General features: G+C 43.2%; 1 protein-coding gene across 2 annotated transcripts; it reads right to left on the reverse strand.

Annotated features, from left to right (window-relative positions):
* Positions 1 to 42582: 42582 nt before the first annotated feature.
* Positions 42583 to 482376, reverse strand: ARHGEF25 (Rho guanine nucleotide exchange factor 25). 2 transcript variants are annotated; one of them, XM_040340892.1, is made up of 17 exons: positions 481971 to 482376; positions 358747 to 358987; positions 134238 to 134557; positions 111186 to 111284; positions 100773 to 100900; positions 93275 to 93341; positions 82126 to 82229; positions 79276 to 79345; positions 77319 to 77408; positions 76075 to 76167; positions 74298 to 74348; positions 70217 to 70294; positions 67957 to 68148; positions 55777 to 55957; positions 48000 to 48214; positions 46474 to 46623; positions 42583 to 43287 (listed from the first exon to the last, which is right to left on the reverse strand). In XM_040340892.1, exons 1-17 carry the CDS (start codon positions 482073 to 482075, stop codon positions 43183 to 43185), a joined length of 2289 nt encoding a protein of 762 aa, XP_040196826.1. In that variant the 5' UTR covers positions 482076 to 482376; the 3' UTR covers positions 42583 to 43182. The 2 variants fall into 2 exon arrangements, with proteins under 2 accessions (XP_040196826.1, XP_040196827.1); XM_040340893.1 differs by lacking the exons at positions 358747 to 358987; positions 481971 to 482376 and adding an exon at positions 291658 to 291939.
* Between the last annotated feature and the right edge of the window lie 64807 nt (positions 482377 to 547183).

Consider the following 547183-nt stretch of genomic DNA (forward strand, 5'->3'; position numbering starts at 1 on the left):
AGTGTAGCACGTCACTTTGCTACTCACCATCATCGAGATACATCTTTACTACAAGTGTGGGTGATCGAAGCCATACCAGAAACACCCACTGCTGTAGAGAGATTTTAGCGCCTCTGTAAACAAGAAACTTACTGGATTTATTCCCTTAATACTATGTCGCCTCATGGCTTGAATGAAGAAATTGATACCAACAATATTATTTAATAATTTTTTTAATAATTCTTGCTTTTCTTGGTGTTTTTTGGATAGTCTATACTTGTGTGTTTCTTGTGATGATTTTTTATGCTTGTGTCACATGGGGTTTCCCCATTTGTAGTGTCCAACAGAATAGGAGGAGAGAGTGACTTGTTCTTTGGTCCACACATTAATATATACACACTTATTTCTTGGGGTGTGTGTGTATATCTATATTCATATATATATATTTTAATACTTTCACAATTTTTACACAATTTTTAAAAAATTCCCTGAATATTTATGAAATATTCTTATAAAACCCCTCCCCCCCACTTTTTTTGATAATATAATAATATATATGTATTCATATATAATATATATATATGTTTTGAATTATACTTACTATATATATTTTTTGCAAAAATACCCTTTTCTAAAATGTAACTCAATAATTTTCTACATTTTTTTATTTTATTTGCATATTGCTTAAATATATATATATTTTACAACAATTAGATTATCCTACATTAATTCATTTTCTTACTTTTATATATATTTTTCCTGTTGGTACTGTTAGGTATGTATATACATTAACATTAATATATCTTTTCATTATTATTTTTATTTTTTCATTATTATTTTTTTATTATTATTTTTTCATAAAATTTTTCTTATATATATATATTTTTTTAATTACCTACTATTACCATTTTTATTATTTTTTCCTTCTGCGCCTATTTGCGTGCACGCCCGCTCATATATGATGTTATACATCCTGCATAATTTGGTATTTTCATTCATATTTATCCTCCCCCCCCTTTCGTTCATGATATATATATATATATATTTTTTTTTCATAATAATTTTTTTCATGATGTTTATTCGTGTGTGCCCACGCATATGATGTTCGTTTCAGATTTCTCCCCCTTTTTTAAATATATTTTTTAAATATTTTTTTTAAAATATTTTTTAATATTCCTTTTAAATGCTCTTTTTTAAAATATCCGTTTTCCCTGATCCATCAGTTAATAATGTTTATTTCCGTAGTCCAGTTCTTGCTTATGTTACAAATCATTGTATGCTGCTAACCTATCACTACAGTTCCACCCATTTATAATACGTCTGTCCTCTATGGACAGCATGGATCTGATGAAACAACAGTCGTTGTGAAACGCGTAATCCTATTGGCCGGCCGGACCCCCACGTCACTTCCGGTGCGACGTCGGGACGCTGCGCTCCACTGTGGAACGCACGCCGCATCTCCTCATCTTCTCTGGATCTCCCGCCCTCGGATGTGTACATCGCCAGCCAGGTTGCTGCTGCCCAGGACTGGGTTCCCTTCAGATGATGTCACCACAGTGATTCCAGGCTCGGATTCCATTTTCTGCCACCTGCATCCTACTACCTTACTGTATTCACTGCCTGTGTTTACTCTCCGTTTGTGAGTAGCCATCTCATTGTTTATATTTATTTTATCATTAAAACTACGGCTCACTGCACTTAGTTTGGCGCATCTTTTCTCTTTTCTTTGATTCTTTCAGAAGTGTGCTTCTGCTTCAGGTGCTGCCGCCAAGTGTCACTCTTAGCCACCTTCACTAATTGATTCAGGACATTTCATGGACATTACATCTTTCAGATGGACTTGGTCATAATAATAGCATTATTATCATCATTATTATATTAATATCATCATATACCTCTTTTTAGTGTTGTATACCTTATTGGATCATGCGCCATATACCATTTTTTACATGTTTAGATAATTGGGGCTCTCAGGAGGTCTACTGCATCTAATGCCGCGTACAGACGGTCGTTTTATGTGATGAAAAAAAACGACGTTTTTCAAACTTCATTTTCAAAAACTATGTACTGTAGCATACACACCATAGTTTTTTCCAAAAGCTCTAGCAAAGCGCGGTTACGTTCAGCACGTACGACGGCACTCTGTTCCCTTCAAACTCGCGTCCTAACTTGCTTCTGAACATGCGCGGTTTTAAAAACGTTGTTTTAAACGTCATTTTAGCCTACACACAGTAATTTATTATGACACAAAAAAACGACGTTTTGAAAAACGACACAAAAAATTTAAGCATGCTTAAATTTTTTTTTTGTCGTTTTTCACAAGACATAAAACAACGTTTTCCCCCACACGGTCATTTTAATTGACGTTTTTAAAAACTTCATCTTTTTTCATCACATAAAGTGATGGTGTGTACGCGGCATAAGTCTGAAGTTATTCTACTGAATTTGACCCTCCTTAAGCAGGCCGTCAATTATGTAAGTTCTTTCCGTCAACCACGTTTTAAGGGGAAAAAAATGCTTGTTGAGATAGCCAGATGTAGAGATAGTCAGCGTGGAACAAGATTTAGAGGGTAGTTTTGGGGGCATTAGTGGTAGGGTGGCTAGAGTACCTAAACCCAAGGTAAGTAATTTGACAAATGCAAATTTAAGCCTTTAGAACAACCAACAAGGAGATTGTATGCAAATGGACAAAACTACAAAGCTTGTTCACTAATGCCATAAGTCTGGCTGATAAGATGGGAGACCTAGAGCTGCTGATGTACAAGAAGAATTTAGATTTTGTGGAAATTTCAGAGACTTGGTTTAACAGCTCTCATGATTGGCTGGCAACTATTCAAGGGTATTCCCTATATCGACATCACTAATGGAGTAAGGGAGGAGGTGGAATCCCTATGGGTAGAGCTTTAAAGGGAGAAAATCAAGGGGAAAGTAATACTGGGAGTATGCTATAGGCCCCCTAACCAAAGGGTGGATGGGGGGGGGGGGTGGACCTCCTATCACAGTTTGGTATGGCAGCAAGGATGGGAATTGTCATTATAGTGGGGGATTTTAATTATCCAGATATAGACTGGGCAGAAGGAATCGCACATTCGTCAAAGGGTAGCCAATTCCTAAATGTCTTGCAGGACAATTTCATGGGTCAGATGGTAAATGCACCAACAAGAAACAAAGCGATACTAGACCTACTGCTTACTAACACTACAGACCTGATTGTAGATGTGGAAATACAGGTCAATTCGTTTCAGTATAAATCACAGAAATAGGAAATACAAGGGTAATACAAAGACACTAAATTTCAAAAGAGCCAACTTCCCTAAACTGCCCTTTTTGCTAGAAGATATTAAATGGGATAAAATCCCAGGAACGAAGAACACAGATGAAAAATTGGAGTGTTTTAAGAGCATATTAAATAAAGGTATTGGCCAGTGCATTCCAATGGGAAATCAATTTAAAAGAGCTAACAAAAGTCCTGGGTGGCTAAATTCCAACGTAAAAAAGCATATAAAAGTAAAGCAAAAGGCCTTTACACTGAGCCGCCCATAGCGTCGGCGGTAAAACTCTGCTATTTTTACCGCCGATGCTATGGGCGGATATGCAGCACATTTTGGCCGCTAGCGGGGCAGTTTTACCCCACGCTAGTGGCCGAGAAAGGGTTAAACCAGCCCGCAATGTGCTGCTGAAGCAGCACATTACGGGCGGTATAGCTGCGCTGTCCCATTGATTTCAATGGGCAGCAGCAGTGGAGGAGCGGTAAACACAAGATGCAGCTAGCAGGACTTTTTTTTACCGTCCTGCTAGCGCAACGCTCCAGTGTGAAAGCCCTCAGGCTTTCACACTGGAGATAAGTGAGCAGCTGTTTGAGGGCGGATTACAGGTGCTTTTTTTTAACGCTATAGCGCCTGCAATACACCCTCAGTGTGAAAGGGGTCTTAAGGTGATTGTAAAGCTTTGTTCTTTTTAAAATAACAAACATGTTATACTTACCTCGTCTGTGCAAGGGTTTTGCACAGATCGGCCCCAATCCTCCTTTTCTGGGGTCAACCGGTGGCACTCCTGGCTCCACCTTTTCTCGAGTACCCCCTATGGAGAGCCGCATGTGCGGACACGCTCCTGAGTCCTGCTGCTCCATCCATTGACAGATAGCAGGACTCGCCCTTGCTCAAGGGCTAACATGTCACTGGATTTGATTAACAGCAGCGGGAGTCAATGGCTCCAATCTATCCAATGAGGACTCGAGACAGCGGCTGCAGCACAAAAGATTTTGAATGCATTAGGGTGCATTAAGGTGAAAAACCGTGAGGGTTTACAACCCCATTAAGTCAAGATGTAGTTTTATATTATTTATTTCTGTTGTCCATTTGGTAAAACACCCAAGAAGTGTGTTGTTTGTTTTTAAAGGACATTTTTATCTACTTTCATATTTAAAGTCAGTACAGAAAAAATGTAAAGGTGAACTAACATCGGGATTATAGCTTCATGAGACACCTCTTCTCTCAAACACTGATATATAAGACTTGCGTATTTGCCTAATATGTCTGTGCAAAGTGCAGTTACACATAACAACCAATAGAAGCTCAGTTTACCAAATGTTGGAAGCTGAAACCTGATTGGTTGCTCTAAGCAGCTATACTTTTCTTTATCTTAATGAACACGCTGAATTCACATGCTAATATTTAGAGTTTATCACACATATTCAATAAGGAATATTTTAGGAAGTAAACATTTTGATTAAGACACCCTCAATAGCTATAGTGTGCAGTTGCCTAAATGCAGGGCAGTCTTAATAGCATCATGGGCCCCTGGGCAAAGTAATGCTCAAGTAGGTAGGAGGCAGACTGCCTCCCCTGTGTATCTATCACTCTCAGTGCCATCATGGGACCCCCAATTTCGGTGCAGCGTGGGCTCAAGGACCAGCTGCTTTGGGAAAAAACAGGGGCCCCTGGGCAGCACCCAGGTGTGCCCTCTCATTAAGACAGCCCTGCCCAAATGGGATCTTTGTCATGTTACATCCAAAAACATACATTTATCTTATCGTATTTACCGCGATATTCGGCCACTAGCAGTTCGGTTTTAAACCCTGCTAGCGGCCGAAAAAAGGGTTAATACCGCCGGCAATAATTTCAATGGGAAGGAGCGGTATACACCCCGCTCTTATACCGCTCCATTGATTTCAATGGGAAGGATTTCTATTGATTCAATGGGAAGGAGCGGTATAGGAGCGGTAATCTCCCTGCTCTTATACCGCTCCAAAGATGCGGCTAGCAGGACTTTTGGAGCGGTCCTACTAGCGCACCGCTTCAGTGTGAAAGCCTTCGGGCTTTCACATTGAAGCCTGCAGGGCACGATTTTTTCAGGCGGTATAGCGATATTTTTAGAGCCGAACCGCCTGAAAAACATGTCAGTGTGAAAGGGGCCTTACTCTGATATCCCTAACTAAAATCTAGTGGAACCAATTGCCTACAGAAGTCACCTAATTAGTAAATAGAATCCACCTGTGTGTAATTTAATCTCTGCGTAAATACAGCTGTTCTGTGAAGCCCTCAGAGGTTTGTTAGAGAACCTTAGTGAACAAATAGGATCATGAAGGCCAAGAAACACACCAGACAGGTCAACGATAAAGTTGTGGAGAAGTTTAAAGCAAGGGTTGGGTTATAAAAAAATATCCCAAGCTTTGAACATCTCACGGAGCACTGTTCAATCCATAATCCAAAAAATGGAAAGCGAATGGCACAAGTACAAACCTACCAAGACATGGCCGTCCACCTAAACTGACAGGCCAGGTAAAGAGACCATTAATCAGAGAAGCAGCCAAGAGGTCCATGATAACTCTGGAGGAACAAACAATTATACATGTGGCGCTGATTCTGAGACAGATCCTATAATACTGAAAGTCCTGATGGCCTGGTATATGAGGGCTGCTATGCAGCCAGAGGAAATGTCCACTGATTCAGGGCCAGCCTTTTGCAGGGAAGCAGAAGCAGTCTCCAAGATATGCAAGAAAGAAAAGCAATGCAGGTGCCTCTGAGTGTATGTAGACTGTTAGGTGTATTTAAAAATCACATAGTAACTTACATTTAGGTTTACAATGAAGGGTACATCTGTTCATAAACACTCAGTGCAGTATCCATCACGCTGGTCAACAAAGGATAGCTTTCTCAGCCGCTCTTTGGTCTCTCCTGGCTTTCAGGAAGATCGTTTAGTAGGGGAGAGCTGAAGAGGAGTCTTGGAACACCTTGGACTGCAGCACTGGTCGGGATGATGTCACAAGCATGTTTGTGACGCGTTTCTGGGCCAGCGCAACATGGTGGTGAGAGGAATGTGCGCTCTTTTCAAGCTGTTGTTAATGATTCAGATGTGCTATATTTATATTCAAGTGCTGCCATCTAGTGGGGGATATACAGAATATACTCGAAAAATGTGAATATCGTGCAAAAGTTAATTTATTTCAATAATGCAACTTAAAAGGTGAAACTAATATATGAGATAGACTCATTACATGCAAAGCAAGATAGTTCAAGCCGTGATTTGTCATAATTGTGATGATTATGGCTTACAGCTCATGAAAACCCCAAATCCTCAATCTCAGAAAATTAGAATATTGTGAAAGGGTGCAATATTCTAGGCTCAAAGTGTCCCACTCTAATCAGCTATCCTGCATCACTCCTGCAAAGGGTTCCCGAGCCTTTAAATGGTCTCTCAGTCTGGTTCAGTAGGAATCACAATCATGGGAAAGACTGCTGACCTGACAGTTGTGCAGAAAACCATCATTGAGACCCTCCATAAGGAGGGAAAGCCTCAAAAAGTAATTGTAAAATAAGTTGGATGTTCTCAAAGTGCTGTATCAAAGCACATTAATAGAACGTTATGTGGAAGGGAAAAGTGTGGAAGAAAAAGGTGCACAAACAGCAGGGATGACCAGGCCCGGATTTACTCCCTGAGCCGCCCCAAGGCCAGGTCCTTTAATGAAGCCACCCCCCCCCCCCACACACACACACACACACAGGGGCCAAGTGTATCCCATATGCGAGAGAGCTCGCATGAAGGGGGTTAGTTCTTGCGAGGAGGAGCCGAGACAGCCGCTGAGGGACCCCAGACCAGGTTTTTGGGCCACTCTGTGCAAAACGAGCTGCACAGTGGAGATAAGTATAACATGTTTGTTATTTTAAAAAAAGGAAAAAATTACCTTTACAACCCCTTTAATGAGCATGTTGCACAAATCACTTTATTACACTTTATTTATGACATCTATGGCTGCTATGCATATTTATATAGTCCATATTTAGCACTATAATATTTAACTGGCTGCTTTCTTCTGCTTGGGCCTGGCACACACGCACAATCGCTTAAAGTCATCATCATGTGTGATTGTGCGTGTGTGCCAAGCAGAAAATCAAATATAGTGCTCAATATGGATCATATAAATATGCATAGCACTAGCAGCAATAGATATCATAAATAAAGTGTAATAAAGTGATTTGTGCATATATAATCCATATTTAGCACTATAACATTTAACTGGCTGCTTGCTTCTGCTTGGGCCTGGCACAGTGGCACACACACACATGCACAACATGATGATCAATCATGGTCATCAATCATACCTGTTAGTGTGTAATCCCTGCTGGCTGCTTTTTCTGGTGGTGGTGGTGACGTCACAGTCTCAGACCCCCCCGCTCCTGGGAGAGATGCCGGCCGCTCAAAGAGGGTCTCTTCTCCTTACGTCATGAGTCACGTCACTGGTCACAGAGAGCCTGGGGGAGAAGATGATGCTGGCCGCGCAGTCGGCGCAGAGGAGGGTAGGCGGAACATTAGGCTCTGCCTCCGCCAGTTACCTTTTTTCCCCTCCTTGCCAGGAAGTCATTGTGTGCCGCCGCGCACGCGTGCCTGTCGCTCACGACTGCCTCCACACAGCCTAGCCCAGGGGTCCTCAAACTTTTTAAACAGGGGGCCAGTTTATGGTCCCTCAGACTGTTGCGGGGCCGGACTATAGTTTAAAAAAATATGAACAAATTCCTACGCACACATCTTATTTGTAGTGCAAAAAAAAACAGGAAAAACGATTTAATATTTAAAATAACAAACTATTTTAATCAACACAAACTTATTAGTATTTCACAGACTCCCCTCATCACAGATCCCCTCCCCATCACAGAACCTCTCCATCACAGATTTCCCCCATCAAAAAGCCCCCATATATAGTCATCCATCACAAAGCCCCCCATAAAAGTTCCCCCATCACAGACTCATCTATTATTATAATGTAATATAAAATTAAATAGTTCAACTCACCATAATCCCGAATGAGTGGGAGTCCTGATGTCACTGTCCCCAGCCAGCGGAGTGCTTCCTTACATCTCAGGTGTCACTGTCCCCAGCGGAGTGCTTCCTTACATCTCAGGTGTCACTGTCCCCAGCGGAGTGCTTCCTTACATCTCAGGTGTCAATGTCCCCAGCCAGCGGAGTGCTTCCTAACATCTCAGGTGTCACTGTCCCCAGCGGAGTGTTTCCTTACATCTCAGGTGTCAATGTTCCCAGCGGAGTGCTTCCTTACATCTCAGGTGTCAATGTCCCTAGCCAGCGGAGTGCTTCCTTACATCTCAGGTGTCAATGTCCCTGGCCAGCGGAGTGCTTCCTTACATCTCAGGTGTCACTGTCCCCAGCCAGCGGAGTGCTTCCTTACATCTCAGGTGTCACTGTCCCCAGCGGAGTGTTTCCTTACATCTCAGGTGTCAATGTTCCCAGCGGAGTGCTTCCTTACATCTCAGGTGTCAATGTCCCTAGCCAGCGGAGTGCTTCCTTACATCTCAGGTGTCAATGTCCCTGGCCAGCGGAGTGCTTCCTTACATCTCAGGTGTCACTGTCCCCAGCCAGCGGAGTGCTTCCTTACATCTCAGGTGTCACTGTCCCCAGCGGAGTGTTTCCTTACATCTCAGGTGTCACTGTCCCCAGCCAGCGGAGTGCTTCCTAACATCTCAGGTGTCACTGTCCCCAGCGGAGTGTTTCCTTACATCTCAGGTGTCAATGTTCCCAGCGGAGTGCTTCCTTACATCTCAGGTGTCAATGTCCCCAGCCAGCGGAGTGCTTCCTAACATCTCAGGTGTCAATGTCCCTGGCCAGCGGAGTGCTTCCTTACATCTCAGGTGTCACTGTCCCCAGCCAGCGGAGTGCTTCCTTACATCTCAGGTGTCAATGTCCCTAGCCAGCGGAGTGCTTCCTTACATCTCAGGTGTTACTGTCCCCAGCCAGCGGAGTGCTTCCTTACATCTCAGGTGTTACTGTCCCCAGCCAGCGGAGTGCTTCCTTACATCTCAGGTGTTACTGTCCCCAGCCAGCGAAGTGCTTCCTTACATCTCAGGTGTCACTGTCCCCAGCGGAGTGGTTCCTTACATCTCAGGTGTCACTGTCCCCAGCCAGCGGAGTGCTTCCTTACATCTCAGGTGTCAATGTCCCTAGCCAGCGGAGTGCTTCCTTACATCTCAGGTGTTACTGTCCCCAGTGGAGTGCTTCCTTACATCTCAGGTGTCACTGTCCCCAGCCAGCGGAGTGCTTCCTTACATCTCAGGTGTCAATGTCCCTAGCCAGCGGAGTGCTTCCTTACATCTCAGGTGTTACTGTCCCCAGCCAGCGGAGTGCTTCCTTACATCTCAGGTGTTACTGTCCCCAGCCAGCGGAGTGCTTCCTTACATCTCAGGTGTTACTGTCCCCAGCCAGCGGAGTGCTTCCTTACATCTCAGGTGTTACTGTCCCCAGCCAGCGGAGTGCTTCCTTACATCTCAGGTGTTACTGTCCCCAGCCAGCGGAGTGCTTCCTTACATCTCAGGTGTCACTGTCCCCAGCGGAGTGCTTCCTTACATCTCAGGTGTCAATGTCCCCAGAGGAGTGGTTCCTTACATCTCAGGTGTCACTGTCCCCAGTGGAGTGCTTCCTTACATCTCAGGTGTCAATATCTCTAGCCAGTGGAGTGCTTCCTTACATCTCAGGTGTCACTGTCCCCAGCCAGCGGAGTGCTTCCTTACATCTCAGGTGTCATTGTCCCCAGCCAGCGGAGTTCTTCCTTACATCTCAGGTGTCACTGTCCCCAGCGGAGTGCTTCCTTACATCTCAGGTGTCCCCCCCCCCCCATTAGAGCCCTTCTATATCCCAGCAGCAGTGTCTCCACCGCCATTACTGAAGGCTGAGGGGGAACAAATTAGAGGCAACCATTTTCCAGAAGACCACAGACGAGTTATAAACAAGAAGGAAGCCTGCCAAGTGGCTACAATAGAAATTGAGCGGCGTCACCACCCACCCGCCACCCTTTTTCATAACAGGTCACAGATGACAGACAGATAGACCAGGGGCGGGGGGTGTCCGGTGCCGCAGCTCCATTTCTATTGTAGCCACTTGGCAGGCTCCCTTCTCGTTTATAACTAGTCTGTGGTCTTCTGGAAAATGGCTGCCGGTGGAGACATTATCTCCGCCGCCCACGGACCTCCAGCGGCAGCGGCGGGCGGCGAAAAAAAGTACATTACACTGCCGGGCCTAAGTAGCAAGTGCCGCCGCCCACGGTGGGGCTATGTTAGTGCAGGGGACGGCCGCAAAAGCCAAGAAGTCGCCGCAGGAGCGGCGCCGCCCCTTCACCCACTGCCGCCCCGAGGCCTGGCCTCGGTGGCCTTCTGGGAAATCCGGCCATGGGGGTGACCGCAGTCTAGAGAGGATTGTCAGGAAAAGGCCATTCAAAAGTGTTGGGGACTTTCACAAGGAGTGGACTGAGGCTGGAGTCAGTGCATCAAGAGCCACCACACACAGACGGATCCTGGACATGGGCTTCAAATGTCGTATCCTTCTTGTCAAGACACTCCTGAACAACAAACAACGTCAGAAGTGTCTTACCAGGGCTAAAGAAAAACACACCTGGTCTGTTGCTCAATGGTCCAAAGTCCTCTTTTCTGATGAGAGCAAATTTTGCATCTCATTTGGAAACCAAGGCCCCCGAGTATGGAGGAAGAATGGAGAGGTACACACTGCAAGATGCTTGAAGTCCAGTGTGAAGTTTCCACAGTCTGTGTTGATTTTGGGGGGGGGGGGCATGTCTATGTGCTTCATTAAGTCCAGGGTCAACGCAGCCGTCTAGCAGGAGATTTTGGAGAACTTCATGCTTCCTTCCGCAGACAAGCTCTATGGGAATGTTGACTTCATTTTCCAGCAGGACTTGGCACCTGCTCACACTGCCAAAAGCACTAAAACCTGGTTCAATGACCATGGGATTACTGTGCTTGATTGGCCAGAAAACTCGCCTGACCTGAACCCTATAGAGAAAGATGAGAGACTTGAGACCGAACAATGCAGAAGAGCTGAAGGCCGCTATTGAAGCATCCTGGTCTTCCATAACACCTCAGCAGTGCCACAGGCTGATAGCTTCCATGTCACGCTGCATTGAGGCAGTAATTGCTGCAAAAGGGGCCCAAACCAAGTACGAGTACATATGCATGCTTCTACTTTTCAGAGCTCCGATGTTGTTCTATGTACAATCCTTGTTTTATTGATTGCATGTAATATTCTAATTTTCTGAGATTGTGGATTTGTGGTTTTCACCTGTAAGCCATAATTATCACAATTATGACAAATCACGGCTTGAACTATCTTGCTTTGCATGTAATGAGTCTATCTCATATATTAGTTTCCCCTTTTAAGTTGCATACGTGAAATAAATGAACTTTTGCACAATATTCAAATTTTTTGAGTATCACCTGTATATATTGCTACAGGCAGCATCTGTAATATAGATTACCATTAAACAAAAGGTAAATATAGCAATAAAACAACTTTCTTAAAATTGAAAAACACATATACAGTTGCAATAAAAAGTATGTGAACCCTTTTGGAATGATATGAATTTCTGTACAAATTGGTCATAAAATGTGATCTGATCTTCATCTAAGTCACAACAATAGACAATCACAGTCTGCTTAAACTAATAACACACAAAGAATTAAATGTTACCATGTTTTTATTGAACACACCATGTAAACATTCACAGTGCAGGTGGAAAAAGTATGTGAACCCCGAGACTAATGAAATCTCCAAGAGCTAATTGGAGTGAGGTGTCAGCCGACTGGAGTCCAATCAATGATATGAGATTGGAGGTGTTGGTTACAGCTGCCCTGTCCTATAAAAAAACACACACCAGTTCTGGGTTTGCTTTTCACAAGAAGCATTGCCTGATGTGAATGATGCCTCGCACAAAAGAGCTCTCAGAAGACCTACGATTAAGAATAGTTGACTTGCATAAAGCTGGAAAGGGTATCTCCAAAAGCCTTGCTGTTCATCAGTCCATGGTAAGACAAATGGTCTATAAATGGAGAAAGTTCAGCACTGCTGCTGCTCTCCCTAGGAGTGGCCATCCTGTAAAGATGACTGCAAGAGCACAGCGCAGACTGCTCAATGAGGTGAAGAAGAATCCTAGAGTGTCAGCTAGACTTACAAAAGTCTCTGGCACATGCTAACATCCCTGTTAGCGAATCTATGATACGTAAAACACTAAACAAGAATGGATTTCATGGGAGGATACCACAGAGGAAGCCACTGCTGTCCAAAAAAAACATTGCTGCATGTTTACAGTTTGCACAAGAGCACCTGGATGTTCCACAGCAGTACTGGCAAAATATTATGTGCACAGATGCAACCAAAGTTGAGTTATTTGGAAGAAACACACAACACTATGTGTGGAGAAAAGGAGGCACAGCACACCAACATCAAAACCTCGTCCCAACTGTGAAGTATGGTGGTAAGGGAATCATGGTTTGGGGCTGCTTTGCTGCGTCAGGGCGTGGACGGATTGCTATCATCGAAGGAAAAATGAATTCCCAAGTTTATCAAGACATTTTGTAGGAGAACTTAAGGCCATCTGTACACCAGCTGAAGCTCAACAGAAGATGGGTGTTGCAACAGGAAAACGACCCAAAGCATAGAAGTAAATCCACAACAGAATGGCTTAAACAGAAGAAAATATGCCTTCTGGAGTGGCCCAGTCAGAGTCCTGACCTCAAACCGATTGAGATGCTGTGGCATGACCTCAAGAAAGCGATTCACACCAGACATCCCAAGAATATTGCTGAACTAAAACAGTTTTGTAAAGAGGAATGGTCAAGAATTATTCTTGACTGTTGTGCACGTCTGATCTGCAACTGCAGGAACCGTTTGGTTGAAGTTATTGCTGCCAAAGGAGGTTTAACCAGTTATTAAATCCAATTAAATCCACTTGCACTGTGAATGTTTACATGGTGTGTTTAATAAAAACATGGTAACATTTAATTCTGTGTGTGTTATTAGTTTAAGCAGACTGTGATTGTCTATTGTTGTGACCAGAGCTTTTTTTTCTCAGAAAATAGGTGCAGGAACTCAACCACGACCCGTTCAGATTTCACAAATTGTAGAAGGGTCTTAAAGGGGCATTAAATACCAGAATTGCATTACATACAGAGTGCAGAGTTCAGGGGGTTACAAAGCTGTCACTTGTAAACACAGAAACCAGACTTCTGTGTTTACAAGTGATTGTGGTGAGCAGGCACCAAAGGGTCTGAGCCAGAGGTGGTGGGAACTGAGTTCCCCCAAGTTCCCCCTGAAAAAAAGCCCTGGTTGTGACTTAGATGAAGATCAGATCACATTTTATGACCAATTTGTGCAGAAATCCATATCATTCCAAAAGGGTTCACATACTTTTTATTGTAACTGTATATATTCCACATATTCCATATGTACATAATGAAAGACAGTGGTAGCAATGTTATAGATGTATTAATAAAAGGATAGAATTATAACATCCAAATTATAAAATTGAATATGTTTAGGATGACATAGGTGTAAAACCATGATATAACATTACTGGATATGTAAATAATCTTTATTTATATAAAAGGGTGACAGCCAGGTGTTATCTGGTAAGGAAATATAAGATTAAAACAATTATTAATTAAAACTGTGGACGGTATTCCACAGGGTGGGAAAAAAAGTGGGCTAGGTGTTTGTTTCCCGAGCCCATACAACCACCACAGCCTCGACCGGCGCAGCACGTCATAGATGGCAGCACCACTTGAATATAAATATAGTACATCTAAATCATTAACAACAGCTTGAAAATGGAGCACGCATTCCTCCCACCACCAGGGTGCGGTAGCCCGGAAACGCGCCGTGAACACGCCTGTGACATCCTCATGACCAGTGCTGCAGTCCAAGAAGAATTCTAAGCCTCCTATTTAGCTCTCCCCCACTACACATCTTCCTGCCGGCCAGGAGAGATCCCAGAGCGGCCGAGACAGCTATCCTTTGTTTACCAGCGTGATGGATACCGCACTGAGCGTTTATGAACAGATGTACCCTTCAATGTAAACCTAAATGTAAGCTACTATGTGATTTTTAAATACACACCTAACAGTCTACACTCAGAGGTGCCTGCATTGTTTTTCTTTCTTGTAACTCTGGAGGAGCTGCAGAGATCCACAGCTCAGGTGGGAGAATCTGTCCACAGGACAACTATTAGTCGTGCGCTTCACAAAAATGGCCTTTATGAAAATGTGCCAAGAAGAAAGCCATTGTTGAAAGCTAAAAGATGTCCAGTTTGCAAAATGCGGGAAACCATGTGGGGGACACAGCAAACATGTGGAAGAAGGTGCTCTGGTCAGATGAGACCAAAACTGAACTTTTTGGCCTAAAAGCAAAACGTATGTGTGGCAGAAAACTAACGCTGCACATCCCTTTGATCACACCATGAAACATGGTGGTGGCAGCATCATGTTGTGGAGATGCTTTTCTTCAGCAGGGGAAGGGAAGCTGGTCATAGTTGATAAGAAGATAGATGAAGCCAAATACAGGGCAATCTTAGAAGAAAACCTGTTAGGCCCCGTACACACGACCAAGGAACTCGACGTGCCAAACACATCGAGTTCCTCGGCGAGTTCAGTGTGGAAGCCGCCGAGGAGCTCGGCGGGCCGACTTTCCTCATTGAACAACGAGGAAATAGAGAACATGTTCTCTTTTCGGCCCGACGAGTTCCTCGACGGGTTCCTCGCTGAAAAGTGTACACACGACCGAATTTCTCGGCAGAATCCAGCTCCGACCGAGTTTCTGGCTGAATTCTGCCGAGAAACTCGGTCGTGTGTACGGGGCCTAAGAGTCTGCAAAAGACCTGAGACTGGGGAGGAAGTTCACCTTCCAGCAGAACAACGACCCTAAACATACAGCTAGAGCTACAATGGAATGGTTTAGATCAAAGCATATTCAAGTGGTAGAATGGCTCAGTCAAAGTCCAGACCTAAATCCAATTGAGAATCTGTGGCAAGACTTGAAAATTGCTGTTCACAGATTGTCTCCATCCAATCTGACAGAGCTTGTGCTATTTTGCAATGAAGAATGGGAAAAATGTCACTCAAATCTGGTAGAGACATACCCGAAAAGACTTGCAGCTGTAATTGCAGTGAAAGGTGGTTCTACAAAGTATTGACTCGGGGGCTGGAAAATGCATGCCACACTTTTCACATATTTATTTGTAAAACAAATTGAAAACAATTTTAACACTTCACAATTATCTGCCACTTTGTGTCTATCACATTAAATCCCAATAAAAAACATTTAAGTTTTTGGTTGTAATATGACAAAATGTGGAAAATTTCAAGGGGTATGAATACTTTTTTAAGGCACTGTATTGGGGTTGACACTTTTTCTTCAAGCCAAACCCGAACACTTATATATTTTAGCATACACTAGTGACTAGAGCAGTGGTTCTTAACCTGGGTTCGATCGAACCCCAGGGGTTCGGTGAGTCAGTCTTACGGGTTCGGCGGAGGTCAAGACACACACCTATACCCACTGGCGTAGCGTGTGGGGGGGCAGGGTGCACCGGGCGCAACATTTAGGGGGGCGCCAGTGTGGACTGTGTCACTCTATTCATTTGTATTCATGGTGTCACTGTGTCTGTGCACCGGACCGGCCGCCATGTTCAGTATCGACAATGGCGAGCCGGCGTGCTGTGATTGGGTGAATAGGTCATGTGGCCTGGCCTGAGCTGGCCTGTCTGTGATCACGGCGGGTGGCGCATGCGTTCGGAGTCTCCCGCCTCTGCCTCGCTGTCATTCCGATGCCACCATCATCTCCTCCGCGGTCCGGATCACTTCACCGACCGTGGCAGTGCGCAGGCAGCAGCGGCGCCGCGGCGCATATCGTGGACAGACAGGATTCGGAAGAGCAGGTGAGACTGAGAGACTCAGACGAGTCATGTTGCTTGCCCGGCCACTGGCAGTGTGTCTGGGACTGGGGGAGAGCGGCCTGAGCGCCGGAGGTCCAGGACAACTAGTAGGGCAGGTGGACTGGAGACGGATAAACATTCTGGGTGCTTCTGAACGGTAGTGGCTTATTAAGTAAGTAAATGATATATAACTTGATATATATGATATATAACTTATATACCAAACCTAGAAATCTAGAAAGGATTTTAAAGGTGGACCACATACAAAAAAATAATAATAAAAAAAAGACATTGAGGCTCATGCCTTTCTTGTGCTAATGTTTGCTGCTAATTTTAATGCACGCCTTTGGTAGAAGTTGCAGAATAGTTGCGTTGATAGGATCCCAGCTGTTGCACAGTGCTTAGATTTAGATAAATATATACCTAAATATATACCTATGTTTTGAATTTGAAAAAAATCATATTTTATTTTTCCAATTAAGAAGGGTTCGGTGAATGCGCATATGAAACTGGTGGGGTTCAGTACCTCTAACAAGGTTAAGAACCACTGGACTAGAGGATTGTAAGAGACCTGGGACGCCTTTGTGCACTCCAAAGACAACAGTAATGTGGTGTGCATAGTGCCCCCTCACCCTCCTATCAGGCCCTGTTCTGAGCCCCATTCCTGTCTGAATATTGTGTCCGGGTATCAGGAGTACTGAAACCCAGACAAATGATTCAAAACTCAAACTGTTTGGGTGAATCCTGGACAGGTGGCAACCCTACACTGTATGCTAGTTACAGGGCAGACTTGTCATCACCATGCACAATGCTAAAGAGGGGTCTTCTGCCATTAAATTAGCAATAATTCTCCAAACTGAGCAGCCCTCCAGCTTTGCATAGGAGCCTCAGCTGTGACACATAGGGGTCCCTTCATGGCAGAAAGTGGATATTACTTACGATTGGACAGTGTTTACACCACAATGCTTCATTCATTGGCTGAAGGGCACAAGAACTTGTTCAGCTCATGGTATTCCAAGGGGACTTCTTTGCGTCATGCTACAGAGATCACTGTGTGATTGGGGGAAAGGCTAGTCACATGACTACATTTTTTTTTCACCACTCATTGAAATGAATGGGTCTTTTTACTTGCTTCAAACCCCTACAGCTAGTGACGCAGTAAGCAATTTATAAAGCACACCACTGCACTTTGTAAATGTGTTGCAATAGGACTGCGGTAAGGCCATAAAGGCCATACCTCTTTTTTTTTTAAATGCGCTGCATTATGTCCAGAAGTAATTCCTGTAATGCAGGGGTCTCAAACTGGCGACCCTCCAGATGTTGCGAAACTACAAGTCCCATGAGGCATTGCAAGGCTGACAGTTACAAGCATGACACCCACAGGCAGAGGCATGATGGGACTTGTAGTTTTGCAACAGCTGGAGGGGCACCCGTTTGAGACCCCTGCTGTAATGTAATATATTTCCAATTGAAAAGAATCCTACACAGAATTGTAATCATAACATTTGAACACAAGAGGGCAGCAGAGCTTTCTTTAAATGGAGGCCCTTGTTCCCAATGAAATCTAAGCTTTCATATGCACATCAAATACTTTCTCTTTATGTATCATAAAATGTAAGTTTAAAACAATGCTCCTAGAAAACTGGTACCTAGTACATGTAACCCAAGAAGAGAATGCAATTCCCATGGAGCAGTCATGTTTGTCCTGTAAGTCTCATTTGCTAATCAGTCAAGACAGGTTTACTTTCAGTAAGGATTCAATAAGTCAATATTCTTCGTTGTAATATTCTGTTAGCTAAAACTATAGGAAATTGCTTACAATTAAAACTGGTAATAGAATTGGCATTGAGTAAGATAGCTATGATTGCTTAGCGCACTCTTGGGAGTGTAGTCCTAGCATTATGACATTTCTATTAAATTACTTGTGAGTCATTGGTCTTGTCTGCTGCCTCTGGGACACTGTGCAGATTTTCTTTCCCTGAAAGGACCGCCATTATCACAAAAGTCTTCCTTCTTACAAGGCTATCTTTAACCTAAGATGCTTCAAGGCCAGTGGCCTGGGCAGCAGGATAACCTGGAGAACACCAGTGAAGGTTTAAGAGCTCTGACCCTTGGAGTAAATACAACCAAGTGATCCTTCTATGGTAGGGAGATATGTGTGTGTGGGCTAAAGAAAGAGTGCCATGTGACATGTGCCATGGTTCTGTTGTGATTGGCAATGAAGTTCAAACTTGGGTGTTCCTCAAGTTTATTATCTCCCAACATCAGCTTCCTTTGTGGTCCTCATCATTTGGTCACATGACATCTCAGACCAAAGAAGGTTGGTGATGGCAGACACTGTAATCACAGGACAGGAAGCAGGTAGACATGTAATTCCCAGTATGTGTCCAAAAGTGTGGGTTCCACTCCTATTAATGCTGGGCTCCAGTTGTTTTTGTGTTTTTTAAAAGTCAGCAGCTACAAAAAGTGTAGCTGCTGACTTTTAATAAACAGACACTCACCTGCCCCAGGATCCTGCAGTCACCCAAACTGTTGCTCGTCTCCCTCTTCTCTACCCAGAGCTGGCATTTTAACTGTGGGCCCCCGGCTGTGACAGCTGGTGGCTTCACAGCTGGTGCGCACGTGCAAGTTGCGCCTCTTGAAGGGTTCAGCAGTCTTGTGGGACCTTTGACATGTAATCGCCTAGGCGATCTGAGCGGAAGTGGGAGCTGGTGCCTGTCAAAATTAGGTATCTACTCCCCACCAAAACAAAATGACATCCCAATTGTGGCAGTGGAGGTGGGAGGAGTGCTTAAAGCACCCTTTTGGGTGAAGATTTATAGCCAGATTCACGTAGTTTTGCTCCGTAAGTTACGTTGGCGTAGCGCAAATGGGCCGGCGTTACCCCGCCTAATTCAAAGTAGGCATGTAGTGGGCGGGCTACATTTAAATTAACCGTAACCCCATGTATATAAAGGCCGTTCGTATGGCGCATGCGCGCGCATGCTCAGAATCACGTCGCAAATACTCAATGCTTTAGACGTGAACGTAACCTACGCCCAGCCCCATTCACGTACGCTTACGTTCCGTCGTCCATACCTTGCATGGGCTGCGCCATCTTTTTGGTGGTTTATCTTTACCCCGGCGTATGTCTTACGTAAACGGCGTATCTTACTGCGACGGGCGTACGTACGTTCGTGAATCGGCGTATCTTGCTCATTTACATATTCGACGTGTAAATCCACGTACACGCCCCTAGCGGCCAGCGTAAATATGCACATAAGATACAACGGCGTAGAAGACTTACGTCGGTCGTATCTTGGCCAAATTTAAGCGTATCTGGTTTCCAGAATACGCTTAAATATACGACGGCGCTCATTCGGACTTACGACGGCGTATCTACCGATACGCCGTCGTAAGTCTACGTGAATCTGGGCCTATATGTCTCATTGTATATGTATCTCTACTCAGGGCCACCAATCTAAGATATCCTCTAGTACTGGCCCAGGGGGTACATTTTTACTTGTACTCCAGCCCTGTCTTCCCTCTCGATAACAATAAGTCGTACCATTTAGTGTCAGACTTTGTTTCTCTTTTGCCTAGATGGCCTAATGTGGTCATTTTTGGATAAATTTAGGAGCAGAATTAGAGGGGTATCACCAGACAAAATTAGTTTAGGCATAAGAAAAAACTAGGATTAGATGGGTGAAAATATTCCATTAAAGCCAGTAAAGCTAACTTCACCCATGGCCTCTTAAAGTGTTACTAAACCCAAAACATCCTGTATATGCAATAGAGCACCTATTAAAAAAATAATAAATGCAAAAACCAAAAAAATGTATTATTTTTTTTAAATGAGTCTGTAGTAAAGCATTGTAACTGCAAACAGTGGATTGAGGGTGCAATGCCCAGCCCCTGCAGATCCTTTTTCCAGGCACAAGCTTTCAGTTGGAGAGTTGAAGAAGTGGCAATAGGCTACGAGTGATCACCATTCATTGTTCCATTGAGAACTACAAGACAAGTCTGTCTGCAGTGGTGGAAGATCGGACTTGTAGTTTATTCATTCACAGATCTCTGTAAATAAATGGCATGTAGCTGTATGGGCAGAGTGTTTTTGGGATGGGGTGGTCCTCTTGGCATATGTGGACCCAGCCTCAAGGCTAAGTTCACTAAATTTCCAGAGCAACCCCCCCCCCCCCCCACCTTTATATCAGGTGTCAAGTGCCCCCTCCGCCATCAGAAGTCAGAGTCCCCCATTCCTTGTTACATCACAGTGCACCCCCTTATATTGTGCTGCTGCCGGAAAGAAGCCGGGGGTATAGCTGGGAAGCAGAATGTGCAGAGTCCAGGGGAAGACTAGAGGAGGGCTGGAGTCTGCTGAATGCTAAGATTAGGAGAGAATGGGGTGCTGCCACCTCACAGAGAGGCACAGGATCTATAGGAGGAGTTTTGTCTTCCTCTCTGCTGCCGACTGCTGGGGGAGGGGGGGGCAGGTACAAACCTCAATATGGATGCAGGGAGAAGCGCAGGATCTGCTGGAGGATTTCTGTCCTCCTCTCTCCTGCTCAGTTCTGAAACAAGGTAGAGGCTACAATGAGGGGGTTTCCACAGCTGCAGGAGAGGTGCAAGGGCCACATGAAATGGCCTGGAGGGCCGGATTCTGCTCTGGGGCCTTGTGTTTGACACATGTGCCTTAGAGGAAGGATTAGGAAAGCGGATGGGAATAAAACAAGAGGTGGTGTAGTAATGAAGGAAGTGTAGTCCAGAGTGGTAATACATGCCTATTCTGTGATGCACTAAGGCAATGCATGATGAGATATGATCTACAGGAAGTTATGGAAGCAGAAAGCATTTTTTAAACATGTAGCGGTACCCCGTAGGGGCTGCTAAGTGATGTGGCCCACCTGTCACCCTGCCCAGCCCGGCGTTCACTCCTTAGTCATGCTCAGGCCGAAAACAGTCCATGTGCATGTTTTTGTTATTTTTATTAGGGAATTTAACTTGGATGGGGTTAGGGGATTATGAGCTGTCCTATAGGTGGACTGCTCCCAGTCAGTCCTCTTTAGGCCGTGCCAGCCCTCCTGGCTGCAGCTGCCCGACTTCACTGCCTGTGACATTGCAATCCTCCCTACTGGTTCTGCACTAGACATGTGCAAACTGAAATATTTTGTTTCGTAATTTCGTTTTCGTCAGAAAAATACATTTATTTAGTTACTCCCGAAAATCGTTTTGATTTATTTCATTGGGAATAGCTTTCGACCGAAAATTCAGATATACTTGGTTTCAGTGTTGAATGGTCAAAGAATATTCGACGGAATATCGAAATTTTACGCAGAATCGTACATTTCCGGTCGAATATTCCGCCTACAAGAATTCTAATGTTGTATGACTACTTGAATCTATAATCTCTCTATAATGTGGATGTCGAATCTATTCTCTCTATAATGTCTAATCTATTCTCTATAATGTCGAATCTATTTTATCTAAAATATCGAAATCTATTCTCTGTAATGTCGAATCTATTCTATAATGTCGAATCTTTTCTCTATAATGTCGAATCTTTTCTCTATAATGTCGAATCTTTTCTCTATAATGTTGAATCTTTTCTCTATAATGTCGAATCTTTTCTTTGGTCTATAATGTCGAATCTTTGCTCTATAATGTCGAAAAGTACCGTATGTGTGTAGTAGAATATCAGGTTCGATAGACAGATTGCTATTCAGTCAGCATCATGTCGAATCTCCTTCTATATCGAATTGTTGTTATTCGCAACGAAAACAAAAATAACGCATTTTTTATTACGGATCTCTAGGTTTTCGTTTTCTGCGCTTTCGTTATCGTTTGTTTAAACGATAACGAAAATACCTGAATGTCTACTCTTTACCCAACTCTGACTGTTTTCTCTCTGGCATGCCTCTACAGTCCTCTTGACTGCACGCCACTCACCAGCCCTCCTGGCTGCAACCGGTTTCTTCCTGAAGACTTGCCCAGCAGTACTAGCTCCTACTGTCCTCTCTTGTTTCTCCTGTGCCTCCTGTTCAGAGCCTCCACGATTTCCTGGAGGGCCCCGTCCTGCACCCAAGCCCAGGCCCCCTCAAAGGCCCCCGAAAGCCTAGTACTCTATCCTCAGTTCTTCCACCCAACAACTCATCCCCAGCTGTGCTGACTCTAATAGCTAGATTCACATAGCCTGTCCTAACTTTGCAGCGGCGTAGCTTAGCTTGTTTACACTACGCCGCCGTAAGTTAGCGAGGCAAGTACATGATTCACATAGTACTTGCCTGCTAAGTTACGGCGGCGTAGCCTAAAGCGGGCAGGCGTAAGGGCGGCTAATTCAAATTTAGCTGAGGGGGTGTGTTTTATGTTAATGGAGCTTGACCTGACGTGATTGACGTTTTTTTGGAACGGCACATGCGCCGTCCGCCTACATATGCCAGTGTGCATTGCGGCAACGTACGCAGCACGGGCAAGTTGGTTTCGACGTGGACGTAAATGACGTAAATCCCTATTCACGGACAACTTACGCAAATGACGTAAATTTTTCGAATTTCGAAGCGGGAACGGTGGCCATACTTTAACATTACTATTCCAACTATTTGATGGAATTTCTTTAGGCCTGATAATGCGTTACGTAAACGGCGTATCTGTACTGCGGCGGCCGGGCGTACGTTCGTGAATAGGCATATCTAGTGATTTACATATTCTACGCCGACCGCAATGGAAGCGCCACCTAGCGGCCATCCTAAATATTGCACCCTAAGATAGGACGGCGCAAGCCGTCGTATCTTAGATAGGTTTAAATGTATCTCTGTTTGAGAATACACTAAAACTTAGGTAGGCGCAGATTCCGAGTTAGGTCGGCGTATCTACTGATACACCGACCTAACTCTTACTGAATCTAGCTATAAGTATTTAAGTAGATACTGTATATATAAATGGTGCAGCACCAATCAAAAAAAAAATTGCAATAAAAAACTCTGCAGTGAACAGTCCTACCATAAATAGCCACCAACGATAGATGATAGGTTGGTAGAAGATCCCAGCACCAGCAGTCTGAAAAGATTTTGAATGAACTCATCACCACCAGTGTATAGAGGCAATCCTGCTTACCAGAAAAAATGTACCCTTAGATTATAAAGAGTAAGGGAACACGTGTAGTAAGGAGATGAATAATCATCTAAACATCCACAGTGGAATCACTCCAGCTCTTGCAAGATATGGGAACCGCGATCCCAGCGCAGGAAGCACTTTCTTTAGGTAAGGGGATATATATGCATGTAGCGGCCGTTTCCCTCAGATGCAAGGACACCACAATAGTGTGATATCGTTTTTAAAACTACTGCTTTATTAAAAAATATATTTATACACTCACATTTCTGTAGATAAAAACAGGCATAACTCATATAGGTAATCCGTAGATCGAGTCCGTGCTTACATATTCCAGTTCCGCCTTACATGTTTCGGCATCATATGACATCTTCAGTGGCGTAGCGGCCGAACCCAAGCACATCTAATATATTAGTTTCACCGGAAGTGACCCACCAGAACTATCAGTCTGCTCTCATGAGGTTCACTATGCGTTCCACAGACCGGAAAAAGGTTATAAGCCGATCCCGCGGCTCTTAAATTCAATGGGCCAAAATTCATTACAAAAATTTCTTTACATTTCCTCTAGACCAAATCAACTGTCACATAGATCGGCATCTAGATCTACTAATACATAATTTAGAAGGACACGCAAAGTGAATACGCCATCTAATGGACATAATATAATACTTCTAATGAGTTGAATAATGTTATCTCTGAAATTGATGCTCTGGATAGGACACAGCTATTAGAGGACAAACCCAGAATTGAGAAAGATTTTAATTAAATCGGCTTTTCTTTTATTACGACTTATTCTAATCAATACCGAGATATTAAACAAATAATTGCCGTCACTGGAGGGTGGCTATTTATGGCAGGACTGTTCACTGCAGAGATTTGAATTGCAAATTATTTTTGATTGGTGCTGCATATTTAATATATATATCTGTTTTAGTGGTTCTATGATCAAATCTTTAGAGCTGATAATGTCATCTGGTATACATTTAGCCAAAGCGCAGATATTATTTGTGTTTAAGTATTTAAGAAGGCCTGCCCGCTGTCAATCCAAGTTGGGAATTGGTCAGGGCCCCTTAGAACACCCCAGGCAGCTTGTAAGCAACGTCTGTCGCTTTCTTCGCCGCTTGCGTTCCACGTTGGAACGCATCCGGCGCTTGCGCAGTGATGTCACTGCTCTGCGCCGATGCGTTCCACGCTGAAATGTGGAAGTCCCCACCACAACGTACAGCTCCTCTCTTCCTTATTCCGCACCCTATAAAATCACTGCTGGGACACATACGCTGCGTTGTTTTATTGTCGGCCGTAGCCTAGTGAACGCCGGTTCCACGCTACCATCAAACTACTGAATGCTACCATCATTGCATTAGAATACCGGGATCCAGTCTACCATCAATACATTACTTGCTGTGGGGACATTCTGCCTTATTACCTGGAGCGGACTCAGGACCCTCTAAGCCATATCCAGACTACAAAACAACTCTACTAGCAGAAGCACCTATCCTCTGGGAAGTGATAAGTACCCCCTGAAACTATAAGTTCCATGCATGTGACTTACCTTGTTTTCACACTGCACATGATTATTTTCCCTGTACATATTGAAATCAGGCATGTTTAAATTAACCTTCATACTTGGAGATAGCCATTGTGGATTCATACTACTATCATAAAACCTGCCTTACTTCATGTTGCATGAGTACTCTTGAAGCATATATGTATACCAGACGGCTTACGTTATATCTTAACTGGACATAAATTCTTAGGATTCATACAACTACCAAGTGACTTTCTCTAAATGTATTATCATAAAAACCCCATCTCCTTAAGCTACGTACATGACATTTGTTAAACCTTTAATAGGTCATATTGGCCTATATAGGAAACATGTTTGCATATGCATTTTAATCTAGTGCTTGTAGGTATGCAATAATACCTCCTGGCCTACCTTCTAAAAAGATTCCTCTCTGCAGTGACAGATGATGTAATGATCCCCAAACTCTTCGCCTGGGGACCCCAGGCGTCACTGGGGTCCAGTAACGCCTGGGGTCCAATAATGAATGTCATACTGCACAGAGGAATGCACTGTTTCCCTTAGGCCGCGTACACACGGTCGTTCCAAACCGATGAGAATGGTCCGACGGGCCATTTCCATCGGTTCACCGCCTGATGGTCTGATGTGCGCACACACCATCGTTCCAAAAACCGATCGGGTCAGAACGCGGTGATGTCAAACACACGACGTGCTGAATAAAACAAAGTTCAATGCTTCAAAGCATGTGTCTGAGCATGCGCGGGTTTTGAACCGATGCTTTTCTGTACTAACCATCGGTTTGGACCGATCGGTCAGCGGCCCATCGGTTCGATTTTGAAGCATGTTTTAAAATTTTGGACCGAAGGAAAACAGACCGATGGGCTATACACACCGTCGGTTTGGACCGATGAAACTGAACCTCGGTCCATTCTCATCGGTTTTGTCCGACCGTGTGTACGCGGCCTTAATGTAATTCAAATCACTGCAGTTGTGGTTCACTTTCGTTCTCCATAGTTTGTGAAACAGCTCCACCTCACCTCTCCGCCTCTCCCTCTAGAAGAAAGAGGGAGGTCACAGTAATGCTGCCTGTGAGTCACCAGCTTCTAACTCTGAGCCACTCCCAGCCCACACAAACCAAAGCAAACAACCCTAGCTTCCAGCTAGGCCTGCCTACATTTGCATATACTCACACAAAATCTAATTTAGCACCTACCTATATATAGGGAGCTGCAATCACATTAAAAAAAGGGGACAGCTTTTTTTACTTGATTTATACCAATTACTGCTGTATTTGGAGCATATTTATTGACCATTAGGTGTATACATCTAGAGGTAATTTTAGAAACCCTTGCATCTGCAAAGCTTTCGACTGACTTGGGTTGTCACTCCCCTCTGGCATGATTTCCCCTAAAAAATATTATACCAATTAAGTTTAAAGCAAATTAAGTACAGTAACAAATGAAAACAGTAGAAGACAGTGGACTGCCTGAAGCTTTGCTTTATCCAGGTCATGGCATAGCTACCAGTAGTTAAAGAGGAGGTCAACATTACCCTCTCAGGAGAACCTTACCTAGGGGATTGTTTCAGTTATGAGCTGTGATGTGCTGTGTGGTTTGTACTGTGGTCCATGTGGACCGTTTCCTCTGTTATAAATAAAACATTTTGAAAAAAAAGAGGAGGTCCACCCAAATTTTCTTAAAAGCCAGCAGATACTAAGAGTGCAGCTGCAGACTTTTAAAAAATGGACACTTACTTGTCCAGCGCGCACGCTATGTCAGCAGCCGAGGCCACCGCCTCCATACACGGTGAGGGAATCAGAAAGTGAAGCGTTGTGGCTTCGCTGCCTGGTTCCCTACTGTGCATGCATGAGTAGCATGGCGCACCCTCACTGGTCCCCGCTCTCTCCTGGGAACATTGTGTTTCCCAGGAGACAGCAGGGGGAGGCGGGAAGTAGCATGACTCCCACGAGAGTCTATGCCCGGAAGTGGGTGCAAATACCTTAGACAGGTATCTGCACCCCCCTCCCCCTGAAAGGTGTCAAATGTGACACCGGAGAGGGGAGGGTTCCGAAAAGCGGAAGTTCAATTTTTGGGTGGAACTCCGCTTTAAGGTACATTCAACTGAACTTGTTTAGAGCTTTCTAAGTTCCAATAAGCAAACATACCCCACAATTTATACCCACGTGGAACACTGGGTCACCTAAGCCAAAAACCACAGAGTCAAGAAATCTGTCATTGCAGATGTTGTCTAAGAACATGACTGGAGGTATGAGCTGTGAAAATATAATGTCTTCATAAATATAATCCAATCACCATAGTTCCTTTAAGTTCCCGTCGAGAGGTGTTTGAGTTGCATACCTAAAGTTGGGTAAATATGTAAAGAGGTCCTTATATTTGGGTGACAACATAGTCAGTGGACTGCTAAAAAAGGTACTTGCACTATGGAAAAGACAGATTCCACTTTAATAATTATTGTTTCTATTTAATATTGCGATTTGAATAATTTTATCATGTTCAAGTTCCAGTGCGGTGCTAATCAACACACTTTTCACAGATTGTTTCTACCTCCAGTGCATGCTTCACTGTGTCTAATCAAGCCCAGAGAGAGGGAGGTGCACAGAACCAGGGAATAAAGGCTGAGATTCAGTGCCATTCTAAAGGTGAGACAACCAGCAACTATAGTGCTCTGTAGCAGGGCAACCAGGTGTAGAATGAAATTCCAGAATGAAAATTAGTGTAGCACTACCCCCAGAGGAGCCGCTTAAGTATATTTGGTTCCGTACTCCACCCCAAGAACAGTCCCAACCCCTCTGGCACACCTTATATGCAGTATTAGTGCAAAACAAGAAATAAGAAACACAACTGTGGTAAACCATGAGGTGTGTTTACTGATAAGACAAAGGCATTTAAAGGTGAGCAACATAAACTTACAGAAATACTCCAGGTGAAATTTCACTGGTGGTAAAACAGCAATAGCAGTGAATAATGTCAGATTATCAAATATTAATTACAATTAGGTATTGCCAGCCGCTATGTAAACATATGTGGCCTATGTGAACAGGCAGAAGAAATGTAGGGGACTGACACTTTAGTTGACTATGTCACCTGTGACAGGAAGTCAGGTAAATCTGTGGGTGTTGTCACAGACGGGACATACATTTGCGACCGAGGTGGCTTCCTCTGCTGATAACTCCAATTGTGAACCCGCTGAGCACGGACATCCAGGGTTACACCGAAACGTGCCAATATTTCCTCTTTTAATCGATCATAGTTTTTTGCATCTACAAGCTCCAAATCAAAATATGCCTTTTGGGCTTCTCCAGATAATAGGGGGGCCACTAGTCCAGCCCACTGGTCTTTAGGCCAACTCTCTCTTTCTGCTGCTCTCTCAAACGTGGTCAGAAACATCTCAGGATCCTCATCTGCAGTCATCTTTGGCAATAAGTGTCTTACCCGAAAAGTCGGTATGTTTCTGGCCTGACTCTCAGCCTCGGTCTGCTGTCTCTGAAGCTGTTTCATGATGGCCTACATTTGCTGCTGGTGAGCCTGTTGTTGCGCTGCAATACTCCGCTGCAAACCTGCATTCGTCTGTTGTTGATTTGCATTTGCTAAAGCCAGCTGTTTCAGTATCTCCTCCATTTTGGGTTTACTTTAATTGCCCGCGGCACTCCACCATGTGTAAGAGGTTAGCTCGGTAGCGGGGTGTGTGATCCCCTGGATGGGTTCACTACACACTGAATTTATACAGACAGGCAGTCGAAGATGGTTGAAAACAAAGATTTTGGTTTATTCTTCCATCTTGCTGGAAACAAGTGCAAGCATCCAAACAGCATAAACAAAATCAAACATAAAATAAACCCTGGCCACTTGGGGCGTCTACTTTCCACACAGGAACCTATCTATGGGGTCTGGCACAGCCTACTGCTGGGCAGACACTGCTGGTCATACAGCAGGAAAACAATAGTCTTTTTATTTTTATCATAAAGAAAAATCAATCCTCTCCTCACCTCCTCAGAAGACTTTCAGTACACTGCTCTCCTTTCTCACAAAGCCTCAGGATGCAGCAAATCAGTGGTAATCCTCTGGATTACTTATAGAGGCCTTAATTGCCTCATTCTGAACAGCTGAAGTCTTCCAACGCCCTTAGACCTTTTCTGGCTACATTTGCAGCCAACGCCTAATAACAATTGGTGTATTGTCTAAACAACACTCACAGATTTACCTGACTTCCTGTCACACAGCCCTCTCCCTTCTGTCTCCTAAGCCCACAGGCCACTAACATCAAAACAACTGACAAAACATTCAGCCAACTGTTGTGTTTAAATAGGCTGGCTCTTTTAAGCAGAAATCCAGATAAATGAGAGCAGACCCCTTATGGTAACAACCCTAGTCACTTGTGGAGATGAGGAGAAAATAAAAGGGGTTAATAGTTACTCTGTGGAATCCGTCGAATCTTCAGCTAGCACTTAAAGAATAGTATAAATAATCTTGGAGGGTGGAGCAGAGCACATTTAGCTGGTATGTAGTTAACTAATAGAGGATTCAGATCCGTTCCTGTATAGCCTAAGCACAAGTAGTCATCATAAATTGCAAAATAAAGAAAAAACTGCGCTAACTTTAAACAAAAAATAAGCTGCTACATACAAACAAACAAAACTTAAAGATAATGGACAAAAAATGTAGCGCTAAAGATACAATGTAAGATACCGGGTGAGGCACCAACATTAATTGGTGCATGTGCACATATCAGATGACATTTAAATAGTCAAAAATAAAGTTCCATATAAAAAAAGAACATAACCAAGTCTCTAATAAGAACTTGAAGTGAACATCAATTGAGCAATTGGTGAAGGGTGTGGGGTGGACTGATGTCCGATGATTGAGTGACATCAGTCCACCCCACACCCTTCACTAATGTCATCTGATATGTGCACATGCACTAATTAATGTTGGTGCCTCACCCGGTATCTTACATTGTATCTTTAGCGCTACATTTTTTGTCCACAGTCATCATATATGTTGGTTCAATGGTATTGTATCCAGTAGGACTACAGATGCCAGGGATGTGAGCAAAAGCAAAGGTGTCTACATACAGCGTCTATGGGATCAAATGTACTTGCATCCAGTAGCATTACAAGCGGCAGAAATGTGAACAAAGACAATGGTGTCTGTATGCAGTGCCTATAGGACTAAATGGGCAGGTGCCTGCTCACCAACAGTGTAGCTGTAGTTACTGGTAGCAATGCAGATTGTGATGGTTCTTTCAGGATTACCCTCTGGGTCCTGGCTCAGGGAATGGTGCCTAACCTCCGTCACACTGTGCCATGGCCACCCAGATCTGAATTGTAGGTAGTATGGAAGGATCAGGAACAGCCTCCGGAATGCTGCAGTTAGGAAGCGATGCTGTCTGCAGATGTTCCTTTGGATGCCGCTTGATAACTCTTTCCTATGCAGGCCGCAACTCCTCCGTAACTCACATTGACACAGAGTTCCCGTTTGGCAGATCCAGGCCCAGGGGGCCCCAAAAGAGCAATCTAGGCCTAGACAAACATTTTTATATCCTCTCCCAACAATCTGTTCTTCTCCCCTCAGCAGTCTGGAAGTTGTAGTCCTAAAACAGTGCAATTTCAATGTGAAACTTGAGTCCTGGAACTACAATTGCCTGTATGCTTTGCTTCCTGGTGTTAATCACTCTGTTGGCAGGCTGTGATGACAAAGTCTTTGTTGCCCCTAGAGGGAAACAGTCTCACTACAGAAAATTAAGCAGAGTGTCTTCTGATACTGCAGGTAAGATAGCAAGCTCCCTGCTACATTAGTAATACATACTGTAGACAGAAGGTAGCCTACACCCCCCATTGTCGTCCGCTTAAAATTATTTTAAATTTGAGCAGGGTTTCCTTTATCACCAAGTGAAGTTTGTTTATGGAAATGTTTTTTCATCCCCACATTGCCTAATCAGATTCCTACAGCCCCAATTCCAAAAAAGTTTGGACACTGTGCAGTGATTTTGAAATCTTATAAATCCATATTTTATTCACAATAGAAAACATATCACATGTTTAAACAGAGAAAATGTATTACTTAACCACTAGAGGGCCGCGCCATAGACGAAAGACGTCCACAGCGCGGCTCTCAAGTGCCGAGTGGACGTATTTAGAAGTCCCGTTGTTGTGATTCCCCGTGCGCGCCGCTGGGGGCGCGCAGCGGGGAAACAACGTCCCCGGCGCATCGCTCGGGAGCCGATGCGAGTGCCTGGCGGCCGCGATGTCCGCCAGACACTCGCGATCGTCGGTGACACAGCAGGACGTGGAGCTGTGTGTAAACACAGAGCTCCACGTGCTGTCAGGGAGAGAGGAGACCAATCTGTGTCCCTTTACATAGGGACACAGCATCGGTCACCTCCCCCAGTCAGTCCCCTCCCCCCACACAGTAAGAACACAATGAGGGAATACATTTAACCCCTTCCTCACCCCCTAGTGTTAACCCATTCACTGCCAGTCACATTTATACAGTAATTAGTGCATTTTTATAGCACTGATCGCTGTATAAATGTGAATGGTCCCAAAATTTTGTCAAAAGTGTCCGACATGTCCGTCGCAATATCACAGGCCTGACAAAAAAATCGCAAATCGCAGCCATTACTAGTAAAATAAAAATCATAAATCTATCCCCTATTTTGTAGGCGCTATATGTAGAAGAATACGTATCGGCCTAAACCGAGGGAAATTTTTATTTTTTTAAAAGAAAAATGGGATATTATTATAACAAAAAGTAAAAAATATTGTGTTTTTTTTCACAATTTTCTGTATTTTTATGTTTATAGCGCAAAAGATAAAAATCGCAGAGGTGATCAAATACCACCAAAAGAAAGCTCTATTTGTGGGGAAAAAAATGATAAAACTATAATTTGGGTACAGTGTTGTATGACCGCGCAATTGTCATTCAAAATGCGTCAGCGCTGAAAGCTGGAAATTGGTCTGGGCACGAAGGGGGTTTAAGTGCCCAGTAATGAAGTGGTTAATGAAAAAAATAAGGTCATTTTGAAATTGATGGCAGTATAATGTCTCAAAAAAAGTTGGGAGGGCAACAAAAAGCTGGCAAAGTAAGTGGTATCAAATAATTTAATTAGCTGGAAAATGTTCTTCTTGGTCTTTCTTGTTAGTACCACTTACTTTGCCAGCTTGTAATCATATGGTAAAGACATGCCCAATCACCGCCCACCTGTACCATGTGATTAGCTTTGACTAATCACAACAAAACAAACTGAATGAATCAGTTTCATTCAGTAAAAGGCTTACTTATACTAGCAATATACTGTAATGCAATGCAATAAGCAATCGTAATGTGTTAAAAAAAATCCTGATCACTTCCCCAGAGTAGTACAATGTTACTATGGTAACATTATATTGCTCTGGGCACAGTGTATTTTAAAAATGAATCTTCAAAAAATGTAATAAAAAAAAAAAATGTTGTTCTGTTACCAGTTAGTGCCCCTGATCACCACCACATGAGCTTTATGATGACACTGCACTGGTAACAGTATGTCAATCAAAAAGATCGAACATTTTTTTTTCTCAACGTTTCATTTTTTTGACTAAAAAATACAACTTCAAAAAGCCCACCATGCCTCTTATTAAATATCTTGTTTGTTTTCTTTCCAAAAAGGGGTCATTTGGGGCAGGGCTGGCCCAAGACATTGTGTTGCCTGGGTCCAATTATTAAATACTGCTCCCCCCACCAAAAATAAATAAAAAAATAGGCCCACCAAAAGGCCCCCACATCTATTATTTTATATCATGATAAATAAAAATAAAAAATAAATTATCAGGAAGTCAGATTTTGCACTAAACACATAGGTGTGAACTTAGGCGAAGGGCTAGTGTAATATATAGACAGGTTAGGGTATATACAGACAGGCTAGTGTAGTATATAGACAGGCTAGGGTATATACAGACCGGCTTGGGTATATACAGACAGGTTAGTGTAGTATATAGGCAGGCTAGGGTAAATACAGACAGGCTAGTGTAGTATACAGACAGGCTAGGGTATATACAGACAGTATACAGACTTCCCTGCTCAAGAGCTCATGTGAGAAAGTTCCTCTCAGCTCTTTCCTATGGGAAGAGGAAGGGAGGAGATTCACTTTCCCACTCATCGCTGGGCTCTGGCTGTCACTGAGGCATCGGGTACAGACTCAGTGAGAGTGCTGCGGCTGTGCGGGATAGCACTGTGACAGGCTGAGTCTGCACTTAGTGGGGAACGTGTAGGTAGCGGTGGCCCTGCTCTGCCGCCCCTCTCAACTTTCCGCCTGGGTTCCATGGACCTACTGGGACCCATGGTAGGGCTGGCTCTGATTTGGGGGGGTATTTGTACTGTCCTGGCATTGAAATGAGATAGACTGTCAGTACATCAGAATTAATCAATTTTTATATATATATATATATATATATATATATATATATATATATATATATATATATATATATATATATATATATATACACCATATTTTGTGGACTCTATAACCTTCCTACAGACTAAATAATAAACACTGATTTGGGTTATTTTCACCAACGAAATGTAGCAGAATACATTTTGGCCTAAAGGTATGAAAAACAATTATTTATTTGCAAAATGTTATAACAGAAACAAAGAAAAAAATGTTCTGTCTTTTTTTGTTTATTTAGCAAAAAAAAAAAACTGCAATGTTTAAATCCCACCAAAAGAAAGCTCTGAATGTTTGGGTACAGTGTTGCATAACCACGCAATTGTCATTCAAAAAGCGACAGCGCCGAAAGATAAAAATTGGCCTGGGCAGGCAAGGGGTATAAGTGCCCTATATTGAAGTGGTCAAGTAGATATGGCACACATAAGGAAAAAAGGGGTAATAGACAATAAATTCAAAGTCCACCTTTGATATACCAAAAGCTTTATTAGTAAACAAAACATCTCATATTCTACCCCTCAACCCCTGCTGTCCTCCCCACACACAGCTTCCATTTTATATTGTACAACATAGTGCTGAGATCAGACAGTATTTCATAAAACATGCATATACAAGAGTATTATACAATGACCTGTCTCCAGAAGGATAGAGCAGAGACAAGTAGTAGAAGGAAACAACAAAACTCTGCATTGGCACCCTATGTGTACCACTCTGTGTACCCAGGAGAAACCAACTTTTCTTCTTAAACCATGTGCATTAAATAGATGAACATCCTGTGGGACCCAAATATTTTGAAATGGCTAGAGAAGTGACTGTGCCTTGACACCAAAAATCATGTAATTTTGCATCAAAATATATATGTAAATAGCTCACAATATATCTTCTGGCATAAATTCATGTTAAAGGACAAGTCCACTTCTGGCCAGCAAGTGGAACAGGAAAAATGTAATAAGTGCACCATTTCTCAATGTGGCAGACAACATGGGGACTTGCAGGCAGGAAACATTAAACTTAACACTGTGGTGTCTAAGGTTCCAGAAATTGGTTTCACCAATAGGTCAATGCCTCATACACACGATCAGTTTTCGCGAGGAGAGGTTTTGGCCGTGAATCCCGGCCGTGTGTATGCACCTCGCAGTTTTTCCGACTAAAAAACTGCCCAAAAACCGGTGTACAAAAAAAAGAGAACCAGTTCTCTTTTTTCCCGCCAGAAAAAAACAGCGGACTTTTGCCCAGCAGTTTTTGGCAGTTTTCTTATGGGAAAAACTGTGATGGGGCATACACACGACCGGGATTCCCGGCCAAAGCTCCATCACAGTTTTCCTGACGGGAAAACCGGTCGCGTGTAGGGGAAAGACTGAACCGAGCAGGAAACTTTTCCCATCGAAAATCGCGCACGTGTGTACGGGGCACAAGGCTATGGGGTTTAGAAACCCATAGTTACACAACCCCTGACATTTAATATTCTGATGCTTTAAGGCTCTGAACCAGGCTACTGTTGAACGTTTAGGCCTACATATTTTGGCAAATCCTTAAATCATCCTTATTAAAATGTAGTAGAAGTCCTCTGGCAACCAGCTGGAGCTGGAAAAAAGTAAAGTTCATTAAGTCTACGAAGTTGCTCGGATCAAGACAAACCAAACTAAGTAATTTGGCTAAATTGGACATAAAGGTAAACATTGCTTACACAATGACCACACTCTTCCACTACCAGCAAGTTAAAAATAACTATTGAAAGACATTTACTGCTGAATTGATGTACATAACCTACATATTATATTGCCCTTAAAGCGGGGGTTCACCCTTAGAGGGCACTTTTCCCCCTTCGCTTCCTGCTCGTTATTACTAGGGGAATCGGCAATTTATTTTAAAATATGTGCAGTACTTACCCGTTTACGAGACGCATCCTCTCCGTCGCTTCCGGGTATGGGCTTCGGGAATGGGCGGTCCTTCTTGATTGACAGGTTTCCGAGAGGCTTCCGACGGTCGCATCCATCGCGTCACGATTTTCCGAAAGAAGCCGAACGTCGGTGCGCAGGCGCAGTATAGAGCCGCACCGACGTTCGGCTTCTTTCGGCTACGAGTGACGCGATGGATGCGACCGTCGGAAGCCTCTCGGAAGGCTGTCACTCAAGAAGGAACGCCCGCTCCCGAAGACCCATACCCGGAAGCGACGGAAGAAGATGCAGCTCGAAAACGGGTAAGTACTGCACCTATTTTAATATAAATAGCCGATTCCCCTAGACCGAACGAGCAGGAAGCTAAGGGGAGATTTTTTTTTTTTTTTTAAATGGGTGAACTCCCGCTTTAAGGACCTTTCTAGACAAATCCCAATGTGTCAACGTAGAAAAAAAAAAAATCAGTACAATAAAACTTTTTTTTTTTTATATATATTTACTACCGAAAAGGCAAGATAATAAAATATGATTATAAGCTGCATGTAAAACCCCCAAGACAAGCATAGGGAGGAATGATTTTCATTGGTACTTTCATCAGCTATTGGGTAATAAGCTTGCTGTCAATAGCTCAATGAATCGTTGTGAAACAAATCTGCAGTTTAAATACGGGAAGCTTAAAATATTTCAAGGGGACCAAAATTTCTTGCAACAAATCTCCAATATATGAGTCAATCCTTGTAAATTAAAGAGGAGCTACAGTCGCCTACACAAAAATTGTAATAAAATCACTGCCGTGATTGTTCTCACTCGCAGCACCTAGTTAGGATATGTTTTTAACTGTCTAAATAGTTTTTACTTGCCAAATCTGTGATTTCATAAGTCCTTCTGGAATCCAGGCAAGGACCATCGAAGATGTGGGCATCTGAAGCCTGTTCCTATGTATTTCCGGGATTCTGTGTAGCTGGCTACAAGGCATGCTCTTGCACCTGCACAGTAATAATACTGCACAGTGCATAAGCTTAGGCTGCCAGAAAACTCCTGGGATATGCCGCGAGTCAGCGGGACAGCCTAATTACATCACTCGTTTAGGCGACTGGAACAGGAAGTCCCAGGGGAAAATAATAAAAAAAAAGGTACTATCACAGAACTTTAAAAAGTTTTATTATTTAATTACATAAGCACTGTTGGTGGGCATTATAATGTAAATAACTTTGGAAAATGAGTAAAACTCTGCTTTAATGATTGTTGAAAACCCTTCACTTTTGCATTACATTAACTGCAATATTGTATCTCTGAATGAAATTGTCCTTTAGCTCAAGGGTAGGCCATTTGTGGTCATTATTTCTGAACTGAAGATGGTGAAATTGCATTAATGATAAATCCCTAAACAGCTACTTACAAAATAAGAAAGTGAACTGTGACTAATGGCTGATGTGGAACTACAGATCACAGAATACTATACTAATCACTGCAACCTTTCCATCACAACTGTACAGACACAGGCAGTGTAAGTCTGCATAGAACAGAGACAGTCAAGTTCACCATGCATATGACCCACATAGGATTTAGACGCTCCCATACCATTTTTTATTGGTGCTCTGCCATTCACAGTATTCCGTGGGGGAAAAAACACCCATCTTGCATCCATAAAGAATTCAATATATACACAGTCCCTGCTTTCCTCTCACATAGAAAACAAACTCAGAGAAAAGCATTTTCATCACTTATTAAACAGCTGACATGAGGCACTTAACCAACCCCATGCAATACAAATTCCATTACTATGTCATGCAAAGTTCTAAAGATAGACACAGTCTAGGGACAATAGGAAACAAGCATTCTAAACTGTGAGTGGTAAAACTATATGCATCAAAATTAATTCTCTCAACTAATACATTTCATATGCTGTTTTTTTTGTTGTATTATTATTTTGCATGTTATGTGTAGTTACCTAATGTCTACCTCTACACACAGGGCTAGATTCAGGTAGCCGGGCGCATTGTTACGGCGGCGTAGCGTATCGTATTTACGCTACGCCGCCGTAATTCAGAGAGGCAAGTGCTGTATTCACAAAGCACTTGCCTCCTAAGTTATGGCGGCGTAGCATAAATGGGGCCGGCGTAAGCGTGCCTAATTCAAATGAGGATGAGGGGGGCGTGTTTTATGTAAATGGATGGTGACCCGACGTGATTGACGTTTTTTACGAACGGCGCATGCGCCGTCCGTGTACATATCTCAGTGTGCATTGCTCCAAAGTACGCCGCAAGGACGTATTGGTTTTGACGTGAACGTAAATAACGTCCAGCCCTATTCGCAAACAAATTCAAAATTCGACGCGGGAACGACGTCCATACTTAACATTGCGTATGCCTCATAGAAGCAGGAGCAACGTTGCGTCGGAAAAGCCTTACGCAAACGACGTAAAAAAATTCCACCGGGCGTACGTACGTCTGTGAATCGGCGTATCCAGCGCATTTGCATATTCTACGCTGAAATCTACGGAAGCGCCCCTAGCGGCCAGTGTAAAATTGCACACAATTATACGCCGGCGTATTCAAGTTACGTCGGCGGAGGAAGCCTATTTTTTCGACGTATCTGCCTTTGAGAATCGGCGTAAAGATACGACGGCGCAGATTTGAAATTACGGCGGCGTATCTGGAGATACGCTGCCGTATGTTGTTGCTGAATCTAGCCCATACTGAAGATAGTGATTTTATTTAGCTTAGTTTCCTGATAAATGCAGATACTTTGTGAGACGATTTAGTAGCTCAAAATGTCTTTTAGTTAGCATAAAGGGTCAATAAATAAATCAAGCAAAAAAACATATTTTTGATGCAGTTTACTACATATACAAGTAGATATCTGATTGATCGCCATGGGAAATACATAGCTCTTCATTCAGACATTAAGGTGCTTATGTTATGGTAATGCTTTTGGTAGCATACTTTTGGTAGCTAAAAATGAGGTCTGGGGCATTCTCATCACAGTGTAGCCTGAAGGGCTATCATGGGAGGACTAAATCTACATTGCCCACAGGTAAGCCCCATTGTAACATAGTCCATTTAAACAGCCAGCCAGTTGAGCAAAAAGTGAAATTTCGAATGTAGGCCAGGATGAGTTATTCTCTGTTTGAATATATTCCCTGGGGACTCTGCCATTGTTCCAAGGTCCCCTTCCCCCCATGGCCACAGTGGGGAAAGGGGACATTTTATTGGTTAGCCTAGAGTGAGTAAGTGAGCACTGCTGAAGAAAGCATGAGAGGTAAGGTTTGACTTATCTTCCTCTTCAGCAAAGGTCATCTAATTAAATACCTAATCCTTCTGACATGTGGCTAGCACTAGATGGAGCAACATATACTTCATGAAATATAAGAATGTCAACCCCTTTTTTTACTATCAATCTCCAGTATGTGCCCCCACAACACCGGCTTAATATTAATATTTTAGTATAGGTGTACATTATTGTAAAATGCACAGTTGAAATTGAATCGGGTGCACTGTAGAGTCACTTACCCTTTCTTACATCTGGCCTTGCCTGACCTGTTCTAACTACAACAAGCCTTATATAGCAGCCTGTGAGATGGGCACTGCCTGTTCAAGCCACATTATACTTTGCCTTTTAACTACAAAAGAAAAGAAAAAAACAAACTCGCAACTTTGGTTCTCTCAAAAAAAGTCTTCTCACAAAAAATATCAGATTTGGAACCTTTAAATGAAACCAGTCAATAACAAACCTATATTGAAAATATTATAATCAGAGACTACCTTAAGTAAAACTGCATGACAAAACTGCCAGTAGACCCAGAGATATGAGCAGCTGAAGATATATGCATACTGTATATCCTGTATGTATATCACAACTTTTTCAGTTCTTTGTTGTAATGGGTGGCCTTGCTATTATATAGGAAGAGCTTGCTATCCAATCCAAGGGATCAAGAGTTAGGAATAAGGAGGGCCATGTGTGACCTTTTAGCTGCCATTTGAGAAGTCATGCACTGATTATTAAGTAGCCTATGCATAGACAACTTTTCCCTTTATGCTCAGCTGATATTTCCCAAGTTTCTGATAGGTTAGCCTTATGCACCACCCTGATATAGCATCCCTACCCAAAGTTTAAGAAAATAACATCTAGTCTTAGAACATCCTGTCCTTGCCCCCTAATGTATATAATGGGAAGATTTTCTGTGCATTTTATAAAGATCTGTGCAACTTTTTCATGTAATCTCATAAAACATAGTGTGATTGTTATCTACAATCAAATTGCATATTTCATGCTATTTGGTATAATGCTGTTAGAAGTATGGCTTATGGGGTTAGAATGAATATATACTTGGAAAAAATGTTTCAACCAGGATAGGCCCTAAGATATTGCACTTATTAAATACCTATGGCTTTTATATTAAAAGTGGAAATAGCAGCATTGCCTGCTAAAATAAAAGTAATTGTGGAAGAAGTGTGTGTGTGGCATACTTGTCTTCAGTAAAGCAATTTAATTACATAGTCCCTTTGTTATAGGTGCGTAAAGGGTCTACTAACCCAATGATATTGTGAACAGCATTACAACAATTCTCCCATTGTTACACATACCACCTTTGTAGATTATCAGATGTGAGTGGATGAACTAGCACATTATCAGGTTCACCGTGAACAGTACTGCAATACAGATGTAACACTGTAGGTCTTGGCACTGGAAAATGGAGAGGTGCAGGGGCAGTGGGTGACCTTTAAATATCTTCTGGTGCTGGTTATGTTACCAGAATATTTTAAAGACGCCTACCAGTCTTCTATAAATGCATCCAGCCAACTGTTATCAGCTGCAGCAGATAAATATATGACTTTCTTTACTGAATAATCTCGAAAAAGGTATAGGCCTAGTTGTAAATAAGGGCACAAAGAAAACTAAAAGTGTCATCCAGGTTTTAGGTTCCATATTCAACAACCCATTTCACAAACCCTTAGCAGTAGCCCTCACCACCAGGTGGGGGATCTAATATAGCAGATTACATAAGGACTAATCAAAATTTTCATAATGTAAAAAATAGTGTCCTAGGCCAACAATCACCTAATGTAGGTGGCTATTGTAACTATGGCAGTTCTGCTATTTTAGCCCAGAGTTGAATGGCAACGGGAGTTGAACACTACACTGAGAATGCACGATGAGAAAAATACAGATGATAATACAGCACTTCTAAGCACCTTTTCTTCTCTGAAAAACATTGAACTAAAACCTATGAAACAACTGTTGATATGTCCATAAAGATCAATAAGTATCTTTGTGGATACTGAGCACTTACTGTACTATTATCTAACGGGAAGCAATTAAGAAGACCCTTTCATCCTCATACCGCTGCCTCTAATTTGTCAATATAGGAATGGTCTGTGGGCATTTGGCCCATTTACAGCCCCCCTGTAACCTTTGGATTATTGTTACCTGTGTATTTGGCAACTGCATTCATTCTTTTTCATTCCTAACAGATTGGAGCCTTGATCAATAGCAATCCCAACTGTGATACCTTTGGGATAGTAACAAAATCATTTATAGTTTTTTTCTTTTTTTTTTCTATATTTTTTTTTTATACAACACTTTTCCAACAATTAGAAATAGCTGTAATTACTAATATCATACCTATTATAATCCTGGGTGATCATATATACAATGCCTGGTCATAATATAGACTGATATAACTACATGATTTATACATACATATAGAAAACATCACCAACATTACATAAGCATTGAATTGTAAACATATCACTTAGGATCTGATGCAACACATTTGAAGTGTATACCAGTGAACCCACTGTAATACAGGGGATGTAAGAACAGCAAGTAAAGCATGCTGAGAAACTGAAGCCATTATTAAGCCTGTGTAGAGCCTTGTAAGTATTTTATATATTCCCAAGAGAGGAGTAACCCGATTCTAGATAAAACCTACATTGAAAGACACAAACCACCGATGGAGCTCTGTGATGTGTGAATATACACATGTTGCACAAGAATCATAGGTGTGTTGTAGTTGCAGGTCATGATACATAAAAAAAAAAAAGTAAAATTCAGTGCAATAAACTTTACAAGGACTGCACTTGTAGACTGTTCTTTTGGTTGCTATGACACAAGATCCTTAGACATTTTGTGTAATAACGAGGCGATAATAGGATAGAGAGTTGTGAAAAGGGAGTAAAGAAGGCCTGCCAATAGATACAAAAAGGTAACTGTTGTTACTTTCTAAGCTGCTTTATTTTACATGGCAGCTAGAATCTAATAACTCAAAAAAGACAATTTAATAGGTAGTCATTTTCTGCCTATTAAAACACAGCATCTGCCCAAAAGCATAACTACAGCTGTAGTGATCTAAGTAACTAGTACTGTGGGTCCAGTGGTGGTTGGTCCTGGAGGATTTTGGGAGGGCACAAGTGACCCCCTCCAAGACCACACTCACCCTAAGTTGAAGCTCCCCTAGACTGTCTGTAAAGGCTGCTCCTTCAGTCTCTCCCTCCCTCGCTCTCCATCCCTGTCATCTCTAATCCTTCCTCCATGTACACAGTACTGCCATTAGTCTAACTGTGCCCATCGCTGAGTCACATGACTCTCCTCATGACTGGCACTAGTCACATGACCCCCCTGCCCTCCCTCTCTTCCCAGTCTCGCTGACAGCAGCGGGCACACAAAGAGTTAAGTCAGGTTTCCGGCCAGAGGTGCTCCTCTCCCTGACACTCCATCACTGCTCCCCACCGCCTCACTCGCTCGGCTGACCTGTCAGTTATGAAAAGGTTGACATCTCTTTGAATGGCTGATGCTGATTCGTTGGCATTGCAGGGTGGGAGGGGTTAGGGAACAGAGCACTGAGCCCCAAGTAAATATGTAAAACTGGCCAATTGGGGCCTCAGCATGTGGTCACGTGCCTGTGAGGGGGGTGGCGAACCCGATAGAAACATATTGGTCCGGTGCAGGGCCGCGTAGATAGTGCGAGCTGGGGGGAAGTGCCCCTGCGCCCCTTGAGGACCGGCCGCCACTGTATGGGTCGCAAAAGACTGGGCACTCAGTGCACAAGGGACATGTCTAAAAGACCCTTTATGATTGTTTAGTGATTTATCATTGCAGCATCTGTGAAATGTATGATAAAAAATACATGCATATGCAGCTGGAAAACTTTTGCCATGAGCTTTGAAAGTAGTTTTTACTAGCAATAATTTTTTGGATGACACAGGCTTCTGTAGTGGGATTATGATATGCAGTATGTCACAAAGTAAAATACTTGTCTCTGAAGACCCAAATGGAAAATGTTATGATATCATGCTTTCCTAACAGATTCCCTATGTGATGTAGATTTAGTGAACACAAAAGGGCAAAAGTAATTTTGCTATTGAGGCGCAGTCATCCATCATACATCATAGCACCTTCAATGCAGAAAAGATAAGGCCCACGCCTAATTCAATGCACAAAAGGACTCCCCAGTTTGATTAATTTAATAAGCTCTTGCATACATATGTCACCCAGACTGCTTTTACAGAGCCCTAAGCATGTGACAGTAAAATCCTTTCCATTCCACTGAGCTTCGTGATTGTCAAGTAAAGAGTCGAAACGTGAAGATGGTTCTTTGCAGAATCTGTGGATGGGTGAAATGGTTAGATGTTTATCTAAGGATGGGAAAATACAATTCTTCATTTTCATCCATTATCAAAGTGTGACAAGTTTCACTTCCACTTGTTTCCTTCAGTCTCTCTCAAGTCAGGTTTAAATCAAGTCTTTAGTTGTTTGAGAACATAGTGGACAAAAAGTGAACACCATAAAGTCTCCCAGCAGTTCTGGAGCTCAAAGTCCTCATATCTCATATAAACATTGCTCCTCATAGAGCAGGCATCACACTGCAGACTGTGTTGGGTGTGGATAAAAAGGCATAAAGGTATGTTCCCTTCTCTCATGGTTTATCCAAGCACAGAAGCCTTCTATCCACCGGTCTCAGACAACAGCTGCAACCTGGAAACGCCAAGATGATTTAAATAAGTCAACCCTGTACACTTGGCCAAAGTTCAAAGTTCATCCTCATCCAGCTTGGCCAGCCGGGGGACAGGTACACCCATTTCATCAGCGATAGAGGAGTAGCCAGGGAGTTCTCGACCCAATGTGCTCAGTTTCTGGAGGACAAAGAAAAAGAATAGGGCTTACTTCATGAACAAAATGTTAATCAGATAGAGCTCATTCACATGGGCACATATTAGCTACTTATTTTTCTTACAGTTGAAAAGTGTGCAGGCAGCCCAAATAAATTGAATGGCTATGTATCAGCTTTGTAGACTCACCTGCACAACCAAGTGAGGACCGCCTGCACACACCTCAGTTGTGGGAAAAAATTTAGGCAAACGGCTCCGGCCATTGCAAGGGCCTAAGTGTCCATGCGAATGAGTCCATAAAATAAGAACATACATGAACACAATGAAAATACTTTTTGTGACTATCTGAAATTATTATAAATATTATATAGTGCCAAATGTATTAAGTGCTCTACATACTGTACATTCACATCAGTTCCTGCTCTCAAGGAGCTTACAATCCAAGGTACTGGGGCCAGTTTAGACGCCCAATTGAATAGCCAGCTAACCTGCCAGCAAGTCTTGGGAGTGTGTCTTAGGGAGAGCAAACTCCATCCAGAGAGTTTCCTGACTGGGATTTAAACCAGGAGCCTCACTGCTGCGAGGCAGATATGCTAACCTTTAAGCCTACCGTAACTAACTTTGCAGGTAAAGTGTTGAATATTTTATATGATGAGAAACTATTATTCCACTTTACACCAAAAAGGTACCATATTCAATATATGTGTAGCGCCTGGTTACTTCTAAAAACCGGTGCTAATTTAAATTTATAGGGGGTCAGAGAGTTAGTTAGCTCTGACCAGGCTGATTTGCTTGAATTTGGGTCTCTGTCTCAGCTTGGCTGTGCTGTGTGCTCATTCTGTCGCTTCTGGGGTGCTGATCCCACCCCAGAACGACAGGTGGCAGCAGTGAAGTCGAGGTTTGGGTGCTTTTCCCCACCAGCCTATCAGGAGGGGTTTTCTTCTTGTGCATGCTGGGGGAGGGTATTTATGGGACAGATGCCATTTGGTCTGGGTTCTTCTTCCAGTGTGGCACCCACCTTTAGGATGACCACATCACGGCGCCCCAGCGAAGTGGCCTCCTGGTTCCGGGACCACGTTGGTCTGGAACATTTGAGCTGTGGCTGGGCCCCAGTGATCGACTGGGTCCCCAATCCTGAGAAGATCCCAAGCATGGTTCCTTTGAGAGGAAGCTGTTCGGTGGGAAGTACACCTGAGGAGAGCCAAGAGAGGCTGACGATCCAATAGGGTCTCGACAATCCACCGGGGATCAAGGTAACCGGGTACTGAAAGGCTGAACGTTGGTCACCTATCAGTCGTAACCTAACTGCAAACTACCTGAAGGAGATCCAGGCGCAAAGTCTATCAAGCAGGATTATCTCCGCTATCTCAATTCTAAGGAGGGTCTGTGGCAGAGACTTTTCCCTTGAAGTTCCGAGTGATAATCTGGCTGCCAGGTCAGTGAGAGGCCTGTCCAGGTACACTATACCCACTCTGGCTGGAGTGGCGAAGAAAACAAAGTGTTGATGGAAGCAGGACTGTTTCCTTATTGTCACGCCTGAGTCTGCTGTTTTTCCTTCTACTGCATCTTTACTCTTCACCGCAAGTTTTATAGTTTTTACCCGGCTGGGTAATAAAGAGCACAGAAAAAGACACCCGTCGTAGACATTCCGTTACTGCTGCTTTCACTATACACCCCTAGACGGCGGAGGAGCCACGAGGTAACATGCCACCCAAAAAACAAACCAGCAGCTCCTTCAGGGGTAGGGCTACATATAGGTTACAAATATTAAATATAAGCAATCCTTATGTTTTTTAGATTGTAAGCTCTCTGATTCCTCCTGAATTGAATTGTATTGTAACTGTACTATTTGCCCTAACATTGTAAAGCTCTGCGCAAACTGTTTGGCACTATATAAATCCTGTATAATAATAATAATGTCTCAAAGTGTTTAGGGGTTGGTCTGATTTTCCTTTAATCTGATAAACACTTATTTACAAATGAAAAACACTCACATAGGTTTCCTCTTTATGAAGAGATGAAAAAAATGGCACCACTTATTTATACCTACTGTATACTGGATACTGTGTACAATTCATGCTTTGTGTATGGTGTGTGTTGTTAAAATAAAAATATTTTTTTTTAAGTATGGACTACCTTAGCTTGGTCAGATCCATCTATGATCAGCATCCTGCTACTCTTCTGAAAGAGTATTTTTTTAGTAAAACTGGAAATCTCCCAGTTACTTATGACCTTTAATGTGGCGAAACACAGCTTACCTTACATTCACAACTGCACTTACAGGTTTCATCTGCAGCACCACCAGCTGGTCAAACCTGATACTGCATGTACCAGTGTTTTCTATGATGTACTGCCTTTCAGTTTTGGGCAGCCAGCAACCATTATCCATGGCATGGCAGCACTTCAACACAAAAGCACTGAACACAATGGCTACAAACAGAACTGTACAGGGAATCTGGAGATTCAAGGTCCCTACTTGTAAACATGGTTCATAGTATTTTTGATAAAAAATAACTATTCATTGTTATACTGTGCTTGATAGATATCAGCTTTTTGACCTGATCAAGTATTCATTGTAGAAGTGTCTCAAGATCTAGATTAAGATCATCATTACAACACAAAACACTTTGGAGCTCTTGTATAAAAAAACAAAAAAGCAATCAATCCACTTACAACTAGTGGAGTTAGGAAAACTAAATGCAAATTCAGAAATGACATATGATGTAGTCTGCACTAGCATTAACCCCAGTATTTATTTATTTTTTAAGTTCCTCCTGTAACACAATTTAAGTAAAAAAAAAAAACATTGAAGAGCATGACCAGTTAACACTTTTTTTAACCAGTTCAGCTCTCATACCTGTATACCACTTATGGGCTAGAGCATTTTTTATGTTTCAGCTATGCACCCCTATTGATTTGGCGATAAGCTAGTCATTATGTTACATAAAAAGTAATATATATATTGTTATTTTCTATCTATAGAAAAAAGTTGAAACAAAATAAGAATTTCAAAAATGTAAAGACTGCATCATATACAGTATGTATTTCTTTTTAATTTTGCCTATACTAAAACTTAAAGGCAACGTTTTCCAGATTACTATTGGACTGACTAGCATGACATGACAAGACACAGCTTGTAGATCCCCAATGCAATTCTCCAGTTACCTATCCTGTACTTTCATTTTTCTAACAGCAATAATGTATTCTTACACGACTGGTAGGGTCACTTTGTGGGGTTCCATTGGACACAGTAGAGGTGGAGGACTCTGGATAATGGTTTAAATTAAGGTTGATGTGTGCTGGGGTCAGGGTTGCTGGGGGGAGGACATCTGAGTGTGAACTCTTTCGAGGGGGGTGAACCTGTAAAATTATAAACAACAAAATTAGAAGCACTAAACTAGCAACATTGATGGTAAATTATCAGAATTTCTTGCGTTTTTGTGATCAGGCCACAAGCAAATGGTGTTTATGTAGACCCTAGCAGTTTGCTATTGTTTTAAGAGTAGCAAAATATGTGGTTGCCATTAGAACCCAATATTTGATAAACTGAGAATCCCAAAAAGGGATTCTAGGACCCCCAATTTTAGATCTGAAAACACACTTATCACATATTTTGCTCTTGATAAAGAGTAATGCCGCGTACACATGATCGTTTTTTCAGATGAAAAAAGTCAGACTGACTTTTTCCATCGGAAATTCAGACCATGACTTTTTTCCCGAGGAATTCCATCGGCGTTTAGAAATAGAACATGTTCTATTTTACTCCGATGGAATTCCGATGTGCATTTGGTCGGGCAGAAGCCTGATCGTGTGTACACGGCATTAGGCTCATCAACCTGATGAAAAGGCTGATGAGAAATGATGCTGTGTACAAAAGTATGTATGTTATATTTTTTTTTGTTTAAGATACACAATAAAAGAAAGTATCTAACTGGTGCTATACACTCCATTTTTCTATAAATTCTGCCAATAAGGGCAGCAACTACCGTGGGAACCAATACATTAAAAGTTTTAGCATAATATGAAAAAGTAAACTTTAAACCATTATTCCACAAAAATCTTTTAAGAAACAATATTTTTCTGATTTTAAATCTACCACTAATGTTAAATATAAACATAAACTGTATGTCCAGTCATTACTTAGATTAGCCTCGCAATCTTCTCCTCTGGATGTCTCAGTATTATACTTCTCTTTTACCCTGTTCCTCCAATTAGAAACAGCTTTTACTTTAACCCTAACATTAAAGTGGTTGTAAAGGCAGAAGGTTTTTTTATCTTAATGCATTCTATGCATTAAGTTAAAAAACCTTCTGTGTCCAGCAGCCGCCCTCAGCACCCCTAATACTTACCTGAGCCCCACCTCGATCCAGCGATGTTACACGAGACATTCGGTTGTCTGGTCTTACCTGCCTCATTGGCTGAGACAGCAGCAAAGTGCCATTGGCTCCCATTGCTGTCAATCAAAGTCACTGAGCCAATGAGGAGAGAGAGAGGGGCAGGGCCAGGCTGTCACTCCATGTCTGAATGGACACATGGAGCTGCGGGTCAGCTCAGGGTGCCCCCCGTAGCAAGCTGGGACCCGAGAAGAGGAGAATTTGGGCTGCTCTGTGCAAAACCACTGCACAGGCCACGTAAGTATAACATGTTTGTTATTTTTATAGGAGAAAAAAATGAGACTTTAGTATCACTTTAATAATAGCAGGAATCTATCTAGAGGCATAAATCCCTGGGCTTACCTTGTTTCGACTCTCTCTAGAGTTGCTTGGTAAAAAAAGGGAGGGCAGAGAAGTATTGTAGGATTTGAGGTTGGGCAATTTGTTTCTATCCATAGAAGCAGAGGAATGGGGTCTGAGACCGCCACGGGTAGATTCTATTGTGTGACTGTTGGTTGATCTTCCAAGACTGTTGGATTTGCTTTCTCTTCGTTGGTACTCAATAGGTGATTGAAGTGCTGGGAAAAGACACAGGTGTGATTTATTCACCATTATCACAGGTATATCATTTTCCTTTTCTACCTAATCTGACACATTTTTATTTTTCTATTCATCATCCTGTCACATACAACATGAATAACTGTATGTGATTCTGTCATATTCAAGACTGAGACTAGCTGCTTTTCTTGAGCCAGTTTCTACAAAATGTACAGAGATTCACAGCCAAAATGCTTGCAAAATGCACAGAATAAGCCTCTATGTAACACAGTCTGATCATCTTTGTATACAAAATTTTGTGTGCATTTGCAGTAGTTTGTTCAGCATAGCTCATTTGGATTAGAAAGCATCTGTTAGTCTATGGGGCAAAGGATCCTAAAGGAACTACATTTGTTAAATGGAAGGTTGGTGTCAGGGTTACAGGGAGGGTTAGTGTTAAGGTTGTAGGAAGGGTTGGTGTTTCTTTTTTTATATGGCAGACACTTTAACAAAGTGCATTGTTTTAGAACATACAGCAGTTTTCCTTATTTAAAGTAGAGGTCCACACAAAAAGTGAACCTCCGCTTTTCAGAACCCCCCGGTGTCACATTTGGCACCTTTCAGGGGGAGGGTGGTGCAGATACCTGTATAATACAGGTATTTGCACCCACTTCCGGGAATAGACTCCCGTGGGAGTCACGCCCCTTCGCGTCTCCCCCCGCTGTCTTCTGGGAAACACACAGGTCCCAGGAGACAGTGGGGACCAGTGAGGATGCGCCGTGCCACTCGCAACCCTTCACTTCCTGATTCCCTCACCGAGGATGGCAGCAGGGGCAGCGGAGAGACGATAGATTGCTGGCTTTTAATTTTTTTTTTTGTGGGACCTCCGCTTTAACAATTATGTAGAAAAAAAAGGGATTTTTAATACAGCTTACCTGTAAAATCTTTTTCTTGGAGTACATCACGGGACACAGAGCGGCATATTCATTACTATGTGGGTTATATGGAGTACCTTCAGGTGATGGACACTGGCAATCTCAAACAGGAAGTGCCCCTCCCTATATAACCCCCTCCCATAGGAGGAGTACCTCAGTTTTGTAGCAAGCAGTATGCCTCCCAAAATGGTCCCCAAAAGAGGGGTGGGAGCTCTGTGTCCCGTGATGTACTCCAAGAAAAAGATTTTACAGGTAAGCTGTATTAAAAATCCCTTTTTCTTTATCGTACATCACGGGACACAGAGCGGCATATTCATTACTATGTGGGATGTCCCAAAGCAATGCTTACAATGAGGGGAGGGAGAACATCTTCCCAAGACAAAAGGATTTAATTTAGAGATATACTCAAATCATAATAAATCCAACTTAGTTGAGAAAAATAATTTTTAAATTTAACTCAAAAGGGAGCCCCCGGAATCCGAGGGTCTCAAACTGCAGCCTGCAGCACTGCCTGCCCAAAGGCTGTATCAGTATTCCTTCTTACGTCCAACTGGTAGAATTTTGTAAACGTGTGGACAGAAGACCAGGTTGCCGCCTTGCAAACTTGAGCCATAGAGATCTGGTGGTGTGCTGCCCAGGAGGCGCCCATGGCCCTAGTAGAATGAGCCTTTAATGATAACGGAGGAGGCAACCCTTTCAAGCCGTAGGCCTGAGTGATTAACTGTTTAATCCATCTCGAGATGGTGGATTTTGCAGCTGCCTGCCCCTTCTTGGGCCCATCCGGTAAAATGAACAACACATCTGTTTTCCGGATCTTCTCTGTATCTTTAAGATAGGCCTTCATGGCCCTGACAATATCCAAGGTATGCAGCAACCCTTCCTTTCTGGAAGTAGGTTTAGGGAAGAAGGATGGTAATACCAAATCCTGGTTTAGATGAAAACTGGATATAACCTTCGGTAGGAAGGAAGGATGAGGGCGGAGAACGACCTTGTCCTTATGTAAAATAAGATATGGTTCCTTACAGGATAAGGCTGCCAGTTCCGATACTCTTCTGGCGGAAACCATGGCGACCAAAAATACTAACTTCCTTGTCAGTAAAACCAAAGGAATTTCAGCCAACGGCTCAAAAGGTTGTTTCTGTAAACTTGACAGAACAAGATTTAAATCCCACGGACAAAGCGGGGATTTAACTGGAGGATTAATACGTAAGACCCCTTGAAGGAAGGTCTTAACTAGCGAGTGGGTGGCCAGCGGCCGCTGAAACCATACTGACAAAGCTGAAATCTGTCCCTTGATTGTGCTTAATGCCAGTCCTTTATCCACTCCTAGCTGGAGAAAACTTAATACTCTATCGATGGTAAACTTGCGAGAAAGCCATCGCTTGGACTCACACCAGCCTACATAGGCCTTCCAGACCCTGTAATAAATCACCCTAGAGACCGGTTTCTTGGCTCTGATTAGGGTAGAGATTACTTCCTGAGACAGACCTCTACCCCTGAGAATCAGGGATTCAGCTTCCAGGCCGTCAAATTTAGATGCCGTAAGGCAGGGTGGAGGATCGGACCTTGCGATAGCAGGTCTGGCCGTAGAGGAAGAGTCCAAGGGTCTCCCACTACCATCTTTAGGATTAGTGAATACCATGCCCTTCTGGGCCATGCTGGAGCTACCAGGATGACTGGTATGTGCTCCACCCTGATCCTGCGCAGCAGGCGGGGTAGTAACTGGAGCGGGGGAAATGCATAAAGAAGTTTGAACTGATGCCAAGGGCAAACTAACGCATCGGTTCCGCAGGCTCTGGGATCCCTTGTGCGGGACATGAACCTGTCGAGCTTCTTGTTTAGTCTCGATGCCATGATATCCACGTCCGGCACTCCCCATTTCTGGCAGAGTGTCTGAAAGACCTGTGGATGCAGAGACCACTCCCCCGGCAACAGAGTCTGGCGACTTAAGAAGTCTGCCTGTAGGTTGTCCACTCCGGGAATGAATATAGCCGATATGCAGGGCACATGGGCTTCTGCCCACAAGAAAATCAAGCTCACTTCTCTCTGAGCGGCTTGACTCTTGGTTCCCCCTTGGTGATTTATGTATGCCACCGCCGTGGCATTGTCCGATTGTATTCTCACCGGGAACCCCTGCAGTTTGGACGTCCAAGCCCTGAGGGCTAATCGAGCAGCTCTGAGCTCCAAGATATTGATGGGCAACTGCTTCTCTGCCGCTGCCCAAGTGCCCTGGCGAGTGCAACCATCCAAAATTGCTCCCCAGCCGATCAGGCTGGCGTCTGTGGTTACTATCTTCCAGGTCACAGGACTGAACGTCTTTCCCTTCAGGAGATTCTGAGGGTTTAACCACCAAGATAGACTTTGCCGGACTCTTGGTGAGAGTTGCAAAGGAATCTCCAAGGCCTGAGGCCTCTTGCTCCATGCTGACAGGATGGCTGCCTGCAGGATGCGAGTGTGGCTCTGAGCGTACGGTACCGCCTCGAATGTGGCCACCATCTTGCCTAGTAGCCGCATACATAGGCGAACAGTTGGCTTTCTCTTGCTCAGCACTATTTGTATTAGCTCTTTGATGGCCTTGACCTTTAATAGAGGTAGGAACACCTTCTGTTGTTCTGTATCCAATCTCATGCCGAGATATTCCAGCTGCCTTGTGGGCCGAAATGCTGATTTGTCTCGATTTAGGACCCAGCCGAACCTCTCGAGGTACTGAACCGTGAGGGCGACTGCTCGTTCCAGGCCAGGAGACGAGTGGTCTACGACCAAGAGGTCGTCCAGGTAAGCCAGGACCGTGACCCCTTGGGTCCTTAGATTGGCTAGGATTGGGGCTAGGACCTTCGTGAATACCCGGGGGGCCGTAGCCAACCCGAAGGGGAGCGCCACAAATTGGAAATGACGCTGAGCCACCGAGAAGCGTAGAAATACCTGATGTGGCTGAAAAATTGGCACATGAAGGTAAGCATCCTTTATGTCTATAGACGCCATGAAGTCGTCCTTCTGGAGCACGGCGACAGCTGACCGAATAGTTTCCATCCGGAATGAGCGGACCTTTAGGTACGCATTTACTCCCTTTAAGTCCAAAATTGGCCTGAGATCGCCGTTGGGCTTTGGGATGATAAACAGGTTGGAGTAGAACCCCAATCCCTGTTCCTGGACTGGTACTTCTACTATCACCTTCTGGAACAGCAGATGATTCAATGCCGCCATCAACGCGGCTCCCTTCACCGGGTCGCCTGGTACTCTTGACTCCTGGAAATGAGGAGGAGGGAATTTTGAAAATTACAGTTTGTAGCCCGTGGCCACGGAAGACCGTACCCAGCAGTCGGGAATGCTGGCCTCCCAAACTTCTGCAAAGAGACGTAGCCTTCCCCCCACCATCGTGGGTGGGAGCGCCCCTTCATAAGGCCGACTTGGGGGCTGGCTTCGCAGGCTTGCGGTACCACTGCTTCTTGCCCCCAGTGGCTTGGCCTTGTGGCTTATTGTTAAAGCCTGATCTTGCAGGAGGCCGTCGATACTGTCTGGTATTAGAGGGCCCCTGTCCCGGGGAGGGCTGGCGCTTAAACGCGGGCCCTCGGGCTTTCTTCTTGACTGGCAAGAGAGTGCTTTTGCCGCTTGATATAGTCTGAATATATCTATCCAGATCCTCTCCGAAGAGTCGTCCTCCATGGAAGGGAAACCCTACCAGGAGCTTTTTGCATGGGGGCTCAGCCTCCCAACTCTTCAACCATAAGAGCCTTCTCATATGGATTAGAAATAAGGATAAACGTGATGCCTGCTGGATGGAGTCCTTGATAGCATCCACCGTAAAGCGTATAGCCCTCGGTATATCCGAAAATTCCTCTGCCTGCTGGGCAGGGATAAGTTTAAGCATTTGCTTAGTCTTATCTGATAATGCTTGGGTAATTCTAATAGCAGCCACAGCGGGCTGAACTATCGCCCCTGCTGAAGTAAAGGAGGCTTTCAGTAATGTTTCCAAGCGTTTATCAACCGGATCCTTAAACACCTGTACGTTTTCCACCGGACAAGTTAAAGATTTGTTCACATAGGAGATGGCTGCGTCCACCGCCGGGGGCGCCCACCTTTTGGAGAATTTCTCCTCCATAGGATATAAAACAGAGAATTTTTTAGGTGGTAAAAAGACTCTATCTGGCTTAATCCAATCCTGAAACATGACCTCCTCGAGTAGAGGATGGATCGGGAAAACTGCGTTGCTTTGAGGCGTTCTTAATGAGCCCAAAGCTGAAACCGCCGATACTTGAGGTTCTGGTATGGGTAACTTAAATGCCTCATGGACCATGTCCGTTAAGGCCTGAACCCACAAACTTTCCCCTTGGGAGGCTGAACCAGACCCCTCAGTATCCAGATCCTCGATCTCTGAACCACCCTGGTCCAAAGCGTCAAGTCTATCCAATTCCCCTAGGGAAAGGATCTCTGTGTCTGAGGCTTCTTGCTCGGGTGACGGAGACCTAGTCCGCTTTCTACCCGATATAGCCTTAGCTATCCTTTTTGCCATTCTTTTCTCTAGTTCACCTAAAGAAACAGCAAGAACCCTCTCAGTGACAAAGCCGGGGTTGGACTGACCTGGATCAGCCCCAGCACCAGATCCCCCAGGTCCCATCAAGGCGTGCCCTGATATGTCCTGTGGGGAGAGCAGCGGCATAGCCGTGTCTGAGCCCTCGGATTTTGCGGGGGAATCCCCACCCTTTGTACCCTCTGACCCAGAAGGCATGGTACAATACCGAGGTACACCTGCTATCACCCAGCCACAGACATAGCTAAGGGGATCTGTCGGTTTGGGACGATAGAGACTAACGCCCAAACTGATAAGGGAGATCAGCAGTTCTTTCCCTTCTTCTCTTTTTTTTTTTTTTTGAAGAGGAAAAAGAAACCACTCTGTCTCCCACTAAGAATTGCCAATAGCCATCTGCTGAAAAAAAGGAAAAGAAAACCTATCTGTAGGTTTGACAGTCCTTAGAAAAGACTGCAATTCTTCCTTTCGCCACCGGGTGTCCTCGGCGTGCTCCGCTCTGTGTCCTCCTCTTCTCTAGCTCAGGATGACACTGAGCTCTTGGCAGCTAATGAAAGGGCCTCCCCTTCCTTTATTTGTGATTCGCCGCCCACAGGGACGCGCCCCCTACCACGGAAACGGCGCGAAAATCGTTCATATCTCGGGCACGCGCGCGCGCGCCCGTCGGCGGGGGCTATCACACATGGAGGAGGACGGAGCAGCGCAGGCACCCAGGCAGGTAAGCCCTTAGGTAGGTCACAGACCTCCTTTTAGCATGGGAAAAAGGCCTTACAGAGATCCCACACCTAGCGCCAGCAGCCCAGCTAAGCAACACTTACCAGGGAGGTCACATTTTACTGGGGAAAAAAGATTGAATCATCCTGTCTCTTTCATAGACATAGTGATTCCTTGCCAATGCAGAGCATACCCAGGCCTGTCCCCCTGTGCACCCCCTGTAGGGAACCTGCTAAGAACCAAGTTCCGCAAGCTCCCCCAATACTTACCTGCTCCATGCCGCAGGACTTTTGCACAGCAAGAGGTCCAATCTTCCCCCATCTCCGTGGGTGGCGTCTAGACCTTCAGGCCCTGGGTTCCTATGAAGGAGCCACTGTCCTGGGCCCATATAGCACCCTGGCAACAGAAACATTAGGCCCCCAAAGGTTTCTAAGTTCTGGGCCCAGGGTCCAGCTCTCTGAACAGAAAGCATTATGGGCTACACCCCAATGGTTTGGGGTCCGGTTGCTGACCACTTTAGCACTGAGGCCTTTGGACAGAACCGGTTAGCCCACCTTAATCCCAAGGATGTGGAGGTAAGCTAAACCATGACCAACACCTAAGACACTGGCGAAAAAACTGAGGTACTCCTCCTATGGGAGGGGGTTATATAGGGAGGGGCACTTCCTGTTTGAGATTGCCAGTGTCCATCACCTGAAGGTACTCCATATAACCCACATAGTAATGAATATGCCGCTCTGTGTCCCGTGATGTACGATAAAGAAACACAGTTTTATTTTTGGTCTCTCCACTTGATTAACATAGCAACTAAAATAGAAATAGGCTGCACAGCATTTACATAATATCACATATCTCTAATTTCATAATTTTATCAGTAAATCTTTTATATAATTTTTGGCAACTGTTTTGATTTAAATTTAGTGATCCCCTAAGCTGTGCTTGCAATGTCAATGGTTTAGGTTGATCTTCCTATGAAGAATCCATTAGCATTGTTGTGTTCAAAGAGGCAGCTTTTCTCCACCGCCTACATAGGGATCTTTAAAAACCTGTCGATGGAGCAAACATTTCCTACTGCTTTAAGTAGCTTGTCTTTAAGGATTTAGCTGGAACATCTTATAAATAATAAAGTAATTTTAGATTTGATACTGCCCAAACATCAAACTGCACATGAATCCTCATTTACATATTAGATTTAAGGAAGATGACTGAAAGTAATTTGCATTTCCTGATTAAGTACAACCAGCCTTTCAAGAATAGATAAGGCTGAGAGTTCTGCATAACAAAAGTGCCTATATCAGAATTTGATATTGTTACTTAAATTATTTTTTAACCCTCATTTTGCTTATAGACTTCAGTATCGCTATTTCTCAGCATGGATGAGCCACTCACACCTAATGTAGTTTAAATCTATAACACAACTATCACTCACCATTGAGAAAGTTTCGCTGGCTGTCCAATATTTGTCCAATGTCATGGATCCAGGACAGTCTGATCTCAGCAGTTGGGGCCTGCAGAATGTAACGCACTAGACTGCGATCTGTACCACGGGATGTTAGTGCAAACTTACAGGGGTCACTATCCACAGATTCCTCAATTCCCAAACAGCTGATCTACAAAATGGAAGGACAGACTTGCTTAAACAACAATTTCAGTAGCGACTCATGCTACACATGGCAGGAACAGAATACAGAGGATCTCTGTGCAAAGGAGACATTCACAAGCCCTTTATATGCTTATTGTGCTCTCACCGTTATGGGTATGCCATCCCCGGCACTACTGCCAACCTCTCAAGCCTCGTACACACGTACGGGTTCCCAGCGGTAAAAAGTCCGCCGGGAAACCTGAGGGCAAAACTGAGAACCTGCTTGGTAACTTTTTCCCCCTACACACGACCAGGTTTCCCGACAGGAAAACTGCCATGAGAGGTTTGGTCGGGAATCCCGGCCGTGTGTATGCTCCATCGCAGTGTTTCCCATAGGAAAACCACCTGGTTAAAAACGGGTTTCCTGTCAGGAAAACTGCGATGGAGCATACACACGACTGGTTTTCCCGGCCAAAAGCTCTCATGGCAGTTTTCCCGATGGGAAAACCGGCCGTGTGTACGAGGCTTCAGTGATGTTACCAGTAACTATAAATTCACAATAAAATCACAGCTATTAAATGGCATGTGTATATAAAGTAATATTAACTTATTCAGCTTTAGGTAAAACACCATTTTAACAAGTAGATGAGAAACATTACACATAAATAACTAGTATTTACCACTTACAGCTAGCAGGTGCCAAGCTACTCAGAAAACTGTCTGTTGTGCAAAACTTTTGAATTAGTCAGTTATACACAGATTGTCCTAAGCATACATGCAGTATGCTTGTCACGTAGAGTTTCATGAATGTACCCAATTTAAAATGTTTAAATGTTTTTTAAAGAATAAGTTCACCTTTGGGAACATGTTACATTTCCACCTGTCCGATGCCCCTCCCTGTGACAGCAGTATGGGGAGAAGTTCCCTGCAATAGTTGTCACCTTTTTAAATCAGCTGGGCCATGAGAGGCTCTGCCCAAATGGCCCCATCATTCATTCACACAGCTCTGTATGTGAAAGAACTACAAACCCTGACATCCTTTGCGGCTGTTGGCTTGTAGTTCTCAATGAACTACAGCGCTGTGGAGCACCGTGGTACTTTATTGATTATTCCTGCACTGTATCTGCTTGCCCATATGGGATGTACTGTATGGGTACACAGACAGGTCTCCAGGAGACCTTCATGTGCATGGCACCAGCGATCTGCTGATTGCTGGTGCAATGCCTTACAGGCTCCTGCAACAAAAAATAATAAATGCACATTTTTTACCTGGAAAAATAATATTATATACAGTATCTCACACTCCTCACATTTTTGTAAATATTTTATTACATCTTTTCATGTGACAACACTGAAGAAATTACACTTAGCTGCAATGTAAAGTAGTGAGTGTGCAGCTTGTATAACAGTGTAAATTTGCCGCCCCCTCAAAATAACTCAACACACAGCCATTAATGTCTAAATCGCTGGCAACAAAAGTGAGTATACCCTTATGTGAAAATGTCCAAATTGGACCCATTTAGCCATTTTCCCTCCCTGTTGTCATGTGACTCATTAGTGTTACAAGGTCTCAGGTGTGAATGGGGAGCAGGTATGTTATCACTCTTAGGCCTCGTACACACGATAGGTTAAACAGAGGACAATGGTCTGATGGACCGTTTTCATCGGTCAAAACCGGTCGTGTGCGGGTTCCATAGGTTATTTAACCATCGGTTAGGAAAAAGCCAACTTGCTTTAAATTTTAACCAATGGATTCCTAACCGATAGGTCAAAACCGATCGGTAGTAGGCACAACCATCGGTTAAAAATCCACGCATGCTCAGAATCAAGTCGACGCATGCTTGGAAGCATTGAACTTCGTTTTTTTTCAGCACGTCGTTGTGATTTACGTCACCGCGTTCTGACATGATTGTTTTTTTAACCGATTGTGTGTAGGCACGACTGACCATCAGTTAGCTTCATCGGTTAACCGATGACAACGGTCCATCAGACCGTTCTCATCGGATGGACTGATCGTGTGTACGAGGCTCAACTCTCTCATACTGGTCACTGGAAGTTCAACATGGCACCTCATGGCAAAGAACTCTCTGAGGATCTGAAAAAAAAATGTTGCTCTACATAAAGATGGCCTAGGCTATAAGAAGATTGCCAATACCATGAAACTGAGCTGCAGCAGGGTGGCCAAGACCATACAGCAGTTTAACAGAACAGGTTCCACTCAGAACAAGCCTCGCCATGGTCGACCAAAGAAGTTGAGTGCACGTGCTCAGCGTCAAAACCAGAGGTTGTCTTTGGGAAATAGATGTATAAGTGCTGCCAGCATTGCTGCAGAGTTTGAAGGGGTGGGGGTCAGTCTGTCGGTGCTCAGACCATATGCCGCACACTGCATCAAATTGGTGTGCATGGCTGTCGTCCCAGAAGGAAGCGTCTTCTAAAGATGATGCACACGAAAGCCCAGGAAACAGTTAGCTGAAGACAAGCTGACTAAGGACATGGATTACTGGAACCATGTCCTGTGGTCTGATAAGACCAAGATAAACTTATTTGGTTCAGATGGTGTCAAGCATGTGTCATGGCAACCAGGTGAGGAGGGAACCATGAATGCCAACATACTGTCACACACTAAAGCAGAGCATGATCCCCTTCCTTTGGAGACTGGGCCGCAGGGCAGTATTCCAACATGATAACGACCACAAACACACCTCCAAGACAACCACTGCCTTGCTAAAGAAGCTGAGGGTAAAGGTGATGGACTGGCCAAGCATGTCTCCAGACCTAAACCCTATGTGGGGCATACTCAAATGGTAGGTGGAGGAGCGCAAGGTCTCCAACATCCACCAGGTCATGGAGGAGTGGAAGAGGACTCCAGGGGCAACCTGTGAAGCTCTGGTGAACTCCATGCCCAAGAGGGTTAAGGCAGTGCTGGAAAATAATGGTGGTCACACAATATATTGACACTTTGGGCCCAATTTGGACATTTTTACTTAGAGGTGTACTCACTTTTGTTGCCAGTGGTTTAGACATTAATGACTGTGTGTTTACTTCCATCATCCTGGCTTTCCCTCTCCACTGATGGGCCTTCTTTCAGCAGCACAGGGCCCGAGAACAGGCAGTAAATCCCTCTTAGCAAGCAACCTTAGTATACAAAATTGGATTCTGTTGTGTCTTCCATCTAAGTAGTATGCCAATGTTGTGCAACTTCTGCATAATGCTATAGTTCACCCCTGCTGGCCCATGTAAGCCTGGATGTGTTACAGATTGCTGGAAGAGCTTCTTGTCTAGCCAAGATGTCGGTAATTAGAGGCATAACAACATAGCCCATTGTTTCAAGGGACTGGTTCATTTGTTCTCGCCTACTTAATATTCTGCTACACCGCAGGTCATGTGTCCAATATATGATTTAAGATGCACATGACGATAATAAACACTGTTTTTAAATGTACAATGTATACTCTATTGAAAACTGAAATAGAACCGGCAAATCTTAAATAGCACAACACTCAGCATTTAAACTATGTTCTATCGGTAATGCTGAAAAGAAGGACGGTATACGTTAAAATTCTAAGAAGGGATAAGGATTAACAAAGATACAGTAGCTGGAACATATCAGTACCATTCACCAAGGGCAAATTATTTAGCTTTGAAATATTTTTTTCTTTCTATAATGCAGACCTGTGCAAGTTAAAAGTTATCTGTGGAATTTTGCATTGATCTTAGTGATGCAGAAGATGGGGCTTGGGAAAATAACATCTAATTTTTCAGCTGAACTTGCAGGATTTCACTCCCGCTGGCAGTCCCGATTTCGGCCGCGATTTCAGAGACATCTGTGCAGGTTTCTGCACAGATGTCAATGTAAATCGCGGGCCGAAATCGCAAAAAGTAGTACAGGAACTACTTTTTGAAATCGGTGCAGCGCCGCAGATGCGGCGTCGTACCGATTAGGACGGTACAATTGCCGGCAAATGCCGCTGATTTGAGATGCGATTTGACATCTCAAATCACATCTCAAATTGTACCAGTGTGAACCAGGCCAAAATGTTAATTAGTTGCTTGGATGTCTCTAGCATCAGTACTTTCTCAAACACAAAGCAAAAGCAAGTATGCATCCAGTAAATTTAGAACTCCTAATCTGCATTTTTGTCGAAAAGTATTAAAGTCAGAGGCCAACCAAGTAACTAGCATTTGCAGAAGGAAATAATTACATCGATTTTACCTTATTTTGGTTAGCAGTGGGTTTCCTCAAAATAGGTGCAGCATTACATTATACATACTAATTTTTTTTTTTTTAACGATCTATTCACCTTGGCACAGTCTTTTTGCTCCTCCATTTTATCTTATAAATGACTCTATGCAGTAATGATTGTAACCACAAATCATGCGGTCTAGGGTGCCTAGGCTTGGATCCCGGGCAAGAAAAAGAACTTAAAGCGTTTGTTAACCCCCCAAAAAAATGGATCCTGTTCCTTTAAAGCATTTTATATGACACAGTGCTTGTCCTGTGTCATTTGGACTCTTTAACAACTAAAAAAAACTGTCTGATCCTGACAGTTTCTCCCCACCCCTCTGTAAACTGACCACAGTGTATCATGGCTGCTGAGCCTGACACCATGGTCAGTTTATGTGCCTCCGTCATCAGCAGCCTATTATCTAGTCTCCTCTCTGCTCCTGTGTCCTCCTACCCTCTCCCCTCTCTGTCTGTGTGTGAGCCGCCACTCCCCCCTCCTGCTTCTCTCATAACACCAACCTGCATACACGATCAGCACTGCCTCCTATTGCAGTGTCCCCCTCTGTGAATGATTTATAAATATACTGTAAATGCTATAAATACCTAATTTAAAAGCCGAGATTGCGATCACAGGACCAACCAGCTCTATCCACCTCTCCTCCTCCCCCCTTCCAGACTGACATCAGCAGGGGAATCTCAGTCCCTGTCCGCTGCATCTCTCAGGCCTCGTACACCTGACCGAGTTTCTCGGCAAAAACCAGCAAGAAACTTGCTGGGAGATAATTTTTTGCCGAAGAAACCGGTCGTGTGTACATTTTCGTTGAGGAAACTGTAGAATATCTCGACGAGCAAAAAAGAGAGCATGTTCTCTTTTTTATCGAGGGGAGTCTGATTTGGCTCGTCGAGTTCCTGGTCGGGCTGGTTTTCAACGAGAAACTCGGACGTCTGTATGCTAAGAAACCCGCGCTTGCTCAGATTAAAGTATGAGACGGGAGTAAAAGTAGCATTTGTAATGGAGATAACACATTTTTAAAGCTGTAACAGACTGAAAAGTGCAAATCGTCTCTTACCAAACTTTTATTTAACACGCAAACACATGAAATTAGCAAAAGCAGCCCCAAGAGTTTAGCCAGTGTTGTATGTCACCGCGTTTGAGAACGAGGAGATTTTGGCTTGACAGTGTGTACGCAAAGCAAGCTTGTCGAGTTCCTCGACAAGCCTAACAAGGAACTCGACGAGGATCTCGATGTGTTTCGCCCGTCGAGTTTCTCAGTCGTGTGTACGAGGCCTCAGAGGAGGAAAGGAGAAAGCTGGCCAGTCATGTGATCGCAATCTAGGCATTGAAATGGGGTATTTGCAGCATTTATTTTTATAAATCACACACAGAGGGGGATACTACAATAGGATGCAGTGCTGATAGTTTATACAGGTTAGAGTGGCTAACAACCACTTTAAAATACCATAGGCAAAACTTTTTCTGGATAAAGTAAAGGATGGTACCTTGTCAGGTTTTTTTTTGCCATCTGTGTCCCATTGGGGAGATTTACCTTCACTTCCTATCCCAAACATCCAAAACAGGAGGAGAGAGGTAATTCTTGCAAATTAAGGGAATCCCTTGGGGCCCCTAAATTCACCAGAAATAGTGTCCCTATTGGAAGATTTCCCCTCTAATACTTTTCTGGGGACAACCCAAAATTTGGGATTTTCTTTTATTGTGATGATAATGGTAAACAGGACTAATAGAGGCTTCCCTAACAGTGGCACAGACAACAATAAAAAACAAATATGTGTTTTCGAATCCCTATCCCCTCTGTCCCAAACTAAAAAAAAAACTTTGCCTTTAGTTATACTTCAATAATGAGATTTGTTAGTGCACACATGTGCCCTATTTATTTATGTGACATGTGAATTTAATGATAGCTCCACTTTAAAGCACATTCTGTGAGCTGACGGAAGTCTGCTCCGACTAACCATATAATATGCCAATATTATTAAGGAGTTGTAAAGGAATTTTTTTTTGCTGAAATGACTGTTTACAGGGTATAGAGAGTAACTGATTCCTTTTAAAAATGATTAAAAATAGATAAAAATCAATCATATAATGTACCTACAGTTTCAGTTTCATTTTTGCATGCTGTTGTGATGTACAGAGACACAAAGCCAATACAGGGCAGTGATGGTTTGTAAAACAAAACTGATTGGTGTTGAGGGGTTTTAGACACACAGTAATCACACCTCCTTGATTAGTGACCACAGAGAGAAAGCTCCCATGACTTTTTTCATCAGGAAACAGACAACCAGGAAGTGTTCAGAACAGAGAAGGATTACAGCAACATCAGAGCAAAAACGAACAATAAGGACATGAAACCAGGACTGCAGTAAGGTAAAGGAAGCTATTTAGCTAAAAAAAAAAATCCTTTAGTGACCCTATAAGTCTTTGTCTGGATACACTGCTTGAAAGAAAGCTTTCAATTCTGTAATATTTGTGGTCTATAACCTGCTATTAGATAACATCTTTCTTGTGGGGGAACCAGACAACCTACCAACTGTAATACAAAGTGCAATTTTATCCAGCGGTATGCTATTTCAACACCCCTCAGATTATAATGAATGATATATCTCTATATGCCGGTACTGCCACAACTCACAATAACCAAAAAGGGTATATAATATAACAAAAGACCACAGTATGTAATTTTACTGGTAATTATTATCCTAATATACAGGACAAAATACACTGTAGATCTCCCTGTTTATTATCAATAAAATCTGTCTTTTATTCAGCACCGCTGGAGAGCACTGATGCATATTGTTGGCACAGTAGGACACACAGCAGTAATCGGATCCGAGAAGCGGTAGGCGGATAATGCATTGTTTGACCAACACGGGATGATAATTATTTGGCTTAATTGCCTTGGTACTAATTACAAAATTGGTTCAATGATACAGACAAGTCCACACCTGCATCTACGACTTGTAGAGAAAAAGGAGATGAATAAAACAAGATGCAGTGTGATATTTTGGTTTTTTGGTCCAAACACTGCAAGATCATGTTTTTTTTTTACCTGACATAAGCATATTTTAATATGTGCTGTCTTACAAGAGGGTCAGCAGCACAGGCAATGGCATCATCGCCACTACTATGATGATATCACTGAGCATGCCCCAGACAACAACAATAAATAAAGACCTCCAGGCTAGTCTCTGTGAGGGGCAACAACAGTCTTCACCAGGCCACATTCAGAGTGGTGCTTGAGTTTTCCTCAAGGATCATCAATCATGAGAATTCAGTAGAAAATTTACACGTAAACCAACACACCTCAATAAGCTTATTATTTAACTCTAAAATGGTAAATTTACAGTTTAAATCTCTCTAGGCACTGGGGAGTGAAACCCTAGAGCAGCTTTTTATATCACTCTATTGCCTAAATTTTGTATATATTTTATAATGTGAAGAATGCTACAGAAGATTCTGCTAATTAAAGAAGGATAGGGACATCCATAACTCCCAGATGAACGAGAGCAGAGTTGGGAATTGTCTCACTGTTGGATTATTTAAAACAGATAGGAATCCAGGAGGTGATACCAGGCTGACCAGTTAATTTTCACATGTCACCGTCTAAAAGAGATGGAAGCATGAAGCCTCGTACACACGACCGAGAAACTCGACGGGCGAAACACATCGTTTTCCTCGTCAAGTTCCTTGTGAAGCCATCGAGAAACTCGACAAGCCAATTTTCTCCATTCCCATCAAGAAAATAGAGAACTTGCTCTCTTTTTGGCTCGTCGAGTTTCTCGACAGTTTCCTCGACGAAAATGTACACACGACCGGTTTCCTCGGCAAAAAAATATCTCCCAGCAAGTTTCTTGCTGTTTTTTGCAGAGAAACTCGGTCGTGTGTACGAGGCCTGATGCAAGTGCCCATTTTCTTTGGGACTTTGTGTATTGCAAAGCCAACAGTATACAATGTACTGAAGAAGCTGCCTATCTTGGATATTTGAAGACAAACCTCCCACTAATCCCCCCAACCCATACAACACCTAAACTGGTCTGATGAAAATTAATTGCTAAAAGGGCCAGGCAGACCACTCTCCTGATGTTAAACAGATTTATCACTGTCCAACAGGAAAACTACCTCACTTGATGGTAATTTCTAACCTCCAGTCTGCTGGGATCTCCAGTCCTAAAATTACAGATCATATCACATTTTAAAGGGGTTGTAAAGCTTTGTGTTTTTTCACCTTAATGCATCCTATGCATTAGGGTGAAAAAACACCTTGCACTCTCTGGCCCCCCAGCCCCCCCCCCCCCCCGTTTTAGTTACCTGAGCCACGAAACTCCATGGGCGCAATCTCGCAATGCTTTCCCCCAGCTTGAGGCGGCTCTTCAATGGAGATTGATAGCAGTGCAGCCATTAGCTCCCGCTGCTGTCAATCAAATCAATGATGTGGCATGCCGGGGGGCGGGGCCGAGTAATACACTTGGCGGCTATGCCCGCCACTGTATAACATGGAAGCGCACCCCCAAGCTATCCCCCTTGGGAGAGCCCTTCCCAAAAGGGGATTAGCTCTTGCGGGGAGGAGCCAGGGGAGGAGCCGAGAAAGCCGCCGAGGGACCACAGAAGACGAGGATCGGGGCCACTCTGTGCAAAACTAACTGCACAGTGGAGGTAAGTACGGTATGTTTGTAAAAAAAAAAAATTTTAACCCTTACAACCCCTTTAAGCCTGGAACACATAGGCAGTTTTTTTCCGCTCAACCCAAGGAAAAAAAAAAAGAGGCGGTCACTGTACGAACTATAAAATGTTAGTATAGTGATAGCCCCGGGGTGATATTGTGTTCTGCCATTGGCTGCAAGCGAAGATGAGGTGCTGATCAGCTGGTAGTTTTACAGCATGCTGTTGGGCGAGAAGCTCTGCACATGGGCCGAAAGTCAGTAACTCTTCTCTTTCTGGCCATAAATTCAAATTGGGTATTTCATAGGGAAAGCAAACTGCCCAATGACATCTTTTGATACTTTATGGGCAAGGAAAACACCTCAGAGACACTTGTTCTAATCAAGATACCTTTTTAAGTTTGGTGAGTAGCCACACAAGTCAGGCATAGATTGTGTGGCCTAGAAAAGGGAATTAGGTATGGCCCAGATATAGGAGGATTGGGAGACTATTAACAACTACATACAGAAAGGCTCCCCACAATGTTTCTGTAAAAGAAAACGAGATCAAGATCAAGTCTCTTTGGTACAAAATGCCCATGGTCCTGCAGAAAATATCCCCATCAATCGGACTGCTGTTGGCGCTGTGGCTTGGAAGAAGACACATTACTCCACATCTGGTGAACATGTCCTGCGATTCAAAGCAGTGGAGGTCTCTACCCTTTCCCAGAAGTTTACATCAGCACAATTCCTTTTACATGTTCTACAATTTTTACCTGTCTTTACCATAAATCAGTAGTGATTAACATGATTAACGGGGCCAGACTCTGTGTTCCAGTACATTGGAAAACAAACTAAGCTCCTTCTATGGGTGAGTGGCTCCAGAGGGTGGCTTACTTAGCAAAAATGGAGAGATGTCTACATTCACACAAACTTGGGCCTGCTGGATGGATTACCTGGAGACACCTTCATATTGCAACCTTATAGATTCTCGCAATTGATGATCTAATGAGTGTTTGGGATGCGCTAAGTCCCACAGGCAGGATTGAACCACGGTACAATTGGGAAACAGACAATCAACGCTTACAACTGGGTGCATTAGACAACATGAATGGGAATGTTCCAGGAAGAACGTTACCACTCTAATGCCGCGTACACACGATCGGTTCGTCTGATGAAAATGGACCGTTTTCATCAGACGAACCGATCGTGTGTGGGCCCCATCAGTTTTTTTCCCATCGGTGAAAAAACTTAGAACCTGTTTTAAAATTATCTGATGGTTAAAAAAACGATAGAAAAAAACGATCGTTTGTGGGGAAATCTATCGGTTAAAAATCAACGCATGCTCAGAATCAAGTCGACGCATGCTCGGAAGCATTGAACTTCATTTTTCTCAGCACGTCATTGTGTTTTACGTCACCGCGTTCTGACACGATCGGTTTTTTAACTGATGGTGTGTAGGCAAGACTGATGAGTCAGCTTCATCGGATATCTGATGAAAAAATCCATCAGACCGTTTTCATTGGATGAACCGATCGTGTGTACAGGGCATCAGTCTGATATCTGCAAGGTATGTGGGAGGATAAAATGAAACAGATCTCAGGTAGTTATATTAGCATTTTAAAAATAAATTTAATTATTTTCAATCAATTCCTATTTTTACTAACTGTATTTACTCAAGAGGATTTGTCTTTGAAATTCCCAAAGGTAAAATGTGGACAGAACCAATGATCTGAAAAAGCATAAGAGAACAATTTGCTTAACCACTTAAGGACCGCCTAACGCCGATATACGTCGGCAGAATGGCATGGCTGGGCACAATCACGTACCTGTACGTGATTGTTAAATCCCCAGCCGTGGGTCGTGACCGCGGCCGCGGGACCCGATCATCGCCGGAGTCCCGCGATCGGTCACATGAGCTGAAGAACGGGGAGAGGTGTGTGTAAACACACCTTCCCCGTTCTTCACAGTGGCGCTGTCATTGATCGTCTGTTCCCTGATATAGGGAAAGGCGATCAATGATGTCACACGTCCAGCCCCGCCCCCTACAGTTAGAAACACATATGAGGTCACACTTAACCCTTTCAGCGCCCCCTAGTGGTTAACTCCCAAACTGCAATTGCCATTTTCACAGTAAACAATGGTCCCAAAAATGTGTCAAAATTGTCCGATGTGTCCGCCATAATGACGCAGTCACGAAAAAAAATGCTGATCGCCGCCATTAGTAGTGAAATTTTTTTTTTTAATAAAAATGCAATAAAACTATCCCCTATTTTGTAAACGCTATACATTTTGCGCAAACCAATCGATAAACACTTATTGCGATTTTTTTTTACCTAAAATAGGTAGAAGAATACGTATCGGCCTAAACTGAGGAAAAAAAATTATTTTTTTTATATATTTTTGGGGGATATTTATTATAGCAAAAAGTAAAAAATTGCATTTTTTTCAAAATTGTCGCTCTATTTTTGTTTATAGCGCAAAAAATAAAAACCGCAGAGGTGATCAAATACCACCAAAAGAAAGCTCTATTTGTGGGGAAAAAAGGACGCCAATTTTGTTTGGGAGCCACGTCGCACAACCGCGCAATTGTCAGCTAAAGCGACGCAGTGCCGAATCGCAAAAAGGGGCCTGGTTCTTTACCTGCATATTGGTCCGGGTCTTAAGTAGTTAATCATGTAGTAAGTTAAAGTGGTTCTAAAAGCAGAAGTTTTTTTTTCTTAATACATTGTGATAAAAAAAAAACTCATCTCGATCCAGCACAAAAGCCTCGGCTGTCTGGGACTCTCTCTCCTGATTGGCTGAGACACAGCAGCAGGCACCATTGGCTCCAGCTGCTGACAATCAATGAATGGACACACAGAGCATTGGCTTGGCTCGGGTGTCCCCATAGCAAGCTGCTTGCTGTGGGGGCTTTGGCAGGAGGGAGGGGCCAGGAGCGCTAGCTAGGGACCTGAGAAGAAGAGGATTTGGACTGCTCTGTGCAAAACCAACTGCACAGAGCAGGTAAGTATGACATGTTTGTTATTTTTAAACAATGACAGCATTGTATTGTATAATTTTCTGCAGTTTTTAGATAATCTTACATTGGTAGAATTATATTACAAATTAAAGGCAATTTTGACTGCAGAGCGAAGCCCAACACTCACCTTGATGCTGTTTTTAAAGATGTACCCAGGCAATGAGAAACCCTTCTTCCTGTCAATGGGTTCACTAAAGATGACGAGCTGCTCAAAGAGGAAGACCCTACGTTCTTTACCCCGGGTCAGAAAAGTGCACTCTTGTTCCATCACCATAAATGTGTCTTGCTGGAGAAGCTTCCCCTGAGCTGTGATCTTTCCCTAAACATAAAACAAACACATTTGCTAAAAGCGGCTACATTTTTTAAGTTTTGAGAGATAGAAAAAAAAAAACATTAATAAGTCATTTATTCAATATTATATCTTTAAATTAGCTTCTTGGGGTGAGAGAAGCAGGATTGGGAGCCAATCGGGAATACTAATTGTGGACTGCAGCCTCTGGCTTTATTTATTTTTTTGTCTACCTAGGGATTTTTGTCTGTCCCTGCCTGGGTATTAACAAACCCTGTGTCATAAAAAAATGATTACATTTTTTTTACAAGCAGTGTGAGAACTCCCCAAAAAGGCCACAGTAGGTGTGTAAGCCTATGAACTTAAGAGCAGATATCAGGTTTTTCACTTTCAGGATTATGAGTTGTTTAAACTGACAAGTATAGCCATGTTACTGGCAAATTTCTCATTGGCCTCTTAGTATGTTCCTGGTATGTTTTTCTAACAAAGCTTCGCTTTGTAAGTAAGCCCATTGTTTGTGAAATGTGTCTGAGGAGTATGGTTTGTCAGGTGGAGATTTACTAAGATTGGTGCACTCAGAATATGGTGCAGCTGTGCATGGTAGCCAATCAGCTTCTAACTTCAAGCTTTGACAATAAAACCTTGAAGCTGATTGGTTTCTATGCACAGCTGTGCCAGATTTTGCTCTCTCAGACTTTAGTAAATTAACCCATAGTTAATGAACCAATGAACCTTATCTACTATGTTACATAGTAGGTGAGGTTGAAAAAAGAGTCCATCAAGTCCAACCTATGTGTGTGATTATAAGGTCAGTATTACATTTATGTATTCAGGCATCTCTCTTTTATAACAGAATAAAGCAATAAGTTGATTTTACTATAGCGAGTAACTCTCATTTAGTGCATATAGCAATAAACAAGTGGTTATTCTCTATAAACGTGCATATCTTGGATTACATAAGAGAACCATGTCCTCTACTGTAATTCTGGACATGCCTTATCAGCAAGTAGCTGCTGTGGATGGTGGAAGTGGAAGCAGCAGACAGAAGATGACCAAGATAAACAACAGAAAAGCCTGGGTTACGTGAACTGTGGACTTGAAAGAATACGTTTTCAATAAATTTGGAGGAAAAAAAGCAGCCCAGATGTGAAGGGTATGTTACATGTGTCAGTTGCGTTCAGTGAATTACAAATACCTTATTAAAGGCGGAGTTTCACCCAAAAGTGGAACTTCCACTTATCCGTCTCCTCCCCCCCATCCGGTGCCACATTTAGCACCATTCAGGGGGGTGGGGGGAACGGGGACCTGTTTTTGACAGGTCCCCTTCCCCAGTTCTGGTAAACAGTGCCACGGCGAAGCACACACCCCCCCTCCTCAACCGCCAGGCCAATTAGAAAGCGCAGCGCACTTTGCGCATGCGCAGTAGGGAATGCGCTGTAAACCTGGAAGGCTTCACTGCCGGGTTCCCTTCCCAGCTGCACCCGACAGCCGATCTGAAGCCTTATATCACAGGCTCCCAGGACAGGTAAGTGTCCCTATATTAAAGTTAGCAGCTGCAGTATTTGTAGCTGCTGACTTAAATTTTTTGGTGGGGTGAGCGGACCTCTGCTTTAAAACTGAACTCCAGGAATGATAATAATTGCATACTTAAGCCGGCCATACTTGGATCGAAATTCAGCTGTTCAGCAGGGACTGGGCGGATTTTGATCTATGTATGGGCATTGAGGTATGTACAGAAGTTGATCTACTGGTTGGCTTCTGTATAAATGCCATGTTGGATTATCTCAATTTGCTCAGCAGCGCCAGCTATAGATGGTAGCCCTAATCAGTGTATTCTGGAACAGGGAAGTCTCTCTGCTGCCAGAATACAAAGCCCAGCGGGGAGGATTCCCACATCCACAAGCGAGTATTTTTTTTTGTTGATCCCACTAGTTGAGAGAAAAAAAAAAGATTTATCTAAGGGCTGCTTTAACTTTGGCCAGCTTGCCACAAATTATTTTCAGATTTCCAAGAGAGAGATTTCAGCCATCAAAATATATATTTTTTTGTCCTATCTATGCCCTTCATACCTTATATTTTATGGGAAAGAAATACATACCTCAAACCCTTGTAGTCGGCCAAGGTTCATCATGTCATTGCATCGTTTGGGGACAAAGCACATCACTTCCACAGCTTTCTGTAAACACCAACACAAAGCATGACTGTACAGGCACATAGATTCAGAGGGATTTTGTTCTATACCAAAAACGCTTAAAAATGTATATTTCAACAAATGCATGTCCTATTGAATAATATTTTCACTCCCATTATCACCATAATCTGAAAACATGTTTACAGCTTAGGGTGCCTATATATAGTCTGGACAAGGAATTAGTGCAACAGATCTGAGTATTATAATGTTATAGCCTAAAATAATGCACCAAGGGAAAACAAATTCCTTAACCTCCCTGGCGGTATGATTCTTTCAGAAAAAAGATGCTGAAAGCGGTACCATTATTTGCAAGGAAATTTGGCGTTTTATACTGTAGGCCTGTAATTCTTAGGAATAACTCACTTAAATCTGACCAAACAAGAGACTAATAGGCATCCCGGGTATGACATTTTTTTAAAAACAAAATTATAAATTATAATATAATAAATAATTATAAATAATTATAACAAATAATAATATAATTCTAATAAAAATTATTCAATAACGTAATCAACTCAAAATCACTTAAATTTGCTCAGTTGCAGAATTGTCGCTGTCATTTTTTTTTTTTTATGACGAATTTCCCCACAAATCGCTATCGCACAATTCTGCAAGTGATTATAATTTATTATCGCTGTTTTCTAGCTGATCTAAAACCATTTTTGACATAAAGGGACACTTTTGGTTGCTATGGACAATATACAGTTTGCAGGGAGAAAGAACCGTTTTTATTATATAAAAGTACATGTAGGACACTGGGCAGACCACTAGGGACAAGGGGGGGGGTGTATTTTTTACAAACAGTACTGTAATCTATAAGATTACAGTATACTGTATGTATAGTGTTTGTTTACCTTTTTGAATTTGGCGCCGATCTCCCCCCCCCCCCCGTGCGTCGTAACGTCGCAGGGAACGGAGATCGGCGGCACAGGACGACACTGTGTGAATCAAGTGAGGTCCCGCTCACTTACACAGCGCAGCGGCATCGCTGGATCCAGGAACAAGGTAAGCCAGCGCGTGCTGCAGGCTCTGCATAGCTACCCCGAGCGTGACTCGGGGTTACCGATTTTGGGCTCGGGAATACCGCCAGGAGGGTTAAATGGGTTGTAAAGGAATTTTTTTTCCCCTAAATAGCTTCCTTTACCTCAGTGCAGTCCTCCTTCACTTACCTCATCTTTCCATTTTGCTTTTAAATGTTCTTATTTCTTCTAAGAAATGCTCACTTCCTGTTCTTCTGTCTGTAACTACGCTTTCTCCCTGGTGTGTGAAATTTGACCTTAAATGGTACTTGTAACTTGTTTAATAAAACAAGGTGATCTGTGATTTTGTTACATTTAGCAGCAGCGATTATACTTTGGCTTTTATTTTGAGAACTATGTGAGTCATATTTGTTACTAATGCTATTGAATACTGCAACTATTGCTTTATGTGCTGTGAAATCCAATAAATCCCCATGTAGTGGAGGGTTATGGCTGCTTATGCGAGATCACATTGCCCATAACACAGGCTGCCTTGATTCTCAGCTAGACTCAAATTATTTGCCTCCTCAGGCCATCTGTATTGTACTCTCTCCTCCAATAACTACAAGTCTTTGTATTCGCACAGCTCTATAAATCACAAATAATGTAATATAGTGGTAAAGTGTTAATTTCCTAATCCTGTGGCCCTGAACTTTCACAAGTAACACATGAAAGAAATGATTGGGCACTGGAGAATTTAAAGCTTGCAGTAAATACTAGAGCGCAGCCAGACAGACATGTAGAGAGGTGGGTTGTGTCAGTAAAGTAGTGGACATTGTCAGTAGTTTTTTATTTTTGTATTATTTTTAAAAAATGTATTTTATTTTTTAAAATTTTATTTTTTAAATATTTTTTTTAGCAGGCCTGTTTAGGGCTTTGGTGAAATATCGGGGGTCTAAACAGACTCCTGAAGTCTTAGCGCTCTTTCACATGGGTGGCCCGTTCAGGTCCGCCAGCCAGTTTTTTAGGCAGACCTGAACGGGCGTTCCGTGCTCCTGTACGGAGCCGCGGATGTCAGCGATGACATGCCCGCTGACATCCGACCCGCCAAAGTGTGACAGAGGAAAAACCTACTTTTCCATCCGTCTGGCGGATCGGGTGAACACGGACAGACGGTCCGTGTTCATCCGATCCCCCCATACAGGGCGGTCCCCGCACAGTGTGCGGGGACCGCCCTGTCATCCGCCAGCTCAGCGGCTATCAACGGAGCAATCCCCGCTGAGCAAGCGGAGGTTCACGGGGCGGATCATTACTGATTCGCCCCATGTGAAAGGGGCCTAACTTTTGAGACAGAGAAAGGAGACTGATGATACAGTCCTCACTCTCTGCCTCAGCTGCACAGAATGAATAAACAGAAACAGCTCTGTACAGAGCTTCCTGTTCATTCACAAGCATAGCAAACACAGTTACTAGTTTACTATGCTTCAGTTACAAATGAACACTGTGTTCTTTCAGAAAAGGAAGAGGCCAGAAAATTACCTATTTACCTGCGCCTTCCCTGCTCTCCATCCTGAAGATCGCCTGTAGCAGCCAGAGGGAGAGGAGAGGAGGAAAGCCAGCAGCACTGTGGGGGAAGACCAGGAAGCACACAGGGAGCCAGGACAGCCACAAAAAGAGTAACCTGGACAGGAGGGGTGGGTGGTAGGGCGACATATACAGGAATCAATCCCCTCCATTTTCCTCCTGCAGCTGCTAAATGCCATCGGGAGGGAGAGGAGGGGAAGCTGGCATTCAGTTGCTGCAAGAGGAAAATAGAGGGGATCGGTTCATGTATATACTGCCCCACCACCCACCCCTCCTGTCCAGGTGTAAAACCGACTATGAAATGGGGCTGCACGGGTGGGGTCGCAATTGTGACCCCTGATGCTACACCATTGAGAACATACAAGCAAAGGGAGAGTAGGTACAGTAATTGTTCACACTTACTGTATAAACATACCCAAACTCTGGCTAAGGGTTTGGGGAATGGTTAGGGTGTACACAGGAGAAAGAAAGAAAGAAAAAGGGAGGGGTTGAGCAGAAGTAGAAACAAGGTCTCATTCCAGTGGGAATTTGATGCATCAAAAAAAAAAAAAACATTATGAAGAGGTTAACATAACCTCCAGGTAAGAGGGTATAGTTTACAAAGCTGTGCAGCTGACCCATATCTTGCAATTATCTTGAGTATTTTTGAAGTTGTGAGTCGGTGCTTCCATTAAATCTTGTTGATTTTCTAAAACCAGTAAAACCCAACTTAGTTGAAACCAGAATAGGTGTCCCCATCAGAAGATTTCCACTCTATTCTTGTTCCTGTGACAGCAATAACATTTTGGATTTACCATCACATTTGTCATGTTATGGTGGTCACCAAGATAACTAGAGAGGGTGAATCTCTCCAGCCATGATATTGGCAGCAATAAAAACCCATGTAAATTTTAACCCAACCCACTCGATCTATCAATGAATGAATAACTTGTATAGCGCTACAAATGTGAACTGAATCACCTCAAGGTGCTTTTTGCAGGACCCCGTAGGTTCTCAACGCGCTTGGGACACAAATTTGTATACATATACAGATATACTGGGCCAATTTGGACAAGATCCAATTAACCTACCAGCATGTCTTTGAAGTGTGGGAGGAAACCGGAGGAAACCCACGCAGGCACAGGAGAACATGCAAACTCCAGGCAGATGGTGTCGTTGTCGGGATTCGAACCAGCGACCCTTTTACTGCTAGGTGAAAGCGCTACCTACTACACCACTGTGCTACCCTCACACATCACTTCAAACAAAAATGTGTACACCCAGATTTCAAATGTATGTCTTTGCACATAAAAAATAGTGTGGTCCAGGGATAATTTTTCATTAAATTATTTAAAACAATTATTTTTTATTTTTTTAAAAGCAAACCATGGTCTGTAATAACATACTGTAATTTCTCTGATATGCCTTAACCTGAATATGCTATATCATCAAGGAGTTTTACCAACCTCCAGTTCTGTTGTATCTTGTCCGGCTTTACTGTAATACTTAAGAAAGTCCTGAAAAAGGATAAAAAATGAAAAATGAATGTATATTTAGTATAAATGATTTGCTACTGCATTTTAAACCTCCACCCAAATTAGTTTTTAGATACTCTGTACATACATATTCTGTAAAAGAGAACACCTTGAAATAAATATGAGTATCTGTCCTAGCACTGCTAAACTCAGCTCTATTTATAACTTAAAGAGGAACCTTACCCAAAAGTGGAAGTCCCAATTGTTTACATCCCCCCCACTGCCACATTTGGCACTTTTTGAGGGGGAGCAGGTATCTGGTTTTGCCAGGTACCCGCTCCATCTTCCAGTCAGATCACCACAGCAATCTGTGCAGAAGTTTGCTTCCCCCCCCTCTCCTTCCCCCAGCAGCCTTCTGGGACACATCACAGGTCCTAAAATACTGCAGGACCATCCACAAAACGCAAGGCGCCTTGTGCATGCACAGTAGGAAACCACAATAGGATTTCCCTTCCCTAAGATTCCGACACCTGCACCCGAAGCCCAATCGTCTAGGGTGAGGACATTACATGATCCCTGGATAGGTAAGTGTCCTTATATTAAAAGTCAGCAGCTACGGTATTTGTAGCTGCTGACTTTCAATTTTTTAGGGAGAGACTGGAGCTCCTCTTTAAATAAGCAAGCTCTGCTTCCTGTTTTACAGTTCTACCTCATGGTTATGCTTTTCTGCACCTTCTCACAATACAGGCCTACTAGTCAGAACTGAAAACATTCTGTGTGGCGAATATGTTATCTCCAAAAATGTATTAGGCCTTGTACACACGACCGGTTTCTCCTTTTTTGCCGAGGAAACCGGTCATGTGTACATTTTTCATCGAGGAACTCGACGAGCAAAAAAGAGAGCAAGTTCTTTTTTTCCTCAACGGGAGTCTCAATTTGCTCGTCGAGTTCCTCGTCGGGCTGGTTTTCGACGAGAAACTCGAGCGTGTGTATGCTAAGGAACCCGCGCTTGCTCAGAATAAAACTCATGAGATTAGCAAAAGCAGCCCCAAGAGTTGTGCAAGTGGAATCGAACTTCCCCTGCAACTGTATGTGTTGTACTTCACCGCGTTTGAGAACGAGGAGATTTTGTCTTGACCATGTGTACACAAAGCAAGCTTCTCGAGTTCCTCGACAAGCTTAACAAGGAACTCGACGAGGCAAACGATGTGTTTCGTCCGACGAGATCCTCGGCCGTGTGTACGAGGCCTTAGAGAGTAGTTGCACTAAAGCTGGCCCTAGATGGGGCTCTCGAGCAGGATCCACAAATGATGGATCAAAATTCAGAATTCAGTAGGGACTGGATACATTTTGATCCATCTATGGTCGATCCTGTTCAAGAGCAGTCGATCTATTAATCAACTGCTCACAAATGGGCCTGCTGGAAAACTTTATTTCAATCAGCACTGCAGCCAATATCAAGACCAAGATCAGTGTATTCTGACGGTGAGGAGGATTCCCGAATCCACCTCAAATGTGTGGTTGGGGGAATTAGTTCCGTTTTTTTTTTGTTCAGTCTGCTGGCTTATTGAAAAAAACAAAACAGAAATGGATCCATGTATGGCCAGCTTAAGTTCCTTTAGTGGTTAATCTATAAAAATCTATGCTTAATTCACACCCAACTCCAGGCTTTGGATGCTCCTAAACACTGTAATCACAACTCAAAATATGCTACAGTTAGGTAATTACATTTTGCAAACTGTTGGTGAGTGATTAAAGTGTCCCATACCTTTAGCAGCAGCTGGTACTTCATGATCCTCTGCACCGGTTTAATAAGTAGGTCATTAAGTTGCAGGCGATGTGACAGCTGTTGCCTCAACTCCTGCAGGAGCATGGTCAGAAAGAAAAGATGTGATTGGTGACACAAAGAGTTTATTAGCCTTTATGCACTAGTAAATCCAATGCCTATTACATACGCTGGTTTATCTACAGGTAGCGGTATATTTTGTCTATGTTTCTCTATTTTTTTGTGGCAATTCTCCCTAAAATTCTGTTTTTGTCCAAAAAACAATAAACAGAAAGGGCAAATTATTAAAATAAAGAAAAAGTTAAGAGTGGGGTTGTTAACTAGTTGGCACTAGAAATATCTTAAACTACAAAATGTCTTCAACATTACAGAAAAAGTCCAATTTAATGCAACTATTACTAGCCATGACCTGGATAAATGTGAACCTTCACAGACATCAATTTAATCACTTTGGAAAACAAATCTAATATATAAAAGTAATGTCATTAGGTAGTATAGTAGGAGGAAAACCACAACAATTAAATAAAGGCAAGTAATACATTTGTAAAGTGTTTTACTTATTTACAGTAAAGTCCCACCCACATGGGCGTACTACACAATACTGCGTGAGGGCCATGTTTGCTCCTACAGGGATACACAGGTGTTCCACTCATCCCCATGCAGGTAGTCCCATTCACTTTAATTGGGATGCAGTGGCTGCTTGGACACAGCCGCTGCTCCCAATTTGACATCCATGAAGGGGCACGGCCCAAAATGTAGGCAGTGTGAATTCAGGGCCATGCACATGCATTACTGTCAAATTGGAGCTGCATCTGTGTCCGTGCAGCCGCTTGACAAGAATGAGACTGCCTGCCCAGGGAAGCACAGAACACCAGTGCATCCCCATGTGGGCAAATGGACCTTGCATGAGTGTACGCTATAGTACCCATATGTTAATACTCAATTATGAACCCTAAAGTATAACTGAAGGCAACATGTTTAAATAGAATGGTGAAGTATTACAATATCTGTGAGGTTTCAATTGCTGTTGGTGTCCCTGTTAGGGAGATTCAACCTCTCTATTTGTCCTAGGGATCATTATCACCAAAAGTAAAGTGACACAAAGAGTGAATATCTTCCAATGGGCACAAAAGTTCTGGTGACTATCAAAAAAAGTTTTGCATTCAGTTCCCTAAATGTTACCATGACATGCAATGACAATAAATAATGTGGACTTTGTTCCTCACCTCAAAGTAGGTATCGATATACTCGGACACAATGTGCTCAGACTTGGGCTTGTTTTGACAATATACCACGTACATGTGCAACCTGCGCTCCTAAACAGACAACAAATACAGTAATTAACAGACCGTAAATTAAAAATAATCTTGCAAGTTTTGTTTCCCAGTTGGGTCTTGGTGGGAAGTTCTTCCCTTATCCTCACTTCTACTGTAGGAGCCAGCCAACACACTATTCATTTTCAACAACAACTTTCCCATAAGATTATATATACAGCATATCTAATGTATGCATGTTATTAACCTATAAAAACTTCCCTTGTGCAGACATCCAAAAGTTCTAAGAATACTGTTGGGTGCGGCCATATTGGACATAATATCTGCAGCTCCAGCAGACTCGGAGATGTCACTCTAATTAAATTCTATATTATTCTCCTTCATTTTTCTCTTGGCTGGACATAAAAAGTTATGTAGGGAGGTGAGGGAAAGGTTGAAGATGCTGGGCCAGCACAGACGGAAGATATTCATTAAATAGGCCAAGACTATGATATAGCAGGAGGAAGGGGGAAATGTGGCTGTGCTAGGGAGTCCCCCTGGAGTGGTCCAGGTCAAAAGCACATTGCAAGCGAATTAAAAACATTTTAGAGAAAATACATTTTCTGCAAGTAAGCATCAGACTTTTTTCTGTGCTTTAACCTACAAATGCTTGCAAATGTTTAATTTGCTGACAAGGTATCTTTAAATGCAACTTATAATCGTCTTCTCAAGGGTGAATTATTCTATATCTTCCTATAGAAAAACCACTAGGAAGCAAATGGATTTGCCATATGTAAAAAAAAAAAAATGCACTCCAGAGAGAAATAAGGAAGGTCAGCTCAAAGCAAAGCTCTGGCTATGAAGCCTCTTAGGCCCCGTACACACGGCCGAGGAACTCGACATGCTTGGCACGTCGAGTTCCTCGTTGAGTTCTGGGATGAAGCCGCCGAGGAGCTCGGCGGGACGCCTTCTCCCATAGAACAACGAGAAAATAGAGAACATGTTCTCTATTTTCTCGTCGAGCTCCTCGGCGGCTCCATCGAGCCAAAACTGTACAGACGACAGAGTTTCTCGGCAGAATCCGGGTTTTGACCGAGTTTCTCGGTGAATTCTGCCGAGAAACTCTGTCGTGTGTACGGGGCCTTACACACGACCGAGGAACTCGACAGGCGAAACTCATAGTTTTCCTCGTCGAGTTCCTTATTAGGCTGTCGAGGAACTCGACAAGGCAAGTTTCTCCATTCCCGTCGAGGAAAAATAAGACATGCTCTCTTTTTGGCTCGACGGGATCCTCGACAGTTTCCTCGTCGAAAAATGTACACACGACCGGTTTCCTCGGCAAAAAAAAAATCACAGCAAGTTTCTTGCTGGTTTTTGCCGAGAAACTCGGTCGTGTGTATGAGGCCTGAGAGTAGAATTTGGGTTGGAGAGTGAGCTCTTCATCAGGGTCAGGAACAGCAGAAAAGGCTAGATAGGGGATCAAACCCTGCCGTGGGCCCCGAAAACTTTCAAAAATTCAAATAACATAAGTAATCTACATTTTTGTCTTGTTACAGTGCATCGCCTCATTTTCCCAGCATTCAAAATTTTACATTTTCAGAACTAGTTGCCACAAATTAATATTTAGATAAACAAACAGCATAGAGAGACAGGTAGAGGTTATTTACTAAAAAATAAAAGGCTGTTCATCTAGTTAACTGAGTTTCCCTTAGCTTAGTGAATAAAGTTCTGCTAAATTCCATCATCTAATCGTGTGCTAGAAAATTAATTTTTTTCTTATTATTATTATTCTTTTATTTTCCTTGCTTGTGATAGAATTTTCTTTGAAATGTTATTTTTTACCACACTCATTAAGCTATGTGAAAGTTTCGTTGCAAAGTGAACATGTAAATCAACGTCATAGTGTCGGTACAAGGTAGAAAAAACTCACGTGCTTTATGAAGAGCTGTGCTAATCGGCTTGGGTCCTCAAGGCACTTTTGTATCTCACCTAGAAAATAGCTGTAGAGGTGCAGTGTATTAAATCCCATCTTATTAACTGATGTGCATCAACTTTGTTCAACTCAAACACCCAATCAGAATTACAGAAATTTTATAAACTAGAACTTTTCCCTGAACATGACTTTTCCCTGAACCGGAAATTTGGGAGTGGTGATTTTGGGAGGATTTGTGTTGAGAGGGGAGATGGGGGAAAAGGATTTGTGCTAGAATGGGGGATTTGTGCTAGAAAAGGTAATATAGTGGGGGAGGGGGGGGTTGTGTTAGAAAAGGTAATATTGGGTATTGGGGGGATTTGTGCTAGGAGGGGACTTTTTTGGGTAGAGGGATTTGTGCTAATAGGGATGATTGGGGGGCATTCTTGCTTGGGGGGGGGGGGATTTGGAGAAGGCAATTTGTGTTGGAAGTGGGATTTGGAGTGTGGGGAGGGGGATAGTGCTCGGGGGGTAAATTCGAGGGGTAGAAGTTTTTTTGGGAATGGGGACATTTTAGGGGGAGGGGGAATTGTGCTGGGAGCATATGGATTTAGAGGATTTGAGCTAAGCATGCAGATTAATGTCAATTACTTTTTTTTTTGGGGGGGGGGGGGTTTCTAACACATAATGTATATACATCTTGGAGGGGGGGGTGCAATTTGGCATGTTCACCCTGGGCTCTAGATGAATGGAGGAGCTCAGTGGAAAGGGTGGCATTATTGAGCTTGCTTGATGAGAGCCCGTGACAGCACCTTAGTTCTATTGACCCCTGCTGCACCAGAACTTCAGCAAGGGTGGGGAAGGGCATTAGAGGAGAAATATTACTAATGATCCAAAAGGCAGAATGAGCAAATCACACTGAAGATAAGTAATGTCCATTGTGCTTATTTTGTGTGTATATATATATATATATATATATATATATATATATATATATATATATAAGCAGATGGTTGTAAGCACCCCTACCTGTGCACAAATAGTTTTTTACCGTCTGACACTTTTGCTGGACAGCTTGGCTTGGTAAAGAAAGCGGATACATAAATGGAACTACTGGTAGGATCAACACGTAATAAAACTACATTATGGTGGTGAAAGAGAGGGGAGAAAAACAAAAACTTCTTTGCTAATTCTATTGACAGACTGGAGTTGATTTACTAAAACTAGAGCAAAATCTGGTGCAGCTCTGCATAGAAACCAATCAGTTTCCAGGTTTATTTGTCTGACTGAATTGAATTGAATAAGCTGAAGCTAGAAGCCGATTGGCTACCATGCACAGCTGCACCAGATTTTGCACTCTCCAGCATATCAACCCCACTGTTTCATATACAGTATGTAAACTTTAATTTTGACTAAAGTTACTGTTTAAGTTCGGTAATTTGCCACATGTGATCCTCTTGAATGAGAGTTACATTTCATTCCATTCACCTCCATGCTCCAGTTCTATGAGTTCAGTTCAGTATACGTACTGGCTAGAAAAGTCTTTAACAAAAAAAACTATGCTGTCTCAATCACATGCAGCAATACTTTAAAGGCTTAATTCACCTTTTGAGAAAATAGCCTATGCAGTTCAGAGGCTCAGTAGATTTGAAAAGGCTGTGCAGCTTTGTAAAATGTTCTTTATTTTTATTGTCATACCTATAGGCCATTTGACCCCCCCCCCCCCCTCACCCAAATGTCTTGTTTCTAGGACATGAAAAACGTTGGACACCTACTTCCAGAATTACAGGGGGACCCAAATGGTCTACAGGTATAACTATTGGTGGCCAGTCCACAAGAGGCACAACATGCACCCCCCCCATCCAGCTCGCACTGTGTGGTCGTGCATTGTGCGGGGCGGTGGACCAATAGATTTCTACTAGGTCCGCCACCTCATCACAGGCACTTGACCACATGCTGAGGCCCCAATTGACCAGTTTTACATTGTCCTCGGACATCGGCTTCTGGCTTCCCGGCAATTCAGAACCCGAAACATGCGCCTGATGCAAAGAGTATTCAGAGAGACGGAGAACAGATTAGAGATGACAGCAGCCTGGAGAGCGAGGGAGGAGGGACTGGAGGAGCTTTAAACAATTCAAGGGAGCTCTGCCGTAGGGTGAGTGCATACCTGGCCCGCGCCCCCCCCCCAAAATTCTCCAGCACCGGCAGCCACTGGGTATAACAATAAAAAATAAAAAGAATATTTTACAAACATGCACAACTTTTTAATAACTACTGGACTGCATAGGCTATTTTCTGGAAAAGGTAAACTTTACAGCATTGCTACTCTTAATAATGCATTCCACTGGTCTTGAATGTGATTGAGATAGCATAGCTTTTTTGTAAACATAAAAAAGTGCAGCGCATATACAATAAATAAACACCTATAAGTTGATTATAGTGTCCAACAATGAATGAATAACTATATATATATATATATATATATATATGTATCCCTCATTCATTTATTTATTGTTCATTCACTGTTGGACACTATAATCAACTTATAGGTGTTTATTTATTGTATATGCGCTGCACTTTTTTATGTTTGTTTTGTATTTACCATTTGTTCACTGGTAGTGTCAGCCGCTCACATTTAAACAGCGCGGAATTCTTCTTGTATTTTGTAAAAGACATTTAAAGCCAGTGTGCATACTGAACTTCACACCAGTAAAAGTGTCTTCACTTCAAAAGGAAGCAAAGACGTGCTTAATGTGAATACATACAGACGTTTGCAAAAGGACATGCTGCAATTCCCCTGATATTGGCATGACTGCAAGTGGTTTATAAATAATTAGTAATTTTGACGGTCTACAAGATGCCACTTACTCTTTGTGCCAGTCAAATATCTGGTGTATGTTCCCAAAGACAATTTTATCTTTTCCCTTCATGTCCTCAGGAACTCCTTGAGTACTCATGGTTGCCATGTATCCCTATGGAAAGAGTTGACATGTTCAATGTAATACACTATACAGTATTAATGTTCAATATGTACTATGTGTCTTTCAGAGAATTATAAAGTATTAATCAACAATAAGCATCATAATATGTACAGTTTGCTAACTGATTGGATTTAACTTGTCGATTCCAGTCTGCAGGCTGTGCTACATAAAGCAAATGTTGTAGCAAAGATAAACCTATCACCTACAAGCCATTAAAGGAGAACTCCAAGCAGAAATTTGGTCATATCTGTTGGAAAAAAAACTGATGCTGTTGAGCTTTATGCCAAATCTGGATCACTTCTGCATAATGTAAAATATATCCTTTAATTTATTCCAGATAGTGCATTCTCACGGTACTTTTAGCAGGCCTTGGCTATGAGAACTGCTGCTCTCCTATAGGGAAACAGCATTGTTACATAGTTACAAAGCTAGTCAGGTTAAAAAAGGTGTGTTGTTTTTCCGCACACTACCCCTTTTCCATTTGCAAAATATCTTGTATTCTGTAAATGGTTATCTGATTTAACATGGCATATCTAAGCTGGTATGAACCAAGATAAAGACTCAGGGCCATATTCTCAGTAGAGTTACGACAGAGTATCTCAGGAAACTCCGTCGTATCTCTCTTTTTTGACCCGCGTATCTATGCGAGTGATTCCTAGAATCATTTTCGCATAGATACGCTGAAGATCCGACATGTGTAAGTCACTTACACTGTCGGATCTTAAATGTAATTCGCCGCCGGCCGCTAGGTGGCGTTTACGCTCAGGTCTCATTTTTTTATGCAAATGAGCCTGATACGCCGATTCACGAACGAAATCGCGTAACCGTTGCTTACGTCGAAACGGGGGCGCGCTTAATTTAAATATAAGCCGCCCCCTTTGAAATACGCGGGGATACGCCGGGCCTTTTACACTACGCCTCCACAAACTACGGAGCAAGTGCTTGAGGAATACGGCACTTGCTCCAGCAAGTTGCGGCGGCGTAGTGTAAATAGCTTACGCGATGCCGCCGCAGAAAGTGCGAGAATATGGCCCCCTATCCCTGTCCTGATTCAAATCCTTTCTATGCACTGTAAGTTATGGGTTGGTTACATTGTATACAGTTCTAGAATAATTATTAGATTCTCTTCCATTATAAGGAATACAAGCAAAAAGGGGATCATTTATTGTGTAGTAATTGCAAACATTTTAAAACAGTTCTTCTTTAAAACATATTACATTACATTTACTGTAATCAAACTCAATTTAGTCAACCAATTTTAATTAAGTGTTTTCAATGAACCGGAGCCCTGTGTGATGTTAAATAAATTAAAATGATGGTGTTGTTTAATTAAGCACGGATGGTCCTTGGTAGAAAATAACCACTTGTTCTTCATTACTTCTTGCAAGCGCTTGCAGACAGGTCTAATGCCTCGTACACATGTACGGGTTTCTCGACTGACTTTTTACCGCCAGGAAACCCAAGGGGAAAGCCGAGAACCGGCTCGGCAGCTTTTTCCCCCTACAAAAAACTGCCAAGAGAGCTTTGGCCAGGAAACCTGGCCGTGTGAATGCTCCACCGCAGTGTTTCCCAAAGGAAAACTGCCAGGAAAAAGACCACCAGGAATCGCGGCAGGAAAAAAGAGAACATGTTCTAATTTTTCCCGCCGGTTTTCCTGTCGGGAAAACTGCCATGGAGCATACACACGCCCAGTTTTCCCAGCCAAAAGCTGTCATGGCAATTTTCCAGATGGGAAAACTGGTCGCAAAAACCAGCAAGAAACTTGCTGGGAGATATTTTCGTAGAGGAAACTGTCGAGAAACTCGACGAGCCAAAAAGAGAGCAAGTTCTCTATTTCCTTGACGGGAATGGAGAAAATTGGCCTAACAAGGAACTCGACGAGGAAAACGATGTGTTTCGCCCGTCGAGTTCCTCGGTCGTGTGTACGAGGCCTTATTCTTACCTAATTCCTGGCTCTTACAGGCTCCTTTGGTTTGTGTGACCAGGTTCCTGCAGCCTCCTCTTTAGGCTTCTCATGGCTGTGTTTGCATGCTCATCTCCTTCACATACAAAATGGTTAATTGCTCTACAAGGTTATGTGGCCAGGACTGGAGCTTGTTGGAGCTAGGAATCAGGGTAAGTAATACTGTCGGTTCCTCTACCCCCTAGACATAATAAGCATTTAACCCTTGCAGTGCGGGGTTGAGGGAGAGCCCACTGCAAAGGTATATTTCTTACAATCCTAAAGTTCTACTTTAAAGGATAAAAAAAAACAACAACGAAATGCATTATAATTCTATAATCTATGACAATAAAACATGAACACTTTCAAGGGGGTTAATACATTTTCTAGGTGCTGCATGTACAAAACTACTATAGAATATTCCACTCCCAGCATATTTGCCAGGCTCTGCATGCCCAGGTGTCGCCAAGTAGAAGAAAATATCCATTCATTGATCTCCTCTTTCTGCTAAAGACCTGGAAGCAACATGTAAAATGCCACTTCCAGTTCTTGGTGTCGCTTTCCCCAGCCAGTATGGCTACAGAAGATGCTAATAGAGCATAATCTGCACTTTATTAGCTTCACTGGACAGAAGGTGAGACATTGGGGTCTTTTAGACTGCTGATGCAATCATTAAATAATTTTTGTCCCCAATGTGATGCAGTTTAGTGTTTTTTTTTTTTAAAAAAAGGTGTAAAAATGAAACTTACCCACCTGTAAACGTGAAAACACACATTGGGGGTACCTATACATGAAAACGTCAATTGCAATACACGTTATATTTTGCTGTGCACGCTGGAATGATATTAATAATTCTAGGCCCATTATTCACAGTTAACTCGATACAGATTACCCTTCGAGGCTTTTAAAGTATTGTCTATGGCAGGGATATGCAATTAGCGGACCTCCAGCAGTTGCAAAACTACAAGTCCCATCATGCCTTTGCCTCTGGGTGTCATGCTTGTGGCTGTCAGAGTCTTGCTATGCCTCATGGGACTTGTAGTTCTGCAACAGCTGGAGGTCTGCTAATTGCATATCCCTGGTCTATGGAGAATACAGGGTGAATGAATGAATGAATGAATGAATGAAAAACGTATAAAGCGCGGCACATGCGAACTGAATCGCTTCTGGGCGCTAGTTGTTTGTGTCTCATGACATCAAAGGAGCAGAGTTTTGATCCGTCTTCTGAAAGTCAGGTGGTTTTCCTCCAACCGAATGCTGGTTGGTAAAGCGTTCCATAGTCTAGGACCCCGAAAAGCAAACCTTCTTTCTCCTTTGGACTTGTATTTGGTTTTTGGTACCCTGACCAACTTTTCACCAGCGCATGCAATTTTAAGCCTTGACATGTTGGGTATCTATTTACTCGTTAGCGCAACCTCATCTTTTTTAATAGAAAACTATACAGGCATACCCCGCTTTAAGTACACTCACTTTAAATACACTCATGAGTAAGGACATACCCGTGAGTGTATGTAAAGTAGCTCTCAAGCTAACGCTGAGTAATCTGTGCACGGATAGTTCAGATTCCCTGCTACTTGGAAAAACACTCCCTGACCCCCCCCCCCCACTACAGTCCCCGACACCCCCACTATAGTCCCCGACACCCCACTACAGCCCCTGATGCCCCAGAAGTGAAAAAAGGCATTGCTTCACTTTAAGTACATTTTTGTTTTACATACATGCTCTGGTCCCATTGTGTACTTAAAAGTGGGGTATGCCTGTATTATAATGCTCTGCGCAAACTGTTGGCGCTATATAAATCCTGTATAATAATAATAATAATAATAATAATATTATGTTATATTGCACTGTGTGGCCTAAAATTTACTTTAGTGTAATTTTTTTCTTTTACTGAAACCTTGTGTTTCATAAACCGTTGTACTGATAAAGTATAATATAAAAAATTGGATGGTATTCTCTAGGGTGTTTGTTTTCAGAAAATATATAATGTTTGGGCAGTGAAACGGGTTAAAGCACATTTGTCCTTTAAGCCAAATATATATATATATAAAAAAAGCACAGTCAAGGCTTTCTTTAAAAAAGTGATGCTCCATCATCTTGTCATATCACTTAGCCTAACGACAGGTAGTCATTACTGCAATATGATGATCCTTTCATTTTCAGCACAGATCATCAGTAATCAACAGGAGATGACAGCAAAAAAAAGACCAGATACATATTACTGTATAATAATATTGTCTAGTGATTGTTAGACATCCCCTTTTGACGCACTGCTGCGTTCTCATAAAACATATTGATGTAATTAGAGTACATATAGTAAACAGCGCATTGATGATACTGCTGTTTTACACTCACAGAGTATAAAAAAAAAAGTACTTAATGGGAGGCTGAGAGCCATTACGTTATTAGTCACTGCTATTTCAGATGATGATCCCTCATTAATGAACTGGCTTTGATACGGCCATGTAGGAGAAGCCCGCTCTAATGTCTCGTGACCTAGCTGATGTGCGCTCGGCTTGGCAACAAAAGATCTCCTTTACCAGCATGAGGATACACACATCCCAGAGGACCTGAGCTGTACAAGTTCCTCCTCAGTGTTTCTGCACTCCCTCAGCTTAAGCAGCACAATTTCCTGCTTGTGTTATATCAGCTGGGTTCTGTTTATTTCTCTTTGTGACGGGTAATAAGTATCCTCACAATGAACTTTTCAGGCAGTAATGAACTCGCTGTATAAAACAAATATATAACTGACAAATTGAAAGCCTAAACATAACCGCTATAATAGACGTAATCTTTCTTTCCCAATATTTCTCTGACATTAAAAAAAATATCAAGATCTTCTAATTTCTTATTTTGTTGACTTTTCAAATAATGCTGATTATAGAATCTGTTTTGGTCAAGCAAAGCTATTTGTGTGAATCAAGCCCAACTAAGTAATACAGAGGTGCTATCAACAGAAACGACTCAAACGTCTTCTCTCAATTTTTTAAACATGCATTAGAGAATTTAACAACACATTTTAATTTAGTTTATTCTTTACTGTGACTGCACAGAATACCATGTAACATATGTTTTAAAACAACAGTCACTAAATGGCTGTGCTACTGCCACGGCTGGGTTTCCTCTCCAGCCTGGCCACCAATGTCATCCTCACAGTGGGTGGAGGCAGGAGCAGCTGTAGATCGGGACTGAGGGTGGGGAGATGTAAAAGTTATTATGTTAACAAGCAGGGGATTAGCCGGCATGTTAATATGAAAGGACTCCCGCTCTCTGTCCCAATCTGCAGCACCTCACTGTGATGTGTTAGGCCCCGTACTCACGACCAAACATGTCTGCTGAAACTGGTCCGCGGACCAGTTTCAGCAGACATGTTTGGCCGTGTGTAGGCCCGAGCGGACCATTTTCGGGCCGATCGGACAGGTTTCCAGCGGACAACTGTTTCCTGGACTTGCTTTAAAACAGTCCGCTGGAAACCTGTCCGCCCGGACATGTACGGTCGTCTGTACAGACCTACCGTACATGTCCGGCCGCCCGCCATCCCTCGCATGCGTCGAATGACTTCGACGCATGCGTGGAAGCATTTAAAAGGCAGGCCCGCCCACGTCGCCGCGTCATTGACGCGGCGACACCGCGTCATCGACGCGGCGACACCGCGGACACGCCCCGCGTATTGTTTACGCGCGGACTTCTGTTCGATGGTGTGTACAGCCATCGAACAGAAGTCCCCGGGCAGACATGTCCGATGAAAACGGTCTGCGAACCGGTTTCATCGGACATGTCTGCTCGTGAGTACAAGGCCTTAAGGGGAGCTGTGTTATGTTAAAGGGCACTGTGTTGTTTTAAGGGGAGCTGTGTTATGTTAAAGGGCACTGTGTTGTTTTAAGGGGTGCTGTGTTATGTTAAGGGATGCTGTGTTATGTTAAGGGGAGCTGTTATGTTAAAGGGCACTGTCTTGTTTTAAGGGGTGCTGTGTTGTGTTAAGGGGTGCTGTAAGGGGCACTGTAATGTGTAAAGGGGCAATGTGATGTAAAGAGGTACTGTGATGTGAAGGGAAACTGAGGTCACTGTGGGACTGTGATGTTAAGGGGCACTGCAATGTAAAGGGGCAGTGATGTGAAGGGGAACTGAGGTCACTGTGGGACTGTGATGTTAAGGGGCACTGCAATGTAAAGGGCACTGCAATGTAAAGGGGGGCAGTGATGTGAAGGGGAACTGAGGACACTGTGGGAATAGGGTACTGTGATGTGAAAGGTGCGCTGAAGACGAATGACGTACAAGGGACTGTGATGTGTTATAGTGCCAACGAGATTCGGACCTCTGCAGGAAGAAAATTTTGTTGACCGGACCGCTGTAAATTTTAATTCAAGACCCATGTTTTAAAACATCACTTTAACATTTTTAAAATATTATAATAAAATGAACCCAAAGCATTACAATTTCCTTTGTAAAATAGAACTTTGGCCAGGCTATGACAGTGCAGGCTGCCTTAGTCTCTGGTCGCTCCTGATGACGACAGATGTTGAAATGTGTAGGGTGGAGCCACACTTCAAGTGACGTCACGCTGCACACAGTCATCCGCTTGCAGCTTTCTCTCACACCTGGAGACCGTGGGCTAGAGCACTATACATGCTGTTACTACTTAGTGTCTGGCATGACACAATATAATGTAAGCGTATCGGCTTTTATTCAATAGACCAGAAGAACAGGATATTTTGGAAAATGGGAGGTTTCAATCCTTGAGTGACAGGAGAAGATAAGTGGTAGAGACAATTAGATCTGTCAAGGATTGGACTATTTATGTGGTCATCTCCCAAAAGAGTATTATTTTTGCTTTGTGGGTGAGTACATGTTACTCTTAAAGGTGAAGGTGTGAATTTAACACTTTGAACTATTCAAGCACGGAGAACTTGTGGTGAAAGGGACTTTTTAATAGTTTTTTGATTTTGAGACACAATTGTGGACTTTTTATAAATTTTAAGAATATTGAAATGTTATTGTTGTTTACACATTACATTTTGTAGGGCATTGATTTATGCACTTTGTTTACATATTTATCCAATTGGGTAATTCATTATTTATTTGAATAGCACTTTTTATGATATGCAAATAATTTTACTTTTACTAATTTATCACACTTGTTGAGATAGCATATTGGGACAATATTTATTAGTTTTTCAGGGTGGTCATTTTCTTTGAATATTTGATTTAACACCTGGGGGCAGATCCACAAAAGGATTACGAGTACAAAGATACAACGCGGGAATTTTAAAATTACGCCGGCGTATCAATAGATACGCCGGCGTAATTTTAAAATTCCCGCGTTGTATCTTTGTTTTGTATCTACAAAACAAGATACGACGGCATCTCGGAGGGATCCGACAGGCGTACGTCTTAGTACGCCGTTGGCTCTTAAGGTGCAATATTTTGGCGGCCGCTAGGTGGCGTATCCGTAGAATTCCGCGGCGAGTATGCAAATTAGCTATTTACGGCGATCCACGAACGTACGTCCGGCCGGTGCATTTTTTTACGTCGTTTTCGTTCGGCTTTTTCCGGCGTATAGGTGGCGTACTCAATGTTAATTATGGCCAACGTTCCCGCGTCTAATTTTGAATTTTTTTACGTCGTTTGCGTAAGTCGTTCGCGAATAGGGATTTGCGTAGAATGACGTCACCGTCGTAAGCATTGGCTGGTTCCGGTTTAATTTGGAGCATGCGCACTGGGATACCCCCACGGACGGCGCATGCGCAGTTAAAAAAACTTTGTTTACGTTGGGTCACGTCGTATTTACATAAAACACGCCCCCATTACATCCATTTGAATTCCGCGCCCTTACGCCGCCAAAGATACACTACGCCGCCGTAACTTACGGCGCAAATTCGTTGAGGATTTGAAAAAAAAAATAAGTTGCGGCGGCGTAGTGTATCTTAGATACGCTGCGCCCAGCGGATTCTTATGCGCAGGTACATGGATCTGCCCCCTGGTAGGTTTCATGTGACTGCAGCTTAGGGAATAGGTCCAATCTGTGGCACAGACCAGTTTAAATCTTTACAGGCTATGAGCATATTATTTTCATAATAAAACGGTACATATGCTTTAAAACAAACCCCCACTGACCTCTGTAGCTACAGGCACCTAGGAGTAATTCATCCTCCAGGTTCCAATAAAAAAAAGATCACTTTTTTTTCAGCATTTTTTTTCTGCCTCCTGTCAGCAGTTGGTATCCTGCTAGCCTTCTAATCTGTAATAAAAACATGGAGTGGGTGCACAGGAAGTGGGAAGAGAGCAGAATGCTGAGACTTGAAACTTGAAAGACTTCACTTGATCTCTTGCAAGCTTTTTGAGAATGAATTGCTCAATTACAGAGCCTGCAACTACATTGTCCTAGTCACATAACAATTACGGTAAATATTCCTATAAAAATGTCTCATTACCTTGGGTGTACCTTGTAAACTTGGACATTGTGCATGCATGGCCACTGTATCAAGCAAAACCACTGGGAATGGTGCCAGATTCACTGCTGCACTTGCAACTATTGTTGCACGCTGTTTAGACTAGTTCCTTTATGTGTTGATTAAAGGGCATCCTTTTATCAGCACATATTGCCAGTTACCACACTCATACAAGCATAAATAAAATATTTATATTTTATTAAAAATGTATGGTTTAACACCAGTGCTTACCCTAATCTAATGCCCTGTACACACGATAGGTTAGTCTGATGAAAACGGTCTGATGGATTTTTCCATCAGTTATCCGATGAAGCCGACTGATGATCAGTCGTGCCTACACACCATCAGTTTAAAAAGCGATCGTGTCAGAACGCCGTGACGTAAAACACAACGGCGTGCTGAAAAAAATGAAGTTCAATGCTTCCATGCATGTGTCGACTTGATTCTGAGCATGCATGGATTTTTAATCGATGGACGTTCTTACAGACGATCGTTTTTTTCTATAGGTTTTTTATCGATCAGATAATTTTAAAACAAGTTCCTATTTTTTTAACCTATGGATAAATAACCGATGGGGCCCACACACGATCGGTTTGGTCTGATGAAAACTGTCCATCAGACCGTTTTCATCAGACTAACCTATCATGTGTACGCAGCATTAGTTAACCCTAATCAACCTTTATTAGCTCCTACTTCCCCTTTAGCTTTATTTCTACATTTCAATTTTTTTAATTTTCATTCATTTTGTTCATTTGAATTTGTTGCAATTGATTAAATACAAATGTACAAAATTTTACAAAGGCCTTTTTTTTTATTTGAAAATAACTTTGGCAGGTGTAGTACCCAATGTAATGATGTAAACAAGACCAAGGATAAATCCAAGGAAAGATCCAAGCTTTACTCACCGGCCAGCCCACTGACAACCGAATCAACCTATCTAACCGTATGCGTTAAAACAGGGGTTTAGTCTGCACACATTTGCAAATACATGCGTAAGCCACAGAGCCTCGTCACGGCACCCTGGTATCTGTGGTCCTATCTCTAGCTTATGAGAGACTCCACAATGGAAGCATTGATGGATAGGTGGAGGCCAGGTGGACTGAAGGGAGCCACCCCTTCTTAAAGGTACAGAAGCCCAAATTGTAATACTGCAGCTGCTGACTTTTAATATTAGGACACTTACCTGTCCAGGGAGCCCGCGATGTTGGCACAGCAGCTGATCTTAAAATCGTCTGTCGGGTGCAGCCGCTGCTATTCCTGGTAAGGGAACCGGCAGTGAAGCCTTTCAGCTTCACAGTCGGTTCCCTAATGCGCATGCGTGAAAGACAAAATTGCTAATGAAAGCATTGCCTAACTTAAAGGGGTTGTAAGGGTAAAACATTTTTTCCCTAAATAGCTTCCTTTACCTTAGTGCAGTCCTCTTAAACATACCTTATCCTTCGATTTTGCTTTTAAATGTCCTTATTTCTTCTGAGAAATCCTCACTTCCTGTTCTTCTGTCTGTAACTACACACAGTAATGCAAGGCTTTCTCCCTGGTGTGGAGAAAGCCTCTTGAGGGGGGAGGGGGCAAGCAGGCAAGTCAGGAAACTCTCTACTTTGCAGATAGAGAAAGGAGCTGTGTGTTAGTGGGCGGTCCTGACACTCCTGCTCGCCCCCTCCCCCCTCAAGAGGCTTTCTCCACACCAGGGAGAAAGTCTTGCATTACTGTGTGGAGTTACAGACAGAAGAACAGGAAGTGAGGATTTCTCATAAGAAATAAGGACATTTAAAAGCAAAATCGAAGGATGAGGTAAGTGAAGGAGGACTGCAGTAAGGTAAAGGAAGCTATTTAGGGAGTTTTTTTTACCTTTACAACCCCTTTAACATATGTATTGCTTTGGTGCTATAAGTAATAACACATAATTTCTGAATAAGTAATAATAGGCCCACAGCTGAAATGTGAAAATGATATGCTTGTAAGGTATATACAAGTGCAGATGAGGAAATCATTAAATCCAGAATGTTCAGCTCCTTTTACATGCTTATGCTTAACTGCTCTGCTGAAAAAAGACTAGCCAAGGAAATAATGAAGCACACATTGTGCTTCATTATGATTCCTAGGATGTAGGTACCTATATTTTTAATACTTTCCTTAGCAGCCATCTTATAAAACCAAAGAAATATACAGATCCACAGAGTTGGCCCATCCCCTATAGCCCTCTGTTTTGTTATCATGGCTCTTTCAAAGATGCAGTCAGAGAGCGAATGTCTGAAGGCAAACAGATTCTGCTGTGCTCTCGCTTTAAAAAAATGCTCTGGTATAACTAAATGTTTGTAAAATAAATATATCATGCACATTAAAATTCAAAACCATCAGTTTTAAGATGTATAAACAACAATAAAAAAGGAACATCAAAAGCCAATCCAAATTCTTTATAGTTTCCCTTTAAAGTAACACTGCTTGGTCAAAAATCCATCCTAATCTGGGATTGGAAATGGAGGAGCAGTAGCATTCTGGTAAGGTTATTCCTGTCCTCTTTCCACCTGTTATCATGTTCACTGTGTTTAACTGACAGTCCCAAGGAAAGCAATAAATAAAATAAAATAAAGGCTAATATACATTTGTGCCTGTTAGTAAGAATGGTAAAGAAAATACAGTGTTACCTCTACTATTTGGCCCAAGTCTTCCACATACATCTTCTCAGTTTCTACTAACTCCATTAGAACATACCTGTACAGTGTACAAAAATTGGAAGAAGTTCTTAATAAATATATACCGTATAAAAAATCCTGGATAATTTATATGTGATCTTACAATTGCTGCTCACAAGGTCACTTTTCAGAAGAGAAAGAAATCTTGGATTTTCCCAGGTTTGTACACAAATTCGCTTTGGATGGAGAACAATTAAGAATCCTGCTCTCGTTTGGTAACAGAATAGCCTTAAGGACGAATGTGAACTAACTTCTCCAGTCTACTACCACAATACTGTATGTAGCAGTTTGAATGTGTTTTCACAGTATTCAGTGATAGGCACCTACCCAGGACTCTAATACATGGATGTAAACTGTACTTTGAAAATATGATCCATGATTTTCTATGCTAGGCTCTGAACAAAGCAATATGCTATTAATAACTGTTTTAGACTATAATGTAACGGACAGCTCTGTAAAAACTGCAAATTCTATAAACAATTTTAACTCAGATTTATATAACCAGTAAAAGTTATGTTACAACATCAAATGCAGTTTTTAGGCAATTTTACCATATGCGTGAAAAAAGGGTACTTTAATGCCGTGTACACACAATAATTTTTTCCGATGAAAACGACCGTGTGTGTGCCCCATCTGACTTTTTTCCAAGGAATTCCATCAGAGTTTAGAAATAGAACATGTTCTATTTTACTCCGATGGAATTCCGTCGGAATTCCGATGTGCATTTGGTCGGGCAGAAGCCTGATCGTGTGTACGTGGCATAAGGGTACTAATAGAACACACATTTCCAAGAAAATATATAATTTCAAATTGGCTTAATTTTCATTGGAATAACCTTTTTTTTGGATGAAATGTTGTTAGTATTAAATAAATCTTCATTTAATCACAAATTATTTAGTGACGCTTGTCGATAATTTTTAGTTTAAATGCAAATGTACAAGCTTTTATTGCGCTTTCAAACCTTCATTGCTTATTAAAAGTATTTAAGCAAGCCAGCTGTAGCTTTTAATTTTCTGTCATCCACACTACTGAGAGGTATTTTTATATAAAGCTACACACACAACACAATCTGTGTCTATAAGCTGTAATGGTGGCACTCAAAAAATTACAGCAACTTCACCATGGAGCAAGGTATGCTTTGGAGTCCACCTCCAAAGCACACCTTGCTCCATGGTGAAGTTGCTGTAATTTTTTGAGTGCCACCATTACAGCTTATAGACACAGATTGTGTTGTGTGTGTAGCTTTATATAAAAATATTTTGTGTGTTTCTATAAAAAAAAGCTTTATATAAAAAAAGTTTTTATATAAAAAAAAACTCTTGTGTCTAAATAGAGAAAATCTTCCAGTGTCATGTGACTACATCACATATGATTGACTGGACATTCTGTAGCCACATCCCCCCAGATTACATATTTTAAGATTGAAAGTATTAAAAGTGTCACTGTGTTAACTGACTTAAGATGATGATTTTATAATACTTACATTTTTCGTACATATAGGTTTTTACATTTATAATGGGTACTCTACTGAACAATAGGGTTTATTTACTAAAACTGGAGAGTGCAAAATCTAGTGCAGCTCTACATGGTAGCCAATCAGCTTCTAACTTCAGCTTGTGCCGTTAAGAAAATGTAAAACATTGTCAAAAAAAAACAGTAAGCGGATTGGTTTCTATGCAGAGCTGTACCAGTTTTAGTAAATCAACCCCTATGTCTTTCCTCTGGTACCTCTCCTTCTACTTTAAAGCCATTTTAGTTTTAGGAAATCTCTCCTCTACAGAAATTCCTGCGCATTTGATGAGTGTCAGATGGAATTTGAAAGGGAGGTAAAAGAAAGAAATTATATTTAAGCGAGAAAGGTTTAGAACTGCTTTTCCCCCCAACTCCTATCCAGATGACAGGATTCAGACAGGACAGAAATAAAATAGAAATACAATCTATAGTAACCCAGACAGCATTTAAAGTTAGACAGCAAACACTTCTTAACAGAGAGAACATATAAAACCTGGTGAAATTTGTAACTGTTCCTTTAACTCATTAAGCTACAAAAATGTCCTAAACCTTCAGGTCACACTACAGGTTACACCTACAAGAGGACTGGACACTAGCAATCAGAAAAACCCTCCTACTATCAGTAGGCTCCAGTTCTGTAGCAAAGCAGTGCCTCAATAGACTCCAAGAAAAAGATTTTACTGTATAAAAAAGTCATATGTTCTTTCCCATCAATTGTGAGAGACACAGGAAGTCTTCAAGTTTAACGAAAACCAAAAGCAGTCCAGCTGAGGGATAGGCAACAGCAAACAAAAGCTAACAGGCCCAGCGTAAACAATAGAAACTAGGGACCATCTGCAACTGAAAGAGCCACCAGAAGGACCTTACCAGGGCCGATTCTATGGTCACAGGTGCCTGGGTGCAGAAATATTTCTGGCGCCCCCACATGGGAGAGAAGGAGGGAGAACTCTGGCACTTCGGCGCCCCCACCTCAGCAGGCGCCTGGGTGCAAAGCACCCTGTGCTCCCTGCCTAGGATCGGCCCTGGACCTTATGCCCATCCACCTGGCAGAATTGGGAGAATATGTGAACTGAATATCAGATGGCAGCCTTACAAACCTGGGAAACGGTTGCCTGATACAGAAAAGCCTAAGAGAAGCTCCCAGATTTAGCAAAATGAGCCTTAACAGGAAAGGGAAGAACCCAATCCTTAAGACCCTAAGTTTAAATGATGGTCTGTCTGAACCATAGTAATGGTGGCTAGAGAAGCAGGGCACCCTCCTGGTGCCCATCTGGAATGACAAAATGGGAATTAGTGGATGAGAAATAGACTTCCACTCTCTGAACCACATCTCAATGGAAGGCAATTTCCTTTGCATAAGTTCCAGCCAGACTAGGGGATGGGAGAACAATATCCCGATTAGGGTGAAAGGCAGAGGCTACCCTAGGCAGGAAGATAGCCCTGGGCCTCAACACCACCTTGGTCTTTCAAAGAACCCTCTATGAAAGACCAAAGAGGGTTCTTTGCAAACTAAGGCCCCCAGTTCTGAAACTTGCATCAAAGAGGAAATGGCTACAAGAAAAGCAGCCTTTATGCTAAATGAAAGGAATAGACGGTGCTGAGAAACAAATGCTGGTCCAGACCCAGCTGTAGGAAGGAGGGGATTTGTCCCACAGAGAAATTCCTGGGGTGATGAACCTTGCATGAAGTGGAATTTCTAGCCTTAAGCTGTCTAGGAATTGTTACTAAAGACAAATAGGCAGTTCACTTTGCAAAGAATTTGCACTTTTCATGGGAATTTTCCCCAGAGTTTAGTGAATATGGTGAAATAATATTTGCTAAGAATACCCCATTACCATGCAAAGAAATGAAAAAAAATTTGAACTTTTCCATGACTAAATATTGACAGCCAGTAGAGCTTCACCTCATTCCCTAAGCGTTGGGGAAATTCCCATGCAATGTGCAGTTTCCCTTGAAAAGTTAACAATCTACAGTATTTGCCATTGGTAAATGAACCCCATAGACTCAGAGATGCCTCTGTTCCTTAGTACCCGAGCTTCAAGAGCCCTGCCTTTAAAGAAAGTGAGCCAGAAGCGGAGTGAACTGATCCTAGATCAGGAAATCAGGACACCACATAGTTACATAGTAGGAGAGGCTGAAAAAAGACACAAGTCAATCAAGTCCAACCCATGTGTGTGATTATATGTCAGTGCAATCTTTATGATACATCCCTCCTTTATGATACAAAATGCAAAACCATTACACAGAGCAGTTAGGTATAACCTTTTGTTATTTTAATGTAAAAAACATGAGGGTTTATTAACACTTTAAGAAAATTACCAACATTTAGACCTGATCCGAGAGGCATTGTGCCACAAAGTGCATGTGTAAAAAACATTCTGAGTCCAGCACCTTTGCAAAATTGCCCTATGCATATGCACCGACAGGAGACATATATAAGAGAGAAGGAGAAAGGTCTCCAGCAAGCCATCACAGATGATCCCAATTCAATACCTCGGTCATTTGTCCACAAGCAGAGGGTCAATTGAATTGTAGGTTAGATCCCTTGTAAGAGATTTTGTGCAGCCAGACAAGGTCTGGCAAAGGAAAATCACAGTCAAAGTTAAGATACAAGATATGAGATATGGCAGGATCCACAAAGGGAATTTATCACTTCTCATCGAAATCCTCATCAAATGGATAAAAGGTCAGCAAGCACTTAGAGGAGCAAACAACCTTTCAGGGTGATTCCAATTTTTGTATAAAAACAAATAGATAAGCGGGTGGAAAGGGAAAGACACAAGGTTGGAAAAAAGCACCAGCCTAAGGCCTTGTACACACGACCGAGTTTCTCGGCAAAAACCAGGAGAAACTTGCTGGGAGATATTTTTTTGACGAGGAAACCGGTCGTGTGTACATTTTCGTCAAGGAAACTGTTGAGAATCTCGACGAGCCAAAAAGAGAGCAAGTTCTCTATTTCCTCGACGGGAGTCTCAAATTGGCTCGTCGAGTTCCTGGTTGGGCTGGTTTCCGACGAGAAATTTGAGCGTGTGTATGCTAAGAAACCCTCGCTTGCTCAGAATAAAGTATGAGACGGGAGTAAAAGTAGCATTTGTAATGGAGATAACACATTTTTCAAGCTGTAACAGACTGAAAAGTGCAAATTATCTCTTAACAAACTTTTACTTAACACGCAAACACATGAGATTAGCAAAACCAGCCCCAAGAGTTTAGCCAGTGGAATTGAACTTCCCCTGCCGTTGTATGTGTTGTATGTCACCGCGTTTGAGAACGAGGAGCTTTTGTCTTGACAGTGTGTACGCAAAGCAAGCTTGTCGAGTTCCTTGACAAGCCTAACAAGGAACTCGACGAGGAAAACGATGTGTTTCGCCCGTCGAGTTCCTCGGTCGTGTGTACGAGGCCTGATCCTCTACTTTCAATAGTGTGAGCACAGCAAAAAAAATGGTCTCTTAACCTGGAAGTAATTGCAGTTGCGGTTCAGAAGCTGCTATGGCTGCTGGAAGATTACATACTAAATCTGCCAGACTACATCTATGGTCAGATTCAACAAAGACCTAGATCATGAATGACAGTAGTAAAAATGTCAGGCAAGGGGACAAAGGACCCAGCTACACCCAGCAGAGCAAAGAGGGACGCCAAAGACAAGAAAGACTTTAATAGTAGAAGACAAGATTCCAGGCTGCAGACATCAGCACCCTCAATTGGTTTGATGCAAGCAGTCCCTAACCTGACAGTGGGGGCACCCTTTACAGTGGGATTATAGTCCCTTGTCTATAATCAGATATGTTGCAGTCACATAGCAGTAGGGCCAGCCACAGATGGTTCAAATCTCGGCTGGTTCAGCAGGAACCGGCTGAGATTCGAACTGTGCATGGGCAGGCTGAATGTACCAAGTTGATCGATCTTGCAAATTTCTACAAGCTGCAAGACAAAAATGTGCACCGGCTATGGCCTCCACAATATACTAGCTTAGGGTAAAAAGCCAGGACTCAATATTTTTTAAACACAGACAGCTGGTAGCAGGCGAAGGTCACTTTCAGGTTAACCTCTCAAAGTCCAGTGCAGAGGGGCCTGGATGGAGTACAGTCCAAACAACAGGTTGACAATGGCTGTACCAGACAGCTGCTAATCACAGTCGAAATCACCAGCAGTGATGCAGAGAAAAGTCTTGACTGGAGAAAAAAAATGGAGAGAAACAAAAAAGTTGGAAAAACAATTACAGGTTAATATTTACAACTGCGGAAATGAAGAAAAGTCATCCATTTTCTTAGGACAAGAGAAAAAATATATATATGCTTGTAGTGGGAGGGGTTATAACCTGCTCTGGTAATTAATTCATTTGTTTGCCAGTGTTTAATCCTCCTATAGGTGGCAGTAAACCCAATGGTTTAAGTCTTCCTGTGTCCTTAATTGGATAGGAATGTGATGCTCAAATGCAAAAAAATGGCATGCCATATGTTCCCAGGGACAAAACAAATTTTTAAATCATAACCTATGATTTAATAAATGTAGATACTGCAGATCCTAAATGTCATGAATTATATGTACTTAGACGAAGAGTTTACTGGCACGGGCAAGGCACTGATTCCTGTAATGTTAAACCCCATTCCTTTTACTTAAAATAGATATAGTACATAAATGTCATCACTTGCTGGATTAATGAGTAATGTTTTGCTCAAGGGACACCACCCATTAAACATAAACAGCTCAGTAATCACGGCAAGCAGACTCTAGCCATGCTCTGAATCAAAGTCAGGAGCCGATAATGTAGGAAGCAGCTCCTGATTGGTCACATCCCCCGGATATGCACTTCTATTGTCAGGTGCTGGAGAAAGCCTTATTACAAGTCTGTTTTTTTTCCTCTGGACTTATCAGTGGACTAGCATTTCTCTCACCACAGACCTTATCATCCATGAACTTAGCCATATCTCCAATGGCCCAGCATTCCTATGATCAAAGGCATTACTGAAAAAAGCCCCTTACTCACTCATTTAACTTTAGACAGCAGTTATGCATGCAGGCACAGTTCAATTGCTTTAATCAGACAGTTTGACTTGTTACATTTGACAAGCACAATAACATGCGTATTCAGACTGCCCAAATATGTGTATATATATATATATATATATATATATATATATATATATATACACATATTAAGATAAGCAAGTGAGGTCTCGTACACACGACCGAGAATCTCTTTGTAAAAGAAACATCGTTTTCCTTGACGAGTTTCTTGTCAGGCTTGTCGAGAATCTTGTCAAGCTTTCTTTGCATACACACTGTCAAGACAAAATCTTGACGTTCTCAAACGCGATGACGTACAACACGTACTGGCGACACCCTTGGGGCTGCTTTTGCTAATCTCATGTTACTGCGTGTTAGTAAAAGTTTGGTGAGAGACGATTCGCGATTTTCAGTCTGTTACAGCGCAACGAATGTGCTATCTCCATTACGAAAGCTACTTTTACTGAAGGTGCGCTCCCAACTCATACTTTATTCTGAGCATGCGCAGGTTTCTAAGCATACACACGAACGTGTTTCTTGTTGTAAACCAGCCCGATGAGAAACACGACGAGGAAATTGAGACTCCCGACAAGAAAAAAGAGAACATGTTCTCTTTTTTTCTCGTCGAGATCCACGACAGTTTTCTCGACGAAAAACATACACACGACCGTTTTTTCTCGGGAAAAAAGCTCTGCCAGCATTTTTCTTGATGGATTTTGCCGAGGAAAACGGTCGTGTGTACGAGGCCTCAATGTCTGTCAGGGTTTAAAAATGGCTTATACTTATAAAAGGTCATCAACTGATTTGGGCAAATCAAATGACCAACTTTACTACTAGAAACTCACCCAGTGGTATTAGGTGTTATTAGTATTACAAGAAGAAAGATGAGTAAAGGCCCATTCCCAATAAGCCCCAAAAAGGACTCACTTACATACTCTTTTCTAAGGCACTCTTCCTTTCTTCTTCTGTTTCTTCAGGGGAATAGGAGGAAACAACAGACGTTTCAGAAGTTATAGATTCTTTCTTTCTGGAGTCTGGGAGGTAGGGTGTATGCGGATCCTGAAAAACAGAGAATTAAACCATCTTCTATAAACAAAACCATATTTGTCTTTTGTAAGAATTAATTAATTGCTGAGATTACTTATATAGATTAACAGAAGTAGAAAGAGCTGGCAGGCATTCCATGTCTAGAGAACAGAGGGCCTGGGTGGCTACCTTTAATATATACCAGTGGCATAGCAGCTGAGATGCAGAAGGTTCCAGCCACTACCCAGTCCATAATTCTAGGGTATTCAGAAATGGCTTTGCTTATTAAAGAAATCTCTGTAGAAATGGAAGCATCACCATGGTCAGAAGACTCCCAGAAGATGTGTGTTTCTGTGTTTCTGGTGGGAATTATTAAAGAGAATTTCCAAACAAAAATATTGTAAATCCAGCGAAAAGGCTTATGTAAGCCTGTAATTGCTGTTTAGGGTTCAGAACAAATGTTCATATGTGCAAATAGCAGTAAAGAGCCAGCAGAGTAGAAGGCTCTGCCTTACCCCTACATCATCAAGAGACCCACTTTGGTTTCCAGTTGTGTCAATAATAAGGTCATGATTTGTAGTCAGTTCCAAAAAAAATGTACACACACCTACAATAACATGACTGATTCAATATGGGAATACGATACTTCCTGGTGGTCTGATACCTCCACTTCTCCCTGTGACCCCCAAATCCTGTGGGTGTTAGTGTGTATATAGAGTAAATGACAGTAATATTATAACTGGACCCTTTAGAGCAGGTGTATTACATTTAAATTCATGGAGGTCTGGTCAGAAAAATGTTCTTACAACAAAGGTCCTAACCACATGTTTATGTGATGATTTAGTTCCTTCACATCACAGCCCTCTCCTCTTATATCTCAATCCTATTCTTACATCGGTATCCTCATATCACAATCCCCCTTTTACATAAAAGTCCCACACTTCACATTACCTCAGTTTTCTCTGCCCCTCTTCAACCCCCCCCCCCATCCCTTTTACAGTACACCTCTGAATTCCCCCTCACATCATCACCCCCCCTTTGTTCACAGCAGTGTCCTCAAACCCCCCCCCCATCCCATTTATGGCCTTGCATCCCCCAATAGTAGTGTCCTCTGCCCTCATTAATATCATCCCCCTACAGTAGCGTCCACCTCCGCCTCCTTCAACCCCCCCCCCCCCCAACAATAATGTTCTCCTCTGCCCTCCTTCACCACATCGTCGTCCCCTCACAATAATAATGTTCTCCTCTGCCACTTAACAGTCTCTCTACTATAGCTATCCTGCATCCCCCCTGACTGTTGGCCGTTTGGTAAATATACCCCTCAGCTGTTAGTTTCCCCTGTTATCTAAGACAACCTATTAAATGCAGTAAAAAGAAAAGGGGTTCTGACAAGGTGGACCCTGCAGTAAGTTAAAGGGGTTGTAAAGGCAGAAGTTTTGTTTATCTTAATGCATTAGTATAAAAAGCCTTCTGTGTGCGGCAGCCCCCCTCAGCTCTCGCTGCTGTCAATTAAAGTCAGTCAATGTGGAGAGGGGGGGTGGTGCCAAACCGCGGCTCTGTGTCTGAATGAATATACGAGGAGCTGCAGCTCAGCTTGGGTGCCCCTATAGCAAGCTGCTTGCTGTGGGGCCACTTAACAGGAGGGAGGGACCAGGAGCACCGAAGAGGGACACGAGAACAAGAGGATCTGGGCTGCTATCTGCAAAACCACTGCACGGAGCAGGTAAGTATAACATGCTTGTTATTTTTATAGAAAAACAACAAGACTTTACAATCACTTTAAGCAGGAATGACCAGTGCCGACCCCCTACCATGGGTCCTGGTAAGCCCATTGGACCCAGGCGGCGCCCTGCGAGGGGCAGCAAATCAGGAGTGTTCTGGGACAGTGCCAGGGCCGGACCTAGGCACTCAAAAGGAGGAGGACACGAACATGTGCATAGGGGGTAGAAGAACCAAAGACGTGGGGGAGCTCCTAATGCGAAGGGGGAGAATTCTGATGTAAAGAGAGATTTTGATATAAAGGGAGAAACTTGATATTCAGTAGGAGGCTATTGATGTCAACAGAGACTCTGATGTTAAAGGGGGACTTTTTATGTAAGTAGGGGCTACTGATGCAAAGGGGAACTCCTAATGTAAAGGGGGGGGGACTTCTGCTGTAAAATGAGACTCTTAATGTTAATTAGGGAGCTTATGATGTGAAAGGGGGCTCCTGATGCTAATTATGGAGCTCCCGATGTTAAGGGGGAATCTTGATGTAATAGAATTTTAGTTTTAATTATCATGATATAAAATAATGGATGTGGGGGCCTTTTGGTGGGGGTTAGGGGAGGGCAGCATTTCATTCTTGGACCCAGGCAGCACAATATCTTGGGCCAGCCCTGGGAATGACTTCCACTTCTTTCAAGACTTCAGGCAAAGTTGGCCATATACTAGTAAAATTTTGTTTGAATTTAGTTTTTGCTTTTGGGAACTTTCTAGTGGTTAATGTGGTCAAGTTGGTGTATCTATGCGCTGTGGTGGGGCGACAGCTGACACATATGAGTAATATACTAAACGTATACATAATCTTAGGAAAGAAATAGTGTGTAGAGCCAAAAGTAAATAAACAGAGATTAAATGTGAATACTGTGTTTTAAATGGACAGCACATTGAAATAAAGTCGTTTTTTTTTTTAAGTGAAGCTATTGAGCTATTGCTTATGCTATTGTGTATTGTGACAGGAAGTCAGGTAAATCTGTGGGTTTTGTCACAGACGGGAGATACATTTCTGCCTTGTTTAGACAATACACCAATTATTATCAGGTGTGGGCTGCAGAAGTAGCCAGGAAGGTTTAAGGGTGTTGAAAAACTTCAGCTGTTCAGAATGAGGCAATTAAGGCCTCTATAAGTAATCCAGAGGATTACTACTGATTGCTGCATCCTGAGGCTTTTTGAGTGAAGGAGAGCAGTGAACAGAAATACTTCTGAAGAGGTGGGGTGCTGTTGATTTTTCTGTGTGATAAAAATCAAAAAGACTATTTGTTTTGCTGCTGTATGACCAGCAGTGTCTGCCCAGCACTAGGCTGTGCCAGACTCCATAGATAGGTTCCTGTGTGGTGAAGGTAGACGCCCCAAGTGGCCAGGGTTTATTTTATGTTTGATTTTGTTTATGCTGTTTGGATGCTTGCAATTGTTTTCAGCAAGATGGAAGAATAAACCAAATTCTTTGTTTTCAACCGTCTTCGGCTGTTTCTCTGTATCGTTCAGTGTGTAGTGAACCCATCCAGGGGGTCACACACCCCCGCTACCGAGCTTACCCCTTACAGTATATACAGTGGGGATGGAAAGTTTGGGTACCCCAGGTAAAAATTTGTATTAATGTGCATAACGAAGCCAAGGAAAGATGGAAAAATCTCCAAAAGGCATCAAATTACAGATTAGACATTTTTATAATATGTCAGAAAAAGTTCGATTTTATTTCAATCATTTACACTTACAAAATTACAGAAAACAAAAAAATGGCGTTTGCAAAAGTTTGGGCACCCTGCAGAGTTAATATCTTGCACTGCCCCCTTTGGCAAGTATCACCGCTTGTAAACACTTTTTGTAGCCAGCCAAGAGTCTTTCAATTCTTGTTTGAGGGATCTTTGCCCATTCTTCCTTACAAAAGTCTTCCAGTTCTTTGAGATTTCTGGGCTGTCTGTCACGCACTGCTCTTTTAAGGTCTATCCATAGATTTTCAATTATGTTGAGGTCAGGAGATTGTGAAGGCCATGGCAAAACCTTCAGTTTACGCCTCTTGATGTAATCCCCCGTGGATTTTGAGGTGTGTTTAGGATCATTATCCATTTGTAGAAGCCATCCTCTCTTTAGCTTCAGCTTTTTCACAGATGACATCAAGTTACCATCCCAAATTTTCTGAAATTGTATTGAATCCATTTTTCCTTCTACTCGTGAAATGTTCCCTGTGCCACTGGCTGCAATACAACCCCAAAGCATGATTGATCCACCCCCATGCTTCACAGTTGGACAGAGGTTCTTTTCATTAAATTCTGTGCCCCTTCTTCTCCAAACGTATCTTTGCTCATTCTGGCCAAAAAGTTCTATTTTAACCTCATCGGTCCACAGAACTTGTTTCCAAAATGCATCAGGCTTGTCTATGTTCATTTGCAAAGTTCAAACGCTGATTTTTGTTGTGAGGACATAGAAGAGGTTTTCTTCTGATGACTCTTCCATGAAGACCATATTTGTACAAGTATCTCTTTATAGTGGAATAGTGTACCACAACTCCAGTGTCTGCCAGATCTTTCTGGAGGGATCGTGCAGTCAAACGTGGGTTTTGAATTGCTTTTCTCACAATCCTGCGAGCTGTTCTGTCTGATATTTTTCTTGGTCTTCCAGATCTTGCTTTAACTTCCACTGTTCCTGATGACTGCCATTTCTTAATTACATTCCGAACAGAGGATATTGACATCTGAAAACTCTTTGCTATCTTCTTATAGCCTTCTCCAGCTTTGTGAGCGTCAACTATTTTCAGTTTCAGTTTTCTAGACAACTGCTTAGAAGAACCCATGGTGCTGATTGTTGGGGCAAGGTCAGATGAGTCTGGGCATTTATAACCTTTGAGATTGACATCACCTGGTCTTCCCAGACGATGATTGAGAACAATCCATGACACTGGCAGGTCTCAGCTTTGCAAAGGGGGCAGTGCATGCTAGAAATTCTGCAGGGTGCCCAAACTTTTGCAGAGGCCATTTTTTGGTTTTCTGTAATTTTGAAAGTGTAAATGATGGAAATAAAATCTAACTGTTTTTAAATATTATAAGAATGTCTAATCTGTAATTTGATGCCTTTTGGAGATTTTTCCATCTTTCCTTGGCTTCGTTATGCACATTAATACAAATTTTTACCTGGGGTGCCCAAACTTTCGATCCCCACTGTATATATATATATATATATATATATATATATATATATATATATATATATATATATATATATATACACACACACACACACACACACACAAGTCCAACCTTAAATGGAAATCAACCATTAAAAACCAATATAGTGAAACATATAAATTTAAATGCACAGTCCCATGATAGGATCAGCAATATAAACTTATTGTTGAAAACACAATAGTTCAGTGCAAAGATGTGCACAAAAAATTGGTGGTGACTTGAAAAGTGAAGAGGAGCACTGCACTGGATCACCTCTTCACTTTTCAAGTCACCACCAATTTTTTGTGCACATCTTTGCACTGAACTATTGTGCTTTCACCAATAAGTACTGAGCATGGTTGTTTGTTCGAAAAATCTACTAGTGTATGGCCAGCTAAATATCTGCCCCTGACTGGAGTATGTCGATCAAAGAGGCACTCATACCAGAATGATCCGCATACCAGTTTCTTAGGCACTCGTACTTGTACATTATTTCTGTAACCAGTGTAAGTTTTCTTGTTAAATGAAATACCAAAAAAATAACTGATATTTTAGAAATAAGCCATATTTAAAATACACATATATATATATATATATATATATATATATATATATATATATATATATATATATATATATATAAAATAGTGTAAAAAAAAAAGGCCTACTATACACTATTTAGCACCAAACGGATATATGTTGTCTCAGCAAAACCCAAAAATAATAATAGAATAATAATAAAGAGCAATAAAAGCTCTCTAATAATTAGATCCAAGGTATACTGAATACAAGCAGCTGTGTAAAAAGTTCAAAATATTAAAAGAATTTCAGCAACTATAAATAAGACAAAATGCCCATTCAAGAAATAAAATACAAACAGCGCTAATGTTGAGTGACAGAAGTGGCCAACACCACCATAAATTAAGTGATAGATGAGAGACACAATAAATTCTTAAAGAGAATAGCAGCGTGCACCTTCCACCACACTCTTCTAATCCACCACGTGTGAACACTCGCCCCTTCGGGGTTCAAACTCACCAGAATAAAATGAATTATTGGCGTTTCAATGAATATCAAATCCATTAACCGTGAATCTCTGCAGGCTGCATCTACCAAGGAGCCGTTTGCAAGAAGGAAGCCTCAGATGAAACAAATAAAAACAGAGGAAGCCAACATAGTGTAATCCTGTTTTAATTGTAAAGAAGCCCCTCACACCAAGCTCCCCTTTACATAAAACGTACATTTAAATCAAAAATAATGAACTAGCGGGAGATGCTGATCGCATTCAGGATCTGGTGACTATTTCAATGTTCATTAATTTTTATTTAAATGTACGTTTGATGTATAGGGGAGCTTGGTGTGAGGGGCTTCTTTACAATTAAAACAGGATTACGCTATGTTGGCTTTGTTTTGTTTATAGCGCAAAAAATAAAAACCGCAGAGGTGATCAAATACCACCAAAAGAAAGCTCTATTTGTGGGAAAAAAAGGACGCCAATTTTGTTTGGGAGCCACGTCGCACGACCGCGCAAGTCAGTTAAAGCAACACAGTGCCGAATCACAAAAAGGGGCAAGGTCCTTTAGCTTCATTTTGGTCTGGGTCTTAAGTGGTTAATAGTAGAACGCATTAAAAGTTTGCAATTTGCGGATTTTGGCATGTGTTCGCCAAACCTGCCCTTGAATTGAACCCATGCAGATTCGTTCATCACTGTTGGTCCAACCATCACCGGTTGGACCAACAGTGAAGGTCTCTGTTTTGAGCTATGAGAATCTGTAATTTCACATTAGGGCAGCTATAATGGTTAGAGATTTGTTTTACAGCTCTTTTACGGCTTGTTAAGAATAAGTAAATAGTCCCTTATGCCTTTTAATTTTTTCCTCTTTTTTCTCTTCTTTTCTCTTTCTTACTGTTTCCCTTTGTTTGGTTTTGCTGTGGTCTGCCTTAACCTGAGGTCCTGAAGGAATATTGAATACGGTGATGCGTCCGGATAGATTCCATGTATATATTTTATTTGCTTAATCCTGGTTTATGAAGTCTACCAACTGCCATTTGTTATTATGTTCTTTTTGTTTTTTTCTTATTGTACTTTATTTGCTCTTTTCTCAATAAATCAATTTTTTTGACCGTGAAAAAAAAGAATAAGTAAATCGTTTATTTTCAATAGTTTTAGCACAGGTGCGCTTCAAAGGTATCCCATTGTGACAGTGTTTAGAAACTGGCATATACTGATGCCTGTCTACTCTCATCATGGAATAAAGAATGGAGTGGGCTGCTAACATTATTATGAATGTTTACATTTTTTTATCTGTTAGAATAGAATATCAAATCAAATGGTCCAAATAAGAAATAACTTTTAGCAAGTGTCTTTTTTTTTCTATCCATGCTCCTCTGCACAATAATATATTTACTAGTCTGTGCAGTGAATGTATTCCTTAGGATGTGTGATTGTACTGTGCTCATTTGGTGCAGTAACATGTACATGAGACGTACAGCTTAAGTGCCTCTCCGTTCCATATATTATTGATTAGTAGAAGAAATGCTGCCAGTGTAGACATTCTAGTAAAAAGCATCCATCAATGCCATAATAGCCTTTCTCATAGAAAAACAAGCTAAAAGCTTTGGGAATTGTGAAGCTAGCTTTTCCATAAAATTTAGCGTAGAGATCTCAGCCTGGTCGGTACCTAGAAAACCTGGGCACCAAGTCAACAACTCTCATTCATCTGACCAGCATAGTAACTGTCACTAACATAGTAAATGTCACTAACATACTTAATAGAGTGGGGAAGACGTAGAACGTCTATACGTTTTTATTGCTGTCTGGGTTCCACTAGGAAGATTTATGTCCTCTGTCTGTCCTGGTGACCATTGTCAGCGGCACAGAAAGTTACTTTGCTTCTGGAAAAAGTGAGGGGAAATCTTCCAGTTGAGATAACTTGTTCCAGTAATAACTAATATCTAAGATTGTCATCCTCACTTTAAAGATATTTCCACTTAAAGCATAACTGAAGCTTGTGACATGTACACAGGAAGAACTGCCTAATGTAAAAAAGAAAGTCTGTTGTTTTGAGGTAGTTGGTTTTTTAGGGAACAAAATAAGCGACGGAACACTGGAACGTTTTTTGAGCTTAAAGTGTTTCTAAAGTCAGAAGGTTTCTATCCTAATGCATTAAGATAGAAAAAAATTCTGTGTGCAGCAGCCCCCCTCAGTCCCCCTAATACTTACCTGAGCCCCATCTTGATCCAGCGATGCTGCACGAGAGTCTCTGCTGTCTGGGACCTCTGTCCTCATTGGCTGAGACAGCAGCAGGGTGCCATTGGCCAGTGTAGCAATAGAGAAGGGACGTTTTCCTGAAACCTCCCCTCACTGTCAGGTTGCCACAGCCAACTATGTCACGGCAGGTCCCACCATTCCACAGACTTGACCTATGTGAAATTAAGTATCTTGAAAAGGTGCAAACATTAGTGAAAGGTTAAGGATGGAATGTGGATGCGCCAGAGACAGACTGTCTGCCTGGAAAAAGTTGAGTATTTTACTGGCCTTGGACCTATATTGTGAATTATTAATGTACATAGATTGAATCAGAGTTATAAAAAGCCTAGAGGGGTTGTGTATGCAAGCAATCCCAGACCCACTTTCACTTTGACATTTCACCAGTGAGCCTTAAAATGAGTATTATATCATCTACAATATTACAAATGCTAAAACAAAGCTTATCCTTTTCATTATATAATAACATGTTTTGCTAATAGAAGTGAAACGTTTATATCTCTTTGTTGTCCATGCCCCAATTGGGAACTGGAGAGATTTCCACTTCCTGTCCCGGTGACCACACAGGATACAGTATACAGGCGTACCCCACTTTTAAGTACACAATGGGACCAGAGCATGTATGTAAAACGAAAATGTACTTAAAGTGAAACAATACCTTTTTTCACTTCTAGGGTGTTGTGGGGGGTCAGGGGCTATAGTGGGGGTGTCAGGAGCTGTAGTTGATGTCTCAGGGGCTGTAGTGGGGGTGTCAGGGGCACACTGGAACAGGGCGGGCTATGCTCTCAGAGCTTCAGCTCCTTCTACTGCAGCTGCAAAATGTCTGTACATTGTAAGGCACTTTACATACACTCGCGGGTATGTCCTTACTCGTGAGTGTATGTAAAGTGAGTGTACTTAAAGCGGGGTATGCCTGTATGGAGAATCTCTCCAACAGACAGAAGTAAAATAAGAGAATGAAACCTTTGAGTGCTCAACTAAAAAGTGCTTTTATTGCAGTATGTACATCTATTGGATTCTTCTCACTTCCTGTCAGCAGCTACAAATAATGTAGTTGCTGGCTTTTAATAAGGACACTTACCTGTCCAGGGAGCCCGTGGTGTGCCCCCCTCCCCGAGGCTGATCCGATCATCGACTCAGGCTTCACCACCGGTTTCCTACTGTGTATGTGCAAGTCGTGCAGCGCTTTCTGAATGACCCGTCGTCTTCTGGGGCACACACAGGTCCCAGAAGGCAGCAGGGTGAAGAAGGAAATGATTCCCCGGGCCGCGGTCGAGGTAGGAAGGAAGTACACTCAGTAATTCACATAAGGCAAGTAAAAAAAAAAAATGTATTCAAAAACGAGTGGTGGAGGGGTGGAACTCCGCTTTAAGTTAAATAAAATTTGATTGCCTGCCCTTTTTACATGCACGTCATCTTCTTGGGCACCGGCTCCCTCACTGCCCTTGTGAAAGGGAAAGGGCCCAGCTGCTGGAAGTCTCACCTCCACCAATAAGAGGTGTCCACATCATGCCAACAGTGATTCAGACACCCAAAGAAGGACCCCCGGAATTAAACAGAAGAGAGGAGGATCAGGCTGGGGCGTCACGTGACCATGCTATTTAGGAAAGTAAACTTGAATCGTTTTCTTTTTCATATCAGCAGGTAGTTAGAGGGGGGCGGCAGGGAGTGATTTGCTACACCCTGGTGTTGGACTTGGGCTCTGTGATGAGGGGAGTCTGTGATGGGGGGGTATCTGTGATGAGGGGAGTCTGTGATAAAGGGGGGTCTGTGATGGGATGGTCTGTGATAAGGGAAGTCTGTGATGGGGGGGGGGGGCATCTGTGATGGGATGGTCTGTAATGAGGGGAGTCTGTGATGGGATGGTCTGTGATACGGAGCTTGTGGTTTGGAATTGAACAATATGGTATATAATATAATTTTGCATATGGGTAAAGGGGCTGTTGCATGTAAATCTGACTTCCTGAAATGTTTTATTTTAGTTTTAATTATCATGGTATAAAATAATGGATGTGGAGGCCTTTTGGTGGGTGTTATTGTTTTTTTGGGGGGGGGGGGGTGTACTATCTTAGCAACAAATGCTACATTCACTAAAGCCACCTTTTTTTTTACACCATTTGATACACACCTTATTGTCTGGCTCTGTGCTTGCCCCCTGCAGCAGGTCACACAGGAAAGATATGTCAGGCAATTGATGTTTTTCAGGAATATCATGTTCTTTCCATTCCTAAAAAAAAACAAAAAGGAAAAGACAAATTCAAGGGACATTTTTTTTATATAATATACAGATAAGGACAGAAGTAGTGTTTACCTCTACACAGAAGTTTGTGGATACCTATCATTCTTAGGCTTCATTTCCATGGACGTTTTTACAGCCACTTTTTTTTGCCTTTTTTACAGCTTAAAAACGCCTGTCCATGTTTTTTTTTTTTTGCACTGGAGCTCAAAAACGCTGCGGTAGCGTTTTTTTTTGCGTTTTTGAGCGTTTTTTAACGTTTGGCGTTTTTACAGCTCTAAGGCTGGATCTTCAGAACGCACTGGTCCTGGTTTTTTTTTGCAGCTTAAAAACGGTTCAGCCATCTACAGCTCAAAAACTTCATGGTGGGCATGAGGCCATAGACTAACATGGAGAGCCGTTTTTAAGCTGCAAAAAAAGCTCAGAAAAGTGGCTGTAAAAACGTCCAAAAACGTCCATGGAAATTAAGCCTTATAAGAGCTTGTTGGACACCCTTTCCAAAACCATGGCATAAATAGGTTACAGATAAAACAGCCTTTACTTTTCTGGGGAGGCTTTTTACAAGATTTTGGAGTGTGTCTGTGGGAATTTGTACCCATTTAGCCAAAAGAGCATTTGTGAGATCAGGTATTGATGTTGGGCGAGAAGACCCGGTTTACAAATGGTGTTCCAATTCATTCCAAAAGTGTTCAGCAAGGTTGAGGTCAGGGTTCTGTGCAGACTACTTCTTCCACACAAAACATGTCCATCCATGTCTGGGTTTGTGTACAGGGGCACAGTCATGGTGGAACATAAAAATGCTTTCCTCAAATTGTTGCCCCAAGGTCGGAATTGGCAAAGTTATCTAAAATACCTTGCTGTAGCATTCAGTTTACTTTTTACTGGAAACACCTGAACTCAAAAATTTGGAAAGGTGTCCACCTAGTTTTAGCTATAGTGTATATACATGATAAATTTCAGGAACTGCTGAAGTTCAGTAGAATATACCTACCCTACATATACTTAAACAGATACAGTGGGGAAAATAATTATTTCATACCCTGCAAATTTTATAAGTTTGCCCACTTACAAAGAAATTAACCTCCCTGGCGGTATGATTCTGTCTGGAATTACGTACCAAAAGCGGTACAATTATTTTGCAAGGAAATTTGGCGTTTTATACTGTAGGCCTGCAGCCTTAGGAATAACTCATTTAAATCTGACCAAACAAGAGTGTAGTAGGTATCCCGGGTATGATTTTTTTTTAAAAACAAAATTATAAATTATAATATAATAAATAATTATAAATAATTATAACAAATAATAATATAATTATAATAAAAATTATTCAATAATGTAATCAACTCAAAATCACTGAAATTTGCTCAGTTGGAGAATTGTCGCTGTCATTACTTTTATTTTTTTATGACGAATTTCCCCACAAATCGCTATCGCACAATTCTGCAAGTGATTATAATTTATTATCGCTGTTTTCTAGCTGCTCTAAAAACATTTTTGACATAAAGGGACACTTTTGGACAATCTACAGTTTTCAGGCAGAAAGAACAGTTTTTATTATATAAAAGAACATGTAGGGCACTGGGCAGACCACTAGGGGCAAGGGGGGGGTGTGTATTTTTTACATACAGTACTGTAATTTATAAGATTACAGTATACTGTATGTAATGTGTTTGTTTACTTTTTTGAATTTGGCGCCGTTCTCCGCCCCCGTGCGTCGCAGGGAACAGAGATCGGCGGCACACGGGGACACTGTGAATCGAGCGAGGTCCCGCTCACTCACACAGTGGGGTGACATCGCTGGATCCAGGGACAAGGTGAGTAACTTGTCTGTGGATGCTGCGAGCAGGTAAGCCGGTAAGCCGCGCCACTGCACACTCTGCACAGCTACCCCGAGCGTGACTCGGGGATACCGATCCTAGCATGGAAAATCCACCCCGAGTCATGCTCGGGGATACCGCTAGGAAGGTTAAGGTTATATCATTTTTATCATAGGTGTATTTTAAATTAAAGAGACAGAATATCAACCAAAAAAAAATTCACATGATACAAATGTTAAAAATTGAGTTGCAGTTCAGTGAATGAAATAAGTATTTGATCCCCAAAAACATGACTTAGTACTTGGTGGAGAAACCCTTGATGGCAAGCATAAAGGTAAGACGTTTATTGTAGTTGGTTAAACAGGTCTGCACACATCTCAGGAAGGATTTTTGTCCACTCTTCTTTGCAGATATTCTCATAGGCCTGGTTCACACTATGCATTTTTTTGTGTCTTTTCAGTTTTCCAGAAACATACACATATACAGTATATAGTGTATATATATATATATATATATATATATATATATATATATATATATATATATATATATATATATTGTGATGGTGCTATGTGAAAGATTGCTGGTTTACGCCATATTTTGGAGAGAAAGACACATTAATTGCACAGCTGTGTCTTGGGCTTTTTAAGTCTGACCTGAGATAGCTCAGAGCCCCACCCCACAGACAGGAAGTCTGTTCCTGGGAATCAGGTGGATTCCCAATCCCTCTGAGAGGAGTCAGAGATGCTGCATGGGGACAGCTAGAGCATGCATATCTGCAGGAGGCAGATGTCGTTTGATGATTGAGCAGCAAGACGCTGACAGGAGTAAGCTAGGTGTGTGCTTAACTCTAGGAAACTGTTTGTTCTGAGGAACAGAACTTAGGCCTAGGCTACAGGCCTGAAACAGACGGATGGCAAGTATGAAAGCCAGGAGGCTAAACTGTTGAGTTGGCAAGATACAGGAATGGTGGAACCCCCTGCAAGGGCTGCTAATGTATTTGTGAACTTTTGTGCTTTTAAATAAAAGTGGGCTACCAGGCCCTTAAAAACTCACTTCTGGACTGGCGTACTCACTGGAAAACGCATCTATCGCTGGAGTTTAATAACCCCAATCTTACAATATATATATATACTGTATATACACACAATATGAATAGGAATTTACAGTATATATTCACTATATATATATATATATATATATATATATATATATATATATATATATATAACTGTATTTTACATTTTGTAAAACAGTTTATCTTAACTACAGACGGTTAGCATGCAAATGACCCCATGCAAATGATGGGCCGAACGAACGGCGCATGCGCCGTCCCGTGGACGCTTCCCAATGCGCATGCACAGAATCACGTCGTAACGAACGCCTAAGATACGTCGAATCACTGCCTACGACGTGAACGTAACCTACGCCCAGCCCTATTCACGTACTACGTAAACAACGTAAAATACGACGGCTGTGTTCCCTGGTGCATTGCTGCTGCTGACTTACACCTGCTTTATGAGGCATAACTTTACGCCGGACATACGACTTACGTAAACGTAAAGTACGTTTGTGAATCGGCGTATTTCAGTCATTTGCATATTCGAAGCGTAAATCAATGGGAGCACCCCTTGCGACCAGAGTAAATATGCGCCCACGATACGACGGCGTAGGAAACTTACGTCGGTCGAATGAAGCCTAATTTCAGGCGTATCTTGCTTTCAAAGTCAGGCGCATAGATACGACGACGCATCTGTGCACTTACGCAGCGTATCTCGAGATACGTCGGCGTAAGTGCTACGTGAATCCGGGCCATAGTCTTTAATAAAATGCTGTGTCTATATCTACCTCAATTGTAACAGTAGAAAAGAGAACATCTGTGTTCCCATTTGTAATATATATAGCATATTTCTTCTTTAACCACTTCCCGCCCGGCCTATGGCCGATTTACGTCCGGGAAGTGGTTATGAAATCCTGACAGGACGTTCTAGAACGTCCTGCAGGATTTCATGCCGCGCGCGCCCGTGGGGGCGCGCATCGCGGCGATCGGTGATGCGGGGTGTCAGTCTGACACCCTGCATCTCCGATCTCGGTAAAGAGCCTCCGGCGGAGACTCTTTACCATGTGATCAGCCGTGTCCAACCACGGCTGATCACGATGTAAACAGGAAGAGCCGCCGATGGCTCTTCCTCACTCGCGTCTGACAGACGCGAGTAGAGGATAGCCGATCGGCGGCTCTCCTGTCAGGGGGGGTTCGCGCTGATTGTTTATCAGCGCAGCCCCCTCTCGGATCGCCACACTGGACCACCAGGGATGCCCACCCTGGAGCACCAGGGTGAGCAAAAAAAAAAAAAAAGCCAAAAAAAAAAAAAAAAAGTCTAAAAAAATAAATAAAAAAAAAAACATAAAGAAAAAAGATGCCAGTCAGTGCCCACAAATGGGCACTGACTGGCAACAATCAGTGCTGCCACCCCAGTGTCCATCAGCGCCACCCCAGTGTCCATCAGCGCCACCCCAGTGTCCATCAGTGCCACCCCACAGTGCCCATCCATGCCCAGTGCCCACCTAGCAGTGCCCATCTGTGCCACCCATAAGTATCCATCAGTGCCGCCCATGAGTGCCCATCTGTGCCGCCTATGAGTGCCCAGTGCCGCCCATGAGTGCCCATCAGTGCCGCCTATGTGTGCCCATCAGTGCCGCCTATGTGTGCCCATCAGTGCCGCCTATGTGTGCCCATCAGTGCTGCCTATGTGTGCCCATCAGTGCCGCCTATGTGTGCCCATCAGTGTCGCATACCAGCGCCGCCAATCAGTGCCACCTCATCTGTGCCCGTCAGTACTACCTCATCGATGTCCATCAGTGCCATCTCATCGGTGCCCATTAGTGCCGCCATATCAGTGCCCGTAATTGAAAGAGAAAACTTATTTACAAAAAAATTAACAGAAAAAAATAAAAACGTAATTTTTTTTCCAAATTTTCAGCCTTTTTTTAGTTGTTGCGCAAAAAAAAAAAATCGCAGAGGTGATCAAATACCACCAAAAGAAAGCTCTATTTGTGGGGAAAAAAGGACGCCAATTTTGTTTGGGTACAGTGTAGCATGACCGCGCAATTGCCATTCAAAGTGCGACAGTGCTGAAAGCTGAAAATTGGCTTGGGCGGGAAGCTGCGTAAGTACCTGGTATGGAAGTGGTTAAAGGTTCTTATGCAGTCCTTCACTGAAACACTTTTCTCTTCTGATAACCACTTCCTTATTTAAGGAGAATTATCCCGTCTCGCATTTTCACAATTTAGGTAGCCAGCAGGGATGTTGCTATGTAAAAAACAGACTTGGTAAAAAAAAAGAAATGAGTCATAAGAGGCTTCAGAGGTATGATGGGCCAGTTCATCTGCAGGGCAATATAGATTAGGTAGTCTGAACTAACAGAGCCTGAAAAGCTGTTTTTAGGGTCATGAACCATCTTAATGGCAGGAGATAATCCTTTTTTCTTGCTAACCGTCTGTAGTCAAGATAAACTGTTTTACAAAATGTAAAATACAGTTATATATATATATATATATATATATATATATATATATATATATAGTGAATATATACTGTATATTCCTATTCATATTGTGTGTATATACAGTATATATATATTGTAAGATTGGGGTTATTAGACTCCAGCGATAGATGCGTTTTCCAGTGAGTACGCCAGTCCAGAAGTGAGTTTTTAAGGGCCTGGTAGCCCACTTTTATTTAAAAGCACAAAAGTTCACAAATACATTAGCAGCCCTTGCAGGGGGATCCACCATTCCTGTATCTTGCCAACTCAACAGTTTAGCCTCCTGGCTTTCATACTTGTTCCTCAGAACAAACAGTTTCCTAGAGTTAAGCACACACCTAGCTTACTCCTGTCAGCATCTTGCTGCTCAATCATCAAATGACATCTGCCTCCTGCAGATATGCATGCTCTAGCTATCCCCATGCAGCATCTCTGACTCCTCTCAGAGGGATTGGGAATCCACCTGATTCCCAGGAACAGACTTCCTGTCTGTGGGGTGGGGCTCTGAACCATCTCAGGTCAGACTTAAAAAGCCCAAGACACAGCTGTGCAATTAATGTGTCTTTCTCTACAAAATCTGACGTAAACCAGCAAGAAAGGAGAACAGAGAGCAAACAGTAGGGTAAAAAATATTTGAAAAATGTTATTGGGGGGGGTGACACCATATTTTACCGCACCAGGTGACACCAACCCTAGTGACGCCACTGCGAGAATGTACAATATGTAAAGCACTGTGTAATTTGTTGGCGCTTTATAAATACCTGTAAAAAATTACAGTATTCTAGAAGCAGGTGATCCAATGCCTGTTCTAGTAGCTGGTCTGAAAGGGAAAACAATTGGCTGTGGGCAGAAAATTAAAAGCCTATCCTTGCATTGTTGGTGATCCACAAATAAGCTGTTGTCAGCCACACACAATCAGCCACTATATAATCTGCTTTTGGATTCCCAAAGTTTGTCATCTAAAGCCTTGTACACACGATCACTCCATCCGATGAGAACGGTCTGAAGGACCGTTGTCATCGGTTAACCGATGAAGCTGACTGATGATCCGTTGAGCCCACACACCCTCAGTTAAATAACCGATCGTGTCACAACACGGTGACGTAAAACACAACAACGTGCTGAAAAAATGAAGTTCAATGCTTCCAAGCATGCGTCGACTTGATTCTGAGCATGCGTGGATTTTTAACCGATGGTCGTGCCTACTAACGATCGTTTTTGACCTATCGGTTAGGAATCCATCGGTTAAATTTAAAGCAAGTTGGCTTTTTTTTAACCGATGGTTAAATAACCTATGGGGCCCACACACGATCGGTTTTGACCGATGAAAACGGTCCATCAGACCGTTGTTCTCTGGTTAACCTATCGTGTGTACGAGGCCTTATTCAAATGATCCCACTATAATGATCCACTTACACACTGCTAATCTGCATACCTATTGAAGGACACTGACCAGGCACCGCTATAATGTGTCTTATCTTAAAAATAACACAACATTGATCAGGTAAAAAATCCCACTGTCAATCCCTAGTTTCTGGAAGCAATCATTCCAGGGCTATCTGCCTTATTTAAAGAGATGACAATGATAAACTGCAGTTGTTCCCAAGACATTCAAAGTTAAATTGCCCTGCGAAGGCGTAAAAATCAATTATTATCTCCAATGTTCAGAAATGGTCATAAACGGTTGCATCAGAACAATCATCACTGTTGTGGAAGGATTTAAATATAAGAAAAAGCTTGTTATATACTTATTCTTCTTATGTCTTGCTAGAATGAAAGTCTGCTTTTTCTGACACGCCACAAGGATTTCCTGACATGTTGACTGCTTGTAGAACTGTACTCCCTGCTGTAAATGCGGCTGTTATCTGACAATAATCCGATTATGTGATCCTTGCTTTAGCTAGCGCCTTCCCAACAGCATTTAGCAGCAAATGGTACAAAGAGGAAGGGATGAACATACAAGAGGTTGTGTTGTAGCGTAAACCACAATCGTTCTCTCTTACTCATCGAGTACACTCTGATATCACATAGCCATAGCTTGAGCCAAAGCAATTTTTCTACCTCACTGCAGATAGGATGTGTGAAATCTATTAGGAAAGGGTGCTTCATCTTAGTTAGAAAGGTTTCCTATACAAATCTAGTTTGCTTGTGGTGGGAATTTTTTTTATACCCAATTCACATCTACTGCAACACCTTTGCACATTTCTGCTGTGAGGTGAAGTTTTTTTCTAGGGAAACTAGTTAACACAAACGTGTAAAAGGATATGCTGCTTTCCTTGTAGAAAAACATTACTTCAAGCATGCCAACGTCTCAAAATGTATATAACTCCAATGCATGACATGCCTTCTTCCCAGGGGCGGACTGACAACTCATGGGACCCCCGGGCAATAGGAGATTATGGGGCCCCCGGGCAATAGGAGATTATGGGGCCCCTGGGCAATAGGAGATAATGGGGCCCACAGGCAATAGATTATGGGGCCACACAGTATACACACACAAACAGTATACATACACAGTATACACACACAGACACACAATATACACACAAAGGCCCAGATTCACATAGGAAATACGACGGCGTATCTCCGAGTTGTGCCGTCGTATCTATGCGCCTGATTCTTAGAATCAGTTACGCATAGATTTGTGTTAGATCCGACCGGCATAAGTCTCTTACGCCGTCGGATCTTAACTGCATATTTACGCTGGCCGCTAGGACGTGTACGTTGATTTACGCTTAGAAATAACTAAATAAGCTAGAATTCACGAATGTACGCCTGGCCAACACAGTACAGATACGCCGTTTACGTTAGGCTTTTCCCGCCGTAAAGTTACCCCTGCTATATGATGCTTACATGCGGCGTAAGTATGGCCGTCGTTCCCGCAACTAAATTTGAAAATTTTACGTTGTTTGCGTAAGTCGTCCGTGAATGGGGCTGGACGTAATTTACGTTCACGTCGGGTCACGAGTGATTAACATAAAACACGCCCCCCTGTTCCACATTTGAATTAGGCGGGCTTACGCCGGCCTATTTACGCTACGCCGTTGCAACTTACGGAGAAAGTGCTTTGAGAATACTGCACTTGCCCGTATAAGTTGCGGAGGCATAACGTAAATAGGATACGTTACGCCGGCTCAAAGATACGCGGCTGTACGTGAATCCGGGCCATAGTATACATACACACAGAATACACATACACACACTAAAAAGGTACTAGAGAAGCAGGGCAGCTATAATCTTAAGATTTTTTTAAAAACACAGATTTTTACATACTGTCCCTGGTTTTACTGAGGCTGGCAATTCTGATGGGGCCCTCGGGCAGTGCCGAGTGCACGAATGGTCAGTCCGCCCCTGCTTCTTCTATTACCCAAACACATTCTGCAACGCTCAGTACCAACACATTGAAATTGGTAAATTATCGGCTAGCCTAAAGTAGAACTAAAGTTCTGTATCTTCATTTTTAATGCATAGTAAAAATTGTACACGGGAGGTGATGAAAGGGTGCTATCATCTGCTGGAACTGATGTAATAACAGGAAGTTCTCTGTAGGAAACACTTTCATTCTTTGCCAGAAATTGGATGTGTAATAGGATGGTTCTATCTCCAGAACTTGTTACATTCTTTAAAAATGCAGCCGTCTTGTTAAATGAGAAGGAAGAGCACAGGACAGGCCAATGTTCTGTACAGTGGATGCTCACCTCTGCCCATTATACAAATGTAGGAGCATAATTACATACGACGAGGGAGAGGTGGAAAGCCTATGACCACTGGGCTGAGCAGCCAGCAGAGCTGAAACCAAGAGGTCATTAAAGTATCCAGGTCCTGCTTCTATGCCTGCACACTAGCTGGGAGACCTATTGAGAAAGACGCAAGGTTCACAGTTTTCGAACTGTGCATGCATGCACACATTTTAGCTGACAATTTCTGTATTAAAAAAACACTAGTTCTGTTTAGGGTTACTTTAGAAAGCTGGCCACATTTTGGTTCAAAAGTTTGATCCATTTATGGCTGCTCCCATTCGTGAGAAGTCAATCTATTAATCATCAATCATGAATGGGATTGCTGGAAAATTTCAGGTCAATCTGTGTATTCTGTTGGTGGGGAGGCGGGGAAGCCCTGGTTTTAGAATATGACACAGCAAGGAGGATTCCTGCATCCACACCATCTTCATCGATGCCCTGAGACAAGGCTGAGGATGTCAAGGGGGATACTCGACCTTAAAGAGGAGTTCCACCCAAATTTGGAACTTCCGCTTATCCCACTCCTCACCCCCTTTACATGCCACATTTGGCATGTAATTTTTTTTGGGGGGGGGGGGAAATGGGGGCTTCAGGAAGAGTGGGACTTCCTGTCCCACTTCCTACTTCCTGTAGGCGATTAAGCTTAATCGCCTACAGGAAGGGGCTGCTGTAGGCGATCGCCTAGGACACGTCACAGGTCCTAGGCGATCTCCTGGCCAATTACACGGCGCAGCGCCGGGCCGCGCCGCGCGCGCCGCTCGCGCATGCGCAGTGGGTGCCCGGTCGTGAAGCCAAAAGCTGTCATGGCCGGGTGCCCACAGTGACAATGAAGACACCGGCCGGGGAGGGGGGGAGAGGAGCAAAGCCCCGGCCGGCACGTCGCTGGAACGCTGGAGCAGGTAAGTGTCTGTTTATTAAAAGCCAGCAGCTACACTTTTTGTAGCTGCTGACTTTTAATAAACATACAAATTGGCTGGAACTCCCCTTTAAGGCAGGCCTCTACTGTTAGAGATGAATGTACATCATGTACACTTGCCCTGGTACTGTTCTGTAGTTACCTCTTGGTTCCTCCCGACAGTGTACACCTTCTTTGTAATCTGCTTTTGGGAGGGACATACTGAACTCTGTCCACATCTATCTGTCCAGTATTTTCCACTACCATTCCACAGTAGCAGAGTTGGTCCCGGCAAAGCACTTAACCCTGTACAGGATGGGAACCTCTGCAGCCCAAATCTGCTCCCGTTGCTCTGGGAGACAGACTGCTAGTGGAAGGAATGCCAACAACATCTACCTCGTTGCTACAGGCCATTCCACTGACTGCTCTGTATCTACAGAGAACTAGTATTGTCACTCTAGGACAGAATGTGAATTAGAACTACAGAACCCCTTTCTTCATCTCCATAAGATAGGGGGAGATTTTCTTTAGTTCACAGAGGTGAATTGGGTAGGGCCCATAACACTGTTTTAGATAACCTTGTAGAGAACAGAGGAACTTATGACCTTACTGGATTTCTTTTTTTTTTGCACTTATCAAACAGATATAACAAAACACTTTTGCTGTGCCATGTCTTGTTTTCAGAAGGGTTAGATCTCAGCAAGATTCTCACTTCCACAAGTTGAGGGGCCCCAGAAAGTCTGTTCTGAGTGGAGAATTTTGTTTTGCAGTAACTCCTAGATTGGGTTCTGAAATCCAGAAGCTTTGTAGAGTCTAGGAAAGGATGAAGCCTCTAACCCTGTGTCCACATTTTATTGGACACCAGCATCCTGATTGTTTAGGTGTGCACAGCCTTTTTAGTTAAAGCGGAGGTTCCGTGGGTTCTGCTTTTTTTTAAAAAATCTGCAATGCTTTTTACTATAGCAAGTAAGGTACTGCTCACTTGCTAGCCGCTCGTACATTCGTCAGTTCTGTTTTCGTCCAAAAGGATAACTTATAAAAAACAGTCCTGTGCTTTTCCATCTTGCTTGTGGGCATTGTGAAGCCCACAAGCAAACACTTCCTGGATTCCTCGTCACATGACGCGCTTTACGAGTCATGTGACCCGCTTCCCGCGTCACGTGACACTCGAGCTAGTGTGAGAATACACGCCTAGCTATTTCGGATGGTCTCCTGTGAGTGTTGAAACGTCACTCCCAGGAGACCTTGCGCCCATTACGCTTCGAGTCGTGGAAAAGGAGCGACACGCCCACTCCCCGCAGGGAAGAAGACCCGGAAGTGAGGCTGAATACAGGTAAGGGTACAGATCTTGAAAAAAAATTACAACGCTACAGGCATTTATTAAGGCTGCAGAAATGATAGATAGAAAGTTCAGTTTTTAGGGTGAACCTCCGCTTTAAGGTGCTGCCTATGGTTCAGGGCCCTGGAAACAAGCTGCTACAGGTGAAGCATGTGGAAACAGACAATGGGAGAGTTATCTGATCAGACCTGGTCCTTCTCTAGGAGACTGGGTGTAATTAGGCAGGAGCCTGAGTGTCACAAAGATGAATGACTAAAGCCTAGTTCAATAAAAAACGGCCGACATTTGGCCATGTGTACGGCAGCCAGTCCGACAAACGTTTGGCTGCCTTCTATCAAAGGGTCATGACCAAAAAAAATCTGCTGGCCCTTCAAGGGTAACCCTGTGTGTGAGTTTTGAACTTCACTTTTTAATAAAAGTGGGCAAAAGGCCCTGAAATGTACTTCACTGGCTGGACATTTGAGTGTACCCCCACATTATATTTAACAGAATATAGGGGAAGTTCATTGTTAGGGTTTACATACAGTGTAATGCCTCGTACATACCATTGATTTTCCCGGCGTTTAAAAGACCGCCGGGAAAACCGAGAACCGGCTCGGTCACTTTTCCCCTGTACACACGGCTGGGAGAGCTTTGGTAGGGAAAACTGGCTGTGTGTATGCTCCCTCACAGTGTTTCCCCATAGCAAAACTGCGAGAGAAAAAAAAACAGCGATTCGCTTCGGGAAAAAATAAGACAAGTTCTCATTTTTTTCACCGCAGTTTTCCTGTCGGGAAAACTGCTATGAAGCATACACACAGCTGGTTTTCCTGGCCAAAAGAAAACATGGCAGTTTTCCAGACTGGAAAACCAATGGTGTGTACGAGGTATAAAACTCCTCACAAGTATCCAACTCATTAGAATTTGACCGTGACTGAACAGACTAACACCTACCCAAAATTGAACATACATTAATTTGAATTAATACTCCTTTGTATAATGCAATTTACATTTTATTATCCTTCATTATCTTAACATTTTTCAATACCCTGTACAATATATTCATATTTAAATAAGCAATAATCCTTAACAATTCAGTTAATATAATTAAGTTCCTATTTCTCTCTGTAATTACATTTCATAGATTCATGATTTTTTTTTTTTTTAAAGAGACGCACTAAATCACTGTCTGTCATTTTAGCTAAATGTATAAGGGTATCAGCTTCTCGTCAGAGCCTCTGAGCGAAATCCTCCAGTCAGACAACAGTGATTGAGTATTTGGTAACAGAGTGAGACATGAGAAGACCTGACAGCTAAGGGCTTCTGGGCTTAGCAGCCAATCTGATGTGGAGAGCAGGGATCTCATAAACCAACATGAAATGTGGAAAATATTTGCTCTCAATAACCACATGTATGCTATTTATGAACAGAAAAAGAGAAGTGGAAAAATATGGAATAAATAACTATAGCATGGTAATATTAGGAAGGTCTCCGTAGTCAGGGAGAATGACAGGAGAGGCTTTCTCGGCACATGAATAATGGATTGTGGAAGCTGTAGGGAACTCAGTCTTCCACAAGCTGTGAATCATTACACTGAAGGATTAGTACTCTGTGTTACATTCACGTCGCATACAGCTTATTCTGAGATCTAAAGGGTAGGAACCATCTCATTCACTTTTTATGTAGCTTCATTTAACAAGTGTTTTTGAAAACTGGTGTACATCCAACCATGCAGCACTGACAACACGGGTTGTCTTTCAATCAGGTACATTCCAATTCCAAAATCAACACCTGCATGTATTGTCCAGCCATTCCAACACGACATAATCTGCCTATATATGGGCAAATCCCTAATCTATCTTGGCAAAGGATGCGAAAATTGTTCTTAGTATTTATTGGCATACATCTAATGTAGCCCCCATTTTTCTTCTTGATTTGTGCATTTTTAAATTGTTTGTTAAAGCAGGGGTCCCACTTAAAGAAAAAAGGTTAAAAGCCAGCAGCTACAAACTTTCAATAAATGGACACTTACCTGTCCATGGTGCCGTGATATCGGCAGCCGAGAGCCGAGTGATTGGCTGCCCACTCCACCATCCTTCGTGAGGGAATCAGGAAATTAAGCGTTGCGGCGTCACTTCCCGGTTCCCTACTGCGCATGTGCAAATCGCGCTGTGTGTCTTCACTGGTTCCCGCTGTGTTCTGAAAGCTGTGTGTCTCCCAGAAGACAGCGGGGGCATAGAGTAGGCACCGGAAGTGGCGTAGATCACGGAGGTGATCTATGCCAGGAAGTGGGAGCAAATACCTGTATTAGACAGGTATCTGCTTCCCCCTCCCCCTGAAAGGTGCCAAATGTGACACCAGAGGGGGGAGGGTTCCAAAATGTCGATGTGTAGCACTACCCCTGGAGGAGCTGCTGGATTGTTTTGGGTGGCACATTTACCTTGTGGGTCTTCCGAATTCCTAGAGGTGAATAGTGCATATAGCTATAGTAAAGGAATGTCCACAACAAGTGTCTTTTCTGTGCTCTTTATTACCCAGCCGGGTAAAAACATTGAACTGGTGATGAAAGGATAGAGTTTGGAAGAAGAAGGAGAACAGTAGATTCAGGCGTAGTATTGGGAACAGTCCTGCTCCTATATGTAACACTTTCCGCACCACTCCTGACTGAGTGGGCTTAGCGTACCTGGACAGTCCTCTTATACTGACCTGGCAGCCGGAGTATCACTCGAACTCTTGTTAGGACAAAGTCTCTGCCAAAGACCCTCCTTAGAATGGACTTGAACTTGAGGAAAAGTCTCTGCCACAGACCCTCCTTAGAATGAACTTCAGGGAGACACCTCTGCCACAGGCCCTCTCTGGCTGTAGATACAGAGGCAACCCTCATTAAGGAATTATGCCTGGATCTCCTTCTTAACGTCGCCCAGGTACCGACTGACAGGTGTTCAATCCTTAAGTGTCCGGCTACCTTGATCCCCGGTGGTTTGTCGAAATCCTTTTGGACCGCCAGCCTCTCAATGGCGCTCCTTAGACAGACTCCCCACCGAACTGCTATACCGCTTGTGATCTCCAAAAGTGGGGACCCAGTCGATCACTTGGCCCCCGCCTTCAACATGGTCCCGGAACCAGGAACACTGCGTGGCAAGCATGCCATGGCCAGGTAAGCCATAACGCCAGGGCGCCATGATGTGGCCACCCTAAAGGTGGGTGCCACACTGGAAGAAGACCCAGACTCAATGGCGTATGTCCCATAAGTACCCTCTCCCAGCATGCCCAGCGAGGACACTCCCTCCTGATTGGTTGCTGGAAAAGAACACCCAAATCTCGACCCTGCTGCTGACACCTGTCGCCCTGGGGTGAAATAGCACCCCAGGTACAACAGAATGAGCCCGCAGCACAGCCAAGCTGAAACAGAGTCCCTATTTAAACATTGTAATTTGGATCAGAATCATTAGCACTCTGATCACCCTCTAAATTTCAGTAGCACTGGTACTTGAAAGTAATCAGGCGCTACAGGTGGAACTCCACTTTAAGGCATTTATATAAGACTATGCCAGCCCATCTATTAGAGGCTGGCATAGCACACAATGTAAGTTGTTTTGAAAAAGGAGTGTTCTAAATACCGAATTTCAGCAATCTTCAGGTCAGTCACATGACTTGTGGACGTTTTACAGCTCCAATAGATTGATTCTGTGGGAGGAGCCATGATCTCCCTCTGACGTCAGCCAGGGAGATCACGGGACCGCTCGTCTCCTCCACAGAATCCGTCCATCAGAGCTATAAAGCGGCTGCTAGTTATGTGACCGGCCTGAAGACAGCTGAAATTCAGTATTTAGAACACTTGTTTTTTAAAACAACCTACATCTAATAGAGGGGCTGGCAGTGACAATTTTAGGTTTTTCTTTTACAAGAATAGCGTCAGGACCAGGCCGGGCCAGAGACTGACAGGGAGGGAGCTGACAGGTTGGAATGAGGGGGTGAGGGGGGAGAGAGGAGAGCTAAGAGCAGGGCAGCATATGAAAGAGGGACGCACTCTGACCATGGTGGTCATGGCTCAGAAGCCATGATTTTCATGGTCAGTGCACAGAGGGCATACAGGAAGTGGCAAGTTTAGGGAGTTTTTTTTTGCAGTTTTGAGGGGGCAAATTACACAGCACAAGCACTGTGCTGTGTAATCTGCTTTAAGGGACCAGGGTCTGTATATATTTTTTGGGGGTTAACAAGCGCTTTAAGTCTGAATTCCAGGGGAAAAAACCCAAATAAGGTTGGGCAAGGCGCACATGTGTGTCATAATCTCCCATTGTCCAATCACAGAAACACCTTTGAAAGAAATAAGATGTTTTCTGAATGGAGGCGCTGGTTTAAAGTGGTTCGAAAGGAAGAAGGGGTTTTTTTTTAAGTGGAGTTCCAGCCTTTTTATATTTATTTAAAAGTCAGCAGCTACAAAAAGTGTAGCTGCTGACTTTTAACAAACAGACACTTACCTGTACCACAGTCCAGCAATACGGCCGCCCAGGGCGTCGCTCCTCTCCCCCCCTCTCCCCCAGTGCCTCCGTTCACACTGTGGGCACCCGCCCATGACAGCTTTCGGCTTCACGCCCGGGCACGCACTGGGCATGCGCGAGTCGTGCTGCGCTCTAGGAGTGAACAGGCGATCTTCTGGGACCTGTCACATGTCCCAGGAGATTGCCTAGAGGGAGGGGCCGGCTAAGGCGAGAGGAGGAGTCGCCTAGGCAGCCCGTAGGTGGAAGTAGGTAGTGGCACAGGAAGTCCCACTCCTACCGAAGCCCCCACTCCCCCGCCCAAAAAAAATTACATGCCAAATGTGGCATGTAAGGGGGTGAGGAGTGCTTAAAGCGGAAGTTTTGGTGGAACTCCGCTTTAACCTTAATGCAATCTCTGTATTAAGGTAAAAAAAAACTCTGTATGCATCTCTCTGCCCCACTCCTTTTTTTTTTACCTAAGCCCCATCTCGGTCCAGTGCTGTACCGGAGAGCAGCAGCTCTCTCGGCTCTTCCCCCCATTGGCTCCCACTGCTGCCAATCACAGCCAGTGGTTATGGTGTGGGGGGCAGGCTTAAGCTGAGCTCTGTGTGTCAGGAGCAAGCATGCACAAGTGCCCCCATAGCGCTCAGCAGAAGGGGGGAGTCAGGAGCACTGGTGGGGGATCTGAGAAGAGGAGGATCGGGGTTCTGTGCACAACCATTACACAGAGCAGGTAAGTATAACATGTTTGTTATTTAAAACAAAGTTATGGGTTTTACAATCACTTTAACTGCAGCAGAGAGAAATCAGGTCCCCTCCCCTGACAGCAAGGGCTCAGCTGTGTGGCAAAACTGTGTAAATCTCAGGTTCGGATGGACAGAAATACAAATCGTTTGGCAAGTTAATTCTCTTCCTTGTATGTATTTCATCTGTGTATTTAGCAGTTTGTTTGGAGTCCAGCTCTAAAAAGCCCCCCCTCCCTTTTTGTGGAAAAATAACAGCACGATGCTTCTAGAGAAATTCCACTTGAATTGTTTTTAAACAATACAGAAGTGCCAGAGCTAACGCAATGAGATACATATGCCAGTAACCAAATGTAGCTGTAAAAAAAAAAAAAAGAAAATGAACTATACACTGGAGGAGTGATGGATTTGTATTATTATCTGGCTGCTAAAAGCCATATATGCTGTATACTGTCTATACTGTGTGCGCAACACTATGAGATATATTAAAGGGGTATTAAACCCAAAATCAAACATTTATCATATTGCAGCTTACCAACTCTAATGCCTTGTACACACGATCGGAATTTCCGATGAAAAAAGTCAGACGGAATTTTTTTATCGGATATTCCGACCGTGTGTGGGCCCCATCTGAATTTTTTCCGTCGGAGTTTAGAAATAGAACATGTTTTATTTTTTTTCGATGGAATAAAATCCTATCAGAAATTCCAATGGTCTGTGTGGAACTCCAACAGGGAAAAAAACATGCATGCTCAGAATCAAGTCGACGCATGCTCGGAAGCATTGAATTTAATTTTTCTCGGCTCGTCGTAGTGTTTTATGTTTCTGTGTGTATGAAAGACAGCTTGAATGGAATTCCAACGGAAAATTCCATCGGATTTTATCCCATCGGAAATTCCGATCATGTGTACAGGGCATTTCCTTTCTTTTTTTGAGGCCCCGTTCACACATATGCAAATTGGTTGCTTACACTGCATCCAATTCACATAACATTTTAAAATACATTGATTTTAATGAGGCTGGTTCACATATGTGCGATGCATTCGCACTGCGCATTGCCCAAAAAACGTGTGCGTTTTCTAGGCATTGTGGTGCGAATTGTCTGCACGTTATCTTCTATGGGAACACCACTCATTGGAGAGTTACAGTGTCATTGCAGTGATCTATGTTTTGTTGTACAGTTTTTGTTTGCTTTGTTTTTCATATGCATACCACAATGCAGGGCTCGACAAATCCCGGGCGCCAGGTCACCATGGCGACTAGAAATAGGGTCCTGGCGACTTGGCTTGGAAGGGGGGCAAAATTTTTTTTTTTTTTGTGAGCTGGTGCCATCTGGTGGTGAGCCGTTGGTATTACAAGTTATTACCACCAGATGTGTAAGCTGGCGCCATCTGGTGGTGGCCGTTGGTATTACAAGTCAAGCATTACAAGTTAAACAGCAATTCTAATGTAATTTTTCACTATTTTCACTGCCATCTTCTTCCCTCTAATTAGAACCCCCAAACATTATATATATTTTTTATCCTAACACCCTAGAGAATAAATTGGCGATCGTTGCAATACTTTCTGTGATGCCGTATTTGCGCAGCGGTCTTACAAGCGCACTTTTTTGGGAAAAAATTACACTTTTTTTAATTAAAAAATAAGACAACAGTAAAGTTATCCCCATTTTTTTTAATATTATGAAAAATAATGTTACGCCAAGTAAATTCATACCCAACATGTCACGCTTCAAAATTGCGTCCGCTCGTGGAACGCCGACAAACTTTTACCCTTTAAAATCTTCATAGGCGACGTTTAAAAAAATCTACAGGTTGCATGTTTTGAGTTACAGAGGAGGTCTAGGGCTAGAACTATTGCTCTCGCTCTACCAATCACGGTGATACCTCACATGTGTGGTTTGAACACCGTTTACATAAGCGGGGGCTGCTCACGTATGTGTTCGCTTCTGCGCGCAAGCTCGTCGGGACGGGGCGCGTTTTCTGGCTTCTAACTTTTTTAGCTGGCTCCTAGATTCCAAGCAAATTTGTCAAACCCTGCCACAATGGATGGTTTATACTTTTAATATTTGATCTTTTGTCAATTGACATTTTCTATGTAATAAATTATTCTTTCTATACGTACTCCAGCGTTTGTGGCTTTTAAAGTCCCACCCAAGGGGGAACAGTTCTTTGTTCTATATTCCTGGGATGTGGCCACTACACTGTCTCATCTGACATGGTGACAACCTCTATTTTCCCTATGTTGCTTCAAAGTTCTTTATTTAAACATTTTGGTTTTTTCCCGAAACTTTCCTCTTAAAATGAAGGTGCGTGTTATACGCCGATAAATACGGTACATTTTATTTTATCTATTTGAGGAACTTATATAGCATCATTAATTTACACATCTCTTTACATCTCAAATACATCTCATATATTCAGAGGATGGCTAACCCTAAAGCCCTGTACACACGATCGGTTTGTCCGATGAAAACAGACCGATGGACTGTTTTCATCGGGCAAACCGATCATGTGTGGGCCCCATCGGTTTGTTTTCCATCGGTTAAAAAAAATAGAACATGTTTTAAATTTTTCCTATGGATAAAAAAACGATAGAAAAAAACGATCGTCTGTGTGGAAGTCCATCGGTCAAAAATCCACGCTCAGAATCAAGTCGACGCATGCTCGGAAGCATTGCACTTTATTTTTCTCAGCACGCCGTAGTGTTTTACGTCACCGCGTTTTGGCACAGTCGGATTTTTGACTGTGTAGGCAAGACTGATGAAAGTCAGCTTCATCGGATATCCAACGAAAAAATCCATCGGATTAGATTCCATCAGATTTCCGATCATGTTTACGAGGCTTAAATCTTCGATTTCTGCGACCAGACAGAAAACGTTCACATTTGTATCTGCAATATGAAAATAGCCATGTATAAATAGCTACCGGCACTGTATAAAGTGCCTAACATTTCAGCTGTGTCAGAAAAGGCACTGTCTTTATAGAAAGGTACTCCCTTTTTATAGTCAATGCCTGTGTTCTGTCATTATAAAGTAAACCATGCATGAATACTTTGATCATAGAGTGAGTGAAAATTCTCTGAAATCAAATGCTAATGTTAGCTGAAAATCATGTGGCTGAAAATTTGGAGTTTGGCATTCTCCTACCAGTACATGATATGATGATTATATGTTGTCATCAGTGAGCAGATCTGAACCCAGAAAAAAAGCTCAGATAGTCAGATCTGAGTACACGGACCTATGATATAGTAGAAAGGGGTGTGATCACAGGCAAATTTTTACGGTGTTAAATAGTGGACTGCATATTACCTCTTCTACTGCAAGGAATGAAGAAAGGTCAGTCATTCTAACAGCTTAGGACTCATGTACACTGCTGCTGGCAAATGGATGTTTGGGAGCAGTTGGGCATTTTTTTTTTCAACTGCTCCTGAACTCTCCTCTATGTTATCAGTACATGTACACAGGGTCGTTAGTCGTTTCTGAGCAGTTGAGCTTAGAGACTTTTTCTGGAACCCCAAAAATGTGTTCAGAAGCTGTGTTTAGAGGCATTTCAAGCGCTAAACGCGGTTTCATTTACAGACGTTTTTAATTTTAACAAAAAAATACAAACGCAGCTAAACGCGGCATGTAAACGTGGCTAAACTGCCTTATTTTAAAAGAATATCTTGTATTTAAGGAACTCTAAATTCAGAAATCAGCGCACATTTGCACGACCCTGCAGTACCTATATTTTAAAAATATTTTGTGCTATCTGAAATTTGCCAAAATCATGTATTAATGGTCTTGACTAATCCATCCATGACATTGTTGGCGCAGTTTACCGGGGATAGAGAACAAAAAGGAGGGATCTAATTAATGACATCCTGAGCATTCCTGTCACATTTCTATTAGGGCTGCAGAACATATTCCTACTATACACACAATGGGACAAGAACAGTGCATTGTCATTTAAAGATGCAAGGGATGGCAGATTGGAAATGCCAGCAATGTCATGCACAAATAGAAGAGAAACCAAACAGAAATGCTAGATGTTGACATTTTTACACAGTGAAAACCTTGCTTTTTCCCTGAAATTGCTCTAGGATTTTATTTAGGGGTGAAAATTTTCCTGGAGATCTCTAATTAGACCAGGGAACTTCTTCAATCCTTAGTGGGGCCACAGTTAAAGAAGAACTATACTTATGCCCGGATTTAGAAACAACCTACGCCAACATATCGATTGTTACGCCGCGTAAGTCCAAGGATGCGCCGTCGTATTTATGCGCCTTATTCAGCAAACAAGATACGGCTGAATTTTGGCTTAATACGACCAACGTAAGTCTACTACGCCGTCGTATCTTGGGCGCATATTTACGCGTCGAATATGTAAATGACCTAGGTACGCCGATTCACGAACGCACTTGCGCCCGTCGCTGTAATCTACACCGTTTACGTAAGGCGTACATCCGGCGTAAAGTTAAGCCTCATAAAGCAGGGGTAAGTCATGTTAGGGTATGGACCAGTGAACAACAGTTGGATTTTACGTCATTTGCGTAAGTCGTACGTGAATGGGGCTGGGCGTAGGTTACGTTCACGTCGAAGGCATTGAGCCATCGTATCTTAGGGCGTATATGTGACGTGATTCTGAGCATGCGCGCGCATGCGCCGTTCGTTCGGCCTTTCATTTACATGGGGTCACGCTTCATTTTAATACAGCACTACCTGCCTACTTTGACTTAGGCGGGCTTACGCCGGCCCATTTACGATACGCCGCCATAACTTAGGGAGCAAGTGCTTTGTGAATACTGGCCTTGCCTTTCTATCTTACGTCGGCGTAGCGCATATGAGATGCGCTTCCCCCTGAACAAAGATACGCCGCTGAGCGTGAATCTGGGCCTTAGTGTGTAAACAGCACTTGCCTATATAAATGTTTATAACGTGACATACATAATTTAAAAAAATTATACATTCATCTCCAACTAAAAACATAAAATAAAAAAAAATATATAAGATGCTCAGTCCCAGTGAAAATTAAACAACAACCAATCTGTGGGGATAAAAAGTTGTTAAGTTTGCAGGCTTATCGCAAGGGATGTCCCCAAATTCCCTTGTGTGAAATAAAGTAAACAATTCCACTCACCAGATAGTATTGACCCCATTGTCATACAACAAACAGGAGTCAAAAATGCTTAAGTGGTCCCTGTCACACAGGTGAGTCCTCCTGCTGCTCTCCGGTATCCTTTCCTTGGTATCCGATCGTTCCAGTGGCAGAGCTTAATGAATTAAATGAGAAAAAAAGCTACTCATAGCGTAAAATAAAAAATAGTTTATTGAACCTCTTTGGAAGGTTAACATACATAAAAACTAAAACTGGTACAAAACTCAGAAAAAAACTTCATCCGTACTGTGTAGTAGAAGTGAAAGCCTGCTTGGTATCAGCATGCATTCCAGTTACACTAGGAGAAGCTCTAAAGACGTCACGTGATGACGAAACGCATCAAGATGGAACGCACGGTGAGAAAATTCTAGTGTGGGTGGAACACATTCTGATACCGAGCAGGCTTTTGCTTCCACTACACCATAGGCATTGACGTTTTTTTTCTGAGTTTTGTACCATTTCCGTGTTTTAAGTATGTTAACCTTCCAAGGAAATTCAATAAACATTTTTTTACAATTTTACACTTTGAGGAGCTTTTTCTTCTCTCGTTTTTAGAGCAAGGGAGAGTTATAACCCTTGTCAAATTTTTCGATGTGTGTCCCATCGCAGAGATTGCAGGAAGTGAGTAGAAATTCCTGTAAATTAAGAGAATTCCTTGGGGACCCCCGGGACACCAGAACTATTTACCTACTCTATTACTTTTCTGGGGAAAACCCTAAATTTGGGATTTTCTTTTACTTTCACTTTCAATGATAATGATAAACACTGCAAACAAGGGTGAATCTCCCTAATGGAGGCAATGGCAATTCCTCCCCACTCTATTCAAAACCAAGAAAAGTTTTGTCTTTAGTTATACTTTAGTTATACTTTAACAGTTTTAGTTTAGTTTAGTAATTGATTGTGAATGGTTAATGGTAAATGGGTTAGAACTTGTGTTAGTTCTTTATTGTGCCTTACATCATGTCCATAAAACACAAGACAAATTGAGTATCTCTACCCAAAGGGTCAATCCCATCTCTCAAATTTACGACTAAAACAGGTGTCCTCCTCAAGTCTAGTTTTGATGACAATTGTCACCAGGACAAAGAGGTGAATCTCTTGAAGGATTAAACTGACAGAAGTAAGATTCTAAAAAAGATTCTAACGTTTCTCCACTCAACTTAAAAAAAAGGTTTAGTGGTATTTCAACATATAGTTATATTGTATAACACAAAACAAATAGGTAATGCTTGATTTTCTTAAGATTAAAAAACAGAAATGTTCTAACCAAACTCTTATCTTCTGGCCGGGTGAAGTCCTCCATGTTCCGCAACACTCCAAGGTCAAAGCTCCCCCTGCCGCCATCATCCGCACTCCTTCTTCGGCCAGGTAAGCCTCGTTTTGGGCGACTTTCAATCTTCTTTTGCCTCTGATCAAGGCGGCTGCCACTGCTTAATTTTCTCACTGGATTTGTCAGCCATTTCTTCAGAGTACTGACAGACCTTCTGGATCCAGGCGAACTAGGTGCGGAGCTAGTGGAAGGCTGAGGTTGAATGGAAGCCACGGAAGCTGAAATGCTGCCATCACTGCCAGCAATCGAATAGGATTCTAGAAGAAAAAAAAATGATATTAGTATTAGCCCATAACATGAACTTTCATGAATTGGCTCTTTTACAGTATTCTCTATATTTCTTAATTGAGAAAAAGCTTAAAAATAGACATTTAAGACATGCATGCCTTCTGTATTACCCAGAGCTTAGAGGAAAAAAGTGGACAGTTGGTTGTATGGAAGAGTGTGTTATGGAACCCATCAAAATATTGGGAGATATTTTTACATAAGCTAAAGTACTTGTCAGTGTGACAGCTGTAGGCTCATATTTAAAACATGCATCTTTCTTCAAAGGCTGAACACCATATAAATATTATACATTCTACCTATAGCCAACAAGAACTACAGCTTTATTTAATTATATTTAATTATATTTAATCTACTGATACACCGGCTTACTTTCAAATTACCCGCGTTGTATCTTTAGTTTGAATCCTCAAACCAAGATACAACGGCTTCTGGGTTCGATCCGACAGGCGTACGGCTTCTTACGCCTTCGGATCGTAGGTGCAATACTTCGGCGCCCGCTGGGTGGAGTTAGCGTCGTTTTCCGCGTCGGGTATGCAAATTAGCTTTTTCCGACGATCCACGAACGTACGCGCGGCCGTCGCATTCTCTTACGTCGTCTCTAGTCAGCTTTTTCTGGCGTATAGTTCAAGCTGCTATTTTGCGGCGTATAGATAAACTTGCCATGTTAAAGTATGGCCGTCATTCCCGTGTCGAAATTTAAAATTTGAATTTTTTTTGCGTAAGTCGTTTATTTGTCAGTGGGCAAACGTACAAAATCAGCAGGGGATCAAATACCTTTTTCCCCTCACTGTAAAGCAGAACTAAACTAGTGCATCTAACACTACCCTACCCATTGCTGCTATCCAAATGTGTCTTTATTGCTTCTCCAACCATAGTGTAGACACACTACAACAGGAAATGTGTCACTGGCTGGATCAACAGTTGACAATAAAGGAAAAAAGCCTAAAAATAAAACAAATGTAGTCACCACATTTAAGGACCGGTAGGCTGCAATATATTACATTTTGTTTAGGGGTTTAATACAGCTTTAACTATGTTTGGTGCAATACCAAATTATATATGAGATGGCACATCGGTACATAAAGGGCTATTTAGCTTTGTATAACAAACAGAGGGCCTTGTGTACACTGAGCTCCAGTACACCTCCATGCTTCAGGGTACTGGCACCCTTCATACAGTCTGGTGGTATAACATTAATGAACAAAGAAGAAATAGATTTTATTTATTTTTTTTAATAGCTAAAGCTGAGAAAACGTTCAGCAATTAAGAAATGAATCACAAAACGTGGGATGTCTAGATACACGTGTAGTATACAAAAACGTAATGGGGTTAAAGGACAGGGTGCCAGGCCTGGGTCATGAAATGACTGACTCATGTTTGTGTGGGTTGAATTCCACTGCAAGACGCATGGTAACTCTATGGTAACTGGTGACGGTGGAGAAGTACCATGTGTTCATCACTGGTGAGAATGACAAGGGACATTCAATCACGGCATGCTGCTGTCATGTAATATTTATCCAGATAGTGATGGAAAGACAGTGAAAGATTAGATAGAGGCTAGACAGCCAGCAGGGAAAAAGATGACACCTCCTGAAACAATGATGGACAATGAAGCCAAAAACAGTGTGAAAAAAACGTGTATGATAGTGGTACTCTTCCTGTACAGTATGAGTCTTGTAAGCCTGGGGCCACTAAATATGAATTAATATAAAGGATAATAAAATGAGTTTGCCTTCTTTTACAAAAATAGGCTAGGGGCCCCAGTGCATTAATAATCGCTGTGCAGTATTAAAATATTGTTCTTAGTTTAAAGGGGTTGTAAAGGTAAATGTTTTTTTACTGAAATGCATCCTATGCATTAGGGGTGAAAAAACATCCGACGGTAACGCCCCCCCCCCGAACCCCCGTTTTACTTACCTCACCCCTCGAAAGTCCCGCGCGCGTCCTTGTGATCCTCTTCGGTTCCCAGCCTGGCTGTTGATTGGCTAGGCTGGACGGATTGATAACAGCACAGCCATTACATTACAAGTAACCCCCCACTCCCTTTTTTTAATAGGTGATCACCTTCCTTCTGTTTTCAGTTGCATAAGGGTCTTAGAGAGCTGGGGGAGGAGAAATAGCATCACACTGATCTTTCCAGTGAATGGCTATGCAGGGGGGGGGGGTCTAATCAGTGGAGGTCGGTATAGTAGTAATGAGTAAGGTGTTGTCTAAGGCCCGGTACACACGAGCAAACATGTACGATGAAAGCGGTCCGTTTTCACCGTACATGCCTGCCAGAGGGCTTCTGTACGATGGATGTACTAACCATCGTACAGAAGCCCGCGCGTAAACAATACGCAGGGCGTGTCCACGTCGTCGCCGCGGCGATGACGCGGAGACGTGGGCGGGCCTGCCATTTAAAGGCTTCCACGCATGCGTCAAAGTCATTCGACGCATGCGAGGGACGGCGGGCGCTCGGACATGTACGGTAGGTCTGTACTGACGACCGTACATGTCCGAGCGGGCAGGATTCCAGCGGACGGTTTTAAAACACGTCCAGGAATATTTGCCCGCTGGGAAAAGGCCCGGCGGGCAAATGTTTGCTGGAATTCGGCCCGCTCGCGCCTACACACGACCAAACATGTATGCTGAAACTGGCCCGCAGACCAGTTTCAGCATACATGTTTGGTCGTGTGTACGGGGCCTCAAGCCCCTTTTTTTTAATTAAACTAGTCACAAAACTGAATTTCCTTGTCTTATGGAATGAGTCCACTGCTGCTCCAAGAAAGCACCAAACTTCTCTTGAAGCCAGCTCTATTCCCTCAACACGGTCATAGCTTGCATCTATCAACATTATAATAGATGCAAGTACAGGTGTCATATGGCAATGGTATGGGGGTGGTTAGTGATGATCAGTGGTGGTTAATGCCTCGATTGGATTATCCAACGGGAATTGTGTGATGACAGGCTGTTGTCGGAAAATCCGACTCTTGGTATGCTCTATCGGACAATTGTTGTTTTCCGCAGACAAATGTGGGATAGCATGCTTTAAAATTGTCCGCAAACAAATGTGTGTTGGCAGATTTTCTGATCGTCCATCAGACAAAACTCCAAAGTACAAACACGCATGCTCAGAAGCAATGCCCACCTTAACACATTAGCAGAAGTTGCCCAAAGGGTGGCGCTAAAGAGCTGAAAAAACACATAGTTTTGTGTTTGTTGGTCGACAAATCTTTGCCGTTTGTATGCAATACAAGTTCACGGCCAACGCCCTTCGAACAAAAGTCCTACGCTTTTGTCTGTGGAAAATCCGGTTGGGTGTACGAGGCTTTACAGTGTATGGGAACACACTTTCTGATATAATTGCAGTTATTTTGGCAATCCCATGAAACCCCCCTTGCACAAACTAATGGCTATTTCTTCATCCCAGCTAAAAGAAAATTCCTGAGTGCATGCCAAATATTTTTAAACACACAGTTGACTTCCTGTCAAGTAGTACCACATAAATTATTTTTTTCCTTCAGTTTGCTAAAAAACCCAAAAAGGTTCTAACATTCAACTTGTGCAACATACTTGTGTATTTGTATGAGCGAGCTATCTCCTTTCTGTATCGGTGTTAGTATTTTTATGTTTCTTAATAGTTCTAGTAGGTCATTCAGATAATGTTATGTAATATTTGATTTAAAGATTATGTAGACGCCTGTAATTAGCAATGATTGAGAAGAAAATAGGGGAAACATCAGGCCACTATTAAACATTCTGACCGTTTCTCATGAGGGGGTCTATATTTTATTGTATTTTATAATACAGGGAAATGTAATATGGTTCTGCAGCAGGTGAGGCACTTGTAGGTTATTTGCTATGTAGAGCATGTATCTTGTAGAACAAAAATCAGCTCACAGGTCTGGTAGTAGTACAGAACCACTGCACTTGGTTTTTACTTAATGCACACAGCATGCAAGGCTCTCATTCCTCGTACACAGGGCCGGGATTTACAACTGGAAAACTGCGATGAGAGCTTTTGGCCGGGAATCCCGGCCATGTGTATGCTCCCTCGCAGTTTTTCCGATGGGAAAACTGACAAAAACCGCTGGCAAAAAAAAGAGAACTGGCTCTCTTTTCCCCCGACTGACTTTTTCCTGACGGAAATCCCGAGCGTGTGTACGGGGCATTAGTCTCTTGTAGTCAGTTCCTAGTAACTAGGCAGTAGTTTCTAACTTGCCGGTGTTCTGTAACAGGCACCTCTTACTGACATAATTTCCAGTAATGTGGTACTCTTATGTAAGTTGACAGCTGTCTTGTATCATGGCAGCTCTCTTTTGTAACATAACAGTTATTGAAGCGGTATTAAACCCGAAAACAATCATTTATTATATTGCAGCTTACCAATTCTTAGATGTGGTCAGGGGCGTACCTACAGGGGTCGCAATTGTGACCCAGCCCTATGCTGCAGGGGGGCCATGTGGCCCCCATTAAACCTGCATATGAGGAGTGTCAGGGGCAGCTGCATATAGAGGATTCAGTCTTTCCATTTTCCTCCTGCAGATGCTGAATGCCTGCAAGAGGGAGAGGAGATGCAGGCATTCAGCAGCTGCAGGAGGAAAATGGAGAGATTTATTCTTCTACATGCAGCCCCAATAGGGCTTCTAAAAATAATAATAATACATAAAAATAATAATAATATTGTATTATCTTCAGTACATTCTGTATTCTAAATGTAATACACATGTGGGTATGCCCTAAAAGTGACAGTTTTATGGAGCTCTGGGAGGATAGCTATTGCTACATTTACAAAATTCTGACACTGGACCTTCTGTTCCCAGTTCTTTCACCTGTAGAGATTGATGCAGCTGTTGTGCCTGTAGCTCCCTTCCTGCTTCCCATTCACAGAGCACTTTTGTATCATTTGAATCCATTCACAAAATACAAAGCCTTCTGTGAATGAACAGTAGAAGGGTGGGGTGGACACAGATGCTGTGTGTGAGAAGGCAGCATCTCTCCTGTCAGAGACCCGGAGTATAGCAAGCTATCCTCCTAAAGCTCCATAAAACGTAGATGTAAATAAAAGTTAAGGAGAGTTAACCTCTCTATTTGTCCTGTTTACCATTATCATTAAAAGTAAAAGAAATTCAAACATGTTGGGCTGTCCCCAGAAAAGTAATGAAGGAGAACTGGGGACACTGGTTCTGGTGACCTGGAGGTCCCCAAGGAATTCCCTTAATTTGACGGGATTGCCTATCACTTCCTGTTTGGCTATGGGATAGGAAGAGAAGGAAAATCCGCAATGGGACACAGATGCTGAAAAAAAAAAATCTGACAGGGGTTATAACTAGGGGTGCAACGGATCGTGACCGATCCGTGAACCGAACGGGTCGACCTGTTCGGATCGGCACACAACGCGATCTGCGGAGCGCTGCCGCGGCCTCAGGAAAGGCCGCGGGTTCGGCCTAGCTCCGGAGCGGTCGGTCATCTTGGTACACCCGGCGGCGGCTGCTTAGGTGCGCGCTGAAGTCATCACCCCTCCCTCCCTGCTAGTGGTCCTGAGAACATACACAGACGCCTGCGCTCAGTGCCGCCGCCAACGTCAATACAGGTACCGGTAGCACATGCGTTTCTGTACAAGAATAAATCCAGACACCGGCACTGTTTCGGCTGAAAAATGTCAGACTATTCAACGGCTACTTCAGTGAGGACACAAAGGTACTCATGGCTGCAGGCCTTACTTGGGAGACTAGAAGTTTCATAGAAAAGCTTGGGTAATTCCATAATGTGCTGCTGCTTTCTGGCTGCTGGGACTTGCTTCTATATGTAGTTCTGCATAGTTTGTGCTGATTTCCAACCACGCCGGCTTAATTTTTTTTACCCTCTCTTCTTAAGTCCATATTCTTTTGATAAACAAAAATTTTTTTTTAAATGGGATAAGCATACCAAAAACGCATTTAAAAGTATTATTCTTCCGCATATGATGCTAAAATTTTACGGGGACGATGGGTGCCATCTTCCATGAGAAAGTCGCCACGATCGTTAAGTCTGAGCGAAAAAAAAAAAGAAGTAGTATGCAAGAGCCCATTCAGATTGGACTATGCATTCACAAAAGGTTGTAATTACAATACACAGACATGTACTTTTTGAACATTAACCAACAATATCTAGGTCCTTATATGCAATTCTCTGACTGCAACCAATATTAAGCTTGAATGCATCCAGATACTCCCTACCGCCACCCATTGTTTTAAAAATTCCCTTCTAGGTTGTTGTAACCCCAAAGCTTTACAATGTGTGTGCACATCATATACAGTACAACGATGGATTGCTGTAGATACGTTTTGATATTCACATCCTTTTAAAATCTCATCTCAAAAACGCCTCTCACTGCAGAGGATGTGTGCTCTGTGCGTATGCAGGCGCGTGTATGTTGAATGCCACATCCGCCAAAAGATGATATGAGAACATTCAATTAGCTAGTGATTCACTGCCCATTTTACTGATGTTATAAAACTGTTCTGTGAAGCTGGGTAATGAAAGATGAAAACTGCCAAGCTGTCAGCAACAGCAATGTTCCTCACGGGATCCGAAAAACGAATAACTGGTCTTCATTAGATCCGGTTTCTAAATGGAAACTGTTAAGCACATTAGTTTTGCTTGTGATTATTTCTGCAGTGGATCTGCTAGGTGGAACGATGTTCGCTCTGTTGTACAGCCCTGCAATAACCTGACACATCATTAGCTCAATATTGGTTGCTATCAATTTTCTGTAGTTTATATTAAAATGCAGATATTAAAAGCAAAACACATTTTTCAGCTATGGATGCTTTAAAATCATGAAATACGTTTTTACATGGGGAAATGTGCCAAATCTGTCCTAAGCAGGGTATACACGGACCGAAAGTAAGTCAGTCGGTTCAGCAGGACGACTGGCTTCTGTGGGACAATCATGCTGAAAAAACAGCATTCCATCAGCGTTCCAATGGTTGCATGAGCTGATCTGTGTATTCTGATGGGGGGGTCCCCCTGGAACCCTAGATTTAAATGAGCATTTAATCCTTGTAGTATGGGGACAGCCCCACTATAAAGGAGGATTTATGGTTTCCCCAGAGTTCAGCTTTAACTGCACACCTATTGGTTTATATTTAGATACTTATCTTTCTTTATATTGTTCTGGCTACTATTAATTCCTGTGAGTACCTCCCCTACTTGAAGCCCAATTATTGGGAGTTGCCTTTGAGAAGCTTAATTAGCACTCTGTATGTTTCCACCCCCTCTGCGATGAGCGATAACTTGTCATTTATTAATGCTGTCTGCTTCTTCTCTGTCCTCTCTGGCTCCCATCCCACTCTGTCACCTGGCTGACATGCCCCCTTTCTATGCTTTTATTGGTCTGCCAATCACCTCTCATTAACCGCTTCCATACAGGGCATTTCCCCCCCCCCCCTTCCTGCCCAGACCAATTTTTAGTTTTAAGCGCTGTCGCACTTTAAATGACAATTGCACTGTACCCAAATGAATAGTGCTTTCGTTTTGTGGTATTTGATCACCTCTGCGGTTTTTATTTTTTGCACTATAAACAAAAGAAGAGCGACAATTAAAAAAAAAAATATATATTTTTTACTTATTGATTTAATAAATATTTCTCAGTTTAGACCAATACGTATTCTTGGTAAAAATAAAATCGCAATAAGCGTTTATTGATTGGTTTGCGCAAAAGTTATAGCATCTACAAAATAAGGGATAGATTTATGGCATTTTTTTCTTTTACTAGTAATGGCGGCGATTTTTATTGTGACCGTGACATTGCGATGGACAGATCGGACACTTTTGACAAGTTTTTGGGACCATTCACATTTATACAGCGTATAGTGCTATAAAACTGCACTGATTACTGGGTAAATGTGACTGACAGGGAAGGAGTTAACACTAGGGGGCGATCAAGGGGTTAAATATGTTCCCTAGGGAGTGATTCTAACTGTTGGGGGAGGGGACTCACAAGGGGAGGAGACCGATCTGTGTTCCCTTGTACTGGGAACACACATTGGTCTCCTCAACTCTGACAGGACATGGATCTGTGTGTTTACACACACAGATCCATGGTCCTGCCATGATTGCGGGCAATCGCAGGTGCCCGGCGGACATCGCTCACTGGGCCCCGAGCGATACGGAGGGCGCACGCGCGTCCCCTAGCCGCCCGGGAAACCCAGGACGTCATATGATGTCCACCCGGAGGAAGGGATGGTTCCCGCCGACGTCATTTTACAATGACTCGGTAAAAAAGGGGTTAAGCATTCATCTCCTACAGAGCAGCGGTGTCGACCAAGGTAGCTCTGGATCTCCTGAATTAGGGAAAGTTTTATCCCCATAATTGTGATATAAGATTTCCAGATGACTGAAAAAGAAACTGATTACTCTTTATGCATTCACATTTTTAAACCCAGCGATAACAGAAAATCCATTTTATTTTGCAAATTCCAAAGTGTAATGTAGAAGCTACAACAAATTAAAAATATATGTATAAAGAAGGCACAATACAGGTCTATGGGCCTAGGCAGGTCTACTGAGTAAACAAAAAGTGAGAAGCAAAAAAAAAGAAACAGAATAACTCTAGGGATTCTATGGGGTCCAGGAAGTTCTGAAATATCTACAACCCTTGTGCTACATGATTAGGCAATGGCCCTCAAGTCCCTATCAAGTAACATAAGTTCTAACCCACATGTGTTAAACACAAGGCCACATTTTTTGAAGCCCATCCTTTTTTGAAGCCTAGGCCTAGTAGAGCCTCTGGCTCTAATCATGTGCTTCAAGAAAAAAAAAACAATTGGAATCCATGCCACTAGCGCCCGGCAAGTAGATTAGGGGGCCGGGAGCATGGATGGGGGAGTGGCATCCGTGAGCCCTGCATTACGGGCCGCCACTGCTCACACCTCTTCTGCAGCTTTGGCAACCCCCTCATTGTTGCCCTCATATTGTCTCAGCAGTCAGCAGCAGAGAAGAGGACAGAACTCCTCCACCAGATCCTGCACTTCTTCATTCAGCCTCGAAGAGGCTTGTTTTTGCCCTCACCCCTTCCCTTACTCAACAGTCGGCAGCAGAAAGAAAGACAGAACTGCTCCTTCAGATACTGCGCCTCTCTGTGCAGCCACAGCGCCCCTCCTTTCCACCTCCCTTGACCTCAGCATTAAGCCAACTTCAGCCCTCCTCTGGTCCTCCTCCAACCTCTGTACTTTCTGCTTCCCAGCTCTACCCCAGTTTCTTCTCGACAGCAGCATATGGTAAGGGGGGGGGGGGTGCACTGTGATTTAAGGAAGGGTGGGGGACTCTTGACTTGTGATGATGGGAGGGTGGCTCTTGACATCTGATGTAAGGGGGTGGAGTGCTCTGACATCTAGTCTTACGGATACAACTGGCCCTTTGAGGTTAACCATAATGTTGATGTGGCCCGAGATGAAATTGAGTTTGACGCCCCTGTCCTACTTTCTATCAAAAAACGTCTTTGCTATTTTGTTTATGCCTATCAGTCACTTCTGATCACCCTGTCTTTGGAACAGGAAGTGGAGACCCAACAACAAATAGAACTTACAAAGATTCTAACTTTTCCCCATTGTATTTGTAATAAAAAAATATTTTAGATGGCGGTTAACTAAAATAGCACTATGAGATGTTACCATAATTAGTTTCTTTGTAGTTAGACATATTTATATCCGAAGAAGAGACAATGCAATAGAGATTCTCTTAGCTGGGATAGAAATTTCAGGAATGTAGCAACACAGGGGGCCAAAGTCTGGTCCTCTTACATCACCCTACTGGAGAGCCTTTACTAAGACCAAATAGATGGCCTGTTTTTTATAATTTATTTATATTTATTTTTTTGATTCACGACCCAAAGCAACTGCAGACGCTACAAAGAGACAGGTTTGAGGACACAAAGAAAACCCAGGGTACTTGACAGGTGGTGCTGTTGTACGGAGTGTGATTATGTCACAATGAAATATACCTACAAACATTTTTTTCTTTCGTTTCAGATTAATTAAAACTTCTTTCTGCCATCTGTGTTCTATTGAGATCTCCCTTTACTTTCCTTCCCATAGGCACAATAGGAAACAAGAAACTTTCCAAACTTAAAGCGGGGGTTCACCCAAAAAACAAGTATATAACATTAGATTCAGTATACCTCAAACATGTACAGTATGCGTTTTTTTTTTTTGGGGGGGTGTACATACGGAATTAATCAGTCTTTTCCTCCCGTCTTCCGGGTACTCACTCCCGCGGGACTGGGCGTTCCTGTGCAGTGCCGCAATGTCATCTGGGACTTCGCCCATATGATTGACGTGAATGAGAAAAATTCCCACCGGCGGAAAGGGCGCGTCATGACTTTCCGAATATAGCCGAACTGCGAGTCGGCTCTATACGGCGCCTGCGCACCGACCAGGAGCCGTGTAGCGCTGACTGCGCAGGCGCCGTATAGACCCGACTCGCAGTTCGGCTATTTTCGGAAAGTCATGACGCGCCTTATCCGCCGGTGGGATTTTTTCTCAGGCACGTCAATCATATGAGCGAAGTCCCAGATGACATTGCGGCACTGCACAGGAACGCCCAGTCCCGCGGGAGTGAGTACCCGGAAGCCGGGAGGAAAAGACCGATAATTCCGTATGTACACCCCCCCCAAAAAAAACGCATACTGTACATGTTTGAGGTATACTGAATCTAATGTTATATACTAGTTTTTTGAGGGTAAACCCCCGCCTTAAAGCGGTTGTAAACCCTCCTATCTTTTTCAGCCAAGGAAGCTGCCATCTTGGCCTTTGTTCAATCTTCAACTGCCATGAAGCTGCACATGTGATCAGTTATGACACCAGCCATTGGATGGTTTGACAGTTTGGTTGAGAGCACAACCAATGTGCAGTTAGCATTCCCGGCATGCCGGGAATGTTAACAGTTTTTTTAAGTGTTACATCGATGGGTTTACTTCCGCTTTAAAGAAATCCTCTCTTGCACCAAGTGTCCCAATTGAAAGATTTCCCCTCTAATCAAAAAATCAAAAAAGGTTCTGGTATCTTTCAACTAATTAACATTTTGTTCTTATCCTGTAAACTCTTCTTTTAGATAGGAGAGAATCCCCCCCACACACACTTTTTTTTTTCTTTTACTATTCCTTTTCATTTATTCTTGTTTATTTATTTATTTGATTATTCTTTCTCACTTCAGAACTAAACATGTTATTACTAAATTGGTCCTTAAGACCATAGATAGATTTAATACTACATTGTTAGCCCGAGTTGTATCCGAATATAACGACTTTATGATATAACCGAGGAAATTAAAAAAAAAGAACACATCTTTGTTTTTGTTTTTAATATGTGATTGTATATTTGTTTTGTTGCAATACCAGATATGATGTGTTATATCTGTATACTTATAAAACTGCAATAAAAACATTGAAAAACAAAAGAGGTTGTGGCTTTGGATACACTCTAAAGTGCAACACCATGCACAGAGCTTTTAGTAAATTATGATGAATAAATGAGTTCCCTTTTTTAAGTTATAATAAATGACCATATTGCTTCACGGTAATTTAAAATCATCACTTTTCATTCTGCTATATAGTACAGCTCCTGTTGCACTTCCGCCTCACTCCAGATATGAATGCTGGTGGCCTCACTGACTGCATTGCTAATGACACTTTTCCACCTCCCTCCCCAAGGCTATTCGCAGAATGCCGTTCATTCAGTTAGCCAATCACAGAATACGAGGTGTTCTGTATATGGCCAACAAAAGTGAGGGCACTGCTTTCCATTTGGCCTCGTCTTTTTCAAGGTTAATGTTCTACTATACGTCATTCCTTTAAACATCATGATCTACAAAATAACCTGTGCCCACAGTACCAGTTTAATGCAATTTCATTCAATAAATGAAAGGGTTTAGGATCCATGTACACTAGCATCTCCTAAACTTGAGTTTAGGAGCTTTTGAAATTTTTTTGGCCAAAGCTCCTAAACTCAACTCCATAAAAATCTATGTTTCCATGTACACATAGGGCCAGATTCTCATACATTTACGTTGCTCCTGGGCAGCGTAACGTATGTGATTTACGTTACACCGCCGCAGGTTTACAGGTTTACAGCCTGATTCTCAGAACACTTACCTGTAAACTTGCGGCGGTGTATCGTTAAAATCGCTCGCCCGCCCAATTCAAATGGGGCGGGCACCATTTAAATTAGGCGTGCTCCTGCGCCGAGTGTACTGCGCATGCTCCGTCGGGTAAATTACCCAACGTGCATTGTGCTAAATGACGTCGCACCGACGTCATTTGCTTAGACATTAACGTAAATGGCGTCCAGCGCCATTCACGGACGTCTTACGCAAACGACGTAATTTTTTTAAATTTCGACGCGGGAACGACGGCCATACTTAACATTGGCTGCCCCTCATAATAGCAGGGGCAACTTTACGCGTCGGAATTGCTACGGAAACAACGTAAATTCTCTGCGTCGAGCGCGCGTACGTTCGGGAATCGCCGTAATTTGCTAATTTACATAAGCGATGGGGAAAACGACGTCCGCGACACCTAGCGGCGGGAAACAAAATTGCATTTTAGATCTGACAGCGTAAGAGCCTTACGCCTGTCAGATCTAATGGGTATCTATGCGTAACTGATTCTAAGAATCAGTCGCATAGATACCCGGGGCCAGTTGAGGAGTTACGACGGTGCAAATGGTGTTGCGCCGTCGTAACGCCTTTGAGAATCTGGGCCATAGGCTTTTAGGATCGTTTAGGAGCTTCTGCGTTTAGTGGAGGTTCAACCTCCCATAACCTCCCTCTCCGGAACACGGAAGAATCACATTCAGGATAGGAACGTTTTGACTGCTGGCCGCAAACCGTGCAAAATTGCGGTAAATTTGTGGTACAATTTTGTGGTTTCCCACGGCAGGCGGTCAAAGTAGTTCAAGTGTACATGAAGCCTTAAAGTGAGTTATTATACAAGCAAGTAACTTGAAATTGGTCACCTAGTACATAAACATAGTGCTGCATTACTCAATCCAGGGTAAGAAAGCTGAGGTTAAGATCAAGATCAAGTAGGAAGATTCTGTCATTAGGTTGCTGCTGGCAGAGATACTTGTCTACAGAGGGAAAAACTCTCTTTTTATCATAGGAAGGGTATACTTTAAATTTGAGGTTACGTTTCTAATACACATCACTGCAACAATAAAATGCCAAGGACATTATTTTTTGGACGGGTCATTGCAGGTTAATAGGGATCACACAAACATTTTATGATAAGATATTTAATTAAAATCAACCAAGATAAAAAAAAACAGGCTCTTCATTGAGTTCACTCCATGAATGTAAAATCTTGAATATGGTGAAATGCTATGAAATCTAATATTTTAATTGCAAATTGAATTTACCACAGCTGAGTGGATGCATCCTGTTGTGCTGGGACTGGTGAAACAAAGAAGTATAGAACAGGAGATGAGCTAATTGCTTGTATTTAACACTGTCCTATCAAACAAGGGAAACAATGGGATCAATACTTGTCAAGAATCGTTAGGAAATGGACGTTTTCCTACAGAATGGAAACACTTTATCGGGGTAGTTTAGCAGTTGTAGACTTAATGTACCAATAATTGGGTTATTCTGACATCTGTCTGAATGGAGTGATTGTTTGTTGCATATACAAGAGATACATCAGCAAAGGTACATGGTCCACGAAGGACCACTGCTATTGTCTTCTACCTAATAAGAAAGTGCAACATGAAATGCGTGTGATATTTTAACCACTTAAGACCCGGACCTTTAGGCAGCTAAAGGACCCGGCCAGTTTTTGCGATTCGGCACTGCGTGGCTTTAACTGACAATTGCGCGGTCGAACGACGTGGCTTCCAAACAAAATTGCCATCCTTTTTTTCCCACAAATAGAGCTTTCTTTTGGTGGTATTTGATCACCTCTGCCGTTTTTATTTTTTGCGCTATAAACAAAAATAGAGCGACAATTTTGAAAAAAATGCAATATTGTTTACTTTTTGCTATAATAAATATCCCCCATAAATATATATAAAAAAACATTTTTTTCCTCAGTTTAGGCCAATACGTATTCATCTACCTATTTTTGGTAAAAAAAAAATCACAATAAGCGTTTGGCGGTTGGTTTGCGCAAAATTTACAGCGTTTACAAAATAGGGGATAGTTTTATTGCATTTTTATTTTTTTTATTTTTTTTACTACTAATGGCGGCGATCATCGATTTTTTTCGTGACTACGACATTATGGCGGACACTTCGGCCAATTTTGACACATTTTTGGAACCATTGTCATTTTCACAGCAAAAAATGCATTTAAAATGCATTGTTTACTGTGAAAATTACAATTGCAGTTTTCGAGTTAACCACAAGGGGGCACTGAAGGGGTTATGTATGACCTCATCTGTGTTTCTAACTGTAGAGGGGTGTGGCTGTAGGTGTGATGTCATTGATTGTGATTCCCTATATAAGGGAACACACGATCAATGACGGCGCCACAGTGAAGAACGGGGAAGCTATGTTTACACACAGCTCTCCCCGTTCTTCAGCTCCGGGGACCGATCGCGGGACTCCAGGGGCAATTGGGTCCGCGATTCCCGCGGTCATGGAGCTTCGGACCAGGTCGCGGGCGCACGCCCGCGACCCATGGCTGGGCACTTAAAGAGGACATACCTGTACGTGCTTGTGCCCAGCCGTGCCATTCTGCCGACGTATATGTGCAGGAGGCGGTCATTAAGTGGTTATTCTGCAACTGTATGGCCATCTTTACATGAAGGGAGATGAAACTGATGTTCAAATTAGCAACTGTAATGCCTCGTACACACGATCAGTTTTCCTGACGGGAAAACTGTGAGGAGAGCTTTTGGCCGGTAATCCCGACTGTATGTATGCTCCTCGCAGTTTTTCAAAACCCACTAGTTTTTTTTTTTTTTACTGCTTAACTTCCCTGGCGGTATGATTATGTCAGATTTTAGGTGCTGAGAGCGGTACCATTATTTTGCATGGAAATTTGGCATTTTATATTGTAGGCCTGTAATTCTTAGGAATAACTCACTTAAATCTGACCAAACAAGAGTCTAGTAGAAATCCCGGGTATGACAAAGTTTAAAACACAAAATCATAAATTATAATATAATAAATAATTATACCAAATAATAATATAATTATAATAAAAATTATTCAATAATGTAATCAAATCAAAAACACTGAAATTTGCTGAGTTGCAGAATTGTCGCTGTCATTACTTTTATTGTTTGATGACGAATTTCCTCACAAATCGCTATCGCTCAATTCTGCAAGTGATTCGAATTTATTATCGCTGTTTTCTAGCTGGTCTAAAACCACTTTTGACATAAAGGGACACTTTTTGGTTGCTATGGACAATCTCCAGTTTCCAGGCAGAAAGAACAGTTTTTATAATATAAAAGTGCATGTAGAACACTGGGAAGACCACTAGAGACAAAGGGGGGGGGGGGGTGTATTTATTTCATACAGTACTGTAATCTGTAAGATTACAGTATACTGTATGTGTACTGTATATTTACTTTTTTGAATTTGGCGCCGATCTCCGCCCCTGTGCGTCGTAACGTGGCAGGGAACGGAGCTCGGCGGCACTCGGCACTGTGTGAATCGAGCGAGGAGACAGCTCGCACACACAGCAGGGAGACATCGCAGGATACAGGGACAAGGTAAGTAAACTCTGCCTGTGGACACTGCAATGCAATCCAGAGTCTGGCTCGGGGTTACCACTTTTGATGCTGAAATCCCACCCCGAGCCAGACTCGGGAATACCGCTAAGGGGGTTAAAAAACACCACTGCCCAAAACTGCTGATAACAGCCTATGTGTGCAGGGACACATAGGATAACATGATGGAGAGTTTAACCACTTCCCGACTGCCGCATGTACATATACGTTGGCAGAATGGCACGTACAGGCACATTGGCGTACCTGTACGTCCCTGCCTAGACGTGGGTCGGGGGTCCGATCGGGAACCCCCCCCCGCGCTACACGCGGCGGTCGGGTTCCCTCGGGGAGCGATCCGGGACGACGGCGCGATCGCTCCCCGGAGCTGAAGAACAGGGAGAGCCGTAAGTAAACACGGCTTCCCCGTGCTTCTCTATGGCGCTGCATCGATCGAGTGATCCCTTATATAGGGAGACTCGATTGATGATGTCATTCCTACAGCCACACCCCCCTACAGTTGTAAACACACACTAAGTGAACACTAAATCCTACAGCGCCCCCTGTGGTTAACTCCCAAACTGCAACTGTCATTTTCACAATAAAGAATGCAATTTAAATGCATTTTTTGCTGTGAAAATGACAATGGTCCCAAAAATGTGTCAAAATTGTCCGAAGTGTCCGCCATAATGTCGCAGTCACGAAAAAAAAAATCGCTGATCGCCGCCATTAGTAGTAAAAAAATAAAAAATTAATAAAAATGCAATAAAACTATCCCCTATTTTGTAAACGCTATAAATTTTGCGCAAACCAACCGATAAACACTTATTGCGATTTTTTTAACCAAAAATAGGTTGAAGAATACGTATCGGCCTAAACTGAGGGAAAAAAAAATTTATATATGTTTTTGGGGGATATTTATTATAGCAAAAAGTAAAAAATATTGAATTTTTTTCAAAATTGTCGCTCTATTTTTGTTTATAGCGCAAAAAATAGAAACCGCAAAGGTGATCAAATACCACCAAAAGAAAGCTCTATTTGTGGGGAAAAATAGACGCCAATCTTGTTTGGGAGCCACGTTGCACGACCGTGCAATTGTCTGTTAAAGCGACGCAGTGCCGAATTGTAAAAACCCCTTGGGTCAGGTAGCAGCATATTGGTCCGGTCCTTAAGTGGTTAATGACTGTAGAAAAAAACGTCTACTGACAAAAACAGCTGCTGTAAAAACTTAAAAAAATGTTCAGTGTGCATGAGGCCTTAACATCAAGATTCCAATTATATTCAGTGGTTGTTGCCTAAAGTTTATTGTTTTAAGCTCTAAAAAGTACATGAGCTTCTTTAGGCCAAAGGCACGTGGTTATAACCTTGAAAAGAAGCTCCTGATAAATGCAGGAAATGCATGTATAGCTATGTTTTTTGGCCTATCCTCCTCCTAATAACTTAGCCCTCCATTGGCTACAACAAAATCACTATAGCTAAAGTGCGCTAAAACTGCCTGAAAATGCTCAAATTCTAGTATAAATGGGGTCACAATCTGGTTACCTAATCTTTCATAAGTAACATGTAAAAACAGAACCAAAAATACATTTACGTGAGAATTAGGGGAAGATTTACTAAAACTGATGTACACAGTATCTGGTGAAGCTGTGCATAGTAACCATAGATTTTAGTAAATCTCCCCCTTATGCCGCGTACACACGCTCGAAATTTCCGACAACAAATATTCCATGGGAGCTTGATGTCGGAAATTCCGACCGTGTGTAGGCTCCATCGGACATTTGCTGTTGGAATTTCCGACATCAAAAATTTAAGAGCTGGTTCTCAAATTTTCCGACAACAAAATCCGTTCTCGTAAATTCCGATCGTGTGCAGACAATTTTGCCGCACAAAATTCCATTCATGCTCTGAATCAAGTACAAGATGAAAGCGCTCGGTCTGATAAAATTAACGTTTGTAATGGAGATGGCACATTTGTCACGCTGTAACGGACTGAAAAGCATGAGGCTGAAAAGTGCGAATCGCCTCTCACCAAACTTCTACTAACACGACTGGTATTGAACTTCCCTTTAATAGTGCTGTCGTACATGTTGTACGTTATGCGTTTTTGGAGATCGGAATTTCCGTCAACATTTGTGCGACCGTGTGTATGCAAGACAAGTTTGAGCCAACATCCGTAAAAAATCAACAGTTTTGTTGTCAGAATGTCTGATCATCTGTACGTGGCATTGGAGTCTTGTTCGAAGTCTTGTTTTGTTTTTGTTTGTTTTCTATAGAGGGAGTCCTAGACCCGTTATCGTATCGATGTGGTCTACAGCTCTTCTGAGAACATTTTCCCTTACTTCTGGTTGTGTCTGCCACCTGAGAAATAGACAGGAAGTGCAGAGATTTCAGCACTCTGACCCTTCCCCTCTCTTTCTTTGCTAGGGTTAAATGTTTAACAACAAGAACCCTTGGCTTAGCTTGTTTTTGCTACCTTGTTTACATGCAGCATGCTGCAGATCTGTCTATTGACAATGGTAGTAGAGGCCCAGTTTTGTATTGTGCCATACAGGGCCTGTGTTCTTGGCTTTGTGGGCAAATGATTAAATTAGCGCCGAAACAACTAATCGTTAATTAAATTAATCGATTACAATTTTCATAATCGATTAATCGGCCAGTAACATAATGGGGTTAAAAAAAACTAAAATTAGCCCTAAAAAAGCAATTTGTTACTGTAAATATCACTTTCACTGTCCCCCAGTAAAAAAATGAACCCCTTACAGTAGCGATTATTTGCTCTTTTTGTACTTATTTTTGTTTTTTTAACCCCATTATGTTACTAAACATCTCAGGCCTGGGGTCACACCTCTGTTTTTTGGTTCTTTTTGCAAAAACACACTGCAGTTCATTTACATGTTTTCCTATGGGACATGTTCACATCCATGATTTTTTTTCAGCTGCTGCGTATTTGGAAATAGCAAGGACTTTTTAACCTTTTTTGTTTTTTTTTTGGTTCAATATACTTCATTGGAGAAGCTGCAGGAAAGCATGTAATGTGTTTTTGCGGCAATTTGTGTTTTGTAACCTGGCCAAAAACAAATTGGCCCAAAAAAAATTAAAAATGCAATTTTTTTTTTCAGGCCATTATCCGATTAAAGCGGGAGTTCACCCGAATTTATTTTTTTAACATTAGATTGAGGCTAATTAAGGGGAGCAGAAACGGGTATTTTTTTTTTAAATCAATGCCGTACTTACCGTTTTCGAGATAGATGTTCTCCCGCCGCATCCGGGTATGATCTTCGGGACTGGGCATTCCTATTTGATTGACAGTCTTCCGACGGTCGCATACAGCGCGTCACCAGTTGCCGAAAGAAGCCGAACGTCGGTGCGGCTCTATACGGCGCCTGCGCACCGACGTTCGGCTACTTTCGGAAACTCGTGATGCGCTGTATGCGACGATCGGAAGGCTGTCAATCAAATAGGAATGCCCAGTCCCGCAGCCCATACCCGGAAGCGGCGGGAGAACATCTATCTCGAAAACGGTAAGTACGGCATTGATTTAAAAAAAATACCTGTTTCTGCTCCCCTTAATTAGCCTCAATCTAATGTTAAAAATGTATATTTAGGGTGAACCTCCACTTTAATCGATTAATCGAAACAATAATCGGTCAACTAATCGATTATGAAAATAATCGTTAGTTGCAGCCCTAGATTAAATTGCCCACTGCCAGACATTCTATAACTTACAGAAGAGTAGATGTGGAAAATTCCATGTGCTGCACTGCCTGCCAGAATTACAAATCGTGAACAAGGTACGTGCCAGACTCCAAGGGAAAGAAAACGTATTGGTGATCACAGAGCAGACAACCCACATAGATTAGTTACACAGTAAAGGAAAATGACACTTGTCTTCAATTCATTACACCGAGTACATTTATTGGAAGGGAATGTCATTGCAATAAGGCAGCTTTGTATTTTAATCTTAACAAATGAGAAAATCTCCCCTCACTCCTCCAGATTACACAATGCTATCATCTCTGACATAAATGACTTCAATAATGTCATGAATTTGGAACAAAATGAATTAGGTGTCTTTTTAACGGATCAGAAACGTATTGTTTTCTGTACAGATGATTGGCACAATGCAGTACACAGCCTTGCTGTCTAATGGCTGGTTATAAGTTACAGATAAGAAATTTGTGCAAATGTATGAAACATCATTCAATTTTCTATTCCTGCTAAAGCCAGTAAATCAGTTTCCAGTTCAGCTAATATAATTACCTGAAATCTGATTTATATTGTGTTGCCACACAACAGTTGGAAATTAAAATCAAGCCGGGAATGGGACTGTTAACTGTATCAGCCCCCGTGCAGGTAGCAGAGCTACTCAGGTAAGACAGAGTTCAGGAAGGGGAGGTGGTTGTGCTTTAACCTCTTTACCACCGCGCCATAGACAAAACACGTCTACAGCGCGGTGGAGTTATTCTGGGAGGACGTCCCTGGGACGTCCTCCCAGAATCCTCCTCTCGCGCGCCCCAGGAATCATCTGTGAGCACCGGGTCTAGAAGACCCGGCGCATCACAGATCACGATGAATTGCCGCTGATAGCGGCCGTTTACCACGTGATCGCTCCGTCAAATGACGGAGCGATCACTTGTAAACAAACCGGCGTCATGTGATGACGCCAGTTCCTCCCTCTCCTCTCTGTACCGATCGGTACAGTGTGAGAGGAGAGGGGGGAGAGCGGGTGGCAGCAGCAGCTGCTGTGGCTGGATCTGTGACAATTGCAGTCACAGATCCAGCCATCCATCCCTCCCTGTGCAATACTCTGCAATACCAGCAATACTCTGCAATAACCCCCCCCCCCATACTCTGCAATACCCCCAATACTATGCAATACCTGCTAATATGACAGAAACAAGATTTTTTTTTTTTTTTTACAGAATTTTTTGTGTTTTTTCTTTTATAGCGCAAAAAATAAAAAACCCAGAGGTGATCAAATACCACCAAAAGAAAGCTCTATTTGTGGGAAAAAAAGGACAAAAAATTCAGATGGGCACAATGTTGTATGACTGAGTAATTGTCATTCAAATTGTGAGAGCACCGAAAGCTGAAAATTGATCTGGTTAGGAAGGGGGTTTAAGTGCCCAGTGGTCAAGTGGTTAAGGAGCAAGAGGTGGGGCATTGGCACAGTTGGTAGATTCTAAAAAAAATGTAACAAACCTCAACCTAGGCAGGCATAAGACACAGCAATAATTATGTATGACAAGTGTACCTGTAGCACCCTGTCCTTAATAGGTAGTACTACTTAAATTTAGCTATGTTGGGTGGTAGTCAGCCCAAGCTGAAATTTGTAGTTTATTTCATCATCAGTTTTTTCGTTTTAAGGAATGTTAGTTTGATTTATTAAAGTGAAAGTAAACCCATCCATACAACAGTTACATTTTCGGCACATGCAGGAAATGTGACACTCCCATTGGTTGTGCTCTCAACCAAACTGTCAAACCATCCAATGGCTGGTATCTTAACTGATCACATGTGCAGCACCATGGAAGTTGTAGATTAAACAGAGGCCAAGATGGCAGCTTCCTTGGCTGAAAATGAGAGGTGGGTCTACTTCCACCTTAACCCCTTCCCGACCGCCGCATGTACATATACGTCGGCAGAATGGCACGTACAGGCACATTGGCGTACCTGTACGTCCCTGCCTAGACGTGGGTGGGGGGTCCGATCGGGACCCCCCCCCACGACTTGCGGCGGTCGGGTCCCCTCGGGGAGCGATCCGGGACGACGTCGCGATCGCTCCCCGGAGCTGAAGAACGGGGAGAGCCGTGTGTAAACACGGCTTCCCCGTGCTTTACTGTGGCGGCGCATCGATCGGGTGATTCCCTTTATAGGGAAGACCCGATCGATGATGTCATTCCTACAGCCACACCCCCATACACTAGTAAACACACACTAGGTGATCCCTAAATGTTACAGCGCCCCCTGTGGTTAACTCCCAAACTGCAACTGTCATTTTTACAATAAAGAATGCAATTTAAATGCATTTTTTGCTGTGAAAATGACAATGGTCCCAAAAATGTGTCAAAATTGTCCGAAGTGTCCGCCATAATGTCGCAGTCACGAAAAAATCGCTGATCGCCGCCATTAGTAGTAAAAAAAATAAAAAAAATAAAAATGCAAAAAAACTATCCCATATTTTGTAAACGCTATAAATTTTGCGCAAACCAACCGATAAACGATTATTGCGATTTTTTTTACCAAAAATAGGTAGAAGAATACGTATCGGCCTAAACTGAGGAAAAAAAAAATTTATATATGTTTTTGGGGGATATTTATTACAGCAAAAAGTAAAAAATATTGCATTTTTTTCAAAATTGTCGCTCTATTTTTGTTTATAGCGCAAAAAATAAAAACCGCAGAGGTGATCAAATACCACCAAAATAAAGCTCTATTTGTGGGGAAAAAAGGACGCCAATTTTGTTTGGGAGCCACGTCGTACGACCGCGCAATTGTCTGTTAAAGCGACGCAGTCCCGAACTGTAAAAACCCCTTGGGTCTTTAGGCAGCAATATGGTCCGGGGCTTAAGTGGTTAATGGTTAGTGGAGTTAAATCGCCAATCTGTTTTTGACCACAGTGAAAAGAAAAATCAAAGGAGCCGGATGAAAAAATATTCTTGAACAAATTTAATTCTAATTGTAAGTGTAGGTTGTGCTTTGTAATGTGCATAGTCCAGGTCAGGGGTCTCCAAACTATGGCCCTCCAGTTGTTCAGGAACTACAATTCCCATCATGCCTAGTCGTGTCTGTGAATGTCAGAGTTTGACAATACCTCATGGGATGTGTAGTTTCACAACAGCTGGAGGGCCTTCGCTTGGAGATCCCAGGTCTAGGTACTAAAAGAAACTTGTTTAGTGCATCTGGGATTCTACTGAGACTGGACTAAATTTTACCCTCTTCCTGCCCATGCTGTAGGCTTCCATAGTCACCCTGATTTAAGTCCTCTGGCCGCCTGACTGGCCGTGCTGCGATGATGTCACTCCTGCGCATGGGAATCATGGACCGTTGCACGGAGCTCTGAAGGGACAGCACGGGTACATCGTCCCTTCAGATCGCATGCACCAATGACATCACCAGTTGCCATAAAAGTGCGAATATCTCCTAAACTGTGAAGGTTTAGGAGATATTCAAAGTACCTACAGGTAAGCCTTATTATAGGCTTACCTGTAGGTACAAGCCTGCAGAGTGGGTTTACAACCTCTTTAACTTCTAACATAGACATCCAACTTTGTCAGGTTTCCTCTATATGAGCGATAGCAAGAAGCCTGTAGTGGTTATATTTGGAAATGTCAATAAGCAAAATGGATTTGGGTTCCTAGATCACCAGATTACGAAAGCCCAGCACTTAGGGTGACCACGTGTCCCAGATTGCCGGGGCCAGTCCCGCATTTTGCAGGTCTGTCCCGGGCACATTCATTCCAGGACAATACAGTGTCCCAGAATGAAACTTACACAGCCACCCCCTGGGCCAATCAGATGCCCCCAAAAAAGGCTGCAACATCACCGCTTTACTTACTGACAGTACTTGTCCTGGCCGGGAATGCCTGGAGGAGCACAATCCCCGCCCCCTGCTTGTGATTGGAGAAATCACAAACCCCGTTTCTTGTGTCCAATCACTGTGCTGTGATTCGTTACAGCACAAGCTGATTTTTGGGAAGGGAGGGTGTCCCTGAATGGTAGTTTGGAAATATGGTCACCCTACCAGCATTTTAGGGCTTCATTTCTGATGTGCTTCATAGGCCTAGAATTGCATTTTCTTTTTCCGGTAAACAATAACATTTTATTAGTGATGCCTTTTTCTGTAGTCCATTGAATTCAGTAGGTAATTTTACAATGAAATGTTCCCTTTTCTAAAAAGACACAAAAGTTGGAAGCAAAGTCACAGTGAAGTCTTTCAAGGAGCTCCCTCTGCAAGAAGTATTCTGCTTGAGCAACCCATTTCAAGCAAGCTCCTGTGACAAATGTTCCAGGGTAGCTGTGTGCACATAATATTACAATCAATTTGATTCTTCAATTATACTTGACTCGAGAATGTTTCACTTCTGTACCAATTACCAACCGCTTTTTCTCTACCTAGAAAACTGTTGCATTCAATATTTGCCAAGCATCTTCTTCTATGTGTGAAATCCCAGGTGAAAATGCAGCACTTACACTAAGCATCTTTTCATTAGTATTACTTTGGCACGTTCATTTGACTCCTGCAGTGACATTCTTTATCTAGCGAGCTGGCTTTTGTAAAAGGCTGGTATTTGGAACACACCCGCATATTACTTAGCTATTCTATTCTGGAGCAGGTGACTTTTCTGGGTCACAGTTTCCCGTATAATCATTCCACAGTTTCTTTTACATACGCTACTTTTTGAGTGGGAGGAAGAAGTAAAACATCTATTAACCCCTTTTTTACTATTAACAAGAGACAAGAAAAACGCTCTATGCAAAGTCCAACTTTTCACAGAGCAAGAATTTATGGTTCTTTTTTGTTTTTTATTATCCCTTGAGACTCCAGGATGCTCCATATGCGAGATTACCCTGGAAGTAGAAAAATCTAAGTATCAGTGGTTCTCATGTGTATCTTTGGTTCACAGTGAGCCAGGTACCAGGTTCAGGGAGCTTGTCCTCATTCAGCATAGCGCAGCAAACATGATAGCAAAGTCACACACTGATGACATCACACTATGGATTTTATTTAACCAACTTGACTTCCTAGACAGTCCTCACCCTTTGGCCACACCCCTCTGATTCACCACCCCCCAATTGAGCTTACAGTGGATGTAAACCCACTCTCATCCTTTCTAAACTACTGCCATAGTGCTGATCTATAAGGATATAGATGCCTCCTGCATGTATCATTACCTGTCAAATGTCTCCCCTCTGTCTGTTATAAGAACTGAAAAACTGCAGATTCTGTGGGTGGAGTCGTGACGTCAGTAGACTCCCCGCCCACCTCTACACTCCCCTTGTCAACATGCATTTTCTTCTGTGTATTCCTAAAGCCTTGTACACATGATCAGTCTATCCGATGAGAACGGTCTGAAGGACCGTTGTCGTAGGTTAACTGATGAAGCTGACTGATGGTCCGTCGTGCCTACACACCATCGGTTAAAAAACCGATTGTGTCAGAATGCGGTGACGTAAAACACAACGACGTGCTGAAAAAACAAAGTTCAATGCTTCCAAGCATGCGTCGACTTGATTCTGAGCATGCGTGGATTTTTAACCGATGGTTGTGCCTACTAACGATTGTTTTTTTCCCATCGGTTAGGAATCCATAGGTTAAATTTAAAGCAAGTTGGCTTTTTTTTAACCTATGGTTAAATGGGGCCTACACACGATCGGTTTGGACCGATGAAAACGGTCCATCAGACCGCTGTCCTCTGGTTAACCTATCGTGTGTACGAGGCCCTACACTAAATTCTGCTATGATCAGGGGTGGACTGACCATTCGAGCACTCGGCCACTGCCCAAGGGCCCCATGCCACTAAGGGGTCCCATCAGGGTTGCCAGCCTCAGTAAAACCAGGGACAGTATGTAAATTTTTTTTTTTTTTTTACATCTGTCCCTGAAATGTCCCTTACCGACATCCTTTTGGTCTAAAAATCCCAAGATTATAGCTGCCTCGCCTCTCCAGTACCTTTTCAGTGTGTGTATGTGTATCCTGTGTGTATGTATACTGTGTGTGTATACTGTGTATGCATACTGTATGTGTGTATACTGTGTGGCCCCATAATCTATTGCCTGGGGGCTCCATAATCTCCTATTGCCCGGGGCCCCATAATCTGCTATTGCCCGGGGGCCTCATGAGTTGTCAGTCTGCCCCTGGCTATGACACTAACATCCAGTCAAAATCCAGAAAAGTAACCACATGACTTCAAGAAAAGGAGTGGGGGTGGGAATAAAAAATAATGCCTGTCTCAGGCTAGTGCATGAGATATGTAAATAACCTGTCATTCACAGCAAGGGGGAAGAACGGTCAAAAGTTTTCTCCTGTTTGTCCGTTTATCTCACTGAAAAAAGAAAAGAGGATTGCTCAGAGCTGGATTAACTCTTTGTGGCAAGACTGGGCACAGATGATAGGAAATCTTATACTCTACATTGTAACAGCAAAAAATAAAATAAAAAATAAATTCGGGTTTACATTCACTTTAATTGTAGAGGTTAAACCCAGTTGGGGTGAGATGCTTCAGAGGGGCACTGCAGTAATTTGCTTCTATGAGTTTTGCTCATGGCTAAAAAATGTACGCCACTCTCTTGCAGCTGAGCTCAGAAATTATATGTTTATTCTACACCAGTCATTCACAACTAGCTTTTTGTGGAATCCTGAAGCTGGCCAGTTTTCTAGCGTTTTCAACCATATTCAATTGAGCTTGAACCAAAATACCATACAATAAAACGTGAAAATTAGTGCTTTCAATTGACCAAAAGGAAATGAGATCTAAATTGCCTTGATTGAACCTGGCAAAACAATCTGATTGCGTTAGTTGAAATTGCTGCCGGTTTTTTATTTTGATTTCTTTTTTTTAAAAACCTGTATCAAAGCTGTCAATTTAAAGTAGGAGATTGGGGTGTCTAAACAAATATTCTTACTAGGGTTGCCACCCCTTTAAAACCAAACACATATGCATTACACAGGTTCTGTGGCTGAGATGATAATTAAACTCACTTGGTGCCTTATCTGCACTAAATTAGCCACAGAACCTGTCTAATTAATATGTGTTGGGTTTTAAAAGGATTAGGTGGTAACCCTAATTTATGCTCACCTCCAATCTGCAGAATTGGTCTGATGCTGCAGCTGTTACCTGCCAGCTTTAAGCCCATGAATTAAGGGATTACCGAATAAGTGCACTCCTGTGACCCACAAGAGAAGTACGGGCATAAAAGCTTTTGCCATACTTCTCTTTTAAGGCCCAGTTAGACCAATCAATCAAATTCAGGTGATCAATGAAACTTGCCGGTGGTAAATTGCTTCTTTTTAGGCCATCTTTCCTCTGTTTTGATTGCGAGTCGATCAAGAGTAGTTGAAGTTGATTAAAAGTTGCCATGCGTCAGATTTCTCCAGGAATTGCTAAAGGTTTCTTGAGCAGGGAGTATTGGTAGAGTTATATCTTCTGTCTGAACAAGCCTGTGTGGCTCCAACACCGTGTCACCCAAAGCCAGCATCATGGAGCCAGTTAAAGTGGTATTAAACCCAAAACCAAAAATGTTTTATACTGCAGCTTACCGATCATTATATGCGATAAGACGTTTTCTTTTTTTTTTGCCAATGAAGACTCACAGAGTTAAAATGGAGTTCCACCTAAAAATGGAACTTCCACTTTTCGATTGCTCCCCTCCTCTGTTGTCACGTTTGCCACCTTTCAGGGGGAGGGGGGAGCAGATACTTGTGTAATCCATATATTTGCTCCCACTTCCGGGCATAGATCGCCCCAGTATCGGCGGCGATGTACGCCATGTCTGGCCCCTTCTAAGCCCCCCCCAAGCTGTCTTCTGGGAGAAACACAGGTCTCAGTAGACAGCAGGGACCAGTGGGATCGTGCAGCGCGATTTACACAAATGCGTAGGGAACCAGGAAGTGAAGCCGCAAGGCTTCCCTTACCAAAGATGCCGGCGACTCCACCTGAGAGCCGAGGGACCGATCAGCTTCCGGTGCCGACAATTCGGAGGCGCCCTGGACAGGTAAGTGTCCATATATTAAAAGTTTGTAGCTGCTGAAAAAAAAAAATTGGCGGAACTCCGCTTTAAGGGGTTTGTAAAGGAATTTTTTTTTTTCCTTTAAAATAACAAACATGTTATACTTACCTCCACTGTGCAGTTCGTTTTGCACAGAGTGGCCCCGATCCATGTTTTCTGGGGTACCTCGGTGGCTGTCTCTGGTCCTCCCTGCAAGTACTGACCACAGTCATGCAAGAGAGCTCCATAGCCGCTCACTGTATCACTCGGCCCCGCCCCTCGGCGCGCCACGACACTGGATGCTATTGACAGCAGCGCCAGCCAATGGCTGTGCTGCTCTTAATCCATCTGCTCTAGCCAATCAACGGCCAGGATGAGCCGCAAAGAGGATGTCGAGACCGCGCGGGACTTTAAAGGGGTCAGGTAAGTATAACGGGGGCTCGGGGGGGGGGGGGGGGGCCTGGCAGCATCTGATGTTTTTTCACCTTAATGCATAGATTGCATGAAGGTGAATTTTTTTTTTACTTTACAACTCCTTTAAGTAACCTGCATTAGGATTGCCACCACATGCATTTAAACCCAAGCATATATTAATTACACAGGTTCCATGGTTGATTAAGATGGTAATTAAACTCACTGATGCCTTGTTTCCACTGAACTGAACGGTTCGGGTCAGTAAATTTGGAGCGGTTAGAATGGGACCCGTCTATTCTCGTGAGCGTTTCCACTGCAAATCGGACCGTCAGGGACCATTCAGGGTTTAGAAAAAATGCCTAGCGCGTCCACCAATCAGTGGAATGTATTGCATCTCCGCCCTAATGGAACCATTCCATTTTCTATGACCCCACATCTGAAGCAGGACCCAGAATGGTCCAGTACGGTTCGGTTTATTGGCACACTTTCATAATGGAAACACCCAATACCGTACCGAACCGATCCGCTCAGTGGAAACGAGGCATTAGTGCATTATCTGCATTAAATTAGCCTCAGAACCTGTGTAATTAATATGTTTTCTGGTTTAAAGGGATGAGGTGGCAACCCTTTGCCAGCATGTTAAAGCGGAGGTTCATCCAAATAACATCTATATCAGACTAAATTCTTTATACTTCGCCCAGATGATTGATGTCTATCAGAAAATGTTCCCTCTGCCCCGCCCCCCGTATTGCGTAGTTGCGTCACGAGTGTCACGGAGTTTCCGAAAGAACCCGAACATGCAGAGCTGTGCGTCAGCTCTATAGGGCGCCTGCGCAGTCAGCTCTACATGGCTCCAAGTCGGTGCGCAGGTGCCGTGTAGAGCTGACTCGCAGCTCTGCATGTTCGGGTTCTTTCGGAAACTCCGTGACACTCGTGACGCAACTACGCGTGTCACGGGGCCTTATCCGTGGGGGGGAAAATTTTCTGATAGACATCAATCATCTGGGTGAACTCCCAGATTACACTGCAGCTCAGCTTGGAAAAGCCTACTCCCACGGGAGAAGTACCCGGAAGCAGGATTGCAAATATAGATTATAAGGTATGTACAGCCTAAAAAAAATAAAAAAATGCCAATGTTAGAAGTATAAAGAATTTAGTCTGATATAGATGTTATTTGGGTAAACCTCTGCTTTAAAGTAGATTTAAACCCTAACTGAAGAGCATGTAAAAAAAAAAAAAAAGTGGAGTTGGACTTTAACAACTTAAGTTAGCCAATAAAGGGTATCCCGTACAAGACTCTACAATGTAAAAATAAAAGATAAAATAAAAAATAGTCATCTATTTTATTTTCTTAGGACTTATATTACTGCTTCTCAGATTAAACATATCATGTGCTTTTATATCACGGGTGCCTTCACACATAAAAATAAATTGTTTTCTCAGCGGAAGTAACAGCACTCTATTTATAAAAGATCAGCTTTTTCAGCACAACCATTACTTTTGGGACAGATGTTAGTAAAAACCTGGAGGAAATACCAAGCGAAGCATTTGAAATGGCGAGACATATGGGAGCTTCCCTCCTACTAGTACATTTACAGATATTAATTGGCAAGAGCTTGTACTCGCAGGATATACTCACACCCATATGGGCTGTCAAGCTGATCCAAAATACTAAACAATTATTTTAGATTGTTTTAAAGGTTACAGATATTGGATATATCTTCAGCCAATATTTTCTTTTTAGTCTTGAATAGAGTGTGAAAGAATTTTTATTGCTGTCTGTGACCTCTCTGGAGAAATTTTCCTTCAATTTGTATCCCTGCGACACCAGAAAAGGACATGAGAAATGTATACTGTGCATATTAATTTGCAGGGATGTAAGATTGCCAGTTGTTTTGTGGTTATCAAATGGTTTCTATAATTAATTGCTATATAAGTGATTAAAATAAACATAGCAATTCCACATGTATGTAGCTCCTGCTTGTCCCTAATTTAAGGGGACTATCACCAAGCCCTAGGATCTATTACAATTGCCATCATCCCAAAATTTTACAACTGCATTACACTGTAATTGCATTTGCCTATCCATGCCCATGGGCACAGGATGAGTGCTTTAAAAGTGGTTGTAAACCCTCACATGCACCCAGTGAAGTAAACAGCACAGACAAGGGGGGCTGAGAGGCTGCACTAACAGTGAGAGCTGATTGGCGGAAAAGGGACACGCCCCCCCTTCACACAGCAGAACTGCGTTCTGAATAGACAAACTGTCTGCTAAGCTCTCCCTCCTCTCACAAAAATGTATCTCATGTGTCTGAAAAACTACTGAGAAGTGACTCATGCTGATAACAGAGTAATGAAACACCAGAGAGAAACCACACTTAGAGCTTTGGAGAGAGATAGGTAAACACTACAGATAAATGTGCTTTGCTCAGGTTCCATGACTGAGGTTTACAGCCACTTTAACTTCTCAGATCATTCATAATTCATTACAGGTGAAGTTGATAAGCATTTCACCTACTTCAGCTGTATTTGCACACTTATACGCAGGCCATAGACGATTTAAAAAAAATAATTCTGTCGATTTAAAAAAAGAAAATAGCTCAGAGGATTGTGCGATCAATTTATCACATTTTCTAAAAAGATACTCAGCTTGTTGGATCTGGTACTTTCAATTTCAGCACGAAAATCGCATGTCGCAACTAGCACACTAATGATGCAGGGAAAGAAGCAGTTCTGAAACAAACAAATGCCCATCAACACAGGCAGTAAAACTTGTCAGGAAAGTTCTAACAAATGCTGAAAGAGTTAACGCTGCTTCTTCACAATCACATGCAGAAAAGAAACCAGTAAAAAAGCCTTTCTGAAAAAACAGGCTGCAAACAGTGATAATTCCATGCAGTGCGTCTCCACTTACTGGAACAGTCGAGGCAAAATTCACATCTTTTCATGTCAAGAGACTCAGAAAAGAACTGTGACTAGCTTGTCGAAAATATAAGTTCTGGCACCAAAATGCATTCAAGACCTTTAGTATGTTTGCGCTTCATGTTCAGTTTCTTGTTTAAATGAGGTGAACCAGGTGAGGCCGATCCCCAGGAATGCTTTAGGAATATAAACTGTTACAGAGATGGTGGACTATTAAACAGTACAAGTGATAGGAGGTTTTTCTTCATTATATTGGACTAGGCCTAAATAATTTTAACATTTACTATGCCAGGAAAAAACTAATACAGTGGAACCTCGGATTGCGTTTCGCAAAACGAGCAATATATTTTTTTTAAATCCTGACCCGGTTTGCGAGAGTTGTCTCGCAAAACAAGCAGGATTCAAGCCCCTGCGGTGTGCAGTACCGCATTTGGCCAGAGGTGCGGTATTGCATGCCATAGAAGTCAATGTGGAACAAATTATTTTCGTTTCCATTGACTTCTATGGGGAAATTCGCTTTGATATGCAAGTGCTTTGGATTACAAGCATTCTCCTGGAACGGATTATGCTCGTAATCCAAGGTTGCACTGTTATTGATATTCCAGTGTGCAGATATTGCTTAATGTATGTAGGCCCAGCCCCATTCTGAATCGGCTTACGCAAACGACGTAAACGACGTGAAATTCGACGGCTGTCCCGACGTCCATACTTAACATTGGCTGCACCATCTTTTTGGTAATTTATCTTTACGCCTGAAAAACGGCTTATGTAAATGGCGTAGCTTACTGCGACGGGCGTACGTACGTTCGTGAATAGGCGTATCTTGCTCATTTACATATTCTCGGCGTAAATCGACGTACACGCCCCTAGCGGCCACCGTAAATATGCAGCTAAAATACGACGGCATAGGAGACTTACGCCGGTCGTATCGTAGCAAGCAATTTAAGCGTATCTCAGTTTGAGAATACACTTAAAGATACGACGGCGCGGATTCGGACTTACAACGGCGTATCTAGTGATACGCCGCCGTAAGTGTTTCTGAATCTAGCTAATAGTGTCTACAAACTATGGGAAAGATTTATGTCATTTTTATGGCATTTTATGGCATTTTTAATATTATTATTTTTTTACTAGTAATGGTGGTGATCTTTTTATTGGGACTGCGACATTATGGCGGACAAATCAGACACATTTTTGGGATCATTGACATTTATACAGTAATCAGTGCTATAAAAATGCATTGATTACTGTGTAAATATCACTGGCAGGGAAGGGGTTAACACTTGGGGATGATCAAGGGGTTAGCTGTGTTCCCTCCTGTGTGTTCTAACTGTAGGAGGATGTAAGTGACTAGAGGAGATGACATATCGTTTTTCCTAGCTAGTAGGAACACATGATCTGTCTCTCCTTTCCTCACAGAACAGGGATTTGTGTGTTTACACACACACACACACGTCCCTGTTCTGGCTCTCATGCCCGTGATCACACGTGGCCGTGGTCATCGCGATTGCCGACCACGCGCATCGGTTCCACCGCAGTGCAGCAGGCGTGTGCGCGCCTGCTATCCCCGCTTTAAGGGCCGACGTACAGCTACGACGGCTCGCAGGAACGTGCCGACCTGCCGCAGTATAATGACGGAGGCTGGTCGGCAAGCGGTTAATTTCTTTTGTTTGTATTGGTATGACACAAAAATTGGAGAATCAAAAAGCCAAATCTGACACATTCCATGCAAAACTCAAAAAATGGACTGGACAAAATTATTGTCATTTTCTCAAAAAAGGAAATAATTGCATTCCAAGTTTGTAATGCTCCTGTAATTTTTAATTAAAGTATCAACTGACAGATGCTGACAATATAGAAATCACAATGGCAACCAGTTAAAATGGTAAGAAATGTACTCAACCTTTCTATTGTGTGTCTCTGTATGCCACACAGAGCATGGAGAAGAGAAAGAGCAGCAAAGGATTGTCTGAGGATTTGAGAACAAAAATTGTAGAAAAGTATGGACAATCTCAGGGTTACAAGTCCATCTACAGAGGTCTTAATGTACTTGTGTCCACTGTGCACAACATTGTCAAGAAGTTTACAGCCCAATGCACTGTAGCTAATATCCCTGGACATGGACGAATAAGAAAAATTGATCAAAGATTGCAACGAGAATTGTTCGAACGGTTGATATAGAACCTTGATCAACTTCTAGACAAATTCAACCTGACCTTCGGCACAGGGTACAACTGTGCCAGCTTGCACTATATGTCACCATCTGAATGATGGAGGACCCCAATGCTAACATAAAAAGCCAGATTGGAATTTGCCAAAACTTACCTGAGGAAGCCAAAATCCTTTTGGGAGAATGTGCTGTAGACAGATGAAACAAAATTACATTTGGCGCTACTGATAGTCAAGGGATCATCTCCAGACCTGACCAAAAACAAATGGACCGTAAGGCCCCGTACACACGTCCGAGGAACTCGACGGGCAAAACACATCGTTTTGCTAGTCGAGTTCCTTGTGAAGCCGCCGAGGATCTCGGTGAGCCAAGTTTCCCCATTGACTAACGAGGAAATAGAGAACATGTTCTCTATTTGGCTCGACGAGCTCCTCGTCGGCTTCCTCGGCCAAAAGTGTACACACGACCGGGTTTCTCGGCAGAATACGGCTCCGATCGAGTTTCTGGCTGAATTCTGCCGAGAAACTCGGTCGTGTGTACGGGGGCCTTCATGTCCACTAAAAACGTTGCTAAAGGAATCCAAATAATCGATACGGGACACGGAGAAACAAGAAAAAATTTGAATAAACAATGCAATGCTGCTTCTGAAAAAAATACATGTGTTAGCCTATGCAAATCATGTCAGCATATTGATTCCAGTGAGGTTTAGGCCATTTCCTGTTAGTCATGATTTAGGGAGAATTTACAGCAGATTATGGCTGACGGATGTATAAATAAGGTTATGTACTGTTTTCATTTTAAACAATGAGCAATTATATGCATTATGTTTCATTGCCTGTATCCTCTCCTTAGAATTCAGCAGTTTTCATAGCTGAAGGCAAAATGAATGACTTTCTACTGTGCTTGTTCTGAAGCCAATTTGATGTCTTCTTATAAAGTACTGCACACTATGACCACTTCTGTTGTGCTATGGCTGCCAGTACATTAGCATTTGGCACCGAAACAAGTAAAATAATACAGTTCCTTTAAATATCCCTAACCTCTCACCTACTTCCACAGCTATGTTCAGTAGTGTTGCTCACGAATATTCGCATTGCGAATATTCGACTCGAATATAGCATATTCGAGAAATCGCGCTATATTTCGAATTTCGCAGTGAATATTCGCAATTCCGAATATTCGCATTTTTTCAATTTGATTTTTAAAACAGATCACATCCTATCGACGTCTAAAAGCATTGCTGGTATGATTAGAGACCCTGGGCCGAGTAGCTAAGCTGAGGCGATCCTTTTTATGTTGCCAAATTGAAAAAAAAAAATTGCGATTTTTCGCTATTGCGAATGCGAAAATGATTGCGAATTTTCGATAACTGTGGTAGGAGAACTCTGATTGTCTCTGATGCAAAAGGGGGGGGCTTTGTGTATGTGTATGTTATGAATATTTGTATGTTTGATATTATTATTTTTTGTAAGAAGGAAAAAATTGCGCATACCTTAAAAAAAGGGGAGAATACAGCAGCAACTCAAAAATGTTATACAACATAAATTAATACAAGACAGAAAATGGAGTCGCTCTACAAGAATAAAAAATATGTCTAGTGACAAGACATGTGGGCAAATTATAAAATAAGCAAGCGCAAATAACTTGTGAAATACACAGTGAAACAAATATATAAAGAAATATAGTCCCAATAATAGAAAAATAATCTTTCATAAAAATGTCTTTGATATGTGAAGTGAAAAAAAGTCCAAAGCATGCAGCATGAACGTGTTCAATCTTCAAGGTGTTTGATTGACAAATGGCTGTGACAGATGGATAGAGTAAAGAATCACCACCAATGCAAAACACTTTTTATTTTGTATTGTAAAATATCACGAATATTCTGAGCCAATCAGAGTGCTCCTTCCGCATTTCCCGAATATTCGCAATTATTTTGTATTGTAAAATATCAAGAATATTCTGAGCCAATCAGAGTGCTCCTTCCGCATTTGCCGAATATTCGCAATTATTTTGTATTGTAAAATATCAAGAATATTCTGAGCCAATCAGAGTGCTCCTTCTGCATTTGCCGAATATTCGCAATTATTTTGTATTGTAAAATATCAAGAATATTCTGAGCCAATCAGAGTGCTCCTTCCGCATTTGCCGAATATTCGCAATTATTTTGTATTGTAAAATATCACGAATATTCTGAGCCAATCAGAGTGCTCCTACAGCATTTGTCGAAATTGCGCAATAAATATCGCATTCGCATGTTGCGATATTTCGATAAAATATCACGAATATTCTGAGCCAATCAGAGTGCTCCTACCGCAGTTATCAAAAAATCGCAATTATTTTCGCATTCGCAATAGCGAAAAATCGCAATCATTTAATTTCGATAAAATATCACGAATATTCGAATTTAGCGAATATATCTCGAATATTCGAATATATATTCGAGATATATCGCGAAATCGAATATGGCATATTCTGCTCAACACTAATGTTCAGCACACCAAACGCAGGAAAAGCTCCCTCCCAGCACTGTCACATTGAGTGAGTTACATACGCTCCCTTACTAGGGAGTACAAGGTACTTTATTCACTCCAAGCAGCTTAAAAGCTAATCACAAATTTGTTTTAACACTTGTCATTTTCCTTCGCTAACCACTTGCACTTACTTAAAGTGGAGTTCCACCCATTTTTTTATGTTTGTCTGTGCTGCATGCTCTAATCTCATAGTGTTCAGAATGGACAATTTTTATTTAATTTGTTGCTTTTAAATACCTTTATTTTGTAGTCCTTCATTACTTCCTCCTCCTTATTTGCCTAGGCTATTTGCAAGGGTTTCTGGGATAGGCATCATGTTTTCCAGTAGTCCTTGCAAACCTGACTGAAACCTATTGCATTGCTTGTGCACTGAGCATGTGCGAGATATGCAAAGCTGAAATCCAGGAAGTCATACAGTCTGGCTTCATGATGCCCACACTTAAGATGGCCACGGTCTATTTCTAGATTATAAACGATCTAAATTCGGTAACAACCTAACAAAACGGACCTTAGTTTACAGACTAATTTTACTAGACTACATTAAGCTTGTGTATTACAGGGGTATTTATATTTAAAAAGTGAAATTGTGGGTGGAACTCCCCTTTAATGTGAATCTTTTACCATAATCTCTTTCCAGGCGTTAAAGGGGTTGTAAAGGTTAGTTTTTAAATTTTCTAAATGGGTTTCTTTAAGCTAGTGCATTGTTGATTCACTTACCTTTTCCTTCGATTTCCCTTCTAAATGTTTTTTTTTCTTTGTCTGAATTTCTCACTTCCTGTTCCTCCTCAGTAAGCTGTTCTGGCTGACTAACCCCCAGCCAGAACGGCTCAGATGATGGGGGTAAGCTTAATGAGAAGGAAAAAAAAGTGAGAAATTCAGACAAAGAAAAAAAACATTTAGAAGGGAAATCGAAGGAAAAGGTAAGTGAATCAACAATGCACTAGCTTAAAGGAACCTATTTAGAAAATAAAAAACAAACCTTTAAAACCTTTTAACCTAACCCTTAGCATTTAATCTATCCCTTACTTCTAACTGTAAAAAAACACACACAAGTGGGGGCAAGCTCTTTGTGCATTACTGTCAAACAATTTATTAATAAATTAAAACCCAGCAGCCAAGTAGATACTCACAAACATATAAAAACAACAGGCCTGTAACATAGATGCTTCAGCCATGGATGATGCGTCCATTGTTAGACCATCTGGTCGGAAAGCTGAGGCGTTTCAGGAGACTCACTCCCTTTCTCAAGAGAACCTTTTCTGAGGAAGGGAGTGAGCCTCCCGAAATCCCCTTTCAAAATGTGCCTGTACTTTTAACCTGTTATACACATTAAATTATTATCAGGATTACTATTCAAAAAGCCTATGTAATCTTGAGATTTTTGTATCCTATGTGGAATCACAAAAAAGATATAGCTAATAAGAGACACGATGTGTGTCTGTCTGTATGTGTGTGTATGGTGTTTCCTAAGTCTAGTTATGAAGTCTGACCTGCCCCCATTCCCGGGACCAGCATGGCAAGTCTGACAACGACTTGGAAGAAGATGGATCCATCATAATTACAGCTTGTCTTGGCTTAGAGCACTTTCCCGAGATAAGAGGAATGCAAAGGGAGAGGGAGGTCTGTCAGGCGTTCCTTTGGCCTGGGAAAAATTCTATTCAAAGACCTTCGACAAATGCTGGTGCTGCCACTCAGACAAAGGTTTGATTCTACATATTTTCTAGTTTTGCCCAATGATGAGACCCTTTTGGAATTTGATCACAAAAACCTAAAAATTCACAGACTTTTCTATTTACAATGACCTGGCTTTTAATTATTTTTTTAACTGCACCATTCAAAGTTACCTCTCAAAACATACAAGCAATCCATCCTCCATCACCTACATTCTGCCAAATCCTGCATACCCTTCAAATGGAAAGACTCCTAGCTCAATATCCATGTGGTTACGCAGGGTGGATGGAGGATCTTAATTTCTTCCCCCAAAATAAACATGACGTCAACTCTATATTACTGGATTGAACTCAACCTCTGAGATGAAGGTAAAGCTCTGCATTGTGGAAATATCAGAATTCTAGCAATGCTCTCTGGTTCCCATCTGAGCGACATCCTAACCCCTCACCTCTGTAGCTCATCTCCCAGGGTCTTTTTCCCCATCCCCTACCACCTTCTCCCCACCATTATATCTTCCACATTCCTACCCCTTATAGCACCTAACCTCCGCCACCTCACTGTCCTGCCACAATCCCCCCTCCTCTTCTCACTCCTCTGCCCCTCATTTCAAGCTCTTTTCACATCAGTCAACCTTTTCACTCCTGCAATTTACAATACACCCCCCTTTTTTTTTACTCCCTACCTTCATAACCACCTCCTGCCTTCCTCTACCTCTGTTAAACACCCCCCCACACACACCTTGTACCCAATACCCACAGAGAAAACTGACCCGGATTTTAACTCACCTCTCTCCTACCCAAGCTGACACAGGTTCACGTAATAATACGGAAACTCTCATTGTATAAATGACAGGACACAAAATCTAGTCTTATTGTAGAAGTTTTCATTAAGTGTACTGCTTGCTATACTTTAAATGGCATTGTCATATTGGTACAATGCTTTATACCAGGGGTGCCCAACCTTTTGAAGGCTGAGGGCCACTTAAGCAACTTAGTAACCAGTCGTGGGCCACAATGAGAGGAGTGGGCAGATGATAGGTCTGTGTCCAGTCTGCATATGCAAAGCAGACACAGACACAGCCCAATCTACTCTATGGGCCCTCCGATCCAATCAGATAGAAGGGGCAGATCCACTTTTGTTTTTTTAGCAGATCGGATTGGAGGTAGGCAGGTGTAAATGGACAAAAGTCTGTTTACATCTGCCGCTCCATAGAGGGGATTAGAGGGTCCGATTGGGTCGGACCGATCATCTGAAAGGGGCCCAAGGTCTATTGCGGCGCAGTGTACCTGTGGTTTTCCTGCCAGTTAGCTGCACTTTGCCATAGACGTCAATTTATATCCTGCAGGTGTGGCACACTTTCTGAAAAGCCGCTTGCTTCCTCTACCGCCGGCTTCATTTACAACACTGATGCTCTCGGATGGCAGGTCGGCAACCTGCAATCTGGGCTTGCCAACCAGCTTTTCCAGAGCAGGAGAACGCGGGCTACATCAGAGGGCTCCGTGGGCCACTGGTTGGGCACCCCTGCTTTATACTGTGCCTCATGTTCAATGTATTTCTTCTGAGCCTTATAAATAAAATAATTTACAAAAATGACCACTCTTGACTGTTGTGAAACATATGTAAAGTGCGGAAAAATGGTTTGGAACCAAAGCTGTGTGGTGATGAAACTTCACTGTCTGTTTACAGGATCCCTAGTGCCAGCCTCATCAGTGCTCTCTTGGCATTCACAGATTCTATGCTTACATTTAAGACACAGAAACTGAATACACACACATAAATGTGCCTAGACCTAAAGGCATTTACACAGCGCCAGTGTAGCAGCCAAAGCATGCGTCATCCATCTCGAGGAAACAATAGACAAATAATAGTTCTTCGCTGCAACAACCCTGAGTTGGATGTAGTCCATTTGAAATATAGGAAATTACAATAGCTTCCTATTTTTATATATGTAATAAAGTCAGTGTTGCCAACCGTCCATATTTTTACCGGCAGTTCGTAAAAACGGGCACTTTTCCCCCCGTTCGTAAATGTCTGTGGTTGAGGGATTGTGCCAGTAAAAATAGCCGAGATCAGTTCGGCTTGGAACTGCGCATGGAGATTGGAGGCAGGGTGTGATTGGAGGCAGGGGGTGATGGTGGCTGCGGTGGCACCGCAGAGGGGGATGGAGGCAGGGGAAATTGGAGGCAAATGGTGTTGGTGGCACTGCAGAGGGGGATGGTCGCACTGCAGAGGGTGGGGGATGGAGACAGGGGTTGTTGGTGGCACCGCAGAGGGGGGTGGAGGCAGGGGACGATGGAGGCAAGGGGTGATTGGAGGCAGGGGGCCTGGGGGAGATTGGAGGCAGGGGGAGATTGGAGGCAAGGGGAGATTGGAGGCAGAGGGAGATTGGAGGCAGGGGGAGATTGTGGCACCGCAGAGGGGGGTGAAGGCAGGGGGTGTTGGTGGCAAGGGGGATGGAGGCAGGGGGTGATGTGACTAAATAATTTGCCCTTATTATATCGAAAATAACAAAAAAAAATTTTACCTTAATATCTACCTTAAATCACATTGCTATTTGCCTAGCGTACTTGTTTGTAGCCTAAATACTGAAATTTGCACCTAAAAATGTAATTCAGTAACTTTTGTGAAATGCCAGTAAAAACGTGGCTGCCCCAGTAAATTTCGGGTGTCATGCCAGTAAATTTTAATCTGGTAGGTTGGCAACACTGAATAAAGTGCCTGCAAATAACGGATCAAGCTGACACAGTTGGTGTTTGAATGACTTGACCAGCCACTTCGAAATGCCAGTCAACAACACAGGAAAGAATTGTACCAGGTTTGAGCAAAAGGGTGAATTTAGATACAAATTTGTAGCAATTCAATCGCTTGCCAACAATAACTTGAGCAAGTTAACAGTAAAGGTATGATGATATATCTATCTCAGTCCTCAGCAGTATCAGTAATAATGGGTAGACCCACTGCTCATCATACGCCAAGAGACAATTTAAAGCTGCATTTGATGAATAGGGGAAACCTTCTGTTTGTTCCATCCCTCCAAATTTGCCTGGAAGATCCTTAAGCCTAGGTTCACATTGATGCAATTTGGCATGCGATTTGACATGTCAAATCGCATGCCAAATTGGTGGCTATTGCCGGCAATGGCAATGTCCAAATTGGTGCAATGCCATCTTTGCAGGGCCGCACCAATTCCCAGAAGTAGTTTCTGTATTACTTTTGGCGACTTCATGTACGATTTCAATAGACATCTGTGCAGGAACCCGCACAGATGTCTCTGAAATTGCCCCCGAAGTCGTAATGACATGCGGGTATGATATTGTGCCAGCTCAGTTGAAGTGGCACAATTTCAATCCCTCAGTCAGTGCGAACATGAGCTAAGTGTTCTGCATGTGATGCAGAATCAACTATTTAAATACCGTATTTATCGGCATATACCGTGCACAGGCGTATAGCGCGAACCCCAAGCTGAGGAGGGAAGTTTAGGGAAAAACGTACATTTTGGATGTCTTGCCCGGCGTCCGTCTGCGGCCTTGCACGGTTTCTGTCTGCTGTCTTGCCCGGCGTCCATCAGCGCCTTGTCCGGCGTCCGTCTGCGGCCTTGCGCGGGGCCCGTCAAACCTTGTGTGTGTCCGTCTGCGGTGGGGTCCGTCGATGGGCTGCAGCGTCGTGTGTTTGAATTTGGCGCGCTGTGCAGAGCCGGATTTCCTGTGCACTCGGCTTCTCTCGTGTGGCTGCGGGCGGAGCCGAGCCTAGCGAGTGCTCAGTACACCACATGCTTTTCGATCACCTGTTTCTACACAAAACGGTATTTTTTACAAGACGTAGTAAAATACTTTGCTGGACTTAAATGTGAGACTGTATATATCAGTATATCACTATCACTGTAGCAAGCACCACTGCATCTAAAACTGGGAACTTGCCGGCTGGATTAGAGAGCAAAGTGATCATCTCATCAGTATACTTCAAGTATCAAGCTGTATTGCTTTCCTTCAGTGAGGTCATCAACCTAGCTAGGTTTTTGCTAATGAAGATGCATAAAGAGCCATAGAGAGGCTTTAATTTGCCTGGAATTCTTGCGGAATTAGCTCTATCAATCAATTTAATTGTAGACAAGAATGCATTCTAGAATAAGAATAAACAATAGAATCAGTCTACAAACTTGCCACAAACGTTTAATTACTAGGAAGGAATTTAAAACATAATCTGTAAGTGACAAATCACAATGAGGTTTGCCAATGTGTCCCACTATTTTTAGCAGTTCAAGGTTTAATATAAAGTAACAATTGCAGACTTGCCTAATAGAAGCCAGGTCTAAACATATATCTCATATGGTTGTCGTTGAAAATGCAAATTAGAGTCCTGTTGGAATCTGAATCAAATGATCCGCACATAAAAGATTGCTACTTTTCCATTTCCCCTTGCAAGTGGTGAAAATATATGTCTTTCTCTAAATCTTTGTAAACTTGGTTTAGCAGGTTAGCCTACATTTTATTGTTACTTAATTCCAATGTAACTGCCAGAATGGATCTTGGAGTCTCCCTTTATTTACAAGCTCTGGAGAAGGGGTGATAAAAATCATCAACTAATGGCAGATAAAAATGCCTTCACTAAGCACCATTTGAAGCCAATTGGTACCGTTGATCACAATCTGCAATATATGTTGAAGAATTCTGTAACATGGGCACATATGACTCCTCAGCATGGGTGAGCAAGTCTAAAGTCAGGCTACTGTTTTACTTTCAGCTCTGTTTAAAGTGAATAGCATTTTTTCAGGTATATTCAGCTCTATGAATTATAAAACAGACAGTGCAGCGCTAAAATTCCAGTCCATACATCAATTAAAAATCCTCCAAGTGATCTTCAGCGTTGACATAAAAAATAACATACAGGTGACTCCGTGGGTATGTATGAAACCTCCACCAAATTTAAAGAAGGCCGCTCACCTTACCAAGGGGACTCTTTAACCAATTAAGCCCCGGACCATATTGCTGGTCAAAGACCAGGCCACTTTTTGCGATTGCGTCGCATTTGGCGTCCTTTTTTCCCCACAAATAGAGATTTCTTTTGGTGGTATTTGATCACCTCTGCGGTTTTTAGTTTTTGCGCTATAAACAAAAATCGATCGACAATTTTGAAAAAAATAAAAAAAAATTACTTTTTGCTATAATAAATATCCCCCAAAAATATATAAAAAAACAATTTTTTCCTCAGTTTAGGCCGATACGTATTCTTCTACATATTTTTCGTAAAAAAAAACGCAATAAGAGTTTAGTGACTGGTTTGCGCAAAAGTTATAGCGTTTACAAAATAGGGGATAATTTTATGGCATTTTTATTAATATTTTTTTTTTTACTAGTAATGGTGGCGATCAGCGATTTTTATCATTTTTATTTTCTTGCGACCTTATGGCGGACACTTTTGACACATTTTTGGGACCATTGGCATTTTTATAGCGATCAGTGCTATAAAAATGCATTGATTACTATAAAAATGACACTGGCAGGGAAGGTGTTAACACTAGGGGGCGAGGAAGGGGTTAAGTATGTTCCCTGGGTGTGTTCTAACTGAAGTTGGGGTGGACTGACATGGGGAAATGACAGATCGCTGTTCATACGTTGTACGAACAGACAATCAGGCATTTCTTCCCCTGACAGGACCGGGAGCTGTGTGTTGACGCACACAGCTCCTGGTTCTCGCTCTGTAACGAGCGATCGCGGGTGCCCGGCGGTGATCGCGCCCACCAGGCACGCGTGTCGGCGTCAGGGGCAAACGGGGGGCGGCGCGCGCCCCTATTGGCTGCTCGGCGAGATAACGTAGGTCTACGTGATCTCGGCCAGCAGAGCCGACCTGCCGCAGTTATACGGCGGCTGGTCGGCAAGCGGTTAATTATGGAGGGTTTATTGTACATTCCCTTATGGGCACTAGTGGATCGAGTGTGGTAAAATAAGGCAATCAGGATACAGAGAAGGTTAGCTTCTATACAGCATAAAAGTCTCCAAGGATCGCATGAGCCATGTAATTACAAAGGACACAACATAGTGCTTATGCTATGATCAGTGTTTAATGAATAAAAACACAAAGTAAAAACTTACAAAAATGGCACTGCACTGTCCCAGTGTCGAATATGAGCGTGCGTCTAACAACAAGATGTGTGATGGCGGCGGGTGACGTCACAACGATTTCTTCCAAAGGCCATCACGCATCTTGACGTCACCCGCGGCCATCTTGCATCTTGTTGGAATTTTAGCGCTGCACTGTCTTTTTTCTATTCATCTTAGGGATTTGTGATTGTTGACCCTGGCGTTCAGTTGCTCTTATGCCAATTTGTTCCATTATGCCAATTTGTTTTCTCTTTTTTATCAGATCTATGAATTAGCTTGCAAAAACTATCTCTGATAGAACATATTGCTTGGGAGACAGCACATAATATGCAGAACACTTCATCATTAGATAAATCCCAATGAAGAGAGGGTGTTAGCCACAGAACTGTTTATTAGCCGCTTCCCCAATGTAAGGATGGTGGGTAAAGCATATTGGGCCATATTCTGAGTAAAGTTACGATGGAGTACCTCAGGATACTCCATCGTATCTCTCTTTTTTGTCCAGTGTATCTATGCGAGTGATTCTTAGAATCATTTTCGCATAGATACGCTGAAGATCCGACATGTGTAAGTCACTTACACTGTCGGATCTTAAATGTAATTACTCCGCCGGCCGCTAGGTGGCGTTTACGTTCAGGTCTCATTTGTTTATGCAAATGAGCCTGATACGCCGATTCCCAAACAAATTTGCGTTGCGTAACCGTTGCTTACGTCGTTTGCGTAGGCGTAAGGTTACCCCTATTATATGAGGGGTAACCTTACGCCAGTCCCACGTAGGCCATGTTAAGTATGGCGTCGGGTCCGCGTCATGTTTTCCCGTTGGGTACGTCGTTTTACTAAGTCGTTCTTGAATACGACTTTACGTCAATGACGCACACGTCGGCGTCATTGACGTTTTACGCCGAGAACTGGAGCATGCGCACTGGGCTATTTTAAGCCCGGCGCATGCGCAGTTCGTTAAAATCGGGGGCGTGCTTAATTTAAATAGAAGCCGCCCCCTTGGATATACGCGGGGATACGCCGGGCCAATTACACCACGCCGCCCCAAACTACGGAGCAAGTGTTTGGGGAATACAGCACTTGCTCCTGTAGGTTGGGGCGGCGGAGTGTAAATGGCTTACGCGCCGCCCGCCTACTTTCTTTAAGAATATGGCCCATTTAGTTTTTGTTTTGTAGAAAATAAAAAATATATTTTAAGAAATTAAATGTTGCATAAGTGTTAACATTGAGGAACAGGAAAAAAAAAGATTAAAGAAGTTGTAAAGGCAGACGTTTTTTTATCTTAATGCATGCTATGCATTAAGATAGGAAAACCTTCTGTGTGCAGCAGCCTCCCCAGCACCCCCTTATTACCTACATGAGCTCCTTCTCTCTCCAGCGATATATCCAAGATCACCTCAGCCATCCAGGACACACCTACTGATTGGCTAAGACAGAGCAGCAGTGCCATTGGCTCCTGCGGCTGTCAATCAAAGTTAGTCAGCCAATCAGGAGAGAGAGGGGGCGGGGCCAGGTCAGGGCTCTGTGTCTTAATGGATACACAGAGCTCTGTCTCGGCTTGGGTGACCCCTGTATCAAGCTGCTGGCTGAGGGGCACTCAAAAGAGGGAGGGGCTAGGAGCAGCAAAGAGGGACCCGAGAAGAGGAGGATCCAGGCTGCTCTGTGCAAAACCAACTGCACAGAGGAGGCAAGTATAACATGTTTGTTATTTAAAAAAAAAAAAAAGCCTTTACAATCACGTTAAGCCCTTTTCTTATTTCTTGGAATCAGAAAAGGAATGATGGCACTTGTATCATCCCTAGCAATTACATTTTTTTTAATTCACTGTAATGTAATTTTATCACATGGCTAATATGAAATGAAAGACACAGATCCTACTTTCTGATTTGTTCCAGGCAAAGCTTTATCTTCTACATCAAATCGTGGATCCATTTAAATGTGCCAAGGTCCGGCAGTACACTGACGTAAAAAAAGACATACAGGGACAGTGACCACTGCCACAGACAGAAGGGATGCATGTGCATTGATAAGGTGGTTGGCACATAATAAGAACATTATGATCCTAACGAGTATACAGTGTTCCATCTGTCTTCCATTATGATTGTGAAGAGAGATCTTATTTTACAATCAAAACTATGAACACCGCTAAAGCATGCAATGTATTCCATGTGGAGCCTTCTAAATGATCCAGACCATGTTTAATAGTGTTCTCCAATTAACCCGCGATAAAACAAGGCAGATATTTATACTTTAGTAGCATACTTAAGATTAACTGCTCAGTCCTATGGGGCATGAAGCAAATACAATTCAATTCTTCTAATGAACAGCCAATCAGAGAATAGGCAGTAATATAGTTAAAGAAAGATCCATAAATATGTACTAATATGCATCAATTATATTTTTTAGCCCTTGGTATGAAATGCCTGATGTTGGCTGCACTAGCCACTTAATGAGATCATTTTTTGACACAAAGATATACTATATATATATAGACTTGCATAGTGGTTGGTGTAGCCTTATTGCCTGTAAAATCACTGTTTAATAGAAAAATATTTGTTAATAAATCAAGAAAAAAAGGAGGTTAAACAAGTTTTCTTTCCCAAAAACATACAAGCCTGTCAATTGACGTTGGAGGGTAGCGGTATGATCTGAACACTTATTGACACCACTATTTATGATTATGAAAGCTGTTTTTCCCTTTTTCCACATAGAATGTAAATCCCCCCGAAGAAGACCACAACTTGAGGGGTCGAAACGCGTAGGGATAACCATGTGGATGACCACATTGTAATGTTATGTAAACAACGGGTTCTATATAATGTGTGTTGTTTTACCATGAATAATCAATTAATTGTCCAATATCCATTTTCCCGCTGCTAAAAAACCCTGTGGGGAATCTTCTATTTTGTATAATATTTTGTGTGTGCAGCACAAGCAGCTCTTATATACCGTATGTGTTCTATACTGACATCACTATTATCTATTAGTGATAGATATAGTGATAGTGATTAGTGATAGATCTATACACTATTAGTGTTATACAGGCCATATACGACTCAAATTTTGTCCATTTCCTGCTGAATCTGCCAAAATCGATTAATGGGTGAAGCTGTTGGCACCATCTATCATACTCTGCATTAAGGTAAATACTCTCCTCTGTTTAGCTCCCCCAGCCCCCCTTAATACTTAATTGAGCCCAATCTCGATCCGGCACTGTGCCTGAGAGCCACTGGCTCATGCTGCATCCAAACACAGCCTGTGAAGAGCAGCGATACCCGGAAGACATGCAACATGTCATCTTCCTCGGCGTGGACCAGGTGAGTTACCGATGCCTCGTTCTAAGGTAAGTATTTCATAATGAGCTAGTATGCTGTGCATACTAGCTCATTATGCCTTTTGCCTTACAGGTGACTAAAACATTTTTTTTGGGACTATACAACCGTAAAAGCAACACACATTACACATGGTTAGGCACACAGATAACCCCTTGATTTCCCCTAGATGTTAACCCCTTCCCAACCAGTATCATTATTACAGTGTCAGTGTACAGTATTATTAGTTTCACTAGCGATGTCAGTGTCAGTTAGTGACCCTCCCAGATAGTGTCTGTTACTGCCAGATTTTCCACCACACTATCACAGTCACACTATAAGTCGCTGATCACGACCATTACAATATAGCGTCTATAGTTGTGTAAATTCCAGTAGATATACCATAGTATATAGCCATTGGCTCCCACTGCTGTCAATCACAGCTAGTAAGGAGGGATCAGAGGGGCGAGACTAAGCCCTGTTCTGTGTGTCAAAGGACACGGTAAGCAGGTCTAGGGAGGGGGCATGCACGAGTGCCTCACTACCAAGTGACTTGCTATGTGGGCACCCAGCAGGGGGGAGAAGCCCAGAATGCTGGGCCTGAGCAAAAGGAGGATCAGGGCTGCTCTGTGCAAAACCACTGCACAGAGCAGGTAAGTATAACATGTTTGTTATTTTTGTTTTTTAAAAACATTTTGTTTTTAGTATCACTTTAAAAAATCGCACTTCACATAACTCAATTTGGCACGTGCAAATGACCAAATTGCATTATACTTCGGAGTCTGAGTTCCATGGTAACATGGTTAGTGACTGTTAAATGCAATGTAGTTTTTGACATCAGTTGAGTCTGCAGTCATTGTTTTCCACCCAAAGATAAGAGGATCAGCAGGAAGCAAAGCCTGCTTACATAATAAGCAAATATGGAAGCCCTAATTTACCTAGATAAATACAATTGTATGTAGTAACATGGTTTAATAAAAAATAAAACATTCCCACAGTGTAAAGATTACTTTAAATTTGGCTGATCTTTTTTACACATTAATGAATAAAAAAAGCATACAAAAGGGTTATTTTATATCTGTGTACATTGTACATTTTAGAAAGGGAAAGGTGATGAACCTGCCCATATGCTGGTCTTTAGTCATTACTATGGCTAGTTTGATTCTTGAAAGTATGCATGAAAGAAATGACAGTTTCTCCCATTCTGTCAGAGAACCAAACCAGTATGTTAAGATAAATTATACCTACTCATCATCTTTCACAAAATGTACAATTGAATGAGTTGCAGATAATCCTTGCTACAGGTCTAAGTTTTCCCTGAAAACCAAATTAGGCAATTTTGCAAGCCGACAGAGACACTAACTTCACATAGTTATCTGTGACAAAATATCGTCCTCAGAGTTCCCAAATTAAGGGTGAGTTCACAAAATATAAGCCGGGCTGCGATTGGTGGCCTTGCAGTTCCCATGCATAGACAAGACAATTTGCCTTTTGACCTATTTGTTTAGTTCACACCACTGTGCTTAAAAAAATAGGAAATGCCGTAAAGTAGACATCACAACCTGAATGAAAAGTCACTTTTCGATATTTCAACAAAGTTGAAAAAACAAGTAAAGAGTGTGATTCCATAATTTATGACACATTAGCACCACTCCATTCACAGTGCATACCAGTGGCTGCTGGTATGAACGATCCCTAAACCAACTGCTACTGCCTTCATTAGCCCTTGCTCTCTTTCTTGCTGATTTTAAGGGCAAAAAAGTGCGCGGTATACGCCGATAAATACGGTAAGTCCCACTTTAAGTCTTTTTTTACCTGGCCAAATAACAGGGGCAACTTAATTAAATTAAGATAAGATTTCTTACAAGCTAGCATTTGTGAAAAGTTTATTAGGCCTGATCTATAGATATGCCACTTTCACTTTTCACATTATTATTATTTAGGTACTTATATAGCGCCGTCAATTTACACAGCGGTTTACATATACATTGTACATTCACATTTGTCCTGTAAAGCCGGTACAACTAGAGTACAGTTAGACTGCTGGATTTTACATACGATTATCGCTAGCGGTTGGTATAGCCACTAGCAATAATCTCTGGGCCAGATTCTCAAAGGGCTTACGACGGCGCAACGCCATTTGCGCCGTCGTAAGTCCTAATCTGGCCCGGCGTATCTATGCGACTGATTCTTAGAATCAGTTACGCATAGATATCCATTAGATCTGACATGCGTAAGGCTCTTACGCTGTCCGATCTTAGATGCATTTTTTTTTCCCGCCGCTAGGTGTCGCCGACGTTGTTTTCCCTGTCGTCTATGCAAATTAGCTATTTACGCGAGATTCCCGAACGTACGCGCGGTCGACGCAGTGAATTTACGACGTTTCAGTAGCTTTTGCGACGCGTAAAGTTGCCCCTGCTATATGAGGGGCAACCAATGTTAAGTATGGCCGTTGTTCCCGCGTCGAAATTTAAAAAAGTAAGTCGTTTGCGTAAGTCGTCCGTGAATGCCGCTGGACGCCATTTACGTTAACGTCAAAACCAATGACGTCCTTGCGACGTCATTTAGCGCAATGCACATTGGGAAAATTTAGGGACGGCGCATGCGCAGTACGATCGGTGCGGGAACGCGCCTAATTTAAATGATCCACGCCCCCTACCTGGATCATTTGAATTAGGCGGGCTTGCGCCGGAGAATTTACGCTACGCCGCTGCAACTTTACAGGCAAGTGCTTTGTGAATCAAGCACTTGCCCGTAAAACTTGCGGCCGCGTAGCGTAAACGAGATACGTTACGCCCGCACAGTTTTACTCCAATCTACGAGAATCTGGCCCACTGTCTTTTCAATACAATGGCTTGGCTGGAGGGGATTCCCCTGCCAACACTGTCTGTGTTGATTGAGGAATCAACCTGTAGTTGCATTTGCTCCGTGCATGGCCTGCCTAACACTTCTGTGTATATACTGTATCTGCTTTCTACAAAAACAAAAAGGAATTTAACATTATATTACACTTCTGGAACTTTATTAAATGTATATATCTATGCTTCTACATAAATTTGGGGTCATACGGAATATAATAAGGGTTGCACATGATTAAAGTGTATGTAGAGTAAACCCTAATGCTGACACTGTCCACAAAAATTATGTAATTGGGGATTTTTAAAACTGGAGCAGACAGAATCTGGTGTAGCTGTGCATGGTAACCAATCAGCTTTTATCTTTCTTTTTCAAAGCTTATGGGTCCTTTCACACAGACTTGTCCGCTTCTTCAGTGCGGGATTGATCCACTGATCCTCGCTGAGCAGACGGATGACAGGTCCGTCTATGCCATGGGTCTCAAACTGGCGGCCGTCAGCTGTTTGCGAAACTGCAAGTCCCGTGAGGCATTGCAAGGCTGACAGTTACAAGAATGACTCCTCCAGGCAGAGGCATGATGGGATTTGTAGTTCTGCAACAGCTGGAGGACCACCAGTTTGAGACCCCTGGTCTACGCTTACTGTGCTGAGATGGACCTGTCAGAGTCCCACTCTCATCTACAGGGAGAGCAGATGAAAAGAGACCACCTGTCTGTCTTCATCTGATCCGCCAGACAGATGGAAAATAGGATCACCATCCGTCTGGTTTTCACAGACAGGATCGGATCGGATAGCAGTTAGTGCCAGCAGAAATGTCACCACTGACATCTGCCCCTCCATAGGAGTGAATGGAGGCTTCAATCAGGTCTGCCTGAAAAACTGACCGGCGGACCTCATCGGAAAGCCCATGTGAAAGGGGCCTAACTGAGCAAGCTGAAGATAGAAACTGATTGGTTACCATGTGCAACTGCTCCAGATTCTGTCTGCTCCAGTTTTAATACATTTCTCCCTGTGTGTTGTCAGTCCAAAACAGGATGTAGTAGCTGAGTGTATTTCTAGATCAAGTATTTTTCTGTACTTGCAGGGTCTTTAACCACTTAAGGACCCCTTCACACCGATATACGTCGGCAGAATGCCACGGCTGGGCACATCCACGTACCTGTACGTGGCCCTTCAAGCCCTGCCGTGGGGTCCGAAGCTCCGTGACCGCGGCACCGGCGACCCCGATCGCCGCTGGAGTCCCGCAATCGGTCCCCGGAGCTGAAGAACGAGGAGAGCTGTGTGTAAACACAGCTTCCCCGTTCTTCACTGTGGCGCTGTCATTGATCCTGTGTTTCCTAATATAGGGAAACTTGATCAATGATGTCACACGTCCAGCCCCGCCCCCCTACAGTTAGAAACACATATGAGGTCACACTTAACCCATTCAGCGCCCCCTAGTGGTTAACTCCCAAACTGCAATTGTCATTTTCACAGTAAACAATGCATTTTTATAGCATTTTTTGCTGTGAAAATGACAATTGTCCCAAAAATGTGTCAAAATTGTCCAATGTGTCCGCCATAATGTCGCGGTCATAAAAAAAATCGCTGATCGCCGCCATTAGTAGTAAAAAAAACAAATTATTAATAAAAATGCAATAAAACTATAACTATTCCCTATTTTGTAAACACTATAAATTTTGCGCAAACCAATCGATAAACGCTTATTGCAATTTGTTTTACCAAAAATAGGTAGAAGAATACGTATCGGCCTAAACCATCGGCCTATTTTTGGGGGATATTTATTATAGCAAAAAGTAAAAAATATTCATTTTTTTCAAAATTGTCGCTCTATTTTTGTTTATAGCGCAAAAAATTAAAACCGCAGAGGTGATCAAATACCACCAAAAGAAAGCTCTATTTGTGGGAAAAAAAGAACGCCAATTTTGTTTGGAAGCCACGTTGCACGACCGCGCAATTGTCAGTTAAAGCGACGCAGTGCCGAATCGCAAAAACTGTCCGGGTCTTAAGTGGTTAAAAGGACAAAGGACGTGGGAAATCTGAATGTATAGCAGATAGGTACGTTTTTTGCTTGATATATATTTTAACATCTACACAAACATTCACAGTCTAAAAGCACACATGGAATTTATCTCCAACTTATTTAAACAGCTGAAAGAAAATAACTTTACCTGCAGGATATATCACCCATGCAATGTATTTTAAGCAAAAACCCACCTAATCTGCTCTTGTTCGGTGTATTACCAGATTTATTGTTTTCATTGTACAGCCAGTATAATTTTAATATACAACAGCTTTGGAATTACATATGAACTTTGCAAGGTAGTCCTGTATAAAATGTTACAGTCCCTGTTCTTGACTTTCCTGATGGGAGTTTGCTCAAGCCTTTCTCTCATTACACTGTGTTTATATATGGCTCTGACAGAAAGCTTGATTTTAGGATTGCATAAACAGTCTACTTTTAGAAGAGTAAAAAAAAATCTGAAAAGTTCCATACGGGCTTGAGGCCCAGCAGAGCAAAGAACAAAACTGATTTAAGACTTCAAGTAATGTGCCAGTACTGCTATGTTTTCTTATGCCGTCCTTGTGGCACACATACAATATACTGTGTATATACTCAACATAGAATTCTGATGAGCTGCTCTTTACCTCTCTGTAGTTGCAAAGACTAGACGTAAAAAGAAACTTCAATGAAAAGGAAACATAAGCCAAAGAACTGCTAAATGCATTCAGGAAGTTTTGTAAATGTGCTAAAGTCAGAAACCCGGCTCGATTTATTTAAATTTGAGTTGTATACAATTAGGCTCTAACCCTCCACAGGAAAGCTGAGTAGGACTTTAGAGTACATTTGGAAGAATACAACCTCCTGACAATTAATAAACATCTCTCATTGATGCACATGCTACACCTCAATTAGAGTCCATAATTAGCATTATATGGTGTTTTTCATGGGCCCTTTTGAACCAGGCACTCCTGGCCGATTTTACTACCTCCCTGGCCAAAGTGACCTAACAGCAAGACTGCAAGGTCTGTTTGCTCCAGAGTTTAACTATTCATTGTCTCATGGTAGTGGCATTCATCTGCTATAACTTTTCAGTTAGAGGCTTTGCTAAAGGAGCGTGATTGCCCTGATACAAAGCAGCTTTAATACATTTGTGTGGGTGCATCCTTTTGGTCCAAAGACTTTAGGTAACAGGCATGCCATTTTTTAGGGAAAGTTTGGAACTCCTAAGGTTCAGCGTCTGAGGTATTATACAAGCCTAGTTATTGACACATGTTGCAATGTGTGCCAATGGGATTTTATCATGTGACAAATATGCTTCTACGAGGTGAAGATAGAAACTGAAGAAAGAAACATGAAGACCTCGATAATGTTGTTCATTATTTGTGTACGTGGCTTTAAAGTAGGGGCACAATGCTACCAGACTGTTCTAAAAGCCAAAGCTGGTCATACTTGGATCAAAATCCGGCCGGTTCAGCAGGAACCAAGTGAATTTTGATGCATCTATGGCCTCGGTTTCCTCGGCAGAATCCATCAAGAAACTTGGTGGGAGAGCTTTTTTGCCGAGGAAACCGGTCATGTGTACGTTTTTCATCGAGGAAACTGTCGAGGAACTCGACGAGCAAAAAAGAGAGCAAGTTCCTTGGCGGGAGTCTCAACTTCCTCGTCGTGTTCTTCGTCGAGCTGGTTTTCAACGAGAAACTCGAGCGTGTGTATGCTAAGGAACCCGCGCTTGCTCAGAATAAAGTATGAGACGGGAGTAAATGTAGCATTTGTACTGGAGAGAACACATTTTTAAAGCTGTAACAGACTGTAAAGTGCAAATCGTCTCTTACCAAACTTTTACTTAACACGACAAACACATGAGATTAGCAAAAGCAGCCCCAAGAGTTGTGCGTTGTATTTGTTGTAGAACGAGGAGATTTTGTCTTGACCATGTGTACGCAAAGCAAGCTTGTCGAGTTCCTCGACAAGCCTAACAAGGAACTTGTCGAGGAAAACGATGTGTCTCGCCCGACGAGTTCCTCGGTCGTGTGTACGAGGCCTGAGGCTATCGAAAAGTCGATATATTGATCTACTTTTCTTGAACGGTTCTGCTGGAGAATTTCTATTCAATCAGTACTTGCAGCCAATCTCTGTATCGGTAGGGGAGTCCTGCTGTTAGAATACAACAAGATGACAGGGAGGAATGTGTGGATGAGGACAGTTTTTGTTTATTTACCTGCTGGCTGAACGAACAAAGCTGATCCATGTATGGCCAGCTTTAGTGTGTCAATTATAGTCTAAGTTGTTCATAGTTATCAGCATAGAATAACCCAGCTATCTTTTTGCTATGATGTTTCTGTTATTTTGTGCACTTCTGTAATATCTGCATTGCATGCAACCCCATGGGATCCTCACCAAGGCAATAAAAGCTGATTTTCCAAAGTTAACTTATATTGGATTGTGAAGTTTTTGTATTGCTATTACAATGCTGATGTTCTAAAGTGCATGCAGTGATTATAGATTTCCTTTAAAGAACAACTCTTACAAATATGGGCTAAAAGCCAAAGCTGGTCATACATGGATCAAAATCCGTCCGGTTCAGCAGGAACCAAGTGAATTTTGATGCATCTATGGCCTCGTACACACGACCGGTTACCTCGGCAGAATCCATCAAGAAACTTGGTGGGAGAGCTTTTTTGCCGAGGAAACCGGTCGTGTGTACGTTTTTCATCGAGGAAACTGTCGAGGAACTCGACGAGCAAAAAAGAGAGCAAGTTCCTTGACGGGAGTCTCAACTTCCTCGTCGTGTTCCTCGTTGAGCTGGTTTTCAACGAGAAACTCGAGCGTGTGTATGCTAAGGAACCCGTGCACTTCTGTAATATCTGCATTGCATGCAACCCCATGGGATCCTCACCAAGGCAATAAAAGCTGATTTTCCAAAGTTAACTTATATTGGATTGTGAAGTTTTTGTATTGCTATTACAATGCTGATGTTCTAAAGTGCATGCAGTGATTATAGATTTCCTTTAAAGAACAACTCTTACAAATATGGGCAAAAATTAAACATATGATGAAAAAATGTCCAGGTAAAAGGTAACCTGTAAAGAAAACAGCATGTGAAAACAATCAGTAGATCTAGAACAGCCTTTTACAACCAGAGTGTCCAAACACCCTGGTTTGCCTTGAAAATTCTTCAGGGATTCCTTGGAAAAATTCCTAAAAATTGACCAAAATTTGTATACAAGCCGGGGTGTGGATGAAGCCTGCCTTTTAGTTGCAAAAAAAACACAGGTTTTCATTGTGCGCTATTACAACCTTCTAGCTGCCAGCGTCCTAACGATCAATGGCATCATCAGTTGATATGGAGGATGTCAGTCACCTGCACAGCATCCTTATATTCCCCTTTCCTGCCCCTCTCCATCAGCATTGGGGTCATTAGCTGAGTGATGGAGAAAAACTTAGGGAGAAGAAATACATTGAAATACTAGAAGATAGAAAATTGACAGTGTGTGTATGGCCTGGTCTGGCCAATTTAATGAACGAAAAGACAAACCTAATGCTCATAGGCACAGCATAACCCCTCAGGATTTTTAGGACAGACCAGGTAAGTATTTAAAAAGTATTGTTTATTAGAAACGTTAGATAATCTATACAGTAGAAAAAAATAAGATCAATTGCAGTACAAAAATACAGGCATGAATATAAATGCCCTCTGGTATGAAGGGCTATTGCACGTAGCTGTAGAAGATGACGCCTGACATGTTTCAGACCCCTAGGTTCTTCTTCATAGGCTGAAAGTCATCTAAAGCATACATACGTCTATAGAGTGAACTTATTTGAACATTAGGGGTCTGAAAGATGTCAGGCGTATTCTTATATTCATGCCTGTATTTTTGTACTGCAATTGATCTTATTTTTTTCTACTGTATAGATTATCTAATGTTTCTAATAAACAATAGCTTTTAAATGCTTACCTGGTCTGTCATAAAAATCATGAGGGGGTTATGCTGTGCCTATGATCACTAAGTTTGTCTTTACATTGGAATACTAGTCAGTACCAGTTTGCAAAAGTTTATTTGCTTTTAACGTTGGGTGTCTCAATGGTGTGGATATTGCTGCATTATGTAAAACTATTAGAATAGTTTTTATATGTTATAATGGGGTGCCTTGAGACTGTCCATCATTTTTAAAGGTGCTTCGAGATTGTCCATAATGTTTAAAGGGTGCCTTGACTGAAAATAAGCACTGATCTAGACTTTAGAGACACAGACAGCTAAATGAATATGTACATTTCAACTGTTAGGCCTCGTACACACGATAGGATAGCCAGAGGATAACGGTCTGAAGGACGGACGATGGACGGCTAACCGATAGGTCAAAACCGATCGTTAGTACGCACGACCATCGGTTAAAAACCCACGCATGCTCAGACTAAATGAGGGGACAGGAGCGCTCGTTCTTGTAAAACTAGCGTTCGTTTTGGAGATAGCACATTCATCACGCTGTAACAGACAGAAAAGCGTGAATCGTCTTTTACTAACACAAAATCAGCTAAAGCAGCCCCAAGGGTGGCGCCATTGGATTCGAACTTCCCCTTTATAGTGCCGCCTTTGTGTTTTACGTCACCGCGTTATGACACGATCGGTTCATTAACCGATGGTGTGTGGGCACGACGGACCATCAGTCAGCTTCATCGGTTAACCTAAGACAACGGTCCTTCAGACCGTTCTCATCGGATGGACTGATAGTGTGTACGAGGCTTTACTGTAATGGCCAAGCTTGTCCCCTTCTGCTGTATAGTTCCCTATTGGTGCTTCGATGTGATGGGTTGCCTTACTGACCAATATGAGACCTAGTTTGACATTTACTAAAAAAAATTGCATTTGCACATCAACTCAGCTGCCTCAAACTCTTGATCTACTGACAGGTTTTATTTTCAGTGCTTTACCAACCCGCATTTTGGTGTGAACCAGCCCTAAAAGATCTTTGGTTATTTAATAGCCCTCAGGCATAGATCATACCCAAAATCAAAACACAGTTTAGGCTCACCTAATTAAGTCAAGCAACAAAATGACCTAATGAAATACAGTAGATGCATATTGCAGTTAAACCACATGTGCTTTCCGAAATTAAATTCTACTTTAGAAGTCAAAAACTGAATAGCAATATAATGTGAAGACTGGATGACATAGAGAAATGACCACTCATTATGCCTCATTTAGTCTCTAATTTGACTGTTCATCTAATAAACGATAAAGTAATCCAGCTGGTGATGTATGGCAACAATGTGTGGTTGTGGAGGAAAGATTAGGTGAAAAATAAGTATATCAAGGTCTGCATCACAAAAAAACAAACAATAAGCTATGTTAGAAGTTTTCTTGGTGATGTGAAACAGGTTTCAGTCCACTCAGGAATCATGACTTTTGCCAGGAAAAGCTGATGGAGAGACCTCCTTCCAACACCTGTGACAGGGTGACCTTAGCTTTTCTGCCAAGTTAGTACTGTTACCAGAGCCTTAAAGCGGAGGTTCTGCCGATTTTTTTTTTTTTTTAAAGCCAGCAGCTACAAATACTGCAGCTGCAGACTTTGAAAAAATGGACACTTACCTGCGCCCGCAATGTCAGCAGACGAGGCTGAGCAATCGCTCGGTCCTCGGCAGCTTTCGCCGCCATCCTGGGTAAGGGAGACAGGAAGTGAAGCCTTGCGGCTTCACTGCCCGGTTCCCTACTGTGCATGCCCGAGTATCGCGGCGCGCCGTCACTGGTCCCCGCTCTCTGCTGGGAACAGTGTTTCCTAGAAGACAGCAGGGGGGGGGGGGGGTTGACGTAGGGGGGCCGGACTTCCGCAGGAGTCAGAATGAGGAAGTGGTGCAAATACCTGTCTTAGACAGGTATCTGCACCCCCCTCCCCCTGAAAGGTGCCAAATGTGACACCGGAGGGTTCCAAAAAGCGGAAGTTCACTTTTTGTGTGAACCTCCCCTTTAAAGCCTGTCACTGAGCAAAAGTTGAACTCCCTCCCACAGTCTTATATGTCCCTCGTCAACAGCCTTTCCAGATGCGGGGACTGATAATCCAGTATTGCACATGTGCCCATGCCGACTAGTTCCCCTCATGCTGATATCATTACTGCAGTCTCTCCTTTAAATTCTTATGAAAGATCCATCAGATTAAAAGTGATGCAGCTTTTTGTGTTCTAAGTCCTCCACTGGATTCCCTTTAGGAATGCATAAAGAGCTCACTTATGCCATCAGATAAAAACCTTGGTCTCTCACATGCCAAAGATGGGTGGTTAGAGCTCTCCTTTCAGAAGACTGGTAAAGCCTAGTATTAGAGCAAACTCCTCCTGACTCAAATAACAGTAGTTTATTTGGGTGGAAAAATCTACACTCATATTTGCTGCTTGCTGGAACTTTTAATTTAAAATAAGGCGTTTATAGCAGGTAATCAGTGCCAAGAACCACTCTTGAATGTTTCACAGTGTTTGTTTTATGTGGAATTACCCTAAAGTATCTGCACTGCCAGTAACAAGCAGAGGACATTCTATCGTTTTAAAGTTTTACCTAGAAAAATAGACTGAATCTGACTGTTTGCGTGTGGCAATATACCCACTCTTCCTTCCATTTTCGAAAAAGCAGCCAGTAATAAGAGCTGGACTCTTTTCCTTACAGGCACCAACCAGATTCAAAGCTGCAGGGCAAGCAGCACAGTTACACTTTGTGACACATCCCCTGTGGCAAAATAAACATGTATTTTCCTTACCAAAATCAATATAGCATAGTCTGTCACTTTAGCTAAAAACATTCCAAGTGTATATACTATTTAAAGAACCACCAATGCTAAAAAAGGGAGACAGACTTTAAAAATAGTGGGAAAAAAATAAAAATATGTACTCAGCTATTCTTAGGAATGGGTGGAAAAAGTCTGAGAAACTAGTTACAAAATGTGACAACTTATTCCAAGAGTAAAGGATTTACCAAGTTTGGAGTTCCAAGATATGCTGTAACTTCTACTTACAGTATGTTACTGTACAGAGCTAAAGCAGTGATCGCAAAAGATTAGTCATAGAAGTTAAAGCCTAACTTGACATTTTGGTGCATTGCAACTGTAGAAGAAAGTATATTTACAGTGAAAAAAAACATATCTTATATTTTCTCTTACAATGAGCGAATGTGCATGTGCCTTTTTAGAAGACAACATTTTGTGCCTGTTCAAAATTTGTGCCTATGTCGATGGCATCAGTTTTGCATTAGTTTCAGATGCTGCAGAGATCATTTAGAAATCAATCACAGCTACAGTTGACCTGCAGCTGGCCTTCTTCTAACCAGCTTCAAGGGGGTTTTGCATTATAAAAGACATGTATAGGGATGGAAAACAACCTCTGCCATGAATAAAAATAGGCAAAATTATTTTCAGTGCAGACTTATTGAAAGGATACATTTTTCCTACCACTCTCACACTATTCAAAAGATATTGATGGGGGGCACTGGATGCACAATTGGTTCAATTACACAGTGTAAATGGGAGATTGTTGTATAGAGCACGGTCACCATTGTCAGGCCACTCTTGACCATGACTGCTCTTTGAAAAATACCTTGTGTAGAAACCAGGAAATTAAAAGAGACAATGATTTTCTAATTCAGAACAATTTACTTAAAGCGGTAGTTCACCCTAAAAAAAAATGTTAACCTTAGATTGATGCTCATTTTGTCTAGGGGAATCGGCTAGTTTTTTTTAAATCGAAGCAGTACTTACCGTTTTAGAGAGCGATCTTCTCCGCCGCTTCCGGGTATGGTCTTCGGGACTGGGCGTTCCTATTTGATTGACAGTCTTCCGACAGGCTTCCGACGGTCGCATCCAATAGCGTTACGAGTAGCCGAAAGAAGCTGAACGTTGGTGCGGCTCTATACGGCGCCTGCGCACCGACGTTCGGCTACTTTTGGAAAATCGTGACGCGATGGATGCGACCATCGGAAGCCTGTCGGAAGACTGTCAATCAAAATAGGAACGCCCAGTCCCGCAGCCCATACCCGGAAGCGGCGGAGAAGATCGCTCTCTAAAACGGTAAATACAGCTTCGATTTAAAAAAAACTAGCCGATTCCCCTAGACAAAATGAGCATCAATCTAAGGTTAAAAATTAACATTTCCGGGTGAACCTCCACTTCACAATCACAAATTTCTAGAGTAAACACAACCACAATGTTAGGATCTTGGTAACTGCCTGCAGAAGCCTGCTTTAAAGAGGAGCATTTATACGCCCCACAGAGTCAAGACATTTATTGCTCACAAACAGTTTCTCAGGCCCTGATGAACAGAGACTGTACAGATCCCCAACATGAGTTAGCAGTTTTGCCATGGATATCTAGAATGAAATAAATTATTCTGGACTGTAATATCATTGGTATGATGCTCTTTTAAACTCCTGGCTATTGCGATTTTGCCTGACTGCAGTAGACTCATATTTAATGTACGGTACTCACTTATTTTTCCCTGTATAAAGCTAAAGCATGTCATTCCCAGTGACTGGATGAGCATAGTAAGCGAGAGAACAAAAAAAGAATGAAAGGTAAGTTACATAAAAATATACAAAAACAAACAGCTCTAAATAATTTACTAACATAATATTAACCCAATCTACAAAGGGTGTATTGGGGAAAATTTGATGCATGAGATCTTTACAAAAGTTTATAAGTACGGTTATGCATAACGTTTTACAAAAGAAGTACATTAACACAACACTATCTCAGTATGAGCTTTAGAAAGCATTTGTATATTTCACTTATTATTTTACGATGCCAACAACTAAATGGTACCCATAGACAGTTCAGGTGGCATACTTGGATTTTGCAAAAGCGTTCGATACAGTTCCGCACACACGGCTCATGTGTAAGGTAAAGTCTACAGGATTGGAAATATCAGTTTGTAAAAGGATAGAAAACTGTCTGAAAGACAGAATTCAGACAGTCGTGGTTAATGATTCTTACTCTGAATGGTCGAAGGTTATCAGTGGTGTACCCCAAGGTTCAGTGCTGGGACCATTACTTTTTAATATCTTTATAAATGATGTATGGTCTGGAATTAAAAGTACCATTTTAGTCTTTGCAGATGACACTAAGCTTTGCAGTGGAATAACGCGTCCTTACAGGATGTCTCCAATTTACAAGCCGACCTCAATGCACTGTCTAATTGGGCAACTAAGTGGCAGATGAGGTTTAATGTTGATAAATGTAAAGTTATGCACTTGGGGGCTAAGAATATGCATGCTAGGGGGAGTACAAATGGGGAGATCCATAGTGGAGAAGGATCTGGGGGTTTTGGTAGATCACAAGCTCAATAATGGCATGCAATGCCAAGCTGCGGTTTCCAAAGTGAGCAAAGTCCTTCCTTGTATTAAGAGAGGTATGGACTCCAGAGACAGAGATATAATTTTGCCCCTGTACAAATCATTAGTAAGACCTCATCTAAAATATGCAGTTCAGTTTTGAGCCCCAGTTCTCAAAAAGTATATAGAGGGAACTGGAGAAAGTGCAGAGAAGAGCAACCAAACTGATAAGAGGAATGGAGGAGCTCAGCTATGAGAAAAGATTAGAGGAACTGAATGTATTCTCTCTTGAGAAGAGGAGATTAAGGGGGATATGATCAACATGTACAAATATATAAGGGGTGCATATAGTTTATGGTCACAGAGGACAAGGGGGCACTCTTTACACCTAGAGGAAAAGAGATTTAATCTTCAAATTCGGAAAGGTTTTTTCACAGTAAGAGCTGTAAGTGGAATAGACTACCTCCAGAGGTGGTTCTGGCCAGAACAGTAGATTGCTTTAAGAAGGGCCTGGATTATTTCCTAAATGTACAGAATATAACTGGCTACTGATATGTATAGGTAAACTTGATCCAGAGAATATCCGATTGCCTCTCAGGGGATCAGGAAGGATTTTTTCCCCTGCTGTAGCTAATTGGATCATGCTTTGCTGGGGTTTTTTGCCTTCCTCTGGATCAATTGTGTATATGGGATTGTATGAATATTTTTTTTTTATATATTTTTTTATGGTTGAACTAGATGGACTTGTGTCTTTTTTCAACCTAACTATGTAACATTTTGGCTAAATCCTGCTGAATTGGCCAACATTTGCGCTGCCAGTGTGCCTGCAAGCACCACCCAACTCCACAAAATTAGGTTTAAAAATCAACTGAGCTGGGTAGAAAATATCAGTGATTTCATCCTATCGGAGGAGATACTAGTGGTCTGTGATCCAGATGCCTGGATCCCATCTCAGACATCTGGCACTCAAAACATCTGACGTTGGAGGGTGTCAGTTGAGGGATTTGTTGGTCTTCAAACAGATTTATAATGCTTGGCGCCTACGAGTCCTTCATTGATGAGGTTCTACGTAATGTAATCCTAGGTCTTGCCGGTAGGTCTTTTTTGAGGAGAGGGTCCATGGAGAGTATATGCCAATGTCTGGAGATGATATTCCTTACTTCTTTATTAAACTTTGTAATAAAAGTATAACATTGTATGTGGTTTGTATCTGTATTTGCCTGGACGTTATAAAGACATTCCTATGTTACTTTTGTTCATCCTATCAGATTCAGGCACAGTCCAGCTGTGTCATTGTATTCAGGCAGCTGCAGGTGCTGTGTCTGCCTGAATATAATAGTCGACAGTGGAGATTCCTCTTTCCATGTTGTGTAGCATAAATGGAGGAATCAATTGATTTTCTCTCATTCAACCCATGGGCTGAACAAGACGTTTGAGTCATGTATGGCAGCTTTAATCTGGAGAACATCCTAAAGCCAGCCACAGATGGTGTGATTTTCTTTCCTGCAACCATGGGTTGCAAGAATAAAATAGCTTGATTCCCCCATCAACACAGTCAGTGTTGATGAGGGAATCCATGCCCATACATGGTTGGAGACGGCCGAGATTTGAACCATCTATGGCCAGCTTAGGGGTTTATAAAGGTAAAAAATGTTTTCCCTAAATAGCTTCCTTTACCTTAGTGCAGTCCTCCTTCACTTACCTCATCTTTCGATTTTGCATTTAAATGACCTTATTTCTTCTGAGAAATCCTCACTTCCTGTTCTTCTGTCTGTAACTCCACACAGTAATGCAAGGCTTTCTCCTGGTGTGGAGAAAGCCTCTTGAGGGGGCGAGCAGGAGAGTCAGGACACTCTCTACTTTGCAGATAGAGAAAGGAGCTGTGTGTTAGTGGGCGTCATGACACTCCTGCCCGCCCCCTCCCCCCTTAAGAGGCTTTCTCCACACCCTTTAAGAAGTCTCATATAAAACAAACTTCTAGTTTGTGAAAGAGCCCTGAGAAGACAAGGCTGTGAATATTACCTTAGAGATTGTGGGTGTGTCCAGATTTAACTGATTGATAATTTTTTCTTGTTTTCAAAGTTAGCTCTGAGGAATTTCAGCATAAATAACAAAGACACAAACTGACAACATGAGCTAATCTACTAAAATGAATCAGGGCAGCAATCCAAATTGAAACTATCCAAAGAATCTTTTATTTGGAAGGACAAAAGGAGACAACTGTCAAACTCTCATTAAGAGTACGTGAATGTATTACTCCGTGCAGACATGGCGGTCCAATCAAGAATATATAGAATCAATCATGAACATGTGAAACAAAGCTAATCTGTTTCCTGATATTTGAAGAGCCCCGACTTGTGCCCCTTTGTTCTATATTTGTTCAGTTCTATTTCTTCTCATGCCACTTGCTGTCACCAGGGCATACAGGACAATCTATCTTACCAATGCCAGTTGCATTTGTCTTACTCCAATATAATGGAATTAGAACGGGAAGGCAGTTTTATCTTGCTTGATTGCTCCCCTCAGGACATGACCTAGTCTGTGTATAAAAGTCTGAGCCAGACCTTTATACTTTAACCCTGTTGTCTCCCTGCCTCATGCTGAAAATGCAAAACTGAGATGCTCATATTTAACTGGTCATTTGTATACTAATTATGTTTAAAGATGATTTTTCTGAAACAAGTTACTTAATGCTCAGTTAGAATTGAGCAACTATTGTGGACTGCTGCATTCTAGTAATCATACTGTCATCTTGAAAATAGTAAACCAAGAGTATAAATGGAAAGCAGGCTTTGAGAAATGACCACATGTATTTGCACAAACCAGATCAGAGTGCACTAGAAGCTGTGTAACCCGGGGTGTCCCATTATGCACAACTTTAGTTGACCAAAACTGATCTCCAGCCAATAGCCCATCTCCACTAAACTTTAGCTCTAGCTCAGTGGTTCTCAACCTTTCTCGTGTCGTGACCCCTTGATAACATTTCTCAAATTGTGGGGACCCCTAACAGTAAAATTATTTTTGTAGCGTGGAACCCGTACTACAGTGGTGTCTCGCAGCAGTGACACCTATGCTGAAATCAGGAGATAGGGTCTCCTTCAGCCCCTCCCACTTGACTTTCCTCACCAGTTAGCTGACTTCTAGTCTCTGCCCCTCAGCCATGCCGTGAACTGAACGGGTGACTGCAAAGAGGCTGAGTGGGCGCCTGTGGGCTCCAGGACCAGCCCAGCTGGGCAGCCGAGAAAAGGCTGGGAGAGCGGTGCGGTCTTCAGAAAAAGGCCAGGATTTGGTGACCCCTGGCAAATCATCATTTGACCCCCAAGGGGGTCCCGACCCCCAGGTTGAGAACCACTGCTCTAGCTAATCCCCCCCCAAAAAAGTATTATAAATACTTGTCTGAAATTGTTGCATGATGAACCAAGTCCCAAATCTGTTCTCTTTTGGACTGAAGAGTGGGAGGGCCCTTTGCCAGGTGTTGATGTTGCTGCCTGGTGACTTGGGCACTTCCCACTGCTATCTATCAGGAGGTTCTTCAGCAGCAGTGTGATGATGTCACAATGAGAGGCAGCAACATCAATGGTCAGTGGCATGCCTGAACTGCATCAGTGGATTCCTAGGGCTGGATTCAGAAAAATCAGAAGATCTTTCTGCTGGCGTAACGTATCTCAGATACGTTACGTCGCCGTAAATTTGGGCGCAAGTTCCGTTTTCAGAAAGAACTTGTGCCCTAAGTTACGGCAGCGTAACGTATGTGGGCCGGCGTAAGCCCGCCTAATTCAAATGGGGATGTTGTTGGCGTGTTTTATTTAAATTTAACATGACCCCGCGTATTTTCGTAAAAGAATCCCAATGCGCATGCTCGAAATTCCGCCGCAAATCGTCAATGCTTTAGACGTGAACGTAACTTACGTACAGCCCTATTCGCGAACGACTTACGCAAACGACGTAAAAATTTCAAAATTCGACGCGGGAACGACGTCCATACTTAACATTGCGTACGCCTCATAAGGGCAGGAGCAACCTTACGCCAAAAAAGCCTAATGTAAACGACGTAACAAAATAGCGCCGGGCGTTCGTACGTTTGTGAATCGGCGTATCTACCTAATTAGCATATTCCTTGCGTAAATCGACGGAAGCACCACCTAGCGGCCAGCGTAAATATGCAGCCTAAGATACGACGGTGTAAGACACTTACGCCAGTCGGATCTTAGGGAAATCTATGCGTAACTGATTCTATGAATCAGGCGCATAGATACGACGCCACAACTCAGAGAGACGACGGCGTATCTGGAGATACGCCGTCGTATCTCCTACCTGAATCCGGCCCCTAGTCTTTACTCCTGGAAGAGGTAATGCCTAGGATCAAGTGACAACGGAGAATAAGAAAAAATAAGAAAAAAATAAGGGCTTTAGATTTATTTATAACGGGTATTTATATAGCGCCTACAATTTTACTCAGCAATATACATATATATTGTTCATTCACCTCAGTTCCTGCCCTCAAGAAGCTTACAATCCAAGGTCATATTCATACATACACATACTAGGTACAATTTAGACAGAGCCAATTAACCTACCAGTATGTCTTTGGAGTGTGGGAAAAAAACTGACTGCCCAGAGGAAACCCATGCAAACTCCAGGCAGGTAGTGCCCTGGTTGGACTTTAAACCAACAAACCAGTGCTGCCAGGTGGAAGTGCTAACCACTTAGCCACTGTTTTGCCCAGTGTAGACTTATTTTTTACATTTGGGGGTGGCTAGGAAGAATGACCAGTGGTCTCCAAACTGTGGTCTAAGGGCTGGATGCAGCCCTTTGCTTACCTTTATCTAACCCTTGGGGGACTATCCCTCCCACTGATAGGAGACAATATTCTGCCATCTGACAGACAATGGAGCACAATTTCTCCCACTGACAACACTAATGGGGCACTATTCCTCCCTCCTAATACCAGATGTTTACTCCCACTGATGCCATGAAAATGTCCACTCCGGCTGGTTCTTCTAGAGCCCGAAGGACAATAAACCAGTGTCTTGTTGATAATTGCCCCCTGTCGCATAATGCCCACTCGGTACTGTGCTTGCGCAGTACTGAGCCGCCGAACATCCAAATTGACGATAAGCTGTACACAGCGCCTGCGCACTATACCCGACATAGTGCCACACGCTCTCGATGCTCGTGCAAGTCTGCAAGGGGAGGACTTGTTCACGGTGGGCACGTGTGAGGGGCGGATGGCAACAGAAGGGGGCGTATTTTGTAATGATGGACAGTGCTGTGACGAAACTCAAACATCTCCTAAACAAATACAGGGAGTGCAGAATTATTAGGCAAGTTGTATATTTGAGGATTATTTTTTTTATTGAACAACAACCATGTTCTCAATGAACCCAAAAAACTCATTAATATCAAAGCTGAATATTTTTGGAAGTAGTTTTTAGTTTGTTTTTAGTTTTAGCTATTTTAGGGGGATATCTGTGTGTGCAGGTGACTATTACTGTGCATAATTATTAGGCAACTTAACAAAAAAAAAATATATACCCATTTCAATTATTTATTTTTACCAGTGAAACCAATATAACATCTCAACATTCACAAATATACATTTCTGACATTCAAAAACAAAACAAAAACAAATCAGTGACCAATATAGCCACCTTTCTTTGCAAGGACACTCAAAAGCCTGCCATCCATGGATTCTGTCAGTGTTTTGATCTGTTCACCATCAACATTGCGTGCAGCAGCAACCACAGCCTCCCAGACACTGTTCAGAGAGGTGTACTGTTTTCCCTCCTTGTAAATCTCACATTTGATGATGGACCACAGGTTCTCAATGGGGTTCAGATCAGGTGAACAAGGAGGCCATGTCATTAGTTTTTCTTCTTTTATACCCTTTCTTGCCAGCCACGCTGTGGAGTACTTGGACGCGTGTGATGGAGCATTGTCCTGCATGAAAATCATGTTTTTCTTGAAGGATGCAGACTTCTTCCTGTACCACTGCTTGAAGAAGGTGTCTTCCAGAAACTGGCAGTAGGACTGGGAGTTGAGTTTGACTCCATCCTCAACCCGAAAAGGCCCCACAAGCTCATCTTTGATGATACCAGCCCAAACCAGTACTCCACCTCCACCTTGCTGGCGTCTGAGTCGGACTGGAGCTCTCTGCCCTTTACCAATCCAGCCACGGGCCCATCCATCTGGCTGATCAAGACTCACTCTCATTTCAGCAGTCCATAAAACCTTAGAAAAATCAGTCTTGAGATATTTCTTGGCCCAGTCTTGACGTTTCAGCTTGTGTGTCTTGTTCAGTGGTGGTCGTCTTTCAGCCTTTCTTACCTTGGCCATGTCTCTGAGTATTGCACACCTTGTGCTTTTGGGCACTCCAGTGATGTTGCAGCTCTGAAATATGGCCAAACTGGTGGCAAGTGGCATCTTGGCAGCTGCACGCTTGACTTTTCTCAGTTCATGGGCAGTTATTTTGCGCCTTGGTTTTTCCACACGCTTCTTGCGACCCTGTTGACTATTTTGAATGAAACGCTTGATTGTTCGATGATCACGCTTCAGAAGCTTTGCAATTTTAAGAGTGCTGCATCCCTCTGCAAGATATCTCACTATTTTTGACTTTTCTGAGCCTGTCAAGTCCTTCTTTTGACCCATTTTGCCAAAGGAAAGGAAGTTGCCTAATAATTATGCACACCTGATATAGGGTGTTGATGTCATTAGACCACACCCCTTCTCATTACAGAGATGCACATCACCTAATATGCTTAATTGGTAGTAGGCTTTCGAGCCTATACAGCTTGGAGTAAGACAACATGCATAAAGAGGATGATGTGGTCAAAATACTAATTTGCCTAATAATTCTGCACTGCCTGTATATCTCTGCTATTCTTCCTACATGTGTTGCCCTTAACACATGTAGGAAGAATAGCAGAGATATTCTGCTGCCATCCGCCCCTTACACGTGCCTATCATGAACAAGTCCGTCCCTTGCAGACTTACACGAGCATCGGGAGCGAATTCCAATGTTCGGCGGCTTTCGCAAGCGCAGTACAGGGCAGGCATTATTCGACAGGGGGCCTTTCTCGTCAGAACACTGGCCATTTGGAAACCCCTGCTGTAATACAACAGAGAAGCATGGCAAACAGAAGCGGGACAGCTAGAGCTGGTGAACACAAAATTAAAAAGAAAATGCCTCAGATTTCTAGCTTTTCTACAAGTTATGTGAAATAACCTGCCGATCCTCTGCAGCCTGCTTACGAATGCATCAGGTTTACTTTAAGCATCTGATGTAACAGTTTTCTACTCTATGCCATTGTAAATTCTTTCTTAAAAATAAACACACCTGACAATGGCTGACGAGCCAGAGAAGGTGTTTTAAAATGTTGACAACGTGACAGTTTCCATATGATAGATACCCTTGCAGTAAGCCATTACTTTTTGGCATAACATGTCTTCTTGCAGCAATTCTTATTACTGCTGATGTCTATTTTACTCTGGTACTCAAAAGGTGTTAGTGGCTGTAAACATGGAATATGAGTGGAAACGATTCTGTCAGGCAGTACAAAAACCACAGACACTAACCGACTACCATCAATCAACTACTGCAGTCAGCTCAGTTTAGAGATGGCTACTAACTGGTTTGTATGAATGACTACATAGCTCTCCCTGCTTTGCCTATTGAATAAACCTGCATGAACTCAAAGTTCCCTGCCGACAGAGTAGTGTTCAGAAACCTCCCTGTTCTAGCAGACAATTCCCATCAGACACAGCTCAACAAAGCGAGGTCAATGGTTACACAGTGTGTGCACTTTGATGAATATCAGGCAGTGCCTCCATTAGTGCCCGTGAAGGACAAAAAACATGTGATAAGTGGTAAAAGAGGCAAGGATTAAATACTGAAGACAAAGGAAGCACCAGCAGAAGAGTTAAAACGATGTGGAAGGCAGAAAGAGAGATTTATTTATGTGTCATTTGACTCCAGAGAGGATTAGGTTTGAGAATTACTTTTCCACTATCCCTTAGGACTCCTTGGCAGCCGATACAAATGTTGGCTGATTAGCCCACTCAGAACATGCACGTGTAACTGAAAAAAAATTGCAATATTTTGGACATGCTTAGCTATTTCTGGTCAATTCCAATTCTCAGACAATGTCAAAATGTTTGATGGGGATATGCAATTAACTGAATGAGAAATACATACATGGAGTGGAACTAACTTTTTGTATTATGCTGCATCTAAAAGTTCTCTGCACTTTATTAATGATAGTTTGCCATTCAACTTGTGCTCTTTCTTCAGTAATGATGTCAAGTCGAATCTAATTTAGGTACAGAAAATCCACTGGTCCACGGGTGTCCTTTTGTTTAAATCCCCAGTTAGAATTAATTAGGGTTGCTAGCAAATGACTGGCTGTACAACTTCACTTCAAGATAAGAAGCCAACAAGACAACCAATGGCAGAAAAAAGTCTCTCGGTGTGTTAAAATATATCTAAAACCAATAAAAAAAACAAAGGGAGTAGGGAATTTTTTAAACCCATAGGCAGCTTTTTCTTGTGCCATCTTTGTCCTGTTGGGCAGAATTCCCTTAAACTTAGCCTTAAAACACAACAGAATGTGAGAGGAAATTACCGTACTCCAAAATGTGGAAAATGGCCTTTACTGACAGTTGTCATCAGAACAAGTGTTCCTATTAGAAGTTTTCCCTTCTATTCCTGTTTTGGTGATGACATACCATTATGGATTGCACATCAATTTCAGTCCTGGTGACAATGGTCCCAGAGACAAATAGAGAGCTTGACTCTCCCTAATTGGGAAAGAGGCAGTAATAAAAAGTTAACAAGGATTCTGAAGCCTCGTACACACGATCAGTCTATCCGATGAGAACGGTCTGATGGACCATTGTCATCGGTTAACCGATGAAGCTGACTGATGGTCCGTCGCGCCCACACACCATCGGTTAAAAAACCGATCGTGTCAGAACGCGGTGACGTAAAACACGACGTGCTGAAAAAAACGAAGTTCCATGCTTCCAAGTATGCGTCGACTTGATTCTGAGCATGCGTGGATTTTTAACCGATGGTCGTGCCTACTAACGATCGGTTTTGTCCTATCGGTTAGGAAACCATCGGTTAAATTTAAAACAAGTTGGCTTTTTTTTAACCGATGGTTAAATAACCTATGGGGCCCACACACGATCGGTTTTGACCGATGAAAACGGTCCATCAGACCGTTGTCCTCTGTTTAACCTATAGTGTGTACGAGGCCTGACACCCTCACCATTCTGTTCAAAAGTTATAAAAGTTTTGGCTTTTGCTACGCTAAGTTTTAGCTTTAACTTGGGGCTCTGAGGGTCATTATGGCTAGATTTACACTGTTTTCTGGTGTTAAAGCTGAGTTCCACCCAAAAGTGGAACTTGCGCTCATTTGTCCCCCCCCCCCCTGTGCCACATTTGGCACCTTTCAGGGGGGGGGCAGGTACCCTGTCCCCTCCTTCCCCTGCCACTGGGCCAGCAGTAGTGCCTTGCTCATTTGCGCAGCAGGGGCCAGGCGTGAAGCTGTAATGCTTCACTTCCGGGTTCCCTTACCAGCAATAGCAGATGTTCTATTATTAAAAGTAAGCAGCTACAGTATGTGTAGCTGCTGGCTTTTAATTTTTGAGGACGTGGACGGACCTCCGCTTTAATGCATGCACGTTAAGGCATTGTGCATTGCGTTGAGGCAACCCATTCGGCCCCAAAAAAAGTGCATGTGCTATATTTTTGTAGCGCAGCACATTATAACATGAGTTGTAGTGTTCCAAAATGCAGGTGTGTTGGTAAAGTATGTTCGGGTGTCATTAAGAATTAATGTGCACTGTTGTGAATCCAGCCTATACGTATGTGGACAGAGTACCTACACTAATCAGACTTCTGAACCTACCTTAGTTTAATGGTTTGGATTCATGCTACATCCCCACCCAGAAAGCCTACAGCTTAGATAGCCATCTGATCCAGTAAAAATCTGATGCAAAGCAAGCTGGCAGGTAAGTACCAGCAGCACCAACACTCTATAACTCTGCACCAAGCATAAAAGCATAGAATAGATGAGAGCCCCACACCAGGCTAATGTTTTATTGTAAAAGCTATATTTTTTGTGTGCTCTAATTCATGGGTCTTCCAACTATAACAAACCTCCCATCTTTTTGACATGGGAAGGAGAGATTAGCCTAATGGCAAAAGTATTTAGGCATAAGACGCACACCTTGCCACGCCCCCTTAAAGGAGAATTGTACAATTAAAATGATTAGTTAAACCCAAAAGTGTTTTTGTTTTTTTTACTACTACTATTCCTTTATATCGGCTTTTGAAATGTACAAATGCAGCCATTTGCAAATTGGATGAAAGGTTTGGCACGGAGAGACACTTTTTGAAAGATAAAAGGTGCATTTTATATACATTTATATAGATCAGACCAAAATGAGGAGGAACGAGGGACTTTGATCTGAATTAGGGACAGTCCCTCGAAATCAGGCACAGTTGGGAGCTAGTGATACCAGCTTTGTGCTCAAAAATATGAGCTGATGATACTGATTTTGAGGGTGGGGCATACTGTTAAAGGAACATATTTGCAGCCTGTATTAGATCAAATCTTTTCCTATCATTGTCACATCTGTCTTTGATTATTAGCAGTTAAGATCTTCATGATCCTGGTTGATCAGACATGATAAATGACTATTACTGCTGACAGACACTGAACCACAACATACATAGATTTCCGTTACAAGGATGGTAGAAACCTGCTTTTGTAACTGCAAATGTTCAGCTAGTTGTTAGGAGCTACACAAAATTATTTCAAAATAATATAAAGCATTAAAAAAGTTGGTGAATTTGCAGTAGTATTTAGAAAGGCGCTCCATGTACAGAATGTGGAATGGTATATTATTTCAAGCTCACATAACTTCTGAATGAGAATGAGGGAGGTACAGTAGGCTATCCTTCTCTGGAACATTATCCGTAAAAAGAGGCAGCACGGCTGTCTGTTTAATATCCGTCTCTTATCACCTTACTATGTTCCCTGCTCAGCAGACAGAGACATAAATTCCAGACGCACTGCATGCAGCTAAAGCTCAGAGCTGGAACAGGAAGTGCACACAGTGGCTGCACATACTACATTTAGGCACCTTCCACAAACTATCACAACCAAGAAATCTTGCATATTAAGCAGAAGAAAATAGGTTGGAGCTGTGAATTGACACAAACTAGCAGAAGGATATTTTTTTATTTTTCCAATTCAAAGAGCAACTTTAGTTACCAAGTAGAATTAATGTGAACCTTTACCCAAAAATATAAGTTGCTCTGATTGTTCTTCTCCCCATAGTCTCTATTTAAAGTCCATCTTTTTTTTTTTTCTTACAAGCAAGCACATTTTTTTGATGGTTCCTAATCCCACTTTCCCAATCCTCGCCTAGGTTAGGATGACGTTACGTTATATTATATATGTGTCACCGGCGCAAAAAAAGTGTGTGTACAAAGAGCCAATATGTTTTAAAATAATGACTGCTGCCAGGGGTGTCGGGAGGAGGTGGCTAGGGGGGGCTGGAGCCCCAAATGTGACCCCGTAAAGCCCTGAGTCTCATGTTTGCAAGGCTTCATTGTTAGCCGAGACCGATCTGATCCTGAGCTCCGCCGAATGTGGCCGAGTACCATAGCAGGTCCCGCCTTCTGGAGCCTGCGTAACGTCTATGATGGATGTCCCACTGGTCCAATACCAGGACCGGGGGACATATGAGGTAAATCATAGGCGCTGCAGGCTCCAGAAGGCGGGAATTACAATGCGGCTGCCGCACCACATCCCTGCTCGGGCGGGCGGCTCTCCTCTCCTCGGCTCTCCTCCCTCCAGGCTCTCTTTGGTTCCCTCTAATCCTCGGCTCTCCTCTTCTCCGACGACTGATGGAATGACTGACTGCCTGCTGTGACACCGCACACTACGACTGAGCTGAGGTAGGTCAGACAGTGTATGTAAATGTAAGTGTATGTAGGTAGGTCAGTGTAGGTAGGTCACTACCGTCAGTGTATGTAGGTCAGGTAGGTCACGGCCCAGCCAAAAAAAAAAAGCCTGCGGCACATACATCATTCCCCCCCCCCCCCCCCGTTTCCAGCCTTGGACTTCGGGCTGAAGCCCCTGGTCTTTTTGCCACCTATCAAAGCCCCTGTCTGCTGCAGTAATGAATTCCCCACCAATAATGCGGGGTGAACAGTATCACAAAGAAAAATGAAGATAACTGCGCCACCCTAAATAATAATATATATATATATATATATATATATATATATATATATATATATATATATATATATATATATATATATATATATCTTACCACACCTCTTAGAACAGTTAAAATTCATGAATAAACCATCAATGATATATAAAAAAAAAACATCAAGTGCCTATTAAATGAAACAAAAACAAATATTTTTTTATATGTTAATAAATGAACAAAAATCATATATATGACAGAAAGCAGTCCCAGTGTCTCTTCAAAAATGATTACCGGTATGTACATTCCGTGTGCACAAATCCACATCCATGACTGGAAAAGATTTACTTCACCATATCGTGAGGCACCACCACCTTCTGAAATGGACACTCACCAGAACCAAGATTAACAAATGCCTTTGGTTTATGTCAGGGATAACCACTCTACTCACATGAGTAAATCTGCAGGTTTTCCAAACGGTATGCCAGTAATCACTCCATACATCTCCACATTGGTTTATCCCAGGATATCATAGAAAGCAAACAGACATCATTGCGCAATATATTATACTTTATTTGGTAAAATTAATAAAAAAGGTTCTCACTCACAAATATGGTGCCTATAGACCGAGTCTTTCCAGCGATACTTTTGGGGCTAGTATGCGTTGTTCGGTTCCCTGGAACTATCGTTCTCTCCAAGCCTCTTTCCATTAATCTTGGTTCTGGTGAGTGTCCATTTTAGAAGGTATTGGTGCCTCACGAATTGGTGAAATAAATCTTTTCCAATCACGGATTTGGATTTGTGCACACGGGATGTAGTTTTTTGATATATCATTTATTTATTTATTTATTACAATTCTTAAAAGTACAAAACGCAGTCAGTTACCCGTAGGCCTCGATGCGCCACGGTTGGGGTCATTGATGGGTTATTCATGAATAAGAGGTGTGGTAAGATATATATTATTATTTGGGTTAGCGCAGCTATCTCCCTTTTTTTCTAGGATGACTTTACCCCGGCCCACACCTGCCTGGGATAATATCACACATTCCAGTAGTCTGCAGGACCAGTCTCCCTGCATCGAACTCCTGAACATGCAATGTTGAGCCACCTGTGAGATAGTTCCAACCAGTTCCCAAATTTAAGATGGTGGAGCTGGAGATCTGTAGCACTAAGAAAAGTCGATGCCACAGAATACAAGTTTACTCCACTATATTGTTTGTTGGTGGTTATTTATAGGTTATCATTTCTGTCTACAGTCCCATGGGGTCTTTTTTTTTTTTTTTTTTTTCATCCCACTGGTTGAACCCAAAAAAATTACTAATGTATTCGCTGCCTAATTCTTGACTTGGTGTCAGCAATAAAAAGAGTAGATGTTTCTATGACTTTCCAAAAGTTTGCTTGGTAGCTGTGAGAACATTGATCATTAAATATTGTGTATAGTGTTTTTATCCCATCGTTAAAGCCTACACATGACCGTTTTTCACGACGTAGAAAACGACAATAAAAATTAGTGCATGTTCTAAATTTTTAATGCCCATTTTTCACGTCGAGGAAAATGCTCTGGAGCCCACACACGACCGTTTTTAATGACCAATTTAAAAAAATTGCATTTTTCACGTCATGAAAAACGGTCGTGTGTACGTGGCATAATTCCAATTTCACTCCTAAATTCTTTTGTTAACTTCTGTGATTAATCCACACTGTTAAAGCTATATATAAAAATAACCCAAGCCATAATCCACTGGTTTACAGTAAAGGCGAAGAAACAAAGTTTTATGGTTCTATTCAATGGCTCTTTTTAAAACAAACCATAAAAGAAAAGAAGAGATACCTTTAGAATTTCAGTTATGAGTGTGCCTGTGAAACGATTCTGGGTAGTGAGCTACTAATGCCTACATCTGTGATCTTACAGTACACAGTAAACACCCCGCCTTGTACCCAATAAGCTTAAATCCCTATACTGTGTGTGTATTACGGCATGTACTTTGGACCGCCAGGACCCCCAGTTAAAGTACATTTGATAACTGTGGTTAAGCAGTGGAAAATGGAAATAATTAATCCTGCGCATGCCAGCAAATCTCTGGGCATCACATCAGATTACATCACCATCTTTCTATATATACAACTCCTTTCTTAAATCTATTAAAGGCTAAAATATTATCTAGTGTCTACAGTAAGGGGTGAGCTTATTAGACGAAATTCCCTATAAATAACTGTACTTATCTCTATATAAAGTTCATTTAAAATGTACGTAAACCCCAACAATGGACTTTTCTTCCTTTTAATCTGTTAAATTTACAGTTGAAAACATTTTGTGTTCATCTTGTCAGAAATGTACAGCTGTCCTGTTACCTGTTCTCCCTGTGTTGTCTCAAAGAGTCTAATCTGCCACCCCAGTTATTATCTTGTACTACAAACAATTACAGTATATGTGTGCAAATGTATACTATAGTATCGCAAAAGATAGCTGGGCAGGGCTGACACCATTTCCTCGGATGACACTGTGCTATCAACTCACGACAAGAAAACTAGAAACTGAGTGCATTTCTGCCAGAATTAATAGGTATTTTTTGTGCTTCCAGGGTCTTTAAAGGCAATTTGCATGTATTGCAGAGGCGTATTGTACTTATCTTTAAACTTCCCTAACATACACTTTTATAGAAATGCCCACATATTTGAAGGAGCCTCAAACCAAAAACAACAGGCTCCGATCCAACGGGGACACTCTTCCTCCTGCCCTCTCCTCCATTGAGAAAAGTTATTTCAATAGTTACACTGCTTGTAACCAGATCAGCGAAAAAGGGAGAATCCTGTCACTGGTCAGAATCTGCCACATTCACAGACTACTACAAGAGCTTTTCCCAATGGAGTGTCGCCATTGGATAATCTTAAGGCAGGGGCAGCCATTGCAACCCAGCCTCATGCGGCCCTCCTGTATGTCTGGATAGGAGGGCGGCAGGGGCAGTGACATGTAATGGGCAAGGGGCCGGTTAACGTGTCATTTACTGGCCTCTTCCTTGTCTTAATGACTGTTTTATTTTGGGGGGGCTGGGGTTTATTCATTCATAGTTGGGGCATAGTAAACTGTGTTTTTCTGTGCCTCTGTTTATGAATGAATGGGAAGCTCTGTACATAGCTATTTCTGTTCATTCATTCTGTCCTCAGTCCTTTTCTCTGTCTCAAAAGTGAGACATCAGGGGTCTGTTTAGACCCTTGATATTTCACCAAAGCTCCCCAACGGGTTTCCTAAAAATATAAAAATAGGTAAAGAAAAAAATAAAAAATAAAATTGTAAAAAAATAAAATGGTAAAAAAAAGAAAAAAAAACTGACACTAGTGGCGGGGCCGTGTGATAGGCCCCGTACACATGTCCGAGGAACTCGACGGGCAAAACTCATCGTTTTGCTCGTCGAGTTCTGTGTGAAGCCGCCAAGGATCTCGGCGAGCCAACTTTCCTCATTGAACAACGAGGAAATAGAGAACATGTTCTCTATTTGGGTCGACGAGGCCGAAAGTGTACACGCGGCCGGGTTTCTCGGCAGAATTCAGCTCCGATCGAGTTTCTGGCTGAATTCTGCCGACAAACTCGGTCGTATGTACGGGGCCATACTGTACAGTCAGCAGCTATGGCCATCAGCTGTATCACGGGGGCGCGCCCGCAAGCTAATCCCCTTGGGAGAGCGCTTTCCATGAAGGGGGTTAGCTGATGCGGGGAGGAGCCGAGGGACCCCAGAAGACCAGGATTGTGGCCACTGTGTGCAAAAGGAGCTGCACACAGTGGAGGTAAGTATAACAAGTTTGTTATTTTATTTTTTATTAAATGGGAACCTTTAGTGTTCCTTTAACTCTGTAGTTATGAAATGTTTTTATTCTTGGGACACTTTCTGACACTACCTTATTTGTTCTGTTTTGTCATATTTTTCATCTGGGAACATGAAACAATCAACTATATATTTTATTACACAACACATGGACTTTGTAACCTTTACAAGTGTTGAAGAATGGGATGATTTTTCTTTTTAACTTTCATTTCACAATTACCAGCTGCGATGAGATGATAATTGTCTTTGATCAGGATGTAACATACTGAGGGATGCATTTTTATTTCCACCAATATAATTTCTGCCGACATCAGTTTCCTTTGTTTTAGAATTACAGTATGCCCCAGTTCATCATTAAACCTTAAAGTACAGTTTAGCCCTTTTACAGGATAGTACAGTTTAGCCATTAAAGCTGAAGTTTAGTTAAAAAGATGTTTACTCTACGGCTTCAGTTGTATTACTTACCTGTAATGATGTACGTCCCACGGCATAGATTCGTGGGACAACCGCCCCCCCCCGGTGGACAGTCGGGACATCAAAGCCCGGCACTTACCCCATCTAGGAAGTGGGCGGTCGGGCAGTGTGTCCGCCAGCTTTCTTCCTCCTCCTGTGGTGTGGATCATGGCAGCTTCCGCCATGCATCCCCCTCCTCTTCCTCCTCCTGGGTGTCCAATAGGATTGACTGATCTTTCAGCCAATCGGGAAATAGGTATCAGGCCCACACATCTGGATCAACAGTGTTAGAAAAGTGAATATTCATTTGCTTTTCTAACACACCTGGGTGGGCTCCGAGTGCAATGCTCTGCGCCACCACTCCACCCTATTTTGAAAACTATTAGAGCCTATGGCTCTAATCAGGTGCTTCAAAAAAACACCCCTGAAAGGGGCCGGACGCATGAATAGGGGGTGGTCACGGCGGCTGTGGATAGATTCATACTATGCATGAATCTATCTTTTAATCATATAGGGGTGGCATGGATAGAGGGGGTGGCACCCGTGCGGCCTTAATAGAAGGGGTCGCCCCCTGAGTGCAGTGTATAGTGTTTTGTGTATACAGGCCCCAGACATATTTCTTGCTCTTGGTATAACACAGCAATTAAAGTATAGAAATGGAAAGTCTGGTGTGCTTATTAAAAAATGTTTAAACAACTGCTTCCGTTATCAATGAAAACTTGTATAACAAATTTTCATCATCTGTGTGTAACAAACATTATCCAATGTCATTATTAATGCAGTGATTTTTTGTAATTTTCGAATCAATAGGCAAGTTTATAACCATTGAGCTGGAATACACTTTGTTCTCATCCAGTCGACAACTAGAAGAATCAGTTGCCATGCCTACGCAACACAATATAGCAAAAGGTAATAATGACAAGTATGAGCACCAAGTGAGTTACACTTGTCTTCAATAGGACAACATTTTATATTTATTGAATTATCTATTTCTTGGGTAGCTAGGAATGGCTTCAAGAAGCTCAAACTAAGGTCAGTCATTGGCCTGTGATAGCTATGATGTGGAAAAAAAGTAGACCGTGTGAGTTGAAGTAACTCAGTCAGGTTTTTTTTTTTGCATTAAAATAGCAAACATTGTGTACTTACCTGCTCTGTGCTATGGTTTTGCACAGAGCATCCACAGTCCTGTTCTTTTGGGGTCCCCTGCATGTGCACCTGGCTCTTCAGCAAGTGCCTCCATCGGAAGCAAACTTGCCCCCAAACCACTCGGTCTGCATCCATTTACAGACAGTATAACTCGGCCCGGCCCCTTGTCATGGAATTTGACATCTGTGGGAGCAAATGGCTCCCACTGCTCTCAATCTGAGAGAGCTGCTACTCTAATGTCCATCGCTGGATTAAAATCGGGCTCTGATAAGTATAGGGAGGGGTGGGGACACATAAAGCACACATTTTTTTTTTTACCTTTATACATAGAATACATGAATGTAAAAGACCTTAAGGCTTTAGAAGCACTTTAAGGAACAAGCACCTGCACCCATACAGCTGTAAAAATTGGGACCAGTGGTTGTGTCTGTGAATCAATAGACATGAATGGAACTGCCTGCATGCATAGGCACACCTGTGCATCCCATACGGGCAAAGATGACGTTGGCACAGGAGTACGGGATAGGTATGCCCATGTGAAAAACGTTTATTAAACAGCAATGTCAAAGAGTGTGCCCAGGATCGCTCACTAATCCTAATCATTTTGAATCCTCAGAGAGAAAGGCATTATAGAAATTTTGGCTCAGGGAGGAGATAATATTTTGTTGCAACCTTTCTACTAAGTGTGTCTTACACTCTTCTGACCCCTGTGCTCTGTGTGTCACAAACTCCTAAACCCTGCACTCTGTATGATACGCATTGCACTTTCAGTCCCCAGGGAGAAAAAATCTAAAAGAAAAAAGAAAAACATTAAAGGCTAGGTTCACATATACGTAGCTCTGCAAACTGCGTTTTGCAACCCTTGCATTTGAGTAAGCTGCCGTTCCTCCTGAAATGCTAAAAGGTCCCCCTTCAGTATTTTTCAAATCGCAGCCCGCACGGGAACTGCAAGTGCAGTGCGGTTCCCAGTGCAGGTGTGATTTCCAATGCATGTGGTGGGTGGTTGCAGGAACAGGTGCGGACCCACAGTAGGAACCATGTGGGTCCTAGCCTAAAACTGGTATGGCAGACTAATGCTTATTGAACTATATGCAGCCCTCAGGTGTTTAAAGATAAATAAATTAAATGTGCTGATTATTGTTTGATTAGCCACTAACAAAGTTGCCTGTCCTGGAGGCGACTCGAAGTTGCCTCGAAGTTGCCTCGCAAAGTCCTGCTGACTTGAGGCAACTTTGAGGCAACTTCGAAGCAACTTTGCCAGTGGCCAATCAAACAATAATCAGTTCTGTGGGAGGGAGGGGTTTGCCTGAGTAAACTATTTTCTCTTCCTGTAAAGTTGCTTCAGTTAAGACACTGATCCGACTTTGGAGGCGACTTCCATTGAAATCAATGGGTACAAGTCGCCTTGAAGTAGTACAGGAACCTTTTCTGAAGTCGGAGCGACTTCAGTAGTGTATATTAAGACGGCTCTCATTCGCTTTAATGTAATTTCTCTTGTTAAAGAGGGGGCGAGTGGGGGGCGAGGGACCAGTAGCTGAAGTTGGACCCCGCGCCACCCACTCAATGGTTTGGGAGGGACTATCTCGGTACTGATGAAATTACATAAAACATAATGATATAAAGAAGTTTATTTTTGTATAAAAATTGCAAAACAAATAAAAACATTTCAATGATTGGTCAAACGTCGACTAGTTTCGCGGGGTTGCCGCTTCGTCAGGACTGCCAATCTATAGAGTAATGCAATAAAAATTTGTAACAAACATCAGCTATACAATAAACAAATGATAAAAACATTAATAATCGCTTACCAAATGAGTCAATTGATAATATGCGGAAACCAGGCTGCCCAGGGGGTTCCCCCCGCGGCGGACAAGGGGATGGTTGATTGTGGAGATCTGGGTGTAGATAAAAATGTATATATATATTTTTTAGGCCTGTTCAATTAAGTGAACTGGGTAGGATAAGGGTGGGGGGGGGGGGGTTTTGGAAGGGAGAAGGGGAATGGGGAAGGGGAGGAAAAGGGGGAAAAAACAAGAGGGGAGAGAAAAAGACAGGAGGAGAGGCAAAGGGGGATAAAAGGGAGGAAAAAGGGGGGGGGAGAAGGGAGGGGGGGAGGAAAAAGGGCATGGAAAACAGGGGTGGGATAAGTAAGAGGAAAAGAGGGACAGGAAAACGCGGGAAGAGGAAAAGAAGGGTAGAGGAGAAGGGGAAGAGGGAAAGGGGGAAAGAAAAGGGTCCCTTTTCTTTCCCCCTTTCCCTCTTCCCCTTCTCCTCTACCCTTCTTTTCCTCTTCCCGCGTTTTCCTGTCCCTCTTTTCCTCTTACTTATCCCACCCCTGTTTTCCATGCCCTTTTTCCTCCCCCGTTCCCTTCTCCCCCCCCCTTTTTCCTCCCTTTTATCCCCCTTTGCCTCTCCTCCTGTCTTTTTCTCTCCCCTCTTGTTTTTTCCCCCTTTTCCTCCCCTTCCCCATTCCCCTTCTCCCTTCCAAACCCCCCCCCCCCCCACCCTTATCCTACCCAGTTCACTTAATTGAACAGGCCTAAAAAATATATATATACATTTTTATCTACACCCAGATCTCCACAATCAACCATCCCCTTGTCCGCCGCGGGGGGAACCCCCTGGGCAGCCTGGTTTCCGCATATTATCAATTGACTCATTTGGTAAGCGATTATTAATGTTTTTATCATTTGTTTATTGTATAGCTGATGTTTGTTACAAATTTTTATTGCATTACTCTATAGATTGGCAGTCCTGACGAAGCGGCAACCCCGCGAAACTAGTCGACGTTTGACCAATCATTGAAATGTTTTTATTTGTTTTGCAATTTTTATACAAAAATAAACTTCTTTATATCATTATGTTTTATGTAATTTCATCAGTACCGAGATAGTCCCTCCCAAACCATTGAGTGGGTGGCGCGGGGTCCAACTTCAGCTACTGGTCCCTCGCCCCCCACTCGCCCCCTCTTTATTATGCATAATCGGGATGAAAAGGTACTATTTTTAATTTATACACTTGAGGCAATACTCCCCATTTTTGTTCGTAATTTCTCTTGTTGCGGTAGTGTGAACAGGCACTAACATGTCAATCATTACCAAAACAGTTAATCATGTTTTTAAACAACAACGAGTAACTGATAGTTCTGTAATATGTTTATAGATATAAATGTATATAGACTATAATTTATTCATATATCTATTTGATTATATATATATATATATATATATATATATATATATATACACACACGGTATATATATATATATATATATATATACGGTATATATATATATATATATATCTATATATATATATATATATATATATATATATATACACACGGTATATATATATATATATATATATATATATATATATATATATATATATATATATATATATATACACATACACAGCATATATCTCATAAGTTTATATAGGCTATGTTTTGTAGGTACTATAGGTAGTTCCATATAATTTATTATTTACTAAAAGAGCTGACATGAATGGAAGTGCATGGCTGTATTTGGGTACACAGTTGTACATGCATATACAGTACACTCATATAGCAAATTTTCTATTCTTCAAATATGCCTGTATGCTATATGAGTGCTTACACTAGTATCGGTATATACCCATTTACAGCTGTGTACAGCCATACATCTCTGCGGCAGCTTTACTCCAGGGCTTCCCAGGCAGGGGAAATACACCATAGGTTATGTTAATGGACTCAAGGTAACCAAGTGCAAGAGCCCCAACTCCAAATCAGGGGTGGGCAACTGTGGCCGTCCAGCTGTTAAGGAACTACATGCCCCATGAGGCATTGCAAAACTGACAGTTACAAGCATGGCTCCCAGAGGCAGAGGCATGATGGGACTTGTAGTTCAACAGCTGGCGGGCTGCAGTTCCCCACCACTGCAACTTTTATTACAATATTTTTTTCTTTCAAAATATTTTCTTTTCAGAAAATAAATATGACAATTCAGTACATTACGGTACATCTCGTTATAAATAAAATCTGGTAGATGACCTCTTAGGCCCCGTACACACGAGAGGATCCATCCGCTGGAATTGATCCGCGGACCGGCTCCAGCGGATAGATCCCCTGGTGTGTACAATCCAGCGGATCTGTTTCCCCAGATTTTTATCCCCTGGGATGGATTTCAAGCGGATAAAAATTTGAAGACATGCTTTAAAATCTATCCGCTTGAATCCATCCCAACGGATTGATCCGCTGGTCTGTACAGACTCACCGGATCAATCCGTCCGAATGGATCCCCCGCATGCGTCGTAATGATTCGACGCATGCGTGGAATTTCTTATATGACAGCGTCGAGCACGTCGCCGCGTCATAATCGCGGCGACGGCGCGACACGTCATCGCGATGGGATTTCGGCGCGGATTTCGATCCTATGGTGAGTACACTCCACCGGTGGACCGTATCCGCGGATAAATCCTCTCGTGTGTACTAGGCCTTAGAATAAATACTACTATTTTGTAGATAAATAAAGACATATCATTAAAACGATAGATGTGGTTTTAGACTTACAATATTTTTTTAACAAGCATATATATAGCCCTGAATCCAACCATAGCAATACAAGGAGACCAGTTCGTTATCACGTTTTATGTCTCGTCATTATTCATATACGTATGGCTTTATTAAATAAGCGGGCAGCACCGTAGTGATCTTCCAATACAACAGTAAACACCATGACCTAGATTCAGTAAGACTTACGACGGCGTATCTATTGATACGCCGTCGTAAGTCTGAATCTGCGCCGTCGTATCTTTAAGCGTATTCTCAAACTGAGATACGCTTAAATGTTGCTAAGATACGACCGGCGTAAGTCTCCTACGCCGTCGTATCTTAGCTGCATATTTACGCTGGCCGCTAGGGGCGTGTACGTTGATTTACGCCTAGAATATGCAAATGAGCAAGATACGCCTATTCACGAACGTACTTGCGCCCGATACGCCGTTTACATAAGGTGTTTTTCAGGCGTAAAGATAAACCACCAAAAACATGGCGCAGTCAATGTTAAGTATGGACATCGGAACAGCCATCGAATTTCACGTCGTTTGCGTAAGTCGTACGTGAATGGGGCTGGGCGTAGGTTAAGTTTACGTCGAAAGCATTGACTATTTGCGACATGATTTTGAGCATGCGCACTGGGATACGTCCACGGACGGCGCATGCGCCATTCGTTAGGCGTGTCATTTACGTGGTGTCACAATTCATTACCATACAACACGCCCACTACCAGCCTACTTTGAATTACGCGGGCTTACGCCGGCCCATTTACACTACGCCGCCGTAACTTAGGACGCAAGTTCTTTGTGAATACGGTACCTGCCTCTCTAAGTTACGGCGGCGTAGTGTATCTGAGATACGCTACGCCCGCACAAACTTAAGCCAGTCTTTCTGAATCTGGCTACAAGTACCTAACATTGAAGGATCCACAATGACAGACTAAAGTTGGTTTGATCCAATGACACCTGTTAAATGCCGATATCTACACGTTACAGGGATGGACATATACAACCTTTGCCTTCCCCACCTCAGTACCAGCACTAGCTGTTTTATTCCCCACTGGATGTGCATGAGTTAAATATTTAAACTAACCTGTTGCCATAGCAGCTGCTGTTGCTCTGGATCCTGCTCCCTCCTCCCAGATCTTCAGAATCACCTCTCCGGGTCATCCCCAGTTAGGCTTGTCCAATGTAGTCATACTCAACACTTGATAAAAGGGGAATTCTCCAACTGTCTGGCGTGTGTGTCATCTTCTGCAGAGCGGGCTTGGTTAGCGAGGGATCGGAGAACTTGTATATGATTCTTCTAGTATCTTAGCAACAACCTCACATACAGTGCATTCTGTATTACGCTACACATCTCATGTAACATATACAGTCTCTTATAAAATTCCAAATACGGAATGTCAAAAAGAAGAGAAAGGACATGCCAACTCATTTTCACTGCAGCCTCAACTCTGTGCACTGGAATGCTCCCATTTTGCCAATCCCTATATTTACCAAGAACCAGCCAGGGTGTCACCCAAAATCCCTACCATACCGAAGAAGAAAAAAACACACAGGCAACATACAGTATATCATGGTATATGTGCATTGCAGCATGTGGCCATTCATTCTAAATGGCACCAAAAAAACATATACAGTATACAGTAGACTGAAATAACTATAGTAAGCCAGCCTTGGAGGACTAACCATGCTGGGGGTAAAAAAAAAGAGAAGCCCTGGGCCTAGAAATCGGCTTTAAAGTGGTTGTAAACCTTAGACATGATATATGAACAAAGCACCTCCCTCTATAGTATGTGCTTGTCTCAATCCAGAGTACGAAGTGTAATTTCTGTCTGCTGCCTCATTCCTTTGCTATCAGCATGAATAACTCCTGACAAGTTTTCCTGACACCAGGAGAAAAATGGTGACAGGGGAGGGAATATTCTATGACTGACAGCCTGAGCTCTGTTCCTTTGTGCTGTGGGAAGGGGGGGGGGGGGTTCCTTCCCTCCAATCAGCTACCAGAGCTTATCTCACTGATGTAACTTTAGCTACCCGCCCCCTGATTTTCAGAGCTAAGAGATGTTAAAGAGGAAGTAAACCCTGGTGGGTTTTACTTCCTCTTTTTTCCCCTGCAAAGTAAAAGCATAATGGGCCTGTATGCATCACATACTTGCCCATTATGTTGCATTTACCTGCAAACGAAGCCCGCAATGTCCCAGAGGTCCCCGCTGTTGGCCCTGTCCATCTTCACCCCTCTTGCTTCCGAGGCCGTGGACCACCGGCTCTGTGACTGTCAGGAGTCGCGTAACCTCACTCCCACACATGCACAAGGGAGCCGATGGCCATGGCATGGGGGCCCTTTAGAAACGGCATGATAGTGCACTCTCTTCAGTGCGAATGCACCAATGACGTTGGCGCAAATGTATATGGTAAATATCTCCTAAACGTTGCAGGTTTAGGAGATATTTTCAGTACCTACAGGTAAGCCTTATTATAGGCTTAACAATAGGTAAAAGTGGTGTGTAAGGGTTTACAACCACTTTAAGTCTACACTTTGAATGGATGTATGGGAAAGACAGCTAAAGATACACAGGCACAGTCACTTCACTGGGTATATGTAAGGGTTTGCAACCACTTTAGTTTTCACTTATTACTGAGTGTGGCTTTGAGTGTGGATATCTGAATGATGCCTGCCTCTTAAAATGGGATGGGAGGGAGAGAGAAGTCATGCAAAATAAATTCTACATGGTTGGACCAAATTTGCCACATTTCCGAGTGTGAACCAGACTAAGAGCAAACTTGAAGCCCACTCTTAAATGTAAAGAAAAAAAGTTCAGGTAAAAATGTGAAATTATGGAAGAGGTTAAAAGAAAGAAAAGGATAAGAAGGAAAAGAGGAAAGAAGATTTACCACCGATTGCCATGTTTCAGACCACTGACCCCCCCCCCCTCCACCTTACCCCCTACAGAGACTGAAGATATCAAATCCAGGGGTTCTAGACCTTTTTGAATCGGTGTTGTTGATCATGAAGAATGCTAGAAAACTATTAATTTATCATTAACCAGGAGATTTTGTTTTTCACCAATGTTAGATTTATTACAGGAGTTTACCATGCTCGTGTTATGGTGATCTTAGCTGCCAGAAAAATAAAGAAGGTGGGAGTCCTAAAAATTTATAGGTAACTCACTCGATAAATTGAGTTTACATTTTTTTTTTACAATTATTCAATCCAGTCACTGAATATACCAAATGTATTATTCTTGTCCAATAGCATTTTACTTTTGGGCATGTCCACCAAATGTGGAGCATGCTTCCCACCAGGCTGCATTCGGATACATTTTTGCTAAACCGTGTCGGAACAAGGTAACATCGTGGCAATACCTTTTAACTCGCCTCCACCATCCCTTACTTCTTCTCAGGTCCTTTCCTTTCTCTACTTCCTTTTCTCCGCTTTCCCTTTTGGCTGACTCCTTCTGGCCACATCTGGGTTTTATTTACGCACAATCAGATTGTTGTATATGGTAAATAGCTCCTGCATTTCATTTCATTTTTGTTTGCCAAAATTTACTGCATATGGTAATATCGAGTGAGGGTGTCCTAGTCAAGTGCCTACTTGGGGCATTTCGACCCCCCCCACTCCCCTGGGCCATGGACGCAGTTGGATCCCATAGGGGCGTCCAGGTCAGGGGAGGACTCCTCGAGCAGAGGAGGCACCTCTCAAGAATTGTTATATCCTGAATGTATCTTTGGTTGTAATAACTGCTTGTACCATTTTCAGTTGTGAAATACAGATTGTTTATGTCTTTAGACTTGGCGATCGGGTCGCCCTTTGTCGGACGCTCGGTTGCATTATGTTACCCTTCTGTTTATTCTGTCTTAAAAACTCAATAAATCTTTATTGAACCTAACTCACCTCCACCAGGGAAGTATTTATAGTTCCCTTGTGCACCATGGTCAACCACTGGAACCAAACATCCTCATCTATAGTCTCCGCCAGATCTGCCTCCCAAGCTAGTTGGTAAGAAGGTTTAGAACTCTGAGATACTGCCTCGCGTCACCAGGCCACTCAAACATTTATTTCGTAAAAAGTCTGTGGTAATGTCACAATGATCTTGACACTTACTTACTTTCCATTTCTAAGGACTATATATCCCATGGTACATTGCTGCCTGCAAGCAATGATTCCTGAAACTCCTCCTCTCAGCACCTCTGTAGTACAGAAGGCAGGCTCTGTGAAATGTGTGACACAGCAGTGCTTACTCACATGACAGTGAATAAGGCTTACTACAGGACCCTACCCATCTACTCTATGTTCTGTACAAGGGATTCTCAGTAGTCCTCTCCTATTTTTGTTGTCCTGACACAGTAGGGTGAGCTTTCTTACCTAGGACAGGAAGTGTGTTATTGGCAGATCACCAGGTGAAAATATGCCTAGGGGAAAAAACGTCTTGCCAGTCTTCAGCTCCCCAGTGTGTTTACTGTGGGTTGCTGGCTTGGATTCCTTGCAGCTTAAAAGCTGGCTGCCCGCTGCACTTTGTGAATGGTCTTGCAGTATATTCCCAAAAATTTTATAAAAATGCAAGCACACGCAAAATGCACATCAGCGCAGAACAGTGTTTTTGAAAAAAAGCAAAACAACGTGTATGTAGTAAAGCATGTGGTGTGAATATATACAAGACCCTTTTAACACCTGGGGCGTTTTTCAGGCGCTAAAGGGAAAAAAATAGCACCTGAAAAATGCCACCCCTGCAGTTCCACTGTGAGAGCTAGAGTGCTTTCACACTGGGGCACTGCGGTGGTGGGACATTAAAAAAAGTCCTGCAGGCCGCATCTTTGGGGTGATGGAGGAGCGGTGTATACACCGCTCCTAAACAGCCCCTGCCCATTGAAATGAATGGGCACTGCTGCCAAAGCGCCTGCGAAGTGGCACTACACGGACACTTTCTTCGGCCGCTAGCTGGGGTTAAAAACGAGTGGCGGAATAGCGCTGCAAAAACGATGGTAAAGCTCTGTTTTTAACTAGTGTCGCATTACCGCTAACGCTGCCCGCGGCTCAGTGTAAAAGGGGACTTAGGGCCATTTCACACCAGATGCAGTCAAGTGCATTTTTTCTGCATCAAAAATGCATGGACAGTAAATAATATGGGATAGACTTCTTTTTATTTTACTCACAAGTCCACAATTTCCTGCTACTCACAGGAAAAGAACTACAAGATTCTGTCAAGATGGTACAGGGTCCCCTCCGCGTTGCACAAAATATTTCCGTCCACCCCGGCAACCTGCTGGCGATGTTCTGCTGCTGAGGGGACCTACCTTCATGTCTGGTGGGAATGTGAGAGGATCCGCCCCTTCTGGACTCAGGTATTTGAGTGTTACAACAAAATGTACGATGAATTACTGGTCCCCTCCTCTAAGATTGCCCTTCTCTCTATACTACCAGGCTCAGTTCCGTCACAGAAGCGAAATCTCCTCCGTTTTTTTATGTCCTCAGCGAGACAGCTCATACCTTCCTATTGGAAGTCAACCACAATCCCGCCCCTGTCACATTGGGTCTCAATTATGAACGACACTATGAGAATGGAGGAGATGTTGGCTCTTGATAACGACACCTTTGATAATTATAAACTGCTGTGGCTCATCTGGCTCCGCTTCTCATCCTCTGACATGCTGATGAACATGTTGTCATCCCAGACATGATCGCTACTTTATATTTCAGTGCCCTGGGTCAGGTTGGGTCTCTCTTTCCCCGCTCTTCCTATATTATCTCCTCCGATTGTACTGTCAGCGACTCGAACGCTTTACTCTGATCACTCCCTAGCCTTTCCCTTTTTTTTCTCTTCTTTTCCTTTCTTCTTCTTCCTCCCTCTCCCCCCTCTTCTCTCGTCTCTCTACCCCTTTCGTTTCCTATACTTTAATACCCTAGATCCTTGATTCCCCAATTTTGTTTCGGTTTTTGTCCTGTTTGGCTTTTTTTTTTTTTTTTGTTTGTTTGTTTGTTGTTCTCCTACTAGAAATCCTGGTTGCAATTATACCTATTACGATGGGGCCCGTGTGGTTACATCTAGTTATAGTCTTATGTTGAAGTCATTATTGTGTTTATTTTGTTACACGTTGATAGGAGTCCTGCTGTGGGCGATAGCCATTGGGCTGACTCTTTACCCCTGCACATTTATGACTGTTCTTCGATTGTAACACTTCATGTTATTTGTTTTATTTGTTAAAATACCAATAAATATATTTTCAACCCTAAATAATATGGGTTCCAATGACCTAATTCACACCAGTGCGGTCAGTTACAGTGCAGAAAAAAATAAATTCTGCAAAGAGCTGTACTGGAACGCAGTAAAATGCTCCAGTCACACCAATCTGTTTTTTTCCGAAAACTTTCATGCAGGATTTTTTTTCTTACATGTATTCCTATGGAACACGTTCACATCGATGCATTTTTGTGCCTCTGCCTTTTTGGTAAGGGTCAGGGACTTTTTTTTGCTTCAATAGACTTCAATGGAGAAGCTGCAGAAAGGCATGTAGTGTGTTTTAACCACGATTTGCGGTTTTAAATCTGCCCAACAACAAAAACCGGGAAAATCGTGGTAAAAAACTTGGAAAGCAGATCGAAAAGCTCTGCAGGAATGCTCAAAAGCAACATGCATAGAGGTGAATGAAGCCTTTAGCCTCGTACACACGACCAGTTTTCCCATCGGGATAACTGCCACGACAGCTTTTGGCCAGGAAAACTGGCAATGTGTATGCTTCATGGCAGTTTTCCCGTGGCGGGAAAAATGAGAACATGTTTCCTTTTTTCCCGCCGGTTTTTAATCCGGCAGGTTTCCTATGGGGAAAGCCTATGGGGGAGCATACACCCGGCTGGGATTCCCGACCAAAGCTCTCATGGCAGTTTTCCTGCCAGGAAAACCGGCCATGTTTAGGGGGAAAAAGCTGTCGAGTAGGTTCTCGGCTTTCCCGGCAGTAAAAAATCCGCCGGGAAACCTGATCGTGTGTACGAGGCATAAATCTTTTTTCTTTGTATACTGCATGATATTGTGTGCAATCTTTCTCAGCAGATCTGTATTTTTTATCTCTTTTGCTAGACATCCATCAATACAGCTGTGATTAAACATCTCACATTTACTCCTGAAGATTTATAATGTTCACACATGGCAATAATATAGACAGATCCTAATTAAGATTAAATGACTCTCCCCCCTCTCTTTACCACTTAATTTTTCCTTTATCTGCTGTAACCTGGGGGAGCATTTCTCCTATTTCTGTTGTGTACATCTGAGAGCAGGGAATGGAGGAATAAGAGCACAACGAATAAACTTACTAAAGAATGTTTCTGTTAAAGGATTTAGGGTCCTTTAACATCTTTGTAATAATACATCAGATAAAAGGGTGTGTGGGTAAGTGCCTTGGTATTATTGCACTAATAATACCTGAAACTGTAGACAGAAATACGTGATATAAAATAAGCTATGAAGTCTAATAATAAGAAAAGGGATGCAGGCGTAATAGACAACACTTCAGCCCCATTGGGTCTTTTCAAATCAAACATATACTTTCATTAAGACTCGTGTAGAGATGAAATATTGCCTGTTGTGGTAGCGTGTTGTCCTGATAAAGGAAAAGAGCATTGCAACGCTGTTACTGCCGCTGCTCTTGGATATTGTATGCACAGCTGTAACTGCATAAAGGATAATCATTTCCTGTGCAAGGCTGTATTTGTCATTCTCATTGCTATTAAGCTCAGGCAGACATAGGAAAAGGAAAGGATGATGATTTGGCAATGGGCAGCACAGTGGCAAAGTCGTTAGCACCTCTGCCTTGCAGCACTAGGATTGATGGTTTGAATCTCAACCACATCATTACCTGTATGGGGTTTGCTTGTTCTACCTGTGTGGGTTACTTGGATCCTGTCTAAATTGGCCCGGTTACATGTATTGTGATTGTGAGTTAGAGACCTTAGATAGTAAAAGCGGGGGCATAAATACAATTTGGCAATGGAGAGAATGATGGTGGATTGAATCATTGATCTGCTACTCATATACACTGCTCAAAAAAATTAAAGGAACACTTTGAAAACAAATGAGATCTCAACCGGCAAAAATCTCATGCTGGATATCTATACTGATATGGACTGGGTAATGTGTTAGGAATGAAAGGATGCCACATAATTTGATGGAAATGAAAATTATCCACCTACAGAGGGCTGAATTCAAAGACACCCCAAAAATCAAAGTGAAAAAATTATGCAGCAAGCTAGTCCATTTTGCTGAAATTTCATTGCAACAACTCAAAATGGTCCTCAGTAGTTTGTATGGCCCCCAAGTGCTTGTATACATGCCTGACAACATCAGGGCATGCTCCTAATGAGACGACGGATGGTGTCCTGGGGTATTTCCTCCCAGATCTGGACCAGAGCATCACTGAGCTCCTGAACAGACTGAGGTGCAACCTGGCGGCACCGGATGGACCGAAACATAATGTCCCAGAGGTGTTCTTTTGGATTTAGGTCAGGTGAGCGTGGGGGCCATTCAATGGTATAAATGTTTTCATCGTCCAGGAACTGGCTCCATGCTCTCGCCACATGAGGCCGGACATTGTTGTGCACCAGGAGGAACCCAGGACCCACTGCACCAGCGTAGGGTCTGACAATGGGTCCAAGGATTTCACCCCGGTACCTAATGGCAGTCAGGGTACCATTGTGTAGCTTGTGGAGGTCTGTGCGTCCCTCCATGAATATGCCTCCCCAGACCATCACTGACCCACCACCAAACCGATCATGCTGAACGATGTTACAGGCAGCATAAAGTTCTCAGTGGCTTCTCCAGATCCTTTCACGTCTGTCAGTGACTGTAACATATGCTCAGGGTGAACCTGCTCTCATCTGTGAAAAGCATGGGGCACTAGTGGCGGACCTGCCAATTATGGTGTTCAATGGAAAATGCTGGAGGTAATTTTGTAGGGCTCTGGCAGTGCTCATCCTGTTCCTCCTTGCACAAAGGAGCAGATACCGGTCCCGCTGATGGGTTACGAACCTTCTACGGCTCTATCCAGCTCTCCTAGAGTAACTGCCTGCTCGGATTGGAGTAATAACCTCTGCCTATCCGAGCAGGCTACATTATGTAGCCTGCTCGGATTGGCAGAGGTTGTCACTTCAATCCGAGCAGGCTTAGCATGCTCTGTCATCAACACAGTGCATCGGGATTGGCTGAGTGGCGCATATACAGACTACATACAGCCTTACAAAGCACCCGGCGGCCTCTTTGTTTAATTTAAAAGGCATTACTACCGTACAAGGGGGTTGTCTAATACGGTGAGTAGACCACAAAACCACAGTTTTCAGCAGACTATTAGGAGGTCTTCTTATATGCCGAGTCGTCTTATACGCCGGAAAATACGGTAGTCTGTTTTGTCACCGGCCGAGAGGGTAGAAGAAGGCGGGTGAGCGGCATAACTTTTTTCATTAGCAGCTGCTCACAACAGTATCCGGTGACTATGAAAAGGCATTGAAGCAAAGAGTTTTCAAGAAGCAGATGTCTGAAGATAACACACCTATACAAATAACGAATGTGCTTTGTGTTGTATGCCAAAACAAAAATGCTAAATTTCAGGTTAACAGGCTGAAAACTCCCAAAAATTGCCTCATCCTGTCCTGCCCTGCTAGCACACTGCTAAGAGACTCCCCGCCATTTCACCATCACAGGAGCAAGTTCTTTCTCCGATTTAAACCCCTTCATGTGTGGTTTATATTTTCTGAAACAGTGGCTCTCAGCGTTTGAGGGCTTGCTTCTGTGATGACGGGGGTGAACAGTAACAGCTGGGAGACTCTTAGCAACTTCCTAGCAAAGAGGCAGAGTGAGAATGATGATATCTCTGGGAGTTTTTCAGTCAGGTACACAAATGGCCTATACCCATAGCAAGGGCATTATCCAACTCTGATCAAAGCTGCACAGTTTGTTTTTATCTACCGTTACACCTTACCTGCATAGGCAGTTGTTGGATAAAAGTATACTATCCCTTTAAATAACCTAACATTTATTTTTATTTATATCTCTCAAATATTCCAACATAAAACTCTTGAGCTTCTGAATCTGCACATTCCACAGTCATATAAGGGATTCTTACTGTCCCTGTTCCAGTCATAATTTATTAATTTGTATTATGTAGAATGCAATATAAAGGATGGGTACATGCAAAGATTAAATTTAAAGTAAACCTGTGGCCAGGCTATGGACATTTAAGTATTTACATATTCATAGCAGTAAAAGTAAGTTCACTTTAAAACAAACCCTCACTGACCTCTGTAGCTGAGGGCAATGTGGAACAAATCATGATAAAAGTTCATAGAAGCACTACAGCAGTCTCTTCTAGTCACTTTAGTTCATCCTACTCCATCTATGAGCATTGAACTGGCAGCCTTCCAGGCCAGCACCTGCTATGTGTTTACATTAGAAGGCTGGTGGAGTTTCACATAACTTTTGGGAAGGGGGGACATGGGAAAGTGAGTTACTAAAAAAACAACGCGAGTGCTTCTGCTGTGAATTTTGAAGATGAACCGCTCCATGATGCCTGCTGCTATGGAGATCAGTGATGGCTTATTGATTGTGATGTGATAGCTCTTTTATTGCCGTCACTGTCAGTTGGCAATATACAGTATTTAGTTTCCCCTCCCTTATTGTGGATAAAATGTAACATAATAGAGGAATCAGAATGTTTACAGACCAAAGAGGACATTTTCAAGCCTCTGACTCATCGTTAGTACCCCCAGTGTAGATGGCATTACTACAAGTGAGCTGTCAACTAATCAACAGTAATTTTATTATCTGAAGAGGCTATACCCGCTGCATTACAAAAAAGATTGTGAAAACACCTGGTTCACTTGGGAAAAGCATTAGGGTTAAAACACTGGTAGGCATTAAAGAATATATTATATTCTATAAAACCTCATTAAATATGTATGCTTCTTTACTCAACACGTTCTTGAGCAACAAGCCACAATGCCTGAACACATTTTACTGTACAACTATTCTGATTGTAGGGCCAACATAATAGAACAATCTGAGTTTGTCTTAATTTAGCGCCATTTGCTTCGAAAGCTAGTCTTTATAACAAATAAGCAGAATTTTCATCCAAACTTGTATTTCATTCCCACTTCTCCATGATCAGCAGGGGCAGACTGACAACTGATGGGGTCCCCAGGCTTACAGATGGCCACCACGCCAGGAGGCAGTGCAGAGGCAGGGCAGCTAAAATCTCTGGATTTTCAACGTTGTCAACATAGGACAGGACTACAAATAACTCCCCCCTCTCCTCTTCTCCACAACATAGAGTTAAACTGTACTATATGGACTGATCTATATTCTCTGAACTGCATTATATATACTATACGGTCTACACTATATACGCTGAACTGTATTATATTTATTATACAAACTGCACTATATAATTTGAACTGTATTATATATACTATACAGACTGCACTATATACTCTTAACTGTGTTATATATACAATACGGACTGCACTATATACTCAGAACTGCATTATATATACACAATATGGACTGCATTATATACTATACGAACTGCACTATATACTCTGAACTACACTATATACTCTGAACTGTATTATATATACTATACAGATGGCACTATATACTCTGAACTACACTATATACTCTGAACTGTATTATATATACTATACAGACTGCACTATATACTCTGAACTGTGTTATATATACAATACGGACTGCATTATATACTCAGAACTGCACTATATATACAATATGGACTGCACTATATACTATACGAACTGCACTATATACTCTGAACTACACTATATACTCTGAACTGTATTATATATACTATACAGATGGCACTATATACTCTGAACTACACTATATACTCTGAACTGTATTATATATACTATACAGACTGCACTATATACTCTGAACTGTGTTATATATACAATACGGACTGCATTATATACTCAGAACTGCACTATATATACAATATGGACTGCACTATATACTATACGAACTGCACTATATACTCTGAACTACACTATATACTGTGAACTGTATTATATATATTATACGGATGGCACTATATACTCTGAACTACACTATATACTAGAGCTGCACGATTCTGGTCAAAATGAGAATCGCAATTATTTTGCTTAGACTAAAGATCACGATTCTCTCACGATTCTCAAAAACTGAATGCCAGAACCCCCTCCCCAAATAAATAAACCTGTGATTTATCTGAAAATATGAATATATAAAAAAGAGACCAGTGATATGTCTATAATGTTAAAGACCATATAGCTCCTATGAAAAAAGCAGAATCAAACTTTGATTCTGCTTTTTTCTTAGGAGTTATATGGTCTTTAACATTTTAGACATATCACTGGTCTCTTTTTTATACATCAGAAGCAGTACCGCCGGCAACCACTGGGTGGCGCATGGATACACACTACAGTTGTACAGAACTGTGAGAGAAGCCCAGGCATCCATCCAGCGGCGCAGGCTGCTGACGTTGGTTCCGATATCGGTGCCATTTGCGTTCCACGCTGGTTACGTGGAACCGGCGGTAACACAAAAGAATTGCGGGTCATCCCGCGGGGAGATTGCGGACGGGGAGAATCGAGATTGCGATTCTCTCAGCGATTAATCGTGCAGCTCTACTACATACTCTGAACTGTATTATATATACTATACAGATGGTACTGTATACAGTACTCTGAACTGCATTATATATACTATACTCAGATATCCTCAGAGATAGCTTGGAAAATCACTGTATAACTAATAGGAATCCTGCACAGGCAAAGATCACAGTTATTAGGTGACTAGGCTTTTTTTGGGGTCTTTTTTGCACTTACCAAAGGAAACCAAATACGGGTAGCCCATGTTAAAAAAAAAAAAAAAAAAATAATAATATTTTTTTGGATTCGTTTTTTCTCCTTTTTAAAATGTACCCTGTACAATCAGTAATAATCCCAAGGGAAGCACATTTAATTGTCTATAAAATCTGTATGTTAATATACACATATCTTCTATACTATTTTACTCGCTGTGATGACTGCAACTTTAAAAGATGCCGTTGTAGACAATATTGATGCCTATGAAAAAGAAGCCGATACAGTCTTGCCAGCAGTTTAAACAAGTGTCAGTGAAAATGCCCTTACCATACAGATCAATATCACAGCATGGGAAATGCCAATTGTGCTCACACTAGATGAGGGTCCTGAGCTGTCCTGCATTATATCATATTTCAGCTCTTACCTTCATCTAAGAAAATCGCATTACATTTTTTTTCCCCCAAGGAAAACACCTTTATGAAAAGTGAAAATATATTTTTTTTCTTTGCCATCACCTCAATGTTTTGTCTGCATGCTACAGAAGGACGGCTTATTCCAAAGTATTGATTTGGGGAACAGTGAGTGGGTGGAAGCCTTGTACCCCTTTTCTGTCAAGAGAACTTTAAAATTAAATTATTGCGACTGGCACTACTATAAGACAGAAATACAAGTTGTAGAGCAAATTACCCGGCGGGGGCTACAGAAACACCTCTGACATATCTTGTAGTGAGGAAGATATCTTTCCCAGTAGAGGATGACATAAAATGTATTTGCCGTTCTAATTCTTACATGATGAACAGAAGGTGCTGCAGGCATTTTGATTGACAGGCTTCCGACGGTCGCATCCATCGCGTCACGATTTTCCGAAAGTAGCCGAACGTCGGTGCGCAGGCGCCGTATAGAGCCGCACCGACGTTCGGCTTCTTCCGGCTACTCGTGACGCGATGGATGCGACCGTCGGAAGCCTGTCGGAAGACTGTCAATCAAAATAGGAACACCCAGTCCCGAAGACCATACCCGGAAGCGGCGGAGAAGATCGATCTCTACAACGGTAAGTACAGCTTCGATTTTAAAACAACTAGCCGATTCCCCTAGACAAAATGAGCATCAATCTAAGGGTAAAAAATTTTTTATGGGTGAACTCCCGCTTTAAGCTAGCAGGGAAAGAAGTGGTGGACAATGTATCGTTGGATTTACGTGAAACTAAAGTTAAAACCTTTTTTATAGTGTTGGATAGAGTGGAGGTGGATTAGAACACCTGTCAGTTTTCATTTCTGTCTGTGCCCCCATTATGGAGATTCACCCTCTCTATTTATCCTGTTTACCGTAATCATCCACAGTGAAAGTAAAGGAAAATCTCAGACCACGTAGGAACCACTTTAACCGCTTGCCGACCAGCCGTCTTCATTATACAGCGCCAGGTCGGCTCTCCTGCGCAAATCGCCGTAGCTGTATGCTACGGGAGCGTGCCCGTGGGTCAGGCGGACACGCTGTCTGCCGGGGACCCACAATTGTCTATTAGGCCTCGTACAGACGACCGAACATGTCTGCTGAAACTGGTCCGCGCACCAGTTTCAGCAGACATGTTCGGTCGTCTGTACGGCCGACTGGACAGGTTTCCAGCGAACATTTGTCCACCCGACCGTTTTCGAGCGGACAAATGTTTCTTAGCATGCTAAGAAACATGTCCGCTGGAATCCTGTCCGTCGGACATGTTCGGTCGTCTGTACAGACTCACCGGACATGTCCGAGCGGCCGCCATCCCTCGCATGCGTCGAATCACTTTGACGCATGCGTGGAAGCATTGAACTTCCAGGGCCACGCACGTCGCCGCGTCATCGTCGCGGGCGAAAGGCACGGCCACGTCAGCGCAGATGGTGTACGCGCGGATTTCTGTCTGATGGTGTGTACAACCATCAGAAAGAAATCTCCGGCCGGACATGTCCGCTGAAATTGGTCCGGCGGACCGATTTCAGCGAACAGTCCGGTCGTCTGTACGAGGCCTAACAGGCATAACAGGGGGAACTGCCTTTGTAAACAAGTGACATGTGACATGACATGACACAGATCTACTGTTCCCAGTGATCGGGAACAATGATCTCTCTCATGTCCCTGGCAGCCCACCCCCCCTACAGTTAGAACAAACTGAGGGAACACATTTAACCCCTTGATCGCCCCCTTCCCTGCCAGTGACATTTACACTGTAATCAGCGGCTATTTAGAACACTGATCGCTCTATAAATATCAATGGTCACAAAAAGTGTCTAAAGTGTCCGAACTGTCCACCACAATGTCGCAGTCCTGCTAAAAATCGCAGATCGCCACCATTACTAGTAAAAAAATTAAAATATAAAAAATGCCATAAATGTATCCCCTACTTTGTAGACGGTATAACTTTTGCAAAACCAATCAATATATGACAATTTTTACCAAAAATATGTAGAATAATATATATCAGCCTAAACTGATGAATACATTTTCTTTTATATATATATTTTTGGGGGATATGTATTATAGCAAAAAGTTTAAAAAATGTTTTTAAATTGTCACGTTTTGTTTGTTTATAGCTCAAAAATTAAACACCAAAGAGGTAATCAAATACCACCAAAAGAAAGCTCTATTTATAGGAGAAAAAGGACATCAATTTTGTTTGGGTACAACGTCGCATGACCGCGCAATTGTCAGTTAAAACTACGTAGTGCCATAACGCATAAAATGGCCTGGTCATTAGGGGCAAACCCTTCCAGGGTTGAAGTGATTAAGATATAAATGGGTTATTTACCAGCACCGTGAATGCCCCACTAAATTTGAGAGGGTTTTGGGGGAGTTGGCTTGATGTACCAGGATTGGCTCCAGTAGACCTGACTTTGGAATGTGCCATAGTGGTGCTCTACTGGTACTGTAATTTCTGTTTTCAGCCACTAGGTGGAGTTGTATGTTTTCTTCAGTGAGCTGATGTCTGTATGTAGCCCTATGAAGTTTTAAGCTGTAATTGACGGATTTTTTACATAACAATTTTACATTCTTTTGTGAGTCTTTATGGAACATGTATGGTTGAACGTGTTCAAATTAAATTTTCTTCTGATTAAAAAAAAAAGAAAAAAAAAAGGAAAATCCCAAATGGGGTTGACACCAGGACAGTAACAGAGAGCAAATCTTCCAATGGAGACACTTGTTCTGGTGACACTCTGGCATTCCCTCACTTTGGAGGGATTTCCTCTCACTTCCTGTTTTGGTTATTGGACAGGAAGTGAAGGGAAATCTCCCATATGGCAAAAAGAGAAAAAAAACAAGGATTTGCCTTTAGGGTAGACATTAAAGTGGTTGTAGACCCTCTAAACCAACTTTTACCTAGTAAGTCTAGATTAAGGCTTACCTGTAGGGTGTTTGCAATATCTCCTAAACCTACACGGTTTAGGAGATATTTGCCACCAAGAATGCAGCGATGTCTACGGCATGCGTGCCGTAGACAATGGTGCAGGCGCACTGAGCGTGCCGGATTTCTGAATGGGATCATGCCGGTCCCGCGCTCATTCACGGGAGTGACGTCATCGTCGCCCCGGCCAGTCATAGCGCCGGAGCAGCGATATCCGGAAGGCACTCGGAGGAGAGATGGCGGCGGAGGGGAACGAGGAGTGCTTCGGGGGCTTCGATCTCAGGTAAGTCATTCATAATGAGCTAGTACTAGCTCATTATGCCTTTCTCTTGCAGGGTTTTTTAGGAAAAAATAAATCAGGTTTACTTCCTCTTTAAAGCTGAATTCTGTAGAAGCTATAAATCACTTTAGTAGTCACCGCTACCACAGTGAGTGCTGCTAGCTTCCAAGGTCCTGTGCCAAGGGGCTGCCCTGCTGCTTAATGAACACAGAGGGTCACTTCCTCAGCACAAGCACCATTTATGGGACGATACTGTGAGTTAAGATGGAAGCTCTACAGGGGGACACTGAGTTAATCTGGAAGCTCTACAGGGGGATACTGTGAGTTAATCTGGAAGCTCTACAGGGGGATACTGTGAGTTAATCTGGAAGCTCTACAGGGGGATACTGTGAGTTAATCTGGAAGATCTACAGTAGGATACTGTGAGAGAAGTTGTTGCCATAGGAGACAGCAGCTGCTGCAAGATACAGATTGTTGCATTCAGCTTAAAGGCCCTTGTTCTGTATTGCTGTCTGCCTAGTTCTATTTTTGTCTGTGGAGTTTGCCTTAATTGCTATTGCATTTGCCTAAGGGTCTCCTGTGCCCTAACCCTCTCTCCCCAACATTCCTGTTAAGAGAAATGAAACTCTCTTTATTCATTTTTACAAAAAGTGACTGGTGCCCAATCTTTCCACCTTGTACTACACTTACTATACCTAGTAACCTACACCCTGAGGAGGAATGTCAGTTCTCCCTGGCTCTGGGGGTTACCATCAGGCCCTTGGAAGTCGGGTAGACCGATGCATGTACTTTATCTGAGTGTTCACATACTGTATCCTTTCAACTGGGAAGGCCTAGACACACAAGTATCAAATGCGGGCAACCACAGCATATTCCTAATATCAGGACACAAAACCGCTTAGGTAGCTATGTGATCAGCAAAAGCAATTTCACTTAGCAGTTGTCCCAGCATGTGCTTTCATCACTAGCTTTAAAAAATGCTATTTGCCACTTAAATAATCACTGATGTATCCCCTTAGGGAACAATTTAAAATACAGATGGCTCTATTAAAGCACTAGTTTTTTATTACAGTTATGCTTCATTTATATACCACTAAAGCCTCGTACACACAATCAGTCCATCCGATGATAACGGTCTGAAGGACCGTTGTCATCGGTTAAGCCCCGGACCATTTTGTTGCTAAATGCCCAGGCCAGGTTTTGCGATTCGGCACTGCGTCACTTTAACAGACAATTGCGCGGTTGTGCGACGTGGCTCCCAAACAAAATTGGCGTCCTTTTTTCCCCACAAATAGAGCTTTCTTTTGGTGGTATTTGATCACCTCTGCTGTTTTTATTTTTTGCTCTATAAACAAAAATAGAACGACAATTTTGAAAAAAATTCAATATTTTTCTTTTTTTGCTATAATAAATATCCCCCAAAAACATATATAAAATTTATTTTTTTTCCTCAGTTTAGGCCGATACGTATTCTTCTACCTTTTTTTGGTTAAAAAAAATCGCAATAAGCGTTTATCGATTGGTTTGCGCAAAATTTATAGCGTTTACAAAATAGGGGATAGTTTTATTGCATTTTTTTATTTTTTTTATTTTTTACTAATGGCGGCGATCAGCGATTTTTTTCGTGACTGCGACATTATGGCGGACACTTCGGACAATTTTGACACATTTTTGGGACCATTGTCATTTTCACAGCAAAAAATGCATTTAAATTGCATTGTTTATTGTGAAAATGACAGTTGCAGTTTGGGAGTTAACCACAGGGGGCGCTGTAGGAGTTAGGGTTCACCTAGTGTGTGTTTACAACTGTAGGGGGGTGTGGCTGTAGGACTGACATCATCGATCGAGTCTCCCTATAAAAGGGATCACTCGATCGATACGCCGCCACAGTGAAGCACGGGGAAGCCGTGTTTACATACGGCTCTCCCCGTTCTTCAGCTCCGGGGAGCGATCTCGACGGAGCGGCTATAAACGAATAGCCGTCATCCCGGATCGCTCCCCGCGGGTATCCGACCGCCGCATGTACGCCCATATGCCTGTACGTGCCATTCTGTGGATGTACATATACATGCGGCGGTCGGCAAGTGGTTAACCGATGAAGCTGACTGATGGTCCGTCGCGCCCACACACCATCGGTTAAATAACCGATCGTGTCAGAGCGCGGTGACGTAAAACACAACGACGTGCTGAAGAAAACAAAGTTCAATGCTTCCAAGCATGCGTCGACTTGATTCTGAGCATGCGTGGATTTTTAACCGATGGACGTGCCTACTAACGATCGGTTTTGACCTATCGGTTAGGAATCCATCGTTTAAAATTTAAAGCAAGTTGGATTTTTTTTAACCGATAGTTAAATAACCTATGGGGCCCACACACGATCGGTTTTGACCGATGAAAACGGTCCATCAGACCGATGTCCTCTGGTCAACTGATCGCGTGTACGAGACCTCACATACTTCTCAGCACAGCCTTGAGAAATGACAGAATATACACAAAGAATACCTCTATAAAATGATATAACATACAGCCTTTTGTTAGTTTTAGTGAAGAGGATTTTTAAATCAAAAACAGTTTTTATCGTTGGGTACAACTACTAAATGTGTGTGGAAAGGCCAGAATGTCAGGTTCATATTGCTATCTGTGACCACACTTGGGATTCCTGCTCTTTGTGCCCCTGTGAAACAGGCCAGGAAACACATATATATAATAACTAAGATTACTTCCACATGTAAAATGTTTTTAGCTGTCTCTGCCTTTAATGGGAGAAATTTTCCCATCATTTCCTGTCCTGATAACATCCTATCACCAAGATAGGAAGCAACAGGATGTGTCCCTGATGGGAACAGACACCACTAAGAACCTTATAGAGGTTCAGTTTTTCCTTACTCGGTCCAAAACTAAAAAGACAACAGAAAAATAAATAGATTTCCCCATCCTCACAAACTAGGGTGACCACGTGTCCCAGACTGCCCCGGGACAGTCCCGCATTTTGCAGGTCTGTCCCGGGTACCTTTATGCCAGGACAATACAGTGTCCCGGAAAAAAACTGACACAGCTACCCCCTGGGCCGATCTGATGGCCCCAAAAAGGCTGCCACATGACCACTTTACTAACGGACATTACTTGTCCCGGTGACTTGTCCTCAATGTTCCCCTATGGGGGAAGTTCTTTCACTGACTGCGCAGGCGCAAACTTCCCGACGGAAATCTCCGAACCTCGCCCGGCATCCAGGCTCATTCTTTAACATCCCCGTGGATTGGAGGATGTTAAAAAAAGAGCCAGGAGGCCGAGCGAGCGAAGCGAGCCGTCCGAGCGCAGCGAGGACGTGAGGCCGACTGGCCACTTTCCTCTAAGTCCACGTCGCCCTGGATGCCGGCCGCCTTTCGGGGATTTCCGTCAGCAAGTTTGCACCTGCGCAGTGCTTGAAGGAACTTTCCCGATAGCTGGAACCATCTCAGCGCATCAGTTCGCGCGTGCGCTGGAACTTCCATGATACCTGGAACCAGCACGGCAGATCACCGGCCCAGGGATGCCTGGAGGAGCACATTCCCCACCCCCTGCTTGTGATTGGAGAAATCATAAATCCCACCTCTTGTGTCCAATGACTGTGCTGTATTTCGTTACAACACAAGCTGAATTTTGGATTTTTGGATTTTTGGGAAGGGAGGGGGTGTCCCTGAATGGTAGTTTGGAAATGTGGTCACCCTATCACAAACGTGATGCATGAAGGGATCCCCTGCAACCGGGACATTGTATTCTGACAGCAGCACATACCACTATCAGAATACAGCGGATTGGCTGCTTCCACTGATCATCTGGAAATTTTCTGACATGTCCCTTTGTCAGAAATCAAATATTTGTCTTCTGTTGAGTACATATTTTCCATTTTAAATAAATGCAATAACAATCGAACATCAGAGGAAATCAACTAACATTTGTTTGTTTTTTTGGCCTATTACATGGTAAGTGAGGTCGAAAAAAGACACAAGTCCATCAAGTCCAACCTATGTGTGTGATTATATGTCAGTATTACACTGTATATCCCTGTATGTTGTGGTCATTCGGGTTCTTATCTAATCGTTTTTTGAAACTATTGATGCTCCCCGCTGATACCACCGCCTGTGGAAGGGAATTCCACATCCTTGCCGCTCTTAGGCCCCGTACACACGGTCGGACCAAACCGATGAGACTGGCCCGTCGGACCGTTTTCATCGGTTCACCGCTGAAGTGGCCGTACGGCCTGATATGTGTACACGCCATCAGTCCAAAATCCGATCGGGTCAGAACGCGGTGACGTCAAACACACGACGTGCTGAATAAAACGAAGTTCAATGATTCCAAGCATGCGTCGACTTGATTCTGAGCATGCGCGGGTTTTGAACCGATGCTTTTCTGTACTAACCATCGGTTTGGTCCGATGGGGCAGCGGTCCATCGGTTCGGTTTTGAAGCATGTTTAGAAATTTTGGACCGAAGGAAACCAGACCGATGGCCTATACACACGGTCGGTTTGGTCCGATGAAAATGAACTTCGGTTCATTCTCATCGGACCAAACCGACCGTGTGTACGGGGCCTTACAGTAAAGAACCCTCTACGTAGTTTTAAGGTTAAATCTCTTTTCTACCAATTTTAGTGAGTGACCACATGTCTTGTTAAACTCCCTTCCGTAAAAAAAATGTATCCCAATTGTGGGGTCACCAGTGTGGTATTTGTTAATTGAAATCATATCCCCTCTCAAGCGTCTCTTCTCCAGAGAGAATAAGTTCACCTTTCTTCATAACTAATATAATATAACTAATATTTATAATATTCATATTTCTTCATAAACTACTATTGATAGGAACCGAACATGAACTTTTACTCAGCGAATTGCAATTTTAATTTTTTTTTTTTTTATATACACACACCAGGCCCGGACTGGAACAAGAAATAGGCCTGCGCATTTTAAACTGAGCAGCCCAGTCCCTGGAGGGAGTAGGTCGGAGATGTGGGGCGGGCGTTCGCAGTGGTGGTTGGTGACCAGATAGTCATCCTGAGAACCATCCCAATACAGCAAAGAGACAACCCCAGACCAGCAACAAGACGGCCCCAGACCAGCAACGAGACGGCCCCCAGACCAGCAACGAGACGGCCCCCAGACCAGCAGCGAGACGGCCCCCAGACCAGCAACGAGACGGCCCCCAGACCAGCAACGAGACGGCCCCCATAACAGTAACGAGACAGCCCCCATAACAGTAACGAGGCAGCTCCCATAACAGTAACGAGACAGCCCCCATAACAGTAACGAGACAGCCCCCATAACAGTAACGAGACAGCCCCCATAACAGTAACGAGACAGCCCCCATAACAGTAACGAGACAGCCCCCATAACAGTAACGGGACAGCCCCCATAACAGTAACGAGACAGCCCCCATAACAGTAACGAGACAGCCCCCATAACAGTAACGAGACAGCCCCCATAACAGTAACGGGACAGCCCCCATAACAGTAACGAGACAGCCCCCATAACAGTAACGAGACAGCCCCCATAACAGTAACGAGGCAGCTCCCATAACAGTAACGAGACAGCCCCCATAACAGTAACGAGACAGCCCCCATAACAGTAACGGGACAGCCCCCATAACAGTAACGAGACAGCCCCCATAACAGCAATGAGACAGCCCCAATCCACTCCTTTTCCCCGCCACTATAGAGCGGGACTTTGAATGTAATGCACATTCGTTTTTTTTCCACTGCACTCACCCTCCGGGTCCTCCCTGTGCAGCCATCCCAGCCGGCGTTGGGAGAGAGCCTGCTGTCTCCTTCAGTGTCGCTAGCTATACCTCCAGCGCGGCCGGCCCGCACGTTGTCTGTACCCTGCATGTGCTTCCTGTTTGTCACAGGAGCCTTTTCTCCCACCTCCTTCTGCACCTGTGTGCTGGTGCCGGACCTGCTTTAGAGATGCCCGTATAGCGGGAGGTGAGCGGCAGCCGCGGTCTGTGTTAACCCCATCCTGACCACGGTTTGCCGCTTACCTCCCGCTGTGCTGTCCAGTCATCAAGAGGCCGCTCTTCCTGCAACATGCAGCCCAGGGACCGCGGCCCACCGGGCAAATGCCCGTGGGCCCTATGGCCAGTCCGGGCCTGACACACACCCAAAAGAATATGGCTCTTGTATTTAGATCATATTTGTTTAGTCCTGAATTCTGCTTTAAAATTTCATCTGGCGTGTAGTTAATGATGAAAATTTAAAGTAAATGATTTATGCACTAAGGCCCGGATTCACGTAGAGCCGCGTAAAATTGTGCGGGCGTAACGTATCTGATTTACGTTATGCCTCCGCAACTTACACAGGCAAGTGCTGTATTCTCAAAGCACTTGCTCCGTAAGTTGCGGCGACGTATCGTAAATCGGCCGGCGTAAGCCCGCCTAATTCAAATTTGGATCAGGGGGGCGTGTTTTATGTTAATGATTCGTGACCCGACGTGATTGACGTTTTTGCGGAACGGCGCATGCACCGCCCGTGGAATTTCCCAGTGTGCATTGCTCCAAAGTACGCCGCAAGGACGTCATTGGTTTCAACGTGAACGTGAATGACGTCCAGCCCCATTCACGGACGACTTACGCAAACGACGTAACTTTTTCGAATTTCGACGCGGGAACGACGGCCATAATTAACATTGGCTGCGCCTCATATAGCAGGGGCAACTTTACGCCGGGAAAAGCCTAACGTAAACGTTGTAACTTTACTGCGTCGGCCGCGCGTACGTTCGGGAATTCGCGAGAAAAAACAACCTTTTTTTTACAAGACAAAAAACGACCGTGTGTACGCGGCATTACTGAACAAGCTGAAGTTAGAAGCTGATTGGCTAACATGCACAACCGCACCAGATTTTGCACTCTCGGCGTCCTAGTAAATTAACGCCAAAGATACATCGTCAACATCTGTATACAAAGGACAAATCTGCACATTGGCCTCTAAAATTACAAACGCAATCATGTTTTTAAATGGAAACATTTGCTGAACACAACTGAACAAAAAAATCTCGAAAATGTAGGTAGGCCACAGCTCGTCTATAACAAAAGAGAAAGACAATAACAAGACAATGAAAAAAATCATAAATGCAAACAAGCACAGAGCCGGGATGAATTGGTAGAAAGCTTCACATATGATATTGTGTAGAAGCAGCACATGGGAGCAGAAAATGACCCCCTCCACTACAGGAGAGGCTCGCAATGCGTAGGGGTTATATAAACACAACGAACAGCAGGGAGCCTGAGATGAGAAGAAAGCAGGGGGAGGAGTGACAAAGAGATGGATTTGGCATGTTCCCCTAAAACAAATTACTGCAGGAAAACACCCTTTTACAAAATATACTGTTTTTTATAACTTGCGCAATTAGTGCATCAGCCACTGGCAACGGCATCCTCCATAGTACTACTCTTTAGCATTTATCTCCAAGCCACTACTGCTGCAGCACAGCAAGGTAATACAATGTCATTGAATGTGTTAAAGTTCAATTGTTCAGTGTTGCACAGTTGTACAGGATCCACTCCTGTACTGAAATGGTTTTACTTGGATTCCACTGCACACTGTGAGCTTCTCACAACAGAAGCTGCAGCAAGTTAGATTGAACCTGCATCATTGCCTGGCTGGAGGACATCCAGCATCATCTGCCTCAGTGGTCCTATGGAGTTATGGACCTCTTTAGGAATCTGATTTAAGCTAGAGACCCCCTCCCCATAAATATTCACATACTTTGTATGAAATGAATATATGTACTTTATTTTATTAAAATTTGATTGCTTCATGCATATATGCAACACACAAACTTTGAATAAAGTAAACAATCAAAAACTCACTGGCCCAGATTCAGATAGGAGATACGACGGCGTATCTCCTGATACGCCGTCGTATCTCTAAGGCCGGCCGGTCGTATCTATGCGACTGATTCATAGAATCAGTTACGCATAGATATGCCTAAGATCCGACAGGTATAAGTGACTTACACCATCGGATCTTAGGCTGCAATTCCAGGCCGGCCGCTAGGTGGCGCTTCCGTGTCTATTACGCGTCGAATATGCTAATGAAAATTTACGCCGATTCAGAAACGAACGCCCGCCCTTCGCTTTTTTTTTTACGTCTCTTGCGTTCGGCTTTTTCCGGCGTATAGTTACCCCTGCTATGTGAGACGTATCCTATGTTAAGTATGGCCGTCGTTCCCGCGCCGAGTTTTGAATTTTTATGTAGTTTGCGTAAGTCGATTCAGAATACGGCCGGACGCAAGTTACGCTCACGCCGAAACCAATGACGTCCTAGCGACGTCATTTGGAGCAATGCACGCTGGGAAATTTAGCCGGCGGCGCATGCGCAGTTAAATCGGCGCAGGGACGCGCCTGATTTAAATAGTACACTCCCCCTAGCCACGGAATTTGAATTCCGCGGGGGGATTTACGCTACGCCGCCGCAAGTTTTGAGGTAAGTGCTTTCTGAATACAGCACTAGCCTCTAAAACTTGCGCCGGCGGATCGTAAATCAGATAGATTACGCGGATCTAAAGATCCGCTAATCTATCTGAATCTACCCCACTCTCTTTTCATGCAAAAAGTAATGGCCACTCATTACAAAAAGTAAATAAAGTAAATACCACCACCTTCTGTTGCCCAACCCAACCCCCCCATATAGATGTATATAAAATGCATGTTTTATCTTTCAAAAAGTGTTTCCCGGTGCTAAACCTGCCATCCAATTTCTAAATTGCTGCATCTGTAAATTCCATTAGCCAATATGAAAGAATTGTGGCAAAAAAAAAGCACATGTGGGTTGAACTAATAATTTGTTTGTATAATTTTCCTTTAAGGGGCGTGGCAAGGGAGGGGTGTGCCCTATGCCTACATACTTTTGCTAATAGGTGTCCCTCATTCCCATCTCAAAAAGTTGGGAGGTGTGCTAGAGCCCTGTGTTTACAATTAACATAGCGCTCTGTACAGAGGGAACGATCTCTCTGTTTCTTCTGACAAACTTTTTCGGTTTTCATCGGACAAAAGTTCGCTCTGCAAACGGACAAACTTTTTGGGAACAAAAGTCCGATGGTGACCATGTGTACAGCAAGCCATCGGACTTTTGTACAAAGTACAAATACGCATGTTAGCAGAAGTTGACCAAAGGGTGGCGGTAAAGAGCAGAAAAGAGCAGAAACACCACGTGATGTTGGGAAAGATTTAGGAAAGTTGGCAGAAAAGTCCGAGCGTTGGTATGTTATGGGTGTGCCCGGCCAACTCCCTTCGGACAAAAATCCAAGGAAAAGTTTGTTTGAAGTCCGATCGTGTGTACGAGGCTTTACAATGGAGCACAGTACTGGACAGGGGGAGCGAGAGCTGCCAAAGTTAACTTTTCTTATTACCAAGCTGCCAATCAATTGCTAGGTGGTCCGAGCAACAGAGGCGTATCTAGTGAAAATGGCGCCTATGGCAAGCACTCAAACTGCGCCCATGTCAAAACATTTGAAACCTTTCAGATAATCAGGGACAGAGAGGGACCCAGTGCGACGAGGACAGAGAGGCACACTGGGGAACACTGGCGGCTGGTGCTGAAAATTTTGGGGGGCGCAAACAAACTGAAAAAAAGAATCAATTGCAGCCACTGTGCCCATCAAAAGCAGCCACTGTGCCATCAATGGCCAGTCATCGGCCGTCATGGGGGGCACCTGTCACTCCCCTCCCCAGGAACATTAGCAATTGCTGTGCCAGTGCCGAGCTTCAGCAGGCCCGCCGCGATGCCGGGAGCTACATTAGTGCGGGAGGCAGTCACAGGAGGATGGGTGGGGTTTTTTTTCCATGCAGGGGGTAACTTTTTGCCGCCCCCCTCCCCATGGCGCCCATGGCACTTGCCATGGCTGCCATACCCTAGATACGCCACTGCCGAGCAACCAACCATTTTCAATCAAATTTGGTGTCGGCCCCAGGAAATGTCTATTTTAAAAAAATATATATTTTTAGGCAAATATGAAAGTTAACGTTACCATTTTTATAATCGTCTTTTGTGCCAACCTGTGGGCACATCTTATCATGTGTTGTCCATTTTCTCCATAGCTTCGGCTGAAAATGTTTTCACAGTTTGATGGTAAGATAATGAATCAGACAGAGCCGTGACTCGCTACCGTGGCTCATCTCCTATCAGACCACAAATTGACTAATAAAATACAGCAGATTAACAAAGATACACAAGTAGTTATTTATATAAAGGGGCACACTTTCAGTATGCGGTCTGCAGTAGAACACAGAGAAGGATGTCTGTTAATTTAATTTTGTCACTTAAAATTAAATTCCAGTAACATAGTTTCTATTGCTGTTCTTTACAGCTCACTGCGCAAATGTTTTAATCTCCAAGTGAAAATGACATTGCTCTCCAGACAACTATGTACATACTATTTTGTTAAAGTAAACCTAAAGCCAAAAACAATCGGTCAATAAATGTGGTGGCTGCATTCGATTTATTTTCTTCATTTTCACCAGGTGATCCTACCAGTAACACATTTCTTGCCCTAGGGTGGGCTAACGTTTACCCCCTTTCTGGCCAGTCATACACATTGAGATTTCTCTAGTTCAACAGAGCACAAATAATCTGGTGAATCTGTACATGGTAGCCAATCAGCTTCTAACTTCAGTTTATTCAGCTGAATTTAGAGCTTTGACAAAAAAAAAAAAAAAACTGGAAGCTGATTGGTTTCTATACAGACCTGCACCATATTTTGAATGCTCCAGCGTTAGTTAATCTCCCCCAATGATTGCACAAAAAAAACCCTGACAGTTGATAGATCAATTTCAGTACAACCAGTCTGCCTATAGATGGGTCGAAATTGGTCTGGATCCTGCTGAACCGGATGAATTTCGGTCTGTCTATGGCCGACTTAAGGGGTTATAACCCTCCCTCACTCTATCCAGATATATTCATATACAGTCTTCGGTAAAGCTGACCAATGCAGTGACTTTTGAAGTGTTAGCAAAAGGTAGAACATATGATTTTACTTTGACCATCTGTTCAGTGGCAGCTAATTCCAGCCAACTTGCATCCCAAAGCATTCAAGCATCCTAATTGATAGTGTAAACTCGATGCTCCAGTGAGTTGCACAGCTCTCTGCCATAGAAAGGTGTGAAGTAGCAGCTAATTAGCTGCTTCTCGTTTCCTCAAATTTACTTGATAAATCCATTCTCGCAATTTCCTATCAATTACATTTCTGAAAGAAAATACACTGACTTGCTTTGCAACGTTTGTCTATGAACAATATGAGCTTTCAACCCTGAATGTTAAAGTAAAAAAGTGAAAGTAAAAGAAAATCGTAAATTTTGGGTTGTCCCCAGTAATGGAGGGAAAATCTTCCAATGGGGACACTAGTTCTGGTGACCTTAAGAGACGGTTCAATCTACCGTGACCTGGGGGGGCGACTTGTGTCGCCCGACATGACAAATTACATGCAAGTGAATGAGACCTGTCTTAATGCACACTACTGAAGTTGCTCCGACTTCAGAAAAGGTTCCTGTACTACTTCAAGGCGACTTCTAGGCGACTTGTATCCATAGATTTCAATGGAAGTTGCCTCCAAGTCGGATCCCCTGTCTTAACTGAAGCAACCTTACAGGAAGAGAAAATAGTTTTCTCAGGCAAACCCCTCACTCCCAGAGCCGATTACTGTTTGATTGGCCACTGACAAAGTCGCCTGTCCTGGAGGCGACTTGAAGTCGCCTTGTAAGTCGCCCCAAGTCGCCTCGCAAAGTCGCGCCCAGAGTCCTGTTGCCCCTGTGTGAACCTGGCTCTAAAGCCGAGATCCACCCAAATTTTTTTTTTAAAAGCCAGCAGCTACAAATACTGCAGCTGATGGCCCAGATTCACAGAGAGCGGGCACACATTACGCCGCCGTAGCGCAAACAATGTACGCTACGCCAACGCAGCGCATAGAGGCAAGCATGGAATTCACCAAGACAGTGCTCCCAACGCTGCGCTGGGTTTCGAAGGCGTACGCCGGCGTAGGGGGAAGTGGGCTCGAGCCATGCAAATGAGGCGTGACCCCATGCAATTGATGGGCCGAGCGCCAGACAGATACGTATCACGAACTGCGCATGCGCCGAGAAGTGGACGCATCCCCCTGCGCATGCTCACAACCATGTCGGAACAACTGCCTAAACTACGCCGGATCACTGCATACAAAGTGAACATAACCTACGCCCAGCCAGACACGTCCAACGTAAAATACGCCGGCTTGTATTCCCTGGTGCAGACCTTTGCATGTCTGCTGTTGGGTTACACCTCCTTTATGGGGAATAACTTTATGCCGGATGTACAACTTACGCGCACTGCGTCGGGCGCATGTATGTTCGTGAATCGCCATATTTCACTCATTTGCATATTTGAATGGCTAATCAATTGGAGCGCCACTCTGCGTCCAGTCTAAATGTGCGCCCACCCTACGCCGGCGTAGGCAAGTTACGTTGGTGGGATGAAGCCTGTTTTTAGGCGCATCTAAGTTTGTGGGTCCAGCGCACATTTGCACTCACGTTGGCGTATCTTATTATACGTCGGCGTAAGTGCTTTGTGAATCTGGGCCGATGACTTTTAAAAAATGGACACTTACCGGTACAGTGTGCCCACGATGTCGGCAGCCATCCTCGGTGAGGAAATCAGGAAGTGAAGCGTTGCAGCTTCACTGCCCGGTTCCCTACTGCACATGCGCAATTAGCGCGGCGCCCGCACTGGTCCCTGCTTCCTCTGGAAGTGGGTGCAAATACCTATCTTAGACAGATATCTGCACTTCCTGTCCCATAGCCTGTTTGGCTATGGGACAGGAAGTGAAGGGAAATCTCCACAACACAGATGGCAGAAAAAAAATCTGACAGGGGTTATAACCCTCACTTGTTCTATCAAAAATGAAAAAAAAAAATTGCCCATAGTTCTAGAATCACTTGAAAGACTTACTGCCAGTTTGCAAATTAGGAAAGTGGCATTTCTGAGCTGGTGTACAGAGGTATGCCAGCGCTCCGAGTGGGGCATGTCATGTGTGACAGCATCCCGGTTAGCTCCATTCGGCTGTCAGCTGTGAGATTAGAGAGAGGAAAGAGACGTGACAGGGTTTCTTTAAGTCAGAGATAGAAACACGATTCAGAAATGCTTTACAACGTATTACTAACCCATGAGCCAAATCGGAAACATTATCTGCATTGTCTGGGCACAGCGATGTCGAGAACCCCCGACTCCGTGCAGCTTTCATGTCAAAAGCTTAATTACAAGGTGCTGAATTTCCAACAGCAGCATTAATAGAAAAGGTAAAGGAGTTGCTACATTGTTAAAAATAATTCACAACACAGATCTAGCTGAACATGTGAAAGCTACTTTGTTCTTAATGAAAATAACGTTCCATTCCTAAAAGGCTGACTACAACAGTAAAGTAAAGTGCACCTGTCATATAAAGAAACATGAAAAATAAGCTATTCCTAGTTCTCTGTGTCAGTTTGGGGTGTCACCACACTGCCAAATCTATATAAAAATGTGGCCTTTTTAGAAAGTCAGAGCTTACACACATCTCCTGCACCCCACAATCTGATGTGTGCACCAATGAGAGGCACTCTTCGTGTATGATGTCATGCAGTTACCATTGGGCACTCCAGTACAGGGATTTGTACCCAGGTGCCATCATGTTTCCTTTGCAGCAGGAAGACTTGCTTCCTTAGGGACCGTTCACACTAAGGTATTTTTTTAGGCATTTTAGCACTAGAAATAGCGCATGTAAAGCGCCTGAAAACTGCCTCCCATTCCCTGCAATGGGTGCTTTCACATCCGGCGGTGCGCTTGCGGGACGTTAGAAAAAGTCCTGGAGCATTTTTCCAGCAGAAATGCTGACATGCTCCTGGACGCTGCCAAATTCTCCTAAATGCTACCAATAGCGTTTTTCCAAAGCTTTTTTCCTTTCCTACTAATAAAAGGTTAACACTCCTAAAATGCTACTAAACTGCTACTACAAAAATCTATTACCAGCATTTTTTTAACAGCATTTTTTAACTGCTTGCCGACCAGCCGCCGCAGTTTTACGGCGGCAGGTCGGCTCTGCTGGGCAAGATCACGTAGATCTACGTCATCTCTCCCAGCAGCCAATAGGGGCGCGCACACGCTGCCGCAGGCGTGCAAGCGCGCCCCGCGCTCGCTCCTGACTCCCGTGCCCGGCGGTCGCGATCGCCGCAGGGCACCCGCGATCGCTCGTTACAGAGCGAGAACCGGGAGCTGTGTGTGTAAACACACAGCTCCGGTCCTGTCAGGGGAGAAATGCCTAACCGTCTGTTCATACAATGTATGAACAGCGATCAGTCATTTCCCCTAGTGAGTCCACCCCCCCCCCCTACAGTTAAAACACACCCAGGGAACATACTTAACCCCTTCCCCGTCCCCTAGTGTTAACCCCTTCACTGCCAGTGGCATTTTTATAGTAATCAATGCATTTTTATAGCACTGATCGCTATAAAAATGCCAATGGTCCCAAAAATGTGTCAAAAGTGTCCGAAGTGTCCGCCATATTGTCGCAGTACCGGAAAAAAATTGCTGATTGCCGCCATTACTAGTAAAAAAAAAATATTAATAAAAATGCCATAAAACTATCCCCTATTTAGTAAACGCTATAACTTGTGCGCAAACCAGGGGTCAAGTCCTGGGGAAAAAAGTGTGGGAACTCCCACCCAAGATCCACTCCCCCACCAAAAAAATAAAAAATAAAATAATACGCTCATATGCAAAATTACTAAACCGCATGTTTTTTTTTTCCGATCCACTGTACCTTAGTAATCCTTTATTTTACTAGCTGCTTCCTGTATATCGCGGGATTTGGAAAGAACTTGCTTTTTTCTAAATCCCGTGATAACTCGCAGCAGACTTCCACAATGTCTCCTGGGAACAATGACAAAAGCTCCCAGGAGACATTGCGGCATCGAGGAAGTGACGGAATACCCGCACACTAACCGATGATCCATATACAGGAAGCGGCCAGTAACATAAAGGATTACTAAGGTTCGCCTGCCCCTGACAGTGACTCGAGCTGGGCATCGCCGCTTAGTGAAGGATTGGCTCGGCTGCTCTCGGCTGTTCTAGTCCTGCAAAGGAAACTGAGTTCCTGCTGTGAAAAAAGTGCAGGAACTCCGTTCCCACGCGTTCCCGCAGGACTTGAACCCTGGCGCAAACCAATCAATAAACGCTTATTGCGATTATTTTTTTACGAAAAATATGTAGAAGAATACGTATCGGCCTAAACTGAGGGAAAAAAAACGTTTTTTTTATATATTTTTGGGGGATATTTATTATGGTAAAAAGTAAAAAATATTTTTTTTTTTCAAAATTGCCCCTCTATTTTAGTTTATAGCGCAAAAACGTAAAACCGCAGAGGTGATCAAATACCACCAAAAGAAAGCTCTATTTGTGGGAAAAAAAGGACGCCAATTTTGTTTGGGAGCCACGTCGCACGACAGCGCAATTGTCAGTTAAAGCGACGCATTGCCGAATCGCAAAAAGTGCTCTGGTCTTTGACCAGCAATATGGTCCGGGGCTTAAGTGGTTAACGCTTAAATATGGAGCCTGAAGTAGCATTCAACTCAAGTTTGTAAATGCTGAATACAGATAATAATAGGAGTGCTGATTGCCAATTTCAAGCAAGCTGCTAGCAGGCTTCAGCAAGCTTTCAACAAGCTATCAACTGATAATAGCGTTCTTGTACCAGCTTATAGTAGTGTTAGAAGCTTCTAGTAGTGTTTAGAAGTTTTATTAGCGTTTTTATATTACATGAAGAGAAAAAAAACCTGCTTGAAAAAAGCTGTTGGCACTTTTTAGTAGCATTTAGCGTTTTTTTACTACCGGAAAAATGCTGCTAAAATACCCTATAAAAAAAAGATTATTTTTTTCTGCGCCTAGACGCTGAAGCTTAAAAAAAAATGCCATTAGCCTAAAGTTGTGTGCATCGACACATAGCCTAACTCTATTTAGCTTTGAGGGATTTTTTTTTTTAATAATATAGCTTTTAGGAGCTTAAAAAATGCTAATGTGCATGGAGCCATGACCCTTTTACACTGGGGCAGTTTTCAGGTGCTTTAGCGCTAGAAATACCCTCTGCAAAGCATATGAAAACCGTCTCCTATTTATTGCAAAACGGGACTTTTTAAAATGAGTGCCAACTGCCGGCGCTGCCAGTGTATAAGTAGCCAATCAGCACTGCTATGAGCTTAACAAAGCTTGCTGAAAGCTTTGCAAATGCTTTGTCAGACTTTACTGTTCACATACCGCTTTTCTACATGCTGAAGCCTAAGGCCTAAGAACAGCAAATTTGATCACCTCCCATCGCCCCTACATATTCCAGGGCTTGGCGTTCCCTGGTCCAACACCTTGCAGAATTTGGGAGCCCAGGAGACGCTCCTTGTATGAGAGGGAAGGCGGATATTTATAGCTAGATTCACAAAGCGTTAAGCCGGCGTATCAGTAGATACGCCGTCGTAACTCTGAATCTAAGCCGTCGTACATTTAAGTGTATTCTCAAATTGAGATACACTTAAATGTAGCTAAGATACGACTGCCTGCGCCGTCGTATCTTAGCTGTCTAGTTCCGCCGGCCGCTAGGGGCGTGAACGCTGATTTACGCCTAGAATGCGTAAATCAGCGAGATACGCCTATTCACGAACGTACGCTTGCCCGTCGCAGTAAAGATACGCCGTTTACGTAAGACGTTTTCAGGCGTAAAGTTAGTCGAACAAAAAGCTGGCCTAGCCAATGTTAAGTATGGACGTCGTTCCCGCATTGAATTTTAAAAATGTTTACGTCGTTTGCGTAAGTCGTCCGTGAATGGGGCTGGACGTAATTTACGTTCACGTCGAAACCAATAAGTCCTTGCGGCGTACTTTGGAGCAATGCACACTGGGATATGTCCACGGACGGCGCATGCGCCGTTCGTAAAAAAAAAAACGTCAATCACGTCGGGTCAGGAATCATTAACATAAAACACGCCCCCCTGTTCTTCATTTGAATTAGGCGCGCTTACGCCGGCCCATTTACGCTACGTCGACGTAACTTAGGAGGCAAGTGCTTTGTGAATACAGCACTTGCCTCTCTGACTTACGGCGGTAAATACGATACGCTACGCCGGCTCAACCATACGCCGCCCTACGTGAATCCAGCTATTGGTGATAACTAGCTGCTGTAATAACAGTTTCTGGCTTTCATTTCCAAGTCACAGATCTGACACTACAGAAGAAATCACACTAATTATGTTTTACCCCTCCAGAGATTTTACGGCCCATTATCTGTGCCCATCAAATGCATGCTTAGTATTAATATAGCAGTCATTAGTTTCTTCCATTATTAATAACATTTAAGAATTACGCCACCTCTTCGACAAATAATCAACCTCCACTCTGTGTTTTATCAGAAACAGAAGCAGTGCTTCCATGCTGGACTACAGAACACCTTCTACCAATCCTCCACAGCCTCTCCATAGCTCCTTCTGTTCTACCTTCACTCCAGTGATAGCTGTATGACCTTTCGGCCTTTCTAAGGGTTGATTTTCCTGATTCTTTAAGTAACTTGCTTTGCATTGACGCTGTATTGTCAAAAGTATCGGGACACCTGCCTTTACACGCACATGAACTTTAATGGCATCCCAGTCTTAGTCTGTAGGGTTCAATTTTGAGTTGGCCCACCCTTTGCAGCTATAACAGCTTCAACTCTTCTGGGAAGGCTGTCCGCAATGTTTAGGAGTGTCTATGGGAATGTCTGACCATTCTTCCAGAAGAGCATTTGTGAGGTCATGTACTGATGTTGGACCAGAAGGCCTGGATTGCAGTCTCATCCCAAAGGTGTTCTATCAAGTTGAGGTCCGGATTCTGTGCAGGCCAGTCACGTTCTTTCACCCCAAACTCGCTCATCCATGTCTTTATGGACCTTGCTTTGGCCTGGCTCGCAGTCTCATCCGAAAGGTGTTCTATCAGGTTGAGGTCCGGATTCTGTGCAGGCCAGTCACGTTCCTCCACCCCAAACTCGCTCATCCATGTCTTTATGGACCTTGCTTTGTTCACCTGTGAGCAGTCATTTTGGAACAGGAAGGGGCTATCCCCAAACTGTTCCCACAAAGTTGGGAGCATGAAATTGTCCAAAATGTCTTGGTATGCTGACGCCTTATATGTTCCCTTCACTGGAACTAAGGGGCCAAGCCCAACCCCTGAAAAACAACCCCACATCATAATCCCCCCTCCACCAAGTGACTAGGACCAGTGCACAAAGCAAAGTCCATAAGGACATGGATGTTATAGCTGCAAAGGGTGGGCCAACTCAATATTGAACCCTACGGAAGTAGGGTGACCACATTTCCAAACTACCATTCTGGGACACCCTCCCTTCCCAAAAATCAGCTTGTGCAGTAACGAATCACAGCACAGTGATTGGACGCAAGTGGCGGGATTTATGATTTCTCCAATCACAAGCAGGGGGCGGGATTGTGCTCCTCCAGGCTTTCCCGGCCAGGACAAGTACTGTCAGTGAGTAAAGCGGTGATGTTGCGGCCTTTTTTGGGGGCATCAGATTGGCCCGGGGGGTGGCTGTGTCAGTTTCATTCCGGGACACTGTATTGTCCTGGAATAAATGTGCCCGGGACAGATATGCCAAATCCGAGACACGTGGTCACCCTACTGGAGAGCCATTAAAGTTCATGTAAAGGCAGTTGTCCCAATACTTTTCATAATAAAGTGAACTTAAGGCCCCATACACACGACCAAACATGTATGCTGAAACTGGTCCGCGGACCATTTTCAGCATACATGTTCGGTCGTGTGTAGGCGCGAGCAGGCAGAATTCCAGCAAACATTTGCCCGCCGGGCCTTTTTCCAGCGTGCAAATATTCCTGGACTTGTTTTAAAACCGTCCGCTGAAATCCTGCCCGCTCGGACATGTATGGTCTTCTGTACAGACCTACCGTACATGTCCGAGCGCCCGCCGTCCCTCGCATGCGTCGAATGACTTTGACGCATGCGTGGAAGCATTTAAAAGGCAGGCCCGCCCACGTCGCCGCGTCATCGCTGCGTCGACGGCGCGGACACGCCCCGCGTATTGTTTACGCGTGGACTTCTGTACGATGGTTAGTACAGCCATCGTACAGAAGCCCTCTGGCAGACATGTACGGTGAAAACGGTCCGACGGACCGGTTTCATCGTACATGTTTGCCCGTGTGTACCCGGCCTTAATGTTCAGCGGCCTCCACTGTGTCCTGGAGAAGTCTCTATTTTACAATGACTAGTGAACAGGCTTTGTTGTATGATTACAGCAATCTCATTCACAAACTGTGCCAAGGAAGCCGACTTCCACCCTCCGCAGAAGGACCCTCACTCCTGACTGTAAACCCCCACCACCTGAAGCCACTCTGCTGGACTACACCTTCACTTTCTCAGTGTAACTGCAGGTAGTGCACATTAATGGAACTGTAGTAAACAGCGATATTGACAGTTTTGCTTCCTTGCTGCCAAATGAGAGGCCATTGATTTGGCTGTTGTTTAGGTGGCGATTCCTGAATGGCATTCAGAATGAGATCAGCAGGAAGCTACTCTGAGATCAATGGTCACTGACTCAGCACAGCCCGCATCTGTCCGCGCCATGCTCTTACATTCATACAGTAAGCTGGTTATATTAACCTGTTAGACGCTGTGCACTTGTATGTCTCGTACGGTGTTCAGGAAGCCTGTAACCGCCATTCCCAGCTTGAGGTGCGATTACAATTTAGCCCTTGCTGTTGTCTATATAGTGCTTATAGATTCTCCACCAGGTCAGATATGTTGGATCTCTCCATTTACAAACGCAATCAGCAATGTTGGTTTGTACTTTCCCTTCCACCCCCAGCCTAATCCCACACACATCTATATAAAGCTTTTCCCACTGATCTTGTGTTTATAAAACAATGTCCTTATGCCTTGATTTAAGACCAGTCCGAATAGTGACAGGCCGTATAAACATCTGCAAGGTGAGAGCAGCATTTACAACAATCAGCAGCTACATGAACTGCATTACAGCCGCCTTTAGAATCACTAATCTGTTTCTACAGTTCCAATTGGAGCAAACAGACCACAGGAAAATCCCATTTCCACCATACATTGCAACTATCAGAGCCTGCCCGGGAGTAAAATCAGCCTTGGCATATAAAGCACACCATGTAGAAGACAAAACATAATTCCTTGCATGTCAGTAAACAGGAACTTCACTCTGCCTAACCCCCCCCAAAAAAATCCCTAATACTTGTCCCTGACTTAAAAAAAAACATACTTATAGACCTTGGAGTCCAGTGTTGTCTTGTTTAACCACTTCCATACAGGGCACTTTTACACCTTCCCACCCAGACCAATTTTTAGCTTTCAGCGCTGTTGCACTTTGAATGACAATTGCGCGGTCATACAATACTGTACCCAAACTAAATTTTTATCATTTTGTACCCACAAATAGAGCTTTCTTTTGGTGGTATTTGATCACCTCTGGGATATTTATTTTCTGCAAAAAAAAAAAATAATTACCGAAAATTTAGAAAAAAAACGTTTTTTTGTTTCTGTTATAAAACATTGTAAATAAGTAAGTTTTCTGCTTCACTGATGGGCACTGATGGTACTGCACTGACTGGCACTGATAAGGCGGCACTGATGGGCACCGATAAGGTGGCACTGATGTGGTGGCATTGATGGGCACCGATAAGGTGGCACTAATATGCGGCACGGATGGGCACTGATAGGCGGCACGGATAGGCGGCATGGATGGGCACTGATAGGCGGCATGGATGGGCACTGATAGGCGGCACGGATAGGTGGCACAGATAGGCGGCACGGCTGGGCACGGATAGGCGGCACGGACGGACACAGATAGGCGGCACAGACGGGCACGGATAGGCGGCACGGATAGGTGGCACGGATGGGCACTGATAGGCGGCATGGATGGGCACTGATAGGCGGCATGGATGGGCACTGATAGGTGGCACGGATGGGCATAGATGGGCACTATTGTGTTGTACTAATGGATGCCAATCAGTGCCAAACAATGCCTGCCAATCAGTGATCCCCACACTGATTGGCATCCATTGCGGCACTGATTGGCATAAATTTTTTGTGTCCTCCTCATCCCTGGTGGTCTAGGGTGGCATCCTTTTTTTTTATCCCTGGTGGTCTATATGGCCATCCCTGGTGGTCCAGTGGGCATCCCTGGTGGTCCAGTGGGCATCCTCGGGGGGGGGCTGTGCTGATAATCGATCAGCACAAACCCCCCCCCCTGTCACAGGAGCAGCCAATCGGCTCTCCTCTACTCGCGTCTGACAGACGCGAGTGAGGAAAAGCCGATTACCGGCTTTTCCTATTTACATCGTGATCAGCCGTGATTGGACACGGCTGATCACGTGGTAAAGAGTCTCCGTGAGAGACTCTTTACCTTGATCGGTGTTGCGGGGTGTCAGACTGACACCCTGCAACAACGATCGCCGCGATGTGCGCCCCCGGGGGCGCGCAGCGGCTCGGAATCCTGAGGACGTCATATGACGTCCACTCAGGATTCTACAACCACTTTGCCAACGTCAATATGTCATTGACGGGCGGCAAGTGGTTAAAGCAAACATTCTCCCTTTGCACCTCTTCGCGCCATTGACTTGTCGTTAAGGTTCCCCTATCGAGATGGTTCCTGAAAGGACTGCGCAGGCGCAATCCTTGCCGACGGAAATCTCCGAACCTCGGCCGGCATCCAGGCTCATTCCTTAACATCCCTGTGGATTGGAGGATGTTAAAAAAAGGGGCCAGGAGGCCGAGCGAGCGGAGCGAGCCGTCCGAGCGAAACAAGGACGTGAGGCCGACTGGCCACTTTCCTCAAATTCCACGTCGCCCTGGATGCCGGCCGAGGTTCGGAGATTTCCGTCGGCAAGGATTGCGCCTGCGCAGTCCTTACAGGAACCATCTCGATAGCCGGAACCAGATCGTCAGATCACCGCCATCTTCAAAGTAAAAAGGGAAGTACACTTTTAAACTTGTACCTTGAGGTGCTAAGCCTATAATAAGGCTTACATGGAGGTACAGTGAATATCTCCTAATCTTGCACCGTTTAGGAGATATTGACATTGAAGATGTAGCTGGTGACATCACCAGCACATGCGCTCTAAAGGGACCGCATACCAGTGCCGTACCTTCAGAGCTCTGAGTCAAGGCCGGTCTTCAGCACGCAAGCACAGGAGTGACGTCATCGCGGGCCCGGCCATTTATACATCTGGGGCCCACAAACCCAGGGTCCTGGGTGAAGATGGAAGCACTGGGAAGCCATGATGGCGGTGCGCTGGAGGGCTCCATGCACAGGTAAGTCTGTCATAATAGTATGTGGTGCATATTAGTACATTATGGCTTAAAGGAGAAGTCCAGCCTGAGCTTTTTAGACTGGGCTTCTCCTCTGGGTCTCCGTCTGAAGTCTGCTCTTCGCTGACGTCACTTTCATCAGTCGAGGCAGCGCATCATCCCGACTTCCAAGTCTGAATCCGCTAGATGCCCTGATTGATGGCAGTCTCAGCGAGACGCTGAGACGGCCGCTCCCCGCCCCTTAACTGCTCAGCGCTGCTGAGAAGTAGAGCAAAAGCGATGTTGACTGACAGTCAGCATCGCTCTGCTCAGGGAGGAGTGAGAACCGAGCCATGGGTGGTGTTCGGTGGCTCGGTTCTCAGTGCAGAGATGGCGGGGGACAGATGCAGCTTCAGTCTGATGCTGCATCCACCGAGGTAAGTATGGATAGGGGGAAAAAAAAAACTTTAACTTTTTTTTTAAAGTGTTTGTAAAGTAAAAAAATGTAAAAATTGCACCTTCTCTTTAAATAAAATAAATGTGATCTCTCATGCTTGCATTGCATTTCATGCTGCTGATGCTCTACTATACCTGGTTGATCCTGCCTGTGCTGCTCCTCCTACAAGTAAACAGATTACGGTAGCATGGCAGCTGATCCAAGCTACAGTGGTCAGTTTACGTCTTGTGTCATCACGCCAAAGATACAGGTGTGCTGTGCAAGAGCATCTTCCGTGGTCAGTGCAAATCCCCGTTAATCTCTGCACTCAGATGGGGAAAGGGAAGTGACATTTGCTAATTGCCATGGAAACACAGAAGATCGGCAGCAACATCACTTCCGGTTTTGACGTAATGCCCCGACACTGGGCACACCCATCAGCAGGTCCGTACATCGCTGTGGAGCTGACAGTGATCACGTGGCCTGCAGTTTTAAGCTACACAACATGGCAGCTAAGTGTTTTTTTTTAACAAAATATACTCACAGTCAGTGGCAGCCCTGCCCCTAATCTACATACAGGGTGCCAGATGCATAAATTCCAATGGCGGGGGGGGGGGGGGGGGGGGTAAGCATGTGATTGGAGCCAGAGGCTCTAATAGGCTTCAAAATAGGGTGGGCTCGGGGGCGCAGATCACTGCGCTTCGAGCCCACCCAGTTGTGTGACAATAGCAAATTAATATTCCTGTTTTTATGCAGGCATGGAAACGTGCATAAAAACATGATGCAACTGACTGCAGGCCCATTTTTTGGTGCATTGTAATGTGAATGACCCCTAAGAGGGAAAGGGGAGGAGGCAGGAGAACAGACCTTGTAAAAATGAGTCAAGTTTTGCTTTAGTCACTTGACAACCAGGTCAATTCTGACACTTCACTCCTACATGTAAAAATCTTATTTTTTTTGCTAGAAAATTACATAGAACCCCCAAACATTATATATATATATTTTTAGCAGAGACCCTAGAGAATACAATGGCGGTCATTGCAACTTTTTATCTCGCACACTATTTGCACAGCAATTCTTCAAACACGTTTTTTGGGGGGGGAAAAAGTTTCATGAAAAAAAATTAACGATCCTCATTTTCCCAGCCGAGGCGGCGCCGGTTTTTTGAATATAAAAGCCGGGCGTGACGTCATAACATCGCGCCCGGCCTCAGATGATCATAGAGACTCCAGCGACCATCTGGTCCGCCGGTAATCTCTATGGTCAAGAACTGGGGCCGGCGGATCCTGTTACCGACTCACCAATCGCACAGGTGAGTCAGGAGAAGCACCAGAGGGTGGTGGGAGGGGGGACGTCCCCTTCCGCCGCCCGTAAGAACGATCAAGCGGCGGAACAGCCGCTATGATCGTTCCTATGGTGTGCAGAATCACCGGTAGAAACCTGCAATATCTGAATGATGCCTGTAGCTGCAGTCATCATTCAGATATCAATGCACAAAGCCCATGCCGTTAATTTACGGCAAGTGGTTAAAGTGGGGTCCTTCTATATTATATAAGAACCTTGGCCCAGATTCTCAAAAGAGATACGACGGCGCATCTCCAGATACGCCGTCGTATCTCTGCCTTGCGCCGTCGTATCTATGCGACTGATTCTTAGAATCAGTTACGCATAGATATTCATTAGATCCGACAGGTGTAAGTCTCTTACGCCGTCGGATCTTAACTGCATTTTTTTTTTGCCCGCTAGGTGGCGCTTCTGTCGATTTTCCCGTCTAGTATGCAAATTAGCTAGATACGCGAATTCCCGAACGTACGCGCGGCCGACGCAGTAAAGTTACGACGTTTACGTTAGGCTTTTCCCAGCGTAAAGTTGCCCCTGGGTCTATGAGGCACAGTCAATGTTAAGTATGTAAATAATGTACATATGCGCTAAAAACAACAAATTAATTAGTTGTTTTTAGCGCATATGTACATTATTTACATTGTTTATGGTTTGGTCACCTTTTTTCACATACTGCAGCTTTTTACATTTGATTATTAATTGTGTGGTGTAATTTTGGATCTAGTAGCGCTGTAGTTTATATATTATTAATGTTAAGTATGGCGATCGTTCCCACGTCGAAAATTTTAAAAGTTACGTCGTTTGCGTAAGTCGTCCGTGAATGATGCTGGACGTAATTTACATCCACGTCAAAACCAATGACGTCCTTGCGACGTCATTTAGAGCAATGCACGCCGGGAAATTTTAGGGACGGCGCATGCGCAGTTTGTTCGGCGCAGGGACGCGCTTCATTTAAATGAAACATGCCCCCTACCCGCCGAATTTGAATTCTGCCGGGTGATTTACGCTACGCCGCCGCAACTTTACAGGCAAGTGCTTTGTGAATAAAGCACTTGCCTGAAAAACTTGCGGCGGCGTAACGTAAATCAAATACGTTACGCCCGCCCAACATTACGCCCATCTACGTGAATCTGCCCCCTTGTATTTATATGTATAGATGTATAGCAAAGCCTTCCAAGACTGCTTTCACTTTGAGGCCCCGTACACACGACCGAGGAACTTGACGTGCCAAACACATCGAGTTCCTCGTCGAGTTCAGTGTGGAAGCCGCCAAGGAACTCGGCGGGCCGACTTTTCAATAGACTAACGAGAAAATAGAGAACATGTTCTCTTTTCGGCCCGACGAGTTCCTCGTCGGTTTCTTTGCTGAAAAGTGTACACACGACCGAGTTTCTCGCCAGAATCCAGCTCCGACCGAGTTTCTGGCTGAATTCTGCCGAGAAACTCGGTCGTGTGTACGGGGCCTCACAGGCAAAGTCCTGATCTGTATGCACAAGTCAATGTCAGAGCTTCCTGCTTCAATGTAACATCTTGTAACAAATATGACTCTGTTACAATGACTGTAACAACTGCAGCTCACAGACTTCTTTCCTATTCTGATCATCAGCTGTAGCAAAGCCCTTCAGCAAAAAGATTTTCTTACATTTTAATGCAGATTATTTTTATTTAATGCCTAGTTAGACAATTGTTTTCTTCCTAGCTATAACTTCTTCCTGGCTATACCCTTTATTGGCTGTTTTTATTTTTTTAGGGTCCATTGACATGGGACACTTGACTGCGGGCACCGTGCAGGTGCTTTTTTTTTATCCGCATGGCGATGCACAGGTGTTGCATACATCCCCGTGCTGTCAGTCCACAGAAGTCTATGGAGACATGCGGCTGCATAGACAGAGCCACCATGTCCTAATATAACCTGCACAGAGTAAGTAAGGGGACCCACATCCGCATGTCCAGGGATGTACTGACCATTGGGACTACAGGGAGTTTCCCGGTGGGCCGATGGCTCAGTGGGCCGGCTTCAGTGACAGCGGACCGCCGCCCCCTCTGCTCCTCTGTCTCTCTCTCCCCGCAGCGCTCACCTGGGGGGGGACAGAGAATCAGGGGGAGGAGCAGGGGGGACGACAGAGGAGCATGGGGGAGGGGACAGACGGCTGACTCAACAGCTATGGGCTGGGAGTTTCTCACTTCTGCCTAATCTTGTCCCATAAGGGGGGCACCGAACTGATTCTTTGCCCCGGGTGAAATAATGTCTAGCTTCCCCACTGGCACTGCCTATAAAAGTACCAGTACCAGCTCTAATAAAGTAGAGCTACTCTAATAAAGTAGAACGGCTAGTGGCTAGTGAAGGGGGAGAGGGGGCTTGGGTGGCCGGGGGGGGGGGGGCGGGAGTTGTCTGGCCGCCATAGGAGAGACATTTCAAAGTGGGCCAGTCTGGATGAAGTCCAGGGCCAAATTTTTGTCCCAGTCCAGCCCTGCGCATGTCGTATTAGGACACATCGGCTCTGTCCACGCAGCCATGTGTCCCAATCAGTGGCAGCCCGTCCATACAGGGTGCAGGGGTGCTGCCCCACATATCCAATTTTTAATGGGGTTTTTCTTTTTCTTTTCTTTTTAAGCACAAAATTAGAGCCTAAGGGGGAGATTTACAAAAACTGTTGCATGGTAGCCAATCAACTTCTAACTTTAGCTTATTCAATTAAGCTTTGGCAATAAAACCAGGAAGCTGAATGGTTTCTATGCAGAGCTGCACCAGGTTTTGCATGCTCCAGTTTTAGTAAACCCTCTTTGTGTCTGTGCATCACTGGTTACTAGGATGCTAGATTGCACAGTGTCACTGGTTGCTAGAATGAAGGCAGCTGGGCCATGCACAGTACCATTGGACGTTATGGTGTAGGTGGTGCCAGCAACCTTGCAAGCAGCTTAGTAATGCTGCCCAATGACATGGGCTGCAGTGAGGACAAGTATTTAGCATGGATACTGGCCTTAGTGTAGCATCACATGGAGTGTCACCAGATGCAGTCAACCTGATGTCTGTTGTAGATGGCTTGCCCCTATATAATATATATATATATATATATATATATATATATATATATATATATATATATATATATATATATATCACCTAATTACTTGATTATAATATATAATGACAAGTATTAGTAAATCAATAACGGTGTAAACTATGCTGGTGCACAAGGAGTAAACAGGCCCAAGAGCTGAAGTGGAAAAAACTCACTTGCATACATCGACAAATATGTGCCGGCTGCTGGCTGTATCAAGACACCTCTCTATCTCATCATCCTACTCTATGAGAGCACCAAGAGTGGCACTTGTATTGTAGCAGCAAAGATCGAGCACATCAGACAGCATCCACAAGCATGTAGTAAGACGTTATGGCGGTGGAACAAAGCGCTGAAAACAGCTTGAAACGAGATTAAGCAAAGATATTTATATTTTAGAATATTTAGAACAGGATAGAAAAACATTGCAAGTGTATATTTTAGATTAAGGCCTACATACACATGGGTGTCAAAATACATGTGTCCAGATGTGTTTGGAGCTCATTTCTGAATGCATCTAGAAGCACGCAATGCATTTCTATGGCGGAATGCACACGTTCAGCAGCGTCTAGGTACAATAAATCTAGCTGCATTTACGTAAACAAAAAAATATATGCATCCCAGGAACATTTTGCCTGGTTTTATACATGCAAACACAAGTGTCTTTAACCCCTTGAGCCTAGGTTTCACACTGCGCTGGCTCCCGCATTGCACCTCTCCCGCAGGCAGTTCACACCGCCCTCTACAAACCTCTGCGGGTGTCAATACAATTTTACTGACCCCCCCCGCCCATTCCCGCGAATAACCCCCCCTGCTCAACAACTCTTATCCTTGGCCCCCCCCCCGTTCAACAACTTTGATCCGCAGAACCCCCCCCCCCGCTCAACAACTTGGATCCGCGGACCCCCCCCCCCGCTCAACAACTTCGTTTGGGGGGTATGCTCATTTGTCCCTCATTCTGAAGTTGAAAAGTTGGGAGGCATGTGAATGGGAGAGAGAGTGAGGATGGATGGGAGTTGCAGAGGAGACAGCAAGAGAATGGGGAAAAGACCCAGTTCTAGTGCCCTGTCCCTCTGATCTGCCCCCAGTGCCCTGTCCCTCTGGTCTGCCCCCAGTGCCCTGTCCCTCTGGTCTGCCCCCAGTGCCCTGTCCCATTTTGTTAAAGTTGTTGTTGGTAATATTTATTTTGTAACTTGATTCTGCATAAAACATTGTCATTCCATGAGATAATCTACGAGGGCGTGTTTACGGGTGCAATTAGGTGCAGGGCAGTGTATGAATTAGGTGGGGCAACTGGTGGCGAGTAACTCTTAAGGCCTGGCTAGTAGCTCAGGACTTGAAATTTTGAGCCCTGATATATACACTGTGATTTTAGAAATAAACTGGCCTTTTATAACAGTCTTCTATTCCATCCCAGAGCAGGAGGACGCGGGCCACATCAGAGGGCTCCGCGGGCAACATGTGGCCCCCAGGCCACTGGTTGGGCACCCCTGCCCTAAATCAATATCTTCTGCATTTACATTAAAAACAAAAAAAATCCTAAAGTGGAAGTGAACTCAAAAAGTTAGTATTCATTATAGTACATGTAATATTTAAAAATTAAAAGTGTACTTTCTGGTATGTGAGGGCACCTATCACTCCTGTGCCTACAACCTTATAGCTGTATATCTGCAATGTGTGATCTACGGTACTGCTTCCTCTGACTGTCATTCTCAGGAGATTTATTGTTGTCACTAATGTGCTACTCACTGTTCTCCTTGCTGGAGCCATGAATCAAAGCTCTGCCTCTACCGAGATGGCTGCCTCCACTTAGGCCCCCATTCACACCTTTGTTGCACGTTTTGTCGCGCGTATTCGCACGTTTGCATACAGCGTTGTCTGACGTTTTTGAACTTTGTCGTTTTTTATTTTAGCCAATAGGAAAAATGATCATCTCTTTCATCATTTGTTGCTATGTTTGTAGATTTTTTTTATCTTCTTCCTTGGTGAATATTCTATTTCACAGAACAGATTAAAGCGACAAAACGCCCGTAGAAACACTTGTCACACTAGACGCTTCCATGGGAATACAAACGTTCAAAAACGCCAAAATCAGCCCAATTCGAGCGACAAAAAAGTGTCCAGAACTTGTTTGAGCTTCAGGCGTTTTGGAGTGGAGATGTGAACCATCTCCATTGAGAATAATGGATTTTTTCCCCTCTAGCGTTTTGTAGCTTCATGCTTCAGGCTACAAAACACTCAGGTGTGAATGGGCCCTTAGAGACACAGTGAACACAAGGCATGGTAACTTATGCAATATTGGTGACTAGTCCATTTCCTCTATCTTGTTATCTATCCTAGAAAGCCAGTTTCTTGTGTGGAACATGTAGTTTTCCTTTCACACACTTAGGCCCCCTCTCATACGGCCTGGATTTATTCTAATCAGCAGGGAATACGTCCGCTGATCCCCCACTGAGCTAAGTGCATACCTCCCAACCCTCATGGATTCTGTGGGACTTTCCCGCATAGACACTGTTTTCCTGCAGTCCCGCGATAGAGGACATTTTCCCGCACAGGAAGAGGAGCCAGTGGAGGCAGCACGGGAGGAGGAGTAAAGAAGATATCACCCTGTGCCCCCCCCCGCTTATCCAGTGATAATAACTATAATGTCGGGCGGTCGGTGGCACATCCCCCTCCGCTTATCAACTGTAATGTCGGCCGACATTATGTAAGTGGAGCAGGCGGATGACAGGTCCATGTCTGCTCTGCTTATGCAGACCAGACACAGACACAACCCGTTTTGCTCTATGGGCAGTCAGATGTAAACAGATCAGCTGTCCACTTACAACTGACTGCCTCTGATATGATTTGGCCGGATGGAGGTGAACAGATCCCCTACTGTTTGTTTTTGCTGGATCGGATCGAATTGGAGGTAGTCGGGTCTAAACTGATACAAATCTGTTTACATTCGTCACTCCATAGAGGAGAATAGAGGGACAAATCATGTCCACCTGAAAAACGGACAGCGGGACCCAATTAAGCCACTCGTGTGAAAAGGGCCTTAAAGCGGAAGTAAAAACCTAAGTCTAACTATTCTTAAATATGTTCCCTCCCCCCTCTTCCTACCTACCCTTTATAAAAACATCTGTGTGCTTACCCACTTTGTCTGGTCACAAGATCCCGCAGCTCTGACTCCCCTGTGTCAGTGAGCAGCGGCTGCAGGGGAGAGGAGGGAGCGCCAACAACAGCTGGGCCATGGGAGCCTGTGGGTGACATCACTGCTCCTGAAATTCACATCCGTTGTCGAGCGTTCCCTGAATCGGAGTGAAAGGATCACGTGAACAGACCTGAGCAGATTAAAAATGGGTAAGTACACATAGTTTTTTAATAAAGTTTAAGGGAGGAGGTGGGAGGGAACATTTTTAGAAATGGTTAGATGTAAGTCAGCCATACATCGAATGGAATTCAGCCAGTTCAGCAGCGATCAGCCAAATTTCAATCCATGTATAGACTGAACACAAGCTAATATCCCTATCGACTTGTGTACAACCAGCCTGTTGCGTTTTTCCCAAACGATACGCGGCTATAGCAGGCAATGCTGATCATTGTATTCTGCCGGCAGGGAAGGCTCCCCATCAGCAGAATTAAATAGTTCAGCGGGAGGGTTTCCTTCATCCACATCTAATGTGTGGTTGGGGTAATTGGTTAATTTCCTTTTAATTCAACTGTTGGCTGAACAAAACAAAAAAATGAATCATGCAAGGCCTGCTTTTGACTTTTCTTTAAAAGTGAAGTCGACCATGTTCCATGTCCTCCAATATTACATGAGTTGGTTTGGTATAACAATGGCAGGACCATTTCTGTCACGAACAGAATTCTGTTCCCATAAAAGCCTAGTGCGGATTTCGAGCACGCTGTCTTGCCTCTGTAAATAAATAGCACGCCGTGTTTACACACTGTCCATAATTGTCGCAGACAGGGAGTGTGTGTTCGTGTGCGTCACTGTGTGTCAACATGTGTGGTGTTTGTGTGAGACAGAAAAGACGAGGAGGAGGAGGGAATTATAACCCTAAGAAAGATAAACAGAGAGCGGGAAAAAAAAATCTCATTTACCTCTCTGAACACCAGATTTGCACCTGTTTACTTTGAGGGACCCTTATCACCCAGTGCCCTGGAACCCACACACGTGTGTGAGATAAGGCCCATTTTGTTAAGGGGTATTAGGGCTCATTCACACCATCTCCATTGAGCTGAACACCACAAGGGTACATAGTAAACAGATAAAATACTGTGTTGAGGCAAGTTGTGGTGCATATCGTAAACATGCAGGCGTGTTGAGTGAGTGAGTGAAAAACGTATATAGCGCAACACATGTGAACTGAATCGCCTCAGGGCACACTTTGTAACATGTCAATAAACTACCTGTTGCCCACTCACTGTAAATATACTGCAAGCGGGTGGGAGGTACAGATACAATCACATACATGTACATGACGGCCTTCTTCTAGGTTTGGGGCAGGCATGTGTGCGGCCCCTGCTGACCAGTGCTGTGTCCAATCAATACACGGGTAAGCAGGGGACACACACAGAGTTTGGTAGCAGGTTTCAGCCAATTATTTCAGTTGAAATCAGCTGATCGGCTGTGTCCAATCACACATATGGTTCTGCGTTTACAAAACTCACAGAGCTCTGTGTACAGATAACAGCGATCAGGAAACCATGTTAAATGGACTGTAGTGCAAATCTGGAAAATGAAAAAAGCACAAAAAATGCATAGGTGTGAATCAGGCCTTATGCTGCGTACACACGATCGGTCAAACCGATGAGAACGGTCTGATGGACCGTTTTCATCGGACCAAACCGATCGCGTGTGGGCCCCATCGGTTATTTATCCATAGGTTAAAAAAAAGCAATCTGGTTTTAAATTTAACCGATGGATACCTAACCGATAGAAAAAAAACTATCGTTTGTAGGCACGTCCATCGGTTAAAAATCCATGCATGCTCAGAATCAAGTCGACGCATGCTTGCAAGCATTGAACTTCGTTTTTTTCAGCACGTCGTTGTGTTTTACGTCACCGCGTTCTGACATGATCTTTTTTTAACTGATGGTGTGTAGGCAAGACTGATGAAAGTCAGCTTCATCGGATATCTGACGAAAAAATCCATCAGACCATTTTCATCGGATGAACCGATCATGTGTACAGGGCATTACAGCGCGACTTTGCAAGGCAACTTCAGCGCGACTTAAAGTTGCCTCCAGGACAGGAGACTTTGGCTGTGGCCAATCACAGAATAATCAGCTCTGTGGGAGGGAGGGGTTTTCTCTTCCTGTAAAGTTGCTTTAGTTAAGACAGAGATCCGACTTGGAGACGACTTCCATTGAAATCTATGGGTACAAGTTGCCTAGAAGTCGCCTTGAAGTAGTACAGGAACCTTTTCTGAAGTCGGAGCGACTTCAGTAGTGTATATTAAGACGGCTCTCATTCACTTTAATTGAATTTCTCATGTCGGGCAACTTGGGGCGACACAAGTCGGATCCCAAGTCGCGGTAGTGTGAACTGGCACTAAGGCCAGCCATAGACGGAGCAGATTTCTTTCCTGCAATCATGGGTTGACAGGGGAATCCCACCCGCTGAATAATTGTGTTCTCCTGATGATGATTATTGCTAGCTAGTGATATTCGTCTGTAAAATCTGGCTGTACTCAAGTTGATTGATCAACGTGGGTACATTCAGCCTGCCCATACATGGGCTGCTGAACCGGCTGAGATTCGAACCATCTATGGCCGGCCTAATTAGGAAAGTGGCTTCCACTACCATTTCTATTGTACGGGTTTTAATTGTTGTCTTAGTACCTATCTAAAAAAGTTCCCTCAGTAATTCATGCAAAATCTCCCCAACAGGAACACAAAAAAATAAAGCACACGTTTTCAAACTTTTGACAATATTCGCATTACTGTCTGTCCATTTCTGTCCCGTGATGGCCTAACCATTTCTTGTATGGGCAATACAGGGTTAGAAAGAATTGAAAAATACTCCCACTCCTACCTGGATTGAAATGTATCTGGTTTCTGCTGAACTGGTCGAATTTCGATCCGTCTATGGTCGGCTTTAAGCCAAACCGCCACATACCTCCCAACATTTTGAGATGGGAATGAAGGACACCTACTAGCAAATGTATGTAGGCATAGGACACGCCCCCTGTCACAACCCCTTAAAGGAGAATTAACCTAAAAAAATAAGTTAATTTGACTTTAGGCCAAAACGCCACATACCTCCCAACATTTTGAGATGGGAATGAGGGACACCTACTAGCAAATGTAAGTAGGCATAGGATACGCCCCCTGCCACAACCCCTTAAAGGAGAATTAACCCCAAAAAATAAGTTAATTAAATCCACAAGGGCTTTTTTTACCACTACTATTCCTTTATATTGGCAAATGAGGGGGAAAAGAGGGACAGAGGGACATTGCTCCAAATCAGGGACAGTCCCTCCAAATCAGGGACAGTTGGGAGCTATGCCGCCACTCAGTCCCCTGCACCATTGATTTGCTGAGGACTGCGATTGTCCAGGCAGGACACCTTCCTCTCCTGTATCTCTGCAGCACCTTATCTCATATCTTTGTATTACATATACTTCTTCATGCGTATACAGAAACATCCTATCCTAGCATACTGCTGGTATTCTGAAGTGTGCATTTATATACAAATGTAAGATGTTCCAGCCCTTTCACATTTGTCTGCGAGAATACAATTTGTGCATTACTACATGTTTACGTGCAATTTAATTGCACTTTTTTGTTGATGTGTTATGCAATGCAAAAGAGAGTAGAATAGGGTTTCTTCATGACGCACATAAGTGATTAGTGACGTATTTCTACATAAAATGAATTTTACTGCAGAAAATAAGACAAGAGTGAAGGGACAGTGGACCCTTTCAGCAAGATTCCACATTGTTGGTAGGGAGAACTTCTTAGCGAGATACTGATAAGATATAGGCAACTGATGTCTGCCAGCAACGCTACGCATGTCTCTGTGCATGTTTTTCCCTTCTGCATTCTGTACAGACCAGACAAAATGTGTGTGGGAGCAAACTGCCTTTGTGGGGGCTGGGTGTGTGTGATAAGGAGCAGCATTAGCAGACAGGGAGGGAGGCAAGCGGCCCAGACAATGAACATCCAAAGGATACTATTAATAACCTCAGATTACTTTATATAGTTTAAGACTATGGTTCCCTGTGCAACTACAGCATGGTGATGAATCCCAGAGACAATGCATCTAAAAACATAGGCAGTATGCGAGATTTGTAAGGTGCTTACATGTCCAACCACAAGAGGAAATTCACATCCAACTTCAGTTAAAATACAAACTTTGATTACAAAAACTTTGTTTAAAAAAAAAAGGGGGAAAACAATCCCAAAATTAAAAACGTATTAAATCTAGAGGGATTGGTATGTGTATAAGGGAGACCAAGATCGGTCTAATCCACTATTCAAATTGCAAAAGAAAACACCTAGTGCCAAAGGCACAGTGAACCACTCAGGGATTGTTAAATGGAAAGACCAGGGGGCAGATCCACAGAGCAAGTACGCCGGCGTATCTACTGATACTTTCAAATTTCCCGCGTCGTATCTTTAGTTTGAATCCTCAAACCAAGATACGACGGCATCTGGGTTCGATCCGACAGGCGTACAGCTTCGTACGCCTTCGGATCGCAGATGCAATACTTTGGCGTCCGCTGGGTGAAGTTCGCGTCGTTTTCCGCGTCGGGTATGCAAATGAGCTTTTTCCGACAATCCACGAACGTACGCGTGGCCGTCGAATTCTCTTACGTCGTCTCTATTCGGCTTTTTCCGGCGTATAGTTAAAGCTGCTATTTTGCGGCGTATAGATAGACTTGCCATTTTAAAGTATAGCCGTCGTTCCCGCGTCGAAATTCGATTTTTTTTTTTGCGCAAGTCATCCGTGAATAGGGATGGACGTAAGTCACGTCTAAGTTCAAAAAATGACGTCGCAACGTCACACACATGGGTAATAGATTCTACAATGTAAATGCAAACAATCTATTACCCATATGACTTAAAAACCACTGAAGACGGACCTACAATGGTCTGAAACGTGTAAGGTGTCCACATACACAAAAGATAGAGGGGCAGATCCACATCCAGATACGCTTCGCCGCTGTAACTCACTTTGCTTTGGTTTGAATCCTGAAAGAATTTGCGCTGCAAGTTACGGCAGCGTAGTGTATCTCTTGCGGCTTAAGGGAGCGGAATTCAAATTCGGCGGGTAGGGGGCGTGTTTCATTTAAATGAAGCGCGTCCCCGTGCCGAACGAACTGCGCATGCGCCGTTCCTAAAATATTCCAGGGTGCATTGCTCCAAATGACGTCGCAAGGACGTCATTATTTTCGACTTGAACGTAAATGGCGTCCAGCCCCATTCACGGACGACTTACGCAAACAAGGTCAAAAAATTCAAAATGCGAGGCGGGAACGACGGCCATACTTAACATTGAGTACACCACCATATAGCAGCTTTAACTATACGCCGGAAAAAGCCAAAACGGAAACGAAGTAAAAAAATGCGACGGCCGGTCGTACATTCGTGGATCGTCGGAAATAGCTAATTTGCATACTCGACGCGGATTTCGAAGGAAACGCCACCTAGCGGCCGCTAAAAAATTGCATCTAAGATCCGACGGCGTACGAAGACGTACGCCTATCGGATCTAGCCGAGATGCCGTCGTATCTTGTTTTGAGGATTCAAAACAAAGATACGACGCAGGAATTTTGAAATTACGCCGGCGTATCAATAGATACGCCGGCATAATTTCTTTGTGGATCTGCCCCACACTCTGTATGTTTCTGTTCTGCTTTATTATGACGCCCTGAGGCGATTCAGTACGCATGTGTTGCGCTATACAAGTTTCTCACTCACTCACGCAATTGAAGGTTTTTATACACATGATTACGTAGGTATCACATTAATATTACAATTGTACGTTTATGGCAGTGTTGCCAACTTACGAGACTGAAATTTACTGACAAACCACCCAAAATTTACTGGCACAGCCAGGTTTTTACTGGCATTTCAAAAGTAAAAAAATTACCGTTTTAAGTGCAAATTTCAGTATTTGGGCTAAAAACAAGTACAATATGCAATTAGCAATATGATTTAAGATACATAATAATGCAAAAAACATATTTCTTATTTTATTTTCAATATAGTAAGTAGCTCAGGGATAGGACTCAGGAGGGTAAGAAATTAGATTGGGTCAGGCACACACATATGAAACTGACTCTCACAGTGACAATGAAGGCAGTGTGCAGTAGCACAGATCACCAACACGACATGTCCCCTCCTAAATCACAGCGACAGTCACTCTCCACGCCAGGGGATCCCTCTAGTCCACTCCAGTCTAAACAGCACTGACAGTCCCTCTCCCGGCCTGCCTTGCTCCCGACTCGCACATGAGGCTCTGGCCACTCTGCTTGGCTCCCTTGCACCATGACATCACAGGACATGCTCAGGCACCACCTCCGCCAGAACTGCCCAAACACACTGTAGCAGGAATTATGATGGTCTCGACTGGCTTCAGACCTAGCCAAGTGTCACAGCCATATTTTTTACTGGCAACTACTGGCAGGAGGAAATTGTCAGTTTTTTACTGGCTGCCAGTAAAAATACTGACGTTTGGCAACACTGGTTTATGGTAACAAGGGGCGTAACATAGGCAGACTAATTCTAATCAGGACTTGAAAGAATGCAAACATGTAATGAAAACACTATTAATACTGTGTGCACAGTGAGGTTACAATGGGCACAGTGAGGTTGGGCACAGTGAGGTTGGGCACAGTGAGGTTGCAATGGGCACAGTGAGGCATGCAAATGGGCATTGTTGACCCTCTTTTCCACTTACAGTAGCTTCTGCATTCTCACCCTAGGCTTATACTCGACAAACTAATTTTCTCTCCCCCACACAGCTAATGTGACCCCAGTGCTGTCAGAGAGGGGCAAGGGAATCAAACAAGGATGCAGGTGCTCAATGTCCTCCTAATCAACCAATGACATCAGCGTTTGTTAATATGCTGGCAGCTGGTCTTGCACAGTGCCCAAAGTTGTAATGTTGCTCAATGAAAACCTGTGACTTTGTGTAACAGAAAAGCAGACATGTTTACCTGCTGACTTGTACATAATTTGTGGGCATTTTGGGGCAATTCATAGGCATTATGTCAAGGCACCCTGGTTGAAAAAGGAGGATTTAGAGCAGCCTACCAACAAAACATGTATCTGCTAACTAAAAGATGACCTGCAACAGTTTCTGATCTGACAGCGACTTGTGTGGCAAATTCAGGTAGTTCTAATTTGCTGAACTTTTACATCCTGGCACAACACCTGCAACAGTGGCGGCCCGTTCATACACATCTTGAGAAATCTCTGGGTGTCCTCACAGAGGGCTTTGGGCCATCGGATGGCACTGCATTAAAAACTGAGGATTCAGTGATGTGCACTGTCCCTCAACACAGTTTACTATGCCATCCAAAATGCAAGGTAAAGCTCTAGTTTGCAAAGAAGAAGCCATATCTGAACATGATCCAGAAAAGCAACTGTCTTCCCTGGGCCAAAGCTCATTAAAAATGGTCTGTTGCAAAGTGAAAAAACTGTTCTGTGATCAGACGAATCAAAATTTGATATTCTTTGCAGCCATGGGCACAGCGTCCTCCGGACTAAGGAGAAGAGGGACTTTCTTATCGGCGCACAAAACTGCATCTCTGATGGTATGGGGGTACATTAGTGCATATGGAATAAGCAGCTTGCACATCTGGAAAGACACCATCAATGCTGAAAGCTATATCCAGGTTTTACAGCAGTGTATGCTCCCATCCAGATGATGCCTTTTGGGGAAGCCATTGCATATTTCAGCAGGACAATTCTAAACCACATACTGCATCTAAGACAACTTCATAGGTGCTTAACTGGCCTGCCTGCAGTCCAGACCTTTCACCAATTAACATTTTTTGGTGCATCTTGAAACGTAAAATACGACACAGACCTAAAACTGTTTAGCAGTTTGAATCCTATATCAGGCAAGAATGGGAAAATATTTCTTTGCTCAAAGCGCAGTGGGACCACGCCAGGGCAGGGTGAAGCCGCCCTTACTGGATGTCTGGCAGCTGTTTCACCAGACAGGAAGTGAAATGAAAATCTCCAAAACCAACTTGAACAGAAATTAAATACTTTTTTTTTTTTTTTGGTAGAGTAAGGAAAGGATAGAAACCCTGTTGTATATTTTCCCTTACTTACTGCCCAGTGAAAGGAAAAATATCTCACATATTTTAGGATGGCAAAAAAAAAAAAACTAAAAAGGATTTTAACCCCTGTTCACTGTATCTAAAAATAAATAAAAACGTTTTGGCTGGACTTACACTTTAAACACTATCCTGCAAACATCAGTATTGTTCCGGGCCTTAGATCTGGGTGCCCGACAAAGGAACACCTAATTGTACACCATACATTAAGTGCAGAAACAGAACCCGTAAGAGCAAAGTTCACCTAAAACACGACTAAATACATCAACAGTCTGTATATACTTCTGTCTAAAACTGAACGCTACAGGAAGCAGAGCTGTAGTTATTGGAGTCTTTGATTTAATTTTTTAAGCTAAACATCCATATTTGTGCCAAGGTCTGTATATGATGTGTAGGGAGTGAAATAAGATTCTAATTACAATAATATTTGCTACCTACAATCCATTTCCATGGGTCTCTCATGTTCAGCCAACAGTTACAGTTTAACTGTAAAGCCCTGAACACACGACTGGGATTCCCGGCGGTATAAAATCCGCCAGGATTCCCGACAGGAAAACCGAGAACCTGCTCAGTAAGTTTCCCCGTGTACACACGGCCGGGTTTCCCGTCAGGAAAACTGCAGGGAAAGCCTTGGCCGGGAAACCCGGCCGTGTGTATGCTCCCTCGCAGTGTTTCCCCATAGGAAAATTGTCGGGTTTAAAACCGCCAGGAATCCCAGCGGGAAAATAGAGAGCAGGTTCTCTATTTTCCCACCGGGATTCCTGGCAGTTTTCCTGCCAGGAAGCATTCACACGGTCGGTTTTCCCGGCCAAAAGCTCTCCCTGTATTTTTCCTGGCAGGAAAACCGGTCGTGTGTATGAGGCTTAAGTCCATTATTTCGAAGACATGAACCATCACTTCTTTTGAATTGTAAAGCACCTTGTTAACAGCACGTAGAAAGTCATATTAACAATTTCTCTCCAGTTTGGTGGTCTTGAATGTGCTACATAAATACATCGCTGATCTCTAATCATAAAAAAATATAAAAATATCTCCAACACAGGGAATCCCAATCTCTTCTATTTTGAAGAAAGCTGAAAGCTCACCCAATGGACAAGGATTCTGGTGTATGTATGAAATTGGGACGTCAACAAAAACAATCTGGTGACAGGGCATAATGCCCAGCCATACACCTCTATAGGTCCACATTTTGGACACCAGTGTTGACCAATCTGAATAATCTCTAAAGAGAGAAATCTGTGTATCCTGGATGACCCATTACCAATCTGACTTTCTTTCTGACCTTGGCTTCTTTATTGACTGTTGTTCCTGTTTACTCCTCCATTGCTGACCTTTGGTTAAGAACCTGACCATTTACCTGTTGGTTAGCCTGATATGCTTTGAGCTATCTCTTGCAGTGGTGTTGTGCTATGTACTGTACTACATAAAATAGTTTTCTTCAGATGTAGCAGAAAGCAGCTTTCTTGGAGCATTCTTCTGCTTTGCCTCATGTCCTGGGCAGTTCCCACTGAAGCAGGGAGTAGCACTGGCAGAATGATGCCAGCACTACTGTCCAACAACACAGATGCAGTGCTGAGATAATGCATGCATTCAAAGTATGTCTCCAGTCTTCCAGATTAAATGATTCTGGGCATCATTCAACTAAGAAGACTGAAGGGGAGAGCTCTAGACTGAAGGCGAGTATTGCAGCTTGAGCATTTTTTACCACAATCTGTCAGATCCGTTTAAGAACAAAAATTACCTTGCAGTTGGGTTTTAAGCCCATGCTTCCCTTTCTGAGTGATGCATGTTACTGGTGTCCACTCCAGGCCTATTTTTTTATTCTGTCTTATGATTACCACACAGTACTGCTCCAAATTGTTGTCCAAGTTACTGACTCTTTGTGCTTTCTGTATTCCAGCTCAGACATTCTTGTTGCTCTATGCCTTGAGTCATCTTGAGTAAGTCTCATGGTTATTCAGTCTACCGAGTTGCAGCCTCACCATTAAAGTACCTGGCAGAGCAAAATGCTGGGCAGTAGAGGCTGGTGATGTATTTTTCTGGGGGGCGCAAATTTTCTATTGTCACACAACTGGGTGGGTTCAGGGCGCAGTGCTCTGTGCCCCAAACCCATTATTTTTTTAAGCCAATTAGAGCCTTATGCCGGATACACACAACCATTTTTCGGGTTCTAAAAAATGGGCAAAATTCTTTTTTTAACATACTCTATTTTTTTACGTTTTTAACGTTGTCGTTTTTAAGGTTGTAAAAAATGGTCATGTGTGGGCTTTAACGACGTGAAAAATCATGCTCAGAAGCAAGTTATGAGACGGGAGCGCTCGTTCTGGTAAAACTACCGTTCGTAATGGAGTAAGCACATTCATCGCTCTGTAACAGACAGAAAAGCGCAAATCGTATTTTACTAACACAAAATCAGCTAAAGCAGCCCCAAGGGTGGCGTCATCCGAATGGAACTTCCCCTTTATAGTGCCATCGTACGTGTTGTACGTCACTGTGCTTTGCTAGAGCATTTTTTTTTCATGATCATGTGTAGGCAAGGCCGTTTTAATGATCAGGTTGAAAAAAACTTTGTTTTTTCTAGACCCTTAAAAACATAATTTTTTAGAACCCGAAAAACGGTTGTGTGTACACGGCATTAGGCTCTAATCATGTGCTTCTAAAAAAAAAAAAAACATTGAAATCCATGCGTCCCGTGCCCTACATGCAGATTGGGGGCTGGGCGCATGAGTAGGGGATCAGCGCCCCTGCGCCCCGTATGGATGGGCTGCCACTGGTGCTGAGCAGAGAATACAGGCAATCTTTTACTCACATTTGGTATTCTAGGATTTGGTCACGGACATGCATTTCAAAAAAAAATCGTGTTTTTCTTTTTTTTCCTTCTTTTTTGGTGCAACGGTTTGAATGGGTAAGAACATGAATTGGGAGAAAGAAGTACTAATGGCAGGGGAAAATGTAGCAAGTAAATGATAGGGAGGTAGATGGAAGATCAGAATTTGAAAATAGGATAGGATGCATAATGTAAAGCAAAATGTAATAAAAAAGAGATTGAAAACAAAAACTTTTTGTTACTATACTGTAACAACCACCCCCGGATGGTAGTTATACTATGGCAGATCTGATATTCTACATTCCATGCACCAAGCCTATGCCCAAACATAGTCACATGACTTTTTTTCATCTCATTTCATATTAAGGTTAATTATATATTTATTATTATTAACAAAAACAGGAATGTAATACAGTTGCAAGCAAATCAGTTCACCAATTCCATATTGCATTATTCAGACCAAAGATTAAGAGTATGAAACAGAATCATGTAATAATACTATTTGTATATTAAATGACATGTCATCAGCCAGGGAAGACCATGCAACTGCTACAGGACCCCGTACTGCCTAGTTACATAATGTTCTCTGCAAGCAAAAAAGCGCAGACAAGTATTGGACAGAACTTCACATTGCTCAGGTAATTCTTTCAGACTACTTTTACATGTAGCCATTTATATCCTTCTATGAACCCTTATGGCCCGTACACACGATCTGAAAATCGAATCGTCAGTACAGAGTTTTTAAGAGCCGATCACCACAGTTCATCCGATATTCGATCGGACAAGCACGTAAACTTTCCTTGTATGATACCAGATAGTACGATTTTCGTTTAGTCAGTACAGTTGTCGTCCGAAAATACAATACAAATACACCACAACACATGACATCACTTCCGATTTTTTTTCCATACGAGAATTTTCGTGACTTTAGTAACCTATTCAATTTCTACTACTTTGGACTCTTTTTGGTCTTCATTAGGATGATTAAACCGATTTGCAAACCTGGTACAATGCAATTCTTTTTACAGAATCTGCTTAAATGTATTCATGCAGACTTCTTCTCAGAATCATATAATCTATAAATCATGATTTTGAGGATTAGTGAATTGCTTGATTCTCTGCCCATAAAGTAGTGCATTGATATTATGGAGAAATAACAAAGATTCAGTGTGCCGTTTCCCTCTGTCTGCTCTGCGGGGAATTATACAATTCAGGAATGCAGACAACCCTGACTCATGCATTGCATGAGGTTCAGCAGATTTGATGTACCTGCATGAATGGATTTGGGAGAAAAAAAATTCATTCACTGATTTCCTTTAATTCTCTCCAATCATTGTACTTGGTGTTGCCCACTTGGAACGCTCTCTCCTCCAAATGCATCCAACTTTTCACATTGATCAGATTACAAAGCAGTTACTACCATTAAGCCCCGTACACACGGTCGGACCCTTGTCCGACCAAAATCACATCGGAATTCCGACGGAGTAAAAGAGAACGTGTTCTCTATCAAAACTCCTACGGAATTCTTCACAATTTCCCATGGAAATAATCCGATGGGGCATACACACAGTCGATATTTCCGATGGAAAAGTCAGTCGGACTTTTTCCATCGGAAATTCCGATCGTGTGTACGGGGCATAACAGGGCTGGTTTCTTTTTTAAATCAGTCTCTTGTAACATTCAAGAGGTTAGGTAAATTCGGTGACATATTTTTAAATATTTTAAAGTGGAACTCCAGGTATGGATTTTATTGCATAATTACATTGGTTTGGATCACATATTGACGCAAGTAAGCATATGCCACACTTGACTGCTGAGAACGCAGAGATTCACTGAAGTAGTTGCGGCCACTGCGGTGATTGCCTCAGTCTTCTGGGCCCTGTGCCATGTCTACTACAGTCATTCTCTGCTTCCACAGGTATTGGCCAGGTATGGCATATGCATTCTTGCATTGGTCCAAGCTGGACCAAAATAACTTAGAATAAAATCCATACTTGGAATTCAGCATTAAAGAGGAAGTAAACCCTGATAGGGTTTACCACACTGTGCCCACTGCAGGCCGCATCAATCTTTTCCCCTCTTCCTTCCGGGGCCTCGGACTCCGGCTGGGTGACTGGCCAGAGCCGCGTGACTTCGCTACTGCACACGTGAGCCAGAGCCACCAGTCACGGCACTCACTCAGGAAGAAACAGCACGGAGGGCCATTTCTTCACAGCGCATGCGCCGATGACATCATCGGTGAACTACAAGATAAATATCTCCTAAATGGCGCACGTTCAGGAGATATTTACAGTACCTATAGGCAAGTCATAAGGCTTACCTATAGGTACAAGTTCTAAAAAGGGGTTTACAACCACTTTAAGCCTTTCAGAAGGTAGATTATCCAGTCTTTTGGTGTTCAACGTGAGTAATATCATAATAATTCACCTATATTTATCGGTTTAAGGGAGATAATTAAAAAAAATCAAGAGTAAAGGCCTTACGCTTGATCAGAAAATCATACAAAAATATTGCTTTCATAGCGATCATATGATAACCTAAACGTTACGTACACAGCTTTCATCCAAAATTTTCCAAAGGGACAAACAGATCGTACGATTTCCATTTAATCAGTACAGTTTTCATCCCAAATTACAATACAAATGCAATACAACACATTACATCACTTCTAAATTTTTATTCTGCCATACAAGAATTCTTGTAACTTTAGTAACCTCTTCTTTTTCAATATGGAGACTAGCATGCAAAAAAGAATGGACATTTATTCATCCGATAATCTCATTGTGTGTACCAGGCTTAAAGGAAATGGAAAATATACCAGCTGTCCGAAGTGACAAAACTTTTCTCTTATATGGGAAAATAAAACAAAGGAATTAACAAACCCCACTTCTCACCGCCCATTTTCCATTTTATTTTCTCCATTTCTCATTAGCTGAAAATAAACCAACTAAAAATATCATATTCCATACCTCATGACTAGTCCTCTACAAATGACTTATGGAATACTTCACGGCAATCAAAGTTCATTGCTGCACTTGTTTTTAGTTAATCTGTGGCCTTTCTGCAAACTGTAAAAAGTGACAAGTGCGGCTATAAGGTCAGCTGATCTATTTTTATGTGCTTAAAAAAATTACACCCTTCTTCCCTTTTCATTGAGTTTTCCAGTAACATTGCTGTGGTGTCCCCATTTCTTTATTCAGGATGAGATGTAGATGGATACGGGACAACCCCTTTCACTGTCAATTTCCGAAATGGTACCAGCTGCCTGACAGATGTGGATTATCCTTCATTACAGGTAAGTGATGTGATTTCAGCCAAGGAGAATTGTATTTATTTTTTTGATGAAACTTCAGCTTTTAAGGATAGGCTCACCTTAACTAACATGTAACATGTTGATAATACCAGCCCCCTCACCTCCAAACTAAGCACTAGGGCTGCACGGTTCTGGTCAAAATGAGAATCACGATTCTTTTGCTTAGACAAAAGATCACGATTCTCTCACGATTCTCAAAAATGTAATGCCAGAACCCCCCCCCCCCCCAAAAAAAAATTTAATTAATTAATAAACCTGTGATTTATATGAAAATATGAATATATAAAAAAAGAGACCAGTGATATGTCTATAATGTTAAAGATCATATAACTCCTATGAAAAAAGCAGAATAAAACTTTGATTCTGATTTTTTCATAGGAGTTATATGGTCTTTAATATTATAGACATATCACTGGTCTCTTTTTTTATAGATCAGAAGCAGTACTGCCAGCAACCATTGGGTGGTGCATGGATACACACAGTTGTACAGAACTGTGAGAAGGTTTAATACATCAGGAGCAGTACCGCCGGCAACCACTGGGTGGCGCATGGATACAAACTACTGTTGTGAGAGAAGCTCAGGCATCTATCCAGCGGTGCAGGCTGCTGACGTCGGTTTCAAAATCGGCGGCATTTGCGTTCCACGCTGGTTACGTGGAACCAGCGGTGAACACGGAAGAATCGCGGGTCATCCCACGGGGAGATCGCGGGCGGGGAGAATCGAGATCGCGATTCTCTCCGCGATTAATCGTGCACCTCTACTAAGCACCCTTCCCTGTTACATTGAGGATGTTATGGGCTCCACCCACATAGCTGCATCATTCATTCACAGCAATCTGTGAATGAATAAACTACAAGTCCCATCTTCTACCACAGTTGATGAACTTGTAGTTCTCAATGGACTTTGAGCATCCTGATCAGCACCCTGCTAGTCCATTGACACTTCCTGCAGCTCAGTAAATGTCTGCCTGTATAATGGTACAGGCAGAGAGCTGTAGGCAGTGTCTGCAGGAGCCTAACACTGCACCTGCGAGCCACTGATCCTGCACTATTGATTAGGTTGAATGGTACAAAAATGAAAACACCACACCAAAAACAGGGATTGGACTGCTGAGGACTGGGTTAAAGTAATTTTCCCTGATGAATCACCTTTCCAATTGTTTGGGGCATCCAGAAAAAAACATTGTTCAGAGAAGAAAAGATGAGCGCTACCATCAGTCCTGTGTCATGACAACAGTAAAGCATCTGAGACCCTTCATGTGTGGGGTTGATTCTCAGCCAAGGGACTGGGCTCACTCACACCTTTGCCTAAGAACACAGCCATGAATTTAAGAATGGCATTAAAACATCCCCCAAGAGCAACTTCTCCCAACCATCCAAGAACAGTTTGACGAACAATGCCTTTTCCAGCATGATGGAGCATATAAGGCAAAAGTGATAACTAGTGGCTTGAGGAACAAAACATCAACATTTTAGCTAGGATACTTCCCAGACCTTAATCCTATTGAGAACTTGTGGTCAATCCTCAAAAAAAAAGCTCACAAATTCTGACAAACCCCAAACATTGATTATGGGCTTCCATCAGTCAGGATGTGGCCCAAAAGTTGATCGACATCATGCCAGGGTGATGTGCAGAGTTCTTGAAAAAGAAGGGTCAACACTGCAAATATTGACTCTTTGTATAAACTTAAAGTGGAGGTTCACCCGAAAAGTTAATTTTTAACATTAGATTGAGGCTATTTTTGTCAAGGGGAATCAGGGAGTTTTTTTTAAATCGAAGCAGTACTTACCGTTTTAGAGAGCGATCTTCTCCGCCGCTTCCGGGTATGGGCTGCGGGACTGGGCGTTCCTATTTGATTGACAGGCTTCCGACGGTCGCATACATCGCGTCACGATTTTCCGAAAGTAGCCGAACGTCGGTGCCAGGCGGCGTATAGAGCCGCACCGACGTTCGGCTTCTTTCGGCTACTCGTGACGCGATGTATGCGACCGTCGGAAGCCTGTCAATCAAATAGGAACGCCCAGTCCCGCAGACCATACCCGGAAGCGGCGGAGAAGATCGCTTTCTAAAAAGGTAAGTACTGCTTCGATTTTAAAAAACTACCCGATTCCCCTTGACAAAATGAGCCTCAATCTAATGTTAAAAAAAAAATTCGGGTGAACTCCCGCTTTAATGTAATAGTCAATAAAAGCCTTTGACACTTATGAAATGCTTGTAATTATACTTCAGTATACCATAGTAACATCTGACAAAAGCAGACTTTTTGAAAATTAATATTTGTGTCATTCTCAAAACTTTTGGCCATGGCTGTATATCCTATCAAATAGGCTCTTGGGTACACAATTGTTGGAAAATCGAATGGAAATTTCTTATGCCGCGTACACACGATCGGTCAATCCGATGAGAACGGTCTGATGGACCATTTTCATCAGACCAAACCGATCGTTGTTGGGCCCCATCGGTTATTTATCCATCGGTTAAAAAATTTGAAACTTGTTTTACATTTAACCGATGGATACCTAACCGATAGAAAAAAAACGATCGTTTGTAAGCACGTCCATCGGTTAAAAATCCATGCATGCTCAGAATCAAGTCAACGCATGCTTGGAAGCATTGAACTTCATTTTTTTCAGCACGTCGTTGTGTTTTACGTCACCGCGTTCTGACACAATCGTTTTTTTAACTGATGGTGTGTAGGCACGACTGACCATCAGTAAGCTTCATCGGTTAACTGATGGAAAAATCCATCAGACCGTTCTCATCGGATTGACCGATCGTGTGTACAGGGCATTAGAAGGAGATTGGATTAAATTGCCACATGACCAGTTTTCTTGGACCTCACAACGACTAAAATCATCTCTTGAAAGCACTAGTTACACTTTAGCTTTAAGATGTTGCAGTAAACGTAAAGTATTGTAATAGTAATACAAACAATAGGCATTTCTAACATTACAATACAATCTTAAATGAAAAGTCCGCTGGCAATCTCTTTCCACAACTTCCTACATTCCCTGCATGCTTTGCAGCTTCTCCTCTGCTGTTTACTGTTTACATTTCATTTCTAAGGACTACATATCCCATGGTACCTTCCTGCAAGCTGTAATCCCTGTACTGATTCCGCCTCATGAATCTCCTCCTCTCAGCTCTGTAATTCAGAAGGCAGGCTTTGTGAAATGTGTGACACAGCAGTGCTTACTCACAGGACATAGTGATTAGGTGTCACAGAATTCAAGGAAGTAAATGTGTGGGGATCTTTACAAAGTAAGTTTACAAACTTCAAGATCGTTCATAATAATAAGAGTAGCCTCCAAGCTCCATTAGGATACCTGAATACCAAGCCATTTCAACAAGCAAAGTTCCAATTTTTCCTGGTGCCACCAAAGCGTTCCAGCTTCCTACCGCACATTCCTATTGGGCTATTAACAGGATGGGCTGTCTCATTGGTCAAAATGAGCATGCAGTAAACAGGAAGAGGCGGACAAGCTTCAACATGACCAGGAAGTATCAAAGCTTTCCTCATGAGTTTTGGACAGAACAATGAGGTTGGAGCCTGGTGCAGGTAGGTTGGAGCCTGGTGCAGTTATAAACCTCAGTCATGAAATATGAACATAGCATATCCCTCTAAAGTGTGTACTTGTCTCACTTAAGAGCACTTAGGCCTCATGTACACTGCAGCTAGTAAACTCATGTTTAGGAGCAGTTGGATGTTTTTTTCAGAAGCCCCTGAACTCTCCTCCATGTTATCTTATGTGTACATATACACTCAGTCATTATAGCAGTTTAGTTTAGTTTAGAAGCAATTGTGGTTTGAAGCATTTTTGTGAAAGCAAAAATTTGCAGTCAGGACGGTAATTCAGGGGATTTTGAAACGTTAAAAGCTTGTAACCGCGTGTAAACGCATCTAAATGTAGTAACTTGTGTTTATAAGCGTTTTCAATGGGGAATCATGTCTGACCATTCTGACTTTCCAGAACCCTGAGGCCAGTCACTTCACTGGGCATATGTAAGGCTTTACAACCACTTTAATGCTGGTAAACGGACGTTTAGGCTTAATGTACACAGGACACCTCCCCTGAACGATTTAACATGACAGATAGTAACCGACATTAAAAAAAAAAAAAAAAAAACGCCTGCATTGCCGTGTTTAGCCACGTTTGAGTTTAGTTTAGTTTTTTTTTTTAAATAGTCCAAAATTAAAAACGTCTGTAAACGAAATGCAGCTAAACGTGAGTTACCGCGTTTACAAGCTGATACAGGCATTTGGAACTGCCTCTGAACATCCATCCTGAACGCATTTTTTTGCATTTTAAACTCAACTGCCTAGAAACTCCTATAAACGACCCTGTGTATATGAACTGATAAGATAACATAGGGGAGAGTTCAGGGACAGCTGAAAAAAACGCCCAACTGCTCCTTAATGTCCGTTTACCAGCAGCAGTGTACATGAGGCCGGAGGAGCAAGTGGGCATTTTTTTCAGCTGCCCCCGAACTCTCCTCTATGTTATCTTATCAGTACATGTACACAGGGTCGTTTATAGTGCTTATATGACAGCTTTTCTCCAATGCCTTATTTGTTTATCACAAACCATTACAATAACTCTTCCAATGTTTATAAACTTTCAAAGGGTTGTCAGGATGTTTTAAAATAAGCTTTTGAAATTTTTGAGATTTAACTACTCGCGAGGGCTAATCTTATATTTGGTGTACTTGCTAATGGCCCGTACACACGATCCGAATATCGTACGACGGATCGTACGACTTTTTTCGCTTAATAGTCGCAAGTAAAATTAAATAGGTTATTAAAGTCACGAAAATTCTCGTACGACCTAAAAAAAAAATTGGAAGTGATGTCATGTGTTGTAATGTATTTGTATTGTATTGTCGGACAACAACTGTACTGACTAAACGAAAATCGTACGATCTTACATCGTGCGAGGAAAATTTTCGTGCATGTCCGATCGAAAAATATCGGATGAACGGTCGTGATCGGCTCTCGAAAGTAGTGTACACACGATCCGAAAATCGTACAATTCTTCATCGGACGATCGTTTTCGTCCGATATTCGGATCGTGTGTACGGGCCATTAGGCAGGGCTCGACAAAATCCGGACGCCCGGTCGCAATTACGACAAGAAATTGTGACCTGGCGCCCGCCAGTAATTGAGGCTGCGGCTTTGTGGCCTTCACAGAAGGAAGCTTAGGCCGCAAAGCCGCGGCCTCAATTACCGGCCGGCGCGGCGGGGAAGGTGGGGGCGCACGAAGACACAGGATCCTGTGTCTCCGTGCGCCCCCGCCGCACGACTGTGGCGGGCCAGCGCCCGCCGGTAATTGAGGCCGCGACTTTGCGGCCTTCTGTGATCTGGCGCCATCTTGTGGTGGACGTTTGGCATTACAAGTAAAACAGTTCTAATGTGTTTTTTCACTGTTTTCACTGCCATCTCCTTCCCTCTAATTAGAACCCCCAAACATTATATATATTTTTTATTCTAACACCATAGAGAATAAAATGGCGTTCATTGCAATACTTTCTGTCACACCGTATTTTACAAGCACACTTTTTTGGGGAAAAAATACACTTTTTTAATTAAAAAATAAGACAACCGTAAAGTTACCCCCCTTTTTTTTATATTGTGAAAGATAATGTTACGCCGAGTAAACTGATACCCAACATGTCATGCTTCAAAATTGCGTCCGCTCGTGGAATGGCGACAAACTTTTACCCTTTAAAATCTCCATAGGCGAAGTTTAAAAAATTCTACAGGTTGCATGTTTTGAGTTACAGAGGAGTTATAGGGCTAGAATTATTGCTCTCGCTCGATCGATCGCGGCAATACCTCACATGTGTGGTTTGAATACTGTGTACATATGCAGGCGCTACTCACATATGTGTTTGCTTCTGCGCGTGAGCTTGGCGGCACGGGGCGTGTTTTCTGGCTTCTAACTTTTTTTAGCTGGCTCCTAGATTCCAAGCAAATTTGTCAAACTCTGTGCTAAGGACTCATTTAGGCTAGGGTCTGACTTCTGCGGATGCAGGACTGTATGTAAATCGCACACTTTCCCGCACCTGCAGCAAAAATGCGCTGATGTTAGAAGACCTAATTCTTAATAGAACCCCCATGCACCGGAAACTGCAACACACATAGAACAATGCGGTTTCCCTGCGACTGTACTTTTGTAAAGGTGCAGGTACCTTTTCTCTGCATTTTCCGTAGGTACAGCAGCCCATTCAGATGAATAGGCAGATGTGCTCATGCAAAAGGGAAACCACAATAGAGTGAAGCTAGCCTTACACTGCGGATCACTTTTCAGAAGGCAGCACAGGCACAGATGTCAGGCATTCAAGTGGCGCTATTGCCGCCTCCGGAGTGCTGTTTTTTTTTTCCGCAGCCGAACCAGGTTTTTGAATAGGAATACTGTGCTGCAACTGTGAGCCTAGCATTTGGTGGTCCTGCCTGCCAAAAGTGATACAAAGCAAAGCATCACGGCTTGTGTACAGCCCTATCTGGCTGCCTTTGCAGCTTAAGGAGCAGTCGGGGTGAGGCAAAGAAACTATTGTCTTAACTACCTATTTTTACCACCCACTGAGCAGAAGTGTAAACTAGGGGCAAAGGTTCTAGTTGATGGCTTATGGGAACATGCCAATGTAAAAAAACTGCCAAGAGCATCAAAGTAAAAAGGAAGATGTTTATCTGTTCACCATTCCTGTCTGAAAATGATGTCTTAAAATTAAGATGGTCACATATTTTGGGTTTCTCTTGTTTAGCCTGTGGACTGAATGAGATCACTTAAAGAGGAGCCGATTTCCTACTGCGCATGTGCAAGTCGTGCTGTGCTTTCCAAACGGTCCCGCCATCTTCTAGGACCTGTGTGTATCCCAGAAGGCAGTGGGGGGGGGGGGAGGAGGGGGCTGAAAATGTCATAGATCGCTGATCTTACTCGGAAGTGGGAGTGGGTACCTGTCAAAACCAGGTACCTGCTTCCCCCCCCCAAAAAAAGTGACTTGCGCATGCGCCGTAGGGATCCGGGCAGTGAATCCGGAGCGCTTCACTTCCTGGTTCCCTCACCGAGGATGGCGGGGGAGCATCAGAGTGACGAGCGATCGCTCTTCCTCTGCTGCAAACAGCGCTGGACTCCAGGACAGGTAACTGTCCTAATATTAAAAGTCAGCAGCTGCAGTATTTGTAGCTGCTGGCTTTTAATATTTTTTTTCCAGGGAACATCCACTTTAACAACTATTTGCAGGCAGTGCAGGCTCAAGGGGAAGCTGCCTTGGGCCCCACAACAAGTACTGGGCCCAGGGGAAGCTTCCCCTTTTGCCCTGTGTTAAAGACGGCCCTGGAGAGGGGAGGGTGGTAACAAAAAAAAGTGGGGCTTCTGTTTTTGGCTGAAGCTTCACTTAGTTTAAACCCCCCAACCATGCTAAACAGTGCAGATGGATAAATCTACAGTGCTGCCAATTGCATTCTAAGGCTCCATTCACACCTTGGCGACAAAAACGCCCGACGCCGGACGCTCGTGCCGCTGGAGGGGAGAATTCCCATTGCTGTCTATGAGATGGTTCACATCTCATAGACGCCGTACGCCTGCCGCCTGAAAACAAGTCCCGGACCCTTTTTTTCAGGCGGCATTGGCGTTCGGCCATAGAAAGCAATGGGAAAGATTTGTTAAAAACAAAAAAAGTTGCACGAATCGCGGCAAAATACGCCGCATTACTTGTCGCGGAGGTGTGAATGCAGCCTAACGGATGGTACCTGTGGCTATCAGAATGCGCAAACAGTGCCAGCATCTGGCTGGATGCAGGTTAATAACTTTCTAACCAGCTCCTTCTAGAAAAGTCTATAGGCTTTAAGCCCGGTGATGCCGAGAGGGCCACCCATAAAACATTATAAAAGATTCAGCAGAAATTCCATCTATGTATGGCCAGCTTTAGATGTTTGATAAATAAGACCAAAACCGTGGCCATCGCTAAATTAGTGGTCAGGTAAATCTAAAGCATCTGACTTCACCAATGTCTTATAAATAGGACCCAGACATTCAGAACACCCTGCATCCATCCTGAAAGCAACTTGGCCAAATTCAATGAAACCACAGAAGATATTTTACATGAGAGACAAACAGCTGTTTGATGCACAGTATACAGATTATGGAAATGTATTACAGATTAAAAAGGCTGTGCACAAAATAGAAGGCATCCATAGCTTATATATAAATAGGTTTATGTGCACATATTCACATTATTTTCCCATTTTTATGGTATCACTGCTTTCTGAAAGGACTTTCCCCTTTTCAACACGATTGGCCAGGCCTCGACAAAATCTGGGCGCCAGGTCGCAATTGCGACAATAAATTGTGACCTGGCGCCCGCTGGTAACTGAGGCCGCGGCTTTGCAGCCTAGAAGGCCGCGGCCTCAATTACCGGCCTTCGCGGGCCCTGTGTCTCCTGAATTGAATGAATTGAAAGCGCTGTAAAAACACCTTACCCTTTCACACTGAGGTGTTGCGCTGGCGGGGCGTTGAGAAAAGTCCTGCAAGCAGCATCTTTGAAACAGCTTTTGGGCGCTGAAAAAAAACGCTCCAAAAACGCATTGGCTTTCAAAAAACCTATCTTTTGGACTGAAATATTAAGGTGTGGAGTTCAATTCGAAATTTAACTCAATCACAGTGTAGAAAATCTTTGGGTGTACAAAAGCTGAAACCTCAACATTCGTGGTCTTCGCAGTCACACTACCAGAATAATGTTCAATGACATCCTTCAACCAAACTGCTTTCCAGCTCTTTTAACCTACAATTTGATGCCGGACAAGATTTCAGACTACAACTTGATGCCGGAAAAAATTTCAGACTACAATTTGATGCCGGAAAAAGATTTCAGACTAACATTATAGCATTTTCCTTTAGTTTTACCAAAACCATATAATATAAGGGCCAACCTAAACACTTTCAAATCTGTATGCAATCAGGCAGGCCCTTGTACTACATAGTTGACGGTAAATCTAAAGGAAGATTGTACAATTTATGGCCAGCCTAAGAGTTAAGCCCTGTACACACGATCGGAAATCTGATGGAATCTTAGGCCCCATGCACACGAGCCGCTGGTAAACTCGAGTTCAGAGGCATTTGGGCATTTTTTTCAACTGCCCCTGAACACATTTAATGTTATCCTATGTGTCCATGCACACATTCACGTTTTTTTGCGTTTCAAAGCAGTTGGGTTTAGGCTCGTTTTTTCAGACGCAAAATTTTGGGTTCAGACGCAAACGTTTTTGCGTTTCAAAGCTTTGGGAGGGTCTACAATGTCTTTGTTATTAACGCTGATAGCCGCAAACGCGGTAAAACGCGGCAAAACGTGGCAAAACGCCGTGAAATTTGCTGCAAAAACGGGCGTTTTAAACGCCAGTTTTTGCCCTTGAAAACTTGAGTTTACATGTGTTTGCATTTGCTTCTCGTGTGCATGGGACCTAATCCGATAGATTTTTTCGTCGGATATCCAATGAAGCTGACTTTCATCAGTCTTGCCTAAAAAATCCGACCGTGTCCAACGCGGTGACGTTAAACACAACGACGTGCTGAGAAAAATGAAGTTCAATGTTTCCGAGCATGCGTCGACTTGATTCTGAGTATGCGTGGATTTTTGACCGATGGACTTCCACACAGACGATCGTTTTTGTATCCATAGGAAAATTGTTCTATTTTTTTTTCACCGATGGAAAACAAACCGATGGGGCCCGATCGGTTTGTCCAATTAAAACGGTCCATCGGTCTGTTTTCATCAGACAATCCGATCGTGTGTACAGGGCTTTAGTCTTATATGTGCTCAGTCTGGACAGACCCATCACCCCTCCCACTCCCTGACTGGTCCCCACGGTCTCCTCCCCAGTACAGGCCCATCTGACACATGTAACAATATTCAGTGATGGATGTAGACAATGCAAATTCCTTTCAAGGGGAATCACCGCTTCCAGACAACCTCCTTCCCATAAGAGAGAGAAAAATGTGACATTTGTAGAAGGGGCTGGCTCATCATGTTGGTGATGGGGGTTCCATCATTGATGATCACTGATGATCAGGGGTGCTGGTGGACTATGGGAGGGGGTATTACACAGTCTGTGCACAATACAGAACACTGAGCACCATGGGAATCTGTACACATCCCAGCAATATCACTATACAGGGACATTGTATATACAGGACACCCGGCAATCCCACTATACAGGAACATTGTATATACAGGACACCCAATATCACTATACAGGGACATTGTATATACAGGACACCCGGCAATATCACTATAAGGGAACATTGTATATACAAAACACCCGACAATCTCACTATACAGGAACATTGTATATACAGGACACCCAATATCACTGTACAGGGACATTGTATATACAGGACACCCAGCAATATCACTATAAGGGAACATTGTATATACAAAACACCCGACAATCTCACTATACAGGAACATTGTATATACAGGACACCCGGCAAGCTCACTATACAGGGACATTGTATATACAGGACACCCGACAATATCACTATACAGGGACATTGTATATACAAAACACCCGACAATCTCACTATACAGGAACATTGTATATACAGGACACCCGGCAAGCTCACTATACAGGGACATTGTATATACAGGACACCCGACAATATCACTATACAGGGACATTGTATATACAGAACACCCGACAATAACACTATACAGGGACATTGTATATACAGGACACCCGGCAATATCACTATACAGGAACATTGTATATACAGGACACCCAACAATATCACTATACAGGGACATTGTATATACAGGACACCCAATATCACTATACAGGGACATTGTATATACAGGACACCCTGGAATCTCACTATACAGGGACATTGTATATACAGGACACCCGGCAATATCACTATACAGGAACATTGTATATACAGGACACCCGGCAATCTCACTATACAGGGACATTGTATATACAGGACACCCAGCAATATCACTATACAGGAACATTGTATATACAGGACACCCTGGAATCTCACTATACAGGAACATTGTATATACAGGACACCCAATATCACTATACAGGGACATTGTATATACAGGACACCCTGGAATCTCACTATACAGGGACATTGTATATACAGGACACCCCGGAATATCACTATACAGGGACATTGTATATACAGGACACCCAATATCACTATACAGGGACATTGTATATACAGGACACCCTGGAATCTCACTATACAGGGACATTGTATATACAGGACACCCGACAATCTCACTATACAGGGACATTGTATATACAGGACACCCGACAATATCACTATACAGGGACATTGTATATACAGGACACCCGGCAATCTCACTATACAGGGACATTGTATATACAGGACACCCAGCAATATCACTATACAGGAACATTGTATATACAGGACACCCTGGAATCTCACTATACAGGGACATTGTATATACAGGACACCCGGCAATATCACTATACAGGAACATTGTATATACAGGACACCCCGGAATCTCACTATACAGGGACATTGTATATACAGGACACCCGGCAATCTCACTATACAGGGACATTGTATATACAGGACACCCCGGAATATCACTATACAGGGACATTGTATATACAGGACACCCAATATCACTATACAGGGACATTGTATATACAGGACACCCTGGAATCTCACTATACAGGGACATTGTATATACAGGACACCCCGGAATATCACTATACAGGGACATTGTATATACAGGACACCCAATATCACTATACAGGGACATTGTATATACAGGACACCCTGGAATCTCACTATACAGGGACATTGTATATACAGGACACCCGACAATCTCACTATACAGGGACATTGTATATACAGGACACCCGACAATATCACTATACAGGGACATTGTATATACAGGACACCCGGCAATCTCACTATACAGGGACATTGTATATACAGGACACCCAGCAATCTCACTATACAGGGACATTATATATACAGGACACCCGACATCACAGCTAACACTACAGAGAAGACAACACACAGTGCAAGTTCTCTCCTCTGCAATCCAAGTGGGAACCATCCCATGCTGTAGATGTGACTGCATGCTGGGCTGTGCTGGCTGCAGAGACATCACACATCGGAATGTCAGAGACATGGTCAGGGAAAACAGAAGAGACTACTGGCTGGAGAAAGTCGGGGGACTCAGAGAATCGGGGGACACAGAGAGGTCAGAGAATCGGGGGACACAGAGAGATCAGAGAATCGGGGGGACACAGAGAGATCAGAGAATCGGGGGACACAGAGAGATCAGAGAATCGGGGGACACAGAGAGATCAGAGAATCGGGGGACACAGAGAGATCAGAGAATCGGGGGACACAGAGAGATCAGAGAATCGGGGGACACAGAGAGATCAGAGAATGGGGGACACAGAGAGATCAGGGGCAGTATTAGAGCAGGGAGACTGGGAGATCGGGGTGTACTGGGAGATCGGGGTATACAGGGAGATCGGGGTGTACTGGGAGATCGGGGTGCACTGGGAGATCGGGGTGTACTGGGAGATCGGGGTGGGAGATCGAGGTGTACTGGGAGATCGGGGTGCACTGGGAGATCGGGGTGTACTGGGAGATCGGGGTATACTGGGAGATCGGGGTATACTGGGAGATCGGGGTGTACTGGGAGATCGGAGTGTACTGTGACATCGGGTGTACTGGGAGATCGGGGTGTACTGGGAGATCGGGGTGCACTGGGAGATCGGGGTGTACTGGGAGATCGGGGTGGGAGATCGAGGTGTACTGGGAGATCGGGGTGCACTGGGAGATCGGGGTGTACTGGGAGATCGGGGTATACTGGGAGATCGGGGTATACTGGGAGATCGGGGTGTACTGGGAGATCGGAGTGTACTGTGACATCGGGTGTACTGGGAGATCGGGGTGTACTGGGAGATCGGGGTGCACTGGGAGATCGGGGTGTACTGGGAGATCGGGGTGGGAGATCGAGGTGTACTGGGAGATCGGGGTGCACTGGGAGATCGGGGTGTACTGGGAGATCGGGGTGTACTGGGGACACACACACATAGAAGGGTGTAGCGGGGATCGCACTCACCTCTCACCCGGGCGTAGCAGCAGCTGCACTGAGACAAGACTTTACGGAAGAGGTTTTGGCAAGCACAGCCGTGGCGTGGTTTGCCCCCTCTCATTGCTCCCCAGGCATGGCGATGCCGAGCCCCCCACTCCAGAACATGCCGGTGAGGAGGATGGTGCACCCCCGCTGTGTCCCCCCTGGAGGAGAGGAGCGGAGGAGGGAGGAGCGGACAGATCTACACTATGAGCGGAGAGAAGAGCCAGCTGCTGCCCTAATGCTGGAGAGGAGAGGAGCTGAGCGGCTGTACGGAGCTGTCACTGAGAGCTGAGCTCTAGGAGGAGTCAGTGCGGCTCTTCCATACAGAGAGTCTTCCCCCCACTGCACCGATCCCACACCGATCACTCCATACACCACCTTCCATACAATGAGTCTTCCCCCCATCGCTACCCACTGCACCGATCACTCCATACACACCACCTTCCATACAATGATTCTTCCCCCCATCGCTACCCACTGCACCGATCCCACACCGATCACTCCATACACACCACCTTCCATACAATGAGTCTTCCCCCCATCGCTACCCAGTGCACCGATCACTCCACACACACCACCTTCCATACAATGAGTCTTCCCCCCATCGCTACCCACTGCACCGATCACTCCATACACACCACCTTCCATACAATGATTCTTCCCCCCATCGCTACCCACTGCACCGATCCCACACCGATCACTCCATACACACCACCTTCCGTACAATGATTCTTCCCCCCATCGCTACCCACTGCACCGATCACTCCATACACACCACCTTCCATACAATGAGTCCCCCCCCCCATCACGGAAAAGTTAGAGGGGTTAGATGGCCAAAAAGTTAAATATTCCCCCCAAAGGTTCTCCCCTGAGTCCCCTCAGTATTATTTTACATTTTTCTACATTAAACCTCATTTGCCATGTAGTTGCCCACCACATTAGTTTGTTCAGATCTTCTTGCAAGGTTTCCACATCCTGCAGAGAAATTATTGTCCTGCTTAGCTTAGTATCGTCCGCAAATACAGAGATCGAACTGTTTACACCATCCTCCAGGTTGTTCATAATTAAGTTAAATAGGATTGGACCCAGTACATAACCCTGGGAGACCCCACTTCCCACCCCTGACCATTCCTATTACTCTCCATTTATCACTACCCTCTGAACTCACCCTTGTAGCCAGTTTTCAATTCATGTACTCACCCTATAGTCCATGCCAACGGACCTTATTTTGTACAGTAAACGTTTATGAGGAACTGTGTGAAATGCTTTTGCAAAATACAGATACACCACTTCTACAGGCCTTTCTTTTATCTAGATGGCAACTCACCTCCTCATAGAAGGTTAAACAAATTGGTTTGGCAAGTACAATTCATTATGAATCCATGCTGATTACTGCTAATGATACCATTCTTATTACTAAAATCTTGTATATAGTCCCTTATCATCCCATCCAAGAGCTTACATACTATTGATGTTAGGCTAGCTGGTCTGTAATTTCCAGGGATGTATTTTGGTCCCTTTTAAAATATTGGCGATACATTGGCTTTTCTCCAATCAGCTGGTACCATTCCATTCAGTAGACTGTTCGTAAAAATTAGGAACAATGGTCTGGCAATTACTTAACTGAGTTCCTTAAGGACCCTCGGGTGCAAGCCATCTAGTCCTGGTGACTTATTAACCACTTGGTTACTGGCCCATAGTCAAAAGACGTCCTGTTTTTAAAGATGGATATCTCGGGAATGGCAGCAGCTGCTGCCACAACCAAGGTATCCATTTTTAGTGCCAACGGTCCTGTAAACGATAACGGCGGTCTCCGAGGGAAATTCGCCGCAAGATCGCCGTTATCAGTGGCGGGAGAGGCCCCCCCTCCCGCCGCTCTCCCGCGCCCTCCGCCGCTTACCGGAGCCGTCGGTAGCGGCGGAGGCGATCGGGACTGTTCGGCTGTTGACTGGGGTTGCAAGTGAGGGAAAAATCTCCTTCACCCGTCCCCATAGCTCTGCTGGGCGGAAGTGACGTCAAAACGTCAGTCCCGCCCAGTGTCTTAAAGCAACATTTTTTTTTTGTCATTTGAAAAAATGACAGTTTCCAATTTTTTTTTCCTTGCATTTTAGTCTAAATATGAGATCTGAGGTCTTTTTGACCCCAGATCTCATATTTAAGAGGACCTGTCATGCTTTTTTCTATTACAAGGGATGTTTACATTCCTTGTAATAGGAATAAAAGTGATAAATTTTTTTTTTTTATTTCAGTGTAAAAAAATTATAAACTAAATAAAAATAAATAAGAAAACAAAATTTTTTTTTTTTTTAAAACGCCCCGTCCAGACGAGCTCGCGCACAGAAGCGAACGCATACGCGAGTAGCGCCCGCATATGAAAACGGTGTTCAAACCACACAAGTGAGGTATCGCCGCGATCGTTAGAGCGAGAGCAATAATTCTAGCCCTAGACCTACTCTATCACTCAAAAAATGCAACCTGTAGAATTTTTTAAACGTCGCCTATCGAGATTTTTAAGGGTAAAAGTTTGACGCCATGCCACGAGCGGGCGCAATTTTTAAGCATGACATGTTGGGTATCATTTTACTTGGCGTAACATTATCTTTCACAATATATAAAAAAATTGGGCAAAATTTATTGTTGTCTTATTTTTTAATTCAAAAAAGTGTTTTTTTTTTTCAAAAAAAGTGCGCTTGTAAGACCGTTGCGCAAATACGGTGTGACAAAAAGTATTGCAATGACTGCCATTTTATTCTCTAGGGTGTTAGAAAAATATATATATATATATATATAATGTTTGGGGGTTTTAAGTAATTTTCTAGCAAAAAAAAATGTTTTAGTCTCGTAAACACCGAATCTGAAAAACAGGCTCGGTAATCAAGTGGTTAATGTTACATTTTTCAAGTCTAATTTTAATTCTGTCCTCTGTTAGCCATGAGGGTGCTTCCTGTGACATATAATGAGGATAGACATTGCAGTTTTGGTTACTGAAGCCCCCTGATTCCCTTGTTAAGACTGAGGAGAAGAATACATTAAATTCTTTGCCATCTCTCCATCCTTCGTAATCAGATCCCCTTCATCATTCTTTATGGGACCAATATGATCTGACCTCCCATTTTTACTATTTATGTACGTAAAGAATTTCTTTTTTTTTTCTTTTTACTCTCCGCTATGTGCCTTTCGTGTTCCATCTAAGCCGGCCTGATTGCACCCTTATATTTCTTTTTGCATTCTTTGTAAAGTTAGAATGCTGATGATGATCCCTCAGCCTTGTATTTTTTAAAGGCCTTCTCCTTAGCTTTTATATGCATTTTTACATTGGAGTTAAGCCACCCAGGACTTTTATTAGCTCTTTTAAATGTATTTCCTATTGGGATGCACTGGCTAATGCCCTTATTTAATATGCTCTTGAAGCATACCCATTTTTCCTTCATGTTCTTTGTTTCTAAGATTTTATCCCAACTATTATCTTCTAGCAAGGATCGTAGTTTAGGGAAGTTGGCTCTTTTGGAATTGAGCGTCTTTGTATTTCCCTTGTTTCCTATTTGTGTGATTTATACTAAAACGAATTGACCTGTGATCGCTGTTTCCTAAATTACCCCGTATTTCCACATCTGTATTGTTAGTAATCAGTAGGTCTAGTAAAGCTTTCTTCTGTATAATTCTCCTTTAAGGGGAACGTAGCAGGGGGTGTGTCTTATGCCTACATACAATTGCTAATAGGGGGTCCTTGGTCCCATCTTAAAAAGTTGGGAGGTATGCAACTCCATTACACATCAGGAGTAGTTCATCCTCACTGACTCAAGTGCTCATAAACGACCACTTCACCAGAAGATTTTACCCCCTTCATGACCAAAGCATTTCTTGCTATTTAGCACTGTGCTACTTTAACTGGCAATTGCGAGGTCATGCAACACTGTATCCAAATGGAAGTTTTATCATCATAAAAAATAGAGATTTCTTTTGTTTGCTATTTGATCACCACAATGTTGTGTTTGATGAGCATTGCTTCCAAGCATGCGGGTTTGTACTTTGGACTTTTGTATTTTTGTACACACGATCGGGAAATCCGAAAACAGACCGTTGTCCACGGAAAATTTTAAAGCCTACCATCCAAAATTTGTCCCGGGAAAATCCAACAACAATTGTCCGATGGAGCGTACAAGAGGATGGATTTTCTGCCAACAGGTTGTCAACACACAATTCCCAGGGGAAAGGGAATAGCCGCTCCAGGTGGGAACCCAGATGAATATTCTCCGTTGCAGACAACTCGGGTGCAGGCAATGCACTTAGCAAAGCAGGAACAAAGATTGTCTCTGGACAGCCGCACACTGAACAAATTGTAGCCTTTTATTAAAAGAAGGACAGCACTACAAGTCACAGCAAAATAAAATAAAACCTGACTGCTGACGCGTTTCACACTGAAACTAGTGCTTAGTAATAGCTATGACTGGCAGGTGCAGTGGCCATGGTTGTTCTTGGAACTATGGTCATATAGTTTTATAGCAGGGGGATTGGGGGAATATATATGAAATGATCAGTGTGCACTCCCTGGCCAGAAGTTCAGTTACTTTCCTTAAACATAGGAAGCTGTAGGTTGCAGCTATAAATGCATACCTCCCATTTCTTGAGATAAAAACAAGGGACACCTATTAGAGAAAAAAGTATGTAGGCATAGGACACATACACTGCCACTGTTTCGTCACATATGGCGACCCATCACATTTGGCTACCTGCTGGAATGCGCATGTGCGACGCCGCCATATGCGTTCCAACACTTTTACAAATGCTAAATTCTCATCGAAAAGCAATTACTAAAACATTCACAAATTCCTTTCAGCTAAATTCTCTAGCTATAGTCTTTGTCACATTCGCGCATGTGTACTCCAGCGGGTAGACAAATGTGATGGGTAGCCATATGTGATGAAACACCATGCCCCCTTAAAGGAGAATTATACAAAAATAATGATTAGTTAAAGCGGAGGTTCACCCAAAAATCAACTTTCTGCCATTAGATCGAGCATACTGCTGACATCTGCAGTATGCTGTTTTTTTTTTTTTTTGTACTTATCGTTTTATCAGCCGTTGTTTTCCGGCTCCGAGCGGGGATTTCTTCTGGGTATAGGCGTTCCTAAGCCAAGCGGAGTTGATTAACGGGCTGCTAAAGCGCGTCACCCCTCACGAAAATATCCGAAGTGACACTCGGGTGTTTACGGCGCCTGCGCAGTCAGCTCTACACGGCAGGCGCAGGCGCCGTATAGCGCCGTAAACACCCGAGTGTCACTTCGGGTATTTTCGGAAGGCGTGACGCGCTTTAGCAGCCTGTCAATCAAATCCGCTTGGCTTAGGAACGCCAATTCCCCGCAGAAATCCCCGCTCGGAGCCGGATAACAACAGCTGATAAAACGATAAGTACAAAAAAAAACAGCATACTGCAGATGTCAGCAGTATGCTGGATCTAATGGCAGAAAGTTGATTTTTGGGTGAACCTCCTTTAAACACAAAGGTTTTTTTTTTTTTTTTTACCACTACTACTGGCTTTTAAAATTTACGAATTCAGCAATTTAGAAATTGTATAAAATGTTTAGCACTGGGAAATCATATATGAAAGCTAAAAAGTGCATTTTATATACAACTATATAGATCAGACAAAAATGAGGAGGAACACAGAACTCTAAATCAGGGATAGTCCCTCAATATCAGCAACAGTGATGTAAATGTGATACAAAATACTGTGAGTGTTCCTGAACTGTCTCTTAGAAAACATTATTGTCTTCTGCTTAATCCATACAACTGTAATAAAATACTACTAAATGATGTGAGGCTTAAAGAGTAACTCCACTTTTGTTGAGAAATAAACATTCCCCTCTGGGTGATCTATGTACATTACACAGATTTTGACAAACTTTGTTGCAGATTCCTACCTACGAAGGAATAGCTGTTTGCTTGTCTGTGTCTGATTGAATCTGTAAGGGAGTGTTTTTTTAATTATCCATCAGCTGCTGCACCCACAGGGCTCTAATGAGGAAACTTGCAGGACCTGCATCCCTTTGGATGTGATTTCCATTTGGGAGTATCTCACCAAAAATTATATTTTTGTTGCAGGGAATGCCAAACAATTTGACTTGTATCTAAGTGCAGATTTCTGGGAAAATCGGTAAGCCAATCACACGAGCAGGAAACAATGTTTCTGGGGGGTGTTCTGTACACAGAAGTCTGTGTACAGAATGGGGCAGATCCACATACATCTGCGTGGGCGCAGCGTATGTGAGATATGCTACGCCGCTGTAACTTACTTTTCTTTTCTTTGAATCTTGAAAGAATTTGCGCCGTAAGTTACGGCGGCGTAGTGTATCTCTCGCGGCGTAAGGGCGCGGAATTCAAATTGGGCGGGTAGGGGGCGTGTTTCATTTAAATGAACTGCGCATGCCCTGTCTGTCAAAACTCCCAGGGTGCATTGCTCCAAATGACGTCGCAAGGACGTCATTGTTTTCGACGTGAACGTAAATGGCGTCCAGCCCCATTCACGAACGACTTACGCAAACAATGTAAAATTTCCAAAATTATACACGGGAACGACGGTCATACTTAACATTGAGCAGCTTTAACTATACACCGGAAAAAGCCGAACGGAAACGACGTAAAAAAATGCGACGGCCGCTCGTACGTTCGTGGATCGTCGGAAAGAGCTAATTTGCATACTCAACGCGGATTACGACGGGAACGCCACCTAGCGGACGTCGAAAAATTGCATCTAAGATCGGAAGACGTACGCCTGTCGGATCTAACCCAGATGCCGTTGTATCTTGTTTTGAGGATTCAAAACAAAGATACGACACAGGAAATTTGAAATTACGCCGGCGTATCAATAGATACGCCGGCGTACTTTCTTTGTGGATCTACCCCAATGTCTCTAGGTAGCCATATTGCATTTTACAGAAAATTACGGAGTTGCAGAATAAAAAGGAAAATGTTCAATAACATTGAATTGCAATGACTTGAGTTGCAATAGTAAACTCTATGGGGTAGATTCAAACAGCAATTGCGTCTGCGTAACCATAGTTACGCAGCGCAATTGCTTACCTGCGCCGGCGTTACGAATGCTCCTGATTCAGGAACCTCGTTACGCCGACTGCAGCCTAAGAAATGACTGGCATAAGGCTCCTTATGCAGTCATATCGTAGGCTGCATTCTTATGTTGGCCGCTAGGTGGCGTTCCCGTTGTGGTCAGCGTATAGTATGCAAATTGCATACTAACGCCGATTCACAACCCTACGCGAGCCCTGCGTACGCAGTTTACGTAGTTTGCGTACGTCGGGTTTCGCGTAAGGCTGCTCCTGCTAATAGCAGGGGCAGCCAATGTTACGTATACCCGTCGTTCCCGCGTCGCGAAGTTTAAATTTTACGTTGTTTGCGTAAGTGAATCGTGAATGGCGCTGGACGCCATTCACGTTCTCTCTTTGAAGCAAATGACGTCCTTGCGACGTCATTTGCCGCAATGCACGTCGGGAAAGTTTCCCGACGGAGCATGCGCACTACGTTCGGCGCGGGAATGCGCCTAATTTAAATGATCCACGCCCCCTACGGGATCATTTAAATTACGCGCCCTTACGCCGGGCAGTTTTCCGGAGCGCACACGCAATTTACGGAGCTACTGCTCCGTGAATCGCGCGTAGCACAGGAAATTTACGGAGGCGCAGCGGCAAAACGGTGCGCTGCGCCTCAGTAAAAAAAGGGGCAAAGCTACCTGAATCTACCCCAATATAATTTTTTTTTTTGCAAAATATTTTTCCCACGAAAGTGGAGTTACCCTTGAAGTACTATTTCAAGCGTTATACCCAATGCATTGTGGTCCTCTAAATTATGTTGCTTTATTAATCTTCATAGTACTAGCGCTTTACCAGACATCTGTTCCTCCTACGGTAGTCCTGGAATCTTCTAGCTGTACACAAGGATCGGAAAGTTAGGAAATAGTATAAATAGCATGTGACTCCTTCATCACTAAAAAGGGTCTACACAGCATTCATCACATCGTATAATGGCAGGCATGGAGTGTTCACATGGCTCTGACTCCAAATGCTAATACGAGCTACATTACCAGTGGTGGCTCCATGTTGGTCTTGTTTAGAAGCAGTGTCATTCTTTTTTTGCTCCTATTTATTTGTTTTTGGCTAAATTGTATCATATGTATGAAAGGAATGTTCCATGTTTATATAGTTCTGTGTTTTGTACATTCTAAGTGGGGTGATTACTATGTGTTTAGATTTTTTTTCTTCTCATTAGCCCTTTCATTAAAACACAGCCTCTGCTTTCAAGGATTAAACATGTAGCTGTATCTCCGAATGTATTTGGTTTACCCCCACCATTTGTACCGCAGAAGTATAGTCTATAGTTTCCATTGCCCACTTTGCCACCCATTGCAAACTCCAACATATGTACCAAAGATTCCTAAGTGATTTACTAAGTCTGTTTAACCACTTGCTTACTGGGCACGTAAACCCCCCTCCTGCCCAGACCAATTTTCAGCTTTCAGCGCTAACGCACTTTGAATGACAATTGCGTGGTCATGCAACACTGTACCCAAATTATTTTTTTATTTGGTGGTATTTGAAAACCTCTGCAGTTTTTATTTTATATAAAAAAAAAATTCAAAGTACAGATTTTTAAACAAAAAGGTTATATTTTTTTATATTTTGTTAAACAATTTTGCAAACTAATTTTTCTCCTTCATTGATGTACGCTGATGAGACTGCACTGATGGGCTGCACTAATGGGCACTGATGCGCTGCACTGATAGGCACCGATGGGCTGCACTGATGGGCACCGATGGGCTGCATTGATGGGCACCGATAAGGTGGCACTGGTGAGCACTGATAGGAGGCACTGGTAGGCACTGATAGGCGGCACTGAGAGGTGACACTGAGAGGTGGCATTGATAGGTGGCACTGGTGGGCATTGACAAGTGGCACTAAAAGGTGGCATTGATAGATTGCACTGATAGCTGGCACTGATGGTGGCAGTGATGGGCACTGATGGGTGTCAGTGATGGGCACTGATGGGTGTCAGTAATGGGCACTAATAGGCAGCACTGCTAGGTGGTACTGATGAGGCATTGATAGGTGGCACTGGTGGGCATTGATAGATGGCACTTGTGGGCATTGATAGGTGCCACTGGTGGGCACTGTGGGAGCTTGCAGGTGGCATTACTGGTGGCACAGAAGAGGCAGATGCCTCCTTCCTCTTCGGGACTGATGTTCCTTTCACATAAGCCGGTGACCGGCGCTTTTTTTCTCCTCACGCTGTCAGCATGAGGAGAAAAAAAAACGATTACCGGCTTTTGTTTACATCATGTGATCAGCTGTCATTGTCTGACAGCTGATCACGTGGTAAGGGGCCGGGACCAGCCCCTTACTTGGAACCGTGATCACCTGAGCCTCAGTGACTTGGGTGATCACAGCGTGCGCCGTGCGCCCTGCAGGGGCACGCGGAGAGCGCGCAAAGGGGAGGAAGTCTATTGATGTCCTCTCGTCATTTGGGGCCCGCGCTGTAGCCGTCTTTCGGCTATAGCGCGGGTGCCAAGTGGTTAAAGGGTCAGTTCACCCAACTGCAATGAACTCTAAGCTTGCTATCATTTTAAATAGTTTGGGCCAAGCTGAGCTGAGTGCTGCTCAGCCATTCACAGGAAGTTTAATCACAACAAACCTGCCTCTGGCTGAGATAGAGATCACAATGTCATCCACACGCCTCTCCACCTTAGCCATTCTAAGGCTCTGAGGCTGAGCCTTGTATTCAATGATAAAAATAAAAATATCATCAATGTAACGATAGTATAGATAGTCTAAATTCATAGTGACTAGTAGTGTGGTTGTTGATATGCATAGAGAAAGGTCTCAAACACGGAAAACAGCTAGAAAAGCCATTCAGTGGTTTAGTGGGTAGCACTCTCGCCTAGCAGTAAAAAGGGTCGCTGATTAGAATCCCAACCACGACACTGCCTGCCTGGAGTTTGCATGTTCTCCCTGTGCCTGCGTGGGTTTCCTCTGGGTACTCTGGTTTCCTCCCACCCTCCAAAGACATGCTATGGGAGGTTAATTGGCTTCTGCCTAAATTGGCCCTAGTATATGAATGTGAGTTAGGGACCTTAGATTGTAAGCTCCTTGAGGGTAGGGACTGATGTGAATGTAAAATGCATATGTAAAATATTGCGTAAATTGACAGCGCTATATAAGTATCCTAAATAATAATAAAAAATAAAGAGCTTACTATGACTGGCTGAGCAGCACTCAATTTTGTTCTGGGAACGGAATGGGAAGTCCCTGTACCAATGCCAAAACAACACTGTATACTGTATGTATATGCTATATACAGTTTATGCAGCGCTGACAGTGACCACATGTATTGGTAAAGGAAATAGTTCATTTAAGCTATTTAAAGCTATTTAAAGTTGGAGGTAGACTTTAAAGCGGGAGTTCACCCAAAAATCAACTTTCTGCAGTTAGATACTGCTGACATCTGTATTTGGTACTTATCGTCAGGGCTGGACTGGGACAAAAATCTGGCCCTGGACTTCATCCAGACAGGCCTACTTTGACAGGTCTCTCCCATGGCGCCCAGAGGCGATTCAGTTCGCATGTGCCGCGCTATATAAGTTTTTCATTCATTCATGGCGGCCGGACAACTCTCGCACCCCCCCCCCCCCCCCCCCGCGCGGCCACCCAAGTCCCCTCTTCCCCTTCACTAGCCGTTCTACTTCTACTGGTACTTTTATAGCCAGTGGGGAAGCTAGACATTATTTCACCCGGGGAAAAGAATCAGTTCGGTGCCCCCCCTTATGGGACAAGATTAGGCAGAAGTGAGAAACTCCCAGGCCATAGCTGTTGAGTCAGCTGTTTGTCCCCTTCTCCCATGCTCCTCTGTCATCCCCCCCCATGCTCCTCTGGTCCTCCCCCTGCTTCTCTGTTCTTCCCAGGTGAGCGCTGTGGGGAGAGAGAGGAGGAGGAGAGGAGGAGGGGGGCGGCGGTCTGCTGTCACTGAAGCCGGCCCACTGAGCCATCGGCCCACCGAGCCATCGGCCCACCGGGAAACTCCCTGTAGTCCCAATGGCCAGTCCATCCCTGCTTATCGTTATAGCAGTATCTCTTCTATGGCTCCGAGCGGGGAATCCTTCGGGGAATGGGAATTCCCGAAGGCAAGCAAGTTGATTGACGGCCTTCGATATCGCGTCACGGCTAACGAAAAAAGCCGAGGTGACACTTGGCTGTTTACGGCGCCTGCGCCTGCCGTGTAGAGCTGACTGCGCAGGCGCCGTAAATTGCCGAGCGTCACTCGTGTATATTCGGAAGCCGTGACGCGCTATCGAAGGCTGTCAATCAACTTGCTTGTCTTGAAGGGAACGCCTATACCAGGAAGTCATCCCCGCTCGGAGGCATAGAAGAATAGAAGACATACTGCTATAACGATAAGTACCAAAAAAAAAGACCAGCATACTGCAGATGTCAGCAGTATGCTGGATCTAACTGCAGAAAGTTGATTTTTGGGTGAACTCCCGCTTTAAGTTGACAACAGACACTTTGAATTTGTTCAGGTCATCCAGAAATCCATCAATTACTTAATCCTTGCTAAGCTGTTACTTTCAGCATTTGATGCAAGCAATGTTCGGCCAACAGTTTTCAGAGCCACTTCTTCCACAAAAGTAATTTAAATAATCAACTTTTGTTGGGGGATGGAGTGCGAACAAGGCCATCCACAGCTTGAATTTTGGCTGATTCAGCAGGAATCAGCCAAAGGTTATGTAGTTATATAGGTTAATCTGGTTAGAAAAAGACACAAGTGCAGCCAGTTCAACTAACATAAAACAAAAAAAAAAACATACACAAATAGAAAACCTCAAAATATAGTGCATCCGGAAGGTATTCACAGTGCTTCACTTTTTCCACATTTTGTTATGTTACAGCTTTATTCCAAAATTGATTAAATTCATTATTTTCCTCAAAACTCTACAAACAACACCCCATAATGACAACGTGAAAGAGATTTGTATGAAATCTTTTCAAATTTATTAAAAATAAAAAACAAAAACATCCCATGTACGTAAGTATTCACAGCTTTTGCCATGACACTTAAAATTAAGCTCAGATGCATGCTTTGTCCACTGATCATCCTTGAGATGTTTCTACAACTTGATTGGAGTCCACCTGTGGTAAGGCACACATGATTTGGAAAGGCACACACCTGTCTATATAAGGTACCACAGTTACCAGTGCATGTCAGAGCACAAACCAAGCCATGACATCCAATGAATTGTCTGTAGACCTCCGAGACAGGATTGTATCGAAGTAAAGATCTGAGGAAGCGTACAGAAAAATTTCTGCAGCATTGAAGGTCCCAATGAGCACAGTGGCCTCCATCATCCATAAATGTAAGAAGAAGTTTGGAACCACCAGGACTCTTCCTAGAGCAGGCCGCCAATCCAAACTGAGCAAATGTGGGAGAAGGACCTTAGTCAGGGAGGTGACCAAGAACCCAATTGTCACTCTGACAGAGCTCCAGCAATTTTCTGTGGAGAGAGGAGAACCTTTGAGAAGAACAACCATCTCTGCAGCACTCCACTGTATGGTAGAGTGGTCAGACGGAAGCCACTCCTCAGTAAAAGGCACAGCCCACCTGGAGTTTGCCAAAAGGCACCTGAAGGACTCTCAGAACATGAGAAACAAAATTCTCTGGTCTGATGAAACAAAGATTGAACTCTTTGGCCTGAATTGGAAGTGTCATATCTAGAGGAAACCAGGCACCGCTCTTCACCTGGCCAATATCATCCGTACAGTGAAGCATGGTGGTGGCAGCATTATTCTGTGGGGAGATTTTTAAGCGGCAGGAACTGGGAGACTAGTCAGGATCGAGGGAAGATGAATTCAGCAATGTACAGCGCTCTGGACCTCAGACTGAACAAACGATTATAGCGCGCACATACAAAAATGTAATTTTAAATCCTACAAGGCTATCGATTTGAACATAATAAGAAAATATGGGGATTCGGTCACACCATATGGCCATACAGTGCTTAAGCCCACTACTGCGTCAAAGTTCCCCATTTTCAGTGGGTCCTACACTATTCGTAGATTGAAAGATCCCACTTCTCAACCATGGGAGAAATACACTCCTCTTAATGGGAGAACTAAAAGGACTTCTCCTATAACTCAGGTGGACACTCATTAGAAGTACTGGTGGGGGATAATGAGGGATGATGGGGTGCCCCATTCCAAGGGGACTGGTCAGAACCCATATAACAGACAAAGACTCAGTTTGAAATAGGACAGTAGAGGGACTGGCAGGATCACCAAGTATTTCACACACAGGAAGCACTACAATGAGAACAGGATATTTTTTTAAAACAATTAGATGGTACACGAGGAACATCAGCAATACGAAATGTTGGGGTAGCATACTCTTAACTTTGCCCACTTTCATGCAGTGCCCTGCACACTCAGTCTCATTTGCTGTAGTCTGTTCTGTTAATCTGGGACGGTTGACAAATCTGCTATTGCCTTTGTCTTCCCCAATGTCTGTAATAATACATTTTCCTTTAAAGACTCGGCAGCCCACTACATCAGGCAGAATTTTCTCAACTTTCTGGAACCATCCCAAGACGTCCCAAGCCTTAGTGATTGAAGAATTCTCTTGCCATTTGCTAGTAAATGCATAACTGCCATAAACTGTTGCACTCAACCAACAAAGACATCTTGAAGCAAAGCAAAGGCTTTGTTTTATTCATGCCAAGAGATTCAATTTGTACCACAAAAGCATAAAAAACAATCCCATCGGAATACCCAGTGGGTTGTATTGATGTTGTCATGTGAGTTTTTTTTTTTTTCCAACATATTTAAAGTTTTCCATTAGTACGAAAATCACATGAAGCTGATTAGTTGTTTTTTCAATGTAAAGCAAGTTTTGATTAAAAGAAATCAGAATTTTCTAAACTTTGCTATAAGCAATCATGCGTTACCCTTCTTCATATGAAATGCTTTTTTTGCCAGTACTATAAGACAATGGGCCGGATTCAAGAAGCAATTGCGCCTGTGTAACCATAGGTTACACAGCGCAATTGCTTACTTGCCCCGGCGTAACGAGTGCTCCTGATTCAGGAACCTCGTTACGCCGACTGCAGCCTAAGATCTGCGCGGCATAAGGCTCTTATGCCCGCATATCTTAGGCTGCATTCTTGCGGTGGACGCTAGGTGGCGTTCACGTTGTGCTCAGTGTATAGTATGCAAATTGCATACTAACACCGATTCACAACGTTGCGCGAGCCCTGCGTACGCAATTTACGTCGTTTACGTACGGCGGTTTTCGCGCAAGGCTGCCCCTGCTATTAGCAGGGGCAGCCCATGTTACGTATACCCGTCGTTCCCGGGTCGCGAAATTTGAATTTTACGTCGTTTGCGTAAGTGAATCGTGAATGGCGCTGGACGGCATTCACGTTCACTTTGAAGCAAATGACGTCCTTGCCACGTCATTTGCCGCAATGCACGTCGGGAAAGTTTCCTGACGGAGCATGCGCTCTACGATCGGCGCGGGAACGCGCCTAATTTAAATGATTCCCGCCCCCTACGGGATCATTTAAATTGCGTGCTCTAGCGCCGGGAATTTTGCCGGCGCGCCCGCGCAATTCACAGAGCTTCTGCTCCGTGAATCAAGGGCAGCGGAGCAAATTTGCGGGGGCGCAGGGCAAAAACGTTGCCCTGCGCCTCCGTAATTAATGCGCAAATCTCTTTGAATCCGGCCCAGTGTTTATTACAAGTACATAGAGCTGACAATTTACAAACATCTTTAGATACTGCACATACACACCAGCCCCTGCCCTCAGGGAGCTTACAATCTAAGGTCCCTGCCTTACATACATACATAAGTAAAGTGGATGTAAACCTGATTCATAAAATTTTACCTAGGCACATATATCTGCAGTGTTTTCTTATCTCTCTCCAAAACACTCAGTCCCATGTCTTTCTGCTGCTCCTGTTATCAGCATGATAACTTCTGACAAGTTCTCTAACAACCGAGATAAAACCAGCCGGCAATTTGTGTCAGTGTGGGTGCAATAAATAGATTAGCAGAGAGCTGGTCTATTCATAGCACAGTTCTGCAGGGCTATCTTTTTTTTTTCTTAAAGTGTATTTTGTGCGTGTACTCGAGAGAGGAGCCGGACCGCAGGAGTTGGGAGTAGGCAGGCCTCCCCCAGAGGCAATCTGCCACCTTTCTCCATGCCCCGGGTGGCAATGGCAGGTGTGTGAGGGGGTCCTCCCACACAGCCCGCCCTACCTGCTCCGCTTTGAAGCCCAACGGGGCAGAGGGACTCCCTATAAGGGAGTGAGAGGATTAGCCCGCTCAACCAGCCCCGTTAGTCCTTCGCCTCTCTTTTTAGAGACCGCGTGGTCAAAGTGCGTGATGTTAACCCAATTTCGAGTGTGTGTAAGTGTGGTGGTTTTTGTGGGAGGGGGGTGGGCGTACTAAGCGCAGGCTTACCTCACATAGCACACCCACCGGGAGCCGGGCTAAGACCACCAAACTCAATTCACATGTAGCCGAGACCGGGATCCGAACCTCTAGCTACAGAGGTGAATGGCTTGTCAGAGCAGTGCCAATCGCATTGAGCCACCGCAGCTCCACACTGCAGGGCTATCTTAATAGCATCATGGTCCCCTGGGCAAAGTAATGCACTGGGGCCCCTACCAGCTTGCCCCAATTTGCACACCTACTTTCAATAAAATCAATTTAACAAAAAAGGAACACATTCTATAAATCAAAGACTAGTCAATATAAAGGGCACAGTACAGGGGGGATGCAGAAGGGCACAGTACGGGGGGGGGGGGTCAGGAGGGCACAGTACTGGTATCAGGAGGGCACAGTATAGGTTCTGGGACGCTTCCCGAGACACGACAATATCGGGACAGTTTAGTAAAAAGCGTGCCTGTAAATCTGGGACAGTTGGCAAGTATGATATGATGTAATGCAAGATTATTGTGGGGCCCCCATTAACCTGGGGCCCCTGGGCAGTGCCCAGGAGTGCCCTTGCATTAAGATGGCCCTGCAGCTCTGCAAGTATCTTCATTCTTCTTCCTATGTGAGTGGGGGGGGGGGTGTGCATTTCCTTCAATCAGCTGTCACACAGTTTATGCCCAGACTGCACTCCCACTGCTGAACAGGAAGAGAACATTTCTAACAAGATGTGCACTTTCTAAAGAATATAGAAAACTGAATACAGCAGTTATACAGGTAAAACTTATGTAGGGAGATTTGTTTAATCTCTGTGTATCATCTGAGGCTGTTCACTTCACTGGGTACATGTGAGGGTTTACATCCAATTTAAGCTACCAGTATTTCTTTGGAGTGTGGTGTACCCTCATACAAGCAAAGAGAGGACATGCCAACTCCATGCAGATAGTGTCCTGGGTGGTATTCAAACCAGTTCATCAGCCATATTTATTTTTCCTGATGACAGATCACTGAAGTATAAATGTGAATATATTCACCAGCACACCGAGGATCGTATAAAAAACATCCAAAAAATGTATTGCAAAGAAACCACCACAAAAATAGCAACGTTTCGAAGTCACACAGGACCTCTTCGTCAGGCAAGTGATACAGACTTAGTGCAACACAATAGTGTCTACCTTGACAGTTGAATATTTTGAAATCTAGGATATGGTATAGCAATTGTATAGTTAGCACAGGGAGTTCAGGAGGCAAGACCCTGACAAGAGCGTGAGGTGTTGTGGTTATGTTTTCCTTGGTAAAACAGTAACAGTATAGGGACACTAATAACTGTTTTATTTATAATACTCATTTATATTACTCACACATATTACTTGCACTCTTGCAGAGAACACTAAATAATTCACACCACCCCATGCAGGAGAAAATCCAGGGTCTGTACCACAGTCCTACACACACACACACACACACACACACACACACACACACACACACACACACTACGGCTAACACTGAAGGAAGCCAGTTAACATACCGATATGTTTTTGTACCGTGAGAAGAAATTGGATTACCTGGAGGGAAACCACACATGCATGGAAGTATGGAAGTAACATAATAATTCCATGCAGATTTTTCCCCCCTTCCACCCCTCTTCCCCCCCCCCCCTCCCCTCCCCTTATTCTCCTCACTTTCTATCACTCAGATACACTTCCCCTTATTCACTCACTGGTGACCCACACCTCATTAATTAAACTGATCATCCTTTTGCATATGCTTTATCAATTTTATTCCTCACTTCAATAGAGCCCGTCCTAAATAAAAATCCCCCTCCATGCGCCAAAGAAGGCTTAAACCGGGCTCCGAGCTTAATCATATGACCAGTCTGGGTGAGTTCTCTGCTCCATTATATAGCGTGCTGCCTGGATCTTTCTACATAATGTTTACATCTATTGTATAATTTGCTTGTATATTTATATGTTTTATGCATATTTCGTAGAAAATCTCCTCCTGAAGAAGCGGTAAACTACCGCGAAACCGGTCGAGGTCATCGACTCACATTCAGACACAGTTTGTTTTTGGCTTTCTGATGTGCAATGTGGGGCCTGTCCTTAAATGTTGTTTTATGATATTTGTTTTATGTTAAATAAACATTGTTACTTTTTACCATACCGTTTCCAAACAGTGCCGTGAAAAGTCCCCACCAAAATCCCTTTCCCTCTTCCCCTGACCTAATTAGTGACACTCGTTTGGCCTCAAGCAGCCAATGTTGTCTAAATTATTTGGGTCTATTGTTTTACATCCATGCAGATTGTGTTATTAGTGGAAAGCAAGCTCTGAAGGCCAGCACTTCAGGGCAATAATGTTCAGGAAAAAGCAAACACTTTACAAGTAGACAGATGAGGTAACAACTGGTTGGAAATTCATTATAAACTGCGCCATTCAATCTACATGGCAATGGAGATGTAGGACCAATCTGACGCGACTAATTTTTTAGACTGTCACATGATTATGCAAGAACAAAAAATCTAGTGTGAAAGGGGTCTAAGTGAAGTGGGAGATGAAGTACAGCCAGATCCCCTCTTCTATATTAGAAGAAAGATTTCAGCTAAAACTAGAAAATGCATTCCCTGAGGAAAATGCGAGTGGGAATGCTGAATTGCTGAGCCCGCACCAAAGCCATTCACCATAACCACTACACTATCTTTAGGACACACAGCTCCTTTCTCTATCTGCAAAGTAGAGAGTATGCTGACTTCCTGGTCGCCCCTCCCCCTCAAGAGGTTTCCCCTCCCCCCAGGTCAGTGAGGAGGAATATTGCACTGAGGTAGAAAGCTATTTATGGAAAGAAATTCCATTACAAACGCCTTTTAATTCACAGACCAATACATTAATTACGCCTCCAAACAAAACGTAATAAATCCACAACCGTACATGCGATCGATACAGCGACTTCACCGTTTGAAAGACGCGGCCCTTGTGAACGCATCGATATGAAATTTATGTTGATAAACTTAAAATTGTGGCCATGCCAGCGATTTAGAAAAGAGCGTCTTTGTGTGTTTTGCAGGAAAATTTTTAAAATTTTTAACATGGACGGTCAATGAGAGTGGTTTTGTCACTCTTGTCCTTTAGAAGCTCCTGGAACTAAAACTAAAATACGTATCACAAAACTGATCACATTGCCTGAAACCAGACAAGCATACCTACGTTTTGATATATAAATTGTGTATGACAAGTAGATCTTGTGGGCGTGAGAGCAATTTGTTCGCCCTTTTTTTAAAGATAATTTTTGTTTTCAAAGATCTCCACTGTAAAGGTCACATGACACACTCTAAATCCCTTCCATAGGATTACATTATAACCGATTCCATTTTCTGAAAAAATCGCTAAACGTAAATTGCGTTTTCACAAAAACCGTAAAAGATATCAATCTGAAAAGTCATGTTTGGATAGCTGAATATTTTGTGACCGCTTTAAAGTTTGTTTGGTGTCTGTAAGTGAAAGTATGAAGGAGCTGAAACTTTTGGCAGAACGTGTGTTTTGAAGCAGGAAAAAGGATGTTCTCATTGACTTCAATGTTAAAAAAAAGTGTCTAAAAGCTTAATATTTTAAAAAGTATAAATAGTACAAAAAAACTTGAAGAAGTCCCATCGTTAGCTGAACGAGATGAACATTTTAAAAGTTGAATGGTCTCAATAGCTGAAAGTATGCAGGAGTTACGCAGAGCCAAAAAACGTACGGAATAAAATTAAAATTAAGAATAATAAAAAACGAATATCAATACTGGGAATGCTTATGAAAGCATTCCCACTAATGATCTAACATGGCAGATAGTTATTGTTCTCTCAAGATCAGTTCGGCATATAAAACTGGAACATGGAGACATAAGGCAGGTTGGCTTAAGCTAGCCAGTTTGGGCAACAGCCATCTCATGTTTATGGCCACAGGAAGGCCCATGTCCTACATTATCATGCATTGTGTTTAGGCAGCCCATTCAAATGTGAAACGGACCACAAGGAACCTAAAATTGCACCTGTTGCATTTTTTTTGTGTGTCTTAGTGCACTGCAACTCATGGTGGTGTGTTACTGTGCGTTGTAGTAGTGTACTGCAAGGTAGGTGTTTGGTGAAGGTGAGTTGGGATGCCATTCAGAAATGGCTTTAAAACGCACCCTTGGCCAATACAGCAATGCAGTGCTGTCAATGGTCCTTAGCGACTTGCCTATTGGGCACTTTTACCCCCTTCCTGCCCAGGCCAATTTTCAGCTTTTAGCGCTGCCACACTTTGAATGACAACTGCGCGGCCATGCAACATTGTACCTATATGAAATGTTTATAATTTTTTTTCACACAAATAGTGCTTTCTTTGAGTGGTATTTATTTTGCTAAACAAAGAAATACCAACATTTTTGGAAAAATATATTTTTCATACTTTGTTATAAAACTTTGCAAACAGGTATTTTTTCTCCTTCACTAATGTGCGCTAATAAGGCTGCACTGAAAAGCTGCACTGATGGACACTGATAGGTGGCACTGATGGGCAGTGATAAGTGGCACTGGTGCGCACTGATCCGGAGGCACTGATGAGGCTGCACTGATGGGTGGCACTGATGGGCACCGAGAGGCGGCACTGATAGACGGCACTAATGGGCACTGATAGGTGGCAATAATGGGCACTGAGAATAAGAAGAAATGTAGCTGCGCTGTGATAAAAAAAAATGTATAAAAAGATACTACTGCGAGTAGTATTGATGTGTGAATGAATAAACAAACAGTAATCAAATAAATGACAAATGTAAAAAAAAATCAAAACATTGGTTCAATGAAGTTCAGAACAGAAAATCTTCTTGAATGATTCAAATGAAGAAAATCCACCACCAAGTGCCCTAGACGACATCATTTGTGTGACGAAACGCATGTCGGGAGGAGGAGACGTGCTGACGTCAACATGTTACAGTCCGAGTGGACGGGCGTTCGCTTAGCCGGCCGGCTTTCTTATACATGCTGCTTATACGTTCGTCTTTTGTATGTTTTTTATCTTATTAAATTTTATATTGATCCTATGGAATTTCACTATGGTGAGTCCTTTATTCTTTTCGGTACTATATCTGCTTGGGTGACATCATTATCTGAGGATTCATTGATTCCCTTGTACAACTGGCGGTTGCTGCAATCCACGTTTAAAGGCCCGGCCATCTCTTAAGCGTGCATTCCTTACGATGTTTTTACTTTTGGTGGTGGATTTTCTTCATTTGAATCATTCAAGAAGATTTTCTGTTGTTGTTTCAGGACTCCATTGAACCAATTTTTTTACTTTTTTTTACACGTTTGTCATTTATTTATTTACTGTTTGTTTATTCATTCACACATCAACACTACTCGCAGTAGTATCTTTTTATACAATTTTTTTTTATCACAGCACAGCTACATTTCTTCTTATTGACAATTTTTTGTGTATTTCACTTTTTAGTTGCTGCTTTTTTAATTGTTCACATTTAGCGCGGTATTTCTTTTCACTAATAATGGGCACTGGTAGGCAGCACTGATAAGGCACTGATGGGCACTGATTGGCATCACTGGTGGGGACTGATTAGCAGCACTGGTGGGCATGGATTAGCAGCACTGGATGACAATTTGGGGACTGATGTCCCTGTAACAGAAGTCGTTTAACAGGTTTCTTCTTTTCTCCTCACGCTGTCAGCGCAAGGGAAAAAAGCCAATAACCAGCTTCTGTTTACTTCCGTGATCAGCTGTCACTGGCTGACAGCTGATCACGTGCTAAAGGGCCATGTGATTGGCCCTTTACCCTGATCTGTGACCAGTTGTGTCCGAAGGAGGGAGCGTGCGGGCAGCGCAAGCACAGGAGGACATCCATGGGTACCCTCCCGGCAAAGTAAGCCTGCGCTGTAGACGTCTTTCGGCTATAGCAAGGGCAGGAAGGGGTTAAGAGTCATGTCACCCAAAATTGGTATTTAACCCCTAATACAGAAAGAAACTTAAAGCCTTGTACACACGATACGATTGTTGGCAGGGGATTGTCTGTTGACAGACTGTTGTCATAAAATCTTACGATAGTACGCCCCTTTTGACAACAGTACAAACACGCATGCTCAGAATCAGTACTCACCAAACACAAAATTAGCATAAGGGGCCCAAAGGGTGACGCACAAGAGCTGAAATTCCTCATAGTACGTCACTACATTCATGTTTGTGGCATGACAACTGTGTACAATTAGTATGCAAGACAAGATCCTGGCACACACCCTTTTGACATAAATCAGACAACAATCGTATTGTGTGTACAAGGCTTTATAGTAGAACTATAGGCAAAACTTTTTTTTTTCATTTTTGAATAGAATAAGGAACGGTTTTTGTTCACCATCTGTATACCAGAAGATTTCCCTTCACTTCCTGACCCATAGCTGAACAGGAACCGAGAGGAAATTCCTCCAAATTAAGAGAATTTCTTGGGGCCCCCCAGGTCACCGGAACTAGTGTCCCCCATTGGAAGATTTCTACTCTAATAATTTTCTGGGGACAACCCAAAATTGGGCTTTTCTTTCACTTTCACTTTCAATGATAATGGTAAACAGGACAAATAGTGAGGCTAAATCTTCTTAACCTCCTTAGCGGTATCCCCGAGCGTGACTCGGGGTGGTTTTTCCATGCTAGGATCGGTATCCCCGAGTCACACTCGGGGGAAGATGTGCAGAGCATGCAGTGGCGCGGCTTACCTTTCGCAGCATCCACAGACAAAGTTACTTACCTTGTCCCTGGATCCTGCGATGCATCCCCGCTGTGTGAGCAAACGGGTCCGCGCTCGATTCAGTGTCCCCGTGTGCCACCGATCTCCGTTCCCTGCGACGTTACGACGCACGGGGCGGAGAACGGCGCCAAATTCAAAAACGTAAACAAACACATTACATACAGTATACTGTAACCTTATAGATTACAGTACTGTATGTAAAAAATACACACCCCCCTTGTCCCTAGTGGTCTGCCCAGTGCCCTACATGTTCTTTTATATAATAAAAACTGTTCTTTCTGACTGCAAACTGTAGATTGTCCATAGCAACCAAAAGTGTCCCTTTATGTAAAAAATGGTTTTAGAGCAGCTAGAAAACAGTGATAATAAATTATAATCACTTGCAGAATTGTGCGATAGCGATTTGTGGGGAAATTTGTCATAAAAAAATAAAAGTAATGACAGCGACAATTCTGCAACTGAGCAAATTTCATTGATTTTGAGTTGATTACATTATTGAATAATTTTTATTATAATTATATTATTATTTGTTATAATTATTTATTATATTATAATTTATAATTTTGTTTTTAAAAAAAATTCATACCCGGGATGCCTACTAGACTCTTGTTTGGTCAGATTTAAATGAGTTATTCCTAAGAATTGCAGGCCTACAGTATAAAACGCCAAATTTCCTTGCAAAATAATTGTACCGATTTTGGTACGTAATTCCAGACAGAATCATACCGCCAGGGAGGTTAATGGAGGCACAGACAGCAATAAAAACTGACAAGTCTTCTAATCTCTGTCCACTCTATTCAAAACTAGAAAAATTATTTTTTAATGTTGGCTGTTTATTTCTTGCAGACCCAGGAACCCAAGCACAGAAATCTTAATAATTGAATTCCCAAGAGATGCAAGAAACTGTCAGGTGATTTAATTTTCAAACATTTTGGGTGGACGGACCCTTTAAGAGTAAGAAAGGACTGCTTCCCATCCCAGGGACAAAACTATTATATATGGACAAAACTCTTGGCAAATTCCTATGCACAAACATCTCCGGACTCAGAGATACACAGATGGCTGCATGCATGCGCGAATGGGCACATTTTACACTTTAGTAAATAACCCCTGCTGCACTGGAATATTTCCATCTAATTTCATATCACAGCTAACACTGCTAGGGAAGAGTACAAATTGAAGTATTAATATTTTATCATATTAAATGGATGGGTGCTAGAAAAGTATAGGCTAAGCTGTCAAGAAAATGATTTGACGTTATCACTATTATTAATAACTTAAAAAGCTTGCAGCATTTCTAATTAGGAGATAATACTCCAGGGGTAGACTTAAAGGTTTTGGAAGCATCTTGCACCAAACAATTAGGTAAAGAATTCAGCATGCTGGCAATCGGAAATGAGGATAGGTTGGCAGATGACATTGGTGGATTGTTATAAGGACACCCAGGCAGATAAAATGAAGGCAAAACAAAATTAAAGGGGTTGGTCCAGAAGTGTATATTTACTTCCAATAGTATCCAATAGGACATTCTTTTATCAAAATTGGAATAGTTGAACAAATAAGCTACAGAATTTCTCCAATAGTATTTGTGTATTTTTTTGTAGCTTATGTCACACAAAAAAATATAAATTTCTTGTCTGTAAAGCCCCATTCACATGGTCGGACCTTTGTCCGGCCAAAATCACATCGGAATTCCGACGGAAAAGAGAACATGTTCTCTATCTAAACTCTGACGGAATTCCTCTGGATTTCCGATGGAAAAAGTCCGCTGTGGCATACACACGATTGGAATTTCCCATGGAAAAAGTCAGTCGGACTTTTTCCATCAGAAATTCTGATCGTGTGTATGCCACAGCAGACTTTTTCCATCCAAAATTCAGAGGAATTCCGTTGTGTGTACAAGGCATTAGAGACAGTATATCAAGGATTTTCCCTCTGTCTGTATTCTGGATACCACAGATTGGAAATGTATGACTTTTAAACTGCATACAAACACTGACCGTGAACATCTATCGTTTGCTTGCCTTTGGTCTGGTAAATATACCATTAGAAGAATTTTGTTATATCTTTTCTCTCAGCGCAAAAAATAGCTGCTGATCCTGTCAGAAATTCAGAGTTGTCCTGCGTCCTGTCCTTGATTCCTTGTTATCTCAATGAGCCTAATCAGCCCTCACAGTAGCTATTTTGAACTACAGAACACATCAACACATGTAAAGGTCAGGAGACAGAGAAGGTTTCCATAGTTTAACAAGAGACAACTGGCTGGGCAGGTTTATGGCTTACCTAATTTCTTTCAGTTTCAGTCCAAAAATGGTACTGTGTTGTCATACCACAACTGAGAATTAAAGCGGTGGTAAACTGATGGGTGAGTTGTTTTTTTCTGACCTGCAAGGTAATACCATATCGTGCTAGTATGCATCACATTCCATTATGTGGAACTTACCTGCAAAAGAAGCCCTCCAGCGAAGTGTTATCACCATTGGAGGCCGCTTTCATCTTCACCCCTCTTCCTTCCGGGTTTGCGTACTCCGGCTGTGTGACTGGCCAAAGCCACGATGACGTCACTTCCGGGCATGCACATGGGAGCCGCTGTTTACAACACAGGCCCGGGTAGGCTGTTCCTTCAGAGCGCATGTGCCGATGATGTCATCGGCTGCATATCCAGTAAGTATCTCCTAAATGGTGCACATTTAGAAGATATTTACAGTACCTTATTACAGGCTTACCTAAAGCACAAGTCAGAGATGGCAGTTTACTCCCACCTTTAGGGCTGAGTGCATTTCTGATAAATGAACAGGTATTTTTCTGTACTTGTAGGGTCTTAACGAACCTAAGAAAATGTACATGTGTTTCAGAAATGTACTGCAAGTTTATTTTCACTTTGCCCTGACATATACTTTAAAACTGAAGTTTAAAGCTGAACTATGTGTAGAAATTGTATTCCATGAATAAACAGTTACATTTACTCTATCTTCATATTGTTCATTGCAGTCTTCCAGCCATTGATTAATCCCTACTTGATTCCAACATAACAGGGGGTCGTTCTCCTATATATCCATTTCATAAAACCTGCAGCCACTGTGCTTGCTCGTTCTACGACTACTGGTCTTATCCCTATGTATTTCAGAGTGCCCCGAAAAAAGGCCTTTTGTTGACGAAACCGATCAGACAAAGCTGCTAGTTCCTGCTATCGCGTATTTCCTAGCTTGTCCGGATGTTCTGTGGCAGCCACCTTTGACTTTTTAACTTGGATACTTGTAAGTGCAATACTTTAAAAAAATTCAATCCTCTTACACACGACCGAGGAACTCGTCGGAAAAGACACATCGTTTTCCTCGACGAGTTCCTTGTTAGGCTTGTCGAGAAACTCGACAAGTTTTCTTTGCGTACACACGGTCAAGACCAAATCTCTTTGTTCTCAAACGCGGTGACGTACAACACATACAACGGCAGGGGAAGTTCGATTCCACTGGCACAACCCTTGGGGCTGCTTTTGCTAATCTCATGTTACTGCGTGTTAAGTAAAAGTTTGGTAAGAGACAATTTGCACTTACAGCGTGACAAATATGCTATCTCCATTACAAACGCTGCTTTTACCGGAGGTGCGCTCCCGTCTCATACTTAATTCTGAGCATGCGCGGGTTTCTTAGCATACACACGATCGTGTTTCTCGTCGGAATTCCGACGAGGAAATTGAGACTCCTCAACAGTTTTCTCGATGAAAAGCATACACACGACCGTTTTCCTCGGCAAAAAAGCTCTGCCACCAAGTTTCTTGATGGATTTTGTCGAGGAAAACAGTCGTGTGTAAGAGGCCTTAGAGGTTTTACACTATCTAGGGTTTACAGATTTTTTGGGGATCCGGCCATTGTGTGAGCGAAGTCCTTTGGATACATCTGAACTGATCCAGATATGATTCCTGTCCATGCCCTGTGTCAGTGGTCTCTACTGGGATTAATACATCAAGCCTGTTTGACCCTTCATAATAAAGGGTCCAGGCCCTCTGGTAAGAGTCCAACTTAATGTGGTGGTGGCGTATTCACCTGGTGAAGGGATTTGGATCCAGATATATTGAGAGTTGAATCGCGTACTTTGATGAACACGGTCCATTTGAAAGACTGTCTTTTGGACTATATTTGTTATCACTTTTTTCTGATTTTCCTAGCACAACGCTTTTTGAATACATAGCTCCTATGTATGCAAGAGGTAAAGTAATTACATCACTGCTCACTGTAGTGGGAGGACCCGGCAGTCTCAGACTCAGAGTCTGAAATACCATTAATTCCGCAGACCAGTTTCAGCGGACATGTTCGGTCGTCTGTACGTCCGACCGGACAATTTTCTGGCGGATCGGACAGGTTTCCAGCGGGCAAATGTTTCTTAGCATGCTAAGAAACATGTCCGCTGGAAGCCTGTCCGTCGGACATGTTCGGTCGTCTGTACAGACTCACCGGACACGTCCGCTCGGCCGAAAGCCCTTGCATGCATCGAACTGATTCAATGCATGCGTGGAAGCATTGAACTTCCAGGGCCGCGCACGTCGCCGCGTCATCGTCGCGGTGAAGGCGCGGCCACGTCACCGCGTATTGTGTCCACGCGGATTTATGTTTGATGGTGTGTACAACCATCAGACAGAAATCTCCGAGCGGACATGTCCGCTGAAAACGGTCCGCCGGACCGTTTTCAGCGGACAGTCCGTCCGTGTGTACGAGGCCTAACAGTACCATTTGGTGGACAAGCCAGGAATGTCCTTGTCTGTCCTGCTCATCAAAGTTTAGATGGGGCCTACAATCCCACCCACATTCATAGCTGCACTTTGTCAATTAAAAAACTGTGACATCTCAGAGATGCAAAGGGTATTTTTCTCATAAGAATTTTTCATATAAACAATTAGAGGGATTGTATTGTATATATAGTGGAAGTTATGGTGCAGTTTTACTAGTATCCCAGAGTTCAATTTGAATCTGTTTATATGTTGCTTTCCTACATTCAGGCTTTGTGTACATCAAGTGTGTGTAAAGCCAGCTTCTGTCGAATGGGCATGTGTTCTGGCGGGGGGCACTCCACCTGTCAGAACACAATAGCTCACCGGGGAGATTGCTGTACTAACACCACATAGCTAGTACAGCAAGCTGTTTCTGAGCTCTTCAGTTTTTTCTTCGTATAGCCTGCAGGGTTGAAAAAAAAAACAAAAAAAAATAATATTGTGTACAGTGGTACCTTGGATTGCGAGCATAATTCAATCGTATATCAAAGCGAGTTTCCCCATGGAAACTCAGATAATTCATCCCACAGTGACTGCTATTGTATGCAGTACCGCATGTGGCCAGAGGTGGGGGGCACCGGAGACACTCGGAAACACTCAGAGACAGCTCAGAGCATCTCAGGTGCACTCGGAGACACTTGGAGAGGCTCGGAGACACTCTGGAATGGAGTGTTTCCAAGTGTCTCCGAGTGTCCCTGGCACCCCCGCACCTCTGACCAAATGCAGTACTACACACCCCAGGGGCTTGAATGCTGCTTGTTTTGCGAGACAATGCTCACAAACTGAGTCAGGATTAAAAAAATAATAGCTCATATTGAGAAACGCTCGTAAACCGCGTTACTCGAAATCAGAGGTATTGCTGTACTAGGCTTTAGTCTGGGGAAGTGGGCAATCCTAGACAGACTGCTTTTGCAGTTTTTATGTTTATTGAAATGTAAACCTTTCACTTATTAACCATAATGGAGGCTTTTAGTATATTTTGTGTACGTTTTTCTTTATCTCCTGAAAAATGTGGAGGTTTGGCAAGGCAAGTATGCTTTATGACTAGACTGGGTAGGTTTGGCCATTTGCATAATGAGTTGGGCCAACTGACTAATTTGTGGTCGCCATGATCCGCCTGCGGCAGATTTCTCTCTAAGCAATGTGCCCACTCTGATTAGATCATCATACTGCAGAAAATCACTGAAGCATCTCAGCTGTCCTCAGGTGGAGCATATATAATGAAGGAACTGTTGCAGATTCTATGGACAAAATGCAACAGTAATGCCTCGTACACACCATTGGAATTTCCGATAGAAAAAGTCAGACTGAATTTTTTCATCGGATATTCCAACCGTGTGTGTGCCCCATCTGACTTTTTTCGTCAGAGTCTAGAAAGAGAACATGTTCTCTTTTTTTCCGATGGAAAAAAATCCTATTGGAAATTCCGTTAATCTGTGTTGAACTCCGACGGAGAAAAAAACATGCATGCTCAGAATCAAGTTGACGGAAGCATTGAACTTAATTTTTCACAGCTCGTCGTAGTGTTGTACGTAACCGCGTTTTGGACGGCCGTAATTTGGCATGACAGTATGTATGCAAGACAGCTTGAACGGAATTTATCCTGTCGGAAAAAACGATCGTGTGTACAGGGCATCACTCATTAATTACATCCATTTTCCAACATAGGAAATATTTTGGAGATCTTAAACTTCCCAGCTTTAATAAATGCTATTAAATGGCCCAATTGCCCCAAACCATGATCTGGACCCGTAGACTGTACCTGTTGCATGCTGAATAGCCCACCTAAGAAAATTATATGGATGGTTCTAATATTAACCTCCAACTTACTAAAGAATAATTTTCTTGGTTATCCTGTACAACTCAAAGGTTGCCTGTTTGGAAGTATACAAATATACAAATGAAGCCTCGTACACACGACCGAGGAACTCGACGGGCGAAACACATCGTTTTCCTCGTCGAGTTCCTTGTTAGGCTGTCGAGGAACTCGACAAGGCAAGTTTCTCCATTCCTGTCGAGGATAAAGAAGACATGCTCTCTTTTTGGCTCGACGGGATCCTCGACAGTTTCCTCGTCGAAAAATGTACACACGACCGGTTTCCTCGGCAAAAAAAAAAATCACAGCAAGTTTCTTGCTGGTTTTTGCAGAGAAACTCGGTCGTGTGTACGAGCAGGGCCGGATTCCAGACAAGGCCAACAAGGCCAGGCCTCGGGGCGGCTGTGGGTGCAGGGGTGGCATTGCAGCTGAGAGGAGAGGACACTATTATTTCGGGAGTTCCCCCAGGTCATGTCACGGAGAGAAAACAGAGAAGAGGAGGTGAGATGGTTCTCAATGTCATATTCAGTAGCAGCACCCCCTCCCGCTTCTCAGTGTCCTGCTGAAAAAGTCCCCCGGCGGATAATGTCCCTCCTGTACTGTGCAGGCGGGGGCGGCATTGAAGGACCCGGCCTTGGGGCGGCAAAGGGAGTAAATCCGGGCCTGTGTACGAGGCCTGATAATGTTTAGATCCTACATGTACTGAATGTTGGTTGCTAATATGCTCAGGCAGTAAATACATAATAGGAACAGACCAGCTGCAGGAACAATGAGGAACAGGACTGCATGCTTCGATCTGCTATCAGTCTCTTAAGCTGCACTCAAGCATACATCTGCCTTTTGTAAGTACTAATGTCTCAGGTGCTTCCCACACATCTTCTGCACGGGTAGGTACAACCTAAAAGGCCAGATGCATCAAATGCTCAAGAAGTATGGGTACAATGTATCAAATTTGGCAGTTCATAGGAAACTCAGGGATTAGACGTTAGTCATAGTAATTCAGAATAAACGTACAGCTGAGGATAAGATGGAAAAATAAAAAGAAAACATTTTGCTTTATGAGGCCTATAATATCCACGCACACTATGTTCTTTCCGAGATCTGCTTTATAAGCAAATTTCCTAATGTAATAAAGCAGTTAGCTGTGGGCATGTATTTTGACATGGCAGATTTAAAGCGTCCATACTAGCATATCCCCCATAGTCAGCCCATAAAAAGTAAAACATTCTGTTTCTCAACTTCTCATTCGCTAATTAAAATCACATGACACTTTAGAAAACCCTACTTGGTTGAGGTTAGATTTGCTTTTCTTGACAGAAAAGTTGTAAATGTTTTTCCTTGCTCAGCAGAGAAACAATTGTCACAGAAGAGTGGGTGAGTGATCAAATTCTAAAAACACCGCAAACAGAGAACTTCATTCCTTTATGGGGCTGGTACAATTCAGCAGAAGAACTCATGCAGATTAAAAAAAAGTCCTCCTTTCTCGACCTAATCTATCCTTTTTATTTGAAAAATTCCCAAATACTTAGCTACAGCTCTGGTCATGTGACATGCTGGGTCCTATTTTTGTGTCCAGTCTGCAGTACCCACGCTGCTTTCTGAAGATGCGCGTGATGACCATTGGCTGCCACAAGTGCCTATCACTGGATCCTCAATGGAACTTCAAAGGGCCCTCACTGGGTCCATAGGGTTGTGCAGCATTGCATTTCAAAAGGCTGGTCAGCCAAGCAGTGGAGAGCAAAGAGAAGAAAATCTGATCACTGGTTGGTGCTACTGGAAAAAAAAAAAAAGCTGGGAGCGTGGAATCATTTGATAGCAGATTCAAGAGTTTTTTTGGGTTTTAGCCTAGGTTCACACTGCTGCGATTTCGCGGCCGCGATTTTGGCCGCAATTTAATGTAAATCGCGGCCCGAAATCGCAAAAAGTAGTACAGGAACTACTTTTTGAAATCGCAGATGCGGCGTCGCACTGATTAGGACAGTGCCATTGCCGACAATTGCCGGCAAATGCCGCCGATTTGAGATGCGATTTGACATGTCAAATCGCATGTCAAATCGTTCCAAATCGTACCCAGTGTGAACCAGGGCTGAAGGTCTTTTCTTTTTAAAAACACAAACTGGGTAATTCTGGATGGGGTGGAACTGGGTGCTTTTTTTTTTAACTGCGAAAAAGGTAACCTGACATGAGCATGACCCAAGCCACATACTTTTCAGTGCTTTACATGTATGTTCTTTACTCCATTTACGGCTATGGGTAATGTCAGACTATTTTATGGCTACACTTGCTTATCAGATCCTGAACTTTTTTTTTTTGTACCGGTACATGCAGGTACACTGTCCCTGTGCCCTGAAAGTGGGGCTGCTCCTCTTTTGTCTCATAGTTGCCTTATGTCCCAGGTCCTGCTGGCTGATGATTTTGCTCACTGTGCTGCAGAGTCCTTGTCCTAGAAGCTGTGTCGCAGAACCCAGGAGACGAAGCACTTTTCTTCCAGCAAGTGTAGCACCTTATAGGAATGAAAAGTACAAGAGAGGCCTAACACCAACATTGGGGCCTATTTTACTCTGTGACAGAAATGATGGGGCATATTTATTTATCACTGACACCACTGGTGCTTATTTTATTCCCAAAGACACCAACAATATTTCACTTTTACTGAAGGCAACAGTGTAATGATTTTACTTGATAATGACAAAGATGGAATTTTTTACTGTCCTTATGGGACTTTTTTTATTCTTACTGATGGCGATGTTTAGGGTAAATTGTTGTTACTAATGCCAATGATGGGATCTATTTCATCCGCTGACACCAATGATGTGACTTACTTATCCAGTTAACAGCAATGTAATGTTATGTTACGGACACCTGCAGGCTGTTCTGTATGTTACAGATCTCGACACTATATATAATACAGTTAACCAAAAGTATTTATGCTCTCAACATCTGCTGTTTGCTATGTTGTCCCTAACTCCCCAACTACTTTAATAAAATGGTTCATTAAAGCGGAGGTCCGCCTAAAAAAAAAAATATTAAAAGCCAGCAGCTACAAATACAGCAGCTGCTGACTTTTAATAAATAGACACTTACCTGTCCAGGGTGCCCACGATGTTGTCAGCCGAAGCCGAGCAATCGATTACCTCTCGGCTGCCCCCACCGCCATCCTCGGTGAGGGAATCAGGAAGTGAAGCGTTGCAGGTTCACTTCCCAGTTCCCTACTGCACATGCGTGAGACGCGCTGCACGTCCTCACTGGTCCCCGCTGTCTTCTGGGACCAGTGTGTTTCCCAAAAGACAGCGGGTGGGTGGGAAGGGGCGTGGATCCCAGGGGAGTCTATGCCCGGAGGTGGGTGCAAATACCTGCATTATACAGGTGTCTGCACCCCTTTCCCACTGAAAGGTGCCAAATGTGACACCGGAGGGGGAGGGTCCCGAAAAGCGGAGGTTCACTGTTTGTGTGGACCTCCGCTTTAAGGTAAGCTATATCAATGCCAACATAATAATGTGGCTCCTTGTTCTTTAAAAAGGAGAGTAAAGGGACAGTGCTTAGAAGGTGGGGCAGTTTTGTCTGGCACGTAAAAGGCAGGACAGAAGAGTAGTGGCACCTCTACTCTACCAAAAAAATCTGAGATCTGACCAGCCTTTAAAGTAGTTGTAAAGGCTTACGTTTTTTTTTTTTTACCTTAATGCATTCTCTGCATTATGGTAAAAAACCTTCAATGCTCAGCTGCCCCCAGGCCCCCCTAAATACTTACCTGAGCCTGACCTTGATCCAGCACTGAGAGCAGCAGCTCTCTACTTTCTCACCCTTCTGTCAGGATATGGGGGCAGCAGTGGGAGCCATTGAGCCGACATGAGTGCTCCCATAGCAAGCTTTAAACAAATATGTTTTGGGACCAAAATGGAGGCTGCCACTGCTGGTCATTGCCGAATACCTTCTGAACATGGCAGTTGCCTATATGTCTCTGGCTTTATTATTTTAAGCAATTATTTTTTGATGTAGTAAATGTAAGTACTCAAAGCTGTGGGAACTAAACTCTCGCTTCTAGCATTAGTAAGTAGATTGGAAGGTATATTATATTTCCTATAAAATATAGATGCACTAATATTAACTTAAAAGGTGATAAAACGTACAAAGAAAACTAATCAGGGAGAACACTCCATAAACTGTGAATTACTAATATGTCCTTAATTAGTGCACAGTGATTAGCAGGATTCCATGCAGGGAAAAAATCACTCTCTTCAATCTGAATGCTAATCCAGCCCTCCACCGCTGTGATCAGATGATACAGGCACTCACAGACAGGGATTGCATGAAAGAAAAGAGAAAAAACCTCATTGCGCAATATTCGATGACAGATAAAAAATGTAATCAGAGCATTGACATATGCACTCACGAATCCCCGCTTTCAGTAAAGCATGAAAACGCCACTCAGTATGTTGTTTCCTCAGCTCGATCCGATGCACTCGGATTCGATCGCAGGCTCCTCCCTACGCGTTACGTCACAGGCACGCGACTTACTCATGGGTTCATAACCCATAGGTTATAAACCTGACAGAGGATTTAAATCTTGCCCTGTCAATCCAAGTCTAGAATCAGTGGGGTTTATTTACTAAAGCTGAACCAATACGATTGTAACCTAAGCTTGTTCTATTAAAGCGGGAGTTCACCCAAAATTTTATTTTAACATTAGATTGGGCCTAATTAAGGGGAGCAGAATCGGGTGTTTTGTTTAAAATCAATGCAGTACTTACCGTTTTACAGATAGATGTTCTCCTCCGCTTCCGGGTATGGTCTTCGGGACTGGGCGTTCCTATTTGATTGACAGCCTTCCGACCTTTGCATACAGCGCGTCACCAGTTTCCGAATGTAGCCGAACGTCGGTGCGCAGGCGCCGTATAGAGCCGCACCGACGTTCGGCAACTCGTGACGCGCTGTTTGCGACCGTCGGAAGGCTGTCAATCAAATAGGAACGCCCAGTCCCGAAGACCATACCCGGAAGCGGCGGAGAACATCTATCTGTAAAACGGTAAGTACTGCATTGATTTTAAACAAAACACCCGATTCTGCTCCCCTTAATTAGGCCCAATCTAATGTTAAAATAAAATTTTGGGTGAACTCCCGCTTTAATAGAACAATCTTAGGTTAGAATCGTATTGGTTCAGCTTTAGTAAATAAACCCCACTGATTCTAGACTTGGATTGACAGGGCAAGATTTAAATCCTCTGTCAGGTTTTTATTGTTGTATGTGTGTTGTGTTCCTGCTAGGAAGATCTAACTTGTTGTCACCAGGACAGAAAATAAGGGGAATGCAGATTTTTATGGCTTTAGAATGGAAATATTCCAATGGGACTGGTGACAACTAAAAAGCTGAGATCTTCGCTCATTGCTTGGAAATTCCACTGATGAGAATACAAACACCAATAAAAACCTTACAGAGTTTTTAACCCTTTTCTGTATATAAAAAAGTTTTGGCTGTAGTTACAGCTTAAAGTGGAGATTCCCCCTAAAAAAAAATTCTAACAATACATTGAGAAGACTGATTACATTGCGGGTAGGCTGGGTTTTTTTTTTTTTCGTACATACCTCGTTATCGCCGTTTCATCCCTCGGCTTCCGGGTATGATTCTTGCTGGACCTAGTTGATTGACGTTCCTCCGACCGGCGCATACTGTGCGTCACGACTTTCCTACAGAAGCCGAACGTCATTGCGCAGGCGCCGTATAGAGTCGGAAAGTTGTGACGTCAAGTATGCGTCGGTCGGAGGAACGGCAATCAACTAGGAACGCCCAGCCCCACAAGAATCATACCCGGAAGCCGAGGGATGAAACAGCGATATCGAGGTATGTACGGAAAAAAAAAACAGCATACCCGCAATGTAATCAGTCTTCTGAATGTATTGTTAGAATTTTTTTTTAGGGGGAACCTCCACTTTAAAGAGGAACGAGGCCTTAATAAATTATTTGCTCTCCGCCTGTGGCGGCAAGTATAATACAGTCGTTCTGGCCAGACAGCTAGGTGTCTCATTCAATCACACCTCTACATCGAACATTAGAATACGCAGTAGGTCTATATCTAGGATCCAGACTTAGAGCACTCTACGGTTTAGAAGTAACAGATAAAAAGCCTTGTTAATGGCTCACAGGCAGGAATACAGCCAATGAAATGAAGAAGCAGACTCCAAACCGCAAAATGTACAATTTTCAACTGTGAAACCCTAACCCAATGTTAAAAAAAGCAGCAGGAAGAGAATCTTTTTATAATGGGCCTTGCTGGAAACTATGCGAGTTCTTGCCAAAATTTCTGCCTCCAAACAGCTCTAGCAAACTTAGATTTAACCACTTAGATGCTGGATGGAGAAGAAAGCAATGTGCCTAGACTAAATCTAGAGACGTGTCCAAACCACAAACACATAACTACCTAACCCCGCGTTCTCGGAAGACTTTCTGCTTGTGCTTCAGACTGCAGCGTAACAGCCCATCAGCTGTTCATCTATAAGGGGAATTCACCTTTGTCCGATATTATAGATCACATCATTTATACTTCCTAGATTTGTGCAAAATGCTGTATTTAGTTCAGGACAGCAAAACAATCAGTGCAATAAAAAAAAAAACATTGACTAATTATCATTAATTATGTTTTACTTACAGGTTCCATAGACACTTGTAAATGTAAATTAGCATGACAATAACCTGCTTGTTTGCCTTTGAGCAAAGTGAATAATCCAAAGTCTGTCACTGGGATAATGAAACAGAACAGGTAATGGATGTTAAATACAAAGTTAACAATTTCACTGCATTACATTAAAGTGATTGTAAGGCTTTTTTTTTTTTTTTAAATAACAAACATGTCATACTTACCTCCACTGTGCAGTTAGTTTTGCACAGAGTGGCCCCGATCCTCGACTTCTAGGGGCCCCTGGCGGCACTGGTAGCTCCTCCCCACATCGTATAACCCCCTAGGACAGTGGTTCTCAACCTGGGGGTCAAATGATAATTTGCCAGGGGTCACTGAATCCTGGGCTATTCCTGAAGCCCGCACCACTCTCCCAGCAGGGCTGTCCCTGGAGCCTGCGGCTGCCCAGCTGGGCTGTTTCTGGAGCCCGCGTCCGCCCACTCAGCCTCTTTGCAGGCGCCCATTTAGTTCACAGTATGGCTGGGGGCAGAGACTAGAGGTCAGCTGACTGGTGGGATGGGCTGGAGGAGACCCTATCTCCTGATTTTGACATAAGTGTCACTGCCGAGAGACACCACAGAGTCAGAGACACAGTAAAGCCGGAGACACAGTGAGTGTGATTATAGTTGCCATTAAAAGGACTCGGAGCACTAAATGTCTGTGGTTAAGGCGCAAATTACTTGTCATGCCTTGGGTGCTGACAACCCACGCTACAAAAATAAGTTTACTGTTAGGGGTCCCCACAACTTGTGAAATTTTATCAAGGGGTCACGGCACTAGAAGGTTGAGAACCTCTGCCCTAGGAGAATCCCTCCCCCGAGGGGGGTTACCTTGCGGGCGCGCTCACGAAATACAGAATGCCGGACTCGGCCCCGCCCCCCAGCACACACGTCATTGGATTTGATTGACAGCAACGGGAGCCAACGGCCACGCTGCAATCAATCTATTCAATCAAGAGCCAAGACAATGGGCAGAGGGGAAGAGCGCGTCTCCGCAGGGAAAAACGGGGCTCAGGAGAGTAAAACAGGGGGGGGGGGGGCTATGGGGCCGGTCAGTGACAGAGGTTTTTTCACCTTAATGCATAGGATGCATTAAGGTGAAAAAACATGAGGGTTTACAACTTCTTTAAAGCTGGACTTCAACCAGATTATTTTTTTTTTTAAGTTTTGATAAGAGTTCCAGCAGTTTCACTCGAAAATATGAGATTTGTCAGAAAAACGACAGTACACTTAAGAACTTGGACACATTGTTTCCTTTTAGTAGTCTATCATATTTATCTTTGGAATGTAATGATAAAGAATGTTGACACTGGATGCCCATCTTCCTATATCTCAGAGAGAGGCTATAGTCTTTGTAATGCTTTTTTTTTGTGTAAAACTAATCTATATAAAAAAGGTTATAATTGTGTATTAGAAACATGGTATGTTTGTATACATGTATACACAGGGCTTTTTTTCAGGGGGAACTTGGGGGAACTCAGTTCCACCACCTTTGGCTCAGACCCTTTGGTGCCTGCTCACTACAATTACTTGTAAACACAGAAGTCTGGTTTCTGTGTTTACAAGTGACAGCTCTGCACTCTGTGTGTAACCCCCCTGAACTCTGCACTCTGTATGTAATGCAATTCTGGTATTTAATGCCCCTTTAATACCCTTCTACTGTTTGTGAAATCTGAACAGGGTCGTGGTTGAGTTCCTGCACCTATTTACTGAGAAAAAAAGCTCTGTGTATACATATATGTGTGTTATACTTCACCACCAATGGGATCCAGCTTCCTAGGTTATTACCATTGATTGTTTTTCACCACCCCTCCTCATTAGCGATGGTTGGCCACAGGTGAAGGCGGATCACATGACTGGTTCAGGTTTGGTTTAGGTGTGTATATATTTGAGTTGTGTACCATTTTTGTTTTAGCTATGACTAAGCGCTGATACCCCAGTGCGAAACGCGTCAACTATCCACCCCACTGTCTGCTGTGACTTGTAGTGCTGTTTCCATTTTTTACCATTAAAAGCAACTTTTTAAGAATTTCGTGGAAGTGCGGCTGTCCAGTCTTTTCTCCGGTCTTTGCTTTGTGCATTGCCAGCACCCACGCTTCTGAGAGGACACTGATTGCTGAGTGCACTCATCTAGAGCGGCAGTTTCCCTTTTCTCAACTTAAAGTGTTACTAAACCCAGAACTCTGCATTTACTATTCACTTCAGAATAACAATAGTTAGGAATCTGCAACTTGTTTGTTATAATCCTTGCAATGTACATAGATCACCCAGAGGGGTATGTTTTTTTTTTCTCAACAAAAGTGGAGTTATGCTTTAAAGTGTTACTAAACCCAGGACCCTGCATTCATTATATCTGGTCTCCCACAGAACACAGAACATGGAAATGCAATCATTTTTGTAAATATAAACTGCTAAATACCTTTTCTGATTAGCAGTATATAGCAGTCTTGTGACTCCTATATGTGTCCAGCCGAGCACTGGTTAAAGCTAGAGGAGGAGTTTTCATTCTCCTTTGACTGTCCTATGAGCCTGCAGGACCACTGACCCTTTGTCTGGACAGTGCTGATTGGCCCTGTGCTGATCACATGCACTCTTACAAAAAAAAAAAAAAACTCTCTAGCAATACACACCAAACTGAGCATGTGTCCCCAAGGCTCTGTTCTTTCAGTAAATGGATTGGGGACTGTGGAAGGGGATCAGAGAAGACAGGATCAAACAGCCATTTTCACACTAAAAAGTGCCTGAAAACTGCTTCCTATTCTTTGCAGTGAGTGTTTTCACACTCGGGCGGTGCGCTTGCAGGACGTTAGGAAAAGTCCTGCAAGCGGCATTTTTGGGCTCCCAAAACACCCCTGCATATTGAAATGAATGGGTAGCGCTTCCAAAATGCCATAAAAGCGCAAAACTGGACTTTTTTTAAGGTCCGCTAGAGCCTGAAAAGCGCCGCTTAGCCCTGGTTCACACTGGGTACAATTTGGTACGATTTCAGATGCGATTTCACATGTCAAATCGCATCTCAAATCGGCAGCATTTTCCGGCAATTGTCGGCAATGGCACCGCCCTAATCGGTGCGACGCCGCATCTGCGGCGCTGCACCGATTTCAAAAAGTAGTTCCTGTACTACTTTCTGCGATTTTGGGCCGCGATTTACATTAAACCCTGCACAGATGTCTCTTAAATCTCGGCCGAAATCGCGGCAAAAACGCGGCAATTGATTTTACCGCGATTTTGAATTCGCAGCAGTGAAAACCTAGCCTAAAACACAGCAAAAAATGACCGATGCTTTAGCGGCGCTGCAGTGTGAAAGGGGTCTTAGAATTTATGATACCCATCAGTGGCGGTTCGTCCATAGAGGGCGCTGGAGCGCCGCCCCCTCTGGCTCTCACCGCCACTGAGTCAAATAACATAGATTCATGCATTGCACGAATCTATGTTATTTTCGCCGCTGCCGCTGTTATTCAGATGGTCGGCGCTCAATGTCCGGCCATCTGAATAACGCCAGCTGGTTGGCTGTACGGAAATGTCTATCAAAGCCAACAGCTCTGATAGGCTTTCCCAATACAGCCCTAGGGTCCCGGAAGCTTATTCTCGGAGCGCACAGACTGTACGCCCCTTGAATAAGATGACAGGCGTCTCAGCCAATCAGGTTGGCTGGTTCTGGCTACCAGTAACCTGATTGGCTGAGACGCCTGTCAGTCATTGAGGGCGGGAGAAGACATCGTGGGACGTGGATGCCTAAAACCAGTAAAGGTAAGTGCCGGGCGGAGGGGGAAGAAAGCAATTTACAGGGCACAGTGAGGACAATTGGCACAGCGGCGACCATTAAAGGGCACAGTGGCTGCGTTTAATGGCATGGCACAGTGGTGACAATGTATGGCACAGTGGTGACAATGTATGGCACAGTGGCTGCGTTTAATGCCATGGCACAGTGGTGACAATGCATGGCACAGTGGTGACAATGGATGGCACAGTGGCTGCGTTTAATGGCATGGCACAGTGGTGACAATGTATGGCACAGTGGTGACAATGGATTGCACAGTGGCTGCGTTTAATGGCATGGCACAGTGGTGACAATGTATGGCACGGTGGCTGCGTTTAATGGCATGGCACAGTGGTGACAATGTATGGCACAGTGGCTGCGTTTAATGGCATGGCACAGTGGTGCAAATTGATGGCACAGTGACTGCATTTGATGGCATGGCAGAGTGACTGCGTTTAATGGCATGGCACAGTGGTGCGAATTGATGGCACAGTGGCTGCATTTGATGGCATGGCACAGTGGTGCAAATTGATGGCACAGTGGCTGCATTTGATGGCATGGCACAGTGGTGCAAATTGATGGCACAGTGGCTGCGTTTGATGGCATGTAACAGTGGCTGCGTTTGATGGCATGTAACAGTGGCTGCGTTTGATGGCATGTAACAGTGGCTGCGTTTGGGCACAGTGAGACTGCAATTTTTTTTTTCCTTTGCGCCCCCCCAAAAATTTTGAGCACCAGCCGCCACTGATACCCATGAAGATAATCTTCCATAAACCCCTACTCCCTAACAACATGATTGATATAAAGTGCTGGGGGAAAAGAATATTGCATGTCTTGTCCATGACAACCAATCAGCATTGAGGGATTATTGATCAACTGAAGATTAGAACTTGAAAAACTTCACTTGATTGGTTGTTAACAGCCACACAGATATTTTCCTCTTCTAGTGTTTATGTATCGATCCTGTTACCATGAACTCTGCTTAGAGTGGCAAGTAAAATATTCAAAACATATCTTGTCTCTGTATATATTACCAACATGATCTTAAGAGGAAGAAAAGCTAAAGCGATCTCCTCCTCTTCATACAACAGCCTGCCTAAGTGGTCACTGACAGGTCCAAATCTTCCGCTGTGTTATGTAACCTCGCCGGGATCACATCATGTAGCTGAATATTGCTACAAGGAAATGTGTGGCATTGCATAAAGCTGGGACACACCCATGAGATAATTAGTAGCACATGTCAGTTAAGATAATAGCAGCTTTGAAAGCACCAGGGATGGTGGCACACTGGTAGTGTTAGCTCTCAGTATCAATTACAAAGACCCTTTTCATCATGCCACTGCCCTTCCCTGCAATTAGTGGGTGCTACCAGCTGCTAATTGGTGTAAATTGATATCAGCAGGTGTACAAGCAAAGAATGCTTTCTATGGAAATTGGACTGCACTGCACTAAGAAACTACACATGAAACATTCAAATCATTTCCTCAGACACACTGCTGGATATTGAAGTAATCTAAAGGCGGCCATACACGGTTCGAATTTCGAAAGAATTTTCTTTCGAAAATCGTATGAAAGAATTTTCGTTCGTATTTCGCACCGTTAGTGGGCTGCAGCAACAGCCGATTTTCGTGCGGCAAGCAAATTTGAGAAATCCGACATGTTGGAATTTTTTTGAAAAACGAACGATTTTCTGATCAATGATGGGAGAATCGTGCGAGAAATGTAATAGAAAAAAAAACGTGCATGTGCAAGAAAAGAATAATCCCGGAGAGAAAAGAATATTCCCGGAGAGAAAAGAATATTCCCGGAGAGAAAAGAATATTCCCGGAGATAAACGAATATTCCCGGAGAGAAAAGAATATTCCCGGAGATAAAAGAATATTCCCAGAGAGAAAAGAATATTCCCGGAGATAAACGAATATTCCCGGAGATAAACGAATATTCCCGGAGAGAAAAGAATATTCCCGGAGAGAAAAGAATATTCCCAGAGATAAAAGAATATTCCCAGAGATAAAAGAATATTCCCGGAGAGAAAAGAATATTCCCAGAAAGAAAAGAATATTCCCAGAGATAAAAGAATATTCCCGGAGAGAAAAGAATATTCCCGGAGAGAAAAGAATATTCCCGGAGAGAAAAGAATATTCCCGGAGATAAACGAATATTCCCGGAGATAAACGAATATTCCCGGAGAGAAAAGAATATTCCCAGAGATAAGCGAATATTCCCGGAGAGAAAAGAATATTCCCGGAGAGCAACGAACATTCCCGGCAACATGAAGGTTTTGTCGGCCGAATTTCGAAAATCAATGGCGGCATCATCGGATCACAAAAAAAAACGAACTTTCTGATTTTGAAAAGAAAATTCGTTCGAAATTCGACCGTGTATTTTATTTACTAAAACCAAAGCATGCAAAATCCGCAGCAGCTGTGCATAGAAACCAATCATCTTCCTGTTTTTTTTTTTTTGTTTGTGTAGCGCCCCCTTTACTTTCAGTAAGAGGACTACGCTAAAGTTAGTGGGAGAATGAGAGAGGTAAGTTGCTCTCATTCTTGATTGTGTTAAATTTGGCTGTCGCCAAATCTGGATTGCTTCCTGGGTCAGACTGCGTTCTAGGGATGCGGTACCATCCCTGGGCGGCAGGTGGCGCCAGAGGGATCCAGGCGGAGCCGCTTCTTCCCAGCAGCCAATGAGAGGAGTTGAGCCTCGCTGTGCATGCTGGGAGGGGGTATTTCTGTGGCGTTGTTCTTGGTTCTTCGCAGGTTCCTGGTTCCAGGTGCGGCACCCACCTTAAGGCCCCTTTCACATTGAGGAGTTTTTCAGGCGGTACAGCGCTAAAAATAGCGCTGCTATCGCGCCTGAAAAACTCCTTCACTGCAGACTCAATGTGAAAACCCGAGGGCTTTCACATTGAGGCGATGCGCTGGTGGGAGACAAAAAAATCTCCTGTCAGCAGCATCTTTGGAGCGGTGAGAGGAGCGGCATGTATACCGCTCCTTCACCGCTCCTTCCCATTGAAAACAATGGGAAACCGCGGCAATACCGCCCGCAATGCGCCTCTATAGAGGCGCATTGCGGGCGGTATTAACTCTTTATCGGCCGCTAGCGGGGGTTAATACCACACCGCTAGCGGCTGATACCCGCGGCAATTCCGGCGGTATAGCGCCGCTATTTTTAGCGGCGTTATACCGCCACCGCAGCTCCCGCCCCAGTCTGAAAGGGGCCTTAGGGTGTGCGCACATCGCGGGCCCCATCACTATGGCCTACCTGGCCTGGGGTCGCGCGCAACGCGGAGTTCCAGACTCTGGTGGGGTTACCACATTTCCAAACTACCATTCAGGGACACCCTCCCTTCCCAAAAATCAGCTTGTGCTGTAGCGAATCACAGCACAGTGATTGGACACAAGAGGTGGGATTTATGATTTCTCCAATCGCAAGCAGGGGGTGGGGATTGTGCTCCTCCAGGCATTCCTGGCCAGGAAAAGTACTGTCAGTGAGTAAAGCGGTGATGTGGCTGCCTTTTTTGGGGGCATCAGATTGGCTGTGTCAGTTTCATTCCGGGACACTGTATTTTCCTGGAATGAAGGTGCCCGGGACAGACCTGCAAAATGCGGGACTGTCCCGGGACTGCAATCTGGGACGAGGCCTGTTCTTCCCAGCAACCTTAAAGTGGCACTCCGGCTGCCAGGCCTGTGGCAGGGGTCTGTCTGGGGGCACTTCACCCACTCTGGCTGGAGTTGCGACGAACTGTGTTACTGCAGAAAGCAGGATTGCTTTCCTACTATCCAAAGCCTGATACCGCAAAGTTCATTTACTTCATCAACCTTTCCTATCTACCTCAAGTTGATGTTGGTCGCGTTGGGCTGAGAAATAAAGCATTCAGAAAACCTTATCTGCAGATTGGACATTCGCTTATTGCTCTACTAACTACCTTCACCCCTAGACAACACATAGAGGTAACTTAATACGCCGATCCCAAAACAATCAGCGGCTCCTGAGGGGGTAGCGCTACATTTGTTTTTTTGTTAAAGCTTAAAGCTGCAAAATTTAAAGCTAACAGCTACACTACTGCAGCTGCTGGATTTTAATAATAGGACACTTACCTGTCCTGGGAGCCAGCGATGTTGGTACCACAGCTGATGTTTCCATCAGCTGTCAGATGCATGCCGCCACCATTGTGGGTAAGGGAACCCGACAGTGTAGCCTTACGGCTTCACACCGGGAACACTACTGCACATTCGCAAGGCTCCGCTCCTTTCTTTCACTGGCCCGGCAGCCAGGGTGAGGAGGAGGAGGGAGCCGAGCAGTGACATCATGGGCCATGGCCTGGACTCCCTGAAGTGGGAATAGGATACCTGTCACAGACAGGCTGGGTTCACACTGGTACGACAAACGCTCTGACATTGGGAGCTCATGTCGCATGACGTGTGCAAATCAATGGTTCCCTATGAGAGCCGTCTTAACTGGTCCGACACAAGTTGGGCCGACTTTGAAAATGCTCCCTCCACTACTTTGGTCCGACATTGATCCTACTTTAGCCCATTGAATAGCATGTGGCGGTGGCGGTATAGTGCCGCTAAAAATAGCGGCGCTATACCGCCGGGATTTCCGCGAGAATCGTCCGCTAGCAGTGCGGTATTAACCCCCGCTAGCGGCCGATAAAGGGTTAATACCGCCCACAATGCGCCTCTGCGGTATTGCCGCGGTTTCCTATTGTTTTAAATGGGAAGGAGCGGTGAAGGAGCGGTATACATGCCGCTCCTCTCACCGCTCCAAAGATGCTGCTGACAGGAGATTTTTTTTCTCTCCCGCCAGCGCATCGCCTCAGTGTGAAAGCCCTCGGGCTTTCACATTGAGTAGGCAGTGAAGGAGTTTTTCAGGCGGTATAGCTATTTTTAGCGCTGTACCACCTGAAAAACTCCTCAGTGTGAAAGGGGTCTTAAAGGCGACGTTGCCTACTCACTGCCTTTAGGGTGGGAGCTCACTGTCTGTGCAAGGCTGAAGCACTAGCTGCAATCACAAGCATTACACGCAGTTGCAAGGCAGTTACGGCACAGCCCTTCTCACTTGATGTTGTACCTATGCAACCTGTGTTTTAATTTTTGCCATATTGCACCATGAACGTGGCAGTGTAAACTAACATGGCTGGTGGCTGTGTAACTCCCCCCCCCTGGCTGCTTGTTTAACCACTTAAGGACCCCTTCACGCCGATATACGTCGGCAGAAGGGCACAGGCACGTACCTGTACGTCGCCTTTAAGAGCCCAGCCGCCGGCGTGTTCGCGACCTGCTTGCGACCTGTTCTCCGTGACCGCGCTTGCGGGACCCGCAGACCCGATCGCCGCCGGTGTCCTGCGATCGGGTCACAGAGCTGAAGGACAGGGAGAGGTAAGTGTAAACAAACCTTTCCCCGTTCTTCCTAGTGTGGCTGCCACTGATCGTCTGATCTGTGTTAAGAACACTCCCTTAGGGCAGACTTAGCCCCTACAGCGCCCCTCCTGGTTAACCCCTTCACTGCCAGTGTCATTTTCACAGTAATCAGTGCAATTTTATAGCCATTTTCGCTGTGAAAATTACAAAGGTCCCAAAAATTTGTCAAAAGTGTCCGATGTGTCCGCCATAATGTCACAATCATGAAAAAAATCACTGATCGCCGCCATTACTAGTAAAAAAAAAAAATATTAATAAAAATGCCATAAAACTATCCCCTATTTTGTAAACGCTATAACTTTTGCGCAAACCAATCAATAAACGCCTTTTGCGATTTATTTTACCAAAAATATGTAGAAGAGTACGTATCGGCCTAAACTGAGGAAAAAACATTTTTTTTACATATTTTTTGGGGATATTTATTATAGCAATTGTCGCTCTATTTTAGTTTTTTAGTGCAAAAAATAAAAACCGCAGAGGTGATCAAATACCACCAAAAGAAAGCTCTATTTGTGGGAAAAAAAGGCCATCAATTTTGTTTGGGAGCCACGTCGCACGACCGCGCAATTGTCAGTTAAAGCGGCGCAGTGCCGAATCGCAAAAAGGGGCCAGGTTCTTTACCTGCATAATGGTCCGGGTCTTAAGTGGTTAAATAAAGGTTTACTAAAACTAAACTGGTGAACACAGAATCTAGTGCAGCTGTTTATAATAACCGATTTTCTTCCAGATTTTAAGTTTAATTGAACAAGCTGAAGTTAGAAGCTGATTGGTTACTATGCACAGCTGCACCAGATTCTATGAGCACCAGTTTTAGTAACTTCCCCCTGTAGTGTGAGGAAAACAATACTGTCTTGAAAGAAAACTAATCACAGTATATCTTTTATATAGAAATTAAGTCTCCTGAGAGCTGTTTGTATCCAAGCTGTTTGTATCCAAGCTGAACACAAAGAGGGAGATTTACTAAAACTGGTGCAGCTGTGCATAGTAACCAATCAGCTTCTATCTTCAGCTTGTTCAATTAAGCCATGACAACCTGAAGCTAATTGGTTAATATGCTTAGCTGCACCAGATTTTGTGTGAATCAGTTTTAGTAATTCTTCCCCAAACTGTTTTAGAGAAGAAACATGCTGTGTGAAAAAAAAGAAACCTTATATCACCTTATACCAATCAATCGCAATGACTGGAGCCTTGTGTAGTCACATAAAATTGATCGATACTACAAGCTACTTGTTACTGCATAATGAACCATTTGTATCATCTGTTTAGTAATCAATTGCCACTCCTAACAATTAAGGCTTCATTTCCACTGGCGTTTTTACAGCCACTGTTGTTAGGCTTTTTTACAGCTTAAAAACGCCTGTCCATGTTTATTTTGTAAAAAAAAAAAATATATATATATTTTTTTGTGAGCTGCAGCTTTAAAAATGCCGCGGTCGCGTTTTTGCGCGTTTTTGACTGTCTTTTAACGTCCGGCGTTTTTTCAGCTCTACTCTGGAGCTTCAGAACGCCCTGGTCCTGCGTTTTTTTTACAGCTCAAAAACGCCTATGCCATTTGCAGCTCAAAAACGTCTATGTGGGCATGATGCCATAGAATAACATGGACAGGTGTTTTTAAGCTGTATACATATCGGCCTAAACTGAGGAAAAAATAAACTTTAAAAAAAAAAAATCGGGGTAATTTATTATAGCAAAAAGAACAAAATATTGTGTTTATTTCAAAATTATCGCTCTTTTTTTTTATAGCTCAAAAAAATAAAACGCAGAGGTAATCAAATACTACCAAAAGAAAGCTCTATTTGTGGGAAAAAAAGGACATCAATTTTGTTTGAGTACTACATCCCAGGACCGCGCAATTGTCAGTTAAAGCAACGCAGTACCGTATCGCAAAAAATGACCTGGTCATTGAGCAGCCAATTCTTCTGGGGCTGAAGTGGTTGAGCAATAAATATTGAAACTAAAAGGGAAGAACCAGCTATTACTAGCAGCCCCTATGGGGTAGCACTACACTTGTGTGATTAATATTTGAACATTTTTAATTTGGGTATTAATGCTTTGTGCCGCACGGCTTTTTATCCTTTGCTTTTAATTCTGCTCCTTGCTGTAAGTGCAATACCATTTTTAGGAATAAAGGTGTAGTTGGTAATACACTATAGGGAGTTTTCTTTTTGGGTATCCTGGCATATTGTCCACTGAATGCTGAGTTGACTCCTTACTTCCTGTGGGGCGTAAATGAAACATCGTTTTCCTCGACAAGTTTCTTGTCAGGCTTGTCGAGAATCTTGTCGTCATTCTCAAACGCAGTGACGTACAACAACACGTACGACGGCACTATAAAGGGGAAGTTCGATTCCACTGGTACAACCCTTGGGGCTGCTTTTGCTAATCTCATGTTACTGCGTGTTAAGTAAAAGTTTGGTGAGAGACGATTTGCGCTTTCAGTCTGTTACAGCGTGACGAATGTGCTATCTCCATTACAAACCCTACTTTTACCGAAGGTGCGCTCCCGTCTCATACTTTATTCTGAGCATGCGCGGGTTTCTAAGCATACACACAAACGTGTTTCTCGTTGTAAACCAGCCCGACGAGGAACACGACGAGGAAAATGAGACTCCCGACGAGGAAAAAGAGAACTTGTTCTCTTTTTTTCTCGTCAAGTTCCACAACTGTTTTCCTCGGCAAAAAAACTCTGCCACCAAATTTCTTGATGGATTCTGTCAAGGAAAATGGTTGTGTGTACGAGGCCTGAGAGAAAAAAGATGTCTGGTTGGCTTCTTCCCGCATGGAGTGAGATCTGTCCATAAGCTGACATTGGAGTTCCCCTCAGCATAAAGGCCGTGGCTGGGCAACAGCTGCAAGCTTTTTAAGCTTGCCATCTTTTAAGTGTGTCTTCTATGTGGTGGATGTGCACCTTTTTGTCGTGGTGTGACAACATTAATTTAATTGTCACAGGAAAGTGAGTGAGGGGGGGTGACTGGGGATGAAAAGAGGGGATGCAGCAAGGATAGGTGGTAGGTTGGTGGAGTTGGGGGATATAGAGAGAAGGATAGGGAATGGCGGAGAGGAATGGAATGAAGCCTTGTACACACGACCGAGTTTCTCGGCAAAAACCATCAAGAACCTTGCTGGGAGATATTTTTTTGCAAAGGAAACCGGTCGTGTGTAAATTTTCGTCGAGGAAACTGTCGAGAAACTCGACGAGCCAAAAAGAGAGCAAGTTCTCTATTTCCTCAACGGGAATGGAGAAACTTGCCTTGTCGAGTTCCTCGACAGCCTAACAAGTAACTCGACGAGGAAAACTATGTGTTTCGCCCGTCGAGTTCCTCGGTCCTGTGTACGAGGCCTGAGACTTGCAAAGAGAAGGGATCTTGCTCTATAAGGTGAGAAGAGGGTGGCGGTGAGCAAGGAGGAAATGATCAAAAGAGGACCAGAGTCGGTGGTGAGGGGAAGGAAGAGGCTGAATAAATGGAAGAGTGGCAGTCCTGAAGTGAGATGCATTGCAATTAGGAGTCTGAGATAGAGCAGCATGTAATGTGAATGAAAGGCAGTTATGTTATGTTACAGGTGGACCAAAGCATGGATGGATGAGGAGCAGGAGAGGCTCGGGGAGCAGCCAAGTGAGAAGGGAAACAGTGCAGAGGGTAGAGTGTAAACTAGGGCTGCAACTAATGATTATTTTCATAATCGATTAGTTGGCCGATTATTGTTTCAATTAATCGGATAATAGCCTAAACATTTTTTTTTTTTTTTACTGTAGGACAGTGAAAGTAATATTTACAGTAGCGATTTGCGTTTTTGTACTATAAAGGGCTAATTTTAGTTTTTTAACCCCATTATGTTACTGGCCGATTAATCGATTATGAAAATTGTAATTGATTAAAGTGGAGTTCCACCCATAAATATAACATTATATCAGTAGTTTTAAAAAAATGTCATTAGCCCTTTACGAAATTTTTTTTTTTTTAGATGCCTTCAAAGTGTTGTTGCTAGGCAGAATAGTTAATCTTCCCACTTCCTGCACCTAGGCGCTTAATGCTTCCTAACCTACACCGCACAGACTCCTGGGAATGTAGTGGGTGTAACTTTCCAGGAATCTGTGCACTCCCCAGTCTCAAAGAATCATGTGACTTGGACAGGACAGGTGCTGAAACCTGATCTGACACTGCTTGTGCAGCACTGAGCATGTTCGAGATCTGCAAGGCTGAAATCCAGGAAGTCATACAGTCTGGCTTCATGATGCCCACACTTAAGATGGCCCCAGTCAATTTCTATTTTATAAAGTGTCTAAATGCTGTAACAACCTAACAAAACGGACCTTAGTTTACAGGCCAACTTTACTAGAATACATTAAGCTTGTGTATTACAGGGGTATTTATATTTAAAAAGTGAAATTGTGGCCGGAACTCCGCTTTAATTTCATAATCGACTAGTTGTTTCGGCCCTAGTGTAAACTGAAAGTGTCAATGGATGGTGAGATCTGGGGGCTGTGAGTGGCTGAAGGTGCAGAGGGAGGGGGAGAGCCAGTGGCTGTTATAGGGGAATCCTAATGAGATTAGGTCTGAATAATGTGTCTGGGTTTCAGATTCAAATCCCGAACTGTCTAGGTAAACGCCGGACAGGTGTCAACCCTATGTAGGCCCCTGATCAGGGGGCATTAACTTATTTCTGAAAACAACAGACTTTCTACAATAGTGACTAGTTGATTGGTTTGAACGCTCAGGCTGACAGCTGGGACGGACCAATAATATAATACACGTCAAGCAGGAGGTACTTTTTTCAATTGAAAACAGTAATGAGATTTCATTTTGCTGACATGTGTCCCATTAATTCATGGGAATTGTAATGATAATCCCATTTTAAATAGATAGCAAACAAACAAAAACCCCAGAAAGATAGTTTCAGCGTTGCAACCAACTCATTTGGGGGTCATTTACTGCAGAGCAAGGGTCCTTACCACAGCTGCTGCAGATATAAATCCTATTCAAGTCAATGAGCATGACATCCGGAACAGCTTGTTATGAGCTATGAAACCTTTGTGTACTGCTCCATGTTTGTATTGTACTGCCTGCAGAAACACTAAGGATGTGTGTCAATATACAGTAGAAAATGATGTCTGTCCATTAACAGGTATTTCAACCTGCAACAAAACAGTATTCATCCAGCAGTCATTTGACAATTATTGAAATAGGTAGTGTGGTATTACGGTCTTGAGAGGACTTAGGAAAAAGTACATACCTATCGCAGCAACAATGACAAGCAATTTATCTCAGTAGAGTCACTGCAGTGTAAGGAATGATTCATTGCCATCTGCATATTAGTGGAAAGGCCCACGTGATTTGTGCCGTTTGTTAGTTAATCATGGATTAGAGTTCGACTTCTAATAATTATGGAACAAGTCAGGTTCCATTCAGGCCTAGGAGAGAACTGATTAGGGATAATTGCCTTATACTTTCCTGTAAAATAGACAGAGGGCAAAATGTTAAAGCAGAACTCCAGGGATTTTTTTTTTTCTTAAAAACGACTGTGTAAAAAAAACAAAAAAACGTTTATTTACATGAGGTGTATGCCACTTTTGAAATACCTCCCTATTCATTACTATTAAAATGGATTTCTTCATCAGGTGCCAATAACTTTTACTAAGGCCTCATACACACTGGACGTTATAAACGCGCCAGTAGCTTTAGCTGTAGCATGCTGCATTAACCACTTCCTGCCCCGTCAATAGTCAATTGACGTCCGGGAAGTGGTTGTGAAATCCTGACTGGATGTCTATTGACGTCCTGCAGGATTTCATGCTGGTGCACGCCTGTGGGGGCGCACAGCGCGGCGATCGGTGATGCGGGGTGTCAGTCTGACACCCTGCATCTCCGATCTCGGTAAAGAGCCTCCGGCGGAGGCTCTTTACCACGTGATCAGCCGTGTCCAACCCCGGTTGATCGCGATGTAAACAGGAAGAGCCGTTGATCAGCTCTTCCTCACTCGCATCTGACACTGACTGGCAACATGGGCACTGGCTGAAATGATGCCCAGCAATGCCATCAGTGCCACCCCTCAGTGTCCATCAGTGCCACCCAGTGTCCATCAGTGCCACCTCTTAGTGCCCATCTATGCCCAGTGCCCACCTATCAGTGCCCACCTGTGCCACCCATAAATACCCATCTGTGCCACCCATAAATACCCATCAGTGCCACCCATGAGTGCCCATCAGTGCCGCCTATGAGTGCCCATTAGTGCCGCCTATGAGTGCCCATCAGTGCAGCATACCAGCGCCGCCTATCAGGGCCAATCAGTGCCACCTCATCGGTGCCCATCAGTGCCACCTCATCGGTGCCCATCAGTGCCGCCATATCAGTGCCCACAATTGAAGAAGAAAACGTACTTATTTACAAAAAAAACCAGAAAAAAATAAAAACTTATTTTTTTTCAAAAATTTCGGTATTTTTTTAGTTGTTGCGCAATAAATAAAAATCGCAGAGCTGCTCAAATACCACCAAAAGAAAGCTCTGTTTGTGGTAACAAAATGATAAAAATGTCATTTGGGTACAGTGTAGCATGACCGCGCAATTGTCATTTAAATTGCGACAGTGCTGAAAGCTGAAAATTGGCTTGGGCAGGAAGGTGCGTAAGTGCCTGGTATGTAAGTGGTTAAAAATGCATATTTTTTTTTGCATTTTGCAGCTTTTTTGCATTAGCATTTTAAGCTTTTGATAGTTTTTTTTTTTTTTTTTTTTTAGCAAAACTATATTCCCACAAAAGCTTATGGCTCATAAATGCTCTTAAACGCTGAATAGCTGCGTTTTTTCACCGTTTTGCAGAGTTCAAACCTTTTTACACCTGAAAAACTCCTCTTCAAAGGTTCTGGGGCCAGCCAGAAAATGCTCCTACCAATCACTGCTGATAAAAGCCTATGTGAGTATGGACACATTGGATAACATGCTGGGGAGTTTACTGGTTGTATAAAAAAATGTCTGAAGCCAAAAACAGCAGCTGTCAAAACGTCCATTGTGCATGAGGCCCAAAGCTGACATCCAGGTATGGCATATTTTACATGGTACTTTTATAGCACCACCAATTTACACATTTACATCAGTCTTTACCCTCAGAGGATATACAATGTAAGGTACAACTGACATTCATATACTAGGGCCAGATAAGATAGGAGCCAATGAACCTACCAGCATGTCTTTGGAGTGTGGGAGGAAACCGGAGTACCCGGAGTACAGACAGAACATACAAACTTCATGCAGGTAGTGTCATTGTTGAGATTCGAACCAATGACCCTAGTGCTGCTAGGTGGAAGTGATAACCACTTAGCCACCGTGTTACTCTTTTTACATAGTTACATTGGTCCAGCTTGGACCAATGTAAGTAAGTATGTATGTGCCATAACTCATACCTGTGGGATCCCCTTTAAAGCAAAAGTTTGAATGAAATCCTGGTGTATGGCCAGCTTAAAATGCCCCTGCATTCATCCAATACTGAAATACCAACTTTGTGGGGACAGAACTTCTAATATTCCCATTATGTGTACGAGGCGTAAAGATCAATTAATTACGTAGTAGGATTTACTGAAGGTAACAAAGAGGAAAAACAAAAACAAATAATGTGTTTATCAAGATAAGTGCAACACTGTGAATGACATGCCAATAATGACATTGAGTAATGGACCACATTTTTAGCATTTTTTGAATACCTTTAAAGAAAAGATAAAAGCATGTTCTAAATTCTAGCATGGAACACCATGATAATGGGCTCTTCAAGATGTTACTTAAAAACCACATTTGAAAAGTCCACCAGCATTTTTGTATTAAAAAAACTCAGTAAACAGCATGTTATTTGGTGAAGTTTTATTGTCCTTGTTTAGACAAATGTTTAGCTTTCAGGACAGAGATGCTGGGTCATACAAAGTATAACAATAACCTTAAAGCGGGAGTTCACCCGAAAACATTTTTTTAACATTAGATTCATGCTCATTTTGTCTAGGGGAATCAAGTAGTTTTTTTAAAATCGAAGCTGTACTTACCGTTTTAGAGAGCGATCTTCTCCGCCGCTTCCGGGTATGGTCTTAGGGACTGGGCGTTCCTGATTGATTGACAGTTTTCCGACAGGCTTCCGACGGTCGCATACATCGCGTCATGAGTAGCCTGCGCACCGACGTTCGGCTACTTTCGGAAAATCTTGACGCGATAGATGCGACCGTCGGAAGCCTGTCGGAAGACTGTCAATCAAATAGGAACGCCCAGTCCCGAAGACCATACCTGGAAGCGGCGGAGAAGATCGCTCTCTAAAACGGTAAGTACTGCTTCGTTTTTAAAAAAACTACCCGGTTCCCCTTGACAAAATGAGCATGAATCTAATGTTAAAAATTAACATTTCCGGGTGAACCTCCACTTTAAAGCGGGGGTTCACCCCAATTTTTTTTTTTTAACATGACATTCAGCCGAGTTGTCAGAATGACAATCAGCTGTTTTTTTTTTATTTCAGTGCCGTACATACCGTATTTTCACCGCCGCTTCCGGGTATGTAATCTGCGGGACTGGGCATTCCTAATTGATTGACATCCTTCTGACCGGCGCACACAGCGCGTCACGAGTTGCCGAAAGAAGCCGGACTGGCGATTCGGCTCTATACGGCGCCTGCGCACCGACGTTCGGCTTCTTTCGGCAACTCGTGACGCGCTGTATGCGCCGGTCGGTAGTATGTCAATCAATTATGAATGCCCAGTCGTGCAGATTACATACCCGGAAGCAGCGGTGAAAATACGGTATGTACGGCACTGAAGTAAAAAAAAAAATCCGATTGTCATTCTCACAACTCGGCTGAATGTAATGTTAAAAAAAATTTTTTGGGTGGACCCCCGCTTTAAAGAAAGGATCTCAAGAATTTAAGTAATTAAACCTGAGTTGCATTCAGTTGTGGATGGCTTTGTAAGTAAGGGCCCTTTCACACGTACGGACCGTATGTCCGCATTTTCATCTGTCCGTTGCGAATGAAAACGGGACATACATGGGTCTCTATGTGATTACGGGTGTCAGCGGATGACCATCCGCTGACACCCGTAATTGTCCGCCTCCGCAAAGATCCGCATTTGCGGACGGAAGAAAATTCTATTTTTTTTCCGTCTGCCGGATCGGATGAACACGGACATACAGTCTGTGTTCATCCGATCCCCCATAGGGGAGAGCGGAGGAAAGACAGGGCTCTCCCTGCATAGTGTTCGGGGACCGCCCTGTCAGCTGCCAGCTCAGCGGGGATTTTACGGAGGATCCCCGCTGAGCTTTTGCGGACACACGGAGGCGGATCATTACTGATCCGCCCGTGTGAAAGGGCCCTTATTGTTAGTATTTTGAATAGAATTTGTTGGTTGAGTGGAAGTCAGTGGAAGAATTGGCTGAGACGGGTAGCAGATGCTGAGCAGTTTGTAAGGTGGATGAGTCTGGCAGCACCATTCATGATGGACTGAATAGTCTATGTGAAGGTAAGCCAATGAGGAGGGAATTGCAGTAATCAAGGTGAGAGATAACCAGGGAGTGAATTAGGGGCTTTGTAGTGTCATTGGTTAGAAAGGGACATAGTTTGGAAATGTTGCGGAGGTTGAGACGGCAAGCTATGGAAAGTGATTGGATGTGGGGCCAAAAGGAGAGTTCAGAGTCCAGGACTACGTCTAGCTTGGCATGCGGTGATGGGTTGATGGTTGTGCCATTGATCTTGGCAAAGAAGTCAGGGGAAGGGGCAAGTATGGAAAGAAAAAACTATGAGCTCGGTTTTGGATAGATTGAGTTTGAGGAAGTGGTGTGATCAGGGCTGGTGCAAGGATTTTTGACACCCTAGGCGAAACCTCTTTTGCCGCACCCACCTTGGCCCCACCCCCATTGTTCTGCCCATGTATACCCCACCTTTTAAATGAAGTGCCCATCAAATGCAGCCTCACCAGTGCCCATCAAATGCAGCCTCACCAGTGCCCATCAAATGTAGCCTCACCAGTGCCTATCAAATGTAGCCTCACCAGTGCCCATTAAATGCAGCTTTGCCAGCGTCCATCAAATGCAGCCTACCAGTGCTCATCAATGAATGTTTGCTTGCTTCCATTCATTCGGGAGTCGGGACACAGACACAGTCCTCAGCCGCCGCTGCACCTCTGGCACTATGAGCGAACGGAGCGGCGACTGCCTGCTGATTCTGAGACTTATTTGCTTGCTGCAGAGAGAAGAGAGTAGGAACACCAGTGGCCAGGCGCCCTTAGGCAGCAGTGCGCCCTAGGCGGCTGCCTAATTTTCCTAGTCGTAGCACCGACCCTCGGTGTGATGATAGAAAGCTGCCTCTTAAAATTGGCGATCAAATTTAGGCTTACTTGTGGGTCCAGCACTCCATCAGTACTCATTTTGTGGCAAGGATGCCCGGTATACAGTACTAACTGAATAGAATTTTAAATCATTTGGCAAGTAATACAGTTCATGTTTTTTTCCATACATTTTTTTTTTTAAATATATATTTGAATCTTTATTATTAAAGCAGAACTTAACACACTTAAACAACACTTTCTTACTTTGTCGCTCCCTCTCACACACATGCTAAACATTTTTATTCTATTTTTAACATTTTTTTTTGCTTTTTGTGCTGCAAGGCAACACTTCAGAGTTTCCAGCCTAGGCCAGGCTCCGCTGCCTCCTAGGATTGCTACAGCTATCCCAGGAGGCAGTGTGTGACTAAGCCACAAGTTTGTGTCAGATTTCTGTACCTACGCACAAATACTGCAGGGCACTACAGTGCCCATCCACCAGAAGCTGTTGGCATTTGTGCACAGCCTGTGCTGCGAAATGCCTGAAAGAAAACGGTGATGTATGTGCATTTTTTCAAAAATGGTGGTGCAGGAATAAGGATGGAGGTTGTTTTTTTTTTTTTAATACCAGGTCAATGTGTGGAATGGACAGAGTGAGCTCTTCTTCCATCTCTCTGTTCTAAAAATCTATTTAATATTTGGTCCCCAGATAGGGGAATCTATCAGATATTAAACCAGTTGCAGCCCGTCCATAAAGGGTGCACAGGTGCCCCCAGCCATCCATGCGTCCGGCCCCCTGATCTACATATCAGGGTGCTGGACTATGGATTCCAATGCGGGGGGGGGGGTTGAATACCTGATTAGAGCCAGAGGCTCTAATAGGCTTCAAAAAAGGGTGGGCTCGGGGTGCAGAGTGTCAGTGGCAGAGAACCACTTGTCAGTGCCGCGCCTGTCGGCCTCCTGTATAGTGGTGTATTCAGGGGGGTGCGGTCAGTGCCATGCCACTAGCCACCCAGAGGGGGGGGGGTGCTTGTCTGCCACGCCTCCAAAAGAAAAACCCACAGTCGCCATTGTATTAAACTGATGAGAACAGATACTACACTTGGTCTTAACCAAAAGGGGTAATGAGGAGGGGTAATTTAGGAGCGTTTTGGTTTCGGTTCAAGCAGTTCAATTGCACTGATGTGTTGGAAACTTGGAATTGGCAGCCGCACACCACAACGGGACACCAACAAAAACATCCCTATTGTAATGTACACAAATGCAGTCACAGGAATGAATGTTTCACACACTGAGTAGCCTGGTTATTCTTGACCCATTTGTAGGCCTGGAAGTGCCCGTCTGTGCCTATTGTACATTTACCAATCTGTCAATGCATTCCACCTTCCTTGAAAGCTACTGAAACCAAACCATTTTTCTTTCATTTTGGTTAAAGTAGGTAAGGGTTAAAGCTCTCTTTTTAGGCCCCTTTCACACTGAGGAATATTTCAGGCGTTTTAATGCTAGAAATAGCGCATAAATACCGCCTGAAATACTTCTGCCCCAGCATTCTCAATGTGAAAGCATAAGGGCTTTCACACTGAGGCGATGCGCTGTGGGAGAAAAAAAAATCTCCTGCAAGCAGCATCTTTGGAGCGGTGAGAGGAGCGGTGTGTATACCGCTCCATCACCGCTCCTTCCCATTGAAAACAATGGGACACCGCGGTAATAACGCCGGCAATGCGCCTCTACAGAGGCGCATTGCCGGCGGTATTAACCAATTTTCGGCCAATAGTGGGGGTTAATACCGCACCGCTAGCAGCCGAATACTGCCGCAATTCCGCTGCAATTCCGACGGTACCGCCACCGCACATCCTGCCCCAGTGTGAAAGGGGCCTTAGTGAGTTTCACCTTAAAGGGGTTGTAAAGGTTCATGTTTTTTACATCTGTCGATTACCGGCCCCCCAGCCCCCCTGTTTTACTTACCTGAGCCCTGGAAAGTCACGCGTCGTGAACGCGCTCGATCTTTGCCCAGGCTTTTTGGCTCTTCATTGGATAGATTTATAGCAGCGCAGCCATTGGCTCGCGCTGCTGTCAATCAAATCCAATGACGCTGGTGCCGGAGGACAGGACCGAGTCATACAATCTGCGGCTATGTACGCCAAGTGTATAACACAGGACCGTACCCTGAAGGTAACCCCTTTGGGAGAGCGCTTCACAGAGGGGGTTAGCTATTGCAGGGAGGAGCCGAGAGAGCCGCCGAGGCACCCCAGAACAGGAGGATTGGGGTCACTCTGTGCAAAACGAACTGCACAGTGGAGGTAAATATTACATGTTTGTTATTTAAAAAAATAAAAGCTGAACCTTTAATATCACTTTAACAGTAAAACCTGGTAAAGATCCTAAATCTTTGTTTTTAAATATGTATGTCAGATTATACAAACTCAACTTGCATGATTAGAAAGCATCCTGCATGTAACCTGTCTTCAGACACATTAATACAAAAATGTATTCTACCACCAGGAGGCAGACTGGGTATACTCTCAAAAAAATACAGCAAAGAAAAAAAAGAACACGCCTTGTCCACAATTTTACAAAAATAATCCAGATGAGAGAGCTAGTTAATAATACATTTTAAGTAATAAAGCTGAATGCTGCATCCTGAACTGCTGGGATCCAGTGGATTGGGTTTGGTATGGTATAGAAAGGAAATAGAGAATGGACCTAATTTATTAAAGCAAATAAGCAAGAACAGGGATAAATCGCTATTGTACACATGAGAACAGGGATAAATCGCTATTGTACACATGCGCACACGGATAGGCACAATCAGTGAACTATATTAGCTGACCAGGCACTCATGTTCAGTGCATATGCTGCTTAAGTGCCTTCTATTCCTATAGGGTTCACTATGGAAAACACATGTTAAAGCCCCGAATGCTATGCTGTCATAGGAAAAAAAAAGTGCATGTACAATTATTTATCACTGAAATCTTTATTGCAAGCACCAACATACATCATCTACTACTTGCACTTCAACATGCAGGTTCACAAACATACACAATACAATGCCACTCCAAGAATGGTCTAAACAGAGACATTTTATTATTCTCATTTATTATTATTTATCACTGAAATCTCTATTCCTAGCACCAATATACAGAATCTTATACACCATCTACTGCATGAACTTCAACATGCAGGTGCACAAACATACACAATACAATACCATGCAGCTGGCAATACCATATAGCTGACCATTCATGTAGACCAGTAGTCTCCAAACTGTGGCCCTTTGTGTGTTTTTATCCGGCTCTTGGGCCATTACCCCCCCCCCCCCACTGTCAGCAACAGTGGGGCATAGTTTCTGCCATTGACACTGACAACAAAGCACTTTTCTTCCCACTGACACCAATGATGGGTCACTATTCCTTTTACTGACACCAATGATGGGACACTATTCTTTCTACTGACACCAATGATGGGTCACTATTCTTTCTACTGACACCAATGATGGTTCACTATTCTTTCTACTGACACCAATGATGGGTCACTATTCTTTCTACTGACACCAATGATGGGTCACTATTCTTTCTACTGACACCAATGATGGGACACTATTCTTTCTACTGACACCAATGATGGGACACTATTCTTTCTACTGACACCAATGATGGGTCACTATTCTTTCTACTGACACCAATGATGGGTCACTATTCTTTCTACTGACACCAATGATGGGTCACTATTCTTTCTACTGACACCAATGATGGGTCACTATTCTTTCTACTGACACCAATGATGGGTCACTATCATTTCTACTGATACCAATGATGGGTCACTATCTTTTCTACTGACACCAATGATGGGTCACTATCCTTTCTACTGAAACCAATGATGGGTCACTATCATTTCTACTGACGCCAATGATGGGTCACTATTCTTTCTACTGACACCAATGATGGGTCACTATTCTTTCTACTGACACCAATAATGGGTCACTATTCTTTCTACTGACACCAATGATGGGTCACTATTCTTTCTACTGACACCAATGATGGGACACTATTCTTTCTACTGACACCAATGATGGGTCACTATTCTTTCTACTGACACCAATGATGGGTCACTATTCTTTCTACTGACACCAATGATGGGTCACTATTCTTTCTACTGACACCAATGATGGGTCACTATTCTTTCTACTGACACCAATGATGGGACACTATTCTTTCTACTGACACCAATGATGGGTCACTATTCTTTCTACTGACACCAATGATGGGTCACTATTCTTTCTACTGACACCAATGATGGGTCACTATTCCTTCTACTGACACTAATGATGGGTCACTATTCTTTCTACTGACACCAATGATGGGTCACTATTCTTTCTACTGACACCAATGATGGGTCACTATTCTTTCTACTGACACCAATGATGGGTCACTATTATTTCTACTGACACCAATGATGGGTCACGATTCCTTCTACTGACACCAATGATGGGTCACTATTCTTTTTACTGACACCAATGATGGGTCACTATTCTTTCTACTGACACCAATGATGGGTCACTATTCTTTCTACTGACACCAATGATGGGTCACTATTCTTTCTACTGACACCAATGATGGGACACTATTCCTCCCACTGATACCAAAGAGGGGACACTGTTTACTTCCAGTGACTCCAGGAAATGTTCTACTCCAGCTGGGCACAGTCCGGCCCCCCTAAAGCCTGAAAGACAGTAAACTGGCCCTTTGTTTAGTAAGTTTGAAGACCCCTGATGTAGCCCATGAAAGGTCTATAGAGACATTTTACAAAATAGGGTTTATTACTACTTTATTGGCAGCTGCCTCTTCTAGTAGATACACATTTTAAATGAACAGAGGATACAATCTGATTGTTAGATGTAGAAAAAGAGGGAATGTATGGTAACTGCAAATCAGGAACAGTTGAATTGTGAATGAGACGTGCGTGTGAAAGCGAGAAAAAGAGAAAAACATTAATGAAACCAGACAAAATCTGCCCTTTGAGTACTTTTACAAAATGCAAAAAAATGCTGAAGCACATGTTTTATATTATATAGAAACTGCCACCTATATTTAAAACTTTTTATCTAAGGTATATTAGTATGCATCTTTCCAACAAAGTGCATAAAGTGCGTTGTTTCATGGTTATACAAATTTTAAGAATGTTCCTCATAGGGAGAGGCAGATGTAGAATGTGATAACGAGATAGGAAAGTCCTGCTGGTGAGGCAGAGGAAAGAAGAAGTGATGTACAGATTAGAGAAAGGAATATGAGAGTTATCCTGGAGTGAGGACAGAGCGGAACTACAAAGACATGCTAGGGAAGGAAATAGAAGGAGACAGTGTGTTTCTAATTATTTGCCGAGAACAGAGACGGCCTTCAGATCACCATGCTGAACCCTTTTTACTTCTTTAATGTGTATTTCCAGTTTTTCAGCCAAATTAGCATAATACCTACTTTAAATTTGTTACATGTTCCCCTCACATCAGGGCTGTCTTAATGAGAGGGCACATCTGGGCACTGCCCCAGCTGCATGGGAGGGCAGGGGCCTCAGCTGCATGGGGGGCCCCTGCCCTTTCCCCAAAGCAGCTGGTCCTTGAGCCCGGACTGCACCTCTACATCGCAGATATGCCCCCAGCACTCTGACCCCTCCACACTCTAGATATCCCCTACCTCCTACCTACTTGATTTCTGTTTACCTGCACTGTCTCCATTGTAGGGGCCTCAGAGCATTACTTTGCCCAGGGGCCCATGATGCTATTGAGACGGCCCTGCCTCACATAGCATTAATTAAATAAGGCATCACAAATTTGCTGTTTACTTTTTTAAATGCCATTTTCTGAAAACGTTGTGCCTAAAAATTACTGCAGAAACTGATTGTATAGATCCTTCAAAATAAATAATTTTTTGTATACTTTGCTGCTCTGTGCAATGGTTTTGCCACTGCTCTGGGCTCCTTCTCTTCTCCATGTGCCACCATAGAAAGTCGATTCCTATGGTCAGGGGTGGACTGACCATTGAGGCTCTCGGGCACTGCCCGAGGGCCCCATGCCACTAGGGGGCCCCATCAGGGTTGCCAGGCTCAATAAAACCAGGGACAGTATGTAAAAATATGTGTTTTTTTTACATCTGTCTCTGATATGTCCGAAACCGACATGCTTTTGATGTGAAAATCCTGAGATTTTAGCTGCCCTGTCTCTGCACTGCCTCCTGGCGTGGTGGCCATCTGTAAGCCCGGGGGGCCCCATAATCTTTTATTGCCCGGGGGCCCCATGAGTTGTCAGTCCGCCGCTGCCTATGGTAGCACACATGCAGGCTCGATCCCAAGCCAGGCTGTGCGTGTCTACTGACATACACAGTGCAGCTCGGCCCTGTCCCCTGCTCCCTCCTCACTGGATTTGATTGACAGTAGCAGGAGCCAATGACTCCTGCTGCTCTTACTAAGTCCAGTGAGGAGAAAAAAAAGAGAGAGCAGCGCCGCTGCTTTCGGGCACAGCGCTGGATCAAGATCCAGCTCAGTTAAGCATTTAGGGGGGGCTGGGGGAAGGCTGCACATAAAAGGTGTTTTACTTAATAAAATGCATTAAGGTAAAAAAGGCTTTAGCCTTTACAACAACTTTAATTTCCTTTTTCTGTAATGTTTATGAGGGGGGTAGGGAGTTATTCTTTACCTTAATGAACTCTGTCTGTACTGTGCTGGCAAGACTCGTTATCAAATGTAAACTTGCTTTGAGCAAATCTTTCCTAACAAAGTGTTAAAGATCAAGAAGCTGGTTTTCTGTGTTGTATGTTGATGAGGGGGAGTTCAAGGTGTCTCCAATATGTATGAGGTCAGATTCACTGTGAGTAGAGTCTGCCCAGAGACCTGGTCCAAACAGGTTGAACATTTTTAGGTGTGCTGTGTGAATGGAAAGACGTAACAAACAAATAGTGGGCATTTTCTCAAATTTGACTGCAAATGTGGAAAAACACTTTAAGACATTACCATGGACTGGCCAGTGTCTACCTGAAGTCAAATGGCAGAAAGGTAAGAGTCCACCTACTGGGACCCATCAATGTTGCTCCTTCAGGCCACTCAACATGCAGTTAACACCATCCTTTCCTCTTCTCGCTAAGAACAAATAAGCATTGCATGATAACACAAGTTGGAAAATAACTTTAACAAATGTAATTAAGTGCTTGCTATCTCCTCCTCATCTGGTAGACTAAAATGACCCAAAACACTCCCAACCAGTGAGGGCAGGGCTACTTACAACCACCCTAAAGTATATGCCAACCCAATCATTAAAATCTCATATAATCATAAACATGCTAAGCCATTTTCAATGTTTTAAAGTCTGCAGTTCTCTAGAATAAGACCGGATGACCCTGCCATGAAGGTCCTTTTTAGGTCATTCCCTGTCATAGGGTTACAACACTGCTCGTGCATTATTACCATTATTATCCTATCACACATACATCTGATGTAGACTACAAATAGTCATTACAAAGCTCAATATATAGTCATGGTCCACTGTTATCACCCTCAGGAAACTTCCATGAGAAATTCCATGAAGCCATCAACAGTGCATACGTACATGAGAGTAAGAGTAAGTGTGTGCAAAGAGGCAGAAATGTTATTGATGGTTTAAGATCTCCAGCAGGATATGTTGGATTACAGTGATACATCAATGTATTTTTTATTTATTTTTTGACTAATGATATCTCACTGATTATAAATGGAACAAAAATATTTGAAAGGAATGTATAGATATTCATGTAAAAAAGATCAGCTTGATCTAAATAATGTTATCATTATATGTTATTGATTTAACAAAATTATATAGTGTACTGTATATGAACATGGGGGCAGCCACATTTGCTAATTACACATGCAGACTCTGTTTCCTGCTTTTCAGTACAACACAATGGTTTTACTTTGCTGCTCCTTCTATCAATGCTCAATGTCAGAGTTAACTGGCTTATCAAAAACAACACCCTTCCTATGTGGCTGATATCTTATCTCAACAGTTGCTAAAGTGGAGTTCCACCCAAAAATGGAAGCTCCATTTATCTACTTCCACCCCCCCCCCTCCGGTGCCTCATTTGGCACCTTTTGGGGGGAGCGGATACCTGTCAAAAACAAGTACTCGCTCCCACTTCCATGTAAGGGCACTGTGGTGACCTTTGTCATTTATAGCCCCTCTTCCTTCCCCCTACTGCCTTCTGGGAGACACAAACAGGTCCAAGAAGACAGAAGGCCATTCAAAAAGCGCAGCGCGACTCGCACATGCACAGTAGGAAACAGGCTGGGAGGCTGCAAGGCTTCACTTCCTGTTTCCCTTAGTACGGATGCTGGCTCCTGCACCCGAAGCCTAGGGAACGGGTCTGCTTCGGGTGCCAACATCGCGGGCTCCCTTGACAGGTATGTTTTCTTATTTTTTAATACAGGCTGGAACTCGGCTTTAAGCTAAACACAAGGCTGAAAATCATCTGAAAATGGTTAGTTTGGCGGGAATCATCTGACTTTCACCAGCATCCCCCCCCCCCCCCCCCCACGCTAAAACATCTATTATTCTCTATATTTAATACTATAACAAAAAAGCATGAACAAGCAATCTTGGTAAAATTCAAAAATCCAATAAAATTGCTTTCAGATAAATAGTGAAATAATGACTCAAAATATATGGTCACTAAAAAATATATCATTCTCTTGTTAAAAAATATACCATACATCTACACTATACATTAGGGTATCAGAGGGTTAAGATATCAGAGGGATACGCTACTTTACAGCCTTATAATTCAAGTCCCAATACTAACAAATTTCATGGTAGGCCTCCATCCTCATGGTCAAGGGGTAACATTTATTTGCACCCATTTACAAATATATTACACATATTTGTAAAAAAATTACAATACAGCTTGACCACCACAGATCCAATACAAACAGAATAAAATTGTCTTATTCATTAAAATGTAGCACATTTCGACAGCGGATAAAGTACAAAATGCATGAATCCAAAATCAATGTCTGTATATTGATACCTAAGAATTGTCACAGCAATAACTGTATAATTACTATTGTTTTAAATCCAGGGTATAATCCAGGTCAGACATTATTGTAGTGGCTTTAAAATCCCAGTGAACTATAATTTCATCTAATTACAGGTTAAGAGACAAAAGTGAAACATCCTTTAAACATGAACAAACACAATCCTTTATTTTCCCTTTTGTAGTAGAGAATAACACGGGTTGTGTGGTCACACCCTTGCTGCACCCACATACCTTACAAAGTATACAAGGGTGAATTCACAGCTTTATTAAAGTATGTCTAATTTCTAAAAATTATGCATGCTAAAATAAAAATGAATCTACATCTTTTGTTGATTTATTGGAGGAGTTAAGAATCTTCACTCAAAAATTGTGTTAATATTGACATTTATTGACTTAATATTGACAATTATCTATTCATGTGAAAGGTGATTACATGATTGGGGGAAACGAGAATTTGCTTTTCACATGGATAATTGAAATGAATATTAAAAAAAAAAATTTGGAGTGAAAATTCTCAGATCCTTTAGTAAATCAGCCTGACCATGATGCAAATAACTTGCAGCCCTGTGAGTGTTACGTATTTTCAACTGAAAAACCATGAACAAAAAAGACCGAACGTTTCAGGCACTTAACAGATCATGAATCGCTTTTTAAATATGTATATTTTTATTTCATTTAATTAAAATCATGTACATCACAATACCATTCTGATCTCCTGATGAAGTGACCCAATGATCTAAGGATGGCCACATGGATCAGTTTTATGAATGAATTTCCCTATCCATCTGGTAAGTCAACTTCTCCAAAACGGGAATGGCCACAGATGGAATAAAATTCCCTGCTAAACAAACTGAATTTTGATCTATCTATGGCCAGCTTAAGAAACTCATAAAGGATTGTATATATTCCCAGCAGTTACGTTATATTGTCATAACCCAACTGAGAAAATCAAATGGGTTACAGGTATGATGTATGGGTAGATATGGAGGTAGCATAATTGGCACTGTATTATATGAATAGCATGTGTATGTTTTATATTTGAAAAAGTGGGGTCTTTTATGGGTATGCATAAATTTGCACATGATTTTAATGAGATTAATTAAAAAATGTGATTTGTGACTTGTTGACTCTCTCTCTCTATCTTTATTTTTCATTATGTTGTTATTATTTTCATTAGCTTTTTTTGCTTAATAAATTGAGCCTGTTAAATAGATTAATTCTGTTAATGAAAATCCACTAGAAAGCAAATCTACCCCACACAGCTGATAATTACAGCAAGAAAGGGTGAAGGACCTTGGCTAGGATTCCTATTAGTAAAGCATAAAAAGGGAGGGGCATAAAAGATGAAAGATAAAATAAATAATATTTATTACAACTTTGCTAATTTAAACTGAGAATATAATGAAAAAAACATTGGGCCAGATTCACGTACAGCGGGCACAAGTTTACGTAACCGGTTTACGTTACACCGCCGCAATTTTTCCGAAATAAAGTGCCCGATCCACAAAGCACTTACCTGGAAATTTGCGGCGGTGTATCGTAAACAGGTCCGGCGCAAGGCGGTCCAATTCAAATGGGGCGGGTACCATTTAAAGTAGGCGCGCTCCCGTGCCGGACGTACTGCGCATGCTCCCGCCGCAGATTTCCCGACGTGCTTTGCGCGAAATTACGACGCGCCGACGTTTTGTGAATCGCAACGTGAAAAAAGATTTACGCCGGGAAAAATAAAAGATTTTAAAAAAATTCAAAAGCGACGTGGGAAAGACAGGCATACTTTAACATGGTGGAGTACTTTTACACCATGTTAAAGGTGCCCTATCTTTGCGACGGAAATCTAACACTCGCGACAACATAACGACGGGAAAAATCTTCGTGGATCGCCGTAACTCCTAACTTGCATACCCGACGCTGGTTTACGACGCAAACTCCCCCCAGCGGCGGCCGCAGTACTGCATCCTAAGATCCGACAGTGTAAGTCCATTACACCTGTCGGATCTTCTGCCTATCTATGCGTAACTGATTCTATGAATCAGTCGCATAGTTAGAAACAGAGATACGACGGCGTATCAGGAGATACGCCGTCGTATCTCTTTTGTGAATCTGGCCCTAAGTATGTAAATAAACTCAAAAGTAAACTTGTACTAGGCATATGAACTGTTCATATGCCTCCCCATAGATGAAAGCAATGATAAGGTAATCTGTCCCTCGCTGTCAAACTATGCTGTACCTTACAAATACTCATATGCAAATATTGACTTTCTGCAGGTCGGTATGTTTCTATAGTTAGGCATAACCTGATGCTGGCCAAATGTCACGCCAAATGAACGAGGGTTCCCAGATTATGTAAAGGCATCTCTGGCCCCTTATGGTACCTTGTATCCCATGAGAAGGAGGATTTGGTTTACTTTAAAGTGGATCTTCACTCTCCAAGTCATCATCCCTCCTCTCCACCCCTCCTCCTTTTTTTTATGAAATTGTCCATCCCTTTTCCCCCCTTGCCCGTCATTAGCCTAGGTGAGCAATGTGCACTGTTCCCCCTTTGCCTTCTGAGATATGAACATCACATATACCTATAGGCAAAGCCTTTCATTCAAGTAAATAAGGAGGGGGCGTAACATTTAACAACCTCTCAATGACGTCACGGCAAAACATGGCGGCACTAGACCGAGTGCTGCCAGAAGAGAGGAGGATCTCCGCTGGACAGTGATGGATCCGCTGGCTGATTGCGTATCTAAAATGTGCTGATCTCACCACCACCACCATGAAGGTAGGGGTACATTTTAAAATATGTGGGGGTGGGGAGGGTGAAAAACTGCGTTAAGAGAAAACGAAATCAATTAATATAGCTAGCTGAAGTTATAAGCAAATTTTGACTTTTCCCGTTAAAGTCAAGCTTGGCCTCACCCTTGGCTCGCAGTCGCATATAGTTTGTTAATGTGATAACTGGCTTCACCAACCAATAGGAAACCTCAACATCCATCTCAAGGCTAAACAGACAATGACATGTGTGCCTATCAAGTAATATAATGAAAAAATCATTCTTTATAAAATGTTTTGGTTTACCTTCCTCTGATTCTGAGCAGTGGCGAAAATTTTCTGCAAACCAAGCTCGAAAATCTGAGAGACGTCGGGTCCTGCCAATTCCCGGGCATGTGTTTTCAGGAGGGGTCAGCTGGCTGGCGGCTGTGTCTGACAGCTCCATACTGTGTTCTTCCTCCACATCTGTGGTTTCTGGCTCCTCCACACTCTCCTCATTACTGCTCTGTTCAGGTGCCGCAGAATCCTCTGAGCAGGCTTCTGAAATCTAAGTAAGGTGGATAAAATGTAAATATAAAATGTTACAATAGAGTAGCTGTAGTGATGCATCACTTTTAAATAAAACATTGTAGCAAATGTGTGCCTGTTTTGGGCATTGGGTCGAAATGTGACACAATGTAACCAGTGCCCTGGAGTTGGAAAATAAGACAAGCAAGCACAGAGTACTGAAAATTGTGCACTTTCCAGGAACAGTGGGGTTGATTTACTAAATAGACTGTGCACTTTGCAAGAGCAAATGCTCCAGAGCTTAGTAAATGAACAGAAGCTCTGCTGACTTTCATGACCCAATCATGTGCAGGCAGAAATGCTGTTTTTGTTCCCCTTGTATTGTGATTGGGTGCTCATTGCAAAGTGAAGCTTCACCACATTTACTAAGCTCTGGAGCGACTGCACTTTGCACAGTGCACAGTCTATTTGCCTTTAGTAAATTAACCCCATTGCAACCAGAACAAAATGAACAAAATGTAAAGAGGTTTAACCTTAAGACTACATAGAGGGTTGCATTAAGAAGGGGATCAGCTCCAGAGAAAAAACAATAATTTTCCTGCTTTACAAAACTCTGGTCCGGCCGCATCTAGAGTATGCTGTCCAGTTCTAGGCGCCAGTCCTCGGGAAGGATGTACTGGAAATGGAGCAAGTGCAAAAAAGGACAACAAAGCTAATAAAGGGTCTGGAGGATATTGGTTATGAGGAAAGGTTGCGAGCACTGAACTTATTCTCTCTGGAGAAAAGACGCTTGAGAGGGAATATGATTTCAATTTACAAATACCATACTGGTGACCCCACAATAGGGATACAACTTTTTTGTGAAAGGGAGTTTAACAAGACACGTGGCCCTCTACATTAAACTATGTAGAGGGTTAAGTAGAGGGTTTTGAGAGGATGGAGGATTATTGCGGTGCCAATTATAAAAACCAGACGTATTGTTATATCAAAAATAGAAAATATTTTATTCAATTCATACAAAGATTAAAATCAGCTTAAGAACATTCAATGGTGGGAGCTATATGTGGAGACAATTTTTCTTGAACAAGTCTACCCTACTAGTTTCGCCCTTAGGCTTCCTCAGGGGTTTTAGGACTTGATCGTCTCAAAGAAAGAGCCTTTCTTTGAGACGATCAAGTCCTAAAACCCCTGAGGAAGCCTAAGGGCGAAACTAGTAGGGTAGACTTGTTCAAGAAAACTTGTCTCCACATATAGCTCCCACCATTGAATGTTGTTAAGCTGATTTTAATCTTTGTATGAATTGAATAAAATATTTTCTATTTTTGATATAACAATACGTCTGGTTTTTATAATTGGCACCGCAAAAATTCCTCCATCCTCTCAAAACCCTCTACTTAACCTAACTGGGATGAGGTGCCATATGCCTAAAAGGACTTTCGATCACTAACCCTTCACCAAATCTATGTAGAGGGTTCTTTACTGTAAGAGTGGCAATGATGTGGAATTCCCTTCCACAGTTGGTGGTATCAGCGGAGAGCATTGGTAGGTTAAAAAAACTATTAGTTAAGCACCTGAACGACAACATAGGTTGGACTTGATGGACTTGTGTATTTTTTCAACCTCACCTACTATGTAACTATGTAACTATAATTCATCCAGAGGGCAGCAACAGCATGGAGAGTTGTGTACAGAAGTTCTTCAAGGACAAGTTCCCTCCACCCCCCCCCCCCCTAAATGCAGCATAATATAGCATGTACAGATCATATTGGGATTGAATAAATTAAAATGACCTTCAATCTGCACCACTGTAATTTTCTGTAAAATTCAATGCAATATGGCAACCTGTAGGTGTTCTGTACAAAGACGGTGTACAGAACAATCCCCAGAAATGTAACTTGCTGTTTGTGTGATTGGCTCACTGATTTTCTCAGAAGTCTGCACAAAGATACAAGTCAGATTGTGGGCATGCACTGCAACAAACATTTCAGTTTTGGCGAGATACTCCCAAAGGGAAATTATTATTATTATTATTATTATACAGGATTTATATAGCGCCAACAGTTTGCGCAGCGCTTTACATCAGGGAAGACAGTACAGTCACAATACAAATCAATACAGGTGGGATCAGAGGGCCCTGCTCGTTAGAGCTTACAATCTAGAAATTACATCTAAAGGGATGCAGACCCTGCCACTTTCCTCGTTAGAACCGAGTAGTACAGCAGCTGATTGATAATTTTGAAATCACTCCCATTGACATTTATTTTTCACATGGACACAGACAAACTAACAGCTATTTCTTCAGAATAACAAAAGGTAAGTATCTACAACAAACAGTGTACATAGATCACCCAGAGGGGAATGTTTTTGTCTCAACCAAAGTGGAGTAAAGGCCATAAATTATACAGTTTTCTTGTTATGCCGCATACACACGATCGGTCAATCCGATGAGAACGGTCTGATGGACCGTTTTCATCAGACCAAACCGATCGTGTGTGGGCCCCATTGGTTATTTATCCATCGGTTAAAAAATTTGAAACTTGTTTTAAAATAAACCGATGGATAACTAAGCGATAGAAGAAAATGATCGTTTGTCGTCACGTCCATCGGTTAAAAATCTACGCATGCTCAGAATCAAGTCAACGCATGCTTGGAAGCATTGAACTTCGTTTTTTTTCAGCACGTCGTTGTGTTTTACGTCACCAAGTTCTGACACGATCGTTTTTTTAAACTGATGGTGTGTAGGCACGACTGACCATCAGTCAGCTTCATCGTTTAACTGATGGAAAAATCCATCAGACCGTTCTCATCGGATTGACCGATCGTGTGTACAGGGAATTAGAGTTAGCGTCAACTATGTAGTGCAAGGGCCTGCCTGACTGCATGCAAACTAAAAGAGTTTAGGTTTGACCTCCTATTATATGGTTTTGGTAAATCTAAAGGAAAATTGTATAATGTATGGCCAGCCTTAATCTTTAAAAAATAAAATAAAAAATAACACCTGACCTGAATACTATCTCATTATGTAATACTCACATTAGATCGAAGCCCCAGCAGCCGTCCTCGTACACCGCTCCGGCGGCCGACAACTCTCCAGGGGGTTACTTCCGGGTATCGCGGCTCCGGCACTGTGATTGGCCAGAACCGCGTTGACGTCATTCCCACGCATGCATGCGAGAGCGCCAGTCATGGCATTACCTCCTTTGGAAATGGCACGATCGCCGTTTCTAAAGTGCGCCTGCGCCATTGTCTGCGACACATGCACCCATCATTATTGTAAATATCCCCTAAACTGTGGAGGTTTTGGAGATATTTCGAGCACCTGCATGTAAGCCTTAATCTAGACCTACCTGAAGGTAAAAGTGGTTGTAAAGGGTTTACAACCACTTTAAGCTATTCAGAAGGTCTTTGTGACACCCCCTCCTATTCTGCTCATCACTGCAGTCAGGTTTGCGAGTCATTTCCCACAGACTCCCACAAACATGAATCTCTCAGGGCTGGATTTACAGCTCTCTGTATACATTTTAATGCATTTTTATGTGCATTATTACCAATCATGTGTTTTCATGCATTGCCATTTTCATTAATAGGCCCTATAAAGCATTGTACAGAATGGGCCCTGAACAGCAGGTATGTTTTCCCACTGTTTGGGTTGAGGTCGCTTTAAAGGAGGATAATTTGAATGTAATGCTAATTACTCAGTGGTTCTCAACCATTCAGGGTGAGGGATTTCGTGGTAGTCCGGTAGGAGAGGAGTGGGTTTCACTACTCTCTAGATTGCTAAATCCTTATTAGGGACCTGATATTTGGAAGGCTTGGAGAGTTTTGAGTAGGAAGGACATCCAAATCCTTATTACAGGGTCTTCGGTGTGGAAGGTTGCCTCATAGTCCAGAAAATAAGAGGATATATTCTGTGGCTAATAGGACATTTGTGTGAGTAGGGTGGACCGAGTTTAGAATGTGAAAAACCTCCTCCTTAGGAGCCCAGAAGCCAACGGGAAAACCCGAAAGTGGCACTGCTATGGTGGTGTGCCTTTCACTTGTTTTGCGATTTTGAACGGGAGTATGGACTATTCTGTGTTTTCTGTTTTCTGAAGACAATCGGTTCTTCCGTTTGCCTATTTGTTTGGAATAAACAAGGCCTGTTTGCTTTTTCCGACGTGCTTGGCTGATGATCGCGAGCTCCACAGGTGACAGCATATAAATACTGTAAATTTAAAAAAAAACAGCCAGTGCTTGTTAATGTATCTCAAGGACTGTTTAAAACAAATGTTAACCTAAATTCATGTGTTGACATACACTAAAAATGATAGTGCTTGGTTCAACAATCCATGTGTGACCTATGCAACAACATTACTTGTGACACCTGCCCAGTGTAGGTGACAGATGGATTATTGTAGGTACCAAATGGATTGCATCCATTTCTGTATGTACTGCATGCTTTATTACTGAAACATCTTCAGGTTACCGGTTCAGTACTAACTGGGTACTGTCAGTATTGTACTGAGTGGACAGTATGGTACAGTCATTGGACATATTGGTATGGTACTGATTGTGTTGGCAGATAATTTTAGACATGTCAGTAAGCACCTGAATTTTTAACAGACATAATTATGGTTTTGTTAGTATGGTACTACTTAAGTTCATGTGGACATATTCCTGGTTATGTCAATGCGGTACCGATCGTATTTTTGTAAATGTTTAAGTGTATCAGTACAGTACTGACTGTGTCTCCATGGACATGTTTCTGCTTGTGATTGTGTTTATTTGATTATATTATTCTGTGCTGCCGATCAAGTTTTGGTTCTGTGCAGGGCTCAAGTCCTGCGGGAACGCGTGGGAACGGAGTCCCTGCACTTTTTTCACAGCAGGAACGCAGTTCCCTTTGCAGGACTAGAGCAGCCGAGCCGCCCGAGCCAATCCTTCACTAAGCGGCGATGCCCAGCTCGAGTGACTATCAGGGGCAGACGTAATCCTTTATGTTACTGGCCGCTTCCTGTATATGGATTCATCAGGTAGTGTGCTGGTATTCCGTCACTTCCTCGATGCCGCAATGTCTCCTGGGAGCTTTTGTCATTGTTGCCAGGAGACATTGCGGAGGTCTGCCACAAGTTATAGTAGGATTTAGAAAGAACTTGCTTAAAAAAAAAAAAAACATGCGGTTTAGTAATTATGCATATGAGCGTATCATTTTTTTTTTTGGTGAGGGAGTGGATCTTGGGTGGGAGTTCCCACACTTTTTTTTCCAGGACTTGACCCCTGGTTCTGTGTGTGTTGATGGAAAGGAGAACAAGACAGCTGGCCTAGCAACAAAAAAAAATATATATATAAATCAGGTCTTAGCAGCGAGTAGCACATGGACGGACCCCCAAAATTAGGTGGAGAGATTTGAACATCCCTGCTAAGTACTGGGGAAGAGTATTGGGGTGGCCTAGTGTTGCAAACAACCTATACCTAAAAAACATTCTCCTCAATAGCATAAAAAATATTCTACTTAGTAACAGACACAGAGCTTGTTAAAGAGTCAAACGAAAGAGATACAAAGTACAAACAGACCAAATGTATCCTGAGGTTCCTGATGCAATAAAGCACAAAGTCTACAAGGAAATACTGAGCAGCTCAGGAATTAAAAGAGAAGTTCCGGATTTAGAAAAAACAATTATACTCATCTAGGTGGATTCAGCATTGATCCAATGCTGTATCTGTCCCGCACTGGCTCTAAGACTGAGAACCGAGTGATCAAAGACTGCTGATCGCTCAGTTCTAAGCGTCCCGTGAGAAGAGAGCGGGGGACTATCAGTCCCCCGCTCTCTGCTCTGCCCCTGGGACCTTTTCAGAGCCTGGACTGACTCTGTGACGTCAGCCGACAGCAGGCTTCAGTGCAATGTAGACTAAAAACGGGTCACAGGAGTAAAGAACAAACTGCACTCCTGTGATCCATAGGAGAAGTATACCCAAAAGAGCTTTGGCTATACTTCATCTTTACCCACTTGACCTCTGGAAGGTTTTACCCCCTTCATGACCAGGGTATTTTTTGCTATTCAGCACTGTGTTACTTCAACTGTGCATTTGCACAGTCATGCAACATTGTACCCAAATGAAATGTATATAATTTTTTCACACAAATAGAGCTTTCTTTTGGTGGTATTTGATTATATAAACAAAAAAAAGACAGAAAATGTTGAACCCCCCTCCCGTAAATATTTTATACTTTCTGTTATAAAACATATCCAATCAAAAATTGTTATTTCTTTATAAATGTAGGCTAAAATGTATTAGGCTACATGTCTTTGGTAAAAAAAAAAATCCCAATGAGTATACATTAATTGTGTGAACGTTATAGGGTCTACAAACTATTGTAGAAATACTGGAATTTACACAGCTATATACTTCAAAAAAGGATGGGCACAGGGAGCACTGCGCCCTGCGCCCTGAACCCACCCAGTTGTGTGACAATAGCGAATTAATATTCACTATTGTCTTCCTAAATCATCTCCCAGCCAATCAGAAAGCAGGTCCTAAGACTCTCTGGCCAATCGGGTCGCCTTCAGGACACACTTCCTGTTCCTGGTGCAGGCCTGTGACCAGGGAGGGCTGGAGCTGGAATCCAGAAGCTGGAGCGAGCATGGAGGCTGAGGCTGGGCAGGAGCTGGTGCCAGTCCTGGTGGAGCAGATGGTGAATGACACGCTGGTGGTGACCCTGAGCTGCAAGGAGAAGTCGTACAGCGGGATCCCCCTGGACTGCCAGAAGAAGTGAGAACACACTCCGCCGCCCATACACTGTACAATCTCATAGATCGCCCCATTCCCATTCGTCTCCTGCAGGGGGTAGGGGGGTGGCGTTAGTTTTCTGCCACTGGTGTTCAGTGACTTATAGTGTGACTGTGCAAGGATGGTGGGTAATCTGGTGCTAACAGACACTGGCCTGGAGGGTCAATAACTGACACTGACTTTGCTAGTGACACTAATACAGTGATCAGTGATAATACTGTACACTGACACTGCCTGGGAAGGGGTTAACATCTAGGGGCAATCAAGGGCTGCTTTTACTTAATAATCAGGCTGTTTTTTCTCCCTGCTTTTCCTCAGCTTTTTCCTGGCTAAACTGTGATTGGATACAGCACGGATCGGTACTCCCCGAATCCAGAAGACAGGCAGTATCATATACATTACGTATGTGGTGCGGCCTACTTGTGCTGCCCATCTGCAGTAAATCTACCGTGGGCGGGCGGCAAGTGGTTAAACATCTAAAAAAAACACATACAGAAAAAGTAATAGTAGTATTGTGTCATAATCCTGTTCTTAGCCAACATTTCTTTTGCCTGACATAACCCTAAACCTCACTATTCAACCTCGTAAACAATCACTTCCTATCCTTTTTTGTATTTTCCTTATTTTTATTATTTGTTTCTGATATGTTTCTAGTGTAGACAGGGCAGGACTTAGGGTGGTGGGGGCCCCTGGGCTTGAGTGTTGAAGGGGCCCCCTGGAGCCGAGAATTGGGGGGGATCGAAGTTGTTGAGCGGGGGGGGGGAATTGAAGTTGTTGAGCGGGGGGGAGCGCATTAAAGTTGTTGAGCGGGGGGGGATTTTGCAGTTGTTGAGGGGGGGAGTGCCTCTCACCTGTGCCAACAGCCGGGGCCGGGGCTCTCGGCTTTCTTCCCTTCAGCAGCCACAGTCCTCCACACACCGCTCCGGTTCCTCCTGCTTCCGTGCTGCCTCCTCTTGCAGTGCGGGAAAATTAACCCTTTTGCGGGACTGCGGGAAGAAGCTGTCTGTGCGGGAAAGTCCCACAGAATCCGTGCGTGTTGGGAGGTATGCGCAGGGCCGCCATCAGGAATTTTGGGGCCCCTTGCACAGCTTAAGGCATGGGCCCCCTGAAGCAGAGAACCTAGGGGGGGTGGGGGTGCTGCCGCCTGAAATTGAGAAGCGTGGGGGCTGCCGCAAATTGAGAAGCGGGGGGGGCCTTTACAAAAAAAAGAAGAAATAAAGAAGAAAACAAATATATATAAATATATGTAGCCATCCGGGGCCCTGGGGACCTCTGGGCCTTTTAATAAAAAATAAAAAAAAATAAACATTTATAAAAAAAATTAAAAAGGGGGGGTTGCCACATGGGGCCCTGGGGACCTCTGAGCCCTTTAATAAAAACATATATATATATATATATATATATATATATATATATAAAAATGTAATTTTTTTTATAAAAAAATAAAAAAGGTGGGTTGCCATTCGGGGGCCCTGGAGACCCCTGGGCCCTTTAATAATAATAATAATAAAAAAAATATATATATATATATATATATATATATGCATATATATATATATTATATATATAAAAATAAAAAATATATAAAAAAAACATTTTTTTACAAAAAATAAATAAAAAAAAGGGGGGTTGCCATCCGGGGCCCTGGAGACCCCTGGGCCCTTTAATAATAATAATAAAAAATATATATATATATATATATATATATATATATATATATATATATATATATTATATATATATATATATATATAAAAATAAAAAATATATAAAATTTTTTTTTTTTTTACAAAAAATAAATAAAAAAAAGGGGGGTTGCCGTCCGGGGCCCTGGGGGCCTCCGGGCCCCTGGGGACCTCCGGACCCCTAAAAAAAAAAAAAAAAAAAAAAAAAAAAAAATTTTTTTTTTTTTTTTTTTAAAGGGGGCCCCCTATTGGGTGGGGCCCCTGGGCTTGAGCCCAGTCAAGGCCAATGGTAAGTCCGGCCCTGAGTGTAGATATTTCAAGCGGTGCTTTACAATGTGCTTAGGATGGTTTGAATAAGTTTAAACATACCTGATTATAATTGTGAACAAATCAAGCCCATTTTTTCATTAGAAGCACAGCATTAAAGTAAACCTGTCTTGTTTTGGACATAGAAGGGAAAAAAAACAACTCGACCCAACTGAAAAGCCAATTACGCATTGGAAAATTCGAAGGGAATAGAAGATGACCAGCAATGAGGTAGATTGATGAATACAGTCTCAGAATGCAGTCTCAGAAATTATGAACATGTCATTGCAAAATAGAAGACAAATCATTCTGAAGAAACACTATTCAAGATGACACTTAATGATATTAATAACTGAATGTGTAATCTCACCAGGATGATGATGGAAACCCAGACAGTTAATTCAGACTCTTTCATAAATTAGTCTATTTTTATAGAAAGATAGATTATAGATAAATGGACTGTAAAATCTCCTTAACAAAATGCTTGTGGTAAAAAAGACAGACGCTTTTAAAAAAAAAAAAACCTAATGCATTCTCTGTATTAAGGTACAAATCCTTCAATGATCAGCCCCTAAATACTTACCTGAGCCCCATCTCGATCCAGCGCTGTCCCCGTCTGCAACAGCTTTTCTCTCTTCTCTCTCTCTCTATTCTCACAGGAGACTCAGCAGCAACAGAAGCCATTCACTCTTGCTGCTGTCAATCAAACCCTACAAAGAGTGAGTGGGGGGCAGGCCCAGCTGCACTGTGTAAGCAGAAACGCAGAGCCCAGTTCAGGATTGAGTTAACACAAGTGCCCCCAATAGCGAGGTGGCTTATTATGGGGGCCCTCGGAAGGGAGGGGGAGCTGAGAGCACCAGAGGGGGACCCACGATGAGGAGGTTCAGAGATGCTCTGTACAAAAACATTCCACAGAGCAGGTAAGTATAACATGTTTGCAATAAAATAATGTAAATGCTCTGCCCTTTAAATTCTGTCACTCAGTGTCTGATAAATTGAAGACGTGTGCAATTAGTTTCTGTCCGCATGTAAATTCGGACACACTTTTGATTATTCAGAGATTTGGATGTATCCGAATCCATGAATAAAATAGTAATGAATTTATTTAAAATAATTAAATATAAGTTTATTTGTTTTCTAACAGATTACAAATTTTCAGAGCAATTTGAATTTGGATCGGTTGTAAAATTATCGACCGATTCGAATACTGTGTAAAGAATTGTTGGTTGTTAAGGAGCGGGCCGGGAAGTACTCATCAGCTATCAGATGTACACAAAAAAATGCCGGAAATAGAGGAAATTTCGAAAAAAAAAAAAACAGCGTGGGGTCCCCCCCACCAATCCATACCTGGTCCTACATGTCTGGATTTTAAAAGGAATCCCATGCCAAAAAAAAAAGCGCCCCCCCCCCCAAATCTATACCAGACCCTTATCCAAGCATGCAGCCTGGCAGGCCAGGAAAGGGGGGGGGACGAGCGAGCGCCCCCTTCCTGAACCATACCAGGCCACATGCCCTCAACATGTTGATGCAGACAAGGGCCTCTTTCCCACAACCCTGGGTGGTGGTTGTGGGGATCTGCGGGCGGGGTGCTTATCGGAATCTGGAAGCCCCCCTTAACAATGGGGCCCCCAGATCCCACCCCTATATGAATGACTATAGGGTACATAGTACCCCTACCCATTCACCAAAAAAGTGAATAAAGACACAACACAATTCCTTTATTAAAAATAATAATAAAAAATACCCCCCGGTGTAGATCCATCTTCAATCAGGATGCCCGCCGCACCGCTAGTCCCATAAAAAACAAAACAAAAAACCCTCAGACCTTATTGAAGGCTCCCACCAACTGCTTGATCTGCCGTCTAGTTCTTAAATAGCTATGGGGCGGACTCACCCAATGATGTCAGTGGTTGACTTGTGACGTCATTGACTGGGGCATGCTGGGTCGATGACGTCACAAGGGGACAAGGTCACCCACTGAAGTCATTAGGCGATTCTGCCCCTCAGCTATAAAGGAAATGTCAGACGGCGGAAAAAGGAAGTCGGCGGGAGCGTTCGACGAGGCTGGAGGTTTTTTTTCCTTCTTTTTTTTGGGTCTGGTGGTGAGGCCAGAGTCGTGATTGATGATGGATCTACATCATTTTTTTTATTAAAGGTATTGTCAGAAACCTGTGCTGTGTCTTTTTTCACTTTTTTGGTGAATGGATAGGGTACCCCATTCTCATTCATATGGGGGGGTGGGATCTGGGGGCCCCCTTGTCAATGGAGACTTCCAGATTCGGATAAGCCCCCTGCCCGCAGACCCCACAACCACTGCCCCTGATCCAAAACACCCCCTATGTTGAGGGCATGTGGACTAGTATGGTTCAGGAGGGGGGGGGGCGAGCGAGCCTGTATGCTCCGACAAGGGTCTGGTATGGACCCCATGCCGTCTTTTATTCAAATTTATTATTGCTGGCATTCTTTTGTTTACATTTCAGCTGTCAGTGGGGAAGCCCGCTGACAGCTGATGAGTCATTGGTTGTTAAGGATGCGCCAGCCAGCTTCATGGCCCGCTCCTTAAAGTGGAGGTTCACCCTCAAAAAAAATTCTGACATCACACAGAGTCGAGCCATCCTACCGACAGAATGCCGGTGGTTTTTTTTTTCCGACTCCATGTGATGTCAGAATTTTTTTTGAGGGTGAACCTCCGCTTTAAGAACCAGCTATCGTTCACTCAGAATTCGAATCGGTTGATCATTTTTCGACTGATCCAAATTCAAATCATTCTGAAAGTTTTGAATTTGTTAGAAAATTAAAAAACAAAATGAAATTAAGAAAAACTAAACTAAACGAATTTCCGAAACCAATCAAGAAATTACATTAGTAACATAACAAATCTATTCAATAGGAAACAAAGCACATATTTTTCTGTTCTGCACATGTCTAATATCACACAACATATAGTGACACGATACAGTAATACAAGTGACCAAACAAATAGGCAGTGAATAGTCCACATTAGTAAATGAACTGGTGTTTTAAAACAGTCTTATGAAAGGTGAACTACATATGCCAACTTTCCTTGATGCAGTCCCAGTGCTCCATCACCACAGATATGAACCACATGCATGCTGGAAAAGAGTTAGAGCTCAACAGTGCCTGGATGTGGGTTAAAACCTTACAGCAGCCCAGTCACTATACAGCAAGAACAGCCAGATCCTCCACTCCGCAGCTTCAAACCATATAACAGTGGCTTCAGATGTTACATGCCCTAAGGCAGTGGTCTCCAAACCGTGGCCAAAAATGGGGCAAAAATTCCTCTCAGTAACATAAATGATTGGCTACAATTCCTCCCAATGATACCAATGATGGGACACAATTCCTCCCACTCACACCAATGACAGGGTACAATTTCTCCAAAATGATACTAACAATGAGGTCCAATGACTCCAATGATGTGACACAATTCCTCCCAAAGACCATCAATGATGGGGCACAATTCTTCTCGATGATGCCATGGGACACAATTCCTCCCGCTCACACCAATAATGGGGAATGATGGGACACTGTTCCTCCCGTTGACACCAACGATGGGGTTGTCTTTTCCCACTGCCGTCTGGACCTTTTCTTACTTCCACTGGCCACAGTCTGGTTCCCCCTAAAGTCTGAAGGACAGTAAACTGGCCCTTTGTTTAGAAAGTTTAAGACCCCTGCCCTAAGGCAATAGCAGGCTCACACCAATAATGATTCCAGCACAAATTCGGATTCATCATGGCGGAACTTTAGTGCATTACCTTAATCTAAATTTTATTAGGCCCCATACACACGAGAGGATTTATCCGCGAATACGGTCCAGCGGACCGTTTCCGCGGATAAATCCTCTCGAGGATTTGAGCGGATTTCCATGCGATGGAGTGTACACACCATCGCATTGAAATCTGCGCCGAAATCCTCTGGCGATGACGTGTCGCGCCGTCGCCGCGATTATGACGCGGCAACGTGCGCGACTCTATCATATAAGGAATTCCACGCATGCGTCGAATCATTACGACGCATGCGGGGGATCCCTTCGGACGGATGGATCCGGGGAGTCTGTACAGACCAGCGGATCCATCCGTTGGGATGGATTCCAGCGGATAGATTTGTTTAGCATGTCAGCAAATATTTATCCCAGGGGAGAAATATCCGCGGAAACAGATCCGCTGGATTGTACACACCATAGGATCTATCCGCTGAAACCCGCTGGGATTTTTCAGCGGATGGATTCTATCGTGTGTATGGGGCCTTAGACTTAATTATACTCATAAGGCATCATAAATGTACAGCATAAATGAACAGCACACTTGACAATCAATGTTCTTCACGCTATGAATCGCATATGAATCACACAGTAACCACAGTTACCACAGTAACCACACTGCATTCCTGTGCAATTCAGTGTGGTGCGATTTGAGCCCATTCATTTTGAATGGGCTCAAATCGCACTGCATCACACCGGAGTCGTGCATGCACCAGTTTCGGGAACTGCATCGCAACTAGATTGCATGGTCATTTTGTACCATGCGATCCGGTGCAGGCAAATGTGTTTGCGACCTGCATTTGGGGTGTAGTTACGATTGCACTGACACCTGCTTCAGATTGCAAGGGCATTGCGATTTGGATGTGGTGCAGGAAACACGTACTGATCCATGGTTTTCCATACCGCATTCTAGTGTCAAACCTATCAGTGGTCCAAAGCAATGGTTGATCGGTTTGTGTGTGTGTATAGATATAGATATAGACACAAAGGGGCAGATCCACGTACATCGGCACATTTTTGCGTCTGGCGTAGCGTATCTAAGATACACTACGCCGCCTTAACTTACTTTTTTGATGGATGTGATGGGGGCGTGTTTTATGTAAATACGTTGTGACCCGACGTAAACAACGTTTTTTTTAACGGCGCATGCGCCGTCCGTGGGGGTATCCCAGTGCGCATGCTTGAAATTAAACCGGAAACAAGCCAATGTTTACGACGGTGACGTCATTCTACGCAAATCCCTATCGCGAACGAATTACGCAAACGACGTAAAAAATTCAAAATTTGACGCGGGAACGACAGCCATACTTAACATTGAGTATGCCTCATAATAGCAGGGGTAACTATACGCCGGAAAAAGCCGAACGCAAACGACGTAAAAAAATGCGTCGGCCAGACGTACATTCGTGGATCGCTGTAACTAGCTAATTTGCATACTCGACGCGGAATTTGATGGAAACGCCACCTAGTGGCCGGCGGAAAAATGCACCTAAGATCCGACGGCGTACTAAGACTTACGCCTGTCGGATCGATCAGATGCAGTCGTATCTTGTTTTGTACGCCGGCGTAATTCTTTTGTGGATCTGCCCCAAAGTTTTTCAAAAAATGTAATTTAAAATGATCGTGTGTGGGCTTCACATCATTTTTCGGGTTCTGAAAAACGACAACAAATTTTTTCGAACATGCTGCATTTTTTAACGACGTTTTAAACAATGTCATTTTACGGGTTGTAAAAAATGATCGTGTGTGGGCTAAAACGACGTTTTAAACCCGCGCATGCCCAGAAGCAAGATATGAGTCGGGAGCGCTCGTTCCGGTAAAACTACCATTTGTAATGGAGTAAGCACATTCAACACGCTGTAACAGACAGAAAGGCGCAAATCGTCTTTTACTAACACAAAATCAGCTAAAGCAGCCCCAAGGGTGGCGTCATCCACATGGAACTTCTCTTTTATAGTGTCGTCTTACGTGTTGTACGTCACCGCGCTTTGCTAGAGCATTTTTTTTAAACGATCGTGTGTGGACAACGTCGTTTTAATGATGAAGTTGGAAAAAACAACGTTTTTTCTACATGCCTGAAAAACATTGTTTTTTTCATGCCGAAAAATTATTGTGTGTACGCGGAATTATAGTAAAAAAAAATTCAGGTTGTTATATTAGCAATTTTTTAAAAATACATTCTTTAATAGTCTAGAAGATTATTTATGTGTCACAGACATTGGTTTTTACTTTTTGCAAGTAGTCAGTGAGGTTTGTCATTTGTTGTCAGTGGGTGAGCAGTATGTTTATGCCCTTCGCATGACATGTATCAATACTGTAATTGTGGCTGCCATGACAACTCGTTCTCTCTCTCTTTTCCATGGAGCTCTCTCTACTGCTATGGATGCTTTTACATTTGAGCAGTATCAACCTTTACATAATAAGTCCGCGGCCACAAAGCTTATGGTGTTTGGGAAGGGAGGTGATAATTACATGTAATCCTTGGAAAGGAAACAATTGTATTATTCAGGATCAAAGGTGTAAATACAGACAGAGCACTGGGAGAGGCACAGTTCCCTGCCACATCTGTCATTTGCAAGACAAGCACATGACTGACACCCAGACAGGTATTGGGCCATGCCAGAGACAGCCCCCATGCTACTTTGCACCCCCCCACTTCTGACACTAATAAAAATATAACCATTATTTAAAACATTTTTTATTCAAATTCTTCACTCACAGACTGCTGTGATGCAATATAATTAAATGATAAAAAACGGAAAAAGGTGCTGATGTGGACATATTACTGGATGTTGGCATATTTCGCAAAACAGGTGCCATTTGATAGCTGGTAGGCACTTAGTATACCTCACAGAGTCTTGTATTCCATAGGATTGTCCAGGATTTTAACAAAATCCCAACGTTCTGCAGATCTGGGTTGTGTCCTACTGGCGACCTGGCGCTGGAATTCTCATTGCAGCACCAAGCCACCCAGAGCTAAGGTTGGATATGGCTGCCACCCTAGATTAATGCCGGCCATACACGATTTGAACTTCGAAAGAATTTTCTTATGAAAATCGTATCTAAGAATTTTCGTACGAATTTCGCACCATTAGTGGGCTGCAGCAACAGCCGATTTTCGTGCGGCAATCAAATTTGAGGAATCGGGCATGTTGGAAATTGTTTGAAAAACAAAAATTTTCTAATCAATGATGAGAGAACCGTGCAAGAAAGATTCCCGGCCACGAAAATTATTTTCTGTAGCAACATGTGGTGAAATTGAAGGTGTGGTCGGCCGAATTTCAAAAATCAATGGTGGCATCATCGGATCACAAAAAAATGAACTTTCTGATTTTGAAAAGAAAGTTTGTTCAAAATTTCGACCATGTATGGCCTGCTTAACCGGTTAACGCCCGCCCACTGTATATATACGTCCTCTTTTTAAAGATGGATATCTCGGTAACGGCAGCAGCTGCTGCAACAACCGAGGTATCCATCTCTTCTGTGGGCGGGCGTGTAAACGATAACGGCGGTCTCCGCGGCGGATTCGCCGTGAGATCGCTGTTATCGGTGGGGGGAGAGGGGCCCCCCTCCCGCCGCTCTCCCGCGCCCTCTGCCGCTTACCGGAGCCGTCAAAACGTCAGTCCCGCCCAGCGTCTTAGAGAGACAATTTTTTTGTTGTCATTTTTTTAAATGACAACATTTCCATATTTTTTTTTTTTTTTTTTGCATTTTAGTCTAAATATGAGATCTGAGGTCTTTTTGACCCCAGATCTCATATTTAAGAGGACCTGTCATGCTTTTTTCTATTACAAGGGATGTTTACATTCCTTGTAATAGGAATAAAAGTGATACATTTTTTTTTTTATTTCAGTGTAAAAAAATATAAAATCAATAAAAATAAATAAGAAAACAAAAAAATAATTTTTTTTAAAGCGCCCCGTCCCGACGAGCTCGCGCGCAGAAGCGAACGCATCCGCGAGTAGCTCCCGCATATGAAAACGGTGTTCAAACCACACAAGTGAGGTGTCGCCGCGATCGTTAGAGCGAGAGCAACAATTCTAGCCCTAGACCTACTCTGTAGCTCAAAAAATGAAACCTATAGAATTTTTTAAACGTCGCCTATCAAGATTTTTAAGGGTAAAAGTTTGACGCCATGCTACGAGTGGGCGCAATTTTAAAGCGGGACATGTTGGGCATCATTTTACTCGGTGTAAGATTATCTTTCACAATATATAAAAAAATTGGGCCAAATTTATTGTTGTCTTATTTTTTAATTCAAAAAAGTGATTTTTTTCCAAAAAAAGTGTACTTGTAAGACCGCTGCGCAAATACGGTGTGACAAAAAATATTGCGATGACCGCCATTTTATTCTCTAGGGTGTTAGAAAAAAATATATATAATGTTTGGGGGTTTTAAGCAATTTTCAAGCAGAAAAAAATGTTTTAGTCTTGTAAACGCCGAATCTGAAAAACAGGCTCGGGGCTTAAGTGGTTAAGAGTATACTGTACATCAGCACCTTGTGTCTGAGCTGGCTGTCATTTACGTCCCATCAGCCATCCACTGTACTGCATGCAAGCACCTGCAAGGTGAGACACTAGCCCTGTTACCTGTCTTCCTGGAAGGATCATGTGAGCTCTGGGACTATGAAGGCTACTGGGTAACTCCTGCTAAATTGCATGTACTTTGAAATGACCATGATCCAGCTCTAGATCAGTAAACAGACCCAGGGCAAGGACAAGGGGTGGGCAAAAGTAACAGATGCCCTGAGCGCAATGGTTTACTGGGGGCGCCTTTCTTTTGTTGCAAAACTAACAGGAGTGGCGACGAAGGCAGTCATTTTAAGTCAGTGACTTCTGGGTGTAGGATCCCTTTAAGCTTGCACATAATGAATTGGGTTGGGGGACGTAGTTTGGCATCTTTTGCCCTAGATGCCCTACCCCAATAGAGTACTAGTGCCCTTTCCCACCCACAGATCATCACTGCCCCCTCCCCTTCCACAGAGTACGAGTACCACTCTTTTCGTCCACAGGATACAAGTGCACCTTCTTTTCCCTTCAGAATATCCCCCCCCCCCCGGCCCACTGAACACCAATGCCCCTTCCCAATAAGCATTAATGCCCCTCTCTACTAAGCACTAATACTGCCTATCCCCCCGCTGTGCACCAATACCCCCTCTTTTCCATCACTGGGCCTTTTCCTCCATTAATCATCAGCACTTAGCCTTTACCTCCTACCACTGATCACCAACTCCAAGCATTCTTTCCTCCCATTTACCACAAATACCAGGTATTTTCCTTCCTGCTGACCACTGACACTGGTATGCTTTTTCTCCTATAGTCTACTGATACCAAGAATTTTTCCTCCACCCGATCCCCAAAACTGGGCATTACTTTCGTCCCCCTGCCAAAAACTTCCTTTGATCACTGACACCGACGCCAGATATTTTTCCTCCCCTTGACCAGCAGTGCACCAAATTTGTATATTTTTTTACTGCCCGACATACACTATAAAATGACGTGTGATATGAGTGGATGACACCAAATGACTCCAGGAACATGAAGATACCACTATACTATGACAACACTGTGGTATGATTTCACAACATCAGAGCCTTAATATGTACTCACATCGTTATATATACCCCTGGGCTCACAGAAGAGAAATTATAGTGTAACTTAAATTCTATTCTTAGAAATGAGAAATGGTCTAAAGTACACAGTGAAGATAAATTACATTTTTCTTTCAAGAACTGTGACGTTAAATGTGATCTCTCACATGGAGTGCTGATGCAAGGTGACATGCAGATGATTGCTTCCTATAATATAATCCCCAATAGCAAATCTCTCAGTACAGCGCTGAATTTAGACATTATGACCAACAGCGAGTATCTCAATCATACTTGCAGCCTGCTACAAATAATACGAATCCAAGCAAGTTGCTGATATATGAAAAGAAGGGATTTCACACCACCTTGTGTTCACATCAAAAACCAGCTCTGGTTCACTGGTAATCTCTATTTTTATAACTCTCCTGAACCTGATTGTGCAATAGAAGTGAGCACAGGCTGGACTAAAAAAAACCCTGTAGTAAATCAGCTTCTAAATGTACTACAAATATGTACACCCGGACTAGCATTAAATGCATCTAATGTAAAGTATATGTAAACCCTAACAATTAAAGTATAATTAAAGGCAATAAAAAACAAAAACAAGTCAAACTTACATGATCTGTGAAATAGTTTTGCACAGAACAGCCACGTCCTCCTCTTCTCAGGTCCCCTGATGCCACTCCTGGCTCCCCCCCCCCCTGCCGAGTGCCCCCAGAGCAAGGTGCTTGAGAGGCACTCTTGCCTGCTCACTCCCAAGCCCTGCTTTCTGTGTCCATAAGACACAGAGAATGTTGCTTAGCCCCACTCCCTGGTCCTTCCTCACTGATTGTGAATGACAGCCAATGGCTCCTGCTCTGCATCTCGGCCAATGAGGAGGGAGAGATGCTGGATCGAACTCGGCCTTAGGTAAGTATTAGGGGGGCTGTAGGGGGAGCTGGGCGCTGAAGTTTTTTTACATGTATATGTAGCGCTACCCCCGAAGGAGCCGCTGATTGATTTTGGGATCTACTCTCTTTACTTGGCTCACCCCTATTTAACTGGCTCAAACCCTCCCTTGACACATCAGTCAAGTCTGGTGAGTGTATTGTGACCTCTGCTTGGCAGTGTAACAATAATATTACCTGCTTTGATGGGTGGTTCCTCCAGATGAGAAAATACACTTCACACAGTTAATATATTTAAACCAAAGAGAATGAGTTTACTTTAAGTAGACTAGAGAAAGCAAACATGGGTTTAAATTACAAGTCAACAACTGTTATGCAATCACACACAATGACTCTGCAAGGGCCCTTGCGAGGGTCAGTAAATAATGATGTATGATCTAAGCTAAAGAATGGTACCATTCAATTAAACTAATGTAGGCAGTCTATGCTCGCAAGCTCCCTCTAGCGGGCAATCCTGCAGAACAGCTAAAGAAACGTCTCGATACCCAAGTCCACGTTGCGGCCGGTGGTGCATGTTACTTTTGTAATCCACAAGTGGTAAATGGTAGGAGGAAATGAATCAAATAAAGTATTCTGAACAACGACGTTGGTGAACTGATCGCTCGTCAGCGTCAGTCACTTCTATATGGCAACTATCAAGTTACAAGGCCTCTAAGTTTCCGCTAGAGGCCAACGTCTCTCCGGCTTGTGGGGTGGCACTAGATTTACTGTCTAGAAAGGAGGAGGACTGGAGGATGAGCATGTGCTCTCTCACCCGACAGGCCCGATCCGCCTGAGTTCTTCACAAAAGGGTGCGTTGGTAGATCACTACTCCACAGCAAGAGATTTCCGGCATCAGGCTCTCCACTTTTTCAGTCGTCAGCTGGGTGGCCTCTCCGGTTTCCTGGAACACGAGCTGGGTACGGTGGTCTTGCTTCCTTCTAGATGGCTGGTCTCTCTGGGTTTTTAGGCCCAGGCTTCAGGCCCAGCAGCACGGCTGTGCTGTCCTCCACAGCTCCGCAGAGGAGAAAACGCAGGTCCCGAGAGACCGGAATCAGCCCCTCCCTTTCCTTAAGGAGCCTCCCCCATAAGTCTGTGCGGAGGTGTCACATGTTCCAATAATGCAGGGCATTGTGGGAAGTGTAGTCTGTTTCTCCTAAGAGTCAATGAAGTCCATATCTCCCGCTACTTACAGTCCCACAATGCATAACTCCTTAAAGGTATCTTACATATTTACAAGCGTAGATAAAGTTCCAGCAGGGATTCAGGCCTGTCATTAGACTCTGACAGGATGACCCCGCTACACATGCATAGAATATGCCAACAAACCTAGTGGCATAAAGTCCCTGAGGAAAGAGGTCCATAGCCCCAAACATCATATCACAAATATAAGAATTAAGCCAGGAGGAGGACAGGGGAAAGGAAAAAGTGAGGGAGCGAATAAGAAGGAAAAAGAGAGTGAAGATTATAACAAGGAAAAGGGCAAAAAGCAAAAGCTCAAGACTGATAGTCAGTCTAAAGGGAGCCTGACCTTGTTGTATTTTCAAGGACAGCTATGGTAAAGGTAGGTTAACTTATGGTAAGGCAGAGTAAATCATGGCCTCCCAGGAAGATACAATCAAAGATCCAAAAGTTCCTTTTTAGTGTAGTACAGTAAGTAGGATATCAACAGTTTAGCATGGTGTGGAGGTTGGTCATCATCATAATTGCCCAGAAGAGCTAGCTCAGGGGTTCCTGGAAGGTGTATCTGAACATGAGCATGAATGAGATCAAAGACATCTACCCAAAATCTATGAACCACAGGACATTCCCAAAATGTGCATATAGGTGTCCTGAGAGAGCAACTAGGGGTACCTCTAGGAAAAATCCTATGCAGTCATATGGGGGTGTAATAAACTCTTTGGAAAAATGTTGTCTGTGTCAGCTTGTCTCTGGAGGAAATAACTAATTTAGGGAGCGTATTGAATTTCTAGCAGATCAACAGGTAAATTCCATAATTGTGTTCATGGTGGTATAGGGCTTTATAAGGGTGATTTATTATATTTTTGTGTTTGAGGTTATGAGCCATAGCGCAAAACACATCAACTGTCCCCCTGCACTGTCTGTGATGTCTTTTGCATGAAGGATTAATAAAGGTGAAGTGTTGCAGTGAATTCCAGATTTCATTTGATTGTATATCTGCAAATGAGATGTGCTAGGACATTAACCTAAGCCCTGGCTGTGCTGTGGACAGATGCTTACCTGGAGCTTTCCCTTTGTAGGTATTTATCTGTAAGTAGTAGCGACTGGTGCTCCATTTTTGGGGGGGGGGGGCGGCAAATAATCCACCCAACCCCAGCCTCTCGGTTGATCGGTGAACAAACCCCCTCCCAGTTGCTCTCCCGTACGCCCACCTGCCCTGCACTTACCAGATTGTGGGCAGCTTCAGCGGTTTCCCCCTGCATCTCCTCCTCGGCGGCTTCCCCCCTGCTTCTGCTCCCGACCAATACGGTCGCTTCTCCTCTTGGCCAATAGGGTCCTAAGACCCGCTTCCTGATTGGCTGGGAGGAGAAGCAGGAAGACATAAGCAAATATTAATTTGCTTTTATCACACAACAGGGTAGGCTCAGGGCTCAGTGCTCTGCGCCCCAAAGACCACCCTATTTGAGGCCAAATAGAGCCTTAGGCCTCGTACACGCGACCGAGTTTCTCGGAAAAAAACAGCAAAAAACTTACTGGGAGATATTTTTTTGCAGAGGAAACCGGTCGTGTGTAAATTTTCGTCGAGGAAACTGTCGAGAAACTCGACGAGCCAAAAAGAGAGCAAGTTCTCTATTTCCTCAACGGGAATGGAGAAACTTGCCTTGTCGAGTTCCTCGACAGCCTAACAAGGAACTCGACGAGGAAAACGATGTGTTTCGCTCGTCGAGTTCCTCGGTCATGTGTACAGGGCTTCAGGCTCTAATCATTTGCTTTAAAAAAAAAAAAGATTGAAATCCATGCGTCTGGCACCCTGCACGTAAATTAGGGGCCGGGAGCATGGATTAGGGGGGTGGTGCCGCTAATGGAGCTGCCACCACTGTATGTAAGTGTAAGGTCCATGTACATGTTTTTTGTATTTTGCCCTAACATACACTTTAAAGGAACCTTTTCATGAGAAAGCATTGAGGCTGCCACTGCTGACTTCTCATTATAAATATGCTAGTTCCCTGGTTGTTATGCAGCTCCTCTTTCTTTAGTACTCACAAACAAATATGCAGACAAGGACTTGTCTGATAGTATTGCAGCTAAGGGGTGAGTACGGGGGCCATTTTAATAGCATCATGGGCCCCTGGGCAAAGTAATGCACTGGGGTGCCTACCAGCCTGCCCCAATTTACACACCTACTTTCAAGAAATAAAGTATAAATTGTTTAAACATATATTCATTAGTACTTTCCATAAAATCCTTTTACAAAAGAAAAACATTCTATAAATCAAAGACTAGTCAACACAAAGATCACAGTACAGGGGGAATGTAGAAGGGCACAATACAGGGGGGGTCAGGAGGGCACAGTATAGGTTCTGTGACGATTCCCGCGACACGACTATATCCGGACAGTTTAGTAAAAAGCATGACTGTCCCAGCAAATCCGGGACAGTTGGCAAGTATGACATAATGCAAGATTTTTGTGGGGGCCCCCTATGTACCAGGGGCCCCTGTGCAGTGCCCAGGAGTGCCCTTGCATTAAGATGGCCCTGGGATGAGTATATTGACCAGATAATTAACATTTTCAGAAAGAGGTTATCAATTGCAGCCCCAATATCCCTATTTTTAAAGATTAAAGCTGGCCATACATGGATCGAAATTAGACAGTCACTTCTGTACAACCGCTCGATAAGCGCTGAAGGCTATAGACTGCAGTGCTGATCTGTGTATTCTGATGTTGGGGAAGTGTCCCTGCTGGCAGAGTACAATAACTCAGCCAGGAGGATTTCATTCAGCCACACATTTGAGGTGGATAGAGGAAATTCTCACTGCTTAGTTATTGGGCCAGATTCAGGTAGATTTACGTTACGCAGCGGCGGCGTAACGTATCCCATTTACGTTACACCACCGCTGGTTTACAGCTTAAGTGCCTGATTCACAAAGCACTTACCTGTAAACTTGCGGCGGTGTAACGTAAATCCGCTCGGCGCAAGCCCGCCTAATTCAAATGGGGCGGGCACCATTTAAATTAGGCGCGTTCCCGCGCCGAGCGTACTGCGCATGCTCCGTCCGTCAAATTACCTGACGAGCATTGCGCTAAATGACGTCGCAAGGACGTCATTGGTTTGACGTTAACGCAAATGGCGTCCAGTGCCATTCACGGACGACTTACGCAAAAGACGTGACATTTTAAATTTCGACGCGGGAACGACGCCCATACTTAACATTGGCTAGACCACCTAGGGCTTAGCTTTATCTTTACGACGCGTATCGCTACGGAAACTACGTAAATTTAGATCGACGGGCATCGCGGACGTTCGTGAATCGCCGTAACTAGACATTTGCATATTCTACGCGGACCGCAATGGAATCGCCACCTAGCGGCCGGCCTAGAATTGCAGCCTAAGATCCGACGGTGTAACACAAGTTACACCTGTCGGATCTTAGGGCTATCTATGCGTAACTAATTCTATGAATCAGTCGCATAGATACGACAATCGTATCTCAGAAATCCGACGGCGTATCAGGAGATACGCCGTTGTATCTCTTCTGTGAATCTGGCCCATTGTATTCTGACAACAGGGAGACTTCCCCGCCATCAGAATACACAGATCAGCACTGCAGTCTATATCCTGCAGTGCTGCTCAAACAGGGAAAATATGACAGGGCGGTTCTACAGAAAAAGATCGACTGCATAACCAGCCTAATTTCGATCCATCGGGTCAGTTTTTTTTTGCTCAATTCGCTTTCTGAATGAAAAAAAAGTGGACTCATCTATAGATGTGCTTTAGAAAAAGGCTTGATGGATTACATGTAATTCCAACAGATGCTATTACAAAATCCATGACAAAATCTAACAATAATTGTAATAACAGTAATTATTACAATGAACAGTATACGGGTATTTGCGTCAGACATAGGTATGCTATCGAAAATATTTTTTTTTTACCTATAGTAACATAGAAAGCATCCCTTTATGTTCAATTCTGGTATGTAGAAAGCAAGAATGTTTTCCTGTAGCACACTTTTCATGAATCAGGTCCATTACGAGGCTATTATTTGGGAAGCATTTCTAAACAGATATTATTACTATGTTTTTTAAATGGTCTTTTTATGTAATTTTTTTTATAAAAAAAAAAACTAAACCATTCAGGACTTTTTAGACCACAGAGAATGGAAAGAGCAAATTGATTCTACCGTTATTGTCCTTTATATTCTTCAAATAATTCTCATCACTAGCTAGTTATTGTCCTACAATGAACTCTAATTGGCTGCCAGACTTCAGCAGCACAGAGATTCTGTTTTGATAACTGAGGAGAGGTTTAGCCAGCCATGCGTCATTTCAGCTGACAGATCCAACTAAAAAATAAGAGGTAAACAGTGTGACAAGGTCACTATTTGCACATATACAAAGGAATTAATACTATAGAGTGAGGCTTACCGCTACACAAAAAACCCACACAATCCAGAAAATTCATTATAGAAGATGCATTCGGATTGTGCATAGCTGGATTTTGAATACACCCCCATTGAATGAACCGTCCTTTAAGTCGCATAAAATCGAATTGAAGAACTATAGGCATTTTTCAATTCATTTTTGGATAGAGTAAGGGAGAGATATAAACCCTGTCAGATTATTTTTCTCCATCTGTGTCCCATTTCAGGGACTTCCCTTCACTTCCTGTCCCATAGCCAAACAGGAAGTGTCCCTGTTGAACAATTTCCCATTTTTATAATTTTTTTGGGGACAACCAAAATAAAAGTTTTGCCTTATATAATTATACTTTAAGTACATCCTACCAGTGATGCTCATCAGTTAAAAACTGACTCCACTGAAAACTGATGGTACAGTTGTATGTGAGTGGTAACAAACTTAATCAAATGCTGGTTCCCTGAATTTCCCGGTTACTCCATGGTAAATGATTTTCCAGTTTTCCCCAGTAATAATGGGGTAGATTCAGGTACATTTGCGCTTTTTTTACGGAGGGGCAGGGCAACGTTTTTGCCCTGTGCCCCCGCAAATTTTCTGTGCTACCCGCGATTCACGGAGCAGTAGCTCCGTAAATTGCGTGGGCGCTCCGGCAAAATTTAAATGATCCCGTAGGGGGCGGGAGTCGTTTAAATTAGGCGCGTTCCCGCGCCGATCGTAGAGCGCATGCTCCGTCGGGAAACTTTCCTGACATGCATTGCGGCAAATGACGTCGCAACGACTTCATTTGCTTCAAAGTCAACGTGAAAGGCGTCCAGCGCCATTCACGATTCACTTATGCAAACTACGTAAAGTTCAAATTTCGCGACGCGGGAACGACGGGTATACGCAACATTGGCTGCCCCCTAATAGCAGGGGCAGCCTTACGCAAAAACCACCGTACGCAAACGACGTAAACTGCGTACGTAGGGCTCGCGTAACGTTGTGAATCGGTGTTAGTATGCAATTTGCATACTATACGCTGAGCACAACGGGAATGCCACCTAGCGGCCATCGCAAGAATGCAGCCTAAGATATGCGGGCATAAGAGCCTTATGCCACGCATATCTTAGGTTGCAGTAGGCGTAACGAGGTTCCTGAATCAGGAGCATTCGTTACGCCGGCGCAAGTAAGCAATTGCGCTGCGTAACTATGGTTACGCAGGTGCAATTGCTCTCTGAATCCGGGCCATTGTCTGTTACAAAGCAAACAATGTAAAGGCTAAGTTCATCTTTTAGGAAAAAATAATAACTGCACATATTTTTGCAGGAAAACACTGAGCATTTATTATTTTTTCCACAGGAACCTGCAAAGCATTGCACCAGTGACCAGTGTATCAGGAGCGCATTGTCATGCTCCTGGACACACACTCTAAAGCTTTCAGTCTGTACTTCCGATACAGGTTGACTGTTTACAAGCTGCAGGCAATGGCTAATGGCTATGGATAACAGTACTTGTTTTTCTCTCATTCACAGATCAATGTGATTGAATAACGCAGCTGGGTGGGCTGTTTTCCCCCGCAAACCTGCGATATTTTCAAAATGTGACAGCGGGTGAGGGGGAAAGATCTCCCACCTACTGTCACAGGGAGGGGGAGGGGTTGGGAATGCAAGGGGCATGTTACTTGTTACACCTGAATAATGAGTGTAACATGTAATAAGCTCTGAAAGGTGAACTTATCTTTTAAAGTACATAATCCAAGGACATCGAGTTTACATTAGTTTGTCTCTTAGAAGCTCATTTTCTTTCAGCTGTCAGTTTGTAAAAAATGTTGAGGAAACCTACATATGTTTTATGTACAGTAGTGATTAATGGTCATCTCCATCTAGTGGTCGATGTGCAGACTAATTAGTTCAAAGTTATCCCACTAGAGGGCATGCATGAGATACCTCCAGAAGGTTTTAACTGTCATGGGGCCTCCACAAAGTTTAATCTCTTCTCACTGATGTGGCACATCGGCAGATGGGCTTTAATGCAGAGTGGCCATATATATGCGGCCCTATATAAACACTTTGCTGTGCGTTGAGCGTGCTCCCAGTACAGTAACTGGCGGGTACCGAAAAGTTTTCAATGCAAACTTGTGATCAGGAGCCTTCTGATCATGTGACTGCGGTGATTGCCAAACACAGCAGTCATATGATCGGAAAAAAAACTGCCTCCGCCTTCTTCCATTTAGAACTAGTTAAAGCGGTGGTTCACCCTCCTTAACAACAATATAGCATTAAATTTGGCATAGTAACGCGAGCTACAGTATGCCTGTCTGTATTTTTTTATCCCCGTACTCACAGTGCTATTGTACATTGAAGATTCCGTCTGCCGCAGGGAATGGGCGTTCCTATGGAGAGGGAGGGTGATTGACGGCCGGCTCTGGCACGTCACGCTCCCCGAAGACAGCCGGAGTAGGTCTCGGCTCTTCACGGCGCCTGCGCACAGGCTATGCGCAGGCGCCGTGAAGAGCCAAGCCTATTTCGGCTATTTCCGGAGAAGCGTGACGTGCCAGGGCCGGCCGTCAATCACCTTCTCTCTCCATAGGAACGCCCATTCCCCGGAATCTTCAATGTACAATAGCACAGTGAGTACGGGGATAAAAAAATACAGACAGGCATACTGTAGCTCGCGCTACTATGCCGAATTTAATGCTAGAGGAAATTTTTTTTTTTTTTTTTTTTTTTATATAGGGTGAACCCCCGCTTTAAAGGGCCAGGAGGCTGAGGCGGGAAAGGGTTAATCTGGCACTGATTGTAGCTGGGGACTACTAAAGGGAAATATCAAAAGTGATTAGCAAGTGAATTAACCTATCAGTGCCTACCTAAAATTGAAATATCAGTTTTTAACTACAGTAAAGCCGGTTTCACACTACTGACCTGCAGTTTGGCTGCAGCAAGGATGTACCAGTGTTTTTCTATTTAGTTGACCTGTAGCATCCCAAAGGCTTTCTATTAGGTTGAACATTTTCTGAATGCGTACCAAAAGTCCTGCTTGCTGCATGTTCGGTGAGAAACTGCAGGTAAGTCGCATGAAAACCACAGGTACACCCAAAATGCGACCAAACTGCAGCGCAGCAGTATGAAATCGGCCTAAGTCTTTTGAAACCTGTTAAAATATCTGGTACCCCTTTCTCCTGAAAGATTTTTATGCTGCATTTAGCCAAAATGTCCAAAGTTGGATAGGAGAGGGGAATAAAAAAAGGTAAAATGTATCACAATCTATAAATGCTAAAGCTTGGTGTTGCTCCGTGTAGCCCCGCTGTCCTAAGCACTGGTCCATGATTGCCAGTATGGTACAGGCAGCCCTGGCCACACTATACCCCAGATTATGTGACCTTTCCATTATGAGTGGTTTAACTAATGGGAAACGTAGAGCCTGGGCCCTCCCCTTCCTACAGACACTACATGGTGGCTGACCATGCATGGACAATCCAAATGTTGAACAATAATTCTTACAATCATTGTACAGACATACAAGTTTACATTGGGCATATTTTCTCGAATTTTGCCTGTAGTACCGGGAAGGGGATGCACTGAGTGCACATGCAATCTGGAGAAAACATCCCACCCTACTGATTCTTATCCTGAGCAGGCCCAACCAATGGGTATTGTGGAATATCTACAGAGATAGGAGCATCACCCAGTCCTAGGTTGGAAGGACATTCTGTAATGTTTGGAAGCATCTTAAGGATATCCAAAGTCATGGGAAAAAACTTGCCAATAAGACTGCTTTAGGCCCGTCGCTACAAGGCAGGCAAACCAAGCAATTGCTTGGGGCCCCGAGCTGGCCCGGGGGGCCCCAAGCAGGGCCCTTGCCGCGCTTCCTATATGCTGCAGCCGCCTGAGCGCTCTATAGATAGCCTGCAGCACTGCTGCCTCGAGTCGTCACTTCCCCTTCTCTGTAGCATGGCCGAGCTCCTCTTCCTTCATCCTGTCAGTCTGGACTTCGGCCGGGTACCGTGCAGTACAGGAGATTCAGTTTCCTGTTCCTGGCTGAACTGACAGGAAGTGCACACTGAGTGCTCACTTCCTTTCAGTCCGGCCGGGAGCAGGAAACTGAATCTCCTGCTGTGCGGTATGGACCCGGTAGGGAGGGGGGCCGGGGGGGGGGGGGGAGTAAAAAGAACATGGGGGGCTTTGCGTGCTTGCGGGGGAGCCTCCAAGTGTGTTTTGCTTGGGGCCCCCAAATTCCTTCAAAGGGCCCTGGACTGCTTTTATCAGATCAGGGAATGATGTAATCTAAGAACCTAGAGACACTGCTGGCCAACCTTTGTTGGAAGGAAAAAGCTTTTGGTACCTGAGATGTGCCTTCACTGGAAGTGCTTTCCATCACTTCGGCTTACATTCTAATGTACCTTTCCAACACTCCTCCAAACCCTTTCCATGGGCATAAACATGAACACTTAGCTCAAACAGCTGTTAAAGGCACCTGAGGCCAGTCAGACCATAAATGTCCATGACAATAATGACTAATTCTTACAGCGTGCATTTCTTTGGAATGTGAATGTATTAAATACTCACTTGGGTTTATTTACTAAAGAAGAATGAGAATGTTCACTTTCAAAGTGGATGTTTACCATAAAGCTGGATTCAATTTGAACAGCAAATCATGTATAAATCATACAAAAATAAAACAGAATTTTTGCTTTTACATCATTTACAATGAATAAAGTATCAATATACTCATCAGTCTAAAAGTTTTGTGTATATTCTATTGCAGATTTCTTAAAATAGCAATTTCTGGTTTACAATTGCATGTATGAGGTGGTTCTATTATAAAACATATAGGTTAGAGTGGTTAAAGAGAGGTTAAAGCTCTCTTCCTATACATAGATCCAGTATGCAATCACACCAATTATCTATAACCTGTTCTCTGATATCCTAATCCATTACTTTAGTTTAAATGCTTAAGCTTAAAGAAAGAGTTAAGTGTATCTGATCATTGCTCTTTGAACAGCAACACAAGACGTAAAGGCCTGACTGAGTGCGTCTCTGCAGTCTGGGTTTTCATGGGAAAAAGCTTCATGTGGGAGGGGATAGTGTATAAAACAGACCTAAAAAAGAAAACGTTCTACGAGAAGGCGAACAACCGGAAGCTGGGTAGTTCCAGGACTCTGCAATCACATTGGTGGCAACCTGGAGCCCTGTTATTTTCCCACACAGCTTACAGTGGTATTAATACTAATTGCTCATACTGCAAAAGCATGTACCAGTCAAACAGAAGCTTGATGGTATCACACACATAATTATAAACTACTACAAGAGGAAATCACGAGTCTACATTTTGTCCATTTACATGGATTTCTCTCATCACTTCCTCATGCATTTTACTGGCCCCACTACCATCTATTATATTAAAGAAAAACAATTCAGGGCTTATTAGTTTAAATAGGAAGAGTTCAGCTTTGAATAATAAATCTGTGCATATAAAAGAGACCAAAAGCACCACAATATACACACCAGAAACATTACAAAACTAAAACTACAGGTTAATATATAGCAGAACTCAACTGAAAGGATAAACAGTCTGGGCTAGATTCACATAGATTAGCGGATCTTTAGATCCACGTAATCTATGTGATTTACGATCCGCCGGTGCAATTTATCGAGGCCAGTGCAGTATTCACAAAGCACTTACCTCGAAAATTGCACCGTCGGATCGTAACTCCCCCGGCGGAATTCAAATTCCGCGGCTAGGGGGAGTGTACAATTTAAATCAGGCGCGTTCCCGCGCCGATTTAACTGCGCATGCGCCGCCGGCGAAATTTCCCAGTGCGCATGCTCCAAATGACGTCGTTAGGACATCATTGTTTTCGGCGGCTACGTAAATTCCGGCCATCCGTATTCCCGATCGACTTACGCAAACGACGTAAAAATTTGAATCTCGGCGCGGGAACGACGGCCATACTTAACATTAGCTACCCCTCATATAGCAGGGGTAACTATCCGCCGGAAAAAGCCGAACGCAAACGACGTAAAAAAAAAGCGACGGGCGAGCGTTTGGTCTTGAATCGGCGGTTCTCCTCATTTGCATATCCGACGCGTAAAAACCGCGACGACACCTGGCGGCCGGCGGTAGATTGCAGCCTAAGATCCGACTGGTGTAAGTCACTTACACCAGTCGGATCTAAGGGAGATCTATGCGGAACTGATTCTTATGAATTAGTCGCATAGATCCGACCGTCGGATCTCAGAGATACGACGGCGGATCAGGAGATCCGCCGTCGTATCTCTTCATGAATCTGGCCCTCTGAGAATACTACTACTCCACTCAGAGGCTGATTTATCAAAGGAGTTAACAAATCTTCACAATAATAACCTTCAATAAATCTAGTGAACAGTAAAAGCTGACTCCACCTTTAGCAACATGTTACTCCTGTATTTAGGGTGTAACATGTAACATATGCTAAGCAATCTTCCCTCCCCTGCAGCAGCTGTCAAATTTGACCCCCCCCCCCTTATACTTAATCCAGCACTGTGCCTGAGAGCAGCGGCTCTCTTCTTCTTCACAGGGCAGACACTGGCTCCCGCGGCTGCCAATCAAATCCTGTCATAAGGAAGCCAGAGCCACGCTATCTGCGTCTATGGGTACAGGAAGCGCTACTAGGGATTGAGCCGGCAGGTGTGCCACAATAGAGAGTGGCTTCCTATGGTGGCACACAGGTAGGGGGAGGAGCCAGGAGCGCTGGGAAAGGGGGGCTAGAAGAGGAGACATTTTTAATAAGCTTATATTGGATTGTCAAATATTACCATTTTTTGTATTGCTATTACAATGCTGATGTTATAAAAATGAAAGTGTATGCTGTGACTATAGATCTCCTGTAATGCTCAATTGAACCTTCACTTTAAATCCACTAAATACATTACAGGTGCGTCCATTCAAAATATGTTCACCGTCTTCTTTCTAAAACAGCCACAGCCTGAATAGAAAAGCCTGTCCCTACCAGCAGTTTCAGAGTGGGACCCTTCCATTGTGTGGGGAAGCAGAGGTTTCAGCAAATTATATGCTCCCTACTGATCAGAGAGCTCAAGAGGGCCTCTGGCAAGACGTGTTTCTACTAAGGGTATGGCTGATTTTAACAGAAAACAATTTGACTTTGCGAACCGTTTGTTTTGATGAATGTATTTAGTTGATAATTTAAACTGAAGGTTCAATTAGATTTTAAAAATACACCTTTTTGCTTGCTTGTTTCCCAGTTTTCTAGGATACTTCACTAAGGAGTAACCATATCATTATACATATACTTTAGGGGGCAGATCCACAGAGATCTGCACCCGCGCAGCGTATCAGAGATACGCTACGCCGCCGTAACTTTCCCGGCTTAGGTTCGAATCCTGAAAGATTGCGCGCCGAAAGTTACGGCGGCGTAGTCTATCTCTGGCGTCCCCGGGCCGAATGAACTGCGCATGCTCTGTTTCTAAGTTTCCCGCCGTGCATTGCGCGAAATGACGTCGCAAGGACGTCATTTTTTAAACTTAGACGTGACTTACGTCCATCCCGATTCACGGACGACTTAAGCAAAAAAAAGAAAAAATTCAAATTTCGACGCGGGAACGACAGCCATACTTAACATGGCAAATCTAACTATACGCCGCAAAAAAGCAGCTTTAACTATACGCCGCAAAAAGCCGACGTAAGAGAATGCGACGGCCGCGCGTACGTTCGTGGATCATCGGAAATAGCTAATTTGCATACCCGACGCGGAAAACTACGCAAACTCCACCCAGCGGACGCCGAAGTATTGCATCTACGATCCGAAGGCGTACGAAGCCGTACGCCTGTCGGATCAAACCCAGACGTATCTTGGTTTGAGGATTCAAACTAAAGATACGACGCGGGTAATTTGAAAGTACGCCGGCGTATCAGTAGATACGCCGGCGTACTCTGTCTGTGGATCTGCCCCTAGGTCTCCACACTGAAATGCAGTTAGGTCCTTATATATTTGGACACAGGCACAATTTTAGTTTTTTTTTTCAGGTATTTACTAAACCATATTCAAGCTATGAATGAATGAATGACTTGTATAGCGCAACGCATGCGAAATTAACCGCCTCTGGGCGCTTTTTCCAGCCAGTATCTGCTTGGCTGGTGCGGTTATTTTTTTCCCGTAGGATCATAACACGCTAGGGACACACAGTCATACACACATATATACATATATATACTATAGTTATTTAATGGATATAGGCTCAAAGTGAACACTCTCAGGCCCCATACACACGAGAGGATTTATCCGCAGATACGGTCCAGCGGACCGTATCCGCGGATAAATCCTCTCGAGGATTTCAGAAGATTTCTATGCGATGGCGCGTACACACCATCGCATTGAAATCCGCGCTGAAATCCTCTGGCGATGACGCGTCGCGCCGTCGCCGCTATTATGACGCGGCGACGGGCGCGACGCTGTCATATAAGGAATTCCACGCATGCGTCAAATCATTACGACGCGTGCGGGAAATCCCTTTGGACGGATGGATCCGGTGAGTCTGTACAGACGAGCGGATCCATCCTTTGGGATGGACTTCAGCAGATGGATTTGTTGAGCATGTCAGCAAATATCCATCTGCTGGAAATCCATCCCAGGGGAGATTTATCCGAGGATAAATATCCGCAGGAGTGTACACACCATAGAATCTATCCGCTGAAACCCATTTGATGGGATTTATCTGCGGATAGATTCTATGGTGTGTACGGGGCCTCAGGTTTAATTTGAGGGTATGTACATTCAAATCGGAGGAAGGATTTAGGAATTACAGCTCTAAAGATTAGCCATTCCGACTTTTTCAAGGGTCCAAAAGTAATTGGACAAAATTGGACAAAATATTAAAAATGTACATTTTATTTTTGATTATATTCCCTTTGTCCAATTACATTTGAGGCCCTGAAAGTTGGCACTGTCCACTGCCCTACTGACACCGTCCACTGGCCTCCAAGAAGCATTTTTAAAAAATAAAAAAATAAAATAATACATTGTAAAAAAAGAATAATAAAAAATAAAGAACAACTGACACCGTCCACTGCCCTACTGACACCATCCTGCACATACTACCCACCGCCATACACTTCACACTCCTCTCCTGCACATACTACCCACCGCCATACACTCCGCACTCCTCTCCTGCACATACTACCCACCGCCATACACTCCACACTCCTCTCTTGCACATACTACCCACCGCCATACACTCCGCACTCCTCTCCTGCACATACTACCCACCGCCATACACTCCGCACTCCTCTCCTGCACATACTACCCACCGCTGTATACTCCACACTCCTCACGTGCACAATATACCTACCGCCGTAAACTCTGCCCTCCTCTCCTGCACATACTACCCACCTTCATGCATTCCGGACTCCTCTCCTGCACATAATACCCACCTCCATACACTTCGCACTCCTCTTCTGCACATAATACCCACCTACATACACTCCATACTCCTCTTATGCACATAATACCCACCTCCATACACTCCGCACTCCTCTCCTACACATACTACCCACCGCCGTACACTCCGCACTGTGCATTCCTTATTTAACATTACTGCATTCTGCACTATTTAAGTCACAGGTGTCAAACACAAGGCCCGCGGGCCGAATCCGGCCCTCCAGGTCATTTCATGTGGGCCTCACACCTCTCCGGCAGCTGCAGGAGAGCTCCAGCCCTCCTCTGGTCCTACTCCAGACCCTTACTTTCTGCTTTCAAGCAATGCATCCAGCTTCTTCCCAAGGAAAGGGGGGTGCACTGTGATGTAAGGGAGAGTGGGGGACTCAACTTCTGATGGTGGACTGGCTCTTGACATCTAATCTTACAGATACAACCAGCCCTTTTGAGGGCAGTCATAATGCTGATGTGGCCCACAATGGAATTGAGTTTGACACCCCTGTAAGTCATCTCAGACTGTATTGAACTACACCCCCCTTTAAACCATGCCCAACATGTAGTGCAATTTAAGCCACATCCACATTTTGGTGCATGGGGGGGACATTACCGCCCTCAAATACGTTTTTGCAGGTTGGGATTTCTGACACAGGTTAGACTTTACTTGCTCTATTACTCTCAAGTAATGAGGCATTGCTAGGATATCTATAAAGGGAAAAAAAAGCACATTGCACTCTTGTGATCCTTGATTTCTTCAATGTTGTTCAGGTAGATCTCTACCTCTGCAGGATTGCCTGCCCCAGTTTTATAGAACTACAAATCTGGGCATTAGGAATATATGAACAGCCCATGTCTTGCATGTTTTTTTTCACCATAGTAAAATTCAGCCACAAACTTGGAGGGTCAGGCTACAATACCAGGGTTTGCCTGCTGGTGGAGTTGTATGTCCGGGTCCACTTTTATGTGATCATAGAAAACCACTTGAACATTGTAAAAAAAAAAAAAAAAATCAAGTGTTCACTGTAGCATTACCCTTTTAAGATTTATATTTGGCTCACCCTAAAATATTTTTAAAAGCTTTAAAGAGTTTAAAAATAAATACTGCGCAGGTCTAAACAATCTTGTATAGTGAGAAACCACTTGAATTGGTTCAAAAACAGTGAAAAAAATAATAAACAAAAAATAAAAAATAAAAAATGAAAAAAATAACAAATATGAAACTAAAAAGCTGCTGCTGCTCAAAATGTCAGATAAACATAAAATTGCAAGTAATAGTGGTAAAAGCTGCGCTGCAATGTGGTGTGAGAAATCAATATAACAATCAGATTATAAAGAATATGATGCACACAAAACACTAGTGCAATGTGAAATGATCAAGTGAAGGTGCAAAGTCCATATGAATGGATGTATCTCAGGGAAAATCAGGATGACAGAAAGTTCTCCGAGTATGTGAAAAGGTATCCAAACTTATCCAGTGAATCTGTATAGCAGATAGAAAAGTCCTCCACCGTTAAATCCTAACTGCTTACCACAACGATAAGTAAATCAAGCATGTAACCGTGACTGCCAATTCCAAGATTCCAGGGGCACAAGATCTTGTGCCCCTGGAAGAAGTCATTGTTGTGACGAAACGGCGTAGGGAGGAGCGGCGTGCTGACGTCACCACGAATCGTACTGCGCAGTCTATCCGGAAGGACGAGCGGACAGTTAAGCCGGCCGGCTATTACTATACACGCACTGTTTTACTGCATAACTGTAAGTGCAACACTTTTACTAATAAACAAATTTTATTACGGTATCACGCTATGTCAGCCTTTTCTCTTTTGGGTCATACTCTGGAAAGTGAATAGTCTGATATCTGAAACAAAGATAAAGTGAAAAATTTTCCCTGGAATCTTGGAATTGGCAGTCACGGTTACATGCTTGATTTACTTATCGTTGTGGTAAGCAGTTAGGATTTAACGGTGGAGGACTTTTCTATCTGCTATACAGATTCACTGGATAAGTTTGGATACCTTTTCACATACTCGGAGAACTTTCTGTCATCCTGATTTTCCCTGAGATACATCCATTCATATGGACTTTGCACCTTCACTTGATCATTTCACATTGCACTAGTGTTTTGTGTGCATCATATTCTTTATAATCTGATTGTTATATTGATTTCTCACACCACATTGCAGCGCAGCTTTTACCACTATTACTTTAAAGAGTTTAAACCCATTAAAATAAAATCTGACGATCAGTTAGTGCAAATTTCAGCTTTGAAATTATTTACATTAATTACAGCTCCAGCTTTCCTATTACACAGGTTATTGCTTTGTAATTGAATAAAACACTATTTAATTTAATATAAGGCTGAGCAACCCGCAGATCTCTTAAATATGCGATAGACTGTTCATGAAAGAATAAAACTAATACGAAGAGGTAAGGATATGGGAATAAAAAGACCGATAACACAGCTACACATGGAGGTTTTATTTTCCATAGGCATCTGTGTAAGTCCTATTTTATTTCAACCATTGTTCATTATTTTACAGGGATGAGAGGTGATAAGATGGAAAGTGTTGTTTGAAGCCTTGTTAAAAAAAAAAAAAATTATATTGCATAAATGTCTACAGTATATTGTCCATTCAAGTGACTCTCCCAGTCTTGCCACTGTAGTCCCGAAATCTTAATTTACACACTATTTTATTTAAAGGATGTCATGGAAAATACAATTGCATATTCTTTGCTAAAGTAGATAAACAATCCTCAGAGACCCCCTCATTTCTATTAGATGAAAACTCAACAGGCTGTAGTTCGGAGACCCCGGCTCTAGCCAAAACTTTATTTAGTTAGAAATGGTGTAGAGAATGGTTGGAACCTCTGTCAGTTTTTACAGTTTTCTGTGCCCCTTCCTACCTCAGTGACAACATGTGATATAAAATCTCCAAGAGGGACAAAGACAACAGTAATAACATGTTTCCCAATAGTCAAAACCCCCATAAGCTTTCTATTGCTGTCTTTTTCACGCAGTTCCTATCTGGATGACTGTACCTAAGACAGGAGGTAGGAAGAAATCTCCCCAACAAAGCCTCAGAAATAAAAAAATAAAAAATAGAGATTTTTTTTTTTTTGAAAAATCAAATAAACTGTTTGCTAGTAATTACACTTTAAATTTGATTCCATTTTTTTTGTGAGCAAAACGAAAACATTTAAACGTGGCCCTTCGGTCGATCAATCGTAAGAAGCAGGGATGGACTGGCCATTGGGACTACAGGGAGTTTCCCGGTGGGCCGATGGCTCAGTGGGCCGGCTTCAGTGACAGCGGACTGCAGCTCCCTCCACTCCTCTGTTTCTCCCTTCCCGCAGCGCTTACCTCCTCTCCCTCCCCGCAGCGCTCACCTGGAGGGAACAGAGAAGCAGGGGGGACGACAGAGTAGCATGGGGGAGGGGACAGACAGCTGACTCAACAGCTATGGCCTGGGAGTTTCTCACTTCTGCCTAATCTTGTCTCCCGTAAGGGGGAGCACTGAACTGATTCTTTTCCCCGGGTGAAATAATGTCTAGCTTCCTCACTGGTACTGCCTATGAGAGTACCAGTACCAGCCGCTCTACTCTAATAAAGTAGAACGGCTAGTGGCTAGTGAAGGGGGAGAGGGGGCTTGGGTGGCCGGGGGGGGGCGGGAGTTGTCCGGCCGCCATGGGAGAGACCTGTCAAAGTGGGCCAGTCTGGATGAAGTCCAGGGCCAAATTTTTGTCCCAGTCCAGCCCTGGTAAGAAGGATCATTTGGTCAATCGCAGGAAGGATCAAAGCAAGGAAGGATCAGTTGATCGATTGCAGGAATGGCAAAATCGGGATCAGTCGATCAATTGCAGGAAGGATCGGTCAAACGATTGCAGGAAGCACTGGTCGAAAGATCGAAAGAAACAAAGGATTAATCAAAGGATTGTTGGATGACAGGAAGGATGGTCGATCGCAGGAAGGATCAGTCGGTCGATCACAGAAAGGATCGTAGGTCAATCACAGAAAGGATCTGTCGATCGCAGGAAGAATAAGAGTAATAAAGGATTGGTTGATCGATCAAAAGAAGGATTGATCGAAGGAAGGATTGGTTGGCCGATTGCTCATCCCTTGTTAAAACAATAGAGTTGCTCATAAATAAAAGTAAGAGACAGTGTAGAAAAAAAAAGTAAATGCAGATGCACAGACTACAGAGACAGGGAGAGAGGGAGAGGGGAAAATGCAGAGATGCTGAGGAGAGAGCTGGATGATGGATGCATGTAAACTGACCACGCAATCAGAGATGAGCAGCCGTGATAAACGTGGTCAGTTTAAAGAGAAGAAGACAGGAACAGGGAGGATCAGCCAGGTATTGTACAACATACAGTAGAACGGGGCAACTGACATGACAAAAGCACTGTTCTATATCTCGTGCCTTAAAGGGACAGGACAGTGTTTTTTTTGTGCTTTTTTTTTAGGGTTAAAAACAGTTATGCACATCTGATAAAAGAAAAAGAAGGAGGGACAATACAAATAAGAAAATATAAATGAAATATGATGGTTTAACTAAATGGACTTGTGACTTTTGTCAACTTAACGGAGTAACTATATAAATACGAAAAGAAAAACTGACATCCAAGAGAGAAAATGTGACGATAGGGAAAAATTTACAATGGAGACACAACGCAGATAAAATGAATATGAATATAAAACTCACAAATCTTATATATATGAATAAAACCAGCTTTATAAGTGATCCAAAGGGTAGTCATATTTTTACAAACTAAAGACTTGTTTAAAAAGAATACAATGTTTACATCAGAACTGCAAAATCAGAAGCAACTCGCACAAGTACAAACGGAAGCAGCTCTATAAGGTGATTTTTATAAACAATGGATAATCTTTGTATTAAAACAGCATGTTCTTTAAATGTATTATTCACTTGGAAAAGCTATTTGGAGCCTAGAAGACATTTATCAGCATTCCAGAATGGTGAGCAGGCTTACTCGGCCGATGACAACGTTCACTCAGTGTAGATGGGAACAATATGTATTTTCTCAGTCTGAGTCATTTATTGCCAATGGATCCATTAGGCAATCAACATTTTTTATTTTGGAATGTATTATATTTTGGTCTACTGTCATTTTCTATTTTGACAGAGCACGGAAATGACTTGCATGTCATCAGAGGCTAGTGTTTGATTATTCCTTTTGTAACCCTGTATTTTTTGCCCTTTACACAAAATGATTGGCTAGTATGTAAAAAATCAATAAAAGGTAAGTGATGCTCATTATGAAAAAAACAAAGGTTTAGAATCACTTTAACTTCTTTCCTAGCAAAACAATGCTGTTGTTATGACTCTTAAGAGCCTGTCCACACATTAAAGGGGTCTTAAACCCTTGTGTTTTTTCACCTTAATGCATCCAGAAAAAACTAGTGACAGTCACTTGAGCCCGCTCATTCCCTCGGCAGAGACTCGCTGGACCTCTCTGCCGGGGGCTCTCGGCTCTTGATTGGATAGATTAACCTCCCTGGCGGTATGATTCTGTCTGGAATTACGTACCAAAAGCGGTACAATTATTTTGCAAGGAAATTTGGCGTTTTATACTGTAGGCCTGCAATTCTTAGGAATAACTAATTTAAATCTGTCCAAACAAGAGTCTAGTAGGCATCCCGGGTATGAATTTTTTTAAAACACAAAATTATAAATTATAATTTAATAAATAATTATAAATAATTATAACAAATAATAATATAATTATAATAAAAATTATTCAATAATGTAATCAACTCAAAATCACTGAAATTTGCTCAGTTGCAGAATTGTCGCTGTCATTACCTTTATTTTTTTATGACGAATTTCCCCACAAATCGCTATCGCACAATTCTGCAAGTGATTATAATTTATTATCGCTGTTTTCTAGCTGGTCTAAAACCATTTTTGACATAAAGGGACACTTTTGGTTGCTATGGACAATCTACAGTTTGCAGTCAGAAAGAACAGTTTTTATTATATAAAAGAACATGTATGACACTGGGCAGACCACTAGGGACAAGGGGGATGTGTATTTTTTACATACAGTACTATAAGATTACAGTATACTGTATGTAATGTGTTTGTTTACTTTTTTGAATTTGGCGCCGTTCTCCTCGCCCCCGTGCGTCGTAACGTCGCAGGGAACGGAGATCAGCGGCACACGGGCACTGTGTAAATCGAGCGAGGACGCAGCTCGCTCACACAGCGGGGATGCATCGCAGGATCCAGGGACAAGGTAAGTAACTTTGTCTGTGGATGCTGCGAGAAGGTAAGCCGCGCCGCTGCACGCTCTGCACATCTACCCCCGAGCGTGACTCTGGGATACCGATCCTAGCATGGAAAAACCACCCAGAGTCACGCTGTAACATCTCTGATGTTTCCCTGTACAGAACGAGCGCAGCTGAGCCTTCTACAAGCAGCTGCGCTCCGTTCTGCAAGACATCTGCGTCATTTCCGGTGCGCGGACGTTTGCGCTCCAGCGTGGAACGCGGAAGTGCGACTCTGCCTCCTTCCTCGATTTCCCCGCGAATTCGGGGCTATTTAAACTCCTTAGAGATGGCGGTAGGGTGTTCGGTTATTTTGTCGGATCCCTGCCGCCAGTCAAGGAACACTACCTCCCAGCACCGAGCCCTGGAACCACTGCTGTACTCCTCTCCAGCCAATATCCATACCTCAGATCTCTACCTCTCTAATCCACATGCTGCATGCCTGCTTGTTACTACACCCAGCCTCAGCTTGACAGGAGAACCATTGCTTCCAGGATTCTTGGACCCTTTTACCTAGCAACTACATTCATCCCCTGGTGAACAACTACTACCAGCTGAACCGCAAGTATCTTGAATTACGATAGTTCCCTGCATTGTAACCAGATATCTGTTGTCCTCAAGCTGTTGGTATTGTACTAATGAATGCTGATCCTTTTGGGCTCTATTCTAACCACAAACTGAGGGATTGTTTTCTATAGATAAAACTACTCCATAATATTGTGAATTAACAATATGACTGCCAGAGTTTAAATACTTGCTGCATACAGACTTTTCTCAATTATACTGTGTAGCAAAGTTAATACAATCTGATTTCATCTTGATTTTGACTTTAATACCATCTCCATACTTCAGCTCCTGCTGGGATAGCTCATATACTTTTATACTCACATGAGGTTGTGATGATTTAACCCCTAAACTTTCTGATACATAAGAGAGTGCATTGGTGGTTTACCCTGAGAAACCTCTTTCTGCTGAGTTCCAATCATACCTGTTATTAATAAATTCTCAGGAGTGTTACATAATAACCGAACCCCATAAAACCATACAAGATAGGAACCATGGATCCAGCAGACCTTGCTAACCACCTAGTTGGACTTTCACAAAGAGTGGATAACCTCACTACTACTATGAATGAATTACGTTTTGAAAATGAAGCATTACGCAACCAAAACCTTGCATTACCCCGAGAGAGACCTGAACCTAAGGTCTGCCCCCCAGAACCCTTTTCAGGGGACCGGAAAAATTTTCGCCAATTCATTAGTGCTTGCCGTCTCATGTTTGATTTACGCCCCCGCACCTACCATTCAGACAGGGTTCGTATCCTTACACTTATATCCTACCTAAGAGGAGAACCTAGAATCTGGGCTGATGCATATGTGGAAGAACATGGTGATTTATTGGGGGCTTTCAATACATTTTTGGATGAGATGTCACTTCTATATGAAGATCCAAACAAACAACTTACTGCAGAGAACTTTATCAGGAGCCTCAAACAGGGGAAAAGACCCGTAGAGGATTTTATTTCGGAATTCAAGTGTTGGAGTAGAGAAACACAATGGACAGATATTGCTCTTCGTAATCAATTCAGATTAGGACTATCCGAATCTATGAAGGATGAGATAGCTCGTGTAGAGCTTCCTCCATCCCTTGAGGACCTCATGCATTTATCCCTTACCATTGACCGACGTCTCCGTGAAAGGAAGGCTGAACGCTTCAACACTTATCTTCCCCCACAATTCAGAAGATCTAAATCTCCCCCAAAAGAGGTTCCAATGGAACTTGGAGTTGTCAGGGCTCCTTTATCATTTGCTGAGAAACAACGCCGCAGAGCTCATAACCTCTGCCTCTACTGTTCCGCTCCAGACCACATGGTCTCCACTTGCCCACTCCTTAAGAAGAATTCCAAAGGTAACTTTTTAAACATAAGTAAGACTAATCCAACAGGAAATACTACTAATCGTTTTGTTTATGTCACTCTTACCTTACAGTGGGATCAAGAAAGACTTAGGATTGATGCAATGGTGGATACCGGCGCCTGCGGAAATTTCATTGATTTAGGAATTGTAAAGTCTAATAAAATTCCTTGTATGGTTAAACAAAATCCTCTTTCTGTCACTTTTATTGACGGTTCAAGTTCCATTTCGGGCCCTATTTCCTCTCAAACCTCACCCCTACTGGTCACTTGTGGCAATGACCATACAGAGACTCTTGTCTTTGATGTCATTCCATCTCCATTGTTTCCAATAGTCCTAGGATTACCTTGGTTAATACTCCATCAGCCAACTTTCCTTTGGACTAACCTCTCACTTAATCTAAATTCTACATATTGCCAGGAGAATTGCTACCCTATTCTTTCGATTCTGTCCACAACAGTTGACTCAATAGATCTCCCTAACTATCTACAAGATTTCTCAGATGTTTTTAGTAAAACCAAGGCAGAGATTCTTCCGCCCCATCGTATTTACGACTGTCCTATAGATCTCATTCCTGATACTCCTGTACCAACTGCACGTATTTATCCTCTATCCCAACCAGAACTTGTACACCTGAAGGATTACCTTGATGAAAACTTGAAAAAGGGTTTTATCAGACCATCCACATCACCTGCGAGTGCAGCTATGTTTTTCGTTAAAAATAAAGATGGTTCACTACGTCCGATCATTGACTACCGTCGTCTCAATAGCATCACTATTAAGAATCGCTACCCTCTTCCTCTCATTCCAGAACTCATCGAACGTCTTCAAACTTCAAAAGTTTTTACAAAACTAGACCTTAGGGGTGCCTATAACCTGATCAGGATTCGTCCAGGTGATGAGTGGAAGACCGCTTTCAAGACTAGATACGGTCTCTTTGAATACACTGTAATGCCATTCGGTCTGTGTAACGCACCCGCCACTTTTCAGTGGTTCATAAATGACATTTTCCGAGATCTGCTTGACATCTGTGTTGTGATATACTTGGATGACATCCTGATTTACTCTGATACACTTGAGGAACACACTAAACATGTCCGTTGGGTTTTGGCCAGGCTCAGAACGCATTCTTTATATGCCAAACTAGAAAAATGCGTTTTCAGTCAGTCAAGTATTTCCTTCCTTGGATACCATATTACTCCTCAGGGCATCCAGATGGAACCCTCTAAAGTAGAATGTATCCTCTCCTGGCCAACTCCCAACTCTAGGAAGGCCCTTCAACGTTTTCTCGGTTTCTCAAACTACTATCGCAAATTCATCAAAGATTTTTCAGCAATTGTCAAACCATTGAGTGCCCTTACTAGCACAAAGATACCTTTTACATGGTCAAAGGAAGCCCAGATTTCTTTTGACACTCTTAAACAATGCTACACTTCAGCTCCCATCTTACAATTACCCAACCCACAATACCACTTCACTGTGGAAGTAGACGCCTCTCATTATGCTCTTGGAGCTGTACTTTCTCAACGTCCAAGTCTATCTGAACCTCTACACCCAGTAGCTTTTTTTTCAAGGACCTTGTCTTCAGCAGAGAAGAATTACCCCATTGGTGAAAAAGAACTTCTTGCAATTAAAGATGCACTACAAAATTGGAGGCACCTATTGGAGGGTAGTAAACACCCAATTACCATCCTTACAGACCACCGTAATTTACAGCATTTGAAAACATGTAAGACACTCTCTGCCCGTCAAGTTAGGTGGAGTTTATTCTTTGACAGGTTTAATTTTTACATATCTTATAGGCCTGGTTCACAGAACATCAAGGCTGACTCTTTGTCCCGCATGCATGAAAACCAGAACAGAGATTCCTCCTCTATCTATAATTCCTTCAGACCGTTTCATTGGAATCTCCTCGTCTTTTAGACAGTTAATCTCACAGTCACTCTCCAAAGATCTCTCTTGTCTACCAAAAAATCTTACCAGACTGCCAGATGGAGTGTATACTTTCAATAATAAGATTTTCGTTCCTCCTAAATTACAAATTACACTTCTCAAACATCTTCATGATTCACCATTAGCCGGCCATCCCGGAATCAATAAAACCATCCATCTTGTTAAGAGAGACTACTGGTGGCCTAATATGATTAAAACAATCCACACTTATGTTAATTCATGTGAGATTTGTGCTCGTAACAAGCATTCTAGGAGACCCCCTTCTGGTCTACTCACTTCTATTCCAGTGCCCAACAGACCGTGGGAAGTTGTGTCGATGGACTTTATTGTTGAACTCCCTAAGTCAAACGGTGCTAACACTATCATGGTCACAGTAGACCTTTTGACCAAAATGGCACACTTCACTCCTTTGAAGAAGTTACCAACTTCCCATGAAACTGCAAAAGCTTTCATTTCCAATGTTCTTAAATTACATGGACTACTACCCTCTCAAATCATATCTGATCGTGGAACCCAATTTATTTCTAAATTTTGGAAGGCTTTATGTAATACTCTGCAAATTGACCACCGCATGTCCACTGCATACCACCCACAAACAAATGGACAAACTGAACGAGTTAACCAAATCCTTGAACAATACTTACGATGTTACTGTACACATCTACAAGATGATTGGTTTCAATTACTACCCCTTGCTGAATTCTCTTATAACAATTCTGCCAGTTCTTCTTCTCGATTTACACCATTTTTTGTTAATTATGGTTTCCACCCCAACAGTCTCCCAACCAATCACCCCCCAAACAGTGTTCCAGCAGTTAATCAATATCTCACGACTTTAAAGAACACACTAGACATCTTACGCTCTAACTTAAAATTTGCCCAACAAAGGCAAAAGCGATACTACGACTCTCACAGATCGACACCACCTGAATATAAGGTTGGCGACTTGGTTTGGCTTTCCACCCGAAATCTTCACCTTAAAGTACCTTCAAAAAAATTAGGCACTCAATTCGTTGGACCATTCCAAATATCCCATTTGATCAACCCGAACGCTGTAAAATTACTTCTACCCCCAGATTGGAAGATACATTCCTCATTTCACGTTTCCCTCATTAAACCTTTTATTTCTAACCCATTTCCTAACAGACAGCCAAACCCTCCTCCTCCTGTCGAGGTACATGGTGAGATTGAATACGAGGTTGAAAAAATCCTAGATTCAAGGAAACATGGTTCCACCCTTCAATACCTGATACGTTGGAAAGGTTATGATCAACTTAATGACTCTTGGGAGAATTCTTCAAACATACATGCTCCTCGCCTGATTAGACAATTTCATCTTAGGTATCCTAATCGCCCCTCTCTTTCTAGGAGCACTGCTGGTGCCCCCTTGAGGAGGGGAGTATGTAACATCTCTGATGTTTCCCTGTACAGAACGAGCGCAGCTGAGCCTTCTACAAGCAGCTGCGCTCCGTTCTGCAAGACATCTGCGTCATTTCCGGTGCGCGGACGTTTGCGCTCCAGCGTGGAACGCGGAAGTGCGACTCTGCCTCCTTCCTCGATTTCCCCGGGAATCGGGGCTATTTAAACTCCTTAGAGATGGCGGTAGGGTGTTCGGTTATTTTGTCGGATCCCTGCCGCCAGTCAAGGAACACTACCTCCCAGCACCGAGCCCTGGAACCACTGCTGTACTCCTCTCCAGCCAATATCCATACCTCAGATCTCTACCTCTCTAATCCACATGCTGCATGCCTGCTTGTTACTACACCCAGCCTCAGCTTGACAGGAGAACCATTGCTTCCAGGATTCTTGGACCCTTTTACCTAGCAACTACATTCATCCCCTGGTGAACAACTACTACCAGCTGAACCGCAAGTATCTTGAATTACGATAGTTCCCTGCATTGTAACCAGATATCTGTTGTCCTCAAGCTGTTGGTATTGTACTAATGAATGCTGATCCTTTTAGGCTCTATTCTAACCACAAACTGAGGGATTGTTTTCTATAGATAAAACTACTCCATAATATTGTGAATTAACAATATGACTGCCAGAGTTTAAATACTTGCTGCATACAGACTTTTCTCAATTATACTGTGTAGCAAAGTTAATACAATCTGATTTCATCTTGATTTTGACTTTAATACCATCTCCATACTTCAGCTCCTGCTGGGATAGCTCATATACTTTTATACTCACATGAGGTTGTGATGATTTAACCCCTAAACTTTCTGATACATAAGAGAGTGCATTGGTGGTTTACCCTGAGAAACCTCTTTCTGCTGAGTTCCAATCATACCTGTTATTAATAAATTCTCAGGAGTGTTACACACGCTCGGGGATACCGCTAAGGAGGTTAATAGCAGTGCAGCCATTGGCTCCAGCTGCTGTCAATCAAATCCAATGAAGCGGGGGTGGGCAGAGTCCGGCATTCTGTGTCTATGCACGCAAATGCTGGACTCGGGAGCGCACCCACAAGGTAACCCCCTGGGAGAGCGCTTCCTCCCAGGGGGTTTACCGATGTGAGGAGGAGCCGCGAGTGCCGCCGGGGGACCCCAGAAGTCAAGAATCTGGGCCACCTGTGCAAAATGAACTGCACAGTGGAGGTAAGTATATGTTTGATATTTTAAAAAAACCGAAGGTTTACAACCACTTTAAGGTTGATTTACTAAAGACAAATAGGCTATTCACTTTGCAGGGACATTTTTCTCTTAGTGCAAGTGATCAAAATTTACTTTGCACAAATAACGGGCAAAGAAAATACAAATTTTATTTTTGCCTGCTTGATTGGATAATAGCCATCAGAGATTCATTACATTCTCTAATTTGTCTTTAGTAAATCAAAACCACTGTGTGTAGGAAGTGGGCTATTGCAATAAGTAGTTCTGGGGGATATGCATATGATGTTAGAAAATAAACTACCAGCAGCTAGTGCTGCAAGTACTTTACAAGCCCGGTGATGATGTCACAAGGAGAAATAAGAGCTGTTTCTCCTTACAGGGACAGAGTAAAATAAAAACACAAATATTGCTAAGACATACCTTTGGATAATCCTAGACAAACAATTTAAAAAAACATACTAACTTTAAAAATTCCTAGGCCTTTAGTCTTGTGAACTGGGGGGCGTATTTTTTAAACTGTAAAGAAGCAGGAATGTTAATTATTTAAGTTTAGTAAATTCCAATACAGAAAAAAAAAAACAGCGTGCGCCTAAATATCACACATACTCCATTCGATTTTCGGAAACCAGTTAAAGTTATCCTTGTAGCGTCATGTGAATGAGCATGCATGATTAGAAAATAAGAACTGGTTATTGAATTAAATGTGTCTGTTGTATGTTTAAATACATTTGAAAATTATTTCACCTTGTTATTTGCCGATTAAATGAAATTGTAATGCTCTGTTACTGTTTTACTGCAGATGGAAACAGCAGAATTCCTTCAACATCCGGTGAATTATTAATTTATTAAAAGATCATTATGCTCTTTATTCTTTGTCCTTATAAGTTCACTATGCCACAAATCATAGATGGTTATTTTAGCTCCGAGCATTCATAACATTCTTGTTTTATGATACAGTACATGACATTCAAAATCATTTGTTTGAGCGAGAATCCTGAAAGTAATTATCTGAAGAAAAGACAAAATGTTGCTAATTTGGTGCCTAATTCTGTATACAGTACTAATTCACCAATTTCTAATAAGAGCCTACCAATATTGGTAATTAGGAACAAGCCGATCTAAAATCAATAGTCTTTCTGTTGAAATTGTTCAGCATTTCTTGTTTATCTGAGGAAAACTCAAACAGCAGCCAAGGCACTCTATAGAGGTCCTTGTCGTATTATATTAAAGTGGACTTTCACCCCCTTTGATTACTTTCCATAACTTTCCTTCTCCCCATTACCGCCTACAAGTCTCCTCCTGTTACACAATAATACAGTTAAACTTCTACATTACAGTAAAACCTTGGTTTGAGAGTAACTTGGTTTGAGAGCGTTTTGCAAGACAAGCAAAATGTTTTAATAAGTTTTGCCTTGATATACAAGCGATGTCTTGATATAAGAGCAGCGTCATGTCACAACTGAGTATAAAAAAAGAAGAGTGGAGCCTCTGAAGCCTTGTACACATGCACTGTTGACTCGGCAAGAACCAGCAAGAAAACTGCTGGCAGAGCTTTCTTTCCGAGTAAACCGAGCGTGTGTACGAGGCTTTCAGGTTTCTCGTCAAGAAAACTGGCCAAAATCTCGACGAGAAAAATAGAGAACCTGCTCTCTATTTCTCGTTGTGATTCTCGGCAGAGAAACCCAAGAGTGTGTATACTTACCTGTCGCCATGGAAACCTGCGCATGCTCGAAATGACTTTGATGCATGCTCGGTAGCTTTCCAGGCATAGGTAGGGTGAAGCAAGATGGCGGCGACGGCATCGAATGTGACAAGCGCATGCTTGTCGTACGCGATGACGTCACCGCGTTCTTGCCTTTTAAAAGAACGGCGATTCTTGCCAAGAATCTCATCAGGAAAAACGATGGGCCTGATCCACAAAAACCCAGCGTTATGTAATTTTTCATATTTAAGTTACACCGCCGCAAAATCTCTACCTAAGTGCCCGATCCACAAAGCACTTACCTAGAAATTTTGAGCGGTGTAACTTAAATCCGTCCGGCGCAAGGTGTTCCTAATTTAATGGGGCGAGTCCCATTTAAATTAGGCGCGCTCCCGCATGCGTACTGCGCATGCTCTCGACGTTTTCCCGTCGTGCTTTGCGCGGTTTTACGTTGCGCCGGGTTTTGAGAATCGCGACGGGCGTAAAAAAAAAACGAGTTGCGGCGGGAAAAAAATATATAAAAAAAAAAATTACAGCGACGCGGGGTAGAAGGGTCTACTTTTACAAGGTGTAAACAGTTTAGGCCTTGTAAAAGTAGCCCTAATTTTGCGACAGCAAACTAATACTTACAGAGAAAAAACGAAGCGTAAAAGCTTTGTGGATCTCCGTAAGTGCTAATTTGCATACCCGAAGCGGCATTTCGACGAGAAATGCCCCCAGCGGCGGCTGCGGTACTGCATCCTAAGATCCGACAGTGTAAGTCCCTTACACATGTCGGATCTTCTCCCTATCTATGTGAAATTGATTCTGTGGATCAGTTCCATAGATAGAAACAGGGATACGACGGCGTATGAGTAGATACACCGTCGTATCCCTTTTGTGGATCTGGCCCTATGTTTTTTTCCTGACGAGATTCTGGCCCGTGTGTACAGGGCTTAAGTGTAGCACTATGGTTACATTTAGAGCCCTTTCACACTGGAAACGCCTATAGCGGAGCATTAAAATAGTGGTAAAACACCACTATTTTACACATTTTTACCGCGTTTTTTAACGCAATTTTACCGCGTTTTTACTGCGTTTTCATTTCAATTGAGGGGGCGTTTTTGGAGCATTTTATGAGCATTTTAATATCGCTATTTTTACCACAAAAACGCCGCAAAAACGCACCAGTGTGAAAGGGCTTTTAATGAAGGTAAAACATTTAACAACTTATTGCTACACTTAGAGGTGCCTCTTTTCTCTTTTATACCCTGTAAAAAAAATGCTTTGATATGCAAGTGCTTTGGATTGCAAGCATGTTTCTGGAACGAATTATGCTCACAACCTTCACAACATGTCATGAGGGGGCCCACTGCATGACATGAACCAGGAAGAGACAGCCAACCCCTTGAAGATGTAAGAAGAAAAGATGGCAATACAGTGACAGATCACCCCAGACAACACTGGATTTGCTGAGTGCACACTGTGTAAGTATAATTTTTGAGGACAAACCAACAGACAAAGTAACAGGGGAAAGAAAAAAAATGCATGGGCTCCATCAGTATCACAAACAGATGACAGTTGTCACCTCGTAAAAAAGAAGTGCCTAAACAAGGATCTTCATGCCAGGATCACCAGGTTTTCTTCTAATGAAAGCTGCAGGCTTAAAAGATTGAAAACATCTTTTAACATTACATTACAATGTTAATGCCTAGATGAGATTTTAGTAATTAAGGGCCAGATCCTCAAAAGGGATACGCCGTCGTATACCTGTTTCTATCTTTGGAACTGATCCACAGAATCAGTTTCCAAAAGATAGGCAGAAGATCCGACATGTGTAAGGGACTTACTCTGACGGATCTTGGGATGCAGTACCGCATCCGCCGCTGGGGGCATTTCGAGTCTAAATGCCGCGTCGGGTATGCAAATTAGCACTTACGGAGATCCACAAAGCTTTTCAGCTTTGTTTTTTCTCCATAAGTATTAGTTTGCAAACGCAAAATTAGGGCTGCTTTTACAAAGTGTAAAGTTAGTACATTTTGTAAAAGTAGACCCTTCTTTCCCGCGACGCTGTTATTTATTTTTTTTTTACTTTTTTTTCCCGCCGTATCTTTTTTTTTTTTCGACGCAACTTTTTTTTACCCGCCGCGATTCACAAAACTCGGTGTAACGTAAAACCAAACAATGCACGTCGGGAAAATGACGTTGTGAGCATGCGCAGTACGGCCGGCGCGGGAGTGCGCCTAATTTAAATGGGACTCGCCCCATTTGAATAGGAACGCCTTGCGCCGGCCGGATTTAAGTTACACAGCCGAAAATTTCTAGGTAAGTGCTTTGTGGATCGGGCACTTAGGTAGAAATTTTCCGGCAGTGTAACTTAAATGGGAATATTTAAGTTACGGCGGCTGGCTGTGGATCTGGCCCTAGGTTTGTATCTACTTCTGTAATTTGAGCGACAGGGTTAAAAATAATTAAAATTATTTTCCATTGGTTTACTAGATGAACAAATAAATGTAATCAGTTAGTTATTTGTGGGACTTATTCAATGACTTACTGACTTATTATTTAGAAGGTAGCCTTAAAAAAAAGTGGAAAAATGGTAAGGTAACATCAGATTACGCATTTCAACTTAAATGGGGGGAGGGGTGTATCAGTATATATGCATACACTATATTGTCAAAAGTATTGGGACTCCAAATCATTGGATTCAGGTGTTCCAATCACCTCTATGGCCACAGATGTAAAAAAAACAAAGCACCTAGGCACGCAGATTACAGTACATCTACAAACATTTGTGAAAGAATGGATTGCTCTCAGGAGCTTAGTAAATTCTAGCGTGGTACCGGGATAGGTTGCCCCCTGTGCAATAAGTCCATCTGTGAAATTTCTTTGCTCTTAAATATTTCATGGTCAACTGTTAGTGGTATTATAACAAAGTGGAAGCAACTGGGAACAGCAGCAACTCAGCCATGAAGTGGTAAGCCACGTAAACTGATAGAACAGGGTCAGTGCATGCTGAAGCACACAGTGCCAACTCTTTGCAGAATCAATACCTACAGACCTCCAAACTTTGTGTGGCCTTCAGATTAGCAAAACAACAGTGTGTAGAGAGCTTCTTGACTGCACACCAGTGCACAAAGCAATGTCCATAAAGACATGGATGAGCGAGTTTGGGGTGGTGGAACTTGACTGGCCTGCACAGAGTTCTGACCTCAATCTGATAGAACACCTTTGGGATGAATTAGAGCATAGACTGCGAGCCAGGCCTTCTTGTTCAGAAATCAGTGCCTGACCTCACAAATGTGCTTCTGGAAGAATGATCTAACATTCCCATAAACACACTCCTAAATCTCGCAGACAGCCTTTCCAGAAGAGTTAAAGCTGTTATAGCTGCAAAGGGTGGGCCAACCCGATATTTAACCCCATGGACTAAGACTGGGATGCCATTAAAGTTCATGTAAAGGCAGGTGTCCCAATACTTTTGGCAATATAGTGTATAACTTACAGGTAATACTTTCTAAATCATGGGGTTTGCAATATAAAAGACATATCTGGCCCAATATTCAATAGGTACAGCCTAGAGAGGGCTCATCTAAAACAGGGTGTAAGTAAAGACAGGGAAAACTTGATCTCCTCTAGGTTCCAATCTCATAATTGGATAATTAAATTAGTACAAATTAAAACAATCAGTGAATCTCTTCAATAGTAAAATGTAGCTTTGAGTTTATTCTTGAAAGATAATATATAGATAGTACCTGGGAACTAAGAAGTAGGTATCACTATGTACTACATATGAGTTTGTGAGTAGAAAGACCATGAGACAAGGTCACTGTAGCTGAAATTATATCAAGTAGGAGTCGAAGGCCAAAAGACATTAGTATATGGAAGAGACTGATCTAAGTAGTAATGCTGGGAACTGTACTAAAAGATGATGGATACTAAGACTGGGCAAGATAACTTCATGATGAAGTTAATGGGAATGCTCTTAGATGAAATATTTATATTATGAAGCATGTAGATATTATGTATGACTGAATAGAAAGTAATCTGTAAAAGAGTAAACAAATGCTATGAACACTGGCAGATTAATGGATAGATAAAAGGGAGCGATGGAGATATGGAATGATAGATTGCTGAGATAGCAGAGACCAGATAAGCAGGATAAAAGGAAAAAAACTAAATTAGGTGGATCAGTTGATTATGAAAGTTGAGATCATACAACAAATAAGGCCAAACAGAAGTGTAGATGGTTAAAGGGATTAATGAGACAAGAAAATGTAATTATTAGACAGACAAAGCATACTAAAAGTCGAATGAAATGCAGGTAATTTGGAAGGGTATATATAATAAGAAAAGGCCAACAACTAGACATGTGCGGTTCGTTTAGTTTAGGACAAATTTTTCATTCATTCGGTTGTATCTGAATTTACGAATTGCAATAGTAACGAATTTAAATGAATTTAAATAACGAAACAAAATTCGACCAAAATTTTAATTCAAATTAAATTCGGAAAGAAATTTGAAGTTGAATTTGAAAACAAGAAAAAAAAAAGAATAGAAAACAAAATAATATATTAGAAAAGAAAATAATATTGTAAAACAGAACAGAATATAATAGAAAATAAAGGCATAGAATCAAATATAATAGAAAATAAAGGAAGAGAGCGGAGAGCGGAGACTGCGAGCCAGGTCTTCTAGTCCAACAGCAGTGCCTGACCTCACAAATGTGCTTCAACATGGTGGACAGCCTTCCTAGACGAGTTGAAGCTGTTATAGCTACAAAGGGTGAGCCAACTCGAGTCGATATTGAACCCTACGGACTAAGACTGGGATGCCATTAAGGTTCATATGCGTGTAAAGGCAGGCGTCCCAATACTTTTGGTAATATCGTGTATGGCTTTTTATACTTTGAAGGTCTCATGCCGAGGGTGAGTTGTGCTGTTATGGGGGAGTGAATTTCATGGATGCAGTTCATGATTTGGGTGATTTTATAAGTGTTGTCTTGGAGACATTAAGGATAATGATAGACTTCACTGTTTGCACATATTTCCTATGGTTAATTGGTGCGGATATATCTGTGTATAGAGAATGTCTACATTTTTGGGGGATATTTATAAAATTATATTTTTTGCTAAGATGTTAATTTTTATGCACCATAGAGTTATGCATTATTTAAATGTATTTGTGATTATTGGTAAGTATTCTTACTCTGTGCTGGCAGCTGTGCATTGAGATTTTTTTCACCAGGGAGGGAGTGGAAGTTTATTGAAATATTGTAGGTAATGAATGAGAAAAGCTAACAAATCAGACAGGCAGAGAAAGACTAGAGAGAAAATCATAAAGATAAGAGAGAAGGATTTAATACAATACACTAACGACTGTATTAAATACATTCTTCTCTATATGAAATAAAAGGAGGGGTATAATAAACAAGACAGTAATGTTAATAACATTATAATAAATATACCCTTGTGGCTGACAGAGAGCGATGTTTATAAAAGACTAGAAAAATTGAATGTGAATAAATCACCAGGACCAGATGGCTTACACCCGAGAGTCCCCAAAGAACTTAGCCATGTCTTAGCCGAACCATTATTCCTAATTTTTAAGTAGAGCTTACTGACTGGAATGGTACCGGCTGATTAGTGAAATGCAAATGTTGTAGCAATATTCAAAAAAAGGGCCCAGATATATACCTGGTAGTTACAGTCAGCCTAACATCAATTGTATGTAAACTATTGGAAGGAATGGGAAGGGACCATATCCAAGAATTTGCTGATGAAAATAGTATCATTAGTAGTAGCCAACATGGATTTAGGAAGAATCATTCATGCCAGACCAACCTGTTATCATTAAATGAAGAGGAGAGATATATTTTGTATAGAAGTCCTGTGGAAGTAGTGTATGTAGATTTCGATAAGGCATTTGATACAGTACTCCACAAATGATTAATTTACACATTAAGGTCTTTTGGCTTTGATGATATGGTATGTACCTGGATAGGAAACTTGTTGCAGGAGGACATCCAGAGGATAATGATTAATGACAAAATTTCTGAATGGTCTGGAATTCTGAATGGTCCTCCTCCTAAGCCAATAGGATCACTTCTTCTTTCGCCCAATTGGGAAACAGGTTTCAGGACCCGCTTCCTGATTGGCCAGGAGGAAAATCAGTGTGACAATAGCGAATATTCATTAGCTATTGTCACACAACTGGGTAGGCTCGGGTGCAGTGCCCTGCTCCCCAAGCCTACACTTTTTTGAAGCCTATTAAGAGCCTCTGGCTCTAATCACATGTTTAAATGTAGATTAGGGGGCCGGATGCATGGATAGGGGGGCGGCGCCCCTGGGCCCTGAATTACGGGCCGCTACTGGGGGTGTCCTGTCCTGGGACCAATTCTGTTTAATTTGTTCATAAACCATCTAGAGGTTGGAATAAATAGTTCAATCTCAGTGTTTGCTGATGATACAAACATAAGCAGGGCCATAACTTCCCAACAGATTATAGAACATTTACAAGAAAACCTGGTTAAAATAGAGGGGTTGACCGCTCAATGACAGATGAGGCTCAATGAAGGTTAATGTAAAGTAATACACTTGGGAGCTAATAAATATGCATGTAAGTTTTTTTTTTTAATTATAACATTTTTTATTATTGTTTGCATATATAAAATTACAAAAAGTAATGCACCAACGTGCGCATATTTAACATAATACATACACAAGCAAGCCTTTTACCCCTCACCCTCCCCCTACCCCTAAGTCATTGTAGTTGAGTAAAAAAGCCTCTTAAATTCCAAATTTTCTTCCCTTGTATCTACCCTCACCACCCCTCCACCCCTCGCCCACCCCTCCACCCTCCCATCGCACCATGGACCAGTTTTTTAAATTAATTTGATTTGCTTCATTGGATTGATCCTCCCCATAAAGGGATGTCCAGTAGCGGATTAAAGTATATATTCATTTGAGTTGAGTTTAAAAGAAGCCCTCTTCATATATAGAACATCCCGTTATGTTTAGCCCAGGTTTCCACATCCTCACAAACTTTCTATAATTGCCCTGTCTAGTGAGTGTCGCTCTCTCGCTCCAGATCATTGTATTAATGGTTTCAACCCACGATTTAACAGTGGGTGAAATCTGGGCCTGCCACCTCCACGCAATTAACTTCCTTGCCTGGAAGAGGCATCTCAGCACCACCTCAAGGGTCCCAGCAGGCACTCTATCCTCGTCAATACTGCCTAATAGGCATGTCTTAGACTCAGCTTCCAAATTCGTTTTAAAAGTTTTATTTATTATATCTATCACCTCCTCCCAGTATCTGAATAGCTTAGGGCATTTCCACATCATGTGGATAAGGTTGCCTGTCGCTCTGCACCTAGGACATTCGTCCCACCCAAGATTAAACATTCTCCTGGGGGTATAGTATACTCTATGCAAGAGGAACAAGTGTGACACTTTCTGGGATGGAGAGATCGAGACCAATACCCCCCTCCTCAGGATCGCGCTCCACTGTTCCGTAGACATTTGCCCTAAGTCTCTCTCCCATCCTGTCCTGCTCTTGATGGGGCCTGCCCTACTTATTGTTTTAGCTCCTATTCTGGAATACAGTTCGGAGATCAGGCCTTTAGTTGTTTTTGAAGAGGTTATTTTCAGGAGAGTAGGAGCCGAGGACCATACAATGGGTTGTGACCCAAACTGGGCTTGGATGCCATGCCGGATCTGGAGGTATCTATAAAATGTTTTATTTGCTATATTGAATTCCTGTCGCAGGTCTGCAAATTATTTCATATGTTCTCCCTCATATAATTGACTTAAGCGGTTTATCCCTTGTCTCTCCCATTCCTTACATCTCTCAATGTCTTTTAATTCCTTTAAGTTTTGGTTGCACCAGAGAGGGGCAAATGTTGTTATTCCCTTTTAGCCCAACAGTGTTTTTGTTATTTGCCATACTTTAAGGATAAGTTTTATGGTTGGACATTTATGAAAAAACGAGCCAGCCTCGAGTGCCTCCAATATTGTCCTATGTGGTGCCCCTATTAGCATCAATATCCCAGGATTCCCGTCTCTCTCCAATCCGCAATTCGCAATATGTTGTAGCTGCAGCATTCCCCCCTCTTTAGCTGGTAGCTGCATGGTCTGGAGACAAATCCGGGCTTGTCCCTTCTTCCAGATTAAATCTCTAAAGATGGATTCTATCCTTTTAAACCATTTTTGGTCTATCCAAACTGGGGAGTTGTGGAGTATATAAAGTAGCTGGGGCAGCCATAACATCTTTATTAAATTGCATTGCCCCGCTATAGATAGTGGTAGTTTACACCAGATGTCTCTTTTATGTTCCCATTTAACCAAGAGGGGGATTAAGTTATTTGGAACAAAGCTATTGATGTCCCTCGTAATCCATATTCCGAGGTATTTCATCTTTGTTTCTACTTTTAACTGAGGAATGCCGTGGGGTATCTGGACGCCAGGGGAATCAATTGGCAGTAATGATGACTTTTCCCAATTGATGACCAGCCCGGAGCATAGCCCAAACTCGCCCACCGTTTTGATTACATTCTTTAACGATGTTCCGGTGTCTCCCAGAAAAAACAGGACATCGTCCGCAAACAGTGTGATCTTATCCTCTATGGTTAGTCTGCGGAACCCCTGTATATCTTCTGATTTTCTGATTTTGATGGCCAATGGTTCCATCGCCAGCACGAACAGAAGGGGGGAAAGGGGACAGCCTTGTCGAGTACCTCTCTCTAGCTGGAAGGTTTCACAAAATTCGTTATTGATTTTAATTCTAGCTCTTGGCTGGTTATATAGCAGCTTCAACCAACTAATAAACCTAGGGCCAAACCCGAATTTCTCTAAGACCTGCCATAGGTAGTCCCATTCCAAACTGTCAAAAGCCTTGGCGGCATCCAAGGCTAAAACCGCTCTGGAACCCACCCCTTCTGTTGGAATTTGCATATTCAGGAACAATATCCTGATATTAATACTGGTTGACCTATTTGGGATGAAGCCAGATTGGTCAGGATGTATGAGCGTTTGGATATTCCGATTTAGCCGGGTTGCTAAAACTTTAGCCAAGATCTTGGCGTCCGTACATAGTAGTGAGATGGGACGATATGATGAGGCCTCAGTTGGATCCTTCCCCTCCTTATGTAGGACAATAATAGTGGCTTCTAACATAGAGGTGGGGAGTGCTCCGTGAATCAGTGCCCAATTTAGTGTCTTGAGGAGTTCTGGTAGCAGAATATCCCCGTATCTTTTGTAGATCTCTATGGGCAACCCGTCTGGACCAGGTGACTTTTGAGTTGACATCCCCGCTACTGCCTGTTTTAGTTCAGATATAGTGATTGGAGCCTCCATATCAATGTTATCTTCCTCCGACAGTGCCGGGACGGACATTCCCAGGAAAAAATTTCCCGGTCCTTCGGTCCCCTCCCTTCTCTTAGAACTATAAAGGGACACGTAGAATTCTCTGAAAGTGTTTAATATCACAGTTTTATCGGTAGAAGTTACCCCTCTTGCTAACGTGACTGCTGTAACAGTGGATGGGGGGGAATTAGTTCTAATGAGCAGAGATAATAGGCGCCCCACTCGCTCTCCCTCTCCAAACTGATTCTGTTTCTGGAATATTCGTTTTCCCTCTGTTTTTTTTAATGTAGTCATTTTATATATCTGTTGTTTTTCTAACCACTCTTTTAAGCTATGCGGGGTTGGGGCTTCAACATATCTCTTCTCTGCCTGTAGCAGCTGCCTCTTTATCTCGCTCTCCCTATTCTTCCTCTTAATCCCTGCTATCTTTTGAATCAGGAGACCTCGGAGGTGAGCTTTTAGGGTGTCCCATACCACCCCCACTGAAACAGTTCCCACGTTTATCTGTAGAAATTCTTTGAGAGCAGACATCACCGTACTGTGTTCGCTCATTAGCTCAAGCCAATGAGGACTAATTTTCCATTCATTGGGGTACCATTTGCCCCTGGTTTTTATTGTCAACTCAATCGGCGAGTGATCGGAGATTCCTCTTGGGCCATATTCTATGTTAGATACTAGTGTTGCTGCCTCGTCGTTACCCAACGCCATGTCTATTCTGGATAAGGTATGATGAGTCTTTGAAAAACAGGAATATTGGCGTTCAAACGGATAGCGCTTGCGCCAAATATCGCATAATCCAACTTCATCCAGAAATAGAGCTAATCTGTCCTCTCCTTTTATTTTAGGTCTGTTTCCCGGCGGGAACCTGTCCTGGGTCCTATCTAAAGCTTCATTAAAATCTCCTATAATAAGTATCGGAGTCCCAGGTTTGTCCAGTGTGTACTCAATCAGTTTGTGTAGGACTTCGAATTTAAATGGGGGGGGGGGGATATAAACACTGGCTATCACAAATGGTTTATTTTCGATTAAGCAAGATAAAAATACAAACCTTCCCTGATCGTCTATCCTGCTCTCTCTACAGGAGAATGCCAATCCTCTTCCCACCAGTATACTCACACCCCTAGAATAGGATGTGTGGTAGGAGTGGTAAGTGGACTGGAATTTAGGACCGCACATCTGTGCGGCTGTTTTTGCGGTTAAGTGCGTCTCCTGCAGACAGAGCAGGCCTTCTCCTCTCGCCCCCAGCATGTCAAGGATATTCATTCTCTTAATAGAGTCCCTCATTCCGCGCACGTTCAGAGATTTTATGCAGAACGTTTTATCTACCATATCCTATGGTTGGGTTTGATATTAGCCACTCTATTGTTCTCTTTTGTCCTGTCGCAAGAAAAATCACAAGAGAAAAACAGAGGAAGAAAGAGAAATTGGTACAATCATAAAATATATGAGTCTTTAACCTTTGCCCGATTTAAGTCTGGGACATCGAGAAAAATCAAGGAGACCTGGCGGTTAGAGGGACAAAGGGAAGACCAAGACCTGAGCGACGTTCAAAATTCTATATGCTAAAGGGGAGCCCCGTAGGTGACACCTCGGGGGAACAAAGACGTCTAAGAATAGGATACTGGTTGTGTAAGAGAAACTCCCCAGGGTGCACTTCTTTACTTCTCCCCTTTCTTCCCCTCTTCTGTTCCCCCCTGTCTCTTTATCCCTTCCTTTCTTTAAAAAACAGGAGAAAAGCCCCAATAAACATTTACCCGCTTCGTCATACCTTAAAAAAGAAAAAAAAAAGAAACGTAGTAAAAAAGAAAAAACACAATCTAAGTAGAAAAATGCAAATATTACTAGTGTTTGTCAAATGTTTAGTGGTAGTGTGCGACCCATCCCCCCCTCCCCCGCCCTTCCCACCCTCCCCCCCAATAAATCCCCCCCTCCTATCCCTACCCATTCTACTCGACCCTCCCACCCTTGGCCCTCCTAGGCCTCCCCTGGGGGCGCTATCTGTGGCCTCCATATTACTCACCCTTAATGAACCAGTCATACCTCCCTATACAAATCACAACCCTACAACCCTCCCTCCCGCCCCCCCCTTTAGCTACCTTACAGTGCCACTTACTTTCTCTTCTTCCCAGTTTGTGCAATTTTAGTGCTATTTTATAGTGATGGGGAAGGAGTTCCCTGTGATTTAACTAGCAGTGTTCGGCACATTGCCGTGCTACCGTATTTACCAACTTCGTGAACATGTGAACATGTTAAAACAATGCAATAGATAACCGAGCCCAAAAAAAAAAAAAAAAAAAAAGACCCCCCCCCAAAAAAAAGAATGGCAAAACACACAAGGGCCAGAAAAAAAAAAAAGAGAAAAAAAAGACAAGAGGTCCCTGGGTTCATAAGTCTTTCATAAGTCTTTCAGAAGTCTCTCTTATTGTCCTCGATCCAATTCGCTGTAAATATGCATGTAAGTTACTTGTTAGGGGAAACACCTCTGGGGAGATGCGGATGAAAAATATTTGGGGATTCTAGTAGATCACTGACTCAGCAATAGCAGGCAATGCTGAGCTGCAGCAAGCAAAGCTATCAGACTATTAGCATGCATTAAAATTGGTATTTACTCAAGAAATAAAGCTGTATTTCTAAAATTTTACAAAACTCTTGACTTAAAACAACTTGAATATGCCGTCCACTTGTGGTCATAAATACTTAGGAAGGATGTGCGGGAGAGTCTAAAGGAGGGCAGAAAAACGAATTAGAGGCCTGGAATTTATCAGGAATGACTAGAAAAACTAAACTTTTTCTTCCTGGAGAAGAGGCACTTAAGAGGGGATATGGTACAATATACAAAATCATGAATGGTGACGCTAGGATTGGGAGGAAACATTTAAATCTTAGGTCTCTAAAGAAGACACACAGGCTTCTTTACTATTACAGTGGCGAGGATGTGGAACACCCTTACAAAGTTGGTGTTGTCAGCGGAGAGTGTAGATAAGTTCAAAAAATTTTAGATGTGTTTCTTAGCAAATACTAAATGCAGGGATATGGAAAATAGTCACACACACACATTCTCAGGCTGAACTGGATGGACTGGTGTCTTTATTCAACCTCACCAACTATGTAACGACCTGTGAAGAAACAGGTACAACTAAAAGTGAGACTAAACGAGAAAAGCAGGTAAAGAACAGTGAACAGCAGGTAAGACTTTCTGGCCAAACATGGCTTTAATTTTGCCGATTACCATCTGAATCACCTATAATTTGAGTCATAGGTGGTCCTTTTGCCACCATCTGGCTTGACAAAATTTGACTCAAAAGTCAAAGAAGCAGAGTAGAAAATTGTGGCCTTACAGTGACTTCATCCATTTAGATAGGTATTCTAAGGGAAACAGGTGCTGTGGCTGTCTTAATACAATTGCTGGCAGGGTAGATCCTCCATCCATGCTGTTTAGCATGAATGGGAGAATAAATTGATTTCTCTCATTCAGCCTTCAGGAAACAAATAAAGAAAGGAACCAGCAAGCGGGCATGCAAGTGTCAAAACAAGAAGGGTATGTCACTGGGTGAAAGATGAAACTGGTTAAGATATAAAGCAAGATCAGCAAAACAATAGTAGTTGCAGAACTGTTTGTCATGGGGAAACTGAAAGACCACAACAGAAGACCAATAAACCAATAAGTATTGGACAACAAACAGAATAGTGGTATTCTTGAATAAAAGTGATACAAGAGATAGAATGAAAGAGGGACTACAGATCAGACGATATGAGACAAACAATAAGAAGGGCAGAAATTATTTAGATTAAAAAAATGGAACAGATGTAGAAAGCAGGGCCACCTTTAGTGTTCCTAATCCCACAACAGTAAAATCAGTCTGTATATGCACTAAAGCATGCTTGTCATACTCACTGTGGAATTGAAGGGGTTAATTCTCTGCATTGTGTAAAAAGGCTGTTTGATCCTCTCTTCTCTGCTCCGCCCCTTCTTTTACTGCCCCCCAATCCATCTCCTGATAGTACAGAGCCTTTGGAGTCACTCTGCACGTGCTCAGTTTGGTGTGTATTGCTAGGAGCATGTGATTAGCACAGGGCCAATCATTACTGTCCAGACAGAAAGTCAGATACTCATAGAAGTCAGAAGGCTGCTATATACTGCTGATAAGAAAAGGTATTTAGCCATTTATATTTACTAAAATAATTGCATTTCAATATTCTGTGTACTGTGGGAGACCAGATATCGTGAATGCAGGATCCTGGGTTTAGTACCTTTAAAACAGTGGTCTCCAGACTGTGGACTGAGGGCCTGATGTGGCCCTTTGCTTGTCTTTATCCAGCCCTTGGGGCACTATTCATCTAACTAATACAAGACACTATTCTGCCATCTGATACCGACATTGAAGCACCATTTCTTCCACTGACACAACTAATGGGGCACTATTCCTCCCTATGATACTAACAACAGGGCAGTATTCCTCCCCCTAATACCAGATGTTTACTCCCACTGATACCAGGACAATTTCCACTCCCGCTGGCCAAAGTCCGGCCCCCCTGGAGTCCGAAGGACAATAAACCAGCCCTTTGTTTAGAATGTTTGGAGACCCCTGCTTTAAAAGATAGAAAATATCACAGAGAACCAGGATTAGTTAAAGGGTTATACCTGAAAACGAGAAGAATGAAAAAAGACAAGAGACAAAAAGTTGGACAGAAGAGGGATATTTATTTGAATGTGCTAACAAAAGAAGACAAGACTGAAAACTAACGAGGAACTCTTTTTTTGGCCACATAACACCCCTTTGATTAGGTATTTATTAATGAGGCTTGAAAACCTAGTGGCAGGTCCTCTTGAATAGTTGTATTTAGACTGCAATTCTATAAGAGCACACATTTCCATCTTCAGTACATATATATTATAAATTGCCAGAAGCTTCAGCTAGACAGTGTACAGAAATGTATTCATTTAAAAGGGAGTTCTGAAATGCCCTAATGCTCTCACCAGTGAATTAACAGCATCCCACCCAGTCTGAAATCCCTATAAAGCAGAGGCACTCCCTCCACAGATGTACAGCCTGGCTAGTGGGAGCTTAGGATGCCTCTATTCCCTGCTAACGATTCCGCATCTTCCACACTCATGGCATCAGCTATAGATACGCCCTGTCAGCTTTGCCTGCAGGCACCAACCTGTTGCCTGTGTATCTCAACACATCAAAGATGCTATATTCAAGGCAAGGTAATTTAAATTTTGTTCAGCAAGTTACCAGAAACATTATCCGCATATTATTTAATTGTACCGTCAAATACAATAATCTTAAACATGGGAAGTAAATTGAAATTAAAGTGTATCTAAAGCAGAAAAAAAAAAAAAATGGATTTGCATGGAGTGTCAATGTGTTATTGCTGTATGCTTCCCTGCTAGGGGGATTCATAGTCCCGGATTCACATAGAGCGGCGCATAGTTATGTCGGCGTAGCGTATCGAATATACGCTACGCTGACGTAGCGCAGAGCGGCGAGCACAGTATTCACAAAGCACTTGCTCCCAAATCTATGCTGGGTTCCCTCGGCGTAACTCGTCGTAAGTGGCAGTGGGCGTGAGCCATGCTAATGAGGCGTGACCCCATGAAAATGATGGGCCGAGCGCCATCAAGATACAAATAACGAACGGCGCATGCGCAGAATCACGTCGAAACGTACGCCTAAGATACATCGAATCACTGCCTAGGACTTGAACGTAACCTACGCCCACAGCCCTATTCACGTACTACTACGTAAACGACGTAAAATACGACGGCTGTTCCCTGGTCCATACCTTTGCATGAGTTGCGCCTCATAGATGGGAAATAACTTTACGCCGGACGTACGACTTACGTAAACCACGTATATTAATGCGCTGAGCGCAAGTACGTTCATGAGTCGGCATATCTCACTCATTTGCATATTCGAATCGTAAATCAATGGGAGCGCCCCTTTGCGGCCATTGTAAATATGCGCCAACGATACGACGGCGTGGAAGCTTACGTCGGTCGGATGAAGCCTATTTTCAGGCGTATCTTGCTTTCAGAGTCAGGCGCATAAATACGACGGCGCATATGTGCACTTACGCGGCGTATCTCAAGATACGTCGGCGTAAGTGCTACGTGAATCCGCGCCATAGTTTTTTTCTAGCTTTCTGTTCTGTCTTCTGGACAGGAATTGAGGGAAAATCTTTCCAATGGGACACAGATGGCAAAAACAGGAGTTTTGACTGTTCCCTGCTCTACCCAAATATTAAAATATAGGTGTTGACTTTCCATATATGTTAAAAGAGACAATTCACAATCTCACAGCTAATATTTCAATATGTTTATGTGGACAGGCTTACCCATTGCTTTCGCAACATAAAATTGCAAAGACTTTAAATATATCGTCATCTACAACACATAATACCAAATCTCTGTGCATAAGGGACAAGGACGAAATGCAATATTGGATGCCCATGATCTTCGGGCCCTCAGATGGCACTGAATTAAAAACATACATGATTCTGTGATTGACATCACAGCATTTTCTCAGGATTAATTCCAAAAATCTCTGTGTGTGAACACAGTTCTGATCCAAAGCATATTTAAAATGGTCTGTTGCAAAGAGTCTTGTAGTCAGACAAATTGAAATTTTAATTTTTTTTGGCAACCATGGGTGCCTCTGTCTTAAAGAGGATCTTCCAGCCTGTTACCAGCACTCAATTTGAAAGCCTGCATGTCTGATAGGAAGGGGGGCATTCTTGCGTATGGAATGGGCAGCTTGCACATCTGGAAAGGCACCATCAATGCTGAAAGATCTATCCAGGTTTTAGAGCAGGTTATGCTCCCAATCCAGCAACTTATTTTTTTAGGGAGGGCCTTTCAACAGGACAATGCTAAACCATATATTGCATCTATTAAAACAGCATGGCTTTGTAGTAGAAGAGTCCAGGTGTTTAACTGGCCTGCCTGCAGTCCAGACCTTTCGCCAATTGCAAATATTTGGTACATCTTGAAATAAATAGAGGACCTAAGACTGTTGAGCAGTTAGAATCCTATATCAGGCAAGAATGGGACAACATTTCTCTCCCAAAACTCCAACTTGTCACCTCAGTTCCAAGACGTTTACAGAATTTTGTTAAAAGAAGAGGGGATGTTACACCACGGTAAACATGGCCCCCTCCCAACTTTTTTGAGATGAGTTGCTGCCATCAATTTAAAAAAATGACGTTATTTCTTTCTTAGAAAGATACATTTTCTATATATTTAAATTTGATGTGTTTATTTTTTCTATTGTCAATAAAATATTATGCCACGTACACACGACCGGTTCATCCGATGAAAACAGACCAATGAATTTTTTCATCAGATATCCGATGAAGCTGACTTTCATCAGTCTTACCTACACACCATCAGTTAAAAATCCATTTGTGTCAGAACGCGGTGACGAAAAACACTACGACGTGCTGAGAAAAATTAAGTTCAATGCTTCCACTTCCCGCGTCGACTTGATTCTGAGCATGCATGGATTTTTAACCGATGGACTTGCCCACAGACGATCGTTTTTTTCTATCGGTTTTTTAACCATCAGATAATTTTAAAACAGGTTCTAAAATGTTTCACCGATGGGAAAAAAAACGATGGGGCCCACACACGATCGGTTCGTCCGATGACAACGGTCACTCTACATATAGGGTCATTATGATTGAATTGCATTAGAGGTCTGCTTTGTGGTGCTCTGCCTAGTATTGAACTGTTCAATAAATATGAATGATCCCTTTTATTCTGACATGTTTTTATAAAAAAAAAAAAAACTTTCCAGAAGATCTCCAACATGTATGGTTTAAAGTTGCTGCCCTAATACCTATACTAATTGCAACTCTTCGGTGGGACTCATGGACATAACTGTGACAGATGGATTGACATGCCAGGTTGGCTCTACACATAACTTATCTGTTAATATCAGTGGCAGCCAGTGCTCAAAATTTGGAGGGGGGGGGGGGTGGCAAACAAACCTGCCCCTCTCAGGCCCCATACTCACGAGCAAACATGTCTGCTGAAACTGGCCCGCAGGCCAGTTTCAGCAGACATGTTTGGTCGTGTGTGGGCGCGAGCGGGCCGAATTCCAGCAAACATTTGCCCGCCGGGCCTTTTCCCAGCAGACAAATATTCCTGGACTTGTTTTAAAACAGTCCGCTGGAATTCTGCCCGCTCGGACATGTACGGTCGTCAGTACAGACCTACCGTACATGTCCAGGCGCCCGCCGTCCCTCGCATGCGTCGAATGACTTCGACGCATGCGTGGAAGCATTTTAAAGGCGGGCCGCCCACGTCGCCGCGTCATTGTCGCGGCGACACCGCGTCATCGACGCGGCGACACCGCGGACACGCCCCGCGTATTGTTTACGCGCGGACTTCTGTACGATGGTGTGTACAACCATCGTACAGAAGCCCTCTGGCAGACATGTATGGTGAAAACGGTCCGACGGACCGCTTTCACCATACATGTTTGGTCGTGAGTACCCGGCCTCACTCGCACTACCGTGACCGCCCCCGCTGTGTGATTGGGATGGCAAGGCGGCGTTCCAGCTTGCTCCAGCTTGTTGTGGGAAGTGCTGGGTAATTGCTTCTCCTCCCAGCCGAACAGTGGCTCCTCCTGGCCGAAGTGAGTCTCAGGACTCGCTTTCTGATTGGCTGGGAGGAGAAGCAGGAAGTCATTAGCAAAAATGTATTAGCTAATGTCACACAACTGGGTGGGCTCAGGGTGCAGTGCTCTGCTCCTTGAGCACACCCTTTTTTAAGCCAATTAGAGCCTCTGGCTCTAATCACATGCTTAAAAAAAAACACATTGAAATTCATGCGTCCAGCACCCTGCATGTAGATTAGGGGCTGGCCACATGGATTAGGGGGGCGCGCCTCTTCGCCCCTAAGAGAGCGGCCACCACTGGTTATTATCCCTCTGCTTTTAATGTTGGGGATGCCTGGCAAAAACAGAACTAATCTGTCTGATTTTTAAAAAGGCCGGTCTCTGTCAGCTGCTCTCCTGTTCACTGTACAGGTCTTCCTTTCAAGGATTCAATCCCTGCAGCACCACCTAGTCCCTGGGGCATTCTGGCATGATCAACCTTTCACAGAATTATGATCTCTTCCAAAATAGCAAGCATAGAAATGCCATCTACACCATAGTCTAAGGTGACCAGATTTTTTAAATGAAATCCGGGGACATATTTTTTTTTTTTACTAGCAATGGCGGCAATCAGCGACTGCCTGCCCATCACCGCCGCTGCCCGCCTCACAGCCTGTCAAGTCTTACTCTCGGGGCCCGGCTACTACTGGGTGGGGAGCGGAGGAAGATCACTCCACCAGATAAGGCAAGGAGATAGGCAGGCGGCTGGCCGGGAATTGAGCCAAGGCAGAACATGCAAGCAGAGCTGAATGGGCATGCACACGAAACGGAAGAAATATTCCCTCTGCTTCGACCAGCACATGATCATCAGAAAGGGGCACAGATAATATACCCCCCCCCCCCCCCCAAGATAGAGCAGGATGGTGTAATTTCAGATTTATTTTTTATTCTGCACTGACTGTCTTTGAAATTGCCTCAGCCCTTGTTCAAATCCAATCCTGGGACAAAACCGAGGACAGACTTGGTCCGGGGACAGTGTCCTCAATCCGGGGGCTGTCCCTGGAAACCGGGGATGTCTGGTCACCCTACCATAGTCACCATACAGAACATCCCTGATCACAGCTATATTTAACAACAAAATGGCTAACTCCAACCACCCCTTACATAAGTTGTCTAATGTTTGGAGGACGAGTAGCTAAAAAAAAAGGATAATTTTTTGAATTGCAATGTTTCTTCCATCTGTCATGTTTAGATCTGCGTCTCCCAATTACCAAATAAATAAGAAATAAATCAATTAAATATCCTCATATGAAGTCAAGGCGGTTCATGGAGCTCAGAGCTGTGTGTAAACATTGAAGAGTGACGCACTGTATTGGCTCACAACACTGCTGTCAGTGTGTTTCCTAAACAAGGGATATACACAGCGTTCCCATGTCAAACATGAAACCATACATGTAATTAAATCGCACCTCTGAACTGCACATGAAAGGCTGGACACACAGGAGAATAAATGGCTTCCAGATAAGTCCTCAGTCACTAATTTTAGGTATAAATACTGTAAGTATACTTTCTCCTCCACTCTTCACTGGTCCTTTTATCTGTGTCTCTATTACTACTAAGTGTCTACAGATGGAGGGTCAGGCATGAGTTTAATGTTTGTGTGATTTTCTTCTTTTACTTGAGGCGGCATTTTGAAAAACAAGCCTTCCAACTTTAAAGAAAATAATTGTAAAGTAACATCTTTAGGTGAGATACTCATACTATAAGGCCTCGTACACACGATAGGTTAACCAGAGGACAACGGTCTGAAGGACCGTTTTCATTAGTCCAAACCGATCGTGTGTAGGCCCCATAGGTTATTTAACCATAGGTTAAAAAATAGACAACTTGCTTTAAAATTTAACCTATGGATTGGTAACCGATAGGTCAAAACCGATCGTTAGTAGGCACAACCATTGGTTAAAAATCCATGCATGCTCAGAATCAAGTCGACGCATGCTTGGAAGCATTGAACTTTGTTTTTTTTTTTCAGCACATCGTTGTGTTTTACATCACCGCGTTCTGACACCATCGTTTTTTTAACTGAGGGTGTGTAGGTGCGACAGACCATCAGTCAGCTTCATAGGTTAACCTATGAAGCCTTCAGACCGTTGTCCTCTGGTTAACCTATCGTGTGTACGAGGCTTAAAGCGGGGGTTCACCCTAAAAAAAATAGTTTTTTCTAACATGCCATCCAGCATACTAGCGCGAGCTACGGTATGCCTTTATTTTTTTTTAATCCCGTAGTTAAGTTTCAGACTAGTAGGCGTTCCTATGCAGAGGGGAACATGATTGATGGCCGGCTATGGCACGTCACGCTTCCCGGAAATAGCCGAAATAGGACTTGGCTCTTCACTGCGCCTGCGAAGTCAGCTCCTAGTCTGTGCGCAGGCGCCGTATAGCGCCGTGAAGAGCCGAGTCCTACTCGGGAAGCGTGACGCGCCATAGCCGACCGTCAATCATGTTCCCCTCTGCATAGGAACGCCCATTCCCCGCGGGGAGTCTGAAACTTAACTACGGGATTAAACAGTGAGTACGGCGCAAAAAAATAAAATAAAGGCATACTGTAGCTCACGCTAGTATGCTGGATTTCATGGTAGAAACTTGCTTTTTAGGGTGAACCACCGCTTTAAGTGTAAGGAACAATTTCAGATGTTGAAGTTGAAGTGGATCGGTTTCTGTACAAAATAGAGCATAAAACATAAAACCAAAAAGTTTTTTTTGTTTTGGATACAGTAGGGAAAGATTAGAGCCCTTGTCAGGATTTTAGTGTTTTCTTGGTCATTGTCACAGAGTCTGAACATTAGGGGCAGGAAATGAAGAAAAAGCTCCTCAATGAGAAAGAAACAAAAACAAAAAATCAAGAGATTTGACCATTTAACTCTTTGACAATATTGAGATAAATGGTAACATTTTCACAAAGTGATCCACAAAGGGCCGCCTGTTTAAACGTGGTGGTGCTTTGCAGCACCACCACGCAGCAATCACAGGCATAAAACACAACTGCAGTTGCGGTGGCCCCACTTACCTGAACACAGTGCTTTTGGCAGAGGGTCTGCCAACCAAATGCGCAGCTCAACCAATTATCTTTACCACCCCCATCCACAAATGTAAACAAGTCCTTCACCACTCAATCCAAAGCAAAAACGAAGGGGGGCAGGAAGGGGGTGAAACTGTCCGGTATTGAAGTGGTTAAACACAGGACTGGAGAGATAAAATGTATATAGACATATGCAACAAGATGGCACAGAGGCCAATGATGTTGCATAATATGCAGCCATTTGATGAAGCCATGGTGTGAGATCTACATTTTGTCATTTTTTCAACATGTATTTTCTCATTGGACATTCAAGGCTTAGGAGGTGAGGCAGCCATCCAGGATGCACTCAGTTGAGCCAGTTAATCTACTAGTCAATGCTGGGGTATTTTACTGACACGGCTTGGACAACTACAAAACTCCTTTAACATTGCACAACTAATCCACACTGTTAGGTAGATTCAAAAAGAGTTAGGCCGGCTTATCAGTAGATAAGCCGACCTAACTCCGAATCTACGCCGTCGTATGCTTAAGCGTATGCTCAAACAGAGATACGCTTAAACAAAGCTAAGATAGGCCGGCTTGCACCGTTCTATCTTAGCTTGCAATTTTTCGGATGGCCGCTAGGTGGCGCTTCCATTGCAGCCGGCGTAGATTATGTAAATTAGCTTTTACGCCGATTCCCGAACGTACGCCAGGCCGCCGCAGTCGAATTACATTGTTTTCGTAAGGCCTTAGGCGGCCTAAAGTTATTCTACCTATGAGGTGGAATAACAATGTTAAAGTATGGCCGCCGTTCCCGCCGCGAGGTTCGAATTATTTACGTCGTTTGCGTAAGTCGTCCGCGAATCGGGAGCTACGTCGTTTACGTCCACGTCAAAATCAATTGGCCCGTACGGCGTACTTAGCCGCAATGCGCCCTGGGAAATGTAGGCGCCCGGCACAAGCGCAGTGTAAAAAAACGTCAAAAAACGTGAGGTCAAGCCTCATTTCCATACAACACGCCCCCCTCCAACCAATTTGAATTAGGCGCCCTTACGCCCGCTCGTTTTAGACTACGCCGCCGTATATTAGCAGGTAAGTAGATTGAAAATCACTACTAGCCTAACTAATTTACGGCAGTGTAGCCTAAACAGGCTAGGCTACGCCGACCTAAAGATAATCCATTCTAGCTGAATCTACCTATTAGTGCACAATTATTAGGCAGGTTGTATTGCTCTCAGTCAATCCAAAATGTTAAACTTCAAACCAAATTATTGGGCAACTATGATGCCCTGTACACACGATCGGATATCTGATGGAATCTAATCCGATGGATTTTTTTCGTCGGATATCCGATGAAGCTGACTTTCATCAGTCTTGCCTACACATCATCAGTCAAAAATCCGACCGTGTCCAACGCGGTGAAAATGAAGTTCAATGCTTCCGAGCATGCGTCCACTTGATTCTGAGCATGTGTGGATTTTTGACCGATGGACTTCCGCACAAACGATCGTTTTTTTCTAACGGTTTTTTACCCATAGGAAAAATTTAAAACAGGTTCTATTTTTTTTCACCGATGGGAAAAAAAAACGATGAGGCCCACACACAATCGGTTCGTCCGATGAAAACAGTCCATCGGTCCGTTTTCATCAGACAAACCGATCGTGTGTACAGGGCTTTAGTGTGCAGAATTATTATGCAACTAAATGAAAAACAAACATTTTCCCATCTATGGGAAAATATAATAATGGGTTCCTGGCAACTTCATGTTTTATTCTTCTCAAATCTTTGGCAGTTAATATGTGTCTTTTTTCTTAACATGTTTCATGTGACTCTGTTGACTATTTGCAACAAAACGTTTGATGATTTTGTGATCACGCCCCATTTCTTAACAATGTCATTGCTGCATCCCTCTGAAAGACTTTTTAAATTAGTTGACTTTTCAGAGTCAGTTAAATCTCTTTTTTGGCCTATTTTGTCTGAGGAAAAGAAGCTGCGTAATAATTGCGCACACCTTGACATAGGGTGTTGATCTCCTTAGGCCACCCCCTCCTTCATTACACAAATACACATCACCTGATATGCTTAAATCGAAAAAGCATTTAAGTTTATACAGCTTGGAACTTGACAATATGCACAAAAATGATGATTTGGTCAAAATACCCACTTGTCTAAATCTACCAGTGAGTACTGTATTTTTATGATTGGCATCACCTGATGTTGGAGTAGCAACGTTGGTGTCCAGGCTCAGGAAGCTCTAGCAAATTTAGAGGGACATATTTTGATTCTAACTAGCACCTTACACACAGCAATCAGAAAACTATACTCCAATCCTGGATGTTCTGCAGATGTCGAGTGTAGACAGATTCTCTATTGAGAGAGCCAACTGGTGCTCTCCATGGAACCATTATAAAGAAGCATATTCTACAGCTGCCCGCCTGCACACTTATGTTGCCAACTTCCTGATATTTAGTTCCCTACATTGTGAATTATATATGATTTTCACAGCTGTTGTTGCCTCAGTTTTGATACTCATCATTTACTGTCTGGTTTAGTAAGTTCTAGCATATTTATACACTGAAAGGACATGCCGGTACTTTTCATCTTATGAGAAAGCCAGGCTTTGAAAGTCTTTACTAGCGTGATATGCCGATCATGTACAATGGCATCTTTTTGGGCAGTTGAAAAAATATCTAAACTGGCACTCTATAGTTGTCTGCCAAGTCATTTCAGTCCATTGCTTAAAGCTGAACTACAGAAAAGTATAAAAAAAAAAAAAAACACAAAATATTGCAGCTTTGTATTGATTAACCACTTAAGGACCGGACCAATATGCTGCTACATGACCCAAGGGGTTTTTACAATTCGGCACTGCGTCGCTTTAACTGACAATTGCGCGGTCGTGCAACGTGGCTCCCAAACAAAATTGGCGTCCTTTTTTCCCCACAAATAGAGCTTTCTTTTGGTGATATTTGATCACCTCTGCGGTTTTTATTTTTTGCGCTATAAACAAAAATAGAGCGACAATTTTGAAAAAAATGCAATATTTTTTACTTTTTTCTATAATAAATATCCCCCAAAAACATATATAAAAATATTTTTTTTCCTCAGTTTAGGCCGATACGTATTATTCTACCTATTTTTGGTAAAAAAAAATCGCAATAAGCGTTTATCGGTTGGTTTGCGCAAAATTTATAGCGTTTACAAAATAGGGGATAGTTTTATTGCATTTTTATTAATTTTTTTTTTTTTACTACTAATGGCGGCGATCAGCGATTTTTTTCGTGACTGCGACATTATGGCGGACACTTCGGACAATTTTGACACATTTTTGGGACCATTGTCATTTTCACAGCAAAAAATGCATTTAAATTGCATTCTTTATTGTGAAAATGACAGTTGCAGTTTGGGAGTTAACCACAGGATTTAGTGTTCACCTAGTGTGTGTTTACAACTGTAGGGGGGTGTGGCTGTAGGAATGACGTCATCGATCGAGTCTCCCTATATAAGGGATCACTCGATCGATACGCCGCCTCAGTGAAGCACGGGGAAGCCGTGTTTACATACGGCTCTCCCCGTTCTTCAGCTCCGGGGAGCGATCACGAGGGGGCGGCTAGAAACAAATAGCCACTCAGTCGTCCCGGATCGCTCCCCGAGGGAACCCGACCGCCGCATGTAGCGGGGGGGGGGGGGGTCCCGATCGGACCCCCGACCTATGTCTAGGCAGGCACGTACAGGTACGTTGATGTGCCTGTCCGTGCCATTCTGCCAAAGTATATGTACATGCGACGGTCGGGAAGTGGTTAACAATACCATACTTAGAAAGACAGTTTAGGTTAGGGTGACACCCCCCCTGTCCCTAGTGGTCTGTCCTGTGTCATGCATGTCATTTTATATAATAAAAACGTTTCTTTCTCCCTGCAAACTGTAGATTGTCCATAGCAACCAAAAGTGTCCCTTTATGTCAAAAATAGTTTTAGATCAGCTAAAAAACAGCGATAATAAATTATAATCACTTGCAGAATTGTGCGATAGCAATTTGTGGGGAAATTCGTCATAAAAAAAAAAAAATAATGACAGCAACAATTCTGCAACTGAGCAAATTTCAGTGATTTTGATTTGATTAAATTATTGAATAATTTTTATTATAATTATATTATTATTTGTTATAATTATTTATAATTATTTATTATATTATAATTTATAATTTTGTTTTTAAAAAAATGTCATACCCGGGATGCCTATTAGAATCTTGTTTGGTCAGATTTAAGTGAGTTATTTCTAAAAATTACAGACCTACAATATAAAACGCCAAATTTCCTTGCAAATAATGGTACCGCTTTCAGCATGTTTTTTCTGAAAGAATCATACCGCCAGGGAGGTTAAAGAGGGATGAGCTTATCATTCTGCTGCTGCTTCTTGTCCTGTCCAGTCACAGGCTGAGGAAGGGGTAGGAGTGAGGTCTGTAATAGTTACTTAAAGCGGGAGTTCACCCATTTCTAAAAAAAATTTTTTTCTTCCCCTAGATTCCTGCTCGTTCGGTCTAGGGGAATCGGCTATTTGTATTAAAATAGGTGCAGTACTTACCCGTTTTCGAGCTGCATCTTCTTCCGTCGCTTCCGGGTATGGTCTTCGGGAGCGGGCGTTCCTTCTTGATTGACAGTCTTCCGAGAGGCTTCCGACGGTCGCATCCATCGCGTCACTCGTAGCCGAAAGAAGCCGAACGTCGGTGCGGCTCTATACTGCGCCTGCGCACCGACGTTCGGCTTCTTTCGGAAAATCGTGACGCGATGGATGCGACCGTCGGAAGCCTCTCGGAAACCTGTCAATCAAGAAGGAACGCCCATTCCCGAAGCCCATACCCGGAAGCGACGGAGAGGATGCGTCTCGTAAACGGGTAAGTACTGCACATATTTTAAAATAAACAGCCGATTCCCCTAGTAATAACGAGCAGGAATCTAAGGGGGAAAAGTGCCCTCTAAGGGTGAACCCCCGCTTTAACTTGACAATAAGAGCCTTTGATTTTAAAAAAAAAGAGGGGGTCCTGTAAATGATGTTTCTTCTTTTTTAAATATATATATATTTTTTGTGTCTGTGCCATATCTCAAGCCGCTGGCCGCCCTGCATTTTTGCATGTGTCTTCTTAAGTCGGGTATACACTGGCCGAATGTCGGGAGACAGCGGCCAATGGCAAAGAACGCTGATCGAAGTGTTTTGGCGGGGGGCCATCCCCCAGTCAGAACACAACAGCTCAGCAGGGGAGATACAGAACTAACCTTGCATTGTTAGTACAGTGACTCTGACCGCTGGATTGCACAAAAAAAACTGTAATGCCACGTACACACGATCGGACATTCCGCAATTTTTTCCCGACAGATTGTTTGCTCAAACTTGTCTTGCATACACACGGTCACACAAATATTGTCGAAAAATTTCGAACGTCAAGAATGCGGTCACGTATAACACTACGACAAGCCAAAAAATCAAAGTTCAATGATTCAGAGCATGCGTCAAATTGATTCGGAGCATGCGTAGGATTTTTGTGCATCGGATTTGGCTACAGACGATTGATTTCCGACAAGAACTTTTGATGTCGGAAAAATTGAGAACCAGCTCTCAAACATTTGTTGTCGGAAATTCTGACAGCAAATGTCCGATGGAGCCTACACACGGTTCGGATTTTCCGACAACAAGCTTACATCGAAAATTTGTTGTCGGAAATTCCGACCGTGTGTGTGCGCCATTAGTGTGTACCTGGCTTTAGCCATCAGCTGCTAAGGAGAAACCTGTGTGTGAGCACTCCCAGCTAGTGCTGTGTATTTCCATAGACATACACTTTCTGGAATGAAAATTTGACCTGATTTGTCTTCAAAGCAAACCCTAAAGGCGGGTATACACAGGCCAAATGTCAGGAGACAACCGGTTAAAAAAAATGTCTGACATTCGGCCTGTTTGTATGTCTTTCTGTCCTACAGAAGCCGGCTGTTTGGCCGGCTTCTGTCGAATGAGCATCCTGGAAAACCAGCATCCGTCTGATTCCCAATGAGCGCTCTCAGCCAATGGCAGAGAGCGCTGGCCGTAGTGTTCTGCCAGGGGGCGTCCCCCTGTCAGAACACAACAGCTCAGTGGGGTAGATCGCTGAATTAACCTTGCATGGTTAGTACAGCAGCTCCAACCGAAGCTGTCAGTTTTATTTTCGCTCAACCCCACCATCTATTATTGTGTACCCGGCTTAAAGTGGTTGTATACTCCCAAAGAAAAAGAAAAAAAAAAAACAACCTGCAAGACAAAGGCATAGTGAGCTAGAATGCATCACACACTAGCTCATTATGAAATACTTACCTTAGATCAAAGCTGTTGCATTGCTCCCCGTACACCACTGTGATTGACGACATGTGGGGGGGCGGAGCCGGCGACCGACATGTGAGCAGCGCTGGTCCGGAGCTCCGTGCAAGGCAGAAGAATCCTGCAGACATCCTAAACGTCAGAGGCGCGGGTTTTCGCTGACTCCTGGAACCGTGCTGACCACACGGCGATGGTCAAATACGCCGGGCACCGATGGAAACTCCCGGAAAAAGGTCTGTCCCAGTTTGCGTGATCGACGACATGTATCTTGGAGTTATTTCCGGGTTCGTGGGCTCCGGAGCTGTGATTGGCCGGAGTCGCAATGACGTCACTCCAGGACATGTGCGCGGGTGCCGTCGGTCACTGCACAGCTACTGAAGAAACGACACAAGCGAGCCATTTCTTTAGTGCACATGTGCTGATGATGTCTGCACATGTGGATAAAGTGAATATCTCCAAAACGGAGCAAGTTTAGGAGAAATTCACAGTACCTACAGGTAAAAGGATACACACTATACAATTTTCTTAAAATTTCTTCCTTTATTTATCAACCATATAATATGAGGTCAAACCTAAACACTTTCAATTTGTATGCAATAAGGCAGGCCCTTGTACTATATAGTTGATGGTAAATCTAAGGCTGCATTCACATCTAGGCGGACGAAATCGCAGTAAAAATAGCGGCGTTTTTGTCGCTGCAAATCGCGGTAAAAATAGCGGCGTTTTGTACCGTGATTTGCGGCGACAAAACGCCGGTATTGTCCGCCTAGATGTGCCCCAAGATGACCCCCTCTATGGAGATGATTCCCATCTCCTAGCCGAACGCTCGAAGACGCCTGAAAAAAAGGTCCGGGACCTTTTTTCACGCGGCAGGCGACAGGCGTTCGGCGTGGAGATGTGAACCATCTCCATAGAGGGACATCTGTTTTCAGCCCTCTGGCGGCAGCGGCGTAGCGCTACAGGCGTAAAAACGCCTAGGTGTGAATGCGGGCTAAAGGAAATCAGAAGTTGCTCAAAGGGTGGTGCTAAAGAGCTGAAAAACGATGTAGTTTCGTGTTTGTTGGACAACAATTATTTCCTATTTGTATGCAATACAAGACCACGGCCAACGCACTTCGAACAAAATTCCGCGGCTTTGTCCACAGAAAGTCTGATTGTGTTTGCGAGGCTTTAGACTAGCCAAAGACATATGGGTGTTGATTTACTAAAGATAGATCCACTTTGGACTTCAATTGCACTGCAAGTGCATTTGGAAGTGCACTTGAAAGTGCAGTCGCTGTAGATCTGAGTGAAAGCTCTGTGATGAGGGGAAGCTCTGCTGATTTTATCATCCAATCATGTACTAGCAAAAAAATTTTTTTTTTTTCCTTGCATGTCCCCCTCAGATCTACAGCGACTGCACTGCCAAATGCACTTACAGTGCACTTATAGTGCAAAGTGGATTGGCCTTTAGTTCTAACAGGTTCCTCCATTCTAGCTAAACAGTATGAATAAACTTATCTCCTGCAGCAGGCTTTTGTTTCTGGATGCAGGCATGTTCAGCCAACAATATTCCACCTGGCACCTTCCACAGAAGTCAATTAATAAAAATACTTTTGTCAATCTGTGTGTTGCCAACAGAGCCACCCACGGAGCAAATTGTGGCTGCATTCAGGTAATATTGAATGCCTTTATGGACAGCTAAAGCAAAGCAGGTAAAAAAAAAAAAACATTCAAAACTATCATCAAACTACACCTATAGCCACCCCCATCAAATCATTCTCTGCAGAAATTTCCTTTTGTACCACCACCTCCCCCCTTTAGAATGTAAGCTCTATGAGCAGGGCCCTCCTGTACCTTTTGTATTGAACTGTACTCTAATTGTGTTGTCACCCCTCTACATTGTAAAGCGCTGTGTAAACTGATGGCACTAAATATATAATGTTTAATAATAATAACATAAATAATAACCAAGGAAGCGGACATCTTAGCCATAGTTTAATACCTTCCTGCCCGTCCAATAGCAGAATGACGGCTGGGCGGTGACCAGGCCCGGACTGGCCATAGGGCACACCGGGCATATGCCCGGTCGGCCGCAGCTGCCAGGGCCACGTGTCAATTTCGGGTCTGACTGACTTCATGGGCAGCTGCTAGAGCCGGCCCTGCTCATCCGCTGCCGGCCTCTCTTCGGCCGGCTCCGCGGGGAGGGCCGCATCCATGTTCTTCTGGCCGGGGTCCCCAGTCCCCCCCCCGCCAGAAGCCAAAGCATTTAGGCTGCTCCGTGGGTGGGGGCCGCTCAGCCGGCATCAACACGGCCAGCTCCGCGGCCGTCGGACTGATTATTCAGCTCAAGGGGGGCGGAAATGAAGGGGTCAGGTGACCATGAAGGGGGAGGAGCTGCCTGGAGGAATCCCCTTCTGCCTGTCGCAAAGGTGTATCTGCAGCCACTGGCACCAGGGCCTAGAGAAGATTGCTAAAAAGTAAGTAACGCCAGCCAGCCTGCCTGTTTGAATTATGGTTTACACCTGCATTTACACAGCATGATAAGAGCATGCTTTGGTCTGGTCTGGTCAGTGGTCTCTTTTACACAGTAAAAAAGAGTGATGCTGAACTCAGGTAGTTTAGCATCAGTCTTTACTGTGTAAAAGAGACCACTGACCAGACCAAAGCATGCTCTTATCATGCTGTGTAAATGCAGGTGTAAACCATTGTGTGAGAGGGACATTTCTTGGGCCCGAAAGGTGCATTTAAAGTGTATGTATGATTTTTTTTTTTGTGTGTGTGTTTGTAATTGTGGTATGTTTAGTACTGGTTGGCTGGGTAAGTGCAGTGTTAACAAAAAATCATATATACACTTTAAATGCATGACACCTTTTGGATTGTTTTAGACCCCTTTCACACTGAGGCGCTTTGCAGGCGCTATAACGCTAAAAATAGTGCCTGTAAAGCGCCCTGATAGAGCCAATTTTTTTACCCCAGTGTGAAAGCCCCTAGGGCTTTCACACTGGAGTGGTGCGCTGGCAGGATGTTAAAAAATGTCCTGCAAGCAGCATCTTTGGAGCAAAATGAATGGACAGTACGGCCATACCGTGGCACTTTGCAGATGGATTTAACCCTTTTTTGGCTGCTAGCAGGGGGTTAAAAGCGGCCCGCTAGCGGCCGAATACTTCCGCAAAAATTACGGTAAAGCGCCGCTAAAAATAGCGGAGCTTTACCGTCACCGCCCCCGTGTGAAAGGGGCCTTATATATAGATTTGGGTAATATATTTTTAATGTGCCCTAAAATGAACTATTAACTGTTAACGACACTCCACAATCGGTTTACAAAACGCAGCACAGTTTGCCGAATCGAATCGCATGGGTGTGAACACCCATGTAATCTGATTCTGGTGTGGACAATAAAGGGTCCTGCACCAGTGTGGTTTGAATGCAGTACGATTTGAGCCATACAAATCCATGGCTCAAATCGCACCCCAGAGACACCACATGTAATTCGCACAGGAATGTTGAGCGATTCCTGTGCGAATTACATGTGGTGTCTCACACCACAGTAGTGTGAACCCGAGCTGAGGCCTTAAAGCCAGCTGCAGCATTCCCCTTGGCAGGAGTGAGCTCAGGTGTGTTTGGATCCTAGTCTGAACTATCCTGAGCTTTTTAGCCAGCATAGCCCAGCAGCCGCACATATACACTCCTCTTGTATATGTACAGCTGCAGACCATGAAATGTCCTCGCTGCTTACAATTGGAAGCACACTGTAATAGGAGGGGGCCGGGGGTAGGGGGGGTTTGATTTAATAACAAACATGTCATGCTTTCCTGATCTGTGTACCGTATTTATCGCGGTATAACGCGCTCCCGCGTATACCGCGCACCCCTAAAGTTGCCCCCAATCCTGTGGAAAAAAAGTTTTTTTAGTACTTACAGTTTTGGTGTCTTGCGCGGCGTCCATCGGCGGCCTCGTCGGGTCTGGCGTTCGTCTGCGGCTTCGGGTGTCCTCTTCGTCGGTTCCGGCGTCCTTCTGCGGCTTCGGGTGTCCTCTTCGTCGGGTCCGGCGTCCTTCTGCGGCGTCCTCCCCGCGCCTAGTTTTGAATACTGCACCGACATATACAGAGCGCAGTACACTCGTGTATTGTCGGCAATGCTCGGCTACCCGCGCTGACGTCCTGTACGTCCAGGACGTGAGCGCGGAAGGAGCCAAGACTGCCCGACTATACCCGAGTGTACTGCGCTCGGTATATGTCGGCGCAGTATTCAAAACTCGGCTCGGGAAAGCGGGTATCAGCGTATACCGCGCACCCACGATTTTGCCCTGATTTTCAGGGCAAAAAAGTGCGCGGTATACGCCGATAAATACGGTATATATAAAAAAAAAAATGGGCTGCTCAGCCTAAAATGCCCGGGCCTATTATTTGTCCCAGTCCGGGCCTGGCGGTGACTCTCCTGTTCTGACTGGACATCATATGACATCCTTTAGAACAAGGTGTGCAGCATGGCGATCGGTAGTTGGGTGTGTCTCTCTGACACACTGCATCCCTGATCACGGTAAAGAGCCTATGACGTAGGTTCTTTACCATGTAATGAGCTGTGTCTGATCACAGCTGATCACAGCATAAGTGGCAAGTGCCAGTTATCGACATTCCTCTATTCACGCTGACAGAGTGTGAATAGAGGAGAGCCTATAAGTAACTTTCCTAAAAGGGGAGGTCTGCACTAATAATCAGTGCAGTGATTATCATTGCAGCCCTACCAGCAATGAACACCAGTGATGCCTTTCAGTGCCCATCAGTGATGCCTGTTAGTACCTCCTCATCAGTGCCGCCTATCAGTGCACATTAGTGCCACCCATCAGATCCCATCAGTGCCCATCATTGCCACGTATCAGTGCTGAATATCGGTGCCCATCAGTGCTGCATATGAGTGCCACCTATGAATGCCCATCAGTGCTGCATATTAGTGCCTTCTCATCAGTGCCCATCAGTGCCACCTCATCAGTGCCTCCACATCAGTGCCCGTCAGTGCAGCCTCATCAGTGAAGGAGAAAACTTACTTATTTACAACATTTTATAACAGAAACCAAAAACTTTTTTCTTTTCAAAATTTTCAGACTTTTTTTTGTTTACCAAAAAAATAAAGAGCCCACTGGTGATTTGTTTGGGTACATCGTTGCATGACAGCACAATTGTCATGCAAAGTGCGACAAGAAAATTGGCCTGGGCAGGAAGGGGGTGGAAGAATACCATAGCCAGAACAGAGGCTAATTTTAATGGGATTAGTAAAGTCTGAACCCAACTAGTTGGGCGGGCAGGAAGGGGGTGGAAGAATACCATAGCCAGAACAGAGGCTAATTTTAATGGAATTAGTAAAGTCTGAGCCCAACTAGTTGAGCGGGCAGGAAGGGGGTGGAAGAATACCATAGCCAGAACAGAGGCTAATTTTAATGGGATTAGTAAAGTCTGAACCCAACTAGTTGGGCGGGCAGGAAGGGGGTGGAAGAATACCATAGCCAGAACAGAGGCTAATTTTAATGGAGTTAGTAAAGTCTGAGCCCAACTAGTTGGGTGGGCAGGAAGGGGGTGGAAGAATACCATAGCCAGAACAGAGGCTAATTTTAATGGAATTAGTAAAGTCTGAGCCCAACTAGTTGGGGCGGGCAGGAAGGGGGTGGAAGAATACCATAGCCAGAACAGAGGCTAATTTTAATGGAATTAGTAAAGTCTGAACCCAACTAGTTGGGCGGGCAGGAAGGGGTGGAAGAATACCATAGTCAGAACAGAGGCTAATTTTAATGGAATTAGTAAAGTCTGAGCCCAACTAGTTGGGCGGGCAGGAAGGGGGTGGAATAATACCATAGCCAGAACAGAGGCTAATTTCAATGGGATTAGTAAAGTCTGAGCCCAACTAGTTGGGCTCAGATGCCCCCTAAATTTATAATAGCGCCCCAGTCATTGGGAGCACGGGGCTACACATATATCTAATGAAGATGCTTTTCTGGTTTATAGGGTCTTCAGTGTGGGTTTGGATTATTAAGGGCTCTTTCACACGGGCGGACCATTTAAGTCCGCCTGCCAGTTTTTTAGGCGGACCTGAACGGGCGCTCCGTGCTCCTCTATGGCCCCGTACACACGAGAGGATCCATCCGCTGGAATTGATCCGCGGACCGGCTCCAGCGGATAGATCCCCTGGTGTGTACAATCCAGCGGATCTGTTTCCACGGATTTTTATGCCCTGGGATGGATTTCCAGCGGATAAAATTTTTAAGACATGCTTTAAAATCTATCCGCTTGAATCCATCCCAACGGATTGATCCGCTGGTCTGTACAGACTCACCGGATCAATCCGTCCGAATGAATCCCCCGCATGCGTCGTAATTCCTTATATGACAGCGTCGCGCACGTCGCCGCGTCATCATCACGGCGACGGCGCGACACGTCATCGCGATGGGATTTCGGCGCGGATTTCGATCCGATGGTGAGTACACTCCATCGGATCAAAATCCTCGGAATTCCTCGAGAGGATTTATCCGCGGAAACGGTCCGGTGGACCGTATCCGCGGATAAATCCTCTCGTGTGTACTAGGCCTATGGAGCCACGGATGTCAGCGGTGACATGCCCACTGACATCCGACCCGCTCCGATCCGCCAAAGTGTGACAGAGGAAAACACTATTTTCCATCCATCTGGCGGATCGGGTGACAACGGACTCTATGGTCTGTCGTCATCCGATCCCCTATAAGGGAGAGCGGCGCTCTGACAGGTCTGTCCCTGCACAGTGTGCAGAGACAGACCTGTCATCTGCCGGCTCATCGGGGATCTACAGAGCGATCCCCGCTGAGCAAAGCGGAGCCCGCACATGGACACGGACCGTGTGAAAGTCTAGTAAATTATTTTTGTATAGGTTTACAGAATATAGGAAATGTTTTGGAAATAAAATGCATTTCGTTCAGTATTACCAGGTGTTCTTTGCTTGGGGCACATTGAGAATATGTAACACAGCATTAAACAATAGGCTATTTCCCACGCCTGTCTGACATGGATATATTTGGTCCAGGATAAACAAGGGGCCATTAGCTGTCACAGCTGTCATAACATGTCACCATCAAAAAGGCTGTCATGAAGGAAACATAAAAACGTTGCTCTTTCATATGTAGAGACATCCCTACAGGCACAATATAATTGACAATCAATTTCCTTTGGGTGAAGCAATGGAAGATTGTTACAATTGTAATGGTATAGGAAAAGTGTTGCTTGGAATCAGCACCTAGAGTTAGAGCTAGACCATAGATTTAGTATGATTACTTCTATCACGATTTATGCTTTATATCCTTTCTCGTGGGGGGGGGGGGGGGGGGGTGTTGGTAGCTGTTAAAGTAGACTTATGACCTCTATAGTTCCAGCTTCTCTTTGAATGCTTTCTCAAGGACAGGAAGTATTTGTGCTACAAGATTGACATTAAAGGCAACTGTGACTGCAACATGTTGCAGTTGGGAGGGTGACCACACACAGCTCAATGGTTGTAAAAGATATGCTTGAATCTTTCCAGCCTATGTACTGCATCACACATTTCCAAGGCGGGGAGAATACAACTGGCCAAACACAAGAAATTTAAAAAGCCAATTATGGCCCAGATTCACAGAGTGTGGGCGCACATTAGGCCGCCGTAGAATAACCACTGTACGCTACGCCAACGCAGCGCAGAAAGGCAAGCATGGAATTCAGCAAGCCAGTGCTCCCAACGCTGTGCCAGCGCGGCGTGGGTTTCAAAGGCGTACGCCGGCGTAGGTGGAAGTGGGTGTGACCCATGCAAATGAGGCGTGACCCCATGCAAATGAGCCGTGACCCCATGCAAATGATGGGCCGAGCGCCAGACAGATACATATCACGAACTGCGCATGCGTCGTGACGTGGATGCATCCCCCTGCGCCTGCTCACAACCACGTTGGAACAACTGCCTAAACTAGCCGGATCACTGCGTACGGCGTGAACGTAACCTACGCCCAGCCAGACACACGTCCAACGTAAAATACGCCAGCTTGTGTTCCCTGGTGCAGACCTTTGTATGTCTGCTGCTGGGTTGCGCCTCCTTTATGGGGAATAACTTTACGCCGACGTACAACTTACGCGCACCTCGCGTAGCCTGCGTTGGGCGCACGTACGTTCGTAAATCGCCGTATTTCCCTCATTTGCATATTTGAATGGCTAATCAATGGGAGCGCCACATGCGTCCAGCGTAAATGTGCGCCCACCCTACGCCGGCGTAGGCAAGTTATGTCGGCGGGGTGAAGCCTGTTTTTAGGCGCATCTTAGTTTGTGGGTCTGGCGCACAGATACAATGGCACACATTTGCACTTACGTCGGCGTAACTAGTTATACGTTGGCGCAAGTGCTTTGTGAATCTGGGCCTAAATGTTCAATTCCATTTTTCCAATTCCGGAACCTAGTCAAAGACAATAAATAGTGGTTTTATTCGACTGCAAGGAAATTTAATCAAAATTTCCTCAACTAAACACTCGGGAAATACCTGATAGCTTTTAACGAAATTGCCATAATGTGTTCCCGTTTCAATTCAATCTCTCATTAAACTGAATTGAGGCTGTTCATTTTTTTCTCGGGTTTGACTTCACCATCAACCAAATTGTGTAGCCAATTTAACTCATGGGTATTAGTTTGCATAGTTTTGACAAACGCTAGAATTCCCAAAGGCTTAAAGGATGTGAAATTGAAAGTTGTCCCCTGTATTGCCAAGGCTTAAACTGACAATTGCGCGGTCGTTTGACGTGGCTCCCAAACAAAATTGGCGTCCTTTTTTCCCACAAATAGAGCTTTCTTTTGGTGGTATTTGATCACCTCTGCGGTTTTTATTTTTTACGCTATAAACAAAAATAGAGCGACAATTTTGAAAAAAATTCAATATTTTTTACTTTTTGCTATAATAAATATCCCCAAAAAAGAAATAAATTATTTTTTTCCCTTCAGTTTAGGCCAAAACCTATTCTTCTATATATTTTTGGTTAAAAAATTGCAATAAGCGTTTATTGGTTGGTTTGCGCAAAATTTATAGCATCTACCAAATAGGGGTAGTTTTATTGCATTTTTAATAATAATTTTTTTTCTAGTAATGGCGGCGATCAGCGATTTTCATCGTGACTGCGACATTATGGCGGACACATCGGACACTTTTGACACTATTTTGGGACAATTGTAATTTTTACAGCGAACAGTGCAAAAAAAATGTACTGGTTACTGTAAAAATTACACTGGCAGTGAAGGGGTTAACCAGGAGGGGGTGCTGTAGGGGTTAAGTGTGCCCTAAGGGAGTGATTCTTACTGTAAGGGGTGTGGCTGGGCGTGTGACGTCACTGATCGTTGTTCCCTATGACAGGGAACAGACGATCAGTGACAGGCTCACTAGGAAGCACGGGAAGAGGTTTGTTTACACTTACCTTTCCCCGTTCTTCCTCTTTGTGACCCGATCGCGGGGCACCGGCGGCAATCGGGTCCACTGTTCCCGCGGGGTCGGTCACGGAGAAGAGGACCGGGTCGCAAGCGCACCGCCGGCAGCGCGCTCGCGACCCACGGCTGGGATCTTAAAGGGGACGTACATGTACGCCGCTGTGCCCAGTCGAGCCATTTTGTCGACATATATCGTCATGTGGCGGTCCTCAAGCGGTTAATGCCCCTTTAAGACCCTCCTATTTTCGTGAAATTTGACTGACCACACCCACTATTTAATGTGATTTGGAGGGTGTGTGTGGGGGGAGGGGTTTTGTGGGGCCGTGGTAAAGTTCCAGCACCTATTGTTTGTACAAACTATGATATAGATTTTTATGGTATTTAAAAAAATAATTTCTTTACTAGTAATGGCAGCGATCAGTGATTTTTAGCGGGACTGCGACATTGCAACAGACAAGTCAGACACCTAACTGACATTAACACAAAAAAAATAAAAAAATAACACTATGTCAGGAAGCTAGTTCAGCTAATACAAATTCTCATACAGCTAATGCTAATTCTACTTCTCATACAGCTAATGCTTGTGCACGTGTGCCAGCACACAGACGAGCTCAGGCTAATATCCAGTGTGCACTGACACATAGGTGCCTCCTGACCACCCTGTTGTCTTACCGTGTATGACGCCGGCTCCCCTTGACTACATCCCTGACTGTGGTAGCCACCTGCTATCAAGCTACTGGCTCCAGTGCTTCTCTGAGCGAGCCTTGTACCTCTTTCACCACATTCAGGGTGCCTGGGCCAGACCCACAAGGGAAGCCCCCTCATCAACTCGGCCTCCAACCAAGGTATGTGACACCATAACCCCTAATCCTAACCCTAAACCCAGCACTTAATCTAAACCCTAACCTAAACTTAACTCTAACCCCTTACCCTAACTAAAAAGATGAGCCGGGGTCATACACGGTAAGACAACAGGGTGGTCAGGAGGAGCCTTTGTGTCAGTGCACACTAGATATTAGAGCTTGTCTGTGTGCTAGTATTTACAAACTGTATAGGAATGAGCAGTAGCTGCAGAAGAATTTGCATTAGCTGTTTGAGAATTAGTATTAGCTGAACTATATTCCTGACATAGGGTTATTTATTTATTTATTTTTTGTTAGTGTTAAGGTGTTAATACTACTACTAAAAATAATAAATGAATAAATACATGTAAAATAAAGACACAAATAAATAAAAATAATCATAAATACAGTAAATTCAATAAATGAATAATGAAAAACCCAAAGCTCAAAAATGCGCACAAGTCACGCTTAAAAACGTGCGGAACAAACGCTGGAAAAACGCTCAAAGACGATTTGCTCAGATGTGAATGCAGCCTCAGTGACACAAGAAGTTGAAGGACAATATTAGTTTAACCACTTCCGGACCGCCGGATGTACTTATACGTCGGCAGAATGCAGTGGCGGCTGGTGCTCAAAATTTTTGGGGGGGCGCAAACGAAAAAAAAAAAAATTGCAGCCTCACTGTGCCCATCACATGCAGCCACTGTGCCATCAAACGCAGCCACTGTGCCATGCCACCAAATGCAGCCACTGTGCCATCAATTGTCACCACTGTGCCATGCCATCAAACACAGCAACTGTGCCATCAATTGTCACCACTGTGCCATGCCATCAAACACAGCAACTGTGCCATCAATTGTCACCACTGTGCCATGCCATCAAACAGCAACTGTGCCATCAATTGTCACCACTGTGCCATGCCATCAAACGCAGCCACTGTGCCATCAATTGTCACCACTGTGCCATGCCATCAAACGCAGCCACTGTGCCATCAATTGTCACCACTGTGCCATACCATCAAACGCAGTCACTGTGCCATCAATTGTCACCACTGTGCCATGCCATCAAATGCAGCCACTGTGCCCCTCAACTGTTGCCACTGTGCCAATTGTCACCACTGTGCCCTTTAATTGTCACCACTGTGCCCATTGTCACCACTGTGCCCCATGATGCCACTGTGCCCATTGTCACCACTGTGCCCCATGATGCCACTGTGCCCATTGTCACCACTGTGCCCCATGATGCCACTGTGCCCATTGTCACTCACCACTGTGCCCCATGATGCCACTGTGCCAATTGTCACCTCTGTGCCCTTTGTCACCACTGTGCCCCATGATGCCACTGTGCCAATTGTCACCTCTGTGCCCTTTGTCACCACTGTGCCCCATGATGTCACTGTGCCCCTTTCCCTGTAAAAAGCACTTACCTGAGGATTCCATGTGCTCCCTCGATGTCTTCTGCCGCTGTGGTGAAGCTTCAGCCAATCAGGTTCCTGATAACCAGAATCCGGGAACCTGATTGGCTGAAACGGCCGTTTGTCTTATACAATGAGCGCAGATTGCCTGCGCTCAGAGTATAGACAGCTGAGAGCCGGAGAAAAGCCTATCAGAGCCGCTGGCTTTGATAGGCAGTTCCCCTCAGCCAACCAGCTGCCGCTATTCGGGTAACCGGCGTCCCGCATCCGGTTATCTGAATAGACCAGGCAGCGCTGGCAACCAACAATAACATACATTTGTGCATTTATGCACGAATGTGTGTTATTTGCGAGAGGGGGTGGCGCTGCAGCGCCCTCTATAGACGGCCGCCAGAACTGCGGCTAAAATGTCAAAATGACATTTTAGCCGAATAAAAGTTCTTAAAGGGCCCGTTTTAAAAAAAAAAAAAAAAAAAAATTTGTGACTGTGGGAGGGGGGCGGAGCCCGTGCGTCCCTATGGACGGGCCGCCACTGGCAGAATGGCACGGACAGGCACATTGGCGTACCTGTACGTCCCTGCCTAGACGTGGGTCGGTGGTCCGATTGAGACCCCCACGGTACATGCGGCGGTTCCCATGGCTTCAGGAGCGATCCGGGACGAAGGCGCGGCTATTCGTTTCTAGCCACCCCCTCGCGACCGCTCCCCGGAGCTGAAGAACGGGGAGAGCCGTATGTAAACACGGCTTCCCAGTGCTTCACTGTGGCGGCTGCATCGATCGAGTGATCCCTTTTATAGGGAGACTTGATCGATGACATCAGACCTACAGCCACACCCCCCTACAGTTGTAAACACACACTAGGTGAACCCTAACTCCTACAGCGCCCCCTGTGGTTAACTCCCAAACTGCAACTGTCATTTTCACAATAAACAATGCAATTTAAATGCATTTTTTGCTGTGAAAATGACAATGGTCCCAAAAATGTGTCAAAATTGTCCGAAATGTCTGCCATAATGTCAAAGTCACGAAAAAAATCGCTGATCGCCGCCATTAGTAGGAAAAAAAATGTTTATGTATGTTTTTGGGGATATTTATTATAGCAAAAAGTAAAAAATATTGCAATATTGTCGCTTTATTTTTGTTTATAGCGCAAAAAATAAAAACCGCAGAGGTGATCAAATACCACCAAAAGAAAGCTCTATTTGTGGGGAAAAAAGGACACCAATTTTGTTTGGGAGCCACGTCGCACGACCGCGCAATTGTCTGTTAAAGCGACGCAGTGCCGAATTGTAAAAACCCCTTGGGTCATTTAGCAGCATATTTAAGTAGTTAAATGGACAGTTCCTTTAAAGTGGTTGTAAACCCTCCAAACCAATTTGTACCTACAGGTAAGCCTAGATTAAGGCTTACCTGTAGGTATTTGCAATATCTCCTAAACCTACACGGTTTAGGAGATATTTGCCAACAAGTATGCCCCGATGTCTACGGCACATGCACGCTGTAGACAACGGCACAGGCGCACTGAGCGTGCCGGATTTCTGAATGGGATCATGCTGTCTTCCGCGCATGCACGAGATCGTGCCGGTCCCATGCGCATGCACGGGAGTGACGTCATCGCGGCTCCGGGGAAGAGATGGCGGCCTCCGGTGTCGCCGCCGCTTGGAGGAGAGATGGCTGCGGCGGGCGGAGGGGAACGAGGAGCGCTACAGGGGCTTTGATCTCAGATATGCCTTTCTCTTGCAAGGTTTTTTTTTTAGGAAAAGAAAAATCGGGTTTACTTCCTCTTTAAATCAAAAGCCAAATTAAATGGATATTTAGATAACAAATACATTCATGTGATGATGTTTTCATATAAAACAGGAACAAAGATCCTTCCTGAAATTCCCCACTGAGGTTTGGTGTGTATGTTTGTGATGCCCCAGAAGCTGTTGTGGGCAGGATGCACAGCATTACAAACTGTATTGTGAACATAATTTTGTCTCCAGGCTCAGAACAATGAATCATGCTCACTGTACCTTTGCTTTTTTTGATGAAATATTAGCAAATATTAGCAAATAGAGCTCCTAAGTTATATAAAGACATACGTACAGCTCTGCGCTCCCTTCCCCTGCTGATAATAGCAAACAACAGACCACTATTAGAGTGTATGTAAAATCTAACTTACTATAACTCTTAGGCCCCATACACACCATAGAATCTATCCGCAGATAAATCCGTGCAAACGGGTTTCAGCGGATAGATTCTATGGTGTGTACACTCCGTGGGATATTTATCCGCAGATAAATCTCCCCTGGGATGGATTTCCAGCAGATGGATATTTGCTGACATGCTCAACAAATCCATCTGCTGGAATCCATTCCAACGGATGGATCCGCTCGTCTGTACAGACTTACCGGATCCATCCGTCTAAAGGGATTCCCCGCACGCGTCGTAATGACTTGACGCATGCGTGGAATTCCTTATATGACAGCGTCGCGCCCGTCGCCGCGTCATAATAGCGGCGACGGCGCGACACGTCATCGGCAGAGGATTTCAGCGCGGATTTCAATGCGATGGTGTGTACACGCCATCGCATAGAAATCCTCTGAAATCTTTGAGAGGATTTATCCGCGGATACGGTCCGCTGGACCGTATCTGCGGATAAATCCTCTCGTGTGTATGGGGCCTGAAGCCTCGTACACACGACCGAGGAACTTGACGGGCGAAACACATCGTTTTCCTCGTCGAGTTCCTTGTTAGGCTGTCGAGGAACTCGACAAGGCAAATTTCTCCATTCCCGTCAAGGAAAAAGAAGACATGCTCTCTTTTTGGCTCGTCGAGTTTCTGGACAGTTTCCTCAAAGAAAATGTACACATGACCGGTTTCCTCGGCAAAAAAATATCTCCCAGCAAGTTTCTTGCTGGTATTTGGCAAGAAACTCGGTCGTGTGTACGAGGCCTTATTTGCTCTTTTTTGGTCTGTTAACCACTTGACCACTGGGCACGAAAACCCCCTTAATCACCAGACCAATTTTCAGCTTTCGGTGCTCTCACAATTTGAATGACAATTACTCAGTCATACAACATTGTACCCATCTGAAATTTTTGTCCTTTTTTTCCCACAAATAGAGCTTTCTTTTGGTGGTATTTGATCACCTCTGCGGTTTTTATTTTTTGCGCTATAAAAGAAAAAAGACTGAAAATTCTGTAAAAAAAAAAAAAAAAATCTAGTTTCTGTCATATTAGCAGGTTATTTCTCACACACAGCATATGCATACTACAAATTACACCCCAAAACACATTCTGCTATTCCTCCCGAGTATAGCGATACCACATGTGTGCGACTTTTACACAGCGTGGCCACATAGAGAGGCCCAACATGCAGGGAGCACCATCAGGCGTTCTGGAGCACCCAGGCCAATTCTGACATTTCTCTCCTACATGTAAAAATCATCATTTATTTGCTAAAAAAATTACATAGAAACCCAAAACATTATATATGCTTTTTTTTCAAAGACCCTAGAGAATACAATGGCGGTTGTTGCAACTTTTTATCTTGCACGGTATTTTCGCAGCAATTTTTTGAACGCGTGTTTTTAAAAAAAAAACAGTTTTGTGCTTAAAAAAAAAAAAAAACAGTAAAGTTAGCCCAATGTTTTTGCATAATATGAAAGATGAAGTTACGCCGAGTAAATAGATACCCAACATGTCACCCTTCAAAATTGCACACGCTCGTGAAATTGCGCCAAACGTTGCTACTTAAAAATCCCCATAGGCGACGTATTGCAAGGTATTGGAGTATTGAGGGTATTGCGGAGTATTGGGGGGGTATTGCAGAGTATGGGGGGGTATTGCAGAGTATGGGGGGGGGTATTGCAGAGTATGGGGGGGGGTATTGCAGAGTATGGGGGGGGGTATTGCAGAGTATGGGGGGGGTATTGCAGAGTATGGGGGGGGTATTGCAGAGTATGGGGGGGGGGTATTGCAGAGTATGGGGGGGGGTATTGCAGAGTATGGGGGGGGGTATTGCAGAGTATGGGTGGGTATTGCAGAGTATGGGGGGGTGGGTATTGCAGAGTATGGGTGGGTGGGTATTGCAGAGTATGGGGGGGTGGGTATTGCAGAGTAAAATAAAAAAAATGATGAGTGCAATACTCTGCAATACCCCACCCCATACTCTGCAATACCCCACCCCATACTCTGCAATACCCCACCCCATACTCTGCAATACCCACCCCCCCAGGGTGGGTATTGCAGAGTATGGGGTGGGGTATTGCAGAGTATGGGGTGGGGTATTGCAGAGTATGGGGTGGGGTATTGCAGAGTATTGCACTCATCATTATTTTTATTTTGCAGAGTATTGCGCAGGGATGGCTGGATCTGTGACTGCAATTGTCACAGATCCAGCCCACAGTGCGGCGGCTGCTGCTGCCGCCCGATCCCCCCCCCCTCCCTCTCCTCTCACACTGTACCGAACGGTACAGAGAGGAGAGGGAGGAACCGGCGTCATTACATGACGCCGGTTTGTTTACAAGTGATCGCGCCGTCATTGGACGGCGCGATCACGTGGTAAGGAGCCGCTTCCATTGGCTCCTTACCGCGAGTGCTGTTGCTGCGGGTCCCGTAGACCCGGCGAGCACCGGCGATCGCGTGTGCGCGCCCGCTCGGGCGCGCACAACGCAGTCTCTGGGAGGACGTACATTGACGCCCTCCTAGAGTACAGGAACCGCTCTGTAGCCGTATTTTGGCTATAGGGCGGTTACCAACTGGTTAAATATACCATTAAATTTAGTTATACAGTGCATCCGGAAGGTATTCACAGCACTTCACTTTTTCCACATTTTGTTATGTTACAGCCTTATTCCAAAACGGATTAAATTCATTATTGTCCTCAAAATTCTGCAAACAATACCCCATAATGACAACATGAAAGAAGTTTGTTTTAAATCTTTACAAATTTATTAAAAGTAAAAAATGAAAAAAAAATCCCATGTACATAAGTATTCACAGCCTTTGTCATGATACTCAAAATTGAGCTCAGGTGCATCCTGTTTCCACTGATCGTCCTTAAGTGCTAGTTCACTTGTGCAATGTCAGACATCGCATGTGATTCACACTGCACTGCTGTGCGATGCAAATTCAGCCATACAGAAGTCCAAGGAATTTTCTGTAGACCTCGGCAGAGCTTTTGTGCCGAGGAAAACGGTCGTGTGTATGTTTTTCATCGAGAAAACTGTCGAGGAACTCGACAAGTTCTCTTTTTCCTCGACGGGAGTCTCAATTTCCTCGTCGTTTTCCTCGTCTGGCTGGTTTTCGACAAGAAACACGTTCGTGTGTATGCTAAGAAACCCGTGCATGGTCAGAATAAAGTATGAGACGGGAGCGCACCTTCGGTAAAAGTAGCGTTTGTAATGGAGATAGCACATTTTTTCACGCTGTAACAGTCTGAAAAGCGCGAATCGCCTCTCACCAAACTTTTACTTAACACGCAGTAACATGAGATTAGCAAAAGCAGCCCCAAGGGTTGTGCCAGTGGAATCGAACTTCCCCTGCCGTTGTATGTGTTGTACGTCACCGCGTTTGAGAACGAGGAGATTTGGTCTTGACAGTGTGTACGCAAAGCAAGCTTGTCAAGTTTCACCACAAGCCTGACAAGGAACTTGTCGAGGAAAACGATGTTTCATTTACGACGAGTTCCTCGGACAGGATTGTATCAAGGAACAGACCTGGGGAAGCATGCAGAAAAATGTCTGCAGCATTGAACGTCCCAATCAGCAAAGTGGCCTCCATCATCCGTAAATGGAAGAAGTTTGGAACCACCAGGACTCTTCCTAGAGCGAGCTGTCCAGGAAAACTGAGCGATCAGGGGAGAAGGGCCTTAGTCAGGGAGGTGACCAAGAACCCAATTGTCACTCTGACAGAGCTCCAGCGTTTATTTGTGAAGAGAGGAGAACCTTCCAGGAGAACAACCATCTCTGCAGCACTCCACCAATCAGGCCTGTATTGTAGAGTGTCCAGACAGAAGCCACTCCCCAGTAAAAGGCACATGACCACCTGGAGTTTGCCAAAAGGCACCTGAAGCACTCTCTGACCATGAGAAACAAAATTCTCTGGTCTGATGAAACAAAGATTGAACTCTTTGGCCTGAATGGCAAGCGTCATGTCTGGAGGAAACCAGGCACCGCTTATCACCTGGCCAATACCATCCCTACAGTGAAGCATGGTGGTGGCAGCATCATGCTGTGGGGATGTTTTTCAGTGGCAGGAACTGGGAGACTAGTCAGAATTGAGGGAAAGATAAATGCAGCAATGTACAGAGACATCCTTGATGACAAGCTTCTCCAGAGCACTCTGGATCTCAGACTGCGGCGAAGGTTCATCTTCCAACAGGAAAACGACCCTAAGCACACAGCCAAAATAACAATGGAGTGGCTATGGACAACTCTGAGGCCGGGTTCACACCTATGCGAATTGGTTGCGGATTAAACCGCATACAATTCGCATAACATTATGAAATACATTGATTTTAATGAGGCTGGTTCACATATGTGCGATGCATTCGCACTGCGCATTGCCGAAAAAACGTGCGTTTTCTAGGCATTGCGGTGCGGCTCAGGTGTGAATTCAGGCCCATTATCTTCTATGGGCACGCATCTGATTCGCAGATGTGTTCATTTCTCTTCAGGATTTTTCTCATTCACCTCAATACACCCCTCCCCCCCCCCCCTCTCTCAGGTCTCCAAATTCGCAGCTAAAACGGAGATGATCTGCTGAACAGTTCTCTTATCTCTCTGCAGAGATAAGAGAGCTGAAATTCGCACCGCACTAGTGTGAATCCGGCCTAAATGTCCTTGAGTGGCCCAATCAGAGACCAGACTTGAACATTTCCGGAGAGATCTGAAAATGGCTGTGTACCAACGCTCCCCATTCAACCTGATGAAGCTTGAGAGGTCCTGCAAAGAATGGGAGAAACTGCCCATAAATAGGTGTGCCAATCTTGTAGCATCATACTCAAGAAGACTTGAAGTTGTAATTGGTGTCAAAGGTGCTTCAACAAAGTATTGAGCAAAGGCTGTGAATACTAATGCACATGGGGATTTTTTCCTTTAAAAAAAAAAAAATTTTTTTTGCAAAGATTTTAAACAAACTTCTTTCGTGTTGTCATTATGGGGTATTGTTTGTAGAATTTTAAGGAAAATAATGAATTTAATCAATTTTGGAATTAGGCTGTAACATACGTGAAGCACTGTGAATACTTTCCGGATGCCCTGTATCTGTTTAATAAGTGCAAAGTTTTCTGTAAAGCCCTGTACACACGATCGGTTTGTCTGATGAAAACAGACTGATGGACCGTTTTCATCAGACAAACTGATCATGTGTGGGCCCTATCGGTTTGTTTTCCATCGGTGAAAAAAAATAGAACATGTTTTAAAATTTTCCTATGGATAAAAAAACGATAGAAAAAAACGATCGCCTGTGTGGAAGTCCATCGGTCAAAAATCCACGCATGCTCAGAATTAAGTCGACGCATGCTCGGAAGCATTGAACTTAATTTTTCTCAGCACGGCGTAGTGTTTTACGTCACCGCGTTGGACACGGTCGCTTTTTTGACTAATGGTGTGTAGGCAAGACTGATGAAAGTCAGCTTCATCGGATATCCGACGAAAAAAAACATCGGATTAGATTCCATCAGATATCCGATCGTGTGTACAGGGCTTAACTGTTAATTCTGGCAACAATTCAGTGCTGCTCTGTGCTCTCTGCTGTGTTATCACAAACAAAGTTATCAAGAAGTAGGTTAGGATTGCAGAACACCTCCTGCTTTGTTATTGAGAAGAGAAGGATAAAAGTTTTACATTACAATGAGTGCGCCAGCGTTGTCACCATAGGACAGGAAATATGTTACTGGCAGGATCACCAAGTCAAAACAAAGGAATACAAATAAAAACATTTTTACATACATCACATGTTGTAGATGTCATTGTAATTAGCAACATTGGGCAGCACAGTGGTTGAGTGGTTAGCACATCTGCCTAGTAGCACTAGGGTTGTAGGTTTGAATCCCAATCACAGCACTACTTGCACAGAGTTTATGTTTCCTCCCACACTCCAAAGACATGCTGGTAGGTGAATTAGCTTCAGTCTAAATTGGCCCTTCTATGTGTATGAATGTAAGTTAGGGGCCTTAGATTGTAAGCAGCTTGAGGGCAAGGACTGATGTAAATCCACAACATATATGTAAAGCATGGGTATGTGCAGCCATGTGCACTGGGGGGAATCAGACCCACACATAGTGATTATGGTGTGCCAAGGCACACCCCCTGTGCACGCCTATGGTGTAAACTGCTTCATGAGTTAACAATGCTTTATAAGTACCTGTAACAAATATCATATGCAATTTTAGCATGCATCTAAAAATATTGCCCTTGTTCTAAATGTTGTCCATGCAAACCCAATTTAAACCCAATTTAAACTTATCTGGTACAATTTATACAAATATAAGAATGGTTTCCTAAATTGTAAAAAATAAATAATTGCAACCGTGTTTACTATATTTTGGAGCAAATATCTGGACCTGCAGAAAGCACGTGAAATGTCCATTTGGAAAAAAAATTATGAAAGTATTTTATCTTCTGACCTTTCTGTATTTTTTGCTATTTAAACCCTAGGATACATTATATATACAGTATACATACCTCCCAACATTTTAAATGGGAATGAGGGACACCTACTAGCAAATGTATGTATGTAGGCATAGGACATGCCCCCCCTGCCACGCCCCTTAACCACTTAACGACCGCCCACTGTAAATATACGTCCTGTTTTTAAAGATGGATATCTCGGTAACGGCATAACGAGATATCCATCTCTTCAGTGAGCGGTTCTGTCAGCGATAACGGCGGTCTCCGCGGTGGATTCGCCGTTATCGGTGGCGGGAGAGGGCCCCGTCCCACCGCTCTCCCGCGCCCTCCGCCGCTTACCAGGGCCGTCGGTAGCGGCGGAGGCGATCGGGTCCTTTCACGTGCAGTGTGGGGATGCGAGTGAGGGCAAGATGGCCCCACCCGTCCCCATAGCATTGCTGGGCGGAAGTGACGTCAGTCACGCCCATGCGTCTTACAAAAAAAAAACAAGAAAAACAAGAATAAATTCGCGCTATCTGTGTGAAAAGCTGCCACAAACAATCTAGTGAAACAAGAAAGCGGTGAAATATGCAAAAAACAATTAAGTGGCGCTAAAAAGTGATGAATGTAAATATTATACCAAAGTGAATCGTACAACAATGTGAACAAATAAAAAGTCCATATATGAGAAGTTAGCAAACAGTGAGTCCATATATAATAAATCAACAGACAGTGAATCACTGGAAAAATGCACCGCCAGTAAATAATCTCCTGTGATGGACGATTGAAGACACCACGGTGAAATGGAAATGGACAACTGTGTGAAAAAGTAACCACCACCAGGAAGGGAGGCTTACCGGAAATATTGAACCCTAATAAACATATGCTTAAAGGGTCAATATAGACTGTATGTGAGTTGGTGAAACCACATCAATCGGATCTGGATACATAAAAGGAACGATGGCTGGAAAGCATCACTGTAAACCAAAGCAGGGGGAATGGCAATGTCTTGAAGGTGTCTCCCAAGAGATCAGACCATATCCAAGGAACATAAAAGAAAACGAAGTCCCATAGTGTGATACCGTAATAATGGTGAAAATTTATTAACGGTTAAAAACACTTACAGTTAAGTTGAAAACAAAGGGCATCAATAAAAGGTTGCGCATGGCAGCAGCAGAGTCCCGACGCGTTTCGCAATAGTTTGCATCATCTTAAAGAGACATTTTTTTGTTGTAATTTTTTCAAATGACAAAATTTCCATTTTTTTTTTTTTTTTGCATTTAAGTCTTAATGTGAGATCTGAGGTCTTTTTGACCCCAGATCTCATATTTAAGAGGACCTGTCATGCTTTTTTCTATTACAAGGGATGTTTACATTCCTTGTAATAGGAATAAAAGTGATAATTTTTTTTTTTATTTCAGTGTAAAAAATTATAAAATAAATAAAAATAAATAAGAAAACAAAAAAAATGTTTTTTTAAAGCGCCCCGTCCCGACGAGCTCGTGCGCAGAAGCGAACGCATACGCGAGTAGCGCCCGCATATGAAAACGGTGTTCAAACCACACAAGTGAGGTATCGCCGCGATCGTTAGCGCGAGAGCAATAATTCTAGCCCTAGACCTCCTCTGTAGCTCAAAAAATGCAACCTATAGAATTTTTTAAACGTCGCCTATCGAGATTTTTAAGGGTAAAAGTTTGACGCCATGCCATGAGCGGGCGCAATTTTTAAGCGTGACATGTTGGGTATCATTTCACTCGGCGTAACATTATCTTTCACAATATATAAAAAAATTGGGCCAAATTTATTGTTGTCTTATTCTTTAATTCAAAAAGACCGCTGCGCAAATACGGTGTGACAAAAAGTATTGCAATGACCGCCATTTTATTCTCTAGGGTGTTAGAAAAAAAATATATAATGTTTGGGGGTTTTAAGTAATTTTCTAGCAAAAAAAACAGTTTTAGTCTTGTAAACACCAAATCTGAAAAACACCTTCTGTCCTTAAAGCGGATCTCCACCCTAAAGTGAAGTCGCGCTGATCGGCACCCTCCCCCCCTCCGGTGTCACATTTGACACCTTTCAGGGGGGAGGGGGGTGCAGATACCTGTCTAAAGACAGGTATTTGCACCCACTTCCGGCCACACGTCACGGGCAAAAGACGGGTTTTTTCTGACATCCCGTCCGTCCCCCATTGTGTGCTGGGAACACTCGGCTCCCAGCACACAGCAGGAGCCAATCGGCGGGCGCAACGCAACTCGCGCATGCACCGTAGGGAACCGGGCAGTGAAGCCTTAGCGCTTCACTTCCTGGTTCCCTGACCGTGGATGGAGGGGGGAGCAGCAGGGTGACGAGCGATCGCTCCTCCTCTGCTGCGGACGCCGCTGGACTCCAGGACAGGTAAGTGTCCTAATATTAAAAGTCAGCAGCTGCAGTATTTGTAGCTGCTGGCTTTTAATATTTTTTTTTGAGCGGACATCCGCGTTAAGTGGTTAAAGGGGACATAATCCCCAAAAAAGGTTAATTAAATCCACAAGTGCTTTTTTTTACCACTAATATTTCTTTATATTGGCTTTTAAAATTGACAAATGCAGCAATTTAGAAATCAGATGAAAGGCTTAGCACTGGGAAACACTTTTTGATAGATAAAAAGTGAATTTTATATACAACAATATAGATCAGACCAAAATGAGGGACAAATGAGGAGGAAAGAGGGACATTTCTCCAAATCAGGGACAGTCCCTCGAAATCAGGGACAGTTTTGCAGCATACAGTATATATATTTATTCAAACACAATCATAAGTACACCCTGAGATCTAATGTTCAATTGAAAAGGAATAATAAGAAGCAGTAGGCTACAAAAGTTGAAAATTACAATTTGTGAAAGCGAGACATCTCTGGAAACAAAATGCCCACTCTTGGACTATAAGAGGGAAAGGGTACTGGAAGGTTAAACAGATCTGTGCTGGCTGTCACTTTAAACAAACCATTCCTTACACAATAAGTCCAGACATCAGAGCTTGGAGGTCAAGCACACATAGCTCACTGGTGAGAAACATGATAACTTAAAGCTGACCTAACATCCCTTGACCCTTGCACCCTCAGAGGGGCTTGTATAACTTTTCCAGGAATGCTGATGGACACATGTTCAAAGAATCAGAATAAAAGTGGCAATACACAACAGAATTTGATGGTACAGCAATAAATGATCAGACCTTCAGTTCATTTTTCTTTTACCCAACATGAAGATCCACATTCCTGCCTTGAAAGTAAATCAGGAATTCCCTGTGTTTGTCTTATCAGCAGATATGAAAAGATTATCTGTTAAAAAATGCAGGCTTCTTGTCCCTTAGAGATGCGTGTCCGCGTTCCTGTCTCTTCTTGTGTACAATAGCTTAAAAACATATCCAGTCAGTACCTGTCCATCTATATCCATCTTCCCAGCTAGGTATGATAAAATGTAGCCTCTAAAAGTTAAGTAAATAATCTATAATAAAATTGGTCGTACCATCACCCAGGAAATTGAATGTATAGAAATCAGGATTTGGGGACCAAAATATCCTGATTTCTACACATTTCCAGCTAGATAACTGAAATATGTTGGGGACGTCAACGGACAACTGACCTGCCTTGACTGAAAAAATGCACTTTTCGGTTTGAGCATTATTCCTAGTAGTATAATTTTACTACTTATAGCTTAAAGTGGATGTAAACCCAAAAAATTTGGTATTTATTTTTTGGATGTCACAATGCACAGTATAAGTGTAGCGCCTGTGTACTTTTCAGTACAGGTGCTATATCAAATTTAGTTGGGGGATGAGAGAGTTACTTGCTCTCATCTATATTGATTCGCTAAATTTCGGCTGTCGCCAGCCCTGAACTGTCCTGTGGGTCATTCTGTGCTCCTGAGATGTAGTTTCATCTCTGGATGGCAGGTGGCGCCAGAGGGGTCCAGGCGGAGCTGCTCCTTCCCAGCAGCCAATTTGAGTTTTCCCTCGCGGAGCATGCTGGGGAGGGGTATTTCTGTGGCGGAGGCCATTGCTCGGGGTTCTTCACAGGTTCCTGGTTCCAGGTGCGGCATCCACCTTTAGGGTGTGCGCACATCACGGGCCCCGGCGATATGGCCTACCAGGCCGGGGCGCACGTGCTACTCGGAGTTCCTGACTCTGGGCCCTCATGGCCCGGAGCAACTGATGCTGCAAAGGGACCCAAATGACTTACTGGGTTCCCCATCCCTCATCAAGGAGATCCCAAGCGAGTTGTGCTGTTCGATGGGGAGTCTGAGGTGAGCCCGGAGGCAGGTGATCCAACAGGGCTTAGACGAACCATTGAGGATCTGAGTGGCCGGACACTGACAGGTTGTATGCTGCAAACTGTCAGTCGGTGACTCCAGGACAAGAAGTCTACCTGAGGGAGATTCAGGCCAATTACTAACGGGGAGGATTCGCTCTGCTGTTCATGTTCTTTATGTACTAAGGCAGAGGTCTCCTACAAATCCTAAATTCCAAATAGAGCCAGGTCTGTGGCAGAGACGTGTTCCTCCCCAGAAAGCTCTAAGTGACGCTCTGACTGCCAGGCCTGTGAGAGGGGTCTGTCCAGCGGCACTTTACCCACTCCGGCTGGAGTGGCGAAGTGACAAGTGAAATTATTGGAGGCAGGACTGCTTCTTCTATCCATAGCCTGAATCTTTGAAGTTTATTCATTTTTTTCACCAATCTAACCTATCTACCTCAAGTTGACTGTTGGTCATGTTGGATCAGAAATAAAGCATTGAAAAACATCAACCAACAGTCTGGACATTCCGTTACTGCTCTCACCACTATCATACCCCTGGACACATCACAGAGGTAACTTAAATACGCCGATCCCAAATCTAACCAGCGGCTCCTTCGGGGGTAGCGCCACATCAGATTTCCTATCATCTGTGCCCAGTCTTGTCACACAGAGTTAATCCAGCTCTGAGCAATCCTCTTTTATTGTTCAGTGAAATAAAACGGACTTACAGAGAAAAACCTTAGTCCGTTCAGCCCCCTTGCTGTGAATGACAGGTTATTTACATATCTCATGCACTAGCCTGGAGACAGGCATTATTTTTAAATTTTCACTCCCACTCCTTTTCTGAAGTCATGTGGTTACTGTTTTGGATTTTGACTGGATGTTAGTGATCATAGCAGAATTTAGTGTAAGGAATGCACAGGAAAAATGCATGTTGACAAGGGGAGTGTAGAGGAGGGTGGGGAGTCTACTGACATCACGACTCCACCCACCGAGCTCCAGACAACAGATCCATACGCAGAATCTACAGTTTTTCAGTTCTTATAACAGACAGGTGAGACATTTGACAGGTAAGGATACATGCAGGAGGCATGTATATCCTTATAGATCAGTACTATGGCAGTAGTTTAGAAAGGATGAGAGTGGGTTTATATCCACTTTAAAGAAGAACTATCTATAAAAAAAAATGTTTTACTGTTTTTTCCCCAATAGGACTAAGTACACGTATTACTTTGTCCCGTGTTCCTAGATTTTTCCTAAGCCTAGTTATTAGATTGGACTGGGTCCCACTACAACATAATAGCTATGAAGGAGATGGGTGCTTCATAACGCCTGCTGTCTCTGCACCAAGCACTTTCAAGAGACATTGGGCGGCAAGGGGGATGGGAGGCCGTCACACCCCTCTTCCTCTGCATTCCTCTTGCCACTGCTTGCCTTGGAAAAATGCTCGGAGCCAAGACAAACGGTTGTCCTAGCTCTCTTGTCACATAGCTGCTTTAAAGCGGAGTTCCACCCAAAAGTGGAACTTCCACTTAATCCACTCCTCGCCCCCCTTACATGCCACATTTGGCATGTAATTTTTTTTGGGGGGGAGTGGGGGCTTCAGGAGGAGTGGGACTTCCTCTCCCACTTCCTCCTTCCGCCGAGGGGCTGCTAAGGCGAATAGTCTAATCGCCTTTTGGCAGCCCCACCCTGTAGGCGATCGCCTGGGACTTGTGACAGGTCCTAGGCGATCGCCTGTCCAATCGGATGGCGCAGCGTCGCAGTGGGTGCCCGGCCGTGTGATTGAAGACGCCGGCCGGAGAGGTGGGGGGAGAGGAGCGGAGCCCCGGCCGGCGCATTGCTGGAACGTGGAGCAGGTGAGTGTATGTTTATTAAAAGCCAGCAGCTACACGTTTTGTAGCTGCTGACTTTTAATAAATATTAAAAATTACTGGAACACCCCTTTAAGGAGAGATACTAGTACAGCAGAAGCAGATGACGTCCATTGGTCCCCTGGAGGTATTAGAAAGTTACAGTATGCCATTTATGTCCATAGCTGGATTACCAGCCTAGAAGTGTGATCTTACTTTATTATTAAAACCACTCTTGAAAGAAGCTTGATACAATGAACTTATGAGATACCAGAAGCATATGGTTTGTATTAAATGTTTTGGACAGAGGAATTGTGCAATATTCTGTATTTGAGGATATCACTTGCATATACTTGAGACACGTGGCTTCTTTTCTTAAATGGTGAAACTTAGTGGAGCTATTTTGTCAACAATAAATTTGGATAACCTTTTCTCAATAACTGATTTTAAGTGGTATATTTAATTAATTCCTTTGTATTTAAAAAAAAAAAATACATAGCAGAATGACTAGTACTGAACTTGTTTTATACTCCTATTCAATAACACACATCTCCAGTTATCCAAAGTGTGGACTATCTCATAAAAGATCTAGACTTTCATTTTTTCTCTAAGCCCTACATATTATTATTATTATACAGGATTTATATAGCGCCAACAGTTTACGCAATGCTTTACAACTTGGGGGTAGACAGTACAAATACAATACACTTTAATACAGTAGGAATCAGAGGGCCCTGCTCCTTAGAGCTTACAATCTAAGAGAGAAGGTCAAGAGATACAAGAGGTAACGACTGTGGGGGATGTGCTGATGGAGAAAATAAATGTACAGTTGTTAGGTGGGGGCCAGATAGGCTTCCCTGAAGAGATGTGTTTTCAGGGATCGTCTGAAAGTGGATAAAGTAGTTGAGAATCGGACAGATTGGGGTAGAGCATTCCAGAGGATGGGAGAGGCTCTGTAGACGAGCATATAATATACATATAATTAACCCTTCATCGCATTGTACACAACAGCAGGATACTAATTATTATTATTACAGGTACTTATATAGTGCCATCAATTTACACAGCGCTTTACATATATATTGTGCATTCAAATCAGTCCCTGCCCTCAAGGAGCTTACAATCTAAGGTCCCTAACTCACATTTAGGGATGAGCCGAACACCCCCGTTCGGTTCGCACCAGAACCTTTGAACGGACCGAACGTTTGCATGAACATTTAGAACCCCATTGACGTCTATGGGACTCGAACGTTCGAATTCAAAAGTGCTAATTTTAAAGCCTAATATGCAAGTTATTGTCGTAAAACGTCTTTGAGAACCCGGGTCTTGCCCCAGGGAACATGTATCAATGGAAAAAAAGTTTTAAAAAAGTTTTAAATATTGTACCTCCATTTCTGTAGTTATCCACCCCTCCTATTCTTCGAGTGCCCCCATAACAACCCACTTGCTATGGGGGCACTCATGCCAGCATGCTCCCAACCTGGGCTGTGTGCATCTATTGGCCCCACCTCACAGGATTTTATTGACAACTGTAGGAGCCAATGGCTCCCACTGCTCTCAGTAAAACCAGTGAATGCAGGAGAGGAGCAGATCAAAACAGGTGTCAGGTAAGTGTTTGGGGGGAAGGGGTGGGCACAGACATTGTAAGGTTTTTTACCTTAAGAATCAATTCACACTTGTAAGACTCAAAAGTTGCACCGAATTTGGAGTGCAACTTTGATGCAGCTTTGGCTTTAACCAGTGATAATGGACAACTGTTGCACAACTGTTGCATTGCATAACATTCAGGTACAACTTTCATGAAACTTCTGAGGGTTGACATTGAATTCAATGGCCCTCAAGTTGTATGAAAGTCGGACCAAGTAGTGCAACTTCTTTGAAGTCGCTGCAACTTTATGTCGCCCATGTATGAATGGTTATCGTTGGAAAACATGGGGAACGACTTGTCTTGGAGCTTTGATGTCCAAAGTTGCATGACAAGTCGCACAAGTGTGAATGGAGCCTTATGCAGAGAGTGCATTAAGGTAAAAAGCCTTCTACCTTTACAACCGCTTTAAAGTGGATGTAAACTCGATTCATGAAATTTGAGCTGGGCACATATCTCTGCAGTATTTTGTTATCTCTTTTCATTGAGCCAAGTCCTGTAGCTCTCTTCTGAACGGTTCCTCTGTTATCAGCATGAGAACTCCTGACAAATTCTCAGACTTTTTAGACAAAAGCAGCCAGAATCTTTTGTCGGAGGAGGTTGCTAAAATAGATTAGCAGAGAGCAGCTCCTATTACAAAACAGCTCTGAGGCCTCGTACACACGACAGAGTTTCTCGGCAGAATTCACCGAGAAACTCGGTCAAAACCCGGATTCTGCCGAGAAACTCTGTCGTCTGTACAGTTTTGGCTCGATGGAGCCGCCGAGGAACTCGACGAGAAAATAGAGAACATGTTCTCTATTTTCTCGTTGTCCTCGTTCTTCTATGGGAGAAGCCGGCCCGCCGAGCTCCTCGGCGGCTTCATCCCAAAACTCGACGAGGAACTCGACGTGCCAAGCACGTCGAGTTCCTCTGTCGTGTGTACGGGGCCTGAGAGTCTCTGCCTATGATGAGAGGGGGTGTGTGCCTTTCCTCCAATCAGCAATTTTAGCTATCTTGGCTGTATGCCCAGACATCACACTCTGTGTTAACCAGGAAAAGAAAATCTCCTAACAAAATCTGAACTTTCTAAACACAATATGAATATGAAGACTGCAGATATACATATAAAACCTATGTAGGGAGGATTGGTTTATCTCTGTGTATCATCTGAGGCTGTGTCAGGCCCAACAATGAGGTGCTAGCTATGCCTGGAAGCTCGAGTAAGTTAAGTGCTTGAGGAGTCTGCAGCAAGAGTTGTGCTGGAGGAAGAGAAGCATGTATATACTAGAGCTGCACTATTCTGGGAAAAATGAGAATCGCGATTCTTTTGCATAAAGTGAAGATCACGATTCTCCCAAAAAAATTATAAGTTATTTTCAACACAAAACGGAGCTTATGTGTTTAAATACAGTATATGTAAATCTGACGGACTGTTCACATGTTAAATTTTAAAAGCCGCAGCAAATCTGTTGACCTTACATGCTTGCTAATGTGACAGAACACCTGATTTTCACGCCGGGTGTACCAAAATGCCCCCCGCTCCGGAGCTAGACCGAAGCCGGGGACTTTCCTATGGCCGCACCTGAAAATCGCGGGTCATCCGGCCTGGAGATCGTGCGCGGGAGGGGGGGTGAATCGAGATTGCGATTAATTCACGATTAATCGTGCAGCTCTAGTATATACCAGAGTTGTCCCAATTAATTTCACTGGGCATCCCATACTTCCTATACCCCATCCAAGTTCAATCCCCTCAATAAAATACAAAAACAAAGCTTATGAACTGTTCATTGTCTTGGAGTGTCTGAGAGGTGAATGCTGGGCTGGGCAGGGTAACAGGAGGGCCACGTCACTTAGCAGTCCTTACAGGAGTACCGCTACAAGTTATTATCCACTAATGAATGTGGCTTCTAGCCATAGAATAAACTAATCACATATATATTTTATACAGTATGTGAAGTGTGAGATTCGAGAAAACAAACCATCTTTAACCTCTTCTAGACTGCGTACTTACAGCAGCAATAAAGGTGTTCTTTAATGCCCAGCCACTGCACATATGTGTTCACGGTCTCATAAGATTGTGTGCTGAGAGTGCGCCCACTGCTTGTTCCCAGCATACTGACCCAGCGGTCAGCAACAGTTCTCGGTCAAGGTTTATGAGCGGGAGCCAGCAAGACAAGGTCCTGACCATCTGACCGCTGTGCCAATAACAGCAGTCACATGATACAGAAGTGGTGCCACCTGTAAGGCTTTAAAACCAATTTAAAGTGTCAGCTTTACCCCGGATTCCTGCATACTTAGATTTTCCTGTTTTATTCATCAACCATGTGAGTTGCTAAATGTTGTACCTTCATTAACTGGTTGCCGACCAGCCGCCGTCGTTTTACGGTGGCAGGTCGGCTCCCCTGCGTGAGAGCCCGTAGCTATACGTCGGCTCTCGCGCAGGCCACTAGGGGCGCGTGCGCACGCCCCCGACTCCCGTGCCCGCCGGGCACACGCGATCGCTCGTTACAGAGCGGGGACCGGGAGCTGTATGTGTAAACACACAGCTCCTGGTCCTGTCAGGGAGAGAAATGCTGATCTTCTGTTCATACAATGTATGAACAGAAGATCAGTCATTTCCCCATGTCAGTCCACCCCCCCCTACAGTTAGAACACACCCAGGGAACATACTTAACCCCTTCCCCGCCCCCTAGTGTTAACCCCTTTACTGCCAGTGGCATTTTTATAGTAATCCAATGCATTTTTATAGCACTGATCGCTATAAAAATGCCAATGGTCCCAAAAATGTGTCAAAAGTGTCCGAAGTGTCCGCCATAATATCGCAGTAGCGAAAAAAAATCGCTGATCGCCGCCATTTCTAGTAAAAAAAATATATTAATAAAAATGCCATAAAAATACCCCCCTATTTTGTAAACGCTATAACTTTTGCGCAAACCAATCAATAAACGCTTATTGCGATTTTTTTTACAAAAAATATGTAGAAGAATACGTATCGGCCTAAACTGAGGAAAAAAAATGTTTTTTTTATATATTTTTGGGGGATATTTATTATAGCAAAAAGTAAAAAATATTCATTTTTTTCAAAATTGTTGCTCTATTTTTGTTTATAGCGCAAAAACTAAAAACCGCAGAGGTGATCAAATACCACCAACAGAAAGCTCTATTTGTGGGGAAAAAAGGACGCCAATTTTGTTTGGGAGCCACGTCGCACGACCGCGCAATTGTCAGTTAAAGCGACGTAGTGCCGAATCGCAAAAAGTGCTCTGGTCTTTGACCAGCAATATGGTCCGGGGGTTAAGTGGTTAAATGTAACCATATTACTACACTTAGAGGCGCCTTTCTTCTCTTTTATACTGTGATAATAACGCTACTTTTATATCAAGACATCACTTTTTTATCAAGGCAAAATGTATTTAAAAATGTTGCAAAAATGTTCTCAAACCAAGTTACTCTCAAACCAAGGTTTAACTGTACTATATAAATACATAAATAAATACATAAATAAATAAATACATACGTGGAATAAAAAAAAAAAACAGTTCATGTTGTTGCAGGCTAGAACAGCCCCTAGTACATATCTGTATCCATCTGAACGCAAACACTAATTAGGCAGCAAGAACACCTTCATCTCTATGGAAGGAATCCCTGCTATAATTACAATTTTCCTTAAAAGAACATTTTGTAAGAATTCCTCTTGGATTCAGTCCACAAAAAGCATTCCTCCTTCACCACCTTTTTTGTATGCATATCTCTTTCCAACATCTTTGCTGGCTTTAGTGAGCCTTTGTAAAAAAAAAAAATACTTTGCCCAAGGGCTGTGCATGTGAAAGTTCATGAGAAGACTACACCTTGGAACAGCCTCCTATGGAAATGAGTCCCAACTGTCTTCTGGGAAACAATGGGGTGGATTTACAGTAACTAGGATGTGTACTTTATACTTTTCCCCAGACATTAGTAAATAAGGGAAAAGTTCTGCTGATTTCCATCATCCATTCATGTGCAATCAAAGAAATGCTTTTTTTTGTTTTTTTTGTTTTGTATTTCCTTGCACCTGATTGGGTATTTTTTTTACAAACTGAATCTTTACCACATATATTGTGTATTTACTAAGAAAAATTAGTACAACTGCACTTGCAAAGTGCACCGTTTCTTTGCCTAAGCTTGTTGTAGAACTTAAAGAGGGGGTTCACCCTATACATTTTTTTTTCTAGCATTAAATTAAGCATAGTAGCGCAAGATACAGTATGCCTTTATTTATTTTTTTTGCCCCGTACTCACTGTTTAATCCTATAGTGAAGATTCAGACTCCCCGCGGGGAATGGGCGTTCCTATCCAGAGGGAAGATGATTGACGGCCAGCTCTGGCGCGTCACGCTTCTCCGGAAATAGCCGAAATAGGACTTGGCTCTTCACGGCGCCTGCGCATAGTCTGTGCGCAGGCGCCGTATAGCGCCGTGAAGAGCCGAGACCTACTCCGGCTATCTTCGGGGAGCGTGACGTGCCATAGCCGGCCGTCAATCACCTTCCCTCTGGATAGGAACGCCCATTCCCCGCGGGGAGTCTGAATCTTCACTATAGGATTAAACAGTGAGTACGGGGCAAAAAAATAAAATAAAGGCATACTGTAGCTCGCGCTACTATGCTTAATTTAATGCTAGAATGTTGTCATTGAGGGTGAACCACCGCTTTCAGTAAGCAAACATTTTTGGATAAAGTGGAAAGAATAGAACATTAGAAAGTTTTTGGTGCTCTCTGCGACTTTTTGAGAGAGATTTACCATCGCTTTCTACCTTGATGACACAGCAGGAAAGAAGTAGATCTCCTTAAAGGGGTTGTAAAGGTTCATGTTTTTTCACCAGGTGAAAAAACATCTGACAGTTACGCCCCCCCCCCCCCGTTTTACTTACCTGAGCCCGTTCACCTGCTGCGCTCGCCCCAATGTCCTCTTCTTCGATCAGTCTGGCCGTTATTGGCTAGAGTGGATGGATTGATACCAGCGCAGCCATTGGCTCGCGCTGCTGACAATCACATCCAATGATGCGGCGCGTCAGGGGGCGGGGCCAAGTGATACAGTAAGCGTCTATGGCCACCGGCTGTATCACGGGAGCGCTCCCGCAAGAACTAACCCCCATGGGAGAGAGCTCCCATGAAGGGGGTTAGTTCTTGCAGGGGGGGAGCCGAGACAGCCGCCGAGGGACCCCAGAAGACCAGGTTCGGGGCCACTCTGTGCAAAACGAGCTTCACAGTGGAGGTAAGTATAACATGTTTGTTATTTTTTTTAAATAATTATCCTTTACAGCCCCTTTAATGGGGTGGGGGCACAAATGGTTTTAAATTATCCTCACTCTGTTGATAAAAGCTGTCTGTGTCCTTGTAGGAGAGATCCTCATTACCTTCTGTCTGGTGACAAATTGTAGGGACATCAACTGAGACACAAATGGCAAAAAGTAAAGGTGGCGCTAACCTTTCCTGTTTAATCCAAAACCAAATGAAAAGCTTTTTCTGCTGCATCATCTAAAAAAATAGAAAGTAGGGTACTTACAGCCATTAGATGACAATCGTTCAATCCATACATTTCCATATTTGTATCTGTGTCCTTTTAGCTGGCTGACTGATAACTTTTGAGGGAGTTAAGATGATTGTGCAGGTTAGAAAACCCATACTAATTGCTATTGTTTACCATCTGATAAGATGGCACCATCTCCTGTTCCTGGCTCCTCCCCCCTCTCAAGCTCTGTCATCTGCTCCTTTTTGCTGAAGAAGGTCAGATCATGCCTGAACCATGAAAGAAAAACGAAACGTTGTGAACAGAACTGAGCCCGTTCGTGCCGGAGTGATTTTCTGCTAGAAGTTTGTAGCTCTAAAACACTCAACAAGTCAAATCTCATTCATTTCAAAGGCCCCTGTTCACATCTAAGCATTCTGTCACCTGAAGTAAAACGCCTGTCGCTCAAAAAAGTACTTGCGCTTCTGTTTGCCAGATTACAAGCATTTTTGGACTCATGTAAAAATGACTGAAGCTGTAAAACGCTTGTAATACACTTCTAAAACGCTTTAAAATAGCTTGTAAAAAGCTAAAAAAAAAACACCCGAAAAACACCAGTAAATCGATACGCTCAGGTATGAATGTAGCCTAAAATAGAGAATTCCTACTCATTTGATTGCCTCATTTTTTTTCTCTCGCTACAGAATGATGGTAACTGTCCTGGATTTGCTGGTAAAGTCCTGCCATTATGTGCCCTGTCCAATGATGCTGTGTCTCAAGATCACAGCATTAACCTTATTTGAGTGACTGAGCATGCACAGTAATTAAAAGAAACAAAAATAGTTTTACTGAGGGGATCAGGGCCACACATGGATGATTTTTGCATAAATTAGGGATGGTACCTTTAGAAAGTAGGCATGAATTGCCTGAAACCGCCTAGAAAGTTACCATAAATTGGCTGGGACCATTCAGAAATCTGGCATGTATTGGTTGGGGCCACCGAAAAAGTGGGCATGTATTGGCTGGGACAACCCAGAAAGTAGGCATGATGTGGCCAGGACAACCCAGAAAGTGAGCATGAATTGGCTGAGACCACCCACAAAGTAGGCATGAATTGGCTGGCACCACCCAGAAAATAGGCATGAATTGCTGAGACCACTCAGAAAGTGGGCATGAATTAGCCAGGACCACCCAGAAAGTAGACATGAATTGGCTAGGTCTACCTAGAAAGTAGTCATGAATTGGCTAGCATCACCCAGTAAGTAGGCATGAATTGCTGAGACCACTCAGAAAGTGGGCATGAATTAGCCAGGACCACCCAGAAAGTAGACATGAATTGGCTAGGTATACCTAGAAAGTAGTCGTGAATTGGCTGGCATCACCCAGTAAGTAGGCATGAATTGCTGAGACCACTCAGAAAGTGGGCATGAATTAGCCAGGACCACCCAGAAAGTAGACATGAATTGGCTAGGTATACCTAGAGAGTAGTCGTGAATTCGCTGGCATCACCCAGTAAGTGGGCATGAATTGACCAGGACTACCTACAAAAGTAGGCGTAAATTGGTTGGTACCGCTCAGTAAGTGGGCATAAATTGGGTGGGACAACATAGAAAGTAGGCATGAATTGGCCAGGATAACTCAGAAACTGGGCATGAATTGGCCAGGACCACCCAGAAACTGGGCATGATCTGGAAGGATTCACCAGCAATAGGAGCTTGTTTTGTGTGGGCTTTGACTAAGTGTGACCGTGTCCTGAAGGTTGGAACGAAGATGTAGGTAAGTATGTAGTACTGAAACAACTCATGTCAATATAACAGGCACAACCTCCCACTTAGGGCTAGGAACTGATGGGAATTCATGTGTCAATTTAAAAAAACAGCAGCATTTTAGTGCATGCGTATGTAAGCGCTAACAATTAAAGGAGTCGTAAAAGAAAATGTTTTTTCACCTTAATGCAGTTTGGACAGGGCTAAACTGAATATTCATTAAAGTGGACCTTCAGTCATTTTTTCAACTTTCCATCTATTAAATCTTCTTCCCTTGTCGTTTTAACCTTGGATAATTAAACCTTTTCTTCTGCCAGTAAATACCTTATACAGCCCACCTGTTTCTTGTCTGGTAAAAAGCTTAAGCTTATGACATTATGCTCTCTGGTGAGAGTTTTCCAGGAAGGGGAGGGGAGGATGAGTCATAAGAGGGTCAATGAGAGCTGCAGAGTTGGAGGTGTGCCTCTGTGTAAATCCAGGAAGTGAACAGGCAGCAGCTTCAGCTGCCCACAGTTAAAATGTCTGCAGCCAGACTCAGTGAAGGGAGGATTCTGCAGCATATTTGGCAACTACAGAATCACAGTACTGTATATATAAAATAATATGCAAAGTGGGTGGAGGGAAGCTTAAGAATGGCAAAGATGTTTTTAATTACAAATTGTGTGAGAAGACTGCAGTTCCTCTTTAAGTGCAGCAGCCATCTTTAAGAAGACCACTTTCAATACTTATCTATGGAGTGTCTACAGTGCAGGGGGCAGCCATCTTGGCTGGATCTGAATCGATCCTGGAGACGGTGACTGACTGATGCAACAAAGCATGGGGAAGGGTGTCTGTAGGTTTTTCTTGTGAAAAAAAAAAGAAGGGTGTCTGTAGGTTGCTGAGAGGAAAAGAGATTACATTCTTATGCTGGGAACAATTTCTGATGTAACTTGAGTTGTACAGAATCACATGACAATGTCCATTCACATTAATGCTGCAAAGCATGGTGCATATTTGGAAAAGGGTTCTGTGCTACGTTGGCGCAATTGCAGCACAATGTTTGCCCTTGTGGATGTAAATAAAAACAATTCGTTTCCAGTCTCCTTACCCTACCAAGAAACGCAGTAGTGTCAAGAAATGCATTTAAAAATGTAATCAAATGGCACTACATAATTGTACTGAAAATTAGATCAAAATCACAGCTGTGAACTAATGTGAACCTAGCCCTAAATCTAGCAGGGTTGTGAGGAGACTGGATTGCTGGCTGCACAGAACCCTACCATAGCTGACCACAATCAGAAGATGACTCTCAGGCCCCGTACACACGTCCGAGAAACTCGGCGAGCAAAACACATCGTTTTGCTCGTCGAGTTCCTTGTGAAGCCGCAGAGGATCTCGGCGAGCCAAGTTTCCTCATTGACTAACGAGGAAATAGAGAACATGTTCTCTATTTGGCTCGACGAGTTCCTCGTCGGTTTCCTCGGCCAAAAGTGTACACACGGCCGGGTTTCTCGGCAGAATACGTCTCCCATCGAGTTTCTTGCTGAATTCTGCCGAGAAACTCGGTCGTGTGTACGGGGCCTCAGAGAAGACTCTCGTCGAGCAGGACCTTGCCTAAAGCTTAATATACATGGGCCAAGTGTCGGAGGCATCTGCCGGTTCAACAGAAACCGGCCGACATTCAGCCTGTGTGTACTGCAGCTGCTCAGACAGAAGCCGGCTATCCTGATGATTGGGCATGACCGAAAAAGATCTGCCAATCAGCTCCCAATCAGCGCTCCCAGCCAATGGCGGAACACAATAGCACAGCAGGGGATATTGCTGTACTAACGTTGGATAGTTAGTACATCGGCTCCTCCAGGACTGTCAGTTTTATTTTCATTTATCCCTGCTGGGTTGAATGGAAAAAACGAAACTATTACTTGTACAAAGTTTAATTCCGCGTACACACGGTCGTTTTTCGGCATGAAAAAAAACTCCGTTTTTAAAAACGTCATTTAAAATCATTGTGTGTGGGCTTCACATCGTTTTTCGGAAGCCGAAAAACGACAAAAAAAAAAAATTCGAACATGCTGCATTTTTTAACGTCATTTTTTAAAATGTCATTTTTCGGGTTGTAAAAATCGACATCGACATTTTAAACCTGCGCATGCCCAGAAGCGAGTTATGAGACGGGAGCGCTCGTTCAGGTAAAACTACTGTTCATAATGGAGTAAGCACATTTATCACGCTGTAACAGACAAAAAAGCGCAAATCGTCTTTTACTAACAAGGAATCAGCTAAAGCAGCCCAAAGGCGAATAGAACTTCCCCTTCAGAGTGCCATTGTACGTCACCGCGCTTTGTACATAATTTTTTTTAAACGATGATGTGTGGGCAACATCGTTTTTAAATGAGTGTTTCCCGGTGCTAAGCCTTACTTTACTGTTGTTTTAATTTTTTTATTAAAAAATTTTTCTTTTTTCTTTTATGTTTTATTTTTTTTTATGTTTTTATGTTTTATTTTTTCCAAAAAAAACTGTGCTTGTAAGCCGCTGCCCAAATACGGTGTGACAGAAAGTATTGCAATGACCGCCATTTTATTCTCTTGGATGTTAGAAAAAAATATATAATGTTTGGGGGTTCTAAGTAATTTTCTAGCAAAAAAAAATGTTTTTAACTTGTAAACACCAAATTTCAGAAAGAGGCTCGGTCCTCAAGTGGTTAAAGAAGTCGCATGCAATTCGTGCAGAAGTCGCGCTGGGGATTTTTGAAGTTGCGGGCAGTGCGATCCCAGGCTAATTGGAAGATCTGTCAGTGTATTGCAGCGTCAGCCCAATAAGATCTGCCAGCGTCTAAGGCAGCACCGAAGTTGTTAATTTGCAAAAACAGCAAGCGCTTATCTGGATCTCCATCCCCCTCCCCCTGATCTAATTCTCTGTTTTGTCTCAGCGTCTTAGCTCTGAAGACAGCCAACTACTTAGTCAAAAAAATAAATAAACTTTTTTTTTTTGGGTGATGCAACTGCCTCCAAGATTTCCACATATGACTGTTTCTGTATTGGGACTGCGGGGAGGGTGCAGCTGGTAATAGTTAAAAGTTTGTATATTCTATCGTGGAGGAAGTCTATAAGGAGATAATGTCTATAATGTATACTCATTTACAGCACTCCTCCACGCTGTATAGTGCTGTCTGCTTTGTGACTGTACATGTAAGAAAGCTAATAAAATATAAATGAAAAATAGTACAGCCTTGAAGTAGAAATTTAAATGGACTCCCAGCCTAACAAAATAAAGCGGAAACGCAAGAGGCAAATTACCTAAATGACTCTAAAAGCAGCGCCATGTTCTATCCATTTAAATATTCCCTTTGATGCAATTCAATTTAAACCCAAGGACAAAAATTTAATATATTGCAGCTTACCAGTCCTTAGACGTTGTGGCTGCCTTAGTTTTTATTCTTCTGTTTATATTTTTCTTTAATTTTAACCTGGCGATCCTGGCAGCAACACACTTACTTCTCTAGGGTGACAAAAACATTTTTTTTTATGGAACTTATGGAATTTTTTTAGGACTACAGAACACCTCCCCTCTCCCCATCTCAGTTACATAGGGGGGTGTTCTGTAGTTTAAATACGTGACCTGGGCATGGCTAATAACACTACTTGAGATTTTAGTGAAGCACAGCCACAGGAAGTTAAAGTCAGCACAGCAGCTACACATACTGTAGCTGCTGACTTAAAGGGGTTGTAAAGGTAAAAGTTTTTTTTACCTTAATGCATCCTATGCATTAAGGTAAAAAAACATCTGACAGCACCGCCCCCCCCCCCCCCCGAGCCCCCGTTTTACTTACCTTACCGTTTGAAAGTCCTGGGCGCGTGCTTGTCATCTTGTTCGGGTCCCAGCCTGGCCGTTGATTGGCTAGGCTGGGCGAATTGATAGCAGCGCAGCCATTGGCTGGCGCTGCTGTCAATCACAGCGGATGACGCGGCGCGCCGGGGGGCGGGGCCGAGTGATACAGTCGGCAGCTATGGCCGCCGATGTATCATGGGAGCGCGCTCGCAAAAGCTTTCCACTTTCGCATGAACGTGGAAAGCTTTTGCGAGGAGGAGCCGAGACAGCCGCCGAGGGACCCCAGAAGACGTGGATCGGGGTCACTCTGTGCAAAACGAACTGCACAGCGGAGGTAAGTATAACATGTTTGTTATTTTAAAAAAAATAATTCTGCCTTTAGTGTCCCTTTAATATAAGGACACTTACCTGTCGATATCGGCGATATCGGCATCCCAGCTGATGTCTCCATCCGCCTTCGGGTGCTGCGGCCACCATAGCCTGTAAGGAAAACCGGCAGTGAAGCCTTGCGGCTTCCATACCGCACATGCGCAAAGCTCACTGCGCTTTCTGAATGGCCCGGTGGCGGGAAAGGAGGAGGGAGGACAGAACTTCTGATATACCTTGCCGCAGCGAGGTCCAACGCAGGTGGGGACAGGTATCTGTCAAAAACAGGGGGCCAAATGTGGCACCAGAGGGGGGAGGAGACAGATAAGTGGAGCTTCTACTTTTGGGTGGAACTCTGCTTTAAAGTGATTGTAAACGATCACATCGTGTAAGACAACTAATTCAGTTTAAAATAGAAATGAAACATTTCTGTATAGATATAAAAAGTAAACACAGCTTCAGGCATGGGCCCCCTGGAGCAGAGAACCGGGGGGGGGAGGGGGTGCCGCCAATTGAGAACCGGAACCGGGGGGGGGAGGTGCCGCCAATTGAAAAGGGGCGGTTTTGGCCGGGCCCCTGACAGGTGTACTGATGGCGGCCCTGAACACTATAAATACTTTTTTCCCTTTTTTATAAGTGATCACATATTATTATTATTTTACATGTAGGAGCCGTTGGGAAATGTTGCTTATCTCCCACCCTGCACAGCCAGACACATGAATTTTATATTGATTTCAAAGACAATAAGCCATCCTTGCAGCTTTTTTTTTTTCTATTTAGGGGATTTGAACTTGGATGGGGAAGGATTAATATGGGAAGCCCATTTAATCAACAGAATTTTTTGGGGACTCAACCTAAATACATCCAGTATATACACACTCCTTTCTTCTACTTCCAGCACACACTTGCTTGTAAAACTACAATTCCCATGACCAGCTAGCACTTTGGTTTTGATCCAACTCTGTCCTGAGGCCTTGTACACACGAGAGGATATCCGCTGGAAACGGTCCGCCGGACCGTTTCCAGGGGATAAATCCTCTGGCGGATTTGGATCTGATGGCTGTACACACCATCAGATCGAAATCCCCGCGGAATACATCCACGGTGACGTGGCCGCGCCGTCGCCGCGACGATGACGCGGCGACGTGCGCGACCCTGGAAGGTAAATACTTCCACGCCTGCGTCGAATCATTACGACGCATGCGAGGGATGGGAGCGGACGGACTGATCCGGTGAGTCTGTACAGACGACCGGATCAGTCCGCTGGACTGGATTCCAGCGGATAGATTTCTTAGCATGCTAAGAAATTTTTATCCACTGGGAATCCGTCGGCTGCATTTTTATCCGCCTGAAAATGTACGCTCGGACGTACACACGACCGGATCTATCTGCTGGAACTGATCCGCGGATCAATCCCAGCGGATCGATCCGGTCGTGTGTACGGGGCCTTAGTCATATCATTGTAAATGCCCTTTGCAGGCAGGGACCGCGGGCCCCTTTTGGTGTAGCAAAAAGAGAGGTCTTTTGTGCTAGCTGTTCTTCTCCTGTGGCTACTGCTCCCAGTACCACCTCTTCAGGCACTGCCAATCCGCCCCTTTCACAAGCCCGCCTGGCTACTTCTCCACAGACCTCCCGGACTGACTCTGCATCTATCCCAGACTGCTTGCACCCAGTCCCTTCAGGCATGCCTCTCAGTCCTATGACTGTATCACTCACCAGCCCACGTGGCTGTCTTCCTCTATGGAGTTTGCCCGACGCTGTCCTCTCTTTGCTCCCACGCCTCATGGTCAGGATCCTTCTGTGTGTCATGAAGAGAGGTCTCTTCCACACCCAAGCCCAGGCCTGAGTTCAGCCTTACCTTCAGTCTCACACAGTTGTACGGGCTCCTCTCTTTTACTGATATTCTGAATTCACTGCACACTGTGAGCTTCTCATAGTATGCACTAGAATATGCATTAGAATCTATTAGAAGCACATCAGATGGAGCCCGTCTCATTTCTTGGCTGGAGGACATCCAACTTTATCTAGCGCTTTCCTCCCCAACCATACTCTTCATAGGATGCCCCCTTTTCTTTACTGGATATCAGTTATTTTAATCAACAAACAGTGAACCAGTCACGCAACCAGTGAAATCTGTATACCTGTGCCAGGTCAGCAATTAACTGGGTAGTGAAGCCAGTATTACGATGACAACCCTAAAGCTGAACTCCAGTATGAACAAATATTATCAACATACAAGAGGCATGTGTGTTCTTACCTAAATCTTGGTGTGCTTTGTGTATTTCTTCCAGATCAGTACAATAATTTAGTGTGAAACTTTGCCTCTGTGCATGAGCTTCCTGTAGTATAGACCAGTCACTGCTGCTCTCTCGTTTTGTGCAGGATGACTGGTCTTGTCTCCGCCCCTTCTGTAGTTTTCTGCAGGCAGCCTGTAGTGGGTGGAGCCTGATGGGCCCCTCCCACAGCTTTGCTATCTACACAGGCTATATTCAGCACAGTGATGATGTCACTGCTACTTTTACAGGTAATATCTTACTTTGCAAAGGCATTTAATGGGCACAAAGTAGACTTATAGGCCCAGATTCACAGAGATCGGCGTATCTATGTGCGGGCGTAACGTATCTCATTTACGTTACCCCGCCGCAAGTTTTTCAGGCAAGTGCTTTATTCATAAAGCACTTGCGTGTAAAGTTGCGATGGCATAACGTAAATCACCCGGCGGAATTCAAATTCGGCGGGTAGGGGGCATGTATCATTTAAATGATGCGCGTCCCCGCGCCGAACGAACTGCGCATGCGCCGTCCCTAAAATATCCCAGCGTGCATTGCTCTAAATGACGTCGCAAGGACATCATTGGTTTTGACGTGGACGTAAATTACGTCCAGCACCATTCACGGACGACTTACGCAAACAACGTAATTTTATACATTTTCAACACGGGAACGACAGCCATACTTAACATTGACTGCGCCTCATAGACCCAGGGGCAACTTTACGCCGGGAAAAGCCTAACGTAAACGTTGTAACTTTACTGCGTCAGCCGCGCGTACGTTCGGGAATTCGCGTATCTAGCTAATTTGCATACTCGACGGGGAAATTGACGGAAGCGCCACCTAGCGGGCAAAAAAAATTGCAGTTAATATCCGACGGCGTAAGAGACTTACGCCTGTCGCATCTACTGAATATCTGCGTAACTGATTCTATGAATCAGTCGCATAGATACGACGGCGCTAGGCAGAAATACGACGGCGTATCTGGAGATGCGCCGTCGTATCTCTTTTGTGAATCTGGGCCATAACCTTTATGGCGATTGAAGAATAGATATAAAGATTTTGTGCCTATTGGTTAGCTTTAAAACTGAACTCCAGACAAAGAGCTAAACACTCAGATGAAAGATGGATATGAGGCTTTACCTGCCAAAGGATTTATTTTTCTTTCCATCCATTCCTGGGATTTGCACAACTCCACCAGACAGTGCAGCTCTGTCTGGGAGGACAGGAGACCTGATTTTTCTCTGCTGCAGTGAAAGTGTATGTCCACGCATTAGGCAGATTTACCCCCCAACCCTCCCTGTCTCTCTATAGCATGTCTTTTACCTTGTTCCTGTAGCAAGAAACAGTTTACTAAATTTCAGGCAGGTCAACTGCCAATACAGAGATGCCTTATAGTGTTTCTAAAGGCTAATGTTTATTTTCCTGTCATGCATTCTATGCATGACGGTAAAAAAAACCTTCAGTAGGCTGAGATGCAGCAGCAGAAGTCATTGGCTCCCACTGCTGTCAATCGCAATCAGTGAGCAGGAAGTGGCCCTAAGCCACGCTCTCTGTGTCTTATGGATGCAAAGATCCAGCTCCGAAACATGTACACATGAGTGGCTTGCTATGGGGGCACTGGCCGGGGGGGGGGGGGGGGCACAGAACGCCAGCTGGAGACACAACAAGAAGTGGATCGGGGCTTCTCTGTGCAAAACCATTGCACAGAGCAGGTATGTTTAACATGTGTGTTATTTGTTATAAGAATTGCTTTTCCAAAACAGTTTAACCACTTAAGGACCCCTTCACGCCGATATACGTCGGTGGAATGGCACGGCTGGGCACATCCATGTACATGTACGTGGCTCTTTAAGCCCAGCCGTGGGGTCGCGGGCACCGCGGGCGCGTGCGCGCGACCCAGTCCGAAGCTCCGTGACCGTGGCCGCGGGACTCGCGGACCCGATCGCCGCTGGAGTCCTGCGATCGGTCCCCGGAGCTGAAGAACGGGGAGAGCTGTGTGTAAACACAGCTTCCCCGTTCTTCACTGTGGCGGCGTCATTGATCGTGTGTTCCCTTTTATAGGGAAACACAATCAATGACGTCACACCTACAGCCACAACCCCCTACAGTTAGAAACACAAATGAGGTCACACATAACCCTTTCTGCGCCCCCTTGTGGTTAACTCCCAAACTGCAATTGTCATTTTCACAGTAAACAATGCATTTTTAATGCATTTTTTGCTGTGAAAATATCAATGGTCCCAAAAATGTGTCAAAATTGTCCGAAGTGTCCGCCATAATGTCGCAGTCACGAAAAAAATCGCTGATCGCCGCCATTATTAGTAAAAAATAAAAATAATTAATAAAAATGCAATAAAACTATCCCTTTTTTTGTAAACGCTATAAATTTTGCGCAAACCAATCGATAAACGCTTATTGCGATTTTTTTTTACCAAAAATAGGTAGAAGAATACGTATCGGCCTAAACTGAGGAAAAAAATAATGTTTTATATATTTTTGGGGGATATTTATTATAGAAAAAAGTAAACAATATTGAATTTTTTTCAAAATTGTCGCTCTATTTTTGTTTATAGCGCAAAAAATAAAAACCGCAGAGGTGATCAAATACCACCAAAAGAAAGCTCTATTTGTGGGGAAAAAAAGGACGCCAATTTTGTTTGGGAGCCACGTCGCACGACCGCGCAATTGTCAATTAAAGCGACACAGTGCCGAATCGCAAAAACTGCCTAAAGGTCCGGTCTTAAGTGGTTAAATTGTGCCTTTTTTATATGTCATGGGTTCAGCCTTGAAAAAAACAAAGCATTCGTGACAGCATGTAGCTCATTTCTCTGTTCACAAATTAGCTAGCACAAATACAGTATGCTTTATAGCAATTTCCTATTAGGTTCTCATTGATGTAAATGTACTTGCAAGTCTATTCGTGTGCATTGCTCTGTTGTTTGGTTTCTAACAGCTCTTTGTATTGTAAAGAGTTTTTTTAATTTTTTTAAAAATTTTTGACTGCCTGTGGCTCAATCACACATTCATTGAGGAAACAGATTTAATTCCATTGTAGGCAAGCTCTAAAATCAGTGCATGGTAGGGGTACATTTTTAATAAGTCAAACAATAAACAAAAAACAAAAAATAGATTGAAAGAAAAACAGTGCATCTTATTTTCAAGTGATCCCACCATTGAGCCTGAATTAGGCTGGATTCACACCTATGCAATTTTTTATTTTTTTATTTTTTTTGTGCTATTTGCATTTTGCAGATTTGCACTACTGAACATTTTCCATAGGAAACCATGTTAAATGAACTGTAGTGCAAATCTTCAAAATACAAAGGGGCAGATCTACTGATACGCCGGCGTACTTTCAAATTTCCTGCGTCGTATCTTTGTTTTGAATCCTCAAAACAAGATACGACGGCATCTGGGTTAGATCCGACAGGCGTACGTCTTCGTACGCCTTCGGATCTAAGATGCAATTCTTCGGCGTCCGCTGGGTGGCGTTCCCGTCGTTTTCCACGTCGAGTATGCATATTAGCTATTTCCGACGATCCAGCGCCCGTCGCATTCTTTTACGTCGTCTCTAGTCGGCTTTTTTCGGCGTATAGTTATAGCTGCTGTTTGGTGGCGTACTCAATGTTAAGTATGGCCGTCGTTCCCGCGTATAATTAAAAAAAAAAAAATTTGTTTGCGTAAGTCGTCCGTGAATCGGGCTGGACGCAATTTACGTCCACGTCAAAACAATGACATCCTTGCGACGTCATTTAGCGCAATGCACGGCGGGAAATTTAGGGACGGCGCATGCGCAGTTCGTTCGGCGCGGGGACGCACTTCATTTAAATAAACACGCCCCCTACTCGCCGATTTGAATTAGGCGCCGTTACGCCGCGAGAGATACACTACGCCGCCGTAACTTACGGCGCAAATTCTTTCAGGATTCAAACCAAAAAAAGTAAGTTACGGCGGCGATGCGTATCTCAGATAGGCTGCGCCGGGGCAGATCTTTGTGGATCTGCCCCAAAAAGCACCAAAACTGCATAGGTGTGAATCCAGCCCAAGTGGGCTTTAGAAGACTTCTACAAAATCATAACAATTCCAGTGTCTGTGACTAATTTAACAATGTGACTTCTAAAGACTAATCTAAAAAGTATTTTCTTATAATAAAAAAGGTCATTTCTTTCCTTCCTACTATACTTATACTAAAGTAAAAATAAATCAAATCCTTCTGTTAAAAAAAGAAATAAATCAAATTCAATATAAAATTAAATAAATAGATGCAGAAATAGAAAAACGTACCTTAAAAATAAACGTTCTCAAATCTGCTCATATAATAACAAAATTCATGAAAACTATAAAATAAATAGCAAAAATACTTTGCTATAACAAACATTGCTCTTCATTTAAAGGCAATATGATATTTTCTGTTTCAATCTTTTAAATCAGTTTTCAGAATTGCAGTAAAACGTAATAATGTAATACAAAAGAGTGCAAAATGGTGCAATATGATATTTAAATTTATAAACAATGTAATAGTAAAAAAATATTAATTTCATTATTATTTTGCATCTATTCTGCAGTATCTCTGAGATAGAGTTATGCAGCATACACACCATCACTTTATGTGATGAAAAAAAACGAAATTTTCTGTGAAGTAAAAAACGACGTTTTGAAAAAGACACATAAAATTGAAGCATGCTTAAATTTTTTTTGTCGTTTTTCACAAGACATAAAACAACGTTTTCCCCCCACACACGGTTATTTAAATTGACGTTTTTAAAAATGTTGTTTTTTTTCATCACATAAAGTGATGGTGTGTATGCTGCATAATAGTTGCAGATAAAAATGCAATAAGTAAAAAAAAGAAATTGAGAGAACCATAGTTTGCAATCTAAAATGTAATCAGACTTACAGGACTGGTGTAATGTGCGGTAACCGAGAGCAACCAAAAGCCAGCTATAATATGCTTTGACTACCCTAAACTTCAAGCGGTGGTATTGGTTTGGTTGCTATGAGCTACCTTACATCATTGCTGTCTGTGCTAAGCTATTAAGAACGATTTCATGGGTCTGATCCATGAAACTAGGGGATAGGAAAGATTGTTCATTACAACCTTTAGAATTTTGGTTTAATTTTTTTATTGCTATCGCTTGCCCTCATGTTGTAAAGCGCTGCACAAACTTTTGGCGCTTTATAAATCCTGTATAATAATAATAATATAATAATAATATTGCTATCAGCAACAACTCCAATTCTGTGCTCTTTTTCCTGTTTTTTAATGTCACATTTTTCCTAAAAGCTTTTTAGGTACTTTTTAGCTTTTTGCCGCTGTTCGCTTACAGGTAAGTCTTTATTTAGGACCTTTCTGCTGTGTGTTTTTTCCCTTTTTAATATAAAAGTTAGAAATGCATTCATGTGACTTACCCATGGATGGCTTGGAAGTACTAAGGATCCCAGGATATCTGCCATAGCTCCAAGCATCTGATCCGTCCGGGCGACATGTCGCTGTGGAGTCTTCATGTTATACATCCAAGTCCTTTAGGTGTTCCTCTGTTGTGCTGTAATCCAGTAGACCCAGTTTCAGCCAAAGACAGGGGCTGCGGCCATTGAAGTGGCAGTCAGCAGCAGTGTAATCTGGAAAGTTGTGGAGAAGAGAGGTTAGAGTGACTTAGCTAAGCCTGTAGAGTGCAGAACGCTGCCTGTGATAGAGCAGACTGCTGAGAGGCTGGGAGAGGCACTGAGCACAGCAAGCTAAACAGTGATAAATTCAGCAATAGCTGGAAAGGCCAGTCCCTTTCACCAACTCCCCTCTGCAAGCCTCACTGGCCTCATTGCTCTGTTGTGGAAGGCAGCCATATGTTTGGTGTAAGTTACTGTAACATCCCAAGCAACAGCTGGGATTGGGAGCAGATGCTTAACACTTTTACTGACAGGAATGTCTGCACTAAGGCCTCTCCATCACTATCAATGCTGTCACTTACCCTTTAAAAAAAATAAAAAAATTGATGGGATGCACAGTATTCAGTCCACGTAGTGATCCAGGGAATCCCTCTGTATATTTGGAATTTGTGTTAACAAATAAACACTGATGTTTTAGTGCAATGTCCGTGTTGCCTTATGGGAGCCCCTTGTTATGAAGATAATGTTGGAGTCTGGCCCACTGAGTAGATGACTCTGCAGCCATTAACTAGAGTACCAATACTTTAGATAACAATCTTCTAGTGTTTATTTTGGTAGCCAGCTTTCGGCTGTCACATGATAAGAAACACAACTAGATAAAAGTTGATAAAACCTGCCTTGAAATCCGTCTTCTGATTATTGGATTTAAAAAAATAAAAAGCAATGAAAACACTAACGATCATAGCGACCAATCAGTTGTCATATTTTGTCCGTTTATAGGCCCGTACACACGATCGGATAATCCAACGGGAATTGTGGGATGACAGGCTGTTGTCAGATAATCCGACCGTTTTTTCCACTGACAAATGTGGGATAGCATGCTTTAAAATTGTCCACCAACAAATGTGTGTTGTCAATTGTGTGTACAAAAGTACAAACACGCATGGTCGGAAACAAAGCTCACCATAACACAATAGCAGAAGTTGACCAAAGGGTGGCGTAAAGAGCTGAAAAAACACGTAGTTCCGCGTTTGTTGGCCTAAATTCTTTGCTGTTGGTATGCAATACAGGTTCACAGCCAATGCCCTTCGGACAAAAGTCTGATGCTTCGTACACACGATCAACTGTGAGGAGAGCTTTTGGCCGGGAATCCCGGCCATGTGTATGCTCCTCATAGTTTTTCCATTGGGAAAACTGCTCAAAAACCGACGGACAAAAAAAAAGAACTGCCTCGTACACGCATATGGGATTTCCTACTGGACTGGAAAAGTTCACTGGCAGAAATCCCGAGGTGGAAAGCCGAGAACCTGCTCGGTCAGTCTATCCCCTTACACACGGAATGTTTTCCCGACAGGAATCCCGGCCATGTGTATGCTCCATTGCAGTTTTTCCATAGGAAAACTGTCAAAAACCGCCGGGCAAAAGGTTTTCACGGCGGGAAAAAAGAGAACTGGTTCTCTTTCTTTGTCCGGCGTTTTTTGGGCAGTTTTCCTGTCGGAAAAACTGCAAGGAGCATACACACGGCCAAAAGCTCTCCTCGCAGTTTTCCCGTCGGGAAAACTGATCACGTGTATGAGGCAAACCAGTTCGACTTTTGCCCGGCGGTTTTTGGCAGTTTTCCTATGGGAAAAACTGCGATGGAGCATACACACAGCCGAGATTGCCGGCCATCGCAGTTTTCCTGTCGGGAAAACCGTCCGTGTGTAGGGGAAAGACTGAACCGAGCAGGTTCTCGGCTTTCCCCTCGGGATTTCTGACGGGAACTTTTCCCGTCGGAAATCGCGCACGTGTGTACGGGGCATTAGGCTTTGTTCGCAGAAAGTCTGATTATGAGTACGAGGCTTATTAGTCAGATGACAGCTGAAAGACGTTTTTTTTTTGTTGATATGGGTTACCAGTGGTGGCCGGTACATAAGGGGCGCAGGGGTGCCACCCCCCGAAATTCTGCTCTGCCCCCAAAGTTCATAGAACAATTTATTTTGTAATAGCCAATATACTAACATTTTTTAACATCTTAACCACTTGCTCTCTGTGAACTTAACGTGATTTAAAGGCTCATTTTTTTAAAAATATACTAACCTCCTCTGTGCAGTTGGTTTTACACAGAGCAGCCTGGATCCTCCCCTTCTCCAGTCCCTCTTCGCAGCTCCTAGCCCCTTCCTTCTTTTGAGTGCCCCTCAGCCAGCAGCTTGCTACTGGGGGTATCCAAGCCAAGTCAGAGCTCCGTGTATCCATTCAGACACGGAGCCCCGACCTGGCCCTGCCACCTCTCTCCCCTGATTGACTGATTGACTTTGATTGACAGCCATGAAAGCCATTGGTGCAGCTGCTCTGTCTCAGCCAATCAGGAGGAGTGTCCTGGATGGCTGAGGGGATCGTGGACATCGCTGGAGAGAGATGGGGCTCAGTTAGCTAATTAAGGGGGTGCTGAGGGGGCTGCTAAACACAAAAGGTTTTTTATCTTAATGCATATAATGCCTTTACAACTCCTTTAAACCCCTTTCCTAACAGACCAATTTTCAGCTTTTGGTGCTCTCACACTTTGAATGACAATTACATTTTTGACCCTTTTTTCCAGACAAATAGGGCTTTCTTTTGGTGGTATTTTATCACCACCTGTTTTTTAATTGTTTGCCCTATAAATGAAAAAAAAAATAGATTTTTCTTAATTTCTGTAATTTTTTTTGCAAATTAGTCATCTTTCTTCTTAAATGTTGGCCAAAATTTATATTGCTACATATCTTTGGTAAAATTAACCACAATAAGTGTCAAGGATGAGCACTGATGTGGCATGGATGAGTACTGATTTGGCATGGATGTGGCACAAATGAGCACTGATGTGGCACGAATGAGCACTGATGTATCACGAATGAGCACTGATGTGGCATGGATGAGCATTGATGTGGCAATGATATGGTATCATATGGCACGGATGATCACTGATGTGGTAGGTATGAGCACTGGCGTGGAATGGATGTGGCATGGATGATCACTGATGTGGCATGGATGTGGCACGGATGATCACTGATGTGGCATGGATGATCACTGATGGGGCATGGATGAGCACTGATGTGGCATGGATGTAACACGGATGATCACTGATGTGGCATGGATGATCACTGATTTAGCATAGATGTGGCACAGATGATCACTGATGTGGCATGGATGAGCATAAATGAGTCATGAGTGGGGATAGATGAGCATTGATGAGCCAGGGATGGAGCATGGATGAGCATGAATGTGGATGGATGAGCCATGGATGGAGCATGGATGAGCATGAATGTGGATGGATGAGCCAGGGATGGAGCATGGACGAGCATGAATGTGGATGGATGAGTCAGGGATGGAGCCTGGATAAGCATGGATTTGGATGGATGAGCCAGGGATGGAGCATGAATGTGGTTGGATTAGCCAAGGATGGAGCATGGATGAGCATGAATGTAGATGGATGAGCCAGGGATTGAGTATGGACGAGTATGAATGTGGATGGATGAGCCAGGCATGGAGCATGAATGTGGATGGATGGGCCAGGGATGGAGTATGGATGAGCATGAATGTGGATGCATGAGCCAGGGATGGAGCATGATTGTGGATAGATGATGAGCCAGGTATGGAGCATGAATGTGGATGGATGAGCCAGGGATGGAGCATGAATGAGGATGGATGATCCAGGGATGGAACATGAATTAGGGTGGATGAGCCAGGGATGGAGCAAGGCTGAGCATGAATGTGGATGGATAAGCCAGGGATGGATGGATGAGCCAGGAATTAAGCATGAATAAGGATGGATAAGCCAGGGATGGAGCATGGGTGATCATGAATGAGCCAGGGATGGATCATGAATGAGGATGGATGGGCCAGGGATGGAGCATGGATGAGCATGAATGTGGATAGATAAGCCATGGATGGAGCATGGCGGAGCATGGCTGAGCATGAATGTGGATGGATGAGCCAGGGATGGAGCATGGCTGAGCATGAATGTGGATGCATGAGCCAGGGATGGAGCATGGATGAGCATGAATGTAGATGCATGAGCCAGGAATGGATGTATGGAAGAGCCAGGGATGGAGCATGGCTGAGCATGAATGTGGATGGATGAGCCAAGGGATGTATGGATGAGCCAGGGATGGGCACAGATCAGTGCTGTGGGCACTTTACCCCGATCCGTGATGCAGTGGGTCTGGGAGACCTGACATTCATGGACATCCCCGGGTGTGCGATTCTGGGAGGATGATATAGTATGCCCTCCCAGAGTTAATCGACCACGCTGTAGCCATTTTTTGGCTATGGCCTGGTTGGCAAGTGGTTAAATTAAAAAAAATGTTAGTCATATTATAATTTATTTAAAAAAAATTGTTCCACTGTGCGGTGCGCCGGACTAATTTGTAACAAGCACATGATTAGGCTCTAATTGGCTTGTTTGATGTTGTCCTAGGAACCCTCCCACTTTTGCTTTTAGTGAATCAAAATTCACCATTGCGTCACGTCCGGTTTGGCCACTGGTGTTCTGTCAAAATAGCCAACTCGTCAAAATCTCCAACCACGCCACTTCTGGTGACTCTCCAGCAGCAGTAATTTCAGATTTCGATGACTTGGCTATTTTCACAGAACCCCAGCTAAGGAGTAAAAAAGTTGTTGCGGTCTTGGCCACCATGTTGTTGGACTAACAATGTCCACTCATTATATCGTGTACAATAGTGTAAAACAGCCAAGTCATCGAAATCTGCAATTAATGATGAAGTGACATGGTTGGAGATTTTGACGATTTGGCTATTTTGACAGAACACTTGAACAAGAAAGGCGCCGGGTATCAGGGGAGCTGTGACAGCGATTGAGGCTCTGTGTGCAGGTAAGGACCTGGAGGGGTTTGTTGCGTAACTCCAAAAAAAAATTAAATTCACCAGCTGTCACTATGGGTTACTATTTTTGGCACATTATGCATTATCTTAAAGGGGTTGTAAAGGCATTCAATGCATTAAAGGGGTTTTCCACCCATTTTTTAAGTTTATTAAAAGTAAGCAGCTACAAAAAGTGTAGCTGCTGGCTTTTAATAAACTGACACGTACCTGCTCCAGCGTTCCAGTCTTCATTGTCACTGTGGGCACCCGGCCGTGACAGCTTTCGGCTTCACGGCCGGGCACCCACTGCGCATGCGCGCGCGGCGCTGCGCTGTTTGATTGGACAGGCGATCGCCTGGGACCTGTCACGTGTCCCAGGCGATCGCCGACAGGGAGCGGGCTGCCAAAAGGCGATATGACGTATCGCCTTTGCACCCCCTCGGCGGAAGGAGGAAGTGGGACAGGAAGTCCCCTTCTCCTGAAGCCCCCACTCCCCCCCCAAAAAAAAATTACATGCCAAATGTGGCATGTAAGGGGGAGAGGAGTGGGTTAAGAGGAAGTTCCATTTTTGGATGGAACTCCTCTTTAAGATAAAAACCCTTCTGTGTGCAGCAGCCCCCCTAAGCCCCCCAATACTTACCTGAGCCCCATCTATATTCAGCAATATCCACTAGTCCTTCAAAAATCCGGGGACTCTCCCTCCTGATTGGCTGAGATACAGCAGCGGCGCCATTGGCTTCTGTCAAAGTCAGTTAGCCAATCAGGAGATAGAGGGGCGGGGCCAAACCACAGCTATGTGTCGGAATGGACACACAGAGCTGCAGCTCGGCTCCGTTGCCCCGAAAGCAATCTGCTTACTGTGGGGGCACTCGACACGAGGGAGGGGCCAGGAGCAGCAATGAGGCACCTGAGAAGAGGAGGATTCAGGCTACTCTGTGCAAATGCATTGCACAGAGCAGGTAAATATAACATGTTTTTTTTTTAAAACCAAGGGCCAGATTCACAAAGGTTAGCGGATCTTTAGATCCGTGTAACCTATGTGAATTAAGATCCGCCCTCGCAAGTTTGTGAGGAAAGTGTCAAATTCACAAAACACTTACCTCCAAACTTGCGACGGCGGATCCTAACTCCCCCAGCGGAATTCAAATTCCGCGGCTAGGGGAGTGTCATATTTAAATCAGGCGCGCTCCCGCGCCGATTTAAATACGCATGCGTCGTCCGGGGAATTTCCCGGCGTGCATTGCTCCCACTGACATCAATAGGACGTCAGTGGTTGCGACGTGAGCGGGACTTGCGACGCGCGTGTTCGTGAATCGGCGTACGCAAACGACGTAGGGAATTTCAAAATCGACGCGGGAACGACGGCCATACTTAACAATACTTACCCCTGCTTTTAGCATGGGTAAGTATACGACGGGTACCGCGCTACGGAAACGACGTAAGAACACCGCGTCGGGTCCGCGTACGGTCGTGAATTTCGCGTATCTCGCTGATTTACATATTATTCAGTGTAAATCAGCGGGAACGCCCCCGGCGCCATTTTTAAATCAAAAAAAAGATCCGACAGTGTAACACAGTGTGACACTGTCGGATCTCAGCCCTATCTATGCGTATCTGATTCTATGAATCAGGTGCATAGATAGGACCAGTAAAAATCCGAGATACGATGGTGTATCTGAGATACTCCATCGTATCTCTTTTGTGAATCTGGCCCCAAGACTTTAGAATCACTTTAACTAATAAATACACATACTTCAGCTTAAAGAGAACCTGTCTTTTAGATTGTAAGCTCTAACGAGCAGGACCCTCTGATTCCTCCTGTATTTAATTGTATTGTGGCTGTACTGTTTGCCTTTACATTGGTGCTATATAAATCCTGTATAATAATAAGAATAATACTTTGGCCCATACTGGATATAATGACATGTTGTGCCCATAGAAGACACCATAGCATACCCTCCACCCCCTAAATCCCACAGGATTGTTCAAAATTTCAACAAAATCTAGGACATGTCCCACTGCCAATCTATGCCAGTGAGATCCTGCCCAACAATCTGCATAGTTCCGATGTTGATACAGGAAGAGTGAGGCCCATCAGACACCAATGCTTTTTTCCACTAGGCACTAAAGTTGTTTTCCATTGACATGCAGTCTGGAGCATTTTTATTTCCCCTGACCACTCTTACAGGATGTTTTTTTATCTTTTTCCCACTGACATTAAACAATTTTAGTCCCCACTGACCACTGACACCACACCCACAGTACAGTGTATTCGTACGTGTCTATTTATACAAATCTGCATAGGTAGTCATCCAGTGAAATTGTATTTACATTCATCCTCAGTGAAATGAGTTTACTCGTTAGTTTTAGGGATTTTTTGCACAATGTATAAAGCTGTGGCTGTTGTGTGAATTGGAAAATTAATGTTCTTGCTCTTCTGATTGAAAGCTTTTATGCTGCGAACACACAACCGTTTTGCGGGTTGTAAAAAATTACGTTTTTAATGGTCTAGAAAAAAACAACGTTTTTTTCAACCCGATCGTTAAAGCGGCCTAGCCTACATACCATCATGAAAAAAAAATGCTCTAGCAAAGCGTGGTGACGTACAACACGTACAACGGCACTATAATGGGGAAGTTCCATTTGGATGGCGCCACCCTTGGGGCTGCTTTTGATGATTTTGTGTTAGTAAAAGACGATTCGCACTTTTCTGTCTGTTACAGCGTGATGAATGTGCTTACTCCATTACAAACGGTAGTTTTACCAGAACGAGCGCTCCCGTTTCATAACTTGCTTCTGAGCATGCGCGGGTTTTTCACGTCGTTAAAGCCCATACACGACCATTTTTTTCGACGTTAAAAACGACAACGTTAAAAACTTCGTGAAAAATTAGAGCATGTTTTAAATTTTTAATGGACATTTTTTACATCGTGAAAAATGCTCTGGAGGCCACACACAATCGTTTTTAATGACATTTAGAAGAAAAAAAAATTTACAACCCGAAAAACGGTCGTGTGTACACGGCAATAGGCTATTTTCCCCTCTGATCTAATACTGCTAGGATGGAAAAATAATGTATTATGGCTCCTGCTGTGAATAAAAAACATATTAAATTACACAATGCAATGCAACAGGTGTGATATGAATCCAGTCTTTAAATGAAACTTCACTCTCTCAATCATCACAGACTATTTGTAATCTTTATGATGCTAGCATTAGTAAAAAGGTATGAAAGTATATCATATTTACTTATTTTAACCCCTTCATGACTAAGCCTATTTCTGACATTTGTTGCTTGCAAGTTAAAATCCGTATTTTTTTCTAGAAAATTACTTAGAACCCCCAAACATCATATGTATATATTTTTTAGCATAGACCCTAGAGAATAAAATGGCGATCATTGCAATATTTTATGTCACACAGTATTTGCGCAGCAGTCTTTTAAACACATTTTTGGGGGGAAAGGCCCCTTTAATGAATATAAAATAAACAGTAAAGTTAGCCCAATCTTTTTGGATATTGTGAAAGATGATGTAATGACGAATATATACCCAACATGTCATGCTTTGCAATTGGAGAATAAAATGTAAAGGTTCCGCGCTTAGGTTTATAGACAATAGGTTGCAGCCCCCCCCCTAAAAAAAATCTCCCTAAGGAGACATGGTAATGACTATAGTAATCAAGTGGGGGTAATGGCGCTACCTGCCCTTCAATGACCAAGGGGTGTAAAGGGGAGTAACCCCCACAGCAGGGTAAGCCTATCTCATGAGGGCAGGGGTAATGCTACAGAGAAATGCTACCTGCAGGTCACCAATTAGATGCTACAGTTAAATGCTACCTGCAGTCCTAATTAGAGATGGACTAAAATCTGAGTATGATTTGATCTTACACCCTGTTTGCCCCTGTAGGGGCTGCAGCATCTGGTGAGTGGGAACACATGCGGGGGAGCACCTGAAGGCGCCTGTTTACTTCTGCCAGCACGGAGCACCAAGTCACTTTTTTGAACTATTAAAGAAAGTTTCCTGAACATTTAACCCATGTACTGTTTGTTTACGGACACCTCCAGAACCCAAATGGAGGCGTAGCCATCCCTCTAATTGTATTTACCCATTTGGGGTTAAATTTAGTGGTGGACACATTTAGTGGCGTCCCCTCCCGTTCCTCTGGGATAACAACCAAGCTGCTTTTAGCCGCATCAGTTGTTATCCCTAAAGAGTGGACCGCCAACTCTAAAAAAAAGGTACCGGGTGATGCATGCAGCTGCATGCATCACCCTGGTATAACCCCTGAACCCCCGAGGCCACATATGTGCGTACGGTCAGTGGGAAGGTATTCGGAGGCGTATTTTCTGAATTTTTTTTTTATTGTGTTATCCGTGCGACATCAGGTAGACCCACGAGTGGAGGGATCCCCCGTGTACGTAAGGACAATTTTTGACTTCTACCGTGGTCACAGGGAAAAGCCAGACCACGGGAGGGAAAAGGGAGGGAGGGGGAGGTGGGTGGCAGAGAAAAGGGGGGGAACTCTGTCACCTACCCTACCCCCCTTTTTTCTTTTTTCTTAATATCTTCTCCTCTCGTGCTTTTGCAACAGACGGGTATATTAAGATGACCAAAATAACTTTGACATCATATAATGTGAAAGGTTTGAACTTACCAGAAAAACGTAGCAAGCTATATATGGAATTCAGGAGACTTGGATCACATATTCTATTTCTCCAAGAGACACATTTAAAAAAAAAAATCTCAAAGCTGGGAAATCATAGCTATCCCATTGTATATTATAGTGCATCGCAGACCTCAAATGCAAAAGGAGTAGCAATTAGGATGTCAAGACAGCTATCATGGAAAGAAATAAAGACAATCACAGATGAGAAGGGGCGGTTATTGATTGTAAAGGGCTTAATATATGACCAAAAGGTCACCCTGGTAAATATATATCTGCCCAACAAGGGTTAAGTAGCAGCTCTGGAAACGTACATGAATGTAATACACCAAAATAAGGAGGGGATTTTGTTGATGGGAGCAGATTTAAATATGACATTAGATCCAACTTTGGATGCCTCAAGGGGAACCTCCCATTTGTCGTATATAAAATTGCGAAAAGCAAAAAAAATGCTTCAGGAGCTTCAGGTAAGGGACAGCTGGAGAACTTTACATGTCCATCATAGAGATTACACCTTTTTCTCAGCAAAACACAAAACGTACTCTAGAATAGATTATGTTTTTGTATCGCAAAGTGTGCTGCAATGCATCAGAGAGACCTCCATAGGCTCATTTACGATTTCAGACCATGCACCATCGATTGCGTTATAGAATGGGGGGAACCCGCCACCCGAGAATGGCAGTGGGAAATAAATGAAACCCTCCTGAAAGATCCAGAATGTGAGATACAGCTAGCACAGGAATTAGAATTGTTTTTCCTAACAAACAAATCGGGAAGTGTCTCCTTTCTGCATATGGGAAACACATAAATGCTATATTAGAGGCATACTTATATCAGCAGGAGCATGTAGAAAACGACAACAGGGGGCCCAATTAGAATCTTTGTTCATAGATATCAGGAGGCTAGAGGCTTTACATAAGAAATCGCAGACACTCCAGAAAGAGAAGGAACTAACTTGCTTGCGAGAGGAACTGAATGCCCGGTTAACAGATAAAGCAAAAGCAGCAATGACCCGGAGTAGACAAACTTTTTATGAATTTGGGAATAAGCCTAGCAGGATGATGGCTAATGCATTGAAAGCGACAAGGATTCAAAACTACATAGAACGTATTAAAACGCAGGGAGACATACTGGTAAATTCATCACAGGCAATTGCTAAGGCATTCCGAGACTACTATGTTGGCCTTTATCAATTAGAGGCGCGAGATCAGGGAGCCAGGATATGTAAAGAAGAGGAGGCTAAGGCATATATAGAATCCTTGGAAATGCCTAGATTGACGAACAAAGAAGCAGAGGAAATTGATGGTCCAATCACCATTGTGGAATTTTTTGAGGCCTTGAAAACATTAAAACCTGGTAAAGCACAGGGCCCAGACGGATTTACCCTATTATACTATAAAACTTTCGCAGATAAATTGGCACCAAGATTTGTGGAGGCATTTAACTGGATACGAGAAGGGCAAACAATACCAGTTGAAACGCTGATGGCCCATATAACAGTGATACACAAAGAGGGGAAAGACCTGGCTCAATGTGCAAGCTATCGCCCAATCTCACTGTTATATGTGGACCTAAAGATTCTCACGATCCCTAGAAATTTGCAGCTGTGTGCCCAATCTAATGGGGCGAGTCCCATTTAAATTAGGCGCGCTCCCGCGCCGGACGTACTGCGCATGCTCCCGACGCGATTTTCCCGATGTGCTTTACGCGGTTTTACGTTGCGCCGAGTTTTGAGAATCGCGACGGGTGTAAAAAAATGTTTTTAAAAAAATTTGACAGCGACGCGGGAAAGAAGGGTCTACTTTTACATGGAGTACTAAGTTTACACTTTGTAAAAGCAGCCCTAATTTTGCGACGGCAAACTAACACCTACGGAAAAAAAACAAAGGGAAAAAGCTTTGTGGATCTCCGTAAGTGCTAATTTGCATACCCGAAACGGAATTTCGACGAGCAATGCCCCCAGCGGCGGCCGAGGTACTGCATCCTAAGATCCGACAGTGTAAAACTATTACACCTGCCGGATCTTAGGAATATCTATGCGTAACTGATTCTGTGAATCAGTCGCATAGATAGAAACAGGGATACGACGGCGTATCAGTAGATACGCCTGCGTATCCCTTTTGTGGATCTGGCCCTAAGAGCAGGGGTTAAGTCCTGGGGAAAAAAGTGTGGGAACTCCCACCCAAGATCCACTCCCCCACCAAAAAATAAATAAATGATATGCTCTTATGCATAATTACTAAACCGCATGTTTTTTTTTTAAAGCAAGTTCTTTCTAAATCCTGTGATAATTTGCGACAGACCTTCCGCAATGTCTCCTGGGAACAATGACAAAAGCTTCCAGGAGACATTGTGGCATCGAGGAAGTGACGGAAAACCCGCACACTACCCAATGAATCCATATACAGGAAGCGGCCAGTAGCATAAAGGATTACTAAGGTTCGCCTGCCCCTGACAGTGACTCGAGCTGGGCATCGCCGCTTAGTGAAGGATTGGCTCGGGCGGCTCGGCTGCTCTCGGCTGCTCTAGTCCTGCAAAGGGAACTGCGTTCCTGCTGTAAAAAAAGTGCAGGGACTCCGTTCCCACACGTTCCCGCAAGACTTGAGCCCTGACCAAGAGGGAAGCTATAAGATTCTGAGCAGGTAGTATAGAACTCCAGAAGTACTGAAGCGTATATATCCACAGGTTTCCAATCTCTGTTGTCGGTGTCAAGGGACTGTGGGCACTATGATACACATTTTTTGGGAATGCTCAGAAATAAAGAATTTTTGGGAAATGGTCTCAGAAACAATAGAAGAAATGATTGAGGTGTCACTTGGAGATAATCCAGCTGCCTTCCTACTCTTTGATATCCCTCTGTCGACAGAAAAATATAAAAATTCATTGCTGAGACATCTGTTGTCGACAGCAAAAGGATGCATTCCAGCTCTTTGGAAAAGTAACGTGTCTCCAAGTAAAGCACAGTGGATGGCAAAAATATCAGAAGTCCAATTAATGGAAAACCTTACCATGAGTATGAAAGAGCAAGAAGACAAGTATCGGCAGATCTGGGCTCCCTACGTTGCATATAGGGAGCAGGTGGGATGAGGGGAGGGATGAGGGGAGAAACCAACAGAAAGGAAAGATTTAAGGAAAGAAGTAGAGGGGAGGAGGAAGAATTTTTTTTTTTGTTTGTTTGTTTAACTGTTCTAAGATTAAACCGATTTTTTCGGTTGATTTCTTTCTTGGGGGGAATGGAGTACGCAGTGTAAGGACCAGAGGGATAGCCAAATCACAAAGATATAATCAAGGATAGTATTAAAATAATATAAGCTTAAAGATAAAGTAGAAATTTGGGATAGGAGTAATTAATAGTGTCTAAGAGTAAAATACGGTAAGTAGAATGTATGTATAAGATGGTATACCTGTAAAGATGTATTATGACTATCTTTGTGAAAAAAAAAAAAGGAAAATAAATATTAAAATAAAGAATTGAAAAAAAAAGATGGCCACTGCCAGAATTGTTGGTTTTTTTTTTTTTTTTTCAAAATGATTTCTTAGCAAAAGAAAGCATGGAGACATGGATGGATGGGGAAGTTTGTTTTAATATTAAAAATAATAAAATATCAGTTTTGGTTTGCTCAGATGCAGTGCAGTTCCACTTTAAACTTCCATACCTCTCAGTGGTTCCTGTAACATGCATTGGTGTAATAAAACACATGTAATGGCCTAATCACACTGCGTGAGACTGGAGGTGGGGCAGGGGGTGGGAGTGCATTATGCTGTACGGGAAAGTATAGTGTGGTTTGCACAGTACTAATACAATACCAATGGTTGTGGGTGTGCTTTGGGTGCCTCAGTAATTGAAAAGTTTAATAGTGCTGCACATGTTGTCTCCTGGAAATATATGGGGTCAACAGTGGTGGAGGAAAAAATGCCTTTGTGCCCCCCCCCCCCCCCGTGTCCCTGGTGTCCGTGACAGTAAAAAATATCCTTGTGTTGATGGTGTCAGACATAAATAAATTGCACAACTCTGTAACTATGGATGGAGTCATGGTTGCCATTCAGGTGAAACTTCAAACACATCTGCATTTATACATCTCCAGTACATTGGGATAATGGGATTAGTATGTGACAGAAATAAGATAACATTGTTTTATGTTTCTAGGCCAGCTCACAGGAAATTACAAGGCCATTGCATTTCTGACAAGATCACCAGGTATTTCCTGTACTTGCTAAAAAAATGTTCTTAGCCTGAAAAAAAGAAAACGAAAACCCATTTCTGGGACAAATCCCTCCACTCCACACATGCCCCTCCCACCCACCTCCCCTCTACCTCCCCTCTACCCAGTTGCTGGAGCAAATAAAAAGTCCTATCAATGCCTTTTTTATCTACTCTAAAGCCTCATACACAAGACCGGTTTTCCCGTCGGGAAAACTGCCATGAGAGCTTTTGGCCAGGAAAACCGTCCGTGTGTATGCTCCATCGCAGTTTTCCAGACAGGAAAACTGACAGGGAAAAAAAGAGAACCAGCTCTCTTTTTTCCCACCAGGATTCCTGGTGCTTTTTAACCCGGCAGTTTTCCTATGGGAAACACTGCGATGGAGCATACACATGGCTGGGATTCCCGACCAAAGCCCTCATGGTAGTTTTCCTGTCGGGAAACCTGGTCATGTGTAGGGGAAAAAATTTACAGAGCAGGTTCTCGGTTTTTTCTTCGGGTTTCCCGGCGGTAAAAAGTCCGCTGGGAAGCCTGTACGTTTGTATGAGGCTTAACTCATGGTCACATTACATGACAGCCCCGAGTCTTCTCTTTAATTCCTGCTTGGGTTCTACATTGGGGTGTCTACATGATGTGGCCACCTCCATTTATCTGTCCAGTGGTGGAGTCCTGCTGGTAATTTGAGACAAGACAGGTCAAAGACAAGCCGGGTCAGTAATAGGAGATCCAATAGTATCAAGAACAGGAACACAGGAACACACAGGGCAGCTGAAGACCATCCAGCAACTAGTGGTGGCCACTGGACGCCAGAATCTGTCACGCATTGCGTATGCCTGGCACATGAATCTGTGTGGCTGTTTGTGCCCGTGTGCACATGTGTATTTGCATTGGCAAATTTCTATGTACCAATGGAGAATTTCTATGTGCCAATTTACGATTCTACTTGGCATTAGTAGATGTGCCAGTTCTCCTGCGGCTGTTCTCTGACACCTGTCAGGATTCAGAAGAGAACTGTCATTATCACGGGGGGGACCAGCTCAATCACAACGCTGTATTTGCGTTTGCTCAACCCGAAAATAGTCGTGGCAAAGGACCTGGAGGAACCACCCAGCTATGTCATTCATTCAGAGTTCTCTAAATGAGAAAAATACAACTACCGTCAGACTTTGCAGCGGACGGCTTGTAAATTTCAATTAACTACCAGAGTGCTGGGCAGTTCATTGATAGTTCCTTTCATTGTATGACTGCCTGTTCGAACGCGATCTGCAGGAGCCATGAATTGCACCAGAGAGCTGATGATCACCGGTGTAATGCTTTTAAGGCTCCTATTTTTTAAAGATGAACTTATCCTTGAACATTCTAAAAGAAAGATTTTTCTTTCAAAAACGAAAAAAAAAACGGGAACAATCTTCATTCTTATTCAAAGCAGGCAAAGCCTAGAAAAAAGTAGACACCTGCTCTTACTGTCCAAGTAGGATCTTTATACTGTTTTCTTTCCTCATGTACTCATCGTCTTCAGCTTCAAAGGTTTAAGAAGACCACCTGCTGGTCCTTGCCTATATTAACAATGCTCTGTGACCTTTGAGCAGACATATCTGTTTAATGTAAATTCATGAATCTTAATATTTGTATCCTCACAAAGAGGCCTGTTATTTTGCAGAATATAATTTTCACTGTTTCATATCCGACATGTTTTTTTATTACAGTGTTTGGTTGTTCTGCAGTACTGACTCACTTAATTTACTCCAGCAACAATAACAATGTTCTGTCACATGAGGCCAAACTGGGTCACTTTTTTACTATGTTATTGCATCATTGTAAAACTCTTGTTTTGTTTTGTTTTTCGATTTTACAGCAATTTTTTGCTGTGTTTTAACACATTTTAAAAATGTATTCATTTTGTTTTTATAATTTTTTTTCAATTCTTTTTCCTATAATGTGCTACTTGTGTTTGCACTATATGATAGTTGTTTAAACATTTTATACTAACTTTTTTTTATACTTCATTGTTTGTTCCATTCCAAGGATTAAAATTATGTGATTTTTCAAATGTAACTTTTTATGGCTTGCATAAATTTTGTAGTTAAAGCGGAGTTCCAGGAAAAAAGACAACACTGTCTTAAACAATAGTACACCCCCCACCTAGTCATTTTTGTATATATATATATATTTATTTTGTTTGGCTTTTGGTACCTCTTCTGCTTTTTTTCTTTTGGACTTCCACCCTATGTTGCCACGGCGAGGTACGTAATTTCCATGATCGCATCGTGCCCTCCTCCTTTTCCCCACTGCGTTTTGGGACCTGTGTGTGTCCCAGAAGACGAAGGGACCGTTCAGAAAGCGCCACGCCACTTGTGCATGCGGGGTAGGAAACCGGCTGTGAAGCCTGCATGCTTCACTTCCCGTTTCCCTTACTAGCAAAGTCGACACCTGCACCTGGAGCTGATGGACCGATTGGCTTGGGGTGCCGACATCGCAGGCTCCCTGGAGAGGTAGGTGTACTTATATTAAAAGTCAACAGCTATGGTATTTGTAGCTGCTGACTTTTATTTTTTTTCCCAGGCTGGAACTCCGCTTTAAAGTTTATCTGAAGCATGAGTGAGTGAGTAACTTGTATAGCGCTACAAATGTGAACTAAATCGCCTCAAGGCGCTTTTTGCATCCAGTACCATCCTGTGTCTTCAGAAGAGGTGAATCTTAATTTATTTTCTGAAGGCCCAATAGTTTTCTTCCATGCGGATGTCCGTTGGTAGAGTGTTCCATAGCCGTGGTCCTTGGACTGCAAATCTTCGTTCTCCTTTAGATTTGTAGTGGGTCTTGGGGATGTGGAGGAGGTTTTGGTTAGTTGACCGGAGGGCGCGACTAAGGGTGTAGTGTTTTATTTTCTCGCATAGGTATTGAGGAGCGTTTCCTTGTGTGCATTTGTGAGTGAGGCAGATGGTCGCATTACCGAGTGAGCAGAGTTTTGTGGTCTACTGTGTCCAAAGCTGAGCTGAGTTTCAGCAGCACCAGGAGACATGATTCTCCGTCATCTGCTGCTTCGAGGGCGTCATCCCATATTTTGAGAAGTGCAGTTTCTGTCCCGTGGCCTGGGCCGAAACCAGATTGTAGTGGGTCCAGGAGTTTGTAGGTATCCAAAAGTTGTTGCTGTTGTACCACTGCTTTCTCAATGATCTTGGAGATGGTGTTAAGGCTTGTTACTGGTCTGCGGTAGTTTGGGTCTTTGGGGTCGAGGTTGTGTTTCTTTAGGATGGGTTTGATTATGCCTTGCTTGAGGGAGATCGGAACAATACCTTCTTTGAATGATTGATTTATGAGGTGGGTGCCAAGTTGTCGGTACATTCTTTCAGAAGTTTTGTAGAAATAATGTCATTTGGTGATGCGCTGTCTCTGAGACTTCTGATGATGATTTTGGTGGTGTCGATGGTGATTGGACCAGAGTGAATTTCGTTGATTGTAGAGTATTTATGTGGCTTTTTTCTTCTTGCTCTGGCCGAGTGAGGTTGATTGTTTTTTCTGCTGAATTATTTCACGAATGTTTGTGATTTTGTCAATAAAAAAAATCAGATAGTTCATTACAGAATTCTTGTGTTTCGTTTGCTGTAGGCTCTAGGCAATCTTTTTTTTCAGTTTTGGATGTGAGTAGCGAGTAATTAGAAACCTATAACAGTATTATATTGTTGTCTGCATTGTTTTGGGAGATTAAGGGTGCATTCAAACCTGCAAATAAACCCAACAACGGATTGCATATGAGAACCCTGGGGTTTCCTGTAATTAGCTGCAGGAGGCAGCCCCATTGAAAGCAATTGGGGGCTGGCAGCTCTGGCAGCTAATCACAGCCACTCACATGTAATCGCTTATGCAGCAATCACATGTGAGTGATGACCTCTGGATGCAGACTGCTTGCATCCAGGGCTGATCACTTGCATGCGATCGCTGCATGAGAAATCACATGCAAGAGGCCATGATTAGCTGCAGGAGATGGCAGTCCCTAATTGCTTTAATGGGGCTGCTCTCCACAGCTAATCACTGAGAACCCCACTGGAGATCTCACAAATGATCAGATGCATCGGCAGGTGTGAATGCACCCTAACTCTCTCTATCTGCCCTGGTGATCACTGTCATCAGGACTGAGAATTTGAAAAATCCAAAATTAAGAGTTGTCATCAGAATGAAAATAGTGGGCAGCTGTCCAAGAGAGATTTTGTCTCTTCCTTTTGTGTTTATCAGAAAGGAAGTAAAATCAAATATTTTTATATTTCAATGTTTTCATTAAAGAAAAAGAAGTCCAAAAAGGACAGAAATAGCCAGCATACATAGGCCAATATTCAAGCAGCTACAATAAAAAAGACATAAATACAAAAAAATATTTCAAACAAAAACACAAGGAACTTTGTATGGTCTATGAATACCAGAGAATGAACAAAAGTCCCAGGAAACTCTCAAGTAAACCTGTTGAGGATATAAAGTCCTAACGATTAAGACATAACAGGGAATCTTTATACCAATTCCTGAGAACCTTAAAGCTATACAAGGTTCCAAAACAACCTAGTATTAACTGAATACAAATAACTTAAAATAAAGATGGGGAAAGAGAGAGAGAGAAAAAATAAAATAAAATAAAAGAGGGTCAACCCAGAGCTCATTGGGGAACCGAAATATAATGGATCCACGGGTCCCAGATTTTATCAAATTTTTTTGAGTTATTATGGAGTATGTGTGTGAGTTTATCATTAGTCATAATCCAGTTGACTTTATTTTTAACATAGTCCAGAGGAATAACCAATTGTTTCCAATGCCGGGCTATTGTTATCCTTGCCGCTAACAGTATATATGTGATTAATTTCATTGATTTCCTGGGCACCTCATCAGGTAATCTATGAAACAAGGCTATCTCAGGGGATCTACGGATGTTTACCCCCGTCACCGAATTTATCAAATTAAATATCCTAATCCAAAAACCTAGTCACCAGGGGGCACTGCCACCAAACATGATACATTGTTCCCAATTGACCACAGCGCCTAAAACAGTTAGGCGAAGCGGATGGATGTATTTTGGCCAGTCGGTACCAGATACCAACGTAAAAGCGTTTTATAGTTGGCTTCAATTAACGATGGAGACTTTAGATAAATTATAGGCCATGTCCTGCCAATCCGATAAATCAATAGTAATATTCAGGTTTTTTTCCCACTGCGTCATATAGGAAAGTTTTAGGTTTGGTTCAGTGAGGGAAGAATAGACTGCAGATATCCATCCCTTCAATAGACCCCTTGCCTGGCATGCCAACTCAAATGTTGTAAGTGTAAGTGGCTCAGTAATAAGATTAAGTTTGCATGTGACAAAGGATATAATTTGATTAAATCTGAATATTTCACTATCAGGTACCTGCATCTTGTCCTTAAAATGTTGGAAAGAATATATCTGATTACCATTAAGGTAATCGCCAATTCTAAGCAATCCCTTATTTAGCCACCAATGAAATGATTGTGGCACCAACCTCGGCGGAAACTCTGGGTTGCAAAAAATGGGAGCTAAAGGTGTGTGTGGGGATGATAAAGATGTCCGGTGACGCACTCTATCCCAAACCGCCAATGAATGCGATAAAGAAGGGCATAATATAGGAGGGCATAGTCGGCTGGGAAGCCACATCAACGATCCTATGGCCAATGGGTGACAGGAAAGTGCCTCAATCTCGTCTCGACCCAAAGAGGTGCGGAACCTGACGCTGTAGTATAGGAAAGTTGGGCAATCTGAGTAGCTTGAAAATAGTTTTGAAAATTAGGAAGACCCAGACCCCCCTTTAATTTTGGGGCATATAAAATCTGTTTGCTCAGTGGAGGTCTTCTATTACCCCAAATTAAACGAAGAACCTCGGCTTGCAGACACTGCAAATCTCCTCTCGGGACAGCCACTGGTAGAGTTCGAAAATAATAGAGTAACCTGGGTAAAAGCGTCATTTTGACTGAGTTGATTCTGCCAAATCATGATAAGGAATAATCCGCCCAACGGCGAAGATCTTCTTTAAGTTTTTTAAACAACGTGGGATAATTAGCTTTGTAGAGTGTCTCAATAGAAGACGTTATTTGGACCCCTAAATATGAAAGAGAATGTGGTGCCCATTGAAAATTGAAGTCACCCCGGAGGATCTGCACCGTGGAGTGGGGAAGGGAGACATTAAGGGCCGTTGTTTTGTGAGGGTTCAGGGAGAGACCGGAGAGCCTAGAGAACTGGTCCAATAATGATAGCAGATGGGGAAGAGTAACCTTAGGGTTAGTAATATACATAAGAACATCATGGGCAAATAGGGCACATTTATGGACTTGTCGCCCACAACCGATGCCAGAAATACTAGGATGGGACCGAATTGCAATTGCCAAGGGTTCGATGGCTAGTGCAAAAAGTAAAGGTGAGAGCGGGCATCCCTGTCTCGTACCACGCTTGATAGTGAATGACGACGATTTATAACCCCATATCGAAACCTGGGCTGACGGAGATCCATATAAAGTTTTTATTAAGGATAGAAAGTTAGGGCCAAACCCAAAAGTTTCTAAAGTAGTGAATAAATAATTCCAATTTACACTATTAAAAAGTCTTATGAAGGTCTAATGAAAGAAGAAGAAGCTCCCGAGAAAGGGGGGTATACCAGTTAGAACGTACAGTTGAAATCAACGAAATAGTTCTACGAATTTGGTCTAGCGTTTGGCGCCCAACAATGAATCCTGACTGATCTTTATGGATATATTTTGCCAAAAAGCTGTTTAGACGTAAAGCTAGAAGTTTCGTAAGGATTTTTAAATCGCAGTTGATTAACAAGATCGGGCGATAATTAAGAACATCGGTAGTATCCTTATTGGGTTTAGGAATAACGCTAATGTAGGCCTTATTTTCATCTAGGGGGACCACACCTCCGCTCCGCAGGGAATTAAAATAGAGAGACATATGTGGGACCAGCTGTTCCGAGAATTTCTTGTAGTAAATGTTAAAGAGACCATCTGGTCCTGGTGACTTAGAAAGTGACAGTGTTTAATGGTATTATAGATCTATTCACAAGAGAAAGGCTGGTCCATTAATTCTATATGCGCCTCTTCAATAGAGGGGACAGATAGGCTCCCCATAAATTCCCTGATGGATGAAGAAGAAGCCTCCCGGGGTTGTCCATATAGGTCAGCTTAAAGATTGTGGAATTCCTGAAGGATCTTTTCAGGATTTTGGAGACATGTCCCCCTGAAAGTCAAATTTTCGGCAAAGTGGAATGGGAACATCTAGGGGTAAGTTTATGTGCCAGTAAGGATCCTGGGCGATCACGCCAAGTGAAAAACCTATGATTGGACCAGCGTAATTGCTTCTCAGCTTTTGTGGTGAGGCAAATGTTAAGTTCTAAGTGAGCTCGTTCAAGCTTGGTCAACAGGTCAGGGAATGGGGAATGTTTATGGTGGGTGGCTAGAGCTTCATATTCCCTAGTTTTGGCAGCTATCAACTCGTTTCGTGTTTTTTTTAGCCTGGAAGATAACTGGATGAGGAACCCTCTAACAGACGCTTTATGTGCTGCCCAATTGATTGCAGGAGTAGTATCTTCTGCCTTATTAAATTCAAAGTAAGATTTTATATGGGTAGAAATATCAAGGCAAAAAGATTCATTGCTGAGGAGGGATTCATTTAAACGCCAATGTGATTTGGCTATTTTAGTCGTCAGGTCCGAGAGTTGCAGTAAGATAGGATCATGGTCTGACCATGGAGTCGAGATTATTTTGGCTGAATATAATTTAGGTAGGAGTCCAGAGAGGAGAAAAACATGGTCAATACAAGAGTAGTGGTTATGGGCTCTCGAAAAGTGAGAAAAGTCTTTAGAGGTAGGATTAGCTTCCCTCCAAGCATCTACAAGATCATAGTGATATAATAACTGAGCAAATTTACGACTTTGTCTAGAAGGGGGATCTAAAAGAAACTGTATGGGATTTGTCCATTATAAGGTCTAAAGCCAAGTTAGAATCACCTGCCAATATAACATCTCCTTCAAATTCAGGGGCCAAAGATTGTAATAAAGAACGAAAAAACGCTGCCTGGTTTGTATTAGGGGCGTAATATACCAAAAAAGTCACCAAATTTTCTCCCAGATAACCCTTTACCAAAAAGGTACCGCCCTTCCCGGTCTCTAATGACTTTAGTATCAGTGAAAGAAAGTCGGTTGGAGAGACAGAGAGCCACCCCCCTTTTTTTTCTGAGGCATTAGCAAAATAGCAGATAGGAAAATCTTTATGAATGTACCGTGGTATAAATAGGGAGCAAAGTGAGTCTCTTGTAAGGCAATAATATCAGCACCCACAGATCGGTAATAAGTGAGGGCCTTAATGCGTTTGGTGGGTGACCCTAAACCCTGGACATTGTGAGAGATTAAGCGGACAATGTTTGCTACTAGGCATGAGAAATATTCAACAAAAATCTCAACATTTAAACTCACCCCTCCATCCAAAGTTCGAACAATCCAGAGGGACTGGGTGACCCTCAAGAAGACAAAGTAAAAAGGGTGAAAGTAAAAGTAGAGAGAAAGGAGAAAGGGAAAATATTCAGGCCAGGAATCTCCCAGCTCCGAATAGCATATAAAAAAAAAAGCAAAACATTACTAACATACAGTAACGAATAATACAATATCAGAGAACTAAACTTCTGGGTGTGGAGGAGTCTTCATCAAAACTAAGTAATGGAAAGAGTCCTACCATTAGGGAGAGTGCATAGACTCCTTCCCGCACTAAAACGTAAATCAAATGTTAAAGGCCTGTACATATCCTAAATAAACGGACCAACTGTAATACCAGTAGAAAAACATACAATAGAACAATTCACATGTCTAGCAATTCTAAAATGTCTGAATGAGGTGTAATGACAAAGCTCAGACAACCAATATAGCCATCTATAAGGCACATTGAATACAAACAGGCCCCCCCCCCCAAAAAAAAGTGGGGGGAAGGTGGCCAGGGAGATACATGCGGCAGCCAACGTCTATACATAGATCACTGAGAAGCCAAGGAAAAACAGTAGTAGTCAAATCCTCAGGTCGCTCGACGAGAGGTTGTTGATTTCTTCGTCGACTGAGGAGACCAGAGAGGCGAAAGGGTGGAAGGAGGGCCGCTGGATCTGTGCTGATTCTGAGATGACGGGCTGTGTGAAATAAAACCCAACTTCAGAAGAATATGTTCACCATCAGTAAAGGTCGAAAATGAGTAGGATTTGCCATTATAAGTAAACTGAAGCCGAAAAGGATAGTTCCATCTTTAACGGATATTCCGGTCGATCAAGGGAGAGAGTGAAGGTTTGAAAGACCTTCGTTTTTGGATCGTGGCCTGAGAAATGTCAGCAAAAACTTGCACCTTATAGCCGTTAATTTTGAAATCAGGATGTTCTCTAGCATAGCGCATGACCGCCTCCTTGACTTTGAAAAAATGGGGCTTCACGATCACATCTCTGGGTGGACCGTCCGGTTTCAGAGGGACCAGAGCTCTATGTATACGATCTATCTCCATATTGATTTCATCAATGTCCGCTACAGCAAGTTGCATAAGAGCATAGGCACTGGAGGCAATATCCCTTTCTGTTTCTGGAAGACCTCTGATACGAAAATTATAGCGCCAAGCGCGATTTTCAAGGTCATACATTTTTGTATAGGCTTAAAATCAAATATTTTTAATGGAACAGCTTTCACCAAAATTGAATAACGAACTTGCTGTAGGTGTAGGCCATTTACGTACCTCATTAAGGCTGACATTAGAACTCCCAAAATGTTGCTAAGCACAACCTAGCTATTACTGTTCACCTTCACTATCACAGAAGTGAGCTCTCAGACTCTGCTTTCAGAGCTACTGCATCAGTAGAGAGAAAGTACATGTGAGTTGGGTTAAATCAAAGAAAGAGCTCACTCCTGGGATGGTGAAGGTGAATAGAGGACTAACATGCTAGGCAATTAAGTGCTGCAGCACTAGTGTACACTCCGCGCTCAGTTCCTGGCTTCTCAGTTTGAGGTAGCATCTTTTCTCCTTTTTGCAAGAGAGATGCAGTTTTACCTTGGTTAGTCCTTGTTGCTGCCTACAGTGACTTGGGTACATCTGTTTGACCTTCTCCTGCTCTCAGCAGCTAGTTGGTGAGTACCCACTGATTTTACCTGGTGTTTCTATATTAGGTTGTCATCGTTAATCAGTGAAATAAGGGCCCTTGTAGTGAAACAAGTTGGGTCCCTAACGTTAGTGCCCCTTCAAGGGTGGCTTGCAGTGTCCCACCTGAGGGATCTGACTATAACAGCCTTGATTATTGTCCCCTGCTTGAGTCTATACATTCTTCTGAGTTTTCCTAAGCTCCTTCAGATGTGGCCCCTTCCTCTGCTTTATCCAGGGAGGAATTCTCTGCAGCTATACTAGAATTTATGACCGAAATTGCAAATATGCTTGCTAACTTGGAACACAGAGTCTGCAAGTGTACTTTTACACCTTCTCCTTTGGACTCTGTCTGACATACATGCAGCTCAAGAGGCCCCTGTACTTTCTGTTGCAGTGTCTCACAAATCCTTGCTGGATGACTTTGTTCCCGAGGAGCAGCAGGTAGCTGCCATAGCTTACAGGCTTAAATATACTATTTCAGTTTCTTGAGAGGCTCTACAACTATCAAAACTTTTCTGGTATGCTCCTTACAGGAAGGTGTTTCATACAGAGATTGGAAAACTCCTGATCGGTTCACTCCTTCCAAATATTTTATTGACCAGTACGTAATTGAGGAGGCCTTTATTAAGAAGTGGGCTGTTCCACTGTGCATTTGGCAATACCGTGCCTTAATAAAGCAATGACCTTACCTGCTTAAGATGCATCAGTATTGGGGGATCCCATTGAAAAATGTTTGTAAACCTTTTCCAAATCATTGTTTTTGCTAGCAAACCCTGCTTTGCAACCTTTCATAGTCGTAAATTCAGTCTATCAACCTTGGAAGACTGAACTAAACTTATAATATATTAAGTGATGTTGCCAGCACACCTTATGCCTTGTTTCCACTGAACGGAACGGTTCGGGTCAGTAGATTTGGAACGGTTTAGAATGGACCGGTCTATTCTCGTGAGCGTTTCCACTGCAAATCGGACCGTCGGGACAATACAGGATTTAGAAAAAATGCCTAGCACGTCCACCAATCAGTGGAATGTATCGCATCTCCGCCCTAATGGAACCGTTCCATTTTCTATGGCCCCACATCTGAAGCAGGACCCAGAATGGTTTCGGTACGGTTCGGTTTTATGGCACACTTTCATAATGGAAACACCCAAAATAGCGTACCGAACCGAACCGTACCGAACCGATCCGCTCAGTGGAAACGAGGCTCTAATGTTCATGTTCTGAAACATGCACCCATGCTGCATCTATGATATGCTGAACAAACATCAATAAAGACGGTTATTTTCACAGAAGTTATCTTTATGATGGTGTAAACTGATGTCACAGAATAGGTATCATTCTTATTGACACTGTATTTGTAGAGCATTTAGCGCTTATGCCTTCAGCCCTAAACTACTACATAGATGGTTTAGTCAACATTGTCTGAGTGATTTTCATGTTTGAGAATATGCAGAGGACTCTTTGGATACAATGCTGGTCTACATAACAGCTATTTAAAAAAAACGCTTGCTGCAAAAGCCTTTTGATGGTGTACATCTTTTTGGTACAACTTTAGACACCCTCATAAAGGACTAAAGTAAATGTGTTAATTTTCCCCAGCTGAAGAAACCTAAGCCACAAATTGGGAAGAATACTTCCCATTCTGGGGCTAAAAAGACTACCTTTCATTACCCCCAGGCCTCAACATCCAATACCAGACCCAAACTAGGGGCCCAGTTTAATTAGAAGCCCTGCGCCCCTCAATCTCCCTTCAGACATGTTTTCTTTAGTATAAACTTTCCAAAGTGGGGGGACGTCTGCTGGCCTTTGCAGACACCTGTTCTACATGCATCTTAGAAATCTGGGTAAGAAATGTGATTTCCAGGGGCTACAAGATAGATTCCGGTTCTCTCCTATTTCATATTTTTCAACCAGCCTGTGTCACAGACTAGCAGGTCACCATGTTGCTCACGCATATATTCTGAGCCAAGTGGATATTTTCATCGTTGCAAAAGCAGAAAGATTTTAAAAGTTTTTACTCCAACCTTTTCACTGTTCTCAAACTAAAGTGGACATTCAACCCATTTATGATTTGTCTAAATATGTTTTCATAGAATCCATCAGGTCTGCCATATCCTTCCATCATCAGGGAGACATTTTTTTAGTTTTGGTGGACACCAAAGTTGTGTACTTGCATGTCCCCATCTTTTCAGTGTATCAATACACACCTTGCCACTGGCCTGTCTTTATCACCCTGAGTATTTAGCAAGGTATTGGTATCCTTGCTAGCCTTACTACTCTATTGAGGTATTCTCATTGTGGAATACAGGGATGATCTTCTATTGAAGGATAAGTCAGTGCATATACTGATCGGGGATGTGATGTGGGCAGTCCAGACCTTAGAAAGGTTCATTTCGATCCTAAACTTTCTGAACTCAATGCTGGAATTGACATACCACATTTAACTATGTGGTGTAGACACAGCCCAAGACAGAGTTTTTATTCCCCAAGGAAAACTGTTGATTCTCTACTCCCAGAATCGAACTCTGCAGCCCTGGAGATGTCCAATTCTGCATTTCTGCATGACAGTTCTGAGCTTGAGGCAGTTCCATTTGCTCAGTTCCCCTCCAGACCCTTACAACGCAACTTTATGTCATCATGGGACAGATCAGTTCAGTCCCTAGAAAGATCAATCCACCTGACACTGAAGAATCCAGCACTAGAGGGAAACTCCTTCCTGTCACTTTCCTCTCACCGTCTTGAAGATTCTAACAATAGAAACTGATGATAGCCTATAAGAACTACTCCATAACCAATGGCAAGCTTGTGGCTATCTCACCCTAGAGCCTCTAAATCAGTGGCGGCTAAATCAGTGACGGACCGCCACTGCTCTAAATACTTAAAAGAATTTAACCCTTAACAACTCTCTTAAATCTGAGTTTTTGTTGTGGTTCATCACCTAAAACTATTTTTTTTGTTCCTTGTAAACTTAGTTAATTTGATGATCAATCCCTGCTTACAGCTTAAACCCAATTGGGATAAGCAGGATTTGATTATCAAGTATTATAGCAACATCTGTTAACCCTTCCTTTTGTTGCAAACGGTTAATACTATATGTGTTAAACGTACCACTACGACCAATCTTTTAAAGTCATAACTTATGTTACTGAATATTTGTAATGATGTACATTATAAACAAATAAAAATTTATTATAAAAAAAAAAAAAAGATTCTAACCAGAGATGCAAGCCTGAAGGGCATCTTATCACTGAAAAGAATTTGGTCGCCAGAGGAATCTTATCTCCCGATCAACATTCTGGAGCTCTGAGCTATTTGGTTGTCCATGCAATACTGGACATTCCAACAGGAGGGTCTTTAAATGAGGGTCTAGTTGGACAATACCAAAGCAGTCATGAGATTTATATCTTATATCACTTTTATACGGTTCGCATTACATTTTCTGCATCGTTGAGTAGAATGGGTAGATGAGAGCCATCTAGTGGTGCCCTAAACTAACTGTTCTTCCCATAAGATTTACCAAAACTATGAAATATGAGAACAAACTAAAACAGGGTTTTCAATTTGTTTCAGTTCTGGCAGGTCTTTGCACTACATAGTTGATAGTAGATCTAAATGAGATTGTACAATCAAATATAAAGTGCATTTAATTCCTAGAAAGTCCATCAAAATATAAATGAAGTCAATATTTGGTGTGACCACTTTTTTTTTTGCAAATATTTTATTTAAACCAGAAAAGGGCAGGTCCAAAACATCACTAATACATAGATATTGACACAATCAATTATACGACAAACAATATATACATTTAGTGAGTCCGTGCGGAAGATTTAAACACGTCAAGGAAACATTACAGGGAATATATCCAGTATGTATTTATCTATTCTACACATAGTGTAAGAAATAAACCACATGAAGAAGTATGGAGCCGCCCATTCCTTTTTTCTATTTTATATAAAAACAAAGAGAAAATAGATAAGCTGAGAAAAGAAAAAGAGAGGGAACGAGAAGAAAAAGAGGGAGGGGGGAATGGGGTGGGGTGTGAATAAGGGATACAAGGGAGGGAATAAAGGAAGTTTGTTGGGATGTAGTGGCACGTCACAGTGAAGGCATATAGGGAGTAATGTCAACTGAGCACTGTGCACAGCTTGTATAACAGTGTAAATTTGCTGTCCCCTCAAAATAACTTAAAACACAGCCATTAATGTCTAAATTGCTGGCAACAAAAGTAAAAATGTCCAAACTGGGCCCAAAGTGTCAATATTTTGTGTGGCCACCATTATTTTCCAGCACTGCCTTAACCCTCTTGGGCATTGAGTTCACCAGAGCTTCACAAGTTGCCACTGGAGTCCTCTTCCACTCCTCCATGATGACATGACGGTGATGGTGGATGTTAGAGACCTTGCGCTCCTCCACTTTCCGTGTGAGGATGCCCCACAGATGCTCAATGGGGTTTAGGTCTGGAGACATGCTTTGCCAGTCCATCACCATTACCCTCAACTTCTTAAGCAAGGCAGTGGTCGTCTTGGAGGTGTGTTTTTGGGTCATTATCATGTTGGAATACTGCCCTGTGGCTAGGGTGACCACGTGTCCCAGGTTGCCCGGGACAGTCCCGCATGTCGCGGGTACCTTTATTCCAGGACAATACAGTGTCCCAGAATGAAACTGGCATAGCCACCCCCAGGCCGATCTGATAGCCCCAAAAAAGCCTGTAACATCACTGCTTTACTCACTGACAGTGCTTGTCCTTGTCCAATCCCCGACCCCTGCTTGTGATTGGAGAAATCATAAATCCCACCTCTTGTGTCCAATCACTGTGCTATGATTCGTTACAGCACAAGTTGATTTTTGGGAGGGGGGTGTCCCTGAATGGTAGTTTGGAAATGTGGTCACCCTACCTGTGGCCCAGTCTCCGAAGGGAGGAGATCATGCTCTGCTTCAGTATGTCACAGTACATGTTGGCATTCATGGTTCCCTTAATGAACTGTAGCTCCCCAGTGCCGGCAGCACTCATGCAGCCCCAGACCATGACACTCCCACCATTATGCTTGACTGTAGGCAAGACACACTATTCTTTGTACTCCTCACCTGGTTGCCACCACACACGCTTGACAACATCTGAACCAAATAAGTTTATCTTGGTCTTATCAGACCACAGAACATGGTTCCAGTAATCCATGTCCTTAGTCAGCTTATCTTCAGCAAACTGTTTTCAGGCTTTCTTGTGCATCATCTTCAGAAGAGGCTTCCTTCTGGGACGACAGCCATGCAGACCAATTTGATGCAGTGTGCGGCGTATGGTCTGAGAACTAACAGGCTGACCCCCCACCCCTTCCGCAATGCTGGCAGCACTCATACATCTATTTCCCATAGACAACCTCTGGATATGACGCTGAACATGTGCACTCAACTTCTTTGGTCGACCATAGTGAGGCCTGTTCTGAGTGAAACCTATCCAGTTAAACCGCTGTATGGTCTTGGGCACTGTTCTGCAGCTCAGTTTCAGGGTATTGGCAATCTTCTTATAGCCTAGGCCAGGGATCCTCAAACTACGGCCCTCCAGTTGTTGTGGAACTACATGTCCCATGAGGCATTGTAAAACTCTGACATTCACAGACATAACTGGGCATGATGGGAATTGTAGTTCCTGAACAACTGGAGGGCCGTAGTTTGAAGACCCCTGGCCTAGGCCATCTTTATGTAGAGCAACAATTCTTTTTTTCAGATCCTCAACGAGTTCTTTGCCATGAGGTGCCATGTTGAACTTCCAATGACCAGTATGAGAGAGTGAGAGCGATAACACCAAATTTAACACACCTGCTCCCCATTCACACTTGAGACCTTGTAACACTAACGAGTCACATGACACCAGGGACAGAAAATGTCTACTTGGGCCCAAAATGGAAAGTTTCTCTTAGAGGTGTACTCACTTTTGTTGCCAGCGGATTAGGCATTAATGGCTGAGTGTTGAGTTATTTTTTTTATTTATGGTACTTATATAGTGCTGTCAATTTACACAGCACTTTACATGTACATTCACATCAGTGCCTACCCTCAAGGAGCTTACAATCTAAGGTCCCTAACTCACATTCATACATACACATACTAGGGCCAATTTAGACAGGATCTAATTAACATACCAACATGTATTAGGAGTGTGGGAGTAAACCAACACAGGCACAGGGAGAACATGCAAACTCTAGGCAGATAGTGTGGTTGGGATTTGAACCAGCAACCCTTTTTTTTCTGCTGGGTGAAAGTGCTACACCACTGTGAGGGAGCAGCTGTACACTCACTACTTTACATTGTAGCAAAGTGTAATTTCTTCAGTGTTGTCACATGAAAAGATATAATAAAATATTTACGAAAATGTATATCTTGGGCCAGATTCAGATACAAGATACGACGGCGTATCTCTGAGTGCGGGCCGGCGTATCTATGCGCCTGATTCAGAGAATCAGTTGCGCATAGATATCCCTAAGATCCGACTGGTGTAAGTGTCTTACATCGTCGTATCTTAGGCTGCATATTCACGCTGGCCGCTAGGTGGCGCTTCCGCATAGTTCCGCGAGGAATATGCAAATGAGCTAGATACGCCAATTCAGAAACGTACGTCCCACCGGCGCAATTTATTACGTCGTTTACGTTACCCTTTTTTTGGCGTATAGTTACCCCTGCTATATGAGGTGAAGCTAATGTTAAGTATGGCTGCCGTTCCCGCGCCGAGTTTTTACATTTTTACGTCGGTTGCGCAAGTCGTTCGCGAATACGGCTGTACGTCATTTACGTTCACGTTGAATCCAATACGTCCTTGCGGTGTAATTTGGAGCAATGCACACTGGGATATTTTACGGACGGCGCATGCGCCGTTAAAAAAAACGTGAAAAACGCGGGGTCAAGTAAAATTTAAATAAAACACGCCCCCAACATCCCCATTTGAATTAGGCGGGCTTACGCCACCACACATACGTTACGCCGCCGTAACTAAGGGTGCAAGTTCTTTCTGAATACAGAACTTGCGCTCAAAGTTACAGCGGCGTAACGTTATGCCGGAAGAAAGATGCGCTCATCTTTCTGAATCCGGCCCCTTCTGTCTGATCTTCTCAGAGCAGAAATTTTAAACTTGACATATAAACTAAGTTATACGCCACAAATTGTTTTGAGGTTTTATCCGATTAATCGAGACAATAATAATAATTGGCCAACTAATCGATTATGAAAAAAATCATTAGTTGCAGCCCTAATTCACATACAGACCTGATTCCACTGACACAATCACTTTAACCAGCGACTTCACCTTCTTTTAAATGCACATAGTGCCATCTGATGGCTTTTTATAGGAATTGCAGTTTCTATTACTCCAAATTATTATGAGTCTCCTGATAAATTGTATGATATACAATGCCGCAATTCTGTCAAACACATCGCCCAATACAAGCAGCTCTGCTGTAGACACCCTGTGAGCAGGGCATTTTACAGCCTAAAAAGAGGGCAATTCCACCACTCAACACCTGTGTAAGGACAGCCCTTTAACCATTGGACATCTGTGTAAGGAGAGTTGTAACCACTGAACACCTGTATAAGGAGAGCCCTTAATTGAGCGCCTTTGTAAGGAGAGCCCTTTAACCACTGGACACCAATATGTAGAGGGCACTTTTCCTGAAAGCTAATATAAAAGCATTCTTTACACCCCTGAATGCCAATGTAAAGAGACCTTTCCATCACTGGACACCAGTGTTTAGGGGACATTCCACTGATAGCCTATGTAAAGGATGAAATCCCACCAAAAGCTGATGTAAAGGGGCAATTCCACTGAAAATTCATAGAAAGGGGGTATTGTATTTCAGCTGCAGTAAGGACTGCTGACCACAGTGGATACCACAGAACAGAGGTATAACTAGAATCTTCAGGGCCCCGGTGCAAGAAACCACGAAGGGCCCCCACCAGGGTTGTTTCTGGGTCTACAAAAGATCTCAGGCTAAAGCCTAAAGCAGCGAAGTAAAGAAAGTCATACACTTGGGCAGGCATACACATGTATATGTATATAATATAAGTGTGTGTGTGTGTATATGTATATATACTATATATATATATATATATATATATATATATATATACTTACATCAGGGTCCCCAGAGCCTCTCCTTACATCAGGGTCCCCAGAGAGCCTCCCTACTTACATCAGGGTCCCCAGAGAGCCTCCCCTCACATTAGGGTCCCCAGAGAGCCCCCTCTTACATCAGGGTCCCCAGAGAGCCTCCGCTTACATCAGTGTCCCCAGAGAGCCTCCCCTTACATCAGGATCCCCAGAGAGCCTCCCCTTACATCAGGGTCCCCAGAGAGCCTCCGCTTACATCAGTGTCCCCAGAGAGCCTCCCCTTACATCAGGATCCCCAGAGAGCCTCCCTACTTACTGTACATTAGGGTCCACAGAGCCCCCCTCATTACATCAGGGTCCCCAGAGAGCCCCCCTTACATCAGAGTCCCCAGAGAGCCTCCCTACTTACATCAGGGTGCCCAGAGAGCCTCCCCCTACATTAGGGTGCCCAGAGAGCCTCCCCCTACATTAGGGTCCCCAGACAGCCTCTCCTTACATTAGGGTCCCCAGCGAGCCCCCTTACATCAGAGTCCCCAGAGAGCCCCTCCTTACATTAGGGTCCCTAGAGAGCCCCCCTTAAATTAGGGTCCCCAGAGAGCCCCCCTCTTACATTAGTGTCCCCAAAGGGACCCCTCTTACATCAGTGTCCCCAGAGGGCCCCTTCCTTAGATTACCCTCCCCAGAAAGCCCCCCCTTACATCAGGGTCCCCAGACAGCTGACCCCTCCCCCTTCCAGAGGTTCGCCAGTGTACCTAGCTGGTGGAGGTGGGAGGCGGTGATGGGCAGCTCTATGGTGTCCACAGGAAGGGGGATCTCTCTGGAACTAGTAGTTCTTCTTCTGAGTGTATACAGAGGAGAGGGAAGGGGCCTCTAACCTGGGCATGTATCAGCAACAGTGTACAAGCATAGCGACTCACTTGAAAGTAACCTGCCTGAGTCAGAGGCCCCTTCACTCTCATTTCCACTGCATTCCAAACGGCCAGCCAGAGGCGCAGGGGGAGATGCCGGGTCTTGGCCCCCCCCCCCCCCCCCACAGCAGGTGAACGGCAGGGCCCAGTCACAAGTGCGACTGCAGCGACCCTTAAAGTTCCGCCACTGCCACAGAAGGAGTTTATCAAGGGGATAGGGGTTCTTATCAAAATATTACTATTTGTAGTCACCCCCTTGGAAGATGGGCATGTATGCTGTAGGTAGTGGTGTATATAGTACTGAGAAGGAATAGAACTGGGGGATGCAGAGGTGTATTGGGCTATGTATACAGTATGTTACTGTAGGGGAGACAGGTGTATATGTTACCATTAGTGGTGTGTATACTGTTTCGGAGGAATTATAAAGATTATAAATACTGCTTAGAGGGAGGGGATGGAAGAAAGGGAATGTGTAGAGCTCTGAGAGCTAAATATACTGTGAAGGTGGTAATGTATACATTCACCGGCCACTTTATTGGGTACACCTTGTTAGTACCGGTTTGGATTCTCTTGTACCTTCATTTTTCATCACATAGATTTAACAAGGTGTTGGATTTTGGTCCATATTGACATGATAGCATCACGCAGTTGCTGCAGATTTGTCGGCTGCACATCCATGTTGCGAAACTCCTGTTCCTCCGCATCCCAAAGGTGTTCTATTGGATTAAGATCTGTTGATTGTGGAGGCCATTGTCATGTCCAAGTACAGTGATCTCATTGTCATGTCCAAGAAACCAGTGGTGAGATGCTTTGTGACATGGTGCATTATTCTGCAGGAAGTAGCCATCAGAAGATGGGTACACTGTAGTCATAAAGGGATGGACATGGTCAGCAACAATACTCAGGTAGGCCGTGGCATTTAAACAATGCTCAATTGAAACTAAGGGGCCCAAAGTGTGCCAAGAAAATATCCCCACACCATTACACCACCAGCCTGATACAAGGCAGGATGACTCCATGCTTTCATGTTGTTTATGCCAAATTCTGATCCTAGTCCTACCATCTGAATGTCGCAGCTGAGATTGAGACTCATCAGACCAGACAATGTCTTTCCAATTTTTTATTGTTTAATTTTGGTGAGCTTGTGCGAATTGTAGCCTCAATTTCCTGTTCTTAGGGGACAGGACTGACAGTCGTGTGATCTGTTGCTGTAGCCCATCTGCTTTAAAGTTCCATGTGTTCATTCAGAGATGGTATTATGCATACCTTAGTTGTAACAAGTGGCTATTTGAGCTATTGTTGCCTTTATATCATCTCAAATCCATTTCCTCTGACCTCTGACATAAACGAGGCATTTCCTTCCACAAAACTGCCACTCACTGGATATTTTCTCTTTTTCAGACAATTCTCTGTAAACCCTAGAGATGGTTATGCGTGCAAATTCCAGTAGATCAGCAGTTTTCTAATTACTCAGCCCAGCCCGTCTGGCACCAACAACCATGCCACGTTCAAAGTCACTTAAATACCCTTTCTTCTCCATTCTGATGCTCAGTTTGAACTTCAGTAAGTGGTCTTCACCATGTCTAGATGTCTAAATGCATTAAGTTGCTGCCATGTGATTGGCTGATTAGCAATTCGTGTTACCAAGCAAATGAACAGGTGTACCTAATAAAGTGGCCAGTGAGTTTATATTGTCTTAATTAAAAGTGATGTTTGCTAAAGCATACCTATGATCACAATATAAAAAAATATATTAATTCCCACGTTGTATGTGCAGCACCCTCTACCATAGGTAGGTGCTAGATGTACAGGGGCAGATCCTCAAAGAAATTACGCCGGCGTATCTGTTGATACGCGCGTAATTTCAAATTTTGTGCGTCGTATCTTTGTTTTGGTATCCACCAAACAAGATACGACGGCCTTAGTACGCCGTTGGATCTAAGATGCAATTTTCCGGCGGCCGCTGGGTGGCGTTCACGTCGTAATCCGCGGCGAGTATGCAAATTAGCTATTTCCGACGATCCACGAACGTACGAGTGGCCGTCGCATTCTTTTACGTCGTTTCCGTTCGGCTTTTTCCGGCGTATAGTTAAAGCTGCTATCTGGTGGCGTACTCAATGTTAAGTATGGCCGTCGTTCCCGCGTATAATTTTGAAAATTTTTCTTTTCATTTAAATGAAACACGCCCCCTACTCGCCGCATTTGAATTCCGCACCCTTACACCGCGAGAGATACACTACGCTGCCGTAACTTATGGCGCAAATTCTTTCTGGATTCAAACCAAAGCCAGGTAAGTTACGGCGGCATAGCGTATCTCAGATACGCTGCGCCGGTGCAGATCTTTGTGGATCTGCCCCATAGTGTTTGAGGTTCTGTTAGCACAGGTAAATTTAAACAGGCCTACTGCTGCGAGCTAGGCCCATTTGTTTTTGATCTGGGGGCAGGGAGTGGTTAGTGTAGCAGTGGGTGTGACTGACATGCACTTCAGCTCTTGGGCACCTCCCCTGCTTTCAGTGAGAATGTTCTGAAAGAGGGGCAGGGCTGAGAACTGGAGTGGCATGGAGTACATGTGAGGAGCCCTGACCAATCCCCAACTAGGATTGGCAGGGGGGGCAGGCCTCCCACAGTCAGCCTGCAAGGGGGGAGTTGTCGGCTGGATGAATTGAAAGATGGAGTGCTAGACTGCGTGCTGGAGAGACACAGGGGGGGGGACATTGTGTAAATTCTACTTACATAATCCCACCCTTGGTGTCAGAAAGGCCTCACACAGTAAGTGTTAATCCCTACATAGCAAAAGGTGTGAATTGTAGAAATGCTGGGGCATTTTCCTGACACTCATTAGATTTGAAGAAGTGGTTTGAATTTGGAAGTTTTGAAGTTACAAATCATGTTCAGAATTACACAAGCCCAGTTGAATGTGACTAACTACTACTAGATATACAGTTACCTGGATAAATGAGAACCTTAGGTCTCATGCACACAGGCAGAAAAAGATGTCTGGCATTTTCTTTATGCCTCTGAAAGCAGCTCTAAGTTATCTAATGTTCATATGCACATTTAGTTGTTTATAAGCATATAAATGCATACTCATGTTGTGCGTTCTGAATAAAAAGAAAATAAATCAGCGCAAAAATGACAAATGAACCCCTGTATAGCAGCTGAACACCAGGGTCAATAATCACAAAATCCCTGTAGAGAAACAAATACAGATGGTGCAGCGCTCAAATAAAATAATAAAAGATGAATAGAAAGTCCATAAAATCGCAGTGCACCTCCAGTGAGTGCCAATGTAGACAGACAGATGACTGTGTAGGTAACTTCACACGTGCTAGACACACATCCACCACCACATGAAATGGCCTCTCACCTCACCACACCTGGACCCTTTGATTATGGAGGGTCAAATGCGCTTTATGTGTAAATATCAGCAAATCCAGCAGTAGTAGAGACGTCACAGAGAAACCGATAGGTCATCCCAGGTCATGTAATAAACAAATGCCAAAACCTAGTGCTCTCCGTTTGGATAAACGATTTAATCGTAATAAAGGTAAAAAAACACTCACAATGAAGGCACTACGATCGGTGCCGATGTATACAGCGTGTATATTGAGCAAAGTGATAGCCGCGGGTGACGCCACAAACCTCCCTCCGTACACGTTATGTCCTCTATGGGCGGGGACTTTTTCAGCTGTGAAGGAGGCATGGCCCATGGTCCATGCCTCCTTCTCCTTCATACGTGAGGTGGGTCTCACATTGGGTCTCACATTTTCTTGCCAGTGGCCCCCTTCTCAATACCAACCAGACCCATTTCATCCTCACTGCTTGGAACATAACTTTTTATTTGAGGGAAACTACTACCTCCAGAAACAAGGCACAGACATGGGGGCAAATCTTGCCCCTAGTTATGTGAACCTGACCATGGGGCTCTGGGAGGCCAGGTATGTCTAGGACCTCAATCTCTTTGTGACACATCTGGTCTTCTAAGGCCACTATATTGATGATATTATTATCATCTGGGACAGTGGCATAACTTCAGTAGAGTATTTTGTAGCCTATTGTAATTCCAACAACTTCTGCCTTTCTTTTACTTTAGTGGTTGACCCTTTATTTCTTGTGCTTCTTAGACCTGGAACTTACTCAGATTCAGTCATAATTGCCAAAAATTATAAAACCCACAGCTGGAAACTCATTCCTTAATTTTTCCAGCTGTTACCACCGTAGATAGGTTTGCAACATTCCCAAATGTCAGTTCCATTGCCTGAGACATAATTTTACAAGATTGGAGGACTATAAACAACAGAGCATCATGCTCAAAAATAAGTTCTTAAACAAGGGATATGCTCCCAATTTGACCGATGACGCCTATTCCTTTCACTTGATGCATAGAAATCCATCCTCTCCATGGACAAGTGATCCGATTTTTTTACACAATATCATAAGGTACATCATAAGAGGGAAAATGTTTTAAAAAAATAATGGTCTTTTCTTATTCAGGACCCTCATTTAACATCGTCCATTCCACAATTACCCAAATTTGCAAACAGAAAAGAACCTAGTGTTAAAAGCAAAATGGCACCCAGCAAAATAAAAATGGGGGATCACCCTAAGAAGGTGACTTGTGGTGTCCCCCAAGGTTCTCCCCCCTCCTATTTAACATCTACCTTCGCCCTCTCCTCGCCTTGATAGTGATGACGACACCCAACTCTTTTCCAGAATTTCGGCCGACTCTCCTGCGGCTGAGGCTAGGTTTATTGAGGGATTGGACGCCATCAAAAGATGGATGGGGCTCAATTTCCTTCAGCTCAACCAGGCCAAAACAGAGGTTCTGCGGTTCGGCAACATTACGGGAGAGGTTTGGATGTTATCAAGGTCTGACGAAGGTGCAGAGTTTCCTAAATCTGCGTCTATGGTGAGGACGCTGGGTGTCCATATTGATGAGGGCCTAACTCTGGGACCACGCGTGGACCAGGTGGTCAAAACTTGCCACTTTAAAATGCGGCTGCTTCACCACTTTCTGCCCTATCGGACTGATCAGGCCAGGATCGCTGTGGTGCGCACTCTCATCCTTCCGCATCTGGACTACTGTAACGGGCTGCTGGCTGGTTTACCTCTCTTCCAGATCAAATGCCTACAGAAAGTCCAGAATCAAGCGGTAAGGTTAGCCCTCAATCTGAGAGGCCACTGCCCCGACCTCTGGGCACCAGGCAGCCCTTCATTGGCTGCCTGTGGGGCAGCGGATCAGATTCAAGGTTTTAACCTTATTTTTTAAGGCGTTCAATAAATTAGGTCCTACTTACCTCCAGGCAAAATTAACAAGACATCTCACTGGCCGTTCATTGAGAGCGGCCACTCAATTCTGCCTGGAGGTCCCAAAGTTTAGATAAAAAAGTGGGGGAGCAGAGCATTCTGGAGGTTGGGACCTAGAGAATGGAACCTCCTGCCGTTGGCTCTTAGGCAGACCTCAAACCTTCTCCAGTTCAGGAGGGGACTGAAAACCCTTCTGTGGACTGAGGCTGGGTAGATGGCTGTGCGACAGGGGGTGGAAACTGACGGGCTAATAGGGTTTTTTTTTCTTCTCTGGGCTTTTTTATTATTTTACTTTTTTTTTCTATTTTTATTTGATTAATGTTATTGTTTGTTTTTTTCACAAGAAAAATGTTATTGTTTAATGTTTTAATGTTTTTTTGTTTTAACGGTTTTGATGTTTGTTGTTATTGTATGTACGGCGAATGGCACCTGGTCCCGTTGCCGTGTAGCGTTTTGATACTTATGTGATTTAACGCTTAACAAAAATATTCAATAAACAATAAACTAACGTTAGACAACTTACACTTATCTCATTGGTGGGTATGTTCCATTGCAATAAATCTCTATGTTTGACTTGTGCACGTGTCCCCCATGGCAAGAAGTAATTTTCCATCAGTTCCTTCTACAATTGTTCTTTGACACATGTGGTACCTGTCCAGTCCGTGCTGTTTGCCCAATGTTGGACAGACCATTAAGACCCTGCAAAAAAGGTTCAGAAGGCACCAACGTTTTGTACAGGAAGGCAGCCATAAACATAGTGTCCCAAAACATTTTTCTGAATGCCACCAGAATTCTATTGCTGACCTGTATCATTGAATCCATACCTGAATTGCCCCGTTTTGTTTATTAGAGGCTTGTTAAGTTTTCTTAGGTATACAGTAATATCTCTTTTTGTCCCATTGCCCTTACTACTTATCCCACCCTAGGGTGGTAAGTAGTGATTTTACACATAATATGGTTTATCATACACAGTATAATATCTATTGACACATTATTAGTTTCAAATGCATATGTTTTTTATAATTTCAATACAGGTTGCACCTTATTGCATTAGAAGGTACTTACAGTATATGCACTTCTGTAAGGGCTTACCTTGAGTGGAGTCCATTTTGCAGAGTGTAAGCTCACCCTTGCAGGTACACACAGCCCACAGTAATAAGGTAAGACACTACCTGGGCTGTGAGTCTGTGCACGGGGGCTAGATAGGGATTAGCCAAGGATAGTCAAGTATAGCCGTGGCCCAGGATTCCAGAATTCAGAGTAAGGTCAGAAGCCGGGGTCAGTCTTGTAGCTGAGCAGACGGGGTACACTGATGACAGCTGAGGGTCAGGTAACTACTGACGGAAAGTTCAGGGTTTGCAGACAGGAACCAAAGACAAGTCCGGGGCACAAGCCGTGGGTCAAGGGCTGGAGAAGGCAGGGAAAGTTCGAAAGTACAGGCCGGGGTCAAAGGGCAGGAGACAGCAGCAATCCAGGGTACGTAAGCCAAAAGGGTCAGAAGCCGGGGTCAGTCTTGAAGCTGAAGACAACCACAGGAACACAGGAACCGTTGGCACAGACAAGACAATCAGAACAATGAACTGACAAATCCCTCAGAGTGAGGCAGTGCTTTATACCCTGGTTGATTGGGTAACCTGCCTCAGCTGGACCAGGATAGACAGGTGCAGATTGCAGGGAGATCCAAAGACAGGCAATCAGCACATAGTTCAGAACCAGGCTACGATGGACAGCAAGCAGAATATCACCTGAGAAGTGGCTCAGAGGCAAAGACCTGGATCAGCAACGGAGAGGTCCTGCGTTCAATTCCACCCAGAGCCACTTGGGGCGTAACCACGCCTCGCTGTCTGTTTGGCACGGTAGCGACCGTGACAGCTTCTCATTTATTCGGTTTAGATTAATTTGCTTTTTGTTTTTTGCTTTTCGTTGTCTTCTGGTGGTAACTCCCCCTTTTTTTAGAGGGGTACACGTGTTAATTGATTTCTGTATTTAGTATACTTACAGGTCTGAAGAAAAAGAAGCGGAAGCTTGGAAACGCATCACCTGACTCGTCTGGGGTCTCCTGTTTACATTACTTCCGGCCTGGCCTCCCATGCGTTTCACACTGGTTACTGCTCTACTTGGCTGACAGCTCTTGGTCCGGTACGGACATACCAGGCTAAGGAGTGGCTTGCCCTCTGCCGTAGACTTCAGGACACCTTCAGCTGGCCCAGACATCACTAGTCATTACATGTTTACCAGTCTTTTACCTATGTGAGTTTCCATTTGGGTTTTAAATAAACCCAGTTGTTCTTACCTGCTGCACTTAGTTTGGCACCCCCTGTTATTCCCTTTTACACTCTGTATGTAGCACCCCCTGGATTCTGCACTCTGTGTGTAGTGCTGCACCCCTGGATTCTGCACTTTTTGTGTAGCACACCCCTGAACTCTGCACTCTGTGTGTGTAGCGCACCCCTAACTGTGCACTCTGTGTGTAGCGCACCCCTAACTGTGCACTCAGTGTGTAGCATACCCTTGAATTCTGAATTCTGTATGTAGCACTCCCCTTAACTCTGCACTGTGTATGTAGTGCACCCCTTATCTGTGCAGTCTGTGTGTAGCACACCCCTTAACTGTGCACTCTGTATGTATCACACCCCTTAACTCTGAACTCTGCACTCTCTGTGTTGCGCACTTCTAAACTCTGCCCTCTGTACTTGGCACACTTCTGAACACTGTATGCAGTATACAGTGAATTATGTGAACAGTTGCTAAGTTTCCAGTATAGGTGACATTTGCTGTGTATAAATGATATAAAGTTAAAAATATATACAAAATATATAGGAAAGAATATTGTAATAGCAGAGCATAAGAAGTCATTAATGGCAAACTGATTTGGCCTGATTAGCCAAGGGGAAATGAGCAAGAGTGGAGATCAATCGCTAAGGTACCCTTACGGGATTGCACAAGGCAATGTATATATGGGTATTTATTATTACAAATCTATTCAGAATCAGCAGAGTATGAATTCTTGTATATATACGCTCACCCTAACCACAGCCTGCATGTTTGGGCATATTTTACTTGTAGTGTTTTTTTAACCACTTAAGGACCTTGCCTGTTTTTCAGACTTGGTGTTTACAAGATTAAAACAGTTTTTTTGCTAGAAAATTACTTAGAACCCCCAAACAATATATATATATTTTTTTCTAACACCATGGAGAATAAAATGGCGGTCATTGCAATACTTTTTGTCACACTGTATATGCGCAGCGGTCTTACAAGCGCACTTTTTTTGAAAAAAAAAATCACTTTTTATAATTAAAAAATAAGAAAACAGTAAAGTTAGCCCAATTGTTTTTATATTGTGAAAGATAATATTACGCCGAGTAAAATGATACCCAACATGTCACGCTTCAAAATTGCACCCGCTCGTGGAATGGTGTCAAACTTTTCCCCTAAAAATCTCCATAGGCGACGTTTAAAAAATTCTATAGGTTTCATCTTTTGAGTTACAGAGGAGGTCTAGGGCTAGAAATATTGCACTCACGTCCAACGATCGCGGCGATATCTCACTTGTGCTGTTTGAACACCGTTTTTATATGCAGGCGCTACTTACATATGCGTTAACTTCTGCGCGCGAGCTCGTCGGGACAGGGCGCTTTAAAAAAGTTATTTTTGTTTTCTTATTTATTTTATTATTTTTTACACTGTTTTAAAATAAATAAATAAAATGGGTCACTTTTATTCCTATTACAAGGAATGTAAACATCCCTTGTAATAGAAAAAAGCATGACAGGTCCTCTTAAATATGAGATCTGGTGTCAAAAAGACCTCAGATCTCATATTTAGACTTAAATGCAATAATAAATAAATACATTTGTCATTTGAAAAAATGACAACAGGAAAATATGCCTTTTGGAAGCATGGGCGGAAGTGACGTTTTGACGTAGTTTCCGCCCTGCTATGCTAGGGAGACGGGTGGGGGCCATCTAGCCCTCACTCGTATCCCAGCAATGCAGGATGAAGGACACGATCGCCTCCGCCGCTGCCGACGGCTCCGGTAATCGGTAGAGAGCGGCGGAAGGAGGCCCTCTCCCGCCACCGATAACGGTGATCTCCCGGCGAATCCGCCGTGGAGACCACCGTTATCGTTAACAGGACCGCTCACAGGAAAGATGGCTATCTCGGTTGTGGCTGCAGCTGCTGCCGTTACCGAGATATCCATCTTTAAAGTACCTGACGTATATATACGTGAGCAGGTCCTTAAGTGGTTAAGGTAACCTTAATGGTCTTAGTGCTGTCTTTATGTGGTGATATTCTTACATGAGATGTGCTTGTAAAAGGGCTAACAGTGCACATTACACAAATTGCAGCAATGCTTGTTGTGCTGCAGGGGACATTTATTGTGATGGGCAGCACAACATATGTTAATACAGAACAGTGTGATCTTTAACCAAGATATGTGTGTGACCCGCTCAGGCTGTATAGAAATGAATTAAGCTCTGGGGGCATGGCCTGGCTGGGGTCTGGAGACTGCCATTCACTATCACACAGCAGGCTTTAACTTGATGTGTGGCTCCCGGGACACCTATCACTCTCTACCAGTGTGATCTTTAACCCTCAAAAGCAGTTGTTGTGGCTTAGCGAATGTTCCCACATATGTCACAATCAATCACCATAGAAGAAAGAATGCAACCATCATTGCACGTATAAGGTTTATTAAAATCAATTAAAACAAAAGATATACGCTCACATTAGTCAGTGATGTTTCCTGAACAGTGTAGTGACGTCATAAGGTCCGATCAACGCATTTCATTTGTAAACTTCATTAGAAACAGCTGCTCTTTTTGTTTTAATTGATTTTAATAAACCGTATACATGTTGTGCAGTAATCTCTGCAGCCTCTCTTCTATGGTGATTGACTAGGATGTGTGTGGGAAATACCATTTCTGTATACAGTATGACTTTCCTCCCCTGCTGAACAGGGGGTCCAACAGGCCAAAGTTCAGGCGTTGGTCTGAATACCTGACAATCCAAGGCTCAGTTGGAACCTACGTCCGGACCAAACTTTCAGATCATTGCTAGTAGGCGATGAACAGCCTTTTACAGTGTCTACACTTGGAAGATTTACCTTTACTTCCTGTTCTGGTGACTGGTTCCACCTGATAGGGAAAGTAAGAGGAACTGTCCCCCAAAAAAGAAAAAAATCTGCAAAAAAATTGTTTTGTAAAGTGGAAAAGTGTTAGAGACCCCAACTGGCTTTTTATTTTTTTGCTGTGTGTCATAGTGAAGTTACGTCACTTTAATTTCCTTTGGCCTGGTGCCACCTGGACGTTGGGAACAAAAACAGCAACACAAACAAACCAAAAATGAGAGAATGTGTCCCTTCCCACTCTTTTCAAAAATCCAAAAACACATTTTGGCTTGACTTTAACCACTTTACTATCACTGTACATTTAAGAACAGCAGAGTTGTAATGTGCCATTTAAAAACTGCACTTCAGAAAACACACATAGGCAACCAATGCACGTGTAAATGCCTAGGTTTGTAGTTGTGCCATACTCTTTCCATTTTCGGATAATGGATTGAACAGTACTCCATGGGATGTTCAAGGCTTGGAATGTTTTTTTTATAACCTAACCCTGCTTTAAGCTTCTCCACAACTTTATCCCTGACCTTTTCTGGTGTGTTCCTTGGCCTTCGTGATGCGGTTTGTTTACTAAGGTTCTCTAACAAACCTCTGAGGTCTTCACAGAACAGCTGTATTTATACTGAAATTAAATTACACACAGGTAGACCATATTTACTAATCAGGTGACTTCTAAAGGCAATTGGTTCCATTAGATTTTAATTAGGGGTATCAGAGTAAATGGGGCTAGATACAAATGCACACCACACTTTTCACATTTTTATTTGTAAAAAAAAATGAAAATCATTTATCGTTTTTCTTTCACTTCACAATTATGTGCCACTTTGTGTTGGTCTATCACATAAAATCCCAATAAAATAAATTCATGTTTTTCGGTTGTAACATGACAAAATGTGGAGAATTTCAAGGGGTATGAATAATTTTTCAAGGCACTGTATGAGTTAGGAAAATCATATTTTTGTTTTAACCCATCAAAGGATTGTAGCTGGCCCCCAGTGCATATCTGCTCCACATATTTAATACCTTTGAGTGCCCACACACTGGGATTGGGTATTGACATAAACTCTTGACAGCATCGGAATAAATCGAAGAGGATGATGTCAACTATGCCCGGGGGGCATGGGGCGCAAAGAATTGGCTGCGGACCATGCTTTCATGGCTGTCGTCAGGGTGAAAGGTGCGCAGGGTCCTCGATAAATTTGATTCCATAATGCTTCAAAAGAGTCAAAACAAGCTGCCTCCAGAACCACTGCTGCATTAGACTCATCTGAAATTAGCCAGTTGCGTGCGTAGGACAACAGGGCAGCCAAGAAATATTTGTAGAGGTCAGCCAAACCTCCTTCACACCAGGGTCTCTAACACCTTCAGCTTAAATCGTGGCTGGCCTGGGCCCCAGAGAAAGGAAATCAAGATGGAATTTATTTGGCAAATTTATTTTTTTAGGTATCCACACAGGAGAATGCCTAAGAACATAAAGAAATGCAGGCAAAAGCTTCCATCTTAATTAAATTGATTTGCCCGATCAGGGAGAGGGGGAAATGTGCCCAGGCTTTCAGCCTAGCCTTCATATTTTGTATCAATGAAGCTAGATTTAGTGTATAATTGTCGGAAGTAACTCATGAAATGTAAATACCAAGATATTTAATTGTGCTGGTCCATAATAAAGGACGATTGGGGTCTGCTAGACATTTCACAGCATTGTCAATTGGCAATATTTGGGATTTGTCCCAGTTAACTTTGACTCCTGAGCAGTCAGTGAAACCGGAGAGAATTTTTAGAGTCCCCCGAAGAGAAGGCCCAGGGTCATTTAAAAAAAGGATAAGGTCATCTGCGTACATGGCCAGTTTTTCATTTATGGAACTAACTTGAATTCCCGTAATAATGTTTGTCTGAGGGACGAGGCAAGTGGCTCCAGCACCAGGGTAAAGAGAGTCGGTGACAACGGGCAGAAGAAGGAATTTTAAGTGGACCTGAGCTCATAAATAAAGATTTTCTATGTTCTAGAAACATCCAATTATGTTAATTGTACCCAAGTAAAACTAGCTGTATGTCTGCAGTCTGGGATCATCTAAGACACTGTGCTTGTAACTAGTTGTCTCAAAAGATTTAAAGACCTAGTAATGTCACTACTGTGCTGATCACTGCTCTCCTTGCTGAAGAGGAAGCTGTATCTATGGACACGCAGGCAAGAATCTTCCAGGTTTTTATTTATTCATAATCAAGCATGGGGGGCCCTTCTGCCTTCATCAAGATAGCCACCTTCACATAGAAACACGGTGCAGAAAAAAGTGTGGTAGGCCAGTAATGTGGAAGGGTTTAGCTGCAGGGAGACCACAGACAATACTGGTGATTCATTTTTCCCCTGCCTACCTTTTTTTCGGAAGAGATTCCACAGTTCAAGTTCCATTGAAGCAGGGTGCATATGGACAATTTTTGCAAAATCAGTCAATATCGACTCGTGATTTCAGGTCTACATAGAGGACATAAAAGTGTACAATGTAGTTGTGATTAGTTGCCAATAGTTATACAGAATTTGTGCAAGCAATGTCTTCTACCTGCAACTGCATATGTAACGATTACTGGTAGGTATTAATTATTGGCAAAGAAATCTTTTTTTGTCTTCTACCTTAAAGTGGTTCTAAATGCAGAAGTTTTTTTTTTATCTTACTTCATTGTATTCAGTAAAATAGAAAACCTTTTGTGTGCAGCAGCCCCCTAATACTTACCCGAGCGCCCCATCTCGATCCAGGAATGTTGTACAAGAGACTCGGCTGTCCGTGAATCTCCCTCATGATTGGCTGAGACACACAGTGGGCGCCATTGGCTCCTCCTGCTGTCAAAGTCAGTGAGCCAGAGTAGAGAGGGGGCGGGCCGTGCTGTGGCTGTGTCTGAATGGACACAAGCTTCTTGCTGTGGGGGGCACTTGGCAGGAGGGAAAGGCCAGGAGAGCAGGCAAGGGACCCGAAAAGAGTAGGATTGGGGCTGTTCTGTTCAAAATCACTGAACAGAGCAGGTAAGTATAACACATTTGTTATTTTAAAAAAAATAAAAAAATCGAGACTTTAGTATCACTTGTACTTGAAAGTACATGTTGATCCTATCAGAAATCCTGTGAGATCCATCTCCCTGAGCACTCTCTCTGTGCTGCACTGAAATCTCAAACAATGTTATCAGATTTGCACAGTTCTTTTCAGTTAACTACACAACTCCTCCTGCCTATGTTATAGAGTTAAGTTGATAGGGAAGGGGGTTCTGTAATCCTGTTCTAAAGTAACAAAGCTGCTCCTCTATACAGGGGGGATTTAATAAAAACCTGCTGTGCCACTTTTCTGGCATTAATTGCTTTGGTTCTGACAGCAATGTATGTGTCAAATTCAGGTAGTTGTAATTTGGGCCACTTCTACATTGTGGCTCAACACCTGTGCCAAATTCTAAATAAAATGACGACAGTTTGTATCTTACAAACGTGGTGCTAATTAGGACCAGCTTTTCTTTGATGTACAGAGACATATTTTGCAAAAGTGTCTTGCATGCATTATAAAAGTGGTGCAGCATGCACAAAATTCATGGACTAGTCAAGTTCTAGACAGGTATAATTTGGTGCATGCAAGACACTTTCACAAAATCTCTCTGTGCCCGTCTTTATAAATTTCAGGGACAGTGGACTACTGACAAGGTCACCAGGTAAAGATAAGAAGCAAAAACCTGAATTCAAGGACCAGTAAGCTGCAATGAATTACATTACTGGGTATTTGAGGTTTAATATGCTTTAATGTTGATATATGTACGTCTATGCATCTAGACAGTGATGGAAACAGCTGTGAATTAGGCACTTTTTTTTTTTATGCAAATAGTCACTTTACCTTAGAAATAAAAAAAATGAACAAGAAAAAATAAATTTGTATTCACTTGCTTATAACAACCAGGCTTTTTACACAGGTGGAAACAATGGTGTGCTTTTCTGCATGAAAGGAAGATCATGTGTAAAATACGCACCTAAAGTACTCACGTTTATGCATGTGTATACACATTTATTCGCATATGTGAATAAAATCTGCTGCTGTGTCCTACTTTTTTTTTGTGTGCGTCTAAACGCAGCACACATCTTGCAGTTGTGTGTATAGGCTCATTGATTACTATATTGCTGTATTTAGATGCTGTGAGGGCGGGACCCTGTGCTATGGGAAAGATTGCTGGGTTACGCCATATGTTGGAGAGAAAGACACACTAATTACACAGCTGTGTGTTCAGCTATTTAGTTCTGACCTGACATGGCTCAGAGCCCCACCCAAGTCTGTCCCAGGAATCAGGTGGATTCCAAATCCCTCTGAGTGGAGTCAGGGGCTGTGTGGATGTCTGCAAGAGGCAGATGTCATTAGGAGAAAGCGAGGTTTGAGCTCAACGTTAGGAAACTGTTTGTTCTGACGAACAGAGATTGAGCAGCAAGACGCTGACAGAAGAAAGCGAGGTTTGAGCTTAACGTTAGGAAACTGTGTGTTCTGAGGAACAGAACTAGGCCTAGGCTAAAGACCTGAAACAGCCGGATGGCAAGTGTGTGAAAGCCATTAGGCTAAACTGTTGAATTTGTCAAGATACAGGAATGGTGGAACCCCCTGTGAGGGCTACTATTGTATTTGTGAACTTTCATGTTTTTTAAATAAAAGTGGGCTACCAGGCCCTTAAAAACTCAGTTCTGGATTGGCGTACTCACTGGAAAACGCATCTATCGCTGGAGTCTAATAACCCCAATCTTACACTGCGTACAAAACTATCTGTTTTAAGTATCCAAATGCAGCATTTTTTCTGCCCGTGTAAATGAGCCCTTATATCCAGAAAAGCAAATGGGATTGTAGCAATCAGACTGAATATGATATCTGTATCACTGGATACTTGTTCCAGATTACAAATGATACTGAGCAAACCGCTCTGTCTGCAGTATGAGTCATAATGCAATGATTGTTTTAACATCACACATCAAAGTCTTAATAAATAAATAAAAACTCAATTATTTACCATGTGTCATCTTCTGCACACTCCTCCACATAATTATGTAGCATAATTAACTCGCCTGTGGCAAAGTCATTTTGTGAAAACTATTTTTATTACAAGGAAAATCTGTTTCTCCATAATTGCTGTTAAAAAATAATCTGTGAAAGTACGCTTGTAGTTGGTGATGATCCCACTTCTTCTTAAGTGTCAGGTAACACCTGTCTCTGAAATATGGTCCATTTCTTGGAATAAAGCTGTATTAGGTCCCACTCAGACTTGCAAACAATGGCAATTGCAATCAACCACAGGAAACCCCCGACAGGGTCCCCTGCAATTAGACAGTTAGGGTCCAGGCAGGATCATCATCTGCAGGTAAATAGAAACAAATTATATTCCAACCAGGCTTTTTCTGACACTTTGTGTTTACAAGTTTAAATTAGTATTATCTTGCTAGAAAATTACTTCTAACCCCTAAACATTATACATTTTTTTTTAGGAGAGAACCTAAGGAATAAAATAGTGACCGGTGCAATTTTTTTTTCTCATAATTCAAAAAACAAAAACAAAAAAAAAAAAACACTATATACCCAAATTTTTTGTATAATATGAAAGAAGATGTTATGTGGAGTAAATAGATACCCAACTCTGCAAGTGCAGTTGCTCCAGATTTTAGTAAATGAGGTGAATCGTCACTTTACAAAGAATACCCAATTACATGCAAGGAAAAAAATAAAATAAAAATAGGATTTTTACGTCATGCTTGCCTGTAAAACTATTTTCTTTGAACAAATCATGGGACACAGAGTCAGGCTAATACTCATTACCTGCTGGGACATCCCAGAGAAATAGCCTTGAGGGGAGGGAGACACCCTGCCAAACAGTAGCCATCAGTTTTTATACGGCAGCCTGCAGAACACTGTGGCCGAAAGCCGAATCCTTGATTTCTCGAACATCCAAATTTTGTGAACGGGGGGGAAGAAGTACGTTTATTACGAAACAGACGTAGGGCGAGCGGCGCGCTGTCGTCACCCAAGAAGCTCCTGACGTTCCCCCAGTGGACGGATGCCTGAGAGTTTTGTGTACTGGCCGACACATTAGATTCAAGGCAAATTTTAATCTGCATAATTGTAAGTGCAATTTTAACCTTTTTAAATACATTTCTACACATTTAATGCACTGTGGAGCTGTCACTGTTTTTACATGGTGGGCATTGATACTGCTGAAATTTCCTAAAGAACGATATCCAACAGGACTGCATATCCGAAACTGCGAGATTGGGATCTATTACATGCTGTTTTTGATCCCCTGTAATAAGGGATTGTGAGAATTCGATAAGAGGCCAATTTATAAGTTTGATGGAGGAGATATCACGTTTTCCTTTGGACACGTTCACAACCAATCTGCAATGTGGCACAGATACACGGGTGTTTGACATACTACCTGCTATCTAATGGACTTTCTGCTGTTAACATTTTGGACTATTAACTCATTCATAGCCAAAGTTCATATCTAGCTAATGTCTTTTTGATTTAAGTGTTTTTCGTTTGTTTGGTTTTCACTTGTAAATCACCATCACTGGTGTGGGATTCTAAGGTGGCTGCATGCTGCACCCTAGTGGCCAATATAGGTTGCTCCTGACATAGCAGCCAGCTTTATATTTATATCACTATAGATCTCCCACTTGTATATACTTGTGTCCGGCGAGAAGGGTGGTTGAGGTAGCGCAATTTATATTTTTCCTTCCCTGTAGTGTTAGTCCCACTCCTCTTTTTTATGACATTTACTTATCACAAAAAGGGAGTACTTGGGTGTTGATTAAACACACCTCAGAAGGGGGAACCCTTTAATAGGGCTCACCAAGCCCCTATGTAACAATCCTGCTAAGCACGTTAAAAATAGAAAGCGTATGACACAACTGCAAACCTACCAAGACATGGCCATCCACCTAAACTGACAGGCCAGGCAAGAAGAGCATTAAATCAAAGAAGCAGCCAAGAGGCCCATGGTAAGTCTGGAGGAGCTGCAGAGATCCACAGGACAACTATCTGCAGAAATCCACAGGACAACTATTAGTTGTGCACTCCACAAATCTGGCCTTTATGGAAGAGTGGCAAGAAGAAAGCCAGTGTTGAAAGAAAGCCATAAGAAGTCCCGTTTGCAGTTTGCGAGAAGCCATGTGGGGGACACAACAAACATGTGGAAGAATGCTTTTTGGCCTAAAACTAACACTGCACATCACCCTGAACACACATCCCCACTAAGAAAAATGGTGGTGGCAGGAAATAGACTTGGGAAACTTAACATTAATAAATCACCTGGACCAGATGGTTTGCACCCAAGGGTACTTGGGGAACTCAGTCAAGTAATTGCCAAACCATTGTTCCTAATTTTTACTGGCAGTCTACTGACTGGAATGGAACCAGCTGATTGGAGAAAAGCCAATGTAGCACCAATATTTAAAAAAGGGCCAAAATATATCCCTGGGAATTATAGACCATTTAGCCCAACATTAAAAGTATGCAATCTCTGGGGGGGGGGGGAATGATAAGGGACTATATACAAGATTTTAGAAGAAAACCTGTTAGAATCTGCAAAAGACTTGAGACTGGGGTAGAGGTTAGCCTTTCAGCAGGACAACAACCCTAAACATACAGCCAGAGCTACAATGGAATAGTTTAGAACAGGGGTCTCCAAACATTTCAACACAAGGGCCACATTGTAGATTTAACAAGTATTTGGGGGGTGAAAAAAAAATCAGTTATGTATCTGATGTGCACGCCGCTGATGGGGGCACCGGAGTCTCCATCAGCAGTGTCCCCATCAGCGATGTCCTCATCAGTGTCTCCATCAGCACTGACCCCATGTCTCCATCAGTGGTGACTGTGACGGTATTAGAATGATATCCCCGTCAAAGACTCCCTTCTTCCATAAGAACGTCACCCAATATTCCACTAGGAGGAATATTCCTGAGATCGCCCATTAAGCCACACATTAGTCCAGGCTTACTACTAGAACAAGACAGACTTTAATGTTATAACACACAGCTTATATGTAATTTCCAAAACTGTTACAATGACAAATCTCCGCCCCCCTCACACTGGGGCTTCCATACAGAAGATTAGGCAGACACGACGGAGCCGAGTCTGAAAACACATTTCCTTTAAACAATGACATCAGTGACGCTGAGTACTAGTTGTACTGAATACATTAACTAGACGGCTCGACCCCGCATATAGAGAGATAATTACCACAATGAAGCAATCAGAATAATTAACACAAGCCACTTAAACACAGATCTCCTTCACACAACACAATAGATCAATTAACCTTTAGAAATAGTGAGGGGACATTAGCACGTCAATAACCTGTTAGCCAGGACTGAATCACACAGGGCAAGCAGGGAGAATTACACTGAGACATATAGGCAAATGTATCACAATGGCCCCCCTTTTTCTCCCTGCTCCGGCAAACCCGGTTGGACCTTCCCTGGTCCAGTAGGGTTGACGGGTTCAGAGCTTTTAGTCCGAGGTTAACTCAGTTTGGCGTGACTGACCTCCCTTGGCAACTGCTTCAGACTCAGGTATGCCACTGGGTCGTCAGATCGCATGCCGTTCAGTCCCCAAGTCTTTGTGCGATCTGCAGAGTCACCAGAAGTCAGTGTGAATACGGCGAATGGGTCTGTGCGCCGCCATCTAGGTGTCCCGCTATGGGAGGGGCAGGTTATGGCTCTGAAGTGACAATCACAGGAGATTCATAAAAAGGAAAAGTTATATTTGTTGAAATGCTGTAGCACTGGTGCTCAGAGTCCGGGGGGGGCAATCAGAGCCCCATAAGGTCAGCCACCCCCTGCTCCCTCCGCAGCCGCCGGTTCTCCTCTTGGAGCTTCTCCAGCTCCATCTCCAGTTCATGGAGCCTGGGGGGGTCGGCCTGCTGTGACCTCAGGCGGTTGTTCTCCTCCTCCATGCGGCTTATGCACTCCTCCAGCACCATGTATTCACGGATCAGCTCCTGCTTGCTCATGTCCTGCAGGCTTTCCACGTGGTCCTTCATCATCAGGAACTGGGTGGTGGTGTAAGGGGCCACCGGTGGGCCCTTGGCGAACATCTTGGCCCGCATCTGGGGCGCCCGCTGCGATTCCATCTCCTCCAGTCGCTTCTTCTCCTCCCAGGTCCGCTGGTTATATGACTTCCAGGACCTCTTCTTCTTGGAGGGTGGCCGGCGGTGCCTCTTTCTGCCCAGCTCCCTCCAAGGCCCCTCCGGCTCATGGCTGTCGCCCATGACCAGCTGACAATGGTGTTCCCTGTTGTCCGTAATAACAGATTGTACCATGAAGGCTTCGTAAGGGGTGCCCAATGGTTCTTCCTGACCCAGCTCCTGGGGATCCCAAGCCGAGTCTACACAATGGGCTGCTGCTGGTGGGCGCTACCCAGGTTGAGACCAATTTGATCTGGTGTTGTCATTCAGGGGGCAATTCTGCTTGAAGTGACCCAACTGTTTGCACCGGAAGCAGCGTTGTTCGTTGTCCTCCTGGCGTGGATAGCGAGGGCTCGATGTCATCGGTCTGTTAGGAGGTTGGTATCTAGCGGCTGTTGGTCGTGGAGGTTGTACCTGTGGTGTGACCTGGTTCGTCTTGCGAGTATCCGCATATTCATCCGCCAACTTCGCGGCCTCTGGTAGAGTCATGGGCCTGCGATCTCTCACCCAATCTTTGACATCCGTCTGGATGTGATTGTAAAATTGCTCCAGGAGCATTAGTTGCAAAATGTCCTCTGCAGTGGTGGCCTGGCTGCTGTTAACCCAGTTAGAGGCCGACAGGGACAACTGGCATGCCCATTCCGCGTAAGAGTCTTTCGTGGTTTTGCGTGAGTCCCTGAACTTCTGTCGGTGGGACTCTGGGGTTACTGCATAACGAGCCAGGAGCGCTTCTTTAACCCTGGCGTAGCTATGGATATCCTGATCTGGCACGGTCCGGAAAGCATCAGAAGCTTTGCCTGACAGTTTGCCTGACAATATTGCAACCCACTCTCTTCTAGCTATTCGGTGCAGGTTACATTGTCTCTCAAAATCTGCCAGGTAGTTATCAATTTCACAGTCCTTTTCATCAAAAGCTTTAAAAGCGCTAAACGGAATCTTCCTTGCGTCTGCTGTGCTGTACTCACTGTTTGGAGAATGTGCGGCTGCTTGTTGGACTGCTGCCAGTTTTAACTGTAGCTCTGCGTCTCTTATTTGTTTATCCTTCTGTAGTTCTGCGTTTACTAACAGGTCCATCACTTTCAGCACCACATCCGGCGTTGGGTTCGGGCCGAACCATGCTAGCTTCTCTCTCATTAGCTTGTTGGCTGGCGATTCCTCCTCCTGAATCACTGGTGTCTCCATCTCTTGTACTGCTGGCGTTGCTGCAATCCCGTCCTCCTGGTCTAGCTCCATTAATTCTGCTATGATGACCCGCTTGGTTTTGTTGCTAGCAATCCTTCCACGAACTTCCAGTAGTTCTTCCAGTGTCTGCTTGGAATCCGGGTGTAAAGGAGAGTAGAAGGGAAAATCCCGCTGCTGCCAACCAATTGTGACGGTATTAGAATGATATCCCCGTCAAAGATTCCCTTCTTCCATAAGAACGTCACCCAATATTCCACTAGGAGGAATATTCCTGAGATCGCCCATTAAGCCACACATTAGTCCAGGCTTACTGCTAGAACAAGACACACTTTAATGTTATAACACACAGCTTATATGTCATTTCCAAAACTGTTACAATGACAAATCTCCGCCCCCCTCACACTGGGGCTTCAATACAGATGATTAGGCAGACACGACGGAGCCGAGTCTGAAAACACATTTCCTTTAGACAATGACATCAGTGACGCTGAGTACTAGTTGTACTGAATACATTAACTAGACGGCTCGACCCCGCATATAGAGAGATAATTACCACAATGAAGCAATCAGAATAATTAACACAAGCCACTTAAACACAGATCTCTTTCACACAACACAATAGATCAATTAACCTTTAGAAATAGTGAGGGGACATTAGCACGTCAATAACCTGTTAGCCAGGACTGAATCACACAGGGCAAGCAGGGAGAATTACACTGAGACATATAGGCAAATGTATCACAGTGACCCCATCAGCAGTGTGCTCATCAGTGACCCCATCAGTGGTGTCCCCATCAGCAGTGACCCCATGTCCCTATCAGCAGTGACCCCATGTCCCCATCATCGGTGTCCCCATTAGCCACATCCCCATCAGCAGATGGGGACACCGCTGATGAGCACACCGATGATGGGGACGCCGATGATGGGGACACAGCGATGGGGACACCGCTGATGGGGACACCGGTGTCCCCTTCAGCGGTGTTCCCATTAGTGGTGTCCCCATCAGCAGTGTCCCCAACAATGTTCCCATCAGCACAGTAATGTTCCCAGTAATATCTCCATCAGCACAGTAATGTAGCAATCTCCCCTGTAGTGTGCGCATCAGTAATATGATCAGCCTCTTACCTCTGTACTAGTGGACTTCAGCTCTTCTGCAGCTCCCGTCTCCGAGGCGCGGCACCTCCCACCTTCCTGCCTACTGTTTGAAGTTACGATCCTTCCACGAATTATGTCACAGGCGCGGCACCTCTCCTCTTCCCACCCACTGTTTGAAGTTACGATTCTTCCACAAGTGACGTCACAGGTGCGGCACACCTCCCCTCTTCCCGCCCGCTGTTTGAAATTACGATCCTTTCACAAGTGTAGCAGCGGGCGGGAAGAGGGGAGGTGCCGCGCCTGTGACGTCACTCGTGGAAGGATCGTAACTTCAAACAGCAGGCGGGAAGAGGGGAGGTGCCGCGCCTCGGCAGTCCAAGGCAGCAGCCAATGTTAAAAAAACGGCGCGCTTCTCTTCTTTAAAAAAACGGGAATGTGGATGTGGCCCGTGGGTCGGGGTTTGGAGACCCCTGGTTTAGATCAAAGAATATTCATGTGTTAGAATGGCCTAGTCAAAGTCCAGAACTAAATCCAATGGAGACTTCGTGGCAAGACTAGAAAATTGCTGTTCACAGACGCTCTCCATCCAATCTGACAGAGCTTGAGCTATTTTGCAAAGATGAATGGGCAAAAATGTCACTCTAGATGTGCAAAGCTTGTATTGACGTACCCAAAAAGATTTTCAGCTGTAATTGCAGTGAATGGTGGTTCTAGAAGAAAGTACTGACTCGGGGGGGGGGGGGCTGAATACAAATGCATGCCACACTTTTCACATAATTATTTTAAACAATTTTGAAAAAACATTTATAATTTTCCTTCCACTTAACAATTATGTGCCACTTTGTGTTGGTCTAGCTAGCACCTAAAATCCTAATAAAATACATCTACGGCTTTGGTTGTAACATGACAACATTTGTAAAATTGCAAGAATACTTTAAGGCACTGTAATTGTGGAATTAGACCTGTGTCATAGTTGAGCACATGCTAACGGCCCTACTTATATTGTAAGAACATTTACAGAAGAGACTTGAAACGTTTCCTTTCTACTGGTGAGTGTTGCACACTGCCATTTGAACATGACGAATGCAGTTAGCATGTTCCACAAAAAATTATAGCATTCAAGCTTTCCCAACTAACCTGTTACTAAACAAAGTAACAGGGCTAGGCAGGTTTTCATTTTGAAATTCTATGCATGGCTAACGAGTCTGGAAAAGTACACTACCGCAATGCTGGACAACAGTTCAGATTAGCATAGCATCAAGTATGTTAATCAGAGGTGTAACATATGGGTTCCGCAAACATATTGAATCTTATTTTTTTCCTGTTTCACATCCGGGGTAAATCACGATTTTCACAGGCCCACTTGTGTAATCTCCTATTTTTATGCTGAGAGTCCCTGGGGTCATAGAGATGTGGTTGGGCCCACACCAGCCAGATCAATGTCTATGAGTCTAGCATAGACAGTGAACTTCAAAAAAAAGACAATGGAAGTTGCCCTTGTCTTACACCAGCAAAAAGGGGTACCACATCCTATCAACAAAGGAATTTATGGATTTTGTCGGTACCCCATTGGCACAGTACAATGCACAATAAAATTACATCAGTTTTATTGTATTATTTTTGTTTAAAAAACAGACATATACTGTAGAGTAGATTGAATATAATAACAAAAAAGGTGGGGCATCCAAATAGAACATAAAGGGTGGTTTCCACTAAACGAATAAGCCCCCACAAACACGGGTTCCAATATCTGGGTGTAAGGGAACACCCCACCCTCAAACGAACTACAGTCCTCAGCATGTCTTGGGCCCTAAACTGCTTCTTCAGGCAGATGGGGGGGAGGGCTTTAAAAACTTTTCTGAAGAAAGGTGAATAATTAATAATTAATAAAGTATTTCCATATCTCATCACCATAGTATGTCTCAAGAGGAGGGGAAGGCAGTAAGGGCTTACACACAGCGAGAGAGCATAAGGTAATGTATCTGCCTCTGCTAATGGCCTAACCCAAGCACAAGGACTTCAGACAATTCCAGCAGACGGAATTCAGCAGGGTCATGCAGAGCTCACCAGTTGAAAAAGTTAGCGGGGAGGAAACCTTGCTACAAGTCTTGAGAAAACGAGTGCCACCCGATCATCCAGGAGTCCTCCATTTCCTGTATGGGCTGACGGAAGATTCCTCTAAAAGGCCTGATATTAAATCTAGTAATGGCTGCTAATCTTGGTGAACAGCTGAATCCTAAATGATAAGGCCCCATGCACACGAGACACTGCTAAACTCGAGTTCAGAGGCATTTGGGCATTTTTTTCAACTGCCCCTGAACACATTTAATGTTATCCTATGTGTCCATCCACACAATCACGTTTTTTGGCGTTTTAAAACAGTTGGGTTTATGTCCGTGTTTTCAGACGCAAAATTTTGGGTTCAGAAGCGTTTTATTTTTGCATTTTAAACTTTGGGAGGGTCTACAATGTCTTTGAGAGAAGCGCTGACAGCCACAAACGCGGTAAAACGCCGCTAATCGCGGCAAACCGCTGCGCAATTCGCGGCAAAAACTGGCGTTTTAAACGCCGGTTTTAGCCTTTGAAAACGTGAGTTTAGAGGTGTTTGTAATTGCTTCTCGTGTGCATGGGGCTTAAGAGGATCTGTGAGCATTTCCTTGGATGTGGTGGTGTATTTATGACCAGGAGTATTTAACCTTTCATGCGCTGTTTTGACCATCTATTAAATAGTGGTCACATCCATCTGGTAAGAATCCTGTGTAATCAGATTGCTGGATGTTCTTTCCTGCTAAGAAACCATCACATAGTGCTTTTCCAGACCTGAAATATTACTAAGAGCACAGTACTTAAATTCCTCTTTTTTATGTGTGTTCAAGGAAATTTTATGGACAGTAGGTCACATTTGTTTTGTTTGTCCTTTTGGTACAGTTTGATTTCACTTATTAACATAGAATTTTTTTTTTTTTTTACGTTTTTATGCAAAAACACATGCATGGTGATAATTTATATTTATGTACTTGGTTAGAATAATGTATTTTGAGTTTATGATTTACAGTAGTGTTGCACTTTCCTTTAACATCTTTGGGTAAGTTGGTATCAGAAATTTCAGTGCTGGCAGCTTACAGGTATTTCACCCAAGTACAATGATTTTTTTCCCTTTTCCAGTTCCTGCATCTAACTGTTGTTCAGCCAGCAATTTTTTTGCCCAGCTCCTACAATTTTTACATGACAGCAGAAGGGTGCTGACAGGACAACTGGTTCACCGGGAACCATCAGCCTTTCGCTCCAGGTACAGTATAGCCAGCTCAATGATTCTGTAGTCCCAGGATAAGAAACAGGAGGGCTAATTACCCTCCTTGGGAAAACACAGGAAAAGGACACAACACAGATCTGAATTTCGGAGATGATCAACGTTTTTTTTGTTTTTTTGGACGTATTAAACAGATATACAGTACCAAAAGGCCTTTAATAGTATATTTCACAAACCAAAGGCCCCTTTCACACTGAGGCGTATTTCAGGCGTTTTAGTTCTAAAAATAGCACATAAATAACGCCTGAAATACTCCTGCCCCAGCATTCTCAATGTGAAAGCCCGAGGGCTTTCACACTGAGGCGATGCGCTGGCGGGAGAAAGAAAAATCTACTGCAAGCTGCATCTTTGGAGCGGTGAGAGGAGTAGTGTGTATACCGCTCCTTCCCATTGAAAACAATGGGACACCGCGGTAATAGCGCCGACAATACACCTCTGCAGAGGCGCATTGCGGGTTGGTATTAACCCTTTATTGGCCGCTAGCAGGAGTTAATACTGCACCGCTAGTGGCCGAATACCGCCACAATTCCGACGGTATAGCGCCGCTATACCACCACCACACATACTGCTCCAGTGTGAAAGAGGCCTTAGTGTTCATATACACTTTAATGACCAGAACAAACTTCCCAATCTTCCACTTATTCTTTTTAGCACTCCCAGCACAATGACTCAAATAAATGTTAGTCTGGAATCAAGGTAGGTAGATTCGGAGATATGTCTTTTTTTTATTACAGCATAAGTGAATACATCAAAACCATCCCCACAATGTCCCCATAAAGTGACCCGCAGTTCTGTACATTATATAATACAATTGTAGATCTTGTATTGTATAATAAAATGCACACAGGTAGGATCCAGATGAAATTCTTAAAAGCCCTTCTAGTTTTCAATAAAATGTTACCCCTTTGCTGCCAGGCAGATCAACAGGGCATTGGGGGGCCCGCTCTGGCACTGAAGGGTTTTAAACACAATATATATTAGAAAAGAAAAAAATAGGAAAACATTTTGTTCTAGAAATCACAACACTCTTCTGACAACAGATATATTGCAATAACATACTAATGCCTTTCTAGGCAAAGTCCTTCATGAGGGCGTGTTCACGCGAACGTAGTTTTCATCTGCTTTTTCACCTGAAAAATCGCACAGTGGCTGGAATGCAGGCAAGTCTATTAACTGACTGATGAAAATCAGACGAAAGCCTGGTCAAAAGTGGATGGAAAGCTGCTGAAAGCAGATGAAAACTATACAGGAAGCTGAACAGGCCCTAATTAGGATTCATTTTTGACAAGCAGTCACATAACCTGTGGATGTGTCACCTATTCAAGGTTACACTGTAACTACCAAAGCAGTCTACAAAGCAGGCCTCTATTGCAGCAACCTAAGAAAAAGATACACCTAGCAAGACAAATTCCTGGCTGCAAACATTATCTGTACAGTTTAAACACCCTCAGCAAAAGTGCATATATGATGTATAGGAAGTGCGCAGGCAAGCTGCCATCTTAGAACAATTTATTATATATTATAAATATGTAAGGGTACTGCTTACATATATACAAACAAATCTATATAGACATATTTAGATAGCCATGCTTCAGAGATGTCCAAATTTATTGGTCATGTGAAACCTCATTCCCTAAACTGCTTATATACATATATATTTATGGTTATGATTAACGTGGCTGGTTGTCGTGTTAATATGTTTGGCCATCTGCTTTTATATCTTTTCAAATCTGCACAAGTCCAAGAAGTGGTGGTGGTAAAGGACTAGACATCAATTTTTACAGGTCCTCAAAAGGTGGACTAATTCATTACTTGAGCCTGTATGGCTTGTGTTCAGCAGCTCACCACAAAGACTGGGACTTCTAAGAAGAGGAGGTTCACACGAATTGAGAAATTCCAGAGCAATAGGTCAATGGGAGTGTCAAACAATAAATCCTTGAAAATCCGAACTCTTTAATTGTTCAACTGGTTAAAACAAACGGAGCACAGGACAGCCAATGTGTGTTTCGGAGACCAAAACCTACAGAGCTGAGTGAGTTAAATGCACAAAAAAAATTACTTCTTTCCAAATTGATCCGCTGCAAGGGAATAATATAAAAGCACAGTCAGTGCTGGTTTTAACAGCAGAAATGGTGTAATTTTGAGTCAATTTAACATTTTACTATTTCGCTGAGCCCTAATGATAGAGGAGTTTGTGGCCCGCAAAATGCATTGGCTATCCTGTGCTCTTCATATTGCAACCAACTGAACAATTAAAGATTTCACACTCTCAATGATTTTTGTTTGTAATTCTCATTAACCTACTGCATTACATTTTTTTACATCAGTGATCACTGGTCCTGCTATTTCAGTTCCCAATGTAATTATTGTTTCTGACTATTTTGTTGAGAGATATTGTCAAGCAACTGATAAAGAAATTTTTGTTGCAAAAGACCTCTGGTTGGCTAATCCATACAATATTAACAGGGAAAACTGCATAGTGTTACCGCCTGTTCTCTACCAGTGGCAGTATTATTATGGGTTGTTAATGATTGCCCTGTGTATTGGAGTCAGTGCTCAGTTTAATGGCTAAAATACTAGAAAAGTGACAATGCCTACTGATATCTTCAACCGCCACCGCTCCCCTACCTGGCAATATATGTAAATGAAAACTTTTTTTTAAGTTTTGGATTTAGTACAGAAGGGTTAGAAATTCTCCTTTACTTCCTGTCCCAAATACACAACAGGAAGTATAGGGAAATTTCTTCAAAATGAGGAAAAATTCCCATCTTAGAGCTCACAATTTTTACGGATCTAAACTCAACAGTATTTTATGGTATTGGCCCCCGCACACTGTTCCATAGCATTTAGCAATGTAAACCACAACTAGAAAAAGCCATGTTCATGGTCCCCCAATTTTACACTGTATGCATGCGCTAATGTACACTGCTGTCTACATATTGTTGCCATGATCCTGAGCAGTGGTGACGGCCAACATGGTCCATGTACACATGTAAACATTAGCACAAACGTTACATGTGTACAGCATATTGCCAAAGTTTTTAATGCAGGATCTATGCAAGGTCCTACGTAAAAACAACAGGGCCATGTGCATAAGGCTTTGAACAGTTAACACCATAACAGGTTTTCACATGGAAAGATTCCCGCTCACCTCCTTTTGCTGTGACAGCTCTAAAATTTAGGGTTTTTCCATCACTTAACTTGAGACAGTGGTCACCAGGACAAATAGAGAAAGTGAATCTCCCCAGCAGAACCAGAGCAAAAAAAATAAATCTGACAGGGGTTCTAACCTTTCCATACACTGTCCAAAACTTTAAAAGATTTTGACTTTACTTACGCTTTGATGGAAATGTACTGCCACCAAGCATAAAATGGGAGTGTAAGGTGCGAAAGTAAAGCACACATACTACAAGGATGATCAGCTAAAAGCGAAACAAGGATTGAAATTTTGGAAATTTGAAAGTGTCAGTTTATGTGTACAGGCAGTAACACCCTGAACCTCTTAGCATTACTCATGTACCATTGGTTAAGAATGGTATTGCATTAGACGAATAGCAGTCAAAAAACATGGAACAGGTTTAGGCATGACAGATGGTACTAAAAGTCTTGGCTTGCCTTGTATATTACAGCTGCAAAAGCAAAAACATCCTATTTCTCCTAGAAGAAGGGATGTGGGTGAGACTAGCTGAACACATGTGACAGAATAAAAACACATCTCACTACACTGAAAAATCTGAATCCTCCAATTTCGTTTTTGAATTCCTAAAATATTGCCTACATTTTATAGGAGAAAACATCAGATTAGTTTGAAGAAAATGTGAACCTATTAGAAGTTTCACTTACTCTGAAGTCATGTCTAGGTGACATAAAACAAAATACCAAGCTTTGCTACGAGGCACAACACTTCTCTACCTTTATTGTTGTTGCCTCTATGAGGAATGTGATATTATTTAGCAATTGTTGATTGATCCTCCTTCATAAAGTGCATCTACACTAAATAAAAAGAATCCACAGGCACCGTTAAATAAAGTATTTCTGGTCAGGGAGCATCCACTGTAGTGGTCACATGACTGCTCACTGCTTTGTCCCTCATCCATCCCTGGTCCACCCACTTTGGGTTTACATAGTTTCCCTTTTCCCTAAGCCTGTGCATGCCCTTCCCAGGTTAAGGTGAATGCACAAGAGTCACATGAAATGACTGCCTTCAATTCTAGCACCATGAGATCTGGGGGCTTCATAGGCTGAAGCATGAACAAATGGGTGGCTCCATGGAACCCTGAATGCAGTGAAGCCACCATTAAGATGGAAACAGAGTACAGAGACACTTCAATTGATTGCAAAAAAAAATCCCTATACTATATTTCACATTAAGGGTTTAATAACACTTTAAAATGTACTTGTAGTGGGAAAAAAACAATGAAAAGAATACAACCATTGATCCTCTGTAACATGTGAAAGACCCCTGAATCCCACAATGCTTTTTAATTCAAATACCAACCAGCTTTTGTGTTCCCCGGCTCTAGCCCATACTTTCCCAGCCTTACTATTGGCCAATCACTCTGGTGTGTGGCATCACTAACCAAAGGGATGGCACATGAGGGTAGAGGGGATGGCCCAGAGCCTGACATTATGGAAGCCATTTGGTATTTGCATTACAGAGCACACAGTATGTCAGGAGTCTTGGAGAGCTCTACATGTAGGCAAAGTCATCATGGAAGGGCCCCGGAATGCTACATTTTAATGTAAACGATTTGCAATTTTTCTTTACCGTGAGTTTGTTTTAGGTTGAATGCCAAGTGCTTCCCTTGCTCCTGGGTCACCAAAATGCTAGTGCCAAGGAGAGAACAGCAACAAATAGTACACAAACTAGTATTCATCATCCACACTAGCAGTGGCTGGTGTTTTTTTTTTATAACTGTTAATAAAGTTGTTTTTATTTTTTGTTAAAAGTATTTTTGAACTTAATTGAAATGTCCATTTCTGGTTCAGTTTTCAGATCTGTGAATGTCAGTAATACATACCCCAGGCCCATTCCTTGCCTGCCAAGCTAAAACTATTCTGCTGATCTTCATTTTCTGCTTTCCACTTCTGATTTGGACCCACTTACGACATAAGGTTATCAATGGAGTGACATTGTAAACAAATCTGTAGCACTGTGATGTATATTTATTTACAGTTTTGTTATTATTGTGCTTTATTATCTTATTTCCATTAATGCAATGCTTAAGTTGTAGTGTCTAATTAGAGAAGGGGATGTTATGTTTATTCATTTCCATGAGAGAGCCAAACCCTTATCAGAAGTCAGCTCTGCTGAGATTGAACAGTTGCTTTGGGTAGGACATGTAATTACAGCCCACGTTCCCCCCAAAAAAGACAATATACTTAGCATCTAGAATGTACCTTGACACTGTGAAGCCAAGCACTTCTACTTCCCATTAACTCGGCCTGCATAGAGAGGATGCTGTAAGATTCCCCAGCTGACCTGTCATACACAACAGGACACAAAAGGGGTAGAAGTACGCAAGCCTTTTAGAACCACTTGCCTTCCCTTCTAAAGCAGAATGGATGTCAATAGCAATGTCATCATGTGGTCACATCTATTTCTATAAAGTATTTAAAGCTCCATGTCACTGACAGATAAAAAGCAGGGTGAAGCAAAGTCAGTGAAGCCCTTGTACTGTACTGCGTTCTAAATTATTTCACACTGTCAGTCTGATCACGGTCTACATTTCTCACCTTTTTACAAGCCTCCTCCTGATACTTGTATATCACCCGACACCCTAAAAGCTGTAAATGTAAGGTAATGTAGGATAATGGAGTTCTCTTAACACCTGTAACCACAGTGATCTCTGCTGGATGCCAGCATTATGCAGAATAACACAGCATGTAACACATACTTCTATCCATTCATAGAAGACGTCATTCAGATAACGTGCAATGCTTCTAAACTCGTTTTGTTGTGCAAAAAAATTCAGTATGGCTAAAAGCTACATCGCAACAGTCTACTTAGACATAGCACCTAAAAAGATATTCTAGGTATGGTACCATGTGTCGGTTAAAGTTGAACTCTACCAAAGAACTAAATATTCAATTGGGCCTCGTTCATAAGAGTGAGTGCTGTTTTTCACACACAGGGATGAGCAGGTGTTCCTTGCTTGGACACGGTCTTCATTCTCAATTTGACATCTTCGTGGGTCCCTGAATGCATACGGTCTGCGTTCCGGCATCTGCACCTGCACAGCTGCCAATTTGGGAGCAGTTGTTGCTTCCCAATTGACATGAAAGGTACTACCTGTGCATCCCAACATGGCCTTGACACAAGCATACACTTACAAACGGCTGTGGGGGCGAGGCCCAAAGTACATATATTGGAGCCGTTCACCCAATAAAAAAAAAAAGATTTGTATTTTGGTCCATCCAGTCCGGAGATTTACACACAGGTGTGCCAGGCTCGCGATCAAACTTTTCTCTATTGACCATCCGTTGTAAACCATGCCTGCCCTAGATTACACAAGCACTTTCTAGACTAATCACTAAGCACTAGTGGGGTCACATGCTCCCATATACCAACAAATACTTGGCATTTTCTATGTTCTCCGTTGCTGAATGGGAGGAAGGAAAGCAGTAAGAAAGGAGGGGGGAGGAAAGGAAAGATCAATATGTGCTGCTGGGAAGGGGGGAATTAAAGTGATCCTGTTGTTTTTCCCAGCATAGGCAAAGCAAAAATTTCAAACTAAAGATGTCACAGACCTGGGCAATTCAAACTGGTCATAAGCATAGGATACCCTCAGTAAAAAGTGCATTATAAAAATAATCAGTAAATCCAAATATGAAGACTTATCTATACGAGACACATTTCTTCCACCCTCTGAGGTTCTCTATTTTTTAGTGAGGTCCCCTATAACAACAAAGGGGGGAAGTAGTTTAAATCAAGAGGGGGCAAGTCTACACTCAGTGGG

Source organism: Rana temporaria, chromosome 2, assembly GCF_905171775.1.
Source record: "Rana temporaria chromosome 2, aRanTem1.1, whole genome shotgun sequence".
In the NCBI taxonomy this organism is placed as follows: Eukaryota; Metazoa; Chordata; class Amphibia; order Anura; family Ranidae; genus Rana; species Rana temporaria.

What these genes read in the sequence shown, in the direction of transcription:
- ARHGEF25 (XM_040340892.1), bottom strand. Translation starts at nt 482,075, where the DNA reads ATGTATAACATGAAGACTCCACAGCGACATGTCGCCCGGACGGATCAG. An exon ending in TACTTCCAAGCCATCCATGG is followed by an intron (nt 358,988 to 481,970) that starts GTAAGTCACATG and finishes CACCTTACTTAG; the next exon opens with ATTTCAGAAGCCTGCTCAGA. An exon ending in CTAGAGAGAGTCGAAACAAG is followed by an intron (nt 46,624 to 47,999) that starts GTAAGCCCAGGG and finishes ATAATTTTACAG; the next exon opens with GTTCACCCCCCTCGAAAGAG.